Here is a 430,240-nt window from a genome sequence, read left to right as displayed (position 1 = left end):
CTGCCTCTCTTCACCCTCACCATGTTCTGGGTCGCCATGTCAGGGGTACTGGGCTCCCTGAGCCACATCCCCCTCTCCCCTCACCTCCCCCCTCTCCTCCTTCCTTGCTATAAGGAGAAGCATGGCTTTGTGGCACAGAGGCCAAGACAGGATGAAAATTGGCTAGTGAGGACTCTTGTCATTCTAGTAAAGTAGGTACTGGACACACAGCAACATCTGCAGGAGCCTTTCTGCTGGTCATCAGTCAAGTCCTACCAGGTTGTCAAACCATGGAACTTCTGGGGACAAGAGATGAACAAGACCCAGAACGAGTGGGGAAGAGAAATAATACATGTAGTCAGCAATGACCAGCCTGGAGAGAGTGTCCTGATGAGCACAACACAGAGGTGCTGTGGGTGCACTGAGGCAGCACCTCTCCCTGCGACGGGATCAGGGAAGTCTTCCTGGAGGAGGTGACATAAACTGGATCCTGAGTGCTTCATAGGGTGAGTAGGGGTTGCTTTCAAAAGGTGGGAGAAGCATTTCTGATGGAGAGAGCAACTTGTACAAAGGCTTGGAAGCATGAAACAGATCAACAAACATGAGAAACTACAAGGAGCACATATGACTGAGCTAGAGACCTAAGGTGAGAGAGGTTAGCTAGAAGCAGCTAAGGGGACTGTGAAGGGGGTGCAGGTGTCCCTGCTGGGTGACGGGCCTCTGTAATGTGCTGTGCCACCAACATCGTGGCTCTAGCGGACTCCAGTGTTGCTAGCTGTCTTCTTGGGGGCTGTGAGTGACCAAGGCCTGGGCTCAGGGCTCTCCTTGGTTTCCCAGCTCCTAGCTCAGTGCCTGGCATATTTCTATTCATTAAGTAAAACACCATCGCTGCTTTATGCTTGATGGTATTAAATTTGAATAAATGTTTGCTAAATTAAAGAATGAGTCATTAGGGATTTTCAAGTGAGGGATAAATATCAGATTGTCACCTGAGGAACAACAGCATAGGAACTGCACCAGGCAGGCTCTGCGCACACTGCTTTAGGGACATGAGTAGACCCTCTTCTCCCCACAGATGAGACAGGGTGATGGAGATTAAAAACCTGGTCAAAAACCACAGGGCAGGTGCGCACCAGAGCTGGGACCCATGCCTAGTTATGGCTGCTCCAGAGCCCCTGCCCTTTCCATGGACTGGTGTCAGCCCCCCTCCCTTCACTGTCATCCCTCAACCCTGCTCCTCCTCCCGGGCACCCCATCACAGTGTATGGCACCCCACCCACCGGTTCCCCACTCAGACCTCTTTTCCTCACCACCGCATTCAGGTGATCACCGCACCCTGCCCATTTGGCCTCCTCCTGCACCTGCTCCGTTCTCTGCATTTCCAGTGTTTCTGTCCCCTCTTCTGCCTGGACTGCTGCTCTGCCTGCCCCAGCACTGCAGCCAGTGATTCTATTGGCAGATGTGACCTGATGAGACCATGCCAAGACCTCCTAGCCAGCCCAAAATCCTCGGGTTTCTGAGGCTGCGGGACCCGGTTTCTGCAGCCTCCTCTCCCGTCCCTGCCCCCGCTCCCCCCATCATGACCCAGTCTACTCTTTACCTTTTGTGCCTACCTCATCATTCTCTCAGCTTCAGACCTTCACACAAACTATTCTTCTGGAACATTCTCCCCCACCTCTCTAGCTGGCTAGCTCCTGGTCGCTAGGTTTCCGCTGAAATAATTCTTTTAAAAGCCATCCTGAACCATCCTAAATGAGGTTGGCTGACCCTGCTGTGCAAGTAACCTGAAATATTTGTCCTGTCATTCTCACAACAAGGTGGGGGGGTGGGTCCTATTATGCCCATTTTGTAGATGGGAAAATTAGGTCTCACCCACTCAGTCAGTACTTGTCGAACATCTGCCATGGGCCAGTTGCATCAGTGTGAAGACTTCTGCCCATGCAGTGTTTATACTCTGGTGGGAGGGAAAATGGTTCACATGAAAAGTAATAAATAAATAAATGTATATGTAGTTTGTCAGAAAGTGATGTGTCATGAGGGGGGAAATCAGAACTGGAGGGGTCAGGCACATAGGGAAGGTTAGATTATTAATCGGGGTGGTCAGAAGAAGCCTCATTGAAAAGATGGGATTTGAGGCAAGACTTGAAGCTGGTGAGGGATTTTGCCTAAACGTCTTCGAGATGAGCATCCAGGCTGAGGGCACAGCCAGAGCAGAGGCCGGGGTGCGAATGTGCCAGGAGGGTTGAGGCAGGTGTGGCCATGACACTGGGAGCAGGGGTGAGAGCAGCGGAGGTGAGGTCAGAGGAAACAGGGCAGCTCCTACGCCAAGGGAAAGATTTGGGCAGAAATCCAGGTCTGGTAAGTAGGGCCCAGATACTGGTTCTGTCTTGGAGGTAGAACTAAGAGGATGTGCTTGTGGACTGGAGGAGGGGAAGGAGCCAAGGTTCACCCCACAGTTTTGGCCTGAGCAACTGGAAGGATGAAGTTGCCATTTGTGGAAATGTGAAGCTGCAAGGAAGGGCTGAGTACCTGCTCCAGGCTCCCAACTGGAATTTGGTGGGTCTGCCTGACTCCAGGGCACTTACCTCACTGCCACCTGCCCATGGCTAGAGGCAGAGGCAGACACATAGAGTCAAAAAAAAAAAAAAAAAAAAAAAAAAAAGGAAGGAAATACACCAAGAGTTGTGAGGTTGGGTGATTGTTTTCTTTGTAATTTTCCAAATTTTCTGTAAAGCATTAATATGACTTCAGTTTTTAAAAAGACAAACTTTTAAAATGATACAACCAATACTTCGTTTTTAAAAACAACAAACATTAAGGTCCCCCTTCCGTTCCTGCCCCTGTCTCCCTGGAGGGAGTCACAATTTAGTCTACATTCTGCTGAGTGTTTCTATGAATATACAAACGTATATAAACTTCCATTTTTTTTTTATAAAACTACCATCATATTAGTCATATCTTTCTGCAAGTTGCCCTTTTCATTTAAGTCCATTGGGGAATTCTTTCCATGTCAGTATTTCACTTTTAAAACTGCCACATACTCTTCTGTTACAGATGTGGCATGATTTTTAAATAGTTAACCAGTATAGCTTTTTTAGTAAAGAAAAAGTGGACACACACGATTAAATAGATAAAAATAATTCAAAACAGCCTTAAAGGATACAAAACAGGTCAACTTTCCTCCCTTCTCTCCCCAGCTCCAGTTTCCTTCCCTGGAGCTCCTGATGTGACCATTTTGGCTGATAGCATCATATCTTCAAAAAAAAAGTTGATTGCACTGTTAGTAGGTAGTACCTGGTGAGTCTTTAAAATAAAACACGTGGGGTTTGGTCAATTTAGGTGACCTCCCACCTGTACCTCCTGATTTTGTTAGATAAATTATTACCCTTAATTCCTCTGGAGCTCCCTGATAACTTTAAACAACATATATATAAACATTTATTTATCACCTTAGGCAGTGTTCTATTGATGACCTTCTATGAAGAACGAGAAAATTAGCTCACTTTCCTTGAGTTCCCCTCCTTCCTCCTCCAACTACCCATTTTTTGTTATTTCACACTGTCAAGGTTTGTAAAAATTTTTTTCTGTCAGGATAATTAAGTATTTCATCCTGCAAACTGAAAGCCGATAAACAGCATTTTAATTGGGTGTTTATGAAAATCTTTCGAGCAGCCATTTCAGATAAGTCTTTCTCCACTTTTTTGTTTCCTTCCCTTCTGCGTCACACACAGCTACTGCTGCTGCTTAGCACCTTAAGTCTTCTTCTTTACTTGGGTGGAGTACCTGTCACAGTTTTTCCCCCGTAGGATCATAAACGGATTCTTGTATGTCTGAAAAGATCTTTCTTTTACATTCACTCTCAGTTTTAACTTGGTCTGGTAAGGGCTTCGTTGTGAAAATAATTCTCCCCAGAAACATTTAAAGCTGTTGTTTCTAGTTCTGTCTTAAGCAGCTGTTGGAGGAGGAGGGGGCTGTAAGGCAGCTGTTGCTGCTTTGCTAATGGCTTTCTTTGTCAAATTACCCTGCTGTTTGCCTGGTCGCCCACTTTGATTTTTTATTTGTAGATTCTGAACTTGCAGCCAGTCTAGGCTTCTCTTGGGAAGGACGACCTTTGACTCAGGGATCTTTTGCTGTGGTTTCTCTCAGGTCTGATTTCTCCATCAACCCAAGTGCACCCGCTATCTTTTGGAATTTTTATTTCAAAAAATACTTCGGTGTACAGTTATTGTGAGTATCTAAATTGGGTTCCCCTCCTAAATAGTTATTTGTTTAGATCACCTTCCCCCCGAACTGATTTGTAATGCCTCCTTTTTATTACATAGGAAGTTATAAGTACAGAGTCTACTTCTGGGCCTCAAGTGTGTTCCATTTGTCTGTCAAGGCCAAGCCATAACTACTCATTTAACTTCTGTGACTTTGTTTTATTACTTAACACAGCTAATCCCCCATCATTATCTTTTTTTTTTCTCTTCAAAATTAATTAGTTCTAGTCCCCTGTTTTTCTTCCAAGTAGACATTAGATTATTTTTGGAAAATTCCCCTCCCTCGACTTTGGTTGCAGATTTTATTGTAGCTTGATAAAATTGCCAGCCATGTGTGTGAAGGATATATGTTAACATAAAAGAAAGAAAAGCTGGTTGGAGTCTAAATGAAGCCTAAAAATTGGAATCAAAAGCAAGCTGTGCTTATCCAGCCTTGCTGAGAGGGAGGAAACACTGTCTGACAGGTGCAGCCATCCCAATTTCTAGAGTGAGGGCAGTAACGCATGCAGTGCAGCCTCTCCACATCCCCAGGGGCCACAGCCTGGCGCTTCAGACCATCAGGCTCTTCTACATGGCTCATCTCTCCTTAAACCCTTTACTCTGGCTTTCTCTAAATACCGTAGTTTCCTAAGCACGCCATGCTAAACATCTGTAACAATCAAAGGGTTGAATCCAAACCTGCTCTCAAATCAATAGGAACAAAAGGAAACACCCTGATAGAAAAATGGGCATGAACACAAATAGGCAATTTACAAAAGAAGGTACACAAATTCCCGTAAAACTATGGAAGCTACTCAGCCTCGCTATTAATCAAAGAAGTGCCAATTGAAACAACAATGAGATACCATTATGTGGCTATCAAAATGGCAAAACTTATGTGTTAATATGATGTGGTGATTTGAGCACCCACGTTGCTAGTGGGGATATAATCTGGTGCTACCTTTTGGGAGGAATATTTTCAATATCAGTCAAAAACCTTAAAATATTTTTAAGCCTTAAAACTTTACCTTTGACCCAGTGATACACATTTAGGAATGTTTATAATGGAAACAATCAGACAAATATTTTTTAAATCTATAGGCAAAGATTCATGGTAGCATCATTTATAATACTGAAAAGTTCGAAACAACCCCAGATACACACACAGATATATAATCTACAGCTTTGCTCAAGTGAATTTGGAGTCCATCAGCATCTGCATCACCTGGGAGCATTTTAGAAACACTGAATCTCAGGTCCCACCCCAGACCTACTGAATCAAAATTTGTATTTTGACAACTCTTTAAGGCATCTGTGTAAGCATTAAAATTAGAGAATCCCTGGCAAGCTTGTTAGCAGTAATTTTTCCAGGTGGTGATGCTCCCTGTTTTAAATGCCTTTTCTGGTTCCTCTACCTCTACTGTGCACTTTTTTTAAAAATAAGATTATGTCAATGGTAGAGAAATTGATCAGGCTGTGGTTGCACTTGCCTGGATGCCTTTCCTAGCACATCTCATCCAAGTCCTCGAGGAATTGTCTCTTAGCCTCTTCCTCTCCTACCCTTGACCAGATGGCCTCATACTCAGCTGTGCTGCTGGTCCAGCAACCATAGCACTGTGCTGAAATTATTCTTCTTGCTTCTTCAGCTGTTCACATACTCAGATAGGAAAAAACAGAACAAAACCAAAGAAATTATCCAGGCTGCAGTGCAGAAATGAAATGCAAATTGACATGATAATTATTGTTTGATTCATCTGTCTCCTCCACTGGACTGTGAACTTCTTGAAGGCAAGGACTGTATCTCACTTGCCTGCCAGCTTAGTCTGGCCCAAAGTAGGGTCTGAACAAATGTTTGCTAAATGGATAAAAGGGGAGGAGCTTGACCTGGTCCTGAGGCAGGTAGTAAATCTGATCTTCAGGCAGGATTACGGTTGAGGTTGCCACAATATACAGTCCTCAGAATCTCCACCCTGAATACACACCCTGGTCAGCTCCTAGAGGGACTTCCCACCCTGCCAATCACCTCAACTAAGGATCTTCATCTGCCACACCAAACCCCAACCTCTCCCTGAGGACCTGCTTTTCTCCCCATCCCCCACACCAACAGGAGGAAATGTCTTGATGGAGATTTACTAAGCAACAAGATTTTTGAATGAAAGAAAGAAAAGTCAGCCAGGACCTGGACTGGACTTTGACCTGTAGGGAGATTTCTGGCCCCAGAAGCTGGCTCCTCAGTCTCTCCACAAAGACCTTGTGTCCCAGGCCCTCTCCAGGGATGGTCCTTTCTGGCCTCCTCTCTAGCACACTTTCAGGGCAGTCTGCAGTTACTCCCTTCTGAGCTCCTATGTGGTCCTAAAGATTTAAATCCAACAAACGCACGGTATACACCTATGACGCACTATAATAATGCCTGCTACCATCACTAACCACTTCAACATGCCAAGCACTTTACCTGCTTGTTAAAATGTAATTCCCCCAACAGTCCTGTATAGTAGCTTGTATTAGTATCTCCTTTTGCAGCTGAAGAGTAAGATTCAGAGAGGTCAAGCAACTCATCTAAGTCACACAGCTAGAAAGGAAGCAGCATCTATATGTGAACCTGGATCTGTGTGACTCCAGAGCCTGAATGATTAACTATTCCACAAACTGCAATCCATGCGGTTTCATTTCTCTATTCCTTCCACAAATAGTATTCTAGGAGTGTTTACAGAGGACTTACTGTGAACCAGGCATTGTACAAGGTGATGGGATTCAATGGTGGAAAACAAAGTCCCTCCCATTAGAGGCTTAGTCTGGTGGGAAACTGATATCAGTCACAGAAATCTTACCCACATACATAATGACAAACTCTCCAAGATGCTCTGCGGAAAAGTGCCTAAAGCAAGGAGAGCAGCACGGGCAGAACTAGCCCGACAATCAGAGAGGCTTCTCCCAGGAAGTGGTCTTTAGTAAAAGCCCTGAGGCAGGGGTTTCTAAAACAGCTCCTTAAAGAAAAGTCTAAGAGAGGATTCCTCCTTGAGCTGTTTTAGAATGAAGGCCAGGGAGGCTGGAACCCAGAGAGGGGCAGGATAGGGTGGAGAGTGGGCAGGGGCCAGGTCGCTCAGGGCCTGGTAGACCAGGGTCAGGAGCTTTGGAGTCCATGGTGAGGGCACAGGAAGCTTTGAAAGGGTTTTCAATAGAGCAGTGAATTCAGATTTACTTTTTAGAAAGATCAGTCCGGTTGCCATTTGGAGAACAGATTGGAGGGGGTAATGGTTGCAGGGGTCCTGGAGAACAGTGGTGTGGCTTGAGATGGGACGGCAGTGCCAGGGCAGGTAAGAAGAGCAGGGTTCAGGATAGCATTTTGAAAGTTAGGTCAATAGGACTGGATGTGGCTGCAGGAGAGGAGGACCAACATAGACTCTCGGGACCCCTGGATGAATACAGGTGCCTCTACTGAGACGGGGAACACCGAGTGGGGAGCAGGGTTAGTGGAGAACCCAGAGTGCTTCTGCTGAGTCTAAGGTCCCTGCAGCTGCCCAAGCAGAGAAACAGGGACCTCATCTTGTATCCTGAGTCAGCACAAGATAGGTGCTTATTTTTAAATCTTTTAGATAAAAGAATGTGCACATGGGTAGAATTTGAGTCACATCTTAAAGGATGGATTGCATTTGGCCTTGAGATACAGGTATTTTGGAGCCTGAGATGAAAACAAAATGAAACCCAAATGGAACTATTGGTGGGAGCAAAGGAGAAGGGAGAGACTGTGCTGTGGAAGTGGCTTGTGGGCACCCCTTGCTGAAACTTGCCAGGACTTATGTGTCTGGGCTGTAACCTGGAGCATCCTCTGCAGAGCGAGAGAAGAAATCAGAGCTAGAGAGAAAAATTATGTTTTCGTTAATGGACGAATCCAGGGTGTATTTGTGGGTGTGTATGTGTCTGCCTCAGAGTATTTTTACATTTGTATTTTTATGTTTCATAGGTTAGAAGGCTCTGGTCTTCCCAACTGTGTCTGCAAGACTGAATTGAGGCTGAATTCTCTGTGTACATGGATAGGCCTGACTGCAGAAGCTCCCTCCAGTGAAGCGGGCTGAGGGGGTCAGGCAATGTATGCAAGTGCCTGGTGCCTACAGATCATGGCTTCTTTTCCTGGGCAACTAGTGTCAGGCCCTTTGCCCAGAGCATCCCAAAGCTCCAGGGAAGATGTTTCTGTTCCCCAGCTGATGTCCATAGACAAGGGTTGGAATGTGATGCCACCAGAGGTGAAGGCCAAAGGCCTCACTAACATGCAGACATAGTCCTTCCTGTCTGTTTACTCATTCAGTTCATCATTCATTCATCCATTTATTCAACATGTATCCACAGGTTCAGTGTTCATTGCAGGTTACTTAACCTTCCGGCATCCTGGTCTCCTCAGCTGTAAAATGGGAACAGTATTAACACCTTCTTCCAAAGTTCATTCTGAGGATAAAATTCAGAAATGTCATTTGTTCACTCAACAAATATTTAGTGAGCACATACAAAGTGCCAGGGCTGTCCTAAATGCAGAGGATCTTGATGGGCAAAACACAGACCCCTGCCCCCACAGAGCGGATTCTAATGGGGAGAGTTAAACAGTAGAAAAATTAATAAAGTATGTAGTGATGATCTGGGAAGGCTTCACTGAGGAGGTGACATGTCGGCAAGGCCCTGAAGGAGGTGAGGGAGTAAGCCATTCAGAGTGGGGGAATAGGCAACCAGAGCAGTGAGCTGGGGGAGGAGTTACGCAGGGAGAGGCGTGGGGGAAGACTGTAGGCCATTATGAGGACTTGGCATCTCTCCAGAATGAGATAGGGAGCCATTTAATGGTTCTAAGAGGAAAAGTAACATGATCTGGCTTCTAGTATTAAAGAATTACTCTGCCTGCTGTGCTGAGCAGACTGCTAGGGGGCCAGGCAGAAGCAGGGAGAATTATTCTGATCAGGCTATATAGATGATGACGGCTTGCGTCAGGGTGGTGGCAGTGCAGGTGGAGGAAGTGCTGGGTTCTGGACAAATTCTGGAGGCAGAGAAGGACTCTAATTTCTTTTTTTTATTGAAGTATAGTCAGTTTACAATGTTGTGTCAGTTTTTGGTACATAGCGTAATAGTTCAGTCGTACATATATATACATATATTCATTTTCATATTCTTTTTCATTATAGGTTACTACAAGATATTAATACAGTTCCATGCTATACAGTATGAACTTGTTATTTATCTATCTTATATATAGTAGTTAGTATCTGCAAATCTTGAACTCCCAATTTATCCCTTCCTATCCGCTTCCCTCACGCCACTTCGCAACCACAAGCTTACCCTTTGTGTCTGTGAGTCTGTTTCACAGACAAGCCCACCTTTCTTTTCTCTAGATTCTACATATAAGTGACATCACACAGCATTCCTCTTTCTCTTTCTGGCCTACTTCACCTGGAATGACAATCTCTAGGTCCATCCACGTTGCTACAAATGGCATTTTTCTATTATCTTTTATGGCTGAGTAGTATTCCACGGTATAACACACCACAACTTCTTTAGTCATCTGTCAGTGGGCATCTAGGTTGTTTCCATGTCTTGGCTATTGTAAATAGTGATGCTGTGAACACACTCCATGTTATTTGTCATCAGGGAAATGCAAGTTAAAATCACAGTGAGATAGCATTTCACACCCACTAGGATGGCTATAATCAGAAAGATAGTAACAAATGTTGGCAAAGATGTGGAGAAATGTGGAGAAAAGGATGATGGAGATGGAAAATGCTACAGCCACTTTAGAAAACAGTTTGGCAGCTTCTTAAAAAAATAAATAAAAATTTACTGTAAGACAGAAATTCCTCTCCTAATTATCTATCTAAGAGAAATGAAAACATACACATTCACACAAAGGCTCCCACATAAATGTTGATAGAATCCCTATTTATAGTAGCCAAAAGTGGAAAACAAGCCAAATGTCAATCAATACTACAAAAGGATACTATTCAACATTAAAAAAACAAAATACTGACACATGCTACAGCGTGGACGAATCTCAAAAAAAATCATGCTCAGTGAAAAAAGCCAGACACAAAAGACCATCTACTGTATGGTTCTATTTATATGAAATGTCCAGAAAAGGCAGATCTGTACAGAGAAAGTAGATGAATGGTTGCCTGGGCGCTGGGAGTGGAGACAGAGAGTCACTGTAACTGGACACGAGGGATCTTAATGAGGTGGTAGGTTTCATTGAGGTGATGAAAGTGTTCTAAAACTGGGTTGCTTGACAGCTGAATGACTTGGCAAATTAGGCTCTACCCTTAAAGTGGTCAGATTTTATGGTATGTAAATTATACCTCACTTAAAAGTTGTTTTTGGAAAAACAAAAGTGTTAATAACAATGTAAACAATTTTTGTGAATATAAGGCATTTAGCCTGTTGCTCAGAACGTCATCAGTGCTGAGGAAATGTAGTTACATTTGTAAGCTAATGTTACTGCCATGATTGTTACTGATCTAAGGCTTACCCTGGGCTGGGCGTGTTGCTGGGAGCTAGGTGAAATGAAGCTCCAGGAGAGAGCCCTTGAGCTACGAGCCTGCTGTCAATTTTATGCCGCAATGACAGTTTAAGGTCCAAATCCTACCACCGTTGCCAGTGAGTTACTCTAAAAGTTGTTCTCCCCTCTTTTTCTCCTTCATCACAAGCACAATTTCTGTGATTTTATTTATTTGTGTGAGCACTTGTTTCATGTCTGTCTCCATCACTAGACTGTAAACACCATGAAGGCAGGGTAAGGTCTTCCACTCCTTACTGGCAGGTGGACAGATTCTGGGAGACTTTTTGCTGGATCTGATACGAGGGAAGGGTGCTGCTGATACTGCCCCTTTCTTCCGTATTCCCTTGAGTATGGACAGGGTGCCTGGAGCTTCAGTAATCCCGTCACAACGGTGAGATGCACACGTGAGGGCCAAGACCAAGTTGTCAAGTAGGATGGAGAAAGATGGAGGAAGCCTGTATATTTGGTGACCTCGTTGAGCATTGAGCTAATGCCAATAAATGCCCCCCTTCAGACTTTTTATTACATTTGGGAAAAATAACTTTGCATTTGTTTAAGTCACTGTTGCTAGGGTTTTCTATTTCTGGCAATGGAACACATTCCTAAAGGATACTACCAATAAGACCAAAGTGATACTCTTGAGAGATTTTCGTCTCATGGAGGAAGATGGGCATGGAAACAAATCCAAGCATTTGTAAAGCACTTGCTCTGTGGGACTCTGTATGGGTGAGGTGAGGTGATAGACAACATTAAGGAATCCGTAGTTGCCTACTGGTTTCAGGCTTTTATTTATTTATTTATTTTGGTTTAGGCAATTGGGTGGATGGCTGTCCCACTAAGATAGGAGACCTAGGAGGTGGAGCTCATTTGTGGAGTGAATAGATTAGTTCTTTCTTGGGCATGTGGGTTCTGGGTACCTGTAGGACACCCAGGAGGGTGGGGAAGGGGGGGTGTGTGTCCAGAGATAGGATGTATGATTCTGAACTAGGTCCTACTGTATAGCACAGGGAACTATATTCAACACTTCATAATGGCCTATAATAAAAAAAATAAAAAGAAATGTGTGTAGATAGATAGATAAAGATATAGCTATATATATCTGAGTCATTATGCTGTACACCAGAAACTAACACAACATTGTAAATCAACTATACTTCAATTTAAAAAAAATTAAGGTATCAGATACATCAAATGCTATGCACAACTTAAAAGTGTACAGCTCAACAATTTGAACACTTCAGTGTAATAACCACTATCCAGATCAAGAAACAGAACATTACTAATACCCCAGAAACTTTCCTTATGCCCACCCCCGCCCCGCCCCCCGATCTGTTTTACACCATAGATGAGTTTTGCTTCAAATGTCAACAGTTTAGGGGTGGGAAAGGAAAGATGAGCTTAAAAGGGTGACTGAGATAAACTGATCAGAGAGATGGGAGGATAACAAGAGAACATGATCTAGGTTCTACCTATCATGTGCAGATACCAATTGGAAGCTAGTGATACAAAGTAACAGGGATCCTGGAAAATCCTTTTTGGCAGCAATGAGAAATGTAGCAAGATCAAATTCATGGAGGAGTTGGTAGTGACAGCAGTGCTAGCAACTGTATCCATGCCCAGCACAGTGGAGTCAATGAGGCAAGCTAGAGCATCTGAGAGTGGTGGATGAATTCTATGGTCTGATTTGGGGTGGTTTTCCTTGTTATGTATACTCCAGGTTGGATTCTTCAGATTCAGAAATTTTCTGAACTAACCAATATAATCTATTATCTAATATATTACCTTACTAGGTCAAGAGAAAAACTTTATAATTGCGAAAGACTATTGGTTTCCTACCCAACAGTCATTCCCTTGTCTTTTTTGAAACACAATTCGTTTTTTTGTTTCTTTGTTTTTTAAGGAAGCCCATGCTCAGCACCAGGGTAAAAATCAACGATTGCTTTATGTTCATTCCATTCGATGTACTACCATCCTTTTTGCCAACATATATTAACTTTCATCTTCATAACAATCCTACAAGACAGATATTATCTTTTCCTTTTTACTGATGGGAAAACCCAAGCTAAGAGGAGTGACTGGTTCTGAACACAGATGTGACTCCATAGCTTTTTACAGTGCACAACAGAACTACTCATCCAGGATTATTTTGTACATTTTTATGGCTGGTTGTGGGTATTCCACTTTTCTGTTTGACCTCTCAGACTGTCCTGTACGCCTCCCTCTCTATCACCCTTGACAATCTGGGAGTTCCTTAGGACGACTCATTACCTCTCAGGAACAGTTCCTAATGACTTCTAGGAACCCCCTCTCCCTCCAGAAGTGTGTCTAATGACTCCCTGGATCTTCTCCTCCCACCCCAAGAGCTGCTCCTAATGACCCCCCAAATCCCCGCTCACCGAGGAAATGCTTTTTAATGACCCTAAGGACATCCCCTCTCAGGACTTGTCCTAATGACCCTCAGAGCTCCTTTAACTGCTCCTTTCAAGAAATGTCCCGGTTTGTCGGCAATGAGAGGGTTCTCAAGACATGGGACTTTGTATTTTAAAAACCGAGACAGTACCAGGCAAGCCGGGACAAGTTGGTCACCTTATCAGGAACTCCTAGACTTCGGAAGCTGCCCCTAAGGGTCGAGAGCGCATTTCTATCTTAGGTAAGGGTTCTACTCACCCCTAAAAGACTGTCCCCACCCCTTCGTTAGAAACATCTTACAATGGCCTCATCATCGCCTTTACTCTGGCTGACTATCCCATTTCTAGGCACTAGTCTCTTTCAATCTAGAGTAGCTGCGGGCAGCGAGAAGCCCGCCTATGATTGGCCAGCTCTGAGATTCAGGCGAGATGCTCAGTGGCCGCGGTCCCGAGTGGTATAGCATTTCCTCCTGGCAACAGCCCGAGTCGGCGCTCATAGGCTGAGGAGATTGATATGCCCGGACTTTGGGGCGGATGCAGCACTCGCTCATTGGCTGCTGGAAGGCTCATGGCGGCCCTCGGATTGGTTGACTCTATGGAGCACTGTGCGGCTGCGCAAAGGCCGACTTGAGAGGAGGCGGAGCCTCGTCCTTCGCCGGCTGGGAAAGCAGTGGGATCGGCTAGTGGCGACAGCAGAAGCCGTGCCTTAGCCCTGCCGGGGCGGTGGGCTTTAAGTAAGAACTACAGGGTTTTTGAATCCTTTAGGTTTGTTGCTGCTGGTAGCCGTGACCGTGAGCTCCGATGGGGGAGGGGCGGAGGGTGGCCTTCAGTGGTGAGTGAAAGGCATGACCCTCGGCCAATGGGAACAGGAGCTCCTAAACTGGGTCCTGGGATTGGTCCTTTCCAATCTCTTATGGCCAATGGACGTCGGGAAGGGTGGGCGGGCCTACTGGGCCTTATTTTCTTCTTCCTGCGGCCCAGCCTCACTCGCCTAGGCGGCGGGGCCGGGAGGGGCCGGGCGTCTGCGCGGTGAGCTTTGGGGACCTTGGGAGCGAGGGGCTACCTTGGGAGCGATGCCCGCGGGAGCGGCTGCGGGGGGAGGGGGCGGGAGTTTGAGGTGGTTGTTGGCGACAGCTCCCTTTATTGAGTACCAGGCCTAGTGCTTACTGCTTAGCGTTTCGCTTGCATCATCTGATTTAATCACAGCAACCCTGCAGGGCAGAGAGGTTGGGATCCCCATTTTACAGGAGGAGATACTGAGACTCGGGCAGCTTACACAGCCAAGGTCATACAGCTAATAGACAGCAGAGACCGGATCTGTATTCAGAGTTGTTTTGACTTCTGGGCCAGTGCTCTCTTGAACCATTAGGCTTTGTTGTTGGGCGGGGAAAGGAAGGTGTCAGGGAACAGGAACTCTCCCCAGGGAATGGAATGGGGGAAGGGAATCCTCGAGTAGAAAAAAGGGAGCGAGCTATTGAGGTAAGGGCGAGGAAATCAGTTATTCAGCAGTTACTGAGTGCCTACTCTGTGCGGTGCATTGTTCTAGGTTCTAGGCATACAAAGATGAATAAGGCCAGAGTCGCATGAAGCCTCAATAGGGGTTTCTGAGGCCTGGGGATGGGCCCTAACACTGTGTTCACATGATTGTATGTTTTTGTAAAATTTGCGAAAGTAAGATATCTTGTGTTATTTTTAAAAAGAGGGTCCTCAAAATTGAATAAAACTTCAGATTCCTCTACACTGGAATCTACCCTTGCAAAGGGCTTAGACTAAGGGGAGATTATGATGTAGGCAGCATAGAGTAATGGAAGGAGTACTTGGAGTGCATTACAGGACTGTGGGCAGACTTCCTAGTATGTAAAATAGGAATTACAGCATACCTGCCATGCAAAGTTTTGGTGAGGTGCATGAAAGTGCCAGGCCAGAACACAGCTTATTTTTGGTGAAATGGAAGCAAGAGAGATGGGGGTTCTGGGGCTTGTCTTCTCTGCTGCCTTAGACAGTTCTGCTCCATGCTGCCTTCCCAGTCTTTTACTAGGTTGTTGGTAGGTTGGAGGCAGTTTCCTCCCTTGTGATCTCTCCGGCTCTCAAGGGGACTCTTGGAGTTGAACTGCGGTGGCTTTGAGGCCCAGGTTGGGGGGAGGGGGGTGCTGAGTAGAGAAAAAAGGACACATTGGTTTTGCTTTTAAACTGGCTTCTTTATCTGGTGTGCTTGATTCTTACTCAGTTGAAATAGAATGTTGTGCTATCAGGCAGTGGGGATGCACCCACTTAGCTGAAGGCCTCATCTAGAAACAAAGTGGTATTTATTTAATCTCCAGTCAGTTATGAAGTTTGCCCTGTATTGCCAGTTTATTGCCTGTTTAAATTTTGTCCTTTGAGTTCTGGGTACAGTACAGTTGAACAAGTCTCTGGCTTGACTTCATGTAGCAGTCATGTAACTATATTTTGGTTTAGATGTGAGAACAATTTCACTTTAGGTTTTAACATTCTTAACTGGGGCTACTAATAACAGGGTACTTTTTAACTCTTGAACTTTGTAATCTTGTAGCCAAGGAATCTAGAATCCTTTTTCAAAACTGTGCCTTAGAAGGGAGCCCATTGGTTGATTTTTATTTCTAAAAGAATCTGGTTCTAGTATAATCAATTTAATACTTAGAAGCAACTAGCAAGGTGTGAATAAGGGAGCAGCTGAAAAGATAAGAATGAAATTTGGGCGGGGCAGCTGTATTGTTAGATGGGACCAGCAAGCAAATAAATAATTTCCCTTTTTTAGCAGAAACAATGTCTCCACTTGAATACATACAGTTTTGATACATCAGATTCTTTCAAACAGCCTTTTCTATCTATATTTCTTACTCATATAAATAATTTACCTAGAGGCAGATTCCAAGTGTGAGGTCTTAATGCTTCTTGAGAATTTCTACGTCTTTTACTATTTTCAGCACTGACATTTCCAGCATTTAATTTAAGTTATATTTTATGTAATTTTATACTTTTAATGTGTTTCTTCAGATTCCTGCCTGACCAAAGTGACCTCAAAAAAGGAGGAAAAATGGCTTCTGAATCTGAAACCTTGAATCCCAGCGCTCGGATAATGACTTTTTACCCGACCATGGATGAGTTCCGGAATTTTAGTCGTTACATTGCCTACATTGAATCCCAAGGAGCTCATCGGGCTGGGCTGGCCAAGGTGAGGGGCGAGGCTTTTGTAACGGAGGGCAGGCGGTAGTCAGACTTTTCCTAAGTGAAGGCTGGAAGAACTGAGTTTTACTGAAAAGCAGGTGGGGTCACGATTGAGTGAGTGTATGCTGTCCTATTTGCAAGTTAATTCCTTTCGTTAACATCTGAAGTGTCTCTGAGGTAGGTGGAGAGCTGTTTGGCATCTTTAAAAGGGAGGTGAAGAGCAGTGTCCCAGGACCAAGGATGGGTGCTTTAGTGTTTTCATTTGTCACTGAGTGCTCGTGCCACCCAGCTTCTCTCCATCTCACTTAGCACTGATAGTACTTTGGCTTCCCATGTGGACTTTCTATTAGATTGAGAGAGAATCAGCTCTTCAGCCTCCTCTCTTGGTGCCCAGATAGGATTCCAAGGCTGAGAATGAGTATTCCCTACCTGAGGTCATTGCAACTTGGCAGCTTGTTGGTGGCAGAACTGGATGGGGGGCTAGCATGACAGTGTAACTTTGTGTTTGAGTGAGCATGGTGGAATCAAAGTGACTTTCTAGTAAAATCGACTGTGGTGTTGGACAGCAGCCTGCCCACTTCCTGGACTCTGACCACCAACGTGCCAGGTTTCTGAGCTCTTTGTTTCTTGTGTTCCCTACAGGTTGTGCCTCCAAAGGAGTGGAAGCCACGAGCGTCCTATGATGACATCGACGATCTGGTCATCCCTGCCCCCATCCAGCAGCTGGTGACTGGGCAGTCTGGCCTCTTCACTCAGTACAACATACAGAAGAAAGCCATGACCGTTCGAGAGTTCCGTAAGATAGCCAACAGCGACAAGTGAGTGAGAACACTTTCTTTCCCACGCGTCTGGGACCTGGCATGTTCTGCTCAGAGCTGTCTCCAAGACTATTGCCCTCCTACTGAACTGTTTCTGGAACTCTAGCTTCTGTCTCCCTTTCTGTTCTGTTCTTTACACAGAAGTGTTCCTCACCTCTATGCACTGTCACGGTCTAAACTTGTCCTTATTCTTACATAACTTAATCCCATTGTTTTCCTTCTAAAGTAGGACCATTTTCTGACTCTGGTAAGTTGCAAGGTTGCAAAGGAGAAAGTTGGTTCAAAAGGAGCTTCTGCCAGATCTATCGATAATATCCACCTACCGAAAAGTGGCCTTAGTAGTTTAAGTTGATCTCTTTCTTCTGGGTTCCTCTGTCTTTAATCATGTCAGACTCCTCACCACCCATCAAGATGCTGTCATTTGCATTTTGACATTAACCAGTTGTGAGTTGACTCCCAAGCTGGGTGCTATTTTCTGTCACTCTGTCATCTATACATTCTTGTCTCTGTGGGAAATGTCTTTGTTTAGGCCTGCTGTTTTTCAGTTGTTTTTCTCTGCTGTCTTTAGTGTTTTGGTCTCATTTGACCTCAGATTCACAGAGAAAGAATTTTGTGTTTCCCTTCTCCAGCTCTGACTGCGCCTTCTTAATCCTCTTTCTTGGATCTTGGATCTTCTCCCTTCCCAGGTTGCTTCTTCATTTTGAGGCTCCACAAGGGATTCTGCCTTCTCCCCTTGTCTTTTCTCCAGAGCTTTTTGGACCCACACATGTCTCGGTTTCAGCCAGGCAGATGTATTGTGGCTCCACCGTAGGGGAGCACAGAGCTGGAGCCTCAGCTTGCCAGCCTTCACACGTCCTGTGCTGTCATCTCACATCAGATCTCACTCTTTCTACATTTGTGCTTTGCTTTTTCCTTTGACTTATCACAGTTCTAAATGTGTGCTTCAGCTTTATTGGCAGCTTAACTCCTAAAGCATCTCTATTGTTGGCCAACCTGCTGTTTCTAACAAGAATCCGGGTAAAAGCACATTGAGGAAGTGTGCATGCTCTGCACCCGAGAGGCTGTGCCATCCTTCACGTCTGCTTTCCAGCTCTGCCAGAGACCAAGTGCACTGCTCTGTGTCACGTGGGGCTCCTCCACCACTCAGAGGCCACACTCGGCCTTACCTTCTTTCAGGATAATATCCTCTTTTTAAGTGAACCAGTCTTGTGTCTTTTCCCTTCATCCAGAATACAGCCAGTTGTTGCCCTTGATTTCTGTCTGCATGGTCTGCCAGCTCTAAGAAAACCCAGTAGGTAAAATCTGAATTTATAAAGCAGATCAGTTGGAAGTAGTTATTTATATTTCATAGGGAACTTGAGCGTTCTCAACTTTTTTGTTCATTAGATTGACATCAAAATGTAAGGCAATATTTAAAGTAAGTTGCTCCCCCCCACACTTATCCCACTATCTCTACACAATTTCATTTTGGTCTTCACTTCCACTCCTTATCCACTCATTTTTGGCCATTTGAGTTAGAGTGTGCATTTTCAAATACCTGTTAGGTTTACACATTAGTCTTTTAAAATTGCTGCATAATAATTTTCAAGTGGTTTGAATTTTTTAAAAGATATTTTAGGGAGCAGATTCTCAATATTATTGAGCTTTAAAGAGCATGGATATTTTCAACGGCTTTATGTACAGTTAGAGGTATAGATAGTTGTGTGTGAGTGCACGTTCATACATAGAGATGTGTATTGCGCTGGGGACATGACATGCAAAACCCTATATATTTTTTTGATTCTTATTTTTTATAAACATATAGTCGATTTTCAGTGTTAGTTTCTTGTACAGCAAAGTGATTCAGTTACACATATACATACAAATATGTTTTTTCAGAATCTTTTCCATTACAGCTCATTACAAGAAATTGAATAGAGTTCCCTGTGCTACACAGTAGGTTCCAGTTTATCTGTTTTATCTATAGTAATATGTATCTGTTATTCCCAAACTCTCCTAATCTGTCCCTCCCCACTTTTCGCCCCTGGTAAACCACAGTTTGTTTTCTATGTCTGTGAGTCTATTTCTGGCAAAACCCTCTTTTTATGTTTTTAGGACTGTTTTATTTTTCTATTAGAATATTTTGTTTTCAGGAATGGTTATTGATTGAATGTTAGTCACCACACAGGGGGCCAGGAAGGTAGCAGTGACGAGACAAGTGAGCCCTCTGGGAGCTGCTTCCTCACAGCTCAGGGAAGTGAATACTCTTCCAGGGCCTCAGCTCTCCACGTGCTGGAGGGTTTTGGCTGTCTGTGGATATGCAGGGATTTGCAGTTCTTGGTTCTCACAAATTTTTAAGCCTGTTTTCTCCCTGGGTGGCCAGGCCACTGCTGACTAAGCAGGGTGTAGTTTTAGTAGAGTCTTGAAAGAGTTGAGATAATTCTTAAGGACGATGGGCTCACATCTTTGTGTAGGTTACCTTCCTTGGGCCCAGAACTCATGGAAGGGTTGTTGAAGGAGTTACTGGGTATTGGAACCTTGAAGGCCAAGGTTATGTGTCGTTCATTTGAAATTGTCTTGGTATCCGTGGGACAAGGGATTGTATCTTGTGCTGTTCATAATGCCTAATGAATTTAGTCCCTTGTAAGTAGCTGACGCTTTTTTTTCTCCCACTTTTGAAAGGTACTGTACCCCACGCTATAGTGAGTTTGAAGAGCTTGAACGGAAATACTGGAAAAACCTCACGTTCAATCCCCCAATCTATGGTGCAGATGTGAATGGCACTCTCTATGAGAAGGTGAGACTCACTGGAAACTGCAGCATTTGTGCAGTTTTGTAATGTAATCCCATTTTTATCTGCCCAGTGTGCAGTAGGCACCTCAAAGCTGTTTTGCTGAATGGGCGTTTGGACAGAGGAATGCTATGCTCCCTTAATTACGGGTACTTTTGCATGTGACTGAATTTTACTTCTCCCACTGTACATGTGAATTGGATGATATGGTGTTCTTTGCAAGGGCTGTTAGAAGAGTCCGTGGGTGGTAGTGGATGAGTTCTAGAAAGGGTGGGATCGCAGTAAATGAAATGTTGGAGGAGGGCAGAGCGGTTTCTGGGGGAAAAAAAAAGGATCACTGACTAATATAATGAAAGGAGTATGCATTTAAGGAGAGAAACATATTTAGATTTTTAGAATCCTCAAACAAGATTCTGTAGCAAAATCTGTTTTAACGAATTGTTTTGGCTTAGGGTGTAGTGCTTTTTGGCATAAAGAACCGCCTTAGATACGGTACAAGGAAGGAATATCTGGGACCATCTTAAGATGATTAAAAAACCTGTAGGGTGTTTCAGGGATTATCCCTCTGATTACTTTAATGTTTTTGTAAATTATTGGAATGAAGGTGTATAAGAAGTGGCTTCCAGTTTTGTTGGTGAGGGTGTTTTTGGGTGGTGGGAAGTGGAGCTGGAAGGCTCGAGTCCAGACATACAGAGAAAGTGGGCTCCTCGCTGTCACTGACCAGTACGACTCAGGGTAAGAACGTGACATTGTAGACTTACTGAAGACACTGCCCAGTGGAAATTAGGGCTAGACAGGTCACATATTGGTATAGCTAATTTCCACATTTTGTGTCTTTTATGCTTTGAGAGTTCTTTCCTCTTTTGACTTGAGTTTCTTTAGCGTCTGTTCCGATGCTTCCTTTTGCTGTCACCTCCTTTTTTATTTTTCATTTACTGGTGTTTAGTGTTGTTCAGCAAGTGATTTGTCCTTCAGGGGTACAGTGGCCTCAGTTCCAGCGGTGGCTTTGCACTGGGAATGGGGGGTGCTGTGGTTTTCATGTCCATGCAGTTTCCACATTAATCTAGGTCTTTGTTACAAGTGACAGCTCACCTGTGATCCACTCCGTGATTGGTAGGTTCAGAGCCTCAGTTTATATTCAGTGTAATAACTTGCCCTGGTCCGTCATTTCCTTTGCAGCATATTGATGAGTGGAATATTGGCCGTTTGAAAACAATCCTGGACTTGGTGGAAAAGGAGAGTGGGATCACCATCGAGGGTGTGAACACCCCCTACCTGTACTTCGGCATGTGGAAGACATCCTTTGCCTGGCACACCGAAGACATGGACTTGTACAGTATCAATTACCTGCACTTCGGAGAACCTAAGTCCTGGTAAAGTTGGCCTACAGTTGGTACTGGGGCTTCTCAACTGTCTTGTGCATAGGAAACACCTTGGGATCGAGGCAAAATGCAGATTCTGGTTTGGCAGGCTTGGGGTGGGACTGGCATTTTGCGTATTATCCTGATTTTCAAGCAGTGAGGTGCAATTGGAGCTCTGGTGCTCCCACTGCCCTTTGAGTAGCAGGTGTTTAAGGCAGGGCCCTTAATACCACTGTATGAAAACAGAAGGTGGCTGAGTTACTGAGAGCCACAGAGGCTCTCCCAGGCTCTCCCTCTGCTTTCTAATTTCTTTTTTTGAGCAGGCCTGAGGCTTTTCTTAGAGGCAGATTTCCAAGACTGGAGTCACTCCTTCAGATGATAGAAAGCTTTCTTTTCCTCATGGAAAAAATATTTGGTGAGCAGCAGTGTATGCTTAACTCAAGATGCAAGGCCACTCAGTGTATGCTCCCTGCTCTTCACTATGGCTGCAGTCTGGCCGGCGAGACAAAGATTGGTTCTCTGGTCTCTCTCTGCACCCACCCATCTCCATCTCGGCGTGTTAGTGAACGTGCTGCCTTCAGAGCGTAAGACAGATGAGGTGCCCACCCTCACACAGGTGGGAGACTGGTTAGGAGATGGAAGGTGGGAAAGGAGCTCTGATGGGGAACAGTGGGTGCGACAGGTCCACATGGGAAGGTGCGTGAGCGTGGGAATTGAAGGCTCCCCTGAAAGAGGTGACCTCGCAGATGAGGATGTGGTTCAGGGGGGTTGGTGGTGGGTTAGAAGGGGACCGGGGGAAGTGTGTCTGTATGGCTACAACAACACCTGCAAAGACTAAGTTGAGAGCGAGCTTGATGTCTTTAGTGACGAGAGGAAGGAAGTGCCTTTGGTTTGGGTGCCATGTATAAGATGGAGGAGCGAGGAGGCCGGAGGGGACACCGTGGCTGGCCACGGGGAGTCGGGGAGACTGCATCCACCTTCATTCCTTCTCTAACTTCAGCCACATCCTTTCCTAGGGGTTTTCTTTTCTGTCAGCTGTGTCCCATTTTCTATCCTTGAAGAGGGGAAGCCCTTTGGAGCCTGTGACTCCCCCCGACTACTGTCCCGGTTCCTTCCTTGGATGGCTCGACCTCTAGAACCTCTGGCTTTTGTGTCTGCACCACGTTTGCTGCTTGTTCCCTGAAGCTGCTTGTTCTGTTTTCCTGTTGAGAGGTTTTCCCGTTCCTGCGTACCCTCCTGAGGTCATCTGAAGTGAGGCCTCCAGAGACTTCTGTGCAAGGTCCCCGATAGATCCAAGTCCTTTAGGGGACAGGCATTTTCTCAGCCCCTCATCTGTTTTGTTTTATAATAAAGCTGTTTAGGATGGGAAGGTTTTGTTGTTGTGGAGTAATCTTTAGAATTGATTATAGAGGTTCAAATAGACTTACTGTGAGTTCCAGAATATACAATTTAACAGTTTTGCAAAAGTTTTAAATAGTCTTATATGTGTTTTTTTTTTCTTTCATTTTTTAATGAAGAGTTCTTTGGTGTCTAGATAGATACCCAAGAGGGTAGAGGAGTGAGTAGTGAGTGATTGGGTAATCAGTGTAGCTGTTGTGGAGAAGGGAAAATGGGTTTATCAGCAGGTATGGGGCCAGATCTGGTGTCGAATCCATCTTCACCTAGTTTTCCACTCTTCCTCTTTGCCACCGCATTTAGGTCTTTGAGGCTCTACCAAGAGCACTTTAGGGCTGTGCTTTTTTTTTTTTTTTTTTTAATTTTATTGCACCAACAACATTAAAAGGAAGGCAACAATGAATGCACACGGTAAATCCTGGTTCACGGTAGATGTCCAATAAATGTCTTGTTAAATGGATGAATGTAAAAGAAAGAAAATTGCTTCTGCTTTTATGTGGGTGCCCCACTCCTTGCCCAAATAATCTAATATTTCTCCAGATTCCTGTCTAGTTTTGATAGTTGGTAAGTTGAAAACTCTGTTACTTTGAGCTGTTTTGGGAGTGGGAGCGGGCCCCTTGGCTCCTGTACTGTCTTGCTCAGTGGCCAGCGCTTTTGTGTGATTGCAGGTACTCTGTCCCACCCGAGCATGGAAAGCGTTTGGAGCGCCTGGCCAAAGGTACGCTGTCTCCTCGGTGCTGGGGCAGATGCTCCTGTGAGCTGCACTCATTGCTCTAGATGCCCACTTTCTGTGGTCAGAGTCTTACATGTCCTTTCACAGGCCTGCATTTGAGGGGTGAGGTAGGCTGACCCCCATAGCAGAGCAACTGAAATCGGAGCCTTTCCCCATTTTGTCCTTGGAAGGGAATTAGTAATTCTTAGACTGTCTTTGTCTGAGTTTTATCATGCATGGGTTTATTTGACCAAGGATACTATTTGTACTGGGTTCTTTTCCCTAAAACCCAAGTGTTAAATTCAAAATTGAAATTATTTTATGCTCTGGTTCTTTTTAAGTAAACTTTAGTAAATGTGTCCCTCTAGGGAGTCTGTTTCACAAGAGCTTGGTTAATGTGCACTGTAGATGTGTTACTGACGAAGGGTGGAGGATACAAGTGAACGGAGAGCAGCTCTAAATAGTTTCGAGGCTCTTTATGAGAACAGAGGTAGCCGGGGCGATCCCCCAAACAGAATTTGATGACCCATCCTACAAGGGAGACAGCCCAGAGGCTTGTTGTAGAATCTTAGGATTGGCCCTGGAGCTAGAGGGATCCAAGGAGATCACATTGGTGATTCATCCTCCTTATCATTCAGATGAGACACCCAAGTGTGAAGCGACTCCGGGCTTACAGAGGCAGCATGGAGCCGTGTATTAACTGTCCCTGTTTTCAATTCAACAGGCTTTTTCCCAGGCAGTGCTCAAAGCTGTGAGGCTTTTCTCCGACATAAGATGACTTTGATTTCTCCTTTAATGCTAAAGAAGTACGGCATTCCCTTCGACAAGGTGAGCAGGTTTTGCACACAGTGGTCCTTAGGCGTACACGGAAACCACCCTTGGTGGTCTGTTTCACGGAGGAGCTTTATTCTGGTCGATCCTCTGTCCCAGGTATGGACCTGGTAGACACTGATTTCAGTGCATTAAAGGTGGGCAACTACCTTCCTGGGGACAGAGGAGGGTCGCACCCCCTTGAGCAGAGTTAATTTGGAGGAATCATTAATTATAGTCATGGCGTCTGATATGTGAGGGTTTTGTATGTCACAGAGGGCACCAGGTCCCCAGGAGTTTTATGGCTTGTCCGTGGTCACATAGCTAAAGCACGACAGAGCTGGAGCCCAGGGTTCCAGGTCTGGAGACTTCTGCCATTTGCTGCAGCTGCTCCAAGTCTGCTCTTGTTCAGGTGACTCAGGAAGCCGGAGAATTTATGATCACTTTTCCTTATGGGTACCATGCTGGCTTCAACCACGGCTTCAACTGTGCCGAGTCTACCAATTTTGCCACCCGGCGGTGGATCGAGTATGGCAAACAAGCTGTGCTGGTGAGTCTGCATGGTTTCTCTCTGTAATAACCACATCTAACAATGACTGGTTGAACACATTCTTAGATACACTGGCGGGTGTTTAGAACATTTCTTTGAGCAGCTGGAATTCAGAAACAAAGTGGCAGGGAATGTGCAAAAGTGCCAGCATCTTGTGTTCACAGAGTGATTTGAAAATTTCTTCAGATTGGGCACGTATAAAATGAGGTTTCCATGCTTGAGTCCATTGAGCATTAAAACCACACCCACACCCGGCGCTGTTTCTTGCTTTAGTCACCGTGGGATTTGTCTGTTGAGGAGTTCTTAGGGATTTCCTTTTGCTCTAGGGAAGCAGCAGGGCTGGATGCTTGGCCAGGAGTTGACTTGCTCATGTGGTCCTGGCTTGGAGAGAAATCAAAGGGAAGGTGGACGTTGACCGTACAGGGTCTAAGTGCTGCACTGCATCTCTACCAGCTCTCCACGTGCCCTCTCGGTGCCTGGGTGGACTTGCCCCAGTGCCATGCTTTCTCCGCCCTTTTTCCCTGCTGCCTTTCTCGTTTGGAGACTCCAGCAAGGGCGTTATGCCCTCAGCCTGTGAACCCAGAAGAGTTCAGCTTTGAGCTGTCTTGTCTTTTTCCACTTGGAGGGAGGAGATGGGAGCTGGGGTCCGGTGGAAGCAGGGAGCGCGTGCTCACCTGAGGCCCCTCTGGTGCCTTGTGACAGTGCTCCTGCAGGAAGGACATGGTGAAGATCTCCATGGATGTGTTTGTGAGGAAGTTCCAGCCAGAGAGGTACAAACTCTGGAAAGCTGGGAAGGACAGCACAGTCATCGACCACACCCTGCCCACTCCAGAAGCGGCCGAGTTCCTTCAGGAGAGCGAGCTGCTGCCAAGAGCCCGGCATGAGGAGCAGTGCCCGGAGGAGGAGGACATGGAAGCGCTTGAGGATGGAGAGGAGGGCGACACGAAGAGGAGGTAACCTACAGCCCTCAGGGCCCAGTTGCTTGGCGTGGGAGGTCCTGGCAGCTCCATAACCTGCCAGGAGGCTGCTTTTGAGTGGGGTGTTTAAGCCTCCGCTGAGGGAATTTTCTTCTTGGGACAGGCTCCAGAATCCTCAGTGAGGGGTTCAGGCCCTTCTTTGTGGCTGCCACCCAGGAGGGATAGCACCTCCACGGGGGCCTTAGTTTGCTGGAGCGAGGGTCACATACAGGCAAGGTGGGTGCTGATAACAACTGTGTTGGATGGAACAGGCTTGCGGAGGTGACGTCTCCGGTCTCAGGCCTGACGGGCTCTGGCCGTTTGTTTCAGGTCGTGTGTGGACATGTGTGTGTGAGCCGATGTGTCAGGGGCTCTTAAAGAGTCTGCCCTTCTCCTTGCAGCCTTGCCAAGCACCGCATCGGGACAAAGAGGCACCGAGTTTGTCTTGAAATACCGCAGGAGGTGAGTCAGAGCGAGCTGTTCCCCAAGGAGGAGCTGGGCTCGGGGCAGTACGACATGACGGAGTGCCAGGCTGCCCTCGCGCCCGTGAGGCCCACCCACAGCTCCGTGCGCCAAGTCGAGGACGGTCTTGCCTTCCCAGGTGAGTTGGTTGTGGTATTTGCCCCACAGCCCTGCTGCTCTGTTCTGTTAGGTGCCATGTGAGGGCGCGGTCACAGAGGAGGAAGGGGGAGGCAGGTCTGGGAGCAAGTAGCGCTACTAGAGTGTGAGAAGGAAGTGTTTCGGTTAGGGTTAGGGACACACGGGGCGGCTGAGGGATGTAGGGAGAGACCCCGCTACCCCTTAGCCTGGTGAGGTGACGAGGAACCAGCTCCTGTGAGATGAGTAGGAATTCTGCAGGCAGACTGGAGGATGTAGAAAGGGCGTCCTCGAAAGGAGCAGCAGGGGTGAAGGCGTGGAGATGTGCCACTGCACCAGCTGATTGGGGACCTGGTAGTGACATCCTGTGACTTGAACTTGGGGTGGGAAGCGTAGGGGACGGGTGTGTCACAGGAGATGTTGCTGGAGGAACGGGAACGAGATGGTGGGGGGACTGCCCGCCGTCTGAGAGTTTGCTCACTGGGAGGCTTGAGGGGCTGTGTTGTATTTTAGGAAGGGATGCTGTGGTCCAATACAGTGTTTTGTTTTATTGGTTTTAATTTATTTTATTGAAGTGTAGTTGGTTTATGATACTGTGTTAATTTCTGGTACACAGCATAGTCATTCAGTTATACATGTATATATTTCTTTTCATATTCTTTTTTATTATAGGCCATTACAAGGTATTGAATATAGTTCCCTGTGCTCTACAGTAGGACCTTGTTGTTTATCTGTTTTATGTATAGTATTTAGTACCTGCAAAACCCGATCTCCCATTTTATCCCCTACCCCTGTAAGCATAAGTTTGTTCTCTATGTCTGTGAGTCTGTTTGTCTTGTAAGTAAGTTCATTTGTGTCATTTTTTTTAGATTTTCACATATAAGTGATACCATGTGCTATTTTTCTTTCTGGCTTCATCTCAGTCACCAGGTCCATCCATGTTGCAGCAAACGGCATTATTTCCTTCTTTTTTGTGGCTGAACAGTATTCGCGTGCGCATGTATACACACACCCCCTGCGGCTTCTTTATCTGCTTCCATGTCTTGGCTCCAATACAGTGTTTTTAAAACATCCACTGGGGAGGTTGTTGAGGGTGGATGTGTTAGGGAGTGGCTACTTTCATTCTTGGGACAGGCATGAAGAATCTCTGTGCCGACAGTGCGTCTGCTGACAGCCAGACAGCTCTGTGGACTCAGACCCTAGGGCCCGACTGCCTTTGGTGGAGCAGACTTTCTAGCCTAGATTGGCTGACTCTCTGCTGAGCCGCAGGAGACATCTGAGGAATGGCAGCTGCCACTTATTGAATGTCTGCCAAGAGCCTGACTGTGCTCCCATCTTATACACAGCTCTGGAGATAGGTGCTAGGACCCTTGCATTACAGAGGGTGAACCTGGAGGCCCAGTGAGGCTAGCAGCTAGCCCGCATCACACAGTGCCCCCATAGGTGATGGAGTCAGTGTTCGGAGCCTCGCTCGCCGTCCACAATGTCTGTGCTTTGTCACTCTGCCTTTCACGAAGTTCACATGTGCATGAGGAAATGGGCTCCGTCCAGTGTATCTGTGTTTCAGATTATTCCGACTCCACTGAAGTCAAATTTGAAGAGCTTAAAAACGTCAAGCTAGAAGAGGAAGAGGAGGAGGAGGAGGAGGAACAGGAAGCAGCGGCCTTGGACCTTTCTGTGAATCCAGCTTCTCTTGGGGAACGCCTTATCTTCTCAGGCTCCAAAAAGAAGTTGTCTTCCAGCCTGGGCTCTGGTTCTTCCCAGGATTCTATTTCTTCCGATTCAGAAACCAGTGAGCCTCTGTCCTGCCGAGCCCAAGGGCAAACGGGAGTTCTCACTGTGCACAGCTATGCCAAAGGGGACAGCCGGGTCCCCGTGGGAGAGCCGTGCACAAGGAAGAAGGTGAGCGCCGCCAGGAGCCTCAGTGAGCGGGAGCTGGCCGAGGTACGAGCTCCGGGCCGTGGTTCTGGGGTGGGCCGCTGCAGGGCTTCCAGATGGTAGGAGAGACCCTTAGAACAGACCTCCAGTCTGCACACGAGCCAAGCAAAAGCCAGGTGGCCTTGGCTCACTTCCAGCTCATTCTCTGCTGGGAGTTCCTGCCTCTTTCTCTGTGACTGTTGTTCCAGAGACTTGCATTGCAGCCTCAGTGATGCCCTCGGTGGATTTCAGCTGAGTCAGGTGCGTCCTCTGACCCTCCTGGCAGTAGGGACACAGGGTTAGAGGGGCAGTGGTTGCAACCCAAGTGTTTGAGGGTTGGGGATAAGGTGGCCTTTCTTACCCTAGACTACCCCCGTAACATTCTTCACCTCCTGGGATAACATTGCTGGGAGAACTTCCTTTTGGAGACCAGGATGAATTCCCAGAGCTATAAACGTGGACATGTTGTTCAGGCTTTCTCCTAGAACACACTGTTGCCAAAAGCTATGTCTTGTTCGTTCTGTGCGGAAGGGCACTTGGTGGGTCTGAGTGGGATGCAGCAGGGCCGCATTGGGTGCAGCCAGACTCAGGCTACCCAGGTGAGCTGCTGTCTCCCAGCCTCACAGCCTGTGGGCAGGTGGCAGTCCGGGGCAGCATGCGGCGGGGCTGCTAGCAGGTAGATGTCAGCGCAGAAGGTCTCCTTTGTCCCACATTCCCTTCCCTTTCCCTTTGAAAAATTTGTTCTCAAAGTTTTCATTACGAAACATTTTAAGAGTGCATAAATAGGATACTGTCACCAGTCCCCGTGGACACTGCACGTTAACGTTTGGCACGTTGGCTTTACTTTGTCTTTGGCTGAAGTGCTAACACTTCATCCACGTTAAAATTCCTCAGTTTTTCAGTAGTGCCTTCCTGTGGTTGGTGTGTCCCCTTGTCTTTAATACCTGTGTCATTTTCCCTTCTGCCGTCTCTGAGTCTTGGGGCTCAGTCTCTGTAGACTCCCTTTATCCTCCCCCTTCTCACGGCGGGTGCAGGCTAGTGAGCCGGTGACCACTGTGCTGCCTCTGATGGCTGCTCTGTCTGCGCCACTGCGGCCTCTTCCACAGAGGGCTCTTCAGCTGGGAGACGGAACCCCTTCAGTTCCCCGTGGTCACATCCCAGCCGTTGTTCCTTTGTAGAGCCCTGTGCCCTCTCATTCATCCTGCCATCGCACTGCAGGTCCCACTGTCCTTCTCTTGCGGTGTCCTGACTTTCTTGCCTCCAGTTGCAATCACAAATGCAGCTAACAGTAGCAAGGACTTACTGTGTTCTAAATACTTTATCTGCATCATTCAGACGATAATGGCTAACTTAATTTTACCACAGAGTCTTGTTTTTTATGGCTTTTTTTTTTTTGGTGAGGAGAGCCAATAAATAAATAACACCTTTTTTCCTCCTAAATTACAAACCAGTTAAATATTGGGTACAGGAAGCAGGCATATGATGCTCAGAATGTCACTTTATTGCCATTTACAGTTGATTGGAGGGACTGGCTTCTAACCTGTGGCCACATGGCCAGGCTGCTCACTTACCCTCAGTTAGACAGATGACCCACCTGGTCACAGGCAGTCCTGGACGGCGCAGGCACTTCCCGACACTGTGGTAGAGCATTTCCTGCTCGCCTTCCACGTGTTGTGTACACAGACCAGAAGGTACTCCCTCCACAAAAGGCAGGTCCCAGTGTAGTGATGCCCACTGATGTCCGAGGGCCAGGGAGGAAGGCAGGAATCCTCTCCGTGGGAATATGCCGGGAGAGGAGGCTTCTCTCCAACACGTCTCTCTTGTGCAGCCCCTACTCAGAAACCGTTGAGTGTCTTCCTGGTTCCTTTTTACTTTGTGTGGACCTCTCGGCCACAGCCGGATGGTAATACCCTTCTCCACTCTGTCACTGGTCATCTCTCCCACCTCCCCCCTTGCTGTGCTGGCATCTTTGCAGTACTTCAGATTCACTAAAATATCTTAGCTGCTTGGCCTCTTCACTTTATAATGGTTGCTAGTGTCTACTCCTGGGCTCAGACTGTGTCTTCAAGGAGCTCACGGTCCAGGCGAGTAGACAGGTGAGCGGGGATTTCTGATACTTAGTGATACTCGTTGTAGCACCAGTGGAAGAGTTGGCAGCTTGGCCCGGGGTTGGGGTGAGGACTTGAGAGAGACTACGGGGAAGGGGTGTTAGCAGAAGTATGCCTGGTGGATGGGATGAAATTGGAGAGGGAATCTGGGGGAGAATAGGGTTGAATTTGGTTATGGTGGCTCATGCCGTGGTCTGAGCACATGGGGGTCCACGGTGGTTTTGTAGGTCTCAGGCATGTGAGATAAGAGGGCCTTGGGAGGTGGGGGTGGGGGTGACTGGAGCTGGGTCTTGGAGTTCTGCCTGTTCTCTGAGGCATCTTGACTTGACAGTCGTGGCTCAGGAGGCAGGGGAAGGCTCCCGCTGTGTGTTTTTGGAGATTGGAGATTCCATAACACATTTTTTTTTAATACACAGCGATGCACTGGAAATAATGCAGTGAACCACAAATACTCCTCACCGAGATCTAACAGCTGTCAGTATTTTCCATAGTTGCCTCATCTCTCCTTTTTTATTTGTTGAAGTATTATGTAGCAAATCCTGGTGTCATGTGATTTCTTCTCTTCTTCAGTGTGCATCTCTTAAAAATACAGGTGTTTTCTTAATCACCACACATGCCATTATTGTACCCAGCAAAATCAGAAAAATTCTTTAGCATCATCTAATACTCAGTCCATTATCAAATTTCCTCAGCAGTCTAACATTGTTTTACAGTAGGTTTGTTTGAATCAAGATTTAATTGATCTTACAATTGTTTATTATGTCTTTTAAGTTTGCCTTAACCTGGGCAGTGCCCCTCTGTCCAGCCCCTGCTGACTCACTCAAGAAACCGTGTCGGTGGTTCTTTGGATTGTCCAGTGAAGGGTTTTTGAAGCTCTGCTCTGATATTTTGGAAGCAGTAGAAGGGTTTTGGGGGGAAGAAGGAGGCAAAATTAGAAACAGCAATGGCTCTCTTGATGTTGGAATTATGGATGATTTTCACTTCTTGCATTTATAAATTGAATACTTTTTATGAATAATGTGTTATTTTTATGATCAAATACTTCTGCATCAGGAAAGGAGGGAAAAAGACTTGCAGTAGGGAATTCAGTTTGGAACCTGCTCCTTTAGTCTGTGAGGTGGGAGGACCGGTGGGGAGAGTGGGGCTAGACTGGGGGCTGCCTGAAAGGTAGGAGCCCAGGGCTGGGGGCTGGTGTGGGCTGAGTGGGAGAGCATTGCGGTATGACCTGGGATTCCAGCTTGAGTTATTTACTAGATGGACGGCAGTGTATCAGTGGAGGATGGAGGTCACAAGAAAAGTGAAGGGATGTTTGGATTCGGCTCAGGACGCACATTCAGTGTGGGGCGTGCTGAGTGTGACCTGCCTGTGAGGTCACGCACACCTGCAGCTCCAGAGGGTCGGCCTTCCCTTGAAGGGCATTGGTGGGCATGGAGGAGCTCACCTGTGGGGCATGTGGAGGCTGGAGGCAGAGGGCCTGGGAAGGGGGACAGTGAGTAAAGAGCAGCCAGAGGTGCAGGGGAACTGGGAGAGGCTGGTGCCTCAAGAGCTAGGGAGGAGAGACTGGGAGCCCGTGAGTGTGCCTGTGTTGTAGGGTGAGGAGAGGGCCTGGAGCCCTGAGCAGGAGGGTGCGTGGGGGCTACCCCAAGGCAGGGCAAGAGGAGGTGGCTGCAGGTGGGTTTGTTTTTATTGTGGTAAAATAGACGTGACATAGAATATGACTCTAACCGTTTGCCTTTGTTTGGTGTACAGCTCAGGGGCCTGTTGTGCAGCCGTCACCAGCTGCAGACGCTTTTGAGGTGGGAGGAGACAGGTGTCACTCCTGGAACAGTCCTCTGCTTTTTGGGGCCCAGCCCTTTGCCAAATCCACTACCCTGGAAGCCTTTCATTGCTTCCCACCTGCTTTCGGGTCTCCTTCCAGTCCCTGCGGTGCTTTGTTCCTTTTTCACGTCACTGGGCCCTGGTCTCGGGGCGATCGTCACAGGCTGGTGCGGATGTGCTGCGAGGAGCCAGGCCCGCGGTGCATTCAGCTTTGCTTCCTAAATCACCAGCGTGGTCCCCAGGGCTGGGCCCAGGAGCCTTCTGTTACTGTGGGCGGGATGAGTGGAAGTTTAACTTTGGTGAGAAGCTGACGTCAGGATTAGCGGGGTGGGCGGAATGGTGGACTGGCAGTCAAGGCTTTGGCAGAAGCTGAGACATGCTGCTGATCCCTGGAGAAGTCTCACAGCATTGAGTCCGTATTTGGAAACAGCTGGATTTTGAGGAGCACCCTTGTGGCCCCCTCTCCTCACTTTAAGTGTCCCCCAAGGTGTAACTGGGCTTCTTGCTGTTCGGCTGATGTGCCGCCACCTTGTGTCAAGGACCCTAGGTGACTGGCGGCCAGAGCATCGCAGCCTCGGAGTTTTCAGTTACCTGCAGGCCGAGCCGCAGGGGTGTGCCTGCTGCAGGAGTTCTTGTTAGTTGGGGCTGCTTTGGAAAAGTAAATTCCCGAAAGAAGAGAGAACAGTTGGTTCTTCTGCACAGAACAAGCCCCATTAGGAACATTGATCTTGACCTCTCTGCCCCACATTAACGGGGTAACAAGGAACTTGAGAGCCTTGAGCTCCCACTCTCTTGCCGGCAGAGGCCTGGGAAACCCTACACGCCATCCCACCCCATCCTCACAAAGAACCCTGGGGGGCCGTGCTTATTACCCCACTTAAGCAGTAGGTTGCTACTTGCCAGGTTCACATGGCTAGTTGGTTGAACTGGGGTTTGAACCCAGCCCTTTCTGATAAATCCTGTTAAATTCTAATTCCAACTTAGAAATTGGAATATGTTGGAGGGATAGCACTGTGGGGAAGGGTGTGGATGCCCTGTAGCAGGAGGCAGACTTTAGCCAGAAGATGGGAAAATGTGGAAGGATGTTCAGGTATTTGAATAGGCCTGACTGCTTTGGTCAGTGTCAGCGTGATGGTAGCGGAAAGGGCAGGCTTAGACTGGGACACCAAGTCTCCCTCTGGCTGGGCTGTAAGGTCCTTGAAGGTAGAGTCAGGTCTCACAATGTCTGCATGGCCACAGCACCAGCAGGCATGGCATCCTGGGCACATCTGCTGGGTGTGTAGCAGGCACTTAGGTTAAACATGTGGACAGCGGCGGCCTCCTCCTTCCTTTCCCGGAGCCACATCCTGGTGTTCTCGGTCTTGACCCCTCTGCCTCCTCCAGTACTAGCCTATAAAATAATTTGTCTCCACCTCTTACCCTATACTGAACCTTTTGTTGCTGCTTCAACAAGTTACACAAACTTAGTGTCTTAAAACAATGCACACTTATTCTCTTGTAGTTCTTCAGAAGTCTGAAATGGGGGCAGGGCTGTGTACCTTCCTGGAGGCATGGGGGGATCCATTTCCTTGCTCTTTCCAGCTTCCACCCGGCTCTCCGTTCCTTGGCCCATGGCCCTTTTCTTCCACCTAGGGCAACTACACCTTCCTTGCTCACATCACTTTGGCATTGACTCTTCTTCCTTTTTCCATTACTGAGCACTGAATACATACGGCCCACCCAGATAATCCAGCATGATTTAAATTTAAAGGCATCTGATTAGCAACTTGAACAGTTCTTTGTGATGTTAACCTAACGTATTCACAGGGATTAGGACTGTGTTTGGGGGACCATTATTCCCTCTGCCACATCTCCCTAGTGTCTTTCCTTTCAGGATCATCTTCTCCGCCCATAAAACCATACTCACAAGGCCCTTACCCTGAAATACAACTGGAGGAAATTTCCTTCTCAAGCCACGATCTCATTCCTTCCCTTGATCGTCATGTATACTCAAAAACAGTCTCTGTCATGTATTCACTCCCTAGTTCCTTATTGCGTGGAATTTACTTCTAAAAAAGTCCTGGCATGTCCCAGTTGCTGAATCTCTTGGCCACTGCCTGCTCAGCTCTTTGGTGGTCTTTGGACTGGATTTCCCCCGGAAGCCTTGCCCACACCCCTGTTTATATCCTCCTTTCTTCCCGCATCCTGGAAGGCTTGGTCTCCAGACAGCCCTCCAGTCAGTCTTTCACTGATAATGTCATCCGTTCCAAGATTTTAATTCTGAACCCTATGCTGAGGAGTCCCAGATCTACAGCTCTTGCCCTGAACTTGTTTCTGAACCCCCAGGCTGGATTTCTTCTTGCCTCCTGGGTATTTCAAAGGAAGGCCCCCAGGCAGGGGGCGTGTGTACCACATGCAGCGTGTTCAGCTTGGCTTGTTACTACTCCTGCCTCGTCCACCTGAGCCCTCTCAGCCTCTCACCTTGCTGACCAGGCTGGAAACCCCACCGTCTGTTTCCTTTATTCTCTTGCCTTTTCTTCCTAGTCTCTGCCACCTCTCACATTTAGGCCTGTTACCTGGGTGGTCTTCAAAGTGGGGGATGCAAGAAGATTATGGGGGTGCAGGAATTAAATAATGGGACTTTATTTTTACCTTAATCATTTTGTAGTCTACTTTTGCTTTAATGTGTAAATACATTGGGATGTAGAATTCATCAGTAAGCATACATGTGTTAGGGTGCATCTTCCTACACCTTTTATTTCCATGGTAAGACTATCAAATAAATTCGGTGACTGTGGGTTTTCCAGTTTGTTTTAGCCAAAGAACCACTTTAAGTGAAACCTTAGTCATTTAGAAAAATGTAAATGGAAAGCAGGGCTGTCGTGGTTGGAATGGAGGTGGGCCTGGAGCCCCAACTGTTCATGCTAATGGAGGCTTTTGAGGGGCCTTCTTGGTGTATGTTTTGGAAACCAGTGCCTTAAACTGTCATCATGGTTCAGATCTGATTAAAAGTCTGTGACGGTTGAAGTCTCTGTGGACTCAGTAGTAAAGCTTCCCCACCGCCCTCTCTCCTCCACCATGTTGCACGCTGCCCTGAGCACCACTCACTCGGCGTGAGCAGGGGTCAGACCTTCCTTCCCCGGGCAGGCCTTTGGGCTTGGTAGTCTCGGTCAACGATTGCTGAACGAATGGACTAAAAGACACTCAGCTGATGTCTGGAATTGGAGGCTGTGCTCTGCCTGGACGTGGTCTGCTCAGCGTTTGGTTTTTCTTGACGTCCCTGGCATGGCCCTCAGTCCCGGGGTCCCGTGAGCTGCTCGCAGGGTCTGCAGGCCCAGCGTTGCTTCCCTGACGTGGCTCTGCGGTGCTGCCACTTCTCTGTGGCACTTGGAGGCGCTGGTTTTTGTCCCAGTTTGCAGAGTGGCCCTCTTCCAGGCCTCGTTTCCTCGCTAAATGGGTTTTGCTATGACCTCATGCCTCCTGATCGGTATAACCAAGTTTTAAATATGTTGATTAGAGACAGGCTCTGATGCATGTTATGATTCAGTCCTATGCACCGTGAACCTGATCACGTTTGCTCTGACACTGTGAATGTGGTGTTAAACGGACCCTTCCTTCCGTGGCCAGGCTGGAGCTTTCGAGTGGCGCTGTGTCCTGGCTGATGGTCTCCCTGGCGGAGGGGAGACTGACGGAGCGGTGACCAGTACCCGCTAGAGCTGAGGTCTCGGCTTCAGGGGAGGGTCGGCCTGCTTTCTTTTTAATGAGTCAACTACTCCTCACTCCTTTGAATGTCCTCTGGCCTTTCAGACCTGGACGGCCCAGCCACCTGGCGCTTTGTGGCAGGTGCTGCTTGCCTTCTGCTCCAAGGAAAGGGGCCTGTGGTGCTTCCTGGGGCTCTTAGACAGTCTCGTGACAGAGCGCTTAAGGGGGGCGCTTGGCACCTTCAGAGCTGGACTGGTTTTATTTTTGGTACATTTGTTTCAGGCTGCTTCTGAGAAGGCCAGGACCCACACTTACTAGGCACAGATTTTGCCCGGAAATGTTGACATAATCCTAGTTTAGACTGGTTTGCATGACACTGTCACTTTGGCTTTTTCTAAGACAGGTGTTTTCTGTGTGTGATTTTATACTTCTTCGTGTCTCTCTGTTCCCCACTCTTTCCCTCGGTTTTCATTGTAAGACTAACTTCTGCTGTGTCCCCAAGTGGAGCAGAGGCCATTCTGCTTTCTTCTTGTGTTTGCCTAGGTCACGGATGAATACATGTTTTCCCTGGAGGAGACTAAGAAGTCCAAAGGCCGGCGGCAGCCTTTGAGCAAACTCCCCCGCCATCACCCTCTTGTGTTGCAGGAATGTGTCAGCGATGATGGTGAGTGTTGTTCCCCATCCACCAGGAGAGCAGCTCTCCCTGCATTAGGACCCGCTCTGATAGGACCTCAGGAGGCCAAGCTGAAGGCCAGGGGTAGGCCTGTGTGTCTTAGCTGTTCTCCCAGATGCTCCATGAAGAGGGCAGGATGTCAGGATATCTAATTTATAATCGTTCCGAGTTTGAGTACCTTGGAATGTACCTGTTGGGGATCGCTGTATGCAGATTCTTTCCTTCTCTTAGGAGGCACAAGACTGATTTTTCAGGATAGCAAGTTCTGTCTGATGCCAAGCCTTGTGCTGAGTTTGTGGCAACAGAGATAACTAAGATGTGTCCCCGCCCTCGGGAATCTCACAGGGTAGTGAGGCAGACTGACAGGTAAACAGATCTGAAGAAAGGAGGTGTTAGTTAACACAGGCAGAGAGGACAGCATGACTAACCATGGGGAAGACAAGCGAGAAGGTGTATACAGAGGAAGCAGCTCAGTGTGGCTGGAGTTACAGGGCCAGGCTGGGGGTGACGAGTGGAGGAGGAGGAGTGAGGTCATTGTGAACTAAAGAGTGGGGACTTTGCTCTTTGCTCATAGACATTCTGGAGCCTTGGAAGTGTAGTTAGCAGAGGAGTGACGTGGTCAAGTTTGACGGTTAGACAGATTGTTCCTGGTGGTTGCCTCTTGAGAAAGAGCAGAGGGCTTGTATTGTGGTCTCTGTGAGATAGGAGGGTCTGAAACAGCATAGTGGTGGTCGGGATGGGGGACGGATGTGGTGACCGTGTCTGGAGGATAAAGTCCGCTGGATGTGGTAGTGTGAGGGCGGTAGGGAAGGGGGAAGCCCGAGCAGAGTGCCTTCCGGGGATCTAGTGCTGGTGGGGTTTTGGAAATCTGCGTTCAGCGTCTATGGAGGATGTAGCCTTGGGGTGCATGGAGGTGGTGCTTGCTGTCTTTATTAGGATAGACGGGGCCACTTTGGGAGAGGGCGCAGAGGACAGAGAAGAGGAGCCTGTGAAGGAGACAGAGGAGGAGGCAGGACATGGAGGGTAACTGAGGTGTCGCTGGGGCTGAGGGAGTGGCTGCCGTCCGCACAGCGTGGTCTCCTGTGCTGCCTGGAGCCCGCGGACCCAGTGAGGTCTGCTGGTAAGCCTGTCAGTGACCAGGTCCCTTGTTACTCCCGGCCAGTGCCCGGCTTCTTCCTGCCCTGTCCTAGCCTTGCTTGCACCCAGGGCTGGGTGGGCAGTTTCTCTACTGTTCTCTGTGGTACAAGGACCTTGATAAGCTGGTGGGGAAAGCCTCTTGAACCTGCAGTCAGAAGTAGGCCAGACCCAAGTCAGAAGTCCTCAGGGGTCTTCCTCCAGCCCAGATCGGGGCTTCAGGTCCTCTGGGGTAGCAGCAGCCTAGCTTCATGATGGCTCCCAATGTGCAAAAGCAATGTAGACTGTAGAAAACTGGGAGAGCAGAAAAAGCTATAAAGAGGACAGCAAAACTACCCTGCAGAGGTGACCACTGTGAACATTTTAACGTGTTACTCTTGCTGACTGTTAGAGTCAGATGTTATATTATGTCCGTGTCCTTTTTATAATAATGCAGATGAGATCATAATATACAACCCTCCAACTTTTGTGATTTTAAAAAAAAATCTCAAGGGTGGAAAAGTTGAAGGAATAAAAATCCTGTGTATCCGCCTCCAATGTTCAACAGCTGTTACCACTTTGCTGTAATTGCTGTCTCTCCGCGTGCCTTGTTTACGTACACACGTGTGTACATATTTGCTGTATCATTTGAAAGGAAGCTGTGTCATCAGATCACTTGACTTACAGTACACCGGTAGGCATCTCCCAGGAGGGCTCGTCTCCTGTATAAACATCCCACTTCACTACATCTCAGGAAGTGAGCGGTGACTCCATCATAGCCTCCGCCCTTCAGTCTGCGTGCGTGTTTCCCCGCTTGTCCTAAACGTGTGTTTTTATAGCTTCTTCCCTTTAAATCAGTATGAACCAAGCTAGCGTCACACATTGCATTTGGATGTTTCTTTAGTCTTGAACACACCCCTCTTTCCACTTAAAACTCCCCCCCCCCCCAATGGAGGAAGGACTCATTCAGGGAAATGCACACATCTTCACTTTACAGCTCAGTGAAGTTTTATCTATATGAACTGTAGAATTTTGATTCCTGCAATTTTCACTTAACGGTGAACATTTTCCTTCATTCAGTTTTCACAAGTAGAATGATTTTTGGCCACTTTTGATTTTTGTAAGCAGAGCAGATGTCAGTGTGTTAAGTTTTTCAGTTGTGATTGTGAGGCAGTCTGTTTCTGTTTCTTCCCTCCTGTTCTGGTCACTCTTGTTCTAGCCAGGATGCAGAAATTACCTGTGTTTGTGTTTTGGCACCATGGCTTCTGGCTTGGCCTGATGGATGGGGCTTTTAGGAGTTGATTTTCATTGTCTGCATTGGCTTAAATTTGCTATGGTACCCTTCACTGAGGTAGATCGTGTGCACTGGCAGCTGCCAGACCCCTTTGGATTAAATATGTCTGAAGGCATCAGGGATAACTGTATTTTTTTTTTTTTGGAGTGGGGAGGTAATTAGGTTTATTTGTTTACTGTAGGTACTGGGGATTGAACCCAGGACATTGTGCATGCTAAGCATGTGCTCTACCACTGAGCTATACCCTTCCCCTGGGGATAACTATTTATTTGCACCAAGCTTGAGTTGTAAGACGTGAATACATAAATGGGTACCTCGCGTAAGTATGTTTCAGAGCTTTCCTCGGGCTGCTCTGCACAGGTCTCCAGGGTCTCGTGGAAAGCACTCGTGTCCAGGAAGAAGTGAGAAGATCATTGGAGGGGTTGTAGCTGTGGGTTCCAGGGCTCCCACGGCATCATCCAAGTATTGAAGGAGTCTTGAAAATGACTTCCGCCCTTTGCCTCTGTTACCCGTAGGATCTTGGTTAGTCCCAACCTGGGACCATGAGCCTTGGCTGAGCTTATCTGCGCTCCAGGCACAGCCACAGACGTGCAGGCCTGGTGCCGACTGACTCTTGCCTCTGCTTTGTCCTCTAGAGATATCAGAACAGGGGACCCCCGAGGAGGAGGCTGAGGAGACAGAGGCCTGGGCCAAGCCCCTGAGCCAGCTATGGCAGAACCGACCTCCAAACTTCGAGGCCGAAAAGGAATTCAATGAGACCATCGCCCAGCAGGCCCCTCACTGCGCTGTCTGTATGATCTTTCAGACTTACCATCAGGTAAGCCCACCTCGTCCCCTCTTTTGGCCCAGGACCAGCAGTCATAGGGAAGCTAGGTTTAATGGGGGGTGCATAGCTTAGGGAAAGGCATGTTTCCTAGTGTTTTCTGTCCCATCATGTGCTGGAAAGGCTTTGCCAGGTGGATAACTGTCAGCAGTGCGGGGTTTTTACTCGAGAAAGCTTTGGGGAAAAGCTGAGGGTGCGGCTTAGGCTCTGGGGGATTTCCTACTGCCCTTGGCAGTCACTGTTTGCTGAGGAACCTGCCTTTCTGTTACTCTGGTCAGTGATGATTCCTCCCAAGTGGGTTGCAGTCCTGGCCAGTCAGTCTGGAGGACTGCAGATTTCTTTAAATTAGTCTGAACTTCAGATGAAAAGCCAGATCCTCCAGTGTTGTCTCTTCTTTCCTTTGCCACCATGGATGTTGGCAGTGATGGAAAGGAACTTGGGAGGGGTAGGAGCAGAGGGCCTGCAGGACGGGGAAGGGTGGGAAGGCACCGTGGCTGAGCCCAGCTGTGCCCCTCCCATCCCTGGGGTGTTTGATGGCTCCTCCATCATGGTTCTCTTTGGGTCCAGCTCTAGGAGGCCAGGAAGGCACCCACAGCAGCGTGTGCCAGATGGCTAACTCAGTCTCAGCTGGGACCTGCACAGGGTGGTATGTTGTTAACTAGTCCCCTGGTGATGGTCAAAGTGGTGTAGCCGCCACAGAGCCTGGCAGGGCTCCAGGTTCATTTTTGCCAACGAATGAAACTTTAGACCTAGACCAATGCACTATGAGTTAGTAATTCATTACTTCTTTCCATTGACCAAAAACAAAGCCCAAAGAACTTTAAAAGCCTTTGCCTGTGAGGGAAGCAGGCAGATGGCCTGGCTGTATTGTCAGCCTGCCGAGTGGCGCTCAGAGTTTTATGAGTGGCGTAGGCTTGGGGGTCGACATTTCTGGGCTTGTCCTTGGAACCGGGGTGATGGTGGCATCCAGCGGCAGAGCCAGCAGAGTCTTGCAGTCAGGCCATTTGCCAAGGGAAGTCCATGGACATAATAATGTTCTTCCCGAAGGGGCCCCAAGCCAGGAATGGCACATGGGGCTCCAGCCATGCGACGTGACTGCCAACATGGGCCCCAAGAGGAAGTCAGTGCTGGCTGCTGGGAGCACCTGTTCTGGGTCCTCTCCCTGGGTGGGGCCGCCGAGCCGTGCCAGGGAGCCCCCAAGAGCAGCCTGCTAACATCTCAGTGCATTTTATTACCACTTGGTTTGGAGAGATTGAAATCCCAGTTGCCTCTTACCTCGCTCCCTTTTCTCAGTTGTCCCCTGGGGGCTTTTGTTTGATGCTGCTCTGAGAAATTGAATTGGAGTCATTAGAGGTAACTTCAATTAGCAGCTCTGGGATAATGGCTGTGCACCCAGGGGCCATAGCGGTTCCTTGTCAGGAAGGGAGCAGCTTTCCACCGATGGAGCAGGCGGGGAGCTGAGGACTTGGCGCATGTTCACTGAGGTGTGCGCCTACTCCCTCCTCAGGTCGAGTTTGGAGGCCTTAGTCAGAACTGTGGAAATGCTCCAGATTTAGCCCCCCAGAAGCAGAGGACCAAGCCACTGATTCCAGAAATGTGCTTCACCTCGACTGGCTGCAGCACGGACATCAACCTGTCTACCCCCTACCTTGAGGAAGACGGCACCAGCATTCTAGTTTCCTGCAAGAAGTGCAGTGTCCGCGTCCACGCCAGTGAGTGCCCCTCACCTCTTCTCTACATCCTGCCCCAGTGACGTGGGACTTCTCACTGGCAGTCCTGCCACTTGTTGGCCTCCCTGCAGCCTCCCAGTGGCCTCCCTGGTCCCTCAGTGTAGAGACTGCTTATGTGTTCTTGGGGAGGTTGGTGCTGATTGAGTCTTGAGTTTCCTGGGACTCTGGGGTCCATGCTTTCACTGTCCACCCTGGACTGTCCTCTTGGTCACAGATACCAGGAGGGGCTCAGTCCCCAGTGCTCACTAGGCGTTTGTACCCATGAATCTAGTTTCTGACTTTTTGAGACTTTGGATCGTACTGTGTGGCTACATCGTGGGGGCCCGAACTCTAGAATTCAGGGGTCTCTGTAAGATTTGGTTGTAGCTCTGGGAGGTAGTATTTGGAAAAGAGTTAGTCTTCACTCTAACGCTCACCTCTGGGTTTAATTTGCCCGTCTCTGTTAGGTTGCTATGGGGTCCCCCCTGCAAAGGCTTCTGAAGACTGGATGTGTTCTCGGTGTTCGGCCAATGCCTTGGAAGAGGTGAGTGCTTCCATGATGTTGCTGTCTCCCCATGAGACCTGAAGTTTGCTCAGGGCTGGACTATTTCATGTGGGCTTTATGTCCCAGCAGTCTGCGCGTGGCCAGTTACACAGTGATGTCAGGGAGTGTTGTCAGAATAAAACCCCACGACAGTGAGAGTGTTCGTTGCCCACCTGTGGCAGGGCAAGAATGGAGTCTGGAAACTGTTTGCTCCATTGTGTCAGGACCAAGTGGAGGTCCTCCTGTGGATGGACCATAACCCTCTGGAAAGAACTGAGCCATCGGGCTGGAGCATCAGAATAGGGCTCAGGTGGTTCATTTCATAGCCTTCTCTTCGTCCCTGTTCCACCGCCCCTGGAGCCTGGCAGTGCCCACATAGGAGGCAGTCAGAGCCCTATGCCTCCAGCTTGAGCAGAGTGTCATCCATGACTCTGCTTATTGTTATTATTAATAAATAGTACCGGCACAGAGGATTATGTTAAGTCAGGGGAGTAATTGGTGCGCTTTAGCCCCGCGTGGCCTCCCTGTCTTCCTCCGGGGCGTGCTGGTTACAGGGCTGAGCTGGCGAGGCCCCGCACGCTGCGGGCTGCTCTCTTTTATGGGGGCCACGGTTGCCCGAAGGGAGTTGAGGGGAGAGCAGATGGGCTGTTAACGACCCCGTGGTGACCACTCTCCCTCCCTGCTTCTTGGCAGGACTGCTGTTTATGCTCATTACGAGGAGGAGCTCTGCAGAGAGCCAACGACGACAGGTGAGTTCAGAGCTCTGAAGCTGCGGGCGGGCACACCGTGAGGACGGTGGCTGTTCACCGACACGACTGATGAGGACTTGGAAAGCACATTGTTTGGGGCTGAAATAGCATCTCCAAGACTCATTTTGAAAAAGGGAAGTCAAGTGGTCCCAGAGCTTTCCAACTCTACTTCCTCTCTGAGGCAGCCCTGGAAGTAACGTCCTCTGCTCGGAGGAGCTCAGGTGGACTCACGAGAGGACGAAGGCCCCGTGGAGGTGACCCAGGGGCTTCACGGCTGGAAGTGAGGGTGGTTACGGTGTTAACACGGGGGCTGGTGCAGAGTTGGCCACGGCTGTGGGCTCTGAGCCCTTTCGGCAGGCAGGCTCCCTGGCTGTTTAGAATGAGGGCGGGTGTCCTAAGGAGGACAGTGGGACGAGGAGGAGATCCCCGTCCTACCTACCCTACTGCTTCACATCTGCAGAGTGCTCTGGGTTCCTTAGCTCTGAGCTGGGCTTTTTGGCTATTGGGTAGCTCGCTTTCACTGAGCTGGATTTTTGTGTTTGGTCTTGGCTTAGTGGTTCTGAGGTAGAAATGTGAGGGAATTGAGGCTTTTGCCCTAAAGAGCCGGCTGTCTAGGGGCTAGTGCACACAGGTCAATGGGTGATGAGGTTAAGCTCCTGCTTCGGCTAAAATCCTTGGAGCACATGCACCGCCTGGCCTCCAGCCTCACAGGAATCCCCTTGTGCTGTTCTGCTTGCTACTTCCAGTCCTTTAAAGGCACTCGCTGCCACAACTTGAGGTCACTGTGTTTCTCACAATTGGAAGACAGTGGTGTTAAAGTTCTTCCTCATTTGGAGTGGAAATTTGTTCTTCTTGGACCTCCCACCTTGACCTTACAACCCTTGGTCAGCCCTCCAGGGCCACGCAGAACAAATCTGTTCCCACTCTCACGCCACAGCCCTGTGCGTACTGCAGACAGTGTCCCTGAGCCCTGACACTGGCTGTTTCGGTTTTCACCTGCTCCAGCTCTAAGACCTCTCGCCATCTTAGCTGACCTCATCTTGGTGCATGTCAATTTCCCCAGAGGTTCAGAACTCACTTTCGTTGAGCAGCCCTCTCGGAGTAAGTGGGGCTGCACCAGACCGTACAGTCTGAGGTGGCTGAAGGGAGCAGAAGGCAGTGGTCATTTCGGCCCGGGGACAGGTTTGGGCAAAGGCCTAGAGTGGGGGGCGGGCTGGGGTTACTGGCAGATTGGGACATAGTTGGAGATGTTTTGAGGAAGCACCCAGGCCCTCTAATTTATTCTCACTCCCCAGTTAGCTTGGCTCTGCTCCTTTTGCAACAGGTTGTGAGCTAGTGGTGTAAGAAGTATGTCCCTGTGCTGACCAGGGCAGTGTGGTGGGGACCTGTTTCCGCATATCATTGTGGAGACACTTCTGGTTCTTACCTCATTGGGTTTCAGGAACTTACTGGGAAGTGTAGTGGTCAGGCTGGGTAAGGTAGGAAGCTCTGTCGGCAGCCCTCGTAGGAAGAGAAGGCCCCAGGGCCTTGGAGCCAGAGAGGGACTGAGATGGCCTTTGCGTTTTGGCAGGTGGGTCCATGTCTCATGTGCTGTGGCGATTCTGGAAGCGAGATTTGTCAACATTGCAGAAAGAAGTCCAGTGGACGTGAGCAAAATTCCCCTGCCCCGCTTCAAACTGGTAAGGAGAAAGATGGGCTTGTGACTCTACATCCTCCCCCTGTTTCTGGGTCTCTGCTTAGACGGGGACATAGCATTTCTGATGGCGTCCTCTGCTGGCCTTGATTTTGGTCACGGTTTACAAGTCTCGTCCTCTGGCTAAAACTACTTCATGAGGACACCTGTGGTCAGACACAAAATTAAAAGAGGGTGTGTGTGCCCTCGTGTTTTGGGAAGGGGGTTGGCTCTTGCACTGGGGCAGGGGAACAGTAGAGGAAACTGGACTGTTAGTTCCTGGAACCATTGGCTTGCTTCCCTTGTGTTGTAGAAATGTGTCTTCTGTAAGAAGCGGAGGAAAAGAACCGCTGGCTGCTGTGTGCAGTGCTCTCACGGCCGTTGCCCAACCGCCTTCCATGTGAGCTGTGCGCAGGCTGCAGGCGTGATGATGCAGCCGGATGACTGGCCTTTTGTTGTCTTCATTACCTGCTTTCGGCACAAGATTCCCAACTTGGAGGTGAGGGGGGTGCCATTCAGAATCCTCTCGATGGTTTCCAGGACCGTTATCTCTGCAGGCTGTCTGTTTATTGTGTCATCAAGTGTTATGCTTTGCGGAGCGTGCTAATGGGTACGGAGGTGGCCCCTGTCCATCTCTCCTTCCTGCCTTGTGCTTCCTAATCCAGTGGCATCAGCTGCTGTGGTCGATTCCTTTCGATTAGCTGTTCACTTGTTTGCCTCTTCTCCGGATAAACTCCTTGAGGGTCTCTGTCTTATCAATCTCGGTGTCCCTGTACTTAACACAGTGTCAGGAACATAGCAGAAATTCTGTGTAAAGTGTTGTGAACTGGGGGGAAGAGCGGTTAGCCATTAACCCCCATACAGTAGAGGGTTTTGTACTTCTCTAAATGGTGAAGCTCAGTGCAAAATCCATGAAAGGGTTTGGGGTTGAAGGTGACATTTGAAGTGGGTCTTAAACAGTAAGTAGGAATTGTGAGCAAGAGGGCCTTTAAGTCTTCAGAAACAGAATGAGTGAGTCTCAGAAGAATAGAAGTGGAAGACTGGTTCCAGGAACGTGGCGGGGGTGACACTGGACAGGCAAGCAGTGCCAGAGGATGAGGGCCCTGGGCCACCAGTCTTAGGAGCTTGACCTCTGTCCTTCAAGGTGTGGAGAGCTTCTCTAATAATATGATTTGGAACTCTGTGTGTGTGTGTGTGTGTGTGTGTGTGTGTGTCCCTCAAGAAAGGATTGAAGGAATGAGAATTTGAGGCAGGGAGACCAGTTAGCCGAGGTGAGAAGTGAGGTCTGAAGTGGGAGCACAGAGGCACAGCTTTAGGGTCACATCCAGCACTGGGCTCCTACAGTGGGTGGAACTGTGACACGGTTTGTTGACTGCCATGGGGAGAGAGGACGGAGGAAGAGGAAGGGTGAGGGAGTGTGAATTTAAGATGACCCAGGCTGCTCTCTTGAAGGGTGGAAGGGATGCTGATATGATGGTATTAACTGCAAACAGGAGCTGAGATGGGGTTGGGCTGTTTTGCAGGCGGGAGGGAGGAAGATGAAAATGAGGAAAGAACCTGTAGACAGGTTGCTGGAGAATCTGATGGAGCTCCCAGTAGGCAGCTGGATTAACTGGATTAAGACTGGGTTATCATCAGCATTTAACAGGATAGTTAAATCTAATTCCCATTAGAAACGGGGCTCTGGAGATTCCTAAGGAGCAGATGGCAGAGCAGGAGGCAGAGAGCAGCTGAGCAGCAGAGGGGTGGAGGGAAGCAGAGCGCCACAGCCAGCAGGCCAGCAGGGGGCTCCCGAGGGCCAGCGCTGGCGGGAGGGCCAGCTGGCAGCATGGTCACTGGATTCCCCAAACCGGTGGCTCCATGGGGCAGCCAGGTCAGAAGCCAGACTGCAGCTGGAGGAGACCACCATCAGTGAGGTATAGTCCAACAAAGGAGACGCTGATAAGAGGCTTGTCCACTATGTGGCAGAAACAATCACAAAAGGAAGGACACGACAGAGCACCACCAGCCCTGAGGATAAACTCTGCCATTTGGATCATGAAGGCCAGTCTGCTGACTGGGCTCTCCTTTCTTCATAAAGATGTTTTAATTGAGCAAAAGTGCTTGGGTGTGGGTTAGGAGCTTAGGAAGAGGGATAAAATTGTCAGCGTGCAAATGGGGCTCTGGAGGAATAAAAGCCTGAGGACCCTTGAGTCCTGGCTCTGGTAAGGAAATAGGAGTTTCACACTGGAACAGGAGAGTGGTTTGGCGGCTGTATGCTGTTGGTGCTGGGGGTTCTGTGGACTATTTCTTTCACTAATTCATTCTTCACATATTTATTGGGCATCTACTGCATGTTACGCAGTTTTAGGTGTGTTTTGTCTAGTGAACCAGACAAAACAGTCCCTGCCCTCCTGCATTTCATACGGTAGAAAGATATATAGAAACAAGTAAATATACAGCGTGTCAGATGGGAAGAAGTGTGGGGATAAATAGCAGGATACGGGAATGGAAGAGGAGGTGGTAAGGAGTGTTGTCAGTAAGTTGACACTGGGATGTGAGGGTGCCAGTGTGCAGAAGCATTTCAGGTAGTGGGAACAGCAGCACAGAGACCCTGAGGAAGGAGCACGCTTGGCACGCATGCTCAGAGAACAGCAAGGAGGCCAGCATGGCTGGAGCACAGTGCCTGGGCAGCCTGGGGAGGAACGGTTAGACGTTAGGCCGCCACATGCTCTGTGATCTCAAGGGCGAGTTCAGAATGAGAAGAAGGATGATGTGAGGGCCCCAGAGATGGCAGGGCCCTTGTGATGGGGAGCTGTTTGTCTGTTGTATGCAGCTGAGGATATCCAGGGGACCTGAGTCTTTGTTCCCTAGCCCAGAGGGTAGAGCTAGTGCTAAGACCTGTGTGGAACGTTGTGTGGGGGCCCTGGGCCTCAGATCACATGTTGAGTCTCCACTTTGCTGTGTGTCTAAGTTGTGTGCACTAGTAGGTGCTGTTTGGTCAGTTCCTTGCAACAAAAAGGAAATCACAAGGGTCTGTTCTGGGAGTTCGGTGTGAGACAGGGTGGTATAAGGACCAGTTGTGGACTGGGAACGGGGGAGGAGCTACATTCATGGGCGAAAATATGACACTAGGTTCTTTTATGTCTGGCTGGGGTGTGGATATCTGGAGAGACGTGGTTCAGCTCCTATCTCTTACTCCTCTTCTCTTTTCCATTCTCATGCTTATCTTTTCCTGGTAAAGAGGAACCAGTTGATCTTGGTGCCCATTTGCCAGGCCTCTGGCATCGTGGGCCTAACCCAAGCCTCTGTTTTTTCCAGCGTGCCAAGGGGGCCTTGCAGAGCATCACTGCGGGCCAGAAGGTCATTAGCAAGCACAAGAATGGGCGCTTCTACCAGTGTGAGGTGGTGAGGCTCACCACCGAAACCTTCTATGAAGTCAACTTTGATGACGGCTCCTTCAGCGACAATCTCTACCCCGAGGACATAGTGGTAATGTCTGCAAGGAGCTTCTTGGGCTTTTTGGAACGGGGGTATTTTTAAGTCTGGCTGGCAGACTGGCTGTGGGCCTGCCTGCCTTTTCTAGCCAAGCCCATGGTCCCATCAGTCATTCCCTGAACAGAAAAGCATTTGTGCTGGTCTTTCTGTGCAGAGAAAATTGTGTGCCACTCAGATGCCGTGCTTCCTCTGGAAGCTTCTAGGAATCAGCGTTGTCTGTAGTTCTTTGAAACATGCTTGTATTTCTGTCTAAACTACTCCTGGAGGCGTTCTGGTGTGGTTTCCAGCCCAGGCTTCGGAATGAGGCCAGTTTGTCAGTACAAGCTGCATCGCTTAGTAGCTGTGTGATTTGGGGGAGAATTACCCAGCTAAACTCTTTTCAACCATGTCTTCTTAGTGGATGTATGGAATTTGCTTTTGGTTCTGTATAGTTGAAGGCTTTGAGGCTGAATAGAAACTGCTTGGAGGCATCCCTGGCCTACTTATGTTATCAACACCTGAGACACTGGGGGCCCTACCTGGACCCAGTCCTGGGTTTCCTGGCTCAGGACTGAGGACTCAGTTCAGGTTTCCCCTGTCCCCACCCCCGACCCTGCCTTCTTTTCATGTTAGACTAAGCACCAGTGTAGCGGGAGGAAGCCACCTCTTCCTTTACCAACAGGTGTTTCCCACATTTATACCACACTAGCAACTTAGTTGCTAAAAGCACTCATTAGTTATAAGGTGGTATCAGTGTTTGTGGCAGCGGAATAGCTAAGATTTATTAAAGCTTTTCCAGTTTGCCAGGCACTACGTATGCTAAGTGTTTCACCCAAGTATCTCATGCCTCATTCCAACTCTGAGAAGTAGGTGCTATCTCTGACTCAGAGAACAGTGATCTCAGGGCTCTTCTCAAAGTTACGGAGGACTTAAAGAGCTTGTGTTACCAAAGAGTTTGTGTGTTTGAGTTATGTGTGTCAGTATTTTCTCATTAGAAATTAAAACAGATTAAGTGATTTGAAGTAGTCCCTTTTAAAATGAAAAACAACTTCATTTTGAATAAAACAAAAAACATTAGTGAGAAGAGTGCCATTTTCCTACAGTTTTGCGTCTTTTTAACGTCACATCTTCGGTTTGTTGCCGTATATTATTTTGGTTAAAGTATATGAAAGAAATTTGGCCTCACAGGGATATGTAATTGAAAAGGGGAGGAGTATTTAAATAGCCTTTTGGATGATTGTGGTTATTCTACTTCACTACTACGCCAAAGCTCAACGAGTGGTTATTTCTCAAAAGCTAGAAGCAGTGTGGAATCTGAAAGCAGCTCAGCGAACCTTGCGTACTCTGCTACGTTGAAGTTCGTCGGTCTGTCTTGCACCGGGAATGGGTCTTTGACCCAGGCATGATTTTGTGCCATCATCCACGTTGGTGCAGTGGGCTCTGCCAGTCTTCCAGATGTTAAGTTTTATGATGCTATATCAAAAATGCAATTTATGATGCAGTATCACTTCCATTTGTATCATTGATCTGAGAAAAATCTACATTTTAGGAAGCTTCAAGCTCATGGTGGTGATACAACTCTTCTGAAATTCTAATTTGCGCTTGAAAGCCTGAGTTTTATTATTGGTGGTACTGTCAGTTGTTTTCCTCGAAGTGACAGGCCCACTTCATTCATTTTCAGGAGGCTGTTTGCCAGTACCCAAGTCTGAATAACCATAGTTTGTTGGTTGTTTTTTTTTTTTTTTTTAAATCTGGTGTTCCATGAAAAAAAGCAGTTACTTCTTACAACTTAAACAGTTAGACCATGCTTTTCCTCTAGACAACCATCATGCTTTGGCGTCCAGCAGAAGTGTCTTTTGGGTACTAACACATGAACTCAAAGATTAAGGTTTAACAAAAGTAATGCTTTTTTCTGCTTCATCAAGGGACAGTGTTACATGAAAGCAGGTGTTGCCCCCTTTCCTACAGTGTGAGTCCACAGTGGTTAAGAGTGCAGTAACTTAGTAGAGCTCAGGGCCACTGGTTTGTGCTGAGGTGCCAGCAGGTGTACCTGTGATAGGTTTTGCACAATCACTGCAAATGTCAACACAGTGAAAGAGGCTAGTAATGTTTTAATACTGTTATGGAAACCGTCATGCCCTCACATGCTCCTGCGGGTGTCTTAGGGACCCCTCTGGTCTGCAGACCACACTTTAAGAACTGCTGCTATAGGAGAGGAAGCTTAATCTCTGAGAACTTAAGTGACTTATCAAGGATCACATACTTGGCTAGCTAAAACTTCCACCTGAGATTGGGGGGTGGGCAATACTTTCTGCCTGATTGTTGAATTTATACACATTATAGTTACTGAGTACCTAGTCAGTGATGGGCACAGTATACAACCATTTCTACTCAGTAAGTGAGCAGGAGTATAGAACCTTCCTAACTCTTGTCAGTAGTAGTGAAGTTGGTAAGAGCAGTTTGAATATTGCCTCATTTTAGACTTTGCCCTGCTCCCTCCCCTGTGTGTACCTTTTCAGGCCACGTTCCCAAGGATGTTCTCCCCGGTCTGCCCATCAGACCTTTCATTTAGCTACCACGAACTCGCTCGTACATTGACCTCCCACTTTACACCAAGCCCTCTGCTGGCATTGCAGCAAGGGTACTCCCTTCTGCAGGGAGTAAGAGTCCTAAAGTTTTTTGCCAAGTCCCTTGGTAGGTGTTCCTGTTAAGAACCCACTTCTTAAAATAGCTGAGCACAGTTTGAGTGTTTGTTCCTGGAAGAGCCCTGTCCCTTAGAGACACAGTTGAAGGAATGTGAGAAGGACTCTTGATCGTGGCACTTGTCATCTACCTTTATTGAGTTTACTAAGTTGACTTTTTTCGTTCACCCAGAAGCAGTAGCCAGCAGAGATATGGGGCCAACTTTGGGGCAGGTCTTTAGAAGGTGGACCTTCTTTCACTCTTCTCCCTTCCTGTTCCCTCAGAGTCAGGACTGTCTCCAGTTGGGTCCACCTGCTGAAGGGGAGGTAGTCCAAGTGAGATGGACAGACGGCCAAGTCTATGGAGCCAAGTTTGTGGCCTCCCACCCCATCCAGATGTATCAGGTAGCCAAAGATTTTTGCTGGGGATGGGGGCGGGGAGGGTACTTGATTAATTCATTGTTTCCTCTTGGGCCAGAGGCAGGTCTTTTGCTTTTGGGAGTGCTAAGGACTGCCCTGTGTCCAGTCTGCCAGGTATGGCTTCAAACATAGCAGGCTTTACTCAGTGTTCTAAACCCTTCCTGTGACTGCAGGAAATTGCACTGTGAGTGGCGGACCAGGGAGAGAGGGAAGGATATCTTGGCCAAAGGCCTTTGTTTCCTTGGTAGGTGGAGTTTGAGGATGGCTCACAGCTTGTAGTTAAGAGAGATGATGTGTATACGTTGGATGAAGAGCTTCCCAAGAGAGTCAAGTCTAGACTGGTGAGTGTGTTTTCTGTGTGCCCTCGGATCCTGTCTGGGAGGGAGGGAACAAAAGAGTGTGTTCCTTTGGCTTTTTTCTCTGGGATGATTGGCCACAAAGGGCTCATTTGGCTTGCCTGTTCTTCTGCAGTCAGTAGCCTCAGACATGCGCTTCAACGAGATTTTCACAGAGAAAGAGGTTAAGCAGGAAAAGAAACGGCAGCGAGTTATCAACTCAAGATACCGGGAAGATTACATCGAGCCTGCACTGTACCGGGCCATCATGGAGTAGATGCTTCCAGCGGCCAAGAGATTCCCAGCTGTCAAGCCGAAAGCACTCTGGGGTTCCACAGCACAGCAGCCACTTGGAACTCTGAAGTCTCTAAAAGTGAATTGTAAAATGAAAAGGAATGAAATAACCGACCCCATCATCTTCTCACCCCACCCTCATCGAATTCCACTGTAGTGAAAGGACAAGCTGTTCTTGGACATGTGGCAACAGCCACTGATCTCCCAGCTGATGGGCTGAGCACTGGAACGCTGTGGCTGCATTGGCCCCGGTCTAGAATGGGGTCGACTGTGCTGGCTGGGCTGGTTGCCCTGTTCCTGGCCTAGGACTTAAGCTTCCTAATGATCACCTGCACCAACTAAGCAGAGGTGCTGGTGCTTGCCCCTCCACCCTTTTGTATTTATGTGTGTGTGTGTGTGTGTGTGCGCGCGCGTGTGTGCGTGTGTGTGCTTGGTCTGGACCAGCTTCTGCCAGCCCCTGGCCTTTACTTTCTTCCTTGCCTATCCAGGGCAACAAAAATGTGAAATTCTGCCCTCAGCTTAGCTGAGTGAGGGCTCCTGGGGGTTGGCTGGAGATGGGTGTGGCATCTGTCTGTCCCTGGAACTGCCTCAAGGGAGTGCTGGCAAAGTAATGAGATGCCGAGAAGTTAAGGCCACCTCTTGGCCCTCTCTTGAAGAAGATGGGGGTTGCGTGGGTGTGTGCCTGTAAATACCACGCTAGGCATGGAGCCGCTGAGGACAGCGTTAGAGGATGTGGGTGGGGAAGACCCTGAAGGGGGACTCTAATGATGGAAGCAGGCAGAGCCTGGTGGGTGATTCTGTCAACAGAAAATTGCAATCATGCAGGGGTTGGGAGGGTTAAGATAAACTGGGGCCACCGGAGACCGGGGCAGGTTTAGATGTGCCTCTGGTCTGGGGGTGGGAGGGAGCTGATTTGGGGGGGGGGTGGGACTGGAGGGCAACACTGAAGGGGTTAAACAGGCTTTTGCTCCTCATGAATTTGTTTGCCTGGGTCCAGGATCGGAGGGCTTCACACTTATACCCTGTGTATACAAGAATCAGATTTATAATACTTCCCCATTTTTTGTTACGTATGAACGCTATAAACCAAATTATTTTGAAAACCGGTGCATCACCTTGTCCTTAGCAATAAAATATATTGAGCAGAGGTTTGGCTGTGTCTGCCCCAAGGAGCCTGAGTGGCCCAGGGTCAGGCCGAGAGTGTATCTAGTCACAGGCCGTGGAACAGAGCCGTGTACTTTATGAAGGCTCAGTAAGGCAGGATCCAGGAAGCCCTCCTGAAGAGATGGGTTGCTTGTCAAGTTCTGGTCCTGTGGCTCTGTGTGGTGGGACCTGGGGAGCAGAGGCACATCTGGCCATGAGTACCTCCTTTTGCTTTCCTTGCCTTAGAGATGGGGAGGAAGAGGTATTAAGAGGAAGGACCAGGCCACTTCCACAGCCTTGTAGAACTGAATTTGATCTCATCTTGCCCCAACTTGTTAACTTCATTGAACAGATACAAGTTTATGCCGGTGTCTGTTCCATCAAAATTGTGGAACTAGCTTGAAAGGAAGCAGTATATTTTAGGTGCTTGAAGAGCAAGGCGTCGATCCCCAGGTGGGTTCTGAAGCTGTTCTGAGCTTCCTGTAGTTGGAGAGATGCTTCCCTGGGGGAAGACCCAGTTCCTTTGACCCCCCAGTGAGTTCCTGAGGTCCAGGTGGACAAGGATAGAGCAGCAGCAGGGCAAGGAGGGTTCAGTGAATTGGGCACAACAGAGCTGTTCCAGCTGGTCTTGGACAGGCAGGTACTAGGCCCTATTTCTTGGCTCCTTCCAGGTGCGGGTCAGCTCAGCAATTCAATGCTTCTTTGTGTCCTGGAGCTTGGGAGGTGGTTGTCACCTGGTGTCTGGTTGTGGGGGAAGGGAGGAGCAGCAGGTCTCAAAGATACTCTTCTATGCCAGTTCCCTCCCTCCTGGGGCCATGAAAGGGAGGTTGACTTTTTTTGTCCAGCACCTAAGGATTCCTAGGGGAGAGTAGACATAGCCAGGACTTAACGGATTGGCAATCCCTGGGAGCACACATCTTTGGAGGGAAGGAACACTTCCCCAGACTTGGTAAGGAGGGTCCCAGACCTCCTTTACCTCTCACTGACCCTAGCATCCCCAACCCTACTGAACAACAGGCAGAGTTGGGGTGTTTGGTGTAATCCCTGTCGAGTTCTTGCTCAGCAGCTTTTTTTCAAGAAACTTACTTTTATTTTGGCCTAATGTTCTAACCCTCTGGGAAACTGAAGTTTAAAGAGGTGATGAGGCTCAAACCACACAGAACAGTCTGTCTCTCCTGCCTGCAGTGAGGCTTGGGCTCAGAGGACTGGCTGACTCCAGGGAAGCGCCCAGCAGGTCTTACGCAGGCTCCCCTCAGAAGCCTTCTTGCCAGGGCAAACTGCCTTCCTTTGGCAGTCATGGATCACAGCCTGACAGTTCCTCCTCTCTCTGTAAGTCCTCTCGGAAGAATTTCCTTTTAAATTGCGCCCCAGGAGGATGCCAGGGCTCAGCTGCAGGAATGAGGGAGTGGGGTGGGAGAGCTGGGACCGCCAGAGCTGCAAAGGGTAGACGAATGGGGGGGGGAGTGGTCCTATGCCCAGACAAAAAATTTTCTGCGAGGCTCTAAAGTTAGTGATAAATAAGGGTAGCCAGTGACTTCTGTCCTCCCTAACCCACAGGACTGGGCAAGGTCACCCAGCCCGTGGACGTCCCACAGCTTTGGGACTCAGCCTGGCTCCGGGCGGATGCCTGTGTCCCTCGGCGTGGAAAGATCGTGGCCCCTCGCCCCCCGCACGGGCGAGGAAACAGGGTCGTCCCGACGGACAGCGAGCCCCGCGGCCGTCAGAGGTCAGCGCGCTCTCCGGAGCGTCAAGCCGGGGAAAGAGGATTGCTCAAGGTGGCGGAAGGGCTCCTTGTAGAGTGCTGGGCGTCCGCTCGAGCTTCCCAGTCCTGGCCCCCGGGAGGGGTGGCCGGGTCGGAGAACGGGGTTCCCGTGCCTAGTGGGCTGCTAGGGGCTTGCGCCCGCCCACGGCCTGCAGCGCAGCCCGGCATTGGTCAGCCGTGCGCCCCGCCCGGCGCCCGTGCGCCGATTGGCCGCTGATGCCCGGCGCTGAGGCGGAGAGCGGGATTGGTGGTCCCGCCGTACCCGGGTCGCGGCCGTGCGCTCCGCCCGCCGCTGCGTCCCCACTATGGCGGCGCCCAGGCAGCCCACCGCGTCGTGGGCGCCCGCCGGGGTCCCCCGCGGCCGCCGCCGCCGCCTCCGCCGCCGCCCCCGCCTTCCCGCTCGCGTTGAGCCGGGCGCCGCCTCCTCCCTGCCTCCCTCTCCGCTGCGGTAAGGGCGGGTTCTGCGCGCGTCGGGAGGGCAGTCACCGCGGCTAACGGTCGCCGCGCCGCCCCTCCCCTCCCCTCCCCTCCCCCGCCGCCCTCGGTCTCCGGGTCCGGGGGGAGGCGCGGAGCCCGCACGCGCTGCTGCTAGGAAAGGAAGGGTCGGGCGCGGCCCCGCCATCTCTGAATAATGAAGTCTGGCTCTGACTGGGGGCTCGGGCAGGGAGCCCGGGCCCTGGACGACCTCGCCAGGGTAGGGACTGCCAGGCCTCGGGAGTCAGAATGGCTGGACCTGGGCCGAGCGGTCTGAGGTCACCTGCGCGCGAGACCCCGCAGCGCTGCGCACCTTGGCGCAGGGGAAGGACATGTCAGGCGGGCCTTCTCTTTGGGAAGAGGGAGGAAAAGTGGAAAGCCTGAGTGGGAATCAGCAGCATACGGGTAGCGGTTGTCATTGCTTTTTGCTCTACCAGCCTCCAAATGTTCAGGGGCCCGGGGTCAATTTGATTCTCAGACTTCCGCCTTCTGCTTTCTCTCTTGTGGTACTTCTTCCCATTGTTTACTCTGTGATTATGCTTGTAGGAGGAAATATCTTAGTGATGAAAGTAAGTTTGATTGGGATAGTGTCCTACCAATATTTCGAATTCCTTTTTACAACAGTACCCTTTTTTTATAGTTCCTTAATAAACCTCATTTATGTTTGTGTTACTCGCACGTATGAAGGACTGAAACGTATGAACTGAATCATTATTAATTGAGAGAGAGACCAATGAAGGTAGCTGTTATTTTGTAAAGAAATACGAACTTTTCTGTGGGTTCACTTTGAATTATCTTTACTATAGCTGATTGAACACCAAGCTGGGAGAAAAAAGAAAAAAGCACTGATTATGTTCCTGAAAGAAAACAGTCCTCATGGAAAATTAGGTTATTTCTAAGTCAGAATCACCTTGGAGTGATGATTATTGCCTTGTTTGGTGTATCTTCAAATCAGAAGGATTAAAAGGAAGTTGGTACAAAAATTTATGACCAAATGGTTTTTTCAAATAATCTCTTAAGGCAGTAGCAGCTCCTAAGATGAAAGATTCTGAACTCAAGGGTATTTTGAAGTATTAGCTGATGAATCTTTCTATTTCTCATGTCTAAATGTCTCACCATGGTTTAATAAAAGAAAATTATTAACGAGGGAAAAAGACATGCATATTCTTAGAGACTAAGTGACTGCATCATCAATAAAGTGTCTACTGAGTACATATTGTGTGCAAGGCAATGGAACTGTGGAGACCTCATGACCTGTATTATTGTATGAGGCTTGTTCTAATGGGCCTGTGAGATAGTTGTGGGGATAAAGGGCACACAGGAAAATGATCACTAATAATGTGGTCTCTGGAATTCCAAAACAGTAGGGACTATGAGAATTTGGGAAAAGGAGAAATCCATGTGTTTGAGGAAAGCTTCACAGGGGAGCTGAGGCTTGAGTTGAGCCATGAATGGGTAGGCCTGGGTAGCGAAGAGACAGAAGTGAGGAAATGAGAAGGTGAAGATAGGAAAGGTGGCAGAGGAGATCCGAAAATGATCATGGGTGGTTTCAGGATGTTCTTACTGGACAAAGTAGGAGATAAGTTTGTACAAAAAAGATAGGTTGATAGCATCAAATCAGGAGGTAACTTTGTCCTCAGTAGAGCAAAGTATGAAGAAGTAGTACTTCAAATGAAGCTGGAGCTAGCCATTAGAACCATGCACAGTAGCACTGCATTTGGCCTTGTGACTTTTCTGATTAACCTCTCAGCTACCCAGGATTCTCACCCCAAGATTCATTTTTGCCTTTCTTCTTTTCGTCCCTTGTGTTAAGCTGGTTGCCAGGTCTTGTTGCTGCTACCTCCACACTCTTTCTAGCTTCTTTCTCTGCCTACTGTCATCACCCTGATTTGGGGCCATTGATAACATTCTCTTGAATTACTGCAGAAACCCCCCAGCCTTTCCCCGCCCCCTTCCTCCCATCTATCCTGTGTACTGTTGTCACCTCCAGATAACTAACTGCCTCAGCCTAGACTTCTAATGGCTTACCACCATCTGCTGAGTTAAGCACAGACCAGCCTGGCCTGGGCAGTGTGGGTAAAAGCATTGTTTGCCATTTCCTTAGTTTTTTTTTTTTTTTTTAATATTTCCGGGTCAGTGGAACTATTTGCTCTTCGTGTGTTGCTGTTTGCTTCAAATCTTTGCTCATGTTGCTTTTTCTATCTTCAGTGACCACCCCCCACCTTGAATCTCTAATTGTTGGTTTTTACCCATGTTTCAGGGCCATTTGATATGGAAGTTTCTTTGTGAAGTTTTCTATGCTTTTCTTACCATCTAGATGGGACTTGTATCTCCTCTAAACCATCATAACACTAGAGCCTGCCTTTTTTCGTCTGCTGCCAACGTAAGACTGAAGCTTTTCCAAGACATGGGCTATCTGCATCATCTAGCACAGTGTTTTGTACATACATAGTAGGTACTTGGCAATATTTTACATTGAACCTAGATTTGAACCAGGATGGATGCAAAGAAAATTATTTGCGCAGCCAAAACTTTCATCATAAAATCTGTAAATAAGTTTCCTTATGTGAGAGAATTCCTTACTGAGAGAGTACATTGATCTGGATAGCTTGGATTAAGCTGAATTAACAAAAATCGTCAAGATTTCAGTAGCTTAACAGAACAAAAGTTGACTTCTCATTCATGCCTCGTGTCCAGCATGATTACACAGGTAAGTCTGCTCCTCTCAGTCACTCAGGAACCCAGGCTGATGGGAACTCCATCTTAACATGGTGTTTCCATGATCATTTTGATCGAGTAGAAGATGGTGATCAAAGGACAGTGGCTTTTAAAGTTTCTGTCCTGAAGTAGCACATGTCACTTTCATTTATATATCATTGGCTAAAGCAAGTCATGTGGCCATGCCTAATTTAAAGAAGGGCAGGAAATTGCAGTCTTAGCATGTGCCCAGAAAGCAAAAAGCCAGAAATAACTGTTGGACAGCACTAATGTCTACTACATCTTCCTGGAGTATCACGGCCCATGGAAGATCAGAGGCAGTAAAATCAGATGGGCTACTGAAGAGACACATATTAACAGTAGCAAGAAGTAATAGCTCTCGGCATGGGATGAAGGTGAATTAGGAAGTCAGAACTCCATTAGAGGCAAACAGGCCAAGGCCATTGCTACAAGGGCAGTCAGTGCTATTCCAGCCATAGCACGGTCTTTCCTAAGAGCATTGCTGTTTTACAGCACCCTCAGTAATGAACACAGGAATGGTCCTGGGGCATCCACAAAAAGTTAAATTTTATTCAAGATATTCAATTTAGGAAGCTAGGAAGTGTATAATAACTTGAGGTGCATTTTCACCTGAATGGTTAAAACAAAAAGGATCTTGGCCAGCCTTATTAGTTTAATTGGGTTTAATGGAGGCTGTAAAACTTTGGTATTTGGGGAGGAGATTTTATTTTCAAAAAAGAAAATGAAAGAATGGATTGAAATCTGGCTTCTGCCACTGATTGCCTGATACTGAACAGGTGTCTTCGGTCTGAGTTTCCTCATCAGGGAAATGCATAGGGTGATTACGAGTTCATTTTACATGAAGTGCTTTGCACAGTACGTAATTCAAAGTAAACAGACATGATCATGATCAGTAGCAGCAGCAGGGTTTGAAGAAACTGAGAAATCAGGTAAGAAAATCCCAGGGATATAGGCAGAAGGGTTCCCCCAGATTTTCCTACCTGTTCCCCCTTCCTTGGATCACATCCTGCCACACCTTTCTTATTTTTGTGTATATCATATTTTATTTTACTTAGTTGTATATGTGTCTGTAGCTTCCACTATACTAGGCTCCCTCGTCATCCCACAGAGAGTTATTGAACATGAACTCTGTGCTAGGCTCTGTGCTAGGTCACGGTGTTATAAATGTAAAAGGCTTATCACATGCCTCAGAGAGCCTCTAGTCTGGTAGGACCAGAAGCCAGTAAACCAGCAGTCAGGATACAGTGTAACAGGCTTTGTTTGAAGGTCCTGTGGGATCCCCTCAAAAGGGACCTAATGTCACACAGAGAATATAAATAATGGTTTTCTAGAGAAGCTCACACCTAAGTCTTGAAACACCAACTAATTAGCTGGGCGAATATGGGTTTTCAGACAGGAAACAATGTATGTAATGGCCTAGAAACACAAGAGAATGTGGCTATGTCCTGAAGATGCTTACAAGGCAGGAGAACAGGGTGTGTTCGGGAGTGTGTGGGGGCTGCAGAGGTCAAATTGTGAAGACTTTTGAGTTCAGGAGTTTATCCTGATGAGAAGGAAGAGCCACTGAAGGATTTGAAGGTAGGAAATGACTTTATCAGCTTTGCCTTTTAGGAAGATCACTGTGTGTGGAGGCAGGAGAGGAGTGAATGTCCTGTCTCCCTGACATGGGAAGTTCTAAGGTTTGCAACCATAGTATCACGCCTGCTACACAGAGTAAAATGTTTATGTATGAGGAGAGCTTAGAATGGAGGGAAGGTTATCAGTTAGACTACTGCAGTAATAGGAGGGGCATGTCCACGTCCTTTGCAGGGGTACAGGAGTCAGCAGACCAGGATTTCCATCGTGGCTTCACCAGTTTCTACAGTATGGCCTTGGGCAGGCTTCAGAACCTCTTGTGTTGTCTTGGCTTTCAAATTTGTAAAATGGGGATAAAAATCCCTACCTTGCCAGGTTGTTCTGAAAATCTGAGCAAATAGATGTAAAATGCCTGGTCTTGTACTATTGGATACATGAGGGACCTATTATAATAAAAATAATAGTTTTAAGATTCTTAATGTGAAGTGTATTACCTGATTCATGGTAGGTGTCATCAGCCTAAAATCGCACCACCTAGAAATAACCACTGCCAACATCGTGGCTTTATTTACACATCTTAATTGATTGATGACGCTGGTCTGGGCAGGTTAGGCATAGGGAATTATTCTGAGATCAAGAGGGGAAGAGTTGGTTAGTATGAATATTATACCACTTTAAGCATTCTTCATATCCCAACAGATTATATGTGGCCATTCAGCCTTTCCCAGCCATCACTCAGAAGTGACACTTGCACACATGCAGATGCTCTTGTCACTGACGTTCTGACATTCTGTCTGCCTGGGCTGCTGACGTGTGCGCCCCTCCTTTGCCTGTCCTCCTCACTGCCGACTGTTGCCCTGAAGTTTTGCTCCTCCTCAGTCTTCTAAATATGTTTGTAAATGTGGTAACAGGGTTTTAATTCCAATTTGTTCTCCTTCAGGATTCTCCCTGGTCATCCTGGCTGACAGGAGTTTCTCCCCCTCGAACTTCTGCGCAACGTAATTTATGTTATTCTGATTAAATGTTGTCGACTGCCTTGTCTTACCCTTATTTGTCTATATGTCAGTAAATTTCCCTTTTTCTTGATAGCAGTTTTCCTTACAAAATAATGGGAAGATGGCATGTTTCTGTATTTTTAACATAGCTTAAAAACCCATGGAAGCCTTTTGTTTGAAATATGTTAAACAAGTTAGAATATTCTATTACTAAATTTTCAAAGTATATACTAGTGATTTTTAGACTTTTTGGTCTCAGGACTCTCTTTGTAAGTTTAAAAATTATGAAACCCCAGAGAACTTTCTTTTTTGTGGGTTTTGTCCATTGATAATTAATGTATTAAAAATTACTGAGAAAATTTAAAATCATAATACACAAGCACACACTCTGTTAGCTGTGAGGACAGTGGTATAGTCACATGCTATATGTCACATGTTCTGTAGCCTCCGGAAAACTGTGCTGGGCTCTTGTCAGTAAGAGCGAACAAGGCAAATAATGTCTGAGAATTACTGTGAAAATAGTTTTAAACTCATAGATCCATTGAAAAGGTCTTAGGGACCCTCAAGGGTCCTGGGACCACAAACTGAGAACTGCTGGCATATAGATATGAGAGTTTTTATAAGCGACACTTTTATATCTTTTTGGCAACAGAGTAACATAAGGATGAAATCACTGCCAAACATCTGTTTTCATAATGCACTCAACATAGTTTCTTTAAAAAAAAAAAAAGAAAAAAGAAAAAAACCTAGTTTTTAGCTTTTGTTAAGACATATTCTTCACCTTGAAAGAGCAGGTATGCATATTTTTGGAAAATCTTCTAGGTGCCATACTGTTAACAGACATTTGCCGTCCCAGAAAAGATCAGCAACCTTGAAACACCAGTATTTTTTGTGAAAGAAAAATATACAACTGCTCTTCAAGTTCTAGAAATCTTATATGTGCTTGGCCAGATGATAACCAGAGAACTCTGAGGCACGTGGTTACTAACCAGCTTATTGTCAAGTTTAATTATGATCCTATTTAAAATAAGATCTACTTTTTATGAAGTTAACCACAGGGATGTCATTTTTTTAACACACAGACTGCACTGCACCACACAGCAGTGGTGAGTGTTGGTACCAACACCCACCATGCTGTGGAACTTGCACACTTTCTGAGGATTCTTCCTGAACCTCACGTGCCACAAAGCATCTGACATAGGGATTGTGTGAGGAGGCCAGCAAACACTGAAATTAAATACCAGGAAAGTTCATGAACAGAAGTTCTGGTATCTTCTTTTGTTACCTTGGTGAATCATTTTGAGTGCTGTTTGTGATGTCCATCCTCTCTGACGGCAGAGGCCTGGGCTGTTACAACAGTCTCGTCTTGTTCTTTCTGGCCATCTCCAGGCAGTCCTCCATCTTGCTACTCCAGGGATCTTTCTGAAAAACAGATCTGTGTCACTTCTCTGCTTAATCCCTTCAGTGGTTCTCCATTGCCGGTGGGATAAATTTGAGACTCCTTAGATCTACTGTTTCGCTGCTTCAACTTCTTTGCTGAAGCTTTTCTGAAAACTCACAGACAGTTATTAATTTCCACCGCCCCACAATGTCTGTAGCTGTTTAACTCCATGCATTACACTGTTCTTGAGGGCGGTTACCTCACTGTCCTGCTGCTGTATTCAGGTGTGTAATAGTGGCTTCTGCCTAGACTGATAAGAACGACATAGCTTCTAGCATGGTTCCAACATAGTTATTCTGCAGCATTATATTTCTTTCCTTGCCTTTTTTTTTTTTTTTAAGATATGAGCACGTAAACACTATGGAACTGCTACGTAGCCTAAGACATCCAAAGTCTTAGAGACGTAATAGCAATGGAAGGGAACATTTGTCTCATGTTTTCTAATGATATATTTTACACGTACAAGAATGTAACAATATAATTATACCCATCACTAAATCTTAACATGCCATATTGCTTCAGTTTTTGTCTTTTTAAAGAAATAGAACATTTCCAGTAAAAGCCCTCTGTATATTTCTCCCGATCTCCTTCCTCCTTCACCATTCAATTCACTGTCTTGAATTTAAAATTTTAAAATTCCCATACATGTTCTTACGCTTGTGCACTTTTGCTACACGTTATGTGTCCATGTACAATACGTAGCAGGGGCCACCAAACAGGCCTGTGGGTTTTACTGGAATGCAGCCATAGCCATGTTTAAGTATTGTTCCTGACTGTTCTCATGCTGCAATCTTCTGTTTCCGGTTTTCTGGACATATTGCCATCTGCCATCCCCTAGCCACCTTCCACACCAGCCCCCATCCTTTTATCTGCATTGGCCCAGACAAAGCAAGGTCATCTTTTCAAATATTCCAGTTGAATTTTCTCAAGGCTGATTGAAGTCAACTTTTCCAAATAAAAAATTATGTCTAGAACCTTGTCCTCTGAACAACGTTAAAACAAATAAGCAAAACCCCAATAAAACCAAACATTGACAGCTCCTATTCAGAAAGGCTTTTTTTTTTTTTTTTAGTAAAAACAGAAATGAATTAAAACACGCGAAACTGAAAGTTCTGTTCCTTTGGGTTTTTATCCCTCTCCCCTAGCCTTTTTTCTCAGTTACTTCTAAAGGGGACATCTGACCAGAGACAGACTATTTTTTACTCTTCCGTCTTCTATTTTAAAACCTTGGTGTAGATATCTAATTTCTGCTCAGAAAGTCACTGACTGCCCATGTTACACAAGTCTGGGTCCAGTCAAGAGAGAGAAAACATCTGGTACTTTGAGCAAGTAAAGTTTAACATAAGAATTATCAACTTTAATACTGAATTAGAGTAACATGAGATTAGCTCGTGAGAAGTAGAGAAATAAGCGTGTGGAAAGATACTCAGCATTAGCCATCGGGGGAATGCACATCAAAACCACAGCGAGACACCACTTCACACCCACCAGGATGGCTGTAATCAAAAAGGTAGATGATAAGGAGTGTTGGCACAGGTGTGGAGAAATCAGAACTCACATACACTGCTGATGGGAATGTAAAATGGTACAGGGGCTTTGGAAAACAGTCTGGCATTTCCTCAAACAGTTTAACAGAGTTACCATATGATCTGGGTATATTTCACTCCCAAAGAAATTGAAACTTATGTTGATACAGAAATTTGTACACGAATATGCATTGCGATATTATTCAGTCAAAAGATGGAAACAACCCAAATGTCCATCAACTGACAAATGGGTAAATAAAAGATGGTATATCCATATGATGGAATGTTATTTGGCAGTAAAAAGAAAGGAAGTACTGACATGCTACAACATGCACGAACCTTGGCAACACTATGCCATGTGCAGGAAGCCTGTCACACAGGACTACATATTGTGTGATTCCATTTATATGAAGTGTCTATAAACATTTGCCTGTTCTGTGGAATAGAAAGTAGTTTAGTGGTTGCTTAGGGCTGGAGGCTTTTAGGGGATTGTCACTAGGGTGCAGAGTATCATTTGGGTAATAGAAATGTCCTAAAATTGATTGTGGTCATGTTTGCACAACTCTGAAAATACAGAAAGCCATTGAAATGTATACTTTGAATGTGAGTTGTATGTGAATGATATTTCAATAATGCTGTCAAAAAGAAGTGAAGAGAATGCTCAAAAATAGAGAAACAGACCTAAGGAGCAGCTGCTGCCCCAGGGCTGAGCTAGGGTGCTCGACAGAGAGAGCTCCCAAGAGATCCCCCTGCAGGCTGAGATCCAGGCCACAGCTCACTGGATTGCAGATGAGCCACTCTGATGCTGCATGGTGGTCCTTGCCAGAAATCTGCTCCAGGTACTGAGGAAAGCTGTTTGCAGAGGGGTGTCTCATCACAGGCACTCTGCTATGAAACTGCCCAAGAGGAGAGCTGAGGGAAGCTGTTGGCTGCTGCTCATTGCTGACTGCTGTGCACTGGAAAAGCCGAGTGTGACACAGGAGCCTACCAGTAGCACACTGGTACATACTGCAACCCAGAAGCAGGGGCTTTCTGACATCCTCTAGTGACAAAGCTCGGTCTCATGCCAGCTGAGAAAAGAAACATTAAGGGCCCAGATCCATTTTGCAGAACAAGCAAAAAGGATGAATTTGGAGCTGAGAGGCAGTAAGTCCATAACCCCCACAGTGGCTAATCGGAACTGCAGCATTTTTAATTCCCTTTGGAAAGCTTCAGGTTATCCTCCCCACCTTGGCTGTTGTAGTTTGGAAAAGTTGGGATGCTGTGTCGTTGGTCCAACTTGCCCTCAGCCCTGCTCTCTCTGATTAGCCGTTTTTGCATGTCCTTTTTTGTACCATTTGCTTGGGTCTCTTTTTCAGACACCAGTTATGTTTATATGAGATCTCCTATGATTGCTATTGTGTTTTTATGTTTTTGTTTGGATTTGTTCTGGTAATCCTTTTAAATATTTTGTTCTTTTTCATTTTATCTTGCTCATTTTTTAATCCACCATGGCCTTCATGACTCTTACTGTGAGGCTTTTGTTTTTGTGGTGGTGGTGTTTTTCTTCCTTCACTTTTCCTGAGTGCTAATTTAAATTTAAAATTTGTTGTTTTACTGTTTTCCCCCTGAGCTCTCCCTTTAATCTCTGCTCTTAGTCAGCTCTTGTTTTACAGAGCCTTTTGGGAGTGGGCAGGGCTGGGAGAACCTTTGTTGTGATCTTTGTCTGTTCTGTGCTTCCCCTTGACCCTGCCCCTTCACTTCTTCCACTTGGTTCTGTAATGATTCCATTTTATTATTGTTCTGATGTACCATTTCACCTCTTCAGGTGAAAAAAGTTACATGACTGAAATCAGATCATTTGGATTTGAATCCTAGCTCTTCTGCTTACTAGCTCCATGGTCTTAGGATAATTTTACCTATGCCTCAGTTTCTCTCTATATATAATGGGAATGATAACCTCATAGGATTGTTGAGAAGATTCAGTGAGTTAAATCGTAGAAAACTTTTAGAACCGCAGCTAGTCCACAGTAAGCACTATATGAATATTAGCAATATTAATTAATTTATCCCTCACAGTGACTTGCAATTAGAAAATGCACAGTTCTTCTGCATAGAATAATGTAATATATTGCATGTTAATTAACACCTTAAATCTGCGCAGTCATGCATAAAGTCTGAAAAGGAGGTGTGCATTCAGCAAAAACATTTTAAGAAACTGATGAGCTTTTCAGTAACTTGTTCAGAGATCTGGGTAATAAATAGTATGTAATAACTTCTAGTTAGCTTGTGTCAAAATATTCAAAGGGGAAATACTTTGTGGTTTTTGCTCTGTGTAACTTTGTCATAATTGACTTCATATTCATTATGGCTGATATTTGAAGGTCAGCAAAGTTCTAACATATCAGGCTAAAAACTGTTGCCAGGTATAGTTCAGAAAATAACCACATTGTAGGATGTTTTAGAAATGACAGGAGTTTGGTGCAGTTTGTTTCAGTGAGTTCAAATTTTTATAAAATTTTCTTTTTGTAGCTGATTGAAACAACCTAGCTTTATGTACATTTTGTACCTTTTTTTGAGCAGACTGACTGAACATTTGGTCAGTGAGCAGATACATTTTGAATACCTACCAGGGATGCAGTGGTGAATAAAATAGAAATGTTCCCTGACTGGATTAGCCAGAATATAAATTTTAAACAAATTACTGTAAATACTCGTAAGATTGTAAGTGCACTATGTAATGGATGGGGATATACAGATGCTGTGGGAATTTCTAATAAGGGGATGAACCCTAAAGTGTGGAGACAGGTGAGGCTTCCCTGCGGAATTAACTTTTCAGCTGAGACTTAAAGGCTGAGTGGGAGTTGTCTAGATGGAGTGACAGAATCAGGATGGCTTCAGCCTGACATTGGGAGACTGTGTGGAGAGTTCAAAACCCTGAAAGACATCCATTGTTGCACGTGAATGGTGAGGTGGTGAGGTATGGCAAGAAAGATGGGTGGAGAGGTGGGTAGGGGCCAGATCATGCAGAGTCTCACATGCCTTTTTAAGGGGTTAGGACTTGACCCTGAAGGGGGTGGGAAATTCATAAAGTTTAAGCCTGGAAGTGAAGTGAATTCTACTTGGAGAATGAATTGAAGAGGATCAAGGATGGAAATGGGAGTACCCAAAGGAACTGAAAACAGGATTTTGATGAGATAATGCACAGCCATGTTTATCTCAGCATTGTTCACAGTAGGCAAGATACGGAAACAACCCAAATGCCCATCAACAGATAAATGATTTAAAAAAAAGATGTGGTGCATAGTCACAGTGGACTATTATTCACCCATGAGAAATGAGGATATTCTGCCATTTGTGACAATATGGATTGACCTTGAGCACATTATGCTAAGTGAGATAAGTCAGAGAAAGACGAATACTGCACGGTATCATTTATATGTGGAATCTAAAAATCAACCTGTAAAAAAGCAGAGTAAATGGAGGTTACCAGAGGATAGGGGATAGGGGGATAAGACTGATGATGGTTAAGGGTACAAACTTGTAGAGGTAAGTAAATAAGCCATAGAGGCCAAATAAGCACAATATAATGAATATAGATAATAATATTGTACCATAATGTAATGTGATAAATATTGCTTCAGTGGCAATCATAATATATAAATTCATCAAAGTAACACGTACATCTTAAATTTACAAAATGTAGCATGTCGGATTTATCACATGCACACATGGAAGAATGGATACGGGAGCTTATTGGGAGGCTATAGTAGTAGTCCAATTAACAGGTTATGGTGATTTGAAATATGATGGTGGCATGAAGGTAGAGGGGTGGATGGATTCCAGACGTATTTAAGAGGCAAAATTCATAGGACTTGATGATGATTATATATGGAGGGTGAGCGAGAAGGAAGGTAGTGTCACAGATAATTTCCAGGTTTCTGACAGAGGCATCTGTGAAGGTGTTGCCTTTAATTCTTTTATTGAGATTATGAACACTGGAGAAAGAGGAGGTTTATAGACTATAGACATTTGTGAAACATCTAGGTGATGATATAGAAGTAAATAAACGGACATGGAACTTAGAAGAGACATCTGGATGAAATATATAAAGTTTGGGATAGTCAGCATAAGGATGGTAAATGAAATCAGGGAAGTTAAATGAGATTGCCTTGTGGGTATTTATGGAATGAGAATATAAGAAGGCCTGAGACAGTGCCCGAGCTTCTCTCTACATTTAAAACTGCTTGTGCACTGTCTCTTTCCCCATGTACACAAACACATGCATGTGCAAATTATGTCTTTAGTATGTATTACTTTTTGGAATATGTACAGATTACATTAATTGTGTCTAGAGTTGGGAAAATAATTAGAAATATATTCATTTATTTGATCTTTAAACAAACACTTCTTAAAAGTACTGTGTCCTAGGTGCTATGCTGTTAAATATAGGTGACTCACAGACTGAAGTTATAGTTTCTGCTTTCAGACTGTATGCTCATTCTTTACAGAGATAGAGAAATAGACAAGATATTTTACAAATGCTATGATAAAGGTAAGCATGCATATTAGGAGAGCACAGGGAGCCGCAGTGTAGGGCAGTGTTTAAGGAATGTTTTCTGAAGGAGATAAGACTTTCACAGAGTCCTGAAAGGTGAGTTGGTGTTGCTAGGTGAAGAAGGCAAGAAAGAGCTCTTAGCACCACACCATACCATCTCTTACAGTTTCTGTTGCTGTATTAAGTTCAAGTCACTGGAGGAGTGGTGTCCAGTGGCTTTCGCAGTTGAGAGGTGACAGGTAGGATCCGAAGCCAGATCAGATTGTGGTGGGTTGAGGAATGAATGGGAAGTGAGAAGTCAGACAAACTCTTGTAGGGCAGGGTCTAGGTTCGCCTGTCTTAGTGTCCCCTGTGCCTCACATAATCCCTGGCACTTGGTGTTTGTTACATTAGCTTTGAACAGAAGAGGGACACGTGCTTCTCTGAGAGATGAATGCATAAGGAGGGGATGAGTCCAGATTGCTGGGTTCCCTCTACATGCTGAAGAGAGCTTGCTGTGAGCACCTGCAGCTCTTCACCCGCGTGCTTTCTTATGGCTGTTCAGGGAGGTCAGGTGCGCTCCTACAGCCAGAAAAGTTCTCAGCGTTAGACTACTGTTAGTGTTCTGTGTTTTATTCTGGTCTTTTTCCTTTTTTATAGTTGAGTATATGATACTTGTATCTTACCTTTTTTTCATTCAATACTGTGTCACAAGCATTTCCCCAAGTCATTAAAATTTTTTCGTAGATGATATCTCAGTTGGCTGCATAATCTCTCATTTGATGTTTTTTTGAACGTGCATTTGCCCATGTGGTTTAATTTTTTTCTTTTAAGAATTTTAACTTTGAAATAGTTTCAGACTTACAAATAAGTTGCGAAAATATTACAAAGAACTCTTGGGTGTCCTTCAGCTAGTTTACAGTGGTCTCTACCAGATTTCTACACTGTAAAATTACTCTCTTCCTTTCTGTAATTAGTAAGTATCCCGTGAGGAGATACATTAGATTATATACTATCCCATTTCTCAAATTTTTACTCATTAATTTTGGCATTCTTTGATGTTTCTTAGCTGACTTATTGCTAAAATGGTTGCTGAATGGTGATTTTCTTATTACATTATTCCTTCTACATTCATTCCACTGTAAGGAAGAGCTTTCTCCTCTCATTTACTAAATTTTAATTTAATGAGTCATAATCCGTTATTATGTCTAAATTACTCCAGATCTGGCTGTGAGGTGCCCCTCAAGCTGGCTGCTTTTTCCTTTTGACATGTTGTCACTCTTTGAGTATTTTCTTACCTTCAGGCTTGTCTTGTGCTTTCTGTGCCTCAGCCCTGGAATCAGCCATCCTTCCAAGGATCACCGGCTGCTGTTACATAGTGGAGGATGGTATTTAAAAAGCAAGATCTGGGTGCTAGGTGTGCTCGTTGCTGGTGGGCTGTGATTGCTGCTGGGCCCGTTCAGTGGACAGAGCTAGGGCTCATATGCTTGTACACACACCAAGGCACACCCACACTGTCAACTGCTACAGTTACTTTTATATTTGTATGTGTGTATATATTGAAAACCATCAGTTCACACTGACACCGTCAATTCTAGTGCAGTGCATAAGATTTATTCTAGTTTTTCCTTTTCCTTATTTGTGGCTCGCTTCTCCATCATTGAGAAATCCAGCTCCTGTTAGTCTCAATAAATTTACTTATTGGGTCAATCCCATATCATGTGTTGCCACACCCCCAGACCTCTCACCGTGGCCTGATGCTCCTCCCCCACTTCACTCCAGGTACCTGTGCCTATCTTGCTTGGCCCCTAAAGCCTAATGGCTTTTAGGTTAAGTTATTTAGAAAAGAAGAGAGGGAGAGAGCTCATTCTTTTTTATGGGTGCGTAATCCTGCATTTTGTGGATATACCCTGGTTTATTCAACTCCTACTGAAGGACTTTTGTATTACAAATAGTGCTGTAGTAAATAGCCGTGTGTGTAAGTCTTTTTGTATTTTTTTGTCAGTGTATCTTTTGGGATAGTTTCTTAGAAGTGAGATTATTGGGTTAAAGGGTGGGGGCATGTGTGATTTTGTTAAATATTGCCGAGTCCCGCCCACCACCAGCACTGTATGAAGGTTCTCCCTGCAGCCTCACCACTGAAATGTGTTGTTAACCTTTTGTCCCCACAGTGAGTCTGAAATTTCATCTCAGAATCTTGAGGTGTTCTTTCCTCTTTGTCTTTGAGGTTTGGGCTTAGATTAAGCTCTCATTTGCTTCTTTGTATGTCATCCACTTTTGAAAATCAGTTTCCTCTTTAAGATGTTTGTTCTGCCTTTTTATTTGAAGATGATTTTCCTTAATGGAAAAGACAGAAATAAAGTAGGTGACTGGTTCACCATTCTCACTGCCGTATCTGTTGAACAAATTGGGCAAATCTGTTGGCTGACTGTTGGTTGTGTGGGTGGAAGTCCCTGTGTGGCTGTGGCAGTTCAGGACAGAAAGACCTGGGTGGGGCTGGTACCAGCCACTTCAGTCCCCTTTCAAAAAGAATGAAAAAACTTTCCAAGAACCACCTGCCTTTTGTAGGCAGGCTGCTTACACCTTAAATTTTTTGTTGTTTTTGTGGGAGGAGTGGACAGAATACATAGTCCTTTGTGTTACTGGAAATGCAAGTCTCCAATTTTTATTTCACTATGAAACCTTTGTACACTTGTTACTTGAATAAATACAAAAATTAAAGTTCAGTATACAAAAACATTGTGAAAAATACCCTCTCCAGACCCACTTTTCAGAGATGATTATTGTGAGAAGCTTGGTGCATATTTATGTATGTACTTAATACTTAACTTTAATTTTAAATTTTACTGTCGTCCTTGTTTGTTGCCACCAGCGTGGGGCCATACAGACATTCATAGACATACTGTTCTACAGGATTTTCTTTCACTTAGCAGTATATTCTGTTTTCCTATGTCAGGACATGCGGGTGTGTCTCATTCTTTTTAACTGGTACATCGTATTCTACACGTGTTATCTTCCTGCCCCCATCGATTCATCATCCACCTTCTTTCCTTGTGTGCTGGTATCTGACCTCTACAAACTGCATCATCTGGGCTTCCTTGCTCTCTGGTTCCAGTTGGGATCAGCTGGTAAAAGGCAGTGATAGGGATCAGAGGGCGAGTGATGAGAGAAGTCAGAGTATTTATTGTCCCCAGCTGTGCCTTGCCCTGGCTGTAGTAGCAGCTGTGTTTATCTGTGGCCACTGCCCCTATTGGCTGGCCTGTCTTCTCCAGCCAACCCTTGCTGGGCTCCAGGAACGCCCTTTTTTCTCCTTCCATTTTCAGCTTGAAAGTAGAAGTAGCTTCCTGCTGTTGCTAGTTCTTGAATGCTTCACACCCCTGGGTGATTCCTCTAACCTACTCACACAGCTACGGAAAAGCCCGTCATTCCCTTCCTTTGGTTAACTCCTTTTCCTACACGGTCTACTTCCTGCCAAGACCTCAGCTGATAGAGGTATCATTGTGTAGACGTCCTACGGTGTATTTGTCTGGTTCCCTACCAATGGACATGAATGTTGTAAATTTCAGTAGATCCAGGTTTCCCCTGCTATCTGAAAGTGGACCATTCCTGTGAAATCTTTTGTAAGCTGAAATGGTGGAAAGTGAAGATGCAATTACTACTAGTATATAGGGAAAATTTTTTTTAACATTTTTTATTGATTTATAATCATTTTACAATGTTGTGTCAAATTCCAGTGTTCAGCACAATTTTTCAGTCATTCATGGACATATACACACTCATTGTCACATTTTTTTCTCTGTGATTTATCATAACATTTTGTGTATATTTCCCTGTGCTATACAGTGTAATCTTGTTTATCTATTCCACAATTTTGAAATCCCAGTCTATCCCTTCCCACCCTCTACCCTCCTGGTAACCACAAGTCTGTATTCTCTGTCCATGAGTCTATTTCTGTCCTGTATTTATGCTTTGTTTTTGTTTGTTTGTTTGTTTTCATTTTTGTTTTTTTAGATTCCACATATGAGCGATCTCATATGGTATTTTTCTTTCTCTTTCTGGCTTACTTCACTTAGAATGACATTCTCTAGGAGCATCCATGTTGCTGCAAATGGCATTATGTTGTCGGTTTTTATGGCTGAGTAGTATTCCATTGTATAAATATACCACATCTTCTTTATCCAGTCACCTGTTGATGGACATTTAGGCTGTTTCCATGTTTTGGCTATTGTAAATAGTGCTGCTATGAACATTGGAGTGCAGGTGTCATCCTGAAGTAGATTAGGGAAAATTTTTTGAGTGTTCCCAGACCCAAAAAATAACCTACCAAATCATACCAGATAACATCAACATATAGTAAAAGCAGAAATGAAATGATAAACACACAGCCTTCATAAAATAGAAATAATGTATTCATGGTGTTGTTTCACTCCCCAGAACTGGGAAGACAGCAGTTACACTGGAAGGCTAAGAGGTGGTGGGGACGGTGTGTGAGCTGAATTGTTGGAGATTGGGGTGGTGGGAGGTACCGGAGACTGGGGTGGAGGAGAGAGGGGAAGAGGGTAATTTATTAACATCTCATCATTGTGTGAATCCATCAGAGCAGGCCGGTTACTGATATCTACACCTTTTTCTGTGTCTGTCTGCCTTGATGTCAAAGGTTGACATTTATTGTCTGCTGTGGCTAATGTGGCTGATGTGACAGGCTTGAATAGGACAGTATGCCTGACTGCTTAGCCTCACACATTTTTCTATCATACAATTCTTTATAGATGCTCAAAACATCCTGCAGACCTGCCCTAAACCTGTGTATCCTTTCAAAATTTAAGTCATACTTTTGTGCAGCACTGCCAGTCATAGTGAAAATCTTATGTAAATGTTTCATAATCAGTTCCTGGATGACTTCACTATTTGGCTGTTGCTATTGCATTCAGTTTCAATTTGTATCCTTTACGCTTGCAATTATGGCAGTTCTTCATCTGTCAGTTCTTGGTCATAGGGTGCCAAAAATCTCGTCAGCACCTTCATCAGCTTCTGCAAACCCAGCCTCCTTAGCTAAAGTCACTATTTCCTTACTTATTCTTGATTTGAAGCCCTGAAAATTGCTTACTACTTCAGGACCCTGTTTCTTCCAAATACCATTTTCTCACCAAGACTTTTAGCCTATTGAGAGCATCTCCAAGATTAGCAGTTGCCAAGTTTATATTGTAATCTTTTCAGATCTCTCATAAAGATGCTTTGGAGTTGCCCCCTCTGTCAGTGGCACTTATAATAAAATGCACCACATTTTTGCCCATAGTAAGTAAGCCTTAATTGTGGCTGTTAGGCCTTGGTCATGCAGTTGCAGCAACAACATCGTATTTGGTGGTGAGAACACATCATGTTCTACTATACTTGGTAATGCCATGTGGATGAATGGCACAATTATCCATAGTCATGAGGCAGCTATCACTGAGGTTTTTTCTCTACAGTATTTTTCAACAGAAGGACTAATGTGTCCACTCGTGTACTCAGAAAAAGTCAGGTGGATATTCCAACCACTTGGATGGGAATGAAACATAATAGGAAGTGTGTTCTTATCATGCCTTTAAGTGCCCCCGGGTTTTCTGGGGGGTACACGGGTAGAGGCCCTAGGGCAGCATCACAGTGGTGTTAACAGTAGGCAGAGGGCAAGCCTGGCCTTTGATGCCTTGTGTCGCTTAGCCTGCTTTTCTTCTATTGAAGTACATGTCTTGCTCAGCAATTTTTTCCAATAAATTACAGTTTTGTCACAGTTAAACACTAATTTTCTTCAATTCTTCTGGGAACTTTTCAGCAACTTCAGTACCAGCCAAAGCACTCTGTCCAGTAACCTTTAAGCTGTGAGGCTGCCTTCATCTCAGAAACTAAACCACCTTTAAATTTTACTCTTGTAACACTTTCATCAACATCGTCCAGTGCTTTCTAATTCAGCTTATTTAAAAGACTGATTTCTCCTAAAGTATAAGATAGCGGAACACTATGCTTTCTGCACCCCGCAATCCACTCAAGCAATGAACTTTGCAATTTATCCACAACTGGATGCCAACTAAAAGAGACCACTTGGCTACTAGCAGAACCAGTGGTAACTTTGGCAGTTTTCAACACTCTTTCTCTCTGAGTGTAAATAGTATGAACAGTGGATGAAGGCAAGTTCAACGCAAGCACAGTCTAAATGCTTACTTATGTCCAGTTTTATGCTAAGCATAACACCCTTACAAGTTCTCTTAGGCTTTTCTGATACCTGAGGACACGTCTTGCTAACAGATACACGAAATAAATGGAGATAAAGCACAGATGCTCACATTTACAATTTAAAGCTCTGGTGGCTTTATGCGGAGATGCCCAGTGTAGTTCCTGGGGAAGGAAGTTGGTGGTGCCCCTCTGGATGTCCGCTGCTTCCGTAATGGCTGGATGCAAAACAGATGCTGAAGGCTGTCTTGGCCGTTCACCTCTTTTCATGAAAGTGAAAATCCTCTTTAGATTTCTTTCACTTAGTAAAAACAGGTACTAATGTAGGTCTTTCTCAGAAGTGGCGTAAAGCATACTTTCAAAAAATGGAATATCTCTACCTCCAAATTGCTCCTGAAAGTCTACCAATTTAGATTTCTATTGTGTTATTGGTTTGATTTTTTTAATATTCAAAATTATTGAGGCAATACTTGTGACTTATGACATTTAAGTCAAGGTATATAAAGGGAAAGTTATCTTTCATCATTGTATCATTTTAGAGGTAACCATGTCAACAGTTAGCTGTAGGTGGGGGCGGGTACAGCTCAGCGGCATAGTGTGCTTAGCATGCACAAGGTTCTAGGTTCAATCCCCAGTGCCTCCATTTAAATAAATAAACCTAATTACCCCCCAAAACCCAAAATAGTTAGCTGTGTACCCCATAATAGCTTTTTAAGAAAACATATGTGCTTGTCATAAAGTCAAATATATAGACAAAATAAATTCATTTCTATACGTGTGTGTGTATCTATTTCCGAATCTGTGTCAGTCTGTTTATTGAAAGAGCTCATTTCTAGACTCTGGTCTGTTCCGTTGATATGTTTGTCCTTTCCTGTGCCAGTATCCATCAAGCTTAATAATTATGACTTTGAGTTGATCTTAGTATGATAAGGCAAATCCTCATTTCATTATTTTTTATTAAATTTTTTTCTTCACTCTTCTTGGGCATGAACTCTTTGGATTAACATTAAATCTAAGTTAAAAAAAATAATAGGTTTTGACTGGAGTTAGACTGAACTTGGAGAGAACTGACATTTCAGGAGAGCTGACATATTTCCAGTATTGAATCTTGTCACATAGGAACTTGTTATGTCTGTTTATTTGGATTTTTTATGTCCTTTGGTGAAAATCTTATTTGTTTCTTCCAAAGCTTAGTTTTAGGTATTTTATAGATTTTGTTGCTATCGTGAATGGAATTTTTTCCCCTTACGTTTTCTAATTGGTTATTGCTGGTGTAGTTTTTTAGAGGCTGTTGATTTTTGTAAGTAAATCATATAATCACTTACTTTAATGCATTTTCCGTTAGTTCTAATAGTTTTTTGATTGGTTCTCTTGGCTTTTGTAGGTGGACAGTTCTATAATCTGCAAGTGGTAACCTTTTATCACTTCATTTATAATATTTATACATATTTTGTCACATGTTATTTTGTGACTGAGGTATCTGGGAGGTGGGGAAGGGTGATCCTGGGAAGTCTTTTTGGCTGATGCTACATTAAGGTGAGTATCAAAGAATGTGCAGTAGGTGGAAAGCAGGGTAGTGGAGAATGTATTCCAGACAGACCTTGAAGAGAGAAACAACAGGAAACGTTCAGCGCATAGAAGGAAGAGGGGCTAGGGCACAGGGCACAGATGAGGTTGTGAGAAGCAAGAGGTGGTTGGAGGGTAAATAGGACTGCAGTCAGAAGCTGCTAGACTATAGGGAGCAATTACTTTAGAGCAGTTACTTTATTCTAAAGGAATTGAGAGTTTAGTGAAAGGTGTGTTAGGCAGAATGACCCTTCAAAGATGGCCACACCCTAATCCCTGGAATCTGTAAATATGTTACTTTACGTGGCAAAAGGGACTTTGCACAAGAAATATAAGACCTTAAAATAGAGATGTTATCCTGGATTATTCATGTGGGCCCAGTCTAATCACATGAAAAAAGCAAGGAAGTTTCTTTGGCCGGAAACAGAAGCAAGAAGGAGAAGTTGGAGAGATCAGAGGGGGAGGGACTTAACCCTCCATGGCTGGAGGGGGACCATGTGGAAAACATGAGGAGTAGGGGAGCAAAGACTGTCTGATAACCAGCGGAGAAACACGGGGACTTGGGCACTACGGCTGCAAGGAACTGAATTCAGGCTTCAGCCTGAAGGATCTAGGAAGTGAAAGAAATGCAGCCCTGCTGGGCCCCTGGGTTAGGGGCTTGTGATACCCTGTGCAGAGGACCCTGCTGAACCACACTGTATCTGGATTTTTGGCCTTTATAACTAAATCCATGTGATGTCAGGCTGCTACATTTGTGGTACTTTGTTGGAGCAGCAGTTAAGTACTTATACAAAGGGGTTTATGAAATGTCACATTTTGTGATACTAACAGACTGCTCCTTGTGCTGTGTGGAAAGTAGGTTTGGGAGAGTGGATATTTGCAGGTGGGAGAATATAAGTGGTATGAACTGGGGTAGTGATGGAGGGAAGGCTGTCTGATTTGAGATTTATTTGGGAGGTTGGAATTGCCAGAGTTCAGTCATTGATTGGGTGTCAGCAGTGAGGGAGAGGAGGGCCATGAGGATGACTGCTGACTTCTGGCTTGGATGCTGAGTAATGGTGAAGCTGTTCTTTGAGACTGGGTTGAGCAGGTTGGAGGATCCCAGGTCATCAACTCAGTCAGTGGTAATTCTAGGTTGTCCTTCATTTGGAAATTCTCCTATAAATATTTATTTTAAGGTGGAGTATATCAATAAGATGATTGCTTGATCATTTAAGACCTAAATTGTCTTTTTTTTTTTTTTTAGGTCATGTAGGCAATTGTAAATCATGTGAAGATGGGACTCTTGGTATTTGTACGCAATCTGCTGCTAGCCCTCTGCCTTTTTCTGGTCCTGGGATTTCTGTATTATTCTGCGTGGAAGCTACATTTACTCCAGTGGGAGGACTCCAGTAAGTATGGCCAGTCTCGCCCACCCCTAGGAAGAGCCTGCTGCAGGTCAGGACTTGGGGTTTTCCTGTGGCTGCAGTGCTCTCATTGTCTTCAGAAATGGGCAGTGAGAGTAAACTGAGCATTTCTGGGACTGAGGCTTAGAAACCCCTTTTGTTGCTGTAGGTTGAGACCTTTGATATTCAAAAAAAAAAAAACCCAACTGCATGTCATAGCAAATCTTTTTATGAACTCAGGGAAAATGTGCAATTCTTCCATAAAAACCCAAACCATACCAGTCCTTCTGGTTCTCCAGTGTTGTTCTTTTTAAATCACTACAGTTTATTGCCACTCCCATTTGCCAGTTATTACCTTAGGGCTTGCTATTGAAGTTGGTTTCCTGATGCCCTTAAACATTCACCTTTATCTTTTCCTTGCATTTTCAGTTTTCAGTTTAACACCGACTTTGTTTTATTTTCACTAAGGAAATTTTGTCTACCTAATCTTTTTAGTCCTTGCTGGTACTGCACGTGCAGCTGAATAGAACAGTGGCTTTTCCCCCACACCCACTAGCTCCTAATCCTGTTCTCCCACTTGTAGTCATTCTCACTGTTGTCTCTGTGGCTGTCTGAATGCCCCACCCCTGCCCTGACTTGCTTCTGGCTCCCCAGCACTGCCTTTGTTGTGGTTTGGGGATTGCAGTTGGAGAACTTGCATTGAGCCTCACCGACCTCTGCACGTTGTTCCCTTGGCTGTTCCAGGTGTCACACGGTGGCCACACGTAGCTTTCCTTTTGGTTCTTTTATCTGACGGCTGTCTGAGCTGTGCCCAGGAAAGGTTGGGTGGCCTGTTCTGATTCCTAGTGAGTGTTTCTTCTCTAAAATAGTTTTATTTTTACAAACACCTACTAGTTACCAGTGTGGAATTCACTCAAGAGTAGAGTCAGTCTCTAGATAGGAGGTTAAAATGAGTTGGAAGAGGCAACTGGCAATTGGCCTATTGCTCTACTGACTCCTTAACATGGAACTGCTCCTATGAAGTGGTTCATTTCTTTCTCAAACTTCTGAAGCAACTTCAGTCAGTTTTAAAAGCGTAGTGTTACAGCTTTCATTTACTGTTTTATATGGAATGTTCAAGTGCCTCTTAAATGCGTAGCTTATAATTATCACTAATTACTTTGTGTTTCCAGAGTTTATTTAAATTTCCCTGTTCCAGCTTATTTTTAAAATCAAGGCGACAGCTCAGAGTAAGGAGTGTTTATTTTATTTTATTTTTTTTAAGGGGGGAGGTAATTAGGTTTATTGATTTATTCTTTTTTTTTTTTTACATTTTTATTGATTCATAATCATTTTACAGAGTAAGGAGTGTTTATATCAGTGCAGTGCAGAATTCTGTAGTTAGAGACATTGTTCATACCCCTAATGGATGGATTCATCTGTATCCATAAAAAAGATGGAAAAATGTGCAAGGATTGGGGGTGGGGTCTCTCTGTTAAAAGCTACTGTCCAATGACATAACCAAGGATTCAGTCATTTTTTCCTAGAGAAATCAAGAAAGACATTAACTTGGGGAAGAACTCTCGTGTTTCAAGTTTTAGGCTAGATAATTTACAAATTTAATTTACGTCTTGTTATAACCATGGGAAGATGCGATTATTATCCCTATTTTCCATTTGAGCAGACTGAAGTATTTAGCTTAACTAATTTACCCAAGTTTTATAGCTAATTGTTAGAACTGGAATTGAATTCTGATTTTCTGTCTTTAAAACCTATGTTCATTATTTTACTGTAAAGTGTAATAAATATTAGGATAGGATTTAATTCTGTATTCTAGTTGGTGAAAAGAGAGAGGGGAGGGACTCAGAGAAGAAATAGTAGAAAGTGTCAGGAGGGACAGAGAGAAAGAAAAAGAAAGGAAATAAAGGGGAAGGAAAAGGGAGAAAGTCCTCCAGGCGACAGGGGTTTGTTAGCTTGGAGGTGACAGGTGCTGCTCGCGTGCTGTAGGCTTCCGTAGTTGTGTTATCTGCTGTCCTTTGAGTTAGTTGTTCGCTGACTAACCACTATCCACAGCTTTTCTGTTGCTCTGACTCTCAAGCCTTGCAGGTATTTGACTCTGAGTATGTTGTTTAGACCTTCTTACTAGAGCATATTGTTTCTGTGCAGTAATATCAGAGACTAGAGTGATATGACCAGCCCTGAAGGCTTAACAAGTCAAAGAAGGGTCCCTCACTCAATAAACAAGGTCAGGCTGAAGGAGCTTCCCAAAGCAGATGACTGCTGTGTACCGACCGAAAGTTAGGCAATGGTTTAATGCTACTGATGGTGATGCCAATAATAATGAAATGAAAATAATTTATTGACTGTCTACTATATGTCTGTACTGTAATGGGAGCTTTATATTCATAATTTCATTTGATCCTCATAGTTTATGTTGATTATTATTATCCTCTTTTACACAGGGCTGTAGAAACTGAGGCTTCAAAAAGGCTCAGTAATCACGAGTTTGTATGTCTTCATCTGTGGAACTTAGAGGGCATTTCCAAGTTTGAAAAAATAAATGTCTTTAGCACAATTTTCCCTTAATTTTTATACTACTTGTGACTCATCAACAATATGTATTGGAATTCCTTCATAGTGGAGGAAGAAGAAGAGTCTAGAATTACATTTTTATTATTAAATTATTCATCCAATAAGCCGTATGTTCTTATTATGGCCCATGTGCTGTTCTGTGTAAACTGCATATAAGATGAACATAGACTTTATGCTCTCAACCTATAACATGAGAAAGAAATAGGACAACTATTATAATGTGTAATGTTCTAAAAAAGAGGTTTATGTGAAATGCCATGTTAGAGCATGTAATCCCTTCCAGCTAGAAAATTTTAAGATTTAATTAATCCCAAGGCATATTGTAGAAGGATGCAAACTATTTTGTTTTGAGCAGTTTATAGTCACACATGGCCAAGGCTTGCCAGGACTTGAGTCAAATGCTTGCCTGAAAGGCTTCCTGTATGAGACTGGTGTAGTTATCAATCTGTTTTAAAAAGTTGAGGTTTCCTGTTCTGCATGATAATGAGCTTGAAAGTTGCCAGTTTGACCTACAACAAATGAAAAGCTGAACAGACTGAAAACTCACCTCTTCTTGGATCTGTAAGTGACGGGAGGACACAGGGCAGACCACTGCCACCCAGATGGGCGAGGCAGGTGAATACAGAGGGTCTCATGTCGGAACTGTCACAGGAGCCAGCGCCAGAGTAGACGAACTTGAATTACGCTTGATGAATTGTTGGAGGCTCAGGGTGGACAAGACTAAGAATTATAAACTCCAGGAGGACCCAGTCATAGGGGGACCCCTACAGTATCATGAGATTTACCTCCAGGAGCTGGACCAGATTCCCAAAATAAATATTGGAGAAAAATCTCCTCCTGCATCTGACAGGGAAAGAAAAAAGAACCATTCTGAAATATACTGGAGTACTTTGTTTTTCTTAACAAAGCCTGCCCTCCAGAAAAACTGGTTAACTGGAGCCTAACCTGTTGGAGTATTATCAGAGCCTAACTGGCCTGGGGGAAGTGAAATACCCACTCCAGCCATCTCTAGTGTTGCATGTGGAAGGGAGATATTCCGCTCCAGCCCACTGTAGCCACTTTAGCCCACCTTAGTGGGGAGAGAAAAACTGGGAAACCCTTGTGAAGTTCACTGAAAGACTGAGACCCAATCACAGGGCTGTAGAAAGTTTCCCATCCCCCCACATCTTACCACCTCATTACTAAAGGCCTATTTATAGCGTTCCTTTTACCTGGTACATCATGTCTGGCTATCAAGAAAAATTATAAGACATAACAAAAAACAGAAACAATTTAAAGAGACAGAGCAAGCATCAGAACCAGATGTGGCAGAGATATTGGAATTACCAAAGCAGGAATTTAAAACAACTATGATTGAATATGCTAAGGGCTTTAATGGATAAAGTAGACAGCACGCAAAAACAGATGGCCAGTGTAAGCAGAGAGATGGAAATTCTATGAAAGAACCAAAAAGAAATACTAGAGATAAAAAAAATACTGTAACAGAAATGAAGAACCCCTTTGATGGACTTGTTAGTAGACCGGACATGACTGGGGAAAGACTCTCTGAACTAGAGACTATATCAATAGAATCCTCAAAAACTAGAAAGCAAAGAGAACAAGGACTGAAAAAACAAAACAATGAAAAACAAACAAACACACAAAAAACCCAGAATATCCAGGGACTGTGGGACAACTGTGAAAGGTGTAACATGTGAAATGGGGAAACCAGAAGGAAAAGAGGGAAAGGAACAAGAAATATTTGAAACAGTAATGACTTAGAATTTCCCCAAATTAACGTCAGAACCAAACCACAGATTTAGGAAACTCAGAGAACACCAAGTAGGAAAATGCCTAAAAACGATACCAAAGCATATCATTTTCACACTACAGAAAATCAGAGATAAAAAATCCTCGGAAGAAGCTAGAAGGCAAAATATACCTTATTCATAGAGGAACACAGATAAGAATTATATCTGACTTCATCTCAGAAACCATGCAAGCAAGAACAGAGTGAGGTGAAATATTTAAAGTGTTGAGAGAAAAAACCCACCAACCTAGAATTCTGTACCGTGTGAAACTACTCTTCAACAGTGAAGGAGAAATAAAGATTTTCCCCGACAAACAAAAATTGAGGGAATTTGTTGCAGTAGACCTGCCTTGCAAGAAATGTGAAAAGATGTCTTTAGAGAGAAGGAAAGTAATATAGGTCAGAAACTCAGATCTACATAAAGAAGAGCACTGGAGAAGGAACAAGTAAAGGTAAAATAGAAACTTTCATTTTTCTTATTCATAATTCATCTAACAGATAACAGTTCAAGATAATAATTCCAACAATGTATTTGATTATGTATGCTTACATATAGATCACATGTATGTGTATGTTTATGTACAAATAAAATAAATGATAGCAATGATATATTGGATGAGAGGTAGAAATTAGGATTACTTTGTTATTATAAGGTATTCACACTACCCGTGAAGTGATATAGTGTTATTTGAAAGTGGACTTAGATTAGTTGTAAATATACATTGCAACCTTCTAGGACAACCACTGAAAAAAGTAAAAATGAAGTATAACCATTATGCTAAAAAAAGACAGGAAATGGAATCATAAAAATGCTCAGTTAAAATCACAAAAGTCATAAAAAGAGTGGAAGAGAAAACAGTAATGAATATGGTATTACTCTGCCTATATCAGTAATCTTGTTGAAGGTCAGTGGTCTAAATGCACCAATTAAAAGACAGCTCGTCAGAGTGGATCAAAAAATACAATCCAACTATCTGTTGTCTGCAAGAAACCCATTTTACTTACAAAGACATACAGATTAAAAGTAATTGGAGAAAAATACACTATGCTAATGCTAGTCAAAAATAAGCAAGAACAGTTGTATTCATTTCAGTCAAAGCAGGCTTCAAAACAAGGAAAGTCATCACTGATAGGGAAGCATTACATAATGATAAAAGGCTTTAGTTCCCGAAGAAGACATCAAAATTCTTAATGTGTATACACCTAACAGCAGAGCCTCAAACTAAGTGAGGGAAAAATTAATAGAATTACAAAGAGAAATAAATGAATCCACCATCATAGTTGGAAACTACAACACCCCTTTGTCAGAAATGGACAGATCCAGCAGGCAGGATATCTAAGAACCTAGTTGAACTCAGTAACACTATTAATCAATTGGATATAATTGACACTTATTTATAGACTACTTCACCTAACAACAACAGAATACATGTTTCTCAGACTCACATGGAGCATTCAAGATAGACCACATTCTGTGCCATAAAACATATCTTAACAAATTTGAGAGAATAGAAACCATACAATGTTTGCTTTCAGGCCACAAAAGGATTAAGCTAGAAATCAGTAAAACAAAGATAACTGGAAAATCCCCAAATATCTGAAGATTAAACATAACACTTCTAAATAACACACGAGTCAAAGAAGAAATATGTGATAAATTTTTTAATATTTAGAACTAAATGAAAATAAAAACAAAACTTATCAAAATTGTAGGACACAGCAAAAAGAGAGAAATTTATAGCACTAATGCATATATTAAAAATATATTAAAATGCATATATTTTAAAAAAGATCTAAAATCACCTAAGTTTTCACCTTACAAAACTAGAAAAAGAGCAAATTAAATCCAAAGCACACAGAAGAAAAGAAATAATAAGAATTAGAGCAGAAATCAGTGAAATTGAAAACAGCAAAACAATAGAGAAAATCAGTGAAACCCAAACCAGTTTCTTTGAAAAGATCAATAAACTCAGTAAGCCCCCAGTGAGGCTAATGAAGGAAAAAAGAGAGATGACACAAATTACTAATATCAGAAATGAAAGAGGGATCATCATTACTGATTTAAAGGCTTAGAAAGAAATACTGTGAACAACTCTGTCTGCAAATTTGATAACCTAGACAAGATAGACCAATTTCTTGAAAGACACAATTTGCCAAAATTGACACAAAAAGAAATTGACAGTTTAAGTAGGGCCATATCTATTAAAAGAACTGAATCTATAATCAGTACCTTCCAAAACAGAGAGCAACGGGCCCAGATGGGGTAGAATTCTACTGGTGAATTCTACCAAATTTTATGAAAGGAATTAAGCCAATTCTCTACCATCTCTTTCAGAGGATAGAAGCAAAGGGAGAACTTCCTAACTTATTCTATGAGGCCAGCATTCCTCTAATACCAAAAGCAAAGACATTACAAGAAAATTACAGACCAGTATCTCTCATGAACATACACAGAAAAATCCTCAACAAAATATGAGCAAATCAAATCCATAAATCTATAGAAAGAATTATACACTATAGCTGTAGGGTTAATCTCAGGGTTTGCAAGTCTGGTTTAACATTTGAAAACCAATTAATATAATTCACACATCAACAAGTTAAGGAAGAAAAATCACATGATCATTTCAGTAGCTGCAGAAAAGGTATTTGACAAAATCCAACACCAAATCATGATAAAAATTTTCAGTAAACTAGGAATAGAAGGAAATTTCCTCACCTTGATAAAGCATATCTACGAAAACCTGCAGATAACATCATACTTAATGGTGAGAAAATAGAAGCTTTTCTGTTAAAGTCCGGAACAAGGTGAGAATGTCCCTCTCACCACTCCTTTTCATTATTGTACTGGAAGTCTTAGCTAATGCGATAAAACAAAACAAAACAAAAAAAGGAAATAAATGCTATACAGATAGGGAAGGAAAAAATAAAACTGTCTTTGTTCACATATGACACAGTTGTCTATGTAGAAAATCCACAGGAAGTGACAAAAAGCTCCTAGAACTAGTAAGCAATTATAGGAAGATTGTAGGATACAAGGTGAACATACAAAAGTCAATTACTTTTATATTAAACCAGCAGTGAACAAGTAGAATTTGAAGTTAGACATAATACCATTTACAGTAGCACTACCCAAAATAAAATACTTATGTATAAAACTAGCAAAATACACACAAGATCTATACGAGGAAAACTACAAAACTTTGATGAACAAAATTAAATGGGAACTAAATAAATTGAAGGATATTCCATTTTCATGGATAGGAAGACTCAATATTGTCAAGATGTCAGTTCTTTCCAACTTTATTTATAGACTCAAGGCAATTCCAATTAAAATCCCAGCAAGTTATTTTGTGGATATTGACAAACTGATCCTAATGTTTACATGGAGAAGCAAAAGACCCACAATAGCCACCACAATATTATCGAAGAGCAAAGATGGAAGACTGGCAATTACCTGACTTCAAGACTTAGTATATTAAAAAAAAAAAAGGCTTACTATAAAACTACAGTAAACAAGATAGTGTGGCATTGGCAAAAGATTAGACAACAGATCAATGGAACATTGGTAGAGAGTGCAGAAATAGACCCACGTAAGTATAGTCAGCTGATCTTGACAAAGGAGCAAAAGCAATGCAATGGAGAAAAGACACTCTTTTTAACAAAGTTGTACTGGAACAACTGGACATCCGTATACCAAAAAAAAAAAAAAAAAGAAAAGAAAAGAAAAATAAATCTAGACAGACTCTACACCTTTTCCAAAAATTAACTCAAAATGGATCACAGTCCCAAGTATAAAAACATAAAACTATAAAATTTTTAGAAGATAGAGGATAAAATCTAAGGTGACCTTGGATTTGGTGATGACTTTCTAGATATAACACCAAAAGTACAATTCATGAAAAAAGAACTAATAAACTGGACTCCATTAAAATTAAAAACTTCTGCTCTGTGAAGAGAATGAAAAAACAAGCCACAGTTTGGGAGAAAATATTTGTAAGGACACATCTGATAAAGGATTGTTATTTGAAAATGTGAACTCTTAAAACTCAACAATAAGAACACAGGTAATCCAGTTTACAAATGGGCCAGAGACCCCACCAAAGAATGTATACGGTTGGAAAATAAACATATGAAGATGCTCCACATCATATGTCACCAGGGAAGTGCAAATTAAAATAACAATAAGATATCACTACAAACCTATTAGAATGGCCAAAGTCTGGGACACTGATAACACCAAATGCTGACAAGGATATGGAGCAACAGGAACTCTCATTCATTGCTGGTTGGAATGCAGAATGGAACAGCTACTTTAGAAGACAGTTTGGCAGTTTCTTACAGTACTAAATATACTCTTACTCTATGATCCAGTAATCACATTCCTTGATATTTACCGAAAGGATTTAAAAACTTGCGTTCACACAAAAACCTGCACATTGATGTTTATAGCAGCTTTATTCATAATTGCCAAAACTTGGAAGTAACCAAGATGTCCTTCAGTAAGTGGAATGGATATCTAAACTATAGTCCATCCAGACAATGAAATATTATTAAATGCTAATAAGAAATGGACTCTCAAGGCATGAAAAGACATGGAGGAGACTTAAATGCATATTGCTAAGTGAAAGAAGCTAATTTGAAAAGGCTACATACTGTATGATTCCAATTCCAGCTATGTGACACTCTGGAAAAGCAAAACTGTAAAGATAATAAAAAGATTAGCCAAGGTTTGTGGGTAGGAGAGGGGATGAATAGTCAGGGCACAGAGAATTTTTATGGCAGTAAATCTGTATGGACTATCATAAGGGTGGATATAATCATTATGCTTTTGTCCAAACACATAGAATGTGTACATGAAGCATAGACTGTAAACTATGGGCTTTGGATGGTGATAATGTGTCAATATAGGTTCATCAGTTTTACAAATGTACCACTCTGATGAGGGATACTGATAATGGGGGAAGGGTATACATGTGTGAGGGTGGGGGTATATGGGAAATCTCGGTACTTTCCCCTCAATTTGCTGTGAACCTAAAACTGCTCTAAAAAAATAAGGTCTTAATTTTAAAAGTATTGTAGAATTATCCTACTTTATGTGTGTATGTGCATGTATATACACACATACATATATATTATTGATACAAATTATGTACATATATTTAAATTAATTAACAAGTCAACACAGTGGAGCCAGAAAGAGTTGAATGTGCTTCAGTTTCTTCATCTTCAAAGTGGAGATACTATACTTAATTTCTCTTAGCTCTAATGCTTTTACTCAGGTCAGTGCCTTGTATAAGTGTTGGGTAGTTGCCTCTTATCAATAGACTTGATTTCTATGGTTCATTTTATGGAAGCATAACATATTTTAATTTATTTTTATTTTTATTTATACATAATAAATTAAAGTGGATATTTCAAAGGATTAGTATTAATTTCCTGTGTTATGGGAACTTTAAAAATTCATGTTACTCCATTTATCAGTTAGCAATTCCTTTTGTGTTTTTGCCCATATTTACAGAAGATCATTACCAGAGAGATGATAAAATATTCATTAGTGATCTGATTGCTATGGAGAATACCATCTGGCAAGTAAGTTGGAGTTTGGATCTGATATTGGGAGGATACCTTGAACTTAGCTTGACAGTCATAAACAATTATATTAACTGGTTTCCATCTTAAAAATGAAATAGAGGCTGGCATTTCTGTCCTGTGGCTTAGGATGGCACTCTGCTTCTGTGATAATAGCATTAACTGGTATCAGGCTAGTCCTCCCTCTTTAAACAGCTATAGAACTGGACAAAATAAAGGAAGCAGCTCCCGTCAAGCAGTGGACCACAGGGGAGACTGATGAGGTGACTTCCACAGTTGCCTAGTTCTCTTTTGGGGGACAATTTCCTACTCCTGTTCAGTGACCTGGAGTCTATTAAACAATCTGTGGTGGTTCCACTAAACTGAGGAGGCAGGGATCAGAGTTCAGGGCAGCTGAAGTGGTTGAAATCTGTAGGGTGGGCCATCACTGAGTAGGGAGTTGTTCAGAGAGAGGGTCTCAGAAGTCTGTAGGGGGATTTCCTGTGAGCCTGCAGCTGAGGACTTGGCTATTATATATATATACATACACACACAGGGCAGAAACACCTGAGGCTTTGCCATGCAAATAGCAGCTGCTGTAGGGTGAGAGCAGAGGTCAGTGTAATTGGGGGTAATGGAGGGCTGGGGACCTTGAAATCACAGCCCTGCCAGAGTGGAGAGATCTCATTAACACTCGAACTCCCGCTGGCATCCAGCTGAGATGCCAGAAAGGCCATGCCTTACAAGTAAAGATCTCATCCTGGAGCAAGATCTACTCAAGACACACCCTAACAGGGGCCCAAACCAAGACTCAGCAAAGCAGATTTTGAAGATGGGTCCCTTCCAGTTAGAGAAGTCTAAAATACCATGGCCTTTCCTCAAATCCGCACGAAACATAGCATAACATCATGGCTATACAGGTTGAAAGTGGTCAGGCAGTGACTGAACTGTCTCAAAATACAAATCAACATTCTCCAGAGGAAGACAGTAGTACTCATAGTTTCTACATATAACATCCACAGTGTCCAGTGTTCAGTAAGAAGTTACTGGACACACAAACAAACAGGAAAATGTGATCCACACACAAGAAAAAACCGCCAAGTCTATAGGTAAGAGGGCCCAGATACTGGACTTAGCAGATAGAGTAGCTGTTATGGATAATCTCAAAAATTAAAAGAAATACAGTGAACAATAAGTAATCTCAGCAGATAAATAGAAACTATAAACTGAATGCAAATTCTAGAACTGAAAAGTGTAGGAATTGAAATGACTATTTCATCTAACACTAGACTGGATATAACAGAAGTAATGAACTTGAAGAGAGTAGAGTAAAAATTATCCAGTAGGAACCACAGAAAGGAGAAAATATTGAAGGAAAATGAACAGAGCCTCAGGGATCTGTGGTACAACATAAAATTTTCTAATATATAGGAGAATTGGGCAGAAAAATTTTTGAAGAAATAATGGCTGAACACGTCCTAAAATTGGTGAAAACATTGACTTACAGATCTAAGAAGCTCAGCAAACTAAGAAGGACAAATATTGGGGGAGGGGGGAAATCTAGATACATTATAGTCAAACTTCTGTAACCTAAACATAAAGTGAAAATCTTGAAAGCGGACTTTACATATGGGGGTAAGAAATTCCACTTATCTTTCAGCATAAACAGTAAGGATCTGAACACAATGAAAGATCTTTAAAGGACTGAAAGAAAATACCAAAAACCTGTGATTCCAGAATTCTTTATCTGAGGAAAATATCCTTCAAAAATGAGGATGAAATAAAGACACTTCCAAATAAAGAAAAGTTAGCAGAATTAGTTGCTAGTGGAACTGTAATACAAAAGAAAGGATATCCTTCAGGCCAATGGGAAGTGATACCAGATGGAAACTTGGATCTACAGGAAAAAATGAAGATCCCCGGAAATGGTAAATAGTGGACAAATATAAGAGACTTTCCTTTCTTCTCATAACTTGCTTAAAAGACAACTAATTGCTTACAGCAAAAATAGTAACCCTATAAGGTGAGATTTAGAACACGCGTAGAAGTGAAAGATACGACAACACTTGCACGAGGATTGGGGGTGAGTAAATGGAATTTTATGGTTATAAGATTATTACATTTGTGAAAAGGAAATAAATGGGAAGTAGGAATCTTGTGAGTAAAGGGTAAAGTGAGTAAAGTTTGTGAAGTAAGGAGTAGGAAATGTCAGATGTAAAGAGGTATTATACTGACTCTGAATAGACTCTGGCGAGTAAAGGATGTGTACTCTTTATTAGGACTCTTAAGTAGAACAACTGCTAACGAAAATAACAAAAAGAGGTGTGTATCTAAGAAATACAATAGAAGAAATAAAATGGAGTGCTAAAAACATATTCAGTTAACTCCCCAAAACAGCAATATAAGAAGAAAAAACAGAAGGGAGAAGTGGAAAACAAATGGTAAGACAGTTGACATCATCCTTAGTATATAAATAATTATATTTAAATGTGAATGGGTTAAAACTCCAGTTGAAGACAAAGTGTCAGAATTGTTAACAAAACATGATCTAACTATGTCCTGATGTAAGAGACATATATTTTAAATTTAAAGACACAAATAGGTTCAGAGTAAAAGGTTGGAAAATATATCTTATATAAACAGTAAGATTAGAAAGTTGGCACAGCTATATTAACTTCAGGAAGTTATACTCAAGACAAAGAGTTTGCGAGAGATTAGAGAAGGTCATTACATAATGATGAAAGGAGCAGTTCACTAGGGAGACATATATTGATATGTATGTATCTAATAAGAGGGTGTCACACTTCATTAAGCAAAAACTAATAAGACTAAAGGGAGGACAGGGCAGATCCACAGTAATGTTCAAATATATTAATACTCCTCTCTCAGTAATTAATAAAACAAGTCAAGAAATCTATAAAGATACAGAAGATCAACACTATCAACTACTTCTGCCTAGTTGACATTTGTAGAACACTTCATCCAATAATGGCAGAATATATGTTCTTTACAAGTGTAAACAGACTGTTCATTGAGACTGATACTAGGCCATAAAATAAGTCTCAATACCTCTTAAAAGACTGAAATCTTACAGCATATATTCTATGATTATGATATAATTAAATAAGAAGTCAGTAATGATAAGACAGTAATTGCAGGTAGAGGCAAACTAAAGCTTGCAGGCCAAATCCAACCTGCTACCTATTTTTGTAAATAAAGTTTTATCAGGACACAACCATGTCAGTTTATTTACGTATTGTCTATTGCTGCTTCTGTGCTCTAATGACATCATTGAATAGTTGTGACAGAGACCATCTGGTCTGCAAAGCTTAAAATATTTTAAAACAGAAAATAACAAGTGTTGGCAGGGATGTGGAGAAATTGGGACTCTTGCTGCATTGCTAGTGGGAATATAAAATACATTCCTATGTGCATTCGTAGGTGCAGCTGCCATGGAAAATGGTATGATGATTTCTGAAAAAACTAAAAATAAAATTACTATATGATCCAGGATTATACTTCTGGGTATATACACAAAAGGAGTGAAAGCAGGGACTTGAACAGATATTTGTACACATGTGTTCATAACAGCATTATTCACAATTGCCAAAAGGTAGAAGCAACCGACCTGTCCATCAGTTAATGAGTGGGTAAAGAACGAAATGTGGTGTATACATGCAATGGAATATTATTCTGTCTTAAAAAGGAAAGACATTTTGACACATGCTATATGGATGAACTTTGAATTCATTATGCTAAATTAAACAAACCAGTCAGTAAAGGACCAATATAGTATGATTCCATGAGGTTCCTGGAGTATCAGAATTCATAGAGACAGAAAGTAGAATGGTAGTTGCCAGGGTCTGGAGGAAGTGGGGGGCGGATGTGGAGCCAGCTTCTAATGGTACAGAGTTTCAGTTGGGAAAGATGAAGAAGTTCTGGAGATGGATGATAGCAATGAATGCACAACAGTGTGAATAATTATCACAGAACTGTACACTTAAAGTGGTTAAAATGGTAAATTTTATGTATATTTTATAACAATACATTTTTTAAAAGGAATAATCAAGGAAATAAGAGAAAACATAATTTAGGAAGAGATGTGGCAATATTACTACAGATCCCACACATAGTAAAGGGGTAATAAGGGAATATTATGGCCAGCTTTATGGTAATAAAATTGACAATTTAGGTGAAATGGGCAAATTCCTTTGAAAACACAGCTTACCAAAACTAATTCAAGAAGAAATGGAAAAACTTGAGTAGCTTTGTATCCATTAAGGAGCTTGAATTCATAATCAGAAAGCTTTGGGCCCAGAGAGTTTCACTGGTGAATTCTGTAAACATTCAAGGAATGGTTTAATACTAGTCTTACAGAAACTCTCTGAAAATAGAGGAAGAAATAGTTTGCAATCCATTTTATGGGACCAGCATGATCTTGACCAAAGTATAGCAAATATATTACAGAAAATAAGATTAGCGATCATTATCCTTCATGGACATCGATACAAAAATCTTCAATAAAATGTTAGAAATTGAGTGTGAGATATATATATTTAATATAAAAATTATTATATATATATATATATATAATTATACCCAATGTATAATAAGGATATTACATTATGCCTAAGGACTTCAAGGTTGGTTCACCATTTAAAAATTAATCAATGTAGGTAGAAAGTGCCAAGATGACAGAGTAGAACGATGCTCTTAGGTCACCCTCTCCCACGAATACACTAAGAGAGACATCCACAGACCCATGCATTCACTCAGAACACCTGTTGAACTTTGGCAGAACATCGCCTACTTCAAAAGACAAAAAAAATTCCTCACAAAATCTGAGAGGAGAAAGGAGAAAAAGAAGAAAAAGGAAATTAGTGGGGGAATCTGTCCTGTGGGGAGGGAGCGGCAAAAGAGGAATATTGCTCTTATGTTGGAATGCCCCCTCTCCAAGGAAGAGGTCAGCGGGTACAGAGGGGGAACCTCCGAGGCTTAGAGGGGTGCATGGCAGGTGCTTGGCTGACAGAACTGAGAGAAGCCGGCACAGAGGGCCCTGCGATCTCTAGCCCCAGATGTGAGCCAGTGAGGGTGGGCCAAGACTGGCTGCCCGAGCTGGGCAGAGGGCTGGGGCTGACTGCCAAGAGGCAGCCTCAGAGGGCTGGAGTGTGCTGTGGGCTGTGGCTGGGAATGTATACTGAACAGAGTGGCCCAAGTCCCCCATAAAAAAAGGCAACACGGCTGGTGTGTGTTGAGGGGAAGGGTGCAGTATAGCTGGGCTGTAGCCTCTGTCTCCACAGGCCCATGGCACCATTGTTGACACATTCTCATGAGAAGAGAGGTGGGGCTCAGCCATAGCCACCATATTCACCGGTGCAGGGGTGAGGTTGAAACCTGAATCCGTGCCCAGGGCCTGCACAACTTCACAGATGGGACTGAAATTTGTTTACCACCTCAGGCAGAGGGGACTGATTTGTTCCAAGGGTGCCTTTATGGATCCGTGCCTCTAAGACAAACAAGCAAGGAGCGGAGTTCGCACAGCAGGGGCGAGTGCCGGTGCTGTTTTCAGTGGACCTGCATACTTTACGTGGACGTGGTGCTGGGGACAGCACTGACCCAGTAGCACAGCTACACAATTGCTAGGGCTCTGGGGGCTTTGCGAGCATGCACCTCTGAGACCAATGAGTGGAGTTCACACAGAGGGGGCAAGTGCAGGTGCAGCATTTTCAGGGGACCTGTGTGTCTTACATGCACATGGCACTGGGGACAGCACTGACCCAATAGCCCACCGCGATCCAGGTGTGTGACCCAGATGTCAGCAGATGTGCACTGGTAGCTCTGAGGGCAGAGAACCTGGGGGATGCCAGAGCAGAGCACTGACCTTCCTGTGGCCAACACGGGGACAAGGACAGCATCAACAAAGAGTGCCTGAAGTACTCCAGCCCCGCCTGCCATGCACTGCAGCTCAGACACAGGCCTGGAAGCCTCCAGCCCAACAGAAGGGGAACAGGCCTGGCCCCTGTCAGGCTGTGACAACCACAGAACAGAAAGGAGGTCCCACTCAACAACCTGGGCAGGCTCTGGTCACCACAACACAGGCCACACCCACAATCAAAGGGGTGACAGCCACACACATGGAAGAAAGACATGGTAACCGTTCGTAACAGACCTGGCGACAAACTTAGTAGAGGTGCACGGTCTACATGGGAACACATCCTCTTTAAAACAAAAGACAGAAAAATAGCCCTTCAAGAGCATGGTAGATAACTGATACTCCATAATCCATAGGGCCAGAGAGATACAAGTAAAGCGAGGAAGCAGAGGAACCACTCCCAATTAAAGGAACAAGAGAAATGCCCTGAAAGAACCGCCAGTGAAATAGACTTCGATAGTCTACTAGATCATGACTTCAAAAAGGGGATGGTAAAAGCACTGAAAAAAATGAGACTGAATGAACATGCAGAATACTATAAAAAGGAAGTAGAAACTATAAAGAGGAGCTGATTAAAAACAGAAAAATCAGTGGCTGAGATAAGAGCTGAGCTAAAGGCAGTCAAAAGCAGATTAGATAATTCAGAGAGACTAAGTGATTTAGAAGACAGGATAACGGAAGTCACCCAAACAGAACAGCAGAGAAGCCAGTGAAAACAACACAAGGGACCTCTGGGATAATACAGAGCATGCTAAGCAACAAATAGGGGTCCCAGAAGGAGGAGAAAGAGAAGAGAGGATTGAAAAGGTATTTGAAGAAATCATAAAGATCCACTGCCCAGAAGAGATTTCTCCCCGGGGGTGAGAGTTTGCTGACTCGGTATGAGGCTGCTGAGAGCAACTGTCCTCAAAAGAGAACTTCCAAACCCAGCGGTTAGGGGCAAGAAGACATATTGGGCGCCCTTGGCTTCCTTCCCCACCTCCGAGCCCCGCGAGTGTGGCACAGACCGGGGCCGCGCCACAAGGCGGAGATCCCGGGCCCCAGGCCCCGGCGGGAGCCAGCGGGCCAGGCCCTCTTCCCCGCCTCAGCGTCCACGGCTTAAGTCTCCTGAGAAGCCTGGGGAGGGAGGAGCTCGGACAGGCGGGCGGTGCCTGGGAGGGCCGGAGCTGGGAGAGGAAACCCGCAGAGTTGACCCCAGTCTCCAGAAGAGTCTGCCCCAGCTGCGGAAGAGCAGCGGCTTGGCGTAGGCTGCGTGGAGAACGGACGGCCTCGTGACTTAGTGTCCGGTGGCCGAGAGGGCCTGGCCGGCCCCGCCCGTGCAGGGGCGAAGCCGCGGAAGCGGGGGGCACAACTGGAACCGCCGGCGGCCTGAGTGCCCGCGCCGGACGCCACCATGAACGAGGGGGCCATGTGCAGCACCTGCACACCACGGGCTTGCCGACCTGTGCTGCCTGAGCCGCGGTGCATCTGGCACCCTGTCGTCGGCCCGGCACGCAGACCGGTGCGTTGAGGTGGCTGTGAAGCACCTGCACGTGCACATCCCGCTGCTCAACAGTGAAAGAACCAATGTCTTAAGAGAAGCTGAAATTTTACACAAAGCTAGATTCAGTTACATTCTTCCAATTTTGGGCATTTGCAATGAGCCTGAATTTTTGGGAATAGTTACTGAATACATGCCAAATGAATCATTAAGTGAACTCCTACATAGGAAAAATGAATACCCTGATGTTCCTTGGCCGTTGAGATTTCGCATTCTGCATGAAATTGCACTAGGTGTAAATTATCTGCACAATATGAATCTTCCTGTACTTTATCATGACCTGAAGACTAAAAATATCTTATTGGATAATGAATTTCATGTTAAGATGGCAGATTTTGGTTTACCAAAATTGCACATGGTGTCCCTCTAACAATCACGAAGTAGTAAATCTGCACCAGAAGGAGGGGCAGTTATTTATATGCCACCTGAAAGCTATGAACCTGGACAAAAGTCAAGGGTGAGTATCAGCATGATATAAGTAGCTATGCAATTATCACATGGGAAGTCTTACTCAGAAAACAGCCTTTTGAAAAGTCACCAGTCCTTTGCAGGTTATGTATAGCGTGTCACAAGGGCATCGACCTGACACTAATGAAGAAAGTTTGCCATTTGATTTACCTCATTGAGCACTATGATCTCTAATAGAAAGTGGATGGGCACAAAAATCCAGAAGAAAAACCATCACTCTTAAAATGTTTAATAGAACTTGAATCAGTTTTGGGAACATTTGAAGAGGTAACTTTGCTTGAAGCTGTTATTCAACTAAAGAAAACAAAGTTACAGAGTGTTTCAAGTACTGTTCACTTCTGTGACAAGAAGAAAATGGAGTTATCTATGAATACATCTGTAAATCACGGTCTGCAGGAGGAATTGTGTGGATCCTCTCAGCTCCATAGAACTAGTGGTTCTCCTGGAACCTCAGGGTTCCTGTCATCTCCTCAAGACAATGATTTTTTTTTACCTAATTCTCAAGATCAGTACTTCTGGATCATATAGTTAGTAGCTGGCAAACCCAAGACTCAAAGTCAGGTCTTTTGATAAATATTTTCATGTCACTGTACTATACCATGTTGTCATCATGAAGAAATTGTTTGGTTGAAGGTTGAACATCCTATAGTTAGAAAGGATGGGCATTCCAGGCAAAAGGAACAACATAGAGGCAAAGAAGCAAGAAAACAGAGAACAGAAAAATGGAAAACTTTTCTGTGCTGCGTCAATGTCCAGTAAATCACAGTTGGAACAGTAACATTTCTGTGGCTCAAAAGACAACATTCTGTGATCACAAGACTGCCCCGTGTTCTTTAGCAATAATAAATCCACTCTCAGCTGAGGGAAGTTCAGAGCGATTTCAGCCTGGTATAGACCAACAGTGGATTCAGAGTAAGAGAAGACATTGTGAACCAAATAACTGAAGCCTGCCTTAACCAGTTGCTAGATGCCCTTCTGTCCAGGGATTTGATCATGAAGGGGGACTATGAGCTCATTAGTACCAAACCTACAAGGACCTCAAAAGTCAAACAGCTGGATAACAGTGACATCCACGGAGAAGAATTTGCCAAAGTTATAGTACAAAAGTTGAAGGATAACAAGCAAATGGGTCTTCAGCCTTACCCAGAAATACTTGTGGTTTCTCAATCATCATCTTTAAATTTATTTCAAAATAAAAGCTTATAAATGACTCTTTTGCAAGAAGAAAAGTCAGTTTATAAAAGGATATTTTATATTTGTATTGCCTTGATCATATTGTTTATATAGGATCCACAGGAGTATTAAAAACTCGAATGAAATTTCTTCTTCAGATAAAAAAATTAATTACTGTAAAATGTCAATGGACTAAATGCTTCATCAAAAGACACAGAGTGGCAGATTGGATAATAAAACAAGAACCTACAATATGTTGCATACAAGAGACCCACTTTAGGGTGAAGGACATACATGGATTGAAAGTGAGAGGATGAAAAAAGATATTTCATGCAAATAGAAATGACAAGAAAGCAGGAATAGCAATACTGATTTCAGACAAAACAAACTTTAAAACAGAGACCATAAAGGAAGACAAAGATAACACTATATAATGATTAAAGGAGCAATATAAGATGAGGATATTACACTCATTAAAATATATGCACCCAATATAGGAGCACCTAAATACATAAAGCAAATACTAACAGACATAAAGGGAGAAATTGGCAGTGATACAATAATAGTAGGGGACTTAAATACCCCACTTGCATCAATGGACAGATCATCCAGACAGAGATATCAATAAGGAAACACAGACCTTAAATAACATTTGACACCAAATGGACTTAATTGCTATTTATAGAGTATTCCACCCAAAAGCAGCAGAATACACATTCTTTTCAGGTGCACATGAAACCTTCTCCAGGATAGAGCACATGCTAGACTACAAAACAAGCCTCAATAAATCTAAGAAAATTGAAATTGCCAAAAACTAGAAACAACTCAAAGACAGTTAATGGATAAACAAATTGTGATATATCTATACAATGGAATAATATGCAGTATTAAAATGGAATTAACTATTTTTTCTGTTTTTATCAAGACATAAGTGACATGTAAAATTGTACTGATTTCAGGTCTACAGCTTGATGATATAATATATGCATATATTGCAAAACTTAACATAATAAGTTTAGTTAGCATTCATTACCTCCCTTAGTTACAAAAAAAGAATTAACCATTGATGCACAAATAACATGGATGAACCTCAAAATTATTATGCTGAGTGAAAGAAGCCAGACATAAATGAGTACATAAAATATGCTTCCACTTATAAAAGGCAATCTCATTTATAGTGACAAAAAGCAGATCAGGGGTAGCATAAGAATGGGGTGGGGTGACAGGTAGATTTAAAGGGGCATGAGGTAACTTTGGGGCTTGATAGATATGTTTATTAATTAATTGTGATGATTTTGCAGATACATGTCAAAATTCACTATGTTGTACATTTTATATGTGAATAGTTTATTGTATGTTAATTATACCTCAATAATAACGTTTTTTAAAATAGCCAGAGGAAAAAAGACTGATTACCTTCAAAAGAACAACAGTTAGACTTACAGTTGACTTCTCAAGAATAGCAATAAAAGCCAGAAGACAGTGGACTATTTTATTGTGTTTAAGGAAAATAACTGTCAACCCAGAACCTGCATATGCAGTGAAATCATTTTTCAAGAATGAAACAAACACTGAAAAAAGTTCACTACTGATACATAAAGCCACTTACAAAATATAAGCCTCAGAAAAAAGAAAATTATTCCAGGAAGAGGATGCAAGAAGGAATGGTAAGAAAAGAGAATGGTAAACATGTGGGTAATCTAAATCAATATTAGCCATATAGTATTTTTAAATGGCAGTATTGTCCAATATTCAGCATTATAAAAAACAAAGGGATGGAACCATACTATGAGTCAGTAATAGCATATAAATTGAGAGAAGATGTTAAGAGTTAAAGTATATTTCTTGTAATGTTTGGTAGGAGGGTTAAATATATCAGTAAACTTAGAGGTTAAGTTAAATATGCAGGCAACTACTACTCGAATAGAAAGAGTACATAACTTAAAAACTAACAAAAGAAAAAAATTAATGAGAAAAAAAGAAGGCAGGAAAGTCAAACATAAAGCTGATTTTGAAGAAAGGCCAATACTTAATACCTGAAACAAAAAATTGAATAGTTGGTAGTTTAAGCAAGGAGAGTCATGCTTGTAAGACCTAGTCTCAATAAAGCAGAGAGAAATGGCTTTCAAAGTTTGGTCAAGAGTATTTTCATATTAATGACAAGATATTGGTTGCCCAATGCAGTGTGTTGACATTTGCACTAATAATGTAAAGTGATGGTGGGTAAAGCTGTTCACACCTGAGCACAGATCAAAGCAATGGCACCAAACTGTCCTGGCAGTCATTGTGTTTTTCACTGCCACACGCAGTACATTAAAACAAAGAAAGAAAGAAACAAACAAACAAACAAAACCAGTTTCACTTAAGACTGTTCTTGATGAAACAGATTTAATTATATTTTGACTTTGGAGTATCATTTTACTGAAAAACAGATATGAAGATGAAGTGGGAAATATGCATAATTATCCATATACTTCCTTACTTTCACTGTGAAGTGTTAATATTATCTTGAGGAAACGCACTTGTGTGATTGGACTGCAAGCTGAAATAGCTGCTCCTTTGGTGGAACACCATTTCCACTTGGAGAAATGATTGACAGGCAAACTGTGGTTATTCAAGCTTGAGGGTTTGGCAGTCTTTTTCTTAGAAATGAATGAAGTAAATGAGCCTGTCATTTCAAGGGGAACAACTATTTTTTACTATGATAAAACTTGAGATTTCAAGTGAAAATTTGAATTCTGAAAAACGTATCTGTCTCCATGAAACTGGCACCTCAATATTTAAATGCTTTTCTGATGAGATTGATAGTGATATTGACAAATGTGCTGTTTTGATATTGTTTAATGAATGTGAAAACATAGGAAGATCTACATAACTCAGTGAACCAATAATGTCCAAATGACCACTGTCAGGATGTTATCAAATCATGCAAGGATAAAAGATTCATTCAAGGTGTAAGATAGACCAGTTAATTTTAATGTAACAAAGTATGAAAATGTTCACTGATACGGCTTCCATTTTAATGCTGCCACTAACCTTTAAGAAACTACCACTTTTTGAATTTTGGTGTAGTATCAAAGAGGAATACATATATTCATCTGAAAAGGTTATTATAATACTTATCCGTCTTCTAACTATCTATCTATGATAGACCAACATTTTTTTCATATATTTCATTCAGAACATTGTGTCATTCACAACAGATTGAATGTAGAAACTGATGAGAATCCAAATTTCCCTTATTAAGTTGTAAATTAAAGAGATTTGCAAAAAAGTACAACTATGCCACTTTTTTCCTACTAATTTTTTTGGGAAATAGTTTTTTTTCATAAAATTATATTCTGTATGGTAATATTTAATGGGTCTATTATTATTAATTTTAAGTGAATTAGTATTTTAAAATATCTTAATTTCTAATATATTAAAAATTAATAATTATGAACCCACATATACAAACACTCTCTGGAGTCCTCAGTGAGTTTTAAGAGTATAAAAGTGTCCTGATACTAAAAGTTTAAGAACTACTGTTTTTTCTGGAGTCTTCAGAAGAGTGGAGTTCAAGGACTGGTGGACTTTCAGAAGCAAGAGTATTTAGGGAGTGGTTGACCTTAAGCTGTGAGTTCACAGTTACCTGAGTAAGACCATTGCTGATTGGATGACTTTCAGAAGCGTAGTCATTGAAGTGAAGCTGCGGTTGTTGTCTGTCTTTCAAAAGCTTGTATAATAGTGTGAAGCTATCATTGTTTGATTTAGATGAGTTGAAAACTAGTTCTGCCATAGAAAACGGAAGTCAATACTCTGCGTAGTTAGGACCCTTTTATTCTCTTTGGAAAAGATGGAAGAAAAACAGAAAGCACAACTCCTATAACTCAGTAATAAAGAGACAGATAACCCAGTTTTTCAAATGGGCAAAATATCTGAATAGCCATTTCTCCAAAGAAGATGTAAACAGTAAGCAGATGAAAAGATGTATATCATCATTAGTCACCAGGGAAACGTAAGTCAAAATCACAAGATACTGCTTAACATCCATGAGGACGGCTATAATCAAAATGACAATAACAAGTGTTGGTGACAGTATGGAGAAATTGGAACCCTCTTGCACTGCTGCTGAGAGTGTAAAATGCTGTAGCTACTTTGGAAGATAGTCTGGCAGTTACTTAAAAAGTTAAACATTTAGTTACTATTTGACCCAATAGTTCCGCTTCTAGGCATAAACTCAAGAGAAATGAAAACATATCTACATTAGAACTCATACACAAACATCCATAGCAGCATTATTCATAACAGCCAAAAAGTAGAACCAATCCAAATGTCCATCAACTGCTGAATGGATTAATAAGGTGTGGTACATTCGTACAATGGAATATTATTCACCAATAAAAGGGAATGAGGTCAACATGAATGAACCTTGAAAACATGCTAAGTGAAAGAAGCCAATCACAAAGGACCATGTATTGTATGAGATGTCCAAAATAGGCAAACCTATAGACACAGAAGATGGATTAGTAGTTGCTTAGGACTGAGAGATAGCTGAAGTGTAGAGTGATTCTTCCTTAACCACCATCTGTCAAGGCCACATCAAGGTGGGAAGTGGAAGAGAGACCCTTCTTGGGAGCTGTGTAGCCTTAGCAGTTCATTTCTGGTTGGTGGGGGTTTGGGAGCCTAGGAATTCTTTTAAGATTTAATCGTCGCAAAGTATTGCAGAATGGGCTCTGAATTTCTTTGACTATACAGTTCCCTCAGAACCTAAGTAGCCAAGTATAAAAAAAATTTTTGAGATAATTGTGGAAATATGAATGTGGACTGAGCATTTGATGATATTAAGAAATTATGCACTGTTAGAAGTGATGATACTGTGGTCATGTAAGGAAACGTCTATGTGTGTTATAATTATGTCTAGACAAAGTATTCAGGGATGAAACAGCATGATATCGAGAGACTTGTTTTAAAATAATGCAGCCAAAAAAGACAGAAGGAGAAATAAAGCGGGGTGTGGGAGGGCATGGAAGGGAGAGAACCAAACCAGGAAGCCAGTAGCAAAATGTTTGTTTCATCTATAGGATGGGGCTCATTGTATTCTTCTCTGCACTTTTGTGTGGTTAGAAAACTTTCATTAAAAAAAAAATCAAACAAAAACTTTTCATAGGTAAGTAACCACAGCTGCCGAAGATCTCATTTCGACTCTTGATCTTTTGTTCACTGGCCTCTGTGTTCTGTCCTTTCTTCTAGCCTTTAAATTAATTTATGGCTACTTTGTGAGACCTTTCAAAACAGTAGCCGAGGGTGGGAGAAAGTACTTCTGATCTTCCCCTGTGGATTCACTCCACGGGTCTGGCAGATAACTAACTACAGGTTGAAAAATGTTTGAGGTCACAGTTTTCTCCTGTGAAAGTTGCCACTTGGCAGCATCCCCTTAAAACTGCTTCAATTTGGGTTACAAATCCTACCATTTATATATAAATATAGAATGTATTTATATAGAAAGAAGGGGAAAGTCTTGTGCATATATATTCATATTTATATATATACAGGTACATATATTTAATATAGATTTGCATAAATATGTATAAAACAACTCTGAAAGCATAGAACCCAGTAATAATAACTTTGGCTGTCTTCAGGGAATAAAGCTGATAGCTAGGTGAGGATACAGGATAAAAGAGAACAAAGGACCAAATCCTGGAGGAACCAACATCTAACGGGTGAGAGGTGGGTGGTCACCTCTTATGAAGTCACCCTGAATAAACAATGTTTCATACACTTTTAGGAAGCCATCGGAAGAAGCCTGAGAAGGAGCAGCCAGAGAGACAGGAGGGGAAGTCAGAGGTGGGAGTTTTAAAAAGGCTAAGGCTTGCATGTGCCCTTTGACCCAGCATTTCCAGTTCCAGGAATTCATCTACAGGTATACTCGCACATTTGGAAAACGGGCTGTGTACAGGGTTATCCACTGCAGCATTTTTTTGCCTATTTGTTTTTGGCATCATTTTTAGCATCATTGTTTTTAATAGCAGAAGTTTGGAAGCAACTTAAATGTTCACCAGTAGGGGTCAAGTTCACCCATCCAGTGGGGGTGCTCTGCACCTGAAGAATGAGAAGGCTCTGTTATGTGCTGATATGAAGAGAGTTCTAAAATATATTGTTCAGTATGAAAAGTGAGGATCAGGAGTTTTGTTTGGTGCTTAGGTTGTTTTTTAAACTTCTATCGTTCTGAAAGGATGTAGCTGGTTATCATATTCCTTATTATCATGGCAAAATACTGTTTTTTTGGTTGTGCTTCTCTGAACTCTAGTATTGTTACTATTTGCTTTTTTATTACAAGCAATGGTCGGCTTAATCAAATATTTGAGTTATTAAATCTGTTCCATTTTGAGCCAATCACAGTTGCCTACTGCTGTTTTGCGTCTGACTGCCAAGTGCCTTTATATGGTGTTTTAGCTTTCTAATGGAGCTTTGATATGTAGCAGTCTCCTTGAGCCACAAGAGGGCAGAAGAACCTTATGATTGCCTCAGGACAGGCTTGTACTGGGTATCTTCCTTCTGGCAAAATTGTGCATGGAATTGTTCTTTCACTGATTCGTTCACTAGATGGCATGCACCTAGAAGGCAGGGCTTCTTCGTGTCATAAATGGAGGCAGTAGGGGGATGACAGGAGAGAACATAGATTTTGGCATCACAGATACCTGCTTTTTGCTCTTCCTCCCTCCCCTGTGCAAATTACTTAGTGAACTAGTTACAGTCCTTAATCTCTTAGAGCTTGAATATGCAAGACATATATGCAAGAATATGTAAGACGTACTAGAGACTGGAGGCTTCAGAATAAGCTGGACCTGACTCTGAGTCCCAGCCCTGTGACCTTGGGTAATTTATTTACTCTGTGAACCTGAGTTTTCTCACTTGCAGAAGTAGTTAAGGATTCAGTGAGATAGTGCATTTAAAGCTCTTAGCACTATGTGACAAGCACTGAAGAAGTAACTGCTATAATTGTTAAGACCAGCTAACAATACAGATGGATAATGGATCCTCAGTAATTTTTGTTATGTGGCTCTTTGTTATGTACTTACTAATTCTTTATTTGATTACGAGCAAGGTGGTAATATTTTCTTTAGGACAATTTCAAAGCTCCTTTTCTTAGAGGGGCCCTCAAAATATTTGTGGTCTCTTACTGATTTCCTTGCAAAGAATTAGTCTCTTAATACTGTAAAACATTCTGAATTTTTGTGGAGAGTCTCAGTTTTACAGCTTCCATCCCACTGTGATTTTGTGTATTTTTATTTTTGATTGGAATATAGGTATTTGTGCCCTGGGCAGAGGTAGTGTTGGGTGATATGGTATTGCGTCAAGGATACTGCTCCTGTCTCAGATTGGGATCCCGGGGAAGTGGCTCTGAGATAAAGAGTAGTATGTGAAAATCTTATTGTGGAATACTTTAGGGAGCAACACCCCTGGAAGGAAAGGAAAGGAAAAGGCAGCAGGATGGTACAGAGGGAGAAGTTGGCTGTGATTCAGTCCCAAGAAAGGCCTCAGACTACCACACGGGGACTGTGAAGTTGGGATGGTCCTTCTGAGCTGGGGGAGGGGGCTGGTTCCTCCTAGAATAGTCATTGGATGAGGCCACCCTGCCCACCCATGACCCTGGGCAAGGCAGCTCTCTTCAGCCACAGCGATTCCTGAAGAGAGCTGAGAACTGGGGGCTTTCTTCCCACCGTGATCCCAGCAGTGGACTAGTCCTTCATTACTTGAGGGGGGATCTGAGGGGCACACTACAGCTTTCATCAGTGCCTGTGGCCCCCTAAAGGGAAAACAGTAACATGGCTAGTGCAGTTTAACGAAAGACAGCTTTAGACAGAATTGCTTGTAAGTAATATTTAGGAATGACTGTTACTTTTAACTTTTAAGAATTCAGGATAAAGTCATTTTAGTCTAAGTGGACCCTTTACTATCCCCAAATTTCTGTGGCTTAGCACATTGAAGGCTCATTTCTCTCACCACACTATCTAGTGCAGATCTGTGATGCTAGGGGAAGGATTTCTGTTCTACCTAATTCATTCAGGGACACAGACTCCTTCAGTCTAGTGACCCTGCCAGCTCTGAGGGCCGGGGAATCTTCCACTGGGTCCTCTGAGCAGAAATAGGCAAGATTATGGAGAATGTGCTGAGGGTCTCAAGGGGCCAGCTTGGAGGTGATGTGTTTCTGCCACCCACATTCCATTGGCCAGACCCCATTCACAGGATCCCACCTACTGAGGGGAGCTGGAAACTAGAGTAGTGCGGTACCCAGGTGGAAAAGGATGGACATGTAACCCTCACTGCTACAGTATTATCTTGCTCTTATCCTTGTGGTGGCTGGATTTAGTCACTGCTGGTGAATCAAAGACACTTCAAAACTGTATGTTTTTAATTTCCCAGAGTTACGTATTTAAATTGCCATCATCATAATAGCATGGTTTTGTTCATCTGGGGGTTATTTTAAAAGGCTCAGGAGAGCAAAATTTTACCAGAGAGAAAGGATGGAACAGAGTTAACAGAGAGCTGAGAATTTAAGGATTCCCTGCTCTGGGAAGGCAAAAAAGAGGCAAAATAATTTCAGGTGTGAGCATGTGTGTGTGTGTCACAGTAGAGAAGAAAATTGGAAGCCTTTGAGCATGTCATCTAGCTGTGAAAGCAAGCTCACCTCTCTCCCCCAGCTTGAGCAGGAGCGTCTTCTCAGAGGTAGCATGGAGGTAGTGGGAGATAGAGGATTACAAGGAAATGTGCCTGCAAGTTGCACTGATAGGTCCTTGTGGGGTTTTGTGTAAATACCACCCAGGCAGCCCTTGAGTTGGAGGGAGAGAAGCCAAGGTAGCAATATCGACTTTTTCTGTTAGCCAACAAGAAAAAGTACTGCTGAGTGGCGGCTGGTTACTTGCTCAGCTTTGTTCTAGGCAGTGTGGGGCACACAGGAAGAGAGGCAGCGGGGCCTGAGAAGTGTGCAGACTGACAGCTGATGTCACAGAAAAGATAAGACAGGGCCAGATTAAGTGTTTCAGAGATGAGAAGGAAGATGTGAAATTGAGGAGGGCTTTGAGAAAGGGGTAGGCTCTGTGTCAGGAACCCTGACAGGTGGCCTGGGACATCTGGGGACCGGGGGAAGGTGGTCCGGTTAAGTAGAACATTAGCAGAACCTCTGAAGCAACAGCGATTGCTGAGAGTGATGTGAAGAATGGTGGGGGGAGGGGGCAAGGAGTAGTGAGACCAAAGACTAGAGAGTGAGGGCAGAGCCAGGTCACAGAGGGCCTTAATGTCAGGTGTGCGAGGCAAGGCCATGAGAGGTTCTTCCACTTAATAGAAATACCTGGTGGAGATATGGTGTTCTGGACTTCTGTGGGAAGGAAGACTAACAGAGGTTTCCTGTGGAATTTCTGTTTGAGTACCTAGAATTTTAAACTGTCTTCCTTTATTCCATCAGCAAAGTTCATTCCACAGCCATTTAAATCATACTTATTAAGCTAGTTACTATACCAGTATCTAAAGATCAAAGTTAAGCCACGGTCTCTACTTTTGAGGAAATTATCGTCTGGTTAGGTAAGATACACTTTGTAAAAACAAGTGCACTGGGTCACATATGTGAAGACAGAGGGATGTACAGCTGTTCTTACAGCGCTTGCCAAGCTTTTAAAAAGCCCACACTCTCCTGTGGAAACATTGAAGTCTCTCAGTCTCTCTTCATTAATGTTTAATAATACAACAAATACTATAATTAGAAATTAATTCAGGGAAATCCTCCTGCCCCTCCCACTCCCCTTGATTATTACCGTTAGACAGGGAGTGGTTAACTGCACACGGAAGAGCTGCACTGGGGATGGGCACAGGAAAGCCTTCAGGAGAGGAAGTGACTCACAAGCCTGGACCTGAAAGATGAATGAATAAGGTGAGAAGTGCTTAGGCAGAGAGAGTAGGGTGAGTAAAGGGGGAGGGACCTGGAATAGGGCTAGGAGAGAGTCTTGTAAAGAATGCTGAGTTTGAACTTTGTTAGTGGGAAGCCGCTAATGCAAGGATTTTAAGCAGGAGAGAAGTGTGGTGGGATTCGCATTTCAGGAAGAGAACTCTGGCAGCAGTCTGGAGGATAGATTGAGACCGAAAGATGGGAGGTAGAGATACCACCTGCCACAGCACTTCACCAGGTGGGGAGGTTCAGGGATGGGGGAATGCCTGGAAAGGCTGCACGGTGCAGGGGGTACCTGAGCTGAACAGAAAGGATAAGGAGGCACAGAAAATAGCAGTAGGGGTGTTTCTGGCAAAGGGCACACAGTGTGAAAGAGCATGGCATGTGTGGAAAGCTGTGGGGAGTCTCTATGGCTGGCATATAGGATATAAATGGGGACTGATAATCACTGGGTGGGTAGGTAATCATTCAGATCACATTAAAGAGGTTAGACTTATCAGGTAAATGAAGAGGAAGCCACAGACCACATAGGAAGCAAGTCCCAACAAGTTTCCAAGGGTTGATAGCATACAGAACAAAGTCTCTGGCCATAGTTGAATTAAGCTAGCACTCAATAACAGAAAGATAACTAGAAAATCCCTTTCTGTTTAGAAATTAAGACATGAACTTGTAAATAATTGTTGGGTCAAAAAAATCATAATGGAAATTGAAAAACAGTTTGAACTGAATGGTATTGAAAATACTACATATCAGAACTTATATAATGCTACTAAAACCAAGCTTTGAGGGAAATTCTTGGACCTAAAGGCGTAAGTTTGGTGGAGGGGAGCCAAAGGCTGAAAATCTAAACTTGTATTTCAATAAGTTGCAAAAGGTACTATAGCAAATGAAACCCAAAGCAGGAAAACAACATAATACAGAGCAGAGTTTGATGAAAAGACAATTTACAATGTAAAGGATTAACAAAGCCCAAAACGTGTTCTTTCAAAAGACTGATAAAATTGACAAGCCTCTGGCAAGACTGAGGGGCTGGGGGAGAGAGAGCACGCAGGCACCAGTGCAAACGAGCTACGCCAGGAGTGGGAAGGAGACAGCACTAGGGAAGGCACAGGCATTCAACAGATAGAAAGAGGAGGTTGTGAGCAATTTTATACCAAAAGTTCTGAGAATTTTGTGAAAATGGATCAGTTTCTAAAATAACTGACCAAAACTGACTCAAGAAGTAATAAAAACCATACAATCCTGTGAGCATTAAACCAAGGAAATCAATCATCAAAAATCTTTCTACAGAGAAAACTCCAAGCTCAGATGGTTTTACTGGAGATTTCTTAAAAAGATTGAAAAGAATAAATAAATAATTCCAGCCTCATACAAACTCTTCCACAGAATAGAAAAAAAGTGACACCCCTTACTCGTTTTTTGAGACTAGCACATCCTTGATACCAAAACCCACCAAAGACAGCTCAAGAAAGGAAAATGACAGTCCAAGCTGCTTAAAAATATGGATATAAAAATCAGAACAAAATTTTAGCAAATCCCACAATATATTAAAAAAAATACATCATCATCTAGTTGGTCTTATCTTAAGAATATACACGATTGATTTAACATTAGAGAAATCCATCAAAGTAATTAATCACATTAATAATAGGTTTTAGTAGGTTAAATATATTTAAATGGATTATAAAGGAAAAGTCATACTATTTCAATAGATACAGAAAAAGACATTTGGCAAAATTCAGCATTCACTCATGCTAGGACTGCTTAGCAAACTAGAGCTAGCAGAGAACTTTAAGCTGAAAAAAGATATCTATCCATAAAAACTCTCCATAAAACATCTTGCTTACTAGGGAAATTTTGGAGGTTTTCCTTTCAGGATCAGAAACAAGACAAGCACCAAACATGACTTTTTCAGTATTGAGCTGGATGCCTAGTACAGTGAGGCAAGAAAAAAAATGATGAAAATCTAACCTGAGGAAGTAATAGGAGAGAGGTGTGGGCATGGGTCTGAGAGAAATTTAGAAAGCCTTGCCTGACTTGGACCCATGTACTCATTTCTTTCATTGATTAAATATATTGCCTGGTAATGAGAATATAGGAAGAAGTTGAAACAAAGGAAAAGGACCTAATATTTATTCAGTTCTTATTCTGTGAAAGTTCTGTACTAGATGCTTTTGCATATTTAATTATCTAAATCACATATTCTCTTTACTATTGAAAACTCATGCAGTTGATGATTAGGGAAACTACCTGAGAAAAAGGAAATACATTTGCATAAATTCATCCCAATTGTTAAATACTAGTTCAAGCTCATATTTAGCTATCAAGAGTATGTTGTACTTTATATATTTTTTCATTCGTTTTTAATCATATAGCAGATCTTTGAGGTAGAATGAAGTCTGTCAAAAGGTCTTTTCCTAATTTTATAGATGAAGAAGCAAATAGAAAATTATACTGATTCGCTCGGTGTCAATATAGGACCAAGACTTTAATCTTTCACTCCAGGGAGCACAGAAACTGTAACTTCAAAGCACATAATCAAAAGATTTTGGAAATGGAAATCTGTTGGGGTCCTAGAAGCATGGTTTGGGCCATCACACAGAATCTCTCTAGTTACAGTGTGTGTAAGACCATGAGAGAAAGAAAGGGCAGGGAGGGAGAAGCGGAAGGCGGAGAGAGAGAGGAACAGCGACCTCCTCCGCCCCGGTGACAGGCCTCAGGTCCACAGCTGTATGCAAAGATTAACACAAACAGGGCAGATTTTGAAAGTATTGACACAGGAGGGAGGTGCAACCTTATTACGACTCGCTGAGGTAGAACTGGTGACAAAAACATCATGAAAGGGAATGTCCTGTACAAAGACCACATTTATTGGAGAAAAAGAAGCCACCCTGAGAGTGAGAATAGAATGGAAATTACTAGCTCTCCGCTGCCCGCCCCCGCGGCGCCGTCGTGAACACGAGCGTGTGCAGCCCATCAAGCCGGCTGTGGTGACCAAGGTGCTGGGCAGGACCGGTTTGCAGGGACAGTGCACGCAGGTCCGCGAAGAATTCATGGATGTACCGAGCCGCTCCATCATTCAAAACCTGAAAGGCCCCGTGCGCGAGGGTGATGTGCTCGCCCCTTAGGAGTCGGAGCGGGAGGCTGGGAGCCTGCGCTGAGCTTACTGCTGGGTCCCGGATATGTGAGTCAACCACTTGGTCCACGAGAAGATCTGCCTACCTTTTATATTGTTTAAAAAAAGAAAGAAGGAAAATTGCTTAGTTTATTAACTATTAATACTAAAAACAAAACATCTCATAAAAATCTTGCCTTGCTTAGAAGGAAGAAGACATTATTCAGTTTAGCAAACATTTCCGAATTTCTGCTGCATGCCAGATAGTTTGCCAAGTGGCTGGGATGCTTAATCAAACAAGTTCGATCTCTGAGCTGGAAGGAAGCTCTGAGACATGATCTCCAGCAGAAAGTGTCCACAACTTCCTCTCCCGATATACAGAGCCCTCCATGTTTTGCTCTTCAGCTGTCTTTGCAGCTTCATCTGCCAGAGTCACAAAGTTAGCTGTCATCTGCTGCCTTTCGTACTTTTCATCCTTATCTGCTTTCATCACATCTCCACTCTTCCAGTTGTTTCCAGTTGCCAAGTCCAATGAAATTCTTTTTCCCTTATCAGCTGTCTGTCACCATCAGTTACCTTCCTCTCTGACATTCCCACCTTCCACTTTTTCCTGGCTCTTTCCTTTGGGCAATAAACATGCTTACTTACTTACATATACATAAAAATTATGAATATATTTTATATCTGAAATAAGTACTTGAATATGTCTGTAATAAATGGATTGACATGAATTTGGGATCTCTTTTCCATGTAGTATAAAATAGATTCTTACAAGTTATTATTTATATTTAAGTAAATGAGACTGTTAGGTGACGCCTCTTGGGGAAACCACTTTTGACTCAGTGATCTAAAACTTAGGCCAGAACTCAGAAATTATAGTTTTTAATAATTTTTTGTGTATATTTACACCATTATAAAAGAAAGTTCATTATAGAATAAACATTTATAATTCTGTCATTTGGAGGCAATTTGAGGTAAATTTTGTTTTATTTTCTCCTGAACTTTTTCCTATGTCTAGCTTTTTTCTTTGTTGTATATAATTAATCACATTGGTGTATAGATACCATATATTTCTTAAGATTTTTAATTGTGTAACATAGCAAGAATATTCTGAAATTATAAGGTCAGAGTGTATTATGTAATTAAATTAGTAATACATGTTAAACATGAATACATGGTCATGTAAATACCTTCAATAAATAAGTGTACAGAGTGAAAAACAAGTTTTCCATCACAAAATCCTATTCTTAAAGATTTGCTGTGTATTCTTCAAGGCCATTTTTCATGGATGTGTGTTGTGTATGTGTGTGCAATGTTTGTACCATCAAGGCTATGGTGGTTATAGTTGTGATGGTTATACCATTAAATTAAGGAAAATAAATTTCTTAGACAAATGGACACTTCTCCTTGTTTAACAGAAGATTGTCTCTTTCAAAGGTGTGTGCTCCTGGATTTGGGACATCATTTTTTTCTCCTCCAGGATCATGGAAGTTAAGCGAAAATATACAAAAGGGAGGAATATTAGAATTCTGCTGACTTGAAACAGAATGTATCTAGGAGAGGCGTAAGCTCTGTACCTAGATTCTTTTTTCTTTTGGGCTGTGGATGTCCTGTTGTTCCAGCACCACTTGTTGAAAAGGCTGTCTTTGCTCCTTTGTACTGCCTTTGCTCCTTTGTCAAGATCAGTTGACTGTACTTATGTGGATCTATTTCTGGGCTCCCTATCAAGGTTCCATCGATCTATTTGTTTAGTCCTTTGCCAATACCACACTGTCTTGATTACTGTAAGTTTATGGTAATTCAGTCAGGCAATGTCAGTCTTCCAACCTTGATCTTTTACAATATTGTGTTGGCTATTCTGAATCTTTTGCCTCTCCACATAAACATTAGGATCAGTTTGTCAGTATCCACAAAGTAACCTGCTGGGATTTTAATTGGAATTGCCTTGAAAGTGTTGATCAAGTTGAGAAGAACTAATAGCTTGACAAAATTGAGTTTTCCTATGGAACATGGAATGTCTCCATTTATTTAGTTTTTTAAAAAATTTTATCAGAGTTTTGTACTTTTCCTTATATAGATCTTATGTGTATTTTGTTAGATTTATGCCTACATATTTTATTTTGAAAGGTACTAATGTAAATGGTATATGTTTTAATTTAAATTACACTTGCTTAATGCTGGTTTATGGAAGAGTGATTGGCTTTCGTATATTCACCTTTCATCCTACAACCTTGCCATAAGTTTTTTTGTCAATTCTTTTAGATTTTCTACGTAAACAATCATGTCATATGTGAACAAAGACAGTGTTGTTTCTTCCTTCCCTATCTGTACACCTTTTATTTCCTTTTCTTGTTTTAGCTAAGACTTTCAATGTTGAAAAGGAGTGGTGAGAGGGGGCATCCTTGCCTTGTTTCTGACTTTAATGAAAACTCTTCTATTTTCTCACCAATAAGTATGATGTTATCTATAGGTTTTTGTAGATATGCTTTGTCAGGTTGAGATTTCTTTTTATTCCTAGTGTACTAAAAGTTTTTATCATGTTTTGGTGTTGGATTTTGTCATGTACTTTTTCTACATCTACTGATAAGATCATATGATTTTTCTTCCTTACCTTGTTGCTGTGCTGTATTACATTAATTGATTTTCAAATGTTGAACCAGATTTGCATACCTAGGATTAAGCCCACAACATAGCATATAATTCATTTTACAGATTGCTGTTATTTGATTTGCTCATATTTTGCTGAAGATTTTTGTGTGTATGTTCATAAGAGATATTGGTCTGTAGTTTTCTTGTAATGGTTTTGTTTCTTTGTCTGGTTTTGGTATTAAAGTCATGCTGGCCTCATAGGATGAGTTAGGAAGTTCTCCCTTTGCTTCTGTCCTCTGAAAGAGATGGTAGAGAGTTGGCTTAATTTCTTTCTTAAAATTTGGTAGAATTCACCAGTGACCCCATCTGGGCCTGGTGCTTTCTGTTTTGGAAGTTACTGATTACTGATTCAGTTTCTTTAGTAGGTATAGGCCTATTCTCATTATCAATTTCTTCTTGTGTGAGTTTTGGCCAATTGCGTCTTTCAAGGAATTGGTTCATCTCATCTGGGTTATCAAATTTGTGGGCATAGAGTTGTTCATGTATTCCTTTATCTGAAAGTAAGTTTCAGAGTTTTTGATACTTTCTCTTAAATATCTGCATCTCCTAAAAACAAGGATATACTCTTACTTAACCATAGTACCATTATTACACTAAGAAAATTGACTTATTAAGTCTCATATTAATTACTTAATAATTAACTTACTAGTCACAAAGGAAGAAAGCATTATGAGGGTCAAAACCTTAACCAAATGATCAAATTTAACATCATCAATATGATAGTCTGACATTACATGCCTTCTAATGTGATGCAATAAGAAATACACATCACCTTTAGAGTGTTTATTCCAAAAATGTTTAACCTGAATCTAATTGTGAGGAAATAATCAGACAAGTACAAGATGTAGGACATGCTATGAGCCAGCTGACCTGGACTCCTTAAAGAAAAGTTGGTTACATGAGTAAACAAAGTTGGAGGAGTTCGGGTGGACCTAATTTAAAGAGGCCAGAGAGACAGATATCCAAATGCCAAGGGCATGGAACCCAGATAAAAGGGGGAAAAGCCATAAAAGACCTTAGAGGGGATGGTTGGGTCAGTTTTACTACTATATATGGTAATACTGAATCCTTGTTATTTTTACATGAAACAATGTTAGTAGTTGTGATTCTAATTCTAACTTGATTTTTTTCTTTTGATATTTTTATTCTTGTTTCACTGAGCAAATGGGACTGTATACCCTGTAATATATTTTAATAAAGATCAAAGCTATTTTCTGTCCCATTCCCTTGTGGATGGTAAATGTTTTTGCAGTAAATGTTTCCAGAAGGCCGCACCCTGCTATATATATGTGCAGGTGTTGTGTCGGCCTGGAGTGGGCTCCTGTCTCTGCCATATTCAGGATCTTTGTGTTGCTGATTTGGAACTGGATTTTTTAGGATCAAGAGTAGAGAAAGGGCAAGAGCGGTAAAGGATAAGTATGGCATAAGCTCTGTTTGAAGAGAAAAATTACTCATATTCTTTGAGGAAGATAGAAGCAAGCATCCTATAGGTACTCTAAAATAGAGACTTCTAAATACCTGTACTGAGAAGTGCTATGAGAGGGAATAATGGGAAGACTGTCCCAACCTGAGGTGTTACCTCAAAGTATAACTCCGAAGATGTTTAGCCCTACATCTCCATCCTCTGCCTCTGATTACATCCAGTCCCTGTCTGCCTGATTCTTTTACACTTCCTTCCCTAGTTTTAGAGTGAGAACCAGCTAACTTATTCTTTGCATACTTTGGATATCAATTTATAAAGATAATTTGTTACTGTTGCTGAAAAAAAAAGCACTCTTCTCTATTGCCAGGATCTACCTATTTTTCAAGAGAAGCTGGAAATCTATGTTTTTATGTGGTATCTCCTGATTTATGAATGTTAACAAATTAATAACTTTTCATGCACTTTGTGGACTAAGCATAACACCACTGTGAGCCTCAGTTTGCAACATCTGCTGAGGGGACACAGAATTACAGGTATAGGAAAATTCTCAATCAAAGATTAGGCAAAACTCCCTTCTTGTCCAACCCTAAATTAAAGTGTTTTACAAAGTTACTAAATAAAAGATTCAGAATACTAAGGACAGAAACCAGAAGAGACTTTTTGGTTTTTTTAAAAAAAAACAAGTCCTTTTAATTTTCTCCTCAATATAATATTAAGTAAAATAATTATTACCTTCATGGATTTTTTTAGTCCTCTGCTGGTGAGGTTTCTTGGTTTCATTTTTTAAACTCCAAACACTAAAGTTCCCTCTGTATTATGAGGGGCAGACAAAGGTGATTTGTCCACAATTGACCCTTGTGACCACAGGGGTCCATGTTTCCCTAGAGATGAGGTGACCTGCATTCCACTCCTTTTTATTTTTTAAGGTAACAGCTTTCTTAAAACATAATTTATATATCATAGAATTCTCCCACTGAAAGTATACAATTCAATGGTTTTTAGTATATTCACAGAGTGTGCAAACATCACCACGGTTAATTTTAGAACTTTTTCATTACCCCAGAAAGGAACCCTGTATCCATTTGCAGTCATGCTCCATTTCCCCCAACCACCTCTGGTCCTAAGGAGCCACAAAGCTACTTCCCACCACTGTAGATTTGCCTGTCCTGGACATTTTATATAAATGGAATCATACATTATGTTATCTTTTGTGACTGACTGCTTTTACTTCACATGTTTCAAGATTCATCCATGTTGAAGCATGTATCAATACTTCATTCCTTTTTATGTTGAAATAATATTCTATTGTGGATAGACCACGTTATTTATGGTGTCAACTTTAATAATATAATAACCAGTGATTTTACCAGCAGAAGTGAGCTTATTTGGGAACAGCAGAGAAATCGCAATTCAGGTACTGTAAACTGTGGTGAACCATAAGCAAATTCAGAGAACGAGGAAGGAGAACTTTTATAGGGAAACAGAGGTGGGAATTGGGAGGGGCTGGAATAACCAGAGAGTTCATTGGAGGAAGCTGGGAGTCCAGAGTATGGAGGCTTCTCATTGGTTGGACTGCTGCAGTCTCTGATTGGCTGGGCTGTCCTGGGGTGGAGAGAAGTTTTCTACTTCCTTCTGGATAGTAAAGTAGACGTACCTTTCTGTTGGAGATCTGGCGTATGTCTCTTCCTGTTTGGAGTAATTGAAGATATGTGACAGGGTGTGAGAGGTCCCCCTACAGGCCTGTTCTGACTCCAGTTTTAGCTGAGATTTCCTTAATTAATTACACATTTCCACCTTTTGATTAAGATCATCCCTTGAAAGCATTGCTGATCAAGAGTCAGAATCTCCACATGTAGTAGTTTGCCTCTCAACCTTCCTTGGTTTTCATGTTCTTTGTTGGAAGGAAAGTACACAAATTAGAAACCTCACAAGGCCACATTTGAGTAACAAGGAAAGGTAGTAAGTATGGAAACTTCTCAAAAGTTTCTTATTAAAAGTCCATATTTAGTCAAGGTAAGTGCTGTAAATTGTTCTTAAGCACTGGACTGGCATCATCTTACTAGACATGTCATTTTTTCAGAGATTTGACAAGTAGTAGGTGCAGAACTTAACAAATATACAGAGCCGAATTTAAAACAGCATAATAAACCCAGTGTGCAAGATAATTCTAAACCAGAAGCCCAAACCTGATGGTAGCCAGTTGAATAAATCAAAAGATAAATGGGTTGACAGGCAAAATTTGCTGTAACCAATGTGCTTGCTCTTTAATTTTATGCAACTGGGTCTCTACTTCCCCAGAGGCATTTATCCATATGCAACAAGAGGTGTTTGCTGTTGCACACAGATGCCTCCTTGTTCAGGAAGTAAGTAATCAAGAGCTGTGTGGCAATCCACAACCACCTTGGCCAAGGAGCTAACTGAACACTGCTGAGCTGAAACTACATTGGCTATGGAGTTAGCTAACTCCTAATGTCAAGGAGAGATTCCTGATTATGTGTTCATTGGTGCTCACTTCAGTCCATGGGAAGAAAGCACTCCCTACAGAGGCAAAACTAGAATCTTGTATGCTTCCTGGAAGTTCTCGCTTAAGGTGGTTTTAAAGCTCTAATGGGATGGACCAATGAGAGGCTTCCGTTTGGCTATGAAGGGAGAACAAGACAGTGAATATAGCAAGGGTACACCATCCTTGTGTTCCCCAGTTATCAAGGCAATGAGTTGTCCAGGCATAAAGGCCATTCACAAACTTCCACATATGAAGGCATAACCAGGGGTGTAATAAGGCCCCCTCATAAATGATAGTGTCTATAGAGTCATTTGTTGGCATAAAGGCATTAGCATTACGTAACTAAGGCTTGCACATAAGGTTATTACACACCAAGAGATTACCTATATGTATAGATGTGTCAGTGAGTTTACAAATGATGTGACTAACACTGGCAACTCTACAGAACCTTTCATACAGATATTTAAAGATCTTGTTTTCACATCCCAGGGTTGGGTCAAATTGAAGCAAGGAATAAGTTTAGGCAGGCTTAGCACACCGACTCTATAAAATTGGCCCATGGAACAATTTGGACAGACAACAGCATCTGGAACCCCAGTGAAATTACTTATAGGATGAACCAAAGGGTCATCTTGAATGGACTGATGTTTCCAACGGCAAATCCAGAAATCAGACAGGTTTCCCCTTTTCACAAGGGACTGAGAAATACAGACAAGGGCATTGTCCTTCCGTGGAAAGGAGGAAGAAAGCACGGTGAGGGACAGTATTGAAAGAAAGGTACACGGGCTTGGTCTGGACATCTTGGGAAAGCTTTCAGCCTCTGATACTGTCTGCTTCAGATCCTAGTGAGTTTTATTTTCAGGTCACCAGATGGTCCATTTGGGGTTCAGTGCCTCTTTAAGTACAACATGTGGATCCAGAAATCTACTCCTCGGAGTTTGGTGGCAAAAGGATTAGTTAACAGTACCTGATATGGGCCCTTCCAGGGAGGCTGGAGACAGTTCTTCTGAAGGTGCCTCTTCCAGTACACAAAATCTCCAGGTTGTACAGTGTGATGTTTGGGGTCTTTGTCTCCTGTGAATGTGCTGTGAACAGGGTGCTCTACTAGAGCATCGCGATTATTTTTAATATATGTAATTAGGCCTTTACAATATAGAAGTATGTCTCTTTATCAGTTGCAGATTGAAAGGAGCAGGAGCCAAGTGCATTGGTCATCCTGTTACAAGAACAGACTCCCATCAAACCCATGCAAACATATACATTGCCATGAAAAAACGAGAATATTTAGTAAGTTTCAGGACTTTTGGAGAGCCAGGTGGGGAGAAAAGGATAAATGCTTCAATCTTTGTTGTGAACATACACTTTATTAAATACTGTAAGTTTAAATAGCCTTAAAAGGAGAGGAAGGAAAGGGTCCCTTTACCCCTAGGAAAAAAAACATTAAAGCAATCAGTTTTCCATTACTTTTAGAATTCCTTACCCAGTTCAGTCTTATGATCTTAAAGTTATCAAAACCCTGAATTCCAAAGTACCTGTCAGAGTTTTTTACATGAATCTCTTTAAAGATGAAACGTATTTGCAAAGCATTAGAGTAAAACAATGACTGCCTGTAAGTGGCAAAAAGACTTGAAAATACCCATTATTAAATATCTGATGAGAGTCTATTATAACGGATTGACAAGGGGTTCCGTTAATTTCTGTGACATACATTTAAAAATTATGACTAATAACATTATAATCAGGACACCTTAGAATTTCAGGAATTTTATACAATTTCAGAACACTTTTATTAACATATACCTATTACAAATATAAGGTTAAAAGTTTTGATATTCCTTCTTATTTGACAAATGTCTGATATAATCAAACATATCAAAGAAGCCTGATGAGTTTAACATTTTACTAGATGAAAGAAAAATCCTTTGAGGTTTTGCAGGAGCCCTGTGGAGTAAGAGCCCAGAGTTAGTTCAAGGTTGGAGAAACTTCATTTAGAACTTGATTTTTGGGAAGTTTGTAAAAAAAACATCAAAAGATTTTGGACATTTGATCAAACAGGATCATAGATTATTATGAAATGATACTTAATTATCTATTTGATCAAAGTAATAATAACTAAGAGATTACAAAGGCAAATATAAAAGGTTACATAGTTGTAAGCAAACCTTAACTCTTTTAATATTGAGAAGATTCAATTTTCTTATGTAATTAGAGGCCAGATTAAGACAACATTAAGCACAGGGAAGAATTTTGCTAAAACACAAATCTTTGTTTTCTAAGCAAATTACAGGTAAGGAAGAACCTTTCACTATCTCTTATCAGGAGCAGACCAATAGTTCAAAAAAACTTTGACCTTTTAACAGACATAAAAACCAAATTCTAGTTTTGGACCAGTATATTTTTGACATTAAAAATGAGTTTACATTTTAAAATAAATTCAGTGTAATCTTAGCCAGCTTGATCACACAAAAGTTCCTCCTTTCAAAAATTCTTTTTCCATAAATCTTCTACGGCTTACTATTTCCATTCAACCTTGTCCTGTTTTTCCTCTTCCCCGCTCTGAAACATTCAGTGTCACTTAAGGATAAAGTTACTTTCTTTTCCTCAACAAAATACATTTCCATTCCTCTACCTTTCCTTACCCAAAACACGTATCTTACTTTTCTTATATACATAGTTGTTTCCCCTTATTATTTCTGATAGCTCTAAGCAATTGTGAATGGCTCGTTACAAATTTATGAATACACTTCATAATTCTTAAAAGCATATTTCCCTCATAGGAAATTTCCCAATGTGATATGTTTACCAATAGACTGAAATATCTTTAGTTCTTTTGTAAAGGAAGCCAAAAGTAGATGAACCTATTTTAAGTAATATGTCAGTATTTTATCTTATCTGAGAATGAGCTAGATATTTAAATGACTACCCATTATTTAATTTAGCAAAACTGTAAGGTTTCAGGATACCAAAAAGATTTGGGGAAGCTATTTAAAAGGCTTACCTAGAAACTTATATCTTATCCACATCCTTTCAATTCACTTTTGCTCAGCAGTTATATTTAGAACACTCATGAAAAATTTTATCATGCCAAGTATTTTTCTTGCTGACCAATTTTGTAACAAAGATAACATGAATTTCTCTGGCCAATAAACCAGGTAGAATAAAAATTGTATGCCTACATTATTTTCAGCACTGATAACTCCAAAGACATGCCTGTTTTAATTAAACCAACAACCCCAAACTAGCTTTCAAAACCAGGTCACATAAATTCAGAAAGCACCTCGGCCAATCTCAGTTATATTTTAATTCATATAAGTGCTTGTTTGTTTTTAAACAAATTAAATAAAGCTCTTTTACAAATCAATTTTAACAATACCATCCAGAGGTAGAAAAGAAAAAACAATACCATGCATCTACAACACACATATACATACATATATAGATACACATCAGCATACAGACAGATGCAAATAGGGACCTTATAGTTTTATTTAAAATTTTAGCGATGTCTCAGGTACGGTAGTACCTCAAAAAGAATAGTTCGATCCAAATTGTGTCCCTGGCTTATTGTAAGGATCATTTTACAGCTGTTTTTAGAATTAATTTGTCTTTCAGAAAGTTCTGCATACCAATCAAAGAAGGCAATCTGTTGTCTCGTGAGTGGTTTGGAATTCTCTCTTTTAAGGGTGCCCCTCAAGGTGGACTTATTTAAAACAAAGGTTGAACCTTTTGAACAGGATGGGTGACTTACCAAAAAGCTTCACGAACAGGCAGACACAGAAAGCAAATTTTCTCCTAGGAGTTTTGAAGTCTGTCTATTATCACAAATCTAGGGCAATTGCTGTTTAAATCTTTCCTTTTAGTTGTTTATTTGCTCCAGTTGACTTAGAAACAGTAATTAGGAGTTTAGCATTTGGATCCTCAGAGGGTCTAACTTTAGAGGAGCAAGTTTTTGCAGAAGAGGAGAAAGGAAGATAGCATCAGGGGCAGGGTCTGAGCACAAGCTGGCTGCCAGGGCCGAGTCTGAGACAAAGCAGGTGGAGAAGACACACAACATGGTGCCCAAGACAGAGCAGTTGGGGGAAGGGGACACAAAGAGCTTGACTTTGGAAGCTGTTTTGTTCTTTTCTAGTGTTTTTGGTTTTTTGGGGTTTTTTTTTTTTTTTTTGAGGCGGGGTTATTTCAACCAATTTAGAAACGGAATCTTGCAAAAAGAAAATTTTAGAGTTTTGTACACATTTGGGAGCTTCCAGGTATCAGTGAAAATAAATACACCATTTGTTTTGTTTCATTTTAGAACTGTGGTCCTCCAATTTAATCTTAAGAAAAATGAGTTTGGGGAGATTAAAAGTTCCCTTTAATGGCCACTGTAATTTCAGATTATTTTAGTTCATTTGGCCAACTTAGTTAAAAATGCACATGTCGGGGGTCCATAGGTTTTAAGCATGAACCAGCCAGAGTCCGCATAAAAGGGCTGCCCTCAGAGCATTTAGATGACCAAGATCCCATTTCCCTAAATTCTTCCAGAAACCCAAGAAAGTTGATAGAGTCCTAGCCCAGACTGCAAAAGGAATAAGGCAAACTCTTAGTTCCCAGTTAGCTCAGTCCTCAAAAGAGAACCTAGCTACCGTGTGCTCCAGAAGACAACTTGAGTACTCATTAAGGACAAAGCCTCGAACCAGAAAGGACAAAGCCTTTCCTCTGAAAGGAGAAAGCCTTTCCAGATCTTGAGAAAAATTGAAGACCTCAAAATACAAAAAGAGCAGGGCTCAGAATTTGAGAGGAGACTCACCAAATTGAAAGCAGGCAGCGACTCAGGGAAGCCATGGGTACAAGGGTCTCAGTGCAGGTACCTCGCTTGATTCCAGGAGCCGTCATCTCTCAGGGTTTGCTTCCTTTGGACCCCACTTCTGACACCAAGTATGTCAACTTTAGAGATATAATAGCTCGTTATTTTACTAGCAAAAGTGCATTTATTTGGGAGTACCAGAAGAATTGCTGTTTGGGTAATGCAAATTATGGCAAATCTTAGGTAAATCCAGAGCACAAGGAAGGATAACGTGCTTTTATAGGAAAGTGAGGGGGAAGTGGGGTTCGAAGGGTCTGTGATAACCAAAGAGTCCATTGGAGGCAGCTGGGAGTCCAGAGCTGACAGGTTTCTCATTGGTTGGACTGCTGCAGTCTCTGATTGGCTGGGCTGTCCTGGAGTGGAGAGAAGTTTTCTTCTTCTTTCTGAGAATAAAGTAGAGGCACCTCTCTGTTGGAGATCTGGTGTGTGTCTTCCTGTTTGGAATAATTGAGGATGCATGGCAGGGTGTGAGAGCTCTCCCTATAGACCTGTCCTAACTCTAGTTTCACCTGAAATCTGTATTCACAATCCATTCATCATGATGGACATTGAGGTTGCTTCCACTTTTTGGCAATTGTGAATAATATTGCTGTAAACATGCATGTTCAAGTTTTTGTGTGGACATAAAATTTTCATTTCTCTTGGGCATATGTATACCTAGCAGTGGAATTGCTGAGTCATATGGCGACTCTGTACTTAATGTATTAAGGAATACCCAGGCTATTTTTCCAAAGCTGCTTTACCCTTTACATTCCCATTAGTAATGTATTCCCTTTCTGCCCATGCCTTCCACTCTTAGTAGTTAAGAGGAATGATGGTGATATCAACCAATTACAACTTTTGATTTTTCAGTTGTGGTACTAAGAGATACATATCCTTTCTTTGCAAATAGAAATAATGCAAAGTAATGGATATACAATTTTTCTTTTCATGACAAAATGTAAAAACTTAACTGAGCAACCTTTCATCTTATTCCTTCCATTTGTCTTAACTAAGTTATCTCTTGGTAGTGGAATGGTACCGTACTCTTGATGACAGCCTATCAATTACCTCTTTTTTTCCAGGTGAAGGAAAGAATGTCATATGGCAGATTGACTCATCCTGTCCAAAGGACTCTGACATATGCGAATATTGCAGGCCCTGTTCTCATGGAGATTCATACCTTTTTTCAATATTTGGATTTTTAAAATTATTTAGATTTGAAAGGAAATCCCAAGCATCATGTCGTTTTACTCATAAATATTTCTGTATGCATCTCTAACAGATAAGAACATTTGAAAATATAGCCATTAAAATAAAACAAAAATAAATAAATGGGACCTAATTAAACTTATTTTTAATTAAACTTAAAAGCTTTTGCACAGCAAAGAAAACCAGAAGCAAAACAGTAAGACAATATACAGAATGGGAGAAAGTATTTGCAAATGATATGACCACCAAGGGATTAATTTCCAAAATATACAAACAGCTTATACAGCTAAATATTTTTTTAAAAATCCAATCAAAAAATGAGCAGAAGATCTAAATAGACATTTCTCAATGAAGACATACAGATGGCCAACAAGCACATGAAAAGATGCTCAGTATCACTGATTGTTAGAGAAATGCAAATCAAAACTATAATGAAGTGACACCACACACCAGTCAGAATGGCCATCATCAAAAAGTCTACAAATAATAAATGCTGGAGAAGATGTGGAGAAAAGAAACCCTCCACACTGTTGGTAGGAATGTAAATTGGTGCAGCCACTATGGAGAACAGTATGGAGGTTCCTTAGAAAACTAAAAAGCTAAAAATAGAGTTACTATATGATCTAGCAATTCCTGTATACCCAGAGAAAACTCTAATTCAAAAAGATACATATAGCCCAGTAGCCCAACATTCATAGCAGCACTATTTACAATAGCCAAGACATGGAAGCAGCCTAAATGCCCATCAACAGATGAATGGATAAAGAAGCTACACACACACACACACACAGGAATATTACTCAGCCATAAAAAGGAATGAAATAATGCCATTCACGGCAACATAGATGGACCTAGAGATTATCATACTAAGTGAAGTAAGTCAGACAGAAAAAGACAAATAGCATATGATATCGCTTATATGTGGAATCCAAAAAAAAAAAAAGATACAAATGAACTTATTTACAAAACAGAAATAGACTCACAGACATAGAAAACAAACTTATGGTACCCAAGGAGAAGGGGAGGGAGAGAGAAATTGGAATTCTGGGATTAGCACAGCCTCTAATAATTTCCTGATAAAGGATGCATGAGAGGTAAATTTCTGAGACCTTGCCTGTGTAAGAGTGTCTTAATTCTAATCTTGTACTTAATTGATAGTTTGGCTGGGTATACAGTTCTTGGTTGGCAATTATTTTCCCTCAGAATTTTAGAGATATTGCCTCAATGTATTTTAGGCCTTCAGTGTTTTTCTTGAGGGGTCTTATGTTGCTCTGATTTTTGAAACCTGTTTGTCGTTCTCTCTGAAAATTTGAGTATTCTGAAATTTCATGATGATGTACCTTGCTGGAGGGCTATTTTCATCTTGTGCTGTACACTCAGAGGGCCCTTTTGGGCTCAAAAAACTCAAATTCTTTAGTTATGGGGAAATTTTATTGAATTATTTCTTTGACTATTTTCTCCCTTCCATTTAAATTTTGTTTTCTTTTCATAGAACTCCCATAATTCAGTTGTCATGTTTCCTAGACTGGTCCTCTAATTGTTTAAGGAAACCTTTGTCTTCTGTTTTCTATCTTTATCTTTTTTGCTGTATTCTGAAAGATTTTCTCAACTTATTTTTTAATCCTTTTTATTTCTGCTATCATGTTTTTAGTTTTCAAGTTATTCTTTTGTTTTTATTTACTAAATGTACCTTTAAAAATGATTATCTGTTTTGTAAACAAAATATCTTCCCTCTGAGGATTTTAATGATTTTATTCCTAAGTTTGCACCTTCATGTGTATTTTCTGTTTTTCTGCATTGTGATTATTTTTCACTTGTTTTGGTCTCTGTCTTTATTTTAGATGCTTTCCTCTAATGCCTTGTGATCTTGGTTGTCAGCCCATACTGAAGAGTGTGCTGTCTTGTTTTTAGTATTGTCTTGTCTCCTACTTCTAGTGGTACTGGTGGGGCCAGTGGTTGAGGCTTTGGGGAGTGTGGTGGTATATTTGAGGTCATATTTCAGTTTTCCCCACTGCTAGTAATATAGGATTCACCTTTCCTAGTTTTGCTGAGTAAGTTCCACTGGTTTATTTGCTTTTCCAAAACTTTTGTTGCTGATATCTCCTCTCCTATTTTCTTGTTATTGTGTATTTCTGATTTACAAGAAATAAACAACCTTTTCTGTCATTTTGAGGGGCTTGGAAGAGAGCGGAGGCATGTGTGGAATCTAAATCAGAGTTCAGCAAATTCTGGTTCCTGCACCAAACCCAGCCCTTTCCTATTTCCAGGGCACCACGACTAAAACTTTCCCAGGCACCTGAAGTTCCAGACTTCATCCTACCATCTCACTCTCAGTTTCCACACATGCCTAGTATCGTTCTAGCTTCTTCTGTTGCACACACAGGTGTTTGTAAGCAGTGCCACCCTTCCTCCACCTGCCCCCACCCTCCTAGAGGGCAGTTGGTAGTAGAATTCCAGCTACTCCCAGACTTCCTGGTCTCTCCATGGGTGATTATACCCCAGGGGGTGTCCTGCCTCTGATCCTCAGCCAAGTGCCTTTTGTCTCCTGGATGACATAGCAATTTCTTTCTCAATTTCATGATGACTCAGTTTTTAAAAATAGTCTTTGATGTGTCAAAGCCTTTTTTGAAAGTCTAAACAGGCTGTATTGACTAGTTCCCTTTTAGTCACATGCATTTTACCTCCTGAAAGGAGCCCTAATATATTAATTAGGCATGATTTTACCTTCCTGTAACCACACACCTCTCACTTCCATGCTTCAGTGCCCCTCCTTCGATGTTCCCTCCCTCCCAGCACAGCCTGTCCTGTAAGGTTACGGCATACCAGCTCCAATACTTTCTCCTCCATGTCTTCCCAGGTTCTCCCAGAAAAAAATTCTCCCTCCTGCATCTGAGCTCCTGTAGCAACTTCTCTAGAGGCATGGAATACATTTGTATCTTCGTATTATCCTCCTGATAGTTCAGAAACTCTTTTCATGTCAGGGACCATGTCTAATCTTTCCATACGGCCTCTTGAACTTACTAAGACCTCTGTATATGTTTGGCAAGTTAAATTAATTAAATAAATCTAAGGAATACCTTCCTGAAATAAGTCTACTAAATCAACAGCCTCCACTTAATTCATTTACAGCTGAGTCCCTGCAGTCTGATCACTGTACAGAAATTGTTCCCACTGAAGTTACAGATGCCCTCCCAATGAGTGATTCTTCAGTATCTTTGCATCCATCAGCATCTTCCACCTCTTTGCCACATTTGGATCCTCCTTATAAATAATTCTTACTTCCTCTGGCTTCCTCTGTGCTGCTACTCCTACCTCTGATTATTCCACTGATTTCTCTTCCGTATATCACATCCTTCTAAATCAGTGGTTGTTTTATTTTCTGTCCTCAGCTTTTTTTTTTTTCTCTATGTATTGTCATTTACTCTTGTTTGTTTGAGATTGGAGTTGAGAAGGAAGAAACTGAGGGCCTCAGACTAGGGGTTAGAGGAGAACCAGGATCTAAGCAATGGAGAAAGTAGAACATAACACAGGTAGCCACATGGCCACTAAAGTATCAGTTTTGCTGATGGACTGATAAATCCCCAAAGAGCTAGATTGGAGAACACAGCTTAGACCCAAGGACCAAGTAGCGCCTTCCAGCTGTCCTGAGATTTAGACCCTGTGGTGCGAGTTGTGCTCGGAGCAGGTCATCAGGGAGGCAGAAAGTGCTCCGGGGTATTAAAAGCATGAGGGCTGGAGGGTAGAGGAGGTGAGCCCACTCAGACTACAGACAGCTCCAAGATACCAAGAGACTTGAAAAGGAGAATCTGAATTATAGGCCAAGTCTTAAGGGAACTGAGGAAGTGCTAAGCCCTAAAGTCTCATGGAAAGATGATCCATGGTGTAGCTGACTGCCGCAGAGACTGGCCCTGGAGGAACATTCTGGATCTAAGGTGGCTCTTTAAAGTGTCTTGTTGCCCTCAACTGAGGGTCGTGGCTCTTTACTCCGATGCTCTGCCACTAACGCGGGCCCCAAGGCCCAGTGCCAAGTCCAGCCCGTGGCCTCCCAGTTTCTGCTCTTCTTTGCTTGTATGCTTGTATCTCCTGCCAACAGCCTCAACTCTCTGCACTTCCCAATCCCAGTCTCCAAAAGGTGGAACCTCTCTGCCTTTTAGGTGGCTGATGAGTCTATGAATTGCCTTCTCTTGGGTCAGGTACTCACCTGTGGTCCAGTTGTCAGTGCCCAGAGGAGAGGCAGGGTCCTGTGGCTTAGGCAAAGGCCCCTCCCAGTCAAGCAACAGTCAGTTTCCACTCACCTAAGCCCAGAATGTAAATATAGTCCTCTTTCTTTCATATCTCTCACTCATGTCCCAACAGTCACTAGTTCTATAAATGTTCCTTTTTAAACATTATTAGCATCCAACCTTATTTCTTTTGTTTTCTTTTTTTCCCCTATTTTTTCTACCTTTTTTTCCCCCCTTTCTTTCTATAATGGAAATCCATCCTTTTTTCTTGGTTTCTGTTGCCACTGCCTTGGTTCAGGCCACTGTCACCTCTCATCTGGAATGTTGCATTCTCCTCTACCAGTCTCTCTCCCCTAACCTACCCTTTACCCTGTTACCAGAACAGTCAGTTTACTTCCCACATAGCAATGAAAGTTTATATTTAAGAATATAAATCAGATCACATTACTCCTTTGGCTTTAAGCAGAGGCTTCTGCCTGCTATTGAAATACAGCCACAGACATCTTCCTGTGGCCTCCGCCATGAGGCCCCCACAGATCTGGCTCCTGCCCTCCTCTCTGACCTCATTTCCCACCCGCCTTGTGTTCTCCATGTTCTGTATTCCAGCAACACTGGCCTTCTCTCTGTGTCTTAAATATACCAAGATTGCTGTACTTGCCTTCCTTCTACCTGGAGCTCTTCTTCCCTTGGTCTTGTCTTGGCGGGCTCCTGTCTCCAGGTCTCAGCCACATGTCACCTCCTCAGAGAAGCCTTCCCCAAACACCCTGTGTCTAGTATTGCCTGTACTTCCACCCTTGGTCACCATTACGTTGTTGAATATTCTTCATCCCACTTATCAACGTCAGAAATTATTCTGTTCATTTCTTTGCTTACTTATTTTTTTCAAACTCTCTGACTAAAATATAAATTCCTTGAGAACAGGAACATTCTTATTCTTTACCATTGTATCCCTGAGTCTGGTGCATGGTAGTCACTTAATAAATATGTTAAATTAATGAACAGTGAAATATCTCCCTCATTACCCTTGTATCCATATCTATACATTATACTTAGCCTCCCTCAACTTTATTGAGACACAGTTTACAAATAACATTGTGTAAGTTTAAGGTGTAGGACGTGGTCATTTGAAAAACATATTGTGAAATGATTGCCACAATAAGGTTAGTTAGCAAATCCATCACCTCACATAGTTACCTTCTTGTGTGTATGCAGCGGTGAGAACATTTAAGATCTACTCACTTTGGCAGATTTCAGGTATGCAGTGCAGTATTGTTAACTATAGAATGCTTGGCTTTATGTGTGTTTTTATTTTACCTGTTAGGTTGCAAGCTATTGGAGGGAAGAGGTTTTTTGCTCTTTATGTTTTGTTTTCATTCATTCTTACCTCACTAGGGCTTACATATGGCGTCCAGCAGAACACATGCGCTGAATGTGTACCATGACAGATAGTACCCAAAAGTGTAGCTGCTTCACTGCATAATTTGAGTTTTGGAAGCCTCTCCAATGCCTGGAAAGACTGAGCCCCATTCTTCGTCCTCCTTTTATATTCTTTTTATCCGCTTCAGAAACCAGACACAGGAAACATCTGACCATAATAAAAGATTTCCAGTAAATTCCAGGTTTCCTCACTGAACAGAGTCATGTGCCGCAATGCTCTGTTGTACTTCGGTCTGGAATTCTGTTTGGTCACTTGTGTAGCACACCACATGGCTGCCTCTGGCCTGGGAGCCAGGAACAGCTGGAGCCTGGGCTGCTTGAAATAAAAATGACACATTTGTGAGCCTGAGGGGGAGAAGTCTTGATATTCTTGCTCTGTTTCTTGCAAAACAAACTTCCCAATTTGTTGAATACTGAATTTTCCCTTTAGCTGTCAAAGTGGTTTATAACTAAAATGATCTTACATCCTTTAGAATAAACACAAAAAAATGAATGGCCAAACTGATTCTCAAATCTCTGCCTTAAATGCTCAAAGCAACATCTGTCAAAACTTATGCAAAACATGGTGTGTGTCACTGCCATCCTCCTGAAGCTTCTACCCTCTCACGTACATCTTCTGCAGTTTAGGGACACGTGTTCTCAGGAGCATCCCACTATCACTTGAAATAATATTTGCAAAAACTCTGACTTTTTCCTTCCACTGAGACTCATTTGTTTGGTGCTTACCCCTTGCACACCCTTATCACACTTTATATTTATTTTAAGTGCCTCTTAACGTGTCTGTCTTTCTGGGCTGAAAGGCAAAGACTATCTCCTGTTCAGCTCTCTGTCTCTCATATCTGGCACATAATAGGCACTTGATCATATTTGTGGGAAGGAAGGAAGAAGAAAAGAATTTTACAAAAGCCAGTCTATTTAGGAATTGATGTAGCTGAGGTATGTTTAAAGTGTCATGAAATATAAGGGTGACCTCAGTAACTAAGTAACTAAGCTGAATAGCTTTTCCACAAGTACAGTGAATAACAAAGGAGATCAAGAACCTTCCATCCTTTTGCATTGGTAACAGTGAGCTAGAGGTCAGAAATCCTAGAGCTGGTTTAGAGAGTTCTTTTTTAACTTTTTTTCCCCCTGATAATACAAGTAATACATGTTCACTATAGAAATTTTGCAAAAATACAAAGAATAAACATCACCTATAATTCTTTCACCCAGAGACGACCATTGTTAACACTTAGTTTTTTTTCTTTCTTTTACTCTTACTGAAGTTTTAGTCTTTTAGTTAACTTTCAGCCTTTTTTCTTTACATTTAGACTGACGAGTTTAATAGAGATTATTTCAGGACTGCTTGTGAGTACAAAGAAGGTAAATTGGAATTGGGAAAATACTTGTCAACTGCAATAAAAATTTGAGATGCCGTTTTTATTGTTGCCTGTCTGGGCAGTCAACTCCTCAGAAAGACTTTCCTAATCTTCTCCAGGTGAATGCGCTCTCTCATCTGGAAAGTGCCTAGGGCCCTTTTCTTACCACCCACCCACCTCTGGCCCCTCCATACTGCTTTGTGGGAGAGCTTTTATCTTCCAGGGGTGGGGCCAGGCTTGAACCTCTGAAGCTTCATGGTACAAGGATATTTCAAGGTTGACTTGAATTGAATGAGAATCTGTATGCAGAATGGATCTCTCCATCCCCAGTCTGAGAAATATCACTTAGAGATAACATTACCTTTGCAGGAAAGCAGATATTTACTAGTTTATTCCTTTGTTTAATGAGCATGTTGAACATTTTCTGTGTGTCAGACACTGGTCTAGGCAACAAAGCTTCAAAGTGGATAGATGGTCCTTGTCCTCAGGGAACTTGCAGTTTAGTAAGAGAAAAAGAGAAGTAGGTACGGATTATAATGCAGTATAATAAATGCCATAGATGGTGGTACAGTGATGGCCTAAGGAAGAGAAGGGGCAGAACTGATCAGAGAAGGCTTCAAGAAAAGGAGATGATTGCCTTGGGTCTTCATAGAAAAGTGGGAGTGTCTTGATGCAAACAAGCAGAGAAAACAGTACCTCTGATGTCTAAAGACACGAAGGTGCATCTCTCTTTGGAGAAATAGAAATAGGAGTAGTTTGACATATCTGGAACATGAGATATATTTGAGGTGGTAAATGAGCCAAAATGGTAAAGACTTTGAATGTCAGGGTTTGCACTTTATCTTACAGACTATGGGAATCCAGAGAAGTATTTAATCAAGAAGAAAAACACACTCTGGTGTACTTTTTAGAAAAATTGTGCAGCCGTATAAAGGATGATGGACGTGGGCTAAGCTGGAAACGGGTTTGGCTAGAGGGCTATGAGAACAGTGCCAGTGAGAAAGGATAGGCAGACTTCCAGAAAAAGCAACTCTACAGCGACAGAAAGTAAATTGGTGGTGGCCTGGGACTAGAGGTGGGAACAGGGCGTGACTGTAAGTGGGCGCGAGGGATCTTTTTAGGGTGACAGAAATGTTCAAAAACTACTTATGCTGATGGTTACACAACTCTGTAAATTTTCTGAAAATCATTGAATTATATTTTTTAAATTAGTGAATTTTATAATATGCAAATTACACATCAATAAAGCTCTTTTTAAAAGAGAGAGAAATAGGACTTCTCTTCTGAACAGCAGCATTGAGAGGAGACAGATGTGAGAAACGTTGATAAAGAAGTAAAATTTGTAAGAGTTAGATGTGGATTGGATCTCCTACAAGGTAAGATGGTCAACTATCTGATTAGCCAAGTGTCCTGATTATGCTTCTACATTTCTCTGAAAAAAAAAAAATCAACCCTAGCTTTTACTTGGTAGGTTTCAAAGCAAATGGATCTGCCCTTAATTGGCAGTACAGCATCTGCCTGTGGATCTTTATCAAAACCACATCCTCCAGCTCTCTCCAGTTTACCCAGTTCTTAGTAAACAGCTGGTTATGAGAAAAAATGTTTATGAAGGGTTGCCTGAAGGAGCTGAGGTCCATCCATTTCTCTAGGCACTGTCATCCAGCAAATAGGTATTGCCTGCCAGGTGTTATGCTGGTAACAGGGCTGTGAATAAGGCAGGTAGAGTGTCTGCCTTTGTGGAGCTTAGAGTCTAGCAGTGGGGACAGAAGTTACTTATAGTTATGATAACGACTGTGTCAGATTTCCATGTGCAATAAGACAAAATGACATTCTTCTGAGATCTGAAGGATTATGTTGGGGTGGGACACTGCACGGGGTGTAGACGCTGGTCCTGTATGCAGCCAGCCAGCATTGCTTTGTAGAGACTGAGCCTTTTGAATGTGATCCCTTTTTGTCTGGGGTCTCTGGGGTTATCTTGGGCCTTAAATTATCTTGGTGTCATTTATAATGGCTTTTATTGAGCTTTGCATTGGCTTTATGCCATCATTGGTATTGGCTCATGTTGTAAGAAACTGCCACATAGGATTCACAATTACTTGTTACAGCAATGTTGTAGAAGTTACAGTCTTCAACATCATGCAACATCCTCCCTTACTAAGACCCACTAAGAGAAATTTCTTTCCGATCACTGTATAGTATGTGCATTTATACTTTGCTCTTCTGGCCGCTCTGAGACGCCCTGTCCCATCCAACTTCGGGTCTCCACGCATAGCATCCTCTCTGCCTGGAATGCCCCATTCCCTTCTTGTCAGGTTTAATCCTTACTTATTCTTCATTATTTGTTCAAATGTCACTTCTTTAGGGAAGACGTCCCTAACCAACACCTACTCCTCTTCCAAACTAGGTCTAGCTCCTAATAGAAAATTTCTCAGCACTCTTTTCTTCTTTACTTAATCCGTTTTTAGTTGAAATAACTTGTTGTTTGGTAACTTTTTTCTTTTAGACTGATGACAGATCCATGAGGACAGAGACCATGCTGTTTTTTGTTTGCTCCTGGATCTCATAGTCATAGTGTAGTGTCTTGCACATAGTAGATGCCCAATAAAGATATACTGAATGGTTGAGTGAATGAATGAATGAACGGTGGGCAGTAAATCGTATTCATTTTCCCCTTTTCTTTAGCTGTTTGGGAGCCCCGGCCTCTTTGATTCTATCTGTAGTGTTTGTGTAGGTCCTCATGGCATGCATTTTGTGCACTAACAGTCCCCTGACTGTATTTTTCCTATCTTTGACTTCTTCACTTTTAAAATTCCAGTGCATACTATAAATTCCTATAGGTCACTTTATGCCTTTTGGGGGAAGAAATAATAAACTGGGTGTATGAGCAGGAAAAGAAAGGGAGGAGTCCAAGGGAAATACTAGTGCCTTTAACCAGATGCAGAAGGGAAGTTTTCTTTTGCTTTGTTTTCATTTTGTGTTCACTGTGAGAAGGAAAAAGAAGTAAATGTGTCCCCTAATTTGGCAGGAAATGCCTCTGAAGATTTTGGGGCCTGTCTCTACCCTGAGATGTTCCTCCCAGTGGCACGAGGCTGGGGGTTGGGCGCGGCAGGGCCTCTTGGCCCAGTGGACGGGTGGGCACGGACCTGTGGAGGCTGTCTATGCAGCTGAGTCCCATTCCAGTTTGCCTTTCCTTGGGGGAGGGTTTGGGCAGACCCAGTGGGAGTTCTTTTGTCTGTTGTTTTACTATAAGAAGGAGAAAGAAATGAACTTGTCCTCTTGTATTGCAGATTCAATGGTTCTTTCCTTTGACTCCGCTGGACAAACACTAGGCTCAGGTACCAATCCCTCTCTACCATCCTTTCAGCCCTCAGCACTGGCCGCATTTGAAGTGGAGCCTAATGAGGTGGGGGAGGGGGTGTCTGGGGAGGGCACTGGAGTATCTCAGTATTGTGGGAAAATCTCAAGAAGCTTTTCTAGAGACCCATGGTCTGGGAAGCAGCAGGAGGATGCACCATCTGGAAAACTTTGCCAGTTGCTTTAAAAGTGCACTGAGGAGTTTGCAGTAGATGGTCCTTCCTCATTCAGAGTGGTCCAGGTTCATGGGAGAGGTGTCTGTTTTCTGTGCACATATCCTGGCTCAGAGAGTGAGGTGGAGGGCACTGAGAGACCCCGGGCTCTGGGCACACTGGAGTAGATGACCATCAGGGCTCTCCAGTAGCATGCTGGCTGGTGAGAGTATCGCCGCTTCCTGAGGACATACACCCTGTTGCATGTTCACACGCATGCCCCCACATACTCGAATACACACCTCCTCCAGGAGATGCACTGCACTGTGTGCTTGTGCCCAAGCACATGCAGGCCAACATACCCTGCTTTTCCCTGTGTCTGTGGTGCAGGACAGACAAATTGGCACACCCGTTGCTTTGACACAGTTCACCCAGGCTTAATGCAGCTTGACTCTCCCCTGTCTAAGGCAGTCTGCCTGCCCCACACCACTATGCTGTTGGCAGTGAACAAAAAGAGAAGATACTTTGATTTTTCAGTTCGCTGCCACTGCATCCCCAAGGGAGCCTTAGAATGACTTTACCTCATGAGAAGAGCATCTCTGTGCATCAGGTCTCCATTTTTAGTTGAAGTTGGTGGTCCTTGTACCACAGGTGCTGCCTGTGAATAACAGGGAGACGTTGCTGGCCAGCTAAGGGCAGTGGACCCATTTTGCTCCCCTTGCCTGCAGTAGACTGATGTTTCACAGAGCAGCTGCGAGTTCAGGCCGTTGTGACAATGAGGACAAGGGGGAAGATGTTCAGAGAATATGATCACAGCTACCACTTGTTTAATATGGCCACTCATAGAGCCGGTACTCTCTGCCTTACCATGCTTCAGGTGTCCCTAATGAAATGCTGAGATGAGGGGGTCGCCTTAAGATAGAGTAGACAGATAAAAGCGTTTTCAAATAGATGCAACATTGTGTCAATTCATATGGGAAAAAAATGGAACAATTTTATAAAAGTTAAGAACTTCTATTAATCAGAGATACCATTAGGAGACTGAAAAGGCACTCCAGAGTGAAAAAAAGATACCTGCAACACAAATAACCAGCAAAGGGCTTGTTTCCAGAATAAAGAACTACAAAAATCAGCAGGAGTAAAGAAGCAACCTAACATAGAGACAAGCAAAAGACCCAGGCAGGTGCTTCGCAAAAGAGGGCTCTAAATGACCGATAACTCTGTGGAAAGGTGTTGGATTGTGTTAGTACCTAGGAAAATGCAAAGTAGCATTTCAGTGCTATATCACTGCCCATCTATCAAAACAAGGAAACTTGAAGAGCTGGTCATCCCAGGGCTGTTGAGGATGTGGTGCAGTGGAAGCTCTGAGGCTCCACTGGTCAGTGGGTAAGTTGGTTACAACCACTTTGGAAAAAACTTTGATGGTGTCTTGCTAAATTTGAAGGTACACCTACCCACGACCTGGCATTTCCTCCTCTAAGTATATTCCCTGCACAAATGGGATACATGTACAAGATACATATATAAGGACCTATTTCTGTCACTGAATGCAGCCGAAGGCTTGGACAGAATGCATTTAGCAGCTACTTGAGGACTCTGAAATATAAATAGTAGTAGACAGATTGGGGGGAAAACTAGAATTAAATGTACCATCACACTGGCAGTGAATTTCTCATTTTTCCCCTGGTATCCCATGACCTGGACTCAAGGCAGCCTGAAACCTAGGCACAAACAGAGTAGACACCAGGGTATAAATGGAGAGAATTCCAGAGGACCTCTAGTTATGGCTCTGGGTATAAGACTCAGATGGAGGGAGAAATCCCAAGGGTTGTTTTTGTCTGTTTTCTTTAGCTCCAGTCCCCAGGCAGTGCTCTCAGTGGAGGTGGTGGTAGTGCCGGTGGCAGCAGTGGGGCCTTCAAGCACCTGAAACTGAGGAAGGGAAACCTTCCTCCTTGATCAAACCTTTCTCCCTGTAATCCCAAGACAGTAGGGTGAAGTCTAGTTTCTTTTCTGTCTCTCTGCCTTTTTGCTGTTTGGTCTCAGATTTGAGTACAGCTCAGGAAATGTGTGGCAGAAAGTGGTAACTAAAACTCCAGATTTGGGGCCAGAGAACCAAGAAGGGGAGTCTTAGTGACCTGGGAAGTGTACGGAGATACCAGAGAGGAAGGAGCTCAGGAAAGCGACTCCATAAAGCTGTGTGTGAACTTCTGGGCTCACCCTGAGCTATGCATGTGTGCATCGGACTCACCAACACACCAAAAGACTCTGAGAACTGAACCAAGGGATAGACCACCACCTGGGTCCCAGAGTGGACACTGGTGGTGCACACAGGGACACAGCTGAATAGGCTTTGATGAAACTGGCACTGAAATTACAACTCACAGAGGGCTGGTCAGATCTTGCCACCTAAATCCAACCTGGTTGATTGTCTGGTGAAACAAAAATATCAATATTCTCTACTGGATTTAAATAAGACCTAGTTTCATCATGTAATATTCCAAATATCTAGGATACAATCCAAAATTAATTATCATATGAAGAACCAGGAAAATCTCAACTTGCATGGGAAGAGACGGTCAACAGATGCCCATGCTGAGATGAAACAAATGTTGGGATAATCTGACAGACTTTAAAGCAGCTTCTGTAAAAACGCTCCCGAAAGTAAGGACAAACACCACTGAAATGAATAGAAAGATAGAACACGTTAGCTAAAGAAAGAAAAGATACAGAGGAGAACCAAATGGAGATATAAGAAAAAAAAATACAGTAACTGAACATTTGAAAACTCAACTGAACGGACTCAATCACAAAATGGAGAAGACAGAGGAAAGAATCCGTGCACTTGAAAATAAAGCAGTAGAAACTATCCAATCTGAACAGCAAAAGAAAAAAGATTTTAAAAGTTGAATGGAGCCTCAGTGACTTGAGGGACAATACCAGAAGGTTTACCATCTGTGTTGTTGGATTCCCAGAAGAAGAGAAAGGGTGCGGTACAGAGGAAATACTGAAGACGTAATGGCTTAAACTTCCCAAATTTGGTGCCCAAGTGGGATTTATCCTGGAAATGCAAGGCTGGTTCAACATTCAAAAATCAGTCAATGTAACCTACCATATTAACTGTCTAAAGAAGAAAAACTACACGATCATGTCAATTGATGAAGAAAAAGCCTCTGACAAAATTGAACATCTACTCATGATAAAAACTCTCAGCAAACTTCAAAAGGAACTTTTTCAAACTGATATAGGGCATCTACAAAAAACCTACAGCAAACATCATACTTAATGGTAAGAAACTGCTCTTCCCCTGAGATCAGGAACCACCCTTGAAAGTCCTAGCCAGTGCGGTAAGAAGAAAAAGAAATAAAAAGAATACAGGAAAGGAAGAAATAAAACTAACCTCCCCGTAAGTGACATGATTGCCTACGTAGAAAATGCCAAGGAATCTAAAAAGCAGTCCTAGAACTAATAACTGACAGGATACAAGATCAAAACACAAAAAATCAATTATATTTCTAGGTACTAGCAATGAATAATTGAAAATCAAAAATTTTTCTAAAAATTACAGTAGCCCCCCCAACAAAATACCCCCTCATCTATAAATCTAATGAAATGTGTGGGATCTGTATGCTGAAACTTGTTCTTCACCCATTTTCCCCCCATCTACCAAACCATTCAAGCCACAAACCTAGGAATGACCGTAATTGTACTTTTTCCTCACTCTGTCCCACCTTTTCTGTCTTCACAGTGTGTTCTTGTCCAGCCAACTCTTTCTTTTAAAAAAAAATTCTTTGTGGTTTTTTTTTTTTGTTATTTTGGGGGGCAATTTTATTTGGTTCATTTATTTAAATGGAGGTACCAGGGATTGAACCCAGGACCTCATGCATGCTAAGCTCCGCACTCTACCACTGAGCTATACCCTCCCCTCCAGCCAACTCTTCCTAACACCACTGTCCAAGGTACCATCTCTTCCCCTCAAGACAAGTAAACATCTAACTGGTCTCTCTGTGCTCATTTGTTGCCTCCCAGGGGTCCATTCTCCACGTTGTACCCAAAGTGACCTTTTAAAAATGTAAATCAGATCATATCTTTTTCCCACTGAAATCTCTCCAGTGACTTTATGGTGCATTTAAAATCCAAATTCCATGACCTATAGGACCCAGCTTGCTGGCTCCTACTCCAGTTTCTGTTTAATTATCTCAGCACTTTCACTTTAGTCCATTTGCCCGTCACCGACATGCCTGCCATTCCATGAATATGCCAAGTCCCTTCCTGCCCCAGGACCTTTGTACTCACTTTTCCTCTACCTCAACTTTTCTTACCTCCTGCCTTGCATGACTGTCTCAGGTCTTTATTCAAATGTCACCTCTGCAAGAACACCTTCCCAGACCACTTTATCTAAAGTATACAGTAGTCTACTCTCTTGACACCCAGGTCTTCTCTAAGAAGATATATCTATTTCTTGTCAGCACTTATCCTTCCTGCAGAGTATCTACTTATTTTCCTGCAGACTGTTGGTCTCCCGAACTACAATGTAGGTTTCATCTGGCCAGGGACCTTGCTTATCTTGTTCACCACTGTGTCCCTGTTACTTAGAACATTACCTGGCTCATAATAGGTTCTCAGTAAATATTTGTTGAATGAAGAGTAGGAAAATAGAAATAATAATGTCTATCACTTAACAAATGCTTTAAGATTACATAAACAATGGTGTATCCACAGAGTGGAATACTATGCAGCCATTAAAAATGATGATGAAACTTTATTTTTATTGACACAGAAGATGTCGAGGGTATTGTTGAGTGAATAAACAGAAACAAACAGCATATATATTGCGGTCACATGTAAGTTAAATTATATACACACATTCACACATATATTTGTAGAGATTTCTGGGAAGATGTTCACCAAAATATTTGCAGCAATTAACTTTAGGTAATGAGGGTTTTGAATGGTTCTTACCTCATTGTTTATAAGTTTTTTACATCTGGGTTTTTACAGTAAGTTTGTATTATTCCTGCAACTGGGAAAAAAAAAGTTTTTGTTTGGAGAGAGGGACTCTGTCTTTGCTTGGTGATTATTTGTACATATCTACCCCATTAGGTGGTAAGCTCCATGAAGTTTCAGGTACAATCTGCAGAGTGAACCATTTTTCCCATTTTCTGTCCCATCTGCTCTTTTGACAAATTGTCCTTCATAATCCTCCTGCAGCTTAGCACAGGATGCCCTGGATGGTCTGGACACACTTGGCGTCATGAATAGAACTGAGTTCACTGCGTGCTTAGCTCTAGACGTCTGCTTTTTTCCCAGGACAGAGGGGAAATGGTGCATGACTTTTTTGCCTGCTTTGGGATGGGACTTCTACCCACCAATGGAGGTTCCACGCTCCATTGGCTCCCAGTACCGTCACAGCTGTGCTGTGCTTGGGTGAAGGGCTCATAGTCACAGGGGACTCCATCTTATCAGGGGCCCCTTGCAAGGCCTCTCTCCTCCCCCACAGCAGTGTACACCCGTTTGAGATTGGACTTCAGTTTGTGAATGTCTAACTTCTTTTACTGGGTCAGTTAAATTAGTCCAGGTCAGTGACTTTTTCTGTGTTTATTTTATAAAACCGCTTTTCCTATTTTAGTTTGTCTTTGATTAATTGATCCTATGTTATGATTTATTTTCCCGACTGGAAATGATGTGGGAGCTGTTTGCACTCTGGTCAGCCCCTCTGAGCCTCTGTTGACTCCCGTGGCTCATGTGTGAGCATGGATGGGCCTTTTGACACCACCCTGGGGCCGGGGTGGGAAGCAGTGGAAGATAACTGCTCTCGTGGCAGCTCTGCTGACATGAAGCTCTGCTTTTCTTGTTTCCTCTCAGGGTCAGCGCAGCATAGAGTAAGGAAAAGAAGCTGCAGAGTCTGACCTGGGTCAGTTCAGCAACAGCCCAGCTAGTCCATGTTCTGGTTGTGGCCCTCTCTGATGCTTTGTTTCCTCCTCTGTAAAGCAGAGAAGATACCCAGCTCACGGGGGTCCCAAGCATCAAGCTGACAGTGTGGTCTAGAGGACTGAGCACAGCATGAGTTCACAGCAGGTGCTCAGTCAGTTGTAATGCCCTCCATCTTCCCCTTTGTCTGGCCTGTCTGACCGTCCATTTGCAACTGTCGCCAACTTCTTCCTCCACCCAAGTCACGACATACATTACTTAGGTTTAATGTAGCCCATGACTTTTACTGGAGGCTGTACAGGGCCATTTCTTCAGAAATGCGGGATCTATTTGGGTCAGGTTAGGCCCTCATTCCATTTACACCTCTTCCCTCTGCGGTCAGCAATTCATCACAGTGCAGAGACTGGCGTCAAAGACCCCTTCGGAGAAGACCTGGCCGCAGAGCCACTTCTCCTGTGTGGTTGCAGTTTCCTTGCCTAATGGCCTGCCCTGCTTCTCCGGCTTTTGTGCATTCTGATACGAAGCACTGCAGTTGTCTGATAGAACGAAGCCGTGTTTTTATCCCATAAGCTGAACTTTGTCTACTTCAATAATGTTCCTCAAGCTGGCCTTCCTGAGGAATATTCACTGTTGTCATCAGCAGCAGTTATTTCATATTCGTCTGCTTTGCGCAAAGCGCAGTGATAGCCGATGGGAATTTGTGGTGGTTCTTTAGAGAGGGAAGTGGGTCACTGGAGACGGAAAGTGCTGGTAGCACTGCTGGCTCACAGTGGGCACCTGTATTCCCGGAAAGTCCGTTTGGGGGCTCAGTGTATGGAGAGTGGGGCTAGAGTGGGGCACTTCCTTTCAGGGGGCTCTCCCTTCATCCTAGGATATGATCCCACTGTGTAGCCAGTGCCCCAGCTGTTTATACACGAGAGCATAAGGAGGAAGTGATATTTGCACACCCTGCTAAGATAAGCACGAGGGGACTTAGGGTTATCTAAAGAGGGCATTGTGAAAACATCTGTAATTTTCTTTACATTATGGAATTACGAGGAGCAAAATGAAATACAAAGTATTATGGAACATATCAAATGTTGAATCGCTGTAAAACATAAAAAGAAATATTTTCAAGTTTTTAAGTTAAAAACTTGAGCTTGTTTCACTCATCTTTATCTCAGGCTGTATGCCTCTCAGGTGGTCAGTTTTCATAAATGTTCCATATATGCTTGAAAAGAATGTACATTCTCCACTTGTTGGATGTAGGATCCTCTGTAAACCAAGCTAGTTCAAATTTATTCGTTGTTCTCTTCAGATCTTCTGATTTCTCACAGATTTTGTGAGCCTGATTTTCCAGTGGTGTATGAGTTTCCCATGTGATGACAAGGGGCCCATTATATATTTCTCCTTGTAATTCTGTTAATTTTGCCTGAACGGAGGGAGGTTTCATTATTAGGTGCATACACACTGTAGTGTGTGGTCCTTTTTGTTTATATCCAGTTTCTGAACCTCATAGGAGTTTAGATAAGTTCAGAACAATATATCCCTTTGGCAATGGAAGAGTTAATGGTTAATTTCAAAGACTCTTAAGCTTCTGAAAGGCACTTTATACATTCACAGGTCTGACTTGGTGTAGGTGCAGGAGAGGAAGAGCAGAGATTTGCATCATTCATGCGACTTCCCACCTGGAGCTGGGCAAGGACACACATGTGCTCTTTGGTCAGGGGCTCTTTTTTTTTTTTATTTAATAATGCTGGGCTTCCCACCCTGGCTGAGGCAGGAAGCCTAAACCACCAGACTAAACATCGCTCCTTCACTGTGCAGCTGTGGTCTTGCTGCTTTGACACCTGGGAGGAGAGCACCTTCAGGTGCTGGGAGAGCTGTGCGTGTGCATCAGCACACATTGTGCCTGATGCCTTGAGAGTCCCAGAGTTTTACATCCTTATTATAGATTTGGGATCATTGGACTGCTGGTGAGATCAGATTCTTTCTGCCAGCTTCCCCAGAGGTGAATTGTCCCTGAAAAACTGGTACACTCAAAATAGCATTTCCATTTATAAGCTAAATTTACATGCAACCTCAAGAAACATTTGTACACAGTGAGATGCTCTGAGATCTGCAGCTCTGCCCAGACCCAGCAGTAGAAAGCTCTGCTCCTGTATTCCCAGAGCATTATGCCTGTGACTCCCTGATCGCTTTCTGTTCTAGTTTATATTCCCTAAAGATTGTATGTAGGCTTTCCTGCTAGTCAGGGAACTCTGAGGAACTGGGTGTAGATTAGACCATCAGTAACAGATTGGGAGTATGTCTCGTATTCAGTAATAGCTCATGAATATGAGAATAGAATGCTTATCAGATAAGATCCCTGGGAGAGCTGGAGATGGGGCAGTGACTGTTTACTCAGGGGTCTCAAGAAGGCTTTGCAGAGAAGGTTAGATTTTAGGCTTTTATAAATGGCAGGATGTAATTACCTTGGCAAATTTAGAGTCATCAAAAGGGAACTCCAAAGTAAAAGCCAGAAACTGAAATTAGGGAAGCGTGCCTAAAAAGAACCAGGGCAAGTTCTCCGTAGGCAGGTGACTTCGCTGTAATCAGCTGGATAGGCTGGAAACCAAGAATAGCCAGAGCAAGGGAAGCACCACTGTAAAAGGTGGTCGGACTAGTGACTGCTAGAGGCAGCAAGAGGTGGAGGAAGACAGGTCTTAGGGCTATTCACTAGGCCCTCTTGGTCGCTAGGTCACTCGTTCATTCTTCCATTCATTCAGCACATGTATGAGCCCCAACTGTGCCAGACCCTATATTAGGTACCAGAGATACAGATACATACAGTTAGGATTGTTTATTATAAGCAACAGAAACTGACCTTGGCTAACTTAAAACAGAAAGGAACTTATCAGAAGGACACGGTACCCACAGAATCAAATTAAAAGCCAAACCACTGGCCCTCAGAAAGAGCATGAAGGGCAGTGCTGGGAATCCGGGTATCTAGACTGGAACAGTGGTCCCTCTCTTGGATGAAGTGTTAGTAGAACTTCTAGTCTAGTGGAGGAGAGCCAGCAGGCAGAGTCTGATGAATGTATAATTACATTTGTATAAGGGAGTAACTATTATGAGGTCAAGTAGGTACACTGTAAAAGGAGCACGCAGGAGGGACACAGCCCAGACAGGAGGGTCCAGGAGGCTCTGCTAAAAGAGGACATTGGAACTAGGGTCTCAAAGATGAGTAGGAATCAAACCAAATAAAGAGACATTTTAGGCAGAAAAGAAACTGCTTCTAAGAGAAAGGCCTGTGTTGAGAGAACTCATGGCTCATTCAGAGAACTGAAAGAAGGCCCGAGTGGCCAGAGCACACAGCACATAGGGGAGAAGACAGTACAAGACAGAGCTGGAAAGGTAGCTAAGGCCCAGTCGTGAAGGTCCTTGTGGCACTACAGAAACGTCTGTTAGATTTAGCTTTGGCGACAGCTGTATCTTGAAGGATGAGTCGAGTTTACCCAGTCAGCAAGGTGAATGGGGGCATTTCAGGTAGAGGGAACGTCACTTGTGACAGGTGTCAGGCATGACGGCTGCCTGGAGGGGGTGGCGGAAGGCAAGGCTGGAAGACAGGCGGAGACAGACTGCACGGTTGCTGCGTGGCCCAAGCAGCAGTGAAGGCTCCAGCAAAAGCAGCGGCCACGGTATAGGAAGGAGGATTTGTATTTAGGAATGAGAGAAATAGGACACACCAAAACTTTCATTCTCGGAGGACTGAACGGTAATGCCATTACCAGAGAAACAACAGGGCTAGGGGGACAGGGGAAGGTAAGTCTGATTTTCAGCGTTTTGGGTTTGAGGTGACTCTGAGTCATTTAGGGGCAATGTGTAGGAAATACCCAATGTGAAAGGGGGTGGGGAATGATACTGTAAGTAAAGGGAAAGGCAGGCATGAAGGTCTGGAGATGGTAAAGATACTTCGGAGGAAAATAAAATAGTTGAGTCTGGCTAGGGCATAGAAGTATCAGGGCACATGGGGCAATGCAGGGAGTCAAAAAGTGAACTTGAGATGATCACTACAGGTCAGATCACGAAGGTCCTTGTAAACCAAGAGACTGAGATTTATTCTGGGAACAACAGAGGCCATTTAGATTTTTGAGCAGTTATGACATAATCATATCTATCTTACAGAAAGCTAGCTCTGGTTACCTCATGGAGAATCCAGCAGAAAGAGACAAGATGGGACCCAGGGAAGCCTGGTAGGAGGCAGTTGCTAGTAATGCAGGTGAGAAGTGACGCTTTGTCAAGGATAGTAGAAATGGAGAAAAGTAAGTGGATTTGCAATCCACTTAGAAGATGAAATTAAAAGGGTGTGGTAATGAATTAATGAAATAAGAGAGAAGCAAGAATCAGGGAGTTCTCTCAGGTTTCAAGCTTGGGCAGTTGGGTGAAAAGTGGTAGCATTCATTAGGGTAGGGAATACAGGAGGGGCTCTGTGTGTGAGGGTGGTGAAAATGAACTCTATGTGAGGCAGCCTGAGTTTCAAGTGCCTATAGGATATCAAAGTGGAAATGTCCAGGGGACAGCTGGATATACAAGTCCGGAACTCAGGAGAGAAGGCTGGGCAGGAAGGAGAACCCAAACAGAACCCAAGAGTCTTCCTAAGAGGAAACAGAGTTGAGAATTTGAGGGAACCAAGGCAGCCAGAATTCACGGGCAGAGTACTAGAGAGGAGAGGGCTGCACACAGAGAAAGCACTGGACTCCTCAGCTGATCAGAGCATGTGTGTGAGGAAACGACTGGAAGCCAGGGAAAGACTGGAAAGGAGGAGGCAGAATAACCCCTGCAGCTCACACCTAGGAATAGTGGGGAAATGCCACAATACATGGGGCATCACATAGCGTACTCAGAAGGGTATTGCCTTGGCAGAGGGGTAAAATTAGTAATGGTGCAAATTAGCCGTAGACTAACGTCCACTTTTGCCTCTAACCCTCACCCTACGTAGCTTAAAAGCAAGCCTTGAAATGATCAAACTGTTTCTAAGTAATTTAAGTGCACTTCAAAAATACTTAAGGGATGCACAAATACCCTGCACCCAACATGGGAAAATGCATATTGTTGGCACCCAATCAAGAATGACCAGGCAATTCAGAAAAGCTTGAAAGTACAACCCATAGTGAGGGGGGAAACCAATCAATAGAATCAGACATAGAGATGACACAAATGATAGAATTAGTAGGCAAAGACATTAAAATACATTCCATACTTCAAGGAGGTAGAAGAAAGCATGAGGATATCAAGGAAAGACATGGAGGATATAAGAAAGAACCCTAGAGCTAAGAAAATAGTTTTTGAGATGAAAGTATACTAAATAAATAAATAGCAAATTAGACACTGCAGAAGAAAAGACAGTGAACTAGAAGAGACATCAGTACTATCCAAAATGAAATACAGAGTGAAAAATTACTGGAAAGAAACGAACAGAGCATCAATCAATGAGTGGTGGGACTTCAAGCAGCCTGACGCATGTGTAGTCAGAGCCCCCAGGAGAGAGGGGAGGGCAGGAAATTTTTTGAGGGAATAATGGCCAAGATTTTTTCAAGTTTGATTAAAACTTTAAACCCCCAGATCCCAGAAGCTCAGCAAAGCCCAAACACAAGGAAAATGATGAAAAGTGCAACACAGCACTTCATAAGCATTCCCTTCTCACTACCCACAGGTCCTTAGCATTTGAGAGAAAAAGCAGCTGCCCCTTGAGAGCCACAGGAAAAGCCCAGTCTCGCAGGGCAGAGCCAGGCTTCAGGTCAGCCAGAAGGTAGAGGAAAGTAAGCCAGGTAGTTGGCATCAGGAGTTCAGAGGGCATCATGAGACAGATTTAAAGAGGAGACTGGACAGGGAAGAGAAAACCCACAGCAGAATGAGGATGTGAGAAGAAAGTCCGTGGCCCATTTTAGCGGTGGTCATACCTATTGTATCTGGGAGATTCAGCCAGCTCTGTGTTTTCCAAGGACTTCTGCTATTCCCAGGAGCTTTTATTTGTTCAGGACAGCACGTTCCTCCTTCTGGTAAAATGCTCCTTCTAACCAGATGTGTCATGTTGGAATCAGAATTTGTTACAAACCCCATCTCCTTGAGCACTGTGACGAAGACGGGGGTGAGGAGCTGATACAAGCTAGACCACTTCGATCCCTTCCCGGGGAGTTTGCCATCGGGAGTAGAGACCGGGTCCATCCCCTTCTCAGTGGCTGAGCTGAAGATGCAGCCTGCAAGTTGATGCCAGCTGTTTCCTGACTTAGGAGGAGAGCTAGTCAGGGACAGCAGAGCTAACCGAGGGAAGCCTGAAGCCTGCTGGCGTTCGAGTCCCTTTCGATCTTCCCCGAAGTCCTCTGCACCCTGGCCCTTCCCACGCTTTGGTTATGTGAAACAAACCAAACTGCCCTACTTGCCTAAGCTGGTACAACCAGTATGTTGGACATGCAGGAAACATCAGGGGATAATCACACCACTTTCATTGGTCTCTCTCTGTCCCCTTAAGATGTTTTCAGTGTGGGAGGTCCAGAGAATTTTTTGGTACCTATAAGGTAATAAGAATCCCGTGGTCACATTGAGTCACCAGTTCCAAAATTAGAGCGTCCCCGCCTTATATAATAGTCGCAGCTTTCAGTTCATTCAGAGCTGCTCCCGCCATCAGGGCTTAGTACCAGCAATGCTGACCCAGGGAAGGGGATGTGCCCTGCTTGTCCTTCTCCCACTGGTCCCTCAGTCGCTGGCTGCAGTTTCTGACCTCTGGAATTGGTGGGGAAGGGAGGGAGAGAATGAGCAGAGAAGACAGAAGATAGTGTTGGCACTACGCTGGCAAGTGTGTTAAGCTGACTCTTGTGGGGTGCTCCCGTAGATGTTTTGGAGACTGCTCTCTCTAGGGACCTCTCCTCTGCAGGTCCCCTGATGTGGGTAATGCACTCACAAAAACCCTCTCGCTCACTCCTGTAGCTCCTGGGACTCCCAATGTCCGCTCTCACTTCTGTTTGCTGAGGACCCAACAGCCCTCTGGGCAGATCTTTTGGAAAGGACCTGAAACAACCAAACACTAGCTTATTCATGCCTCCTTCTCTGCAACAAATTCTAGAGGTCAGTTCCGATGCAGCTCTATCCTCCCCAGCCAGCCCATCTTGTGTCCTTTGTACTTCTCAGGTAGAACTCAGGCACCTGGCAGTCCGCTGTGTTTCTCATTCTTTAGGGGTCATGTGTTGAGCTTCCCTCACCAGGCTTAAGTAAGAGACAAGTACTAAGGGAGGTGGAGTTCATACACTGCTGTCTCCATAGAAATGCTTCAAGTCCTCTCTCTTTTAATCTCTCACCATCAGTTACTTTTATATTTGATGTAGGAGAGCCTTTAGAATTATGTAACACATTTTCAGATATTACCTTAGAAAACTTAAAACCTAGTCTAGCATCTCACTTCAGTGTCTGAAAATTTACCATCCTGGAGGCTGGGCTAAAACTTTTTTAGCATCCTGTTAGAATTTGACTTGGATTTATGACCACTGTGACCAAATAATCCTGATAATAATATTCAACAGATATTTATGAAGCATCTCCTGTGTGCAGCCACAAAAGAGAGCTGCTTCTAGCCCTCCTGAGCTGCTCGTCCAGGGCAGCATTTACAGACCGGCGGCCTGCTGGCTGCGTCCTGCTCCTGGGCATACTGTGGTTGAGCCTCATAATCGCTAATTTTTTTCTTGAATCTTTTGCCAATATTTACAAATTGAGAAATTTTACCTTAAAAGTTCCAGATTCTTGGCTTTAAAAAATTAGAAAATGTGGCAACGCCAGGCCTGCACTGCTCCTTGGTGTAGTTGGCTGGAGGTGGGGGAGGCTGCTCTTTCCGACAGCGCATGGCGTCTCCAGATGGACTCTGTTCCCTTTTGGTGGCTCTGAGACCTGAAGCCAGTGTCAGTTGCCATTTACCACTGGGCGCATGCAGTTACCTTTTCTTAAATGAAGAATAAAATGAAATGTCTCTGGTACTTGTGTCTCTTAACAAAAGAGAACAAACAACAGATAGTCCAAGAGAGCCATGGAAGGACAGGACATAATTGATTTAGAAATGCAAAGTGTTCTTACATATTTAATGTGCAATTAGTGTGTGTGCGTGTCAAACAGAACTTAAGATGCCATTGGAAAATGACCCACGGATATAATTATGGTTACTATACAAAAATAAGTGATGAAAAAGACCTTTCAACAGGATCTGTTTTCAGTGCAGCTAAAGTAAGTGGTGTGAGCTGCTGTGAGAGGGCATTACATTCTCCCACTTCCCTGGTTTATGTTATCTTCTTGCTTGGCCCCTGACATTTGAGTTTGCAGCAAAGGAAAAGCATTCTCTGGCCTCTCTGGAGGGAATCAGCCAAAGTGTGGATTCATTGTATGTCCAAGGAAGTCTTAGCTCGGGTCTGAGGAGCGGCAGGAGGGTTTCCCCAGTGTTACGGCCACGTGGGGAAAAAGCAGCAGGTGTTGGCAAGTTAACGAGGTTTTCTTTTTCATGCAGTGATAGAATAGGATTGAAAGAGCATTAAAATTTGAAACTAAGTCTTTTGGCAAATTTTTGTTTTCAGTTTATTTTTAAAATTGAAATCTTATTCATTTTTTAGAAGTTCCTGATGTATTAAGCAAAGTGTCTCATCCATTCATCTGAATTAGAGCAAAACCAGAATTATTTTGAGGAAAGGTTTTCACTTGCCTGAGAGTATTCTCTTGGAAGGCAAGCCTTCTATTGAGTTGTGTGTCCTAGTTGGTTTATCTTCCGTTTTAGTAGGAGGAATTATTCTCTCCCTGAAGCTCAGCTGCTTAAGAAAGCGCAGTCTGCAAGGCTTAATTGGCCTTGCAGAGTGGCTCTTGTGAGATACTTGTCCGTGTGTGTAACTTCCCTCTTTAGCCATTCATTGCTTATTAAAGACTGAATTCCTTGAAAGCCGTGCTGTATGGCCTTTTCCAAAGTTGTTTGGTCTTGGTATTCTGTTTTATCCTCAAATTAAGCCAGGTCAGCTGAGAGCTGCATTCCTAGACCACCTTATTTTGACACAGCACTCTACACACACACACACACACACACACACACACACACACACACACACACACACACACACACACACACTGCAGTCATTGAACAGAGCTATATGAAACAATCTTATAACACTTCCTATCATTTCTTTTTTTTTAATTGAAGTACTGTCAGTTATAATGTGTCAGTTTCTGGTGTATAGCGCAATGTCCCAGTCATACATATACATACATATATTTGTCTATCATTTCTTTATAAAAATTTGTTTGAGGACACAGAGGAAACTTCTCTGAAGTGTTAGTACCAGAAAGAGCTAGGATTCTCCTAGTTTATTTCATGGATACTCTAAACCATTGTATCAGTGCTTTGCACTTAGTTTCAGCTGTGAGAAGTCTTGGGGCTAGATCTGTAATCCTTTTCCAGCAAACACATAAAAGCTTAGGACACCTACTTTTGGCTTTCTTTTCCTGGCTGCTTTTTATTATTTTTCCTATGCTTATTTCCTCCTTGGTCCCAGATTTCTTCTTTTTTAAAATCTTGTACTGCATACAGTTTTTAAAAACTCCTTCAACTTCATTTTAGAATGAGGCAAGATACAGAGAAATTAAATAAAATAATGATTTATCATTTGTTTCAAACATCTTACCAGGTTTTTTTTTTAGATTTCATTTTAAATTTCCTACCCTTTATTAAATCAAATCTATCACTTCTTTGTAATTGTCATGAAGAGGATCACTGCCATGGGTTTGAGGACCCCTTGGCTGCCATATCTTCACCCCAAAGTTAACATGGCTGATTCAGCACAAATCTGAGAACTCAGAGCTTAGAGAAAGCAGAGACTGCTTCTGACCCTCTTCTCCAGGGGTCCCGTGTTGTGGTTTACTAAATTTCAGCTTCAAGCACAACATTTGAACAGGAAGGCAGTTACAGACCAGCATAGGCCTGTTTGGCCTACAAGGCCTAGGAGGTACCAGCACGGAACCTGGTCCTTCACAAGGCAGGTGTTTAGCAAGAGTGTGGTGACTTAAATTTATTTGCAGCTTAGGTGTTTGGATCTGCCCTTTGAAGCAGTTGTCTGCCACCCCTGGTCAGGGCCTGGGGAATGCAATCTGCTCCTGTCACCCATGTTCCTGGGGAATGCAATCTCCTAGTGTCAGCTGTGCTTGACATCACTGACATTTCCTGCTTTGCTTTTCTTTTTCAGAGTATGATCGTTTGGGCTTCCTCCTGAAGCTGGACTCTAAACTGTGAGTAGAATGAGAGAGAGCCTTGACTGTGTGGTAGAGAGCTCTGTGAGAGCTGGGGGCCAATCCTGGAGGATCAGCTCTCACCACCCCTGGGGTTGTTGGGGGATTCCCAGGGCCTCTGTCCTCAGTCTGTCGGCAGAATCCTGGAGTCTACTGGGGCCCAGAGAGGACGGGGTTGTGGGTGCAAACATAAGGCCTGGCAGACACAGACAGCTCATTACAGAAGGAGCCACTGCCAGGAGTTTGAGGGATGAGAAGGAAAGTCCTCTGCTACAGAGTGGAGGGTGATTGAGTTGCAGCAGGAGGCAGTGGCCTTTCAAAGATGCTCTGCAGCCTGGCATGCAAAACCTCCCATGATCAGCTTTCCTCCCCACCTTAACTCCAGTCACTCTGCCATGGGTAAACCCTCCCTTTCCCTCTCTCTGCCTTTGCATGTGTTTGTTATCTATGTCTGCAATCCCCTTTCCTTGCTTGTCCACTGGGAAAACTCAAAGGCCACCTCCCTATACAAAATGATCTCTTCCTTTGCTTCCTGTGAATTTTCTGCCTCTGGCACCCATTATCTCATTATTTTATAATTAACCATGTAATAGTTATTAATTTAAGGAACAGCACAGTCTCGGAGCTGGGCCAAGCTGGGTTCAAATCCCAGATTGCCATCTACTTTCTTTCTGACTTGGGGCAGGCCACTTAACCACTCTGAGCCTCAGTTTCACCTGTAACATGAGGATGTGAATATGCCTCCCTCACAGGGTTGTGGTAAGGATTGAATTGAAATGATGAATTCACAGGGGCTTTCAAGTAAGTATCTAATCCTTTCAGTATCCTTCCCTGTTCTAGCCCTCTCAGTCTCCCTAGCACCTAGGCAGGGCTGGCATGTATGTGTTAGGTGCTCAGTAAACATGAACACACGGAGCCCGGATGACAGCTGGATACCTGTGCTCTTCCCTCGTTAGACTGGGCTGCCTTGAGATGGTGCTCAGTCCCCTCTGTGCTCGTGCCCTGCACAGCACCTCTCACATGGTTGATGTGCAGTAAATGGTTGCAGAACTGCCTGTGGCTCCTTTCTGTGGTTAGTCATCTTCATATGCCTCTGCCCTTGGCCCGTACCAGACAGACGTGAAAGGTCGGAATTATGTCCCCTTTCTTTCCTCTTTTGCACGAGGCCTTGACCACAATTGCTTCTGATGGTGACGGCTGCACCTACCTACAAGACCTCAGACCCGGGGTTGTTTGGCTTTCCTGCTGAGTTGTCTGGCATCTAGCCCCCTTACCCTGGCATCTGGCTTCTTGGCTCTGGTGCCTCTTCCTGTGAGTTCTGGCGCTGTAATTCTCTCAGTTTTTATACATCGTGGAGGCAGCCACGAGGGAAGAGTGGTCTGTTCTTTATACCAAGCTAGTAGAGAGATGCCAGCGACGTGTTAACACCTGGGGAATGGGGCTGGATTATGCTAGTAATTCACAGCCTTCACCCTTAGAAATTCTTGGTTTAGTGCTCTGGGCAAAAAACAAATCAGGAATAAGCTATAAGAAGTGAAATACAACCAGAATGGAAGAGATGTAGTAATTTACCAAGTCGAATCACGCTGATGAACAAAAGACATGTTACCCAGGACATGTTAACTACAGTATTTAACCTGTCTTCAGTGGTGTAAGGGGGGATGGGGATTAGGAGGGCATTCCTGCCCTGCTCTCCTGACAGCTGGGTGGTACACAGTAGGTGGTGTACCAGGCCAGTTCCATAAACCGTTGGAATCAGCTTGGTCTTCAGCCCAGAGAATTGGTTTGGCCTCATTAGATTTAACTCCCAATTTAAGGTACAAACTAGAACATTCCTGCCTCTTACTGCAAAGGTTTTTCCAATCCAGTGCTGTCTTCAGAACAAAGCACAGATATGTGGGAAAGGTTTTTAACCTGCTTTCAGGGAGAAGTTTCCAAGTTAAGGATTCTGGGTTTTAGAAGGAATTCCTTAGCAATGCTCAGATTTCCCCTTATGAAGTCTTTCTCTGCTGTGTTGTGTTCTATTTCTGATGTATAGGAGAGATCCTGAACTAGGATCAAACTGGATTTGATACAATTCTGAGCAACCCTTGCTGCAAAGAATTATACGGCCCTAGATAATTGATTTTAGCTCTCTGGATCACAATTTTCCCTTATGAAAAATATAGATAATAATACTCACTTCCTTAGGTTTTTATGAAGAATAAAAGAAAGAGTTCTATAAAGTATGAATAAATATTGCAAATGTAAGAATTGCTTTTTATTTATTTTGATTGATTTGTTTAGCTTCTGTAGTATAAGAATTCTTATGTTCTGGAAAATTTTAAGCCATTATGTCCTTAAATACTGCCTCTATCCCACTTTCTCTCTCTACTCCTTTTCTGAAACTCTGATTAAGTGTTAGACCTTCTCATTCTAGCCTCCAGGTCTACTGACTTCCATATTTTCCATCTTTTGATGCTTTCTACATTAAGCTGGAACCCCAAAAGACTCAGCATAAGGATAAAGTAGGACTAAACCTGCACCCCTAAACCAGGACTGCAGGAAAGATTGCCAGAGCTCCGAGTGGATCAGGGCACTAAGTCTATAAAAAAGAAACTCTTGATATTCACAGTGAGGGCTCTCATCACTCAGGTGAGCCCTCAAGCCATGAACTCAGTCCAGGACATTCCAGGCTGGTAGTGCCTTCGAGCTCCTGGCAGAAGCAAATGCAGACCCTCTCTGGAGGAAGATGTGAGTTCTTTACAAATAGCTTTTCAAGGAAATGAATAGCTCAAGGTGAAAAATAACTAAGCACACAGGAAACAAGGCTCCATTAGGGAGAACCATGAACAACAACAAAGGGGGACCTACAAAGACTTCTGAAATTGGAATTATCAGACACAGTTTATAAAGCAATTAGATACACTGTATTTGAGGAAATAAAGATAAGAATTGAACTATATATATATAGTAGGGAAGTATAAAAAGCAAAATAGTAGATTGGAAAAACAAAAATTCTAGAATTGAAAAATACAGTGACCAAAATTAAAAACTCAATAGAAGGATTTAGCAGCAGATTAGATACAGCTGAAGACAGAATTAGTGAACTTGAAGCTAAGTCAAAAGAAATGACTAAAACAGAAGTTGGCCAGCTTTTTTTGTGAGGAGCCAGTCAGTATTTCAAGGTTTGGGGGCTACATTGTCTGTGTCACAACTACTCACCTCTGCTGCTGTAACATGAAAGCACGCACAGGCAGCACATGGACAAGTGAGTATGGCTGTAGCTGTAGCCAATAAAACTTTATTTACAGACACTGTAATTTCAATTTCATGTAACTTTTATGTTATTAAATATTATTCTTCTAATTTTTTTAACCAACCATTAAAAATGTAAAAGACATTCCTAACTCCACAGACCATACAAAAAACATATAGCAGGTCAGATTTGGCCCACAGATCATACTTGGCTTGCCCTTCATTGAGAATGCAGTACCAATGTATCTGCATGAGAAGTGCCTCCCCACCCTAAGTGTTCTCAAATCTTGAAATCCAATTACAGTTGACCCTTGAGCTACACGGTTTTGAACTGCAGTGAGTTCACGTCTACATAGATCTTTTCAACAGTAAACACTGTAGCACTATACGGTCTGCCATTGATTGCATTCGTGCATGTGTGATTGCATATATGGAGGGCTGACTGTAAGTTATATGCAGATCTTTGACTGTGTGGAGGGTCAGCGCCCCTAACCACCTTGTTGTTCAAGGGGCAACAGTATATAGAAATATTCTACTAATTATTATTATTAAAATATAGAAATCCTCCTAAAATATCTCTATATCCAGTGATACTCCAAACATCTGGAAATAGATGTTTTGGGGTTTTTTTGTCTTCACTGTATTCTTTTAATTACATCTTTGAAGAGTAATTAGTTTCCCATTTCCTTTGAGGGTTCCCTCAATTCTTGTATCTACATGACAAAATCATTTGTTGGTGCTATGAAAATTATTCGGAACACTTAATATGCACTGAGCTGTACAAAACCTTCTTTTAACTGCAAACTCTGTTGTTCAAGAGGGCAGTGTTTTTTGGAGGTTCAAAACATGGGCTGTCGAGTCAGACAAGGATTTTTAAAGCCCAGTTACACATCTTACTAGCTATAATCTTGAATGAGTTATCTAACTGCTGAGCCTCAGTTTCCCATTCTGAAGTTGGGATAATAGTAATCACCCAAGGATGAAATTCAACCTATCCTTATCAGTGTTTGGTAAACCGGAAAGGATAGAGCCCCTAAATGAGATCTGAACCTCAGCTTGCCTCCTGCTTCATGCCACAGATTTCATTTCCTCACTCATTCTTTTAGCAAATATTTTATGAGTGCTGACTGTGTGCTTTGTAATTGGGATAAAACTGAAATTCTAAACCCAAGTGAACAGCTTTAGAAGCCTGATTGGAAAGGATGTCTTGTGAGCTGAATCTTGGTGAAGGGGCAGGGAGTAAATGAGAACAGCAAGTGGGGGTAAGAAGTAGTATTTCTGGATAGCATGAGCAATAGACAGTTTTTTTTTTTTAAATACAGATGACATACTTGTGTCTTGGAAGCATAAATGGAGCACAGAGAGGGTATGAGGGATCCTCAGATGCATGGGATATAAAGGAAATGGTGTTTTCAGGGCAGACTCAGGTTTCTATGAAAGCAGAAGATGGAAGGAACATTCACTGAAAAAGTGAGGCTGTAAAGAAACAAAAGTTCATGGAAGACAGTGGAAAGTTAAGAGTCTGGTAGGGGAAGGGTGGTGGGGGAGAAGCAGGAGATTGGACCAAGAAGAGGAAGCCACAGAGAGCAGTGACTTGGGCATGAGAAAACCCACGAGGATATCATTGAGGGGGTGAATAACCAGGATGTGAGGCTGGTGAGCTGAGTTTTGCTGGCCTCAGAATTGCCCGGGAGTTAACCTTGTGTTCCCTTGCGGGTGGGCACTTAGGCTGCTCAGGGCACTCAGCTGCATGCAGTCTGATTGGATGATACCTCCAGAGGCTTCAAGTCTGCTCCCTGGGGAGGCTCTGTGTTCTCTGAAAGGAGTCTGCTGTCCAAAGTGCAGGGCCCTAGGGAAAGGCTCAGGGCTCCAGGCTGCTGCCCAGACATTGAGGTAAGCACTTCCTCATTCAGTCTTTCTTGAGCAGCTACTATGTAGCTTTTGTGTCAGGCAGTATCCTATGCTCTGAGGATATACCAGTGAGCAAGGTGGTCTGTAAACAGAAAGGGTGATAAGTAATTAATGTTTTCATTATCTTGGAAGCTGATGAGTGTTATGGAAGAAAACAGAGCAGGAAAAAGAAATGCTGGAGAAGAGACTGCAAGTTTAAAGGGGATAGTTGGGACAGGCTCATTGCAAGGTGACATTTGAGCAAAGACTCACAACAAAAGAGAGGGAGTTAACCCTGCCAGTATCCAGAGGCAGAGCACTTCAGACAGAACCCTGAGGAAATCTCAGTCTCAGTTATGAGGAACATGACACCAGGAGCCAGGAATGTGCCCATGGTCCAGCCCAGAGAAGAGCCATCTGGAGCCTTGATGGCGCCAGGCCCTGGTGTCCAGGTGTGTTTTTCCTGGGCTGATGTCAGCCTTCTGGAACCTGATTTAATTAAATGGAGGTGTCATCTGTTTCAGCTGGATGTGGGTGGGTGCTCCGTGCTCTGGGAAAGCACCTGTGTCCTGCCACAGTGGGTGTTTTATAGTAGCCGTGTGGGCAAGAGTGTGGGGACCTTAATGCTCAGTCTGATTTTATAAGGAGTTCTGCATGAAGACCCAAAGATACAGGAGCCAAAACCAACAACTTCTAACCCCCAAAGGCTTGTGAAAACCCAGCCAATTGTGAAAGGCCTGTAAACACGGAGCAGTCTGAAATATGCCCCAAGGCATAGATTACTATTTCAAGAACCACCTGCCGGTTCCCTATGGCTGCAGGGGGAACGTGTGTATTGAACACCTACTCTACACACAATGCCGTGCTACGTACTTTCTGTGTTACCTGTTCTGCACAACAACTGCTTACACGGTCTCATTCAGTCTCGTGGCTTTTATATCATCTATGTGCTGATGACTCCCAAATTTGTATCCCCTTTCCCCACACTCCAGACTCATGTATCCACTTGCCTCCTTTACTTGGATGTGTATTAGGCATCGCACATTTAACACGTCCAGAAACAAACACCTGATTCTCACCCCTGCCTCCCAGAATCTTCCATAGTCCAGTAAATGGCCACTTCATCCTTCCGGCTGTTAAGCATCATATCTTTGACACCAAACTGATCATCAGCAAACTCCACTGGCTTTACCACCACTTCTCACCGCTTGCACTATCACTGTGTGCCGACAGCCATCATCTCCTACCTCCTCGTTGCACTCCTATCTGCTCTCCTTGCTTTCATGGTTGCTGCCCTGTGGTCTGCTTCCACACTGAAGCCAAAGCCATCCTGTTAAAATGCAAGATGGCTCTGGCTACTCCTGAGATCTGAACCGTCCAATGGCTCCCCATTTGTCTTAGAATAAGAACCAGAGTTTTTACCACGTTCAACCATGCTCATGATCTGGACCATGTTTTCTCACTACTCTCCTTGTTTATTATTCCACACTGGCTCCTCGTTGTGCCTCAGGTACTCCAGGTCCATTCCTGCCTCAGACTCTTAGCATTTGCTCATTCCTTTGGGACGCTCTTTCCCAAACACCTGCAGAGATTGCTCCCTTCCTCACCTCTTCAGACGTTAGCTCAAATGTCCCCTTCTAAGATGTTCCCTGCCCATGCCATTTAAAATTATAACTCCATCCCCCATTAGCATCCCCTGTTCCCCTTACCATGTCATTTTTCTCCAGAGTGTTTATCGCTGTTGGACTCCACTTGTTGACTGTCTGTCTCACTTGAGGGAGGGCAGCAGTGGGGGAGTGGGGAGGGGTTCTAATTTGTTCACTGCTATTTCCTAGCACCTAAAACATTGCCAGCACTTAGTGATTGCTCGGTAAATATTTGTTGGTTGAGTGTGTGAATTGGTGGACCACTCTATGAAGTAGAAAGTATTTAAATGCATGTAACAAATGAGAACCATAAAAGCAATTTATTGTGTTCACAGAACCGTATGTGGTGAAGCCAGCATCCCAACCATTCTCTGCCTGGCTCCAAACATCCTACTTGTCGCACTATTCAGCATAGGTTTCTATTTTTTCCAAATTCACACTGTCAGTTTGATCCTAAGTTTGAGCAACTACAAAAACTTTGTAAGGGCAGGAACTGTGAATGTCCCACTCATGGATGTATTCCCGATGCTTAGTCCAATGTTTCTGGTGTATAGTAAATATTCAATAAATGTTCACAACATCAGTTAAGGACAGAGAAAGAGAATATGAGAAAGAATAGTGCCATCTTTAATAACAAATCCCAGATCCCCCAAGTATCAATATTGGAAGATTTGAGGGAAATCAAATCTTTACACAGTGGTGAGGACTCCCCTGCCCTTAATCCTGAGTTTCACCATCTCCTGGTGGGTCTCTCACTTCAAGAGCTGCTGCCACCAGCACGTTGACTCCAGAGAGCACAGGTTCTCTTTAATGCTTTAAGGAAGAGAGAAACCACCACCAAAACAACAACAACAACAAAACATTTTCTCTTGGTTCCTCTGAACAAAGCTAAAAATATTTCACTAAAGATTAAAAGAGGACAACAGGGAAACCCTGAGGGTAAAAGGAACCCAAAGAAGCAGTCAGGTTTGTAAAATACACAGTTCTGTCCCTTTTGTAGACAGCTTAAGCCAGGGCTGGACTTAGTTCATGGCAGGAGAGCGCAGCATTGCAGGGTCTGACTGAGTTCTTTGCTTCATAGCTTCCAGCCTGTTTCACAACTCGCTGTTCAAAGACAGCCTCCTAGACATCTTGATACCTATGTGATCAAGACCCAAAGAGCCAAAGTCCCACTCTGTAGCTCACCTGGAGCTCTTGGCACAGTGGGTCCTAACCTTAACTGCATATTGGAATTACTTGGGGAGCTTAAAAAAATTACTGATGCCTGCGTCCCTCCCCCTAGAGATTCTGAAGTCATTGGGTTGGGGTGCAGTATTGGGATTTTTTTTAATCCCAGATGACTCCAATATCCAGCCAAGTTGAGAACCACTACTCTAAAAGATTCCATTTCCTGTCTGAGGAACTCTTCACTTTCCAGGTGATGGATGCCAAGAATAAACTCACCCTGGAGGTGAGGCTCCTGCTTGTACATAAATCATGTATACACAGTGTTTCTCAACCCAGGACCTCACCACCCAGAGATTCCGATTTAGTTTCAGGAATCGGACTCATTAATGTTTAAAAGTTCCGCCAGGTGATTTTAACCAGCCAGGGTTGAGAACCAAGGGGGTGTAGCCTTCAAGCCTATCACTGTGACCATATCTGAATATGGCATAAGAACTATGCAGAATGTAGTAGTAACTACATTAGGACAGTGAGATTGTGGGAACTTTTTCTTCTGAGCTTACATTTTCTGTGTTGTCCTTAATATACCTTTACAATGAAAAAGTATATTTGGATGTGCCTTTTCTGTAATGAAAAAAACTTTCATTATGATCTCTAGGTTTCTAAACACTATTTTCAGAAATTCCTTTTATATTAATTTTTGGTTACCAGCCCATTACCTAATTTTTCCTTCATGGCCTTTTAAAATCTGAATCCATTGAAGGGTTTCCTGTACATTCTATCAGCCTGTTTAAATATCTCTTAATTATCTATATTTGAAATAAATATTTGTGTGAAAACTTAGTATCTATCTTTTCTGTGCTGTCAAATCTCCAGGAGGTCTGAGGGTGAGGCATAAGTCTGGAGGAATGAGCAGACCAAAGCATGCAAGGCTTTAGAGACAACAGTAAGAAGTTTTGGCTCATCTCAAAGGCAAAAGATGCACTAGAAGTATTTTTAGCAGGTGAAAAACAGAATCAGTTTGACTCGTAGAAAGATGATTTTGGCTGTGGGAAGGTAGATGGGTTGGAGAGCAGCAGGAGTGGAAAAGGAAATAATACTTAGGAGGCCATCAAAGAAGCAAAGGGCAGAAATCAGTAAAGAAAATCAATAAAACCAAAAGTGGATCCTCTGACAATATTAATAAAATTGATAAACGTCTAGCGAGGCTGGAGAAGACATAAATTACTAATATCAGAAATGAAAGAGGAATCATCACTACTGATTCCAGGGATGTTAAGAGAGTTATAAAGGAATATTATGAACAACTCTGTGCTCACAAATTTCATAACTGAGATGCAGCAGACTACAAGTGACTGGTTTCACTAGTGACTTCTGTCTAACATTAAGGAGAAGATGATACCAGTTCTCTTTAATATCTCCCAGAAAATAGAAGCAGAGGGCACACTTCCCAACTTGTTCTGTGAAGCCAGCATTACCCTAAAACCAAAAACAGATAAAGACATTATAAGAGAAGAAAACTACAGACCAATATCCCTCATGAACATAATGCAAATATTCTCAATGAAATATTAGCATTATTATATCATATTAGCATATTGAACCCAACAATGTATAAAACCACACACCTAAATGAAGTGGGATTTATTCTAGCTATGCAAGGCTGGTTCAGCACTAGAAAATCAAGTACTGTATTGCATCACATTAACAGGCTAAAGAAGAAAAATCACATGATCATAACCATAAGATGCAGAAAAGCAAGAATCCAATCATGATTTTAAAAAAAACTCTCAGAAAACTAGGAATAGAAAGAAACTTCCCCAATTTGATGAAGAACGTCTACAAAAAATATCTACAGCTAACATTATGCTTGATGATGAGAAACTAGATGCTTCCCCCCTAAATTTGGGAAAAGGCAAGAATGTCTCCTTTCACTACTCCTATACTGAAAGCTCTAGCTAATTCAGTAAGAAAAGTAAAGGAAATAAAAGGCATAGATATTGGGAAGGAAGAAATAAAACTGTCTTTGTTCACAGTTGACATGATTGACTATGTAGAAAATCCCGGAGAACTGACCAAAAACTCCTAGAGCTAACTAGCAGTTATAGCAAGGTTGCAGGATACAAAGTTAATATACAAACGTCAGTTGCTTTCCTGTATACCGGCAACAAACAATCAGAATTTGAAATTAAAAACATAATATCATATACATTAACACACATGAAAAGGAATACTTAGGTATAAATCTAAATATGTATGTAACTACAAAACTCTGATCAAAGAAATCTAGATAAATGGAGAGCTATTCCATCCATAGATGGAAAGATTCATAAAAAGGTTCAATATTGTTTAAATGTCAGTTCCTCCAGACTTGATCTATAGATTCAATGTAATCTCAATTAAAATCCCAGCAAGTTATTTTATGGATGTCAACAAACTTATTTTAAAGTTTATATGGAAACACCAACAACCAAGAGTAGCTCCCATAAAACTGATGAAGAAGAACAAAGCTGAAGGACTGAGGCTACATGACTTTAGACTTACAATAAACCGGTAGTAATCAAGACAGCACGGTATTTGTAAAAGAACTGACAGACAGACCAGTGGAACAGAACAGAGAGTCCAGAAATAGTCAATTGATCTTTTACAAAGGAGCAAAAGTAATTCAATGAAAGAAAGGACCATCTTTTCAATGTGCTAGAACAACTGGACATCCATATACAGAAACTGACTCTTTCACCTTACACCTTTCCTAAAAATTAACTCAGAATGGAATGTAATAGACCTAAGTGTAAAACACAAAACTTCTAGAAGGAAACAGAGGAGAAAATCTAAGTGACTTTGGGTTTGGCAATGAGTTTTTAGTTATAAAACCAAAAGTATAATTCATGAAAGAAGGGATCAATAACTTGACATATTAAAATTAAAAAAAATTTTTCTGTGGAAAGCATTGTTAAAAGAATTTTTAAAAAGGCCACAAAATGGAAAAAAATACTTGTAAAACACGTTTGATAAAAGACTTTTATCCAAACACAACAGTGTATATCAACTGTATTTCAACTTTTAAATAAATAAATAAGCCTATTAGATCAATTACAAAAAAAAACCCCTCTTATCCAGAATATACAAAGAACTCTTAAAGCTCAGCAATAAGAAAACAACAACCCAATTAAAAATGGGCTGAAGCCAGAAATAAACCCACACACCTATAGTCAATTAATCTTTGACAAAGGAGGCAAAAATTAACAATGGAGAAAAGACAATCTCTTTTGCATGTGGTGTTGGAAAAGCTGGACAGCTGCATGTAAATCAGTGAAGTTAGAACACTCCCTCACACCATATACAAAAATAAACTCAAAATGGCTTAAAGACTTAAACATAAGACAGGATATCATAAATCTCCTAGAAGAGAACATAGGCAAAACCATTCTCTGACATAAATCATAGCAATGTTTTTCCTAGGTCAGTCTCCCATGGGAATAGAAATAAAAGCAAAAAATATATATATATAAATGAATCACTATGCTGTACACTAGAAATTAACACAACATTGTACATTGACTATACTTTAATTAAAAAAATTGAACAACAAAACAAACAAATGAGCATATTTACAAAACAGAAAGTGACTCACAGACATAGAAAACAAATTTGTGGTTACCAAAGGGGAAAGGGAGGAGGGATTAGCAGATACAAACTACTATGTATAAAATAGATGAACAACAAGGTCCTAATGTATAGCACAGGGAACTACATTCTATATCTTGTAATAACCTATAATGAAAAAGAATCTGAAAAATATATGTACATATATATGTATAACTGAATCACTATGCTGTACACCAGAAACTAACAACATTGTAAATCAACTAAACTTCAATAAAAAATAAAAATCACCTGGCCAGATATCCACCTTACCTGACAAGATATACAGATGGCAAATAAGCTTATGAAAAGGTGCTCACATCATATGTCATTAGGGAAATGCAAATTAAAACAACACTAAAACATCACCACACACATATTAAAATGGCTAAAATCCAAAACACTAACATATCAAATGCTGACAAGGATGTGGAGCAACAGGAAGTCTCATACATTGCTGGCGGGAGTGCAGAATGGTTCAGCCATTCTGGCAACGTATTTATTATAAAGCTAAACATCTCCTGACCACGTTATTTAGCAATTTCTCTTGTCCGTATTTACCCAATTAAGTTGAAAGCCTATGTCTATACAGACACTGCTCACAAATATAATATGGCACAAATGTTGCACATTGCTCTAGTTTATACAATAATAAAGGCCTTTTGTTTATTAACTTTAAAAAAAATTCATAATTGCCAGCAATTGGAAGCAACCAAGACATCTTTCACTAGGTGAATGGATAAAACAAACTGTAGTACATCTAGACAATGGAATATTATTTGGTGTTAAAAAGAAGACTTGGAGGGACCTTAAATGCATATTGCTAAGTGAAAGAAGCTAGTCTGAAAAAATCTACACACTCTATGGTTTCAACTATATGACATTCTGGGAATGGAAAAACTGTGGAGACAGTAAAAAGATCAGTTAAGCACTACACTGCAGCTCTTATGAGATTTAGCCCTTCCACTGGGCTCAAATATGCACTGGCATACCAGTTGAAGACAAGTCCCTCTATATGAGATGTTGGCTTCATTTCAGTGACCCTCCTTCTCTGTTCCCAGGAGTCTCCTGACCTCACTGCTGTAGAGTAGAAGTTTGGAGACAGCCAAGTGAATAGCAGAGACTAACGCAAGTTAGAAAAATAAAAGGAACAATTTTTTCCTCATTAAATTAGTCAAATGATGATAATAATTTAGGTGACCTACAAGTAGTAAAAGCAAAAGTCAGACATTAAAACAGTAGGAATATTTACTGACATTTGTATAACCTTTCAAAGAATGTTCTGACCTACATTGTTGCAGGAAATCATTTGATCTTCCCATCAGTTCTATATTTATTATAGCTATTTTAAGAGTTAAGGGAACTGATTATCACATGCCTGAGGATACACAACTAGTAAGTGGAAGAGCTAGTTACTTAAACTCTATAGTCTTTCTACCTTTAAGCCCCACTGTTCTTTCTACCAAAGAAAGCAAGGGCTTTGGTGAGAAAAAAAAAAAAAGAATGGATTTTAGAGTCAGCTTCTCTTGTCAAAAATGAGAATAATACCCTAGAGTAAGGCTGCTTCACGGGTGAGCCCAACTCTGGCTAAATATTTTTTTTTGTAAGGCTTTATAAATAAGTTGAGGGGTCTGTGTGAGATATAATGATTTATTGATGAGGATTTAGAGCAATGGGGGAAGAAGTGTTACTTACATATGTGTTTATTATCCAGTCAGGGCACATGAGGGTTCTTCATAGTATCCAAACACCATTTCTTTCTGTTCAGGTTCAGGAAACACCTCATCATGTTTTTTATTATCAGATGTATCATTCTCACCAATTTCACATTTCCTACCACAAGAAAAAGGTAGCAATACTGTTATTATTTAAGGTGTCATGTTTCTCTGGAACGTGTTTTATAGAAACGATGTACATCTTCTTGTCTCTTCAGTCCTCTGGTACACTTTATTTCTTGCTGGTTACATCATTACTCATGATGCTGTATTATCCTTAGACTTTATGCAGGCCAAAAATACTGGCTTCCAGTGACTCTCAAAGGTTGTGACTGCTTTGCTGACAATGATCACAAACGCAAGTCTTACCCAAAGCAGGCAGGGAAAATGTGAATTGTAATTAGTTTTATGGTTGTGTTAAATTTATCATTTGAACCTGCCAAGACTGACTCACAAAGAAATGGATAATCTAAACAGACCAATTACTAGTTAGGAGATGGAATCAGTAGTCAGAAGCCTCCCAATAAACAAAAGTCCAGGACCAGGTGGCTTCACTGGTAAATTTTACCAAACATTTAAAGAAGAATGAATACCAGTCCTTCTCAAACATTTCCAAAGAATAGAAGAGGAGGCTATTCAAACACTTCCAAACTCATTTTACAAGTCCAGCATTACCCTGATACCAAAACTAGACAAAGACACTACAAGAAAAGAAAATTACAGACCAATAGCTCTGATGACCATAGATGCAACATTCCTCAACAAAATTTTAGCAAGCCAAATTCAACAACAGATTAAAAGGGTCATACACTATGATCAAGTGGGATTAATTCCAGGGATGCAAGGATGATTCAACATCCATCAATCAGTCAATGCAATACACCACAGTAACAAAATGAAGGAAAAAAGTATATGATCATCTCAATAGATGCAGAAGCAGCATGTGACAAAGTTCAACATCCATTCATAACAAAAACTGTCAAAAAGTGAGTATAAAGGGAATATGCCTCAACAGAATAAAGGCTATATATTGTAAGTCCATAGATAGCGTCATATTCAATGGTGAAGAGCTGAAAAGTTTTTCCTCTAAGATCAGGAACAAGACAACGATGCCCACCTTTGCCACTTTATTCATCATAGTATCTGAAGTCCTAGCCAAAGCAATTAGGCAAGAAAAGGAAATAAGAGGAATCCAAATTGTATTTGCAGATGACATGATATTGCATATAGAAAATCCTAAAGACTCCACCAAAAAACTGTTAGAACTATTAAACAAATACAGTAAAGTTGCTAGATACAAAATCAATACACAAAAATCAGTTGTGTTTAAAACAGTCTCATTAATAATTGCATCAAAAATAATAAAATGCCTTGGAATAAATTACCAAGGCAGGGAAAGACCCACACACTGAAAACTATAAGACACTGATGAAAGAAATTAAGGAAGACACAAATAAATGAAACGATAGTCTATGCTCATGAATTGGAAGAATTAATATTGTTAAAATGTCCATAGAATCCGAAACAATCTACAGGTTCAGTGCAATCCCTATCAATATTTATCATTTGAAATTTTATAGTATAAACTTGAAACAGCACATCTTCCAACATGTCTTCTCTTGGACTCTTTTAGCCTCATATGCCTGGGTCTAAAGGCTGCACTGCCTTAGAGGATTATTCTGAAGCTAAATTAGATAATTAAGTCAACTGTCTGGCACATGGTTTATTCTCAATAAATGTTAGTTCCCCTGTTCTTTTCACTACCATCCAGAAAGAGGTTGTGTTTTCTTTTTTTAAGTAAGACGTAGAAACAAAATAGAATTAGAGCAGTTGCAAGAGATCCCTGGTGGAGAGTCTTTGTGAGAGTTGCCTATACAGCTCAGGCTAAAGCGTTTGCAAGAGTTTATTGGAGAGCATCCTCCCAGCTAAAATGAAATAAATTTCAAGGCCCTGGAGACAAAGATAAACTACAGTAATGTCAGCTCCAGGATCACTAATCAAACAGCAGAGTGGCCTGGTTTGTTGAAAGGGTATTGCAGTGCCCAGTCGCACGAGCTGAAAGGTAGGGCCTCCAGAGCTGAGAAATAGCCCAGATTCTAGGTGACATAGACCAAGCAGTCCCTGTTCTCTTATAGTGCTGGAAGAGACATGATACTATGCAGCCAAGTTTGTCATAGGTCACCGTAAGTGGGGCAAAGCTACATAGAAGCCCAGGTGTGTGGTGGAGTTCACAGAGGGTCAGTGATGCCCACCCAGAGCAGGATGGATTGGCAACACCCCAAATGTGAGTGAACAAAGAGACTGATGATAATACAGGCAGAGCCAGCAGGACTGTAATCAGGGAATCAGAGGGAAAAGGCAGTCAGAGGAGACAGAAATTGTCCTTAAGGAAAAACATTTATATCTTGGAGCTTGAAAGGGTCTGTGGCACTGTTAAGTGTTAAGTAACCTTTCTTCCATAAAGGCTATTTCAGAAAAAAGAAATGAAAATGAAAATGTTTAGTGACTGGCTAAGATTACTAACCTAGGCTGCTTCTGCCATTTCCCAAACCATGTCATTTTTCCAGAAACATCCCTTTAGTACCTAGAGAAGTACATCTTCATCAGGAAGGTTAGAGAGGATAGAACTGGAGAAGCAGTGGTGGGGTGAGCTCTGTGCTGAGGGTTCTTTCTGTGTGCTCATCATGCAGGCCCTCCCATCACAGTTATACTGGCTACCTTTGATCAAGTTGCTATATTTGTTTGAAAAGAAACCACTATTTATTAACTGATTTTTCAGGCAGTGTGCTAAGTGTTACATACATGGTCTTATTTCATCCTCACAACCAGTTCCTTGAACTGCTTTCACTGAATGAGATAAATTTCCAGTAAACTATGACGTGGAATGAGGGAGGGGGCATAGTAGGGGGCTGATTTGAGTTCAATCCTTTCTGAGAGGTTCTAGAAATTAGACCATTGGTCACAAGATGCCCATCACTGATCTACAGAGTCCTAACCCTAAAAGTCCCTTCTCCATTTCCACCAGCCATCACCATCACACCCCCACACTTCCTATCAATTAACCTTTCAAGTCAAAGTAACCAATGGAGTTCAGTCCAACAGACATTCTGTTGGGTACTTACATACTCAGCACCATGCATGGTACTCTGTGCTATGCACTGTGCTCAGATTTCTTGGTCTGGGAGAGAAAGATATTTAAATGGACAGTTATTCTTCAGTATAACAAGCGCTAGCCATACTGTGTCCTAGTCGTCATTGTATCCCTAATCCCAGGCCAGCATCTGGCACAGAATAAGACCGTCAGAGTTAGCATATTCTGAGAGAGAACCACGTGCCAGGCATTGTACTAAGCACTTTATTCTCAACATAATCCTCACAATAATTTTATGAAGTAAGTACTAGTATAATTCCAGTTTTAAAGATGTGGCGATTGAGGCACAGAGTAATTAAATAACATGCCCAGCTAGTAAGGGATGGAGCCAGGATACAAATCCAAGCAGAATGACTGTTGCTTCTAAATATCTGTTGAGTGAATGAATGAATGAATGAATGAACGAGAGGGAGGGAAAGACGGAGAGAAAGAGAGTGTGGGAACAACTGAGCAAGGTCAGTCTGAGTATGTCAGCTCTAGGTAAGATGGGGCCCACAGGCGGTAGGTTGGTTCTGCTTTGGAGGGGAAGCAATCACGAGAAGCTTCATAAAGGAAAGTGGTGCTTAAACTGAATGTTACAAGACAAACCGGTAGTCACTGGCCAGGGCAGGGCAGGGTAAACAGAGCTAAGGCACATTCTCAAGGACGTTTCTCGAACTGTTGCATCTCTCCTGCATCATGCATGAGTTTGTTCCTTATTCTAACCAGCTCATAAACTTGCTAAAAATTTTCCTAACCTCAAAACACATCTTTCCCTGCTTCTTCCCTCTAGCTATTGCCCCATTTCTCTGTCTTCCTTTATAGCAAAACTTCTGAACATTGCAGTCTCTGTTCCAGAACTCCAGTTCTTCTGTTTTCTCTTAAACCCAGTGAAGTCAGCATTTTGCCCCCACACTCCAGTTACACAGCTCTACTCAAAGTCAGGAGTAACCTCCATGTTGCCCAATCCAGCGGGCGTCCAGGTGTGATCAATCCTATGTCCCCACATTAGCGGGCCTAGTGCAGCGTTTCACCCAGCTGGTCCCTGCGTCCTTCTTGAGACACCTCCTTCCTTTGGCAACTGAGACCTCACACTCTCTCCTGATTATTTTTCTATCTCATGGACTGCCGCTTTCAGCCTTTTGCTGTGCTGCTCCTCGCCTCCCAAATGTTGATCCTTAAAACGCACATGGTGGTCAGGGCACTCTTCCACTGGAAATTGTTCAGTGAGGATGTGTGATAGAATCCACACTTGAGCTAGGTGTTGGAAACCTCCAGGACCTGCCTGTGCCACCTCACCTTTCATGTCATAGCTGTGTGGTGCTCTAGAGGACAGCCAGCCCCTCCAAGCGTGCTTTCTCACCACATTCTCCACCATCCCTGGGAACTGAGTGGTTCCCACTTGCCGACGAGGAAGCAGAGAATCAGGTTGTCCACCACTTGCCCCAGGTCACACAGCTTGCAGTGTCTTTTGTGAAAGTTTCTGATTCCGGGTCCTACGTTCTTCCCGTTTACGACCCATCGTTTGGCCTGATCCCTTAAGCTCAGTGCTTCCGAGTGAAGCAGAGGAGTGGAAGTCTGGTTCCTTCTTTTAGGTTCCAGCCTCTCCATCGGGATTTCCTCTTGAGAGTGCAGTGGTTTACACTCTTCACCCCAGGCGCTTGGTAGTCACGTTTGCAGGACAATGGGTGCTCTTACTGGTTGAAATGCTAAATCCCCCCAAAGGAAAGGCCAGCTGCAGAGTATGAGAACAAGGGCTGCATGATTCGATCAGACATCTAGGGGGGCCTCCTGGCATTTGGAGCGTGAGCGCCTCAGAGAAACTAACTATTCTGGCCCGAGGGAGCTGGCGACTGTTAATCTTGGTGGTTTTGACCGCTAACTGCCCTAGAGGTCCCCGTCTGCTGTATGACTCAGAATCCCCAACACTCCCCCTATTCTTCTCTCGCTGGGATGGTCAGGAGGCCATTTCTGAGGCATTTTAATTTGGTAATGACTTGACATGGCCCACTCTACCCAGGGCTATGTGTTTTAGAAGTTACTGTTGCTTTCTCAGTGGGGTTGATTTAGACCTGCTTGCTCATCCTCGGTATCTAACGACCCTGCACTGCCCTGGGAGGAGACTGTCCTGCTGGGTTCTGGTCTCCCTGTGCTCCAGTTTACCTGTGCACCCTCTTCTCGTCATGGCTCGGACTCTCCCATAGCCCTGATTCTTGAAGCACCTTGCCGGAGGTTGATGGTGTGCAGGAGAGAGGGGAAAGATGTGCCCGAAGCTTTGTCTGTAGTTGTACAGGCCTTTCTGCAGTGCTCTGTGCTAAGGGGGCGACCGCCACCCATCTTTCCTTCTCTTTGGGACCCACAGAGCAAGGCAGGCAGAAGGTGGGAGACTGAGAGACGAGAATATGAGGGGCTCATGATGTCTCACTGCTGGTATTCATGCTTCCCGAGAGCTGTGCACGGCTGCTGCTTCTTCTTCTATTTTTTTTATGATATTCGTAAATTTATTCATGACGTACATGTTAGAAACTAATGCTGTGTTTGGTGGAGCTTAGGCATAGCTCTTTAAGAGAGATCTTTTTTAAAAAAAAAACAAATATTATATTTTAAAATCACCATTCTAGAAGATAAAACTCAATATAGATTCTGAAAATGAACGAGGACAAGGATTGGAGGGTAGCATAAAATGAAAAAGTCAAGGATTGCTGGTGAGATGGTGGAAGATTATTTTTCTTATTTAGAGTTTTCTGATGTACTATATTGTGGCAAGTGATTGAGAAGCCAGACCTTCAGACAGCAGCTTTTAAAGTGTACAAGTATGTATAGTCCTGTGGGACTGCAAGCTTATGCCCTGGTGGGCACCGTGGCCAGTTGATCTCGAGGTGTCCCCTGGACAGCAGTCCCCACAACGGGGCTCCAAATGAGTGTATAAACTCCTGTCTCGGAGATACCTGGGAATGGCTTTGACGCGGACTTCCTCTCGTTCGGGGTTGCTGGGAGTGGCTCAGCCCGTCTTTAAGTTTTTTCAGAGGGTTGTTACATGTGTAGCTGTAGACTCGGTGTGTTTGTGGGAGGAGGTAAGATCAGGATCCTCTTCTGGTGCCATCTTGACCGGGAAACTCCTAAACCTCTTAATTGCAGTATCTACCTGAAACCAGAGGTCAAGTATAAGAATAGAGTTTATTAGGGTACACTGTCACAGACAACAGTGGGCCACGCCGGCCAGAGGTGCCCGTGTGAGCCTGTGCAGGGCTCCTTGACTCTCGTGTCTGCCCCATCTGCAGCAGCACCGACCACTCGTGTTATCCCTGGACTCTGTGCTTCCCTCTGTGGTGGCGCTGATTGTGACCCACACCAGTGATGGTGCCGGAAGAGCTCCTGCACTGCTGTTACAGAGAAATCAGTTCAGATAGTATCTACCACCTACTAACTGTCATCTTGGCTAAGTCTCTTCATCTTTTTGAGCTCACGTGTGAATTAATCATTAATAGCACCTATGCATGTGGCTGTTGAGAGGAGTGACTTAAAAAATGTATAATGTTTTAAAATTGCTGTGCCTAGTCCAGAAGCTTCAGGCAGCTTCAGTTATTGCATTGAAGTTTATATTTCATTTCTGAAATATAGTTGCTTACATAAGGAAATATTGTTATGCACATACTCTTATTAAAGCGTTGACTTTCTTTTGCCTACCAAATAGAGGTTCCCCGCCCCCACCCCCACAATCTGTCTTGTCACTCAGCATTTGTATTTCCATTTCAGGCTTTAAATTTCACTGCTAGGGAAGGCTAAAAAAAAGTAGATTTCTAGAAGAAATTGCCCATGGATACAGATGAATTTTGTCTAAATTCAAGGAGCAATGACTGTGTAAGGCCCTGGGCTGGGCCCACAGGGCACAAGAATGAGTCACATGTGACACAGGACAGGCAGTGGCGTCATGGTTCCTGGCCGTCCAGTATAGGTGCCAGCTGCCCCCCTCCCCACCGTACCTGCCCCCCCCCCCGCCCCTGCAGAAGGCAGCCTGGAGGGAAGACTTGCCGCAGGGCCCCAGCGCAGCAGAGCCGCTGGGCTTTAGAGTGCTGGCAGCTGGCCCAGGGGGTGGGGGGGAGGTCGGGACTGGGAACTGGCAACCAGCCAGGGCTCCCTCAGGTGCCCCAGCCATCACTGAATGTGTCCTGTTCTTCGGCTGTGGTTTTCTCTAGACTGTGTTAGGCAGAGTTTTTGGTGTCAGGGCAGTGACCCCAGCCCCACATTGAACACATAAGGACATCGAAGCCCAGAAATGCAAGGTGACGTGACTACAGTCACACAGCAGCAAAGCCAAGGCTAGAACATGCAAGTCTCCTGAAAAAATAGCTCCCTCTGACTTGTGGCCTCCTGAGATTGCCTTGTTTCCAGTCCAAGTGCAGTGAGGCTGTCAGGGCCGTTTTGTTCCTTTAGAAAATCGCTGGGGTCTTCTGTGTGCCCATCTCTGTGCAAGGAACTGGGGTTGCAGGGTTAAATCTGATCCTGACCCCGGGAATGTACAGTACAATGAGGGAAACACACCACCACCAATTGTAGTTCAGTGTGGCAAGTACTGATGGGGGTCAGCACGTAGTGTGGGTGGCAGAGGGGCAGACGATGAGCAAAGTGGATGCACTTGGCCCAGTCCGGGGGTCAGGGAATTACTCCCAGGGAAGCTGGCATCTGAGCTGAGTAGTGAAGGACTAGGAGGCCTAGGCAGGTGGAGAGGAACATGGAAGAACATGCCAGGCAGAGAGAACAGGAGAGCAGGAAAGCATCCTCAGCTAAACATCTGAGGGCTACGGTAATAGCCCCAACATACATGTGACCTGCATCAGGGCCCTGCGAGTGGTTCCCGCTGGCTGGCTCATAGCTTGTCTGGGGAGAACGGAGGCGGATGAGGCTGGACATGTAGGACGAGGCAGGAAGGTTGAAAGGGCAGTGCCTGTGACTTTATCACAGCCTGAGCAGCTCTCTCCTTAGGTCTCCAGGCCTCACTCTCCCATTCTGGGAGCCTGGATGGAGTTCCTGATTTCCTCAGGATCAGGCTTACTGCAGAGGATCTATGCAAAACCAGTGGCTTCCTTTTACCAAATTCTACTGAGAGGCCTTGTGTATTTATCTACCTATTCCTTTTGGGTTTCTTGTTCCTTCCCCCTCCCCCCCGCCCCTTGGTGTGGGGAAGGGGCTGAAGTGCTGTTTGGAGGGAATGAAGCTGTATTCAAGGTTTAAACACCTACAGCTGGCTCTTCACGAGCTGGTGCCCCACTGCCCAGGACCTGGCGAGATGTGACCCTCCTTCTCTTCCCGCAGGCCTGCTGACTTAGCCACCAAGTATGCAAACTTTTCCGAGGGGACTTGCAAGCCTGGCTATGCTTCGGCTTTGATGACTGCCATCTTCCCCAGGTAAGTGCTCCTGTTTCTTCCCACCACCTAGACAGCCCGGTCCATGGTCCAGGACCAGACACCCTGCCCCTTGCGGCAGTGCTGTGCTCCTGAGAAGATGGGATTCTGGGGTGCCTTCCCTCCTGTGTCCTTGAGTCTGTGGGTGCCTGGGAAGGACCTTGCTTTCAGTTGGTTCCTACCCCAGCCCCACCCTGGGCCCTTGCTACCCCTTGCCCCTGTCCTGTCACTCGGAGCTGGTACTTGCCATCACAGCTTTTTCTGTGGAGGGGCAGGAGGGGGTGAAAATTCCATCGTTGCCCCTTGGAAACCAGGTGTCCAGAAGCAGCCAGACAACGCTGCACGGCACAGAAGCTCGTGGTCTTTTTTGGAAGCTGGGACCAACAACCTGGCTTTGGGAAGGCATAGCCAAATAAAGCAGGAAATACAAAGGAGTTTCTGAGTTCCTGATTTCCCTGATGTCAGGCTTGCTGAAAGAAGCTGTGCCAAACCCCAGGAGTTCCTTTTACCAAATTCCACTCAGGGGCCTTGCTTGCTTATCTGCCTTTTCCTTTCAGCCTTTCTTTTCTGAAGCCTTGGTGTGGAAAAGGGCCTGACAGGCTGAGATCATCTTGTCTGCAGTCCGAGTGCAGTGAGACTATTGGGGTTGTTTTTGTTCCTTCAGAAAGTTACAGGAGTATCTGACTTGGAGGGGATGTAGAAGAGGCTGCTCTGGACCTCCAGGAATCAGGACATAGTACTTGGACCACCAGAGGAGCCCTAGGGGCGGCCTCTTGGGGTGGGCTCTGTTCACCGGGGCAAGTGTGTGCACCCCATCCCTTAGAAGGCTGGAGTTGGGGCACACAATGTGCTTGCAAAGGAATGCCGAGAAACAGCTTGCCCAGAAGCAAATCCGGGATGTTTGGATTTTATGCTCCTTTTCTTTTTCTAATGTGAGCAATCTAAGCTTAGCTCCTTGTAGAAAACAGGGTCTCTGCTGGCCAAAGATCTGGTGTTCAGATAGCGATCTCTTTGTCCAGGGTCTGTCTTCTGACTTGATTCCAAATGTTTTGCTTCCCCCAGCTATTTACTGAGTACCCCTTAAGTGTCTGGCACTATGTTCCATATTCTTACACAGATTCTCTCAGACCTACATGGCTCGGTCCCCTGGACCAGACACCTGTGACTTTTCCTTGACCTGTATACAGATTTTCTAATTGAAAGTAATACAAGCATGTGGAATAAAAAAGCCTCAAATAGGACAAAAGGGTATATACTCCCACTCCAGACCCCAGAGACAGCCAATATTGCCGTAAACGGGAGCATGCTGTATTTATTGTTCTGTATCTTACTTTTCACTCCTAACAATAGATCTTAGAGATTATCCTATTACCAGCATATATGGATCCATTGTATATTTTAAGAGACAGAACATAGTCTTTTTTTTGTTGAAGTATAGTCAGTTTACAATGTGTCCATTTCTGGTGTACAGCATAATGCTTCACTCATACATATACATACGTATATTCCTTTTCATATTTTTTCATTGTAGATTACTACAAAATACTGAGTATAGTTCCCTGTGCTGTCCAATATAAACTTGTTGTTTATCTATTTTATATATAGTAGTTAGTATCTGCAGATCTCAAAATCCCAATTTATCCCTTTCCACCCCCTCATCGTAAATTTTAAATGATTGCATAATATGTAATTGTATGGAAGTATCACAGTTTTATTAAAATAAGATTTGTTGTGGTTTAATTTACATACAGTAAAATTTACTTATTAGTATACTTGTGTGAGTTTCGGTAATATCTTTGTACAACTACCACATCAATAGAACATTTCCATCATTAACCTCCAAAAGTTCCCTCGTGCTCCTTTGCAGTTAATCCTTCCCTTGACCCCCAGGCCCTGACAACCACTGTCCTTCTATATTATCAGAATGTCACATAAATGGATCATATAGGAGCCTTTTGAGTCTGCCTCTTTTGTTTAGTATTATGCATTTGAGATGAATACATGTGTGTAGCAGTTGCTTGTTCCTTTTTAATTGCTGAATAGTATTCCATTGTTTGGCTGTTACATTGTATGTTGTTTATCTATTCAACAATCAAAAGACATTTGGGTTAATTCCAGTTTTCAGCTCTCATAAATGAAGCCAATATAGACATTTGTGTACAGGATGTATGCTTCACTTTCTAGGAATTTGCCAAGTTTGTTTCCCTAAGTGACTATACTGTTTTACTTTCCTGCCAGCAAAGTATGAGAATTCTAGTTGTTCTGCATCCCTAGCTTCAGTCTTTTTAATTTTAGCTGTTCTAGTAGGCCTAGAGTGATATCTCACTGTGATTTTAATTTGTGTTTTACTAATGACTAATGATGTTGAGTACCATTTTCATGTGCTTGTTTGCTTTTCTTTTATCTTTGGGGAAATGTCCAGATCTGTTGTCTTTTTTCAGTTGGTTGGTTGTCTCCTCATTGAATTGTAAGAAGACTTTCTTACATATTCTGATTAGAAGTCCTTTCTCAGATAGGTGATATGCAAATATTTTCCTCCAGTCTGTAGCTTGTGTTTTCAGTCCCTTGATGATGTCTTTCATAGAGAAGAAGTTTTTAATCTTGATCATGTCCATTTTATCAATTTTTTCTTTTATGGATTTCGCTTTTCATGTTTTATCTAAGAAAATTTTCCCCTGATCCAAAATCAAAAGGTTTTTTCCTATTTCCTTCTAGAATTTTTATAGGTTTAGTTCTTACGTTTAGGTCTATGACCCATTTCCAGTTAGTTTTTGTATATAGAAAAAGGTAAGGGTTGAGATTCATTTTTTGGCAAATGAATGTTCAGTTGCTTCAGAACCATTTGTTAAAGACTATCCTTTCTCCAAGGAACTACCATGGCATATTGGCTGAAAATCAGTTAATATACATGTGTGCTTCTGTTGCTGGATTCCTTGTTCTATTCTGCTGATCTCTATGTCTACACTTGCACCAGTATCATGCACACACAGATAATCACGTCCTCTGTCAACAGACAGTTTTGTTTCTTCCTTTCCAATCTGGATGCCTCTTATTCCTTTTTCTTGCCTCCCTGAGTTGGCAAGGTGAGAGTGAGCATACTTGCCTTAGTCTTTTACCATTATGGTGTTAGTTCTAAGGGTTTCATAGATACCTTTCTCAGGTAGAGGACATTCTCTTCTATTCCTGGCTTTTTGAAAGTTTTTAATCATTAATAGATGTTGAATTTTGTCAAATACTTTTTCTGCATCGTTTGAGATAACCATATGGCTTTTCTTTTTTTGTCTTTTAATACGATTGATCACATTGATTTATTTTTTTCATTGATTGATTTTGGATGTTAAGCCAATCTTTCATTTCTCGGCTAAACTTCATTTTGTCCTGATGTATTATTTTCATATATTGCTGGATTCAATTTGCTATTGTTTTGTTAAGGGTTTTTATTTTTCTGTTCATGAAAGATATTGTTCTATACTTTCCTTTTCTTGTAACATCTTTAGTATGCAGTTTTCTGAAAGTTTTGTGTAGAATTGATAATAGTTTTCCTTAAATGTTTGATAGAATTCACCAACAAAGACATCTAGGCCTGCAGTTTTCTTTATGAAAAGCTTTTTTACTAAGAATTTAATTTCTTTAATAGGTCTGAGGCTTTCTTATTTCTATTCAGATTTTCCTATTTCCTCTTTGATAGATTGTCTTTCAAGAAATTTGACCATTTCATCTAGTTGTTGTTAAATTTATTGGCATAAAATTGTTTATAAAATGTAACTCTTTTAATGGCTAGGATCTCCAGATAAGTCTTCTCTTTCATGCTTAATATTGGTAATTTCTATTTTTCTCTTTTCTTCCTAATCTGCCTAGTTAGAAGTTTATTATTTTTATTGATCTTTCCAAAGAACTTACTTTTGGTTTCACTGATTTTTCTCCATTGGTATTTTTTTCACTATAGTGTTGATTTCTGCCTTTACCTTTATTATTTCCTTCCACTTACTTGAGGCTTAATTCTTTTTTGTTTGTTTGATTATTTCTTAGGGTAGAAGTTTAGGCCATTGATTTAATTCCTTTCTAACATAAACATTTAGTTTCTCTCTAGATTCTTTTGAAGTTTTTTTGGTTAATTTCCAAACATTTGAGGATGTTCTAGATATGTTAAAGATTTTTGGCTTATTTTTGTTGTGATCAGACAGTATACTTTGTATGATTTTAATACTTTTAAATTTATTGAGACCTGAGTTATGGGATAAAATATGGTCTAGCTTGGTGAATATTCTTATGTACTTAGAAAATATTCTGCTGTTATTGGGTATTCTATAAATGGTAATTAGATTAGGCTGGTTGATAGTATTTGTCAGTTCTGTATCCTTACTGATCTTCTGTCAATTACTGAGAGAGGGATGTTGAAGTCTCCATTTATCAGTTTTTGCTTCAATATGTTTTGAAACTCTGCCATTTAGTGCATATACATTTAGAATCATTCTATCCCTTTGCTGAATAGATCCCTTCATTGTTCTGAAATGTCTCTTTTTCGCTGGTAATAAATCTTCTTTGTAGGATACTAGTATAACCACTCCAGCTTTTTAAAAATTAGCTTCATCATGTACATGTTTTTCTGTCCTTTTACTTTTTTGGTGAGGAAGGCATATGTGTGTTATACCCTTGAGTATCAGAGAAGTTGGATTTTAGAGGTAAGATGGGCAGCAGTCCTTCCTTTTACATTTAACCTATTTCCTTATAATTAGAGTGGGTTTCTTGTAGATGGCACATAATTGAATCTTGCTGTTTTATCCAATCTGACAATGCCTGCCTTTTAATGCAGTGTTTATACCATTTATGTTTGATGTAATCATCAATGTGGTTGGGTTTAAATCTGCCACCTCACTGGTTCTTTTTTTCTCCCCTTTATTTTCCTGCCTCCTTTTGGATTAATTGAGTGTGTTTTACAATTTCATTTTACCTTCACTATTGGCTTACCTCTTTTTGTTTTGTTTTTTCATGATTTTTATAAAGTTTATAATATATGTATATATTTTTTCCTTTTTCTTTTTTATTGATGTATAGTCAGTTTACAGTGTTGTGTCAATTTCTGGTGTACAACGTAATGTTTCAGTCATACGTATAATACATACATTCAACATCTTTAATTTATAATCTGTTTTCACACAATATTATAGCACTTCACTTAGAGCTCATGAACCTTAGAACACTGTACTTCCATTTCCCCTCCTGCCTTTTGTGCTGTTTTTGTCATACATTTCATATTTATATATATTATAAACCCACACAGCGTTGTTCTTATTTATTTTTGTTTTAAACAGTTAATCATTTAAACTGAATAAAAATGAGCAGGAAAAGGCAGCCATGAAATGCCAGAAGATATTTGCAAATCATATATCTGATATGAGGTTAATATCCAGAATCATTAAAGAACTTCTACAACTCAACAATACCAACAACAGCAGCAGCAGAAATAGACAAAGGACTCAAATAGACATTTCTGCAAAGAAGATATACAAATGGCCAACAAACACATGAAAAGATGCTCAACATCTTTAGTCATTAGGGAAATGCAAATCAAAGCCATCATGAGATACTATCTCACACTCATTAGAGTGGCTGTTATTAAAAAAAAAGCAGAAAATAGCAAGTGTAGGCAAGGATGTTGAGAAATTGGAACCCTTGTACCCTGTTGGTGGCAATGTAAAGTGGTGCAGCCACAATGGAAAACAGTATGGTTGTTCCTCAAAAAACTGAAAATAGAATTTCTATATGACCCAGCAATTCCACTTCGGGGTATATACCCCAAAGAAATGAAAGCAGGTTCTCAAAGAGATATTTGCACACTCATGTTCATAGCAGCATTATTCACAATAGCTAAAGCAACCCAGATGTGCATCAACAGATGAAAAAATGTGGTATATACATACAATGGAATATTATTCACCCTTAAAAAGAGGGGAAATTCTGACACATGCTACTGTGTGGATGAACCTTGAGGACATTATGCTAAGTGAAATAATCTAGTCATAGAAAGACAATACTGTCTTAGTCCACTTATGTAAGGTAAGTGGAGGAGTCAAATTCACAGAGATAGAAAATAGAATCATGGTTGCCAGAGGCTGGGGACAGGGGGAAATGAGAATTTGCTGTTTGATGGATATTTAATAGATACAGTTTCAGTTTTGCGAGATGAAAAGAGTTCTGGAGATTGGTTGCATAATAATGTGAAAGTATTTTACTGAATTTTACCCTTAAAAATGTTTAAAATGGTAAATTTTATGTTATGTATATTTTACCATAATTTAAATTTTTAAAATTAGTATGAAAAGCCTTTTATAGTTACCCACAAACTTAGTTTTACTGTTGGTCTTTATTTCTTTATGTATTTCTATATGGTATTCTTGTTCTTCCACCTGAAAAACTTCTTTTAACATTTCTTATGAGGACAATCTGATGGCATTAAGTCTTTCAGCTTTGGGTTGCCTTTATTTTACCTTCAGTCTTGTAAGTTTGTTTATTTGTTTGATTGGTAGGTTTTGGCTGGGTGTACAATTTTAGGTTGACAATTTTACACATACAGTACTTTAAAGATATAACTTCATTTTCTTTTGGCTTGTATAGTTTCTAACAAAAGTCTTCTGTCAGTTTAATCTTTTTTTATTTTTTGAGATTTTTCTCCTTATCACTGGTTTTCAGCAATTTGATATGATGCACTTTGTTGTGGTTTTCTTTATATTATACTTGGCTTGGGTTTATTTAGCTCATTGGATCTATGGGTTTATTTTTAAATTAAATTTTATTTTTTGCCCTTATTTTCTCAAATATGTTTCTGCCCACCTCCCTTCCCAGGATTTCAGTTACATGTATGTTAAGCCATTGGTCCCACTGGTTTGTTTGATGCTCTGGCTTGTTTAGTGTTTTTTCCCCAATCTTATTTCTCTTTAGGCTTCATTTTGGATAGTCGATATTGCTGTGTTTTCATGTCCACTGATACTTCTTTTGTGGTATCTAATCAGCTGTTAATCCCATATGGTATATTTTCATTTCAGATATTGTGGGTTTTTAAATATTTTTTATTGAAGTGTAGTGGATTTACAATGTTAGTTTCAGGTATACAGCAAAATGATTCAGTTATACATATACATACATACATATATGTATTTTTCTTTTCAGATTCTTTTTCATTATTACAAAATTAAAACAAAAAATTGAATATAGTTCCCTGTGCTATACAGTAGGCCCTTGTTGTTTATCTATTTTATATATAGTAACGTGTGTCTATAATCCCCAACCCCTAATTTATCCCTCCCCACCCTTTCCTCTTTGGTAACCATAGTTTGTTTTCTATGTCTGTGAGTCTGTTTTCGGTTTGTAAACAGATTTTGTATTGTGGGTTTTTTTGTGTGTGTTGTGTTTTTATTCGCTGAAGTTTCATTTAGGTCTTTGTATATCTTCCATTTCATTCTTTATTATGTTCATGTGTTCTACCTTCTTGAATACTTGGAACATATTTATAATATCCTTTAACATCCTTGTCTGGTAATCTCATCATCTCTTGTCATTTCTGGGATGGTTTCTATTGATTGATTTTTCTCCTGGTCATGGACTATATCTTTCTGATTCTTCATATGCCTGCCTGGTAATTTTTTAATTAGATTCCAGACAATGCAGAATTTACATTTTTCTATGCTAGACCTTGTTGCATTCCTTTAAATAGCGCTAGTTTTGCTGGGCCTGTGGTTAAGTTACTCAGAACCAGTTGTATTCCTTTGAGACTTGCTTTTAGCATGGTTAGTACAAGTCTTGAACAGCCCTTTGTCTTGGACTAGTTTATCCCCATTACTAACGCGGTACCTGTCTGAGAACTCAACCCAATGCCTTGTGTATTTTGAGGCATTTCCATTGTGGCTGAGTTGTTGCCACAATGGTTTCACGAATACAAACAACTCCCAGGCCTGTGTGAACACGAGGAATTGTTTGATCTACTGCTTCCTGATGGTCTTTCTGAGCCTCAGAGTTTCCTCTCCTTATATGTGCAGATCAGCACTTGGCCCAAGATCTGAGGGGACCCCTTTGCAGATCTCCAGGGCTTTCTGAGCAGCTCTGTCCTCTATGCTAGTCCTCTCCACAAATTCTAGTCTCCTTGGCCTCTCTAAACATTGATCTCTCTTCTTACTCAGAAAGACCACTGGGCTCTGTTTGGTTCCCCATCCCTGCACTGGTCTGAAAACTTACCTATTTTGATTTGTTTTCTAGTTGCTTAAGGTCCCATCCCTGTTATTCCATCGTGGCTAGAAGCAGAAGTCCCTTCTTTACATAGCATTCCGTGAACTGAGCTACAGCCTAGTGCGTCCATTCCCTATTTATGGACAATTAGGCAATCGTCATTTCTCACTACTGCAGATACTACTTCAGCCTTTCAGAATAACCCTTTTTTATACAGCATTTCCCACACATGTGAGATTATCTAGAATAAAGTGATACTTCTGGGTCAAAATTTATGTGCATTTGTAATTTTGAAAGTTATTGGCAAATTGCCCTCTGTAGCAGTTTTTGAATTCACATCTGCACATAGTAGTTCATAGCGGTGCTTTCCTCTGTGCTTTTTTCCCACTACTTTTATAGCTTTGTTATTTATATTTAAATTATTAATCCATCCAGGTTTTTTATTATTGTTTTGTTTTGCTGCTGGTGTTAGGCACGATCCCTGGTGCTGGGATCTAGGTTTGTTTAATTTTTCTCCCTGTGGGCAGCTACTGTTTCTTGATATTTTGACCAAAAAGTTCTGAGTACAGTCAGGATTTTGATTTTTAATGCAACAATATTTTGACACTAAAGATCTTAATGTAGCTCTTCTGACGTATTAGTTTTGACACAGTCTGATAAAAACAAACTATTGAATCTTTCTCTCTTTTTTTTTAATTACCAAGTGTCATGTGAAGCATATTCTCACTCTGTCCCTAAGCCTCACTCCTCCTGAGCCCGCCCAGCCACTGACTCCCATACTTGGGCCCAGTCTCGGGAGCAGGCTGCAGAGTCCTGCTCCTCTGGGAAGCCAGCCTGTTCCCTCACACACCTTTGTGCTGTCTGCTGGGAAATCCTCCTTCCTTCCTCAAGACTTGCCTGCCCGGTACATCCTCCTCTAATGGGAGAGACAGGGAGGAGGGGGCATGAGGTCCAAAGGAGCTCAAATTCATTGAACATCTTCTCTGCTCTACACATTGGATTAGGCTTTTGTATCTATTGGTCTCATGGAATGGAAAATCTTCCCTGACCTCAGCCCCTCTGCACACATCCAGTTACCCATTCCTCAACCTGTACCACCGCAGCGCCGCACACGTAGCTCTGTCGTCGGAGTTCTAGTTATGCATTGGTATCTCTTCTCCCATAGTAAGCTGTGTACTTAGCACAGAGGCAGGGTCTTGTTCACGGCCGCCAGCACTTAGCAGAGCCTTTAGCACTTAGGAGGCACTTAGTACTTACTTCATGAATAGATATTAATTTCTTCCCTTGGGAGACTGACAATCTGAGGGTGTGAAGTATGTTGGTAAAACACTCTTTCAGTGGAGAGAGTTACTGAAGAAAAAATAATTATTTTAACATGTACAAATACATGATAGATTCGAAAGAGATGAGATTTGAAGACAGCAGGTTCTCACAGCTTTCTCACTTAACAGGCTGTATGTGATCTTGGAAATGTCTGAGCACTAGTTTTTAGAATTTTAGAGACTAACTCATTAGTCAAGAGGATGAAATGAGATGAGGTATCTGGGGCTATACATGTTAGATCATTCCAGCAAAATTTAATGTTAGACACTAAGTGAATTCTGTTTTCTCAATGATTTTCATTAAATCAGGTAAGTTTTTTCGGGAAGAAGTAAAGATCCCAGAATAGATCATGATGAAACATTTAAAAGTAGTTTTAAAGAAAACGATATAACTTATGAAGACTTAATTGACATTCTCCATTCTCCTGGCAAAATACTTCGGTACATACGTTTGGGTGGCGTTTTGCAATTTGGTGAACGACTGAGTGTCATGTCGCTTGGATGGGACCAGTGGAGCCACTCACCACTGGGAGCAAGCATGGCATCATGATGCTAAGCCTGTGGCACACAGTTTCAGCAGAACGCAGAACCCGATCCAGGCTGTGCCCATGCTGCAGAGCAAGAACAGCAGTGACAGGGATGGCTAACAACTGCTGATGTATCAGGGCTTCTGCTCAGACCTTTTCCTTTTCTTTTTTTTTTTTTTGTTTGTTTGTTTTAGTCCTCCTAACGATCATATGAACTAGGATTGTTATTAATACAGTTTTAACTATGAGGAAATCGAGGCATAGAGAAGTCAAGCAATTTGCCTGAGGTCACACAGACAGAAAGTGATGAAGCCCAGTTTTGAACCCAAGCACTCTGAGCGCAGAGCCCACATGCTTAACTACTGCATTCTACTTCCTCGCACAGATACTGTTACATGGACAGGGTGGCTCGTGGCCAGAGTCTAGAGGTCCACCAGATGCCTGGTGGGGGCTCATGAGGTACTGGTGTAAGAATTACCCTCTTGCCCAGCTCTAACAGAGGAAAACCTTACTTCTCTTAAGACACGCTTTGCTTTGGGAAGGCCAGGGTGCATGGTGTGTATCTGTGACCATGTGTGTCTGATTCTCATATGGCTAAGGAATCATTGCCATGGTCCAAGCTGGCCAAGTTCCCCAGAGTGCAAGGGTGGCCTTTGAAACCTTGCTGAGCTCTCAGAGACAGGAAGTCTGGAGTATTGACAGAGTCCCAGCTGACTGTTTTGGGACCCTTGCGTGAGAAGGTGCAGGAGGTCTATTGCACTGCCCTGGGGAATTTGAAAGCTTATGGGCTCCTGGCCAGGGTAGCTGGGTATCTGGTATCCCCACATTCCAAAGCCCCTCCCTCTCTGCCCTTCCAGAGAAGGATCCTGGGACTTCTAGCACTACAACAGTGGGGAGGAATGGTAAGATTGAGCGGCATCCATGTAAAGCTTTGTCGCGGTACCATAAATTACAGAGGAGAATAGAGCACCGCCCACTTCCACAGAATCACTGTCCTTCTAGATTGAGGGCAGGCCAAGTGTCCCCCCACCCAGGGGTATGCAGAAGACTCATTGCTCTATGCTTCCTCACATCCCCTGATCTCTGCCGTTTAGCTTCCACCCCCACCCCTCCCCTCTCTGAAATGCTCTTGTCCACATCACCCAAAAGGACCAACTGATAAACTCAATGGGTAGACCTCTTTTTTTACCTCTCAGAAGCATTGGGCACTATTGATCTCTTCCTCCATTCTGAACATTTTGAAACTCTCGCTTCTCAATTCTTTGTCTAAACTCCCTTCCAGTTCTCCTATTTCTCTATTATTCCTTCTCAGTCTCTTTTATAAGCAGTGTTTTTCCTGTACCCAACCTTAAATGTTGATGTTAGAAAAAAAATGTTGCTTTCTGCCAGGGTTCAATTATGGCCCTCTCTTCCCCTCCCCTCTCCTCCCCTCCCTTCACCTCCACTTCCCTCTTCTCCCCTCCCCTCCCCTTCCTTCTCCTCCCCTCCCCTCACTCCACTGCTCCAGCTAACAAATACTCTCAGATCTTTTTGGAGCCCCACTCTCTCTGGATTTCTAGACCCACATATCCAACTCCCTGATGGACAGCTCCACTTGGATGACTCTTGAGCATCTCGAACTCAATGTATCCAGCTCACCAAATTTCCACTAATCTAGTCAGTCCACATTGCCTACTTTGGTGAATGACACCACTGTCCACTCTGTCATCTGAGCCAGAAGTCCGGGAGTTACTCTTTCTCCTTCCTTTCTCAACCAAATATCCAGTGAATCGTTGAGTCCTGACACTTCTACCATTTATCGAGAAGTAGTCCCTTCCCCTGTGTTCTGATTCTCCAGTCTTTCCTGGATCTTGGACCCGAAGATCCAGGAACCTGCATCTTCATTCTCTTTACTGACTCCTTCATATCACTGTTTAATCACACTCAGGTTGCCTTCATTCCTCAAGAAGCTGCCACAATGACCCTGCTGTTCTATAGTAGATCTAATGGTAAGAGCTACCATGTCATTCATTCAGCACATCTTTATTGAGCAGCTTCTATGCACCAGACACTTTTCTAGGTGCTAGAAGCTTCAGCATCGTAAAAGATACGTAAAATCTCTCCCCTCAATAGCTTACACTCTGTTGGCAGATGCAGCCCGTGTGTATAAAATGTCACAGCTTTGCAGAGCCATTGCTGTGTGCCAGCAACTGTGCTAAACACTGTATATTCACTACCTCATTTAGCCTTACAATAGCACTGGGGAGTAAGTGTTGTTATGCCCATTTTACAAACAAAAAAGCTGTAACTTACCAAGGTTGCAATAGCACAGAATCAGGAGTCAGCCCCACCAGCCCCACCTTATGTCCTGAGTCATGGCTCTGAACTATGAGCCTATAGGGGATTACAGATGCCTTTCAACTGAGAATGTTTTGAGTATTTTCAATATTTAAGTATTTCAGTGCAATGAATCCTTGAGTGCTGGGCCTTTCTGGGAAGAGTGGAGTGCTCAGTAACTAAAGCTTCTCTGCAGAGTGTCCAAGGGCTGACAGCTTTGCCTGGGCTAGACAGACCACATGCCTCTCCTTGACTTGGACTCCAGCTTGAAGCTGGAGGAATTACCATTTGTGTCCTGATGGTTTCTTTGTCATCAGTGTTTTTTCTTGTGTTCCTAAGTGAGAGATGTTCTGACCTCCTCTGGGAACCAATCCAAGATCTGCTTTTAAATTAACTCCCCTTCTTGTCTCAACGTACCCTTCTTGTTTCCCCAGTGGTTCCAGGAACTCAGCCCCCTAGGACCCTGTCGTTCCGCTCTCCCTACTCCCCATCTCTTTCCTCTTAGCTCTGTCTTCCAACCATTATAGGTGGGTCTGTAGCATGTGGCCAGAATAGTGTTTTCTTGGAAAAATCTCCTTTTCTGGATGACGAGGGACCCACACTTCTTTGCATAGGTGGATGTTGCAGACCCACCTGTGGGGTTTTTGCTGATTATAAGTTCACCTGCTCTAGATGAAGTGGTGGGCCCCAGTCTACTCACTGCTCCTGATATGATCAAAGCATGTCTTTTCTCCTGCCCAGTTCAGGACTTGAGGAGCTGTGTCTCATCCTCTTTCTAACCTCTCTACCAAGAGCCCTCGGCAGAATGTCCCAGCAGGCAGCAGTTGGTTGGGAGCCTGTTATGTGTCATGGAATCAAAAGTGATGTGAACTGGCCTGCAACAAGATTTTTGAGGATTTGAGAATAAAGTTTTAGAAATGTCTATAGCACTAGGGGAGAGTGTAGCTCAAGTGGTAGAGTGTGTGCTTAGTATACACAAGGTCCTGGGTTCAATCCCCAGTATCTCCTCTAAAAATAAATAAATAAATAAATAAACAAACCTAATTACCCCCCCCAAAGTCTATAGCAATTAGAGTAAGTTTTTGTCAGTTGAATCTAATAATTTAAAAATGGAGCTTATATATGTGTGTTTTAATTCTTCTAGAGATTCATTTTTATTAAACTTTATAAAAGGGTCACACTCTGTGACAGAATTGAAATTTAAAAGGCAAAACAAACCGGTCCTTCTTCACAGGTGGTTTGAGAAGCATGGATTCTGGTGAGATGAGTACAGGCTTTGGAAGTGAACAGGACTGGGTCAGCTTAACCTCTCCAAACCTCCCTTTCTCGGTCTGTACCTGCCAGCCTCAAGGTTGAGGGAGGCAGCCCATGGACACAAACACATAGCGGGTGTGTGTGCTCTGGAAGAGGCCAGGACAGAGGGCTGTGGAGGCACAGAGGAGGGGCGATGAGAGTTTGACTGGGGGCATTCCTGGTGCAGGTGATGCCTGGGCTATCCTGGGAAGGATGGAGCTTCAGAAGAAAAGTCAGACACACCAGTGGGAGCAGCTTGTCCCCTTGCGGACCCAGCTCCAGGCTCTGCCAGAGGAACTCTCGATGTGCTTAGAAGCTCAGCGCCTGCTGAGAGCCGGTTGGCAGGCTGCATTCCTGTGGTATTTGGAAATTGATCTTGTCAGATTAGCAGCTTTGCTTTTCTTGGTTCAGGTACAAGATCCCCATGTGGGAAGCTCTGCCGCCTATGGGGAGCAAGAGCTGGTGAAAGCACAGAACCTGATCCTGGCCCTTCTCCCGAGCTGTGCAAGGCTCCGGGCCAGGACCGGCCCAGCCACGGGCTACTCAGCGAGGGGGAGGGCCCGAGTTTGAGCTCCACCCTCACCAGTCCTGGGGCAGAGGCAGAGGCTCTGCAGAGAAGAGGATGCTGGTGGTTTCAGGACCTTGGTCTGGCTCTCCCTGCTCTGTCTGCAGTGGAGGTAGCGGGCATCACTGGGTGATTTGCCTCCCCAAACAAATGACCAGAGCTGGAAGGGAAAAGCAGGGCTGAAGCCTCCCACTCCCAAGTAAAGGCAGGACACTAGTCCATGCCCACCTCCTGTCATGCGAGCTCTCTACTCTCTGCCCCCACACCTTGCATGGGAGCCCGGGCAGAGGCAAGTGAAGTAGCCAGAGGGAAGCCACGGCCCCACTCAGGAGCCTGAGTTCAGCAAATCACTCAGGAGAGAGATCTGAGCTGGAGGAAGAAAAATGGAGGTCATCCTTTGGGAGGGCAGACGGGATTGTCCAGGGTGGTGTGGAGAGGATTGGGCATATGGTCTCTGCTCTTGGGAGACCCCCATGGGGGGGACACAAGCCTGACTGCTGGCAGCATCACAATGGTAGGCCTGTTGACAGCTGGCTCTGTGACATCTCTGTGCCTCTTGTGTTGGGACGACCCATCCTCCTTCGCTGTGTTCCCAGGGCTTAGGATGGGGAAGCTTCCTGCAACAGGACAACTTGAGAGTGTGCAGTTTGAAAACAGATAGTTGCAAAAAAGAAAAAAATCTTGCACTCTGCTGCTCAGCCCCTCAAGAAAGAATGTCTGGGCCAGAGGCCAGCTGTAGAGCTTGTCCCAAGAAGCCCCCAAATGGAGCAAGACCCCCACGTAGGGCAGGGCAGGTACAGGAGGCCTGGGCTCTGTGGGGCCTGATTAGGGGTGATTCTGTGCCTGCTGTCCCTGCTAACCTTATTCCCATGTGTCCCTGGGTGGCTGTCATCAGCAAGGTTCTGGCCGGGTGAAGGTCTGTCTCCACCTCATTCCCCATCTCCGCCATCCACCCTGCACACACACCCCCAGGACCAGCAACAGGGATTAAGGGCAGGACTTGGCTCAGCTGTGTGCTTGCCCTTAGGGCCTTTTGCACCCTCTCTAAGCCGCTGCCAAAACACCTGTGCTTTCTCTTCTTGCTCAGAGGCTGTTGCATGCACAGGTGCCCCGACAACCAGGTCCCTTCCCCCACAGCGGGTCTGTCTCCACTCCTCCCCTTCCCCTGAGGGAGGATGCAGTGAGAATGACCACTGGTTTGATTAGGTCTTGTGAGCCCCTGTGATTGATGGAAGGGAGGCCTCAGAGGCAATGACCTTTTTTTAAAATATGGTCAGCAGCTGCCTGTGGTGTGGTCAGTTCTTCTGGTAGCTGGTCTTCCTGAGGCAGCAGGAAGAGCAGTGCCAGAGTTAGCCAGTGCTTGAGGCTGTGGGGAAAGACTGCTCGTCCGGGAGACTTGGGCCCTTGACCCAGCCCTGTCTCCAGCAGGCTCCAGCTGTCACTGACCCTCATGGAGATGCCTTCCTTTGCTGCCACTCCAATTATTGGGAGGAAACAAAAGGTTCAGGGGCTGCAGCTGGCCAGGGAGATCTGCTGGCACAGCCACAGCTGTGTATAGGGTGCAGGTTCTCAGGTAAGCCTGGCTCTGTCTGTCTCTGTCCCAGTACTCATCCAGAGACTCCCTGGGGCAGCATCTGCTGAAGGAAGGAAGGACCAGCCACTCTCTGCCCAGCATCTGGATCCCCAGGGCCGGCCTCTGTGAACAGCAGGTCTTGTCCTTGTCCAGTTATGAGCCCTTTCAAGCAGGGCTCAGGAGTAGGATGCAGAGAGGGTAGGGCAGGGGCCTGTGGCTGCAGCCACCATGCTCCTCCTGCTGGAGGTTGCCCGTTTTCCTTCCCTGGCCGTGACTGGGCCTAATTACTGGTTATATTTCAGCCTTTTTCTGAGGATTTCCCTGGATTTCAGGAAGTAGAGAGCTTTGTTGCTGGGGTGAAATTGGTCAGGGGAAATGGAGGGAGGTTCTGTGCCACCTGACTTCGCCCCTAGGTCAGTGATCCCTGAGGTCAGGGCCCAGCCAGTACCCATCCAGTTTCACAACATCTCATGCATGCCCTTAGCAAAGACTGAATGGGGCTGGGGGCTCCCCTTCCTCAGTCTGAGCAAATGAAAAGAGCTTGGGTTTTGGAGTCAAATGAACCTGGGTTTGAATCCCAGCTTCGCCACTTAGCTAGCTAGGTGACCCTGGACAAGTTCCTTGGCCACGCCCAGCTTCGCTTCCTCATCTGCAAAATGGAGATAGCAGTCCCTGTGTCAGGGACAGTTCTGAGGATGACAGGAGCTGAAATCCACGAGGTATGTGGCCTGCAGTGAGTGCTCAGCCATGCTGGTAATTGTTGTTGCTGTTCTGGCCTCATACCCTGACGGCCTCAACTCCTGTCGAGCCCTTCCAGTGATGTGTCTCATCTGGGAACCGTCAGGACTTGTGCAGACAATGCATACAGACCCAGGTGATTGGCATTTGTTGATATAGGACTGCCTCTACATATCAGGAAGTGTGGCTTTTGAAAACTCCAGCTACACAGGATGCTATGATAACTTGTAATTCAGTTAAAAAAAAAATTCTTCTGACCCCCTGACAGCCGTCACAGCACAGGGAACTAGTACCTGCTGGCGCCCTATCCCATGGGTGGCCCTGCCCCACAAACCATCATCTTTTATACCTTTGTGCTGTGCACATGCTGTTCCCCTAACCTGTCATGCTCTTCCCCAAATTCTCCATCTTGAGAACCATGACTTTGACAGGAAGCAGCTTGAACGTCATCTACCACAGAGCATGGCAGCCTCTCGTGTGCTGCCTGGGGTGTCCCTCCTCACACTCTCCACCTTTCAGACTCCAACTCGGATGGCACCTCCTCTGTGACGTTCTTGGGGACCCACAGGCAGAGGTTGACAGCTCTTTGTGCGTCTCTATCTGCAACCCGTCACACACTGCACTGCAACTCCCTCCTGGGTCTCTGCTCATCCTTGTCTGATTTTCACCTTCAATGTACCCTGTGTCGCCCTTACTCAGAACGAGTTGGGGCCAGCTCCGTTTCCCTCACCTTCGTCAGTCCTGTCACACAGTCATTGCAGCGGCTTCGGCTTGGAGCAGGAGACGAAAGCCGGGGTCCTGCTCACCTTCCTGTGCCCCATCCAAGCCTGCAGCGCCCCCAGACCTGGCATTCTGCACCTCCTTCCAGCAGCCACCCCGCTAGCGTCAACAGTGGGAAGAGTCTCATCAGTTTATTCTAAGAAGTATTAAATTCCAGATAATTCTCCCCTCAACACATGGAATTTGATGGGCTCCCTGAATAAACTCAAATACTTGGAAATTGCAGATCTATTTGGTCACTTAATGCAGTTTTGCCAAGTGCCTGTGTTGGACACTGGAGAAATAGGCTTGAAAAATGCAGCCATGGTGCCAGATCAGCATCTGGGGGGCCGGAAGTCAGAGCTGTCCCTCTGTACCTTGGGGTTCTGGTGGCACTCAGGCCAGGCTGAAAGGTGAGGCCCTCTCCCCGCCACACCCCACCCTGGCCCTGGTCTGGCTACAGCACATGCCATCACTCGGTGAGTGTCACAGTAGCTCTGCGGGCAGTGGCAGGACTGAAAGGGTGACAGCTTTTTAGCCACAGAAAAGCTGGCTTGTGAATGCCTTTCATGGAGCAGAGTTATAAGGAGACAGAAGTGACATCTGAAAAGCCTTCTGAGCAAGTCTTCTTGGCACGTTCACCCGAGTCAAGCCCAAACAAAAGGCTCTTGATGCTGTTTCTTCCGCACGAGTCACGAAAAGCTTCAGACTGAGGCCGGGCAGTTTCTGCCTCTACACTTCAGAGACCGTAAAGAATGAGGACTGGCTGGGGGAAGTTGTGGCTCCATCACTGAGCCAGCCTCTGCCCCCTGGAATTGGGCGTGCCTGTGCAGCATGTGGTCTTAATTCCCCCCAGCCCCCCGCAGAGGCTCCTGTGTGGCAGAGGGTGCCCTCGGGGCACGGGAGCAGGCCTCCCACACCCTCCTCCTCCACCGTGGGGACCAGGACCAGGACTTGCAGACCCTCATCTGGACCTTTCCCCTTGGTGACAGTTTGCCCCACTTCTGACCTCCAGGGACCCAAGGTAGATTCTGCCCCTTCCCCAGACCCTAAGCACCCCCTCTCTGCCAAGCTGGATACAGGGCTTTGGGGAACAGTGACAAAGGAAGAAACAATTGTTGCTCCCAGGAGAGGCTCCCTCACGCTGAGGGTGATCACTGGTGAGTAGCCTGGGCTGTCTGGAGTCCGGGCCCTGGGTGGGAAGAGGCCTTGGATGCCATGCTGAGGAATTTGCTCTTTGTTATAAGGTCAGCAAAGGTTTTGAGGGAGAGAGGGATAGCGTCAGATTTGTGCTTTAGAAAGGTCATTACTGCCAATGGTCGGGGAAGGATTAGAGGTGAGACTGAGGAGGGAGCCTCTTGGGAGGCAGTGATAAGGCCAGGATGGGTTGGTGAGATGTTTGGGGAGAAGTGACATTAGGGGGCTGGTGTAGGGATAAGTGAGGGGAAGGGGTAAAAATGGATCCCCAGATTCTGTTTGGGGCAGCTGAGGAGATGGTGGCACCACTTTCTAACCTGGAGAACACAGGGGGAGAGCAAGTTTGGGGGCAGCTCTTGAGATCATTTGGGGAAATGCTGACCTTAAAGTTCCTGTGAAGCATCTGGTGGAGATGTGGAACACCAGGGTCCTTAGTTTTTCTTTTCCCCAATATCTTTCTTTTATAAACAGCATTCGTATGAACAATATCCTTATAAATAAGTCTTTATACAGTTCTTTGACAATTTCCTCATGTCTCTGACACAATGGAAGAAATTTTTTCTTGATATACTGATTTGTTATTTATCCCTGTTTATCCCTCTTTATCCCTAGACTTCTCAGCTTGAAAACTCTTTGCCTAAACTTCCTTCCTACTCCTTCCCCGATTATTTATCTTATAAGCATTACCATATACTGGATACCATGCTGGGTACTAAGGATGCAGAATAATAAATAAACCCTACCCTAGAATTTGAATCTCTAGAGGGAGTCAGACATGAAAACAAAAATGTACTATGGCATAAATGAAAATATAGGATGCTGTGAATATACAGAAAAAAGACACCAAATTAAATTGGAGAGGTCAGAGAAGGCTTTTTTTCCTAAGGTGAATTTCTGGTTTCACTCCTCTCCTACCATTATTATTTACAATACCTCTTGATTGTCATTCTAAAAATCTGCTTGTAGCATTTAAACACCAGAGACTATTTTTTCTCATTGGTTCATTGGTGAGTGGTGACTCACCATCATTCAGCTGAAAACTTTTCTTTCCTTTTTATTGTTTTGTATTTGGCAGGGGTGAGTATTCCAGTTGTCAGTGGTTAGGTTAGATCACGTCATTAGCTCCCCCAAAATATGTGGCCTGTGGCCCTGAAAGGTTCATGGGCCCCTCAAAGCCACACCCAACCAGAACCCAAGAGCTGTACCTTTTCCTGATCTCCTGACCTCTTCTGGAATCCTCGCTGTTTGCTCAGCACCCCGTATTTTCTCATCAGTGCCTGCTCTCAGAGATACCCAGGTGAGGACGTGCCCAGCAGCCTGGGCAAAATGCCTGGGAAGTTCCTGTCCCTCTGGTGCTGTGAGCCTGTAGCCCTGGGAGGGCATGTGACAGAGAACACCTGGAGAAGCCATCTTCTTTGTGTGAAGTGGTCAGAGAAGGATTTTTGAAAGAAGTGTTATTTTATCCAACTGTTAAAGATTGCATAGAAATTAGGCAACTGAAAAATGATAGGGCAGGTGTTCCAGACAAGGGACTGCACAAACTAATAGCGTGAGATACTCAAGGATATTCAGAGAACTGCAAGTGATTTGGCACGTTTGGGGCACATGTTACATCCCAGAATGCTGGAGACAAGGCTGGAGACGTCATCCAGGCCTAGGGCCAGGGCCAAGGAGACCTTACAAGTCCTACTAAAAGGATTCTGATTCTATCCTGAAGGACACCAGGGAATTATTGACATGTTTCAGACAAGGAGGTAAGAGAATGCCGTGATCAGATTTGCTACTTGGAGAGATTGCTTTAACCCAACAGGGAAGATGCATTGGAGGAGGGAACTTGGAAACATGAAGATGGGTTAGGAGACCGCTGCAGTAGCTGCTGAAGGCAATCCCATGGGGACGGAGATTAGAAGCTATTTGAGGAACACTAAGGAAATAGAATCAACGTGTCCCTCCTCTCCTCCCAGAACATCTTGTGTGGCCGTTCTCCCACCACTACCACATCTGATCATGACACTGTTGTCTGTCTCCCCCTCCAGGACGGGAGCGTATATGCCTCTTTGTGGCCAACCCTAGCACCTAATAGCCCCTGGCACTGATTAGGTGGTCAGTAAGTACTTATCAAGCCTGCTGAATTGATTTGGCGATTAACTGAGTATGGAAGACTGGGGAGAGGGAAAAATCTGGAATGACTTCTAAGTTTCTGGCTTTGAAGGTAGGAAAAATGGGAATGCCGTTCATTTAGATAGGGAACCCAAGAAGAAGAGCAGTTGTTTCTGGTTTTAGACTTCTGGCTTTTGTTAGGAGAAGAGGAAAGGGCAGAGATCACAAATTTGGTTGTGGACGTAATGAGGCTGAAATACCTCCAGGACACTTAAGGAGAGATGTGGAATAATTATTTACATGTGTGAGTCTGGAGTCCAGGAGGAGAGGTCAGATCCAGAGATGATGCATTGGGAACTCTCAGAGTGTAGATGGAGTTTGGGCAGTGGATGAGGTAGTGTAGGGCAAGTGTGTAGACCGGGTCCTCATCTGGCAGCTTGCAACCTGAAGTAGACATGCTTTGTGTAGCTGGCATAGTGTTTTCAAATCATGTGAATACTTTTAGGCAGTGTGTCCACTCTGGCTTGCCACTCCCCGCCACTTCTTGTTGTCTTAACATCTGGCCCAATTAACATATTTGTAGTACCTTCTGGGCTCCAGTAGGCATTTGAACTTACAATTTTTGGAGGAAGAAGAAGAAAACAGAAGGATACAACTCTGAGGAATACTAACTGATAAGGGCTGAATAGGAGGAAGAAATAATGAAGGAGAATGGGGAAGAATTGCCAGAGAGACTAGAGGAAGTCATGAAATCAATATTTTGTTCACTTGAAAATTATGGGAAGCAAAGTGTCATAAAGTATAAAATGCGGATTTCATTTGATCCAGCAATTCCACTTCTCAGTATTTAACATAAGGAAACAATCACATCTGTGCACACAAGTTTGGGTAATATGATGCTTGTTGCAGCACATTTATATTAGCAGAAAATTGGAAAGAACATACACGTCTCTTAGTTGAGAATGATTAAGTAAATATAGGAAGTCCATGTGAAGAAATATATGTAGTCATAAAAAATGATGCCAGACTTATTTCCTGACGTGACCCCACAGTTTATTTTTTCAGTTTTTCGAAAGCTAGTTATGGAACAGTACATATCAGATCATTCCGTTTATGTTAAATGTCTTGTTATAGAAGGAAATGTCTGGAAGCCTTCATACACAAATTACAAGAAGTTCCCAAAAGCTAAATCTAGTAGACCTTTCTTTGGCTTCTGTGTCTCCGACCTTTCTGTGGTTTTTGACATTGTTAACCTTTCTTGGCTTCTGCTCCTTGTCGTCATTCCCTGACCTTTGTCCCAGAGGCTGGTGATCAGGACTGAAAAGTGGCACTCAATCCTGGGAGAACCCTTCGAAACTGGTAGCTTGCTTATATACGAGACACACCCAAAGCAGGGCACTTACTGAGCAATTCTATGGAAAGGAGCAGTTAGGGACAGTATTTCCCTGGTCCTTAGTCCCTCCAAGTCTACATAACTTTCTGGAATACAGCCCTTCCCAGGGTCTCTGGGTACAAGTTTCCTCTCCTCACCCACATCCCCCGCCCTCTAGCAGAATTGCCTGGCTATCCCCTTTCTCCCACGCCTTCTGTTCAATCAAGGGGTTATTTTTAACAGCGTTGTGTATACCCTGCTTAAATCCTGGCAAAACACCAGAGCTTTGGAATAGACACCAAGATGGAAATATTCTCCCACAGCCTCCCCCCTTTCTAAAATTTTTCCTTTTAAAGAGAGAAAACTAGTCTTCTAAATTGTAGACAGCCCTACTAAGAAAGTCCCTGGACACTAGCACTGAGTGACTAAACTCGCAGCCTTGGCCACAGAGGTTGGACTGGAGACGGGACCTGCTGCCACTTTGGGCCCAACTTCAGCCCAGGGGAGCCCAGGAGGAGATGGTTCCTGCCACTTCCCTGGGCTTGGTGGGCCTAGAACCCCTTGTCTCAGAATGGTGGAGATTACCTAGTCCACTCCCTATTCCCAATAGCCAGAGGCTCTGAACTTCCAGAAGCAGCCTGTCCCCTTGAGGATACTCAGTAACTGGTAAGTTTTAACTGGGAAAAGCCAATATCTGCCTGTCTGTAACTTCCACCTGTGGCCCTGCCTCCACCTGCCAGAGCCACACACAACAAGTCTAACCCCTCCTCTCTCTCCGATGCTCAGAGATTTGAGGCTGGCAATCAGGTGCCCTCAAGTCCTCTCTAGCCAGACATCTCTGCCCTCATGAGGTCTTGTAAGGCCCCTGCCTGTCATGGCGGTTCTCTTCTCTGGGCCGGTTCCCTTTAGGAGGTGCCCAGAGTAGAGTTTATGCTTGCCCAGAGGTGGCCTGCCCGGCAGAAAGGATGCATCTCCCCATTTCCACAGCTCCTCATAGTGGCCGACACCCAGAGACACTACTTTAGTGGTCATGGCACCTTGACCATAAGCCTCTTCTTGACGTGCTGCTGCCAAGTCCCCACCCCCTTTCTACTCAGCATGCGTGATGGAATGTATGGGCCCAAACCAGGCCTGGCCATTGTAGCTGCCTATCTGGAGCGTTTTCAGTCCTCCATGGACCTCCAACATGAGCTGTTTCTTTCCTTTCTATTTGTCTTTCATAGATTTGATGACCAGCCATTCTATCCTTGTCCAAACAGTAGACATAAAAACAGTGACCAAGTTTGGGATTAACAGATACACTCCACTATATATAAAATGAACAACAAGGACGTACTGTACAGCACAGGGAACTATATTCAGTTTCTTGTAATAAGCTATAACGGAAAAAAATCTGAAAGAAAAAATGTATGTATGTGTATGTATAGCTGAATCTCTTTGCTGTGCACCTGAAACTAACATTGTAAATCAACGGCACTTCAATAAAAAATAAAATTAAAAAAACAAAAACAAACAAACAAACAAACAAAAACAGTGACCAAGGTAAGCCTAGAGCAGAATCTGCCACTGACCTGGTAGGTGTGAGCAGAACTAGTCACCAGCTACCAAGCTCTCAAACCACCTTGCCATCTCACCCACGTTGCTATCTATCCCTCATCCCTTGGAGAATCTACCTGAAAGGGCATTTGCCACTTGCTCTTCCAGGACCTTGTCACAGGCGAACTTGTGTCTGAGAGCTCCATGCACAGGACTCCTCCTTTAAGACTGCAGACTCCTAGAAGGAGCACCGACTTGGAAATCAGGAACCTCAGCTTTCAGACCTGGCTCGGCACCTTCTCACTTTGAACAAATCACTTAGAAAGTCTTTGAACCTCCATTTAGTCATCTGTAAATTAGGGGAAACGTAGTCCCTGCTTACTTCAAATGGCTTTTGTGAAGCTAAAAGGATTATGGTATAATGAGAAACAGTAGGTAAGAGTAAGATGATGATAAACACTTACTGAAAACCCACCAGTGTGTAAGCACCATGAGTGACACAAACAGGAGTCACAGAAGCCCTGCTGAATTTTGATCCAGCAGGAGGTTTGGGTTTGCCACAGCCCATCGCGACCCCAGGCCATGCCCTGAGCAAGGGAGCTAGAACCCGGGGGCAGGAGAAGTCAGGACTTAGGGACCCGAGACCGGGCAGGGTAGGAGCTGCCCAGGAGGGTCTGAAATCAAGCTGAGAACAGCCTGCCTTCACTAGCTGGGTCCAGTGTCAGGACACGTATTGAGAAGCGGCTTGAAACCTGTGGAGGCAAGTGAGGAATAGGAGCTTAGAGGTTGGAACTAGAGATGAAGTCCTTGGCGAGAGCCGTGTCTCCCGAGTGGTCGGAGTGGAAGCAGCTGACATCAAGCTGCATCACAAGACAAGGGTCTGTGGTCACCGCACGGGGACTGTTCCTGGAGAGCGTGCCTGTGAAGGGAGAAGGACGGTGGGCTTGAGGCTGGGGCCGGTGCAGCCATGAGGGTGAAGTGGGTGTGCGGACCACCAACAGGAGGGACCCTGGACACCGAGGGGAAAGGTGGAAATGAGGGTGGGATAAATGATACGACAAGGTCCCCGAGGTCAGTGAGGAGAGGGAGTGGCCTTTGCTCTAAGAGGGAGACTTCATTCCACAGGACGGCAGAGTGGTGGAAACACACGTGGGCTTGCACATGCAGCATAAGGGTGAAGGAAGTCCCTTCTGGTGGCTTTTGTCTTCTCTGGGAAGCAGAGATGGGACCAGGTGCTGACCACGAAGGGCAGGTGTCAGGAGAGAAGGCTGAGAAGAGTGGAGAGCATCTGTGAGGCCCCGTGGAGTCCTCAACGGGAGCGGCTGCTTACTAGGGCAGCCCCGGGCTGGCGGCAGCGAAGCAGGCCAGGTGGGAGGCCAGGACTCGGAGCAGCGCCAGCTTATGTGCTTGGGTGCATTTCCTACGACAGGCTTAGCCATCCAAGCATGGGGGCGAGGGTTCTAGAAGAAGTAATGCCAGACAGAAATCTTGGCCTAGGTTGATTGTGTTTCTGTGGGGACTCGTCTGTGGGAAACAGCCCCTGTTCCTAAAGTGCGGAGAAAGGTGCCAGGAGTTGGTGTCGGGACAGGACTCAGGCTGCTCCAGAAGGGAGCAGCATGGCCAGAACAGACTGTGCCAGGTGAGTGGCTGGCCAGGGACAGTCCCTGCACGTGGAGACAGCAGTGGTCTCTGGTGGACTGAGCGCCCTAGCCTTCCTGGGATGCAGTGGCCTGGCAGGTGGTACACTGAGCGTGGAGGGCCCAGGAGAGCCACGGTGGGGATTCTGGAGAAGGAGGCGACAAAGACAGCCAGGCTGTGCTGCTGTATGGATCCATGAGGCCAAGACGTGAGCCCACAGGGGAGGGCCGTCCGGGCTGTGTCTGGGGTGTGAGGGAGAGGCTGGGGTATGAGGCACAACAGCCCCTGGGCCCTTGATCCAAGGGCGTGGTCTGAGGACAGGACTTGGGAACGTCTCACTCAGTCACTCTGCAGGCTTTAGCTTCCTGGGTTAAATAGAGGTGGTTCACGTCTAACCAAAGAAACCAACGTCTGGGAGCAGGGCCGAGCCTGGCCCGGGCTGAGGGAGTTCTTGGGGGCTGCTGCCGGCTGCTGGTAGGGCAGTTACTGCCATCAGCCCTGCCTCTGACCTGGCACTCCCTGTGGGGAGGGAGGGCACGGCTGAGACCAAAACTGGGAGGGAATGGGGCGAAGGAAACCGACAGTTGTTGAGCAACGTGGTGTGCAGGAACTTTGCATGCCCCGTGTCATTCCATCGTCACAATAGTCTGTGAGGTGGAGTGGTATTGGCCCCGTTTTACATTCATTTCATTCAGCAAGTATTCATTGAGTGCCTGCCAAGTGTCGGGAGCTTCTCTAGGTGCTGGAGGTACAGCAGTGAGCAGAAGAGAACATCCCCGCCTTTGCAGCACTCATGTTCTGATGCGGAGCGGGCCAAAAAACCGCTGATACATAAACAAAATGTATATAGTATGTTAGATAGCAGAGATGCTAGAGAAAAATACAGCAGGAATGGGGAACCAAAAGTCAGGGAGGGGTTGCCGTGTTAGACGGGGTGACTGGGAAAGGTGACATTTCAGTAAAAACCTGAAAGAAGTTAGGGAGGGGCCGTGCCGATCATCTGGGGGAATAGCCTTCCAGGCAGGGGAAACAGTGCAAAAGTGCTGAGGTGGATGGGATCCAAAAACAGGAAAGAGGCCTGTGTTGCTGGAGGGGGAAATAAGAGACGAAGTCAGAGCATTAAGAGAAGTCGACAGCATGGGGAGGGGACATTGTGGGTCATCCTAAGCATGGGGGATTCTGAGCAGAGGAGTAACTTTGGTTTTAAAGGATCCCTCTGGCTGCCTGGATAAGAAGAGACCGTTGTGAGGCAGGGAGTCCAATTAGGAGGCTGCCGTAATAACCTACAAGAGAGACAATGGTGACTCGGACCACGGTGGGAGCAGCGGCGGTGGTAAGAAATTGTTGCGTTCAGGATATATTCTCAAGGGAGAGCTGACGGGTTTGCTGACAGCTCGGACGCGGGGACGAGAGAAAGAGGGTGACTGACATCAGGTCTTTAGCCTAAGCAGCTGGAAGAATGAAGGTGCCGTTTATCCAGATGGAGAAATGCTTGCAAGAAAAGCAGGTTTTAGGGGGAGTGGGAGGAACTCAAGCTTAAATATGCAAAGTTTGAGATGCTGCTTAGATAGTGGAGATACCGAGATGGCAGGGGAATATCCAAGCCTGGCATTCAAGGGAGTGGTCCAGGCTCTGAAAGCAGCAGAGATTGTCATATAAGTGAATGTATATGGAGAGAGGAGGCCAGGGCTGAGCCCTCCGGCATAGAACATTTAGTGGTGCCGAGAATGAGGAGGAACGCCCAGTGTGATGGCAGGAAAACCTGAAAATTGTGGTATTCTGGAAGCCAAATTAAGCAAGTATACCAAGGGGAGTAATTAACTATGTAACATGTTACTGGTAGGTAGGGTGATTGTATAAGTTACTGTCCAAACTAGGACACTGTTGAGAGTGAAAGTGGATGTTTTTAATAGTTACTCCAGGGTAAAGACACATAAACCAAGATCATCCCACGGAAATCAGAATGTTGTCTGATAGGTCAATAAGAACTGACCATTATATTTAGCAACATGAAGGTAACTGGTGACCTTAAAGGACCAGTTTAGGAGTCACTAGAATGGATTCAAGAGAGGCGAGAGATCAGGAATGGCGAGTGTAATAGCTCTTTCAGGGTGTGTTTCAGTAAAGAGAAAAAAAGAAATGCATGGTAACTGAATCTAGGTGGTCTTACTATTCTTTCAACTTTTCTGTATGTTTGATTTTTTTTGATAATACAGAGTTGGAAAAGTGAAAGTGTTAAAGCGTTTAAAAATATTTTTATAATATGGGAAAAATAACATATTTGGATGCTAATGGGAAGGGATAGGGTCTAGGGAACAGAAATTGGCCGTAGTCGCGAGTGTACACGCTCCAAACAGAAAAGAAAGTAGAGAAGGGAGGCAAAGGGTGGTGCAGAGCCTGTGGGAGTTCTGCTTGTTTCAGATATTTCAGTGCAGTGGTGAGCAAAGTCATCTGCTGAGAATAAGAATGAGGGAGGAGGTGTTGGAAATGCGAAGTCAGAATAAGAAGCGTGAATAGTTATTTAGGGAAATGAGAGAGTAACAGGACTAGTAGCATGTAGTATGTTTGCCAGGCAGTTTAAGGGCCTTACTCACTTGAATTTTTTTTCAAGAATTTTTTCCCCATCTTTATTGAGACTTTTTTTTAAATCGAGGTGTAATTGACATACAAGATTATATTAGTTTCAGGTTATAACATAATGATTCCATATTTGTATATACTGCAAACTGATGACCACAATAAGTCCAGTTAACATCCATCACCACACAATTACAGAATTTTTTTCTTGTAGTGAGAACTTTTAAGATTTACTGTCTAGCAACTTTCAAATATGCAATACAGTTTTATTAACTGTAGTCACCATGGTATACATTACATTTTATAATTGAAATTTTGTAACTTTTGACCTCCTTCATCCATTTTGCCTGCCCCACAACCCCACCCCCCACCTTTGGTAACCATCAGTCTGTTCTCTGTGTCTATGAACTTGGGTTTTTTTGTTTGTTTGTTTTAGATTCTACATAAAAGTGAGATCACATGGTTTTTGCATTTTCTTTGTCTTGACTTATTTCACTTAGCATAATGCCTTAAAGATCTATGTTGTCAAAAATGGCAAGATTTAATTCTTTTTTATGACTAAATAATATTCCATTGTGTGTGTGTGTGTCTGTGTGTAGATCACATTTTCTTTATCCATTTATCCATCGATGGACACTTAGGTTGTTTCCATATCTTTATCTCACTTGAATTTAAGGCAAGACAAACCATTAGCCTGTGAGGCTCAGAAAATAATGTTTCCTGTAGCTTCTGTAACAAATTATTCTCTCATAGCCCTGGAAGCCAGAAGTCTGAAATCAGCATCCCTGGGCTGAAATCAAGGCACCAGCAGGGCAGCATTCCCTTTAGATCCTCTGGGAGATTGTCAGTTCCTTGCCTCTTCCAGCTCCTGGTGGCTGCTGGCATTCCTTGGCTTGTGGCCACATCACTTCAGTCTCTGTCCCTGTGGTCACATTGCCTTTTCTTCTTACATACAGAAGCCTTCCACTGCCTCTGTCTCCTAAAGACATTCGTGAATGCATGATCCAGGATAATCTCATCTCAATATTCCACCTTTATGTGGTACAGCCACTGTGGAGAACAGTATGGAGGTTCCCTAAAAAACTAAAAATAGAGTTACCATATGATCCAGCAATCCTACTCCTGGACATATATCTGGAAAAGATAAAAACTCTTAATTCGCACCCCAGTGTTCATAGCAGCACTATTTACAATAGCCAAAACTTGGAAGCAACCTAAATGCCCTTCGACAGATAAATGGATAAAGAAGTTGTGGTGTATATATATAATGGAATATTACTCAGCCATAAAAAGGAATGAAATAATGCCATTTGCAGCAACATGGATAGACCTAGAGATGATCATACTAAGTGAAGTAAGTCAGACAAAGACAAATCTCATATGATATCACTTATATGTAGAATCTAAAAAAATGCACATGAACTTATTTATAAAACAGAAACAGACTTATAGACATAGAAAACAAACTTATATGGGGAAGGATAATTTAGGAGTTTGGAATTAAAAGATACACACTACTATATATAAAATAGATGAACAACAGAGACCTACTATATAGCACTATGTTTGACACCTTGTAATAACCTATAAAAATAATCCAAAAAAGTATATCTGAATCACTTTGCTGTAAACCTGAAACTAGCACAACATTGTAAAGCAACTATAGTTCAATTAAAAAAAGATCCTACCTTTATGAAGTTTATAGTATAACAGAGAAACACCGACAATAAACAACTTATAAGTAAATTATTTAGTAAATTAGAACAAGCTAAATACTGTGGGGATGGGGGAGTAAGAGTATGGCAAAGTGACAGGTTGAGTGCTAAACAGAGCAGTCAGGATTCACCTCAGGGGAAAGGTGGAACTTGAATAAAGACTGGAAGGATATGTGGGAGCGAGCCAGACACATATCTGGAGGAGAATGTTCTGGACAAAGGATACAGCTCAAGACAAGGCCCCAAGGCAGCAGGGAGTATGGCTGTGGCGGAGGGAGCAGAGGGTGGGCAGTAGGACATGGAGATAGAGAGGAAATGGAGGAGGGGGGTGTCAGGGATCACGGTGGCCTTGGCCACTGTACAGCCTTCACCCTTTCCTCTGACTGAGACAGGAAGACATTGCACATCAGGAGAGACTGATCTTCAATAGATAAATGGACACTTCCTCACTTTTATCAAGAGGGAAGGAGAAGAAAGTGGGGCAGATACAAGTGGTTTTGTAGATTTAGTGAGAGACAGATCTGTGACTTCACTTCACAAATATCTATTCAGCACCTACTATGCTAGACATAGTTCTAGGTGCTGGGGGATATGACTGAACAAGAGAGGCAGACCCCTCATCACAGAGCTTGCTTTCTCCAATTATAATAAACCAGTACACATGAGAGAGAGTCAGCAATTGGGCAAGACAATTTTAAATGGTGCTAAGTGTTTATGAAGAAAATAAAATAAACATAAGTGATAGAGACAGAAGGAAACCCACCTTCAACAGAGGAATCAGGGAAGACTTCTTGGAGGAGGTGACATTTGAACAGAGATTTGAATGAACATGAAAACCCAGGCTTGGGAAGGTCCAGAGGGGTTCTAGAAAGATCTAGGGGCAGAAAAATGTAGTGTTGAAGGACTGACCAGAAGGAGGAGGGGAGTCGGGGGGAGGACCTGAAGTGAGGCACGAGGCAGGTGGGGTTTAGTCATTGTGACCACAGTGTGGTGTTGCCCAGAGGGCAGTGGGGAGGTTTGGGGCAGAGGAATGGCACCACGTGGTTGTTGACTGAGAACCCTTCCTGGCTTATCTAGGGAATAGAATGAGGTGCAAGAGTGGAAGCTGTTCACTGACCATTGCAGCATTGGAAAGGTGATGGCTTGGACTTGGGTGGAGACAGCGATAAGTGGATGGATTTACAATATGTTTAGGGAGTAACAGGATTTGCTGATGACCCGGGTGAGAGGCAGCCGAGAAAGAGAAATGAGTCAAGAATGACTCAGAGGGATACTGCCCAATCGGCAAGAGAGAGGATTATTTGTAAAAAAAAAAGGGGGGGGGTTCTGTTTGTAGATTGTGACAATCCCAGGCAAATGGGACTAAAAAAGAAAAGAATGATCCTAGGTTTTGCTTGATTGACTATGGGAGCCTGGCCTTGCCGTCCTCAACCATCACAGCCAGAACCAGCACCTCTCCACGATGGTCCTAGGCACCGTTTGTATTCCCACAATTTCTTTGAGTTCTATCACACTCCTGCAATTTCAACTCACCCTCGAACATCAGTGCCCAAACTTGGTGAAATCTCTCCAGCCACCTTTTCTGCTTCCTCTTCTGCTTCTGCTTCTGGGCTGCTGAACTGTTAACAGAGACACGCAGACACACGTATTGGCCCCGCCGTGGTGTCGTGGGCTACAGCCTCTGCCAGTGCTCAGCAATCCTGGCCCTGGTTGGCTTACCACAGTGACTGTTCCAAACCTCTACCATTCATTGGTTACTGCAGCCTACACCTTCCCACCCACAATCCCTAACCCCAGAGATACCCCCAGAGAAATGGGACTATCTGGTGAGCATTCTCAGGTTCCCCCACCTCTCAGTGCACCTACCAAAGTAGCCACCCACACATCCTCCCCCGTTCCCCAGGAAGAAGGCATCCTGCCTTCTTGTGTTCCCCGCCTCGTATTCTGCATCCCATCCCCTTCTGGTCCTCAGGACCTCACTCTGCTGTCGCCCCTGTGTCCTGCACCCCACCTCTTCTCTGCCATCTCCTTCCCACAATACAAACATGCTCAATTCTTCCCTCTCCCACTATGCTCGCCAGCTACTGTTCCATTTCTGTCCTCTCCTCCACGACCACGTTTCTGGAGACATTGCCCCTTGTCTCTTGAACACTTTCTCACGTCTCTCCCTGCTCATCCCCCTGCAGTCCGGTTCTGCCCTCTCTCTCTCCCTGATAGTGCACTTCCGTGTATCCATGGCAATGAGATAAATAAAAATAAGGATGTAAATTGTGCCGATCCCTGAGGCCCTTGTGGGGATGAAGTAAGATGATGTGCATGAGCACTTAGAACAGTGTGTAGGACATTGAAATTGAAAGAGCTCGGTAGCTGTCACTTGTTGCTGTTACCGTTGCTACTGTAGCGGTATGTTTCACATTTGCCTCTGTGTGTATCATATGTTTCACCATGGCTGCCTCACTCATTATCTGCGAAGCAGGGACTCTGAGCTGTTTGTTGTCATGTTCCCAATGACTAGCGCAATGCCCAGGATGAGCTAAGTTCAGCACATATTGGAGAGACGGAGCGGGGCACTGGGGGTGGGATTGTGTCCTTGGGCTCTGGGTTTTGTGGCCTCCGAAGACAGTCTGACCATCGTCCGGGCTCTCGCTGGGGGAGGCACACTTGCCCCCCATAGCAGCTTCTCAGCTCATAGTCCTGTCCTCACCTCCCATGCTGCCCTCCCCTAACCAGGAAGTCCAGGCCCCTGTCCTTCCTCCCTTGTCCTCACTGGGTACTGGCTGTCAGCAGAGCCAGCGGGAGCCCTGTCAGCAGGAGCCCAGGCACTGCCCCCTCGAGGGCCTCGGGCTCCGCCTCCCCTCCCCTCCTTCAGCACAGGCCTCCCTGCCTGTCATATGTGTCACGCATGTGGCTCCAGCCTGTCTGGACAAGATGCAGCCAGGGTCCCTAAGCAGGCGGAGGGGCAACAGCGGGCAGGATTTCAGATGAAGAGGGGCCGGCTAGGAAACAGTAGAGACATGAGAAAGCCCAGCCCTCAGAGCAGGGAGATGAGAGTATCCACGAGGGGCCACGCAAAAGCTGCCCTCAGATCTACACAGGCGAGCAGCACCTCGGCCAGGACTGGCCCGGGAAGAGCCACACCGTGGAGCCTGTCACCCCGAGCCCTCCCCCCTCTTCCACCAGCGGTCATTTACTGAGCACCTGCTGCGCAGCTGTGTGCTGGGGTGGGAACGGCCGGGAGTGTGCAGTCAGTGCCACGAGCAGGGCACGGAAACAGCAGGGACCTGGAGGCTCGTCAGCCCCACGTGGCTCAGGGAAGGCCCTACCTGTGGGGAGACAGGGCAGAAATTCAGCCTGTGAGTGAGAAGGGGAAGAGAACTCCAGGCCAAGGAAACAGCAAGTGGAAAGGCATGGAGGTGTTAAAGAGCCGGGCAGGTTCTAGAGTCTGTAAGTAGCTGGATCTGGTGAGAGCTTCGGGAAGGGGCGGAGAAGAGGAGGTATCTGAGGCAGGGAGGTAGACACAGGACAGTCAGATCACAGGCTTTGTAAACCACACAAAAGAGCTTACACTGTATCCTCTAGTAGCTGTTGTAGTTGGTAGAAACCCATGTCAAACTAATTTAAGCAAAAAGGAAATGTATGGATTTACGTAACTGTTAAGATCAGGGCTGAACTATCTCCAGGCCCCCCCGAAACTAGGACTCAGGCAGTGCCTTTCCCCCCCCTTCTTGGCGCTGTCTTCCTCTAGGCTTGACTGTGTGTAGACAGTTCCCCTGTGGAGTCACAGAAGGTGGTTCTGGCGGTTCTAGGCCCAGGCTCCGCAGATTTTTTTTCTCAAGGGTCCAGATGGTAAATTTTTCAGCTTTGCAGGCCAAATATTCTCTGTCACAACTACTCAAGTCTGCTATTACAGCATGAAAGCAACCATAGACACTAGGTAAATGAATGAGTGTATCTGTGTTTTAATAAAACTTTATTGAAACAGGCAGCTGGCCCTGGGCCAAAGTTTGCGCAAGCCCTGTTCTAGGCTTACGTGGTCTTTATAGCTCACTATCTTGGAAGAGAAGAGAGACTCCTACATCCCCCAGTGTCCACGCGTTAAATCCCAGAGAAGATTTTGATTCATCCCACTTGGGCAGGTGCCGGTCATTGAGCCAACGCCTGTGGTTCTGATGGTGAAATATCTTGATTGGCCAGCCTGAGCCTTGTGCCCATCCCAGTAGCAGTGGTGGGGTCAGCTCAACTAGGACCGTATGGAATGAAAAGTAGGATGCTTTACAGAAGTGGGGAGGAGTGCAGATTTCCCCTGCAAGGTGCCAACAAGAAAGAGCATGAACTGAGTGCCCCAAATTACCAGTGATGATCCAGCTTGAAATTGGTCCTGACACAGCCTCAGGGCAGCAGGCCAACCCTGGCAGTGCTGATGCATGCCCTGCCCTGGCCTTTTCCCTCTGTGCAGAGTTTGCACCTCAGCTGCCTTATTTACACTCAGTCAGAATTTCCTTGCCCACTCATTCCTCCTCACACATTGCTGCGCCTGCCTGAGTGGGACTAGGGGGCAGGTCCCTGGGAGTGGGTGTGGGTGGGGGGCTGAAGCTCCTCTGCCCTTGGCAGGCGCTGCTTCCTTCTGGCAACCTTGGCACTCTCTCTCCCCATCTTGAGGGGAAGGTTACTTCTGGTTCTCTTCCCTCCTGTGCCTTTGTCTGCACTCCCCTTCTCTTCGAATACCCTTCCCAAAATGTTCCACGAAGCTCACACTTACTTATCTTTCAAGGCTCAGCTTGGTTTTGTCAACATCTCCTTCAGGATTTTCTGACACACTATCAGAGTAGCTAAAGTAAAAAATAGAGACAACCCCCAATGCTGGCAAGGATGTGAAGGAACCGGATCACTCATGCATGGTTGATGGGATGTGCAATGGCCCAGTCATTTGGAAACAGTGGAAGCTTCTTCAAAAAGTATACTTGTAGAACCATATGACCCCGCAACTGCACCCTTGATATTTATTTCAAAAAGTGAAAACAGATGTTTACAGAGAAACTTGTGCACGAACGTTCATAGTAACTTATGTACAACAGCCCAAAGTGGGGCAATCCGCAAGTCATCCAGTGGGTGACTGGGTCACAGACGGTGTACCTGAATATCAGAATACTACTCAGCCCCGAAAAGGAAGGAGTACTTAATGTACACAACAGTTTTGATGAATCTACAGGGGATTATGCAGAGTGAAAAAGGCCAATTCCCAAAACCTACATATTCTAGGGCTCTATTTCATATTTCTATATAGCACTTCTGAACAAAATTAAAAATTAAAAACCAATTAGTGGTTGCAGGAGTTAGGGGCAGGGAGAGAACACGGGAGAAAGGAGGTGGATGTTGTTATAAAGGTGAAACGTGAAGGATCATTGAGGTGATGGAAGTGATTTATATCCGGACCTCTGTGGTGGATACGAACCTACACATGTGATAATATCACATAGAATTAAACATACACACATAGACACAAATGAACACAAGTAACCCTGGGGAAATCTGAATTTGAAAACGGGGCAATGATTGGATCAGACACTTCACCAAACAAGATACACAGATGACAGATAGCCCTCGGAAGATATTCAGTATCATTAGTCACTAAAGAAATGAAAATTAAAACCATGAGAAGCCACTTCGGGCTGACTGGAATGGCTTTGATGAAAACCTGACATCTCCAGAGCTGATGGGGATGGGCAGCAAGTGGAATTCTCATAAATGGCTGAGGACAATAAAAGGCAGAATCCAGCTTCCACACTCAAAAATAGTTTGCCGGTTTCTTAGACAAGTAAACATATACCTACCCTGAGTTATCAATTCAATTTCCAGGTATTGACCAGGTGAAATAAAGACTTATGTCCACAAAGTACCTGTAACAAGTGTTATAAAGGCTTTATGTGACAAAGAGTGGACACTGGATCCAACTCAAATGAAGGATAAACAAACTGGGCTCATCCGTGCATTGGAATCTGCTCAACAATGGACGTGGAGTGAACTATTAATGCCTACAACAATGTAGACAGATCTCAAGTGCATTATGCCAAGTGAAAGAAGCCAGAATCAAAGGGCTACTGTGTATGATTCCATTTCTGTGGCATTCTGACAAAGACTCAACTGTAGGGACAGACAGCAGATCAATAGTTGGCAGAGGTAGGGGTGGAGAAGGGTCTGACTACAACAGGACCTGGGGAAATCCACTGTTATATATTGTGGTTGTGTGGTGTTTACACCTCTGTATGCATTTATCAATACTCATAAAAATATTTCTTCAAAAAAAAAAAGATTTCCCTACACCCCGAAGTTGGTCCGAGACCTTTGTACCCACGCTGGTTCCAAAACACAGGATGTGCAGACTTATTTTCTTATGATTATTTGTTTACCTATGTCTACCATTAGCTCCTGTAGGGAAGGACCAAAGCTAGTTTACCTTTAGGTCCCCAGCCAGCACTCCGAGCTGGACCAGGCACTGAGTAGGCAAGTAGTCACTGGATGAAGCTGCGTTCTCCAGCTCCATCTAATCCCGCATAGGACTGGGGACAGGAGCTTCGTGCTCATGCTCGGAGCAGTACTGGTTGGTTGTTACCTGCTGTTTGTCTTCTCTGCCTCTTCTCGCAGGACATACCTGTCCTACAGATTTACCACCCTTCCTCCTCAGGCTCCTGCTTGCCATAGGATCCATTCAGGTGGGTCAGCGAGAGAAGTGACAGCAGGATGTAAGCTTGACAAGGCATCAACCAAGTGCTCATCTTGTTTGCTTGGCCATATCCCAAGGTCTCACTGTGCAGGGCCATTTATGTGGGGCTGCCGCAGCGAGATCCCAAACAAGACCAGGTAGATTCTAGAGAACCCGTGTCCCTCCGCTTTGTCTACCTGCCCCTTCCCAGATCAGGTTCTAGGAAGGAGGATCTGTGTGGTTTGGCTTTCACCCATTAGACGACAGTCTCACACTTCTGGGACCAAGGGCTGTGGCTGAATCTAGCAGACTGATGCGCTGTGGCCCCTGGTCTCAGCACCCACCATTGGGCTCTGCCTTCTCTTTGTCTCCTGGGCTGCTTGCGCTTTTCACACGTATTGGGAATAGCGGCTAGAAGGCTGGGTGCCCGACCAAACAGGCACAGATGGAGAGGTGAAGCTGGGTGTTGTCCTAATCCAGCAAACCCACATCTGGAGGCGTCTTTCTCAGCGGGTTGGTGGGAACGACGACGAGACCCCACTGTGGGTCTGCTGGTGCCCACACACAACTACTCCCCTCCCAGGAAATAAAACCCAGTTAGCTGTCCTGCCGGTCTCTGGGCACAGTTTGTTCTGGGCTTCAGGAAATGGTTTAGGAAGATGCACCAGAATTGGAGATATTCACCTTCTACACTGCACCTCAGCCACACTGCTGGGTGTTAAATGAGCTGGAAGATCCCTTTGGGGGGTCCTGGTTTGCCCATCCTGGCTGGCAGACTGGCCATCATAAGAGTCATCATCCTCTCTCAGTCTGTCATCAGGGCAGCCTTGGGGACCTGCGGTCCCAGCCTTGCTGTGAAAGGCACAGGAGTCAGACTCCCTTAGCATGTGCCCTCCTAGAGCCCCAAGTCTCCACCGCGCTACACACTAGGATCCAAGAAGACAAGACGCACAGGTCCCCGTGCAGCTTCCGCCTCCTTCTTCCCCTGTTTCTTCTCACGCACTCACACACACCCTCCTGAAACCTGATCTTAAGGCCCCTTTGCGTGCTGGGGCTCTCAGCAGAGGCAGTGAGCTGGCGGGCTGGGGCCTGTCTACTGTAGCCTGCCACTGCCCCACCCTGCCCTGCCCCCCCAGGGCCAGGGCAAGCAGGTCAGGCATCCCACACCTCCACCAGTCTGGCCAGTTATTCTGCACCTTGAGGGCCACCTCCGCCCTGGCCAGGCCCCCAGACTGGCACTCTGGTCTCTGGGCAGAAGCCCCTGAATTCTCTTCCAGGTGTAGCATGGAGCTCTGCCCAGACCACCTGCACAATTAACACAAACACACACACACACATACAGCACCTCTGTGTGTCACCCCAACCCACTTCCTGTTGTTTATGGCCCCCCGGCTCAGCTTCCAAGGCCTCTGCAGGCACTGAGCCACCTCATGGGGGCTGAACAAAGTGCAGTGGAAATACTAAGAGAAGAATGCAAGTCTACCTGGGGGTGTCAGGAAGGCTGTCCAGAGGAAGTAGCATTTGCACTTAAAGAATGAGAAGGGATTTTCCAGGCAAATGTAGAAGGAAGAGGGCTGGTTGGGGGTGGGTACATTTCAGGCAGAGGGACTGCGTGTGTAAATGCACCAAGAGTGGCATATTTGGGAGCTATAGAGTGCATGGTTGGTGGAACACAACTGGTCTCAGGAGAATGAAATCCAGGTTACATTAGATGGAGGAGTGGATAGGGGATGAGGAAGTTGAGACAATATCCACTGCTCTTTCTCGAAGTTTTGCCACGAAAGGATAGAGAGAGATGGGTAACTTTGGTACATGGTCAGGAAAGTGCTGAGTTTGTTTGTTTGTTTTCACACAGGAGAGACCTCAGCTTGATTGTATACTTAGGCCAAACAGGGATGGGATCCATTCACAGCATGACGGAGGATTAAGCTTTGGTGGGCGAAGGGCTGGGGTTAGGGAGCAAGAGGCTGAAGGAGTTCCTGTCTCGTTGGCTTGGTTTTGTGTGTGAAGTGAGAGAAGAGAAGAGATTCCTGCTTAGATAATGTTGGAAGAGGATAGAGAGTTTATGGAGAGTAGAGAAGGTTTGGAATAGCTACTGAGCAAAGGAAAGGGTCCAACTAAGGCTCAAGTCCATCAGTTTGTAGTGGTACCTAGCAGTCCATGCGTGTGTGTATGTGTGTGTGTGTTTGTGTGTGTGTGTGTGTGTGTTCCCACAGCACTTTGAGTATATAAAATATGAGTGTAGGATCAGATTAATCTCTGATTGGGTTTTGCCTAATGGATGAGACAAAAAGACAATGGAGCAAGAGGACACAGGGTCCTGGCAAGAGAGAAATTGAAGAAATGAATGAGATTCTAGCCAGGAAAGAGATATAACCTGGGAATGAAGAAACTTTTTCAACTAAAACTCAAAACCCAGAAGCAATAAGGGAAAAGATTGATAAATTTGACCACATTAAAAAAATATTGCCCAAAAAAGGGAGGAAAAGAAAGCAAGAAAAGAAAACACCACAAGCCAAGTGAATAAATAAATAAACTCAGAGAGATACTTATAATTGTATCTCAGAGAGTTCATATATTTAATAGATAAAGAGTTTCAAAACAAGAGAAAAGATGGTTAGCTAATGCTGTGGTGGTAATCATATTGCAGTATATGTGTATAAAATCACATGTTGTACACCTTAAACTTACACAATGTTACACATCAGTTATAGTCAGTTATATCTTAATAAAGCTAGGGGGGAAAAAGAAGAAAAAGACCAATAACCCTTTAGAAAAATGGGCAAGAGACATGAACCAAGCTCACGGAAAAAGAACTACAAACGGTTCTTCCATTAATGAGACAAGTGTTCAACCCATTCATAATAAAAAATGCAAATTAAACCCACACTGAGATACTGTTTCTTCCTATCAGACTGGCAAAATTGAAATGTTCAACAGTACATTCTGTTGGTGAGGCTGAGGGTGGAAAGGGCACTTGCATGTGTTGCTGGTGGGTGTTGTGAAACGGTGTGATCTTGGTGGAAAGGAATTTGGCAATATGGAGCAAAATTATATACATGCGCATTTCCCTTTGATCCAGCAAACCCACTTCCAGGAATCTATTCTAAAGATACGTTGGCAAATGGAAAAGATGTATGCATGATGTTATCCCTTGTAATCACTGTGGTGGGACCTACTTTACAAAAGACTAGAAACAACTCAGGGGATGGATTGAATAATGTATGTACATACCATAATGGGGTGTTATCAAGTCTATTACTATCCTACCAGGATCTATTGTAAAGTGGGGAAAAAAATAAAAAAGTGAAACAGGGTATATGTTCCCTTTCTAGTGAATATAGAAGGGAATAGAAGTTCACACAGACATGTTATGTATTTGCTTATATCAAAAAAAGAAACAGCAAAGGAGGCTAAAATAAAAACTAATAAAAATGAACATTATATGGGAATAGAAATAACAGGAGTTGGACACAAATGAAAGTGTGACTTCTCTGAGTATATCTTGTTTATGGATTTAATTTTGGAATTCTAAAAAGGTTCCTATCATCATAAAACAAAATTAAATTAAAATGAGGGATCAGAGAACTCTCAGAAGCAAAACCAAAATGAAACAAATGAACCTAACTATGTATTGTTGATGAAGTAAACTTAGCAGGTTTCTTTCAAAATAATTTTGCAAAAGCAAAGTAATTTGTCTGTACCTCTTGTGGGGTATACCCTAAGGCAAAAAGAACTGCAAAGGAACTTTAAATAATTTTTAGTAGTGATAATGCTAGTAATAATACTGGTGGTGTTATTCTGAAACTATTCTACGTATTTTCTATATGTATCTACATGTATGGATATATTAGGATAAAGCAAATAAATAAAATGTTATTGTCACTATAAACAATGATGTCAGCTTAAGAGAAAAGAGCTATAAATATAAAATCAAATGTTCTCAACGCATTTCTTCATTTGCGTATCTTTGTACATTTGATTTTGGGGGGTCAATTTTTGTCAGGTTACCAGCAGCTTATGGTTTTTGTTCTGTCTATTTGCATAGCAATGTTTGCATACTATTATAAAGTGAAAAAAGTAGTCTATAGAGCAATCTGAAAAACAATATGGGAAAAGGAAGATCAGTATGGATGCATACCAAAAGGTTAATTGTCTGTGTTGTGGGATTCTGGCTGTTCTCTACATATGTGTGTGTGTGTGTGTGTGTGTGTGTGTGTGTGTGTGTGTGTGTGTGTGTGTGTGTGCACGCACATACCTATCTGTATTTTTTTCCAAAACTAACACATATTACAAACGACACCAAAAATAAGGTGTTTCTTTAAGTAAAAATTAACATAATGAGCTTTCTAATCAGCTGGAAAGAAGTGAGGAAGGAGGAGGACAAGGAAAAAAATATGTTGAGACCATTTGGCTAGATCTTAGGCGATTTCACTAGCATATAACATACAGTACATGCTGGGAAGCAGATAAAATCCTGTCCAAGCCTGACTGAGCAACTGCGTAGCTTTTATAAGCATGGTCCTGACACAGGAGAGGTTCTTGCCCCAGGTTTATCCACGGGGACCTCTGGTAAAACATCAAATATATTAATTCACTTAGATTGTGTGTACCAGGCATGAGAAACATGCATGACCCTTGTACACAGAAGGGACGTGTGCTCACTCAGAAGCCCAGAGGAAAGCCACTGTGCAGGAATGGCCTTCCCGTGGTGTCACATGCTGACAGCTTCTTCCCAGCAGCAAGTGATGGGGAGGGAGCAGCACTGAAAGTTTTCGGCCTATTTCAAGTTCACTTCACAATCTCTAATAATGTTAGACCTCCGGGTGATTACTGATGTTGTTCCCCGGGGTCCAGTGACTGATGGGGTTGGTGATGATGGGAGTGAGACGTGGACACTGAGGTTAGAGTATGTGGGAGGGGCCGGATGAGGTCTAGCTTCTGGGCTGGGGGTGCCTCTCCTCCAGTCTTCAGTTTTTCAGTGGGCTGATTCAGGCTGAGTGAGAAACAGAGACCATCCCCAAGGCCTGGGCCTCCACACTTCCATTCTTGGCCAGGAAGACCCCAAGCAGACCCTGAAGCAAGGTCAACACACAGACAGTGACCAGGTGCTGGCCATCTCCTGGGCTGCCCTGAAAAAGGTCTCAAAACCAGGTTGCTAGGTTCCGTGTGAAGTCGTGTTGTCCAAGCACCTCTGACAAGCTTGATGCCTCCTGTCCCTCCGCTGCCCTCACTTCCTTCTGCCTCCCCCTGATGCCACGCCCACCCCCTGAGTCCCCCCTGCCCTGTCCTGCCCACTCTTCTGCCTCCGGAGGAAAGTGAGACTTGCCTTTTCTGTTTTCTCTTCGCAGCTCAACATCATCACCTCATGCTTTCTTTGCCCCCCTTTTCCCTCCTATCTTTCCCCCAGGCCAGCACTCCCCCTCCCCTTAAGCTCCGAGTCCCTCCCCGACCTCCTGAGGAGCTCAGCTCTCCCCGTCCTCCTCTGCCAGCCACAGTGTTCAGGCTCCTGCGTGTCTGAAGCCTCCCCTCAGCCCTGCCTGCTGGCCACAGGAGACTGCGATTTTTCTCTTTGTCAGACGGCCAGCTCCTATGGCTGTTCACCTGCTCTGCCCTCTCGTCTGAATTCTTCCTCCTCGCCCTGGGTGGTCCACCTCCCAGAATTCTCTCCCAAGTTCTGCCTCTCTGCCTTGGCTGTATTTGGGGGTATTTTTCTGCTCAGCTGGTTAGTGTCTCATCTCCGCGTTCCCAGATCTCAGGAACAGCGTGGGCAGTAGTGACTATTTGATGGATGTATGCATGGATAACCTGCCAGAGGGCTTCCTGCTCTGAGATACTGGTCCCTGCTGAGGGCATCTTGTCTCTCACTCCTACAGCTGGCCACATAAGGACTGGCCAGGCCCATTCCTCCAAACTCAGTCTCCACTAAACAAGATCTGTCAGACCCCACCCAGCAGCTACCCAATGAACAGGCTGGGGCAGGGAGGGTGTACTGGATCATGGAGGGTGGCTTCCAGCAGACCCACAGCCAAGACAGATGTACAGAAGAGCCAGCCAGTACTTCAGACTAGTACTGGAGCATTTTGGGATCCTGAATAGCCCTGTTGTATTCCAGGTTCTCCAAGCCAGCACCCATGTTTCTGGATGACTCCTTCCGCAAGTGGGCTAGGATCCGGGAGTTTGTGCCGCCTTTTGGGATCAAAGGTCAAGGTATGTTGTGAACCCTGTCCCCATTCTCCATTAACATCTCATCCCCTAGACTATCTCCCTACACTCCAGGACAAGACTTTACCCTCAGAAGTCTCCCTTCCTGGGAGCATCCCCCTCAACAGTGCCCTCCCTTCTCTCCCTCTTTCCTGTCCTTCCTTTTTTCTTACTTCTTTAGTGGAACATTTTCTCAGAGCCCACCACTCTGCCAGGGGCTGGGTGTATAACAGTGGAGTGGACAGGTGTGGTCCCTCTCCTCAAAAAGCTCCAGTCTACTGCAGACACAGATCCTTAGAGCGCAGGACAGTAAGGACTCTGATGAGGGAAGATCACAGTGCTGAGATCACAGAAAATGGGTGTCTGAGACATCAGTGCCCTCTCACACCTAGACCTTCAAGGACAAATCTAGTAGGTTGGGTTGAACCATATGAAGAGCTCCTTTTTCCTGGGTGCAGGGGGCCAAGCAGCCTAACTTTTCTCCTAAATCCTCACTTGAGATTCTGATCCTACTAAGCCTTGAAGGACAGGAAAGGCCAATTCAGAGCCCATAGGCCAGCAGGCAAAAGCACCCAATAGTTGATGGCCCTTCTGCTAAGGTTCCCCTCCTAGAAAAAAAAATTCATATACTTGACCTTGGCCAATTGGTAGCAATATGCTTTCTCCTCAGAGGTGAAACTGGAGGTGGGAGAAGGAGGGGATCTGTGGCCTTCCCTGAAGCCCACCGTAAAGTGGATCTGTAGGCACTCAGTATAGAATATTCCTTACAGGTTTGTTTCCTTACCCTTTCTCATTCAACTTCTGGACAAAATTGTCCATGCCTACTGTCTCCTCTTTCTCACCACTTACTCCTGAAGAACCTCTTCTCCCGCCAATTCAGTGAAACTGCTCAGTGCCCCCATGAGATCCAAAGGGTATATTTCAAGTTCTTAATTTGATCTCTTAGCTGCATCTGACAATCTGTTAAAAAATATGTGGTTGTTATGTTTAATTTTGGAAGCATCCTTACTTTATCTGAAATATTTCAGGCATATAAAAAAAGCATAAAGACTAGTATAATGAGTACCCACGTACTCCCTACCCAGTCTCAGAAATAAAACTTGAGATAGAATTAAAGCTCTGTGTAGCCCTTCCCTTCCTTCCCCAGGAGACCATCATCCTGGTTTGGGCATAATCATTCCATGCCTGCTTATATATTTCTACAGCATTTATATACCCATCAAAAATATGGCATGATTTTTGCACTTTTTGAACTTTACAAAGGTATTGTATATGTGTGTGTATAATTCTCAGATTGATTTTTTTGCTTATGCTTTATCTGTGTTGATACGTGTATCTGTGTTGGTATGTGTAACTCTAGGTCATTGACTTTGTAACTGCTATGTTGTATTCCATATATCGCATTTTATCCATTTTCCTTTGGTGGACATTCAGGTTGCCTCCAACATTTTGCTATTACAAACAGTTCTGCAGTGAACATTCTTGTACAAGTCACCTTAAACAAACGTGTGAGTTTGTTGATGCTATCCACCTAGGAGCAGAGTTGCAAGATTCTAGTCTATGCACATCTCTAGCTTTACTTAATAGTAAGATGCCTTCCACTGTGGTTTTACCAACTTACTTACCTTGTCTTTAGGTCTTTATGTACATTATCTTTTCATCTTCCTAACAACTCTGCACAGTAGAAATTACCATCTTCATTTGAAAGATGAGGAAACCAAAGCTCAAAGAAGTTAAGTGATTTATCTGAGGTCACAGAGCTCATAAGCAGCATAGCCAGGATTTGAGTCCAAAGCTGATATCATGATCTGTTATCTTATAATGCCCTCATTAAACCAGAGTCTGAAAGGAGAGCCACCCTCATTGCCAAAGCCAGAGAGAGGCCAAGAAGAATGAGGTCTGAATATGGTCACAGGATCTGAGAGCACAGAGGTCACAGGGCCCTTGCTGAGGGCAGCCTGAGCAGAGTGCAGGTGGGCAGATGCCAGGCTGCAGGGCTTGGAGAGGGAAGGCGGTAGAGACAGCTGGCAAGAACAGGATTAGAGATCGACAGTGTTAGAGGGAGAAGGTGAGGGGAAGATGGTACTGGAAAATGCGGCAGAGTGGCCTGACCTGGGGAGCTGGCTGGGACCACTCTATACCATTGGTTGTCCCCTCACTTGCTTCCTGGTATCTGCTCGGTGGGGGCACAGAGGTGAGCACGTGGTCTCTGCCTCTGATAAGCACTCTCATTCCAGGAAAGGCTGACAGGCAAGGGCATGCCTGGCGATGTAAGTCCAGAGAGCCTGACTGCAGAGCTTCCAAAAGCCAGCTGACACCCCCCAGGAAGGGCCAGGGAAGCCCTGAGTAAGGAACTGCAGGCCGGTGCTGGGGTCTGGCTCCAGGCAGAGCTGTGGGTGCCCGCCTCTTCTGCTTCCATCTCCTTTCTCAGGGAGGAAGTTGGGCCAGTGGCCCAGCCTTGTGTCCAGAGCTCGCTCCTCCACCTCCACCTCCAACTTCGCTCCAGAACCAGGTGCCTTTAAATCGGCCAACATTTCAAGGAAACTTAAGTGACCCTCTAACAGCTACCTCCGTTCTCTGTCCACAGACAATCTGATCAAAGCCATCTTGTCTGTCACCAAAGAGTACCGCCTGACCCCTGCCTTGGACAGGTGAGCCACTTGCTGCCCAGCCTCCTGTCCCTCGCTGCTTGGCACGTGAAGAGGTGCTGAGGCCCAGCTGGCCTTCCTTGGACACGGGCAGGTCCTCCAGCGTAGCCACACATGCACACACAGCACACACACTGGGATGGGTGAGCAGATACGCGGGGCCACCTCTCAGCCCTCAGACAGCAGGATCTGAGGGTGAGAACTGAGCTTACTGGGCTGGAATCATTGGGCTTGAGAAGCTGGGTGGTGGGGCAGCTGAAGGGGCTTATATCCAGGAGGTACTGACAGCTCTGAAGCCAACAGACCCTGAATGGGGGAAGCCCCAGGGTCAGAGGTGGGAGAAGCAAACTGAGTAGGGTCCCAGGTGGCTGCTGAGTGCATGGGGGCTTCTTAGTTAAAAATCAGTGCAGCCTTGAGTCCTGGAGCCTCCGGTCCCATTCCTCTGTTCTGGCTTTTCTGGAGTAGCCCTCAGGCTCTGCCTCCTTCTCCTCTTCCTCTGAAAGCCTAAACCCCACTAACCCTTGAGGAGTCTTTAACCCAGAATATCGTCTCTCCAGAGCCCCTTTCCTCCCACCCCAGAGCTAGTGCCCAAGCCCCGCCCTCACGTTTCCCTGGAGAAGCGTCAGGACAGGAGTGTCTGCGAGCCCGAGTGGCTCAGCTCTCCTCTCTGCAGTGTGGTTCTGACCTCCTCCCAGAAATGCTGCCGAAAGCCCACTGGTCTTCCTCCTCTGTCCCAGCCTGTGCTTGGCCGAGGGCATGGGATCAGGGTCAAAGGAGCTGGGGGGAGGAGGCCTGGTGGACAGCCCTCCAGAGGCCTCTACCTGTCCCCTCAGCCTCAGCTGCCGCCGCTGCATCATCGTGGGCAACGGAGGTGTCCTTGCCAACAAGTCTCTGGGGTCACGAATTGATGACTATGACATTGTGGTCAGGTGAGCTCCCCAAAGCAGTGCCTCAGGCACCTCCAAGTCCTGGCCCAAACCCTGGCCCCTGAACCCTTTAAGGACTGTCTGTCCTTCTGGCCCATTGGGCTGGAGATCTGCCGAAGCCTCGAGAAGAACCCTGGGTCGGAGGGATTCCAGACAGGAAGCTAAGCAGCATCGGGCGGCCTGGGCTTGTCATTCTGAGCACCTGGGGTATCCTGGGGTCATGGTGCCTCCCCAGACACAGGCCTGCAGACCATGCAGTGAATGCAGGGCAGGCTCTGACTGGGCCTGCTCTCTGCAGACTGAACTCAGCACCCGTGAAAGGCTTTGAGAAGGACGTGGGCAGCAAAACTACACTGCGCATCACCTACCCGGAGGGCGCCATGCAGCGGCCTGAGCAGTACGAACGCGATTCTCTCTTTGTCCTCGCTGGCTTCAAGTGGCAGGACTTCAAGTGGTTGAAGTACATCGTCTACAAGGAGAGAGTGGTGAGCTCCCTGTGTGCCGGCTCATGCCCCTCTCGCCCCGGCCTTGCCTAGCTTCCAAGTCAGCCCCTTCCCCTGAACCAGGCAGAGGGTAAAGAACAAGTAGAAACCTTCCAAAGGAGGCGTTTGGGACCCAGAAGTGAAAGGGGCAGAGAGGCCAGGGGATGCCAGGGTCACTGGCCCAGACTTCTGGAGCCGATATGTCTGCTCTCTGCTACCTGCCTCCAGCTCCCTGGGCTGCAGGTCCTGCCTCGGCCTTCTCTAGCCAGGCCCCTAGTGCCTCCACAGCAGCCCTCTGGGCCCTTCCCTGGCCCTTGCCTCCCGCTAAGGAAAGCTCTCACTTGGCTTGCCTAGCATACTGCTGATCTTCATAATCCCCTGCCCTCACTTTGTCCCTGTCCCCCAAGTCCCTCTTGCCATCGGTGAGGTCTCTCTGACCCCAGTCTTGTGGGTCTCCCCTCCTTCCCAGCCAGGGGAAGAAGGCCTTATTTGGACCCTGGGACCATTCTGCAGGGACAGCAGACCCCTCAGTTGAGGGTGCCAGTTCCCCAACTCGTAAGTCCTGGCCTCTCTCCACTTTGTGCTTTTACCAGTGACCTGTGGTTGGGTCCCCAACCTGCCATTGAGTCTGGTTCCACTCTGAGGATGGACAGATTCTGTACTCATTGTTCTCGACAGACAGGGGTCAGGGCCCGTTTCTTTAGAGAGTAGGGTCAGACTGCTCCTTAGTGGACCACCCACTGAGCCGCCTCCTGAGTCCTCTGTCTCTCAGCTCTGGCCTATGGGGCTCTCTGCCAACTTGTCCAGGCCCGTTCCCCCTCTCCCCTCAACCAGCTGTCACCAGCCACCATGAGGGAGGGGCACTGCAGAGTTCAGGCCATTCATCTTCCAGTACCCCAGCCTCTTACCAGGGGAGAATGATGACAGACAGCCCTCCGCCTAAAGTAAGAAGCTAGCTGTTCTTTCTGGAGGCTTAGAGGAGAGCTGGGGGTTGGGACAGCTTCTCCTGCCTGTGGAGGTCTCAGCGCAATCTGGTTTAACTCCACAGCCTTTTCCCAAGCAAGGCCAAGTGCAGGCAGTGCCAAGTAGGTAGCAAGCAAGAGAGAAGACAGAAGTCAGGTCCAGAAATTCAGGTAGGTGGGACAGGGGAAAGGGGAGCCCACTCAGAGCCAGGCTGAAGGTGGCAGCCTGGCTCCCCAAAGGGGAGGAAAGGGTTTGGCTTCAGCCAGTCCCAGCTGCAAGCAGACCCACTGCCCACACAAATCAGGCAGAGTATGGGGGCTGAGGGAGCGCCCCTCTGTCCTCACAACCCCATGGCCTGAGACACTAGTGTCCTCAGAGCCCTTCTCTTTGCCTTGAAGAAATAGAATTGGCATCACAGGTAGGCACTTTTCAGGGAGAAATGGGAGGAAACTGGGTCTGCCTTGGTGAACCCCAGAGAGCCTGGGGGCTGCTTTCTCACCCTGCCTTCTGCCCATCTGCCCACCCGCTCCTGGCGGATCTGCTCCTCTGCTCGTGGATGCCTGTCAGAGGAGCTCCTGGAGGGCAGGGCCCTGATCCCGTTTGCTTTTCTTCCCCGTCAGTGCCCAGTCACCACAGGTAATCTGGAATTGGCTCAAACACCAGACCCTGCTTCCTGCTGGGCAGACTGGGATAGGACAGGCTAGGCCACAGGGTGGGTCAGGGCCAGCCAGGTGGGTCTTATCACATGTTCCTTCCAAGGACACCCAGATCAGTTAATTCAAGGCTCTTACAATTAGTCCAAGGGAGTAAGGAAAGAAAGAAGAAAAGGAAGGAAGCCAACTAGAGGCGGAAGACTCAGTGTACACAGGCCCCTCGGGGAGCAGACAGCAGGGCCTCATTTTTCCCAGGAAGACTCAGGAGCTCACGGCTGGCCTGGCCTTGGCAACAGGCCTATCCAAGGGACTAATTAGAGCAGTTGGGATGAGGAGGTGTGGGCTGTGCTCAGTCACACCCTCACTGTGCCGATGTCTGTGGCCTGTCTTGGCCAGGTCCAGGCACATGACCAGTCCTGTGGGCCTTGGTGAGTACTCCTTCCCAGGGTTGGGGCATGTGAGTGGAAAGGGGACAGAGGAGATCGGACAGAGTCCTCTGAAGTTCCATGAGCCTTCCCTGGCTCCAAAGGCAAAAATAACTTGGGCCTTTAGAGTGAGCTTCTGGAGGAAAGCAAGTGACGCCCATGGCCTCACCTCTCCCAGCACCCGAAGTGGGCCTGCCCGGGGCCCTGGAAGTTACCCTGGAAGTCTCTCCTTTAGTGCCCTCCTCTATCCCAAGCCTAGGGCTGATGCCTTCACAGGACCTCTCCCACGCTCTCCTTCACTTCTCTGCATCTGAGACCGAGGTAAATGTGGGAGAGGCTGCTTCCCCAGACCCCCATCTGTCTGGTGCCCAGCCACAGACTTGCCCTGCTCCCGAGTGATGTTTCTAACCATGCATCCTCTGGGCTACTGGAGAGCTCACTGCACCTGTGTGAAGCCTCACCTGCAGAATTCTGGCAGAAGGCAGCTCTGTATTCAGGCGCCACGGCCTGGCTGGGCAGGCCGGAGCAGGTATTAGGCCTCAGTCATGGCTGCTGCCTGCCACTTGCTATGCGAGCAGTCGCTCACTGTGTGTGTAACTTCCTGGTACCCAGGAGTCCTGATGGGGCACGGGAAGGGGAAAGATGTAGGGAAGGAAGAGGCAGCAACCCCAAAACTGCATGTGCTGGGGCCTTCCATGCTTTCTTCATCCATATAGGAGCTGTCCTCGTCACCTTTTGTGGCTGTTTGGTTTTCTGATTCACTGGGCAGTAGCACAGATAACTCCAAACAAGTTACCTTTGAAGGGGCCCTTTATCCCCCAGATCCCAGGAGACCAAGCAGGTGGTGGAGTTCCCAGCAGGCCTTGTGTGCTGGATAGGTCTGAGGGGCGCCAGTGGACTATGAGTGGGGAAGCTGAGGTTGGGAGGGAGGGAAGAACTGGGGACATGAATGTAGGTCCATGGAGGGAGGGGCAGCCTCCAGCTTTGTGAAATTCTTCTCAGAGGCATATCTAGTTCCATCCCTCCACGCACGCACTCATTTGCCAGGCATCGCTGGGTGTTCTCTGCTGGCACTGTGCTGTTCCCTGGGAATACAGAGATGAGTTAAATACTGTTTCTGACCCAAAGTCACTCAGTCTGGTGGGAGAGACAGTGCCCAGCTGGAGTTATAATGCAGTGTGATAGGTGCTCTGACCCGAGCATCCTCTTCCTGCTGTTTGATGAAGGCTGGATACGCCCTGTCCATTGTCCTGAGGAAGGAGCCCTGGGACCTGGAGAGGAGGGGACATGTGACAGGCAGAGCTTCCTGTGCTGTGTCCCCTGCCTCCAGCAGCCTCCCAACCATGTCCCAGAATGCTGGTAGCCCAGGGCTTCAGAGACCCCAGGGAGCTGCCTTCCTAGTCCTCTAGGCTGCCTCCTCGGCTCTTTGTAATCCTCTTTCTCATCCTCACTTGTGAAGCTGGAATGCTGGCCTCACTGCTGAGCGGCCTCTGACTGGTGGGCAATTCAGCGAGGCCCCAAGGCCTGGGCTGGGTTGGCATGGTTCTAGGCCAGGAGAGGGTTGGGAAGAGGACACAGGAGAGGTGTGCCCCTGGACAGCCTTGACACAAGCCTGACCTTCCAGCTATAGCTCAGTCTTTGGGGAAGGAGGGAAGGACCCACATTCATGCATAGGAAACCGGGCCCCAGATTTGAGAGGCAACAAGGCTGAAGAGAGAAAAGCAGCTTCGGCCTTGGTGTCAGATAGACTTGGGTTTACATTTAGACTCTGTCACTCTTAGCTGGGTTGCCTTGGGCACATCACCTTGGCCCCTTAGGCTTAATCTCATCTATAAAACTGATCTTTCAGAGTTGTTTTAAAAATTAAACAGGATGAAATATAGAAGCACCTGGCACAGTGCTTGACAATAATTTCTGTCTATGGCAAGTATTAATACTATATATTATTTTAATATTATTTTCTGGTGGTAGTGCTGTTAGAAGAGGCCAGTTACACTAGGGAGTGAAGCACTTGTCTGTCTAGACTGTAGGGCCTGACCTAGGAGGTGACCTAAAAACAGGGGTCAGAGGCCGGGCCTAGAGAAGGGAGAGATGTGGGCTAGCATCCTGGAATCCACAGGGTGGGTGGCCACCAGGTCCCTGCGTGCGAGGCTTTATGGGACCAGGGCTGAGATGGAAATTGAGTGTCCATGTGCACCTAAACCTATGCTCTGCTCCAGGCCTGAGAGGGAGGCAGAGCCTTAGGATGGGCTCTTCCCAGGAGGAGCCCAGCGTGGACACGAGCTTGCCTCTGGGGAGACTCAGTGCAGGGCATCCAAAAAGCATGGTGATGGGGGGAGGGCATAGCTCAAGTGGCATCCCCAGTACCTGCTCTAAAAATAAACAAACCTAGTTGCCTCCTCTGCAACCAAAAACAAAAGGCGTGGTCAGGCTGGCCAGCACCATGGCCTCCTATTGCTCAACGAGGCCTCTGCTGAGCCAGCTCCATGGTCCTCACCCCACAACCTCCTTTCCGAGCCTTGGAGACGAGCTCTCCCGGATACCATGTCCTCTTCAGCCATTTCCAGTGGACACAGCCCTTTCTCCCTTATCCCTATCCCCTGTGAGAGCCAGCGAGGCCCCCTGCTTATTCCCCATCCCCTATCCCAACCATTGCTCCTCCCCCTACAGACATGCCGAGGGATAGGAGCTCAGGTCACCACATCCTGCTCCTCATTGTCACCATCATTCATGACCTCTTGGTGACTTGCCTCATAATCACTGTCATTGCCACCATCATTGTCTCTCCTCTTCCCCCTCCTCCTCTTCTTCCTCCTCCTCCTTTTCTTCCTCTTCCTCCTTCCATCATCCTCATCATAGCCCTCTTTTATTAAGTTTTTCAGTTCACCAGCTTTTTCTGAGTTCCTTCCTTCAGTTCTCATAATGACCCGATTTGATAGGTACTGTTACTATCCCCGTCGTGGGGTTTAGGAAGCTGAGGCACAAAGAAGATGTATTATTTGTTTAAGATCACAGAAGTAGGTAAAGGGTAGAGGTGAACTCTGACCCAGCTCTGACTGCCCCAGGGATCTTCCTAAGAAATAAATCTGACCACATCACCCTCCTGCTTAGAATTCTCCATCAGTCAGCTCCTACCTGCCGTGGCCCACGGGAGTGATAAGAGCTACCTTTTACTGAGCTCTTCCACATGCCAGGCCCCGGGCTGCGTGATCTATGAGGCTGTGTCAGCCAGCCATCTCAACCCTGTGAGGCCGATACAAATAAGAAGTAAGTGGTAGAGTGGCGTTTTGGACCAAAGGTGTCTCACTTTAACCGTCACACTCTAACACCTCTCATTTACTCCATGATTCATTTATTCAGCAAATCCAAATCAGTCACCAAAATCGCACAGAGCCCCGGGTTTCAAGTACTGTCTCTCTCGCTTAACAACTCCCTCTGCCCTTGACTTTCTCCGTTTCCAGCCAGTCTAGCACCAGAGAGTCACACGAGGAGAGAACTCCAGCTGAGATGGTAACACTTGGTGGTGTTAACTTACTAGTATCTTGACACTGCTTGCCACTCTCATGTCCTATCATTGTTCTCAGAACCTACTCTCACCATCACCTTCAGTTCAGCTCTATCTCCATCCCTACTCTAACCAGAAGTCTCATGTCCAGCTCTGCAGGGAAGATAAAGGTCATCACTAGCTGAGAACTCTCAATGTCCCCTGCCTCTGACCTATAAACTTACCTGCACCCCATCCATCCCTACACCCATCCTCCATCCTTTCTGTGCCTCTTGTGTTCAAGTTCACTTTTCTCTTCTGCTGTAGGTGCTGTCTCCTCCCACCTTCTCAGGAACTGTCTTCTTTTATTTATCTCTTTTGTTACCTCTTTACTGGTGCCCCCTCTTACATCTACACATTTGTTCAGGTCTCTCTCACCTCAAAAATAAAAGCTTCCTCTTCAGCTGGTGTTCACTCTCTCCCCTTCCTTTCTTTTTCAGGTTCCTGGAAAGAGTCATCACCTGTCCATCTCCATGTTTTTCCTCTTCTGATTCTCAACCCTCTCCAGTCTGTTTTCCAAACCTATCCCTCTATGGCAGTGGCCTTCTGATTCTAAATCCAGTGTACTCAGCCTGCCTCCCTTTAAAGGAACAGCTCGTCAGTAAATATTCAGCGAGCATTTACTATGGCCTGGGCACAGAGCTGAGCTCTCGGGATATACCTTGATTCTTACAGACTCGTGGCCAAAATCCTGGGAAGCATGCTTGATTCCTCCATCTCCTTTGCCTTCTGTATTCAATCATTCAGTCTCCAAATCTATGGTTCTCCCTTTTAAAAATGTCTTCCTTGGATTATTTCTGCAGCTTCCTATCTCCCTGCCTCCAGTGGGGTCTGCCACCAACCCATTCCCCACATCTGTATCCAAAAGATTCATCCTCAAGTGTCCATCTGGTTGGTTCATTCTTCCACTTAATGGGTCCCTCCCCATCGCCCACATGCAACAGTTCTTGAAGTGCCTTCTCGAACAGTAGCATCAGTATCACCTGGAAACTTGTCAGAAATGCATTTGGGGGCCCCACCTTAGATCCTCTGAATGAGCACCTCTGGGGGTGAGCTCAGCAGTCTGGTCTAACGAGCCCGCCGGGTGATCTGGATGCAGGCTCAGGTGAGAGAGCCACTGGCCTGCAGGAAAAAATCCCAAGTTCACAGGGCCTTCCCGCCCCTTCCTTGTCCTTCCCACTCTGTCTTGCACCCAACATCGCTCTCCACGCTGGCCATATCAAAGTATATATATCCCGTTTCACACCTCCACGTTTTGCCTGCTTCCCTTCCCGAGGCTGGATTAGACGCTCCTCCTCTGAGTCCCCATCATAATGCTCATCACTCTGTTGTACTTAAGGATTTACTTATCTGGCAACTCTTACAAGCCTCTGGAGGGCAGGAACTGCCCTGTTTATCTCTGTAAGCCCATCGCCTCCAGCAGCATTGGAGACAGAATTAGCATATGTAAATGAATAAATAAATGTGGAAACTGAGGCCCAGAGGAAGGCAGGGACTTGTGGCAGAGTCAGGATTGCAACCTTGATCTTCTGACCCTCCATCAGGGCTCTTTCCTCACAAGTAGGCCGCCTCCTCTCCTGTTGCCTCGTGAGATCATTCTTTTCTATTCGGACCCTTCTGTCCATTTGCTCTCCTCTCACCTCTCCTGGGCAACTCTTTCCTCTTAGCCATGTTTGATCTTCTTCTGTGGTTCCCAGATCATTCTTGATAAAGAAATGAAAACTAAACAGTCCCTGGCGCTCTGCCTCTTTTAGAGGCACCGCACAGCCGGCCCCAAGCCGACTCCTCTCTTTGTTCATTGCTTTTTCCAAATATAGCTTTCAGAAAGGTTTATGACCCTCTCTTCATGGCATACATCAAAATAAATTCCAAATGGACTAAAAAGTAAAATATGAAAAAACAACCAAAGGAAATTTTGAAGGAAGTAGAATAGAAATCAAATCCCTGGAGGGGAAAGAACTTTCAAGGGACAGAAGTGCTAGGAGGAATCAGGTTTGATAATATATGAAAATTTATATTAAGTTTGCAACAACAGAGGGAAGAGTATAGCTCAAGTGGTAGAATGCATGCTCAGCACCCAAAAGGTCAGGGGTTCAAACCCCAGTACCTCCTGCAAGTGGAAATCACTGAAGAAACCTAATTACCTCCCCCTCATAAATTCACAACAACAAAAAAGACTGGCTACCACCAAACTTTGAAAATATATTAAGGAAATATGACAAACGGTTATCATCAACAGAGTTAACAAGAAGACCATTCGGACCCCAGCAGATAACGGGCAGGAGACTGAACAGATCACACAGAAGGAAATATAACTAGAAAGCAATAGAAATATGTTTGACCTTTCTGGCAGGCAGAAGATTCATGTGAAGGCACCAGGAGGCCATTTATCACCTATCACATCTTTGGAGGATGTGTTTAACTATAACGCGTGATTCTGGCAAGAGTGCAGTGACAGGTGCTCTCAAAGGCTGCTAGTCAGGGTGTAAATGGGGACCAACTTTTTGGAAAGGAAATGACACTTGGCACCAGGAGGCATCACCCAAAGGAGGAAAAATCTGCCTACAAAGATTTGTATTATAGTGTTATTTATAATGGCCAAACCCAAATATAACCTGAGGGGTTTATTATGGAAAGCATGGTTCAACTACTGGACAGAGTATAAAGGAGCAGACCGGCGACCCTGCAGAGGCTGCAGGTGCCCGGACCAGCCAGCGCAGCTGCTGTCGCTGTTTCTCCTTTGGTGCGGGTGAGGTCGGTGAAACAGCACTGGAGTCAGTATTAGGAACAGAAACCAGTCCCTTGCTCTGCCTCAGCCCACATCTTTGAGTTTCATTTTCCCCTTCTGTACAATTGGCATAGTAAAAGCTTCCCTGTGTGGCTCCCTCTTAATGCTGCTATAGGAGCGGGTGAGATGGTGCCCTGACAGCCCCTGACACACTGTGCTCGCTGCAAAGGTCAGTGCTTGCCTTGCTGGATCTCTTTTCAGGGTCCAGAGGGAAATGCCCGCCCCAGGCCCATCCTCCCCTGCTAGACCATCACCAGGTACCGGAGACCTCAGAATTTCTTGCCCTAGCAGTGCCAAGCTCACTTCTGTCCTCCTGATGGTGGAACTCACCTCCCTGCACATATCCCTAAGCCCAAGGAGGGATGCTTGCAGAGGCTTTGAGCAGAACTTGGATGTACAAGCTGGGCAATGCCCATGCCTGCACACAGGGATGGGACCAGGGTGAAGGGGAGGGGAAGATAGACTGGAGCTAGCTTTCCCTACTCCACTGTGGTCCAGAATTGTTTTTTGGTTTGTTTTTTTTTTTTTTTTTGGTGGAAGTGGGGGTAATTAGATTGATTGATTTATTTTTGAAGTGACGGTACTAGGGATTGAACCCAGGACCTCATACATGCTAAGTACACACCCTCCCCCTAGAGCTCCAGGAATCCAAATTCTCAATTCAGACCTGCCCTTCCAGGTTGTTTTTCAAGAGAGGATAGAATAAGGGATAAGTGGGGAGCTCAAGATTTCCAGATACTACTATATATAAAATATGATAAATAAGTTTCTTCTGTTATAGTACAGGAACTATATTCAATATCTTGTAGTAACCTATAATGAAAAAGAACATGAAAAGGAATATATGTATGTATGCGTATGACTGAAACATTATGCTGTACACCAGAAATTGACATAACACTGTAAACTGACTACTTCAATTAAAAAATTTTTTAAAAGAAAATAAATAAAAGCAAGCAGAGGTCTTTAAACAGAGAGAGAGAGAGGATAGAATATATTTTATTTAATAGCTTGATACCTTGATACCTTGATTAGAATCTAAAATTTAAACGTGTGGTATGTGGACATCCACTTATAATTTTGTCCCTGGCCCCACAAATCTTAGGGATGAGCCTGCCCATGCATGTAGTACCAATGGTTGGAAGTGAAGCTGGGTAGACAGGGGACAGACGGTGAAGGGTCTTGTAAGCCAGAGTCACATCAAGGTGCTTGGACTTCGTCCTGCACGCTAATAGTAGAAGACAACGAGCTGACTTTCTACCAAACATATCATGTGCGTGACTTTTAATTGTCATAGCATAGAAACGCTGTGAAGAAGGGACTAGTCTTCTTTCTCATATTTTATAGATGATAACGTGACTGTGAAGGACAAAGAACTCTCTTACGGATACAGAGTTAGTTGTTAGGGTTCAAAAACAGAATCACGGAATTTGAGGGCAGCCCAATCCACAGGCAAGGGTGGGAAGGGTGCAGTTGTGGCTGGATCTGCACAGAAGCCACAGATTGGTGTTGCTTGGTTCCTAGGAATGACTGAGGATTGAAGACCGAGTTGTTGGGGAGGGATGGTGGCAGCTGGATCCCTCAGAAGAAATGGATTGGATAAGAAAACAAACCTCGCAGGTCCTTGGGTTTCTTTAGGAGGGGACTGGACCGGATGTTCATAAAGGTCTCTTGTATGAATGCAATCAGTATTTTGAGGGTTATTCGTTGCCTGAAATATTATAGAATACGTTTGTACAAAAAGTACATGGTTTACATGTAACAGATACTTGTGTATTTGTTGTTTCATTGATCTGGGTTAATTAATTCTGAAATATTTACATCTGTAAATAGCCCTCTTTTCAAGCTCTTCTTCGTTTTACTTCGAGTTTTCTTAGTATGACACCTTGCTCATTCTCCTGTTTTAAGTACTATGCATGTGAACATTTTGAGGGTAGGTCTTCCATGTATATGTTTTAAATAAGTATAGCAGATGTTTTAAACCTCTTTTTGGCTTTCTCACATCATAATAATTATACTAAATATTGAGATATTTGTACACAGCCCTGTCTTCCCCACTAGCTCATGAACTCCTTTTGAATAAGGAAGAGAAACAAAACCAGACCTACGGTCTTGACTATCCTGACCAGCTGTCTCAGTGGTCAGTGGAAAGCCTCTGAGATTTTGGCCCTGAGAGTATCGAGATCAGATTTGCGCAGAATTGAGGGAAGGCAAGATGGAGGCAGGGAGGGCTGGTGACTCCTGGAGTGACTGCAGTGAGAGCTGATGACCTGTCCTCGGGCAGGAGCAGCAGTGGGGACAGGAGCAAACACACCTGCCCTACTCCTAGCTGCAGGAGTCCAGCCCCGGGTCAGTGTCTCCATTCCCAGACCTCTCATCTCAGCATGCAGACTGCATCTTTCCTAACAGAGAGGGGCGAAGAGGCTGCGGGAGAAGCAGCCTGCGAGGGCTCAGGACAGCACTGCGGGAACCCGACTGGGAAGGTGCTTCCTTCCCAGAAGATTTTACCCTTTGCTCCTGGCTGTTCTAACAAGAGCAGAACAAGTTGCATCAGCAGGAGACTGGCGGCTCCACACAGATGAGCTGGGTCCAGACTTGACTGAGGCAGGGACATTCCTGGAGGAGGGATTCAAACAAGAATGCAGCCCGCAGGTGGCCTGGAGGAGAGGTTCAACTGTTCCGGGGCTGGATTTATAGACCTCTGTGTTGTGTCCTGTGGGGCAGGGGAATGAGACATGAGAGGCCTCAGGCCATGTTTGGATTGGCCTTCTGGAGCAGGGCTGTGTTCTGGTGGCAGGCTTGGCAGTGTCACCCAGCAGCAGAAAGGCCTTCAGCACCCACTGCCCTTCTGCAGGAACCAGAGGGGAAGGCTGGCTCCCTCATTTGAATTATGTATGTCTATGGCCTCTCTATGGCCTCTGACATTGCTGGCCACACCCTCTGCTTCACTCTCTTGGCTTCTGTGACACTCACTCATAACCGTAATAGGTAAGACTTAATGAGCTCTTGCCATGTGCCAAACATGGTTCCAGATGATGTAAAACACACAGCACCTCACTTAGTCATCACAACTCTCTGGAAAGGAGGTCCTGACATCCCCGATATGCACGAGGAACTTGAAGCTTAAAGAGATTATATGACTTGCCCCGGGTCACACGGACATGGACTCTGGATGTGGACGTGCGTCTTCCCACAACCGTCCACTGCCTCACACTCCCCTGGACCTTCTTGCTGCTCTTACTGTTGCTCCTCAGTCTCTCCCGCAGGCTCCTCTGCTCCCACTTGCCCCTTCGGTGTTGGTGCTTACCGGATTCCGTTCAGGGTTCCCTTCCCTTCTCAGTCTGCACAGAGATTCTCAGTCTGAAGTCACCAAACCCCTGCGCCTTCAGGGACCCTGCATCCTTCTGCCGTGGGGTGCTACGTGTTATGTGTGCGTGCCTGTGTATGTTTTTCTGAGAAGAGCCGTAGCTTTTACCTTAGGAGACAGGCTGCAGTTGCGTTGGTACTTGATATTCGTATGCCTGGGGGAGCGCGGCCATGCCCCAGCCAGATCTTGGTCTGACTGTTCCTCCTTTCCCTGGAATTCCTGAGGAGGCTCTGCACCAGGACAGCGACAGATGGGAAAAATAAAATCACAGCGCCGAATTGTTAGTTGTGCTGGTTCCCAGCGCCCTAATGCAGGCTCTCCGGGACTGGAGATCTAAGCACAGGACTTGTTTCCCCCGGGGTCCCCATCTTACCCTGCCCGAAGGTGGTAGGAGGTTCAGCGCTCCCAGCACAGGTGAGCGGAGCAGGGAGGCCAGGAGGAGCTGCGTGTGTGCCTTTTCATCTCCTGCCAGTGAACGTAACACATGTATCCTCAGGTCCGAGCAGTCGCATCCATCGTTTCCCCTCCCGGGAAAGAGTAGCTTCCCCTTCCACCCTGGGGCTCCTGTCAGATTCTCAAAGAGGGCTTGGGATCATACTGCTAGTTTCCTCCCGTTTCGCATGGTGGTTACACCTGGACCCGTAAGTACATGGGAAAAGCAGAGAGAAGTTCAGAGAGGGAATCTCATGTCACAGAGACCCAGGCTCTGAAGCTGAATCCAGCTCAGATTCTCCCCAGCTGCGTATGCATCTGGGCAGGTCCCCTCACCTCTCTGAGCCTCAGTGCCCTCTATGAACTGGGATGCGAGGCACCAACCAGAGCGACCCCTAACTCACCTCAGAGCTCCTGGCAGGTAGACCGGGGTCCCAGTCATCCTTGACCCCAGGCCCCCAGACCTCCTGAGGTGAGAATGGCAGTGATGATAAATGATCTGGCAGAAAGAACACAAATCTTGGAGTCACGACACCCTGGTTTACATCTCGGCACGGCCGCTTACGTGACCTTGAGCATGTGGCTTCATCTTGGGTTGTGTACCTGGGATGTGGGTGAAAGTTGAAGAGACATAATGAATGTCTGTGGAAACCAGCCTGGAGCCTCCCCCTCCCCCTATCTCTGCCTCTCCCTCTCCTTCCCCTCCCCAGAAGCCTTGCACATCCTCCATTTCGGGTGTGTGTGGGCAGGCGTGGGCAGGAACCCTGGTGGGCATGGGGGCTGCTGGGGCCTGCTGGGCTCTGGAGGAGGGACAGAGGCTGTGCACCTGCCATCCCTCCCAGCACACATCTGGCCCTCCCAGGAGGGGCTTCTCCCCAGCTCTGCAGAAGATCTTGGCCATTTCTCTTACTCTTCCCTTTCCTACTGGGTCCTGCTGCCCTGACCTATATCCTGTTACACACACACACTTCTCCTGGACACAGAGGGAGACAGAGGAGGAAGCTGGCCGGAGGTCTGCTCTCTTGTCTCACTGGGGCTGAGACCCAGAGAAGTTTGCTCCAAGAGCTGATCCTTTGAGCTCTGACCATTGGAGGACAGGTAGAATTTGCCCAAGAAAGAGGTATTGCCAGAGAGGTGGGGAAACACGAGGCAGGGGTAGCTGGAGGAGCAGACAGTGAGTGCATTGAAGGCCACGGAAGATGACCCTGGAGAGGGGCTGAGGGCAGCGGAGGAGCCTGGGTTGGACTTCGTGTCCCTTCTACCCTGGTGGGCGGTGTTGCGCTGGGCCACAGAAGTGAATCCGACAGCCCCTGCCCTGGGGCTAATGCTGGTGATAATAACAGCTGGCCAGTGACTGTGAGCTGGGCACTCAGCCTGAATTATCTCACTGAATCCTCACAGCACAAGATAAATCTGCTAGTATCCCTGGTTTATCCATAAGGAGATGGTATGTTTCTTGCCCAAGGTCCCCACACAGTTGAGTGACCAGAGCTGAGTTTGGATCCAGGGCCAGGGCTCTCCTGTCTTAGTCAGCTTATGCTGAGTGCAGACTGGGTGGCTTATGAACAACAGACATTTGTTTCTCACAGTTCTGGACGCTGGGGAGTCCAAGACCATGGGGCTGACAGATCTGGTATTTGATGAGGGCTTCTTGCTTCATAGATGGTTCTCAGTTCATAGATCATTATGTCCTCACTTGGAAGAGGCGAGGGAGCTCTCTTGGGCCTCTTTTATAAGGGCATGAATCCCATTCTTGAGGTCCCTGCCCTTAGGACCTAACGCTTCTCAAAGGCCCCACCTCCTAACATCATCACCTTGGGCATTAGGCGTTCAACATAAATGAGTGGGGGTGGGGGGAACAAACATTCAAACCATTGCAGATCTTAACCATATTTTATTGCCTCCCAAAGACTAGAGGTCATTTCTACCTTGGGATGAAGGAATTCAGGAAAGACATGAGGAAGGAGGAGATGCTGAGTCTTAACAAATGAGGAGGGTGGATCAGGTGGATAGAGGTGGGCAGGCCATTAGAGACAGAGGAGCAGCATGAGCTAAAGCGTGGAAGCGTGAGTTAGCAGGTAGGGACTTCAGATGGGCCGAAATGGGAACTGGAACAACAGGCAGCATTACTGGCTGAAAAGCTGAGATCTCTTGTGGACAGTGGTGATGTGATCTGGTTTGTATATAGATCATTCTGGCAGAGAGCAGAAAGTGGTTTGGGATGGGCAGAGGGGGCCCATCCTTGGGCACTCATTACATGTTTGTTGAGTAAACGAATGGAATTCAACAATAATTGTGTACCATTTATGCTCCAGTCATTCTACTGGGCTCTGGGGGCGGGGGTTAGTGGTCAACAAGACAGACACTGGACATGGCCAGTCATTATGATGATCCTTTTGAAAGATGGTGAGACCTGGACTTTGAGTGGCAGCAGTGGCTTTGGGAGGAAAGGATGGATTTGTGGGAGTCTACAGAAAACAGAATCAAAAGAACTAGATAACCGGTAGGACAGAATGGACGGGAGAGATGAGGAATGTCGATTCCCAGGCTTCTGGTTTGGAAGCCCATGTGGACAACAGAGGTTAGGGAACACAGGAGGAGGAGCAGACCTGGGGAAGCCAGAAGTGACTGAGCTGTCTAACAGCAGAGGATGGGTTACACAGGTTATGGTACACCCTCGTGACAAACTTCTTAGAGAACGTCATTTTGACGTCTATCGCATTCAGTTATGTAGATGTGTCATTTAACCAAACCTCTATTGTACACTTTCAGATTTTTTTCTGGTTTTCCACTTTTATAAATAACACTGTAATCTTGACAAAAGTCTTCACCATTCTGATTACTCTTTTAGAAGAGAAATGTAGTCATCAGGTGTAAACAACTTGAGGCTTTTGTTACATGTTGTCAGATTGCTTTCTAGAGAGGCTGTACCGAAAGTTACTCCTATAGTGGTGTAGCAGAATTCGGTCACAGCACACCACCACAAGCACTGAGATGTGTACACAGGTACACATGCATACTTCAGAGGATAAAAAAACAGTATCCTATTATCTGCATTTCTTTTTCACTATTGAGTTTTTTCATGCTTTTTAACCTTATTTTTCATTTTTTCCCATTTTTATGGGGCTTATTGATTTTTCATGAATTTTTAAAATATTATGTATTATTATTTGTGTGATAAAATTTTCCCCACTTTTTTGTTTCCCTATTAATTTTGCTTATTATATTTTTGATGCACCAAAGCACTTTAAAGTATTTACAAAGTCAAAATCTGTTTAGCTTTTTCTTTATTTCTAACATTGCATTAAGGAAGTTTAGTGATAAAATATACATCTAAATTTTCTTTTATTTATTAATTTTTTTTTTAGCAATTAGATATTTTGTGTGTGGCGTGAGGAAGTAAATTGATCTTTTTCCTAAGTAGCGAATTTTCAAGTATCACTTGCTGAGAAAATCGTCTTGTTCCCACTGATGGTGAAACTTCCTTTATCATAACCTAAGATCTGCTTCTGGACCATCTTGTTTCATTGATCTTTGTGTTGAGTCTTATACATCACTGTTTGAATCACTGAAAATTCATAATATACTCTAATATCTAATTTTTAAATGGGGAGATGTTTTTACCTGTTAAATCTTTGGAGTGGGTTTTTTAAATTTTTATTTTATTATTTTATTGTATTTTTTGGAGTGGGTTTTTAGAGTCCTTTTGATACATTTCAAAAAACAAAATCCTACTAGGATTCTCCTTAGAATTATGTTACAGTGTTACGCCTACACTGATCTAAATGGAATTGGCATTGTGTTAATATTCAGCCTTCCCATTGAAGAACATGGTTTGCCTCTCCCATTTTTTTAAGTTATCTTTTTATATCTTTCAATGAAGGATTATAGTTTGTTTTTTTTAGCCATAGGTCCCACATAATTAACTTTATTGCTCAGCATTTGATGTTTTTGTTAGGACTGCAAACACATCTAGTTTTTATTATATCTGGTGACTTTCCTACTGGAGTACAGATCCCATTGCTAAATTATTTGATCCATTCTGAGTTTAGTTGATTCTTTTGTTTTTTTTTTCAGGCAAATAACACACTCCCTGGAAATAATCAGCTGGAGTGCATGGTTTGGTTACATCTCCAGTTTGCAGGGTTGGTTTGTGACTCTGTCCAGCGGTACTCAGGAGCCCAAGTGTAACGGGTGGGAAAGGTGGATGAATGGGTTGATCGCAAGTTCATGGTTTCCCTGGACTAGGACAAGAAGATGGCAAGGGGCACTCACAAGGAGAGTGACTAAGGTGACATACTTGAGGGACTAGACCAGGAAGGGCTCGTGTACCATGCAGAAAAACAGGGCTGGGAACTAGAGGAAGGGAGATGGGTAGACGGAGAGGAATTGGTGGCCCTGGAGTGACTGCTGGGGTGTCAGGTTTCAGAGCTGATGCCTTTCCAGTCCAGTACTGAGATCTCTGCAGGAAGAATGACCTCATTTGCAGGCAAAGAAACTGAGGCTCAGGGAGCCTGTCCCTTGCCCAAAGTTCCCCAACACCATCGGTGGCAGAACTGGGACTTGGGTGTCATTCTGCTTTGCGGTACTAGCTCATGTTCTGTCTTTATTTTTCAGGTTCACTTTAGAACAGTTGACTGAGAGAGCGAGGAAATTCAGCAGAAGGGAAAGGAGGCGAGCCCAGCAGAGCAGATAGGAGAGGACAGGCTCCTTCTGGGCCCCTCAGTAGCGGTGAAGGGGAAGGGTACAGCTGGGCCGCTGGGTCTCCCTATTGGCCCAGGAACCCCTCAGGCCAGAGCAGCACACCCCGTGCCCGGCCCTGCAGCTCACTTTGTATCCTCTATCCACACTGTGGCCCCACCATGTGCTTTCTGTTCTCCACCACACACCTTGTCTGTCACACATCCGTGTCCCCACCACACACCAGGTCCTCCTTCCTCCAGCTGTGTCTACTCCCCATGACCCCGGTTCCCCATACACCCCATGGTCCCCACCTCGTTTCTCATTTGCCTGTACACACTTCGGGTCCCTACTACTCACCTGGTCCCATCATAAACTGTGTGCCCACTCACGCCCACTTGTGCTATGTCTACAGAGTGCATCGGATGGCTTCTGGAAGTCTGTGGCCACCCGAGTGCCCAAGGAACCCCCCGAGATTCGCATCCTGAACCCATACTTCATCCAGGAAGCTGCCTTCACCCTCATCGGACTGCCTTTCAACAATGGCCTCATGGGCCGTGGGGTGAGATGTCTGGGCACTGGGAGAGGGAGGAGGGGACCTGGGCCAGAGGTGCCTTGGGAAGGAGGGATGGGGAGGCAGGGTGGGGACAGAGAACTCAGTTCTCAGAAGTGGAGCTCAGCTCAGGAGAGCTTAGCTGAGGGTCTTAGCCTCACTCTGCACCCCCTCCACCTCCCTCCAGAACATCCCGACCCTCGGCAGTGTGGCAGTGACCATGGCACTACACGGCTGTGATGAGGTGGCAGTTGCAGGCTTTGGCTACGACATGAGCACACCCAACGCGCCCCTGCACTACTATGAGACCGTGCGCATGGCAGCCATCAAAGAGGTGCAGGGCTGGGGGGGGCGGTCCCTGGGCAGGGAGGGGGAGGGGGCAGTGCCAGCAGGAAGGACAGACTCTGATGGTGTGTGCACAAGTGAACAGTAAAGGGACAAGCCAGAGGCATGTCTGGCTGCCCAAAGCTCCTTGGAAGGCCCTGCCCTACCCTCAGTTAAATTGGGTCACCCGGCATCCATCCCTGTCTTGCAGGCCTCTGACCTGCACCACACATCCTCTGTGCCCCTCTCCTCAGCCTCCCTCTGAACCCTGCACCCCCTTCCCCAGCCTTCTCCCCACACTTTCCCTCCCTGGCTCTCTCCTTGTCCTGGTCCTGCCTCCTCTTTGCTCTTCCCCAGCCACCATATGCTCATCCTGGCTCAAGGTCGGAGCCATCCTGTCTACCCCAGTTCTCCCCTTCTCCTCAAGGACTTCCTTGTCCCCTCAAACAGCCCACAGACATTATCTTTCAGTCCCAGGATGCCCCCCTACCTCCTCCAATGCTGCCCCCTGGCCAAGCACTGAAGCTCCTCATCCCCCAGAATTGCTTTCTAGGTGATCCACACATATCTTACAGTTCCAGAAGCATTACAGTTCTCCCAGTCAGTCAGCCTCTCCTGGCCTCCCTCCCTTCACAGCAAGAGCCCATGTGGAAAATCTGAACGCCTCTTACAACACCCCTTGCCTCGCCTTCCGCTGCTCCCATCCTGGACCCTGGGCATCATGGGCTTGTGCTTTGAGCATTTCGTCTACTCCTGCATCTGGGTGGTGAGGGTGGTTAGACGAAATCTCCCATCTGTGCAGATTCACAGTTGAACAAGCCCTCATTCCTCCTCGCCAGTCTCTACATGCCCGTCTCCAGCCCCACTGCTCTGTTCAGAGCCTTATGCTCCCCAAAGCTCTCACCCGCCTCACCTCCTCCACAGCGAGAAACTGAGGCCGTAGTGGGGACTCTGTCCCCTTGGCACTCCTCACTCCCACTTGGCCCTTGCCTGTCGCAGCCTGGCTTCCCCCTTCACCTAGCATGACTCCCACCAAGGTCACCAGTGACTCAAGGCTGCCAAATCCAAAGGACACTTGGGAGTCTCGTCCTTCCTGACCTCTCAGAATCTAAGCTCTCCTGCTCAGCCTTCTGAGTCAGTCATTTCTAGTGCACCCCCATTCCACTTGCCAGTCTCTCATCCTCTTTTTCAGTGTCTTTGATTTCAACCCACCCCTTAAGCATCAGCATTAGCTAGGGCTCCAATCCTAGACAATCTTCTCCCCACTCTACGCATTCTCCAGGAGATTTACATCCCCATCCGTGGCTTCAGTTCCCATCGCTGTTGTTTTAGGAGTGTTTGGTTCCTTCAGGCCGCCTCAAGTAATTGGGAGTCATTTCAAAGATATAAGAGAGACTTGGGAATCTCATGGGAAACCAGGAGCAGCCTTACAAATGAGCCCCCTGTTGCCTGGAATGGGGTTCAGGAGTTGGAAGCTCATCCTGGGTCCAGGAGAGAGAGCCCAGAACTGTCTGACCCCCCTAGCCCTGCCTCATTTTCGCCATGACCCTGTTGGTCCTTCCATCTCTGCCCCTCTTCATGTACCTCCTAGCTGCTCGGTCCTCTGCCAGCACCCAGTCCACATTGCTCTTACAGCCCTCACCTGCCCCCCAGCTTCTGTGTACTACTATATTTGGTCTCTTACAGATTCCTTTTCTGTAAACTCTTTGTAAACGTTTTCAGCAGAAGGTGAGAGGCCATAGACCTAGGCAGGAGCCGGATCGTGAAGGGCTTTCTCTGCCCTGGTGAGGAGAAAGGAGTCTAGACTTTGCTCTGAAGGCAGGAGGGAGCCATGGACTAGTTTCAGGCTGTAGATTAGCAGGCAGGAGGGTCCCTGTGGCTGCAGCAAGAAATAGAGGGGTACAGGCAGGAACAGAAACTAGCCAGAACGCTGTCATCACAGTCTTGACAAGAGATGCAGGCTCCTGCGTGGGAACTGTTCAGTGATGATAACACAGAGTAAGAAAATTAGGACTTTAAATCAGCGAGGCCTGGAGACTGCCTCAATGCACGAACGAGGCAGAAGGACGCCACCTTCCCCGAAGCCCTTCGGTGGAGGCCGTTCCTTTCTTCCACCTGCCACGTCTCAGTTTTCAGGCCATTGCCCCCGACCTCCTTCCTCATCCTGTATAACCATCTGGCTCTGAGGCTCATGGCATCTGCTGCACCTCCATGCAGAATGCTGAAGAGTGCTGGCTCTGAAATCAAGTGGCCTGGGCTGAGCCTGGCTCAGTACCTTCCTTTCTCTGTCATTAAAAGGGTAATAATAATAGCACCTACCTCCTAGGTTTGGGAAAGATTCCCTGTGATAATGTATTAAAAAAAAAAACAAACCTGGCCACAGTAAGTGCCCATACATGTTAGCCATTGTTAATGTTCATGTTTTTACCCCTACTTATTACTGTTACCTCTCAGCATCCTAGAGGATTCCCTGAAATGCTGGCTCCCGGGTGTAAGATCCCAGCTGTCACCTGGGGGTGTCTTCAGCAGTCACTGAACCGTTCAGCACCTCAGCCTCACCATGGCTTCACCTCCACTTGACTGGCCAGCCCATTCTTTGGGCCCAGTGGGAGTGTGTGGGATGTGAAGACAATGGAGCAAGGATCGAACCCTGGGGGATATGTGAGGGATGTCAAAGGAATTCATAAAGGAGGAGCAAGCAGAGAAGTTAGGAGATGCAGGGTCATGGAGACCAAAAGAGGGAGTTGTTCACGATGTCCAGCCCCACAGGGAAGTGCATCGAGATGCGTGCTGAGACACGGCCATCAGCCATACCAGTTAGGGGGTGCCCGATGGCCGTACCAGTTAGGGGGTGCCCACAGACTGTGGGAAGCGTAGTTTCAAAGCAGATGGGGCATTGGAGCCAGGTTGCAGTAGCTGAACACTGAGTGAGGGCGGTGCAGGGAGCGCCGGTGCAGCGCACGGTGAGTGCTCCCTGGGGAAGCTTGGAGGACGGGCTGAACTGAGCAGTAGCTAGAGGCTGCAGTGGGTTTGCATGGGAGTCTGCCACGGCAGGGACATCTGGGCTGGAAATTTCCATTTGTGAGTTGCAAGCACAGCTGCCTGTTCAGATGAGATTTCCTGGGAGATGACAGAGGAGGGAGTGTGATGGTCGGGGCAGGACCCTGGGAGCACCGATATTTAAAGACTGGCTGAGGGAAGAGGAGCCGGAGATAAAAGATGGAAAAAGCAGTGAGAAAGAAGGCACCTCTGCAAGTGTGGACTGTGAATGGGATGGACCTCTGCGTCCAGAGTCGGGGGTCCTGGGGAGGACCCCAGAATCCTGCCCCGGGCCCGGCCCGCAGACAGTGTGGACAGCGCGGGCTGGAGAGCACTGTGAGCTCCAGTGCTGTCTGCGGAGGAGGAATAGGGGAAAGAGAGCACAGGGAGGAGGCGAGGCCTGTCCCAGAGATCCGCCTGGGGCAGGCTTTTTGTCAACTCTTAAATTATGAACTTCGTCAAACACATTCAAAGTACAGAGAATAAAATAGTGAACTCCCATGTACTTTCACCTCCCTGCTCCAGTTAACATGGAGGCCAGTATTGTTGGTTCTCCCCCACCCTTCACTGCTTATTTAGAAACAAGCCTCAGACATCATTTCTTCCAGCCATAAACATTTCAGTAAGTTTCTCTAAAAGATCGGGATGATTTTTTCATCATTACACCATTATCACATCTGAAAATTTAACAATAATTCCTTAATATCATCAGATATCCAGTCCTCTGCTGACTTTTCACCCTCAGTGACTCTCATTGGGTGATCTGGAAACTGACCCGTCAGTTACGTCTTCCTGGGAAGCGATGAAGGCATGGGAAGAGTAAAGAGCCGTATGAGTTTCTACACTTGCCTGGATCCTGGCCCTGCCACTCCTCCATGCCTCCATTTTCTTCCCTGTAAAGCCTCATTTCATTCAACACATATCTACTGAGCATCTACTCCGTGCCAAACAGTCCCTGCCTTCAAAGAGAGTCAGGGAGCCAGATGTTTAAATCTTCAAGGAATGAGGGGAATCACCCAGGGTCTGCAATATGGAGGAGTAGTTTGCAGACTGCTGAGGGTAACAGCAGGGGCCAAAGGAGCCAGAGGTTTGAGGGAGCACCGAGGTACAGTTGTGTAGATGCAGCAACAAAGAGTGAAGGAGACCCTGCCCAGCTCCAGGCACCCTGGAACGTGGATGTGAGGGAAGAAAGAGCGTATCTTGGGGATGCTGTCCTGAGGGGCAGCCAGGCTTGTGAGCACAGGACGTTGAAGGGAGAGTTCAGAGAAGAGGGTAATAGAGAATTTTGCCCAAGTTTCAGACTGAAAATATTTGGAAGGTTGGAGAAGGAGGACTGGATCAACAAGGACCAGACCAGAGCTGTAAGTTCTTCATGTTGGTAAATAGTGGCCGTGAACATGGCCAGGGCAAGCCTCAGTGCTGACCGATGCAACAGAGCGGTCAGCTGTGTCCGGACTGTGTCAAGGCTATTGGTTTCAGCATTCTTTTATTCATTCAGTCCTTTTTCATTCTTTGAGAGACTTAGCCATCACAGCTTCCTAGTGAGAGTACTGGGGATAGGAGAGAAAGTGAGCCTGGGAGCTGTCTTCCCCAGAAAAGCCCTGGCTGGCAGCGTCTTCCCTGCAATGTCCACATTACTAGTAAGATGAGCTTGTTTTCCAACCCCCTGGCTCCTCTGATCTGAGGTAGGATTTCATCAGCTGCCCCCAGGCCTGGAGAGTAGATTGCATCAGGCCGAGAATGACTAAGCCACCCACGTGGTTCACTTTCCAGCAGGGCCCACCCCCAGGCCTGGGCCGGACTGAAGTGACTCACGTTGCCTGACCTCTGGGTGCCTAGGACCTAGGCCCCAGACGAGCTGCCGGGGAAGGAGGGGCTGAAGTCTGTGGGAACAAGGTTGGAAAGCCTACTCTCCTAAGACTTGGAAGAAGTTAAAAGGCACGGTTTTCCTGGGCTGGGGGAGGGGGTTAGAAGGTCATTTTCTCCAAGCCTCTGGAAGGGAGGAGGGTGAGCTGTGGCACTTCTAGAGCAGACCTCCTGCAGGCATAGGGGGTCGGGAGTGCTGGTCAGAAGAGGGCATTGAGTCCTGGGAAGGTGCACTTTAGCAGGGCCACGTCTCGGTAGCCACCTGGGCTGCCCCCTGATCTCTGCTCCATCTTTTCTTCCAGTCCTGGACGCACAATATTCAGCGAGAGAAAGAGTTTCTGCGGAAGCTGGTGAAAGCGCATGTCATCACTGACCTAACCAGTGGCATCTGAGGTGGACCCAGCACATAGCCGCAAAGGTCCAGCCACCGCCACCCGCCCACTTCATTGGCCTGGGTCTGGCTCTGCCTGAGAGGCACGGGGTTCCTCAAACCCAGAGAAGGACAGTGCCAAGTGGCCCCAGGGGTGACGAAGCCTTGGCGGGGCAGCCAGAGCTGTGTCTGCTCGGAGGCCAGCCTCAGAGACCAGCACTCGGCCTCACTCTCAGCCTGGGTCCTTGCAGCCAAAGGGCCAGGAGGCCACTGGCCGTGCCCAGCAGGCCCAGCATGCAGGAGGTAGACATTAGGCAGCAAGGCTGCTGCCGGAATCATTTCTCCAATCAGTGTTCAGTGTATTATCATTTTGTGAATTTGGGGTGGGGGGAGGGGAGGGATAATTTATTTTTAAATATGGTTGGAGATGTCAAGTTTGGTCCATTTGCCGTGCAGAAAGAGACCCAGTAAAGGGCCCCTCAGGCAGTGGTATCAGTGGGCTCCCTGTCTCAGGGGAGTGCCATGACAGGCCCTGCTCCGGGGCTGCAGGGACATGGGCAGGATCTCAGGCCAGTCCTCGTCAGCTCATTACACTGTTTGGCCTTTCCTGGGGAGAAGGTGGGGTACTCCCACTCAGCAGCCCCTAGCTGTCCCACAGGGAACCCTGGAGCCATCCTTTAAGCCAACAAGATGCCCCTGGGCCTGAGTGGACAGAACTTCAGAGCTCAGGAGGTGAGGCCTGGCACAGTCTGATGGGAATGGCCCCCTCCCCTACTGCAACTGACCCCTTGGACAGTGCCCCAGGCCTGGACTGACCGACCTGGCAGCTGTTCTGGATTTCAGCAATGAGACTGCCAGGTTCCTGGGTTCTACCTTGAGCCTGGACCAGGGGGAAGTGAGGCTCAAGGACCTCGCCCAGGCTGTGGCAGCCATGCTGGGCAGCCATCATGGAAGCAATAAAGCTCTTCCCTGAACCTGGCCTCCTCTCACTTCCTCTGACTTTCCTGGGAGAAACAGGAACCTGGGGCCTCAGCAACAGTGCTAAACACAAGGGCCATCTCTCCAGCCCTCCCTCGTCCCTTTCACTTCTTGCGTCAGCTGCAGGACCTAGGTAGCCACCTACGGGCCTCTTGGAGCCTCTCTTGTCCCATATAGTCTTGTACCCTCTTTGCCTTAAGAGAGGCAGACCAGGGGTATCAGGGCATACCCCAGAATCTGCCCTGGTGCCTCCTAAAAGAGCCAGAAGGCAGGGGGTTGGAGCCCACAAGCCCTAGGGACAGAGATTCCGGCAAGCCCAGAAAGATGCACTGCAGAGCAGCCCATGGACTGAACCCACTCCTGGCAGCCCCAGCTGAGCCCTGGAAAGACACAACCCCCACTTAGCACACTGGCAAACAGTCTCCCCTGAGCACCCCTCTTCCTGCACAGAACAGGAAGGCACAGCCCAGCTCTAGGCTCCCTCTGGCAAACATTAGAAAGGACATCCCCCTACCTCCAACCCTACACCCCTAGAGTCCTGGAATCTGCTCTCTCCCTTTCCCAGCACCCCTAGGCAGGCCTGAGAATGAGGCCAACACATGCCCGTACCTGAGGCCACAAGCCTTGGAGTGAGCGTCCTGCCAGAGCTGCCACAGTGCAGCAGGTGGGGCTGGCTGGCCTCTCACCTCTCACCTGCCATCCCAATACCAGTGCCATCCCTCCCAATTGCCCACATGCCCCTTTACTGCTGTGCTTTGTCCTCAGAAGAAGCCTCCTCAGCTGAGGGGAAAGCAAGGCCCTGACTGAGGGACAGGCAGGCCCAGAAACCCCCTTTGATTCTGCTGGAAACAAGGCCAATGTGATGCAAACTCCAGTGCACACTGTGTGCTACATGAATGATGCCCGTAGAGCTGTACAGGGCATAGGCTGCATGCCTGCAAGTGAAGGCCTGGCTGATAAAGCCCCGGGGAAGAACCCTCCCCCTCAACTGGGCAGCTGGCGGTGGGGAGGCAGCAGAGAGCACAGCTGCTTGCTCACTGCCTGGCCTCTTGTCCCAAGGGGTCCTGCCAAGCCTGGGGACAGCCTCCAGCCCCACCAGTCAGTCCCCACTGCTGCATGGAAACTGCTCTCCCAAAAGCTGTGGTTCTCAGGCTGGCCATACCCCAGAATCACCTGTGCAGATATGGAAAATGCACATGCTCACCCCAGTTCTGATTCAGGTTTGGGGTGGGGCCTGGATGCACACAGTTTTAAAAGGTCCACAGGTAGTTCTGATGCACTGCCAGGGTTCCGCCCATCCACACACGTTCCTTGAGCACCTTCACCCCTACCCACCGCTTCCAATTGTCGGTTGATCAACAATTCCCAAATCCATCTCCAGCCCAGTTCTCTTCACTTCGTGCCAGGTGACAAATTCAGCCACTTCCTGAACATTTCCACTAGGATAATACACGGGTCCCTCCAACCTGACATGTCAGACTCTGAACTCATGTGCTCCTGCCCCCAACCTGTCCCTCCTCCAGGAGCCCCAGCTGCAAGGATACATCCCCTCCCTCTGGTGACCCAGGTCAAAAGTATGCAGTTGTCTGTCCTGCTTCCTAACCCCATCCAATCAGGTACCAACAGAGTTTGCAAAAAGGGGTGGTCCTACAAGAGCCCACAAAGCCCCATGCTCTACCTACAGCTCAGCTCGCCTCCTCTCTCCCCCAGCAGCCTCCCAACATACCTCCAAACCATCCTCCCAGCTGCAGCCATAGCCAGTCACTGAAACGTACGTCTGATCACACCATTCTCCTGCCTGAACTCTTTCAGTAGTCCCCAGTGTCAACGAGATAAAGTCCAGACTCCCCAGTATGACACCCAGGATCTGGCCTTTCCTTACCTCTACCCATGTTGCTCGCCCAGCCTCCATCCCACCTGCCAAATTGCCATGCGGCATCTGAAATACTACCCTCCAGCACCTACCTCAAGCCTCAGTGCAAATGTTCCTCCTCCAGGACCCTCCCCTTCTTCAGCTGTTCCGGCCAAGCAGCGGTGCTTGCAGGTGTGTCTGGACTCCAAGCCCCAGGCAGCGCGGGAAGGGAGTGGTGGGGAGACCAGAGCAGGATCAGACCTTGAAAACTCCAGTGCAGTGCCTCACCGACCCAAGGATTCCAGTGGGTCTGTTGAGAGAAGAAACTAGGAGTGGATCAGAGAGAGCAGCTAGTGTGGAGGGTGGAGATCGTGAGAACCCAAAGGCCGGTGGCCCAAGGCAGGGACTGGCCTGTCCCCTCCCTCTCCCACCCTCAGCCCGGCCTCCCAACTCCCTACTTCAAATGTCTACAAACTGTGGCCGCCCAGTTCCGCGCTTCTGCGCCGCCTGGGTTCTCCCCTCTGTCCTGGGGGCCCTTGCCAGTGTCTCCTCCCTTCCACCTCTGGGGACGCAGAGGAGCCAGGGGGACCGGATTCTGGAGGGTGGAGCAGCCAGGTGAGCCCTGAAAGGTGGGGCTGAGCGGGGGTGCTTGGGCCCCACCCCAGGATCCGGTGACGCCGGGGCTGGAATTTGACACCGGACGGCTGCGGGCGTGAGGCTCCTGAGGGATGGAGTTGGGCCCGGCCCCTAGACACGGCCCACGGGCTCTACCAGCAGCAGGTCCCTCGGGTCCAAGCCCTCTCTGTGTCTCGGACCCAGAGCCCTGTACCCGCGGTAAGCCGTCCTGTTTGCCCACCCCCCATCCCAGCCCTGGGGCTAGGGGAAGTGGGCAGGGTCGTCCCCCTCCACTCCTTTCTCACATCCTCCCTCTCCTGGGCCCGCTGCGCAGCTCTCCGCCCCTCCCAGCCCCCTCAGTCCCTCTTGTCTCTTGTCGGACTGCGCTAGCCTGGCCGGCCCGCTGTAACGTGAGGCTCCCGCTGCTGCTCCAGGGCTCAGACTGGTTGCCAAGTCCACGCTTTGGGCTAAAAGAGGCACTGCCAGGTGCATAGCCCTGGGCATGAGCCTTTTGAGCTGCGGGGGAAAGCCCAGCACTGGTCCCAGGAAAGGTGCCTAGAAGAATACAACACAGAGCCACCGTGGTGAGTATCGGACTGGTGGATGGGGAGGCAAGGCAAGGGCTGCAGGACAAGTGGCCCCAGACCGTTGGAAGGCAGACATAAGGCATGAGCTGCCCGCAAGAGACCTGCTCCTGGGCTCCCCCTAGTGCAGGGGGTCCTTAAGCCTTTTTTGCCCTGCTTTCCCTCTATCCATGAAAACAGTCACTAGGCTGGCTCCTCAGGCCTTTATTCCATTAGCTGAGCACACCTGGCCCTGAAGAACCACACCAGGGAGGTCTAGGGAGGAGGTCTGGTCCACATGTATGCAGACATTCTGTGTGCTAGGGGATGGGGGTGGAGCTGACCACTAGGACCCAGGAGCAGGCCCGCTAGTGAAGGCTCATGAGGGCTCCAGGGCCGCAGAGGGGTGTTTGGGAGTGCCAAGCAGTGTGTCCTCACAAAAGCTGGTGGGACTCTGAAAGGCTGATTGGGCTCAGGAAGGATGGTTCATGGCGGAAACTTCTAGGAGCAGGGCCGGGATGCCAGATCCAGAAGAAGCTGGAAGGGGAATAGGCCAGGACCAGCTCTCAGGGCGGCTCAGCTCTCAGAGACCAACCAGGATGGTGTAGAAGCCTGGCTCACCCTTGTGGGAGTTGCTCAGGCCTGAACCTGGCTGAAGGTAGCAGAAAAGCCCACCCCGCTTTGAGTCCACAGGCTTGGCAGATGCTGCCCCCTGGTGGCCATAGGGAGCCATGGCCCAGGCCCCTTGTCCTAGAGGGCTCATCGCCTCCCACCATCTGCCGGCTCTTGAGGGTACATCTGTGGTCAGAAGAGAGGACTTCTGTGGTCAGTCGGCTCTGAGTCCAGATAGAGGTCATAGAGGAGCAAGGTGCAGTGGTGCTGGGCGGGCAGCACAGGCTGAAGCCTGGGCCTCACTGTCATCAGCTATCTCGGGTCAACCAGCAAGCATCCTAATTCTCTCCCGGCCACAACTTCCTCTTCTTCCACAAGGAGAGAAAGTTCTCTGTGAGATCGAGGGTGTCCAACTCCTCCCTTCTCCAGCCAGTTCTGGCCGCTCTAGCCCTGCAGCACAGAGTAGGAAGGTTCCGTCCTTCCCCGCACAGCTGTATGGGACCTTAGATAATCGCTGAGCTTCTCTGAGCCTTGTTTGTCTTGTTTGTTTGGAAAATGAGGATTATACCATCTACCCCATGGAGTCGTGAGATCAGGAAGAGGAAACAGGTGCAAAGCACCAACACATAGGCTCTTGATGCAGCCACTTCTCTTGGGCTGAGTCCAGCTGCCCAAGCCCCTGTCCCTCACCTCGAGAAGCTGAAGTGGAAGGATAACCTGCACAAAGGAGAACTCGACTCTTAATGTTCCGAGCTGGCTCTAAATGAGGGTGGGGGACCAGGTCCACTACAGCTGATGGGAGCTCCTGGTGTTGACAGAGATGGAGCCCGGACGTGGAGGCCTGTCAGTGCTGCCCCTCTGGCCCCGGACTAGGCGGCAGGTGAGTGGTTCTCCAAGTGACTCCCACTTGGTATTGAGGAAAGGTGGCTGGACCAGGAAGGGAAGGCAGGGCTCCCTGAACAGGCATCAAAAGTGGGAGGGGAAATGGTCAGGGAGGGACCAGGAGGAAGGTCAGTGCCCTCGAGTGATTCCTTCCCCGGGCTCCCTGGGGCAGCTGACCCACCATCCTCCAACCTAAGCCATTCCTTCCGGCTCCAGCCCCTCCCTGAGCTCCACCCTAAGCCTACCCGGGTGTCCTCTTCCCCGCTGAGGCTGCGCGTGGTCTCTCTGGACAGCCTGCCCTGTGGCCCACCCTGGCCGCTCTGGCCCTGCTGAGCAGCGTCGCGGAGGGCGAAGCCTCCCTGGGCCCCGCGCCCCGCAGCCCGGCCCCCCGCGAAGGCCCCGCGCCGGCTCCGGCGCCCCCCGCGGGCCACCTGCCGGGTAGGTGACAGGGCGAGGGCGCGGGACGGGGGGCTGGCCGGGGACCCGCGCGTGACTGCGTCTCGTTCCAGGGGGCCGCGGGGCCCGTCCCTGCGGCGGAAGAGCCCGGCGGCCGTCGCCCCCGCCGCCCGCTCCCGCGCCTTCGCCCGCGTCCCCACGCGGGGCCCGCGCAGCGCGGGCCGGGGGCCGGGACCGCCGCGGGGGCCCAGGGAGCCGCACGCGGTCCGCGGGGGCGCGGGGCTGCCGCCTGCGCTCGCAGCTGGTGCCGGTGCGCGCCCTCGGCCTGGGCCACCGCTCCGACGAGCTGGTGCGTTTCCGCTTCTGCAGCGGCTCCTGCCGCCGCGCGCGCTCCCCGCACGACCTCAGCCTGGCCAGCCTGCTGGGCGCCGGGGCTCTGCGGCCGCCCCCTGGCTCGCGGCCCGTTAGCCAGCCCTGCTGCCGCCCCACGCGCTACGAGGCCGTCTCCTTCATGGACGTTAACAGCACCTGGAGGACCGTGGACCGCCTCTCGGCCACTGCCTGCGGCTGTCTGGGCTGAAGGCTCCCTTCGGGGATTTGCAGACCGTACCCCTGCCAATGGATCTTCCTGCTTGGGGCGGCCAGGGCCTCAGCTGGAGATCGAGGCCTTGGCTGGGTGAGTGATGGACATCCGCCCTGCAGAGAGGGAGGCCCGACTGACCAGAGGCCCCAGGGCTCTCACCCTGCCAGTCTCAGACCCAAAGACCCGTGGAGACCCGAGGACCCACTTCTCACAGACTGGCACTGACCAGGCCATGGACCCAGGACTCCTCTGGAGAATCAGCAGTGTCAGGTCTCAGCCACAGCCCAGGCCTGCGGGGACAGATTTGGAGGAGACACGTTGGAATTGCATTGCTGGAATGCCTGTGCTGGACTGGGCCTTTACTCACTTGTGGGAGCTGGAGCCCTATTTATTATTTCTAAGTTATTTATTTACTTCTGTGGTTTGTCAGATCCTTTACTGAGCTGTGGCAGCTGCATGGGGGATAGGTAGAAGCAGCTGGATGGAGATCACGCCCTGAGCATCCCACTCACAACTTCAGGCTCACTCAGCAGTCATAGGCCTAGCCTGGGACTGCCTGCCCCCAGCCAGCAGCTCTGGGACATAAAAGGAATGAAATCCAGACAGAGTGGGTGGCAAAGTTCCAACAGTCCACTCACAAACCCCTGTACAGTCCCCAGCAGTTGGATCCTGGGGTTGCAGATGGAGAAAGCCCTACCCTTGAGACCTCGGGCATCTTGGGAGCATTGTTTAATGGTAAAGATGCAGAGAATGACACGTTGCCCCACCCCGCTGTCATTGTCCTGTAATGTCATTGTCCTAGTAGGACATCAGTGTCCTACTCTCCAGGGCACCCTGACAGGTGTGGATACTGCCTGTGCTTCCAGATGGCCCACCTTGGGGAGCTCATTGCCCACACTCTGAAGCACCCCAGATCAAGAGAGATCTGAAAAGGCCAAGGGTGGGGAAGAGATGCAGTGGTGGAAGGCTGGTTTAGGGGGATGAGGCCCAGAACATCATGGGAATAAGAAAGCATGAAAAGACTGAGTATGCCTCGAGGGACCTGCATCTTGGGTAATGAACAAGGGTATTTATTTATTCATTCAACAGATATTTATTAAGTACCTATTTTATGTCAGATGCTGGGTAGACCCCAGGAATACAGAAGTGAAAAGGACACAGTCTCTGCCTTTAAGCTTAAATAAGCAGAGACAGACAATAAGTAAATAATTACATAAATAATTATTTAAATTCAGTTTGGCAAATAGTATGAAAAAGGACAAAACGCTAAGAGGTACATACCGTCATCTGGAAGGAAGAGGCTAAAGCTGGCCCTGGCCCTCCACACTGTCCCCAGGTCATCTCTAAAAAGTCAGTGCAGTCCCTCTGAGCTTCTATGTATGTCCCTTGAAACCTTGTTTCCTGGGTCCTATGAATTTGTCCTACACGATTTTTTTCTTTAAAAATAAGATCAGGATGTGTTTGGAAAGCATGCTGGGTCTAGGGAACTGTGGGACATCTGGAGGGGTGGTCAGGAGGCAGTGGGATATGCCGGTCTGGGGCTGAAGAGGGAGGTCTGGGCTGGAGGTTGATTTGGCAGCTGTGAGCACAGAGGCGTTAGCTGCAGCCAGGGGTGCCGGAGACACCAGGAGAGTGAGGCAGGCTGAAGCTGGGATCCCACAGGCATTTGACACAATTAACCAATATTCCTTCCAAACTGCCTAAGTGCCTGCCGGCTTTGGCACAGCTGCCCCCTTCGCCCAGGCTGGAATGGGGAGCTGGCAGGAGCTCTCAGGGCTGTGTGCATTCAGGGTCAGGGAGGAGAAATAAGTCTGTGCTTCCACCCTTCTGTGTTCACTGCCCCATTTTCTAGATGTCCTCAAAACTTTGGTGCTCTCATGCTGCCCTCAAACACCCCCTTGATCTCTCTCTCTGCCTCCAAACTGATTGAGGGTCTTCAGTCACCAACCCCCACCTCCCACCAAAGAAAATGGCAGCAGTGCCATCCAGTTTGGAGGCACCTCATGAAGGCTGGGCCCTGGCCCTGGTTGGGAGTGAAGGCGGGCAGCCTGTCAATTCCAGGGTCACTGGGGCCAGGGAGCCCCTGCTGGAAAGACTTGAAAGCCTTAAGAGGAGGGTATAGCTCAGTGGTAGGGTGCATGCTTAGCATGCACAGGATCCTGGGTTCAATCCCTGGTACCTCCATTAAAATAAATAAATAAAACCTAACTATCCCCTTTAAAAAATTTAAAAATAAAAATGCTCTCTCTAGATTTATAAAAAGCCTGGCCTCATCCCCAAACCCTCTAGGACCTGCCCCTCAGTGGACATCTCTGCTCTCAGAGACACTTACAGGAGCTGAGATGAAGCCATCTCTGACACTGCTTGGAGAGAGAGCCAGGTGAGAACCTCAGACTAAGGTACTGGCTCTCAGCTCTCCCCAGACTGTCAGTCCTGGAGGGAATAGGGTCCCCCCCAACTCAAGGCTGCATTCTGGGCCCCAAAGAGATTGTGCCCAACATCTTACAAAGTCACGGATGAGATACAACCTCTCCAAAAGAAACATTCCCACAGAACTAGTCTCATTTTGCAGCTCACAACAAACCAAATCCCTCTTTAAAAAAAGTAATAAATAAAGCTATTTTCCAAAAGGAAACAAGTTGCCAGGCTGCACTTCTCTGCGTACAACTTAGCAGAAGTCACCTGGCACATGACCTCACCTGGAGAGCACTTGTGCTCCTGGGGGCCACAGGTGACCCTAATATCTCCGCTTTTGACTATAATCTGTTTCATATTTGCAAAACAACACTGCCCATTTGAACGATCTTCCCGGAACTAAGGTGTGGTCTCCTCCAAAGGGGCATTAAGTCTTGCAAGACAAAACTGCAGTCGGCTTTGAAATGGCAGCTTTTTCACCTTCAGGGGCACCCAAACGTCCCTCTAGATTAGTTTCATCCAGGAGTCAAAGTTTGGGGATCCACGTGCTTCCCCTGCCCTGGCCAATGGTGTTCCTCCTCTTTGGGTCAGGGACTGCCATACTTCCCCCAGCTAGAGTTCCCTGAGACTGAGTGCATGTGGACTGGCTGCCTAACTGAGGTCTTATAAAGGAGAGGTAGGGTAGAAAGCAGAGATCGAAGATCTGGGAGAATTTGTGCCATGTGAGTTCACTTTTCTTGTTCACATCGGTGGCTGTTAAGCTGTTTTGGAACTCTAGAATCCTTAGAGAAACTGATGAATACCAAGGATCCAACCCCCCAGCCCCCACCTCAGTGCTGAAAAAGTCACTGATGTGTATATCTGGTGGCCAATTTTAGGGAGCCCTCAGACTTTCTGAAGCTCATTGAACGAGTATGGCCAATTTTAGGGAGCCCTCAGACTTTCTGAAGCTCATTGAACGAGTATGTAGGAGTCCGTGGCCCTCGAGGTATCATGCCCTGCTCCAGGTGATTCTGTCATCACTGTCCTCCTGGAGCTGGACTGTTTCTTCCTTCTGTGCTCAGGCTCCCATATCAGGGCTCTCTGTCTCCATTATTTACAAGCCTCCCCGTTCTTCAACCTTTTTCTATTGAATAACCCCTTTCCCTCTGCATTTAAACTTGCTTGAATATATCACAGCATAAAAAAAGACATTGTGATCACAAATATATAAATATATGATCTGCTTCCACCTCACTTCCTTCATTAAAAGAGCTCTTGCTGTGGTCCCCAGGGGCCTCATCATCACTAAACCCAAAGACTGGTTCTCAGCCTTTAGTCCTTTGAACTCTTGGAAGCACTCAACTTTGTCATCCCTCTAGGAACACCTGTCTTCTCTGGACTCTCTCCATCCCATGCTTGCTTGGATTTTCTCCCAACCCTTGCTGCTTATTCTCAGACTCTTTTTGGGTTCCTTTTCCTCTTTCTCTGCCTCTTGCAGTGTTCCTTAGGGCTCCGATATAGGCCTTCTCTCCCCATTCTATGCTCCCTGAGCAGTAGTTTCAACTCCCACGGTTTCAGTTACCACCTCCAGGCTGACGATGCTCACACTGTATCTCCAGCCTAACTTTTCTTCTAAGCTCCAAGCCTGTACGTCTATCTGTGTATCCTCAGACGCCTCAAACTTAATATATCTGTCCTGCATATGTTCTGTTTGTTCCTTTAGAGCCTCTCTCCATCCCTCCCTACCCTTCTCTGAGCCTCACATCAATGAGCATCCCTGCTCTCCAGCCTCCAAGCCCCTTCCAATGTCTCCTCCTGAGGGAACAGCACCAACTTCCATCCAGTGACACTTGGGCAACATCCTAGACTCCTTGAGCTTTGTCACTTCTTTTCCATTGGTCCTCAGATCCTTAGATCTTGCAAGTCCACCCGCTTCTTTCTATTTCCAATGCTATAGAAGTCTTTATAATTTGTAGAGTGGTTTATTGCTCATCCTCCTAATTGGTCTCTGTCTCCAGTCTCAATTCCCTCCAGTCACTCTCAATCCTGTGACCTTTTAACATTAATTGAGCACTAACAGTTATGCCTTGGGCAAATTATGGGGATTCTGAGGTCAGCTAGAAACATGTTCCGCCATCAAAGAGACCATAGATGGAGATGGAGGTGGGGAAGGGCTGCCAAGTTTAGCAAATAAAAATACAGGCCGTCCAGTTAAACTTGAATCTCAGATGGGCAATAAATACTTTTCTTAGTAAATACATCTCATGCAATAATTGAGACACACAAAAAAATTGTTGTTGTTTACCCATTATTCAAATTTAACTGGGTGTACTGTATTTTTTCTGGCAACCCTAGGTGGGGGTAAAGAAGTAAATAAAAAATTCAGTCAACCGTTGTAAGTCCTCCAGTAGAAGTATGAACTGAGGCACAGTTACATACGTCAGGGTGAGGGAGAATTCTGCACTCACAAAGGGAGAAGGATCAATTCTACCTGGTTGGAAGGTAAGACAAGGCAGGAAAGTCTTCGTGAAGGAGGTGACACTTGAGCCTTGAAAAATGAAATATTTGCAGGAGGTGGACAAGGGGCATCGGGCCTGTGCTGGTTATCCTTTATTGCCTTCATTGCCTCTCAGCTCTAGATTCCCCCTTTTCACCAGCCATGCCCTGTCCCACAAGGTCTGGATCTCAGGCTTGGGCAGGAGTCGGGGGTGAGGGCCTCTTCCTTGGGCTCTCTAGCTCAGCCCTAGGACTCTGCTATTCCCATCTTCTTTAGAGTTCTCTTCGCTTCTCACTTGCCAACCCCTCATTATTTCAATCCCTTACTGCAATTTAAAATTTTTATATTAAATTGTCGCTGTGTGCTTACTGCATGGTTTCTCCTGATTGGCTCCAGCCTGATGCAGAGCCTTCTCAGCAGAGGCAGTAGCATTTGAACCAAGGCAGGGAAATGTGGAACAGCCCGGGTAGCTAGCGATTTTGTGTAGAATGGGGGAGGGCTCTCATCAGGACAGAAGTCTAGAGAGATCATAAAGGTCTTTGAATGCTACACCAGGGAACTTGGACTTGGTCCTGAGGGAGCCATTGAAGGGTTTTAAGGGGGATTGTCTAGAGATGCGCTTCAGGAGGGTGGCAATCCAGGATAGCTTAGAGCCCACTGGGGGATGAGTCTTTGAGAGCTAGTCACAGATGGGTTATTTTCTCATCTGAGGGACAAGAGTGGGACATAGAGGGGCCAAAACCTGTGACAACCCTGGGAGAGTTCCAAAATTCAGGAGAGAGCATTCCAAAGCCCAGGAGAAGAGGAAAAGGAACTTCTTTTGTCTGCCTGGACCTACTAGCGATCTCCTTTGATCTGGCACCCAGAAATGCTCCCAACCTGCCTGGGGCTCACCTACTTCAATCCATCTGTCCTACGTGGTGTTTATGAAGCATGTTCAGGAGCCATTGTTGGTGAGACTTGGCTTCTTTCTCTGTCATGGGAAGCCCCAGACCCCAGGAAGTAGCCCTGGATTGGAAGCAGGAAGAAAACTCACATTGACCAAGTTGTGGCCTCTGGGTTGAACCCTAAGTCATATACTATTTCAGTGTGTCCATCACTGGAGGGCTTACTGTTCTCATTTTTTTTTTTAAGTGACATTCAGAAGAAATCAAGTTCTTATGGTTAGAAAGAGGTAGGACAGGTTTTGAACACGGTCTTAACCTTCCCTTCCCCCCAATACCTTCCAAGATGAAATCTCAGGGCCAAGGCATTTCACACAGCTATGCACAGACCTGGAATCAATTACTTGATTTTGGCTTCCTGTTTCACTCTTCCAAATTTTCCTTGCCTCTACTCTTTCTTCCTTCAATTTATCCTATATACTACAGATAGATTTTTCTAAAATGCAAATCCAATCATCACTGTCCACTTTGAAACCCCATCATGGTTTCATATTTCTTGGAGGATAAAGTCCAAACTCCTTCAAGAGTCTACTGTTCCCAACTTGTCTTTCCAACCTCACCTCTGTTACTCATCCCCTCCCCCTTCCTCACCCACTGACAATTGCTTCAAGTGAGGACAAATTATTAGCTGAACTTCAAACACTTCCTTGATAAAGATTGGTAGAATGACTAGATTCCCACTGGACTCCACTTACCAGCTAATCAAGCCCCCCCCCCCCCACCCCGTCTCTCCTTGTTCCTCCAGCTCAGGTCAAGTTTCTCCTCAGGGAAGCCTTCATCCACATTCGCAGGCCTCAGTCGCCTATTGCCAACGCCAGTTTCCTCCACTCTACACAAGTACAGAGGTCTTTTCCCTTTTGATTATATTTTTTCCCCTGCTGGGATGGCTGGCAAGAGATAATAAAAGGCCAGGTGGAGGGGTAAGTGGTAGGGACTGCTGGGGTCTGCGGCCAACCAGACTTGTGGCTGGTCTCTGCTACCCTCGCTGTGGGTCCAGGGACAAGATAAGCTCAACTTTCCTCAACTTCGGTTTCCTCATCTGAAAATGGTGAATGAGAATACCCACCACAGGGTTGTTGAGAGAATTGGACCTAAGGTATGCAAGTACAGTTCCTAGCACTTAAATGTGAGCTATTCTCATTTTAATTACTCATAAAGAGAAGTTGCTTCCAAGAACCTGATGAAATTCTCCGAGCACTGTCCATGGTATGTGGTTTCCCGGTTGCTCACTGGGTGTCCCCGAGAGCCGTCCTTTTTATTCCTGAGGCGCGCCTTTCTTCTCAGGGTGGTGAGGACGCCTTCCTCCCAGACGGCCCCTATCCTGGGCCCCAGGTCGTGCATAAGCGTGACCTGTGTCCCCCCGACCCCGCTCCCCAACACACACTTAATCCTCCAGCCCAGGTTTCCAACCCCATCCACCGGCCCCCCGAGTCATGCCCTCCTAAGGAACTGCCCCGCAGCGCCTCCCGCCGGTGTGACCCGAAGGGCCTGTGGGCCGCGGTCGACCTGGGGCTGGCGGGGCTTGGCTGGTCCCCAACCCATGTGCTCCCGGCCTCCGCCGCGAGGCGCCGCCCTCCCGCCGGGCGCAATACGGACCACATGCCCCAGGATGCACAGCGGCCGGGCCTTGGCTCGGCGGGGGCCTCGAGCGGAGCGTCGCTCTGTGCCTGCTCGGGGGCGCGCGGGCTCGCGCGAGGACAGGAGCGGGGACCCGGAATGAGTTTCTGCGCAGTTCCGCTGAGCCGTGCCGGTCTGTGCCGGGCCGGGTCGGGCCAGGGCAGGCGCGGGAGGTGGGGGACGGCGCCTGAGTCGGCGGTGCCGGGGACAGGCGCTCGGGGCAGCCAGTCCCTATCTGAGGTCCCCGCCCCGTCCCGGCCGAGCCGGCTCGCCTGTCAGTCACTGGGGCGGAGGCAGGCGGCGGTAGCGGGGCCGGAGCCGGGCGGTGAGGAGAGCGCGGGCCAGGCCGAGCGGAGGGGACCTGCTACAGCCCCCCAACTCTACGGACTCTTCGCCCCAGACTCGCGGAGCTGCACCCCTGCGCTTCGTTGGACGCCGCCGTAACCTGCGAAGGGCTCTCTCTCTCCCCCGCGACCCCCCACCACCGTGACCTCCTCCTAGGACCCGAGAGCTCACTCAGACGAGGGTGTTGTGGGTACAGGCCGTCGACCCTGTGACCCCTCACAGGCCAGGGCCTCGGTTTCCCCCAGGCCTCCCTGCCCTATGACTTCCTCCTCATAGATTCTGGGGACAGAGCCGTGACCTACCACCGGGACCCTCATCTGCCAACTCCTCACTGACGGCTTCCTCCTCGGAATTTCCCTCAGTGGGTCTCCTCCTCAGAGCACCCTTTTGCCCTCTGGCAAGCCCCCCACCCCCAACGGAGGTGGGGAGGCCTCGGCAGCCATGCTCACCCTGGGCCCCCTGTCACTCCACCAGTCCCTGGACACCCAAGCCGGAATCTAGCAGGGAGCCAGCAGCCAAGAGGCTGGGGCAGGAGACAGGTCACGGTCCACCTCCCTGCTGGGGAGGGAGCAAAGATGGAGCGGCGGGAGGAGCAGCCCGGGGCTGCAGGGGCTGGAGCAGCACCAGCCTTGGACTTCACTGTGGAGAACGTGGAGAAGGTATGAGGGCCCTGGGGTGGGCACTCCAGTGACAGAGCAGAAGTTCTGGGGACTGACACTAATGCCAGAGCCCAGGCCTGGGCTGGGTGCCCGCTGGGATGGTGCCTCCAGAGCACCTGGCATTTGCTGTCTCTGGGCAGGCAGGACAGCAGTGTAATGGTGTCTTAATAGGCTATTTTTGGCCTTCCTTTAGACATGGGTCCTCTGTGGATACTCTAGGGTCTTGGGATGGTCCTTTCAGGGTGCTGATGGTTTAGACCTCCAGCCAGATTGGCTGTTCTCCAGCTCCAGGGGAACTGCATGAGCAGTGCAGTAAGAAACCAGGAACCCAGGAGACCTGCAGCTCAGTCCCCAGAAACCACAGTGATGCTGAACCATCCTGGACCTGTTTTGTTGAGCCAGGAACTCAGAAAATAACCTGGAACTAAAGCAATCTGGGTTATGTTTCCCTCCTTCTTAGAGAGGGTCCCTCCTTTGTTGGATGGAGGCCAAACTACTCCTGGGCAGGCAGGAGTAGGGCTGGCCCCCTTTGTTTTGTGCTAGGTCCAAGAGGCCTGGTCCTGCTGGCAGCTTCAGGGTCCTTAGCTACTCACCTGCCCATATGGCTTCCTGCCATGGCACTCCTAGGCTTCCACACTGCCCAGTCCATCTTTTTGAACTGTTTCTCTGTTTCTTTTCTGAGTTCTGCCCCCAGAGGCCTGGAATGCAGAAATGCATCCCCCCCTGGGATGAATGGGAAGATGGGCCTACCTTGCTGGAAAGCAGGGAATGGAGATATTCATTTGTTATTCTTGAGCCCTGTTTACCATTCCAAATGGTGAGGCTGCATCTCTCAGCTTCTGTTCTCTGGCTGCCTCAGCATCCCTGAGGGGGCCAAACAAGTAACAGTGGCATAACTGGCTGTCAGGGGTACAGATAGGGCTAAGCCTACTTAAATGGAGCCTGGTTAGGGGGTGAGAGTCCTGGCCTTGCTCTTCTACCCTGGGGCTGGGCAGTGTTGGCATGGTGGTGCACTGTTCCATGTGCTACCAGGGAGATAAACTACTGTTTTCTTACTGTGTGAAGTCCCAGTGGAGTTGGGACCCTAGGGTTTTGGTTAGTTGAGAGCTCCAGGGTAGGCATTTGCCAGGGCTACAGGCCAAGACTTCTCTGGACCAGCTTTTTGGACCCTCTCATATGCTCTCTGAGGATTGTTCTCACCCTTCTCTCCAGTGTGTCTCTGCCCTAGGGCTGCATGGCCAGGTCTTAGTCCTGCTCAGATTTCACAGTGGCTTTGGTGCCAGCATCAGGAGTGACCTAGGGATGATCCTGGGGGAGCTAAATGGAGCTATTGGAGGAGATGGGAACAGCTGTGCCTGGGAGGGTTAGGGCCCCTCAGGCCGTTCCACTCTCTTCTCAGGTTTAGCTTCTTCCCTGTGGAGCCATTCCTTCCACCTGAGCCTTGCACCCTCAGGTGCTTCCCCTTTGGGGAACTCGGCCTCTTTTTCTGCTTTCTTTTGGAGGTTCACTCTCTGAACCCATAATGTTTTGCTATAAGGAGAAAAGGATATGGTAGAACATGGGCAAAGTTCAGGCTCTCAAGATACTGGCAGGACCCCAGGCCCGGGAAACACTGCAGAGCCCTGAGGTCTCCCTTCCTGCTCAGCCCCCCAGTCAGAAAGAGAGCGCAGTCTTGCAGGACCAAGTCACGCCCTCTATTCTGGGCTCTGGCAGGATCCAGAGTGGCCGGCACCTGCTCAGTCCTGTGCTGTCCTGCAGGCTCTGCACCAGCTCTACTACGACCCGAACATTGAGAACAAGAACCTGGCTCAGAAGTGGCTGATGCAGGCCCAGGTCTCCCCACAGGCCTGGCACTTCAGCTGGCAGCTACTGCAGCCCGACAAGGTGCCTGAGATCCAGTACTTTGGGGCCAGTGCCCTGCACATCAAGATCTCGCGCTACTGGAGTGACATCCCTACTGACCAGTATGAGAGTCTAAAGGCACAGCTCTTCACCCAGATCACCCGCTTTGCCAGTGGCTCCAAGATTGTGCTGACTCGGCTATGTGTGGCGCTGGCCTCACTGGCTCTCAGCATGATGCCTGACGCTTGGCCGTGTGCTGTGGCAGATATGGTACGGCTCTTCCAGGCTGAAGACTCACCCGTGGATGGCCAGGGCCGCTGCCTGGCCCTGCTGGAGCTACTGACAGTGCTGCCCGAGGAGTTCCAGACCAGCCGCCTGCCCCAGTATCGCAAAAGCCTGGTGCGGACCAGCCTGGCAGTGGAGTGTGGGGCTGTCTTCCCGCTGCTGGAGCAGCTGCTGCAGCAGCCCAGCTCACCCAGCTGTGTGCGTCAGAAGGTGCTCAAGTGCTTTTCCAGCTGGGTGCAGCTGGAGGTGCCGCTGCAGGACTGCGAGGCGCTCATTCAGGCTGCCTTCGCTGCTCTGCAGGACTCAGAGCTCTTCGACAGCAGTGTGGAGGCCATTGTCAATGCCATCTCACAGCCTGATGCCCAGAGGTGAGCTGGTCCCCGCTGTCCTGGAGATGGACAGCTTGCTTGGCCAGCCACACACACATCTATCCATCCACCCATTCAGTAAACACTAATTGAGTGCCTATTGCATGCTTGAAAATATAGCAAGGAACCAAATGAGACATTTCCCCTGTCCCTATGGTTCAGAGAGGGAGACAGACATTAAACAACTAACCATCCAACAAATTATTCAATGAAAATATTTCACCCTCTCCTCTCTTTCTCTCAATCAATCAGTCACCAGGTCCTGGCTGTCCTATTCCTGATCACATTGCATATCTATTTTTTCCATTTCCGCTGCCACCACCTCAGTCAAGGCTGTCCTTGTCTCTCTCCCCAGATAACTGAGGAGCTTCCTCACCAGTCCCTGGTTTTTACTCTTAGACCCTTCATTGTCTACCTAGCAGCCAGAATGATCTTTTAAAAATGAGGATCTAGTCTTTCCTTTCTGCTCAGAACCCTCCACTGGCTCTTCACTGCTCTTAGGGTAAGGTTCAAATCCTTAACGTGATTCACAAGGGTGCTGCACATTATGGCACCTCCAGCCTTATCTCATGCTGTGCTCCTTGCTGTCTTCACTGTCATATGGTCTTTTTAACTCCGTGAGTGGCCCAGGCTCCTTCCAGCCTCTGAATGGTCACATGTACCTGACATGTCACCTTTGCTGCAGCTGGAACTTCACTTTCTTAGGGAAGTCCTCATGATTTCTAAGACTCAGTTTAGTCTTCTCTTTTATTTTATCTCAGAGCTCCCAGTGTTTTTCCTTCTTAGCCCATGACATGGTTTCATTATAAATTAATGTACATCTCCCCCTTAGTTTCTCAGCAATGTGAGGACAGGCACTCTGTCATTTTATTTTGTCACATTGTGCCTGGCAGCACTTGGTATCATTCATTATTTTTCAAACAGATGAAAAGTAGGAGTTGCCTGAGTGGTGAGGGGTGGGGAAGGGGGATGTTGGAAGAGGAGTGAGTGTTCCAGGCTTTGGGAACCACAGCAGGTGCAAAGTCCTGCAGTGGACAGCACCACTATACATTCAAGGACCCCGAAGAAGGTGAGTGTAGTCAGGTGCTTGTTCAGCAAATGTTTCTTGAGCTCCTGTTTATGTTTGGGGCCCTGGGCTGAGCACAGGGAGCATAAAGACAAATGGGTTATCTTCTGCAAGTCAGGAGCTAACAATCTAATAGACACTTGAATGGACAAGTACAGTCAACGTGATGAGGAAAGCAGGGGGCTGTCAGAACCCTGAGGAGGCATTTAACCCAGTCTGAGGATTATGAGGGGCTTCCCAGAGGAGGTGACAACTGAGCTGGGCTTTGAAGACTGTGTAAGAAGTAGCCAGATGGAGGTCGATGGATATGGGAGGACATTGCAACAAGATGGAAGAGCCCAAGCAAGGGAAGGGTGTGAGGGATCCTGGTAAGTGAGTGTGATTAGGCAGCAGGGTGTAAGGCCAGTGGTGGGAGAGCCAGGCCCAGAACATGCAAGACCTTGTCAGCCAGGCTTAAGATTTTGGTCTTTATCCTAATGTAAAGATATCAAAGGATTTTAAGCAGTGAAAATAGCATCATGAGATTTTTAGTGTAAATTGGATTGGCCAGGGCAAGACTGGAGGCCTTACACCTAACATTTCAGAGAAAAGGCTTTGGGAATGCTTGGCAGAATGAGAGGGAAAATGCCACTGAATGAGACGGCACGGGGAAGTGGTTAATGGCTCTAGCCTTGGCATTAGTCACATTTGAGTCTGAATCCCAGATGGTCCACTTACTAGATCTGAGACCTTGGGTAGGCCACTTTTAAGCCTCAGTTTTTATCATCAGTGAAATAGGTTGATCATATTACCTCACAGAGTTTAAATAGGATCATGTGCCCAGGGCCTGCCCCTCATATGCTGTGGAGAATATTTTGGTATGAGGATTAAATAAGAGGATATTTGTGAAAGGTTTAGCATGGTTCCTGGACAATCCATAAATGGCAATTGCTTGCATTTGGTATCGTTATCGCATTGGCAGTTAGTATGAGCCCTTTCCCATGATTTCCCAGGTTTACCAACTTAAGGTGAGTACCAAGTCCCAGGTCAAGTCCTTTCTTGGCAGTGTGAATCTCCGGTGCAGGCTGGGCTTGGACAGTTGGTGGCTAAGGGGAATTGGCAGGGCCAGTGCATGGGTGATGTAGAGTGTCCTTGGATACACTCAGATTTACCTGCCTAGCCAGTCTTGAGGGCTCTGGCAGGTAATTGATGCCTCTTCTCTGAACGAATGAGCGAGCAAGGAGCCAGTGAGGGAACCTATAGCCTCCTGAGCGCCCATTGGCTGCAGCCCCCTTGGTTGCTTAGCAACTCTCCCCATTTTCTCAGCTCTGCTCCCAGAGCTCTAATTGCAGGTCTAGGCTGAGCTCAGTGTGAGTGGCAGCCAAGGAGTCCTAGCAGCCCTGCCCCAGCAGCTCGAGCTGACCAACAGGAGCCAGGCCTCTTGAACCAAGTCTCAGCCATGGTACTTAAAGACATCCTTTCTATCTCCCTCCCCCAAACCTAGATGCCTCTGGGGGTTCTCAGGCCTGTTCTCCTGTCTGCTCACATGTCTCAGGCACAGGTGCCCAGGTGGTAGGAAATCTACGCAGGAGTTTCCCCCGTGGGTGGGCTGCACCCAGCCCGAGTCAGCGAGTCAGCATTTGGGCCTTGCTCTGTCTTGTCTGTTTCCTGGCTTTGGCTTGGAAAAGTTACCTTCAGTGGCTCTGACTCCTGGGTCATCCAGCCACTACCTCCCCAGGTGTACTAGACATTGGCCCTCTCCTTGGCTGAACTTACACTCAAGTCACCCTTCTCCCACCCCTCCACAGCAGCTTCTGCTTGCCTGGCTCTCTCTCCTTTGAAATTTTTTTTCCTGAGATTTATTTTTAATCCTGGAAAAGCTTTTCACTGGGGGCCATGGAAGGAAAAAAGGTGAGTTATACAGGCTCTTGGGGGGCTCCCCTCAATTAGAACTTTAGATATGGGCTAAGAGCTGCGTAGATCCTTTGAGGTAGTTCAAGTTGGGTCCTGAAACAGAAGCAGACCTATAGCTGTATAAGGAGGTGTCTCAGCTTGGGATCTGTGTCTAACTTGCACTATGACCTTGAGTAATACTGGGAGCTCTACTGGCTACATTGTTCTTCGTGTATCCTATTATGAGCCTCAGTTGAGACAAATTAAGAACTTTCCTTGAGTACCTAATGTGTGCATGAATTTTGAAGGCATGAGGGAGCTTTGGAATACAGTGGGGATGCTGTGGGGGTAAGGACACTACTTCCTGCCCCTATCTCAGCTGTTGGGGAGTTCTCAGGCCATGGCCTTGGCCCTGCCCCTACTCTTTGTGCCAGAGTCTGGCCTGAAGGTGCCCATTGTCTTGTGGTGCAGCCCGTGTCAGGGTCATGAGACTGAAGCTATCCCAGCTGTCTCCAGGCAGCACCCTCTGGAGCTGTCTCTGGACTGCGGGTATCCTGCTATCTTGTTCCTCAAGAACGGGGATGTGGAGAAGGCCAGCATCCTGGGCTGGTTGCCTCTTGTCCTTTTTGTTTTTCTTTCTTTCTTTCTTCCTTCCTTCCTTCCCTTCTTTCTTCCTTTCATTTTTTGAAGGCGGGAGGTAATTAGGTTTATCTATTTAATGGAGGTACTGGGAATTGAACCCAGGACTTTGTGCGTACTAAGTATGTGCTGTACCACTGAGCTGTATCCCTCCTGCCTCTTGTCCTTTTCATCCTCCCACTAAGGTTATGAGGGAGGTTACCTGCCTAGCAACCTGCTTAGGGCAAGTCCAGATAGAAGTCCTTCTGGACTCTTAGTCTGCACCCCCTGCCCCTCCATAGATTGCTGTGGTGACATTGTGATTGACAGCAGAGGGGTCCCAAGCATCTGATCCCCCTTGAGAGCATCACTTACTCTACTTAGTCTCATCTCCACAGAGCAGGCTTCTGGGAAGGGGTCCAGTGGGATGGGGCTAGCCTTCTCTGTCTCCTTTGTATACTCTGCTTCCTCCGCTCCTTCTTTAGGGATCATTGTGCTTCAGGGCTCTGACCTGGACCCTCTTCTTTTCTCTCATTCAACACTTTCTTCCTGGGCATTTCTCATTTACTCCCATAGCTGTTTGTGGATGACTCCTGCATCTGTGTCTCTTGCTCTAAGGGTTTTATATCCAACTCTCTGGACACTTCTACCTGCATATCTCACCAGGTACCTCTGATTCAACATGCCTAGCACTGAACCACCTTCTAGCCACTCACTGAATTTGTTACTGTCTCCCTCTACCCATCCCTCTAAGTCTCAGAAAATACCTCCACCATATACTTAGTTGTTTAGCTGGTAACCTGAGAGCTGTCCTTGACTCTTCCCCATCCTCGTATCCAGTCCTTCATCAAGTCCTGTCTGTTTTGCCTCTAAGCTCCCTCTGAGTTCATCATCTTCTCTCCCCTCCTACTGCCACCAGCGTCCTTAGGAGTTAGGATTCGGTGGTAGAGGGTGGAGTGGCAGGTGGGGACTGGTGCTCTTGGGAGCTGTTGCTGCCTTCTAAAGTCTTTAAGAGGACTCCTCAGCCTGGGTTACCTCTTCTGTCATCCATCCTGGTTCAGCCTCCACTGACACTGATGTATTCAATTCCTAGAGCTGCCATAATAAAGTGCCACACATGGGCACACAAAACGGAAATTTATTATCTCACAGTTGTGGAGGCTAGAGGTCTGAAACTAAGGTGTCAGCATCCTTTGAAACCTGTAGGGGATCCTTCCTTGCCACCTCCTAGCTTCTGGTGGTTTGCTGGCAACCTTTGGTGTTCGCCTGGCTTGCAGCTGCATAATTCCAGCCTCTGCCTTTATCATCACAGGTCATTCTCCCTGCAGGTCTCTGTCTTCATCTGAATGTCTCCTTTTAAGGACACTTGTCATATTGTATTAGGGATACCCCTTACTCTATGACCTCATCTGCAATGACCCTATTTCCAAATAAAGTCACATTCTGTGATACTGGAGGTCAGGACTTAAGCTTATCTTTTTGCAGGGAACAGAGCTCAATTCATAACAGTCTGCTCTCTGGCCCTCCAAAATTTATGAGCTTCTCGCATGCAAAATAGATCCACTCATCCCAACCTCCCCAAAAGTCTTAACTCATTTCAGCATCAACTCTAAGTTCAATTGAAGGACATAAGTCAACCCATAATACTGACCTTCTCCTGGAGGTCTCTAACCTAAAATTTTCCCCAAATTGGACAGCATCACACCTGCCATGTAGGCCCTCACCTCTTTTTTTGCTTTGGATTTGATGTGGGAAGCAGGGCTTTGATGGAAGACAGGGAGCTTGTGCCTTTCTCTCAAAACTGGTGGGGGATGAGCAGACAGTTCTGATGAGTCTCCTCACCTCATGCCTCCAGGTACGTGAACACACTCCTGAAACTCATCCCACTGGTGCTGGGACTGCAGGATCAACTGCGACAGGCAGTGCAGAATGGGGATATGGAGACTTCCCATGGCATCTGTCGCATTGCTGTGGCCCTGGGCGAGAACCATTCCCGGTGAGGAGAGGGGCAGTTGTGGTTGGAACAGCAGGGCCCTCTAAGAGGTGGGGCAGGCAGAATGACCTCACTATGTCTTCTCCCTTCCAGGGCCTTGCTGGACCAGGTGGAGCACTGGCAGAGCTTCCTGGCCCTTGTCAACATGATCATGTTCTGCACGGGCATCCCTGGCCACTTTCCTGTCAATGAGACTACCAGCTCCCTGACTCTCACCTTCTGGTACACACTGCAGGTGTGTCTATGTGACCTTCAGTAGAACTGGGTCATGGTGGATGAAGGTGGATCATGGGCTTCTGTGGCTAACTCCCTTCCCTGGCTCTCTCAGGATGACATTCTGTCCTTCGAGGCAGAGAAGCAGGCTGTGTACCAGCAGGTGTACCGGCCGGTCTACTTCCAGCTGGTGGATGTGCTTCTGCACAAGGCCCAATTCCCTTCTGATGAAGAATATGGATTCTGGTCCTCAGATGAGAAGGAGCAGTTCCGAATTTACAGGTGACGGTAGCAGGCCAATCCTGGCTCTAAAGGGAGTCCTGAAATAATGAAGGCAAAGAGGGGAGGGGCCCAAGGCCAGGCTTCCTGAATCCTGGGCCTCCTCTGTCTATTCTCTATGTACTTTCACATGAGGGTACTGGGTGGACTCCTGGGCTTGGGGGAAGCATCCAGGCCGTGTATAAGGCCTTCATCTGCTTCTCAGGGTGGACATCTCAGACACGCTCATGTATGTCTATGAGATGCTGGGGGCCGAGCTGCTCAGCAACCTCTATGACAAGCTGGGCCGTTTGCTCACCAGCTCAGAGGAGCCCTACTCCTGGCAGGTACCTCCCAAGCCTGAATCCCTCAGCCCTCCCAGACCTGTCACACCCTCCTCCTCAGCCAAGCCAGTAGCATCCTCTTTCCCCAGCACACAGAGGCCCTGCTCTATGGCTTCCAATCCATCGCAGAGACCATCGATGTCAACTATTCTGACGTGGTGCCCGGGCTCATTGGCCTCATCCCACGGATCAGCATCAGCAACGTGCAGCTGGCGGACACTGTCATGTTCACCATTGGTGAGACCTGGCACACACCCAGGAGCACATTCCCAGAGCCAAGGCACCCATCCCCAGGCACAGCCAGCCTGCTGGGTCCGATCCAAAATGGGAGGTATACAGGCCCACGCACACAATCAGCCTTGCAGACAACTGACTATCCTGGCACATCTAAGGGTCCTTGCTACAGTGTACTGAGCTGCATTTCAGTGAGGCTAGTTCACTGTCGATGCAACAGCAGCGCTGAGCCTCTCCTGAGTAACTCCTTCCTGCTTCTCAGCTGTAAGGCTCATGTTTGAGCATGCGAGTGTTTGTTTGCCCATTCCATCCTCTGAATGAGCAGTGCTCTGTACTGGGGCTGCAACTCAACCCTGCCAGGAGCTCTGCCTGCCTCACCAGGATGTGGTACAAAGCCAGCCTGGCCTGCCTCTGAAGTCCTCCCTTCTCCCTTCTTTCCCCAGGAGCCCTGTCTGAATGGCTGGCCGACCACCCCGTCATGATCAACAGCGTTCTGCCCCTTGTACTGCATGCCCTAGGCAATCCCGAGCTCTCCATCTCTTCCGTGTCCACCCTCAAGAAGATCTGCCGAGAATGCAAGTATGACCTGCCGCCCTATGCTGCCAACATTGTGGCTGTCTCCCAGGTATGTGGGGCCCTGGTGCAGCTGGACCTCAGGGCACACTCTGTACTGCACTGATACCATATTCCTTTTCTTTATCTCCAGGATGTCCTGATGAAACAGATCCATAAGGTGAGCTAAGAATTTTCTAGGGGGCTTCTTGGGGTATTGTGGGGGTCTATAGAAATCCCATCTTCTGCCGTTCCCCCACCTCTTGTCCCTTATTCTCTGTTCTTAGAACCTTCCCCAAGAGGTTCATTCTTCCCACCCACAACCAGATATGTCCAGGACTGACCCTCCATGTTCTGCCCCACAGACGAGCCAGTGCATGTGGCTGATGCAGGCACTGGGCTTCCTGCTGTCAGCCCTGCAAGTGGAGGAGATTCTTAAAAACCTGCACTCACTCATCTCACCATATATCCAACAGCTGGAGAAGCTGGCAGAGGAGATAGTGAGTGAGCTGGTGTGCGTGTGCGTGTGTGTGTGGCTGGGGAAAGCAGTGGGACTCTAGGGCTTCTCTGTGTGGGCTGTGGCTGCTGAGGGGTGGGGTTGGAGCTGGCAGTCAGGGCTGGGGCCAGGGGGTCCAGCTGGGGGTGGGAGATTCAGAGCTTGGTTCACTTCTCCCCATAGCCTAATCCCTCCAACAAGCTGGCCATTGTCCACATCTTGGGGCTTCTCTCCAACCTCTTCACCACACTGGACGTCAGTCATCATGAGGATGATCACGAAGGCCCTGAGCTCCGGAAGCTGCCAGTGCCGCAGGGACCCAACCCTGTGGGTGATGTTGTCATTGCCATTGCCCCCCCCAGCCCTGTGAGAATGTCATTGTCACCCCCCAACTCTACGAGTAATAATTGTCATTGTTTCCCTAGCCCCATGGAGCGTGATGCATTTGGTCCTCTGACCCCATAAATGACAGTATCATTGCTCCCCACTCTGTAGAGAGTGATGTCATTGTCTCAATCAGCCCTGTGGGTGATGTTGTCATTGTCCCCAGCCCAACTAGGGTGATGTTATTATCCTGTTTTCCTCCACTCCATGGGGGACTCTGACATTATCCTTCGACCCCTAAGTGATGTAATGTGGGCCACTTTTTAACCCCCAACTCTGTGGGGCCTTCTACTTCAGCATTCACTGTCCCCTGTGGGCACTGAGGATGCTTACATGCTCCACATGTAATAGTTCTTGTCTTGAGGTTGTTCCCAGTCTAGAGAAAAGACACATAAGCAGATTGTGACAGAGCAGTGTGATAAGTGCTGTGGTAAGCTCCGGCACGGGGGGCTGCAGTGACCACTTACAAGCTGTTTGATCTGGGGCAAGCCTCAGCCTCCCATTCAGAACTATGAACATCAGGATATCTGACACTCATCTCATAGAACTGTGCTGGATAGCAGGTGTGGTCTTGATTGAAAGTACTCTGCCTACTGTAAAGCTCTGTACAGATGTGAGAGACTGCTTTGGTCATTGTTCCAAGTACGCCCTGGAGAAAAGGAAGCCACAATACCCTGGCCCCTCTACTCAACTCCTGACCCCAGTTTCAGTTACCCTTTCGGCTCCAGACCAAAGCGAAGCCACTGTCCTCCCAAGGAGCCCTTCTCCTTCGGAGGTAGTCATCATCCTGCCCACCCTCACCTCCCAGCACCTCAGGCTGCTCTCTGCTCCCCTATAAGCTGCCTGTATCTGTGCATCCCTTGGGGCTCTCTACCCTAAGATTATCTGGGTGAGACAGCATCTCTCCTTCTTCAGGAGTTAGCCCGTAGGCCTTTTGCTGAGCAGAAGTGGATAGGGAGTGAGTCTTTTAAAAGGTTACAAAATTTTAATAATCTTCTGAAGTACTCATAATGTCTCTACTTTGCAGTTTGAGGCTTTCTCTGAAATGATTACTAGAATTCTGTATATCTTCTTGCATTCATGGGGGTTCAGCAAAGCACTCCTTCCCCCAGGGTCCCGTGCACTGAGTCTTCAACCTGCAGTCTGGGGGAATGGGTTTGAACTCCTGGCCTACTTTCAGCAGCCAAGTAGTGCTCCTCAGGTGGGTGAAAGTGGAGGTGGGGGCACCTCATTTCTTCCTGTGTCTTCAGGTGGTCGTGGTACTGCAGCAGGTCTTCCAGCTTATCCAGAAGGTGCTGAGCAAATGGCTGAATGATGCCCAGGTTGTGGAGGTAAGCCTCGATCCTTGCCCTCTGCCCCATGGTGACTGTGCTCAGAAGTGGAGCAGAAGGAAAGTGTTGCTGCCCCATCTCAGCTTGTGATGATCTGAGGGAAATAAAGGAGATGAATCCTGCCCAATGGACACAAACAAACCTTTGGGGAAGACATTCAGAACTTCCTGGTACCCAAGGACAGTGATGTTGGGGCCGAGTGACAGTCAGGGATTGATTTTAGCATCACAGACCTGCCTCGGTTCTTTTCAATTCAAGAGTTTCTTGCTGTTGTTGCTCCCTGTGAGGAAGTGGTGGAGATGTAAGCAGCAAGAGCTAAGTTACAAAGTTCTATCCTCTGTCCCTCTGGGAAGTGCCTCTCAGCCTCCTCCTGTCCAGGGTGCGGGTCAGATGTGCTTCCCTTCCCTGGTTTGCAGAGCCAGGCGAGGCCTGTGGTAAGGCCCCTTAGGCCTCTGCAGTGTGGGGCCTTGGTTCCGTTCCAGCCAGTGGTGACCCGCTGACCCTCTAGAGCCCCTTTGCTTTCCTCCCAGGCGGTGTGCGCTATCTTCGAGAAGTCCGTTAAGACGCTGCTGGACGACTTTGCCCCCATGGTGCCACAGCTGTGTGAGATGCTGGGTCGGATGTACAGCACCATCCCTCAGGCCTCTGCTCTTGACCTCACTCGACAGGTGAGCCTTATGATTGGGGCAGAAGTGTTTGGGATGTGATCCTAGTCAGAGATCGGGCCAGGGATTGGGTAGGTGGGTGGAGTCAGGTGGATGGCTGCTCTGGCAGGGGTCCTCACCTGCATTCCAGGGATGCTGACCTGTCCTAATGGGCCAGGGCCTCAGCTGACCAGTATTCCCTGCTTTGTTGTAGCTGGTCCACATCTTTGCTCATGAGCCTGCCCACTTTCCCCCAATTGAGGCCCTCTTCCTGCTCGTCACCTCCGTCACACTCACTCTCTTCCAGCAAGGTAGGTCCTGACCAGGGTCTCTGCTGCTGCCGCCACTGCCACTGCCTCTGCTTCCCCAACTGGGGAGCCAAAGCCGCCCACTCTGTTCTCCTCTCTCCCCCAAGTTGCACCTGGGACTTGATGGGAAACTAACGGGATCAAGCACAGCACAGTTGTCACCTTACAAATAGTTGACACCTTAGGTTGAAGTGGACAAGAGAGTGAATGCTGTCTTCTACTGGCCTGCTGGGGTCAGGGCCAGTTTGGATGTGGGGGAAGGTGGGGATGGAAGCTCTGAGGGACTTGGGGCACCAAGGTGGCTCCATTTCCTTTGGGATATAATGAAAAGTGGGAAGAGCATGGGCTTTGAAGTCAGGTAGACCTAGATTCTAAGCTCATCACCACCAACTAGTTGTGTGACCTTGGGCAAGTCACTTACTTTTTCAGAGCCTTTGTTTCCATATCTGTGAAATAGAGATTTCCTATACTTGATGGGATTGTGATAGATACTAAAGTAACGTCTTTTAGGCCCCTGGCTTGGGGTTATTTCACACAATGTACTCAGAAGTGCTGGTTCCTTTCCCTGCATTGAGACTTACTCCTTTTAAGGCCAAAAGCCTTTGGCTGTGGTCCCAGCCCCCGTTCACTGTGGCCTCTGTCTGAGAGAGGTTGGGTGGAGGGGGCTCCAGGCTTCCCCTGCTGCCTCACCCAGGCTTCTCACTTGGAAGAGAAACTACATTGCTCTGTCAGCCTCATGAATCTTGCCTAGATTTGTGGTCACAGGTTTGAGGCTCACCAGGGGTCACAGCTGGAGCTAGAGTGCTCTCTGCTTAAGTCCTCAGTGTCTCGTCCCATGATGCTGGCCTCTGATCCAGTGGGCCATGGGGTAGGTTCAGCGTGGTGGGGAAACCTGAGCCAGAAATGCAGGTGTGGTCATCTCAGCTCCACCTCTCCTTGTCCTGGTATCTGGGTGGGGTCAAGTTCTGATGGTCCCTCAGTCTGCCCACTTCTCCCTACCTTCCACGGCCACTGCTCCAGTGTAAGGTGTCAGCTGGATCGCCTCAGCAGTCTTCTAACTGGTTTCCCTGACATCTGCTCTTCTCCTTTTCTGCACCCTGAGGCTGTACTGTTTTTTGTAAGACACATATCTGAGCATTTTCCCTCCCTGGCTTAAGGCCCTTGCGTTGTTCCCCATCGCCCTCGGGTTATCATCCCGCTCCCACCCACACGATGGGGCTCTGGCACGCCTCTCAGCCTCCATCCCTGGCAGCATCCCCACAGCTCCAACAGTTCAGCCACACCAACTTTCCCCTCTCCGTGTCCCATTTGATCCCTGTGCTGTGCTTCTCTGCCTGGATTACTCTGTGCCCTTTACTGGGTGAACTTTTACTTCTCCACACCTTTCCCATGCATCAGTCCTCAGAAGCTTCTGTGAGTCAGAACTGGGTGCTTCTGACCCCGTGCTGAAACTGCATCGTACATGCACTGCTGATACAGCACCAGTCACACTCAGTAAGCCGCGTCCATGTCTGTCTCTCTCCCTAGACTAAGCCCCTCAAGGGCAGGCTTGGGTCTCTTCCCTCTGCGTCCCTCAGAACAAGACCAGCATAGAATAGGTATCAGATGCCTTTGAAGAAGGGAGAGTGAGGGCTCCTTGCCCTCAGAGCCTTTCTTCCTCGCTAGCAGGGTGGCTGCTGAACTTCCGACCTGCTGTCTGCAGTGGGGCCCAGGCATAGGACACATTGGGCCTCACTTTCCAGGACTTGACTAACTTGGGGCACAGATGTGAAAGGAATGGGCTTTATCAATGGCTCCTCACCGCCGGGGGAAGGAAGCAGGGGAGAGATTATTATCTGCTTGACAGTCGGGAAAACTGAGCGTTTGTGGCTTGCGCAAGATCACACAGCTCCTTAGTGGTGTCTCAGGCACAGGTTCCTGCAGCACCTCCTCCTGAGAGTGGAGCAGCCAGGCAGGAGCTCCAGGCACACACCTTGCCACAGGACTCCTCAGAACTGGAGGCAGAATAGTGCCCAACATCCTGTTTGTTGGGCTTGTTGGTTGTCTTGCAGGACATATGGCCCCCTTATCTGTTATGCTGTCCCAGTCTTGCTGTCCCTTCCTCGGGATTTGCCTTCCCACCACACCATGGGGTGACACGCTGACTGGTTTCCTTCTTTCTTCGTGCATCCAGATGGTGGAAGCTGGTCGTCAGCCCTGAGCCTGGCTCTCTGCTGAGTCTGTGTCCATGTGGAGGGGTTTTGCTGGGTGGGGCTCTCATTTTTGGCCTCATGATGCAATTCCCTCCCCTAGGCCTTGCCAGTGGCTTGCCTGGCCATCCCCATAGCATACTGGGCACTGCCCTACCCAAGAAGATTTAAGAGAACACAAGAGATTCCTTTCCTTGGCTAGACCAAGGGCCCTAAGGCCATGGAAGTGAGGGGACACCTGCGCAGACACTGATACCCTGGCCTTTCCAGGGCCTTCAGCCAGGCCTCCAAAGGAGGTACCAAGGATCGCCTCCCACCAGCCCTGCCCCCCTCTTTGATGGCTAGTGATGGGGCAGTATGTGCTAGGAAGCAGTGTAGGGCCACCCCAGCGTGCCAGAGGCCATAGCAAGAGTGTGGGGGCTGTTTCTGCAGCCACATGGGAGCCACATTGCTCGGGCACCGCAGGATCACTTGGGGACTGACCTGAGGAGTGGGGAGTAGGCGGAAGGCCGGTTGGGAGGGAGCTGGGGCAGGCCCGTCCTTCACTTTGCCGTCTCTTTCTGTTGGGCTTCTCCCAGTTCATGGTTTTTGTATGTTTTGTTTCTTTATCTTGCTTCCTGCTGCTCATGTGCCCCCACGCTGTCTCCCTGCAGGCTCTCAGTCCCACATAACTATATGAGGTTGAGTTGCTGTTTGTATAATTTTTTCTTAAGTTCCATCTTTATTATATTTTAGGGCCCAGGGATCATCCTGATATTGTTGATTCATTTATGCAACTCCTGGCACAGGTGTGTTTTAGTTTTATTCATTCACGTTCTGTTCTCTCTCTTTCTCTTTCTCTTATGTTGAAATTCAATTTAAGCCTATTTTTAGCTTTCTGTTGACAAATTTTTTTTTCTGTTCAGTTGAATAGAGTTTCTTCATCTGTTTCCGTGGAAGTTGACAACCCAACATCCTCCTTTAGTGCCCCTTTGCCTCAAGTAGCTCAGTCTTCTGCAGAGACCAGGGAGAGGCTTATCCCAAGGGGAGGGAGCTGGGCTGGCCTGGGGGGTCACCAAGGGAGGGAGTGGCAACTGTGCCCAGCAGCTCCTGTGCAGCTGGGGTGCCTGAGAAGTTCAAGGGCTGGAGCGGAATTGAAGGGCCTGGGGTTTATTGTCCCCGTGCTCCTGCCGGGAACTGCCTGCCTCAGTGTCCCCTGCCTGCTCCCCGAGGTAGGCTGGGAGGAGCTCCGAGGGAGGGGCTGAGCTGAATGTGCTGTGATGGAGCCAAGAGCTGGGCTGTTGGACAGGTTGTGCTGCTGCTGGGAGGTGGGGTGCTAGCTCCATTGTGAGACAGTGTTAGGTTGTGTTTATGTTTGGTGTGTGTGTTAAAGTGTGCTAGACTTTAGTTGTATGTTTTGAGTTCAGTTTGGGAAGGGAGTGGATATCACATAGCTGCTCTAAGTAGCATGTGTATCGTGGTGGGTGTTGGGATAAATGTGTAGTTGGAGTGTGGCCCCGTGCATTGATGCATGTTGTACGTTGATGTGCGTTAGGCTTTGATGGATTTTGAATGTTGATATGTATTGGAGGCATGTCTGTAGTGGGCTGTGGGAGTGTGTGTTATGAAGATCGTATATATTGCAGCAGTATGTCTGCATTATGGGTTATATGTTTTGGAAGATACATGTGTTGGGCTGTGGGAATGTGGGGTTAGTGTGATGAGGGTCCTGTGTGTTTGTGAGTTCCTATGACTTGGAGAGTCCTGTGGGTTGGGCAGAGGATGTATTTCTGTGCTTAATCATTCAAAAACAAAAATACTTTTTGACTGTGTAATACGTGGTTGGTAGTCTGCTGGGCGCTGAGAATATAATGCTGAGCAAAAACAGGCACAGCTCTTACTCTCTTGGAACTTATGGTCCAGTGGCGGGTGGGGCGCAGGAGGACAGGGGAATGGGGAGTGTGTTCTGGGTCTGGATAGACGTCAATGTGGGTATCTGTGAGGGTGTATCTTTGGGGTGAGGGCGTTTGAGTGTGTATCTGTGAATGTGTGCGTTGGGAGAGTATGTATGCTGGAGAACTGGGTAGCTTGAGGGTGTGGGTGTGTGGACATGCCTGGGGATGTGGGGGAATTGGGATGTGAACATGAAGCGAAGGTGTGTTGCAAATGTAGGAGAGTGGTGTGTATAAGGGATGTGGTAGAGGTATGTTTGAGGGTAAGTAGGACATTTCAAATGAGGGTGCACGTGGGGCTGTTTGCACATGAATGAACTTGGGGGAGTGGAAGGTATGTGAGGGGCTGGCCGGTTAGGGGTTGATGTGGTATGTGTTGGGGGGCTGCTGGGGAACAGCAGTGCTTGATGACTGCGGGGGCTGCGCAGAGCATCTCCTGTGACCTGACGATGTGCCAGTCATGTCCTGGTACCACTTGGGGTGGGCTCTCTGCCCTTGTACTCCCTCCGACATGGCAGCCCTGCCTCCTGGGCTGGGTATGGATGAGAGGGGCCTGGACATAGGGGATCCTGAGAGGTGGAGCCATGGCTCCCAGGCTCCTGCCCTCCTTTTCCTCTTTCTAAGCTGGAGAGTGCCTGAGGAGTGTGGGTGGGACATGGGAGGGGGGCTGTTCGACCCGGCTCCACATCCAGCTGCCATCTTTTCTTCCTGCTGCCCTGTTAACTGATCCAGGGGCCTCAAAGGCCTTTGTGAATCAAAGTGAAATCACTGCTGGCAACCTGGAGCCTGCAGGAGATCTAGCCCTGATGGAGGGTTGGGGAGAAGGTGTTTTCTCTGGGTTACTTGGGACCCAAGCTTTCTGCATTATGACCCCCAGTCTCTCCCATGTATACCTGTGCCATGGTCATGTACACGTACATGTATGTAGCATCCCTTGGCTGCTCCCCTCCTGATCTACTGAACTCTGGAGTGGTCTGGGTCCCCCAGAGATGGCTGGGTGGCTGATTTTGGCAGCCTCTACTTGTGGTATGTGAAGTTGGGGCCTGGGTGGCAGGTGAGTGGGGGGATGGTTGTTGGAGTTGGCTGGGGCTGGGCTTACCAGCTCCACCTCCTGCAGGCTCTGAAGCGGAAGCCAGATTTGTTCCTGTGTGAACGATTGGATGTCAAAGCTGTGTTCCAGTGTGGTAAGTGGGGCCAGGTGGGCAGGTGGGCCTGGGGCCCCCTCGAGAGGATCCTTGGGCCCCATCTGATCTGCTTCTGCCTTTCCCACAGCTGTGCTGGCCCTCAAGTTCCCCGAAGCACCTACTGTCAAGGCCTCCTGTGGCTTCTTTGTGAGTTCCATGCTGACCCCTGACTCCCCACCACCCTTGTACCCGGCCCACACTGGCCAGGATTCTAGAGGGTAGAGGTGTGGTGTGCAGGGTCTTGTCTCCAGGGAGACGGGGGAAAGAGCTGGGGCTGACGAGCCTCTCCGTCCTCTGTAGACAGAGCTGCTGCCTCGGTGTGGGGAAGTAGAACCTGTGGGAAAGGTGGTACAGGAGGATGGCCGTATGCTGCTCATAGCAGTGCTGGAGGTGAGATGGAGCAAGTGGGGCTTGACGTGGGGGGGAGGCCCTCACTGCTGAGGCAGCTGCCCTCCTGGGAAGCTTGAGCTTTTGGTTCCCTAAGCTCTCTGATTCTGTTGTTAAGTTGCTTTGAGGATCAGCTGGCTCTCAAAAAGCAGCACTCATCTGTCGTGCGCACTTTGACTGAGGAAATGTCCAAGGGTGGGTGGGCGTGGCTAGGCACCCTTGCTGCAGAAGGGGTGAGGCCCTAGTGTGCTGAGAACCCATCTCCCTCAGGCCATTGGGGGCCAGGCCTCCCGCAGCCTCATGGACTGCTTTGCCGACATCCTGTTTGCTCTGAACAAACACTGCTTCAGCCTCCTGAGTGTGTGGATCAAGGAGGCACTGCAGTCACCTGGTTTTCCCTCTGCCCGCCTCAGCCCCGAGCAGAAGGACACCTTTAGCCAACAGATCCTTCGGTAAGCAGAGCTGGCGAGGCCTGGGCTCAGGTCTGGGGGAGAGGAGGAGGCAGGGGTGGCTGGTGCTAACTTGCTCTCCCTTCTCTCCTTCAGGGAGCGAGTAAACAAGAGGCGGGTGAAGGAGATGGTGAAAGAGTTCACACTGCTGTGCCGGGGGCTACATGGCACAGATTACACAGCTGACTACTGAGGGGCACCCTTGTCCCACCCACACCTCCTCCTCATCCCTCCCCATTCCCAAAGAGTAAACCTGAATCCTCACTGCACTGTTGTCAATGCTTCCTTTCCACTGCCACTGCCTCCTAACTGGGTGACCTCAGAAGACCTAGGGGAAGGATGGGAGAATGCTTGGACCCAGGGCTTGGTAGGGAGTGGTGGGGCCAACCTCTAGCTCCTAGGTGGAAGGGGCAGTGCTGTATCCAAGCCATCTAGGTTTGAGCCATTCAGAATACTGCCATTGCCCTTGGGGTTGGTAGGGACTGCGGTAGTGTCAGCAGTTCCACCCCTCCCATTAAACTAGTCCTAATGTTCATGCACGCTTACATTTATTTAATCAACAATGGTGAGTACTAGGCCCCTAATTCTGCCTTGTCTTGTTCTGTCTGAACAAAGGCTGATCTAGTCCATAAGCTGGGAGAATGGGACCAGTGAGGAAAGGCTATATGGAGGAGTTTCATTTCTGAAAGGAATAGGAGGTTTCCTAGATAGAGGACTTAGGGCCTTGGGCTGGAAGTGAGGTGGGGCTAGGTCCAGTTGTGGGGGAAGAAATGGAGAGTGGTTTTGAGTTCTAGGATGGGTTTCTTGTATGGAATTATAAAGGCACCCAAATTGCACTTGGTTGAGGAGAGGTATAAAAAGGTGGGCTTAGCATGTGGAGGGGAGGAGGCATTTGGCCCCCAGAGGAAGAGGAAGACAGACCCTAGTGTTGTCTGCAAACCCATAGCTCCCCACCTCTATGGTATCTGACCAGCACAAGATGGTCAGGCCTTGGTCAGGACCAAGGACAGCTCCTGGCCAGCTGCTGCTGTCCTCTAGGAGGGTTCCCTCTTTCTGTCTCAATCAGAGTTCCACCCTGACTGCCTCTCAGGCACCCCAGTCTTATCCTCAGTTAAGATCTCAAGAGCAAGACAGCGCTCATTCTCATCCCTGAGCCTTGAGTCTCCTTGGAGGTGACAGGAGAAGTTTATTCCCATGTTTGTCTCACTCTTTTTCCTGTTCTTTTCTCAGCCTCTGCACAAATTCTGTGCCCTCCATTCTTTATCCTCATTCAGTCTCTTCTTACACCAGCCAGCATCAGTCCCCCTTTCATGTTATCCCCTGAGGTCACTGTCCCCTTTCCCCTACCCTTCCTCAGTCCCATTCTCACCTTACTCTTGATTTGTCACTTCTCTTAGGGTGTATGGAGATGTTTCACGTACTTTTTGTCCTCTTCTCCTACGACATGGCACCCAGGTGTCTTTCTCCTCCCTGCCATGACCAAATGTAGCACACATAACCTGGGAGAATGAGGGGTCTAAATAACAGCTTCTGAACTCAGACCTGGATTTGATACTGATGATGCCAGTGACTTGCTGTGTCTTATTCGGCATTTAGCCTCTGAACCTCAGTTTCCTCATCTGTAAAATGGGACGATTCTTACTCCAAAGACTAAACTCTCAGAATGTAGTACCTGGTAAACAGTAAGTGCTCAGTGTTTGCCTGATTGACATAGACTGCTGTGAGGATAACAGCGAATTCTTTCTGTACATGTGCTACGCAGAAGACTACTTTATAAAGTTTTATATCTAAATTAATTTGACCCAGCAATCCTATTAAGAGTACTGTTGTTACAACCCCCGTTCTGCAGATGGGGAAACAGCCTTAAAGACATTAACTTTCTTAAGAGTCTCAGTAAATGGCAGAGCCCAATATTCGAACGAAGGCAGTTTGGCACCTGAATTAAAAATTATGCAACGCCATCTCCCAGATGTTAGAGTGCACAGGAAGTGATTAACAGTGTAGGTGAATAGGAACTGCTCAAACTGGTAGTTATTTTCAGGGAGTCGGTGTTTCTGAGGGCCCGGAGAGCTGAATCGGAAGACCAGAATCTGGAAAGGCTAGCCAGGAGAACTACAACACCCATGAGGCTCCGCGCCTTCCTCTGAGGCACTTCCGGCTGGCTTGGGGCTCTGAGGCAGGCCATTGGTTCTCTGTGGGCGGCTTGGCGAGGATTGGAGGGCGGGAGCCCTGCCGTTTAAGATTGGTAAAATTGCCATCCGCCCCGCCTCAAACGCCCGGAAGTAATCTCCCTTGAGACCCCTGCCCGTAGCTGAGAAACGGGAATTTGAAAGGGTTGGGGGCTGGCCCAAGGGCTGCGGAGTGAATGACCCCCCAGCCCCCTGCCCCTACCAAGCGACTCTGACTCCTTGAGGACTGCGTTTGAGGACGCGGGGCCTGAAGCTGACCGAGGGAGATCCCCGCTGCTTCCCGCCACAGAAGCTGGGCCTCATGGAATCTACGTTCAGTAGCCCCGCCGAGGCGGCGCTGCAGCGAGAGGCGGGCGCAGCTGGGCTGCTCACTCCTCTCGATGACCTGGACCGAGTGTACGAGCTGGAGCGAGTCGTTGGATTTGTCCGCAACCTGGGGTGTCAAAGGGTGAGGGCAGGTTCCAGAGGGAATGGTTGCCCAGAGGATTGGGATCTTGGGGTATTTTTGTGAGGATGGGGTCTGGGGGAGGTGTTCCTCTGGAAGGCGCTTTGAGGGTTAGGTAGGGAGTCCCGGCAGGTTTTCCTTGAAGAGGCCCTCGGTGCAGGAGAGGCCGTATCTGACTCCATGCTTTATGCTTAAAGGTGGCCTTGCAGTTCCCTGACCAGCTGTTGGGAGATGCTGGGGCCGTGGCTGCACGACTGGAGAGGGCTACGGGGTCGAAGATGTTCATTCTGGGGGACACGGCTTATGGCAGGTGTGAACTTGAGTTTAAGGATTGGGGGTGGGGTAGGTTTAGTGATCTGGGGCTCATGGTGTTTCCCCTCTATGACAGCGTCTGCCCCAATGGCTGTATTTCTCCATTATGATGACTCCTCTCCTGCTACTAGCTTTTCTCAGTGACAGCGTTTTCTTTTCATAATGTCATTTTCTTCATTGACCACGTGTCCCATTGATGACAGCAACTCTTTTCCTGATGAGAACCCCTCTCACTAATGGTATCTCCTTTGCAGCTGCTGTGTGGATGTACTGGGTGCTGAGCAAGCTGGAGCTCAGGCCCTTGTACATTTTGGCCCTGCCTGCTTAAGCCCTCCTGCCCGCCCTCTGCCTGTGGCCTTCGTCCTTGGTCAACGTTCTGTGGCCTTGGAACTCTGTGCTAAGGCCTTTGAAGCCCAGAACCCAGACCCTACAGTTCCTGTGGTGCTGCTGAGTGAGCCGGCCTGCGCCCATGCCCTGGGTGAGGGGTTTTGCCTGTGCATGCCACTCTGTGCCTTCATTTCCCCATTTCAGTACAGTCCCATGGAGCTCTCAATATGGGCTTGACCCCACTCTTTGCTTTTGGGTCACATTCAGTCTCCTGGGGATGAGGGGGATCCTGCTTTACCAGGCCCCAACCCTGACACCACTTCCTTCTTCCAGAGGCCTTGGCCACTCTTCTGCGCCCACGGTACTCAGATCTGGTTGTCTCCAGCCCGGCTTTTCCCCTGCCAGTGGATTCCCTCAATCCAGATCCTGAACTCCTGGAGCGTTTTGGGCGCCAATTCCCCCTGGCTCCAGGGAGGTGTCTGGAAGAGTATGGTGCCTTCTATGTTGGGGGCTCTGAGTCCATTTCAGACCCTGACCATGACCCAGACCTGAGCCGGCTGCTCTTGGGCTGGGCACCAGGGCAGTCTTTCTTCTCCTGCTGCCCAGAAACAGGGCAGACTCGGGATGAAGGTGCTCGGGCTGGGCGGCTCAGAGCACGTAGACACTATCTGGTAGAGAGGGCTAGAGATGCCCGTGTGGTGGGGCTGCTGGCGGGCACACTGGGTGTGGCCCAACACCGTGAGGCACTGGCACACTTGCGGAACCTGACGCAGGCTGCTGGCAAGCGTAGCTATGTTTTGGCCCTGGGACGACCCACGCCTGCCAAGCTTGCCAACTTCCCTGAGGTGGATGTCTTTGTGCTGTTGGCCTGTCCTCTGGGTGCCCTAGCCCCCCAGCCTTCTGGCAGCTTCTTCCGGCCTGTATTGACACCGTGTGAGCTGGAGGCTGCCTGCAACCCTGCCTGGCCACCTCCAGGCCTGGCTCCCCACCTCACACATTATGCAGACTTATTGCCTGGTGAGTGGTGGGGGCACTGCTTAAGCTAAAAACACTTGGGGCATGGAGTCAGGGGGCCAGTATGGATCCTCTTCCACCTTCCCTTCCAGGCTCTCCCTTCCATGTGCCCCTCCCTCCACCTGACTCAGAGCTGTGGGACACCCCAGATGTGTCACTCATTACTGGGGACCTACGACCCCCACCTGCCTGGAAGCCATCGAGTGATCCTGGATGCTCAGCCCTAACGCCGCGGCCCCAACTGGAGCTGGCTGAGAGCAGCCCTGCAGGTGAGTGTGGCAAATCCCCACTCCCCTCTGAACTCTTCCCCCAGATTCAGCGCACTCAGCCTTAGCCCCCTACCTCTGCAGCCTCGTTTCTTAGTTCTCGGAGCTGGCAGGGACTACAGCCCCGCTTGGGTCAGACGCCAGTGACAGGAGCTGTGAGTGGAAGACGAGGAATTGCCATCGCCTACGAGGATGAGGGAAGCAGCTGATACCATGTGGGACCAGAGTCACAGGTGGACTTAAGAATCACTGCTAAAACCTTTAGTGCTCCCTGCATCAACCTCACCCCTCTGCCAGGATCCTTGAAGGAGACTCTCACTGAGGCAGCCCCTCACTTAGGATAGGATCCAACTCTATCCTGTCCTTTCGTGGCACTGGCACAGGTACACAGCTTGGCAGATATTGGCTTACTAAATGCCTGTTGTTTGACTGATGGGGGGAAGTGGCTTTGGGTCCTCCCTGAAGCCTTCTGGGCCAACTATCCTCCTGGGAGCAGTCCAGGACCTCTGGCCAGTCCCAGTTCCTGCTGTGCAGTCAAAGGCAGGTGCTAGATGGTCTAGACCAGGGCTCTTAACCTTGGCACTATTGACACTTTGGGCCAGATAATTGTTTGCTGTGAGGGGCTATCCTGTGCATTGTAGGATGTTTAGCATCGTCTCTGGTTTCTGCCCACTGGATGCCAGTAGCATACTCCTCCCCAGTTATGATAACCAAAAGTGTCTCTAGACATTGACAAATGTCCCCTGTGGGTGCAAAATTGAGAACCACTAGTCTATACCTATGCTGTTCAATACAGTAGCCACATGTGGCTGTTCAAATATAAATTTGAATTAACTAAGATTAAAAACTCAGTTTCTCAGTTATACTAGTCAAATTTCAGTGCTCAGAAAGCCACATGAGAGGACAGCACAGATATAGGCCATTTCCTGACATTTCTGTCAGGCTATACTGGTCTACCCTGACTCCAGTTTGTTTCTCAGGGAACAGAAACTTGAATAAACTAGGTAATTTTTCTTCTTGTTTCTTCTTATTTGTCAAATGCTGCAGGTCTTACACAGGTCGTGTGGGTCCAGATCTGAATTGTATTTGACTGGATTCCTGTCCTCACAGTGTAGTTAGAAGAAAGGCAGTTAAACAGGCAATTACCACACAGTGAAGCAGTATTTGTGAGGAGGGAAGTCCCCAAGGGTAGCTGAAGCCCAGAAGAGACTTACCAGAGGGAGTGTTACCCAAGCTGGATCTCTTTGAGAAAAAAAATAATTATCGGAAGAAATAGAGTGAAAAGGACATTTGGGCAAAGGATACACCATGCTTAAACACACAGGCATGAACTAGCATGGTGGGTGCTTCAAGCAAAATGGAGTTGCTGGACCCTAAAGGTTCAGAGGGATGAAGAAAACTACTCACGTCATTCCCTGCATTTGCTGAGAATTTTGGCCTATTGGCATTATCCGGGGTGTTGAAGAAGCCAGTGAACAGGGAGATGTGATTGCTGCACCCAAGGATTGCCCAGTCTGCTGGTGGAGGCAATTTATAAACTCAACCGTGATAACTGGGACAAGGGTACCAATCATGTATTCTACAAATATGTATTGGGCACCCACTGTGTGCCAAGCACTGGAAATCCAGCGGTGAGCTCAGGGATCCTGTAACAGTGCTTACATTCTCTTGGTGGGACAAGCTAGACAATCATAACACTTAGTATGCTGAATGGTGATGAGTGCCATGGAGAAATATAAAGCTATGAAGGAGTGTAAGAGAGAGGGGGTTGCAATATTAAACAGGATGGTCAGAGAGGCCCCCCCCCATGTTTTATGTTTATCAGTAGTTCATTGCTTTTTATTGCTGAACATTCACCCGTAGTATAAATATGTCACAATTAGACTATGCATGTTGACAGAAGGGAAGGCCTTTTGAAGACAAGCAAAGACTGAGAGAAGTTACAGGTGAGCCACATGAATAATAGGGAAAGCAGTAGGAACAAGTGCACGTGCAATGCGGTGGGATAATGACTGGTAGGTACAAGGAATAGCAGGGAGGCCAGAACAGCCAGAGGAGGGAGTTAGTGGGGAAGTATTAGGGGGTGAGGTCAGGTAAGAGGCATGGGGAGCAGCATCAGTAGAGGCCTAGAAGGCCATTATAAGGACTATATGGCTTTTATTCCGTGGGAAATGGGAGCCACTGAGGCATTTTAAAGAGAGTAACACCATCTTGCTGAAGTTTCATAAAGATCTCCAGGGAGGCTGGGGAGCCCAGAGCAGGTGCCCTGCCTCTGGTTGCGGAAGGAAGGCTTCCTGGAAGAATGGTATCTGAGGACCAGCAGATGTTGGCCAGGCCCTGTAGTGAGCACAAAGAAGCGTGCTTCAGGCAGAGGAAACAGCAGAGCTCAGTGAGGGAGGGAGGGAGCAGACACTCTCACGGAGCTGGGCGGGCCGGCCAGGGACGAGGCCCGCGGGATCAGCACTGGCTTGGAGGCTAAGCTCGGGTGGAAAGCAGAGCTGGTGGGCCGGGGCAGAGAGGAGAAGGAGCGGGAGTGGAGGGATGCGAGCCGGGCTACCAGGGAGAGGGCGAGGTACTCCGTAAGGAGGGTACCCGAGCCCCTAGGGGCGCGAGACTACAACCACCGCAATCCTCAGCGCCAGCAGTTCCGGCGTCGCCAAGTACCAGACCTGCGGCGACCCGGCGTGGGGTCACGTGGCTCTGGTACGTCACGTGGGCGAGTCAGGTGACGCTGCGGGGCGGTCCAACAGGCTGCGGGGTTGACGGTGGACGCAGGGACGCGGTTCAGTTCCGGACCCCCCAACCGAGCCCCGCTCTCTTTGCCGCCATGACGGGGCTAGTGCTGCTCTACTCTGGGGTCTTCGTGGCCTTCTGGGCCTGCATGGTCGTCGTGGGTGAGGCCGGGCCCTGGCGGGCGGGGCCGGCGCCGGGCCGAGCTGGAGCCCAGCGGGGAAGTGGGGTCTTGGGAGTACTGCTACCCCGGGCCCTGCCGCGCGCCTGTCCCGGGCTCTAGCCCCGACAGAAGAGACCTGGATCTCCAGCTGCTTGAGGCGGGGCGCCGGCGGGGGCCGATGGGGACCGCGAGCGCAGCTCTAGTGTTTCTGCCGCCTCTTTCCCCGGCACACTGCTGTGGTCCGTCTCTTGCTCCTGATCGGCCTGCCTGGGTCACGAGCCGGCTGCTCCAGTTCCTCTTTTCCCGATCGTTTTGCCTTCCCCCACCCACAGTTTGTTGGGTAAACAGCGGTTCAGACTGGGCTGGCTGGATCTGGTGAGGCCTTCCCAGACCTCTTTGTCCCTCCTCTCCTCCAGGGTATTTTGGTCTGCGGGTAGCTAGCTGCCCTTGGGAGGTCTCGATCTGGGAGGTGCAGTCACAGAGGGAGATACGTTACTGAGGGGGTGGCAGAAAATGGAGGCCTGAGCTGAGGGATGTGTATAGACAACTGTGCTTTCACGTGGGGCCCGCCTGCGGACTCTCCTTGACTTAGGTTCAGGCAGCTCTTCGGGAAGGTGGTGCATCAGCTGGTCAGCAACTTCTTGTCTAAGTTAGGGAGCTTCTCTTCAGGGAGGAGCCCCTAACCCCATTTTTCTTACTGCTTCAGGAATCTGCTACACCATTTTTGACTTGGGTTTCCGCTTTGATGTGGCATGGTAAGGGAGAGGATTTCCCTAGGAGAGTCTTTGCAACCTGCCTTCTCTGATCTGAACCCCCGACCCCACCCCACCCCACCCCACCCCTCAGCTGGCTGGGAAATAGGAAATGTTATGTCTCAGCATGCAGAACTGGTGGGATTGGAGGGGACACGGGGGTGGATTTTGTGCTCACTTCTCTACCAGAGCTGAATGCCTTCCTTTCTATCCGCACACCAGGTTCCTGACGGAGACTTCTCCCTTCATGTGGTCAAACCTGGGCATTGGCCTCGCTATCTCCTTGTCTGTGGTTGGGGCAGCATGGTGAGTTTTGGAGCCATGGGACCGAGTGAGGGACTGAATCATAGCAGGTGGTGTCATTGGGTTCTTAGTCACCTTGGGAGCAATGACAAATATGCGCTCTGCTCATTGGTTTCTTATCCATTTTCTAGGGGCATCTATATTACTGGCTCTTCCATCATTGGGGGAGGGGTGAAGGCCCCCAGGATCAAGACCAAGAACCTAGTCAGGTAAGTGTAAGACCCTTGGACTGTTGTCAGAACCAGTTGCATTTGGAGCTGCCTGTGTATATGACCTGACATGGTGCTCCTGACCAGCCTCCTGATGGGATGGGGTGTCAGTGAGGGAGAGGTGGCTGAAGAATCTGGAGAGAAAGGTTGGTTTCTTATCTCTTTCTTCCTCTCCTCCCCTACCTCCAATCCCCCACTGCCACTACCAGCATCATCTTCTGTGAGGCTGTGGCCATCTATGGCATCATCATGGCAATTGTCATTAGCAACATGGCTGAGGTATGGAGGACCAGGGTGGGGTGGGCATCCATTTCAGTATATTGCTTAGTGATGGTGGGGAGGGGGATGGAGTATGGGGTGGTATCTGATTACTTCTCTGCCTCCCTCAGCCTTTCAGTGCTACTGACCCCAAGGCCATTGGCCATCGAAACTACCATGCAGGTAGGTGGGTGTGTGGAGGCAAAAGGCTGGGGCTTCACAGCTTCTTCCCCATCCCATGCACCCTCCAGCTCAGACTCCTCATTTTGATAGTCCCCCACCTACTTTGGCCTGCTCTGCAGAGTTGGGGTGGTGGCTGGCCCCATTAGTTTGTGCTGGATTCTTGCCCTCATCTCTCCTTGTTTCTGGCTTGACCTCAGTGCTCCCTTTCCATCCCCGCAGGCTACTCCATGTTTGGGGCTGGCCTCACAGTGGGCCTGTCTAACCTCTTCTGCGGAGTCTGTGTGGGCATCGTGGGCAGTGGAGCCGCCCTGGCTGACGCGCAGAACCCCAGTCTCTTTGTAAAGATTCTCATCGTGGAGATCTTTGGCAGTGCCATCGGCCTCTTTGGGGTCATCGTTGCAATCCTTCAGGTGCTGAATCCCCCTGGGGAGCCTCTGCCCTTGTCCCCAACCCAGCCTCACCCTTCTGGAGGAGCCGCAGTGTACCCTTTTCAACCTGTAACCGTAGAACCCCTGAACAGCTTCCACACTGCATTCCCATCTTCTGGTTTTCCCCTTTTGAAGCCTTCCATTTATTTGTTTCCAGCTTGGTATCTGACAACTGTCTTTTTTTGTCTATTGTATTGTGTCTATATATGTTTCACTTAGCCTCTCTTTTCCTGTTCTGTTATTGTATCTGTCTCTCTGTTTCTTTGTAGTGTAGACCAGGTTGGGATCTTGTCTGTGTCTGTCTTGGTGTGAGTGACTTTCTCATGGCCTGTGGGTATCTATGCTGTCAGCAGGACAGCACATCTGAGGTGTGTGTATCTTGTTTGTTTGGAAATGTGTGAGTGTGGCTTAGGAGCAGCCTGAAGGTCTGAGTGTGACTGGGGGAGCCTGACTGGGGGAGCCTGACTGGGTTGACGTTCGGTGACTCTCACTGTCGGTATGCAGCTTCGGTCTGTCTGTCACGCAGTCCAGCTCTGTAGTTGTCTGTCTCTGTTCATCTGTGTTTGTCACAGCATGTCCATCCTGGTCCAGTTATCCGTGTTTTGTGGCCCCTCCATCCTGCCATGGGTTTGCTAGGTCTCATCTGTCATTTGTCACTGTCTAATTTATTTCTCTGTCCCTGCCTGATTTTTCCTGTTCTTTTTTTTTTTTGCAGACTTCCCGAGTGAAGATGGGTGACTAGATGATGTGTGTGGGTGGGGCCGTGCCCCACTCTTATTTATTTGTGGTTTTCCCGGGACAGCTGGAGTTGTGCCCCTTAGGCTTTCAGGGGGCTTAGTGTTCAGGGCTCTCCCCACACTCACTCCTCGCTGCGTCAACTTGGAGGCACTGCCTGGCTGGATCCTCAGTGTGGGAGTGGGCCGCTGATGACTATGTGCAGCTTTGCACCTGTGTCCCACCACCCCTGTAAACCATCTTCCCAGTGTTTGTGAAATAAAAGTGGTATTTGTCTGGGTCAGTGCCGCTTCTGATGCCTTCCTTCACCACCTCCTTTCACAGAGGGAGGGTAAACAGGTCTGTAAGCCTCAACCTCATGCCAGCCTCTTGCCAGCTTTCTGACTCATACACACTGTCTCTGCTCTGGACAGAGCTGGCTCTTGGGTGGGGAGGGAAGAATGCTGGGCTGAGGACTCTATAGCCCTGAACATCTTCATTGAAGGGAAGGAGGGATTCGGGATATGGACCCAGGTGTTTGTGTGGGAGGGAGGTGTCCTTCTAGTCCCATGCCCTCAGGGCTCTTGTCAGATCAGCCGCAAGTACTCACCCTACTCTACCCTCAGGTATCCATCACCTCTATGCCGTGGGGCTTGGAACGCATTCATTTACCTCCATGCATCTCAGCACCATCCCCCGTCAGTAACTAATTTGATCCCTTGTTTCCAGGGCCCTGTCCGGCTCCTCCCACTCCTGTCCAACCTCTTACCCAAGATCCTGTTACCCTAGAAGCCCCTGTCACACACTTCAGTCCACGCATTTGAGGGTCCTGTCCAACTAGCAGCCCCCTTTAATCATGTTCCCATGGATGAGTGGATAAATCCCTGACGCCCCTGCACGAGTCCACCTAACTTCCAAGTGCCCCTTTTTGGCTGAGTTCGCGCCCCAACCCAGACCAGACTCCACTCCTCCATAATGGGTTTGACCCATCCACACTCTGTCCGGTCCGGACTTCGAATCCAATCCCTTGGATGAGTCTGATCAATTTCTCCCGCCCCTCGCTCCGAGGCGCCTGGACGCTGGCAGGGCCTGGCGTCGGAGGCGCGCTGCGGGTGCAGGCGCGCTAGAGGCGGGGGCCGCGGGGGCGCGCGCGCGGGCGCGCCGGCCGGGCCTGCCCCTCCGAGGAGCCGTAGCGCGGGAGGGAGGCGGCAGCGCTGTGGTCCATCGGTCCGCGGGTCCGTGGGTCTGCCCGGCCGCCCGGCCCCGCCCTGCCCCCCGGGGCGGCTCGGCTCCATGGCCCGCGGCGGCGGCAGGCGGCGGCCCGGGGGCCGCGGGGGCCGCTGACCGGGCGGCGGGAGGCGGCGGGGCCGGGCCATGGGGGACGGAGCCGTCCGCAGCCGCCGGAGCCCGGAACGGAGCCCGGAACGGAGCCCGGAACCCAGCCCGAGCCGGAGCGGCACTCCCTGCTGAGCCCCGAGCGCCCGGTGAGAGCGGGGCGCGCGCGGCCCCCAGCCCGGGGCCCGGAGATTCCAGACCCGGCCCCGCGAGGGGCGCCTGAAGCGCGGCCCAGAGATCCCAGCCCAGGACCCGGTGAGAAGCGCTGGCGGCCAGACCCCGGCCTGGCGTCACCCCACCCTACCCCCAGCCCTTGGCTCCCCCCACCTGGGCTCCTCTGCCCGCCCCCAGCCAGCCTCCCTCATTGTCCGCGCTCACCCCGGCCTCGTGGCGTGGGGAGGCGCTCCACTCACGTTACCCTTTGCCTGGGCCCCCGCCCCACATCGTCTCCCCCAATCCACGCCCCCCCTACCCCAGGCTCCACACCCACCCGGTCTTTGCTGCCTCCTAGTCCTGGGGTGCCACGTGCTCAGGCCACTCAGCCTTCCAGCCCCGCCCAAACGCACCTTGCAGCCTGGCCGGCAGCCTGACCCAGAACCCCTGCCCCGGAGGGAGGGGGTGGGAGTGTTTGCACGTGGGTCCGGGTGTTGTGAGCTGCCCAGGGGCCTGTATGTATGGCTGAGTTAAGTCCAGGAGCAGTGGCTTTGTTTATGCGTGCGTGACTCTGTGCATTTCTGTTACTGTCACCCGGGCATGTCTGTGACTGTATGTAGTTCTCTGTGTGCAGGCAACTGTAGCTGGGACCGAGGGTGCCTGTGCAGTTGTGTGATATTATGTTTCTGTGAGTGAGACTCACCCTGCCCCCTGAAGCAAGCCAGAAACCCTCCTAGGAGCGTTACTGCTGTGTTGGACCCACAGCTAGAGCCAGGGCCCAGTCAAGACTCTCTTCTAACATGCTGTCTCCAGGGCCCAAGCGTTCCCCTTTCTGGGAATTAGAACCAGAGGTGCTGGGCAGGCCCCGGGGAGTTCATCCCAATCCTTGAGGTCTTAGGGAAGGGGTGTCCCATGCCCCCCCCCCTGTATTTTGACCTCTTGCTCCAGAGGGAAGGGATCCCATAAACATCTTGTTCAAATTTGGGCCGCCTGGATGCTGAGGGCCACTTCCTAGCCTGGTCCCAGATGGCCTGACCTGCTTGCCACTGGGAGCTGTCCAACCAAACCACTGTCCACCATGTTCTCAGGAGGACTAAATGAAGCCGTGAGTACAAAGCACTCTTGCATGGTAGGTACTCGGTAAATGGTCTCCCTTCCCCAGGTCTTGAGTCCTGGGTTGAGGATGCTGGCCTATGGGATGTTTGTTCTCTGGGGCACAGAGAACACTTGTGGGTCTGTAGGTAAATGTGTTTCCGTGTTCATGTATGAACCAGTGTGATCAGAGGTCACATGTCCATGTTCCTGGGCATCCACGGGGGCATGTGTGAAGTTGTGCTGTGAGGACATATACCTGAGTGTGAGGGTGCACGAGGCTGTACTTGTGTGTGTGTGTCAGTGAGGACAAGGAAGGTAGGCATGTGTGGGTTAGTGCTCAGGTGTATACAGGTGATTGAGTAGTGAGTTGCCAGGGAGTGTGTCATGTGTCTGTTTGCTGTAAGTCTATGAGTGTCAAAGCATGAGGATGTGGGTCTGAGAGTATGAACAGTGGGCAAGAGGTGGTGGGTGGCCTTGCCTCCTCCAGTCCTGACCTGCTGGGTCTGTTTCTCTCCTACCCCTGCCCAGGCCGGCGGCCGGATGCCCGGGCCCATCGGGCAGGCCGGTGGCCGCCTGCGGGATGAGCAGACTGCTGGGGGGGACGCTGGAGCGCGTCTGCAAGGCCGTGCTCCTTCTCTGCCTGCTGCACTTCCTTGTGGCCGTCATCCTCTACTTTGACGTCTACGCTCAGCACTTGGCCTTCTTCAGCCGCTTCAGTGTGCGCGGCCCCACCCGTGCCCTCCACCCAGTTGCCAGCAGCAGCACCAACTGCTCTCGGCCTAACACCACTGTCCCCAGCTCCGGGCTTCCTGAGGCTCCCAGCGCCCGGCCAGGCCCCACGGCTCCTGTCCTGCCACCCTGTCCTGACTCACCACCTGGTCTTGGTGAGCCTGCAGGGTGGGGCTCACCTCCAGGGTTGGGCAGAGGATGGGGGACTGGAGTCTTGCTCAGGGTGGGGGAGTGCCAAGGGTCCAGGTGTGTTGGAAGAGGGCTATTTCAGGGGCTCACTTGCCCACCCCAGGCAGAGGGAGAGGGCTTGGCGTCCCTGGGTTCTGATGAAGTCCTAATCCCTGCCTGTAGTGGGCCGACTGCTGATTGAGTTCACCTCACCCATGCCACTGGAGCGGGTGCAGAGGGAGAACCCTGGCGTGCTCCTGGGCGGCCGCTACACACCGCCCGACTGCACACCTGCCCAGACCGTGGCGGTCATCATCCCCTTTCGACACCGGGAGCACCACCTACGCTACTGGCTCCACTACCTGCACCCCATCCTCAGGCGACAGCGGCTGCGCTATGGCATCTACGTCATCAACCAGGTGTGCTGCCTGTGGCCCCCAGGCCGGCCCCTAGCCACCAGGGAACCTGTGCGCCCCTGTGGGTGCAGGGCCCACATGCCTGTTGGTGCATCCATGGGGTCAGGGGCATTTGTGGGCGCTTGTCTGCCTGTGTTCATGTGGACATGTGAATGTAATTGTGGGGGTACGTGTTGGTCAGGGCGTGTGGAGGCAGGTTTGCTTGTGCATTCAGGGAAGTACATCTGTGTGAATGTTGGTGTGCACACTGCCAGATGTGTGTGTAGCCTCAGTGGAGATGGGAGCCATTGTCCACCCTTGGTAAGCCCCACCCCATGGTGGTGGCGGCTTTGGGTGTGCTGGCTATGGGATGTTGAGGGCCTGAGTAGAGGGAGAGTTAGACCCTGAAAGAGGGATTGAGTCTGCCTTAGGGCCAAGTGCAGAGCACAGCTGAGGTCCAGGAGTTCAGCTTGGCCTCTGAGCCCTGCCACGGGCCTGGCTGGGGCTGGCTGCCGGGGCCTGGAAAGGATCTAAGACAGGCCCTCCTCCCCACAGAGAATTCCCAGACTTGAACTTGGATCCCTTGAGACTCCAGAATGATAATGTGTGACTGGCGTTGGAGCAGGGGGCTGTGGGGCCACCAAGGGGCCTGGGCCAGCCCTGGGGTGAGGAAGTATTGATTGAGAAGGGTCTTGAGGGTTGAACAGGCATCAGCCGGTGGAGTGACTTGGGGAGGCGAGCGTTACCAGCAGAGGGGCCTGGAGACCCCAAGCCCAACAAGAGAGCTGTGCTTATGTGTTGGGGAACTGTTGGCTGAGGGATGGGGTCCAATATGTAAGGTGGGTAGCAGAGGTGAGGTTGGAGTCGCTGGTGGAGGCAAAATCCAGAAAGGTCTTAGGAGGCATCTTAAACAGCTGAATTCTAGCCTGAAAGTGGTGTTTCCAGCCTAAAAGTGATGGGGCACCATTGTAAGGTTTTAAGGAGAAAATGATGTGTACGTTTACTTACTAGACAGATTGCATGTGGGGAATGGGATGGAAGGGGAGCCTCAAGGAACGGGGTCCAGTTGGGAAGAGGCTGCGATCGATGTTCAGGAAAGAAATGGTGAACACGAGCTGGGCAGTAGTCGTGTGGGTAAGGGGAGCGATTTATGCAAATAGTGGAGAGTAAGGGAAAGAGACGTGGGACACCTCGCGGGGTTCCATCCTGACTGTTCTGTGTGTGGATGGCTGTGCCTGTGAGTGGGATGGGAACACAGGATCAGGCTGGGTCTGGGGGAGAGTGAGACTGAATTTTTTTTCCCGTGTGATGAATTTAAGTGCCCATGGGAAGTATCACAGGAAGGCTTAGCAGGCAGTCGGACAAGTGAGTCAACCTCAGAGTGAGGTCTAAGGTGGAGAGAAGGATCTGGGAGCCACGAGTATGTAGATGGTCCCCAAACCAGCAATGTCCGACCTGCCCTGGGGGCCTGGGAGCTGAGAGGAGAAAGCCAGCACAAGGGACCGGGGTGGGGATGGGCGGTGCAGGGAGAGACTGCCGTAGAGTCTGCGAAGGTTGGCCAGAAAGGTTCGAGGAGACCTGAGGGAGCATGGTGTCCCAGAAGCCCAGGAATAAGTGTTGAGAAGGAAGCGTAGCAGCTGCGTGAGCGCTGCCGGGGGAGGAAGGAAGGATGTGGACCCAGAAGCGTCCAGTGGATTTAGCAACAAGGTGGGCCCAGCAAGAGCCATTTCAGGGGCATGGTGGGGGCGGGAGCAGATTGCAGTGGGTTGCAGAAGGAATCAGATTTGACAAAATGGAAGTAGCCAATTGGAGACAACTCTATTAAAAAAAAAAAAAACCCTCTGCGGAGAAGGGAAGGCAAAAGGTAGGGCCATGGCTAGAGGGAGAGTTTTCTTGGGATGGAAGAGACTTGAGCATGTTTATGGGCCCTGTGGGAGGGTTCCTGGGTGGTGAGGGAGGTTAAGGAATGCTGATGAGCTGGGGAGAATGGACAGTTATTCCAAGGGCTGGTGAAAGAGAAGGTTCAAGGGAAGGAGGAGAGAGAGAAGGTGAAGCTGAGCCCTTCAGGGTCCAGGGTAGCAGCACCCCCTCGCGCCCAGGCTGGCTGGTGGAGAACAGGAGCTACCATTCCTCCTCTCCTTCCAGTAGGTCCCACTTGAAGACCCCCCCTCACCAGGAGCCTCTCTGGTTCCAGCCTGGAGATCATGGGTTGGGGCTGGGGGCTCAGGGGCCAGCTCCTTCCATGGAAAACTCCTTGCTCTGGAGGCCAGCCTCAAGGAGACCTGGCCCCGCAGCCCCATTTCCAGGGGACTCCAAAATCACCATTTCTTGTCATCTTTTGGGGGAGACGAATGAAGCCCGGTCCTGTCCTGGTCTCAGAGGCTGCCCAGGGGATTGGATGTGGATCCACGTGAGCTGGAGTGACAGGTGGCCAGGGTTTAGTGGCTCAGTCCCCATGGTCTCTGGATTTTAGACGCTGGTCACTTGGGGGCATGCTTTTTTCATCTCACTTAGGGATGGTGCTCAGGGCCGCTCACCTCTAGGATCCTCACTGGCATGAAGAAGAAGCCTGGCACCAAGGACAGGGCCTCAGGGCATGTTTGAATGAATGAATGAAACAGGAGTTCTAAGTTACAAGAGTCTGAATGGACCCTGGTATAAGTGAAGCCTATGGGAGAGAATGAGTAATTATACTGGGGTAGGGAGGTATGGTCAGGGAGGCCTTTCCAGACATGAGTTGGACAAGCAGAGAAAGAGCATTCCAGGTGGAGGGAACTGCTGACACCAAGGCCTGGAGGCAAGAAAGAGTCTGGTGTGCCCTGGGGTTGCAGAGGAATGTAGTATAGCAGGGCCTTGGGGTCTGAGGGCAGTGGCCAGAGAGGAGACAGGAGCCAAATCATGAAAAGCTGGGGAAGGCCAGGTCCAGGATGAGGAGCTGGACTTGATCCCAAGAGTGTGGAGGAGCGATGATGGGGTGGATGGGATAGTGCTAGGCCCCGGGGACCGCTCTAGACAGTGGAAAAGTGGCAGGTGCCTGCCAGTCTCAGGCTCAGAGCTGACCTGTCCCCTCCACCAACCCCAGCACGGTGAGGACACCTTCAACCGGGCCAAGCTGCTCAATGTGGGTTTCCTAGAGGCACTGAAGGAGGACGCCACCTACGACTGCTTCATCTTCAGTGACGTGGACCTGGTCCCCATGGATGACCGCAACCTGTACCGCTGTGGTGATCAGCCCCGCCACTTCGCCATTGCCATGGACAAGTTCGGCTTCCGGTGAGGGCTCCCTTCTTGGCTAGACTCAGGCCTCCCCGCCTCACCGTCCCGACTGCCTCCACCCCACCTGGCTGGGAGCCAGGGCCTCCCTTGCTGCAGGACCCCCTGTCTCTGGACCTCCATCCCTCCTGGATTCACCTCAGGCCCCTCACTGACGCCTGACTTCTGTGCCCCAGGCTGCCCTACGCTGGCTACTTTGGAGGTGTGTCAGGCCTGAGTAAAGCCCAGTTCCTGAGAATCAACGGCTTCCCCAACGAGTACTGGGGCTGGGGTGGTGAGGATGACGACATCTTCAACCGGTGAGCAGGGACGGGCTGGGGCCTAGACTGGGTGTGCGAGAGTGGGTGGCATAGACTGGGTGGGGCCCTTTGCCCTTCCTGGTACCTGCTCCAGCCCATCTGTCCCCGTCCCCAGGATCTCCCTGACTGGGATGAAGATCTCGCGCCCAGACATCCGCATAGGCCGCTACCGCATGATCAAGCACGACCGGGACAAGCATAACGAGCCCAACCCTCAGAGGTGACCCCCAGCGCCCCTGACCCCAACCCACCCTTACTGCATAGAGGTGATGCCCTAGTGCCACTGAGCCCCCGAGGTGATCCCAAGGCCCCTGACCCTTGACTCCTAGAGATGACTCCCAGCGCCCTGATCCCTGTTCCCCAGTCCCCAGCTCAGCCTCACCCCAGAAGACTCTCTCCTCTGGCCTGACTCCTAAAAAGAACTAAAATTTAAGGGCAGGGCTTAAATCATCATTGAGTAGATTGCATTCCTCTCGGTGCCCCCACAGACCTCACTTGTGCCAGAGCAGATAGGATGAGAGACTGTGGGCACTGGGCACAATTCCTGGGCCTCGGGACCCAACAAAGGTGGCTTGGGCAGTATGGGGCAGGAATGGAAAGACATTGCTGAGCCGTCTGAGATTGGAGTAGGCGGTTCCTTTCTGAGGAGGAAGCAACACTGGGTGTCTGGTGCCGGCTGGGAGAATGCCTGGGAGGGCACGTGACATTAGATGGGGTGAGGGGGCCCAGAGCAGTCATACCCAATCTCTGTTGGATAGCCCACGTGAAGTTCATTCTAAGAGGAAGACAGGCTGCTACAGCACAAGGTGATCAGGGCAAGGTGCTGTCCTGACAAAAGGGAGTGATGGAGGAGGTGATGGTCAATAGGGGTTTGAAAAGAGTTATTTATTCTGCAGATATTTGTCATACACCTACCTTGGGCACAGTGCTATATTCACCAGGCTGATGGGGGAGGCCAGTTTGGATAAAAGGAATAGTGTGTGTGGGAGTCTGGAATGTAAACGTCCATTGTATGTGCTGAGAGTCTGAAACTCTTTGGTATTACAGTCTGAAAGCTGGGAGGGATGGGAGAGGGGTCCATACTGATCCCAGACTGGGAGTTTCACTTTTGTCCAGGGGTGCTGAGGAGTCATGGAAGGGCTTTCAGTGGGGAAGGGGCATGATCATGAGATTTACATTAAGAAGGATCACTCTTTGAGTTTGAAGAAGGTGAAGGGCTGGCAGGGCTGCTGGGTGGACCAGGAGGAAGCAGATTGAGCCCGAAGGAATCGATGGAGCCCAGGGGGTATGCTGGCTATGAGGCTGCCGTGCCTCCACTGGAACAGGAGGAATGTTCTGCTCTGGAGCCAGGGCGTAAGAGTGCGGAGGGAGGCAGTAGCACTATGGGAGGTTGATATTTGGCAGAAGCAGGAAGCACCTGGTGTCCAGGGAGTTGATGAAAAAGCAGTTCAGATGAAAACCGTGGTGAGCAAGGCAGGGTCGACAGGCTGGGAAAAGAGGGGCTTGAGGGCATCTGACGGGGAGAGCTCAGTGTTGGTCTGGCTCTGGAGAGGGATCTGAACTCAGCTCAGGACTGGGAGGATCAAAACAGTTGGGATGAGGGTGGGAGAGGAGCTCTGGAAGCACAAGCCGGGAGCCATGCTCCCGTTTCAGGAATAGGGCGTCTAGGTGCCATCCTCAGTGATGTCTGCCTTTGCCTGGGGAAGTGGCAAGCTAGCAAGATGTCTCTGGCTTAAGGAACTCTGTGGATGCTGGTTTCATCTACCTAGTTGCTTTTGCCTCAAATCTAGGAGTTCTCCTGGGTTCTTCTTTCCCTCACTGTATATGTCCATACCATCAGCAGGTCAATCAGTGCCACTCCCCAAACATATATGAGCTCGTCCGCGTGTCCCTTTTCCTCTGCCCTAGTGCAGCCTCTGTCATCTTGCCCGGCTGGTTTCCCATCTTCCCTCTTCAGTAGTTCATGTTCTCTGTCCCTCCCTTCTCCCAAACTGGGCTAAAAATCCTTCAGTGTCTTCTCACTCACAGAATAAAAAACTGCGTCCTCTAATTTACAGAGGCCTGTCCATATACGCTCTAACCACCAAGCTAATCTTAATCTGTTTTTCTCCTTGGCCCATTAAGCTCTGGCCACTCAGCTGTGCAAATTCTCATTTCCAGTTTAGGGTCAGCATGTACTGTTACCTCTGCCTGGAATGCTCTTCCCCTGCTGTCAGCTTGATTGTCCCATACTTACCCCTTCCATGGCAATCACTTCTCCTGTCTTCTTTAGCACTCCGATGTGTTCCTTGTGTGTTACCTGTCCATTACCACTGTTTCTTAGTGGAACAGTCTTGCTGTGAGAGGAAAGACTTTGCTGCCCTGTTCATGGCTGTGTCCCTGGTGCTTAGAGTAGGCTGACACATAAATAGATGGTGACGGGGTGACTGAAGGATGAGGAACAGAGAAGGTGGCACAGAGAGTAAAGATAATGCATCTGATAAAGACATGTTGCATTTGAGGTGGTGGTAGAGTGCCCCATGTCTGGATCTGAGATGAGAGAAAGATTGGTGAGGGTGTCATGATTCTGGACTCAAGGGGGTGAGCTCTTTGTTGTGAGGGTAGATACAAGACCCAAAGGGCTCCAGGCAGGTGGAGGGTGGAAAGGGTGGCAAGGAGAACCAAGTCACCCCTGGAAGAAGCCAGGATGGCATGAGCCTTGGCCGCAGTGATCTCTATTGGGTTTGATGGTGAGCCCTGATCTGGATCCACTTCCATCCTATCTAGGTTTACCAAGATTCAAAACACGAAGCTGACCATGAAGCGGGACGGCATTGGGTCAGTGCGGTACCAGGTTTTGGAGGTGTCTCGGCAACCGCTCTTCACCAATATCACAGTGGACATTGGGCGGCCACCATCATGGCCCCCTCGGGGCTGACGCTAATGGACAAAGGCTTCCAGTGCCAAGGATTGCCTGCCAGAGGACTGACCTACAGCCTGGCTGGCGGCTGCCCTGTGGGGGATCCCGCAGGACTGAGACTGTGGGCTCTGTTTTCTGAGGGTCTTCAGGAGGCCCCCAGCTGCACCTGGAAGTTTCAGAACCTACTTTGGGGGGCTTCCATCCTGGGCAGGCCCCTCAAGTGTGGCCCTCTATGGGGTCAACCCTTCTTCCTGCTCCTCCCTCCCTAGTCCAGCCCCACCTCACTGTCAGGGTTGGGCCAGCCCCTGCACTGCCTCACCGAGTGGCCTGGGCCAGGTCACTCCACCTCTCTGTGCCTCAGTTTCCCCCCCCTTGAGTCCCCTAGGGCCTGGAAGAGTGGGAGGTATGACTAGGGGCAATGTTGCTTCCAGGGGGAATTCTCAGACCTGGGGATCCCCCACGCTCCCAGGGGAGGGGAAACCTTTTTCATTCAACATTGTAGGGGGCAAACTCCAGTGCGCCCCCTGCTGAGGAGCAGCCCCAGGAGGGGACCAGAGGGGGTGCTGTGTCGCTGTCTGGGATCTTGGGGTTGGGCTTTGCATGGGGGGCGAGTGGGGCTTGGATCAGTCAATCTGGTTCCCGCCTCCCCCTCTCAGAGAGAAGGCAGTAGCCCCAGGGCCGGCTCGTGTTTGTACATTGCACAGAAACTTGTGTGGGTGCTTTAGTAAAAAACGTGAATGGAGCAGCCCCTTTGTCTGTTGTTGATGGGATCTGGATCCCTAAACCCAGGCTCAGAGTGTGTTGTGGGAGAGCGCCTGGCCCTACCTATGGGTCTGCCCCGGGCTGTTCTAGTTCCCCAGGCCTCTTCAAGCGCAGCCTTTCGCTAGACTTCCGCGGGCTGGACCGCGGAAAAGTTTACCCTGCCGCTGCCTCCAGGCCAGAAGAGGCTGGGAAGTAATAAACCTAGTGGACTCAGATTTCATGGTTCTTTCACCTGCCCTAAAGCCGAAAGGTGCTTGGGGTCAGGGCGGTGGGGATGGTTGGGACTCCAAAACCACCTAGCACGGCTGTGAGGGTCGACTCCGCGAGCGCGCGCCGCTCTCCAGACTCGGAGTGGGCGGGGGTGGGGCCCTCTGGGGGCGGGGCCTGGGTAGCGGCCCTGTTTCCCGGGTGATGGCTGCGCGGAAGCGGCGGGGTTAGGGGTTAGGAACCAGGCCTCCGCCGCCTGGTTCCTGGGGCCGCGACCAGGAACCTCAGCCTGCGGGAGTCAGCCAGGAGCGAGGTAGGAAAGACAGCCCCGAGAGACCGGCGGCTCTGGACCAGGCAACTCCAGCCGTGGGGACTGGCGGCAGAACGGGGATGGGGCTTGGGAGAGGCCGGCCCGCGCGACAGCCTGCGGGCGTGGCCTGTGAGGCCAGGAAGGGGCGGGGAGTGAGCGGGCGTGCCGGTCCTGGGCAATGCGCGGTCTCCCAGTAACCCGGCCCTCCGACCTGATGTCTCTCAGGTCCAAGCCTGGGGCCGCGCATCGGACGGCGGCGGCCCGGCAGGCCATGTCTGAGGACTCCCCGTCGCTGTGGGAGCTGGTGGAGGAGCACGTTCCGCTCCCAGAGCAGCCCGAAGTAAAGAGAATTCTAGGGGAGACGGCAGTGGACCTGAGCCTGGAGCTGCGGGCAGAGGTGGGGCGTGGGAAGGTGGGCTCCACCTTGGCCTGTCCTACGACTCGGCTAATTTCCCCACCCCCTCCGGGTCCCTGACCCTGCCCGGTAACTCTCGAGGTCTGGTCTGATCTCACTGTCCGACCAACCTTCTCCAGTTTAACTCTGCCCTGCCCCTCACTCCCCAGGTCCCCTCAATCCCCTCACTTCCCTCCGCAGTCGCAAGGTGTCCCAGCTCTCTTTGCAGGTGGTGATGCTACGATCACTGCTCCGAGAGGCTCGATCCTCCCAAGCCCCTGGCTCCCGCCCCACCTTTCACCCTTCCTCCCTTCTGGCACCGCCGCCCCTTCTAAGAGATCTCGTGCGCCGGGAACTGCGGCAGCTGCTCCAAGGTCTCCGCCAGAAGGCCATCTGTGAGGGCAGGTGGGCGCCTCAGACCAGAACTCAAGTGGGCTAGCCCTGCATCTGACAGGGAGCCGGAGTCGCCTTTCCTTTGGTTCCCGGGAAGGAGCCCCTGAGTTTCCTTTGTACGCTCCTTCCGCAGGGACCAGACCCAGGCTTGGGCCCAGTATAGCCCCAGGATCCTGCGCTTTGCCTTGGAAGAGCCCAGGTGTGATTTGCCAGAACAGGAAATATTCCAGATGAGGGCTGGTGAATCCAGGTAAAGTGGTAGGAAAGGAGAGATCTGTCCCTGCTTGGCAGAGGGCCCCAGCAAACTGGCGGGTCCTGCCTGGCTGCATGGAGGAGCTCCTGGTCTGGGGCTGGACATTTCCACAGCCACTTGTGGTAGGAATTAGCCCATGAGGGCTGCAGAAGCCCAAGAGACACGTGTGAAGCCTGGGAGCTTGGTTTGAGCTGAGTCTTAGAGTCTGAGGAACAGACTTCCAGACAGATACAGCAAGAAGAGCTTTTCAGGAAGAGGAAACACCATATACAGACATGGGTGGAAGATTTCACCCAGTGGTCAGTTGTTCCTCAGGCTTTGAGAACAGGATTAAGGGCTGGACTGGAAAGGGCTAGGGGCTGAATGAGATAAATGAGCAGGAACACATTCTTAAGTGAACGGCAGCAACTTATTTCTAATTCTTACACATCCTTATGAAATGGGGGATGTCCCCATTTTGCAAATGAGGAAACTGAAACTCAGAAAGGATAACCGATTTGCCACACACACAGGGAAGCCACACACAGTGAAGGGTGGCAAAGCCCATTTACAAACCCAGGCTCCAGAACTCCTCTTTATATGGTATTATGTTGCCTTTGTGAGTAAAGACACAAAATTCTCTAGGAGAAATGGCTTTTGTGTACTGAAGGCCTGGAGTGAAACAACATGGGAAAGTAATGTTGACTTCATCTGCCAGCAGCTGTCCCAGAGACCTCAGCATCATCAAGGACCAACTGAATGTGTACAACATTGACCAGGTGGCCAGACACCTGCGGTGAGGCCCCTGAGTGTGTGCACTGGGGATGGAGAGCGGGAGGATGGGATGGGGGATGGACCGTAATACTCTGGGAGTATGGGAGAAAGGAGGCAGCACACCTGGCGGGGAGACCGGGAGAATAGGGCTGAGAAGTGGAAGGGGCAGGCTTTGCAGGGCTGGTGAGGTTGCTGCCAGGAAGTAGCCAAGAGCAGATGCCAGCAGGGGCTGTGTTCTGGGGACTTTTATCTTGAGAGGATGATGGAGAGGTAGACCACAGAAGAGTTTTTAAGCAGGGGAAGGGCTATGCTGTGGGGAAGAATGAAGGCAGGAGGACTTGCTGGCCCAGGGCACTTATGCAGAAGAGAGAATTGTGCCCGCTGGGGTGGGTGCTGGGAGGAAGGCAAGGAGAGGACACTTCTCGCCCCGGAAGAGGCTGGCAGGGGCTGCAAGGCTGTGCTGGGGTAGCGGAGGGAAAGGTGGGCTGAGAAAGGAGGGGCCTGGGAGGGCTCCTGGTAAGGCTGGAAGTTGGCATGTGTGGAGGGCGCAGCTGAGACCTGGGCCAGCGACGCTGCTGCTGGTGCCATGCTCCCCATGTCCCAGGGCCCTGCTGGAGGAGGAGTGTCGTATGTTGGAGAGGGAGATTCCCATCCTGCAGGTAAGCTGCAGCCCTGGGCCTCCTCGCCCCCAGAGCCTTTCTGCCATCTCTCACCTGGTGTGTGATACCCACATGCGTGTGTGTGTGTGTGTGTGTGTACGTGTACGTGCATGCAAAGGTTGTGTGAGTCCTGTGGCCGTTTCATCATGTATGCACACTTCCTAAGAGTGTGAATCCAGAAGCCCAAGGTTCTCATTGAGCCCCTAAATCCAAGGCCAGCACTTTTAGATTAGCCTGCTGGATTTGCCCTGGGTCTTTTGCAGCCTTCTCTGGGTCCAGGCCTGCCACCTACTGGCCAAACCTGGCTTCTCAGGGAGGCTGGCGTTACTCTGGGGGCGCCCTCAGGTGGTTGGGATGAGGAGCCCGCATGGGCTGGTTTCTGGGCTCTGCCCCAGGGATCTTGGCCTCTGCATCCTGCCCTGCCTTCCCCCCGCCCCCCCCCCCCGCCATCAGTTCGGGGCACTGAGCTGGCTTTTCCTGCAGCGCTGCCTGGAAGGGGAGTACACAGGGGCACCCCAGCCCTCCGAGGCAACCCTAGAGCCCACCCTGGCAGGTGAGGACCCTGAGCAGGCCCCTGTCCTTGCCCCACTCCTGTACACATCCCAGAAGAGCTGTGTCTCAGACAGACCTCTCCTCCAGAGCTAAAGGAACAGAAGGCAGCCATGCAACGGGCGCTGCAGTCACCTCCGAGGCCCTCCCCGGTCTCCCCCAGCCACAGGTAAACCAGAGCAGATGAACTGCTGGACGGGGTGGGCTAAGGGTCAGGCCATGGCCCCCTCACAGCTACTCCCTCCTGTCCAGGCAGTGGCCCTTGGGGTCCTCCAGCCAGGGTCTCAGACCCTTGCCTTGCCTCCGTGGGGCTGCTGGAGTTTGGACCAGGCCTCTCCAGTGCTGCCTGCCTGTTCCTCCTCCGGAGTGCTGCCCCAAGCCCCGAGGCCCGGCTGCCACCTGCCGCTGGGGGCGGAAGCTTCAGTGCAGCCCCAGGAAAAGGCCAATGTCCACTCCAATGTCTAGCTCAACACCCCAGACCCCAACCTGAAGGGTCAGTCAGGAAAGAGGCTTCAGCTTCTGCTGGCATTCGCCCCATCTGCTGCTGCCACCTCTCAGCTGCGGTGAGCCAGCCCACTTCAGATCTGGTCTTGGATCAGCCCTCAGCAGGATCCCGAGGCTGTCTGTCACCCCGCCCCCTCACCAGGTCTGACCATCATAGCCTTTGGCCTTTCTCCTCCCAGGCATCCCTCAAAGGCCTGGTGGGAAGAGGTCTCATCTCAGCCCTGACTCTTGTTCCCCTGGGGGAACCCAGATAAAGCACAGCAGCTGCTCAGAGACAGGAATAGAAATTTCATTAAAATCTATGGACTTTAAAATCCTAGTGGTGCACGGATGGGCAAGGTGGGCGGCGCACCGTTATTGCTACAGAGGATTAGAGGTGGCTCTTCTGGGGCTGTCACAGCACAGAGGGGCACAGAGGACAGACAAACGGACACTGCAGGGCTTGGGGGAAGGAGCTCTGGCTCCAGAGAGGAGGTGGGGCACATGGGCTGGGGCCATTTGGCACATTAACAAGGGCAGCCCAGTTTGGAAAGACTGGGCCTTTAGCCTGGTGGAGGAAGGGCAAGGGGGTGTCAGGTAGGGTCCCCTTCCCCAGGGCTCCGGGCTCCAACCTCCTGCTGAGCATCACCCACCCCTACCCGCCAGGAATGAGTGCTTTGGGCAGGCTGTGGGGTCATGGGCCTCTGCTGGCTGGCAGGAGATGCAGAAAGCCCAGAGCAGCCGAGTGAGGTGCAGGCAGGCCCGGAAGACGGATGGGGCCTGAGGCCAGGGGCAAGGGGTGGCAACCACAGATAAGACAGTTTTTACAAAAATAATTACACAGACAAATGGCTGGGCAGCACAGACTGACACGTAACACTGCACAGCCCCCTGGCCCCTTACCCTGTCCCCAGGAAGGAAGATCCAAATTGGCCTGGGTAGAGGCGGGGGTCTGCTCTGAGGGCAGGAACACTGGTCAGGAGGCTGAAGGCTCAAGGAAAGGGACAGGTAGGGGGCCCACCCAGAACCTCAGCTCAGGGCAAAATGTGAGGGCATCGGAGGCCACGTAAAGCCCCACAGGTCTCTGGGGACCTGGCCTGAGATTTCCCCCCCCTTCAAAGTGCTTTGGGCTCCCCCCAGCAACCCTCCCATTGCCCACACCCCCCAGCTGCCATCTTGGCATCCAAGGACCTGTAAACACTAGGGACACGAGCACGAATGACCGCGCTAGCAGTGGTGGCCAAGGTGACAGGAGCCACCCTGGCCAGGGCATTGTGGGGGCAGGCAGTGATACTTGTCCACTGCCTCCCCAGTCTCTGTGGTGGGAGCACAGGGCAGGGGTAGGGCACTCCCCCGGCAGCTGTGCTCATATCCGGGAGTCCTGCAGGCGGCTGGAGCCATTACTGCCCACCATGGGGATCTGGGCCTTGTCCGGGTGCAGCGGCTGGACCTCAAGCCCGTCTTCAGGAGATGGCGGAATGGTGGGGGCGTAGCGCCCAGTTCGGTTCTCCAGGAGGGCAGGGCCCCAGTCTCTGCTTGGCTTTGTGGCATTTTTCAAACGCTGCAGGAGAGGCAGAGGTGCGGGATACGGTCAGGCAGGGCTCATCAGAAGGGAACCCTTAAGCCCCATCCTTCCACCCACTCCTTTCACTTGGCTGCCCCCTGCTCTGACCCCTCACCTGGAGGAGTGTATCCCCTTCTGTGCGGCAGAGCTGGAACAAGGCGTAGAGTGGAATGCAAATGACAGAGGACAGAGCCATGAGGAAGCCGATGGCCACAGCCCAGCCTGGATACTGGTAGTGGTTGTAGGTGATTGGCTGGTACTGGATCACCGTGAAGATGAGAATGAACTGCAAAGAGGAAGGGATGGGAGCAGGGCATGAGTCCTGCCCAGCCCCACGCAGGTCTAGGGCCTCCTATCAGCACCCCTCCCCTTCCTCTCCCAAACCAGAAAGAGGCATTTGGGGGAGGGTAGGGGGGTGATGTCAACGTTTGGAAAGTGGAAGAAGTTGATGAAACCAGGGTAAGATTCCTGAACCAGCCAGGAAACCATGCAGCTGCTGTGGCCTCAGGAAGGCAGTCAGTTCTGCTCAAAGACTCGCAATGCCGCCCCACTGCCTACTGAAGTAAGGCCAAACCCTTGGCTTTTAGGGCTTTCTCCACCTCACATCAAGACCTCAGCTTATCTTTCTGGTCCCATTACCCTGTCTCAATGTCTGAGCTATACCCGGCATTTTCCACCCTCTTCATTTACTATGGAGAGTCCGCTGCATCACCCTCTGCCAAACCTTAGGCAAATGCCACCTCCTTCAAGAAGCCTCTACTGATTTCCCATCTCCTCCTCCTGAAAGGGCTTCAATGGCATTTTCTGTCTACCAAGCATTCTTAAAATGTTTCCTACAGTCCTGGGAGTTCTCAGGGTTGCATCAGTTCTGGGTCTCCAGTGTCCAGCACAGTGCCTGGCATAAGTTCATTTGCTGATCTGAACTGACTTATGCAGAGAGGTGGGAGTGATGGGGTAGAAGGAAGGGCAAAGTCCTGCCTGTCTCCAGCTGTGAAGACAGTGACAGACAGCTTCGGGAGGCTCCAAAGGCTAGAAATAGTGTGTGTCAGGCTGGGGATGCTCTTGGAAAGCGATGAAGGAGGTGGGAAATAAAGCCTGGCATTGTAGCAACAAAATACTAAAGGAAGCAGAAAGATGGGCAGGGGGATCATGGGCCATCCAGAGGGCCCAGGGAGTGGATGCTGCCTGCCAGGAGGGCCCAGCATCCACCCCCCCAAGCCTTCAGCTACATCCCGGAGCTCAGGCTCCTCCAGCCTTCCTCATGACCAAATTTGGGAGGACAAGACCCATATCCTGGAACACTGCACAGAGAGGTGCTTAGAACAAGTTCCCTGAATGCAACTAGATCCTGATCTAAGGTGTGGACAAATTCCTTATTTGAGCTCATAGAAGGATGGAGTCTGTTGAAAAAAAAAAAAAAAGCTTTTCAGAAATATAAAGAAGTAAAGCCCCCAAAGAAAACACAACATCCCAGAAACACGTGTCCACAGAGCCTGGAGTCCTCACCTTAGGGTGACTCCAGCCTGGCTTTCTGGGCACAGAGAGGGCCCTGCACACTGCCTCAGTCTCGTGGAGACACTGGACCCAGGCCCCTTCCTGCCTCCCGCCCTGCCTTGGCGGTGCCTCGGGGTCTCCCCGCAGGGCCGCAGCCTCCTGGGAGCGATGGAGGATGAGCTCCCCAGGGCAGGGCGTGGAGGGCACGGAGCTTGGCGGTGATGCGTGTCCTCCCCCGCCTCCCACCCTTCACAGGAGACTTCCGCTCCTCCTGTTTCAAAGCTGGGCCAGTGGCCAGAGCTGGTGCCTGTGCCAGGCTCGGGGAGATCCCACACCCCATGTGACGGAGGTCTTAGCCCTCAGGGGCCTCCTTTTCAGAAACAGGAGCCAAAGTGGAAATCTGCTGCTGAGCTCCCTGTGGCACAGAGGTGCGGGCGTGAGGGGGACATGACTCCAGACACTGCCCTGGCCACTGGGCTGACCCCTCTGTCACTCAGAGGTGGCCCTGCCCCTTCTCTGTGGCAGGACCGTTACACTATCAAACATTACCCTTTTGCCCCCCTCTTCTCACCCTGGGTGTAAAGGAGCAAAATTGGAGGGTTTTTAGTCCATGGACCAGCCCTCCTTCCTGCTTCTTTGTTCCTAGTGTAGCACTGGCCCAGCATGTGGGCTCCACTACCTGCTTCAGATGGTGGCTCTGCCTGTTATCAGCTGTGTAACTTTGGGTCAACTACTTAACATCTCTGTGCCTCAGTTTCCTCATCTGGAAAGTTGGGATAATGATACCTTGGAGAGCTGTATCGCATAAGTTAATGTACGGTTCCTGGCCATGGTGGGAATTCCCACCACCAATTTAGCTCCCTGATGGGAGTTTCCCAGGTGTTGAATATTGGTAGAAAGCCAGAATTCACCCTCCCAAGCCAGCCCATCCACTGCCTGGAAGGCTTATGAGGGTGCCCCGGATTCTGAGCAGACATCTGACTCGTACAACCTGCTTCTGGAACACTCACGCGTTCACACCACGTACCTTGAGCACTCCAAGCACCTCGGTTGTGAGGAATTGGAGACAGGAGCTCAGCAAAAGCTGACAGAGGCTGACACCAATATCAATTATGGTCCCTGAGGCTCCTCTGGGGACGCCAGGCAGGAATACCAGGGAGGGAGGGCTGGCTCTCAGCTGCTGCCAGCCTGCTTTCCCCTTCTGAGGCTGGGTACCTTATTCAGTCAAATACAGCGCCCTATGCTCCCTTTCTAACCCAAAGCCAGGGCCTGGGTGGTTCTGAGTCTCCAGACACCTGTCTGATTCTATGCAACCTTGCTTGGCCTCCTAATGGCCAGAGTTGTGGGTGCAGAGCCCCCATGGGGAGCTCTGGTCAGATGGATGGGCTCCTGCTCTCCCTTCGTTGGCCCCCAGGAGAAGGACACTGGCTGAGGGGCTGCAGGAGAAGGAAGGGACCAGCCAAGGAACTTACAAAGATGATAGCTGGGGAGACAAAGCGCCAGCAGATCTGGAAGAAGAGGGGTGGTGGGAATCCCAGCATCATTTGGATGTCCTGGAAGTAGTTCCGGTGCCCTGGAGAGAGGGAGGTCAGTGGCCCGGCAGGATGGTGTGGGCAGGCCCCAGGGCTGGGACATGGGAGGCCATGGACGCCTGGGTACTTACCGTAGATGTACATGATGGACACACACATGATGCAGGAAATGACGACCAAGGAGAAGCTGGCCGCATAGTTGTCCATCAGCAGCAGCCAGTAGATGCCTGCCTACGGGACAGTGGGCAGCTGAGTCGGGGGTGCCCAGAGCTAGGCAATCCCACCTATTATTCCCCGCCCCCACCCCCGGCAACTCCAGCCTAGCCTTTCCCTCGGTTCTTACCTGGCTGGTGAGGGGGATGCCCAGCAGGAAGCCAGCCACAGCCACGCCCAAGGTCACATAAGTTTTTTTCTGCAGGATCCACTCATTCCCTACCTCATCCACAATGGCCGTGACTAGCGTCTCTAGGAGGCAGAACTGCAGGATGAGGCCGTCAGAGCAGGGGCCTAAACTCAGCCCTGCCTCCTCCCTCCCCAAGCCACGGGCCCATGTCCCGCACCTCGTACCTGAGTGCCCAGCCCCAGCAAGATGAGCATGAAGAAGAACAGCAAGGACCAGAGTGGGGAGATGGGCAGCAGTGTGAGGGCCTCGGGGTATGCCACGAAGGCCAGGCCTGGGCCGTGGTCTGCCACACGGGACACGTCCACACCCAGGTGATTGGCCATGAAGCCCAAGATGGAGAAGATGACAAAGCCGGCATAGACGCTGGTGGCACAGTTAGTGATGCTGATGATGACGCTGTCCCTGATGGGGAGGAAAGCAGGTAGAGGGTTCAGGACACGCAGCTTACTTGCCTCTGCCTGATTAGGGCCAAGACACCTGGGAAAGTTCTAGGAACAAAGGTGCCTCCAATCTCCGTTCTGGTCTGCTCTGGGCCTCTTTAAGTGGGCCTGCAGTCTTGATTCCTCACAGACCCCTGTTACATTGCCGTCTCCACCCTCTCTCTCTCCATTCTCCAGTGACTGGGTCCAGACCCAGCGTTGCCAGGATCTCAAAGCTGTGAGTGGAAGGGAGGGCCCTGGTGGGCGGGGAGGCTGCACTGGATCTGGTGGGTCTGGGGAGCCAGGTCAGGCCGTAGGGCAGGGAACTGGAGCAGCCCCAGGGCTGGCAGGGAGAGTCTCACCGGTAGCAGTTGTTATGGAACTTGTTGTAGGAAGCCATGGTGATGAGGCCACCCCATGCACAGCCCAGCGAGTAGAAGATCTGGGAGGCGGCATCCCCCCACACCTGCGGGGAGGGATGGGCCGGCAAGGAACTTTGGTCAGAGACGGGCACCTCTCTGTCCCTCCCCGTCCCTTTGGGGTCACCCTCCATCCTCATCCCACCTTGGCCTCCAGGATCTTGTCCCACTGTGGGGTCACATAGTACATGATGCCGGTGAAGGCTCCTTCCAAGGTCACACCGCGGACAAACAGGATGGTCAGCACCACGTAGGGAAATGTGGCCGTAAAGTACACCACCTGGGTGTGAGAGGGGCTCCGCTAGACTCCTCTGGGCTCTTCCTGCCTCCCGACCTGATCTCCAATCACCACTGTCCCTCTGGTCCCTCTTCCTCTCCCCTATCCGTTCATCACCACCCCACCCCCTGCAACATAAAACCCACGGAGGAGGGGAGGCAGGATCTTTCAAGATGGGCACAGACCCTGCTGGGGGAGGGGTACTTACTTTCCCTGAAGACTTGACCCCTCGGATGAGGCAGAGGAAGACGACCACCCAGGAGACACCGAGGCAACCAAGGAGGGGCAGTCGCACCTCCCCGAAGTTTCCGATGTCATCTGACAGCTTTAGCACATAGAGCCTGGGGAAGGGGATAGCCTGTCACTGAAGGTCAGCACCACTGCCACCAGCAACAACTTCCCAAGGGCCAAGGCCCAGCCCAGCAGCTCCCACTTGCCTCATGAAGTCCCAGCAGGCGGCTCACGTAAGATAGGAGCCACTGTGAGGCTCCAGCCAGGCTGGCCCAGCCCCTTCTGCCTGCTGTCCCCTGGGGAGTCCATGGCTTGCAGCCTCTCCCAGGACCCTCAAGGGTGCCTGGAGGTCACACCCTGGGCCCGGGCCAGCCTCCTCAGCCCCTGGGATGTAGAAGTCTCCCGGTCCCTGCTCAGACCCGTCACAGGCTCTTGCTTCTGTTTTTCTCCCTTCAGGGATGCCCTCTCCTCCAGACTAGACACACCCTATCTGGTGTCACCTCCTCCAGGAAGTCTCCTGTGAGCTTTTCACTCACACTGGTTCTCCAACTCTGATGCACAGAGGGAGGCAGCGGAATGCTGAGTAAAGACTGGAAGCTCTAGAGGCCTAGACTTGAACCCAAATTCCTCCCCTACATATGCATGGCTCTATCTGGCCGATGCCAGGCCAGCTGTGCTCTTTCAATCAACTGGACATTTATGTGCCAGGCCCTTGCTAGACACTGGACATATAGACCTGGATCAGGCATTGTGGGCACTGCCAGGAGTGTTTCAATCCCAGGGAGGAGCACACTGGAAGCTTTCCTGGAAGAGGTGAGGCCAAGCCACAGTTTGAGGAATAGGGAGGAGATGGGTGAAGAGGAGTGGAAGCCCACACCAGGTAGAGGAACAGCAAGGCCTGGGTATGTCGGTAGCTCAGGAAGGCTGGAGGAGAAGGGGAAGGGGATGGAGAAGGATGAGGCTAGGAAGGGACCAGATCAAAAGAAGCTGCGGAACCGAGGCTGAGAAGTTTGGGTTTTATCCTGAGGGCAATGAAAAGCTTCTGAAGGGTTTTTATAAAAACATCCTCAGGGGCTCTCCTTGGCTCCAAACCTTGCAGCGGCTCCCATCTCCAACCATGGAAAAATCAAAGTCCTTACAGTGGCTCCAAGGCCCTGTGTGATCCATTACCCCCTACCTGTCATCTCTCTGATCTCCTCTCCTCCTACTCTCCCCCTTGCCCACTGCTCCAGCTGCACTGGGCTCCTTGTGGTTCCTTAATGTGCCAGGAATGCTCCCATCTCAGGGCCTATGCACATGCCATTCCCTGTCTGGAGTGCTTTTTCCCCAAATATCCATATGTCCACATGGGTGAGACCTGTGCAGTCACACAGGGCTCCATGCTTGAAGGGCCTTGTGTTTGGTTTAATGCCCTGCCATCACCATCTTGAAATTCTTAATACATTTAAACAAGGGGCCCCATATTTTCATTTTGCGCTGAGCCCCAGAAATGATGCTCTGGGCTTGTCAACGTGGCTTCCTTCCTCTCACTTCTTTCACGTCTTTACTCAGGTGTCCTCTCAGCAAAGGGGCCTTCTCTGGCTACTCTGATTAAAACTGCAGCCTTGGCCCCAGCACGCCTTTCCCCCTTCTTAGCTGTATTTTCCTCCACAGCATGTCTCCTTCCTTCATACTGTGCACTTTACTATTTCGTTTGTCATCTGTCTTCTATAAAGGCACGGGGTTTTATCTGTATCCCCCAGTGCCTAGCACAGTGCCTGACACACAGCAGTGTTCAGTAAATATTTGTTGAAGGAATGAAGGGATGAATGAACATCATGGAAAATGCATTGGGAAGTATAAAGAAGACACCCAGGAGGGGGACCAGTTTGGCTGTTGGAGTTATCCAGGTTAGAAGAGATGAGCAAGAGACAAGCTCTTGAGCCTCAGTTTCCTTATCTATAAAATGGGCATCATAACACTGATATAGGATAATCTGTAGATAGATTTAGGTAAATACAAGCTCTCTTCTTTCCCCTCTTTTAGCTCGGACCTCTCAGCATAGCTCATAGGCTGTCCTCTATCATTCTTAGCTATTTTTACATTGTTTTTTCCAAATCGGTTTTCAAACCTCATGATAATATGTTTAATATCTGGTGATGGGTTGCACTCTGGCCCCTCATGGGACAATGTTGCCAGGCCTGGGATTTGGTTTTTGGGTAGCCTGCTTGACTGTTAAACTGCAAGTGACTTTCCAGCCTCCTCTGCTTCCAATCTTCCTTGGGCCACCCTTCACATTGTGGCCTGCAGAGGGCGCTGTCCAACACATCCCTCTCCTGCACAACCTCGCCAGGTTCCTCCAACAGGCAACAGGGCCAGGCCCTGGGCTAGAACTTTCCAGGCTCTTAGTCCATGGGGCAACCAAAGGTAAAGGGAAGGAGACGTTCAGGAGCTGTGGAATCCGCAAGGAGAGACTCCTGGGACCCTGCATCAGGGCTTTCCTATCTTTTCCCCTTCATGGCATCCAGAAAAAATATTTTTAGCCCATAGGGGCAAATAGACAAGGTCACTCAAGCTGAAGACAGCTGGCCTGGGGATTCTGGGTGGCCCAGGCCTCACCTAACTGGCACACTTTTCGGGGCACATCAGGTTGGGAGGCTCTGCCTTCCAGAATAGCCACAGGGTCTTATTGCTACAGCTGAGAGGCACTTTACTTCAAGCACCAGCATTCAAAGTAAAGAAACCATTTCTAGCTCAAAAGACTTTTTTAAAACATTGTCTAATTATATATGTTCAACTGGTAGTATTTTTTATTATTTTTTATTGCAAGAGTCCAGCATTACAATATGAAAGTTTAAAGAGTTTAGAAGGCTAGCCTGGGAACTAAATAATTAACTCCACCTTTCTTTCTATGGCACCATAGTTAGTGTTTTGTTTTGGTTTTGGACCATGTGCTTTTGAGATCAAACAACTAACCGAAGAACTTTTGGAATTCCACATATTTACAAATTGCCCCTCCATGCATAACATCTCTGGAACTATCCTGCGTTATTTTTAAAATTTCCCTACCAGATAATAAATACCTTGAGAATGGGACACCCGGATGTATTTCATTGCATCTCCAGAAGTAATGATCCCTCTGCTTACTGAACACCTGTCACTGTTCTTAGTGCTTTATGCTGCATCATTTCATTTTTATCTTTACAAAAACAAGAATGGTGGTGACCACCACCATTGAATAGATGAATAGCTGAGACTTAGAGAGGTTTGGTAACCTCCCAAGGCCACACAGCTGGTAAGGGGCTGAACCGGGATTTGAGTGAGGGCTGTGGCTCCGGAGCTGCCCTGAGGACACCGGGAGAGGGGTGCTGGGATCCGAGCCCGCTGTGTCAGGTGTTCTGCTGTGGAGGTGAGAGGGCATGGTCTCACCAGCTTCGGACCTACTTGCAGGAATCAGACCAGCATGCTGAGGGCTGTAAAACTAGATTATGACAGGGTGGTGAGGGAGGGGAAGGCTGTGGGCCAGAAAGGTGAGCAGGAGGCACACGTGGGCTCAGAAATCCATCCTGAGAGTTTGCTCACTTTAAAGGAGTCACTTCATCTTTCTTTTGATTTGCTTTCCTCACTGGTAAAATGGGAATATTTTATAAAACCTGCAACGCTACCTAACAGGGTTGCTGTGGGTCTCAAATGAGATCTTGCAGCTGGAGAGCGTGGACCAAAAACACCTGCAGAGTATCATCGGCCTAATTCACACCAGGTACCAGGCACCAGGGGACATATATATCCCGACTCAGAATTCTGCCTAGATCCTTAGCCCCTGAGCATCAGTCTCTGAATCTGAAGAGGAGGGAGAAGATCACATAAGATAATACGCCTGGCATTAGTCGGGGGTGCTCGCCTCACATCCTTACCGAAGCTAGCCTTGGCAGCCTTCTCAAGGGTCACTTCCCCAGGCTCTCCAGAAGGGGGCAGCAGGGAGCCATCCTGCAAGGAAGGAGTCCTGCCTGGGACAGCGGCTAGTTTAGGGAGGCCTGGCACTAGCCCCAGCTGAGGAGTAGAGTTCAACTGGTCTCCGGATCCATGGCCAGTTTTCTTTGAGGGCGATTCCCCTCTGATTGCACTGGATAAAGTCTCCTGAGCTTTGTCCTGCGGTGGCCCCACCCTGGCAGATAGCCCCTGGGGTGAGAACTTCAGGAGCATCTCCAGGGTATGGGTGGGGCTTTGTGCTTCTGGGAGCTTCCAGAAGGTTCACCCCCTACTCTAGATCAAGTTGCCCAGTCCACATCATGCCTCAAATGCAGCAGAATACCTAACTGGGGAGTTACTTGCTTAATTCTCCCATTAGATGTACGCTCCATGAAGGTGGAGTCTGTGTGTCTTACTCTCTGCTCTGTGCCCCGCTGAGTGCAGTGCCTGGTACCTACTAGGTGCTCAGGACATGATCTGTCTAATGACTGAGTGACCGTGTCTGCCCAGAAGTAATTTTGTTCACCTCTTACTGGGAGGCAACAGCTCTGTTGTCTCCACCACAAGCCCTGAGGGTGGTGAACACATCTCAACCATCTCTGAATGCCTATAGCCCAGCTCAGAGGCTTGCACAGGGACGCTGGGCCCCTCAGGGTCTGAGGACTGGGCCTGGGCTTCTAGGACACTGACCTGCTAGGACTTCAGGTATCACTGGGGCCTTGGCCACTCACCTATGGCTCCCCATCAGATAGTGGGAACAGCTGGGCATGGGAAGCCCTACACCTTATGATGCTCTGGCCTCTTCTGTCCCCATACTCAGTGTCCCACCTGCCCCTGACTCCAGCTCCACTTTGCCACCTCTTGGCCTCAGCTCACCTGCTCACATCTTTCCTGATCTCCCCCTCTCCCTCCTCATCTCCCTCTCTCCCTCCTCTGGGAAGCCTTCTTGATCATCTGCTCTTGCCCCCATCCCCTCAGAACGACCACCACCCACTCTGTGCCCCCATCGCACACCTGCATACACCTGCATTGAGGCACCTGCCCCTCAGAGAGTTAGCTACTGATCTCGCCACTGGACTGTGAACTCCTGAGGGCAGGGGCTCTGGGCCACTCACACCCCATGGGCACACAGGGCCGGCAGTGTGGACGCCATAAATGTTGGTGGAGTGAATGAACGAGGCTGACTTCCGAGCCCACAAAGCCCTCTTCCCCTGAGTTCCCCAACAGGACATGGGGAATTTCCTCCAGGATGTCCTGCTGTGCCCTCACACCCACCCAGTTGGGACAAGATGTTCCAAACACCTCCAGTGGCGGCTTCAGCCAGCCCCAAGCCTCCACTTTCTGCCACTGCAGAGCATGGTGGTGCCAGGCTGTCTTTCCTAAGCACAGCTTGATGATGACAGCCCTGGGCCCAGGAAACTTCCATGGCTTCTTTTGTTCTGCAGCATTAAGTCTAAGCTTCATTCTTGTACGCCCTCCAAGAAGGCCAGTGCTCCCTCCCAGGCTACCTCCCGGCCCGTGAGTTCCCCACACACCTGTTACTCTCCTGTTACTTCCCTCGGGCTCGGAACCAGCCCCCGTTCATCTGGGAGCCCGAGCTTCTGCTCGTGCTGTTCTTCTCTCCAGGAAGCCATCCCCCTGCTCCCTGCCTGGCCTCTGCAGACCCCTGGACCCCTGCCTCCCTCACTGCTGCTCTGTAAGGACTCCCCAGCTCAATACCCCACCTCCCATCACTCTCTGATGCATCCACCTCCTTTCCTGAACTAGGCCACGAACTCCCAAAACCACTTCACGCACCTCTACCCTGCGCTGTTCCTGGCACCCTCCCTAGTCCGCAGACAGTTGCTGGATGGTGACAGAGAGGGCGAGGGGTTGGCACCAGGTGGCCCTCAGAAACACAGGTCCGATGGAGGCCTCACCTCCAGTACTCCTCGCTGGGGCTGGTCCGCTGGAGGCTGTGGTTGAGCACGTGGGAGAGGTTGCCAGGCAGGGCGGGATTCCGGGAGCCATTGGTGATGTTGGAGGCATCCAGGACGCCGGCGCAGTCGAGTGTGTTCCAGGGGTTATTGCAGTAGGTCCAGGGCAGCACGGGCGTCATGGACGAGAAGAAGTAGTAGAAGGCAATGCAGATGACTACGTTGTAATAGATGCCAATGTATGTAGACACCACCATCATGCCGTAGCCCACACCTGGGGGAGGAGAGGGGTGGGAGCAACCTCACATATCCAGCAGAAGAAGGTCAGGTTAATTCTGAAGGGCCTAAGGGATGGGCTTTCACAAAGGGACAGGTCAAGGCCATGGCAGGGGCAAGTTCAGGGTGGGGCGAAGGGATTTTGTGTATGGACGGATATGGTAGGAGGGGAGGGTGGAGGCCAAGTAAACATAGATCCCAGCATGTGTCCATGGCCTTGGCCATTGATGTGGGGCTTGGGGTCAGCACCAGGGTTCCGTAGGGGTTGGCAGTGTTTATACAGATGGGTGAGTCAGCATGGCCTGTGTGTGTGCATGGGCGTGTGTGTGTGCACGAGCACCCCACCCAGGCCTCACCTTTGAACATGGGGCTGATCCTCCAGACCCCAAGGCAGCCCTGACTTGCAAACTGGCCAAAGGACAGCTCCATGAAGAAGAGTGGGATCCCGCAGAAGATCAGCATGATGAAGTAGGGGAACATGAAGGCGCCTGGCGGGCAGGGAGAGGGCTGGCTCAGGCGCGGCTTTGGGGGATTCCGCCCTCTTCCTGCTCCGAACCCAACAGCAAAACGTGTGGGACTGGCCGGGCCCCCCCAGTGGGGTCCTATGCATCGAGTCAGAGCGTGGTCTGAGGCACACTGCTCGAGGTCTGTCTTTGAATTTGACAGAGGCTCCCAGGAAGTCTATTCTGAGCTGAACCCAGACCCTAGAGCCGCCATGTTTGGGTGGGATGTGATGGCTTAACCAAGCAATTCCACACGCGCTTGTCACTGGAAGCCTCAAATAGCCCTGAATCGTTTGTAGGGGGTAGAAGACAGGGAGCTTTGGGAGGATGGGGTGCTTTTCTCCACCTCTCCTCACCTCAGTGAGCAGGTGGCCAGGGTCAGGGGGTGGTCTGTGCCTTAGGTAAAGGGTCCCTAAGCCAGGGATGGGGGCAAAGGAGATCAGGGCCAGAGAGGCCAGCCTATCAGGAGTGAGGTCTGTGCCAGGGAGGGGGCACTGGGCCCTGGTGGGTGGGCTCTGTCCATGCGGGTGGCCCCGGCCCTGTGCCCCCTGGGTACCTCCCCCGTTGCGATAGCAGAGGTATGGGAAGCGCCAGACATTGCCCAGGCCCACGGCATAGCCCACGCTCGTCAGCACAAACTCGATCTGGTTGCCCCAGTTGCCCCGTTTGAGGTTCTGGTCCCTCTTGGTGGCCTCGCTGGGCACAGCACCATTCTGTTGGGACAGGAGAGAAGCTACCATCAGCAAGGCATTTGCGCTCAGTGCCTGACCCTTTGGGCCTCCCCCAGCGGGGACACCAAGGACCCTCCAAGCCCCCATCACCACCCTGGGCCTCCCCTCTGCTGGCAGGAGCTACAGGCAGGCCTGGCAGAGGAAGGGAGAGGGGAGGAACAGCTCGGCTGCCAGAGGGCACAAATGGGGCCTCCCTCCCCAGCCCCTCAGCACCCCGTGTCAGGGGTGCCAGCCCACCTGAGGAGCTGTTGCCAACATCTGAGAGGTGGGACACTGAGAGGGAGCTGGAGTTGACAACCCCCAGCCCCAGCCCCTCCAAAGCCTCCCTTCTGCCCTCTGGGTGAGGATCTGGGAGCAGCTGAGCCTCATACCAAGCAGCCAAGTCGGGCTGGGCACAAAGGGGCCTGTGTCCAGACAGCTCCCCCTCACCCGCCACCACCACATCACCAGGCTGAGCACGCTGCCCACAGCAGGCGGCTGCGGGGGAGGGGAGGCTGGACCCCTCCCCCAACTGAAGGCTTTTTCCTGGGGGCACAGGGTGGGCTGAGCTGTGGGGTGGGGGAAGGGAGGAGCAACTGAACTGGGCCAGACCTGGGGATGGCATTCTGGGACTCAGGATGAGAGGGGCCAAGGGAGCCATCTATACTGCCCACGACTGGGGAGGGGGCCCTGGGGAAGCTGACCTGGGCTGGGGGGTGCTGGCCAGGAGTTGGGGGAGGAGACCGGAGTTGGAGGCACCACGCCAGACTTGGAGGACAGACTCTGCTAGGGGAAACAGAGGGAGTGACTCCGGAAAAGGGTCTCTAAGCTGAGAGGCGGTGGGCTGCTAAGGGGGGGAGCTGGTCAGGAGGGGCTGATGAGGGGGTCTGCCTGGAGGGAAGGATGCCCGACTGGCCCTGGGGAGCTGGGGGCTGGGCTGAGTGGCCGGAGGCCCCACTGAGGACCCTAACTCCAAGGTTGGAACTAATCCAGTAAGTCTCTGTAAGTGTGAGCACCCCCTCCCCCATATCATGTCCCTCCACCCCCTCCCAGGTGAGTGGGAAATCAAACCAGGGACCAGGAGTCACCAATAGAGAACCACAGGGGGTCCTTGAGTGGCACAGACAGCCTCCCAGACATGGGCTGTTCTCCCTGGAGGACACCCAGCATCAGAGACCCAGCAGCATGGCCTCTGGGGGATGGCACGGTGGTGATGCTGACCCTCAGCTGGAAAGAGACATATTCAAGGACAACAGGCACGCTGGCCGATAAACAGAGGGGCCTGGTGCTTTGACATGCTGTCGGACCCTGACACTGACTGACAAAAAAGAGGGGAGGAATGGCTTCATGGGGCCCTCGGCCTTCCGGAAAGGCCCACTGGGGAAGGCAGACACAGGAGACCCCAACATACACCACTTGCTCCCACAGTGGGCATATATGGGGGACCCCTCTGGGCTTGCACACCACATGGGTGCTGCAGCACAGACACCCTTGTCCTGCACACCCCATCCAGGATGGACCCTGGAGACACTGAGCCTCACACCCTCCTGGGAGGTTTGGGGGCACAGGAGCAGGAACTGTGGCATTTTCGTTCTCTTCAAGGAGCACCCAGAGCCAGCTGGCAGAGGCTGCACATGCACTTGTGCGGCCACAGGGGTTTACTAGCACCTACTGTGTACCGGGCCCTGTCCCCAGCTCCGAGAATTCAGCAGGGAACAAAACACTCCCCTGCCCACTCAGAGCTAGTGGGGAAGTAAGCCATCAATGAGATAAGCAAATACATAATTTTTATGTGCAACTTCAACGTGACCACAAAGGGGAATTTCTCAAGTCACAAGAGCATGGAAGGATGACAAGGGGTAGGGGTGGGGGTGGGGGCAGGGTGAGGTCACAGAAGGTCTCCCTGATGAAGGTACTTGAAGGCCACCTTGGCTCTGGGAGAGGGTGGCTCATGGTCTGAGTGTGACAGGTCCCTACAGAATCCTGCCTAAGCCTGTCACCACCTCCCAGGGCATTTTTTCAGAGGGTGTGAGGCTTGCCTAGGGTAGTTTATCCATTCCCAAACAAATCCCAGCCAAATAGGGCTCCTATATGTTGATCCTACAATAACAGTTTTATTCTGTCCAAGGCTTGTTTACTTAGGGGCACAATGGGGGATTGTGGCGGCTGCAGAGTACGTGGGTGGGGTCACGAAGCAGCGGTCACAGCTGTAAAGAGACAACTGAGGGTCCAGGATGGCCTCATGGGCAGGGCAAGGGCAAGGCCTCTTACAGAAATCGAGGTCCCCAAAGCTTGAAGTTCAAGGACTCTTTCCTGGCCCTAGACCTGCAACCAAGTGCAGCGGCACCAGAGCTGAACCTCTGAGTCCAGCTCCTTCCCTGGCATGGAGGGGACAGGAAGGGTGGTGATGCCCCCAGCCACGGCCACAGGTGGCCACCTGACTGTGCCCTCCAGAGCCAGTGGCCGCTTCATAAACAAGCAGCACACCAGTTTGAACTTGCTGGCTGTGACCCAGGAGGAACTGGGAGTTGGGGGTTGGGCTGAGGCAGGAAATTACCAACAACACTAGGGGTCTGCAGCACAGAAGGAGTTGAAATGATGCCCTGCAAGTGGTGTGAGGAGCTCCCAGCAGAAGCAGCACCATCTGCCGCTCCCCGGCCCCGCCATACGTTGTGCAGGAGCTGCAGATAGGATGCTGCCGTGGAAGCCTGGTCCACAGGTCTCTGACTTCAGTTTCAGTGCCATCTATGTTCAGACAGCCTGGCTGGTGACAGAAGAAGCCCACCTTCCTGCAAGTACACTGGAAAGAAGGGTCCCTCCGGGGGTCCTGAGGGCTCTAGTGCCCTTGCTCCTCCAGCCCCACCTTGGGGGACCTCCTTCCACTTCCTTCCTGGGCAGCGATGCCCATATCTGGCGAGTTGGGCAATGCTGTACCACTGTCTTTCCTCCTTGCATAATCTTCCCTATTCTAAGCCTCCTATTTTCTTGATCCACTGGGTGGATGGTATGTCACTGATATTAACTGTCCCTGCAGAGGTTGTCAGGTCTGAGGTGTCCACTAAAGAATCTCTTTGTGCTCATGGTTTGACCCAGACTGGTGGCCTGTCTGCCTAACCCAGCTCAGCCCTGCCGACTGGCCAGGCTCCAGGCTTCTCCTGCCCATCACCCATCTCCCACTGTCCGCTCCTTGCCACTCTCCCAACCGCCCTCCCTCGCTCACACCTGGCAGGAGTGAATTAAATCCTAGTGGCCTGATATCCCTCTAGGTTGTCCTTCCTCTTCAGGTCCCTGGGTAGCGCCCACCCTCACCTCTGACTCGCCCACCATGGGCCTGGTGGATGGTCTCCAGGATGCGGACTGCCCTGTGCCCCAGCTTCTTCCCCAGGCTGGGCAGAATGCAGGCTATGAGATATTCCTTCCGTAGCTGAGGGGGTGGGCTAGCTGATCATCCTCCATGTAGCCCACCATGCACAGACATACACACAGAAGACCCTCAAGGCCCCTGCCCTTAGAAGCGGTCCTGCAGGTAGCAGTGTCTAACCCTGCACAAGGATGTCACAACCTGTCTTGGGTTCACAACCTCTCACCCCCATCCTTACCTCGAGGGGTGAGCCACACTGAGCAGTCACTTACATAAGTCCTTTATATATTCGCTGCTCTGAGGGAGCTCCTGGAATTAAGCCTGTTCAGCTCTGATGGCAGAATCCAGATGTCCCCCTGCACCTTGGGCTTGACCCTGCGCTGGGGGTTAGAACCCTAGCCTTCCAGAACCTCCTCTCCCAGTGCCCTGGGCAAGTCACTTCCACTCTTGGCGTTCAGCGTCCTTACCTATAAAATCAGGGGCTAGACCAGACAACCTCAATAGATCGCTTACTATTCTGTAGCTCCTCGTGGCCTGGAATTTGCTATTTCGGACTCTCCCCTGTATTTTCCATTAGTTCTCACTAGTTTTCTAAACAACTTTGAAAAAAAAAAGATGTTATTGCTTTCTTTCTGATTATAAAAGCATTATAAGCTTATCATTAAAAAAAATTGGAACTACAGCTAAGTGTAAAGAGGAAACAATGCTGTCGAGCCTGCTCCCAGAGGCCACGGGCACCAACACCACCACGGGGCCGCCCCTCCTTTTTGGGCCCAGACTCAGAGACAGCCCAGGTTTCTACCCTGGGTGATGCCTGTGCTCCAGCTCCCGGCTCCCGCCCTGCCAGAGCAGTGTCCATTGGATATTTCTGTGAAGTGTGAGCTCCCTCCTCTGCTCTCGGCAGACACTCAGGACTCCTGGAGTTGCGCTGGTTGGGCGGGCCCCGCTGGGACTCAGCAGGCTTCTTGTCCAGGACTCTGCAGCCCCAGGGTTTGCTCAAGGGATGAAGTCCCATCCAAGACAAACTTTGCGGAGGAGAACAGGCAAGACCCTACATCCCAGACTGACCTTGAGCCAAATTCAGATCACTGGCAACTTTCTCTGAGCCCCAGTGGGGAATTCAGGCAGAATAGCTATGACAGTAAATTGTGGCTGCTGCCTCAGGAGACCCCGTGACCTCCTCACACCCCTCGGTTCCTGTTTCCCCAACTTCTCTCCCCTTAGTGCAGTCAGTCCCAGGGGGCACCTGCCCTGCAATGACAGAGCCTCCCATCTTTCAACTGGCCTCGTTTATCCAGACATGGGAAAGAGCCAAGGGCTGGGGCTGGAGGAGCAGGAGCATGGGAAAGTCTATCCCAGGCCCGGGCAGTCTGCAGGGGCTATTAGTACCTGTTGCCTCAAGAAAAGCCTCAGAGCACCTGTCAGGAGGAGGTGAGAGAGGCAAGGACATCCCCTGTGCTGTTTCGTCCCAGAGCCCTGATTGGCAGAGAGTGACCCGCCAGTACTGTGGGCAGCAGACAGAAGATGCACCCCAGGGATGCCAGGCTCCACTCCAGGCCCTGGGAGCAGTGATGGGGCCATTGGGTGGGCTCTGGTCTTTGCCCTGGAGAAGCCCAGCAGCCCTGCCCTACACTGTGGCAGCCTTGAGCAGTCTCTGCCCCAGTCGGCTGGCAGCTGGTTGGCACTCTGGGAAGTAACTTTGGTTTCTGACCCCGGCAGTCCTGAGGGTGGAGGACAGCCCTGCATAATGCTTCTCCCAAACCCAACTCACATCTCCCTGGAGGACATTCCTTCTCTTCCCTCCTGAAGGTCAAGTCAGGATGCCCTACAGGGAAGGAAGGTGGCTTTTCCAGTCCCCTCACCCTTGCTGCCATCTGTCCCACTGTGCCTGACATCCCTGCCCATCCCTGGCTTCCAGGGATGAGAGCACACCACTGCCCACCTAACCTGGGCCCTTGCCCTGGATACTGGTGAATGTTCCGTGGGGTCTCTCTCCTCCCAGCCAAACTCTTGCCACATCCCCTTCCCCCACCCTCACTACCAAGTCCATGTACCAAGTCCCCCTGCCCCCTCACCCACTCTCCCCATAGGAGTAACTGCCGTGGTACAGACAATGGGGCTGTATTGATTAGTACAATTCCTGGGCACCTCCGGCTCGTCTCCCCGGGAGCTAGGACAATGCAGCTTTGATACACAGAGCAGATTCTCAGCAGGTCCTTGGGCTGGGGGAACCCTCACACCCCCATTCTCCTCCCCCGTGCCCCCACCACACAGCTAACTCTTCCTGCTCCTTTGCACAGTTGCAACTTTCTGGGTCACTTTGGCTGGTGTCTGTCTCGCTGGCTGGCTGTGCCTGCCCCTCCCTGGCACAGACCACTCAGCCCCTCTCCCCACCCCCAGCCCAGCCTCCCAGCCTGCCTGGCACCAGGGAGAGGGGCTCGACCTTCTGGAAGGTGACTGACCTGTTCTGGGGAGGAGGGGGCCACAGGTCCCTGAGCCGCGGCCATCCCAGGGTGAGCGCTTGGAGCGGAGCGTGTGTGCGTGTCTCCTCCGCTCATTCACACCTCTGCCAGCTCCAGGCGACACTGACGCATCCCCTGCCTCTTCCACTGCCGGCTGGGCAGCATCAATTACTTTCACCTCATCTCCTCCCGAAGCTCTGCCTCCCCCCTCCTCTGGCCCTCCCCCTCCGGCCAGTCCCCCTGCAGCCCAGCGCGGGTGCTCCACGGCTAGAGCGAGGCGTGGGGTTTGTTGTGTTTCTCCCTTGTTCCCAGCAAGTTATTGGAACAAAAAACACACACACACACTCGCAACCACAGGGTGAGGCAGAGCGGGTACAGCAGAGAGAGAGAGAGGGCGGCTCACTCCCAACCTAGAACAGGGTCTGGGGCCCAGATGCTTCTGAGCACACAGGCCTGGCACTTGGTGGGCTCCTGGTAGGGTGACTGGGTGCCACTTGGGACTCGAGATAGTGGAGGGGCAGGAAGAAGGGGGGCGCAGCCCACAGGGCACTACCAGAGAATCTCAGACTTCCTAGAGTGCTGCAGACTGGGGGATAAGGGGCCCTGGAGTAATCCCCTGGGAGCTAGGGACCCCCAACCAGCCAAGATGATGGAGCGTCCCCATTGGAGAATGTGACTGACCGTGCAAAAATACTCTGACCCCCATGAACTGCACTGTCACCTGTCTGAAGAAAGATGGCCTTAGCCAAGAGCTACCACAGAGTCCAAAGTGGAGCTGCAGAAGACAGACCCTTGGGGATATGTATTGTGATGCTCAGAACCTGAGGTGTTCACTCTAGGAGTGTGTGCTGAATGGGTACAGGCTAGCACATGACTGGGGTGGGACATCACTCAGACCCACCCAGTCCCTCTTCTCTGAGGCCACACTCACTGGTCAGTCTCCAGCTGATGCCCAGGAAGGTGGGCATGAATATTCTGGTCCAGGAAAGGCACAACTGATAAGTTGGAAACTGGTAAGTTGGCCAAGGGGCTGGTACGTGGTAGGATCTCAGTAAACACCTGTCAGATGGAAGGACATACGAATTCTGCTGTAAAAGAGCTTTCCATGAGTTTGGTAAGTGTGGTGACCCCAATGGGAACATGGCAAGGTGACTTTAAATGGAAAAAAAAGGGCAAAGGCCTTAGAGTCAGACAGGCCAAGGGTCAAACCCCAGCTCCTGCCTAAGGAGATCAATCGATCTATTGCTCTATCTATCTATCTATCTATCTATCTATCTATCTATCTATCTATCTCCTTAGGCAAGTCATTTAACTTGTCTGGTCTTAGTTTCTTCATCTCTAAAATGGGGATAGTATCCACTCATCATCAAAGCTAGTGAGCATTATAATAATAGTATTAGATAATACATATTAAGTGCTTACTATGAGCCAGATGCCGTCCTAAACACTTTTTATATGCAGTAACTCATTGAATTTTCCCAATAGCTCCTTGAGGTAGATGTGTTATTAAGCCCATCTAGGGGGAGAAGAGGGGGGCTGACTTTGGCTCAAGTAAGTCTCCTCAGAATGGCCTCAGACCCCAGTGACTGAGCTGCTCCCTGGCCAGCCTCATGCAGCCGGGTACCCAGACACGCTCTGCTGACTTCTTGCGAGCCCAGACTGAGGGCCAAGGCCCTGGCTAGGCCACTGGCTCCAGGAAGGCCCAGTCACCCATGATGCCCAAATGCTCACTTCCACCCAGGGTGGGCTCTGGGCTTGGCTGCCCTGGCCTGGGCTGGGTGCCCAGAACAGGCAGCCCTGGCTGGACAGCTTTCTCTGGCTCTGGCCACGGGGACAGGAGGCGGCAGCAGCCCAGCTGGGTCCTGGCCGTAATGAGGCCTCATTAGTGGGATCCAGCTGCTCCAGCCCCACTCAGGGAGGCCGACTCCCCCCAACCCCGCTTCTGACTTTTCTTAATAAGAGTGGGCATCCTTCCAGAGGGCTAAGGAGTCTAGGGGCTTTGTTGTGCCCTGTGACTCTGAGGGAAAGTCTTGCTGAGCCAGGGCTGAGAAGTGCTTGGGGTGGCAGGGCTGCAGGGAAGCCGTGTGAAGGGAGGTGAGGGCACAGGGCTGAGTAGATGGGCTCCAGGAAGCCTGGGGATGGGAGGGAGACCAAGGGAAATGGAGGGCAGGTCCTGGGTCCAGAGAGGAAGCCTGAGGAAGGTTAGGCCTTTTCCTCTGAATCTAGAAAGTGTCCATTTCATTGGGAGGTGGGGGTTGCACATCTAGGATCACCTAGGATCATCTAGTTGATTATCTAAGTCACTGCTCAGGGTGTCCCGGCTAAGAGAGCTCCTCCTCTGTGCCAGTCCCTGAGCTAGGAGAAGACCCACTGTCAAACCCATGCTAGGAAAGCACCCACTGTGTGTCAGCCCCATGCCAGTGAGCCCCTGTGGTGTGCTAGGTCCTGCACTAGACCAGTGCCCCATGCATGCCGAATTCTGTGCCAGGCGAGGACCCATTATATGCCTAACCCTGAGCAGAGTGAGCACCTACTGTGCGCCTGGTACTCCACTAAGGGAGTGCCCAGTGTGTGCCATGTCTATACTAGCTGAGCACTTATCACATGCTGGGACTCATGCTAGGTGAGTGCCTAGTGACAGACAGACCCTCTACCAAGGGAGGGCCCAGCGTGTGCCAAGCCCTGTGCTCGGTGAGCTCCCAATATGTGTCAAGCCTGTACCAGTTGGGCACTTCCCACATGCCAGGACTTGGGCTGAATGAGTACGCACTGTGCACCAAGTCCTATGATGGACACTGCAAACAAGAAGTATCCAAACCTTCTCATCAGAGCATAACAGAACAGGTCAGGGTGGGGCAGCCCCAGGTGGTCTGAGGTGCTTGCAAAGCCTTCCAGGAAGAGGCACCCAGGGCCCTAGTGACTCTGCTCTTATTCAACACGAGGCTTCCCTGAGGTAGAAGCAACTGGTGCCCTCAAAGATATGAGGACAGGCCAGTGAGGCTCACCAAGGCCTTTCTGCCCAAGAGGCTGTACGAGGGAGGAGTGGGCACAGGGGAGGGGACTGAGTCAGCCAACTTGTGGACTTGGTGTGAGGCCATGGAGTTCAAACTGACCCAGTGGGGCTCTCCTATCCTGGGATCTTCTCCTCCAGCTCCCTGTCCTCTGAGCCCTAAGCAGCCCAGACCCACATGTGTACAGAGTCACTAGGTCTCCATGAAAGAACCACTCCCACCTCCCACCCCCTGGTGCCCCCAAGCATCCCAGCTGCTCCCAGGCTTGGAGGCACCCTGGCCAGCTGGGTTCTTGCACAGCCCTGTCCTAGGAGCTGCTGAGGCGTGAGGGAGGCAGCTGAGCTGGCCTGGCAGAGACCATCTGGGCTGGGAGTGGGGAGAGGGACACGTGCAGCAGGCATGTGGGCCTGGGCACGTGCTGGGAAGTGGTTTGCCCTCCACAGGGCACTGGCCGCATGAAGAGCCCAGCGGAAGCTCCAAGGATGACATAGGGCGTCTGTGGACACTGAAGAGACCCATGTCTCACACCCCAAACCTGGGGCAAAGGGGGATGGACGTGAGGACCCAATGGCAGGGGCCACCTGCCCACTCCCAGCATACCAGGGCACAAATGGAAATAGAATCCTTAGACCTGGGATAGTCCAAGTGCCACTGGCTTACATGCATGGCCCTCAGCACCCTCTATCCTGCCCCAACATGGCATTCAGAGAAGAAGCATCCTTAGTCATTTGCCCTTAGGGGACCACAGGCACCTAACAAAGTCCGGATTCAGCTGCCTAGGTTAACTAGGGGAGTTGGCCCTCCTCAGAAGCTGTATCCTAGAGACAAACACTGAATGGAGGCAGCTTTGGTTCCAAACTGAAGCCCAAGAATAGCGTAGCCCAAGGTCATCAGCAGAGCTGAGAAAAAGGCAGGAATAGAATCTCGAGCAACCACTGGGGGTGCCCAGGGGACATGCTACGAGCCTCAGTCACAGCAGTGGCGGGCAGAAGTCAAAGAGCAGAGGGCATGGAGGAAACCAAGACCCAGCTATCTTTAGGCACATCCTGGTGCTGGGAACGGGCGTCCCAAGCCAGCATTCCCTTCCACAAAGCGACTGGCCTGCTGGCTGGCTGAACCCAGGGTCTAGGAAGCTCAGCTCCAGCAGGGATTCTGGGACATTGTGATTCATGCTCCCTAAACTGCCCACGTGGTTCCCCCATCTCTCCTGCCTGCAGGCTCCAGTCCTTTCAGGGTCACTCCAGAGAAAATAGAGCAGCCAGCGAGTACTCAGAGGGTTTCTTAAGTTTCCTGGGACTCCTAATCTCTATGGAGGGAGGGGCAGGGCTACACCCCGCTTCCTGCGACAGACCCAAGGCAATTCTGTCCCTTCCAGGAAGGGCGAGGCCATTTCTGATTCTCACGACATCCACTGCTAGCAAATACTCAGGTCATGAGACCTCCATCTCTGCCCACATCTGAGAACCCAGAGTTCAGGTTGGCTCAGGAATACTTTGAGAAGCTTAGTTCATCCAGACTTGTTCCAATCAGAAGGGGGCCAGCCCAGAGCAGGCCCAAGGGGCCGGATGCTGGAAGTTCAGAACAGGGTTAAGACAGAGGGTCCTCAGCCTGGAGCAGAACTGTCCATCTCCCTCCCACAGACCATTCTCTTTGGACCAAATACTTTGAGTCCCAGCAATCTTTAGTGAGAGACAGGGCTTGTTTGGGGAGGGCTCAGCAGAGACCCTGAGCCAGTCAATCTTTCACTGAATGAGAGCAACAGGAGGGACTGATGTGGGGAAGGGAGGAGCCAAGGGAGGGGCCATGCTCAGTCACTGGCTCCCTCCCCTGACAGCTGCCCAGTCTCGCTGGCTCCCAAAGCAAGATCCCAAGAGAAGAACTACAACCACTGCCCTTGGGGTAATAATCTGGCATCTCTGTCCTGGTTCCTGCTTCCAGTGCCAGCCTGCTCCGTCCATCAGTGAGCCGCCCTCCCTCACTTAGCGGGCCCTGCTCTTGCCTGCTGCCTCTCAGAGAGACTCTGGGGCAAGGGAGGATTGTGGCTTGGGGAAGGGAGCGAGAGAAGTTTCCCGAGATCAGGACAGGATTCAAGATGAAATGCTCTGTGCTACTTCTCAGAGTGGAAGTAGAGAAAAACCGGACATGGTCTGAGAACCTGTTGATGAGCACATACTGAATGCTCCCCGTGGCAGGCAGAGCACAAGGTGGGAGTGGGGGTGGAGGTGCCGGGGTGTCCACCAGGGGACAACCCCAGGTGTCCTGCTGTCCTTCCAGCAGGACAAACTGCAGCCTTCTCTCCAGGGTCTCTTGTGGTGAGGATGGGGAGTGTATCTCCTGCCTCCTGGCAGCCTTTTGGGCTCTGTGGAAGAATCTGCCCTGCTATGGGCTCAGAGCTGGGTGAGGGACTGCCCACCTGAGCCTGGGACAGCCCTAGCCCTCAGGAGCCCAGGCAGTGCCAGACTCGAGGCCCCATGGAGACTCCTAGGCTGTCCTGTCACAGTAAGCAGCTGACAGCAGGCCCCAGAGGGGATGGTGCTCAGGACCCCTCACCCTCCACTGTCCTTTTCCCTGTACTCACCAGCATCCCTTTGGCACCTTTTCCTACCATGGCGGCGGTGGGCTGGGGGCTCTGGGGTCCCAGACCACACTCACAGGCTCAGCTTCTAGCACCTTTCAGAGCTCGGGCCTCAAGAACTGTGGAGAGAGTAGAGTGAGGTGAGGACCTGTCCCAGGAAGGCCAGGACGTGTGGCCCTGAGGGCTCTCCAGAACAGACAGTACAGGGCCCGGATCACCAGCTGGCAGGCCCTCTTTCCCTCCTGCCCTGGCCCCCCTCCACCAGGCTATTTCCCATCTTGCTCCTTTCTGGATGACCCTCCATCCAGCCCCCACCTCACTCTTCTTCCAACCTTTCCCCTGGATCCCTTGGTCTCCAGGCTTCCTGTCCCAATGGGCAAAGGTCTATTTTTGACTCTCCAGATGCCCAATTCTATAAAAGATAAAAAATGAACACAGAACTGGGACAGGGTCCAATTCCTTCATCGTCTCTATGAATGGCTTCAACCTTTCCCCTGAGAGGGAGTCAGCTTGGATCAGCACAACCTCCTCAGCCTCACCCTAGCCGGGCAGCCAGGATGCTCCTTCCCTATCCTGCTGCCACGCAGCTCGGGCTCCAGGGCAGCTGGGTTTGTTGTTATATCACTAACTTGGACCAGAAGCTCTGGGCACACCAAACACAGCGTGTGTGGGCATGTCTCCCCATCCCTGCTTGGGCTGGCCCCTGCCTAGCACCTTCGCTCCTATTCGCCAGGTGAAATTCTACAAATCCTTTAGGACCCTGCTTAAGTATCACTTCTCCTCTGTAGCTTTTCCTGACACTCCCCTGATCTCAGCCCAGAATGAACAAATTTCTTCCTCCTTTCTGTGTTGTGCAGACTTCTACCAGTGTCCCTATCAACTCATATTAGACATATTTGCTTATAAGTCTGTCAACCACAGGTTGGCCAATCCTGAAGGGCTGGATGTGTTTCATTTACTCCTCTGTGCCCAGCACCTAGGGCAGCACTCATCTTGCAGGAAATGTTGGTGGAACTGAGTTGAAGGGAAATAAACCAGTTAGGAGGAAACCTTGAAATGAGGGTCTGAGTCAGCTGGAGATCTTGTAGGAAGCCTCTGTGAGGCAATATGGGGCTGGGGACAGATGGGAGGCTTGGCCATGTGGCATGCAGCTGTATGCAGGTTTAATGCCAGCCACAGATGGAAGAGGGGGGAATTTTTGACAGGTCACAGGAGAGGAAACAACCTTGGGGGAGCCTCAAAGAATTCCTCCCCCGGAGGAAAACACGGGGTCAGATGGACAAGGACATTCAACTTCCACAGAGCCTGGTCCCAGGAAGGATCCAGCTCTGCCTCTGGGATCTTCTCTGGGTCCTCCCAGGGAGCAGACTCTACCCCCAAGGCTGTTTGGTGCCACTCTGCCCAACTTGCGTCCACCTCAAGGGCCATGTCTCACTCACAGGCCCAGGAAGTCATCGGAAGGCTAGAAAAGAGGAAGAAGCTGTTCTTTGCCTATACCAACCAGCCCTGGGCCACCTGAGGCTTCTGCCCTGGCCATCAGTGTTCTGTACAACCTTCTCCTCAGGGCAGGGCCAAGTGGGGACGTGACTTGTGGCCATTTCCCTTTGGTTAGTCACCCAGGCTGGCCTTCCTGCCTCTCAGTGTGGTGTCCCTAAAAAGGTCCCTGCTCATGGCTTTGGTCTTCTAGAGGCAGCCAGGATAAGAGGGGTTGCGCTCCCCTAGAAGATCATACCCTCGTCCACCTCACTCACAGCACCCCTCCCTCTGAGCTGTAAACTGTAGATCTGAAGTTCTCAAAGCTCTCTCTCTTCGGCCAACAAGTAATCACGACAATGATGACAGTAATGACAGCAGATGGCATTATTAAGAGTCACCTCATGGGTTGTGAATATGCCCTCTGGTCAGGTGAGTAAACAGGATATTCTGTCTTGGAACTTAGGGTACAGGGTGCTATCCCTGAGCACTGCAAATACAGTCCTTGTGGACAGATCAGTGGAAAAAAGACGGCTTTATGACTTCCAAGACAGCAAGTTGGTTGTAAAGCACCTGCTCTTTCTCCTGCCTCTGTCATTTCTGTTAAATGGCCCCATCCATCCATTCAAAAAGTACCACCTGTTCACCAGGCCCTCTCCTAGGGGTTGGGCATCCACATTTCTCAGGCACCAGACCTGCCCCTAACCTAGAATGGGCCACCATTGACCAGCAGTGGGTCAGAGTCAGTTTAGCATGTGATAAAGAGTTTGGGCTCTGGACCTGGCTCTGCCACTCACTAGGTATGTGAATTCAAGCAATTTACTTAACCTCTCCGAGTCTCAGTTTTCTCAGTCTGGAAGGTGGGTCTAATCCTACTTCCTTTGTATGTTCTGCTGAAGTTGGAAGTTTCTGCTTCATTTTTGACTCCACTACATGTCCTCCACTTTTTCCTTCCCTCCAATCCATTAATCTTCCCCCAACCCCTAAAGCCCCAGTTCTCTCCAGGAGTTCTCCACAGCCAACAGGATATGGCCTAAATTGTTCAGCAGGCATTTGGGGGTGGCCACAATTCAATTCATCTATACCCCAAATATTTATTTTAGGCTTGCTCTGGGTCAGACCTGTGCTGGGCATCAAAAATGCCTCAGTCTCTGCCCTGCTGCAGCTTACAGGCTGGGGGAACAAATGAAACTGGTGACTCAAATGTGTATCAGTAAAGCCTTCGATAAAGGGTGTGAAAGTGAAAGAGTCTTTTTACACCAAGGGAACTCGGCCTTGTCTAAGAGTTACCGAGTACTTTCCTGAGGAAGTGATGTTTAAGAGTCAGAGGGAGTTAATTAGGCAATAGTGAGGAAGAGAAGAGGAAGAGAGATTCAAACAAATGAAATAATATGTGGAAAGACCATTGGGCTGGGGCTCACGTAGCCAGGGAGAAAGCAGCCAAAGATGAAGGTGGACAGATAAGCAGCGTCAGGGTCTTCAGGGCCTCAGTTTTGGTTTTTATCCTGAGGGCAATGGCAGCTACTGAAGTCTTTAAAGCAGAGTTGTAGTTGTGAGGAGGAGTAGTTGATGGAGCGTGCACTTTGAAAACATCACCCTAGATTAGTGCGGAGAAAGGACTGGAGGGAGCTGGTGGTGGAAGAGAGGATATCAGTTAGGAATAGGCCAGGCCAGAGATGAGGGGACTTGGATCAGGAAGGTGGTGATGGGGTGGACAGAGATGCACAAATTTGAAAAAAATATAGAAAGCAACTTTGGCAGGACTTGGTGATGAATTGGACTTGGGGGCTGAGGGGTAAGGCGGGGTCTCTGGTTTCTGGAGGTGTAATAGGAAGAAGCCAGTGCCAATGTGAGACAGGAATGCTGGAGAGGCTGCAAGTTTGGAATGGGGAGAAGATCAGCTGGACTGAGTGAGCTGCGTTTGAGTTGTCTGTGAGCCACCGAAGGGCGATGCTAAGGGGGTAGTCTTAGGACCCTGGCTTACCTTTACAGTCTCATTGCTCAGTCTTGCCTCTCCTCCAAACAGGACTGTCAGGTCAATCAATTTTAAGAGTCAAGTCCTGGAGTCCTCACTAGGTAGATATAGACCTCACAGTTTCCAGGAAAGATAGTGGAGGAAGCATAATCTCCATTCGCTGTGATGGAGAGTATGGATAGGCTGTAGGAGTAGGGGAGGGACCTCAGTTCTGCCTAGATCCAAGGTCGGCTACCTATGGCCACTTGTGGCCACCTGTGGGCCACCTATCCAGCCTTCCCGGAGGGTTCTTGCTTCATGCCTGCCCTCTTTTTTTGAGCACCCTTGTCCCCATTTCCGTTTGTATATACCCTACCCATCTTCAAAACTTGTCCCAATGCTATTCTCGTCCGGAAGCCTTCTTTTCTCCTCCCAGTTGCAGTCAATCTTTCCACGGTACACACAAAGCACGCTGTGTACATCTGATTAACATGCTCCTCACACACAGCCGTTGCGGCATGGTTATTTGTGTCCAAATCTGCTTTCCCCACCAGCTGGAGAGATCATCTAGGGCAGAGGTGTGATTCTTCTCTGTGCCCGAAGCTGGGCACTGAGAGGGTACCGCCGCAGTCGCAGTGTAGGCCGAGGAAGGGAGCGTTTTTTCTGCGGTCTTTGGAAACACTTAGGCGTGCTCAGTGCTACCCATTAGTCCCTTCCTGTAACTAGTCCCAATCTTCTGATGCTCCCTCACTTTTGAGGGTCTTTAATCTCTTAGGTCCTTGCCTACTTCTCCACTCCTCACCCTCTCTAGCCTTTATCTCCTAGCGGTCGCAGCATCAGGCTTTCAGCAAAGAAACAGAACCTGGCTGTGTACAAGAGCTGTCAGACAGTCAGGGACGCGGCTCCTTTAAGAGTGACCCGCGAAGGGCGTGGCCTGCCGAGAGCAGGCCCGAAAGGGGGCGCGGCTCCTTTAAGAAGCAGCCGGCAAGCTGAGAGGAGGCCCCAAAACGGCAGGAAGAGGCGAGGTCGCTTTCGGAGCTGCTGCACCGCCTGGAGCGCCCCGATTCCTCGAAGCGGGGCGCGTCCACCTTAATCCGAGTGCGAGGCGTTGGGGGCAGGCGTTACATCAGCCGCCACGTGTGGGCCTCTGAGCTGGTGAGGGGGCGGCGGCCCCGCCCCCGGTCCCTGCGGTGGAAAAGTACCGGGGCGCCCAGGTCCCCGCCCCCTTGCCCCTCCCCCGGGCCGGCTCCGGCCCCTCCCGGCCCTCCGGGAAAGCCCCCCTCCCTCCCTGCCCGGGCCCCGCCGCTTTCTCCCGCCCGGCAGTGGCTGCGGGGTGCGGGGCGCCGGCTAGGGGTGGGCGCCCCGGGCTGCTAGGCCCCTGCCCTCACCTGCGGCCGCCCGGGCTCGCCCTACGTGCACCCGGAATGAAGGCTGGGGTGGGGAGGACGCAGATTCTTTCCGGGGTAGCAGCCCCCAAAGAACACCACGGGCATAGCCCCTTCCCAAAGCCGTGGCCGGGAGCCGCGGATAAAGACACCCCGAGGGCGCCGAGACTCCCTGTCGCGGCTTCCCGGGACCTGCAGGCGCGCGGGAACCCGCACCCGGCCGGCGAGTGGGCGGGCAGATAGGGAAGCCGGCCGGCTGGAGGGACCAGATAGGCAGCCAGGCCGGCCGGCAGGGCGAGGAGATGGAAAGCCGGAGCTCGCATGCCGGGCACAGACCGGGCCCGCTGGTTCTCGTCGCCCGCAGGCCCCCGGCGCGCAGACCCACTGGCGCCTCAGACAGACGCTTTGGTTCCGGCACTGCCGGCACATCCTTGCGCCCGTCGCCCGGGACCGAACCGGCGTCGGCACGCAGCTCCCCCTCCTCCGGAGCGCCCCCTCGCCCAGCGCCACCGTTCTTGCCCGCTTCAGCTCCTCGGTGACACTGGTGACACCCAGACGCGCGCACCTACCCCGACCTTTCCGGCGAGACAGACATCCCCATGCGTGCACCCACACTCTTACCCACAGATGCCCGCATGCATGCGCGATCTCTCTCTCTCTCTCTCACACACACACACACACACACACACAAACACACAGCCCCGCGGAGCCATCAAACACCTAGACCGACGGCAGGACTGACTGAGGCGCAGCCGCAGCCGCAGCGCCCCCTTCCCCCAGCCCCTTACCATGCTGCAGCCCCCGGCCCGGGCTTGCTGGGTCCGCACCGCGGTGCACCCAGGTGGTTTTCTTAAAGGGAAAGTTGCATCAGCCTCCTGAGGCTCAGTGCTGCCGTGAGTCCGCCCGCCCCGCCGCGCCGCCGCTCGCCGCTCCTCCAGAGCTAGTTGTGTTTTGGTTTCGGGGAGGCGGGGGCCAAGAGTTTGGTGAAAGTTTGGAGAGTGAAGAAGGCTTGGGAGACCTAGCCAAGTCCCTCCCCTCTCTGAACAGCTCCCCTGGCCGCCCTGCCTCCCCCCCATCTCATCCCCACCCTGGCCGACTTCTTAGGCTCCTCCTCCCAGGGAATAAAATTACAAGTCGCTCCAGCTTTTAGATGATTGATCCTCACGAACCCCTGGGAGTGGGCTCTGTAAAGGAGCCCCCTTCTCCGTCCCTGCCTCGCTGCCCTCCAGCTGGGGCCCTTGGAGGAAGCAGATGTCGTCCCCTTCGGGCTAGGCTGGAATGAAGCTAGAAGGCCTTGGGCACTCGGGGTGCTGGGGCTTGAGTTAGCCTGCCAGGCCCCCGGCTTTCTGCGCCTGCGTTCCCCCTAGAGAGAAGTCAGAGCAAATTCCATTCCCTTTGGAGCAGTGGGCACAGCTGGGTAAGGCCTGGGTCCTACTCCTTGGAACTGGAGGGCTGGGGGTCCTTTCTCCACGGACCCTCCTTTGACCACTGATTTGGTCAGCCCTACTCTGGCAGTTGTATTACAGGGGCTACAGACACCCACCTGGGTCCCCTCTTCCCTCCCTGGGGAGACAGACCTGGGTTCCTACTCCAGCTGGAGACTTTGCCAAAGGGAGCTTTGCTGAGCCTCAGTTTCCTGTCCTGCAAAATATACAAAACACATTGTTCCAGGCTGCCTCTGGGCAGCAAGGCTTGGCAATTGGTGGAAAGGGGCTCCCACACTTGCTTACCTTGAGCACTACCAGCTGTAAGGAGAATGACCAGTTAGTACTGACTGTCAAGGGACTGTTGTTGCCCCCAGCATCTGCTCAGGAAGGGGATCAGCACAGAGAGGTAGTCTCTCCTCTGCACCCTGAGTCTCTTCCTCACAATTGTCTGGCCAAGAAACCAGTTTTATTTGTTCCCTGAGGATAGTCAGCCTCTAAGAGGCAGATTCACACATGCAAACACACACAGGATCAATTGATGAGTGAGATTCCACTTTATTAATTTACAATCAGAGGCACTGAGCAAGATAACAGGTATCAGGCACAGATACTTGCAGCAAGGAACGCTCAGGCCACACATAGTTCACTCCACCAGCCTTCCTGAGGGCGCTAGGGACTCAGAACTGACAACCTATTCACATTAGAGACTTGATCAAATCTAGGAAGATCTGGAGATGTTAATCTCATCTTTCACTTTAACTTTGTCCCCAAACCTAGCAGGTATAGCATGTTTGGGATTTATATCCTCCTGTGAACGGATTGCAGATGTCTTGTGTGTGCTCGCATGCCTCTACCTGAGCAGTCTGTTGTGCCTGTGCCCACCCTGCTCCTGTGGATTTCTATAGGTGGGTCTGTGTTTGTGGAAGAGTGTGTGCACTGCAGCAGCTCTGTGTAGAGGTGTGTGTGTGCCCAACTCCAGGGACTGGGTACATCTGGTCAAAACCCCACCCTCACGCCTTGCCTCTCCTGCTAGGGCATGAATTCTGTTTGTGATGGCTCCCTCCCTCCTTCCCCCTGGGGCTTGTCTAAAAGGGCCACCACACAGGGAAGGCAGGATGGAGGCTGCTGGACAATCCCCCAGGTAGTGGAGTGGGGACAAGGAAGAGTGTGAAAGCGTGGGACAGTGGCCTCCTTTCCCCTTGAAGAGTAGACTGGGGGTAGGGGTGCCTGAAAAGAGGGCACTGAGTGTCAGTGTTGCTTCTGAGACTGTCATGGCCGAGGAAAGTGAGGCTTCCCGCCTCACCCTAAGGACTCCATATGAAGGGAGATGGGCTCAAATGCTCAGAGCCAGACCCCCAGGAGCCTCTCAGGACCTGTGGCTGGGGGTGGGGTTAGAAGAAGAGTGGGGTGCTCAGGGTTCAGCCCTCTGAGCCTCTATTAGGAAGAAAGAGTGTCTGGGATTAATCTGGGGCCAGGGCCAGCCTAGTACTTTAGCCCATGGGGTAGCGGGAAAAAGATTTTCCCCAGAGTATTGGGGAAAGTTGATTTTACTAGACAGATGACACAACACAAAGAATATTTGCATATAGATGTTTGTATTTTGTCTTCTGTGATCTAGAAAGGGCTTCAGGCAGCCACACAGTGAGTTGAGTCCTGAGGAGAAGTTTATGAGAAAGATTCTGTTTTTTTGAAAAGCCGTCTCCACAAGACAGGGACTAAAGCAGCTGTTTTTTTCCAACCCAACCGAGGCCCCAAGGGAGGCAGGTTTGGGCCTAGCCCAGGTCAGAGCTGGGATGGCCTTCATCCCAGGCTGTGAGTTCCTGGCCCTGGGCAGATGGCCCACGGGGTGGGAAGGGGATGGCCAGCCTGGGTCGCTGTGGGGAGAGTGGAGGGGTCAGGCCAGAGGACGGACAGGAGGGCTGTTGGGGTCAGACATCATACTGGCGAGCTTCTTCCTGGGGCAGGGCAGCAGAGGACGGGCAGCAGCCGGGCCCCACCCACTGCGGGCTAGGGCGTGTCTCAGGAGCCTCCAGCTGCTATTTCCTGGGAGGGCAGGCCCCTGGCGTCAGATCCCCCAGTGCTGGCTGGTTTCACTTGTCATCATCAGCCTGCAGGAACCAGGCCTCTGTTGGGACCCAGGGAGTGTGCTTAGGTGTATGTCTGGTGGGAACAGTGATAAGGACAGATGTGGGCCACTTCTGGAAGACACTGTAGGAGCCGGCAGCCCTGGGCACCTGGTGGGGAGGGGTGCTGAGGGGCACTTCTGGGAAGTTGGGGGAGGGTGGCAGCCTGGCCTGGGGCCCCAGCCTCAGGAGCTGCAGAAGCCCACCTAAGCTCTTCTCTCAGATTCTTCCTCCCTTGACCTTGGAGCTTAGTGGTCAGTGCCCGGCACCTTCCTTGCCCTGTCCCAATGCAAAAGAGCCGGTTAGGTTGGTTCCAGATCTGAACTGTCTCTGGGGCTCCATGTGCCCTTCAGGCCATCCTGTTGTGCTTTCTCTGACCCTGGTCCATGGGGGCAGCATGAGCCAATTATGGGAATCAGAGCAGGGTTCAAGGCCGGGCCTCAGCAGCTGCAGGTAAAATTAGACATAGGGATTGGAAATACTGACTTTGGCCCTGTCTGGGGTATAGCTCTGATGTCCAGAACTTTCCATGTCAAGATTCCTAAATAGCTTAGAGCTCCCAAAGTCCAGAATTTCCAATGCCAAGGGTGCCAGAGCTCCCAACATTGCAGAGAACCCAAACCCGAGTTTCCAGCACCCGGAGCACCCAGTGCCCAGCACCCAGGGGGCCTAATTCCCAGGGTGCCTAACATCTAGACCACCTTATGTTCCTAACATCCAACTCTCGGTGCATCAACATCCCAGTTCACTGGAGAGGAATCTGGAGGGGAGGAGTGGTGGTAGCCCTCATGACCCAGATCCCTTCAGTGACTGGCATCTTCTGGAGAGTGGCCATCGCAGAAGCTGGGGCCGGGGGTGGTTCTGGAAACAACAGTGATGCTTCCTGGATGCTCCTATTCTGTGGAGAGATCAAATCTGGTAGCTTTTCTTCCAGTCCTACCTCACCCTGGTCACATGAACTGTGTAAATGAATGTCCACTTGCTCAGCCTATATGAGCGGACATCTACTCTGTGCTGGGAACCGTGCTGATTTCTAGGAACTTGGCCCTGAGAGAAAAGGAGTTCCTACTCTCCTATGTGGGGCATGTGACTGTGTGCCTGTGTCATGTGCCAGTGAGGGGCACATGACCCACTGAGGTCTGTGGCCCATGTGTGGCTGAGGGCTTGGCCATAAGAATGAATGGCTGCCAGCGTGTGACAGGGATGATGGGAGGCCATGAGCACAAACTGTCAGCAAGTTGGCATGTCTGACTGTCAGAGCCAGTCTGGCTGAGTCCGTACATCTGGCCATCCTTAGAATCCCTCCCTGCCTCACTGCCTTCCTAAGGGATGAGTTGTAAGGCTCCTCTTCCCAGCAACAGACCTCCCCGTGGGGAGCAGGGGCTGGCCCAGATCTAGAGGCTGACATCCAGAGCCGCCGTGTGGAGGGACTGGAGATTCCTCCCACTGCCCCTACTCCTGCTGAACCCAGAGCCTCTTTGGATTGGGAGGAGTGGCTAAAAGTGGAGCAGCCAACACCAAAAATAGCCATCCACCCTGACACCACCCCTCTGCCCAGTCCAGCCCAAGCCTGCTTGCTGACCTGAAGCCTGGGTAAGGCTGCTGTCAGACTCCACTTCCCCAGCTCCCATCTGAGTAATCCCTTCAGCCTTGAGAGAGGGCGAAGCCATGGTGTGACTGCACATGATGACATCATAGGGAGCTATGTCATCATAGGCCGTGACACCAGGGACTCCGCACATGGGTGATACATGGCCGCCTGAGTGGGTGGGGCTCCATCTGCTGGCAGCACCGCACAACTCCCAGTTGCTGAGGATGGTGAGGCTGGATAAGGCTGTGCCCCTGGGGCCCTGCCTTATCAATCTCCCCCACTTGCCTGATGAGCTTCTTAAGGTGGGCTAGCTCAGGGAGCAGGCAGGGAGCAGGCTGGAAGAGCAGAAGGGTCATCTGGGGCTGGCTGAGCTCCAGGGCAGACAGCCGGGGTCTGGAGAGTCCTGGCAGAGCCCCGGGAAGGGGCGGGAGGGGCCACTCGGAAAGGAACGTGGATTCTGAATTCAGGCCGCCTGCATTCTTATCCCGTTTTCCACCTAATAGCCAGGTAAACTGGAACCCAGCTTCCTCAATATTCCTCCAGAGGAAGATGATTAGTAGTGACTATCACACACTTATTTTTGTGAGGAAGAAATATGTGTGAAGTAGGCATAGAAGAGGGCCTGGTATAGCGTCAGTACTCGCCCTCCTCCCTGGGTGAGATCAGGAGGTACCCCTTACCCAGCAGCACACCCTGGTGGCCTGGGCCTTGCTGGGTTTTTCCAGAGTCTGCACAGCCCCATGTACATCCCTACACCTTCCCAGCCTGCACTTGCCCCCAGACTCCCCAGGACTCCTGGACTTTCTGGCAGGGTTCTTCCAGCACCCCCCACTGACATCTTAGAGCCCTGGTGCCCTCTGCTGACACAAGCCATACATGGCAGTTACAGCCCTATCCCAGGGCACATCTAGCCAGACAAGGAGCTGTCACTTGTCTGGTTATTTTATGTCTCCCTCACATCCTCTTTACAAGATAGGAATTATCTCCGCCTTGGAGAAATAAAGCCCAGGCAGGTTTAATAACTGGCCCTAGGTTACAGAACTAGTAAGTGGTAGAACCTGAACTTGAACCCAGGTTGGCCCGTCTTCAAAACCTACACTCTCACCTTGTAAACAATATGCACACTGTCACAGGGTGACCCTGTAGATGTTTTGTGTGCCACACTGATCATTGGAGTGCCACTCTAACTGGGTGTGTGCTCATTGAAATTCTTCAGCTGTGAATATAAAATAGTGTGAATTGGATTTGAGCACAATAAGACTGGGTGTTTAGTGGAACTTTTTGTGTGGCGTTGGTGTAGCCATAAGATTGTATTGTGTGAATGTAACCATGGTTCAGCTGGTTATTTTTGCTGTGTGACATTAGCCATAGCAAAGTCCAGCTCTGTGTATGTGGTGTGTGTGTGTGTGACTCTGTTGTAGAGGGATGTGTGGCTAGCTAGAGAGATTGTGTGGGGGAAGGTGGCCGAGGGCCCTGAGTTCCCAGCACCACTTGCCTTTGCGGTCCCAGGACTGTGTCTGCTCACCATGACACACATGATGGATGACTTCACATGCCTGATGCACTCCCATGGGCCTCCCCGTTCTTAATCCTCCCCTCTCCCCCACTTTTTTTGGAGGAAGTAAAGCAAATAGTACTACAAATGGAGTTGGTTTTCATTTTTTTCCATGGGATATTTGAGAGCCTTTTACAAACCTTTGAGTGATATCTCAAAAAAAAAAAAGTCATTTAAAAAGGCAAGTAAATGTGGCTATTTGAATTCTTTCATTTGAGTTTGAATGTCAGGCAAAAACGATGTTCATAATACTACTAAATTATTATTTGCCATTTTCACTTCATTGATATTTGTGCTGATGATGCAAGAGCAGCAGTAGGTAAAACTGCTGGCGCTCAAGTAGGAATCAAGGCGTGGTCCCAACCTTACTGGCAGTCTCCGTATTTTTCTCTGCCACTATGCGTGCACCGTACAAAAAAAAAAGGGAAGAAAGTGAAATAAAGAATTTTAAAAGTCCAGTTTCACTTTAGGGTGTCCTTGATAAAGCAAAAAAAATTGTTAATTTCATGAAATCTCAACTCTTTTTTTAAATCTTAATTAAAAAAAATTGAAGTACAGTCAGTTTACATGTTGTGTCAATTTCTGGTGTCCAGACAATGCTTCAGTCATACATATACAGACACATATTTGTTTTCATATTTAAACATCAACTCTTGAATACATGTCTTTTCAATACTTTGTGTGACAGAGGGGCAGTTTATATAAAGCACACCTGCTTCATACTGATGTAGGGTAGTTATCCCAAGGAAAAGCACTTCAGTGATTGAGTTGAGAGCCGAAAGTCACTTTCCTCACCGAATGACTACTTTTGCTTAAAAGAACATGTGACAAAAGTTATTCAGACTTAGGTATTTGGCATATGTTGTCTCAAAAGTGAATGAAGTGAGTCTGTTACTTCAAGGGAAACAAACTATCAGTGTTTGTTGCCAGTGATATAATTAGAGCTTTCAAGTGAAAATTAGAATTTGGAAAATTTCCATATGCTACCGTGAGTTTGAAAGCTACCCAAGCTTGATGAGATTGGTAATGACATTAATGAATGTATGGGGGTTTGTTTCATTTTGCTTTTTGGATTTTTGCTTTGCGGGTTGGTTGATTGTTGGTTGCTATATAATGAAATGTGTCAACATTTGGAAGATCTGACAACTCAGTGAACCAACATTTTCCAAATGACCAGTATATGAGGTTGCAGAATCATGCATGGCTAAAAAATAACCATTCAATATGCAAGACAGACCAATGGATTTTAACGTAACAGAATATAGAAAGTTCATTGATATAGCTTCAGATCCCACACTGTCACTAAGCTTTAAGAAGCAATACGTGTTGAGTTTTGGTGTAGTATCACAGAATGTCCACAATGAACCAAAAAGGCTATTAAACAACTTCTCACTTTTCCAGCTATATCTGCTATGAGGCTGAGTTTCCTTCACATCTTTCAACCAAAACCACGTATTGCAACAGATTGAATACAGAAGGGGGTATGAGAGTCCAGCTGTCTTCTATTGAGCCAGACATCAAGGAAATTTGCAAAAATGTAAAACAATGCCTGTGTCCCACTAAAGTTCTTGTTTTGGGAAATACATAGATATTTTTCATAGACATGTCTTTTTTTCTGGTAATATACAATACATGTATCACTGTTATTTAATCATATATTTTAAATTTTTCTCAGCATTGACTTCAAATATAATGAATATCAATAGATAAAACTCAAACAAAACTCTTTGGGTCCTCAGTTATTTTTAAGTGTAAAGACCAAAAAGCTTGAGAACCAGTGAATTAGAGTTTTACTTAAAAAAAAAAAAGAGAGATAAAACTGTATTAAAAACTTGCCAAGAGACTAGATCTTAATTGTCCCTGGAAGAAATGATAATTATGTGACATGATAGAAGTGTTAGCTAATGCTACAATGGCCATAATTTTGTAAAATATAAATGTATCAAATTAATATGGGTTACCTTAAACTTACACTATGTTATATGTTACTTTTATCTCAAGTTTTTATTTTTCTTTGCCCTGGACCTTTGTTATTATTAATGTGCTGTCTAAGAATAAGCTTATTTTATTGCTTCCATCACAATATATATAAGCCACAGATTTCCAGCATGTTCCCAGTGTGGTTGGTGGCATTTTCTCTCCCTTGTGGAATGTGCATCTTGTCACTTTTCTTCCCCACACAGCCTGGTTTTCTTAATGAGAAGATAATTGATCCCTCAGTAGCTACTGCCTACTGAGGACCAATGAGGTCGACCAGCTGGCTGGCTGGGCTCTACATAATGATTGGTACTCCCTTTCTGTCCCATCCCTCCCTTTTCTAAGAACTCTTTTTAAAAAGCAATTATTTGTTGAGTACGTTGTGTGTTTAGAGCTTTATATTCATTTTCACTTAATCCTCACAATGATTTTACAAGCTAGAAACTATGATTCCCATTTTATGGATAAGAAAACCTCAGAAAGGTTAGGAGAAGCCTCTAGGAATGTCACTGACCTTAAATCCCTTTTAATGTATACATTCAAGAAGTTCTTCATTTAAAGTTTAGTACCTTAACAATTGTTCTTAGGAACAGATTCCCACTGAAGGGAGACTCGAGCACAGATCTGCACCTGAGCCCCATCTGAGCCCTCACATTTGGGTCCTTACCCCTGAGACTCCTCTGAAGCCATGTCGCATTGAGGGCATGTCTGAGCCCTGGTACTGACATCTTGCCTGGATTGTTTCCAGAAGCTTTAAGCTGAGCCTCCCCTGCCCTCCATTCTCCTGACCTGCACCTCTCTGAGCTTTTCCCTGGGGCAACATGCTTGAACTCCTCACCTGAGCCTACATACCTGAGCTCTCTGATCAGCCCTCACATCAGAACCCTGCCCTCCGTGTTGAAATGTAGGTGGACTCAGACTCCCAGAGCCCCTTTCAGGGAGCAGCAGTGGCTGGATGGTGAGGGGGTGCGTGGGGGTGGGGTGTGAGCTGAGAGAAGCAGGAGTGGAGGGGAACCCTGGGCTCTCAGCCCCCAACCATGGTCAGGAATGTTCCCAGACAGCGCTGACCTCTCACCCCAACCCACTTCAGCTAGAAGATCCACTGACTGCCCCCTGTCCCCCCACTTCAAGGACTAGCAGCTGTCTCTGGAGCAACTGGGGCATCACCATGGCAACAAGGCTAGGACAGGGTGGGGGTAGGGTGCGGCTGTTTTAAAATCTATTATTGCCCTAAAACATGGGGCCTGATCCTCTCATCCTGGTCATGTTCAGAAGCTCTGGATTGGCAGAGGGGTGGCTGGGGCGGTGGGGCGGGGGTTGTCCAGAAGTGCTGGGACCATCTGCTCCCCATCATGTCTCTCAACCCGAAGAAGGATGTTTCTCTGGTCTCAGTCAGATCCTTCCTGACACAATCCAGTGGGAAATCCAAGCTCTCTGTCCAGGGACCCCCAGCCCCCATCAACACTTTAGATGCTGGTGAACTGGCATCCTGGTGGCAGAGCTGGAAGGGAGGCTGGGAGGGTTGACCTCTTGCCTCTACCCCATGGACTGTGCTGTATTAGGGAGAGATCTGTCAATCAAGTAACTGATGGGAGGAATAGAGGAGTGACTAGGGGGCAGGTGGGGGGTGCTCAGGGCTTGGTGACCTAGGCAGAGGCCTTGTGTGGGCGATTAGCTGTCACATTGGGTCTAAGCTCCTTACCCAAAGAATCTAGCCTCCCCACCCCCAGGGCTAATCCAGAGGTGGGGGAGGGGACTTGGTGGGTCCCCAGTGACCCATTTAACATAACCAGCTGTGGCCTTGAGGGGATCGGGCCTCTCTCTGTCTCTGTGAGTTTCTCTGCTCTGTGGGCTTCTCTGCCCCTCCTGCCTTGTGTTGTGCCTCTGTGTCTCGGTCTCCCTGCCTCCCTGTGTACTTGGTGCCTTGTCTCTGTGAAGAGCTCTGTGGCCCTGAGTCCATCAAACTGCGGTGGGTGACACAGAGCATGGACGTCATGAGGCGATGGGTTGCACAGATCTCAGTGACAGGACTGTGGGTGACAGGAAGTCTTGGGGATACAGACTGGTAGGTGGCATGAGGTTTTAGACAACACAGGGTCTGGGTGGCAATGTGTTGTGAGTGACTCAGGTTTGAAGGATGTTGGGTTGTTTGACACATGGATTGGGTGACTCTGAGTTGTGGCTAACGTAGGATCTGGATGACTCAACAGTAGCAATTCAAAATGAATTTGGAGGCAGGGGAGAGACAGCAGTGGTCTCAACTGGGGCGACTCTGTGTCCCCCCCCACACCCCGGGGACATCTGGCAATGTCTGGAGACATTTTTGGTTGTCACATGTAGTGGGTAGAGGCCAGGGATGCTTCTCTCCATCCCACATGCAGGAGGCAGTGCCCCACCACAAAGCCTGTCTGGTCCAAGTGCACAGAGGGCTCTAGAGGCCGGCTGCCCAGGTTGAAATCCCAGCTCCCGCACTCTGCCACCGTGGGCAAATTTTCTCATATCTAACAAGGAATACCCAACAGTACCCTTCTGAGGTCACTGGGATTGCTGAGCTGAGACTTGTAGAGTGTTTAGAATAATGCCCAGCACACAGTCAGTGGTGTTTATTGACTCAAACCTGGAGAGACCAATAGTAGGTTTATACTCAGGAAGTCAAATGTTCTCTCTTTATTGTTACAGCTTCTACTTCAGATGGGCGTCTTCCATTGGTGGGGGAGAGAGTAAACCACATGGCCAAAAGCAGTTCCCATCTTACCTCACACGGCTTAGTGATACCAGAGGAAAACCACAGTACTTGTAAATCTGAAGAATGGCTCTGATTGGCTTAGCCTGGGTCATGTGATCGCCTGTGTTTTGCAGGGCGCCATATAAATAGATTATCTCTTCTAATCTTCACCACAACCCTTTGGAGTAGATCCTCTTACCTTCCTCTTTTAACAGCTAAGGAAACTGGTGCACAGAGGTTCAGTAACTTGCTGGTAAATAGCAAGCAGAGGATTTGCTCCAAGGCAGTCTGGTTTAAAGACAAGCACCCTCAACAGCCACCATCTTGAATATTTATGTTTAGCTATGTTGGGTTTTATTTTCAAAGGAGCAATAAGAAGTAATGTTGCATTTGTTAAGAAGGCCCAGTCATAGAAATGTCTTCATTACAAAAGCTGCTCATTTTTGTTTTTCTCAGATTAAAAGCAGTTGTGTGAATAGATTAAGCCAGCCATTCCTTTGAGTGGGCTAATAAGAGATTTGTCATGACTTTAGCAACTCTGGGGAGAGAAAACAATAAAAGCTGGTTCTGGTGAAGGGTAGGGTAGGAGGGAGAAAGGGACCTGGGTGGTGAACAGGAGAAGAATCAAGTCTAGATAGGACCTAGCCTGCTTCTGAGATGGGGCTGCCATTGTTGACAAATTCTTTGTTTGGATAATGACCCAAGACCCAACTCAACTCTTTGAGTTTTCCTGGAACATTGACAAGGATCCAGCCCAGTCGAGTCAACTTTGCTAATAATACATCTGCCATCAGTCACATACATTTTGAGGGAAAGAATGCCTGGATTGTGTTTGTATCCTGCCCTGGGAACAGGGTCGTGAGAATAGAGGCATGGATAGGAGAGCTACTTTTGTCCTTATTCGTGTCACCTATTTCCTTCTCAGGTGCTTAGTATAAGGAATAATCAGTTGGAAACACCTGGTTGGGTTGGATAGGAAGAGGAAGTTTCCTCTGGGAATTTGCAGAAGCCATTCTGTAACAAATTGGTGCCAGAGGTGGAGTTATATTTCCCTCTAGTGGACACTTTATGAATTTACACAATATTAGACGAGATGTGGCTGATTAAGGTAGGCTACATCCACCCAAGGCAAGTTTTTTCACCAGCGGGGTGGCCTCCAAAGTGTTTGGAAAGCAGGCTCATAAGAGACTCGTGTGTGTGTGTGTGTGTGTGTGTGTGTGTGTGTGCGTGTGTGTGTGTGTTGGGAGCTGTGTGGCTTCTCCTAACTTCAGGAAACAGAAGTCAAGAAATAGAGAGGCAAGATGTGGGAGTAGCTGATGGCAATAACCCAAAGATTTAATTTAAAATGTGGGAAAACCAAAGACCGAGGAGATAGGAACTTTTCCCACTTCTCTTGACAGTAGACTAAATAAGGTGATTTAAATAAGAAACGAAGGCACAACTAGTAACTTTCCAAGCAGAATTGGATGCGTGCGTGGGGTGATTCTGGATGTCAGTTAAACAGAAATACTCCTATTTCTTTGATCCCCTTGATTTACCTGGAATAGACAGAGGACCAAGAGATACCATCCCCACAGCGAAATAAAGGGATGTTTGGTCAGGATGGAGAAATAGAGGAGTTTGGGGGGAAGGGCGGATAAAGGGATGTTTGGTCAGGATGGAGAAATAGAGGAGTTTGGGGGGAAGGGCGGGTAAGAGCAGATGTGTTAGAAGTTTCTTCTTAATGGTGAATGTTTTTGTCTTTAAATATGCTTTTAACTTTTTCTCCTTCTGAGAAATTACCACAATCTTTGGGTTTCCAACCAGAAACTAGGTCTTTGATATGACTGGATTTAGAGCTAGTTGGTTAAAAATTAATATCATTATCAGAATAAATCAACTTTTTCAACATTTCTAATTCATAGATAAATCTTACTGTGTTCATAAATTAAACAAATTATACCTTGGCCAGTCAAACACATAAGGACAATTTTGCCAAGAGCAACTTAGGCTCACAATAAAGCAATCCATTTACAGACTTAAGAGAAGCCATTCATGCAAACAAAATATTTCCTAAATCCCAAATACTAAGTTTTTTTGGTTTTGTGTGTGCAAGTAATCCACAAATACATTAGTTTGATAAAGTTTAATTGAAATCACTCATTAATATATTATTACAACTTGATCACATCTGTGCAAACATAACTTTTTTGGTCTGCTCAGAATGCTGTAACAAAATACCATAGACTGGGAGGCTCAGACTTCAGACATTTATTTCTTACATTTCTGGAGGCTGGGAAGTCCAAGATCGAGGTGCTGGCAGATTCAGTTCTTGGTGAGAGCACTCTCCCTGGCTTCTTGGCTTGCAGAAAGTCATCTTTTTGCTGTGTCTTCACATGGTGGGGAGGATGGGGAAGAGAGAAAGAGAAAGAGAGATGGAGAGATTAAAGACCCTAATCCCACTATGGTAGCCCCACTCTCATGACCACATCTAAACCTAATTACTTCCCCAAAGTCCCACCTCATAATGTAACAGAGAACAAACCTGACTCCATATTGGATCTATTCCTTTAGCTCTAACCTTTGTGCTCAGTTTCCTGTGCTTAGTAATGCTGGCTCTGCACCTTTGTAAAGGAATGTTGCCTGTAGCCTGAAATATACATAATAGCTCTTTCTCAAGGCTCTGCCTCCCAGGCTTGACCTTTAAAGGTATAACAATTTTCACTTTATACAGAGATGAAAAGTTGCAGAACAGAGAATAACATTTGTCTTATTGGAGGTTTACAGGAAAATGGTGAGCAGACCTACTTGGACAGTTGCAAGAACAAAGAATTATCACATCCCCTCTGGGGTTGGGCCAGCACCAAGAAGTTTGGACCAACCAGCCACATCCCCTCCTCTTTTAGTATAAAAGAAGACTGAATTCTAACTTGAGTAAGATGGTTCTTTGGGACACTGGTCTGCCATCTTCTCAGACTGCTGCTTTCTGAATAAAGTCACTATTCCTTGCCCCAGCACCTCGTCTCTTGACTTATTGGCCTACCATGGACTGAGCAGCACGAGCTTGGACTTGGTAACAATAATGCTATCATATTGGGGATTAGGTTTTCAACATAAGAGTGTTGGGGGACAACGACATTCAGTCTGTACAATAACCATCCAGTAAAGAGGCGTCCCAATTGTAATGAAGCAGATCCATTTGGGGCCTTTTTGGGACAGACCCTTTCCCCATTCCCCCTGCTTTAGCTCCTCTCTGAAGTACCTAGAAAACAGTATCTGATGCATATTTCCTGAGTTATTTTACAGATGCGAAAACTCCCATCAAATGGAAGATACTAACCACTAGGTGACCATGAGCACACAGACTCCAGGCCTCCCCAAACCTAAACATTGATAATATTAACCCCTGTGACTCCACCCTGTTACCACATGATCAGCCAGTCAGAGACTTGTGCACCAGTTGATTCCATACCCTGTGACCCACCTCCCTCACTTTGACTTTAAAAAATGCCTCCCTGAAACCCACCGGGGAGTTCGGGTGTTTTGAGCACTAGCTGCCCTGGACTCCTTGCTTGGTGCCCTGCAGTAAACACTGCACTTCCCTTCCCTACAACCCAGTGTCAGTAGACTGGCTTGACTGCACGCTGATGAGTGGACCCAAGTTTCGTTCAGTAACAAAATCACTACCTTCTCTGTCCTCTCCAAAGTGACCCCTATCCTGACTTCTAACCCCCCTGGAGGAGTTTTGCCTGATTTTGAACTTTATATGGTTAGAATTATGCAGTATACAGTCTTCTGTACTCGTGAGATTGATTCACCCACGATGTGACGTGTAGTAGCAGCTTATTCATTTCCGTTGCTGTATTCCATTGCATGAACATAGGGCAACTTAACCATTCTAGTTTTTCAGTCTCTGACTATTATAAATAATATAACTATCTTGGTGCACATACTTAGGATTGGAATTGCTCTCTCCCAGCATAGGCAACTTTAGTAGATTTTGTGGGATGGTTTTATAAAGTGGTTGAACCAATTTACACTCCTATCAGCAATGTGATGAAGTTCAGCCAAGTACTTACCCTACAGAAGTTGGCAACTTCTAGAAATCAGAGCTTCTTTCTCAGACAACCAGTTGTTAAGAGGTTACCAGTGCACCACAGCCAATACCCAATGTCACAAGAAGTCCACATGCTTTCAAACTCTTGGTGGTGTTAGCCTTTTTCTCCCCTCAGAATAAATAATCAAGTAATTTTTTCATTCCAAATTTTAATTGAATGTATTTTAACTCTAATATAAGGCAGAATTTAGAGCTATTATTTTTATTTTATTAAGATCAAATATACAAATAGTCAGACATTTCTTACTTTCTGTACACACCCCTCAAATTTAAAAATGATAACTTTTTCTTCTGTTCTTTCAAAATCTTATATCTTAATGTAGAGGATGAGAAAAAACCAGAACAATGTTACATTGTTGATGAGAGTGTAAACTGGTATGACCACTTTGGAAAACTCCTACAATATTTACTAAAACTAAACACACATATATCCCTGACCAGCAATTCTAATCCTGGATATATACCCAATGGAGATGAGTGCTCTGTCCACCAGAAGGCATGGACGAGAGTGTTCATAACAGCTTTCTTCATGATAACCCACTCTGGAAACAACCTAAATGTCCATCGGCAGTAGAATGTGTAAATACATTGTGATGTGTCCAGACAATGGAATATTACACGGCAATAAAAAGGGAACAAAGTATGGATAATACAGCCACAGGGGTGAGCTTCACATAATTTTGACTGAAAGAGGTTGGATACAAGAGTCCATTCTGTATGATTATAATTATATGAAGTTAAAAACCGGCACAACTAATCAACAGTAGTGGAGGCCAGATAAAGATTACCCATGGGAGTGGTACTAACTTGCAGGAAACACGAAAGAGACTTCTGGAAGGCTAGACTTACTCTATTCTTGATCTGGGTGAAATTACACAGGGTATAAATATTTAAAATTGAGCTGTACACATTACTCTATCTAAATTATATGTCCTCCAAAATGGAAAAAGTCATATAGCTGCCTGTTATTAAGAGTGGTGTTATAGAGTCAGATCCTTATGCCAGGTGCAGCCTAAGTCTTAGGCTGTATTTAGTTGACATTGTTGTGTAACATGAAAATACCATTTTTCAGAGACATGTTATAAGAAAGGGAAGAACCAAGCTACTCTTCTGTAATCGTTGGGAGCACTCTTCATTTTGGCTGCTCCAGAAATCATTCATCATAAGATTTGGCACCTGCCACCTCATTTTTTTTTTAAAGAAATCATTTGGATGTATTCTCTTTGCTTAAGGGGTTTAGACACAGCTTGAGAATAATAATGCTCTGCTTTTTTTTTTTTCCAGTTTTCTTTTCTTCAACCATAGATTAAGGAGGAATGAGTTTGTGAAATATGTCAAAATTCACCAGCAAAAGACCACTGGGAACACACCTGTAGTTAATCAAAGCTAGGTGTATTTGGCTTGCTGTGGTGGGAAATGCACCCCAGAGGAATCTGGGGGCAGCCTCAGTTAGGGATACTTGGGTTTGGGCTTTTGCTAGGAAGGGATTAGGGAAGAATTTTGCATGGAATGCTGTTAGGAACCAGGAACAACTGTTGTAATGCTGAAAGGTCAGCCTTCAGAGGCACAGAGCGGGGTGGAAAAAGGCAGAAAGTAGGCCCAAAGGGCAAATGCTGCCCACATTATCTTCTCCAAAATAACTATTAGAGGAAATCCTTCAATGAAGGAAAAAAAAATGAATGAGAAAAGTTAGCTGAAATACAAGGAAGGCATATTTACTGAACACGGCACTATGCAACAAAACCAGTAAAATTTATGGTTAAGTGTAAGTAATTCTTGATATGGTGATTGTGGAAAAATTCTTAAATAAATATCATAATAGGCATATGCTCCTCATAAAAATTAATAAAAAATATACTAAAAAAGGTTATTTAAATTGCTCCAAAAACCACTACCCCCAAACAATCATCTTCAATCTTTGTTGAGCATTGTTCTAGAAGCTTCCTATGTTAATATAGACATAGAAGGCTAGATATAAATAATTTAATGATGTACAATGTGAAATCATTTTGTTTTAGGAATGCGCCAAAGTCTAGCTGCACATTTGGAATTTGGCTCACATCCGTTTTGGCCTTAATACTTAGAAGGCTGAATAGTCACGTACCTACTTCATATCATTTCTGACATCCTTGAATTTGTGTGTGATCCATTGTGTATATTTCTATCACATCTTGTTAACATCACATCACATCTTGTCAACATAACAATATCAGCATAAACTGACTATAACTCAATAAAAAATGTTAAAAAATAACAATATCAGCAAATTAAGCGATCCATGTTACTCGGATTTGTTATTAATATCTGCATGTTCACTTTCAAACATAGGTAATCATTCAAGATGTAACTCAGTGAAAATGTCTTTCTTTTGCTGTATATGATGAAATTCTATCAGTCAGTTGACGTATAAATGCAATTTAATATTTCATGAGTAAAATGCTGTGGTTATTGATGATGCTTTGAAAGCTGCTAATTGTGTTTACAAAAACACTAAGAACTTTCAAATAATTAAGTATGAAAATAGGTTGATAGTGCAGTTTTTGAGAGAAAGTATGTTAACTAGGCATCTTTAGGAAGAAATTCATATTGTTTAAAAGTCAAGGACTGTTACTGTACTGGCACAAAAACAGACCTGATAGATCAATGGAACAAGATAGAAAGCCCAGAAATAAACCCATGCATTTATGGTCAATTAATTTACGACAAAGGAGGCAAGAATATACAGTGGAGAAAAGACAGTCTCTTCAGTAAGTGGTGCTGGGAAAACAGGACAGCTACATGTAAAACAATGAAATTAGAACATTCTCTAACACCATATACAAAAGTAAACTCAAAATGGATTAAAGACCTAAAAGAAAAACTGGATACTATAAAACTCCTGGAGGAAAACATAGGCAGAACACTCTTTGACATAAATTGCAGCAATATTTTTTGGATCCACCTCCTAAAGGAAAGGAAATAAAAGCAAAAATAAACAAATGGGACCTAATCAAACTTGCACAGCAAAGGAAACCATCAACAAAACAAAGACAACCTACTGAATGGGAGAAAATACTTGCAAATTATTTGATGGATAAGGGATTAATATCCAACATTTATAAACAGCTCATACAACTCAACATTAAAAAAGCAAATAACCTAATTTAAAAATGGGCAGAAAAACTGAATAGATAGTATTTCAAAGAGGAAATGCAGATGGCCAACAGGTACCTGGAAAGATGCTGATCATCCCTAACCATCAGGGAAGTGCAAATTGAAGCCGCAATGGGATATCACCTCACACCTGTCAGAATGGCTATCATCAAGAAGAACACAAATAACAAATGTTGGCAAGGAGTGGATAAAAGGGAACCTTCCTACACTGTTGGTGGGAATGTAAATTGATGCAGCCAGTGTGGAAAACAGTATGGAGTTTTCTCAAAAAACTAAAACTAGAACTACCATATAATCTAGAAATTCCATTCCTGGATATATATCCAATCCCCCCACAAAACACTAATTTGAAAAGATACATGCACCCCAATGTTCATAGCAGCATTATGTACAATAGCCAAGACACAGAAGGAATCTAAGTGTCTGTCAACAGATGAATGGATAAAGAAGATGTAGTGTATATATATACACTACACACAAAGGAATCCTACTCAACCATAAAAAAGAATGAAATATTTCCATTTGCAGCAACAGGAATGGATTCGGAGGGCATTATGCTAAGTGAAATAACTCAGACAGAGAAAGACAAATACTGTATGATATCACTAATATGTGGACTCTAAAGAATACAACAAACTAGTGAATATAACAAAAAAGAAGTAGACTCACAGATACAGAGAACAACCTAGTGGTTGCCAGGTTCAGGGGTGAATTTTGGGGATGGGAGAGTGGAAGGCATAAATTACTGGGTGTAAGACAGGATACAAGGATGTATCATACAACACGGGGAATAGAACCAATATTTTGTAATAACTGTAATTGGAGTGTAACTTTTAAAAAGTGTATATTAAAAAAATTTTAAGTCAAAAACTGCTTATAAAAATGTAAATAATACAAATCAGAATACTAGTGATCAGATATTATCATAATTCCAATTTTGGAGAATTGTTTGGTGTAATAGTATTTCTAACATTCATCAAAATATCTTTATAAGCTGTATTACTTCTGTATATTAAAAGATTCCTCAAAAGAAATAAAAATGCAAACCACAAGCAAAGGAGATGTTTGTAACAAATATAACCAACAAAGGATTAATATCCAGTATTTGTAAAGAACTCAGTAACAAGAAGAAAAAGAGAAGCAATTCAATAGAAAAATTGATAGAAGGGATTCTCAGAAAAGGAAGCTTGTTTGGTCAATAAATTGATGAAAAATGTTTATTAACTTTGTTAATGATTGGGGCAATGTAAATCAAGACCAGAGTGAGATACCATTTTACAAGCATTCAATTGCCAAAAATTAAGAAGTATAACAACATTTTCTTTTTTTAAAATTCTTTTTTCTTCCAATTTATTGAAATAAAATTGACATACAACACTGTATAAGTTCAAGGTGTACAGAATAATGATTCGTCTTATGTACCACATGAAATGATTATTACAATAAATTTAGTGAACATCTCTCATCTCAAATAGATACAAAGTCAAAGAAATAGAAAAAAATTTTTCCTTGTGGTGAGAATTCAAGATTTACTCTCTTAACTTTCACATATAACATATAGCAGTGTTAATTGTGTTGATCATGTTGTACATGACATGATGGCAATATTTTCTGAAAAGAACATCGGTCAACGAGATCTCTTATATGTTATTGGTGGGTTGAAAATTGAACAACTACTTTGGACAATTTGGCATTATCTTATGCTACTGAATAATCACATACCTAGAAACTCAACTCTTAGGTATAGACCCAAGAGGAATTTTTGCCAGGTACACCAGAAGACATGTGCCAAGAGTGTTGTCCAGTAGCACTATCTGGAAGAGCAAAAAAAAAAAAAAAAAAAGAAAGAACAATTCAAATGCCCACTGACCACAGAATCGATAGTTTGTGGTGTATTTGCACATGGAACACAACACAGCAGTAAAAGTGAATGATATCCCTTTACAGGTCACAACATGGATGAACCTCAGTAATTATAATTTTCAGTGGAAAGGCAAGTCTCAAAAGACTACTCTCCATAAAGATCAAATCCAAATAAAACAAAAAATATCTTATTTAGGCATCTCCATCTGTGACAAAACCCTCAGACAGTGGTGACCTCGTGGGGGAGGCAGGGGTATTGGGTAGGAGAGGAGCATATGGATAAACCCAAGTTACTGATAATATTTTAGCTCTTGGGATGGGCACTGAACTCGTGGGTGCTCACTATATTATTTAAAAAAATAAAAACAAAGAATAAATAAATAACCATCACTCTTTCATCCTTTAATACCAATAGGATCTTCATTGCCTTCAAACCCAGCCAGGTAGGATGACCAATCCCAACCCGAGGCCAGACTCCCACTCCCCTGAGTGTTAATTGCTGCAGCTGTTTCTGGTGAGAATCTCTGAATTGGTCAAAGTTCTTCATGTAGACCACAGGCTGTATAATACTCAGTTTAAAAAGAAAGGGATTTATTACAAGGTTTTGGGTACTGAGGAAAGCTGAATTTTGAGAGGTGATAAATTGTGGCTGATGTGGGGTCATGGATGAGGCTGGTTGTGAATGACAAGACGCTTTTGTAGGGTGGGATCCCTAGAACAGAGCCTGCCATGGAGATTCTTGTTTAAGCGATGTATTGGAGGAGGGCTCTTGGGAGAAAATGTGTGAGGGGAGCCGGACAGGACAGAGAAAGAAAGTTAAACAAGGATGTGGGTGTGGTCTCATCCTCAGCCTGGTTCACAGGGGAGCATCAGAACTTGAATTGTACCACGGAATCAGTTCCTATTTCAGGCAAATGGGATAGGATATCCCTTTGGACCCCAGGGAGGATGCCTAACCTCAGGGTAGTGGGCAGGAGTTGATTTCCATGTGGCTGAGAAGGGGCACCTGACTCTCACAGCAACTGGGGTTGGGTGCACTGATCAGGGCAGTGACTCAGTACCAACCTGACCTTACTTGGGAGGGTGAATGAGATCTGGGACCAGGTTGGGATTAGGTGTCAAGGATGGAGGAGGGCCATGAGATGGGGGTGCCAAAGTGGGGCTGTCTGTGCAGCCTGGAAGCACAAGCCTGGGTTTCTTGAGAACTTGGTGGCTTGGTCTCATGCAGCAGTGACCTCTCTTCTCCATTTGAACATGAGGGCCAAGCCCTCCCCTTAGCTTCTCACTCCAGTGAGTGCCAAGCATGTCATCACCCTACCCTTAGTCATCAGTGTCACCCTCCCTGCTACTTAGGTGGTGAGAACTAGAATTCTCTCTTAACAACCTGCTCTGTCTCCCCCATCACTCCCCCCCACCCCCGCCTTGCCTTGATCTCAGGCTCTGGAGGTGCTCAATTCAATGTGATGTCTGATTCATTGGGTGATAGGCAGTTTTTTCCCAAGCTGCCTGCCTCAGTCTGGAGTGGAACATTTTAGCCTCATAGGAGGACAGACCAGGGGTATGAAGCCCTGCTCTGCCAGCATACTTCTCCAGGGCCAGAACCTGGCATTCGGAAGATTGTTTTCTCCAGGATGGCACCAAAGGGAGCCTCGCAGAGGGCTTTAGATACTCCCTGTACCTCCTCATTCTCACCCAGGCCATCTAAGAAACACTGAATCTGAGTAAAAGGAGTGTACCCTGGTCCACCCCCGCTTTCCGAAACAGTTGTCTCCCTCTGCCCTTCTGTCTATACTTTCTGGGGACACCAATGTGCCATCTTTAACCGAGGGGCCCACCTGTGCCTTCTGCACACCTTCCTCCATCCGCCTCCTCCGAGGGGCCAGTCCCCACCTCCAGCAGAGATTTATATCTTCCTGAGCACGCATGCAGGAAGCCAGAGCCAGCACACGCTAGCAACGAAGTTCAGAGGCTGAGACAGGCTTGGGTGGGAGACATCTCAGCATTCCAGTTCTCCCAGCCTTCCAGCTGGTGGAGGGGGGCATCTTGATGGGGTTGGGGTAAGGGCTGAGTGGGGGCCGGCAGGGGGTGAGAGATTTCTGGGAGGGGACTGGCGGGAGGCAGCTCAGCAGGCTTAGCCCAGGGTGGTGATCCTTTTTCCTCTCTATGACCCCTCATCTTGGAGATGCTGAGGGAAATGCTGTGTCTGTGGTTTCCCCTGGCTGCTGGGGTGGATCAGGGCCCCATGTTCCAACCCAAATGTACCAACTTCCCCCTTTCCTTGCTCTTGCCTCAGCTCCTGCTGTGGCCCTTCCTTCAGACCCCACCGTCCCCTACAGCTGTGGTCACTCTGGTCATAGGGGGCACCTCTGCCTTGGTAGCACATAGCTCCCCTTGGTGGGGACCCACATCCTCAGCCATCCCCCCTGTGCTCTGGATACCCCTATCTTCCACCCTCTGGTTTTATTGATTAGTCCTTGTCACTTGCATTTTTAGCCTCCAGATCTATAGGTCTCTATGTATAGCTTATAAACTTGCAAAAACCTCCTTCATTTGAAAAAAAAAAAAAAGACCTCATATCTACCTCTGCCCTACGTCCCGCCCGGTGTTCTCCCTTCTTCATCTCCGTTAGAGCCACACCCTCCTGGATTACCTAATGGACAAACCAAGCATGGGCTTCAGGCTCCTGCCGAGAGGAGCAACACCATGACTAAGTTGTACTGTAGGAACTGGAAAAGTCATTTTCAATAAAAAATGACAATCAATTAACATTGTACTTAAGATAATTTAGAAAGGGCTTATTGAATTTTAGCATACATGCAAGTTTCACATTATTTTGAAAATTAAAAAATTAGTCTGTATCTTATATAGGACGGATGGGAACCCACATCTCTTCAAGGTGTTAATTTCCACTTCCTCACCTCTCGTTCTTCAACCCTCTGTGTCTTCAGACACCATCGAGTTACTAACTGCTTCTGCCAAGGCCACAGTGCCCTTCATGTTGACAAATCCAATGGAAGTGTTTCCTTCTCGGCTGTGACCTCAGCAGAAGTCACCTCTAGCCTTGAAAAGCTCTCCTGGGGGTTCTGTGACAACTCCTCTCCTGGTTTCTCCTCTACTTTGTAAAGCCCTCCCTTTCTGACTTCCTCCTGGTTCTTCTTCCTCCCAGAACGTTTGTGTTTCCTTTAGAGTCCTCAGCTGGGTTTCATCTCCTCTGCCTCTCTACGCATCTCTCCTGGGAGAGTCCCCCCACTTTTCTGGTCTCAGTCACTGCCTATAATCAGATTACCTCTAAACAGCATTCCTTAGCTCAGCCATTGCTCCTGATCCCGGGATCTGCGTATCCAACTGTCTTTCAGGTGCCTAAATTCACTACGTCTGAACCTGAGTTCTCGTGTCGCCCACAAAAACCTTTCTTCTCTGGCAGCCCCTGTCTGAGCCATCAGGGGCATCATCCATTCAAGCTCGAAGCCTTTCTCCCCCACATCCTCCACCCCACCCTCTACAACCTACCAGCTCTGTCCTATTGATTCTATCTCCTAAATATCTTGAATTTACCCATTTCTTTTTCCTTTCTGGCTACCACCCTAGTCCAAGTTGCCGTTATCTCTCAGGTATATACTGCAATAGCCTCTGAATTGGTCTCCCAGCCTCTACTTGCTCAATCCACTTTCCATGCTGAAGCCAGTCTGATGAGATTGCAGTGATTCATCACTGGCTCAAGATAAACCCAAGCTCCTTAAAGCGACAGTTCAGACTTTCTATCTTCCGGTTTCTGACCTCAGATGTGCTTGTGTTCAGGAGAACATTAGCTCTCCCTGCTATTGGGCATCCACTGTCTGCTCCAACAATATTTAACCACCTGGGGTTTCCCTTCTGCCCCATTACATGGTTTCTCCCCTCTGCTGCCCAGGCTGCCTTTCCCTCTCCTCCTCCTCCTCTGACTATTCTTTTTTGGAACAGAAATTGCCAGGCAAGAGAGCTGGAGGCTTGAACTAGGGTGGTGACATGTATGTGGTAAGAAATGATGAGATTCTGGACCTACTTTGAAGGCAGATACAATAGGACATGTTGGATTTGTAAATGTACGAAGAGAAAAAGAAAGGAGTCCAGGATAACTTCCCTGGTTCATTTGTTTGTTTGCCCGAGTAACTAGAAAAAAAAAATAAATTCCACTATCAGAGTTGGGAAGATAGCAGGAATGGTGGGTTTGGGTGGGAAGATAAGGAGTTCAGTTTTGGATATGTTTGTGGAAATGGCTTTTAGAAATCCAGCTAGGTATATGAGTCTGGATTCAGGGGACTCATCTGTAAATGAGGGGAGCTGTAAATTTATAAGTCACCGGTGTAAAGGCGATATTTAAAGCCACAAGACTGGATGAGAACACTGAGGGCATAAGTTAGGTAGAAAATAAAAGAGGCCCAAGAGCCTGAAGCATTAAAGAGGCTGCAGAGATGAGCCTCGGAAGGGAAAGACAGGGATGCAGGAGAAAAAGCAGGAAAGTAGCATCCTGAGAGCCTAGTGGGAAAGGGATTTGCTTAAGTAAATATTAACAAGCATATTTCATGATCTAGTATTATTCCCTACAACAGACATAATGAGTGACTCTCTGAAATTTTCTAAAATATGTTTTACCAACATTGGCATCACAAGCCTTGGGACTAGGGGTTCCAAGCCTGCAAGATGAAGACAATCTCTGTGGTAAAACAATCTCCCTTCTCAGAGGGCCCTTTCTTCTTCATTTCCAATGTCAGGAAACACTGGAAGAGTGTCTATAAGTTATGATAAAAAACAAAGCAATTCAAATTGAGTATTACTTGATACTCCAGTCTTTGCCCCAGATTGGCTAGTCAGCTAAAAAGGATTTTGCATTTCTCATTGGGTTACATGTACTTTGTATCCTTTTTTATCTTATTTTCAAGAGAAATTATAAGCCTAGGACCTGAATACATATTTTCATCCCCTTGAGATTTTTGTCCTCGCTTTGTAATTTTTCTCCCATACCAATTTGTGACCTAGAATTCCCTTCTGGCCAAGGCTGGACAAAAATGTATATATGTTCTAATTAATGAATTTATTAATTATATAATATATAGATATTGGAATAATTATATGTTGTAATACTTGCTTAACATATAATTAGTTACTTCACACATTAATAAAACTATTATTCTCAATATAACTATGATTCCTTATGTAATTTTATTTTATTTTTAGTTATCTTAGTAAGATGCCAACCCAAGATCATAGGTCTGAATTCTCAATGTGGTGTTTGACACATTTTCTTTAGAATTTTCTGGAATGTATAGTAGTGTTCTTTACCAAGGTGGCCACAAAAAAAACTAGAATAAAGTCAAGAGATGTGATTTTATATAAACCATGGTTGAATTTGCTACCATTATCGTTGTATTTAAATTTGTCTTGTAAGGATGTTTATTTGAATCAGGATCTAATAAATGTTTCTAAAGTTGGAATATATTGTCATTGAGACCAGGGATGTAGAGTCCTTGGCCCAAGTCACTTTGCCTTCTGCACAGTGTTTGGGTAAGTATTGTCAATTTAACAATCCCCTCTGAAGATCCTATCTTGTTCAAGGTCCCTACTGACCAAGATCCTTCAGATTGACACTTTTTTCCCCTATTTTCTTATAAATTATGAAACAAATTATTTTTTGCATCCTAAGGAGTAAGATAACAAATAGTAACACTATAGGGAGTGTTAATGTGTAAAAATTGTAAGGCATAAATGCACACCAGTGAATACCCATCATCTAGTTTGGGAACAAGAGTCTCACCAATATTTTTTAAGCCTTTTGGAAGATCCTTTCCAACTGCATTGCATTCCCTCCTCTGCAAGAATAATGACTATTCTAAATTTGTGGGTATAATCCCTTTGCTTTTTGTTATCATTTTATTACAGAGTATGTACATGACCCTAAAAAACATATTGTTAAATTTTGTGTATCTTTGAGTATTATATGAAGGGTGTTGTGTGTTATTCTCCAGTGATTTGCTTTTACCAATTAACATTTTGTTCTTGAGTTTATCCATATGTAATTGTAGTTTGCACATTTTCAGCATGTACAATGTAATACAGTAAGAACAAACAACAGTTTATTTGTTCATTCTCCTGTTGACTGGCATTTGGGTTACTTCTGGCTTTTGACCACTACAAACGATGTTGCTGTAAGCATTTTTGCTCCTGTGATCTGGTTCACATGTGCACAGATATCCCAAAGGCATGAACCTGGGAATAGGCTGTAGGATATATACATCTCCAGCTTTACCAGCTACGGCCAAACTTTTTTCTGAAGTTGTTGTACCAATTCAGTATTCCATCAGCAGTGTATGTGTTTTTTTATGGTGACACAAACCTTGTGTGCCTTCTCAGGTTCCCTCAACTGCCTCCTTTTCTCTCCTTTCTGAGCATCTGAACTGCACCTAGTTACCTGGACACTTTGTTATCTTCAGAAGATACATATGCAACATATAGGAGTTCTTTATCTTTTCTGGACACTAGTCCTTCATTGACTATGTATGCTGTAGATATCTTCCGCCACTCCAAGAATTAGTTTTTCACTGTCTTAATGATATCTTTTCTTGCACAGAAGTGTATTTGAATTTAGTCAAATGACCAGTCTTTTCCTTTATTGTTGGAGCTGTTTTAGGAACACTGAGACCACGAAGCTATTCTTTTATAGTATCTTCCAAAAGTTTTATGGTTCTGCCTTTTACATTTAAGTATTCAGCTCTCAGTTTATTACTGCTCAGTTCCAAATTCACCCTCCTTTGTCCTATTTTGTAATACTGGAGCTAGACCTGGTCAACTGTTGTCCCCATCAACTGACACAGTGCTAGGTCTTGCCAGAGAGGGCGCTAGAGGGACACTGCAAGAGGAAATTACTGTTTGGTTTGCTGCCTTTCCTTCTCAATGGCCTGAATGCCAGTAAGTGGCTCTCCTGCCATCTGGTGGCTGCTCCCTGCATTTGCAATGCCCTTTTATTTGGACTTCTCTACTTACTCCTTTAAGTAGTTAATCCCCTTGTAACTAGTTAGTAATTTAAATTTTCCTGGTTTAAATGACTTGTGTGGTTTCTTTTGCCTGACTGGACCCTGACTGACGATTTAATCTACCTAGAAAGGATTTTGTATGTGGTATGAGATAGGAGTCCAACTTCACTTTTTCTGTACAGAGAGCTTGTTGTCTGGGTGTCATTTAGTGAAAAGACCATTTTCCTCACTACTCTTCAGTGACAGCTCTGTCATATACCAACAGCCCATATGCGCTTGACTCTGTTTCTAGGATGAATGTTTTATTGCAATTTTCTATTTATCTGTGTCTGCACTAATGCCGCCATGTCTTAATGATCATATTTTATAGTAAGTTTTGGTATCTAGTAAAGCATATATCCTTCTATCATTTTCATTTCCTTCAAAAGTATGTTAGGTTTTTATCAAATGCTTTTTTCTACTTTTTGAGATGATCTTATATTTTCTTCTTTAATCTATGGTGACTCACATTGGTTGCTTTTTAAATGTTAAACTCTAAATCCGTTTTGCTGTTGCTGATTCTGCCTCATGGTGGTTTGCTTCCTCATGTGGCAGATTTTTTTTTTTTTTTACTGTTTGCTCATATTTGGTTGAGTAATCTGTGAGCTTAAGATTATATAAATTTGAACCCCAGATTCATGAGAGGGCAAGTTCATAGTTAAAATTTCTCTGGGGAGGGTATTATTATTATGATGATGATGATGATGATGATGATGATGATGATGATGATGATGTTTCACTCAAGTCGCTTCAGAGACAGGTAGATTTTTCTTGTTACTGCTCTGCCTTGTGTAGGCCCAAGACTTACCTTCTGTTTCCCAGAGTGTCTATTTACCCCCAAAGCTGTAAGTTCCTAGTGTTGGCATTTCCCCCAAAGACAGCCCAGCTCAGTGCTGGTGTATCACTCATCCCAGGAGTATGTGTCTCTTTTAGGCCCCTTGAGATTTTCCTTAGTGTCTTCAAGTCCTAACAAAGTGTATGAACCTATATCTGTTGAAATTTATCCAGTATCAATATGTTTTTAAGCAGGAGGGCTTTTTCTAGGGAGCCATACTGCTGGTGGTAGAAGTCTTTTTGTTGTAATATCTTCTAGAATGTTCTTAGAGTAACATTGCCAACTTGTTCTAAAATGTTAAATACTTTTTCTTAATGGAGCTGGCAACACTTTATATTGGGGAACTTAATGTCCAAAGCCTTTCTGTATCACTTATTTCTCTGAGATTCTATAATTTTGCTTAGGAGAGAGACTAGAGGTACTGCATAACCAGGATAATATCTCCATCATTACATTGGCAGGACCATTCCTTGGGTGCCAAAAATAAGCTCATAGTGGGGAGGGTATAGCTCAAGAGATAGAGCGCATGCTTAGGTTCAACCAACTGAGGTTCAATCCCCAGTACCTCCATTAAAAAATAATTAAAGTAAACCTAATTACCTCCCCTCAAAAGAAATTTAAAAAAAAAGAAAAAAAAAGTAAGCTCACGTACCACAGATGCAATAAGTCCTAAGAAATGATCACCAACAGTCTAATTGGGCAACTGAGCAACTGAATAGCAGAAGATTAAGATATAGAGGTGTCCTGAATTCAGGGAAATATAAAGATTAATTATTATTATATTATTATAATTATTATAACGAATACAGCATTCGTTATAATGACATTGGCTACTGGCCACAGGAACTAATCCATTTTGAATGAAACATTAAAATTCTTTCATGATCAGGGCTGTTTGTGGAAAGAGTATTGGAAAGAGTATTGGAAATTACACTGGGCACAGGGTGCATTTGGAGGGTTTTATTGTTTCTATTTCAGTAGCAATCGGAACAACTTTTTTTTTTTTTTTTGCATCCCCAGGCTGCAAAAATCTTCCTAGAGGAGGAACACTGGCAACACGAGTGTCCCATGAGGACTGATCCAACCTCTTGCAGATATAAAGTTTCTTTATGAACAGAAGGAATCATTTAAAGAGTTATATTTTTGTCTCTGGACTTTTGACACTCAAAAGTCATACAACAGTAATTTTGGAATTTTCCCCGAACTTTTGGATAGTCCTTTTTTCTCTGGAGTACATCCTTTTCACTTTGGAATGGCACGTTTTCTGAACCTCAAGAACAAGATCCAAAACAAAATCAGCACATTTGGAAGGGACGGTGGGACCACCGCCACAGTGACTGCCTGGTGGAGCTGACCTCATCACTTGGTCTCTTGGCCAGAGGAGAGGGGACCAGTATACTCACTGTGTCTTTAAATATTTTTGGGACAGGGAGGTAATTCGATTGATTGAATTTTGAATGAATGTACTAGTGACTGAACCCAGGATCTCATGCGTACTAAGTATGCACTCTACCACTGAGCTACACCCTTCCCCTGAAAGGCAGATTTTTGTTTGTTTGTTTGTCTGTTTGTGGGGGAGGTAATTAGGTTTCTTTCTTTCTTTCTTTTTAATGGAGGTACTAGGTATTGAACCCAGACCTCGTGCATGCTAAGAATATACTCTACCACTAAGCTATACTCTCCCACAAGGCTTTTTTTTTTTTTTTTTTGGTTCAGTGAAGGAAGTGGGAATAGCTAATTTGCTTTAAATTTTTTCTGCATGGAAGAGAGGTTAGTGACAGAATTATTCTCTTTAAAGTTACAACCTCTTACATTTCTCACAAACTGGCCCTCTTCCAGCCTCCTTTGATAGGATAGTATCTCTTGGCATGCAGAGAGCAAATAATGATCCAATACGAAATATCCACCAAGTTATTCTTAAGGTTAAAAGTCCATGAAATAGGTACAAGAAGCTGTGATGCCCTCAGGGCACACATCTCCTTAAGGCGAAAAGTCTGGGCCAGAGTACGATGGTGCTAAGTACAAGCTGGGATGGTCCCCTCCAGTGAGGTTCAAGTGATGCTTCTTTCCTCTGATTAATCCTAATGTATATTCAATCTCCAGTTAGTAGATTATAGCTCAGTTTCTCCAGGGTGATTTTTAGGCTTCTTGTTACTGTGACTAGGAAGTTTCAACACACTTTAGTAATACTGTAAGAAAGTAGCAAAATGCCATTTAATACCTAAATATTTTCCAAGAGGATGTCCACAGGAAGAATAGTAGGAAGTTTCATGAGCTTACCCAGTCCCGTTGGCTATGGATATCATAGTCTTGAGAATTATGGGCAAGACAGCTAACAATTTTGGTCTATGCATTTTGGTCAATTTACTTTTCAAAATCTCCCTTTGGCTGTCTACCATTCTGAACTAATTGTGGGTGATGTGAACAGTGAATGTATTAGCGTCGGTAGGCTTTACATATTTCCTTTATAATCTGACCTGAAACCTGAGGGCCCTGATCACTGTTGAAGGATAACGAATGTTGCCTAAACCTGGGAGTGAATCTCTTTCGAAGTCTTTGATTAGCAGTGACTGTGTAAGCTTTTGCTCATTGCTAAGTTTCTCTCTGTTCTAAAAACATACGTGCATTACCAAGTTCACAATCGAATGAACAATCTTTCTTTGCCTGGGTAGAAAAAAATCTAAATATTTACAAATGTCTTTGTGGTAGAGGATGAACTACTGGTATTTACGGGAAGTGGGTGTGACTGTTTATTCATTCAGTGAATATTTATTGAGCACCTGCTATATGCCAGGCACTGTTCTAGACGCTGAGGATAAAATGGTGACTAAAGAAGGCAAAGATTCCTTCTTTCCCGGAGCTCACATTCTAGTGGGGAAGACAGAAAACAAACAAGGTATGGAAGTAAAAAAGTATATTATGTTAGTTAGTACTTAGTGCTATGAGAAAAATAAAGTGAGGAAAAGGGATAGAAAGTAGGTATGCAAGTGCAACCATTATGGAAAACAGTATGGAGAGTCCTCAAAAAACTAAAAATAGACATACCATGTGATCCAGCAATCCCACATCTGGGTGTATATCCAGAGGGAACTCTAATTCGAAAGATACATGCACCCCAATGTTTATAGCAGCACTATATACAATAGCCAAAACATGGAAGCAACCTAAATATCTATCAACAGATGACTACATAAAGAAGTTGTGGTATATTTATACAATGGAATACTACTCAGCCATAAAAAATAATAAAATAATTCCATTTGCAGCAACATGGATGGACCTGGAGATCATCATTCAAAGTGAAGTAAGACAGAAAGAGAAAGAAAAATACCACATGATATCACTTATATGTAGAATCTAAAAAAAGAAAAAACAAGACATTAATTAACTCATCTTCAAAACAGAAACAGACTTGCAGACGTAGAAAACATTCTTGTGGTTATGGGGTTTTTGGGTGGGGGAAAGGAGGTGGGAAGTGATAAATTTAGGAGTTCAAGATTTGCAAATATTAACTACCATATATAAAAATAGATAAAAACAAATTTCTTCTATATAGCACAGGGAACTATGTTCAGTATCTTGTAATAAACTTTAATGAAAAACAGTATGAGGATGCTCCTGGAGAATGTCATTCTAATTGAAGTAAGCCAGAAAGAGAAAGAAAAATACTATATGAGATCGCTCATATGTGGAATCTAAAAACAACAACAAAAACCAACAAAAAACAAAGCATAAATACAAAACAGAAAGAGACTCATAGACATAGAACACAAACTTGTGGTTGCCAAGGGGGTGGAGGGTGGGAAGGGATAGACTGGGATTTCAAAATTGTAGAATAGATAAGCAAGATTATACTGTATAGCACAGGGAAATATATACACGATCTTATGGTAGCTCACAGAGAAAAAAATGTGACAATGAATATATATATGTTCATGTATAACTGAAAAATTGTGCTCTACACTGGAATTTGACCCAACATTGTAAAATGATTATAAATCAATAAAAAAAGGTTAAAAAAATGAAAACAACTATATGTATGCGTATGTATGACTGGGGCATTATGCTGTACACCAGAAAATGATACATTGTAACTGACTATATTAACAATAAAAAAAAGAAAAACAGACGATATTGAAAAAATTCAAAACACAGAAAATAATAAGCAGAAATTCATAATTATATAAAAAAAGAAAGTACGTATGTGGCAGGTGGTAAGAGAATTGCAGTTTTAGACAGGGTGGCCAGGGCAAGGTTTCGCTGGGAAGGGGACCTTTGAATAAAGCCAGAAGGAAATAAAAGGAAGCCTCATGGATATCAGAGGGGATGGGCACTTCAAGATTATGAATAATAAATTCTGTACACCTCAGTTCCATTTGACAAGAGAGAAGCAGTCGGGGGCATTCTTGTTACAAGAAGTCTGGGAGATGAGGAGGAAGCCGTAAAGGCTAAACAGGAGACGATGCTGTTCTGGAAGTGCAGTGAGGAAAAAGCTTTCAAGGAGGAGAGGGTGAGCGTGTCTGCCAAATGCTGCTGGCAGTGGAGTAAGATGAGGACAGAGAGTGGGCCAGCCCTGGGGGAGCTGCAGCGGGGATGACTGAGGTGGCTTTAGAGGGGAACAGATGAAGAGAAACTGGAGACGGTGAGCACAAAATCTGGAGGGATTTTGCTTTAAAGGGGAGCAGAGAAACAGTCCCATGGAAGGGGAAATAGAGAAATCTTTGCCTTTTTGTTTTCTGTTTTGAGGGGTTGGGAGATCACACAGCATCTCTGAATGCTGGTGGTAATTATCCAGCAGAAAGAGACTGTCGTGCTAGAGGAGAGTTAAGGAGACTGCAGGAGCAAAGTGAGGGCACAGAGCCCAGGAGAGAAGGCAGAGGCCTGCGGAGAGATGTTGGTAGGCTGGCGGATTTGACAGCAAGAGCTGTGGAAGTTCTCTCGTGGTGGCCTCTATTTGTGAAATCAGAAGCAAGGTCATCAGCAGGCAGTGAGGATGGAACCTGTATGAAGAGGGAGGGAAGGATGTGAAATAATTAACTAAGACAGTTAATGGACTAGAAAAATGTAGAATAATTGCTAGGAAGTGAAGTGCCCACTGGAGGTAAGTGGTCGTGAATTTAAAGTAGTCCAGGCAACACTACTGCTTCTCTTCAGCCATATTCGGCAGCATAGGTACAGACATGGCGTAGCTGGAAGAACTGGATTTCGCCAAGGTTTAGGTGTTGCCAAGCAAGGAATACAAATTGAGATCTGGCCAAGGGAGTGGAGGGTGTTTGCCGCGGTTGATTTTCATTGATGATGGAATTTAAACTGGATGAGGAAGTGTCTTAGCATAGGCTGCCTTGGCAAGGCACCACAGACTGAGTGACTTAAACTATAGACATTTATTTTCTCATAGTTCTGGAGGCTGGAAGGCCAAGATCAAGGTGCTGGCAGATTTGGTTTCTGATGAAGCCTCTCTTGTGGGTAGTTGTGTTCTTGCTGTGTCCTCACATGGCTCTTCTTTTGTTTGTAGACACACACACACAGATCTCTGGGGTCTCTTCCTCTTCTTATAAGGACACCAGCCTTATGACCTCATTTAATCTTTGTTCTCTAAATTCTTTTTTTAAAGTTTTTTTGGGGGTAATTAGGTTTACTTATTTATTTTTTAATGGAGGTACTAGGGATTGAACCCAGCACCTTGTGCATGCTAAGTACACACTCTATCACTGAGCTGTACCCACCCCCGACCTCATTTAATCTTAATTATCTCCCTACAGGCCTGACCAATGGTGTCACTGACTGGATTTTCCAGAAGTGGAGGTTGAGATGGAATTTGAAGGACAAGAAGTTTCCTAGGGATTGACATTTGTGAAAAGAAAGAAGAGGAAGTAGGATTGGGCAGAGGAAGAACTTGAACTGTGATGCAGGTCCTACAAAGCCAGCAGGGAGCTCTGGAGCAAACTGTGCACATCAAAGTGTTCGATGTCAGGCCAAAATAGCTGGGTCTTTAGGTCCCACAGCCGCCCTCAATCACCAGATATGGGTTGCACTAGGATGTGTCAGACCTTGGGCAGGCAGCTCTCTGCAGATGTGGCAGGTAACTGAATAGCTGACAGCTGGAGGCTGTCTACCTAATGCACTTCCTGCAGCTGGAAAACAAGTTCTGCCTGATGAGGCATCTGGGTAGCTCATCCTTATGTCTACTGCAAAGTGACTCATTTTATTTTGCATATATAAAGAACCCTTACAAATCAAAATGAACATCTAGGTGGCCAAGGCTGCCTAAATCTGAATCTCTTTACATTCCAAATAACAGTATAGTAGAGGGGTCAGCAAATGATGTCCTAGGGGCTGGGCAACTGTCTTTGTAAATAAAGATTTACTGGAACAGGTTTACACTCGTTCATTTAAGCATTGTCTTTATGGCTGCTGGCAAGCCTCAGTGGCAGGGTTGAGTAGCTGTGACGGAGATAGAGTGGCTTGCAAGCTTAAAATATTATCTGGACCTTTAAGAAAAAGTTTGCTGACACTTGATTTAGAATAAGAAAAAAATAAGACAAAACCTACACTCTCAGCATAACTATGACAGTGAGTGCCCTAAATTCAAATGACCTGTAAGTAGAACCAGATCCCAGTGAAATCTTTCACTATCCAACTGCAAATCTTTGTAGAGAGCGAGGGCAGCCCAGGAAAAACTGTAGACGAGAAGGGGGGCAGCTAACTGCAGGTCAAAGATTGATCTCAAATCACTATTAAGTGAAAAAATACTGAAAAAGAATCCTGGTAGATCAGAGCTCTGACCACGGGAAGGGATATAAAAAGGCATTGCAGGACGAGGGAGGCAATCTCAGAAAAGTCATGTTTCTGGGAAATAGAATGCAAAAAAAGGAGAGGAGAGGCACCCTTTGGAGATTAGATGGTGAAAAGGAAAATGATAAAAAGAGGAAAATGTAGGGCCATGCAACCCAAAACAGAACCAAAAAAACCCCCCCAAAACTGCAGAATAAAAAACTTCCATCACACACATACACACATGAGTCATCCATTCAAGTAGCTGTTTTCAAACTTTTTGGCCTCAGGACTTTGTTACACTCTTAAAACATGAACAGCCCACGTTCCTTTTATATGTGTAGGTTATTCTTACCACTATTTACTATATTTGATATTAAAACTGAGATTTTAAAAAATATTTTAGAAATTAATTTAAAAGCAATGATAATAAACTTACGCATGTTAACTAATATTTTAGTGAAAACAGCCATATTTTTCAAAACAAAAAAAATTCATGAGAAAAGGGGCATTATTTTACATTTTAAAAACTCTCTTTAATGTCTGGGTTAAGAGAAGACAGCTGATTCTCTTCTTTGTATATCTGCATTCAATCTGTTGCAATATCACATTGTGTAGCTTCTAGAAAGCTCCACACACTAGTGAAAGAATCAGAGTGAAAGAAGCAAATAATATATTTATACTATTTTGAAAATAGTTTTGACTTTGTAGCTACCTGAAAGGTTCTGGGGGCCCTTAGGGGTCCCTGAGCCACACTTTGAGAACTGGTGCATACAAAAAATTCTACTTCACTACTCTGACAGAAGGGGGTAACATTGACCTAAGAATCTTAGAAACCACCCTCAATTCAAAACATGAGTAGGTGAAGATAGATTAAATTGACCAAAGTCTCTATAAGAAAATAAAAAATAAGAATCAAAGTAGCTCAGATGGTGAACATTTCCACATCACTCACTCCTCACCCCTCAAATAAAAACAACTGTGAAGCAGGAGACAACTGCAACACGACACACCAAACTGAATTAATTCTCATCAAACAAGCATTTGGGGATATGAAAAATCACTCTGAAATAGAAATACAAAAATTATGAACAGAAATGGACACACACCTTTCCAAAAAATAAATGGAAAGAATTGATTGAACTCAGGAAAGTAGAAAACAATCATTTCAGAATTGAAGACTAAATTATAAGGTGCCCAAGGGGGAATAAGCTCAAATGGAAATGTTATAAGAGGCATCGAAGAAAGAGGAAAAAACTGAGGATGAAAACAAAATAAAGAAAGAAGCATTGGAAAGAAAAACTCCTCTACCAAATTAGTTGAGGGACTGCAAATGAACCTGTGATAGACAGATTAAGACAGTCTAAAAAGGCTGGCAAATCTTTGTTCACATACACAGAACCTCAGATGACACCAGCAAAGATTGGGAAAAGGAAGTCATGATGGATACTGAGATGACAATGTAGGTAACCAAATTGTTACATTAGTGGACACTCTAGGCCATAAAGATTTCACCCCAAATATAATTAGAGGAGCTGTCCAGGCTGAGGTAGCTGAGATGTGGATACCAGCAGGAAAGGAGTTTGAAGATGAATCCTGACCTCCTGATTCATCCCTTAAAGAAACACAACTCCAGCTGCCTCCTATGAATCCGTTCAAGCTGCCATTCAGCAAAGAGCTCAAATCCTCATCTCTAGTAGGGAAACTCCTACCACTAATGGATTTCCTGTGCTGTTACACCGCTAAGCTATAAATGAAGCTGTTGTTATTTAAAGATTGGTTAGTGTCTTTAAAAAAAAAACTGATGATACCACAAAGAAAAAAACAACCACCCTGATTTGTTACAGCCAGATACATTGACACAGATATAGAGTCTAAAGGGTTTTTTTTTAATTTGTTAATTTTTCTTTTTAATTGCAGTAAAACACACATAGAATTTACTGTCTTAATTATTTTTAAGTTCAGTAGTGTTAAGTATATTTATATTGTTATGCAACCAATATCCAGAACTTTTTCATCTTGCAAAACTGAAACACTGCACTCATTAAACAACAACGTCTCATTTCCCCTTCCTGCCCAGCCACTGGCAACCACTATTCTACTTTCTGTCTCTATGGATTTGACTATTCTAGAAATCTCATAGATGTAGAATCATGTAGTATTTGTCTTTTTGTGACTGGTTTATTTCACTTACCATAATGTCCTCAAGTTTCACTCATATTATAGCATGTGTCAGACTTTCCTTCTTTTTAAACTTTAACTTTTCTCAGCTTTATTGAGATATAATGGACATACAGCACTGAATAAGTTTAAGATGAACAGCATAATGACTTGACATACATATACTGTGAAATGATTACCACAATAAGTTTAGTTAACATCCACCACCTCATACAGTTACAAAATTTTTTTCCCTTGCGATGAGAGCTTTTAGGCTCTACTAGTAACCTTCAAATACGCCATACAGCATAGTCACCACATTGTACATTACATCCCCAGGACTCATTTATCTTATAACTAGAGGTCTGTACCTCTTGCCCACCTTCATTCAATTCCTCCACCCTTTTTCCTTCCTTTTTGAGGTTGAACAATAGTCCACTGCAAGTATATACTACATTTTGTTTATCCCTTCACAGACCCAAAGATTTTGAGATATACAAAGTTTTTTTTTTTAAGAGCTGAGGAGATTCAGGCTATTTTGGCGGCTCCTTAAACAGCTGCTGGGTGCGGTTGCTGAATAAAAGAATGAGAGGTCAGGATTTCTGCCAGGGCACCTAGACAGCCAGACGGTTTAATCTCTGCTTTCAAAAATTCTGTTTACTTAAGGTAAAGAAACAACATGCACTTGAGATTTTTCTTTTTTAATTAGAGGAAAAAGAAGCTGCAATAATTGCTAGAAATTATTAATGATTTAGAAAATTAAAAAATGCTAACTAATTTAAAAAAAAGAGGTAAGTGGGGAGGGCATAGCTCAGTGGTTGCATATGTGCTCAGCATGCACGAGGTCCTGGGTTCAATCCCAGTACCTCCATTAAACATACATAAATAAATAAGCCTAATTACCTCCCCGCAAAATGTAATAAAGTTAAAAAAATTTTTTTTTTAAAAGAAAGTAAGACTTCTCTTTATGCTCAAAAAATGGATTTTCCCATGAAATTTTAGTAAGTGGAATTAACTTGCTGAGATTTATGGAAACTCTGCCAAAAATGTATTAAAAGATATTGAATCAAAGTGAACTAAGCTCTGTTTCCAACCAAACTATAAATGGTTCCAGTTCTCTCTTTTGATTTGCAATTTTACTGCATACTTTTAAAGGAAACAACTAAAGTGGATTTAGTTGTCAGTCAAAGTAAGAGAGCATTGACCTTTACCCTTTTGTTCAGGTAACTGTAGGAGAATTTTGGCTGGAGGTTTCAGTAAAGAGATTTGGTGCTGAGTGTAAGAGAGTCCCTCCTCCACATGTACATTAGCAAAAATTAATCTGAAGTCTGTGGAATTTGTTCCAATAATAACCAAGATAGAATTTCAGACGTGTAAATCCAACCAGCAAAATACCTTTAGTGTGAGCATTCAAAGTATCAATCAATTTGATTCAGGACATTCACAAGTTATAAGAGAAAAATCCTACAACCATTTCAATAGACGTAGAAAGAGCGTTTGATAACATTTAATATCTTTTATGAAAACTCCTAACAAACTTAAGAATTGAATGACATTTCCTTAATCTGATAAAAGCTGTTTACAAAAACCCTGTGGCAAGCAACAAAGCTTTCCTTCTGAGATTGGATCAAGACATGAATGCCTGCAATGATTTCTATTCAATGTTGTCCTTGAGGTCATAGCCTGTGATGTATGAAAAGGAAAAAAATTAAAAGACATCATAATGGACATACTTTTACCTTTGTCTCCAAAGAACACTTTCGTTTTACTTGTTTACTTATGTGCTTTAATTAGCCCCTTTGAATTATAAACCATGTTTTATTGTTTAGCCTAAGGGGAGATTTATTTAGTAATTCTTCTCAGATATGGAAGCACAGTCATAACTAACATATTGGCCAGACTAAGACTGCTGGTTAAATACATTTTATTCACCATTAAGTGATCTTTACCAATATTCTGGATTAGATAACAAATAATCCTTTTTGGATGTTTTGGTAAACTATATTCCTGTTTAAATGTTAAATTTTTATTTCTAAAGTTTAATTTTAAGATGTTAGAATGTTCAGTTTATGTATTTGAAATACAATAAACCAACCCTTTTTATAAAAAAAAATAAAGGATTGGGAAAGGAAGAAACAAAACTGACATTATTCGCAGATCCCATGATTATATGTATTTAAAAACTTTAAATAACCTAGAGATAAATGTAATCTAGCACAGTTGTTAGACATAAAGTCAACATTAAAAAAGTCAATTGTATTTCTACATTCCTCTAAGAAATCAAAATTGAAATTAAAAAAAAATTCACAATGCCATAAAAAAAATGAAGTCAAAGGACTAAGTCTACCAAAATATGAGCAAGACCTCTTCAGGGAAAACAGTAAAATTTTAATGAGAGACATTATAGAAGATCTAAATAGACGGAAAGATATGTGTTTATGGACTGGAAGAGTAATGTATCTAGTTTCTCTAAATGGATTTGTAAATTCAGTGCAAATCCCCCCCAAAATCCCACCATGACAAGAAAATTATAAAGTCTTTGTGAGAATGTAAATGGATAAGAATTACCAACTTACCTCTTGGAACAAAATAAGACAGTAGGACCCATACTCCTAGGGAGTAGTATTTACTAAAAACCTACAGTGATTTAGATAGTGTGGTATTCCCAATGTTCACTGCAGCATTATTTACAAGATAAGATATGGAAGCAACCTAAGTGTCCATCAACAGATGAATGGATAAAGAAGTTGTAGTGTGTGTGTATATATATACATATAAATAGATCTACATATATATATAATGGAATACTACTCAACCATAAAAAAGAGTGAAATTTTGCCCTTTGTAGCAACAAGGATGGACTTGGAGGGCATTATGCTCTGTGAAATAAGTCAGATAAAGAAAGACAAATACTGGGGGAGGAGATAGTTCAGGGGCAGAGTGACTGCCTAGCATGCAGGAGGTCCTGGGTTCAATCCCCAGTACCTCTACTTAAGCAATAAGTAAACAGACAAAACTAATTACCTCCTCCTCTAAAAATAAATAAATAAGTAAATAAAATAAAAAGAAAGATAAATATTGTATGATATCACTTATATGTGGAATCTAAAAAATACAGCAAACTAGTGAGTATAAAAAAAGGTAGACTCACAGATGCAGAGAACAAACTAGTCATTAGCAGTTGGGGGTGGGAAGGGGCAACATGGGACTGGGGAGTGGGAGGTACAAACTATTGGGTGTAAGACAGGCTACAAGGATGTATCGTACAACAGGGGGAATAGAGCCAATATTTTGTAATAATTGTAAATGGAGTGTAACCTTTAAAAGTTATATAAAAATTAAAAAAAATTTTTAAAGATAGTGTGGTATTAGTGTAGAAACTGGCCAGTGGATAAGTATGGATTTGGACAGTGGGAGCCCATATCTACCCATTGTCCAAGAGGACTAGCCAGCCGTGGGCACCTCCTCTCATAGACTGCTACCTTCCTTGGTAACGTTATTCTCTAAAGTATGGAGTCAGAGCCCCCTTCAAGAAGTATAGCAAGGGCTGGAATAAGTGCCCACAATGAGAGCAGAGAGACTGTCTCAAGCTACAAGCATTTGGGGACATTCTCCTAGGAGATTCTGTAACTCAATTTATACAAGGAGCACATTCAGATAGAGTCAATATAGAACCTCCACCATCCATGATTCTACCTCATGAGAACAGATCTTGTTCTGATAATTCTTAGTTCATACTGGGGAAAAAGTCACTCACATCTATACCTGGAGGAGAGAACAACTTCTCAGCTCAATCTGGTCTGACTGTCTCTTAGCCAGATCAATTCAATGACAATGGTTATAAAAAGATGTTGAAGGGGACATTTCCTGTTATTCCAGGGGACCAAAGCTGAGGACAAAGTAGCATCAGCTATTCCAGTTATGAAGAGTTGGCCATCCCTTTGAAAACTTAGGTAATCCAACTAGTTCTGCTACTTCCAACCACCATTCCAAAACTCCCTCTCCATGGAAGCAGAAAAAAAAGGAGGAGGGAGAGTGGGAATGAGGGGAGTTATCAGAGACATGAGCCTTTGGTCTAGGGGGAAGTGCTCTGGCTCTTCTTTCCCCTTCATGTGGGGGAGGAAGAGATTTCATACCCTTCTTCAAGAGAGGGTGGTCCAAAAAATCATTTTCAGAGATATTGGAGATAATCAAAGGAGACTGGTAGTTTATGCCCATGCTGGACACGCAATGGACTTGGTCTGGCTTCTGTGTCTGGTTGAGCAGAAGGAAAGAAAACTGCATAGAGATAGCGGGGTAGCAAGAGAGTGCTACCATGGAGCAGCCTGTACGCCTATGACTTGGAGTTGCCTGTAAGCCGATGGCTACCAGCTGAGTTTATGTGACTCTGCCAGTTCCCTACTCAAGAGCACTGGGTGAGGAGATCCTATCAACTGGAAGCTGTAGAGTGCACTGCATCCATTCTGACTTCATATGAATCATTGCCTCCAACCTGATTCCACACTCTTCATGATTCCATTCTATTCTCATTTCCACTCCCATTCCACCTCCACTCCTATCCCTACGTCCATATCCCTCTCCTCATTTCCATTCCCCTATCCCTACAGATCCATCTTCCCAGCTTCATTCCCATTCTCATCCATCTCCTTCTCTATCCCCTTCTTTATCCTCCAATTCTACCCCATTCCTATCTGGTCTCCATTCCATCCACATCTCCATCTTCATTTTTATCTCCAGCTTCACCCATCTTTATCACCAGCTCCTGCTTCTCCCAGGGTTCGCTCCTTTCCCATTCCAGTCCCCATCTCTGGTGAATCTCAGTCTTCATTGCTATCTCCATCCTAGCTCCAGTGCACCCCATACTGATTTTATACATTTCCTTTCCATCCTCACTTCCTCCAAGGTGAAATTGAGAAAGATTCATGAAAAAGCCTAGAAGCATGGAGGAATGTTGGGGTTATCAAGGTTGATGTTTCCTCCATACAAAATTTCCTCCCCAGATTCCAAGTGAGAAACTTCAAAAGAAATCATTAAAGTTAGAATTCAGATAGAACTTCTCCACTGTCCACGGTGAGTGTAGGTTGGGATAGGAAGCAGAAGGGAGTAGAAGGGAGGCAAGGCAGCCTGAGAGACACACAAAACAAAGACACAAAGAGAGAAGTTAAGAAGTCAGAGACCAGAAGAGGTAAAAGAGAAAGAAATGTATGGAGAACCAGATCTCAAGTCCAGTTTAATCTGAACCTCTTCTCCATTCCCTCCCCCTTTCCTTCCCAGGTCAGGTTTTGATACCAGGAATTTAGAGAAAGGAAAAGGTGTGGTCTGCTCTTTCCTTCAATCCTTTGTTCAGCATTGCCTTTTTATTCAAATGAATAAGAAAGGAGCTGGAATGGACTATTATCTCTGATGTTTCTGGCTGCAAAGATGATTGTGTTTAGGATGGAAACAGAAGTTGCGGGGGGGAGCGATGGAGATGAGAACAGAGGTGGAACTGTAATGATGGTGATGAGCTGAGGAATATGAGACTAGAGTTTTAAATCATATTGAATGACTAGAAAGCTAATGAGCCTGCTCAAGACACTAAGGCACTGGAAAGGGAAGGGTGACAAAACCGAGTTGAAGGTGGCGATTAGAGAATAACAGCAGTCTCCTGTTTGCACCCCAACTGAGTTTCAGACCATTCAACAAGCCAGTTACCTGCTGTGTAGAGCCTCCTCCTTTTCCCAAGACCTTGCTGTGAGTTTTCCTGACCTTACCTACTGGTGAGCTTGGAGGTTTCCAAAGACAGATAAACCCATACTAAGCAAGCTTTTCTCAGAGATTCTGAAAGGTTTCTTGCCTTGTGTTAGAGCTGGGAATTCAGTAGCAGACGCTCTGACCGGTTACCTTCTGATAAGATTAGCAGGAGAACCTCAAGGGTTGTTTAAGCCACGTCTTTTCTTAACCCTTGGAGTGAATCCCAAGAGGCACTGGAACATTACTTTTGCTAACTGTTTCTCCCTTCTTGGTTTGTGTTTCTGGTTATTGGTCAAGCCTGTTTGTCTGTGACTTGTCTAACTTGTCTTTTCGGCTGTGTTCCTTTCCATAGCTGGTCCATGAAAGGAGGGCAGCAGACCACTGAGCCAGGTGGACTGCATTGCTGAGAGGCAGTCTGTGTGCACAAGAGTTTACTTGTGCCGGGGTGATGAGTTTTCCTCATGAGTAGCCGCGATGGTCAGGAATCTAGTTTTAAGTTTGACCATTGGTGATCTCTGCCAGGTGGATGGTGATGCGAGCTCTCTGTTGGATGAGAGATAACAGAGAATGTGGTTTGTTGGTTCTTTTTGTTTGTCTGATTGTTTATTTGTGATGTCAAGTCACTTAAAATATTTAGTGCCCAAGGGAAAGGAGAGAAGGCCTTTGAGATCTGGACTGGTGAGTTTTTGTGATTCTGTGTCTACTCTGAGCAGTGACTAAAATTGTAAAACTGAAGCTGCGAACTCCAGGCAGTCTGGAGGCCTGTAAATGAGTGCAGCCTTTAATCTCATTGTGCTAGTGTGGAATACTTTCCTACTTCCTAAGGGTGTTAACAAATTAGATTATAAAGACTCAAAGGAGATTTGTTCTGATTGGTTTATAAAGACTGACAAGAGCTTACATAAATCCAATATTGCCCAAACTCCCCGAAAACAAACAAGCTGAACTTCTAATACTGTAAATGGATAAAACAAAACAAAAACCACTTTCTCATAAAAACTACTAGCTCAGAAGCAATTTTACACAAATCCAAGTTTACCCAAGTTCATGTAACCAAGCAAGGTTTAATCCTTGGACAAGTCAGACTGATCTGAAACTTTGTCTTAAAAACAAACACGTTTCCCAGATTTTACCAGTGTAGAGTATGATACAAATATACATTTTAGTTTCTTTGATTTTTTAAGTTTGCTTTTGTTTTCTCATGAAGAGAATAGTTGACGTGAGCATTCTAATACACAGCATACTCCTCTGACACTATTGCTCCTGGTATAGCCTCAATCACCTTTGTTGTAACTTTTACCAAAGTTATTAGCTTCTGCTTCAGGGAGGGAACAGGGAGGCAGGACACTGAGAACCATCTATCATGAACAAATATGTTATCAAAACTTTTAGGTTCCTGGACCCAATTCTGTGTGTGTGTGTAAAGACTCCCCTACAGCAACAAGTAATTCTCAGACACCAGCAAGGTGCCCTACAATTCAACTCAACATAGCATCAGATCCCACAAGTTAACGGTTCAGACTTAACAATCCCCTGCCATTCTCTAAGGGTTGTTACCTGTGCTTTCCCTCCCTCCCTCACATCAAATGCCCAGGGGAGAGCAATCCTTTATTACTGAGACTGAAATCTAGTCTACAACAACCGACCGATTGGTAAGGGGAAGCCCGAGAAATTCTAAGAGAGGCAGTCCTCACTCTCCTGGGGGGCAGAGACAGGGCCAGTGGGTCGAGCTGCAGGAAGTAGGGGATGGCCAGGACATGCGTGGTCAGGGGCTGGCTCTAAACGCTGCAGCATCTCTCAGCCTCGGGCCTGGCTGTGGGAGTCCCAGCTCCCGATGCTCCGAATCATGTGGAACAGCCACTGCCTCCCCTCCAAAGGTTTGCCTTTGTTTGACTTGCTATTACAACTAGTTAGGGTCTAGATTCTCTGAAGTTACATGTTTTGCCTAGTACGGATGTAAATGGTATCTGTCCAGTAGAGGAGGTAACTCCAAAGCTTAGAGTTTTAATGTCCTGTAGGACATTCACTAGTTTCATCTTTGTCTTAGTCAGTTCAGGCTGCTAAAACAAAGTACCATAGACTAGGTGTCTTATAAGGAATGGAAATGTATTTTTCAGTTTTGAAGGTTGGAAGTCCAAGGTCAGGGTCAGGTTCTGGAGGGAGCCCTCTTCTGAGTAGCAGACTGCCATCTTCTCCTTATATGCTTACATGGGAGAAAGAGAGTGAGAGAGGTCTTTGGGGTCCCTTTCATAAGGACACTAGTCCTATTCATGAGAGTTTCAGCCTCATTACCTAATTATCTCCCAAGGACTCCATCTCCTATGACCATCACATTCCAATATACAAAGTTTGGGGAACACAAACATTCAGTCCGTAAGCCTCTAATTTAGGAAACTTATTTAAGCATTTCCTTCCCATGTAATTATGTAAATCTCTGCTCTTTAAACATTTTTTATTTTATATTTTTTAATTTTTTTAAATTGAAGTATAGTCACTTTACAATGTTGTGTTAATTTCTGGTGTACAGCATAAGTGATATATATATGTACATATGTATAGTAATATTCTTTTTGTATTCTTTTTCATTATAGGCTATAACAAGGTATTGAATATTGTTCCCTATACTATACAGTAAGACCTTGTTGTTTATCTATTTTATGTATAGTAGTTAGTATCTGCAAATCCTGAACCACACTTTATCCCTCCACGCTCCTTTTCCTCCTAATAATTGTAAGTCTGTTTTCTGTATCTGTGAGTCTGTTTCTGTTTTATAAATATGTTAATTTGTGTCTTTTTTTTAGAATCCACATATATGTCATATCATATACTATTTTTCTTTCTTTCTGGCTTACTTCTCTTAGTATGACAATCTCTAGGTCCACCCATGTTGCTGCAAACGGCATTATTGTATTCTTTTTTATGGCTGAGTAGTATTCCATTATATATACCACATCCTCTTTATTCAGTTCTCTTTCAGTGGACGTTTAGGTTGCTTCCATGTACTATTACTATTGGGTAATAGTATTACTATTTGGTTATTGTAAATAGTGCTGCTATGAACATTGGGATGCATGTATCATTTCAAATTAGATATATGCCCAGGAATGGGATTGCTGGATCATATGGTAAGTATATTTTTAGTTTTTTAAGGAGTCTCCATATTGTTTTCCATAATGGCTGTACCAAACTACATTCCCACCAGCAGTGTAGGAGGGTTCCCTTTTCTCCACATCCTCTTCCCCATTTATTGCTTTAAATGCTCTTGAATCAGCTTTCCCCATCTTCTGAGTTAAACTTTAAAAAAATTCTATCTTGGGGAGGTGATAGCTCAGTGGTAGAGCATATTTTTAGCATGCACGAGGTCCTGGGTTCAATCCCCAGTACCTCCACTAAAAAAAAAATTAATAATAAACCTAATTACCTCCCCCACAAAAAATTAAAAATTAAAAAAGAAAAAGAGAAAAAAATTCTATTTTGACAGGGTTAGTGTGAACCTGGGATTGAGGGTTGATATGACATTACTGAGAAATTAATATCTGTTCTATACTTATATAATTTGACAATTTGAGGGGTATAGCTCAATGGTAGAGCACACGTTTAATGTGCACGAGGTCCTGGGTTCAATCCCCAGTATCTCCGCTAACTAACTAAATAAATAAACCTAATTATCACCCCCCCTCAAAAAAATAATCCAAAACAAAACCAAAATTTAACAATTCAGAAATCCCCTACAGTCTTTTTTCCTTTCTTGGGAAAAAAACCATTTAAACATACAGAGAATAATACGATAATGATCACCAATGTATTTATCTCCCAGGTTTGTCAGATCTTAGCATTTACAATATTTGCCCCAGTTTCCTTTAAAGAGAAAGAAACATATCTTTGAAACTCCTTAACTACTTTGTTGGATCTGCTTTCTTACTTTCTTCCTTCCTGTCCATTGTACCACTATCTTAAATTTGGTATTGATCATTCCCAGGAATTTTTAAAATCTTTATTATATAGATATGTATTTATAAAATATCTAGTATTATTTTGTGTGTTTTAAAACTATTTATAAATGTTATCCTGTTGCATTCCTTGTTTTCTTTGAGCTTACATTTTTATAAATAAACTATTTGGGAATAATTTTAAATTCACAGAAGACTTGCAAGTGTCATACAGAGAGTGAGTGTACACCCTTCTCTCAGCTTCCCATAATGTTAACATCAGACATAACTGGGGTCATTTGTCAAAACCAAGAAACAAATACTGGGATACAATGCTAACTAATCTACAGACTTGATTCAGATTGCACCCATTTTTCCACTAATGTCCTTTTCCAGTTCTAGGATCCAATGCAGGAGACCATATGACATTTAGCAGACTGCATTTTTGAGATTTTTGATGAGACATGGCATCCTTATACATTCATTCTGACCGAAGATAGAATTCCACGGTTTGACTGTAACCAACGTATGTGTTCTCCTATTGGTAGATATTTAGGTTGCTTCCAAATTTCCTTAATATTATAAACTGGTGCGGTCCTCATACCTTTGTCCTTATCTTCTTCACTGTGTCAGAAAACAGAGAAAGCATCTGTCTGTAAGCTGTGATGAAGTCCCAACCTATAATCTTCAAAATCTGGCTCTGACTTTCTGTTCTAGCCTCATTTCGCCCTCAGCCAAACTTTCAAGTTCACTGCTGACTTCGCCAGCTCTCTCTTGTTTTCTAATTCTGCCCAGGGCTTTCCTGTTTCCCAGACCTGCTTTTTCTGTTATCAGTGAGGCCATCTTCCTCGCCTCACCATCAGCCCCAACAGTATCTGTTGGAATGCTGTGTGGATTAAAAGCAGAATGGGGTTAGTGAGTATGCTGTAAGAAATAATTGTTATTTAAACTGCTATTTCTTTTTTTAATGATCAGCGTGGATACGGAATAACACCACATAGGGATGTATGAAAGTAAAAGAGATGTATCATGCTCACAGGTTGTAGCAGAGGGAGGGAGGCAGGCACGTTACCCAGGGGGCTCCATGGAAGGCTTGCTAAGGGAGTTGGGCCAACCAAGCAGGTGGGGAGCAAAGGGAGGGTGAAGACGGTGGGCAAGTGCCTTTATGAGGGTCAGGGTGAAGTACACAGCTAAAGGCATGAGGGAATTTCATTGGTGTGTTTGAATGTCACTGGGTCACAATCAGGGAAGGACAAGAAGGCGAACTTGCAGCAAGGACAGTCTTCTCATACTGGTGCACCTGACCTCCTGGGCAGAGGGCTCACAGACTGTGGGGGCAATTGAGGCAGCAGGAAGAAACATGACGTCCAGTCTATGCCGGGTGATCTCATACATCCTAATGGCTTCAACTCTGAAATCTACACCTCCAGCCTAGACTTTGCTTCCAAGCTTCTAACGCATATATCTAACTGCTTCCTGAACATCCCCATTTGGCTATGTCATAGGTAACCTCAAAGTCAACCTGTTCAAAAATTAATTCATCATCTGTAAACATGCCCTGAATCTGCTCCTCTTCTGGTGTTCCCTATATCTTAGGGAATGGCATCAGCAACCTCTCAGAACTCCTGGTCAAGACCTAGGAGTTTCCTTTGACCCTCTTCTCTTCCACAGCATCAATCCAATGCAACACCAAGTTTTGTCTATTCTGTTACCTTAGCGTGGACACATTGGTCAGCTGCATTCACGTGTTACTCATTTTTGCATCTATCCAATGTCTTTTTATGCCAGGACCTGTCCTGGGTTCTGGGAAACAAAAATAAACCAGTGCTTCTCAAACTGTCTTGGTGAAAGACCATTTCTTTTCTTTTTTCTTTTTCCAATCAGTCAAGGAGGGATTCTTTTGTAAAACATAATGAAAATCAATTACTAGGAAAAAAAAAAGGAAAAAAAGGACATAAAAAATACAAGCCCCAGTTTTTCATTATTAGATTCAATAAACAAAAATTACTTGCCAAATTGCTATAAAAGGTTCTAAATGTTTCTCTCGATTTCTATACCGTTCTCTCCACAGGCTGGTTAAGTCTGCAAACTGGTGTCATCCATGGAGCACTCGCTGAGTACCACAGAGGAGAGAGAGGCAAACACAGAATGGGAAGTGTAAATGTGGGCCTCAGAGTGGGAGGGGGGAAGGCAGAAAAGAAGAATCTTAAGCAAATAAACAATAACCACATCATCAAAAACAAAAGCAATTAGTTATTGGTGCCAAGATGTGGGTAACCCAAGGCAACGGGAGCACAGAGGAGGCACCTAACCCAGCCTGAGTATCAGGAAAGTCTACCTTATAGGATGTGCAAGGCAGGTAGGAGTTAGTCAGGTTGGGGATGCTCTAATGAGGAACAGGAAGGATACTCGTAGTAGAGAAACAAGTTCCAGAGGCATTAGGCAGCATATGGCTTGGGGAATTACCTTTCCTGTGATTTGGACTGGTTGTTTTCCTCTGAGCCTCAGCATCAGTTTCCACATATATAAATGGATGTGATAATCCTCTTTGAATGATGAAAGAAGAGAAGCATGAAATGTGCCTGCAATGGTGCCTGGTGCTTGATACCATTGCTTTCTTGTGTATAAGGAATTCTCACAGAAATCAGAGCTTCCTCGGATGGTGGGGTGGAGTGGGTGGAGGGGCAGCTCATTGACCCAGGACTGGAGTCCAGAATGACCCAGGCTCTGGGGGTGACAGGGAAAACAGGAGGCTATGCCTGCCTCTGAGTCATTCCCAGGCCTGAGGCATGTTTCTCTAAGACAGTCAGCAGACTATGGGGTGTAGTTGTAGTTTGGGGAAGGAAGAAGCAACCCAGAATAAGCTCCTCTTCCTCACAAGTCTCTGTTGTTCCAGATGTCCATGACAAAAATAAACTCTTAATTAAAAGGCTGAAGGGTGGAGCTGGCTCTGTCCTGTTGTGCATGGCCCTGGGGGGTTTGATGAAATAAAGGTATTAAAGGATCATTCATAAATCACAGAGCTAATCCTCTCAGCTGCTGGTTGCTAATAAAGAACGTAAGAATCAGGAAGATTAAATTACAGATTCCAAAATCTCAAAACCAGAGCGATGCAAAATTAACATGAAATTAATTAATACAAAATTTGATCAATGAAAATAATTTTATCTGATAGAGGAACGAGGTGTTACAAATTAATCTACTCTGTCAAATATGATTCATTCCACAAATATTTTCTAAGTGCCATGTTGGAAGAAACACTAGGTGTATGTATGGTAAGAGATAACAAATGGGAGTCAGAGATGGCCCAGGAGGAGTTGATACCTGAGCAGGTGTTATTCATGGAAGCATTGCCACTATTTCTCAAGGCCTGCTCTCAGCCCCACCCCATGCTAGTGGCTGGAAACACTAAGATATGTAGGACTCCAGTTACCCTATCTGTTATTATAGAGAAAAGTCCCTGCTCTCACCAAAGGCCCTCTTGCCTATTTGTACCCTGGGTCCTGTCTTTTCTCCACTTATCATCGGCACTCCTGTAATTCAGCCTCTCTCTGCTCCAATAGCAGTTTCTCTTTGTTGGTGGATCCCCGTCAGCCTTTCTTAATCCTCCTTCCAACGACCACCTCATTTCTCTGCCCCCTTTCATAGCAAAACTTTGAAAGGGTTGTTGATGAGACAGGGTCTCAGTGTCTTCACCTCACCAGCACCTGTTGCCTTCTCACCCACTCTTATCAGGCTTCTGTTTCCTCTGTAACTGCTTTTGTCAAAGTCACCAATGACCTCCATCTCGTCAAATCCAATAGGCACTTACCTGGTTCCTATCTCAGTAACTTCTGATGCCGTTGAAAATTCCCTCTTTTAAATACATGCTTGTCTCAGCTTCTCGAAATATAATTTGCTGCCTTCTCCCCTACTTCTCTGGCTGCTCCTTCTGGGTCTCTTTGGATGACCTCACTGTTCTACTGGATCTTAAATGGAGAGGGTGCACGGGTTCCAACCTCAGTTTTTCTCCGTCTCCTTAGTTGATATCATCCACTCTCGTGACTTTCTATCCATCAACTCTATGTTGACAACACTTAAATTTACATTTACAGCCCTGACCTCTCCCTGAGCATATTTAATAGCCATCTCAAAATCAACATGTCTAAAATGGAATTCTTGTTTCAGCTGCTTCCAAATCTGCTCAAATTCCCATCTTTTCATATTACCAAATGGTGCAATTGCTCCCCCAATAACCTAGGGGTCATCTTTGATCCCTCTTTTCCTTTAAGCTATGTACCATTCCATTCCACTACCAAGTCAGGACCTTTTTAATTTTGAAATGTTCTCTAATCGCCATCACTCCTCCTCACCCCCCACCAAACACTGACTTCTCTTACTTGGAAAACTCCTTTAGCTTTCTAACTGGTGTCCCTGCTTCCATTTTGTCCATAAGTTTTGAAGGAATCCAATGATTATTTTAGAAATTTAGATCATATCAATTTCCTGCTTAAAATTCTTCCCTGGCTTCCCATCACATTTAGAATAAAACCCAAACTACTTTCCAAGGTCTCTGAAACCCTGCCCATCTCTGTCCTCAGGTCATTCCACTCTCCTCCTTAACTCACATCACTGAGGTCACCTGACTGTCCTGTTTTCCCTCTCACACGCCAATCTCTTTCTTGACTCAGACCCCTCCAATCTTCCTATGGTTGATTCCTTTCAGGCACTTGGTTCTCAGCTCACATATTCCTGTTCTATTTTCTCTACAGTACTCACCACCATCTAAAATTGTATTAACTATTGACTTAATTATAGTCATTTCTTGCCTGCTCATTCAGGATGGAAATTTCTTGGGAGCAAGTACTCCGTTCTGTCTTGTTTGTCATTGTATTCCTAGTTTCAAAAAACGGTGACCAACATATAGTACCTACTCCCGAATTATCTTAGAATAAAGACTTTGTTTCCCCGAGCTCCCAGTCATCGGTGTGTGCACACAAGGGACATAGATACTTGGTCTAGAGCAGAAGAGATCCAGCTTCTGGCAAGAACCCTGGCCTGGTAGGGTGGCGATGGAGGCTAGCCTGTCTGCAGAGGTCCTACGCCCCGATGTGCTGCTCTCTCCAGCCTCTTTCCCTCATTCCTCCACTCGGAGGTCAACAAGACCGGCCGAAGCCTGCAACCTCGGTGTCCTCACCCCAACTTGGGCTAAACAAAGAGGCTCAGACTGAAAGGAGGATAGGGTGGGTAAGGTGGGGAAGACGTGAGACACAATAAATGATGAAAGTATAAGGTCCTGTTAGTGACCCTGCTGCCTTTGGGCAGGATTAGCGGGTGGCTGGAGCACGCAGGGTGGGGCAGTGGCTGCTAGGTGGGTAGGTGGGTGCGGCCCTTGGCTCCGCCCCCTGCGCACTAAGAAGTAGAAGCTGAGCGCGGTGATTGTGGCGTGGTGGTTCCAGGACATCAGACCTGCAACACATGCCAGTCTCAGCTCTGCGCATGTGTGGATCTGGACCCTCACGCAGTCCCAATGTGCAACCGACCCCAGCTTGAGATGGAGCAGGGGGCTGAGGGCCTGAGCCAGTGGCACGTGGCTCCGCCCCAGTACACAGAGGTGAGTCAGGGCGTCAGCCCTGGGGCCCTGCGTGGGGGCTGGTGGAGTGGAGGCTGGGGAAGGGCGGGGCGGGGTGGGGGGTAGGCAGAAATCTGGAGGGTTAGGAGTCCGAGGGACAGGTTGGGAAGGGAGGGATGGGAAATTGAGAACATAAGACCCGTGCCATTTATTCAATTAACGTTCTCCAAGCATTAGCATTAGGCGCTGAGGGCTAAAGAGGTTCCGGTAACTTCTGATAGAGACTTTTGAGTACTCCGGAAAGAAGACAAAGTTAGAAAGTCAGCGGGAAGCACACAGGGAGGGAAAAATTACAAAGTGCCGGGCCTTTGCCAGATCCTGGGAATAAGGTGGTGAGTTTACTGTAAGTTATTTTACCATTTTATTAATAAGTAGCTGAATGTTTGGAAGTGTACAAATTATTGTAAATGAGAAGTACAGGCACCACAGGAACAAATAGCAGAGGTGTTTGATCTGATTTAGGATGTGGAGAAGACAGCTGAGGTTTTGGTCTGGGACCAGAGAATTGGTTAGGTGAAGGGTTAGCAGATTCTGAGACCAGAAACAGAATGCCTCCACTGTTACGGAAATGACAGGCCAGCCAAGAAACAAGCACCACTCGGAGGGTTGGAGTACTCAGATTTATTACGCCGGCGGGCTCAGAGGGGCTTCTGCTCCGAAGCTCTGAGCCCCTCTAAGACATGCACATGAGGTTTTATAGGGTTAATTACAAGTATGGGGCTATTAGCCAATAAGGTTCAAACAACAAAAAGCAAGGAATCAGTACACTGGAGCTTATCAATTTGGAACAGATCACGTTACTGACACTTGTTGAGCTTGGATTTACGAGTTAGCTTGTTAGCCCAGTAAACTGACACTAAACTTTAGATTTACAAGTTAGCCCGGCAGAATTTATATCAGTAAACTGACACTTATCACACTTAGATTTGTGACTGAGCTCGTTAGCCCAATAGACTGACACTAAACTTCAGATTTATGAGTTAGCCCAGCAGAACTCAGATCAGTAATCCGACACTTGTTACACTTAGATTTGTGAGTTATCTTGTTAGCCCAGCTGGGCTTTTTCTTCACACCACCTTGGAGGTAGTGAAAGATGGACTATGAAATCAAGGCCAAGAGAGGGATGGGAGACTGGCCAAGGAGAGGCAAGGCAGGGTCCCTGGGCACCACCGAGGTTACGCAGGGCATGAGTTGGTTATTCCAAGAGCAATGGGGAGCCATCGAAGAGACATGATCAATCACAATTAGATTTGTACTTTTAAGAGTGCCCTGGCGGGTGTGGGCAGAGTTCAAGGCAACAGTTAGAAATTGGATTAAAAATTTAGATAATCCAATCTAAAATCAAAATGGTTGCCTAAATAGAGCGGTGAGTGGAGACAGAGATGGAGTAGATCTTGGAGATGTTTTAGAGGTAGACACCACACAAATTGGAAATTACTTGGATCTGGGTGGTGAAGGAGGCATCCAGGACAACTTTCCAGATTTCTGGCTTACACAATTGGGTAAGAATAGCGGGGACATTTTCTGAAATAAAAGGATGATAAGGAACAAGATTAATAGTTTTTGTCCTCTGGAAGGGAGGTAGGTTTGTGGGTAGGTGGGCGGTAAAGATGATCATGATTTTGGGGCAGAGTCTGAAGTGCCTTTGGGCTCTCCAAATGGATTGAGCATTAGGCAGCTGGAAGATTGAGGAGAGGTCTGCCCTGGAGCTATTGATCTAAGACTAATGACTATAAACAGAAATGGATTCATTAACATGAGAAAGATTGCCCTGAGAGTACCATATGGGAAACCTGCAAAGGGAATTGCAAAGGAAGAAGGCCAGAGAGAAGGGAAGGAAAAAAACCAGGCAAGTGTGTCAATGTGTTCCTGAGGCCAAGGGAAGGAGACATTTCAAGACGAGTGTGGCTGGTAGTCTTAGAAGTTCATGAGAGGTCAAGCAAGGAGTCTGACACATGCTTGGACTTAGTAACAATGGAGATCGCCAGTGACCTTTATGAAAGCTGTTTCTGTGGAGAGATGGGGGCCAGACCGAACTTGGAGGAATAGAAGGGCGAGATAGTGGTAAAGATGTGTTTAGACATCTGCAAAGATGGTTGCCTGTGAGGGATCAGGAGAATAAAAGAGAGGAAAAAATGGCTGAGTACCCCAGAAATATCCGTCCAGTAGACAGTTATCCGGGGCCTATTATGTGCCTACTTTATGCTAGTTACTAAGTGTATAGCGGTGAATCAAATGGATTGGAGCTCTGATAAAACAGATAAGAGGACAATTTTTTCCCCTCCATAGTCAAAACATTATCAGACCTGTCAGAATCGGTAATTTCTTAGTAACATTTTGGATGTAATTCTTTATTCAAATTCCCCTAGTTGTTCCTAAAATGCCCTTTCCAGCTAGTATGTCTAAACCAGGATCCAGTTTAAGACCACACATTAGATCTGCTTATTATGTCTCTTGAGTCTCTTTGAAATTAGTATAGCTCTCTTTTTTTCTGGACTGATTTTTTGTTTTTCATGATCCTAACTTTTGTCCTTTGAATGATCCTTCTTGTGGATTTACCAGATTGCTTTCTCACGGTATAATGTAGCTTGATGTATCTCTTGTATTCTCTCTGAATTGAAGTCAGATTATAAAGCTATTGGATTCCTGATTTGGTACAGTAGGCTTTATCTTGCATTACACCAGGAAGCACATCTGGTAACTTTGGGCGTGGCCCTTGAATTAGGATAGCGAAAAAGCCTCATTGATCTCTCTTCAAACTTTTAGCCCTGTGATCAGAAAGTAATCTGTAATGTTACCTTGGATGTATCCAAATGTCCAGTTCCCCACCAAGCATTCTCTTTATGGGTACCAACGAAATATTTTTTCCCTTATTCCAAAGTTTCCTTAGAGATTGTAAAATGATTTTCCAATTCCATCATTCCTTCTACATTTATTAGTTTATATTCTTTTGTAAAGTAGGATTTTTCATAAGCAAATGTAATCATTTGGTGATTCTGAAATAATAGTGTCCTGTTGGACAGAATAAATGCTTCATTCTTTCAGTTCAATTCACAGTGTTCAAAGCTGGGGTAATAGCTGACCTGTTGTCATAGATTCAATCTATTAAAATCAATAATCATTCTTTTTGATTCTCAAATGGTCACAAATTTGGCTGGGGGGAATCCCTTCTGTGCCCCCTTTTAAACATGTGAAAAATTACAGTAAAATCTCTATACCATAAAAATATCATTATAACTGCGTTTAAGTGTATGGTTCAGTGGTATTAAACACACATCTGCATTATTGTGCAACCATTGCCACCACCCATGTCCAGAACTTTTCTCATCTTCCCAAACTGAAACTTCCTTAACCATTAAAATAGTAACTTCCCAATTCTCCCTGCCCCTCCCAGCTCCTCCAGTCCCTGGCAATCACTATTCTATCTCTTTGAATTTAACTTAAATATCTCATATACAGAATCATACATTATTTGTCCTTTTGTGACTGGCTTATTTTGCTCAGCTTGATGTCTTAATGTTGAAGCATCTGTCAAAATTTCCTTCCATTTTAAGGCTGAGTGATAATCTGTTTGTATATACCACATTTTGTTTATCTGTTCATCTGTTGATGGATACAGATTGTTTCTACATTTACCTACTGTGAATAATGCTGCTTTGAACATAGGTGTTCAAATATCTATTCCAGTCTCTGCCTTCAATTCTTGTAGGTATATACCCAGAAGTGGAATTGCTGGATCACATGCTAATTCCATTTTTAAGCACCATGCTGTTTCTATAGCAGCTGCACTGTTTTAACAGTCTCACCAGCAGTATGCAAGAATTCCAGTTTCTCCACAACTTGCCAATGCTTTCTTTTTTTTATAATCATTTTATTGGGTGTGAAGTGGTATTCCATTGTGGTTTTGATTTTCATTTCCCTAATGATTTAGTGATGTTGAGCATCTCACCATATGCTTGTTGGCTATTTGTATGTCTTTGGAGGGTCTATTTAAGTCCTGTGCCCATTTTTGAGTCAAGTTTTTATGGTAAGTTTTAGGAGTTCTCTATATATTCTGGATATTAATCCCTTTTCAGATATATGACTTGCAAATGATTTCTTCCAGTTAGTGGGTTGCCTTTATACTCAGTTGGTAGTGTCTTTTGATGCACACAAGGTTTTAATTTTGAAGTCTGATTTTGCCTATTTTTTCTTTTGTTGTCTGTGCCTTTGGTGTCATATCTGAGAAATCATTGCCAAAACCAATGTCATGAAGCTTCTCCCTATGTTTTCTTCTAAGAGTTTTATAGTTGGCTATTACACTTAGGATTTTGATCTGTTTTGAGTTAATTTTTGTACATGGGGTTACATAAGGGTCCAATGTCATTCTTTTGCATGTGGATGTCCAGTTATACCAGTGCCATTTATTGAAAAGACTGCTCTTTCCTCATTGACTGATCTTGGCATCCTTTGACAGCCATTTGGTCATACATGTGAGGGTTAATTCCTGGGCTTTATTCCTTTCTGTTGGTGAGTTGATCTGTCCTTAATACCAATACTGCACTGTTTTGATTACTGTAGCTTTATAGTAAGATTTGAATCAGGAAGTGTGAATTTTCCAATTTTGTTCGTACTTTCCAAGATTGTTTATGACAATTTGGGGCCCCTTGGGATTCTGTATGAATTTAAAGAGTGGATTTTTCTATTTTTGCAAAAAACGTATTTTGATAGGGATTACACTGAAACTGTGTATTGTTTTGGGTAACTGTTGAGTCCTCCAATCTGTGAACATAAGATTATGTCTTTTCATTTTTTTATGTTTTCTTTAATTTTTTTCAGTAGTGTTTTATAGTTTTAGTGATTAAGTTAAACTCATTATTTCTAAGTTTATTTTTGATGCCATTGTAAACTGAATTTTTTTCTTTTCTTTTTAGATTGTTCATTGTATAGAAACACAACTGATTTTTGTGTGTTGAATTTGTATTATGCTACTTTGCTGAATTTATTTATTAGTTCTAACAGGTTTGTGGGTGTGTGCATGTAACCTTTAGGATTTTCTACATATAAGATTGTATCATATGGGAACAGAGATAGTTTTACTTTTCCAATTTGGATGACTTTTTTTTTGAATAATTGCTCTGGCTAGTACTTCCAATAGTGTTGAACAGAAGTGGTGAAGGCAGGCATCCTTGCCTTTTTCCTAATCTTGGAGGAAAAGCATTCAGTCTTTCACCATTGAGTGTGATGTTAGCAGTGGGTTCTTCATAAATGCCTTTTATGATGTTGGAAGTTTCTTTCCATTCCAAATTTTTTTAGTGTTATTAATCATGAAAGGGTATTGGATTATTTTTTTTGAATGCTTTTTCTACATCAATTTAGATGGTGTATTTTTCACCTTTATTTTACTTCTATAATATATCACATTGATTGATTTTTGTGTGTTGAATTAGCCTGGCATTCCTGGGATAAATCCCTCTTGATCATGTTATATAATCTGCATAATATACTGGCGGGTTTGGTTTGCTGGGGTTTTGTTGTTTTGTTGAAGATTTTCACATCTATGTTTATAAAAGATATTGGTCTGTATTTTTCTTTACTTGTGATGTCTTTGTCTGGCTTTGGGATCAGGTCAATGACCAGCTCATGGAATGGAGTAGGAAGTAGTCCCCCTGTTTAATTTTTTTATAGAATTAGAGAAGCACTGACGTTCTTCTTTAAATGTTTAGTGGAATTCACCTTGAAGTCATCAAGTTCAGGGCCTTTCTTTGTCCTGGAAGCTTTTGATTACTGATTCAGTCTCCTTAATAGTTACGGGTCTGTTAATTTCTATTTTTTCATGATTCAGTTCTGGTAGGTATTATCTATGATTTTATCCATTTCATTTAGGTTTTCCAATTTGTTGGCATGCAACTATTCATAGAACTCGCTTATAGTCCTTTTCATTTCCATAGAGTTAGTAGTAATGGCCTCATTTTCACTTCTGGTATCAATAATTTGAAACTTCTCTCTTCTTCATCAGTCTAGCTAAAGGTTTGGCAATTTTGTTAATCTTTCCAAAGAACTAACTTTTGGTTTCATTAATATGCCTCTAATATTTCCTTCCCTCTGCTGACTTTGGGGTTAGTTTGTTCTTTATCTAGTTCCTTAAGGGGTAAAACTAGGTTGTTGGTTTGAAATCTTTTAAAATTATAAGCATTTATGCTATAAAGTTCCTCTTAGCACTGCTTTTGCTATACCTTGTAAGTTTTTAAATGTTGTTTTCATTTTCATTAGTCTCACATATTTTCTAATTTCCCTTGTGGTTTCTTTTTTGACCATTGGTTGTTGGAGAGTATGTTGTTTAATTCAACAAATTTGGAGATTTTCCAGTGTTCCTGCCATTATTGATTCTTAGCGATTTTTTGAAATTTATTAAGCCTTAATTTGTGACCTAACGTATGATCTGTTCTGGAGAAGATTGTACCATGTGCACTTGAAGAATGTGGATTCTGTTGTTGGGTAGAGTGTTCTGTATATGTTCGTTATATCTAGTTGGTTTATTGTGTTCGAGTTCTCTGTTTCCCTACTTATCTTCTGATCTATTCATTTAGAGTAGGGTATGGACGTCTCCAACTATTATTTAGCACTGTCTATTTGTCCCTTCAGTTCTGCCAGATTTTGCTTCATATATTTTGATGGTCTATTATTAGGTGTGTATATGTTTATAATTGTTTATCTTCCTTCTGTATTGAAACATCTATTAATATATAATATTCTAAAGTCTATTACATTTGATAGCCACTACTATAGCCATGCCCATTCTTGTTTACTATTTCCATAGAATATCTTTTTCTATCCTTTCAGTCTACTTTTGTCTCTGGATCTAAAGTAATCTCTTACAAACTATATACAATTAAATCATGTTTCTTTTAATACATTCTTCCAGTTTCTGTCTTGATTGGAGAGTTTAAAACATTTATATTTAGAGTAATTTACTGGTAAGTTGGGACTTCTGTAAATTTGCTATTTGTTTTCTATATGCCTTTTAGCTTTTCGTGTCTTTTGTTTCCTGTATTATGTCTTTTGTGTTTAATTGATTTTTTGTGTAATGAAACTTTAATTCCTTTCTCACTTCTTTTTGTATATATTCTATAGCTATTTTCTTTGTTTACTATGGGGATTACTTTTAACATCCCAACATGACTTAAAACACTCTAATTTGAATTGATACCACTTTAATAGTATATAAAGACTGCCCAATCCACTTTATGCATTGTGTGTCTAAAAATATAGACAAATAACAGTTTTTAAGAATATATTAGTTTCTGAGAAAACAATTTTCCTTCATTTTCATACTCACAACACTTATGACACAAGATATGTAGGTTTTCTGCACCAAGCAACACTGACACAAACTGCTTGGAATTAGTGCCCAATCCCACAGGTTAAGGGTTTAATCTCACAGACTGCTCCTACCCCCTGCTTTAGACACAAGTCCAGGTTGTCACCTGAGCTTCTGACCAATAGGCTAAAAATCAGTGTTTCTATAACCCCCTCCTCAGGTCTGATAATCTTCTAGAGCAGCTCACAGAACCCAGGAAAACAGTTTACATACTATTTCTTTTTTTTAATCACAAATGGCATTTTAAAGATTACAGTTGAACAGCCAGATAAAGAGATACATAGAGGGTGAGGTATGGAGACGGGGCACAGAGATTCCATTCTGTTTCTGGGTACAACACCCTCCTAGTACCTTCAGGTGTTCAACAACCCAGAAGCTCTCTGAACTCGATACTTCGGGGATTTTTATGGAGGCTTTATCATGTAGATATGATCAATTATTAACTCATTTTCTAGCCCCTCTCCCCTCTGGGGAATAAGGGATGGGGCCAAAAATTACAAGCTTCTAATCATGGATTGATCTTTCTGGTGATCAGCTTACCAAGAGTCACCTCATTAGAACAAAAGATGCTCTTATCACCCAGGAAATTCCAAAGGATTTAGAAACTCTGTGTCAGGAACTGAGGCAAAGACCAATTTACAGATTTCTTATTCCACCATTAGTCTCTTAAATCATGTACCAAATGATTTGACCTGCCAGACCCTATTACCATTTCTTGCAGGGCAGTTCAGGGCTAATGGTAATGAGCTCCTTCAGCTTTTGTTCATCTAGGAATGACTTAATTTCTCCTTCATTCTTCAAGGATAGTTTTGTGAGATATAAAATTCTTAGTTAGACAGTTTCTTCCAGCATTTTGAATATATCAACTCATTGCCTTTTGGCTTCCAAGGTTTCTGATGAGAAATCTACTGATAATCTTACTTGGGATCCCTTATATGTGACAAATTGCTTCTCCCTTGCTACTCTTAAGATTCTCTTTGTCTTTGGACACTTTGATTATAATGTGTCTCAGTGTGGATTTCTTTGAGTTTATTCTACCTGAAGTTCATTGAGCTCCTTGGAGGTCTATATTCATGTTTTTCATCAAATCTGAGATATTTTCAGCCATTATTTTTTTCAAGCAATCTCTGCCCCTTTCTCTCTTCTAAGACTCCCACAGCGCATATGCTGGTCTGTTGTCCCACAGGTCACTTATGTGCTCTGTTCAGTTTTCTTCAGTCTCTTTTCTTCCTGTTCTTCAACTTGACAATTTCAATTGTCTTATCTTCAAATTAGTTGATTTTTTTGCCTGCTGAAATCCACTTCTGAATCCTGCTAGTCAGTTTTTCATTTTAGTTATTATATTTTTCAGATCCAGAGCTTGATTTTTAGTTTCTCTTTAGGTTTTCTACCTCTTTATCAAAATTTACATTTTGTACACACATCATTTTCATAACTTTGTCCACATCTTCTTTAACTCTTTGAAGTTTTTTAAGACAGTTGTTTAAAATTCTTTGTGTAGTAAGTTCACCATCTGGTCTTTCTCAGAGACATTTCTGGAGTTTTTTGTGTATTTTCCTTGAATGGGTCATACAATCCTGTGTCTTTTTCTCTTGTGATTGTTTTTTGTTGAAAACTGGACATCTAAGTCTTATAATGTGGCAACTCTGGCAATCAGATTCTTCCTCTTCCTCCGGGTTTGCTCTTTTTGTTTTTTGTTTGTTTACAGTTTTTTTTTCAATTGATGTATGTTTTCTCTGTGCCAAGATCAGCCTGAGATGTAAACTTAAGGTTTTCTCAGATGTTTTCTGGGCCTGCAATCTTTTCTTGGTTATGGGTGGTGACTTTCCAAATTCCCTGGTATATGTGGTTGTTTGTGAATATACTAGTTCTTAAATATTTGGTTCCCAAAAGGTGAAAAAGGGAAAAGTGAAGGGGGAAAGAAACAGGTGCTAGTCCTTTCAAGTACCCTGGAATCCTGTCAGTTGTAGGAGTGTCTTGTATCAACGGCAGTGGGAGCTGCAATGATAGCTTCCCACCTCTGTGTCTGCACCTCATGCTCAGGAGCAGCAATTAGCCATCAGAATAGATTCCCCAATATTTGGAGCACAAGGTTTTTATTGTCCACTCTGGCTCAAACAAGCTGAGGCAAGCTGCTCCAGAAACAGTTTCCTGGTATAGGACTCAGGGTGTTTTGGGGTAGCCACTACCTACCTAAGAGCTGAAATTGACTGAAACTAGCTGAAGTTTACCTTCCAAATCTTCCCTTGGAAGTCACAAGCATTTAATAGACTCCATTGCTCCAAAGTAATTACATCAAGCAAATTCTGCAGGTATAATTGTTATCTTGGTGGGGACGTAGATTCCTTGTGCTTCCTACTCTGCCATCTTCCCTGGCATCACTTCCTGTGTTCTTTTAACATAATTCTAATGATCTTATAAAGTTCCTTTATTTTCTGGCACAATAGAGATGCACCAGGCTCACTTATTCCTGCCTTATTCCTGACTTGGAGTCAGGAAATTCTCCAAGGATGACTCTTCCTTTTAGTAAAGACTGGAATTGAAGGCCAAAATCAGTGCATGAAGGTTTTGTGTTTGTGTAGAGTCTTTCCTATTTAAATATAGCATTATTTTTATTTCTGATTTTTATTATAATTTCACTAATGCTGAAAATCTTGATTACTCAAGGTATTATTTTAAAACCATTTTATTGTGAAAAATAACACTCAAATGGAGAAATGAATATAAGTATACAGCTTAATGGCTTATTACAAAATAAAGACCTTTGAAACACTGTCAGCACTGCAGGAGCCCCTGCAGTTCCTCTTATTGTTGCCCCCTCCCTCCCCTCTAATATTATTCATAGCCTATTGTCTGGACACAACTTCTTTGAATTCCTCTATTTCTGCCCCGTGGTGTTCCTGTCATTGATGTAAAAGCTGCAATTGCTTTCTTAAATTTTGCTTTCTTTTTAAAAAAAATTTGTGTTCGAGTGTCGTTAACTTTTCCTTGATCTGTGGCAACACTTTTCTGGTGAATTTTCCATTTTCTTTTGAGAAATTATCATCTTTAATCTGTTTTAATGTTTTAGTATCTCCTATGGATACTGTATGTTTTACTCCTGTCTTGGTTTCGTATTTGAATGGATTGGTCTTTTCTGGACCCTCCCGATGGAGGAGAAGATGGGAGATGATGGGGTAGCAATTCTAGTTTCTCAGCTCAAGAGCTCTCTCTCTTGCTACAGTAATTAACAACTTTAAAATATATGATTCTTGGCTCCTATCCTGTTTCAAGATGTTCTAGCTTCTTTTTCCCATTCATACCAGTCAGTCACCAAGGAATACTGCCCTTGACTTCCAAGACAATCTCCAACCCTTTAAAAAATTTTTCTTACCTCCTCTAATGCTTGATCTCAGACCTGCCCACAACATTCCCACTCAGGTGAGAGCCTCTTCCATAGGTGAATATTTGTAAATGCTTTCTCAAGTTTTGCGAAATCCAAGACCTATCTGAACCCTCCATTCTTCTCACCTTTGTGGCTTTCTGAACCCGTTCTGCTGGTTTGGGATGGTCTTTCACTCTCCCCTTAAACATAAACATAATTGGGAATCTGAAGGTTTTTCTCGGAGTTTTGCTGATGGCATAAGTTGTGGACTATTTTATTTGCTCTTTGTGCTTTTTATGAAAGAAAACCAAAAACATGCCAAGCAGGAAAAGTGGTGTGAATCACATCTAGGCTTCCATTGTGCTTCTATCAACCAGAACTGCATTTTAGAAAGCCCAAACTAGAGAATGGCCTGGAGGAGGGATAATTCGGGCAAGAGATGATGGAGCCTGGATTAGGGTGGGATATGAAAATGGGGAGAAGGGACATGTGGCACTGGAATTTGCGCTAGGGTAACTTCCACCTGACTTCCTCTCTTCAAGGATACTGAGAAGTCAATATCCATCTTGGGCATGTCTTCATCTCCTGGAAGCAGTGGAGTGCACACCTCTTGGAACCGTGGCGCATCAGGCATTCAACACATCCCTCAGTGCACAGAACTGGAGAGGATCTCCTTGGTCTCTGCTGAGGCACCCAGGCAGAATGCAAGTGAAATGGGGCCACCGTTCAGTATGTCGCTGCCTGACCATGGTGCGAACTACTGCCCCCAAATGACTTTCACTCCTTCCCAGATGACTTACAGTCAGGGAATGTCTTCCTCCCAGCCAGGAATGATGATTTTCAAGGAGCCCCAAGAGATGCCCTTAGGAGATCCCAATATTCCAGGGGTGGCCATGACCTTTGGTGGAAATCTAATTATGCCCCCCAGTGGACTGCCAGTCTCACCTCCCAGTGGAATCCCAATGATGTCCCACGTCAGAGTGCCAACAATGCCTTATTCTGTCCTCCCAACGTTACCTTCTAATGGAGGCTCCTTAGCACCTAAAATGTTATTGCATCCAACCATGCCTCCCACGGAGGCCCAGGCAATGCTCCCCTCTTTGGCTCAGATGTTGCCTCCTAGAGATCCCCATGACTTTGGGATGCCCCCTGCTGGGCCCTCATCCTTGCTGACTTTGGAATCCCAAGGCTCTTTTGTGAGTCAGCCAGTCTCCCAGGAAAATTCCTTCCTACCTGAGCAGCCCTTACCGGCTCCAGGGACAGCAGAGCAGAACCCCAGGGCCCAGGAAAGGGCTCCCAGGAAGAGATCCCCAGTTTCAAGGCCTTACTGCTGCGAGTATGAGAACTGTGGAAAAGCTTATACTAAGCGCTCCCACCTCGTGAGTCACCAGCGCAAACACACAGGTAAATGAGGTCTCAGAAGGTGGGGTGGTGGAGGAAACTCTGGAGGTATCAGAGGGAGGGGGACCCTGGTTTGTAATGGTTTGGGATCAACTTAACATCCTCCCGGTTTGGGTTCTCAAGCTCTGTTGGCCCCACCAACTTGCTTTCCCACAGCCCAGTATGACTGTGCTAAGACGGTGGGGACTCCTGCTTGTGCTGTCTCCTCAAGGCTTGCCTACGTTTTACCTTTTGATTCCTCAACTTCGACTGCTCTGCTTAAAGTCCGACCCCTCCCTTCCCAATGGCTGGCGTATTCCTCTACTTAATTCCTTCTCTCCCTTGTCATCCCCTAGGTGAGAGGCCCTATAAATGCACGTGGGAAGCCTGTACATGGTCCTTCTTCCGTTCCGATGAACTTGGAAGACATACTCGGATACACACCAGACACCGACCACATAAATGTGACCAGTGTGGCCGACAGTTCATGAGATCTGACCATCTCCGACAACACCAAAGGACTCATATGCGGGTGCCAATATCCTCGGACCCACAGGCCAACAATGGACATATGTCTGGTCCTCCTCCTGTTCCTGGTCTTTAGGTCATTCTCCTCTTCCCCTCATTTTGGCCTCTCCACCCAGATCCTGCCTGCCTCTGACCAGCTAGTCTCTTTGGTGAGTGTAGGCTTAGGTGAAGAGAAAGATTATGAGGCAGAGTTGTTGAAGCCCATATGAGCTCTGGACCCAGTCAGGGACTCCTCAAAAACTGTCTTGGATGTCCTCACATCTCTGGGACCACCTGCTTCTGCCAAGTTTAGCCACATGGGAAGATGGAGCAAAGTAGAGATTGGGAGCATTATTAAAAAGCTCATTATCTTCTGTCACTCCCAGCTTGAAACCCTTTAGTGACTCTCCTTTTCCGGCTACATAAAATCCAAGTTCCATAGTTCCCAGAGCTAGACTATGTTCAAATCCTGAATTTACCAATTATTAGCCTTGAGACCTTGGGAAAGGTCTTTGATCATTATGCCAGGTTTCTTCTGTTAAATGAGACAAATAGTGTTGGACTGTTTTAAATACATCTTATGTCCAGAATCAGATTCTCTCTGGCACTCATCAGGCATGTGCCCAGAGTTTGTCTCCTCCCATCATTTCCAGACTTGGATGGATGGATGGAATGCCCCCCAGAGGATGTGGGACCTGGCATGTCAAGCAGCCACTAAAAACCCAGGAATGTGGAGAAGTTAATGCTCCTGGGGTGATACTTGACAAACGGGAGAAAGCCAGGCAGATAAATTCCCTCTTCTCTTCATTCCTGAACTAGTGCAAGGCACATTTCTCCACACAGTACAGCCAATGGAAAGGCCTCCCAAGTAGCCAGTGGACATACCTTCTGTGCCTCTTCGAGGCTTGTCGTGAAGCAGACTCAACTTGCTGTTACCGTGCGTTACCTCCCATTCTTCCTTGGCTTGCTTCCTTTTTCCCACTCTAAAATGCCGTGGGTTGGCATCACTCAAATAAAACATTGGTACTTAGTTCTTGTTCTAGGCTCCGTTTTCTAGGTGACTTTGGGGTGGAGGACAATCAACTAGGGGAGAGAAGGATGAACCCCGCTGTAACTTCCCCTTTCCCCCATGAAGCCCAGGTACCTGGATTCCTAAATATCAGGCATTACAGGGCCTGTCTGCCCTGCCTTTCTCATAGGGTTGAGAGTATAATGACTATCCTGACAACTCAGTCAGGTAGTTCAGAACTTCATTTCTGGACTTCTTAGCTGTTTTACTGAACAGCAAACTAATAGAAAGGAACTTGCCAAAGTTCTCAAGTGGCAGAGCTGGGATCTCAACCAGGATCTGTCCTCTCCAGAGGTACATCCTTATCTTAGAGATGGTGCCTTCTATGGGTGTCTCTTGTGCCCATTTTGTTGCCCAGCATCTCCAGGTGATGGCCACAGTGAAATGAATCAAGTCTGGTTTCTGTGGCCCAGGGATCATCTTGGTCTCAGGGCTGAGAGGTCCACTTTGGTGGTAGTCATGGAGAGGAGGGGGCACTTGAAGGGGGAAAGTCAGGCTTTCTGGAGGAGGTGATCAGTAAGCCAGGGTATGTAACAGCTAGTAATCCTTTAAATGTTGGGAAGGAAACTGAGCAGATGAAGAGGAAAGAGAATTCCAGGCAGAGAGAAGCTAGATCTGGCAACTACTCAGAGAAGAATCAGCCTACAAGTTTCCATTTATTTGACAAATATTCCTGAGCTCACAATACAGAGAACGCATGGCTATGGGGACAACTCATGGTAGGGGACAGAGACAATGGAAGCGTGTATCAGGGAAGAAAGACTGAAAGACTCTCAAGGAGGTGCTAAGTCAGACCTAAAGGCTTCATGGGGGTTAGCTGGACTTCCCATTTCCTGGACGTCTACCCTTAGTCATGTCCTGTGCTGGACACTAAGGACTTGGAGAGCATGACTGTGCCTTGCTGCAAGGCAGAAAAATTACAGACAAAAATTCTGAAAGTGCTCAATGTTGTCAAAGAGAAGAGCCAAACCTCTGTGGACTTAAACTTATTCCAGGCATCTGGGGGAGTCCCATGGCCTTGGCTGTGCCTGCCCATTCCACCTCCACCCTGACCCTGTCCTGCATGGCCACCTTGGAGGTCTGTTTCCTTAGCTGCCCCAGCATACTTGGGCCTGGCATCCCCATGGCTTCCACCCAGATTCCTAGAAAGGAGAGTGGATATGAAAAACAAAATTGGGGTAGAGGGTGCAAGTCTTGTGACCCAATTACTGGCCCGAGGGACAGCATTCTCAAGTACCCAAATGTCTTTCATTCTCAGCTGGGCAGTAGCTCCCTTTTATGGAGCAGGGCATCTCAGGCTCAAGGGCTAAGGCTGGTCCCCGTCTGCCCCTCACCTGATTCACGCAGCCCTGCTGGTAGGGTCATCAAACCTACCTGTTGCTTGTTGGGATGGTCTCTTGGTGACCCATCACTTTTGCTGAGGAATAGAAGCAGGTAGGAGCCAGAGTGGGCACCAGTGTGCGATGTATGCTACAGTGGTGGCAAAACAGAATCTTCCATCAATCCTTCCATCAAGCCCAACCAAGATGGGCTTCTCAAATAATCCTCTGTCCATTATAATCTATTATATTATAATCTGTTATATCCTATATAATCCTATTATAATCCTCTGTCTCTGGGTCAGCCTTTCCTGCACTTAGTCCAGATTGGAGAAACTAAGATCCAGGTGACCTCTTGGCCACTGTATCCCCAGCACCAAGACCCCTGGATCAACGAAACTGGGAAAACAGAAGAGTCCATTAGGAGGCTTAGACAGAAGGCCTCCTGGCTCTCTAGAGTACACCCTAATGAGCTAATGGGGCATCTTTTTCTGGCTCGGCAGCCACTGGCTCTCCTGGATACGTTCACTTCTCCAGGCAGGCCCGATTACCCTACTTGCAGTGGCCTAGATCACTGGTCACTCAGCCTGGTCACAACCTCTCAGTGTCTGGCTCACTGAGGCCATGATGGGGTAGACTGTGCTGCTCGTCAGACCCTGAAGGATCAAGGGGTGGAGCTGAGGAGTCCAGGTCCACATCAGTGTCCTATTTGTGATCTTTCAGGCCCAACCATAACGAGACTTTGGCAGACCTTAGGCCAGAAGCAGCCCTCCCCACACAGGATTTGGTCAGAGCCACGCACTGCAGTTTTCTGGAGGGATTTGCTGGCAATAACTCACCACACCTGCATATTGAGGGCTTTGGTTGAAGCATTTTTCTCCCATCTGAGTACTTGTCCACTCCTAGAATTTCCCTCCTTTTCCTTCCTATCCCTCCTCCACAAAAAGGTAGGAGCCTTTTGTTGGAGGCAATGAGAGAATTGCCCCCACCTGTGCAGCAGTCCCGGAGCCCCTGCCTGGTGCTGTTTCATGGGGAAGGAAGCAACACTGGAGAGCGGGCACCTCTTCTTTTTGCTCCCTGCTTGCTCTCCAGCAGTAAGTGGACAAAGGCTTGATTTGTACTTTCAGTTAGGCTCATTGTGCTAGCTGATCGTCTCAGTCCTGAGGGCATAGCACTGGGTGATGGGCTGTCACAGGTGGTTATTTTTTATACACATATCTTATATATATTAATACATATCACCCAAATACAAGAGTAAGGAATGATATTTAATTTAAAACAATGTCTGGGTCTCCCAAAGACCCAGGACTCTAGCTTCTGGGGCCTCTGTGTGGTGACTGAGGGGGTCAAGTAGAACTTCAAATGTTGGAGGCAACCAAAGCCCAGGGATTTGTGGTCTGCTCCCTCTTAGTGCTCTGGGTGGAAAGTGCTTTGCAAAGTGCCCCCTTGGAAATGAGCAGTGGAACAGATCACATCCTTGGCTTTACGCAGACCTTTCTCCCAGGGGAATATCATCCAAGTTGGCAGTTGGGTGAGAATCCAAGTAAGGCCTAAGAGGACAGGGCCTGTAGAGCTGGGAGAAGGACCTAGACAGCTCGGGGAGATGGCTAAGCTCCTCAGAAGCAGGTGTCCAGCCATGCCCAGGACAGGAAAACAGACCACAGGTCCCTGCTGCTGCAGGCATGTCAGCAGAAGCTGTGATGGGAAGGCCCCGAGGGCCTATGGAAAGGATAGGTCCTTCCCCTGGCAGCCAGTACTTGACCCCTCTCTTCTCCTCCAACGCCACCACCCCTGTGTCCTGACAGCATATTGATAAGACAGAGGGGAAAGGGAGACACTTTGTCTGAGAGAAGAAACAGCTGAGACAGGGGGTTCAACATTTTAATAGATTAAGTTCATCCAAATGAGCTTCATTTAGTCTGAGACCACTTTATACTGGAAGTGATCCCTCCTCTTAACTCCATAGAAATGGACCTCCAGAATACATGAGCTCAGATATTGAAAATGCTACAAGAATTACACATCTGAACTGTGCATACATTGCAATCATCCCCATAAAAACATCTTTACAAATACACGTGGAAGTAAGTACACAGGCGACCATCAAGAATTCACAGCACACTGATGAAAACAGTCACCCCGGAGAGGGAAGTGAATGAAGAGTGCTTCTGATTCTATTGAAACGCATACACGTATTCTCTGTACGTTTCAGAAAAAAACTAATGAAACCCTTAAAAGTTTACAACTAATATTTAAGCATCTACTCTGTGCCGGCACAGTGCTAGGTGCCCAGCAAAGAAGGCCTCAGCAGGGAGGATCTCTCAGCTCAACTCATTTCCTCAGAGGCTGCTGAGTTTGTGGTCACAGGCGAAACTGATCTGTGGACTCTCTGGTGCTGCTTTAAGTGATCGGATCGTGCAAAGCTCTTGTTGCACTGAGGACACAGGTAGGGCCGCTCCCGAGTGTGCTTTCTCTTGTGTCTGTTGAGTTCGTCTGAACGGGGGAATGCCCACATGCATCCCTTGACGTTGCATTTATAGGGCTTCTCTCCTGGACCCGAGAAAGAAAGGGAGACCCGTCATGCTTCAGGGGAGTGTGGGACAAGGCAGTTGGAAGTGAATGGAGAAGAAACGGGATTTGAACATGTTGGGGTGGGAGAGGGAGGGGAGACTGGAGGGGATGCGTGAAAAAGGAAGAGAAGGAGGGCAGTATGGGTTAGGAAGAGAAGGAGGGCAGTATGGGCTAGTAGGCTGATGGGAAATTGTGGAGGAGGGAGAGGAAAAGAAGAACAAAGATAGGAGGTCAGTGGGGGAGAAGAAAGTTGAGGGAGGGGCTCATCTGTTGGGCCTACTGGAGTCCAGGAAGCGACAGCCCCAGCAGAGGTAGGGTCAAGACCATCCTAAGAGGTCAAGCAAATACCTTCACTTTTCCCATAATCCCAGCACCGTCAACATGACAAAAGGCTGCAATCAGGTTGGTTCTGGCCCAGACCTAGATTCTGTTTGTGGAACTGCTTTATATACCCTTTCAGATTTGCCAACCTTTTCTAGGGTCTTCTGGGTCTCAGGCTTAGAGGGAGGTGGCAACAATCTTAAAAGATCCCAAAGTTTTGTAAAGGCACAAGTCTTAAGTCAATTTCCTGACACCCCCATCCTTTAGTCTTCACTCACCAGTGTGTAGGCGCTCATGGATTCGCAGGTGAGAAGACTTTGAATAAGATTTCCCACAGTCTTGGTATGTGCAGGTGTAGGGCTTCAAAATGTCAGAATTCTTCTGCAACTGACATCTCCGAGTCTTGAGGTTCCACTTTTGATTTTCAAGGGATTGTCCTTGGATCAAATGGGAACTTGAAATGTATGAGGATCCAGGGTATGGCAATGATGACAATGAGTGTGGCATCATACGACTTCCAAGGAGAGTGTGGTCATCACTGAGGGTCTTCATCTTACATCCTTGGAGGGTCTGGTCCCCACTGAAGGGCATCAAGCCTCCACTGAGGGTCTGGCATTCACTGGTGGTCTTTATCTGACACATGTAGAGGGTCTGGCCTCCACTGAAGGTCATCTGGCCCCCACTGAGGGTCTGGTATTCATTGACGGTATTCATCTGACCCCCAAAGAGGGTCTGGCTTCCACTGAAGGTCATCTGGCCTCCATGGAGGGTCTGATATTCACCAGTGGTCTTCATTTGACCCCCATAGAGGGTCTGGTCCCCACTGACGATCATCTGACCTCCAGTAAGGGTCTGGCATTCACTGATGGTATTCATCTGACCCCCATAGAGGGTCTGATCCTCACTGAAGGTCATCTGGCCTCCATGGAGGGTCTGATATACACCAGTGGTCTTCATCTGACCCCCATAGAGGGTCTGGTCCCCACTGAAGGTCATCTGGCCTCCATGGAGGGTCTGATATTCACCAGTGGTCTTCATCTGACCCCCATAGAGGGTCTGGTCCCCACTGAAGGTCATCTGAACCCCATAGGGGGTCTGGCCTTCACTGAAGGTCTTCACCTGGCTACCCTCTTTGGGGATTGTCATCTTGTTTGCATTGATCATTGTGTCTTGGCCATCAGTGAACAATGTCTTTGGGGTGTCAGTGACATCTGTCATCTGGGATGTTGCTGTGGGTTTTCTCTCATCAGAAGCGGTCACCTTGGGGTTAAAAAAAAGCCTTGCTTAAGTTTCTAGGGGGCAAATCAAGGTTTTTCACATGGGGTGTTGTTAGTTCTGGGTAAGAATTGTCCCAGGTATGTTAGAAAATGCAGAAATCATCATTTTGAGCCTCAAGGGATTCATTACCTGGTTCTGAAGTGACACCTTTTGGCTGTCCTCATCATGTGTAATCATGTGTACATGCAGTTCTGGCTGTGATGCAGCTGGGATTCTTGCTTCATGCATCTCATTGAAGTCCTGGAGAAACTCCTCAATTTCCTCAAGTGTCCAAAGGAAAGAGTCCCCAGAAGCCTCTTTGCTGTTGCCTGATAGCTGAACTAGATCTTCAGTTGTGAGATCCTGCAAAAAAAGTTAGAAGTTCAGTTGTCCTATCCAGCTCAAATCCCAGTTCCACACACCCTTCCTCTCCATCCCTGCTGATCAAATCCTTATCTAGCCCCCCATCACTGCTTGCCTGACTCACTGAAGTTGCCCCTCAGTTGGCTTCTGTGAATCTGGAGTTGACTCTGTCTAGTGTTCCCTCCACACAGAGTAACATTTCTAAAATGCGAACTCTTTGTATGCTACTTCTATGGACCAGGGATCTAGATGAATGCGTGAATGTCCTATCATCATATACAGAGATCTTGCCCAGCAGAATTTTAAAATTGAAATGTATTGATGTTTAAGGATTAAGGACAAACCATGAAAAGAACACAAAATACAATTCTAAAATTCAAGTCAGCCCACAAAAGACCCAAACAACAAAGGCAATCTGAGAAAGAAAAACACAGCTGGAGGCATAACACATCCTGATTTCAGACTGTATTATAAAACTATCATAATCAAAATAGTATGGTATTCTTAAAAAAACAGACACACAAACCAATGGAACAAAATAGAGAGCCAGAAATAAACCCACGCATATACGTCAACTAATCTTTGACCAGGGTGCAAAGAAACACAATGGAAAAAACAATCCGTTCAATAAAGGAAGCTGGGAAACCTGGATATACACAGGCAGAAGAATAAAACTGAAGCCCTATCTTGTAACGCTTACAAAAATCAACCTGAAATAGCCTATAGAATTAAATCTAAGACTTGAAATCAAGAAGCTTCTAGAAGAAAAGATAGGGGAAAAGCTCCTTGACATTGATCTTGCCATTGATTATTTTGGATTTGACACCACAAGCACATGGAAGAGAAGCCAGAATAAACCAGTGGGACTTCATCAAACTGAAAAGCTTCTGTACAGCAAAGGAAACAATCAACAAAATGAAAAAGAAACCTGTGGAATGGGAGAAAATCTTTGCAAACCACATGATAAAGGGATTAATACGTAAATATATAAGGAACTCATACCACTCTGCAGCAAAAAACAAACAATCTGACTTAAAAGGTGGCAAAGGACCTTCATCGACATTTTTGCAAAAAGAGATACAGATGGCCAACAGGTACCTGAAAAGGTGCTGATAATCCCTAATCATCAGGGAAATGCAAACAGAAATCACAATGAGATAGCACCTCATACCTGTTAGAATAGCTATTGCCAAAAAGCCAAGAGAGAAATTTGGGGGAGGATGTGAGGAAAAAGGAACCCTCGTGCACTGTTGTTGGGAATGTAAATTGGTACAGCCTTTATGGAAAACAGTATGGAAGTTCCTCAGGGAATAAATACTAGAACTACCACATGATCCAGCTATTCCACTTCTGGGTATTCAAAGGAAATGAAATCAGTATCTGGAAAAGAGATCTGTGCTCCAAGGTTCATTGCAGCCCTATTCACAATAGCTGAGATATGGAAACAATCTAAGTGTCTGTTCATGGGATGAATGGTAAAAAAAAAAAAAGAAAAGAAAAGAAAAAAAATGTGGTATTTAGGTATCTGGTGCTTTCCAAAGTTTGCATTATGGCATTTTGCTTTTATGGAAAATCTACATTAGTACCTGTGTTCAATAACCAAAAAACAAACAAAAAAACCCTCAAAATTAGAAGTGGATTTTTTGCTTTTACAAAAACAGGCAAAAGTGAAAATAGTGCTCATTATTTGTTTTGCAGTGAGCTTGCACAGAGGCAACACACACCTGGAACAGGGAGAGTGGCAGCTCCTCCCTGGGGAACTACACTCAGCCTGTCCTCAGCAAGCCACAGCAGATTTGAATTGTGTCGGTGAGCATCTATGCTTTATCTCCATGTTTTGTGCATCCGTTAGTAAGAAGTATACTAAGGTAATTGCTTCTTTGCTTTATGCCATTTTAGCTTACAAAAGGTTTTATATCAATCCTCTACTTTCTGATAGCAGGGGAAACCTGTCTATATACAACAAAACATTATTCAGCCATGAAAAAGAAAAAATCCTGCCATTTGTGATCACATGGAAGAACCGAGAGGGCTCATTCTATCTGAAATAATTCAGAGAAAGATGAAAACTGGATGGTATCACTTCTATGTAGAATAAGAAAAAAGCAGCTGAATCCTAGAATCAGAGAGTAGAGTGGTGGTAGCTAGGGGCAGGGGAGTGGGGAAATGGGAGCTGTTGGTCAAAGAGTACAGTCTTAGGAAGAATAACTTCTGAGGATCTAATATACATGGAGATTATAGGTAATATTGCTGTATTTTTTTTACAAGAAATTTGCTAAGAGATTAGATCTTAAGCATCCTCCCCAAAACAGAAAACTAATCACATGTGGTGAAGGATGTGTTAGTCACCTTGATTGTGGTAATCATTTCATAACATATACATACATACATGTACACTTTAAATATATGTGACTTTGTTAATTATTTCTCAGTAAATCTGGGGAAAATAAAAATAAATTTTTTTTCAGGGAAGGAAGAAATCGATGCCACCTGCAGGCTATAACTCTCTCTCTTGATTGTCTAATTAATTTTAACGGAACTCACCCAGTCCCCTCCACCTCATGGCCTGGAATTTTGGGTGTCCTTCCATTCCTGCCCCAGAGTTTCCCAGTTGCCTAGTACCAGGCAGTGGTCTGGGGACTCAGGGGGACCATCCAGGCAGCAGCCATGCTCTTGAGGGGCCTACAGGGACAGGAGTCAACTGGACAGGTTCCTACACTGTGTCCTCTGCAGGACCCTGACTGGCTGGATAAGGGCACCCCCTGGGCAGGGCAGGCACACAGGGGTGCTCAGTAAACAGGTTTGTAAAGAAATAAACCATTTCGAATTCTTGGGCCCCTCTTCCTGCATGAGTGGACACCCTGCTAGGATTTACGAGGGTCCACCTGGGTGTTGCTTCCACCCCAGTACCGAGACTTTGGCCCCTGCGATGGAAGATGCAGACTCACCATCAGTGGATCCATTGTGTGTCCCAGGATCAAACCGCCGTGGGCCTGCAGTTGCCAGCACTGGATTGCTGGCTGAAGTCCCTGCCTCTTATAGAGCCTGGAGGCCGGATGTTGGGGTCCCAGACCCGAATTCTTTGGTTGGCCACGCCCTTGTGGGCGGATCCCTGTGCACGGAAAACGAGTCACCTACCCGATTGGATTACCTGCAAGGCGCTTCTGCACGACGTCTTTACAGTCATTTCCCAACTGTTCTGTAGGGGGAAGAAATGTATACAACTAGCCCTTTCATCCTCACACAGTCCTATGAGGTGGAATTTATAATTGTCGGCCTAGGATGCAGACAGTGAGGCTCAGAGACGTTAAGCAATTTGCCCAAGGTCACAAAGATTCAATCATAGATTCTAGATTTGAAATCAAAGGGTTTAGCTTTCGTAATCTAAGTCCTTAAACAAACAGGACGCATCAATCCTAGATCCAATCAAACACTTAATTCTGCAGATTCCTGCTCTTTGTTGTAAATCTAATCAGAAATACTTCCAGGGTGAAATTCCAGATTTGATCAGATCACTTAGAAAAGGCAATGGCAGTTTTTGATGCCTATCTCCCCTCCCCCACCCCCAAGTTGGAGGAAGACCGTTTCATTCCAGCATAGCAATATACTCTTGGGGTCACGTGAGTGACTCGTGGAGTCTGGGGCTTAAATATGGCTGTATGACTCCTTAATTTGATATATTTCCTTAATTTGACCCCTCTGAGAAATAAACATCAAATAATGTTTTTTAATTTTATGTAAGACTCTGGATTTGGTTTAAATACAAACCAAATTTTAATCTATGTAAGACTCTGGATTTGGTTTAAATACAAAGAATAAATTAAAAGAATCACCTCAATTCCTTAAATTGCCTATGGGTCATAGAGTTTATTATTATTTACACTAATATTTAAGGATTCTCAATGTGCACATGGCTGTCCAATTAAGTCGAATCATAATTTAAACAACTAACATTTTTATCAATTTTGTCATTATAAATCTCAGGTAAAAATGAAATTTATGTGAGGCTATGGAGTTAGGCTCACTAAACTAACTTGGTAATGTTTTCAGGGGTCATGATTCTTGGTTAGACTGTTATTATTAACAGTGATTGTATTATTCTTTAATGATAATCTAATTAAGTCAGGTAAAGTTGCTAACTGACTTTAGGATCTTGGACTAATCCAATTTTGAGATAATAGTAGTCATTGTTTACCTGGAAGCCTCCAAAGAAGTGAAAATTCAGAGGAGGGAAAAAATAAAATTCTTAAATGCCATATGATCTTCAAATGAATTTTTAACCTATGTGTTCTTGACCATGTATTTGTTCTTTGTAGTGCTCAAATTAAGATGGAAAGTCATTCTGTCCCTTAAAATCATTGTTCTAAAATAGTGTGTCTTCATGCACCCCAATGTTCATAGCAGCACTACTTACAATAGCCAAGACATGGAAACAACCTAAATGTCCATCAACAGATGGCTGGATAAAGAAGATGTGGTGTATATATATATATATATATATATATATATATATATATATATATACACACATACACACACATACATACACACATACAGTGATGATCTCCAGGTCCATCCGTGTTGCTGCAAATGGCATTATTTTATTCTTTTTTGTGGCTTCCATAAAAAAATCATGTTTTTTCACTTTATTCTACCATCCTCTGTCTTTGATTGGAGAGTTTAATCCATTGAGATAATTACTGACAAGGTGGAATATAATTCTACCATTTTGCTATCTGTTTTTGTTTTCTTCTATATGCCTGTATAGCATTTTTGTCCCTCATTTCCTGCATTCTTGCCTTCTTCTGTATTTAGCTGATTTTTTGTAGGGTTTATTTCCTTTGTATTCTTTCATATATGTTGCATAGCTTTCTTCTTGGTTACCATGGGAACTGTGTTTAACATCTTCAAGTTTTAACATTCTAAGTTGAATTTACACCAGCTTAACTTCAAAAACATACAGAAACTTTGTTCCTCTGCAGCTCCATCCCCACTCTTTTCAGGAAGGGCAAATGGGAACACTATTCTCTGAGTTCTGGCATGTTTAAATTTGCTCTCCTACGGCCTTGATGTTGTAGGTAAACTGTTCCACAATTTCTTTCCTTGGTAGATGCTAGTCCACTGTTTTCTTGTATTGAATATTTATGTTAGGAAAATAATGCCAAACTAACTTTTCCTTTTGTGACATAACTTAGTCTTCCTGCTTGGAGTTCCTACATTTTTTAAATTTTTAAAGTCTAATCATTCTACAAGGATATGTCTCAGAGTTGAATGTCCTGAGTCAATTTCTCTAGGTAGTTGTGTCACTTTTTAAATATATACAGATGGATAGTATTTAACTTCAAAACGTTTTCTTGAATTAGAACGCTAAAAATTAGTTCCTTTCCACTATTTGGATTTTCTTTTTCAGAGGTTCCAACTATGTATCTGTTAAATCTTCCTTATCTGTTTTCTATATCTAACACTTTCTCTTTGATCTTCAGAAATCGAGTTCTTTAATTTTGAAACATTTTGTTGGTTCTTTTCATTTCTGTTCTCTAAATCCTTTATTGTATTTTCAGCTTATCTATCCTCACAGACACTGTATAGTTTAATCTTCATTTCTGAGATCATTTTGTCTTTGTCAATCTCGTTCCTGAGCTAATAAGTGAGCTACAGTTTACATGATCTCCTGGTTTGGTCCATTTCTGTATTTTTGTATCTTTGTTTCTTGTGATTCCCTCCCCACATATCTACAATTGCTTGGTTAAGTATTTGAAATTCAGGTTGGATTCTTGTTTCATAATTTTCCTCTGCTATATGACAGTGTGTTTTCATCTGACAAAAATGGTTGATTCTCATTTTTAATAATCATTGTATCTTTGTATGTATGCTTGATTTTTATTGCTCTTGCTCATGTTTAGAATGTGCTGGATTTTTCTGGCCCATCTATTTGAAGGAAGAATTTTGGAGGGCAAGGAGGAAAGGATTAGGGATTTTTTACTGATTTTCAGTTCAAGGGCTCCCTTTTCCATTACTTCAACATAGAGCTGTTTCTTTAATATATGGTACCTTCATTTCTGGTTAAGTTTTCTCTGACCCTTAGATCTTATCTATTTAAGTAGAGTCTTTATTATAAGCTACTTCTTTCCTTCGCTTCACCATCTACTGGGGCCTCCTCTAGACACTGTTATCTTCTAGGGTGCCTCTCTTTTTCTCCCTTAGGATTGGTACCTTCCAAAGGCTTTACACTTTTGGTCACAGACACTTTCCAAACCACTTGCTTTTGAGTTCTCTGTTGTTAGTGCTCTGACACATCAGTCTCAGATCTTCTTTCAGTAGTTCCCTTCAGGATGGGTTCTTCTCTGTTTTGGGATGAACCTTGCTAATATTATCAGTGTTCTGCCACTGCCAGGACCCACACACATTCTCCTCTCTTGCATGCAACTCCGTCTGCACTCCTACATCTTTGTGGGCTCAAGTACAAATTCTACTGGTCCCTGGTGTTTATCTCCCTCACTTTCTGTTAAATTGGAATGTGCAGTCTCTTCTGTCTCAGAGGTACACTCTGAGGGTATGTTCTGGGTATTTTTATTTACTTTCAATTCTCTGTTTGGTTTTTAGGAGGAGGTGTGGGAGGTATCAGATCTAGGCAGCATCCACTATCATAGTATAAAATTCTACAGGTTACAGACTTAAGAGATTTCTTCCTTTGTGAGACCTGAAATTAAGCTGCCGTGTCACAGAGGCTTTACCAGACTGCAGACAAACCAAAGTGGAGTCTTTGATCTATATTAGTGGGAAACCTATTAGCAAGAAATGCATTGCTTTTCCTCATCAGTAGGAATCTACCTGTTCTGGAGGAAGGATCACATGTAAGTCATGTGGATTTTTTAAAAGGTCAGAATGGGATGTATGACTATATTTCTGAGTGTATCTTTTCAAATCATGGATGAATTGGGTCTGATTATTTGAAGCTTGTTCCAAATGTGTGAATCTCTCCTTCATTTCCTTTGGAAGAAATGTGGAAATCTACAAAAATATCAGATGATTTATATGAGTCAGATATTGTTTTAATAATAGTTCATTATAAACAACCCCCCCACCCCCAGTCTCAGTGGCTTACAATGACATACAGGCACACCTTTGTTTCATTGTCTTTCATTTTATTTTACTTTACAGATACTGACTTTTACAAAAGGAAGGTTTGTGGCAAACCTGCATTAAGCAAATCAATCAGCACCATCTTTCCAACAGTATTTGCTCATTTTCTGTCTCTGTGTCACATTTTGGTAGTTCTTGCAATATTTCAAACGTTTTCAGTATTATAATATTTGTTATGGTGATCCATAATCAGTGATCTTTGACATTATTATTACAAAAAATTTCTTTTTACTGAAGGCTCAGAGGATGGTTGGCATTTTCTAGCAATAAAGTACTTTTTTAGTTAAACTATGTACAGTGCTTTTGTAGACATAATACTATTACACACTTAACAGAATACAGTATAGTGTAAGCATAACTTTTATAAACACTGGGAAACCAAAACATTTGTGTGATCTGCTTTATTGCAATTTTCACTTAATCATGGTGATCTGGAATTGAAACCACAGTATAAATAAATGCACGTACACTTATTTCTCTTGTTCATAAATCTGCGGGTCAGCTGGGGCATCTGCTTCACTTTGGACTGGCTGGGCTTGTCTGGAGGTTATGGCCTTGGCTCAGGTCTGCTCCTCATGCTTTCTTTCTGGGGCCCACCCTGAGGAGGCAGCGGCTACCTAGACATTCTTTTCTTGTGGTGCATCACAGGAGTATAAGAGTGGAGAGTGGGAAAACATGCAATATTCCCAGCTAAAAACTGCAGTTACTTCTGCTCATATGTCACTGGCCAAAGCAAATCACATGGCCAAGCCCAATATCAGTGTGGTAGAGAGCTGTGGCTCTGCCTCCTTTAGCGGGAGGTACTACAAGGTCCATGACAAAGTCCACGCATGTATAATTTTAGCACAGGAAAGGAGTGAAGAATTGGAAGCATTGATCCAACCTATTACATACACCAAATAAGGAAATGGAGAAAAACTTATATGTCAGAAAAAAGGTATTTTTATGCATGAATATTAGATCTTGTACTAAGCTTAAGGTAATCTCTCAACCCAGTTGGACAATGAAAGCAGCACATGTAATAAAACAGGAAGAAATATTCTCCAAGAATAAAATCTTCGTATGGGAGTTTCCTGGCTTAAAAACGCTTGTGCCTTCACTGGGATACTTACCAGAGTTTGGCTTTGGGGAAAGAGGACTTGTTGCCTTAGAGGGAGATTTTCTTGAAATCTCTAGGTTGCCTGAGAGTTGAATGAAATCTTCTACTCATTGAGTACATGAGATCTTTTTTCTCTTTCCTGGAAGAAAGCATGAATTGGTCGAGAGATGGAGAGTGGAGATTTTAGGAGGATTCTGGAAACTTAATGTTGAATCCCACTTTTTGAAAAACAGATTTTATATTGAAATCATTTCAAACTTACAGAAAAGTTTCAGGAATCATACACAGGACTTCGATCTATCCAACCAGGTTCCCCAGCTGTTGATATTTTACCACATCTGCCTGATCATACGTATTGTTATTCTCTCTCTGTATATATAAATGTATCTGTTTTTTCCTGAACAGTTGAAAAATAAGTTGTGCACGGTGCTCCATTAATACTTCAATACCACCCCTTAATACTTCAATGTTGACTTCCTAAAAGCAAGAGCACTCCCCTACATAACCACAGTACAACCAATCGACAAATCAGAAAATTAATATTGGAGCAATTTGACTATGTAATCTATACACCCCACTCACATTTTGTCTGTTATCTTTTATAGGTCCAAGATCCAATCCAGAGTCATGCATTTTGGTTGTTATGTCTCTTTATTTGCCTTCAATATGCAGCAGCTCTTTGGTCTTTCCTTGCCTTTCATCATCTTGACACTTTTTAAAGAATGCAGACCAGTTACTTTGTAGAATGTTCCTTAATTTGGGTTTGTGTGATGTTTTAAATTATTTGATTCAGACTGTGTACTTTTGGCAGGAAAACCTGAGAACTGATGCCCTGTTCTTCTCATACCAGGAGGCACGTGATATTGATTTGTCCCATTACAGTTGATACAAGCTTTTAATCACTTGGTTAAGATGGTGTCTTCCAGATTTCGCCACTGCAACGATAATTAATAGGTATGTTGTCCTTATTAATTTAACTGACAAGTATCTTGTACTTATAAATTTAATAAGTAATTAAGAAGTATTTTGTGGGGATACAATTTGAGATTATGTAAATACTTGTTTTCTCATCAAAGTTTTCCCTATTAGTTTTAGCATTCATTAATGATTCTTGCATAAATCAATTATCATTATGATGATGGCCAATTAATAATTTCCTGCTTCTACACTTCCTTCTACATTTATTAGTTGGCATTCATTGTTCAAAAGAGCTTTCAATTCTCCCTCACTTATTTTTTTATTCATTTATTTATTTATATGCGTATGGGCTCATAGATCTGTATTTTATTTGATGAGTTAAAATCCATTATCATAATTATATACTTTGATGCTCAGATTGTCTCTAATTTGACCAGTGGTAGTACCTGTATTCTCTTCTCAAGTTCCTCTTGACATATCCTCATAGTTCTTTTTCTCAAGATTTTATTTAATTTATTTTTCGGGAGAGGTAATTAGGCCTATTTATTTATTTTTAGAGGAGTTACTGGGGATTTTACCCTGGATGGCGTGCATGCTAAGCACATACTCTACCACTGACCTATACCCTACCCCTTCCCACAGTTCTTTGACCATCTCCTTCTTTTCTGATACAAGATATTCTAGGCTCTCTTTTTTTTTTTTTCTGATCCAGCCCTGGAATTAGCCATTTTTCTAAGAACCCTTCTTTCCTTTTATGGAAAAATAGTATTTAGATTAGGATGCTAAGGATCCTTGTTTTTATGGCATGACATTGCTTCTAGACCCTCTCAAAGGACAGAGCTAGGACGTATACATACACATTCGCAAATACATCTATATTTGCTTTTTATATCCATCTATTAAAAATCATGAGTTCTCATCAATACCTCCAATTCCAATACAATCCCAGAGAATTATTCTAGTCTATCCCCTTTCCATATTTGTAACTCCCTTCTTCAATATGGTTCCTAATATTCTCAATGTATTTACTTACTTGCCTGTACGTAAGAAATCTGGCCACACTGGTAGCCTGCTTGACCTAATCCCACTGACCTCTGGCTACTCTGGTTGAGCCAGCCAATTCCTTGGTCCTGGTCCTGGCAACCATGCCTACTGCACTGCCTTACTCCTTGGCTTCAATCCCAGAGACAATGCCAGCAGCACCAACCAGATCTTTGGCTCCTGTCCTGTTAACTATGTTGGCCGTGCTGTCAAACATGTGACCCTGCAAGCCAAATCTTAGGCTTATTTTATACCAAAGGACAGAGGTAGCAGTTGCCTTTGTTCCTGCTTAGTGACGATGGGTGAATATAGATTCTACAGATAGCGCTTCTGACAGTAGCAGAAAGTTGCTCATAATTTTTACAGCAAAAGAATAGAGTCACAGCCTTACAAATTTTTTTTTTTTTAAATTTAAGTGCTGGAAGAAGGGGACAGAGATATTACAAAGGAAAGAGGAGGAAGGACTTTTAAATAAGATCCTGAGTAGAAAAAGTTTTATTTCTGCAGGCAAAGAGATCTCTGGAAAAAATAAGTGCCTATATTGACCTCCAGACAGAGGTAATTCCTTGGACCCATCTCCTCAGGGGGGGCTCAGAATCAAGTTGTACCCCCAAATCTGTACTCCTTTTACGGGAGCCTAGGAATTAGAAGGTCATTTCCCCGTGGCAGAAGTCCTAGGTCACTCTGATTTTTATGTCTTCCACACACTAGGTGGCATCCAAGTCAAGGGCTTATCCCCATGTTCAGTTCTGATAAGTTTTGCCATATTTCTCTCTCTTCAAAAATGTTTAATGCTGTGGGAATTTCTAATCAAAGTGTGACTTCTTCTCTCTCTCTCCCTGCAAATGTTACCTTGAAGCCATTCTACATTTTTAATTAAATCTTTCTTTTCCTGTCAACCTGATGTAGACTTGATGGAGAGTTTCTGGAGGACACCCCAATCCCCCAGGAAAGGCGGTTTCTGCATTAGTAGCTCTGACTAAATAAATCTCCAGTGTCCAACTCCAAAAACCTCTTTTTCAATGATCTTTACACAAAAGTTCTTGCTTCAGTACCTCTTTCCTGTTGGTCTTGACAAAGCAGGTTGGATTAATCATTGTGCTTAGCCAGTTAAAATAGGTTTTAGGTAGGATTCTTCAAGAAGCCCACTCTGAGTCAAAGACCCATGGTGAAGATGATTATTAGGGAAGGCTTCCAGGAAAAGCCATGAGGGAACAGGGAAACAAGATCCCAAAAGGGCAGAAACCAAGCAAGGGAAAAATTGCAGGTGACGTCCCAGAGGGATCTCGTCCTGCTGGAAGTTTTGGGACAGGAATTAGGCTTTAGAGTTTGTCCTGTGCTAAGGAGATGGGCTTTTGTCCTCTCGGTCAATGACTGGCTAAGGGCTGCTTAGGGTGGGGGTGAGGTGGACTTGAAACATTCCCAGACACTTCTAATCCTCTATACAATGGGGCAGAGGTGGGGGTCCAATGCCTTTAATTCATGCTTTGCTGCAAGTATAAGCTTTGAGCAGCATAGCATGCAGAAGTTTGAGGAAGGGACATAGGACAGATAAAGGGGTACTGAGAGCATCTGGTCAGGGCCCTGCAGTGATCACTTCTTGTACAGAAATCTATTCTCAAAGTACCCGCTATGAGGCTGGATTATGTCCAAGTTTCACAGATGATTGGAAATTTTCTATTTCCTTTCATGCATAAGAATAAGATAAACTTGGGACTTCCGGGCAAGATGGCGGAGTAGAAGGACGCCTGTAAGCCACCCTCTCCCACAAATACACCAAGACCCACATCTACAGACCCACTCAGCCAACCAGAGCACCTGCGGAACTCCAACAGATCATCGCCCTCTTCAAAAGATAAAGACGCCAAAAATCTGGTAGGAGAAAAGGAAACAGAAAGAACAAAAGGCAAAGCAGCGCGGGACGGGTCCCGCGGGGAGGGAGCGGCAAAGGAGGACTGGCGCTTGCTCGCTGGGTCTCCCCTCTCCAACTGAGAGGCCAGCGGGACGGACGGGGAGCCTCCGAGGCTCGGATCTGTACAGAGCAGCCCTTGTCTGACAGAACTAAGTTAAACGGGCACAGAGCGTCCCCCCGACACCCAGCCTGAGACGCGGGCTGGCAGCAGCGGGCAGGGCCAGGCTGCATAATCTGGGCGGAGGACGGGGGCGGCTGCACGGAGGAAACTCCGGGGGACTGCAAGGGGCTGGGCGCCGGGGCTGTGGGTGTACAGGACAGAACAACCTGGGCCCTCCATAAAACAGCAAGGTTGATGTGCTCTCGGGGGAAGGGTGCATACCCCCATCTCTGAAAACACGTGGAAACTTTTCAGGGGAAGAGGGGCGGGGCCCAGGCAGAGCCGCCATATTCTCCGGCGCTTAACACCCAGGCGGGGGCAGAGACGAAACCTGCGTCCGCACCGAAGGGCTTAGCAGCCTCAAGGGCCAGACTGAGACGGGCCTACAGCCCTGGGCAGATAGGACCCTTCCATTCTGGTCCCCCAGAGAACTTGCTCCACAAAGACAAACAAGCAGCTGGGTCTTGGCTCAGAGCAGGGACGAGGCTGCCCCTGGGTCTTCCCCGAGCCCACCCGCGGAGCGCGACCAGGGCGGAGCGCCGACCGGGGCGGAGCGCGACCAGGGCGGAGCGGCGACCGGGGCGGAGCGCCGGCCAGGGCGGAGCGCCGGCGCAGAGCGCGCAGCCGCACAGAGCAGCGGAGCTACCGGGGGCGCAGGCAGGGGGAGAGCGGCCCCCCGCCTGTCGGGCAGGAACACAACCCCTGACCGAGGTGCTGGGAGGGGGCACGACCCGTCCTCCTGCCTGGCCAGTCTGCAACATCTGATTGCGGCATCCAGAGGGGCAGTGACCCGCCCGCCCGCAGCAGAGGAGAGCTGCATCTGACCCCGTGATAGGAGAGGCGCGATCTGCTTGCCGACAGGAGCTGGGAGCAGCACAGAAGAGGGCGCCAACGGAGGGCCTATGAAAACAAGCTGAGCTTCCAAAACAGGACGAAGACAGAAGGACATCACATTAAAAGCACACACACTCCAGGAGAACACCGACAACCCCCCCTTTTTTTTATTTATTTATTTTTTTTTTTGGTTTTTGTTTTGCTTTGTTTTTTTTTTGTTTGTTTGTTTTCTGTTTTTGTTTCTGTTTTGTTTTGTTTTAATCTGTTTTTACCTGTTCTATTTTCAATTACTCTTTTAATTTTTACTTCTTAATTCATTTCTATTTCTCTTGGGTTTTGATGTCCTGTTATTGATTAGACACAGGCTTCAAACACATATATTCATCTCCCCACCCCCCTTTTTTTTTTTTTTTTTAAGGTTTTAAAAGGACTTCTCCACCCGATTAATACTCTGCTTCAACCCGCTCTTCTATTATTCATTATACATTGTTTTCAAACCCTCTTTCTCCCTTCTTTTAAAAATCTTTCTCTCTCTCTTATTCTTTTCTCTTTTTTTTTCTTTTTTCTTTTTTTTCCCTAAGTTCTATTCCTAAATAGGCATTAGATAGATAAAATCCTTAAGATCCAAAATAGACAATTGATACTTCATAAACCACAGTGCCAGAGAGGTATGAGCAAGATGAAGAAGCAGAGAAACCTTTCCCAATTAAAAGAACAAGAGGAATCCCCTGAAAGAAAGCTCAATGAAATAGACATCGATAGCCTACTAGATCAAGATTTCAAAAAAGGAGTGATCAAATTGCTGAAGGAATTAAAAGAGATAATGCTTAGAGAAATAAAATATGTCAAAAATGAAATTGAAGCTATAAAGAAGAGCCAAGCAAAATGGGAAAACTCAATGACAGAGATGAGGAATGATCTAACAGCTGTGCAAAGCCGACTAGTTAATGCAGAGGAACGAATTAGTGATCTAGAAGACAGGGCAACAGAAAGCACCCATTCAGAAGAACTACAAGATAAGCAAATAAAAAAGAATGATAATAGCATAAGGGACCTATGGGATAATATAAAGCGTCCCAATCTTCGCATAATAGGGATCCCAGAAGGGGAAGAAGGATCAAAGGGGATTGAAAAGGTTTTTGAAGAAATCATGACTGAAAACTTCCCAAACTTAAAGAAGGAATCAGATATCCAAGTACAGGAAGCTCAGAGGGTCCCAAACAGGAAGAACCCAAATAGACCCACACCAAGACATATCATAATCAAGATGGCCAGAGTCAAGGATAAAGAAATGATTCTAAAGGCAGCAAGAGAAAAGCAAAGAGTGAACTACAAGGGAACCCCCATAAGGCTCTCAGCTGATTTCTCTACACAAACACTACAGGCCAGAAGGGAGTGGCAAGATATATTCAAAGCCCTGAATGAAAAAAAGATGCAGCCTAGGATACTTTATCCAGCAAGGCTATCCTTTAGGATAGAAGGAGAAATAAAGAGTTTCACAGACAAAAAAAAGCTGCAGGAGTTTAGCAACACTAAACCCATGCTAAAAGAAATATTGAAAGGGCTATTCTAAATAGAAAAGCAGCAGGATGCTACAGAAATGAGAAACGTACAACTGGAAAGGTGATAACTCATGAATTACAAATAAAGAAAACACGAAATTATAAAAGAAGACATACAAATCACTGAGAGTGGGAGAGGGAGGCAGGGAAATATAGAATTTTTTTTCTTTCTTTTTTAAATTTTTTTTAACAGTAGGATGGGTTTGAGATCATGTTATTATCAGTTTATTAAAAACGGGTATAGGTTAATAGATTTACAAAAAAGGGTAACCACAAGTCAAAAATTTACAAGGGAGTCACAAAAATTAAATAAAATCCATGATAATACAAAGGAAAATTACCAAACCACAAAAGGAAGAAGAAAGGAACAAAGAGGATATACCAATTCAACTGCAAAGATAAGTTCAAAATGGCAATAAACACACATCTATCATTAATTACTGTAAATGTTAATGGACTAAATGCTCCAGTCAAAAGACATAGAGTGGCAGAGTGGATTATAAAGCAAGAACCTTCAATATGCTGCATACAAGAGACCCACTTTAGGGAGAAGGACACATATAGATTGAGAGTGAAAGGATGGAAAAGGATATTCCATGCAAATGGAAAAGCCAAAAAAGCAGGTGTTGCAGTACTGATTTCAGACAAAATAGACTTTAAAACAAAGGCCATAAAGAAAGATAAAGAAGGACATTTTATAATGATTAAAGGAGTGATACAAGATGAAGATATCACACTCGTTAATATATATGCACCCAATATAGGAGCACCTAAGTACATACAAGAATTACTAACAGAGATAAAGGGGGATATTGATGGGAATACAATCATAGTTGGAGATTTTAACACTGCATTAACATCACTAGACAGATCTTCCAGACAGAAAATAAACAAGGCAACAGAGAAATTAAATACTACAATAGAAAAACTAGATTTGGTGGATATTTTCAGAGCTTTACACCCCCAAAAAGTAGAATATACATTCTTTTCAAGTGCACATGGAACATTTTCCAGGATCGATCATGTACTTGGACACAAAAGAAACCTCAACAAATTTAAGAAGATAGAAATTATCTCAAGCATCTTTACTGACCACAATGCCATGAAACTGGAAATCAACAACAGAGAAACAAAGGAGAAAAAAAGAAAAGCATGGAGATTAAACAATATGTTATTGAAAAAACAATGGATCAATGAGGAAATCAAAGCTGAAATTAAAAAATACCTTGAGACAAATGATAATGAAAGCACAACCACTCAAAACCTATGGGACACAGCAAAGGCAGTGCTAAGAGGGAAGTTTATTGCGATACAGGCCTTTCTCAAAAAAGAAGAACAATCCCAAATAAACAAGTTAACCCACCACCTAAATCAATTAGAAAAAGAAGAACAAAAAGCCCCAAAAAGCAGCAGAAGGAAGGAAATAATAAAGATCAGAGAGGAATTAAATACAATAGAGATTAACAAGACCATAGAAAAAATCAACCAAACCAAAAGTTGGTTTTTTGAAAAAGTAAATAAAATCGACAAACCTCTGGCCAAACTCACAAAGAAGAAAAAAGAGAGAGCACAAATTAGCAAAATAAGAAAGGAAAATGGAGAAATTACAACAAACAAAATAGAAATACAGAATATCATACGAGAATACTATGAAAAACTCTATGGAACCAAACTGGATAACCTAGAGGAGATGGACAAGTTTCTGGAAACATACTGTCCACCAAAACTGAATCAAGAAGAAACTGAACACTTGAACAACCCGATCACTAGAAAGGAAATAGAAATAGCAATTAAAAACCTCCCTACAAATAAAAGTCCAGGACCGGACGGCTTTACCGGGGAATTCTACCAAACATACAAAGAAGAACTCATACCAGTCCTTCTCAAACTCTTCCAGACGATTGAAAAGGAGGGAATACTCCCAAACTCTTTCTATGAAGCCACCATCACCCTGATACCAAAACCAGGCAAAGACACTACAAAAAAAGAGAATTATAGGCCAATATCACTGATGAACATAGACGCCAAAATCCTCACCAAAATTTTAGCAAATAGAATCCAACAACACATAAAAAAGATTATACATCATGACCAAGTGGGGTTCATCCCAGGGACACAAGGCTGGTTCAACATACGCAAATCAATCAATGTAATCCATCACATCAACAAGAGAAAGGACAAAAACCACATGATCATCTCAATCGATGCAGAAAAAGCATTTGATAAAATTCAACACCCATTTATGATAAAAACTCTCGCCAAAGTGGGTATAGAGGGAACCTATCTCAACATAATAAAAGCTATATATGACAAACCTATAGCCAGCATAGTTCTCAACGGTGAAAAACTCAAAAGCTTCCCACTAAAATCTGGGACAAGACAAGGATGCCCACTATCACCACTCCTATTCAATATAGTCCTGGAAGTCCTAGCCACAGCAATCAGGCAAGAGAAAGAAATAAAAGGGATCCAAATTGGAAAAGAAGAGGTAAAAGTGTCATTATATGCTGACGACATGTTACTATATATAGAAAACCCTAAAAGGTCCACAAAAAAGCTACTAGAGCTGATCGAAGAATTCAGCAAGGTAGCAGGTTACAAAATTAATGTTCAAAAATCAGTTGCCTTCCTTTACACTAACGATAAATCAACAGAAAAAGAAAGTAAAGAAACAATCCCCTTTAAAATAGCACCCAAAGTAATAAAATATCTGGGAATAAATCTAACCAAGGAGGCGAAACAATTATACACAGAAAACTATAAACCATTGATGAAGGAAATTAAAGAAGACTTTAAAAAATGGAAAGATATTCCATGCTCTTGGATTGGAAGAATCAATATTGTTAAAATGGTCACACTGCCCAAGGCAATCTACAGATTTAATGCAATCCCTATCCAATTACCCAGGACATATTTCACAGAACTAGAACAAATCATAATAAAATTTATATGGAACCATCAAAGACCTAGAATTGCTAAAGCATTACTGAAGAGAAAGAATGAGGCTGGAGGAATAACTCTCCCAGACTTCAGACAATACTATAGAGCTACAGTCATCAAGACAGCATGGTATTGGTACCAAAACAGACATATAGACCAATGGAACAGAATAGAGAGCCCAGAAATGAACCCACAAACTTTTAGTCAACTCATCTTTGACAAAGGAGGCAAGAATATACAATGGAATAAAGACAGTCTCTTCAGTAAATGGTGTTGGGAAAACTGGACAGCAGCATGTAAAACAATGAAGCTAGAACACACCCTTACACCATATACAAAAATCAACTCAAAATGGATTAAAGATTTAAACATAAGACAAGATACAATAAACCTCCTAGAGGAAAACATAGGCAAAACATTATCTGACATACATTTCAAAAATTTTCTCCTAGAAGAAATAAAAGCAAGAATAAACAAATGGGACCTAATGAAACTTACAAGCTTCTGCAGAGCAAAGGAAACCAGAGATAAAACAAGAAGAAAACCTACGGAATGGGAGAAAATTTTTGCAAGTGAAACCGACAAAGGCTTGATCTCCAAAATATATAAGCAGCTCATACGACTCAATAAGAAAAAAATAAACAACCCAATCCAAAAATGGGCAGAAGACCTAAACAAGCAATTCGCCAAGGAAGACATACAAATGATCAAAAAACACATGAAAAAATGTTCAATATCACTAATTATCAGAGAAATGCAAATCAAAACTACAATGAGGTATCACCTCACACCAGTCAGAATGGCCGTCATTCAAAAATCCAAAAATGACAAATGCTGGAGAGGCTGTGGAGAAAGGGGAACCCTCCTACACTGCTGGTGGGAATGCAGTTTGGTGCAGCCACTATGGAAAACAGTGTGGAGATTCCTCAAAAGACTAGGAATAGACTTACCATATGACCCAGGAATCCCACTCCTGGGCTTGTACCCAGAAGGAAATCTACTTCAGGATGACACCTGCACCCCAATGTTCATAGCAGCACTATTTACAATAGCCAAAACATGGAAACAACCTAAATGTCCATCAACAGGTGACTGGATAAAGAAGATGTGGTATATTTACACAATGGAATACTACTCAGCCATAAAAACCGACAACATAATGCCATTTGCAGCAACATGGATGCTCCTAGAGAATGTCATTCTAAGTGAAGTAAGCCAGAAAGAGAAAGAAAAATACCATATGAGATCGCTCATATGTGGAATCTAAAAAACAAAAACAAAGCATAAATACAGGACAGAAATGGACTCATGGACAGAGAATACAGACTTGTGGTTACCGGGGGGGGGGGGGTAGAGGGTGGGAAGGGATAGACTGGGATTTCAAAATTGTAGAACAGATAAACAAGATTACACTGTATAGCACAGGGAAATATACACAAAATGTTATGATAAATCACAGAGAAAAAAATGTGACAATGAGTGTGTATATGTCCATGTATGACTGAAAAATTGTACTGAACACTGGAATTTGACACAACACTGTAAAATGATTATGAATCAATAAAAATGTAAAAAAAAAAAAAAAAAAAAAAAAAAAAAAAGAATAAGATAAACTTATGGCTAATGGGATTCCATATTCAAAATGTATTGGGGTGTCTTTTTTGCATTTAAATTAACAGTAATCGTGAGCATGAGATACCATAACAGCATAAGGCACTCAACAAGCCTTGGGCAGTAGTGCTGCTAGAGACATGGTGAACGAGGGAAACAAATCCAAATCAGAATAAGTATCTATTCCAAATCACTACTATTTATGATGTAATCAACGTGCCTTCAGGTGCCTGACTGTCCCCAAGTGCAAGGGGCCAGTGGTTAGTGACTCCTCCCGGTAAATTGGGCTTCAGTAATGGCAATAAACATGTCAACCTTAGGAAGGGGATGTTGAAGTCATTAAGCCTCCTTTATTTATGAATCCATTGAACAAGTCCTGGAGTGACAAGGGAGAGGGGATGACTGACACCCACAGAAGAGGTTATCTTGATTACCAGGTTATGGAATCCATTCTGAAGATTCACAAGGTGAATAAATACTCCCAGAGTCTAGACCCATTTTAAGAGGGTCTTAAATCCATCTACATACATCTTCTCCAGTCTTTCTTGTCATCAATTTTCTTATCGTGCCCCTTCCAAGTTCCTGACTGTACAGCTAACAATTTGCCATTTTTTTTAATGTGTCCCTGTGGGGCCTTACCACTTTCTTAACTAAGAAAGAGGACAACAAGTTGTGCTACTTAAGTTCTACCCACTAGGATTTCCCAACCTTATAGTCCTTCAGGGATAATCTGAATGTAATATATGACACAATAGTATACTTCTGGCTTCTGCCAGTGTCTGGTGTTGAGCATTCTGTAAAAAGACTAAAATGTTTTCTCTCTTGGCTCCCTGATCATAGGAAACTCTCTGTGAGGTCATGAGCACAGGCTGAGGGATGGATGGCATGTGATGAGAGCAGACATACCGGGAATGTAAGCAGAACTGGGCATGGTCTTATAAGACCACTTGCACTTGATGGATGGAGAGCCCTCTATTTTATGGTTTGGGATCAGTTGAGGTTGTATAGTCACCAAGTATTTCAGGGCTAAGTGTTTTTGTACTCTCCTGGAGTCCAGGAGCAAGCCAAGTGCCAGTTCCCAAAAGAGCCATTTGCTGAAGACCACATGCCTTCTAAATGGTACTCTATTTATTAGGGTAAAGTTGTCTTCACCTGGCAATTTCAAACGGCTGCCCTTGTAGCCTTAATGTACCTTTTTTTTTTTTTTGTAGGATAGAAACACCTTTATTGGAAGAGCAGTGTGGACATGAGAAAGGGGAATGGAGTGTGTGCATGAGAGGAGGGGGTCCAAGAAGCCAGCGCCTTTCTTGGCGCCCCTCCAGGGGGCTGAGCGGAGACAGGGTGGCACGCCCAGGCCCAGCACCAACAAGGCCCTGCTTTCCTTTGGGAGAGGGCCCCGTGGGTGAGAGGAGGCAGGAGGCCTGGGGTTCCCATGGAGAAGGGGTGAGAAGCCACCAACGGTTTACATGCTGTCGTCCGTGTGGGAAGAAAAACAGGTCTGTAGCAACTTTTCGCAGAACTCCAACTCCTCCTGGTACTCCTCATGCTGCTGCAGCAGCTGGCAGTGTTGCCGCAGAAGCTCCACCAGGCCCCGCTCAGGCCTGGCACTCCCGCACGTCCTGGGGGATGTCTGTCATCACGCTGCACAGGGCTCCAAGCACGTGCTTATAGAAGGGGCTGTGTTCTGTCCAGACGAAGGCCACCAGCTGCTGGACCATCCCTATGGAACACAGGGTCCCTTTGTATTCGGGGTGGCCCACCAGCACGTTCTGCAGCAGGAACGCCATCTTGACCTTGGGCTTTTGCACCTGCTGCTGCATGACCCGCAGTAACACGGAGAAGCCGTCCAGGCGGAGGAACTGCAGCAGCCCAGCCTTCTGCTCCCAGACAGGCAGGAGACGGCGAAGAGGGCCTTGACGCGCACGGAGTCGCAGGCGTCCCGGTACAGCAGGCGCAGCAGCTTGCGCAGGGCACCGAGGCCCAGCACCTGCTCCTGGGTGGCCGCCACGTTCTAGCTGCACGTGCCGATGAGCTGCGCCGCCAGCCACCGCAGCCCCACGGCCCCTGCCTCCAGGTAGCGGCCCATCATCAGGCGCGTTCCGGGCAGCTGGCAGAAGTCTGCAGCACTGTCCATGTTCTCGGACAGGCCGGCCAGCAGCTCAAGGGCCCCCTCCCGCTCCTGCTGCGCAGCGGCCAGCTCAGCCTCGCCAGCCGAGGAGGGCGCGGGCTGGCACAGCACTCGGAGGCAGTTCTTCATCTGCTCCACCTCCTCCCGCGGGCCCCGGAGGGCGGCCCACGTGGCCTCCTGCGTGCAGCCGCTGGCACCTCTCCTCACTCAGAGGCTCTGCAGGGGGTTCTGGCCCCCATCTGCAGCAAGCCTTGGGGGTCTCGTGGGGGCGGGGGACGGCCTGAGCCCCCTGCCGGGGAGCCGCTGGGGGGCTGGGGCAGCGCCAGGGGAAGGCGGCAGCTTTGTTCCTTCACAGGCAGTTTGCAAAGAAGGTAAGAATGTATTGGGGTAGGGGATGGTCACCGCCGAGGTGGCTCTGGCGTCCTGACCTGTCGACTCCTGGGGGTCTCCCTGGGCCTCTTGTCGCCGCCGCTACTAAAGACAGAGCCCCCCGTGCCTGACTGTGCTGGGCGCCGCCATATTGACTGGCGCCTTCGTGTGCTTTTGTTTCCATCACTTCAGAGGATCTCAAACCAGAGGCCACCAGCTCCCATCTTTACTTTGCTTCAACTAGTCAAATAGGAGATTACTTCGCGCCTCAATGTTTACCCCCGTTTGCCCCCACTGATTAAAAAAATGAAAAAGAAGGAAGAGAAAAGGGAGGATGGAGTGTTAGAGGGCCCTTTGGGAAATTTTTCTATATTGGGTCTTGGATCCCATAAAACTGCCATATAACTATTTATCCTTCTCGTGGGAAGCATATGGGATTAACGATCTGTGACAATGGTCTTTTATTTTTCCATAATATTTTAACTTCTGTTAAAAGGCTTTCAAGACCAAAGAAAGCAACTTAAAGAAAGTAATTTATGTTATAAAACGTTTATTTGATCTACCACTTGATCTTGCTCTTTTGAGTTCACTGGCTTCACCTGGGGAGACATGTGAGAGAATTCATACCTTTTTATTACGAAAAATTTCAAACATACATAAAGTAGAGAGAGTGGTATAATGAGCCTCCAAGTACCTATCATCCAGCTTCAACAATTATCAACATTCTGTTCCTCTTATTTACACTCCATGGCCCCCCCTACTTTTTAATTCTTTTGCTAGAGTGCTTTTAAACAATCCAACACATCATATCATTTCACTTTGTAAATTCTTCAGTAAAAATCTCTAACCTAAACATTACTTTTATAACCATAGCATGACCATCATTTCATTATCACACCCAACAAAATTAACAATTAATTCCTTAATGTCATCTAATAATCAGTCCATGTTCAGTTTTCCCCAGTTGTCTCAAAATGCCTTTTTAATAGTTGGTTTATTTAAATCAGAATCTAAACGAGATTTATATATTGCATTTGGTTGGTAGGTATCTTAAGTCTCTATTTTTTTTTAAGTTAAATATAGTCTTTTCTTTCGAAGTAATTTATGTCTTCTAATTCCTACAATAGGCATCTGGTTTCTAAACAGAAGTTTTCTTAGCTAAAAAACCACATATTAGATATTCAGACTGGTCTAGGAAAGCTAATAAATTGAATAAATGAATTTGAATAGATTAAAAGCGCATATTCAGAACAGAATTGTAGCTTTTGGTCATAAACATGTGAACCAAAGGCAAAAATCTGCCAAGATTAAGGTTTTAGTGTTTTTTTAATATATACAACACAATGTATTTTTTCCTTCATTTAGCATTCATCTTTATATTATAGAAAGTGCATTGCCAAGCCAGAATACAAGCTCCCTAGTTAAAAAAAAATGGTGTAGGATATTCCCTTTGTTTTAGAATCTTCCTTATACCTAAAAATGGTATTTTGTTTTGCCTTCACACACTTAATATAAGTGATTACTGTAACAATCATATGACTAAGGCAAAAGCTTGTGCACTAAGCATGACAACTGTCAGGGTGATGATCGTAGTAAGGAATACTTCCTCTGCTGGAGACAACTTGAGCATTGGCAGTTTCCAAGGAAGAAGTTAAGGGCTTTGGTGAACACTGCCATCCATCTCTAAGCCTAAGCCTAAAATACCTGTTTAGGATGTCATCACAAAAGCAACACAGGTTGGAGGCCTGTTTTCAATGTTCTCGTAACTGAGCTTTAGGAAAGTGCACTTTATAAAGAGGTGCAAGAAAACCAAACACGTAGGCATCCGAGGCAGAAAGTGTATCTCCAAAGAATAGAGATGTTCTCAATCTGTCTGACAGAAGAGTTAGGCACTCTTTGACATCTCTGTATATTTGTGCTTCCATTTCTTGGAGGTGGTAGAGGGGAGGCTCTCCCTCGGTCAGGAGAATCCTATTCAGTGCTTCCTTAGACATGCTTCCAGGCATGATCAAACTCAAGAGAAAAGGAATTCAGGAAGCAAACCAAAACAATGGCTTTGTCGCAGTGAAGAATTGGCATTCTCAGTTGAGAATGTGAAAGCACTGTAGGAAACAGCTTCTCTTTTGGAGAGCAGTGTGTATCAGTGTATCTGCCCCTGGTTTTGCTGAGAGTTCATCATCATCCTGGAATTTGTTTTCTTAAAAAGTTTAGTATTTTTTTTCTAGTTGAGAAACAATGTTGTCATCAGTTGTCAAAATTGGTGCATTTCCTCTTGAACCTCTTCATATATTATCTGTGACATTGATGTTCAAGAGTGCACCAGAAAATTTGGCATAAGCTATCACCACTAGGTACTTGCTGTGTGCGATGGGAGCCTCTAGCTACCTCCCCAGCACCTGATCACCAAGGGGGCTGCCATCTTGCCAAGGGTGACCTTTGCTATTATTAAGTCTCAAAAGTCTTTTAAAAAATCAATAAAATGACTCCTCTTTTTTTTTTTTTGTTACTGGTCTCATTTTGGTTTTGTTTTATGCTATTTATTTGTTGAATATATTGAGTAATTACATTCCAGATTTGAATTTGTCACCTTGTGAGGTCATTTAACATATTTTTGTATCCTCCATATTCTCTGTAAATTGATAACTACATCTGGAGACTTGGTGATTTTTTCCTTTTTGTCAAAGATACTTTGTAAGTGGTGCTCTATATATTCTATTTCATCCTATCAGAAGGCACAGTCCAACTTTTAATGATGTTGTGGTTGATCAGTGGGTTCAGGACTTTTTAGCCTGGTTTAAAGTTTGTCATTAATTTTCCACCCAATAATTGTAGTAGTAATTGATGATCATTGCCTAGATCAATTATCTCATGAGGGATTACAAAACAGAGATTTTTCTATTTCCACCATTTCTTTTGCATTTATTAGCTGTGATTTTTCTATGTATTACTTTCTCTCATCAGTGATTTGGATAGCCTGAATGACAGGACCTGCAGGAAAGGCACCTGGATTCTTCCCTTTGAAAAAAACCAAAAAACTTACAGAATAGTTAGATGATATCCTAGCAATGTCCAGAGGTGACCAATGAGGTTTTGAGGGTTTTTTTTTAAGGCACTACATTTTGGGGTTGGTTTATTATGCAGCAATAGACACTCAAAACAAGGATCCACAGAGGATCAGCAGGTAGCAATGAGGTTTCAAAAAATTATTATTATGAACTCATGGATGCTTATATATTCCATGTGTTTTCATTCATGGTAGTCATTCTTGACGCTGAAGCTGTTCTGTGTTTGGTCAGTGAGAGCCTCTTCCATTTGGTGCCTGTCATTTTGACATGACCTCGTGTCTTTGATAGCTCTTTACTTTTAGCCACAAGATATCCTAGGCTCATTCTGTATATTTCCTGCCCCAGCATTAGAATTGGCCATTTTTCCAAGGAGCCCTGGCTCCTTTTAGTGGTAAATGGCATTTTAAAGACCACAATCTGACCACTAGGGGTACTCATTGCTTCTAGATTGTCATCACTTCCAGGGCTTTTCCGTGAACAGAGAAAGGACATACATATTCTTTATAGAAAGAGGGTAAACAATCAAGGATTCATACATCAAGGATATTTGCAATTCACATCAAAGGTTATATAGCTTTTGCTTAACTTCTTTGGTTTTACACACACATAATTTTTTCTCTTATACTGAAATTCCTGGTTCCTGATGACATTTACTTTATCCTATTAACATGAATGTAATAGTTCTGAAAAATCAATGCCAACATTATTACTAATGGTAAGTCTATTGAGTACTGTTTAAGATTTCTTTGTGTTTGTTTCGTCCTTCAGATCCATCTCACTACTGTTCAGCCAGTATACTGTGTTGCAAATTCACTTGAAAGAATTCTCTGTATGGTTATGACACAACTTGATAAATGAATAGGTTTGTTTTTATTCTGTTTTTTTAAAAACAGTGATTGCTTTTTCTTTCATAGTTATGTTCGGTTTTGAATTATTTGTGTTATTTTTTACTATCGCAAAACTATAAAACGAGATACATTTAGAGAGGTATCCTTTTCCTGATAGGTAATCATTTTTATATATTAGTTTTTGTTTTAAATTTTGAGAATAGAAATAGCACTTTAAAATTTTGAGACTAGAAGCAAATATATATATTTTTTCATTCTTGCACAAAAAGTATAACAGTTGGGTTTTTTTTCACTTTTATTCTGGAGATTACTTTTTAGCAATATTTCAAAATATTCTTCATTCTTTTTACAATTGACTAATATTCCAGTGTATGTATGCACCATTGTTTATTCACCTGTCCTCTATGATGGGCTGTTTACATCTTTTATTATTACAAAAGTGCTGCAATAAATAGCTTTGAGCATTCATTTCAAGCTTTTGCCGTTTTATCTTAGGCATATATATATATATATATATATATATATATCTAGAAAGGAGGTTGCTTGGGCAAAGGATAAATGCATATGTAATTTTGCTAGCTATTGTCAAATTTCCCTTCATGGTTGTACCACTTTTCATCCTCATTAGCAATACCTGAAACAAAAGTACCTGTTTCTCCACAGTCTCACCAACTCAGAGTGTTGTCAAGCTTGGAATTTTGCAAATCTGATAAGTAATGGTATCTCGGTTTAATTTTAATGTGCATTTTTCTTATATGAGTAAGGTTGAGCATCTTTTCATATATTTAAGAGCTGTTTGCATTTATTTTTTCCATTATTTTCCCATTTTGCTACCAGATTATTGGATTGGGATTTAATTTTTTTTTCAACATTTAGATAAATTTTATACATTAGAGATACTGGTATTTTGTAATATTAGTTACAATTTTGTCTCAGTTTTTTATTTAACTTTTGACATTGCTCATGGTATTCTGGGCATCAATTTTTTTTCATTTTTTAAAATTTTAGATAGACAAATTTACCCATTTTTCCTTTATTGAATCCAGTTATGGAATTATAGTTAGGAAATTCCTCCTCATTCCCAGGTTGTAAAAAAAAATAACCTATGTTTTCCTCTAGTATTTATATGACTTGATATTTTTACATTTGGATATCCGACCTATTTGGAATTGATCCAAGTGCAAGGTATAAGGAATGGATCCAGTTTTACTTTTATCCACTTGGCTGTCAGTTGTTTCAACACCATTTGTTTATTAAACACTAGATTTCCACATGACTTTGGAGTCTGTCTTTGGATTTTATGTCCTGTTCCACTAGCCGTATTTCTATTTATGCACAATACCATGTTTTAGATAGGCTTTATAAGTATTTCAATGTGAGGTAGGGCTAGTCCCCATTGCTTTTCTTTCTAAGGAGATAAATACAATAGTCTTGTATTTATTTTCCAAAATAACTTTATAATCAACTAGTTTGGTTCCAGACAAAAATAATAACTTCAAGATATTTTCATTGGGATCACATTAAGTTTACAAATTTTAAATGGGAGAGAATTGATATCTTTCTGATATTGATTCTTCTGATCAATAATATGGTATATTTTTCCATTTGTTCATATCTATTTGTTCTCCTGTAAGAATGTTTTATAGTTTTCCTCATGTAGGCTTTACACAATCCTCATTGAATCTGTGCCTGTGTTTTGTTTTATTTTGCTTTTACTATTGTAAATGGAATCTGAGCTCTCCTCTTCCTTTATTTCTTCCAAGTGGTTACTGTTTCTTCCAAGGAGTTACAAAGCTCTTTATTTCTATATGTTAATTTTATATCTTGCTACTTGACAAAATACTTTTACTGTTCATAGGTTTTCCATTTATGATAAATTTCCAAGAAATATATTATTTTCTCATGAATGCAATTTTATCTTTTCAATTCTTATGCCTCTAATTGATTTCTCTTGTATTTAAAATAGTGGGCATCCTTGTCTTCTTTCTGATTTTTCCAGTGAGTTCCCACATCATTTGTCTGATACCCACTGTGTGTCCTGCAATTGAATTCAATTCTGACACCAACTACCCGCAGTTAGTGAAGACCCCACAGGTTAAGGGTCCCAGTCCAACAAAACTGCCCCCACCTCCCATCAGGTGCTACTCAAAAGCCCTGGGTGTCCTCAAGCCACCCACACTTCTACCTAGCTGGCTACAAATTTGGGGCTTCCCAGAACCCCCTCAGGTTGATAATCCACTATAACCACTCACAGAACTCAGGAAAGTGCTATATTTATAATTACCATTTTGTTACAAAGAATACTAATGAACAGCCAGATGAAGAGATACTCCTTTCTGAGCCTAGTAAGGTGTTCATCAGCTGGAGAAGCTTCGTTAGCCTCCTGGCCTGGGGTTTTTAAATCATGGGCTTCGAGACTGAACACAAAGATTGGGGTTGGGGTGAGAATTCCAGCACCTGGTTTGGTTGCTCTGGCCCAGCCTCCATCCTGAAGCTACCAAACCCCTACCCACCACCGCCCCATGAATCCTCATCGTGAATCACCTCATTAGCATAAACTCAAGTACTGAGTTTATAAAGTATTGAGTATATAAACTCAAGTGTTGAGTTTATAAACTCAAGTATCAAGGGGCTCGTTATGACTAACAAGACACTCCTCTCAGGAAATTCCAAGGGTTTCTGAAGCTCTGTGCCAGGAATCTGAGAGGAAAACCAACTTTTTTTTTTTAATTATACCACCAGCAGGAAAGCCTCTAATGTTTGGCATTTAATTAATTAAGATGTTAAATTTGGGGTCAAGATATGTATGGGAAGTATCCCTCAATTTCTCTTCTATTGGGTCTTTAACAGAAAGGGCTTTGAATTTTGTCAAGTGCCTTTCCAGCATCTATAGAGATTATCAGTTTATTTTCCCCTTAGATGTATAAATTTGATGCATTATGTAAACAGATTTACTAATATTAAATGATCTTGTATTTCTGAAGTAAACCTCACTTGGTTATGTGTATTTATTTAATGTGCTAGTGAGGTATGTTTGCTAATATTTTACTCTTTTTATTTATTTACTGTCAGTGTTATACTTGTTTCAAAAAAAGAAATTAGAAGTGTTTCTTCATCTTCTATGCTCTATAATTATTTAAACAACCTTCATTTTATCCTTTCTTTAAAGATTTAGTATAGATCCCCTGTGAAGCCATCTGGGCCTGATGCTTTTTTTGTTGGGTTTCTGTTTTACAAATTTGTATTTCTACAGAATTCTGTCTATTTAGACTTTATATTTCTACTGGGGTCGATTTTGATAAATTATAATTTTCTAGAAAATTATCTACTTCATCAAGATTTTCGTATTTATTTGCAAAAATTATACAAATTAGTAGGCTCTGTTTTGATGGCCTTATCTGGCTTATCATTTAGTTTGTATATTTATACTTTTAAAAATTAAGTTATCTAATAGTTTTTAATATATTGTGAGTGTCTTCAAGTAATGAGCCTTTTGATTTATGTGTTACTTTTACTCTGTCTCTGTTTCTTTAATTCACTAATTTTTCACTCTTATCAATTCCTTCCTTATGTTTTCTTTGACCCTTTTCTATCTTTGTGACATCAGTGTTTCTTTATTCACTTTCATATTCACTGATATAGATATTTAATATATGAGTTTTCTTCTTATAACTTTTTCCATTGATCATTTATTCAGATATAATGTTTTCATTAGTAGTAGTA

General features: G+C 46.0%; 10 protein-coding genes, 6 long non-coding RNA genes and 4 pseudogenes across 53 annotated transcripts; 12 read left to right on the top strand and 8 right to left on the bottom strand.

Moving 5' to 3' along the window:
* Positions 1–13,752: 13,752 nt before the first annotated feature.
* Positions 13,753–52,743, top strand: KDM4A (lysine demethylase 4A). 3 transcript variants are annotated; one of them, XM_006200357.3, is made up of 22 exons: positions 13,753–13,888; positions 16,170–16,347; positions 16,983–17,158; positions 19,820–19,934; positions 21,108–21,301; positions 23,353–23,402; positions 24,121–24,224; positions 24,619–24,756; positions 25,459–25,709; positions 26,114–26,313; positions 27,877–28,253; positions 36,377–36,497; positions 39,549–39,730; positions 41,244–41,448; positions 41,913–41,989; positions 42,683–42,738; positions 44,309–44,417; positions 44,724–44,909; positions 47,711–47,881; positions 50,833–50,952; positions 51,216–51,308; positions 51,439–52,743. In XM_006200357.3, the coding sequence occupies exons 2-22, from the start codon at positions 16,210–16,212 to the stop codon at positions 51,577–51,579; spliced, it is 3,204 nt and encodes a 1,067-aa protein (XP_006200419.1). In that variant the 5' UTR covers positions 13,753–13,888; positions 16,170–16,209; the 3' UTR covers positions 51,580–52,743. The 3 variants fall into 3 exon arrangements, with proteins under 3 accessions (XP_006200419.1, XP_072830694.1, XP_015091563.1); XM_072974593.1 differs by having other exon boundaries at positions 27,877–28,211; positions 51,439–51,938; XM_015236077.3 differs by lacking the exon at positions 13,753–13,888 and adding an exon at positions 14,110–14,183 and having other exon boundaries at positions 51,439–51,938.
* Positions 50,680–52,797, bottom strand: LOC140700674 (uncharacterized). The gene is made up of 3 exons (XR_012079163.1): positions 52,712–52,797; positions 51,425–51,669; positions 50,680–50,863 (listed from the first exon to the last, which is right to left on the bottom strand). It is a non-coding gene; the product is annotated as an uncharacterized lncRNA (long non-coding RNA).
* A 1,966-nt stretch (positions 52,798–54,763) lies between these two features.
* ST3GAL3 (ST3 beta-galactoside alpha-2,3-sialyltransferase 3) lies at positions 54,764–240,551 on the top strand. 13 transcript variants are annotated; one of them, XM_072974594.1, is made up of 12 exons: positions 54,764–54,949; positions 76,787–76,931; positions 131,924–131,971; positions 148,291–148,333; positions 170,074–170,166; positions 212,427–212,521; positions 215,103–215,166; positions 215,997–216,092; positions 216,388–216,574; positions 233,839–233,985; positions 234,164–234,310; positions 239,508–240,551. In XM_072974594.1, exons 2-12 carry the CDS (start codon positions 76,817–76,819, stop codon positions 239,595–239,597), a joined length of 1,125 nt encoding a protein of 374 aa, XP_072830695.1. In that variant the 5' UTR covers positions 54,764–54,949; positions 76,787–76,816; the 3' UTR covers positions 239,598–240,551. The 13 variants fall into 13 exon arrangements, with proteins under 13 accessions (XP_072830695.1, XP_072830698.1, XP_072830705.1 ...); XM_072974595.1 differs by lacking the exon at positions 54,764–54,949 and adding an exon at positions 55,037–55,195; XM_072974596.1 differs by lacking the exon at positions 54,764–54,949 and adding an exon at positions 76,593–76,664.
* Positions 94,579–96,063, top strand: LOC116276537 (receptor-interacting serine/threonine-protein kinase 2-like; annotated as a pseudogene).
* LOC140700929 (small ribosomal subunit protein eS28-like) lies at positions 108,708–109,052 on the top strand (annotated as a pseudogene).
* On the bottom strand, positions 111,707–113,847 carry LOC140700930 (uncharacterized). Its single transcript, XR_012079687.1, has 2 exons — positions 113,811–113,847; positions 111,707–111,891 (listed from the first exon to the last, which is right to left on the bottom strand). It is a non-coding gene; the product is annotated as an uncharacterized lncRNA (long non-coding RNA).
* Positions 184,920–187,722, top strand: LOC140700928 (uncharacterized). The gene is made up of 3 exons (XR_012079686.1): positions 184,920–185,200; positions 185,835–185,979; positions 187,417–187,722. It is a non-coding gene; the product is annotated as an uncharacterized lncRNA (long non-coding RNA).
* On the bottom strand, positions 226,565–242,997 carry LOC116283063 (uncharacterized). 2 transcript variants are annotated; one of them, XR_012079162.1, is made up of 7 exons: positions 242,864–242,997; positions 242,519–242,715; positions 229,148–229,346; positions 228,685–228,776; positions 228,420–228,541; positions 227,453–227,657; positions 226,565–226,655 (listed from the first exon to the last, which is right to left on the bottom strand). It is a non-coding gene; the product is annotated as an uncharacterized lncRNA (long non-coding RNA). The 2 variants fall into 2 exon arrangements; XR_012079161.1 differs by lacking the exon at positions 226,565–226,655 and having other exon boundaries at positions 227,529–227,657; positions 242,519–242,731; positions 242,864–242,956.
* A 405-nt stretch (positions 242,998–243,402) lies between these two features.
* On the top strand, positions 243,403–247,212 carry ARTN (artemin). 2 transcript variants are annotated; one of them, XM_072974608.1, is made up of 4 exons: positions 243,403–243,604; positions 245,014–245,075; positions 245,371–245,515; positions 245,587–247,212. In XM_072974608.1, exons 2-4 carry the CDS (start codon positions 245,016–245,018, stop codon positions 246,051–246,053), a joined length of 672 nt encoding a protein of 223 aa, XP_072830709.1. In that variant the 5' UTR covers positions 243,403–243,604; positions 245,014–245,015; the 3' UTR covers positions 246,054–247,212. The 2 variants fall into 2 exon arrangements, with proteins under 2 accessions (XP_072830709.1, XP_072830708.1); XM_072974607.1 differs by having other exon boundaries at positions 243,521–243,604; positions 244,756–245,075.
* Positions 247,213–253,567: 6,355 nt separating this feature from the next.
* Positions 253,568–273,732, top strand: IPO13 (importin 13). The gene is made up of 20 exons (XM_006200374.3): positions 253,568–254,515; positions 256,274–257,010; positions 262,422–262,562; positions 262,653–262,794; positions 262,888–263,054; positions 263,257–263,377; positions 263,464–263,611; positions 264,052–264,233; positions 264,315–264,341; positions 264,526–264,660; positions 264,840–264,983; positions 266,291–266,371; positions 266,902–267,039; positions 267,230–267,326; positions 270,248–270,300; positions 272,561–272,627; positions 272,716–272,774; positions 272,928–273,017; positions 273,285–273,466; positions 273,560–273,732. The coding sequence occupies exons 1-20, from the start codon at positions 254,432–254,434 to the stop codon at positions 273,654–273,656; spliced, it is 2,892 nt and encodes a 963-aa protein (XP_006200436.1). The 5' UTR covers positions 253,568–254,431; the 3' UTR covers positions 273,657–273,732.
* A 1,890-nt stretch (positions 273,733–275,622) lies between these two features.
* On the top strand, positions 275,623–279,029 carry DPH2 (diphthamide biosynthesis 2). Of its 3 annotated transcripts, XM_006200375.4 has the most exons (6): positions 275,630–276,100; positions 276,295–276,407; positions 276,664–276,887; positions 277,070–277,753; positions 277,843–278,019; positions 278,101–279,029. In XM_006200375.4, the coding sequence occupies exons 1-6, from the start codon at positions 275,954–275,956 to the stop codon at positions 278,223–278,225; spliced, it is 1,470 nt and encodes a 489-aa protein (XP_006200437.1). In that variant the 5' UTR covers positions 275,630–275,953; the 3' UTR covers positions 278,226–279,029. The 3 variants fall into 3 exon arrangements, with proteins under 3 accessions (XP_072830691.1, XP_006200437.1, XP_015091566.1); XM_072974590.1 differs by lacking the exon at positions 276,295–276,407 and having other exon boundaries at positions 275,623–276,100; XM_015236080.3 differs by lacking the exon at positions 277,070–277,753 and having other exon boundaries at positions 275,638–276,100.
* A 1,700-nt stretch (positions 279,030–280,729) lies between these two features.
* On the top strand, positions 280,730–284,060 carry ATP6V0B (ATPase H+ transporting V0 subunit b). Its single transcript, XM_006200376.4, has 8 exons — positions 280,730–280,910; positions 281,616–281,664; positions 281,884–281,967; positions 282,096–282,173; positions 282,383–282,452; positions 282,563–282,614; positions 282,834–283,024; positions 283,758–284,060. Exons 1-8 carry the CDS (start codon positions 280,844–280,846, stop codon positions 283,782–283,784), a joined length of 618 nt encoding a protein of 205 aa, XP_006200438.1. The 5' UTR covers positions 280,730–280,843; the 3' UTR covers positions 283,785–284,060.
* An 842-nt stretch (positions 284,061–284,902) lies between these two features.
* B4GALT2 (beta-1,4-galactosyltransferase 2) lies at positions 284,903–294,844 on the top strand. Of its 2 annotated transcripts, XM_072974591.1 has the most exons (8): positions 284,903–285,346; positions 286,193–286,349; positions 286,868–287,223; positions 287,420–287,655; positions 290,714–290,904; positions 291,081–291,203; positions 291,319–291,423; positions 293,970–294,844. In XM_072974591.1, the coding sequence occupies exons 2-8, from the start codon at positions 286,342–286,344 to the stop codon at positions 294,118–294,120; spliced, it is 1,170 nt and encodes a 389-aa protein (XP_072830692.1). In that variant the 5' UTR covers positions 284,903–285,346; positions 286,193–286,341; the 3' UTR covers positions 294,121–294,844. The 2 variants fall into 2 exon arrangements, with proteins under 2 accessions (XP_072830692.1, XP_072830693.1); XM_072974592.1 differs by lacking the exon at positions 286,193–286,349.
* Positions 294,845–295,262: 418 nt separating this feature from the next.
* On the top strand, positions 295,263–299,200 carry CCDC24 (coiled-coil domain containing 24). Of its 11 annotated transcripts, none has more exons than XM_031684156.2 (9): positions 295,263–295,384; positions 295,607–295,778; positions 296,005–296,180; positions 296,302–296,418; positions 297,119–297,196; positions 297,779–297,833; positions 298,317–298,386; positions 298,473–298,551; positions 298,639–299,200. In XM_031684156.2, the coding sequence occupies exons 2-9, from the start codon at positions 295,653–295,655 to the stop codon at positions 299,138–299,140; spliced, it is 1,203 nt and encodes a 400-aa protein (XP_031540016.1). In that variant the 5' UTR covers positions 295,263–295,384; positions 295,607–295,652; the 3' UTR covers positions 299,141–299,200. The 11 variants fall into 11 exon arrangements, with proteins under 11 accessions (XP_031540016.1, XP_072830685.1, XP_072830687.1 ...); XM_072974584.1 differs by having other exon boundaries at positions 297,719–297,833; XM_072974586.1 differs by having other exon boundaries at positions 295,993–296,180; positions 297,122–297,196.
* Positions 299,156–329,863, bottom strand: SLC6A9 (solute carrier family 6 member 9). 4 transcript variants are annotated; one of them, XM_072974581.1, is made up of 16 exons: positions 327,424–328,248; positions 323,970–324,085; positions 319,312–319,439; positions 313,262–313,340; positions 312,404–312,560; positions 311,701–311,832; positions 311,072–311,342; positions 305,182–305,314; positions 304,842–304,976; positions 304,640–304,743; positions 304,023–304,260; positions 303,799–303,933; positions 303,587–303,686; positions 303,396–303,496; positions 300,545–300,715; positions 299,156–300,426 (listed from the first exon to the last, which is right to left on the bottom strand). In XM_072974581.1, exons 2-16 carry the CDS (start codon positions 323,997–323,999, stop codon positions 300,232–300,234), a joined length of 2,109 nt encoding a protein of 702 aa, XP_072830682.1. In that variant the 5' UTR covers positions 324,000–324,085; positions 327,424–328,248; the 3' UTR covers positions 299,156–300,231. The 4 variants fall into 4 exon arrangements, with proteins under 4 accessions (XP_072830682.1, XP_006200442.1, XP_006200446.1 ...); XM_006200380.4 differs by lacking the exons at positions 319,312–319,439; positions 323,970–324,085; positions 327,424–328,248 and adding exons at positions 312,672–312,678; positions 318,344–318,540 and having other exon boundaries at positions 312,404–312,580; positions 313,282–313,379; XM_006200384.3 differs by lacking the exons at positions 313,262–313,340; positions 319,312–319,439; positions 327,424–328,248 and adding an exon at positions 329,567–329,863.
* A 41,634-nt stretch (positions 329,864–371,497) lies between these two features.
* On the bottom strand, positions 371,498–381,103 carry LOC140700926 (uncharacterized). Of its 3 annotated transcripts, none has more exons than XR_012079684.1 (4): positions 380,574–381,103; positions 379,577–379,733; positions 378,232–378,735; positions 371,498–372,379 (listed from the first exon to the last, which is right to left on the bottom strand). It is a non-coding gene; the product is annotated as an uncharacterized lncRNA (long non-coding RNA). The 3 variants fall into 3 exon arrangements; XR_012079682.1 differs by lacking the exon at positions 371,498–372,379 and adding an exon at positions 377,728–377,878; XR_012079683.1 differs by lacking the exon at positions 371,498–372,379 and adding an exon at positions 377,728–377,878 and having other exon boundaries at positions 378,232–378,311.
* LOC140700927 (uncharacterized) lies at positions 376,189–377,653 on the bottom strand. The gene is made up of 2 exons (XR_012079685.1): positions 377,478–377,653; positions 376,189–376,389 (listed from the first exon to the last, which is right to left on the bottom strand). It is a non-coding gene; the product is annotated as an uncharacterized lncRNA (long non-coding RNA).
* Positions 381,104–381,215: 112 nt separating the features above from the next.
* Positions 381,216–402,658, top strand: KLF17 (KLF transcription factor 17). 4 transcript variants are annotated; one of them, XR_012079681.1, is made up of 4 exons: positions 381,216–381,358; positions 392,643–393,504; positions 393,837–394,157; positions 402,586–402,658. XR_012079681.1 is itself a non-coding variant. In XM_006200558.3 (3 exons), exons 1-3 carry the CDS (start codon positions 381,275–381,277, stop codon positions 394,082–394,084), a joined length of 1,194 nt encoding a protein of 397 aa, XP_006200620.2. In that variant the 5' UTR covers positions 381,216–381,274; the 3' UTR covers positions 394,085–395,017. The 4 variants fall into 4 exon arrangements, 3 of the variants coding, with proteins under 3 accessions (XP_006200620.2, XP_072831896.1, XP_072831895.1); XM_006200558.3 differs by lacking the exon at positions 402,586–402,658 and having other exon boundaries at positions 393,837–395,017; XM_072975795.1 differs by lacking the exons at positions 381,216–381,358; positions 402,586–402,658 and adding an exon at positions 381,501–381,708 and having other exon boundaries at positions 393,837–395,017.
* An 18,911-nt stretch (positions 402,659–421,569) lies between these two features.
* Positions 421,570–422,754, bottom strand: LOC102525418 (hsp70-binding protein 1 pseudogene; annotated as a pseudogene).
* Positions 422,755–424,135: 1,381 nt separating this feature from the next.
* LOC102525660 (metaxin-3 pseudogene) lies at positions 424,136–425,023 on the bottom strand (annotated as a pseudogene).
* Positions 425,024–430,240: the final 5,217 nt, after the last annotated feature.

Source organism: Vicugna pacos, chromosome 13 (genome assembly GCF_048564905.1).
Source record: "Vicugna pacos chromosome 13, VicPac4, whole genome shotgun sequence".
Taxonomy (NCBI): domain Eukaryota; kingdom Metazoa; phylum Chordata; class Mammalia; order Artiodactyla; family Camelidae; genus Vicugna; species Vicugna pacos.
The sequence above is the reverse complement of the archived record's forward strand: the minus strand, read 5'-3'. Positions and strand labels throughout refer to the sequence as shown.

What these genes read in the sequence shown, in the direction of transcription:
- B4GALT2 (XM_072974591.1), top strand. An exon ending in GATGACGACATCTTCAACCG is followed by an intron (nt 291,204 to 291,318) that starts GTGAGCAGGGAC and finishes CCCCGTCCCCAG; the next exon opens with GATCTCCCTGACTGGGATGA. An exon ending in AACGAGCCCAACCCTCAGAG is followed by an intron (nt 291,424 to 293,969) that starts GTGACCCCCAGC and finishes CATCCTATCTAG; the next exon opens with GTTTACCAAGATTCAAAACA.
- CCDC24 (XM_072974582.1), top strand. Translation starts at nt 295,653, where the DNA reads ATGTCTGAGGACTCCCCGTCGCTGTGGGAGCTGGTGGAGGAGCACGTT. An exon ending in GCCTGGAGCTGCGGGCAGAG is followed by an intron (nt 295,779 to 295,992) that starts GTGGGGCGTGGG and finishes AAGGTGTCCCAG; the next exon opens with CTCTCTTTGCAGGTGGTGAT. An exon ending in GGGAGATTCCCATCCTGCAG is followed by an intron (nt 297,834 to 298,316) that starts GTAAGCTGCAGC and finishes CTTTTCCTGCAG; the next exon opens with CGCTGCCTGGAAGGGGAGTA.
- DPH2 (XM_006200375.4), top strand. Translation starts at nt 275,954, where the DNA reads ATGGAATCTACGTTCAGTAGCCCCGCCGAGGCGGCGCTGCAGCGAGAG. An exon ending in GCAACCTGGGGTGTCAAAGG is followed by an intron (nt 276,101 to 276,294) that starts GTGAGGGCAGGT and finishes TTATGCTTAAAG; the next exon opens with GTGGCCTTGCAGTTCCCTGA. An exon ending in GGCCTGCGCCCATGCCCTGG is followed by an intron (nt 276,888 to 277,069) that starts GTGAGGGGTTTT and finishes TCCTTCTTCCAG; the next exon opens with AGGCCTTGGCCACTCTTCTG.
- KLF17 (XM_006200558.3), top strand. Translation starts at nt 381,275, where the DNA reads ATGTGCAACCGACCCCAGCTTGAGATGGAGCAGGGGGCTGAGGGCCTG. An exon ending in CTCCGCCCCAGTACACAGAG is followed by an intron (nt 381,359 to 392,642) that starts GTGAGTCAGGGC and finishes CCTCTCTTCAAG; the next exon opens with GATACTGAGAAGTCAATATC. An exon ending in TCACCAGCGCAAACACACAG is followed by an intron (nt 393,505 to 393,836) that starts GTAAATGAGGTC and finishes GTCATCCCCTAG; the next exon opens with GTGAGAGGCCCTATAAATGC.
- IPO13 (XM_006200374.3), top strand. Translation starts at nt 254,432, where the DNA reads ATGGAGCGGCGGGAGGAGCAGCCCGGGGCTGCAGGGGCTGGAGCAGCA. An exon ending in CTGTGGAGAACGTGGAGAAG is followed by an intron (nt 254,516 to 256,273) that starts GTATGAGGGCCC and finishes GCTGTCCTGCAG; the next exon opens with GCTCTGCACCAGCTCTACTA. An exon ending in ATGATGCCCAGGTTGTGGAG is followed by an intron (nt 266,372 to 266,901) that starts GTAAGCCTCGAT and finishes CTTTCCTCCCAG; the next exon opens with GCGGTGTGCGCTATCTTCGA.
- ARTN (XM_072974608.1), top strand. Translation starts at nt 245,016, where the DNA reads ATGGAGCCCGGACGTGGAGGCCTGTCAGTGCTGCCCCTCTGGCCCCGG. An exon ending in GGCCCCGGACTAGGCGGCAG is followed by an intron (nt 245,076 to 245,370) that starts GTGAGTGGTTCT and finishes CTCTCTGGACAG; the next exon opens with CCTGCCCTGTGGCCCACCCT. An exon ending in CCCCGCGGGCCACCTGCCGG is followed by an intron (nt 245,516 to 245,586) that starts GTAGGTGACAGG and finishes GTCTCGTTCCAG; the next exon opens with GGGGCCGCGGGGCCCGTCCC.
- SLC6A9 (XM_006200380.4), bottom strand. Translation starts at nt 318,476, where the DNA reads ATGAGCGGAGGAGACACGCACACACGCTCCGCTCCAAGCGCTCACCCT. An exon ending in AGGTCGAGCCCCTCTCCCTG is followed by an intron (nt 313,380 to 318,343) that starts GTGCCAGGCAGG and finishes CTCAGCTTAGAG; the next exon opens with ACCCTTTTCCGGAGTCACTC. An exon ending in CTGCTATCGCAACGGGGGAG is followed by an intron (nt 311,833 to 312,403) that starts GTACCCAGGGGG and finishes CCTGCCCGCCAG; the next exon opens with GCGCCTTCATGTTCCCCTAC.
- ATP6V0B (XM_006200376.4), top strand. Translation starts at nt 280,844, where the DNA reads ATGACGGGGCTAGTGCTGCTCTACTCTGGGGTCTTCGTGGCCTTCTGG. An exon ending in GGCCTGCATGGTCGTCGTGG is followed by an intron (nt 280,911 to 281,615) that starts GTGAGGCCGGGC and finishes TTACTGCTTCAG; the next exon opens with GAATCTGCTACACCATTTTT. An exon ending in TCATTAGCAACATGGCTGAG is followed by an intron (nt 282,453 to 282,562) that starts GTATGGAGGACC and finishes TGCCTCCCTCAG; the next exon opens with CCTTTCAGTGCTACTGACCC.
- KDM4A (XM_006200357.3), top strand. Translation starts at nt 16,210, where the DNA reads ATGGCTTCTGAATCTGAAACCTTGAATCCCAGCGCTCGGATAATGACT. An exon ending in GGACGGTCTTGCCTTCCCAG is followed by an intron (nt 26,314 to 27,876) that starts GTGAGTTGGTTG and finishes TCTGTGTTTCAG; the next exon opens with ATTATTCCGACTCCACTGAA. An exon ending in ACCCCATCCAGATGTATCAG is followed by an intron (nt 50,953 to 51,215) that starts GTAGCCAAAGAT and finishes TTTCCTTGGTAG; the next exon opens with GTGGAGTTTGAGGATGGCTC.
- ST3GAL3 (XM_072974594.1), top strand. Translation starts at nt 76,817, where the DNA reads ATGGGACTCTTGGTATTTGTACGCAATCTGCTGCTAGCCCTCTGCCTT. An exon ending in CTGACCCCTGCCTTGGACAG is followed by an intron (nt 215,167 to 215,996) that starts GTGAGCCACTTG and finishes CTGTCCCCTCAG; the next exon opens with CCTCAGCTGCCGCCGCTGCA. An exon ending in GACTATGACATTGTGGTCAG is followed by an intron (nt 216,093 to 216,387) that starts GTGAGCTCCCCA and finishes TGCTCTCTGCAG; the next exon opens with ACTGAACTCAGCACCCGTGA.